Here is a 443,674-nt window from a genome sequence, read left to right as displayed (position 1 = left end):
ATATTACCCCAGGTTTTGTGACATTATGGAGAAGGAGTCTGACCAGATGTGCAAGGATTTCTCTGAGCCCTTGACTGACTAAGTTCCTGTATACCCTCCTGTGGGAGGGGACAGTGCTAAGGGCTGAGGGGACTGCAAATGGGGTGCTGGCAGGTGCAGGAACATGGTCCCATCCCCACCGGCTCGGCCATGGGTGATGAGCCTCAGACTTAGGGGCAGGCCTGGGTCCCATATAAGGCCCTTGCTCTCCTGTGTGGCTTCAAATAAGCCCCTTAATGGTTCTCAGACTTAGTTTCCTCATCTGGAAAACAACTGTGAGTCTCAGTTGTGGGGTTGGGATCAAATAAGCTTGAAAGCCCGGAGTAACTGTAAATTGCTCTATAACAATGTAAGAAGTGACAAGAATAAAAACGGGACATCAAGGCTCAAAGGAGGAATCAGTTCTCTGCTGTAAGTGGCAGAGCACTGGGGATTGCCTTTGTTCTGAGGGGCAAAGAGCTGAGTCTCTTCTGGGTTGCGTACTGGATGCGAAGGCCCTGCCTAATCTGGGTATCCTTTAGGGAAGAGAAAGAGGTGTCGATAACACCAAACTTCACCAGTCCCACCAGTCTCAAAATCCCTAACCGGTGATGGCACTCTCAAGGAGAGATTGTCCTTCCTTGAAATTTACGAAAAAAAGTTTACGTGTATGTGTGGGCAAGATGGTGGCAACTCTAATTGGGAGAGAATACCCATGAGAATGAAGGGAACGTCCTGGATATGCGACAGGAATTTGATGGACATCTTCCTTTCAGATCCTTTTAACACAGGAGAGATTCAATTCACTGCAAGTCTAGGATGGTGGAGCTGGAAAGGATTTAGACATCATCTAATCCACTGCCCCTCCCTGGCCCCTTTACAGAGGATGAGAGCAGCTCAGAGGACTTGAGTGACTTGATGAAGGTCACACAGCTGCTGGATGGCGGGGCCAGGTTCAGAACCCAGGTGCCTTGACACCTAAGCAAGAACTTCCAGGCCACTCCACCAGTGCCACGCCATCCCCATTGCTTACAGATTCAGCCCTTGCTAGCGTGGGAACCAATGATTGCTGCATTTCTAGGTCTCACCCACTTCTGTTACTGCCGGGGATCAACCTGAAGGGAAGATACAGTCCAGGCAAATGGCATGGATTGTGTGGAATAGGTTTGGTGGGGAGTTTAGTGTAGAGGGAAGGAAGAATGGATAGAAGTTTTATATAACTGCTCAATAATTCAAAGGTTGTCATCTCTCCATCCATCACCCTGCCTCCAACGTTGAGTAGCCTCTAAGATCTCTGTAGGAAACCAGATCCAGTGCATTACCTGTTTCTCTCCTGCCTGATCGCCTAACACTCTACCTGGGGATGAGGTGTTATTGGAGGCATCAGCCATGGAAAGACTCAGCAGAGGCTGCCTCTTCAGCATAAGGTGTCAATTTTCCAACTGCCTGACCTGCCATAGCCTGAATTTCTCCTCCTATTTACTGATATGACTATTCACTATCAGAAAAAAACTGAATCAGAAAAGCTGCATGTTTTGATTTAAAAAAAAAAATGGCAGGGAGCAGGGTGAAAAGGATGCAGAAAGAGAAACTGGTGGAGGCAGTGGGGGTGTGTCTCACAGCTCTCCCTGACTCCTCAGGTCTTTCCAGGGCAGCGTCTGCCTCTGGTCTCAAGAAATTTCTGTTTTGCTCAGATCAGGTAGGACAGAGTCCCTCAAAATAAGAGTTTTACGGGGAGTCTCAAGGAGGGAGAATAGAGAGACTAAGGGATAAGAAAGTGCCTGAGGGGGAGAAGAAAGAGAATGGATAAAGAAACTAAGGTGGAAAGTTTTCCGCTTGTTTTGGCGTTGAAAAGACGTGGAGAAGTTCTCTGGAAGTGAATGGGGAGGCGGCATTGCTTGGGCCGAATGGTGAAGTGTTTTGAGCCCAGACTCTGGAGCAGGATGCCTGCTTTGTAACCCTGGCATATCTCTTAGAGGCAAGTTGCTGGACCTTTTACACTGCAGTCTCCTCATCTGTAAGTTGGGCATACTACTAATAGCAGTAATTATTTCATAGACTGGTTGTTGGAATGAAGCAGTTACTGTGGGTTAAAGCCCTGAGAAGGGTGTCTGAGGAAGAGGAAGTCCTGTATAAACATTAGCCATGATTACTCCTAATGAGCAGAACAAAGCCTGGGATTGGGATGTAACATTTATGGGTTTCCTTCTGCTCTCTTCCTGACTCATTCTGTGTTGTCTGCTCCCCTTTACTGCCGCAGGTTACTCATCAATAAAGTGGGGAGCAGTCACCATCAACTGATCTTATCAGTGTAGGAGATAATGTTCTTCACACTGACAAGTCAGTGGTCATAGATAGCACACTCGACTTGAATTTCATTCTGGGGTCCCAGGTATTAAGGAACTTGTTTATAGCTCCAGGGCATCTTGGAATTGTAGCTGCCATCATCCAGAATGGCCCTTTGGAGGTCTTCTCTTCCCCAGTTGGGGCTTCCGCAGTTTCCCTCCTCAACCCTTACCCTAGGGACTCACGGGGAAGTTCATCTAGAACCTACCCCTCCACCTGCCTATTGCAGCTCTTCTTCCTGTCCTATCTGTCCTTGTGCACTTATTTCTCTGTTCTTGCTCCCTTTAGTCTAGAAAAAGGTGGGGACAGCTGGCTAGGGTCAAGTGAAAGCAGGTGTGCAGGGAGCCTCTCATCCCCAGCCCACCCTTACCCTCACCTTTTTCTAGACCCGGGACAGTTTCCCCCGTACAGGGCAGCAGGCAGGAAGCTTTGCGGGTGGGATTGGAAACTAATCAGCCAGACGGTTCGCTACATAATCCGGCTGAATGTTCACACCCGGCCCAGGTTAGGAGGCACCTCCCCCAGAGGAGGACAGCGGGCAGCACTTACTGTCTCGCCCCTCAGCTGCGTTAACTCGAGCGTGACCCCGACTCAACTCGACAGCGGAAACGCGCTCCTCTCTCCACGTGGCGCTGCCAGCGCCCCGCACCCAGGGCGCGGCGTGAGAACCCCCGGTCGGCCTCTGGCGGCGAGGGCCGGGTGCCTTGGGAGGGATGGGGGAGGAGGCGGTGGCAGCAGACAGGGGGCGGGCACGTCCAGACCCAGCTGAGCCGCGATGGAATTAGCCCCGCCGCGGAATAAGCCTGTCCAGTCGCGAGCGCAGCCGCGGGGCAGTCCGGGTTTTGCGTCCTGTGTGCCGGCAGCATGGCCAGCCCCGGGCTGCGCGGTGAGTCTCTCCTGCTGGGGACCCAGGTCCTGGACATCTGGCAAGTTGTAGGAGGGAGAGGGGCTGGAGATGAAGGAGACGGCATCCCAACTCCTACTCTTCGGGATTGGTGACCTCATGGGAACCTGGAGAGGGTGGTGCAGGGAGCTGATCCTTTTTCCCTCAAGGGTAGGGGAGCTGAGGGACGCATCTATACTTTCCGAGTTTTATCGAGGAGAGAGAAGGTAGGACAAGAGAAAGAGGATTGGTACAGCGGCTTTTTGGTGAAGGATTACCAATTCCTACCTCAGATTTTGCCTCTCCTTGTTTCAATTTGTAGGATGTTTCGTGTTTGAGGGCAGGCAAACAACTAGCAGGGTTTAATTCAGAAACAGTCTGCTGAGGACAGAGGTTCAGAGTCACCCCCAGCAAATTTGACTTTGGCATCCCTTCCTCTAGCCCTCTCCCAAACCTGCCCTCAGGAAGGGCATTTGCACCTGAGGGTGCAGGGACACCCGGGCACCTCGTTCCCAGGGGCTTTTCTTAGAAGCAGAGCAAATGGAGGTGGAGTTTGGAGGCGGAGGATATTACCTCCAGCACCTCCCAAATTATACTGAGCGGTCAGACGCCTTTGGGCAGCGCTGACATTGTCTGCGACAGGGATTTTGCTGGGCGTCTTGTTTCTGGTGGTTCTTGAGAGAGGCATGAGGTGGGGAGGTGCCCACTCCATTAGCATTAACAATAAGCCAAAGGGACTGGAAGGGAGGTGTCACTCATAGTCCCCAGACTTTGTGAGCATATATGGAAAGATATCCCTAGGGACCATGTTGGACTCTGGTCCAGGACAGAAGGTCCCATTAAGCAAGGTTAGTTCCAAGCCCAAAGGCAAGTGGCAGGTGGAAGAAGAATCTCAGACAAGGTCAAAGTTCTCCCAGAGATCTATGATACTCTGGCTTCTTCCACTTGCCTGGACTTTGTTCTTGGAACTGGTATCAGAGCCCTTGCCCGGCTGTCTGTCTGTCACCTTCCCCAGCTGCTGGGCATCCAGGGCCCATTTGTTCCTCTCACTGTGTCCTGCCATGCACCCCTCATTTTGGGAGCCAAGGACCTGATATGGTCCTTTCCAGCAGTCCCCAGTGCTCTCTGAATTGCCCCTGTGTGGGAACCCGGGACAATGCTGGCTGATTAAGGAGGCTATGTGAGGGGAAGGGCGGGTGCCAAACACCAACCTCAGGTTCTGGTTCAGTTTCTATGTGTACATTCTCTGCCATCTTCCACTGTGGGGTAAGGCTGGAGGGCCAGAGACGCCGGGCCTAAAGTGGGGCTTGGCCATCGTTTTCTCTAATGAGACCGACTGCATGACAGATACTATGCCCAGTGCTGGACTAACTTACAAAGACCAATAAAGGCACACACCTGCCTGTCCAGACCTGGCTTTCTAGATTCCTGGTACCCTGAGATGATCTTAATGCTTTAGCAGCCACATGCACTGTTGTTGCACATGGGAAGGAGGAGGCGGGGTCAAGCAAGCATAGGCTTGTTCAGAACACACCAATGAAATGGCCCCGTTTATACTTCCAGTATTTCAAGATGTCCTGGAGGTCTTTTTTTAGCTCCTGACAATGCTGCCCTTCCTCCAGAAACTTAAGGAAATAATTTATAAGTCTGTCTGGCCTACGACTCTCCGTCTAGGTTAACTTCTGCTGAAATTACTAAAGGATGCCAGTTCTCACTCTTAGCTGGGTCAGATCCTCCCTCTGTTTAGCGAACGTAAGAATAAAGCATACTGCCATTAAATCTTCTGACTTGTTCACTGACAAAGGGATAAATCCCACCCTCACTGATACTTGTTATTCATAAAAATAGCTTTAAAAAAGCTGTTTTTTAAAAAATTAAAATGTAATAATACATGTTCATTGTGAAAAATTTTTTAATACGAATACATAAAATAAGAATAAAAGTTACCTGTTTTTAATATTTTGGTAATTATTCTTTTCCCTACTTCCTTTTTTTAATCCATCTTGATTTTTGCCTATTTAAGATAAATGTTTCTATTTATTATTTATTAGTCATCAAACAATTTACAAGAAAAGAAAGCCTAGATACAATAAAACTTAAAACAAAGATAAATTAACAAATGTCAAAACATGAAGGATTAGGAGCATATTATTATATCACAAGACCTAGACTAAGAATAGGTACTGTAATTGAGCAAAAATTTATCTATGAGCTTCCTGACAGGCAGGTCAGAAAAGAGACAACTTACATGGATCTCATTGTCTAATAAAAGGAGACTAGTTCATCAGCATTAAATTTTAAGAATGTCACAGTGATATTTGTGACATTTATGTAGGACATTGCCCAACATAATGAGCTGTAATTTCATTAATAGGTTTTTAGAAAGTATACTATTTATCACATGGACATTTATTGTATTGTATCTCATTTTTAATAAAAGTGTGTTTCTATTTTCTTCTTTTCTGGTCCATTCTACCCTATTATATTTTTAAAAATGCTGTTTGCAAACCATTGGATAACCAGTTAATGTGTTAAACCTCTAATATGAGTCGTGGCTTGCAGCATATAGAAAACTCAGTGTCTAATAGTCCATTTGGGTTTCAGTTTTTTCCTCCCCTATGTAAGAAAGGGATACAAGACACTTCCATCAGGACCAGTCCTTATCCAAGTTTCCACCTGTTACCATTTCCTTTCAGCCTGAAGAACGCTCTTTAGCATTTCTTGAAGTGCAGTTCTGCTGATGACAAACTCTTGCAGCTTGTGCTTTTGTGGAAAATGTCATTATTTAATGCATTTTTGAATGATACTTTAATTGAATGGATATAGAATAATGCATTAACAGCTTTTTTTTTTTTTCCTTTCTGGCACTCTAGGTATTATTTTATTGGTCTCCATTCTTTTGATGAGAGGTCAGCCTTAATTCATATTTTTACTTTATTCATTTTTTTATTCAGGTATAATATCTTTTTAACCTGGTAGCTTTCAAAATATTTTTGGTTTTCAGCAGTTTGACTATGACATAACTAGGTGTGATTTTCTTTCTTTCTTTTTTTTTTTTTTTTGCTCTATTTTGCTAATCTCGGATCTGGAAGTTATTGTATTTTACCACATTTTGGGATGATTTCAGCCACTATTTCTTCAAGCCACTTATTTTTATGCCCTATTTTCATTCTCTTCTTTTTCTGCAATGACAATCACATGTATGTTAGACTGATGTTATCCCACTAGTTCCTGAGGCTCTGTTAGTTTTTCAATCTGTAGTCCTCTGTTCTCTAGATTGGATACCTTTTATTGATCTATCTTTAATTTCATTGATCCTTTCTCTGCCTTCTCCACCTTCTCCAGTTGCTATTAAGCTCATTCAATGAATTTTTCTGTTTAGTTATTATAATTTTCAGTTCTAGGAACTCCATTAAAAAAATAACAGCTTTACTGAGATATAATCACATACCATAAAACTCACCCTTTAAAAGTGTACGATTCAGTGATTTTTAGTATATTTACAGAGTTGTATAACCACTATCTAATTTTAGAACATTTTCATCATCCTAAAAAGGAACCTCATACTCATTGGCAGTTATTCACATTCCACCCTCACTCCCTCTAACTCCTGGCAACCACTAAGCTACTTTCTGTCTCCATGGATTTGCCTAGTCTGGACATTTTGCATAAGTGGTGTTTGTGTCTGGGTTCTTTCACTTCGCATGTTTTGAATGTTTACCCATATTATAACACGAGTAAGTACTTCATTTCTTTTTATGGCTGAATAATACTCCTTTGTGTGGATATACCACCTTTTGATTGTCCATTTATCAGTTGATGGACATTGGAATTTCTATTTTTTGTCTACTACAAATAATGTTGCTATGAACTTTCAAGTACAAGTTTTTATGTGTACATATGTTTTTTATTTCTCTTGGGTATATATATACCTAGGAGTGGAATGTCTGGGCTATATGGAAGCCATGTTTAACTTTTAGGGAATTGCTCGACTATTTTCCAGAGTAGCTGTGCCATTTTACATGTACACCAGCAATGTAAGAGTGTCCTACTTTCTCCCCATCTTCACTGACACTTGTCATTGCTTGCCTTTTTAATTATAGCCATTCTAGTTGGTATGTATAATGTGGTATCTCATTGTGGTTTCGATTTGCATTTCCCTAATGACCAATGATGCTGAACATTTTTTTCATGTGCTTGTTGGCCATATATATGTATATCTTCTTTGGAGAAATGTCTACTCAGATCCTTTGCTTATTTTTAAGTTAGGTTGTCTTTCGGGTTATTTGTTGAGTATAAAATTTCTTTATATATTCTGAATATAAGTCCTTTTTCTGGTATATAACTTACAAATATTTTCTCCTATTCTGTATGTTCAGTTTATTAATGTGTCTTTTGAATCATTTTTAATTTTGATGGAGGCCAATTTGTCTATTTTTTTGTTTGATTACTTGCGCTTTTGGTATATAATAGCTAAGAAACCATTGCCTAACCCACAGTTACGAAGATTTACTCCTATGTTGTCTTCTAATAGTTTTACCGTTTTAGCTATTGAATTTAGGTCTGTAATCCATTTTGGAAAAGTTAATTTTTATGTATGGTGTGAGGAAAGGGTACAGTCTTTTGTTGTGCAGATATACAGTTGTCCTAGTATTATTTCCCCATTTCTTGGTACCCTTGTTGAAATTCTAGGGCTTATTTCTGGAATCCCAATTATGTTGATTGGTCTGTACATCTATCCTTATGCCAATACCATAGTATTCTGTAGTAAAGTATTGAAAACAGGAAGTATGGGAATAATTATATTTGTTTTTATTTATGTTTAGTTTCTATTTTTCTGCACTGTGTTTTCGTCTTTCACTTATTAAGATCATACCTATCTTTATTTATTAGAATATGTTTGCGTTAACTGCTTTAAAGTTTTTGTTTGTTAAACCCTACATTTGGGCTATGTTGAGATCAGTTTGTATGTGTGTGTGTGTATGTGTGATCAAGTCCTATTCATTTTAGGACTAAACAGAGGAACCAGGAAGGAGTGATGAGAACAGGATGCCAGTCCCCTTGACAGGGCCAAATCCAGCACAGGCTCTGTCTTTGTTCATGAACAAGGCCACCCCAGAAGCCTTGAGCAGCCTTTTCCTGTGAGGACAACCTGGGTATGAATCTTCCATGGGGGTGGGGGTGGGTAGGGTACATTGGTTCCTGGTCCCTCTGGACCAGGAGGGACCTCTGGATGAAAAAGTCCAGATGGCTGAGATCAATTTTTATTACTTGATTTATCTCTTTCATGGGTCACTTATTCTTATTTATTTGTATGTCTAGTAAGATTTGATGATAAAGTGGACATTGTGCATGATACAGTCTCGTCTTCCCAGAAGGGTTAAAAAACTAAAAAATTCTAGCTGGCAGTTCAATTACTGGTTGAGTACTTTGAGCTTATTTAGGATTTTTTCCCCCACTTTATTAGGGTGTAATTGTGGAAAATCCAAGGTATTTCATAAATTTCTCTATTGTGGTAAGATTCAACCTCTCAATTCTGTCTCCCCTTCTGATATTTTCATGGCTGGCCTTAGGATTTTTTATGGACAATTTAAAATAAACTTTTCTCTAGTTGTTCTTACCCCTAAAATGAAGCCCCTGGTATCTCAGCTGGACGCCTGTAGTATTAGGACAAGTTAATGAGATCTGGCTGGGAGAACTTCAACATCTCCCAGTCTTGTTGGTCCTCCAGCTTCTCTGTTTTGATTACACTCTTGTAGCACCTTCTCTCTGTTAAGCCTCACATATCTTACCCTCTGCATGTGAAGCCTTGTTGTCAGCTAACAACTCGTGAAGGATCCCCAAAGAGACTTCTGGGGACCTTCCTTTGCACAGATTCCTCCTCTCTTGTACTCTGCCCCATAATTTCCAGCCGCTTTAGCTGCTCCAAACCTTGATATCTGTCTCTTTGGTTCAGTGGGCCCTCTTTGCTTTACTTGGATTCCAGCTCCCTGAACCCCAGTCAATAACTTTTCCTGATGAGGCTACATATGTGAGTTTTTCTTCCCTCAGGGGTTGCTAATGGATGGTCAGTGCCTGAAAATGGTTGACTTATATATTTTGTCCTGTTTTTTATTTGCTTTTGGAACAATGTCTACCCCAGTACCAGTTATTTTATCATTACTGGAAGCAGAAGTTCTTGTCAGCAAGCTTTTCATCAAAAAGTATTTTGTTAGCAAACAGTTTCAGATGTAGGTCATTGACAAGGGCCAGGAATGACAGGACTCTAATATTAATTCAAAAGTGATCCTCGGGGCCCAGCCTGGTGGCTCAGGCGGTTGGAGCTCCGTGTTCCTAACTCCGAAGGCTGCCGGTTCGATTCCCACATGGGCCAGTGGGCTCTCAACCACAAGGTTGCCGGTTCAATTCCTCGAGTCCCGCAAGGGATCATGGGCTCCGCCCCCTGCAACTAAGACTGAACATGGCACCTTGAGCTGAGCTGCAGCTGAGCTCCCAGATGGCTCAGTTGGTTGGAGCACGGGCTCTCAACCACAAGGTTGCCAGTTCGACTCCCACAAGGGATGGTGGGCTGCGCCCCCTGCAACTAGCAAGGGCAATTGGACCTGGAGCTGAGCTGCACCCTCCACAACTAAGATTGAAAGGACAACTTGACTTGGAAAAAGTCCTGGAAGTACACACTGTTCCCCAATAAAGTCCTGTTCCCCTTCCCCCAATAAAAAACAACAACAACTTAATAATAAAAACAAAAGAGTCTGGAGGCTTTGCTATAAATAAATACAAAAAAAAAAGTGATCCTCATGATTTAGAAAAGAGTAAAATTGTTTAATTTACTTATTTTTAATGAGAAGCTAAGCTCTTAATCTTAATTCTTGCCTTAAGGGAGAGTTGGACTATGGCACTGCCTGTAGGCAAAGCCAAAACTTGTCTTTAAAAACAACTTTGTAATTACTCAAAAATACTTGAACTCAACATAATCAAAGTTCTAGAATTCTATACCACAGAGCATAGAAGAGGCAACTTTGCCCAGAGATTCCGCTCTGTTTATCTTTCAGCATTTCAATTTTTTTAAAAAAACATTTTATTGGGGAATATTGGGGAACAGTGTGTTTCTCCAGGGCCCATCAGCTCCAAGTTGTTGTCCTTCAATCTAATTGTGGAGGGTGCAGCTCACTGGCCCATGTGGGAATCGAACCGGCAACCCTGTTCAAAGCTCATGCTCTTACCAACTGAGCCATCTGGCTGCCCCAGCATTTCAATTTTTTATTCACTCTTTCACTGAGTACCTACTAGGTACTAGGCTGCAGTAAAGGTCAAATATGATATCCAGGTTCTACCTTTGAGTATCTCTCCCCACCTGTAGAGTCCAAAAGTGTGAGGGGTTGTTAAATCTCAGGTTGGGAGACATTTGGGAAAGCCTCTGTTGAGCAAGGCTCTGATGTATGAGTATTTGACATGGATGGTATTTCCGTGGGCTGACTTACTGCACTTGTGAGTGGAGTTATTTATTATTTATCTACATTGATAGTCAAGGGTACTTTATTAATTACCACAATGCTCAGCTAGCTGCTCTAACAAATAGACGGAAAAATATTTATCGAGTAAAACACAACAGCAGTGCACTTCTTGCTGAAGTAATAGTTTTTGGTGGGTAAACAAGTTGGTGAAGTGGCTTTTCAGGGACCAGAGGTATTGGGGGTTCAGCCAACTTGAACCATGATTTCCAAGGTGACCCTGAGAATTTTCATTCCCGTTACTAAAAGGGGAAAAGAGTATGGAGAGCATGCAGGAGCATGCACAGGAGGTTCCTATGGGACAGGCCTAGTACATGTCACTCTGTTCACATTCCTCTGGCTGGAATTCAGTGTCATGGCCATGTCTAATTGCAAGGGAGGCCAGGAAATATGGTCTAGCTGTGTGTTCAGAAAGAAGAAGAGAACATGGATTTTGGTTGGCAGGTAGTAGTCTTTGTCATAGGGCCTATCAAAAATGATAAATTTGGCGTGGCATATTCATGCTATCTTACTGTATTAAAGTTACAGATTTACACATTGTTTCCCCAAGTAGGCTCTGAGATCTGCAAGTTTCAGCACCTGGGACAAGACAGGGAATGTGGTAAATACTTACTAAATGGTTTTGAATGAATGAATGAATGAATGAATGAATAGTGAGCTGGTGAGACAGTAGCTGGCCAACAGATTTAGTTGCTTCTTTCAAAAAAATTTTTTTTTAAATTAAAGTGATATTTGGCTAATATGAGTTAGAGAATGTGGTGTGAAGACAGTGTGAATATTCCTTTAAATGTGAGATACCCTCTTCATCTGTCCTTGAATCCCAAGCAATTTGATTTGTTTTTAGACACTATATATGAATTTGATGTCTCTTTGGGGAATTCAGTCCTTTTCAGAATTTAAGTATACATCCTTATGAAATTAATACATGGGGCTAAAAGAAAAAGAGATTATAAAAATAAATATATGAACTAGCGATACAGTTGCATATTAAAAAAAAATCTTTCAATAAAAATTTTATTATGAAGGATTTCACTCAGGTACTTATGGGACTTGGCTATGATCCCCTGAAGTTAGGTGAAATGATGGCATTCTACCTTGTTAAAAAGGACCACCTTGTTAAAAAGTTGCTTTTTAAACGAGTGCTGTATCATGCTGGTCTTACATACTTATCTTGAGGCTCCTCCTGGAATGTCACATGTCCGTGTTGTCAATTTAGAGGAAGACGCTTGCCTTCTTGTTTGTAACAGCAGGTAGATGTGCCTTCAGTTCACCTATAAACTGTATCATGTACTTTAGGCATAAGTTAACTATATTTAATGACAGCATTCAAATTTACTTGGAGTGTGTAGAACCCATTTCTATCTCCTCTGACTCTCAAGCTGGTATTATGATCACGGTTCTAAAGTATGTGTTAGAAGTCAGGGAGCCAAACTGAAGTTGTGCAAGTGGAGGGTCCTACCTCTGCTTGAAGCTCACACCATTTCTATAGCCAGAGGGCCAAAGCATGCTCATGGCTTGCCGAGCATGGTAACTTTTCTTTCTTCTCCATCGATAGGCCTCCCTTGCTTCTGGGTTCACGTAGCACCCATTTATTTTCTTTTAAAAATTTATTTATTTATTTACTTATTTATTTATTTTCAGTTATACTTGATATTCAGTATTATTTTATATTAGTTTCAGGTGAACAGCATAGTGGTTAGATATTTATATAATTTATGGAGTGATTCCCCCTGATTAATCTAGTACCCACCTGGCACTATATACAGTTGTAGCAACATTGCTGACTATATTCTCTGTGCTGTGCTCTACATCCCCATGACTATTTTGTAATCACCAATTTGTATTTCTTAATCCCTTTACCTTTTTCACCCAGCTCCCCAACTCCCCTCCCCTTTGTCAATGATCAGTTTGTTCTCTGGATCTATGAGACTATTTCTGTTTTGTTTGTTTATTTCGTTCTTTTGATCCCACATATAAGTGAGATCTTTTGGTATTTGTCTTTCTCAGTCTGACTTATTTCACTTAGCATAATACCCTCTAGGTCCATCCATGTTGTCGCAAATGGTAAGATTTCATTTTTTTTTGTGGTGGAGTAATGTTCTATTATAGATCTGTACCACATCTTCTTTATCCAGTCGTTTATTGATGAGCATTTAGGTTGCTTCCGTACCTTGGCTATTGTAAATAATGCTGCAGTGAACATAGGGGTGCACGCATCTTTTTTGAATTAATGTTTTGGATTTCTTCAGATAAATACCCAGATGTGGGATTGCTGAGTCATAAGATAGTTCTATTTTTCACTTTTTGAGGAACCCCCAAACCGTTTTCCATAGTGGCGGCACCAATTTACAATCCCACCAACAGAGCACAAAGATTCTCTTCTGTCCACATCCTCCAACACTCGTTGTTTGTTGATTTATTGACGATAGACATTCTGACAGGAGTGAGATGGCATCTCATTGTGATTTTAATTTGTATTTCCCTGTGATGTTGAGCATCTTTTCATATGTCTGTTGGTCATCTGTATGTCTTCTTTGGAGAAATGTCTATTCAGGTCCTTGGCCCATTCTTTAATTGGCATAAACATATAAGTGAGATCATATGGTATTTGTCTTTCTTTGTCTGACTTATTTCACTTGGCATAATATTCTCTAGGTCCATCCATGTTGTTGCAAATGGTAAGATTTCATTCTTCTTTATAGCTGAGTAATACTCCATTGTATAAATGTACCACAGTTTCTTAATCCAGTGTTAGTTTTTTTGGTATTGAGTTGTATGAGTTCTTTATAAATTTTGGATATTAACCCTTTATCAGATGTATCATTGACAAATATATTCTCCCATTCAGTAGTCTGTCTTTTCATTTTGTTGGTGGTTTCTTTTGCTGTGCAAAAACTTTTTAGTTTGATGTAGTCCCACTTGTTTATTTTTTCTTTTCTTTTCTTTTTCTCGCCTGAGTAGATAAATCAGAAAAAAAAAATTACTAGCAGCAATATCAGAGAGTTTACTCCCTATGTTTTTTTCTAGGAGTTTTACAGTTTTGGGTCATCTATTTAAATTGTTAATCCATTTTGAATTTATTCTTGTATATAGTGTAAGAAGGTGGTCCAGTTTCGTTTTTTTTTGCATGTATCTGTCCAATTTTCCCAATACCATTTATTGAACGGGCTGTCTTTACCCCATTGTATATTCTTGCCTTCTTGTCATAGATTAATTGACCATATAGGTGTGGGTTTATTTCTGGGCTCTTTATTCTGTTCCATTGATCTATATGTATATTTTTATGCCAGTATAATGCTGTTTTGATTACTATAGCCTTGAAGTATAGTATAGTTTGATATCAGGTAGCATGATAGCTCCAATTTTAATCTTCTTTTTCAAGATTGCTGTGACTATTCGGGGTCTTTTGTGGTTCCATACTATTTCTAAGATATTTGTTCTAGTTCTGTGAAAAATGCCATTAATATTTTGATAGGGATGCACTGAATCTATAGATTACTTGGGTAGTATGGATAGTATTGGGTAGTATTTTAATGATGTTAATTCTTCCTATCTATGAGCATGGTATATGCTTCCATTTATTTGTATTTTCTTCAATTTCTTTCTTCAGTGTCTTATAGTTCTCCAAGTACAGGCCTTTTACCTCCTTGGTTTAGTTTATTCCTAAGTATTTTATTTTATTTTTTGATGCAATTTTAAATGGGATTATTTTCTTAATTTTTCTTTCTGACAGTTCATTATCGGTGTATAAAAATGCAACTGACTTCTGAATATTAATTTTGTATCCTGCTACTTTTCTGAATTCATTTATCAGTTCTAATAGGTTTTTGGTGGAATCTTTAGGGTTCTCTGTATATAGCGTCATGTCATCTGTAAATAAAGATAGTTTTACTTCTTTCTTTCCAATTTGAATGCCTTTATTTTTCTTGTCTGATTGTTGTGGCTAGGACTTCCAATACTATGTTGAATAAAAGTGGTGAAAGTGGGCATGCTTGTCTTGTTCCTGATCTTAAGTAGCATACTTTTAGCTTTTCTCCGTTGAGTATGATGTTAGCTGTGGCGTATATGGCTTTTATTATGTTGAGATTTGTTCCTTCTATTCCTACTTTGCTGACAGTTTTTATAAATGAATGGTGGATTTTGTCAAGTGCTTCTTCTGCATCTATTGATATGATCATATGATTTTTATCTTTTATTTTGTTTATGTGGCTTATCACATTAATTGAGTTGCAGGTATTGAACTAACCTTGTGTCTCAGGATTAAATTCCACTTGATCAATGTGTATGATCTTTCTAATGAATTGCTGAATTCGGTTTGCTGATATTTTGTTGAGGATTTTTGCATCTATGTTTATCAGGGATATCAGCCTATAATTTTCTTTTTTTGTACTGTCTTTCTGTTTTTGGAATCAGAGTAATGGTGGCCTCTTAAAAATGAGCTTGGGAGCTTTCCCTCCTCTTAGATTTTTTGAAACAGTTTGAGAAGGATAGGTGTTAATTCTTCTTTGAATGTTTGGTAAAGTTCACCTGTGAAGTCGTCTGATCCAGGATTTTTGTTTGTTAGGAGTTTTTTTTATTTTGTCAGTAGCAATTGGTCAGTTCATATTTTCTATTTCTTCTTGATTCAGTCTTGGAAGATTGTATGTTTCTAGGAATTTATCTATTTCTTCCAGATTATCCAATTTGGTGGTATATAATTGTTCATAAGATATTCTTATGATCTTTTCTATTTGTGTGGTGTCAACTGTCACTTCTCTTTCAGTTCTGATTTTATTTATTTGAGTCCTCTCTCTTTTTTTCCTTGATGAGTCTGGTTAAAGGTTTATCAATTTTGTTTATCTTTTCAAAGAAACAGCTCTTTGTTTCATTGATAGTTTGTATTTTTTTTTTTCAGGCTCTATTTCATTTATTTCCACTCTGATCTTAATTATTTCCTTCCTTCTACTCACTTTGGGCTTTGTTTGTTGTTCTTTTTCTAGTTTCTTTAAGTGCAAGTTTGGCTTGTTTGAGATATTTCTTGTTTCTTGAGGTAGGCTTGTATTACTATGAATTTCCTTCTTAGGACTGCTTTTGGGTCGTTGAAGTTCATTTTCATTTGTCTCTGGGTATCTTTTTTTTTTTTTGCACTTGTCTTTTTTATTGTTTTCTAATTTTTTAATTACAGTTGGCATTCAGACATTCAGTATTATTTTATATTAGTTTCAGGTGTACAGCATAGTGGTTAGATACCCATCTGGCAGCATACATAGTTATTACAATATTATTGACTATATTCCCTTTGCTTTACTTTACATCCCCGTGAGTATTTTATAACTACCAGTTTGTACTTCTTTTTTGTTTGTTTGTTTGTATTTTTATTATTAGTTTCAGATGTACAAAACAATGTAATAGTTAGACATTTACATCCCTCACAAATTGATAACCCCTCTTCCACAATCTACTACTCCTCTGACATCGTATATAGCTGTTACAGTTCCACTGACTCTATTCCCTGTGCTGTACTCCACACCCTGTGGCTATATATATGTTAAATTATAGTTGGCATTCATTATTATTCTGCTTCAGCTTCAGGTGTACAGCACAGTGATCAGGCATCTACACCATCTCTGAAGTGGTCTCCCTAATAAGACAAGTGTCCAACAGATACCCTACAAAATCTTTACAACATTGTTAATTATATTCCCCAAACTGTCTTTCGTATCCCCATGACAATATTGTGGTTACCAATTTGTGCTTTCTAATCCCCTCACCTTCTCGCCCATCCCCACCCCCGCCCATCTAGCAACCCTCAGTTTTTTCTCTATATCTCTGAGACTGCTTCTGATTAGTTTGTTCATTTATTCAGTTCTTTAGATTCCACATATAAGTGAGATCATATGGTATTTGTCTTTCTCTGTCTGACTTATTTCACTTGGCATAATATTCTCTAGGTCCATCCATGTTGTTGCAAATGGTAAGATTTCATTATTCTTTATAGCTGAGTAATACTCTATTGTATAAATGTACCACAGTTTCTTAATCCAGTCTGGGTATCTTTTTTTTTTTTTTGCATACCGATGGGCATTTCAGTTGTTTTCGTGTTCAGGGTATCTTTTGATTTTTTTCCTTGATGCATCATCCATTTCTTAAAACACCCAAGTCAAGGCAAATCTCTGGTTCTAAATATTTATCTTCACTGTGCTAAGGGGCACTTTGTTTTACTTGTCCTCAGCTTACCTTGTTCAAGCTCCAGGTGGTTCTTCTTCCTTCTAATATTTTAAGACCTTGTGACTAGATCTGTGCTCACCGTTTTGATTTTGTTAGTGATTCTATAGACAAATGGTCTCAGCCTTGGTGGTACAATAGAATACCCCAGATAATTTAACTCCAAATCTTGAGGTGGAACCTGGGCTCAATATTTTAATCTTTTTAGGTGATTCCAGTGTGCATCCAAGGTTGAGAACCACTCTGTGTCTCCATTATCCTCACCTTTCCCAGGTACTGAATCCTAGTATTTTAAGTCGGGCTTCCCGTGACCATCTCCTCCTCCCCACAGAGCAGCTCTTGTGTGCTGCTGTTTCTCGTTCTCCAGAACTACTTCTCCTAGTTCTGTTCTTTGGAATGTGGTGATCATAACTTCACTGATTGTCAAATGAAGATGCATCTGGTTTTAGGTAAGAGCAATCTATATTTGGCGAGGCCAGCCTATTAGAGGTGGAGTTATGCGAAATTTAAAATATGTGCCTCTTAAGCTTTCCTCCCACTAATTATTATGGAATCTCCAGTCCCCTTAAAGCCTGGCCCCCTTGATGTTAGACTTAGAGGTATGTCAAGGGTGTGTATGAACACTTCTTCAAGCTTCTACATGGTGCGACCATCTCAGTTGATGCTTGCTGTTGGGACTTCCTTTTTCCCAAGTTGTGTGAAGGTAGTCGCGCTGCTCCCAAAGCTGATTATGTGCTGGTCCCTGTGCTTAGGGCTGAAGATACAGTGGTGAACAAGATAGCCACTATTCCTGTTCCCATGGAAAGCATAACCTAACAGGCGACGCTTACTGTCTATGTGACATGAACTTACTCATTTAATAATGCTGTAACATAGAGAAGAATTTTGAGCAGTTTCCTATAGACTATAAATGTACTTGGGACATTTTATAAAATTCTCAGCTTCACCCACATGTCTCACATCTGCTGAATCCCTCTCTAACCCTCAGATCTATTCAGATCCGAAGGCCTCAACAGTCTGAGCTGGGGAGCTATGATTGAAAGAGCTGTCTTAGGCTTTAACCTTAGACCCAGTCCATTTTGGGCATTAGAAATCTGTTCCATCTTCTTTGGAGAGACAGGAATAAGAAAGGGATTATCATCTTGGTTACACCCAGGAGGAGGGGAAAGGCCAGACGCAGAAGATGTTTGTGGGTGGCAGAGGAGGATGACGGACATTGAGGGAACCCACTAAGCACACCCAGGGGAGGAGTCAATCAACCTCATTAAAGTGTGTGTGTGTGTGTGTGTGTGTGTGTGTGTGTGTGTGGTGTAGAGAGGGGTTGGAGGAGGATAACATTTGCTCACCATTGTATCAGCATGCTTTTTCATGGCAATGTATAATTAACTAGCTACCAGAACAGTTTTGACCAATTATGTTGTAGATTGGCGACTTCATCATGACATAGAAGGAGGGGCATTTATACCTTCATCTCGTCAGCCCCACGGCAAACCACAGTGTAGCATGGACTGCCAATGCTATTTGTTAAAAGGCTTTTATAAAGGGGTGAGGGATGTTAAGAATGTACAATCAGGAAGGGAATTATCAAGTAGTCTCAGTTGTCCCTCTTCCTTTTGCACAGTCTCACCTAGTGGTTAAAAGTGTGGACTGTGAGTATGCCACATACTAGCTGGTGACTTTGGGGAACTTGTCTGACCTCTCTATGCCTCAGTTTCCTCATCTGTAAAATGGGACAACAATAGTACCTATCTCATAGGGTTGTCCTGAAGATTAAGTGAGTTGATACATGTGAAGTGCTTAGAACAATGCCCGGCACATGTAAGATATCAGCTGTTAGGGTTGTTGTAGCTGTTGTTATGATTAGGGCAGGTCTGTGTTCAGTCCAGAGGGGAAGCTACTCTGGTCAAAATTCACTCATAAGGAAGGATCCCCTAATTCCTTACATCATTACCTCCAAACGTTTACTAAGCCCTTACCGAATCCAGAGTCCTATGCTCGGAATAAAAAGCCAAAACAGGCAAATTTTGTAAACGTTTTGAGGACTTCCCTAGCTGGTTAGGGAAGGCTTGGTGTAGGAGTAAGGACTTTAGCTGGATGAGACTTAGACAAGTGGAGAGAACATTCCAAGCAAAGGTGACTGCATGAGGAGAGGCACAGAGTGAGAGTCGGTTTGGAGACAGGTTTGGCTAAAGAGGAATGTTCTTACCTGACGAACAGATTAGACAGCAGAAATATGTAACAGCCAGATATGGAGTCTTTGAATGCCAGCTTGTTTGTGAGCCTCAAGATGATGGAAGGCCCCGTGTACCATATGAGACAATTGGGTCTTCATACTCAGAAGAGTGGAAAGCCACTGCATGGGAGTAACTTGGTCAGACTGTTTCAAGTGTGAACACTAGCTGAAGTGTGAGTGGAGGATGGAGGATTGAGAAGGATGGGAGGGGAGCAAGACTAATGGCAGTGAGGCCAGTTAACTCTTACTTATCCAGGCGCAACGTGAGGATGCAAAATTGTGGCAGTGGCATCATCAGGAAAGAGATGTTTGAAGATGGGGGGAGAGAGGGCTGTTTTTAAACCAAGGCTATAAGATAAGCAGAGCTGAGGAGGCAGATTTGCAAAGGATCCTGGGGAACTGGAGTCCTTCTGTTACTTTGGCTGCATGCAGAGGCTGAGAAAGGTGCTGTTCCACAGGACCTACGGGGTAAGAGGTGGGGTGATCGGCAGGGCCATTGGTCCAAATTTTGAGCTTGGAGCCTCAAATTTAGACTGTTGTCATGGGTCAAATTCATGCGGGAAAGTAGGGTGAGACCTCAATGTAAGCGTTGATCCTAACTGAAATGAAATCCATCCATCCCAGGGTGCTTGGGGAGGGTACAGGGTGAGTGCCTTCAAAATCTGAAAGTGCCCAGGCCTCTCTCTAAGGCTCCTAAGAAGGCCTGCCTATCAGTAGGATCACACCCACCCGGAATCTTGTTCTGAGCTTGGAGAGTGTGGATGCTCTGTCTCCCCTCAGGGCAGCCCTGGCCAATCAGGGTTTCCCAGAAGCAATGGCCTTGAAAGGCTGGTAACAGAGGCTGCCCTATTTTTCAGGGCACTTCACACCTCACCTGCCAGTGGTTAATAATGGTACCGTAATGATGCCATGAGGGACGCTTCGAGGAAAAGCCGTGCTGCCTGGAAGTCCAGCTCCCCCAGGAAACCTCTCCTCCTGCTCTTCTCTCCTGGAGGCTCTGGGAACCTCTTTGGGCCCTGATGACTCACCTCACCCTCCTCCGTGCCTGGCGAACCCACTTCCTGCTCCTTTTCTGTCCAGCCTGGCCCTGCCTTCTCTTGATTGTGGCACCTGGTCCCTTTGCTCCAGGTTTGCCACTGTCACTTACTGCCTGAGCCTTCTTAGTCTAGCTAGTTCTCCATATCCTGCTTCTGCCCTTCTCCCTTCCTCAGAAGCCCCTCTGTGCTCTGAGCTGCTGCTGTGACCCTGAAGATTCCTGCCCAACTGTCCAAGCGGTGTGGCATGGCGTGAAGGGCTAGGAAGAACTGCCTTTCAGCATCTCTCCCTTCCCCTGGCATGGAGTACCAGTGCCCACCTCTAGAGAGTATTCCTGGAGCTAAGACCTTTGCCTCTGCGAACATGCAGGGCTAGTGACATCTGCAGGGCCCTTTAAAGTTTTCAAAATGCTTTCACTTTTATTTTATCAGGATGTCAGCATGGGCTGTTTGTCCTTTGGTGTAAGTTAGCTTCTTAGTTAAGACAGCTCACGGGTAAATGAAGGAATGGATATTGAAGAACCTGATGGTGGATGGGAAAGTGCAGGCATAGAACATGGGGGAACCAAAGCTGGGGAGGGGCCTTGGGCAAGGTCAGGGAAGGGTCAATGAGAAGGCACGTTCTGCGAGAACTCTAAAAACAAGCTACCTTTCCTGCCTTCGTTTCTATTCTTTTCTTTTCTCTGGAAGTCTTTGATCCTGCTCCTTCATCGGTTTCTGTAGTGCAACCTAAGGTACCTGCAGCCCAAATGGGTGGTGGAGGTTGGATCCAACTGGAAGGGACAGAATTCATCCCTACAAGAGCCAAAACTGGACCTAAAGGCCAAAAAATTGTGTGGTGGTCCCAGATGAGTAAGCAAATAAATTTACTTGTTGTAATGGGGGATAGATAGCTGGTGCTTTTCCTATGTAGTCTAGGAAAGCTTCAAGGAGGAAGTGAATAGTAAGTAGGCAGGTGGGGGGAGAGAAAGGGAATTCTGGGGACTTGGAGAGAGTGGCTGAAATGACGCAGAGAAGTCAGGCTGGGCAGAGACAGATGGAGGGGGCAGGCACTGGCTAATGGGATTTGATAACGGTCCTTCGCATTTTCATAGCTCATGTACTTCCCAGAAATTTGATTTTTTCTCTTACTGTGTCATCACACTCATCCTATGAGGAAAAGATACAGTAATGACACCCTCTCCACCAATCATGGAAAGAATAACTAAGCACAGAGAGAAAGTATTTTTTCCCGAACGAGGGCAATGCTAGGTCTAGGCACCAAGGCACAGTGAGTCTGAGCTCGCTCCTGGCTCTGTGTGGGGCCTGCCGTGCGGCACAGGGCTGACGCCCAGTGCTTGCCGTGGGGCACGGGGCTGACGCCCAGTGCCTGCCGTGCGGCACGGGACTGACGCCTAGTCCTGGGAGGGCTGTAGACTGTGAAAGAGAACAATGTGGTTAAATGCACTCCCATGTTTCTCAGCTGGCCTTCTGCAGAGCCTGCCCTGGTGCTAATGTGTTCTCAAATCACCATCTGGCGTTGATTTTCTTGTTCTCAGCCTGGTAAAGACTGTCCGCTGTGGCCATGGACCAGTCAGAAAGGTGGTAGGTGCCTCCAAACAGCACGCCAAGAACAGAACACAGCCCTCCTTCCCTTCATTTTCTCCTTACCCTCAAAATGTACAGTCCTCTTCCCCCCTTTTCAAATGCCCCTATGGTTCCACTGTGCTTCAAGGTCTCCACAAATCGAGGTGATAAAAATATTCAGAACACTCTAGTTTCCCGAGATGGGGAATAGGAAAGAAGGCTGGAAGAAGGTTGGAGAATATATGTAGCACCTTTCTATTCATGGTAAAGATTTTATACTCTGGCAACGGGGAACTATTGGAGGGCTTTGAGTGGGAGGGTGGAGTAGTTTGATGTATAATTTAAAAAGATCCCTCTGAGGGTGGAGTAGGAGAACGGATTGGGAGCAGATGTGGATGTTGGCAGGTGCTGCTGCCAAGGTGGGGCTGCCCTCTGTCCAGGCCCAGTGGGAGACTGCTCTTCATTTTCATCTGGTTACACTTCGACTAGGGGAGGAGGGCTCTCCCTTCCCCCAACCCTAATGCTCTAGGAGGCTTATGAGGGTCTGGACAACTGAAAGGAGCTAGTCACACATGGGGGGGTCAGTTGGGGTGGGCATTTGGGGGTCTGGGCAAGGGCTTGGGCATAGAAAGAGGTTCTTTGACTGGACAATCAATGGGCTGCCACCGGTGGGTTATGTTTACTGTGATACCAGAATAAATGCTGCTCTTTGAGGCCCACTCTCTCTGGCTCTGCTGATCAATGAAGTCCACTGGATGAAGCTCAGAGACTTTTCTCTGATGACTTCACATGTGTCTGTGTGGCCCCATGCCTGTACCACCTTGGCTTGTGGAACTTCAGTCGTGTCTGGGGTGGGAGCAAATTAGCTTTGCCAGTAGTATCTGAATATTCCTATCTTACACCTCGATGGGCAGCTCTTTGAAAGAGGAATGTGCTACTTTTGATTTTCTGGGCCTTTAATGACCAAAATAACGGGCTCACAGCTAGATGAAGAATGTTCCAGCCATAGGCAAGAATATACACAAGATCCTGGGCTGGGAGGGAGTGTGGCTCCTTAAAGAGACTGAAAGCAGAACAGCATGGCTGGAGCTCAGAGATCCAGCAGGACGTGGGGAGAGATGAGGGGAGATGGACGCAGGCCAGACTATGCAGGGTCTCAAAGCCTGAGAGCGGCGGGAAGCACCAGAAGTCTCCACACGTGAAGGTGTCCTGGCCAGATCGACATTTTGAAAGGACCCCACTGGCTACCTTGTGGGGAACAATGAAGGGGGATAAAGGCGGAAGCGTTGGGGGGCGGGGTGAGGGGTCGTCAGGAGGCGATTGGAGTAATCCAGGTGAGTGAGGATGGTAGTCACGGAGGTGGTGAAAAACAGATGAATTCGGGAGATATACCAGGGGTAAAATTCATGGGACTGGTGACAAACTGGACATGGGGTGAGGGAAGAAGGCGATCAAGGCTGCCTGTAGATTTCTGGTTTGTGTGTGGGCTGACAGTACGGTGGCAGCATTTGTAGTGATAGGGGATAGTGAAAAAGAACCATGTGGTGGAGAAGATCCTAAGTTTGGTTTTGGACATCCTGGTTTTGAGGGGGCTCTGAAGCATCCAGCTGGCAGTGCCTGTAGGCAGGGGACTGTGTGAGCTGGTGCCTGAGAAGAGTAGGGTTAAAGGAAAAATTTGCAGAGCCACGAGCACGTAGATAATAATGAAGGCCACAGCAGTGGATGAGAGTGTCCGGGGAAAGAATTAGAGGGTAGAGAAGAGGCCCAGGTCCAAGCTTGTGAACATCAATCTGATTGATCCCGAGATGGGTAAGCCATGTCCCCACCTGATGACACCCATAGCCTCGGAGGGCAGCTAAGTCATGAACACCTGGATCTGTTGTTCAAGGTAGTGTGTGTCAGAAGCCACGTGGATGGTCAATGAAGGCAAGACGATTCCATTTCTCCAAATGGGTGACATGTTCCATAGGCTGTGTATGGTGGCCTTTACTTCCGATCAACTTCAATTTACCTCGTCTCAGCCTCTGAAAGGATTCCCTTGGAGTATGCTTCTCTGTCCCACCCTTCCTGATGGCCAGGCTTCACTCACATACCCCCTCAGCTTTTTCTCATGGTGTAAGCCAGCTCTCTTGAGTCTCTCCATGTCGGCCTCATTCGTGCTTGGTATGTCTTTCTGAAGCTGAATGACTGAACCATAGGCTGGTTTGGGGGAGAAGGTGGGTATGAAAGCAGGGCTACAGGCAGCCGTGATCTATGTGTCAGAGAGCAAGCAGAGGGAGCAGCCAGGAGGCAAGTAGGGTCTTAGAGGCCAGCCTCAACCCCCAGGTGGCACCTTTAGTGGATGGTAGCTCCGGGATAGTGGTTTGACTACAGCCTAGGCTGACTGAATCTGAGCTACCCCGAGTCACAGCTGTGAATGTGAATGTAATAGTCAAGAAAGGGCAGGCCTTGATAAGCATCACCTTTATCGTCTGCCCAGTTACACATCAGGATGGTCTTGGGCTTTGGAGCCACGTATCTGGAGGTTTCCAGGCCTTTCCTGGGGTGTGGAGTCCTCAGTTCTGCCCTGGGCTAATTGGCGGGCAAGCATACAGAAAGGCATGAAGGAGAGGGATGGGGCAAGACCAGAGACCAAGGAAGGAGCCCCTGCCTTGATGTCCTGAGCTGGAGGCCCCCTGTTGTACCACCAGTGTGCATGCTCACTCCTGCCCTCTGTGTTATGTCTCCATGGAGTGCCTTCCAGAAGCCACCCACCCTTCAAGACCAGCCTTCAGGCTGAATTCCTCTGGAAGCCTACCTTGACCTAGCCTTTCTGGTCTCCCAGAATATGGATTGGAGCCTACATATAGAACTAAATGATGAAAGCTATACTCTGCTGGCCATAATTGTGTTTTCTGCATGTCGGCACTGTCTTCATAAAAAATCCTGTCTCTCAAGGGCAGGGGCCAGACATCTAGGCTTACTGAAACTGCCCAGGAGAGCTGGGCACAGCGGCTGCTCCACAACCTGGTAACTGCCCGGAAGCTCTGTTCAAGAGACCTGGAAGAGCTACTGTTCATTAATTAATCAATTAACTAATGAATTCAACAGGAGCTAAGGGCCAAGCTGGATGGATAAGGTGTGATTTCTGCTCACACAGAGCTTAAAATGAAAATAATAAGGATAGCTGTGATAACCACTTTTTATTGCATGTCCATAAGCTATCGATTACTTTGCATCACATCTCTAGTTCTTATTCTCACTGCAGTCCTGCAAGTTTGGGACTCTTCCTCATTTTACAATGGAAGAAACGGGCCCAGAGAGCTCTCAGAGCTAGCAAGAAGTGAGGGTTAAGCCCAGGAGACAGAGCTGAGGTTTAAGCTCAGGTGCACTGGCTATGCTGCTCTTCTTGAAAGTGTTTCTCAGAGGTGGGAAGAGGTTGAGTCTGATCAGCTGGAAGACCTTGGCAACTGGTGGCCTGTCTGGGGCTTTGCTGCAGAGCAGAGTTGGGGTCTTTCATCTTTCAGTCCCTTCAAATTCTAACATGCTGCAACTCCATCGCCACCTGGGTTCCTTTCCCTCCAGGGTGATGCCGGAAGCTTTTTGAGATAGCACTGCAGGCCTGCTTCCGGTTGTTAGAAAGGCTGCTCTGGGGAGGGCCGAGAAGGAGTCCTGGAGCTCTGAGGCCTTGGTGGAGGCAACAGGTGCGTGGAGACCCTGCAGGGCATTGGGGGCTGCCCTTTTGTCAGAGGACACTCCTGTCTCCAGTGGGCCCACCCTTGGTCTGTCCTCGCTCTTTCCTTGAGGGGCGATGCTGGCTGGTCTGGCTGCCCCAGGTGAGGCTGTAAAACCTAAGCCTTTGGTATTAATTCAAGGCGTCTCTCCATGCAGGCTCCACCCTTTCTGGCTCACCTGACACTACCCCTCTCCTCTTGTCTGGGAATTGTAAGAGATTATGACAGCCGTCATCCAAAGGAGCTCCTGCTGGTGGCTCCAGCACCACCCCCGTGTGTGTGTGTGTGTGTGTGTGTGTGTGTGTGTGTGTGTGTGTGTGTGTAGTGGGGCAAGACCTCACCCTGGTTCCTTCTCCATATTCCCTTCCCTGTGACCAGTGCGACCCTGGCTAACTAAGGCTGTGAGGAGACATAACCATTTTCTTAGGGCCACCCCGGTGCACCTCCCTCTGCCTCCTTTCTCTGCATCTCGAGTTTCCCATCACCTGACACAACTTTGCCTCCTTTGCCCCACAGATATCCCCCTGCTCCCTGGCTCCCCTCGCAGGCTGAGCCCTCGGGCAGGGTCCAAGGGCGGCCAGGACCCCAAACACGGACAGCAGTACCTCAAGGTGCTGGGTCCCCGAGCCCCAGATCTTCAGGGCAGTTCCAACCGAGATTCTGGCCAGTCCTGTGGTGGAGGGCGCGCCCACAACAGCTCTGTGAGTACTGAGATTGGGGTGCTGGCTGGCCCACCCTGTTGGGGGCCCCAAAGGAAACTCTTAACTGGGGACCATCCACCTGGGGGGCAGGTGTGTGTTTGTGTGTGTGTGTGAGAGAGAATGAGAGAGAGAGAGAGAGAGGAGAGAATGAGAGAGAGAGAGAGAGAGAGAGAGAGAGAGAAAGAGAGAGAGAGAGAGAGAGAGAAAGAGAGAGAGAGAGAGAGAGACCCCCAGGGTTTTTGTTAGGGCCTTTTCCTCTCCTCTTTCTCCAAGTCAATGACAGCACAATGTCCCAGCCATACGGGAGTCTTCTGGTCAGAGGAGGCCAGGGAAGTGGAGGTGTGAGGCCAGGTGACCTCACCGGCTGGTCTGCAGACTCCCTGGCCCCCCTCCCGCAGGCCTGGGGAAGCAGACCTCTGCTTGGCAGCTCTAAAGGCTCTCCCTTGTGCCTGGTGCTTCATCTGGTTGCCCAGGTGACCTCTCAGGTGGCTGCTGAGCCAGCTGGGTATCAAACCAGTAATAAACAGGGAAACACCCAAGGGAAGGCAGGTTCGTCCTCTGCTCTGTCTTGTTCTTTCTCCTCCTTTTCTCTCAGCCTCCCATCTCTGGGGGTGCACAAGGGCAGGAGTCAGTCCCCCTGCTGCCATTTCTGGCAGAGTCCTCACCAGTGGCTGGAGCGGAGGAGGAAGAGGAAGATGTGGGCCTGTGAGGAGCACAGTGTATAGTGATTCCCTGTGGGGTGGGAGGTGGGGGTGGGCCGGGGGCGAGACGTTGGTCTTTGTTCCAATGGAGCCAGAGAACCTGCCAGTGAGTACTGTGTGTGTGTCCACATGTGTGTGTTTGCAGGCAGGTCTGCCGACCTGCAAGGCGGTGGGCATGTGTGTGTGTCAGAGTGTACACGGGGGAGGCATGTGTGCACAGACGTGTGCAGGAGTGCTGGTGCAGAGCGGCTGAGTCTATGTGAGTGAGGGCGTGTGCAGGAGTGGGCCTGTGGCTCCGTGTGTGGAGGCAGGTGGTGTGGGCATGCAGGGGTCTGCTGCTGCACAGGCAGTGTGTGTATGTGAGGCTATGTGTGTGTGTGGATGCCAGAGCAGGTGTGATGGCACCGATGCCTGGGCTGTGGACAGGTGGGGGAGGGCTGTGAGGGTGGATTTAGGCCACTCTGTCCTTTCACTGGGGCAGTTGGGGCCTTTGGGCCTGAGGGATTTGCTTCCTACTACACCTTTCGGGGCCCAGAGCCAGGTCAGCCTCCTTTGTCTCTCGCTCCTTCCTCACCGGGCCTCACCATCCCTGTCCTGTTCTCTCTGGCCAGATCGTCAACAACTACATGGATGCCAACGAGCCGGTGTTCTCGGAGGCCTGTCTGAGCCTCATGCATTTCCGTGACAACCAGAGGAAAGTCGACTACGTGCTTGCCTACCACTACCGGAAACGTGGGGCGCATCCTGTCCACGGCTTCCCTGGCCACTCGCTGGCCATCGTCTCCAATGGGGAGACGGGCAAGGAGCGCCATGCTGGGGGCCCTGGTGACATTGAGCTAGGCCCGCTTGATGCCCTGGAGGAGGAGAGGAAGGAGCAGCGGGAGGAGTTTGAGCACAACCTGTTGGAGGCCGGGCTGGAGCTCGAGAAGGACTTGGAGGTGAGCTTGGGCAGGCGTCACAGGGTCATGGGACGGGATCGCCCTGTAGGGCTGGGCTCCCGGGCATCGGTGTCCCCTGCAGCGGCCTTGGCTTTGTTCTTGCAGGTGGCTTCTATCTTTCTGGTGGGTAAACCAGATTTTCTTTCCCAAGGACTAGAGGAAGAGTCTTGGTGTGGCTAGTGCTGCTGCCTCAGGCATCTCAGGCAGTGGGTGGTGTGCGTGCCACTCTGTTGTGTGGGCGTTGGCCTTGTTAGGGACTGAAGGCAAAGCATTTCTTCCTGGTGTGCTCAGGCCCCGCCCGGTGGCCTTCTCAGGGACGGTTTCCTTCGGATGAACACCCGGTTTGCCTACTGAACTTTGGATCAAAATTCCTCGACGTGGGACCTACTTCACTGAGGCGTGTGCTGGTCTGGGACTCCGCCTGGCGAAGTTGATTATTTGGGAACTGAATCAACTGAGTTGATTATTTGGGAACCAAACATTGGATACATTTTATGAACCTGTGAGCTACACACATTCTCACCTCTGGTCAGTAGCCAGCCAAAGGGAATTCATGGCAATCCATGTATCTACACGTCTATCTACCCATCCATCCATCCATCCATCCATCCATCCATCCATCCATCCATCCATCTATCCATCCATCCATTTATCCATTTATTTATTCACTTACCCATCCATTTCTATACACCACAGTGATCCTTTAAAAACGCCCTGCCATCAGGCCTTGGAAGATGCTCAGTCTCTGTTGTTACCCAGCTCACTAATGGCTTGTTTTCTTTTGACAGTCTTCTCTGACTGTGTTCCTCATAACTTTGAAGCCTCTTTTCATACCGTGGTTTTCAATGGCCCCTTACAGGTTTACAAATGGAAATCTGTTCCCCTCATCCCTGTAGGTCACCTGTGTTCTTGTTTTTCTTTGTAGCAGGGGAGGGGACAGTGAACAAAAACGGTTCTATCATTTGAGATCTTCTACACACATTCCTTAAGCTTTGGAACTTTCTCTAAACCTCAGCTCTATGATGGTGTGTGGAGGGAAAAGGAGGTTCCTTTTTTCCCCTTTAATTTCTTTCTGGAGTTTTGAGGAATGCACCTTAAAGAGCAGAGAAGTTGTAGAATTTGAAGACTTAATGAAAATTTGTTTGGTCCCACGCCCACTGGCAAGGATTATGGGTTATTTTGTTTGGATAGGTGTTGAGTCGCTCCAAGCATGCATGATTCGTTGTGTTACTGGATTATTTCCCTTGTAACATTATCAGATTATGTAATTGTCCCGGCCCGCTCAGTTTAACTAAGTGGAGAGACCCGATGGTGAGAGTTTCATATACTATACCATGTCAGAGGAAGAATGGTTTTCAGCAGACTGGCTTTTCAACACCTTCTCACCCATGTTACTACTAGTGATTCATTGCATTTCTCTCTATCCTGAACAAAGACATAAATACACCATGGTAATATTTAAAAAAAATGACCTGCCATCGCCATACTCTCCAAACTCATCGCCTGCCCCTCTCACCCTCCCGCTCCTGTTCCAGCCCACGGGCCTTATGTTGGTATGTGGTGGTCACACTCCTTTCAGGGCCTTGGAGGTGGTGGTCACCTCTGCCTCGGGCACCCTTCCCCAGATGTGTGTGTCCTCACTCCCTCACTTCAGACCCATACTCACATGCTGCCTCCTTCTACACATCTTCCCTGCCCATCCTGGCTAGAATGTCCCCACCCACCATTCTAATCGTTGATCCTGCTTTACTTTTCTTCATTGCACTTAGCCCTGCTACCTGCAATAACATGAGAAATTTATTTGTTTTTTTCTCTGTGCCCCACCTCCTCCTTGAAGGCAAGCGTCTTGTTTGGTGCACTGCTGTGTCCTCAGTACCTAGGACAGAGTCTAAACAATAAATTAGTAGGTGCTTAACAAGTGTTGAATCAATAAATGACCTTCCTGAGTCTCCGGTCCCTCATCTCCAAAACAATAGGTGCCCTGCTGGATTGTAGTTTCACGTGTCCTGTCATTTGACAGGGCAATGAAAACATTCAGCGCAATGTCTCGTACATAGAAGGTGCTCAATAAATGCTGCTTGTGATTCTTTCAAGAGGTGTCATGCTGATGGATGGGGTGCCATTCTTATCAGAAGCCTGTTTTGTAAGATTCAAGTTAATACTGTCCCCAAGCAGGAAGGGACCCCCAGAGGGCCCCAGGCAGGATGGCGTGTGGCCCGGCTCAGACCCTTGTTGTGCTGGCCTATGCTGCTTATCCGGACCCTTCAGCGAGGTGCTGCTTTTCTCATTATTTTCTCCCCATGGTGGGACAGTGTGCTCTTTTAGGGCTACTTGGGGCTCCAAGTAAAGACACTCAGAAGGGAAGTAAGTCATCAAGCAGACCTTGATTTCTGTGGGGGTGCTGGTTTTCACTTTCTGAAACCCAAAGCTCACTTGATGCCTCTGATAGGTGGCGGGGGGTGGGGGGGTGTTTGGTGGGCAGGTTTCTCGAGGTAGTGGTGTGTTTTGAGGGCCATACAAGGAGCTCCTGGCACGACCACTGTGGGAGCCTGCAGTCCTCAACCTGTCTTGGTGCCAGGGAGCAGAGGCCTGGGCCTTGTTCCCCTGCTTAGTCGGGAGGTGGCATCATACTCAAGATGTGGGCTCTGGAGTCCGAATACTGATGTTCATATCCCAGGCCTGGCATCTACTAGCCTCAGGACCTTGGGCAAGAGACGTGATCCTTTTGAGTCAAAGTTTCCACATCTGTAAAGAGGGAATAATAATACATTCTTCATTGGGTTGTTATGAAGATAAAACAAGACAACTAATAAAGTAGTATCTAGAATAGTGATGAGTAAGTGTTACTGCTATTTAGCAGATTAAAAAATCAAGATGCCTGGTCACATTTGAATTTCAGATCAATAACAAATAACTTTTTGACGTAAGTATGTTCTGTGTAATGTTGGGGATATACTTGTACTAAAAAAATTAGTCATTGTTGATCTGAAATTCAAATGTAACTGTCCTGTCGACTTCTATTATTACTATTACTGCTAGAATCACTGCCCATCTTTGCTTCCTCCAGCATGTTTCATTTTGGTTGCTGTTGCATTTTCCTGGCTTTGGCTGGCAATTAGGAGGGCCCAGAGATAGCTCTTGGGACTGACCAGCATTAGATGGGGCTGTGCAGGGGGTCCTGGATTGTTGTCACTGTTGTGCAACCACCAAAAACACCTCCCTCCCATCCCCACCCTTGGCTTCCAGGCCTGCTTAACTCCTTCAGGGGGCTCTTCCAGGTTACTCAGCTTCCCCCATGTTCCCCATGTCATCAGAGCCTCCCCCACTTGTGTAGCCATCATGGCCTGCTGTCTTGTTTCCTTTTTCTCTCCCTGTTTTCTAAAAATGTATCACTGTTATTGGCTTTGGGACCTCTAAGGCAAAGAGTTGGCTTAATCGCACTTCTCAGTCATGGTACATCGTTATCACTGGTCTGTGGAAGGACCCTCCCGTTACTCATTTAAATACCCCTCCTCACTCGTCGCTGCTTGCTCACTCCACAGGCAGTCATTCCTGGGCGTTGTGTCTCTGGGAAATGTACAGTGTCGTTCCTCCTTTATGTATTTTCTTCATTTTTAAAATGGGCTTTGTTGTTTAGAACAGTTTTATATTTACAGAAAAATGAGAGAGTTCCTGTTTACCCCATACCCAATTTCCCCTATTACTAACTCTACATCAATATGGTGCGCATGACACTATTAATGAATACCGACCCACTATCATTCACTAAAATCTGTATTTTAGATTTCCTTAGTCTTTAACTACTGTCCTTCTCTGTTCCAGGGTCCTACCCTGGATATTGCAGTACATGTAGTTGTCAGGTCTCCTTAGGCTTTTCTTGATTGTGACAGTTTCTCAGAACTCTGTGCATTTTTAGTTTATATAAGGCACTCTATAGCCCATTCGGTTTCTTGCTTTTTTCTTCCAGCATTGTATTTTTCAGACCATTCATGTCCTGCGTCTGCAGCTAATCCATTTTTTTTAAGTGGATGAGCAGTTTGCCATCACCACAATTTGCCTAGTCACTCCCCTAGTGATGATGGACATTCCGGTTGCCTCCAACTCTGCGTCACCCCAACAAAATGAGAATGAATTGTTACCTCCTCCAGGGCCAATGGTCCACCCTCTTCCTCAAATCCCCTCCCCCCACATGCCATGTAGGTGGTAAACACTGGTTAGAGATTCGTCAGCTGGAGCCGGTGAGGGTCTGAACAACCTTCTGGGGGCCTTTTGGGGTCTGAACAACTCTTCTCTGTGTCCCGATGCTCAGCCCCTGGCCCTGAACAGCAGCCTGGAAGTGGCCTCTCATTGGAGCAGGGTCGTAGCTTGATTGCACCTGGTGGCAGTTTGGAGAGCAGGTGTAGGGGCCCCACCTACTCAGCTGTCCCCACCGCTCTGGGCTGGGCTGTCTTTTAGCCTCTGGTTTCACTTGGATTTTAAGATAAATGGAGAGAAATGGGTTCTTACCAGGGACGCATTAAAAAATATTCACCTTGCCTTACAGATCAAAGGAACTTTGTATCCACTGAACTCTGACTGAATATTGCAGGATTCATTTCTGACCCTCGTTGGTATCTGGGTATGCTTTAGACAGGGTGATAATTGGTGCATATTTTCCATTCGATGTTCCACTTTATCATTTGTGTGCCTATCTCCATGTATTGACAGTGTCCCTATTTATATTTTAAAGACTATTCAGTATTTATTAGGCGACTAACCCACAGTTTGCCTATGTTTTCTTATGTTTGGCTATTTTATTAGAATTTCACTTAAAGACATCGCTGGAGATGTGTGTGGACGACAGAGACACCTGTGTCCTCACTGCACATGAGGGCCACCTGGGGCGCCACCGCTGCTGTCTTCTCTCTTGGCCGTATGGAGCTTGTATTCTCAAAACTCTCAAATCTTGCTCTGCTGGGAAAACTAGGACTTCGGAAATTTCCTGATTCTTAGGAAAACTGTGCTGTTTGGTTTTCTATGGTGACATTGTCCCGGGTGGTCTTCCTGTCCATTGCTCTGCCTCAGGCATTGAGGGCAGGTTGTTTGGTGCTGCAGTGAGGGGAGCAGTGTATGAGTATTTCTATGGGGTAAGGGTCCCCATGCCCCTGCTGACTCCATTATAAAATTAGTCTGTTTCCTTCTCAGGAAATAGTAGTCTCAGGAAGGGGGTAGGAGTCTGTGTTCTTAGGAAAGGCTACAGCAAGTGCAGGGAAACTGCGAGTGTGGGAGTGAATGATGCCCCAGTCTGTACTGTTTCCTGGTGATGGCCGCTACGCCTGCATGAGCGTGGGTAGCAGTCACACGGCTGTTGACTTGCGCTAATGACTGTGATTTCCCCCTGGCTTTGGATGTGTTCCTATCCCACTTGCCCCACCCTGAAGCAGCATGCTGGAGCCTTGGGCGTCACACTTGCCTCTCTTTCCTACCCCAAGGGATCTTCAGGGAGCACAACAAAGACAACCCCAGCAGCCCCTGCCCCTGGGACTGCACAATTGAGCAGAGCAGAGCCACAGCAGGGCTGGCTGGATCTGATCTCTGAGGGGAGGCAGCCCGGGGATGGGGATACAGACAGAGGCCAGGAGGGGAAGTCAAACCCCTAAACTCAGGTAAATATGCTGTACTTCCTTTTCAAAGAGTTTATAATAAAAAATTAGCATTCAATATTCTTATCTGTTATGCATGGCAGTCTCACTGAAGTGTTATGCAGCTATTGTCCCCATGTCATAGGAAACACAAAGTGCCTTGTCACACTGGTGAAGAGCAAGGCTGTGCCTGGAAACTAGATCTCCTAACTCCTGCTCCCCCAAGTCTCTTAATAAGGGGTGGCGTTTGGCCTACACAGTCACCCAGCCTTGGAAGTAAGCACTGCCCAGGTTCTGAAAAGACTGGGCAGTGGGTGGAATGTAAAGCAGGCAAAGGGGTTAACTAGAGAGGGAAGGGAGCTGGGTGTGGCTCTTTCTCAAGGCCTTCATGTCTGGTGTCCTTCATCTGTTGACAAGGGCTTCTAGTGGTCTCCAGGATCCTTCAAAAGGGGCTGGGAGGAGTTTTTGGACTTGGGTTATTTATGACTCTCATCCTACAGTAGCAGCGGGCAAGAATTAACGATTGACCTAAGTGCTTCTGGCCTGGGCACTACCTTGGCGGGCTCTGTGTTTTGCTGGGTTTCCGTTACCAGGTGCAGTCTGTGAAGTACAAAGATCATAGGATATTCGCACTGGAAGGGCTTGCAGTGTCTTTCAGTTTCGTCAGAGAGCAGGAACTGAAGTCGAAAGGATGTGACTTGTGCAAGCTCATGCTGCTATTTAATGCCTTAAACGAATGAAATATTGATTATAGGGAGTCTATGCAAACAAATAAGTCAGATGGGCTAACTTCCTTCTGCTGGGTCCATCTTCCTTGTAGCTCAGTTATTATCTTCCTGTGCAGCAGACGTCTGACCGTTGCTCCTGGTATAACTGTCAGGGGATCCATGGCTGGTGCCTGTTCTGACTTCACACTATGCTTGCTATGTTGGTGGTTAAATATTTTGAGTATCGCTCATGTTTCCTGCTATCCTTCACATCAGTCTCTGTATTTGGTGAGGATCGGGTCAGGGACCAGTTACTCTCCATCCTGTTAATCATTCCTCTTCATGGCCGTGCTAGATATGTCGGGCTCTGAGACCAACATGGAGAAAGAAGGCCCTTCTTTTATCATTTGATAAGTTCATGGTGCTTGTAGTCAGAGACTACTTGGGCAGTCACTTCGACTGTAAAGATACTCAGAAGGGAAGCATCTATCAGGGGAGACCTTCCAGGCTCCGCCTCTGGCCCCCTCTCTCCTGCCTCTCGTTTCGCAGACATTTACTGAGCATCTATCTACACGTGCCACATCCTGGGCCAGGGGCTGATAACACAGAGGAGAGTAAGACGTGGTCCCTGCCTTCAAGGACCTTGTAGTCTATTAGCAAAGCAGACCTGACCTCTAAGAGTCACCCAGTGAGGTCTAACGTGCAGTAACAGAGGTTGGAAAAGAATTCTGGGAGAGTGACTGATGGTCTGGGTGACTCGGAGAAGACTTGAGGCTCTTGTCTAAACCCCCTTCCATCTCCCTGCCCCCAAATACTCAGGATCCCAGCCGATGTGAGTGGGCACTGTGACCTGGGGGTGTTCTAATAGCTCCTGTGGGTCTCCAAGGCCCCCGCCTGCTTGGACACTCATGAACATTCATGATGCATTCTGCTAAGAAGGCTGACCTTTGTTCTGGATGAGCAAAGGGTGAGTGGAATGGTGAGTGGAGCGATGGCCTTTCTCCAGGTGTCATAATGCTTCTGTTTACATCCAGACAAAAGCAGTGGTGTTCCCCGCCTTCCCTGTTTTGTATACCATGAGTGTAAGGAGCAGTACGGTGGAAGCAAAAGGAAGAGGAGCTGGCAGGGTAGTTAGCCGTGTCACTGTCTTCTGAAGTGGACAGTGCTCCCTGGAGACCCCAACTTCCTGTCCCTTCTGACTTGCTCACGAGCTCAGCTATGGCCGTAGTGTTGTGAATCTCCCCAGAAAGATTCAGGAAAATTACCACTTACGGCCTAATGGCTCCTAGGGAACCCTGGGTCCATTGTGACGTATCCCTTGAGCGTTGCTGGTTGGGGAATCTCATCTGCTGCATCCCACGCCACCATGGTCAGCAGCTGGGCTGTGTGTCCAGTTCAGCGTTCCAAAGGGTTGGGTGTGGGTCTGGACTAGGTGACTGCTGATATTCTCATAGCTGTCTTGTTGAGTTTCCGCGTGGGGATCCTTTGTTGCCAGGTGTCGAGGGGTGGGGTAGGTCTGGCTGTGGATATTTTAGCCAAAACTATGTTTTTTCCTTGTCTCGGAGCTCTTCCAGCCCAGGGAACTTACACTCAGCTCCTCCACAGGCCTTTGGAGAATAGTCTTCCCACGCCTCAGAGAAGGCCTGTGGGGTTTTAGCACCTTTTCAGGAACAGGAAGTCAGAGGGAGTGGAGTTTGATGGGCGTGCTGTTCTGTTGTGTCTTCTTTGTGAAGTGCAGACGCAGGAGGCCCCTGAAGGCGTGGAGCTGGAGCGAGGGGCCCTCAGCGTCTCTGTGTATTTGCTGCTGGCTGCTGGCACACTCCCCACCCGTGCTCACAGCCTGTGTATTGCTGTGTACTGGCCTCACTGTGCTTGTGGAATCGGAGAGGATGCCTTCAGACCAACATGGGCCACGGCCGCGAGCGGGGCCCGGGGGTCTCGGCTCTGCTAGCAGACTGTCTAGAACACCAGTGACTGTCAGTGGGAGTCACTTCCTGCCTGTCACCTGGACTTCCCCAGCAGCAGGACACAGTGGGAGGGCAACACGTGGGATTCACAGATGTGCACCTTTGTGTGAGTCTCTTAGCCACGCTGGGTCTATTTTCCTATCTGTTATCTGTAGCCAACACCTTCTACGGGTGAAAATACTTTATAGATCGTACAATGTCATAAAATGAAGTGTCATTATTTCCACAGTTCTTTGCAGGAATGGTGTGGGGTTCCTTCATACCTTGGGTTTTCCCCTTTGCCAGTGGATCCAAGTTGGCTCTCCCACCTGTCTGCATTTTGCTTTAATTTTCCAATTTTTCCTCCTCCTTATGAGCTGAGTTGAATTTCCTTCCCATTTTCTGAATGAAAGAATGTGTCTACTTGTGGATTAGGCAACCCCAAAGGAAGAAGCACAATGGTTTACTGTCTAGTTGGGAAATGAGAGATACACTCAGGAAGCCACGTATGCTGATTTCTTCTTTTCTGGGTTCCCCTGGTAAAAGATTTCAGTTACTTGAGTACCGTGGTCACGATGTTGAATACCACTGCGTATCAGTGTCATGGTTTTAGGCGTAGGCATTTGCACTCACATTGTGAGTTGCTTAATATTTTGGCTACATTGGCTCACTTTTTAATCTTACATTTATTTTAAAAGGAGATATTATATTATCATAAATGGAGAACCAATATCACCGGCCAACAAATAGATAATAACTACAAAAATAAACCACACCCGCAACAAAATAACGTCATTAATTTCTGTCTGGATACAGTTGGCTGCAGAAGGTCCAAGGCTGAGGGGCCTGCTTGCTCTTTGTTGAGAAGCTTATTGTGTTGTACAACTGAAACTAGTATAATATTATATGTCAATGATACCTCAATTAAGCAATAAAATAAAAAAAAAACAAACCAACAAGAAAAAGGAAGCTCGGCTAGTATCAGAGAGGTTAAAAACATATTGGCATTAAACCGCATTTTATCTTTGCAGAATAATGGAAGAGACTAACTTCTTCATTATTTAAAAATGTTATTTGATGCTCTCTTCTACCTGTCCATAATCTAATGCTCCTCATTCCGTCGTTGGGCAACATTACCAAAACAGTTCGCCCTCTGGAGCTTCACTTGTCCTGGATTGACTGAAGACTTTGGGAACAGGGATTGTGTTTTGCTCTTTATTTTTTTTATACAGAGTCTAACACATAGTAAATACTTAACAGTGTTTGTTGAATTGATTCCAAGCATAATGTTTAGCAAAGACAATATACTGTACAGTTGTTCAGGGGAAGGAGAGATCCCCGAGAGTTGGGATTGACAGGAAAGGCTTTCCAAGGAAGATGGAACCCTGTCCCCTGCTTCTCGTCCCGAGCTCTCTTGCAGCAGCCTGGAAACCCTGCTCTGAAGTTCCTGTCGTGCCTCTCCCTTCTCTCCACTTGAACCCTGTCCCATTCCTACTTCTCAGTGGGCAGTAGCTTTGCCATTGCTTCTCCCATCTCCTTCCCCAGCCAGGGAAGAAAATACCACAGCAATCTGCAGCCCTCTCAGTCACCCACCGGAGGAAAGGGCTGAGCAGAGCAGACGCTAAGGGAGGGAGTGGGAGGGAGGGAGTTGGGGTATGTGTGTGTGTGTGTGTGTGTGTGTGTGTGTGTGTGAGAGAGAGAGAGAGAGAGAGGGAGAGAGAGAGAGAGAGAGGGAGAGAGAGGAGTGTGGTGAACCTTTATAGGAGCCTTTATAGGCTGCCCTCTGGTCTAATGTTGAGGGGATTTTGGTGACCTTCTGGGGGAAGAGATTGAGCATTGGGTGTTGTTAGCGGTGTTTTTTTCTTTCTTTCTATTTTTCCATCTTTTCTTTCTCTCTACTTCTCTCCCTCTCTTCTTCCCTTTAGCATCCTCTGGTTCTGTGCCGTTGGGAAAATTCCATAGCCCAGGATGATTAGTGCTGTGAACTTGGCGATGTTTGTGTTGATGCCAGGCTAGTCTCTATGATGTGATTATGAAATTCTTCAGAAAAAGATGCAGAAACTATTTCCTGTGGATGGTGTGTGAGGATCTGTCCCATGATCGTGGCTACATCCAGAAGGTCTGTTTGGTGCTGGGACCCTACTTTCATGCAGTCACTGGAAATCTCCTTTTCAGTGTTGCCAGGAATACCTGTTCTCTCCCTCGTGCCTCCGAGTGTAGGGGGTAGGGACTCAGGAATCTAGAACACCCCTTCCTGAGGCCCTTACTATTGCTTTTGAAGTTGTTAGTAATGACAACAAACACTTTTACTGTGCTAGGTACATAGAGTAACTCATTTAATCCTTATAACAACCCTATACAGTCTTTGTTACAGCCTCTATTTCGCAGATCAGAAAACTGAGGTTATGTAACTTGGTCGAGGTCAAACAACTGGTGACAGTAAGGAATTCAGAACCTGAGCTTGAGCTCCTAGTCACTAGTGTTCCACCTCTCCAGAGCTAAGACTTCTGCCTTCCGAGCTTGGTGTGGGGAAGGGAGCGTCCTTACTCTTACCACTGGGGTTGTCAGCAGCTCACGCAGGTTCAGGAGAGGAGAAGGGAACCTCTGAACTTGACAGTTTTCTCTGTGTACGTCTTTGTCCCTTCTTCTGCCCACCCGTCTTATCTGCCTAGGTGGGAGGCCAGGGGTTAGAAAACAGCTGGATCCCTGCAGGTACCTTTGAATTACTGAGGAGCTATGTTTGCGGCAGGAATCAATCTGCTCAGGACTACCCCTGAGACAGCTGGATGGATCTGGAGCCAGCAGGCAGAGGTGATAAGTGGCAGGGGATCCCAGGAGGATAAGGCTGGGGGATGACACTGCAAGAATTGGAGAGAGCATGGGGTGCAGGGTGGTATGCAGAGCCACCGTGGGGCCCTGGCAGGGAGGACAATGAGCCTGTGGAATGTCTCCTCCTTCTGGGAGGAGGGCTGGGACGATCCTGGCTGTGTGCATCAGGAGGGATGATGGTAGGCCCAGGAGGCGCTGGGCTTGGCGTGCTCAGCTGCTCTCTTCTGTAGCCTCTCTCTGCCTGCTTTTCCCATCATGCTACCTCCTTCATATCCACTCTGAGGTCTTTCACTCAGACCAGTACCGTTCTGCTTTGCAGCTGTTGCACTTTCAGTAGGGATCAAAGCTGTAAGCGAATGGGGGTATACGGAGCCTCAGCAGGTAGAACAGGGCTCTGGAAATCACACCACGTTGGCTCTTTCCTTTTCTCCATGGCCCCAGGCAGGTCTCCCTCCTTCCTTTACCCTCACTGTCATAAGCTGCTTACGTTGGAGCCTGATGTTGTGACAGCCAGACAACATTTGAGATGGAGTGTATAGAGGCTTATGCTGGTTTGGGATGAAGGAGGAGGACGGTGAAATGGTCAGCACATTTGGAGAGGTCAGCATTTAATGAGGGAAACAGAAGGCAGACAATTTCTCGGGGTCATGCAGGACGACCCCTATAAATATGCAGGTTTATTCCATGTATGGGCTACTTATGGACGGTGAGTGGTTAATCTGCGGACAGCCTCTTGCATTCTGGGTCATTCCCTCCTGCTGTTAGGATGCTCAGGAAATGGAACCTAATTCAGTCATTAATCTTAGCCTAAGCCAAGCTGAATCAGACAGACATTCTGGGATCTTCCTCCCGCAAACACAGCGTGTGATTCCCTTTAGGACAAAGGGCTGTGGTTGATCTGTGCTAACACTCACCTCCACTGCTTTGGGTAATTGTAAATTGCCTGTACAGACCTTGTCTGCATATATAGTCGATACACATCCTAACTGTCTTGCCATAATGCCTGGAGCCAAGAGGGGCAGGGATGGGAGGTTTCCTGAAGGAGAAAGTTCTGGTGTAAAGCAAAGTTAGAATGCCAGAGTGAATCTGAATGCCAGCCCAGCCACTACGCGCTGTTCACCTTGGGCAAAACATATGCTGTCTCCTATCACTGCAGTCTTCTCTGTTTGAGTTGTTTCAAAGAAGACTGGTACATCATGCGTACTTAACATTTGTTAAGGAAGCAAATGATTAAATGAGATAGCATTTGTTATTGAGAGCAGTGCCTGGCACATGTCAGAAGCTGTTTTCATTGCTATTTTAGTTCCTTAATCTCAGGTCCAAAGATCCCTAAAACAACATTTGTCTTTTTCTGGTCTCTAGGAGTACCTATAAATCAGAGGTACTTTCCCACCCTAATTATCTCCATTCCTCTGCTGGCCTGGCTTCATGGACCAGCAGGAGACTCCAACACCTGCCTGCTGTCCAGATGCTCTGGAGAGCCCCCCTTCAAAGAAAACTGCTTTTTTCTTTTCTTTTTCCTGGAGTGTCTGGAAAGCTCACCCAAGAGCTAAGACCCCATATCAAATACCTCACCAGAAGACCAAATGGTTCCTGGGAAGACTCGTTTGGAATCACTGGGCTGGTGAACATGTTTGAGCTAAGTCTAGCCTGCTACATTGAACATATGTTTTTAAAATTTTCATCAAATTTTAAGTGTATTAATGTAGCTTGTTACAGCAAGTACTCTTTTTTTTTTTTTTTTTTTTTTTTTTTTTAAGTTTCATTGGGAAATATTGGGGACAGTGTGTTTCTCCAGGGCCCATCAGCTCCAAGTTGTTGCCCTTCAATCCTGTTGTGGAGGGTGCAGCTCAGCTCCAAGTCCAGCCGCCATTTTCAGTGTAGTTGCAGGGGGCATAGCCCACCATCCCACATGGGAATTGAACCGGAAACCTTGTTGTTGAGAGGTCGCGCTCTAACCAACTGAGCCATCTGGCCGACCTTCCGGAAGCTCACTGGCAGCCGTTGTCTTCAATCTAGTTGTGGAGGGTGCAGCTCACTGGCCCATGTGGGAATCGAACTGGCCACGCTGTTGTTCAGAGCTCACGCTTTAACCAACTGAGCCATCCAGCTGCCCCAGTGAGTCCTTTTTTAAAGTAAATAATCAACCTAATTTATCTGCTTTCTAACCTGGACTTTCAAATCTCAAGTTTGTTTGAAGAGAAGCATACCTGTATGTGTCTGACTACGCTTTAGTCGCAGAGGGTATCTCCACCTCCACAGCGCTAAGCACCATCTGCCTGGTGAACCTCCTAGAGGAAGCGAGAATACAAACTGCCTCTGTTGCTTGTTCGTGCAGGATCCCAAAACTCAGGAGGGAAGTTCTTCTTGGGCTCTGACCTCAGTCCCTCCACAGCAACCATATGTTGGGGAAGGAACAGGTCTCATGGCATGCACTTGATTGGCCCCGCTGGGTCGAATGTCCATGGGAATTAGACGTGGGAGCCGCTCCAATGTCCTAGGCAATAGAGCCAATAGGAGGATTGGAAAAATATCTTCCTTGTGGGCTGAGGAGGGAGTCTGGTCGTCTGTTAATCGGAGCTCTTTTCCAGGCTTTGTTTCAGATTCGGGAGAGATCCTGTGACTTTTCCCAGATCTCACATTTCAGTGTTTTCGGCTGGTTGGGTTCTCCATCTCTTGTCTCGTGTGGCATCTAGAAGTCAGTGAGCTCGCTGTTCTCTGAAGGAGCTCTTTCCGGGGTGGGCTGCATGAGATGTCTGAGGGTCGTCTTTTCCACGCCCCTGCCTCTGGAGCGGGCTCCCTGTGTCCCAGTCCTTCAATCATCTCCCCAGAGACTTCTCCATTGTCTCAGATAATATCTCCCTTTGCTGCAGAGTGACGAGAGTCTGACTGGAACGTCTCTTGCTGCCATCTCAACCCCTTGCTCCACAGGGTCCTGGCCTCCAGGGAGGCAGAGAACAGCTGCTTGACCCCGCCCCTGTTCCTTCTTTGTTCTTATTGGGGTATCAGCTCTGTGCATCCAGCTTGTGAATCCCCCAGCAGTTTCTTTGTCACTAGATCGCGTTGCACGCTCCTCTCCAAATGCTCTCTGGCTGCTTCCTGTTCCAGGCGTCTCCCTCCCACCTGAGTATTTGTGTTTCTGATTATTTATCCCCAGATGCAACGACCGCATTCTTCCAGGTTGAATCTGCTCCTTGTTACTTCCTGCCTGGGTTTGCTAACATGTCCAGGTCCCCTCTGCAGCCCCTGCGACAGCCTTGCTCAGCATGGAAACGTGGATTTCTGGCCTTCAGAAAGCAAACCATGAAGAGAATGGGATGGGGAGAGCCAGTTCCCCTACTGAGAGGGGCCCCACCCAATCTGAAGTCCAGGCCCTCCCCGGGAGAACATCTGAACTGATGAACACTGAAAGCCATCAAGTGCTGCCAGCAGGGGGATGACCTAGAGTGAGACCTGTCCCAGCTGTCCGGCTTTTTCTTAGTCTCCTGAGCAGAGAACAAGGAGACGCCTGCCTGCCCTCCTGGCCTTGGCTCTTTCCAAGCAGCCGTCACCAGTTCTAATTAAATACTCAGCAGATGAACTGACCTAGGGCGCCAGATGAGAGGCTTGGGGGGCCATTTCCTGTCCAGGGAGGGGAGGCTGGGGCAGGAGGGCAGGGCCCACAAATTAAATGCAGAGGGAGAGTGAATGTGCCCCTAGTTTTTTTTTTTGAAAAGGAAAAATTTATTTTATTTCCGTTTTTCAAGTTTATTTTATTGTAAACCATGATGACTCAGAAATCCAGAGTTGGAAGGCACCTTTGAGAGTCTTTAATGCTCGTCTCATTTTGCAGATGGAGGGCCGTGAAGTTTGGTAACTTTCTCAAGTTCACAAATGCATTTGAAGTCATCCTCTGCCCTGTAGATGGGTCCTAAGTATTAGGCATAGGAAGTTGAGTCTCTGGTGACTAGGAGGGGCTCAGAAGCTGACGCCTGTCCAAAAAACCCTGTCGTCCGCTTGCCTGCACTTTTCCTCACTCTTCACCTTGAACCAGAGCTAAAGGGGAAGTTAGGCACAGAAATACCTCTTCAGCCTCCCAGGCTCTTGGTTCACCAAGGGTGTGAATGTGGGTGAGTTGGGTGCTGCTCCTGAGAGATGGTCAGAACTTGAGTGGCAGAGGGAACTGGTTAAAAATGGAACTCATGCATCCCACCCCCGTCCCAGTTCTCTTCCTTCCTACCCCCCCACCCCAGCTTCTGAGTCTTGAACATATTGCTAGTTAGAAGGCTTCCTCAGAAGATGCTGATGAATTTAGAGTGATTTTAAAATTCATCTGGGGAAATAAACAGCTGCAGCTTGAAACACAAACACGCACATTTGTGCTGCTGTGTCCACCCCCCACCCCCAAACATCTGATCCAGGAAAAGAGCACACGCCCAAACCTTGTAGAAACACAGAAACCCGTGTGGATTATGTGAATGATCTGAACAACCACTGAGCAAAGGAAGAGAGATTAGCCGTCCTGCAGACTGGCGGTACTGCTCCAGGAGACTGCATGGTCTTAAGAACACACGTCTGGAATCCTAGAGATTTTAGCGTCTCTGGTTTGTGGAGCTCTTTGTAAGACAGAGCTGTTTCTCAATTCTAAGAACCTTCTATTTCCCTAGGGAAGGGGGGAGGAGAAAGAGAACAAACATTTGTGATCACCTGCGTACATTCCAGACTGTTATATTCTCTTTAAAAAATTATTATGAAGTAGCAGTTACTGTGAAACTATTAGTTCCATTTTGTAGAAACGGAGTCTTTCAGAGATGGAGGTAGGACTCCATTTCAGAGCCAGGCCCTTTTCATGACAGTGCATTGCGTCTCATTCCCCTGGGTTCTACGGACTTACCTGACTGAGGGTTTCAGAATCCTTGGACTCTGCAGGGCCATGGGATATTTTTTTTTTTTTGGGGGGGGGTAGCTGCTAACTCACTAAGTGCATCTATCTGTTTCCTCACTTGAAGATGACAATCATGCAATTTGTCTGAGTTGTTAGAATTCTTAATAACATGAAGTCGGTAGTCCTCTGAGATGTGATCAGAGCTGACTGTTAAAGAGTTATTTGCTGGCCCTCTAAGCTGGAAGCACTGTCAAGAGGGATGGCTCTCATCGGTGAGTCTACGAAGCACCTACTAGGCATGGCCACGTGTTGGGAAGAACCGCAGTGTCCTGCTCAGGCAGACAGCAGGGGAGCCGCTTCCCCAGCAGTGAGAAACAGCCAATTTCTGGGGCTGCACCTTGGTTTCACATGCTCCTCTTTTTTTCTGCCTTTAGAAACCCCTCTTTTAATCTGTTCCCATTTACCACCTACTTACTCCTCCCCTTCATAGCCAGGCTTAAAAAAAAACAACAACAAACTTTTCACTGAAGTGTAACATGTTATAAAAGCACAGAAATTATAAGTGTACAGCTTGATGAATTGTCACTAAGTGGACACATTTGTGTAACCGCTGCCCAGATGAAGTACAACATTTCCAGTCCTCCAGAAGCACCTTGCGGGCTTCCGCTCCGTCAGGCGCCCCCACCCAAAGGTCATGACTATCCTGACTTCTAGCATCACAAATGGAATCAGATGGTATATTTTCTGTGTCTGGCTATTTTTGCTTAAACTTAAGTGTGTGAGATTCATTTAGACTGCTGTGTGTAGTTTCATTACTATCCTGGTATTTATTTCATTGTTTGAATGCACCACAATTTACTTACCATTCTACTGTTGATGGATGTTAGGGTTGTTTCCTGTTTTAGGCGATTATGAATAGTGTTGCTATGACTATTCTTTTATACGTCTTTTGGTGAATGCATTTCTGATGGGTATAACTTAGGAGTGGAATTGCTGGGCCATATGGTCTGTATATGTTTAGCTTTAGTAGACACAACTGAACTGTCTCTAAAGTGTTTGTACCAATTTATACTTCTCAGCCATGTGTGAGAGTTCTAGTTTCTCCACATATTTGTCAACACTTGGTATTGTTAGTCATTTTAATTTTAGCCATTCTGGTACATATGTGGTGGTTTTCATTTGCATGCTCTGATAGCTAATGAGATGAAAACCTTTTCATATTTTTTTTTGTATCCTCTTTTGTGAAGTTCTTTTTCAAGCCTTTTGACCATTTAAAAATATGGGTTGTCTGCCTTTTCCTCGCTGATTTGATGGAGTTCTTCACATATTTTTGGTACAAGTCCTGTTTTGGTACAAGTATCTGTTTTGCAAATATCTTCTTTCCACTTGGTGGTTTTTCCTTTTCACTCTCTAATTGTATCTTTTGGTGGATAGAGGTTCTTAATTTTATTTTACTGCAATTTATTTATTTTTTTCTTTATGATTAGTACTCTTTGTGTTCTATTTAAGAAATTGTCACCTATCGAAGTCATGAATGTCTTGTTTCATGTTATCTTCCAGAGCCTTTATTGATTTACCCTTCACATTCAGATCTACAATCCACATGAAATTGATTTTTGTGTTTGTGGTTTGAGGTGTGAGTAAAGATTAAATTTTTCCCCCACATGGCTACCAGTTGACCTAACATCATTTACTGAAAGAACCATCCTTCCCCCTGCTCTGCAATGTTACCTGTGTCATAAATCAAGTGTGTGTCTGCTTTCTGGACTCTAATTTATTCCATTCATCTGTTTGAATATCCTTATGCGAATACCTCATTATCTTTTTTTGAAGATCTAATTGGCTTTATTAAGAAATTCATGAGTCAGGCAGCATCCCATCTAGGAACTAGAACAGTGCTCCCAATACCTCATTATCTTACCTGCACTTTATAATAAGTGTCTCATAAGCTTTTAGAGTAGTTTTATATACTATTTCCATTTCTTTACCTCTTAGTCAAGCTACTTCAATCTGCCTTGTGTTCCCACTTCTCTTCCCCAAAGGCTCTTGTGTGGATGACCAGGTCCTCCAGTTGGTGCTAAGCTTCATAGAAATTGTTTAGTTCTCAGCTTCCGTAACCTTTTAGCCACACTCGGCACACTTGACCCTTCCTTCCTGTTTGAAGCACTATCTTCCCTGATGCCAGACTTTCCTGATTTCCTTCCTACTTCCCTGGCCACTTCCTCTAAGTATTCTTGGCTGGGTTATTTCATTCTCTCTGATTTTTAAATGTTGAGCTTCTTCAGATCTCATTCCAAGACTGTCTTCTTTTCTCATTTTACAATTATTCTCAAGATGACTTACCCCCAACATTTCCATTGCCATCTTTATGGTAAGAGAGCTTCCAAATTTATCTCTCCAGTTCGAATTTTCTTTAGAGCTTAAAATCATGGATTATTTCAATCACATTTTTTTTTCATCAGTGGATCTCTTCCTGAATTATTTTCTGAATCCAGAATTTTCTTCTCCTGTATCTCTTCTCTATGCACCCAGATCCCAGCCAGTTAAGGTTTCAGAAGAGGGATTTAATTTCTTTGAGATTTAGTTGCCAAAAATCATTAATTGGGGGAAATTATTTCTCTCATTCACAAGGAAGTTGAGAGAATTACCTGAATTATAACTGTAAATTTCTTTGTTCTCTTTAGAGATAGGTAATATCCCCACCACATATTAGTTGTCATCCCACTTAGGGTTCTATTAAGCACCCGTCATCTTTAGTGCTACTGTTTTCATCTTCATTCTGATCATCTAGAACGGTGGGGCTTATAAGGAGAGGAAAACGAAGGCACAGAAGTACCAAGTGATACCTCCTGCTACAATCGGTGTTTAGACCTAGACAGCAAACCCCTCAATTTTGTCCATCAAACTCCCCTCACAAAGGACATTGGTGATCCTCAGAAACATAGAGGTGCTGATGTCCACTCTCCAGCCTTGATCATTATTCCAGAGGAGGAAAGAGGAGGGCAAGAGCTGCCCTTTCCTTCTACCATGGGTCTGAGGAACATGTCTATTTTCTTGCTCATGGCTTCGGCCCTCTGATTCCCCCTGATCCTTATCATAACCACTTTGGATTCTTTCTAGGCCAAAAATCATCCACTGTAACTCTGAAAGCTGGAGTTTCAGTCTCTTAAGTGATTACTACTCAGGATTTCAATTAAATTTAAAGTTCTTTTCTGTAGTCTACGGTTCTCAAATTTGAACATTATCAGAATCACCTGGAGAGCTTATTTGTGAATAGCTCTCTTTGTATAGTTTTCTTAGTTATTGCTCTAGGGATTACAATAGATAGACTAATTTTTCCACAGTCTACTTAGAATCAACATTTTACCACCTGAAGGGGACTGTAGAAACCTTACCATCTTATAAGTCTCTTTACCCTTCTTTGTCTCATAGTTTTCTTATGTATCACAGTTACATAAATTGAAAGACACACCAGAAAATGTTACAATTTTTACTTTCAACTGTCAAACCTATTTTAAAGAATTCAAGAAGAGAAGAATGTTATATCTTATTTACTCAAATATTTACCATTTTTGTGTCTCTTTCTTCATTCCTGGTGTTCTCGAGCCAGGGCTAGAGGGCTTCTCTTGGGACTCCCTCTGTCCGTGCAGATGAAGCTCACTTCTTGGTTTTGGACTGCCTTGGGTCTAAGCAGGGGCTGGGGACAGCGAAAAAACACCAGTTTGCTGTTAGTTCAAATTCCATTCTTCCCCCCCAATCTGCCTTCTACTGTTGCTTTTCAAAATTCTCAAATAGCTGCTCCATACATTCTGTTTAGGTTTTATAGCTGTATTCAGAAGAAAAGACATGGGAGTGTGCTTTCTTTATCTTTCCTGAAACTAGAATTCCTGGAGGGCTTGTTTAAGATGTAGCGTTCTGGACCCTACCTGAGTTTCTAATTCAGTCTCAGGTAGGGCCTGAGAATTTGTACATCTAGCAAGTTCCCAGATGACGCTGATGCTGCTTGTCCCAGAACCACATTTTGAAAACCACTAATGTAGTCTGTCCTTATATAAAGATAGGAAAAAATCTTCCTCCAGAGTAGACTATAAGTCAAGGTCCTGCATTTTAATAACATTAAGTGCCTGATGGTTTACTATTTGATAAGGCACAGGTGAAAGGACAGTGGAAATCCTTTAGTTGAGCAGGTGAGATTAAAAGAAGTAAAAAATCATGGGGTATACTATAGATTCTTTGGCCAAAAGGAGCTATGGTTGATGCTTTATTGATATAGAACTCAAAACTTGTGAAAATGTGATGGGGATTTCCATTATGAAGATATCTGCTTTAGGTATAATTTTAAAAAGCAGAAATCATGGAACATTTAGTAATTCTTAAATTTGTTTGTTTGTAGACTTTGTTTTTGAATAAAGAAGAGACAATAAGAGGAACTAAATTTTGATCTCAATTCTGAACAACAAGGAAAGGCTGGTTGGCAAAAGAGGAACTGCAGTTGTTCATGCCATCTTGGCAATAATGGAAGCAGAGAACATGGGGCACGGTTAGGCCTATGTACCACACTTTTCATTGAGGTGTTTGTTTGTTTTTTTAATCAAAGAAAAGGTAGCTGTGATCTGAGTGTATATCACAGGAATCAGAATTTTAGAAAAAAGAAATTCAGATAATGGTAAGCAATGCTGAGGTAGCAAAGGAAGAGAAGGCATTTGAAAGGAAATGTGCTCACATAGCGTATCAGGCTCGTAAATAGACAAAAGATGGAAAGAGTAGACTGCGATGAGGTCTGAATGCAAATAAGAAGGCAACCCTTCCAATGAAGTGAGTTAGGGAGTCCACCTCCTGTGTAAGCTGCAGCTTGTAAAACATGGTAAAGGCAAACTGCTTTCTGTGTCACTGCCAGAGGAAGGATACAGCAGGCGATGCAGCCTGTGAGTGCGTAGCTGGACATTCCATTGTGCAGTAGAATGACAGTCACTGGAGGACAGGGACATGAGCTCAGGTTTGTGTGTAAGGCCATGCAAGATATTTATCCAGCATTAACTGTGAATCAATAATGTGCCAATTCAGACATTGCACCTTTGTGAATTCTCTTCCTTCTGCTTCCTCTGTGATGCCCCTGTTTTCCTCTACTTACCTTTATTTTGGGCCTCTTGAATTGCACATAATTAAAATGCGTGTTCATCTCTACCTCTAGGACGGTCACTCTGTTTTTTTTTTTCAGTTCCACTCCCTGGTCCCTACACAGGGCTTGGTAAGTGTTTGCTGGGTTGAATTCTTTCTATTGCAAACTTTGATATGTGCCTTTAGGAATATCCTAGAAGCTAGAGCTGCCATTACATAATTAACTTCAGATGAGGGTATTTATGAAGACTGCAGTCTGTTGATCTATTCTGAATTTGCACCTCTTCCTTGGGCTGTGAGTGGAAGGCCCTTTTCTGATGGGCCCCAAAGCACTTTAAGATAGGATCTCATCCCATTGCTTAAGGCTGTTCCAATGTGACCAACTGAAGCACATTCTGCTTTGGCCTAAGGACTGGCATTGAGGCTGCCAGCATCTCTCAGAGCAGCTGTCATACTAGAAGAATGAGCTCTGCAGTCGCAAGAAGTCGTGCCACCTTCCCCAGACCCCTGGGGGGAACTTTTCTGCTGCCAAGGACTTAATACTGGTGGGAATGACCATCTCTGGGCAGACTTGGTTTTCCCAAGATGCCGGTCCCAGCAGAAAAGAAAAGAAAAGAAAAAAAGAGTGGAATTTTAAGCCCCAGGGGCCACAAGTAAGAGAAGGCACAGACCTGATGAGTCCTACGAGTATTTTCCATCTGTGTCCCTGCTTTTGCTTGTCCACAGAACATTGCCTCTGACTGTCTTTCATTTCTTAACTCTTAGCCCCAAGGGCCTGCATTATTTATTTGCACAACTGCCATGAGTCCTCCAGGCCACCAGGAGGCAGTAAAGAGCCTTGGAGGGGGCACTTTGCTAAGTGAAACCCTACAAGCCATAAGGAAAGGGTTTACTTCTCAGTCAGACACTGACTTAAAAGGCTTCATTCTCTCTCTACTTGGGAATCCCATTTTGTCATTCCTGGGTTGATTGTCCATCTAGCAGCCAAGACACCGGATTCTAGCCCTCTCAGTATGGCATAGGGAACTATGTAGAGAAGAGGAGACATGGTCCTGGCTCCCAAGAAAGCTATACTCTGAGGAAGAAGATAAAGACACTTACAAGACTCTTATAGTTTAAGAGTCCCATCCTTATGGAGCTGTTCTGACTCCTGTCGAGGCTCTGGGACACTTGTACACTGGCCCGTATTTTAGCAAGTCTCTTCTTGCAGTGCAATGACTTATTTGTCCTACTGTTCCCAGCTGTGTGTAAACTGGGATCATGTGGAATTAATCTCTGCATCTCTAGGGGCAAGCAGTGTAGAAGAGCTGTTAAGTTGTGCTTTAGGGCCAGACAAACCAGGATTAAAATCCCTGTGTAACTGCCAAAAGTTTGCTTTATTTCTCTCATTAAGACTTTGCACTTTCATTGTAAAAAGTGAACAGAGTCCTGTCTTCCCCACAGAGCTTACGTGAAGGTTACAGAAGACAGTGATTTTAAGGAGCTTATTGCTGTGCTTGACATACTGTAAGCGCTCAAAAACAAATTCGTGCTTCCGCCCCCTTCTTTCTCCTCCTTCCTTACTTCTAGAGCTTCTTACTGTACTTGGCATAGAGAAGGTGCACATAAGACGTTAGTTGAATGACTAAGAAAATGACTGGGTAGAGAAAACCAATAGTGACTCAGCAACATGGTTAGTTGAACCTCCTGGGATAGTTGTCCCTCATTTCCCTGGACACTGGTGTCAATGTCCTGTAGAGCAATGGGCCTATCCCCAGGGATATTCTCCATCGTGGAAGCAGTGGATTTTCAGGGTCGATCTCAGGGCCCCTTCGTGAGTGATCTACCTTGAATCATACATTTTTACTGAGGGTGCTGCTATGTCAGGTAGGGTTACTTACTTACGTAATTTAATATTGGAAGATTTAACTTCCACTTTCCCATATTTCAGGGAATCTATCATTACATTTCAGTGGGGTTTGAGGCTTGTGAATGTAGCTCTTTTCCATCATGGATTTATTAATTTCTTATTTTTTTTCTGCTCTTTTTTCAAGATTCAAGGCTACTTCTTAATTGTTATTAGATTCAAGAGACATAACATGAATTATTTATTGCTAAATGTCTTACTTTTTCCTGCTCTTTTTTCAAGATTCAAGCCTATTTCTTAATTGTTATTAAGAGTCAAAAGACATAACATGAATTATTTATTGCCAAATATGCATATTTTGAATAACATATACACATGAGGTATGACAATTAAGTTTGCGAACTTGTTGTAATGATTTTGCTAATCTTTTTTGATATCAGAGAGATTATTCATTATGAATTTGTACCAACTGGACAAACGGTTAACCAAGTTTACTATTTGGAAGTGCTGAAAAGGCTGCATGAAAAGTTAGAGGACCTGAATTTTTCACCAACAATTCATGGCTCTTGCATCACGACAATGCACCAGCTCATAGGGCACTGTCTGTGAGGGACTTTTTAGCCAGGAAACAAATAACTGTATTGGAACACCCGCCCTACTCACCTGACCTGGCCCCCAATGACTTCTTTCTTTACCTGAAGATAAAGGAAATTTTGAAAGGAAGACATTTTGATAACATGAAGGATAATACAATGACAGCTCTGATGACCATTCAGAAAAAGAGTTCCAAAATTGCTTTGAAGGGTGGACTAGGCACTGATGTCGGTGCATAGTTTCCCAAGGGGAGTACTTCAAAGGTGACCATAGTGATATTCAGCAATGAGGTATGTAGCACTTTTTCTAGGATGAGTTTGCGAACTTCATTGTCCGACCTCGTACATACATTGTACATACAACTTTAAATAACATAAGATTTACCATTCTAACCATTTTTAAGTGTACAGTTCTGTGGCATAAATTACATTGTAATGCAACTGTCACCACCATCCATCTCCAGCGTTTTTCATCTTCCCCCGCTGAAACTCTGCCATTAATAAACACTAACGCCCCATTCCCTCCACCTCTCTACTTCCAGTTTCTGGCAGCTACCATTCTACTTTCTGTCTCTATGAATTTGACTTCTATAGGTACCTCATATAAGTAGAATCATGCAATGTTTGTCTTTTTGTGACTGTCATTTGTGTCCTTTTATTTCACTGAGCATAGTATCTTTAACACGCATCCATTTGGTAGCATTCCCTGTCTTTTAAAGGCTGAATAATATTCCATTGTATGTGTGCGCCACATTTTGTGTATTCATTCATCTGTCAATGGACGTTTAGGTTGCTTCCACTTTTTGACTAGTGTGAATAATGCTGCGATGAGCATGAGTATACAAATATCTGTGTGAGGCTCTGCTTCCTCTCTCTGCTTTTAAACTTGCTTGAGAGGGTCAGGGGCGCTTGGATTTGTAGGCTGGGAAGGGCCTGAGGGAAGTTGTCTGTCCAAGGCCTCTCCTCTTAAAAGGCAGGTCCCGAGTCCCAGGTCAGGACTTCACTTGCAGTCCTGTAGGCCCGCTCCAGGCACCTGGGCATCATAGTGACAGGATCTGGAGCTACTTCTGGTTGCTGTATTGAGGGACTAATGTCCCATTTAGTGAGTCTGTGTTGATTTGTGATCAGGGTCTGTAAGCCAGACGCGGGGAGGGCTGTACTAGCTCAGAGGTCTTAATTAGCCATGGATAGTCCTCAAAATCATCCCCATTGTCACTGATTAAGGATTGCATGGTTTTAAGGGACATTCCAAAGAGCTCAGGCCATGCTGGTAGTATGGCTCAATGGTGAAGGACTTGAACTCTGGATTTATTCTGCCTGGGTTCAAGTCTTGGCTCTGCCACTTGCTGATATCCTGGGCATGTTACCAAACCTTTCACAGGTTCACTTTTTTTTTCCTCTGTAAAGTGGGACAAAAGAGTAGTGCCTACTTGCTGAGTTTGTTGAGAGAATTAAATGAGACAATGCATTTAAAGCCCTTAGTACAATGCCTAACATATGGTGAGTTGCTCATTAAATATTAGTTATTATCTGCTTTTATTCTTCCAGTCACCTCTTTTTGCACAGCCTTGCTCATTAGTTAGTAAGCACGAACCTTAGACACAGCCTGTATCATTAGTACATTTTCCATTCAGTTGCTCTCTTTCTGCAAATCCCTGAGATCAGCTCACCCCACCGAAAAGCTTGGTGAAAGCTCTGACACCTTGTAAAGCCTCACTCCTTCCTAATAACTTTCTATATGAGTCAGGGGCCACCCTGAATGTTTACACTTCCGGACCCCAGGGGTGGGGAAGGGGTGGTGGCTGCCACTGACTTTGTAAGCGTCCAGGCAGCTGGGGCCAACTGCAGAGGTCAACCCCACCAAAGGAAATTTCGTCCGGCTTCCACGGAATAGGAATATTAATCTGACATGAGGCCAGAGCAGGCTGGACCAGAGGGAGATGAAATAGCAGAGCAAGAATGTAGTGCTTTCGGCTGGATTCAGGCAATGGATGCTGCAGCAAATCGGAAGCAGATTTTTGAACCTGGTTCTGATGGTGGTGGATGGGAAGGTGCTGTTTGCGCCTCGGGGTCCCCTGCTCTTCAATAGGAACCCTGCCCTGGGACTGTGTTCGTCCTTCACCGTGCTGGGAGGAAAGAGTGTGTCTGTGTGTCTGCCTGCTGGTTTCCCTTCATTTGTGTCTGATCCGGGCTCTCTCCAGATGACCTGGAGCAATCTGTGGGCCCAGTGTATTGTCCTAGGTCGTGGGCTGGAGAGAAGGACTTCAGTGATTGTTGTTTCCTTCCAACGCGCACTGCTAGGCAAGGTGGCGACACCTTCACGAAGCTGGCTGGACACCTTCACCTGGTCCCAATGAAGAGTTAGTTTCCTGGTGTAGGAGTTGCCCCTGCCCGCTAACTGGCTCTGGGATAGTGCAAAAAGTGGGGGCTCTCCTGGGCTGGAACAAAGAGGTCCTCTGGGCCCTAGTGATCTGAGCTTGCCTTCCAGCCATCTTGCCATCATGCTGTGATTGCTCGTCCTCGGGAGGTATTCGCAGTTCTCGCAGCAGGAAGGAGTGGTGGGGCATGCTGTGAAAGGAAGGACAGGCTGTCAGGTCTGTACCTGGCATTCGCGTCAGTCTGCACGTGAGGCTGGTCAGGAAGACGAGGGGAGGATGGCACCTGTGAAACTGAAGCTGCCCTTGTGCTCTGAGTAGATGCCAGTAATTTCATCCTCCTCTCTCATGAATTTTACAGCATCCTTGTGGTAGCAGCTGGAATCACTGCCCACAGTGGCTGTGACCTAGTATCGCCTGACACTTTGACTTGGTGACAGGCCCAGATTTGAAATGCCCTTCCTTTTATTTCCTGCCAAAGGGGCCATAGAATATCAGAATTCAATGGTCAGGGTCTGGACATAAATGGCCGGGGTTTCCTATCTCCATTTTTTTACTAGCTGTGTGACCTTCGGCCACATACTTCTTTTCTGGGCCTCAGTTTCTTTCTCTGTAAAGTGGGGATTATGACATGTACTTATCAGCGCTGAGGATTAAGTTAGATAATGCATAAAAAGTGTTCAGAGAAGTACCTGCCACACAGTGGTTAAAATTCAGAAAGAGCAATCCTGTAATTTCTCCTGGGGCTAGACAGTGCACTCATCTGTGTGAAATGTACAGCTTTAACTAATTCTCCGGATACAGCAGGCACAGTGTTCCAGAGCACAGACCTTTTCATTAGGTAAAAGGCCACGGTCAATCAACACTCGCTATTGTAGTTACTAATTAGAAATACCTGGCACTGTTTAAAGTACATTAAATAAACCCAGAAAATGTCAGAGCTAGAAATGACCGATGCCATCAGTCATCTCATTCAGTCTTCCTACTTCACAGAGACACCAAGGCCTAGACAGGCACGTCTTGCCAAGGCCCCAATTCCAGGCACTGGAAGAACAGGGACTTGAAGGGAAGACCCGAGGACCCAGTCCAGTGCTCACATGGCTTCCCCACAGGGCTTCTTCTCCAAGCTTGGAGAGAGTCCTGCAGAACAGCCCGAGACCCAGCAGCTGAGCAGACGTCCAACACACACGCATGTCCAAACCCACCCAAGTGTTTGTGCTATTTCCAATTTCATAAATGACTGAGCAAGAGAAATTACCCAGTTCACATATTAAATGAAAAGCTAAGTGACATTTCCATGCATGTTTGTGCAGAGTGGTTGTAAATTCACGAGTAAGCTCTGGGACGGACGGCATCTCCAGGTCTGGTTCAGTAATACAGCAGGTGGACCTGTCCCGGGGCGGGGAGGGGTGTGTGTGTCTTCTTCCTTGGGTGAACCTCAGTTTTATTGGAGTAAGCGTGTGAGCCTCACATATTTAATTGAGCTCAGTTTTCAGCACCCTAGCTGGGAACCGATAGGAAGCCAGGGAAAGGAAAGCAGGTGGTTTTAGGAGCTTCCAGCAGGGCATGTGGTGGGCACTTGACACTCCCTGGTGATAAGGGGGTTCATGCAGAACCCTGGCAGAAATTACAAGGAGACACCTCTGTCCACGTGCACCCTTCTTTGCTCTCCTGTCTCCCCATCCTGCTCTTAACCTCATCCTCTTTTTGAGAATTTCCCTTTTGTCTGTCTTCTGCCCTCCTGCCTATCATTGCTTAGTGGACAGCACTCCCCATAGAGGATGAGGCAATGCCCTCTGACCCTAGTTTGAGCAAGGTCTTGCTTTTTCTCCTGGGGCCTTTTGTCTGCTGCTGGGCTTTGAGTCAGGAAAACAAAGACAGCTCTGTCTGTGGCTCTGTTTGGGCGCTCTCCTTTCCTCCATTCCTTTCCTCCTCCCTAATTGCTCTCTCAGACCACCCGGCTAACGCCTCTCCTATCTTTGATGTCGGTTTCCTCTGAACCTTGGAAAAGAAGACCTGTCACCTGGCTCTGGTCCTTTGGCCACTAGTCCCTCTGATGTCTGACCAAGCTGGGAATGTCCTCTGTCTAGCCAGTGGGCCGGGACCTGAAGCTGGCAAAGTCCCTACTCCATGCCTGTGGGGAGGGGTGCAGATCCTAGCCTTCCTGTTTGAAGGTATCATGAAGGGCCGTGGCTCTCCAAATTTCCTTCCCCAAGAAGTGGAGGAGATAGAGCAGAATAGAGGGTTCAAAAGTCAAGTGGTCTCAGGAAATCACTCCCAACTTGGCTTTCCCATTTGTGAAATGCAGGTCACAAGCCTAATGTAAATCTACTTCCTTCTGGTATACCTGGGGCCCTGATGGAAGCTTGAGTTGGAGAGAGGCATCCTTTCTTTCAGACCACAGAAGAGGTGATGACTGCAGTAGATACAGGTCAGGGTCCACAAATACTGCTGTTGTAAAACGCCAGTGGGAAGCTAGAGATGCTTTTGCCTGTTCCTCTCCTTCCCATACTTACACACCCTTGGAAAAAAAAGACTCCGCATTTGTTCTCAGTGCTATTCAGCCCTCCTCTTTCAATAGTTGTTTGCATTTGGAAATCTCTTTCTCGGCCTCCCTACCCCACCACTCCCTCACTCCCCTCCACCCACAGCCTGAAAGAGTTAATTCAATTCTCAGCCCCAGCCAAGAAGTCTCTATTTGCCAGTTGAGTCAGCCCAGGATGAGCATTATTGAAATTGCTAATTTATTTCTATAGCTTCAGTCTCCAGCCCGGAATGGAACAATGAGACCAAAAGTGTTCCAGACACATTGTTTGTTTAATAAAGGAACATTCTTCCAGCTGAACTGTATGGCTGATGGGTTTTCTGGTTTGATTGGTTAACCCTTGTAAGTGGTTTGGGTTTCTCTTGTTAGAGTTGGAGGGACTCAGGGGGTCTAGGAGTCCATGAGCCCCTCTAATTGGTAGATCATTGCTCCCCCAACCCTGGCCTCTTACTTAGTCAAAAGGTTTGACTTCTGTAACATTGTCCTATATCCGGAGAATTGGTTAAAGCTATAAATCTCATGAAAATGAGTGTGCTGTAGGCCCCCGGAGAAATGACAGGATTGCCCCCTCTGAATTTCAACCCCTTTGGCTTTGAGAAGGCTGTTGATTTTATTATTGATCATTGAGTTTGATCTGATGCATTTCACAGAGACTTGGCTCTGCGGTTGCGCTGTTGGCTCCAGGGGCAGCAGCTATGTTGATGACGAGTTTTTCCATTTCCCCCGCCAGATGCAAGAGGTAGTAGGGTAGATGCAAACTTACTTCTCCCTTCTTTCTGGAAAGTCTGATTTAGATGCGTGTATATGTGGGGGCTTTTTTTGTGTTACTGATAGCATGTGTTAAAAATTGCTCTTGACATGCTGCCAGAGGCTGTGGGATAATAGATAGAATGACCTTCGAAAGACCCTTGTTGGTAAAATAGCTCTGAGATTTTTTCTTGTTATTCTGTGGACTGTATAGCTTTTTTTTTTCCTTCCTGTAGATATAGGTAGAATATTATTTAAGTTAGCCTGGAAGGGATACCGTAGGTAACCTTTATAGTCAACATCCATCCATCCATTCGTCATTTATCAAATATCCACTAACTTCTAGGGACTATGATAATATGCTCTCTATTATTATTATTTTTTTTTAATTTCTCTTTGGGGAGAATAGAAGATCACTTCAATACTCTTTTTCACTTGATTTTTCTTTTGCATTTGGCACCTTTGACCACTTCTTCCTACCGGATGTTTTCTCTCCCTAAGTCTGTGACAAAGTCATGCATTTCCTCTGCTTCTATGGGCATCCCGTCATTCTCTTTCATGTTTTCTTTCCTCCTTATTTACCATTGAAGTATCAGTGTTCTGAGTTTTGTTTTTAGCTTTTTTTCTCCCTTTAATTTTCCTTTACTCTTCTTTTTAAACATTCTTACTGGGCAATTTCACCCGTGTCACCATGTCTAAGTTATTCCCTACATTTACATATGATGACTCTCAAATACTCTTATCCAACCTGCACTTATGCCAGGTGCTCCAGATTTTTATATCTGTCCCCTGACCAGAAATGCCTGGATAGCCAGAAACATTTTAAACTCAACATGTTCATAAATGAACTCAGCATCTTCTATTCGATCCTGTACCTTTCTGATTCTCTGTCTTGGGGGTTGTCTTAGCCATTCTCCTTCTCAACCATGCCAGAATCTGAAAATCTCCCTAGATTTCTCCCTCCCCTCATGTCCAGTTGGATACCAGATCATGTCAGTCCCATTTTCCTTATTTGTTTCCACCTCACTTTCCCACTGCCACCATCCTAATTCTAGCACTTGTTATCTCCCCTTTCATTATTGCAGTATCTCTTAACTGGTCCCTAGATTTGCCCCCTCCAAACCATTTTTACGCTGTATCAGACTGGTCTTTCTAGGTGCAAATCTGATCAAGTCAATCCTTATTTAAAGTCTTTCAATGGTTTCTAAGCACCTAAGAAGAAGTTCACACTCCTTAAGCCTATGGTAGCAGGTCTTTTCCCCATGACTTCACTTTATCTCTAGTAATTCTCTCCACTCTCTGACTCGACCCCAGACACACGTCCTAGTCATACCTACCCTTGCCCTGCTGCTTCTTGCCTCCAGGCCTTTGTGGAAGCTCTTCCCTTCACCGGGAATGGTCTCATTGCCCTCAATGTGTTGGTCTTAGCTCAAGCATGCTTCCTTCTGTGAACTATTCCTTGACCCTAGGTTTCCTCCTCCCCACTTCTATTGCACCTTGCAAACGAAGTAATACTTTGTTTTCACGTCTGTTTTCCCACTAGACAGTGAGCTCCTGGAGGGTGGGGGTGGCATCTCTTATCCCTGTAACCCTAGTGCTTCATAGAGGCCTTGTACCTGGAGACAGCTCAGGTAAGTGTTTTTGGCTTTATAGCCCCTAAGATTATTTTTTCTCTTATCCAGATCTCAGCTATTTAGTCACTTGTCTGTTTAGATTTTTCTTCTCTTGTCACATCAGAAATCTACTAGAAAACATGAGGATTTTTGAAATTAGCTTTGTTTCTCATGCTTGGCTACAGTCAACTCTTCTTCATCTGCCTGCAGCTTCATCTGTTGTTTTGATTGTTAGAAAGAAAAATTATTACCATGGACTCAGCTTCACTTGGGTCCTTAGCCCTGACTCTGCTCCCTTCTCTTGGGCCCACCCTCCGACCTGAGAACAGAGAGTGCAAACAGCGTTAATATCAAGCCATGTTTTCAGTGGAGAAGGATGAAGGGTCACTGTTAGAGTCTTGCAGGTCCTCCATCCTTGTGGATGCACCAACCATCCCATTTTTGATGTTCCCAATGGCCAGTTCCACTTTCTTTCTTTCAACCAAATGTTGAGCCTGTGTGGAACGTGATTAACAATTGGCTTCAAGATAAAAATTTTAGAAGGTATGCTTTTGCCACCCCCCACCCCCCCTCCATCTCCCATGGAAAATTGAAATCTTAAGGAAGTTATTGGACAGTGTGTTCCTTCAGGGAGTGCCACTTTCCCTGGCTTCTCATTAACAAACCACACTGTTTCTAGCAAATTTGTGTGTCCACATAGCAGGCTATGGAAATCAGCCTGGGAGCGTGATGTTCCCATAAATCTGTTAGCTCATTTAGAGAACACTGTCTAGCTTTGTTTATGTTGAGTGCTTGTTCCTATGCTGTGTGGAATGAACTTACAAGAGAGTCAATAATGCTTATATCCAGGGCATTCATATTATAATGAGTCAATCAATTGATTAAATGTTTGCGATGTACTTACCATTGTCCAGGCCTGGTGCTAGGGCTGGTAATACAGTGGGGAACAGAATTGGTCCCTGCAGGAGAGGGCAGCATAATATTACAGAAGGGCATTTAAGTCAGACAGAACTGAGTGTAAGTCTTGATGACATCACTTCTCTCTGTGTGATCCTGAACAAGTTACTCAACCTTTCTGAGCCTCAATTGCTTCATCTATAGAATGAGGATTATTCTACTTCCCTTACAGAATTATTGCAAGAATTAGAGAGAAAAGACATCAAACATAATCTTGTTGGTACAGTGATTTACACTTAATAGACAGAGTCATAATTACTGTCCACTATTACATTAGTGATTGTAGTAAAACGCAAAACCCAAACTCTCTGGTTGGCTTTAGCTACTATTTTTTAGTGTATATTTCTTGATACACTCTCAGTTCTTAGTGCTTTACATGTATTAACACATTGAATCCTTACAACAATCGTATGAGGTACGTACTTTTATTATTTTGTAGAAGGGGAAACTGAGGCATAGGAAAGTTAAATGACTTGCCCAAGGTCTTACCATTGGTGAATGGTTGGCTGGGGATTTGAACCCAGGCAGTCGTGCTTCATATTACATGCTCTTAAGCATTGTTTTAGACTGCCTCTCCATGAAATGCTCAGACTAATAATGTTTCTAAGTTAATAACTGTATTTGTTTCCTAAGGCTGCCATAAAAAAATTACCTCAACCTTGTTGGCTCAAAGCAAGGCATTTATCCTCTCACAGTTCTGGAGGCCAGAAGGCCAAAATCAGGATGCCAGCAGGGGTGGTAACTTCTCGAGGCTCTGAAGGAGAATTGTCCCATGGCTCCCCCCATAGCTTCTTGTGATTGCCAGCAATCCATGGCTACATCACCCCAATCTCTGCCTCTGTCTTCACTTTACCACCTTCGCTGTGCATGCATTCTTTCCTCTTCTAATAAGATCACCAGTCACTGGATTTAGAGTACACCTAATCCAGTATGACTTTACCTTAAATAACTACATCTGCAGTGACCCTGTTTTCAAATAAGGTCACATTCTGAGGTTCCAGGTGGATGTGAAGTTTGGGGGAACACTATTCAACCCACTATAATAACCATTTGTTCTTTACTTTAAAATGGGAGCTGATGGAGGAATGTTTATTTAACGTCTTCTTTAAAAAAAGGCAGGTGAAGTAATTAAAGTAATGCTTCAAGAACCTAATCATATTTTAGAACATGGTTCTGACTGGTGTTCGGGCCATGGCCATATAGTGAACTGAGAGGGACTCTTATTTCTTCCTAAGCTGACCCTGGCCAAGCCAGATACCGTGATCCCTCACCTGTACCTCTTGCCCTGGAGTTTAATGAGTCAAACAGCTTTATGCATTTTTCATTGAATGTGGCCTAGAGTTCTGTTACTTTTCCCATTTCTCTCTTCTGAATGGGCTCTGATTTGTCTGCCCCCTTGAAATGCATCAGTGAGAACAGAGGGGAGTCTTCCTCTCTGTTGTTCTAGACGTGGCCTGGGTCACAGCAGCTTTTCATGGTGGCCATGTCATGCTGAAGCCCTAGGATTGATTTGCTGCTCAGTGCAGTGATTTTGAACAAGTCGTAGCCTCTCTGAGCTCAGTCTGCTCTTCTATAGAATGGGGATCACCACACTCAATCACAAGGGTATTGTGACTCAGGTGGCCCGATGTGTCTGGGTGCTCTCTTTCACCGGTGTGGCACAATGGATGTATTAGCGGCAGATCCTGGTTGATGGGTTCAGATGAAAAGGACTGGAAGCTCCACAGATGTCTGCCTTCCATGGATGATCCCACTCCCCAGAGGGCTATCAGTCGGGGATAGTTAGCGTGGGAGGTGGAGGAATGGATCCAGGAGGTGGAGTGTCTGGTCCAAACTTTTGATCAGGAGATACACCCTTTGATGTAGCAGAATGGAGTCCCCTCCAAGAGTGGTGCTGGGGCCAGCAGGCCGGTTTGCCTTCCCCTGCATTTTCTGGCAGGTACAGGACAAACTTACATGGCTGAGTCTCAGCGCTGCGCCATTCTGTCACTGGGGCTTGTCTGCCTCATGATAGCTCGTGGTGAATCCTAATGCTGATCTCCTTAGGGCACGAGATATAAAATATGTACCATCATGTGAGAGCATTAATAGGACGAGCACTTATTGGACACCTACAATATACAAGGAATACTGTTAGGCTGCGGTTCAAGAATTAAAAAGACGCAGAGCCAACTTTCAAGAAGCTCATGGTCCAGTATAGCAGACATGTAAACTATCATAAAAATGAGAGAAGGGCAGGTGGAGGTATGCTTGTTGGTAAAGCATGTCCTAGATTAAGGGTTGGCAACTCTGGCCTGCCGGCCACATCTGGCCCACCCCTTCTTTTGTTAATAAAATTATACTGGAATCCAGTTATACTCATTTATTTGTGTACTGTCTATGACTGCGTGTGCAGTTCAACAGCAGAGCTGAATAGTTGTGACAATGACCATGTGGCCTGCAAAGCCTAAAATACTTACCATCTACCCTTTTATAGAAAACGTTTGCTGATCCCTGTCCTAGATAATGGGTCAGCAAGTGATGGTTCTGGAGAATAGACGTGAACCTTATTCTTGGGAGCTTTCTGGATTTTTGTATGTGCAATTAATACACAGACTCTAGAGAAAGAAGAACTGGGGGAGCTGGCTAGGGGAGAGCTTTGGAACTGTGTGTGAGGATTTGACTGGGAAGCGAGATGTTGGAAAGCCTGGCAGGTGGGCATGAGGCATGAGGGGCTGGGAGGAAGCTGTGCACCCATAGGTGCTTTCACAGGTGCACAGCAGAGCGGAGAGAGAGGCCAAGTCCAGGGTCAAGCCAGGACAGGAGGCTGTGATAACAGGATTGTAGGGATTCAATGTAAAGCGTCAAAGAAGCAGACAAGTCTGGTGTTGGAAGGGTCCTCAAAAATCACCTCATCCCACTCTTCATTGTATAAGTGAAGAGAAGTGAGGGAAGGGAGGTACTTATCTTAGCTCATCCAGCTAGTGATTAGCAGATCAGGTGGCAGTCCCTGGGCCCTGGGACACTGACCCTGTGACCTGGTTATTTGGGGAAAGGACTAGAAGCTCAAGATCTTTCCCAAGAGCCTCCCTCTTTTAAATTTTCTGTAGCCATCAGACTGCATCTTATTTCCTACATTCTTGGAGGGTTCCCCAGTCTGTAAGCTTCTTGAGCGCAGGGTCTGTGTCTGGTTCCTCTCAGGGAGGCCCTCCTCGTTCATTTTGAGGACTCCATGGATGTGTGAGAGCACTGAGCAGGGAGGCCTCTATCCCCATCTTCCGGAGCACGTGGAGGGGGAGGTCTGGGCCCTTGGTTACAGTGGGGGTGGGGCAATGTACCGCTCCACAGCGATGGCTGGTGTCACTGTGGCTAAGAGGCCCCTTGAGAAGGTGGTGAGGATGTCACTGAGCCCTGACCGGCTCTGCAGCTCCCCATGTAGTTTGTCATACCTGCTTGGGTTACCTGCAGAACCTTTCCTCCCAAGTGCTTCAGCACCCCTGAGTAAGGCGCTTCCCTAAATGCTGAATGTCTCCCAAGCAGCCCCATCAGCTCAGGGAGGATTCAGCCAGGATGCCATGCATCTTCAGTGATTGACAGGAACACCTCATTTGTCCTGATGTGTTGACAGAAAGGCTTGAAGGGCAGCCAGAGACGACGCTCCAGCTCAGCCCCTCCCTAATCTGCAGGACATGCTCCTTCCGGCCTCCTTCAAGCTTTGAGCTGACTCTCCTTGGCTTTCCCTGGCATGCTGGACGAGCCCCAGCCCCAGCCCCTCCAGCGAGGCAGTGACGGGTCAGGAATGTGGACGGGAAGGCGAATGCAGCAGGCAAATGGTGCAAAGCTAGTTGGACAGTATTTGCCCATGGAGCCCCAGATTTGTTTGTCAGCTGTACAGCAACCCCCAAATTGTCCAGAGTCAGCAGCTTTGCTGGCTTTGTCATAGAGCCAGAGAACAACACAGGTCAAACTTCAAGAGCCTGGGGACTTCAAGTGTCAGGAGAGAGAGAGAGAGAGAGAGAGAGAGAGAGAGAGAGAGAGAGAGACAGCACTTTAGGTACCTTCAGGCAATAAACTACACAGTTCTCTCCCTGGCAGGGCCTATAAACTCCTCATCCTCACCCCCTCTCTTTCATCCCCTTTATTGGGTCTTACTTATTTATAGCAATTTATCGATAAGTCACTTACAGTAGCCTTGCTGTCCAGCCCAGGTTACCAAATATTGAGAAAAGAAAAGTCCCTCCAGTACAAACAGTACCATCACTGAAGGAAATAAGCAAGATGTGCTCCTGCCACGTGCACACCCATGGGCAGTGTTTCTCGTACAGATTGAATTGGGTCATACAGACGGAACTGTAAGACTGTCAGGTTCCAGAGCCTGTTCCTTTTCATTATACTGTGCCTCCTCCCAGGACCATGGCCCTGGGAAAGGGACTGGTTAGGAAGCTCGTCCAGAGCCCTGATAGGGCTGGCCTTTTTGGGGGCAGAAATGGAGGTCTAGGTAGTGTGATTTTTTAAAAAATTGAGCTATAGTTCAATACCATAAAACCCACCCTTCTGAAGTGTACTATCCAATTGTTTTTAGTATATTCATGAAGTGGTGCAACCATCACGGAGGAGGTGTGATGGAGCCTTTTCAGAAAGGTCCCTGGGCCTTCATCATCCTCTCCGCCCTCAGCCTCCTGGTGGGCCTGATGTCTGCTATAAGTCACTGGTGGGATAAAGCATTCAAAGCCCCTTTCACAGTTCAGCTGGGTGGGATCAGATCTTCATCAGCCTTTAATGCCCCCAAAAGGTTGTTTTGTCATATACTGACAAGCTAGTCACTTGGTAGTCTCTGAGTGAGAGAACTTGAGGCTAGACTATGAGCTTCTTGAGAGCATCCCACGGCCTTCCTTAGCAGGACAGGATGTGGGTTCAATGACAGGTAAGCCAGGATGAGGGAATGCCCGGGACACAGACCTTCAGAGCAAAACAGAGGCAGCTGGAGGGTCCAATGGAGGACTCTCAGAAACAACTGGGTACCAGGAGAGGGAGAACTGAAAACTTATTTTATTCCTAGCTCATTTACCTGGATCTGGTTAAAGCTGGCAGACATCTGAAGACTAGTTTCTGGACTGCTTCTCTTGGATGAAGGATAAATTAAAAGAGCTTAGAAGACTGTACATCTCCAGCTTTCTCTGGTCTCAGAAATATTCATGAAGCTTCCTGAGCATGTCCTGTGTGCAAGGTCTGTAAAGGATTCTAAGTGGGATATGCTGGGCTTTCCAGCCAGGACCACAGTGGGTCTCCTTGTGGGCCAGGACTTAGGAGACCTGGACTCTTCCACTACCCACTGGTAGGTTCTAGAATTCCTCCCTTGGTTCTATTTGTTTCAGTGAACCATTTTGAGTGCAAACTCTGCTCTTGGCACTGTGCTAGGGGCCTAGGTGCTTGATGAACAACACAGGGTCCAGTCTTCAAGAAATCAGTATCTTATTTGATCCTTTAAAAAATGTAAATATCCATGGGGTAAAGTTCTGCTTTGGCTGACTAGTCATTTACAACCCATGTAGATCAGGTTTTGCTTTTGGGCCATGGAAAGGACACTATGTCCTGCTATATTCTCTCTCTCTCTCTCTCTCTCTCTCTCTCTCTCTCTCTCTCTCTCTCTCTCTCTCTCTCTCTCTCTCGTTGTTTTCCTGTGGGTCAGTATCCAGGTTTACGATTGGGGCCCCAGCTAGAGCATATGGTATCTTGTGTCATATGGCACAGATTAGAAATAGGGCTCCATTCCTCAAGATGCTTTACTTCTGTTTTTGGAAAATCGTCTTAATATGATGATTTTGTTAGATCAAGACGCTTTACTGCCATCTGCCAGACCATCGTAGTAAACATACAACTCTGAGATGTTTTCTCTATGGTTGGTGCCCCCTTCCTGTGACGTCTTTGTCAGCGCATAACCTGCACAACTGCATGCACCCCCTCGGTTAGGATAAGTACAAGAATTCAGTATTTACCCTTCTTGGCTGGTACCTGCTGCGTTTCTCATCCAGCAGAGCAGTGCCCTTACCCTGACTAGGACCTTTGGTCTTTGCAAGTTTTAGAATATGAGAACAGAGATGGGAGCCTTGGGGAAAGAAGACATGAAGAAATACAGTTCTATCTAGATGGTGAAAGTCTCTGTGACGCTGTGCTCTAGCTCACTTCTGCATTTTCCGAGGAGGCTGGGAGCTTTGCAGCCTATCAAATTCCATTTGCCATAGAATGACTGAAAGGCCAGTTCTTCAGGCTGAAGTGCTAAGAGAACTCCCGCCCTTCATGAAATCAAAGGATCTTTCAGTGGGAGGGGACCTTCAGAGTTCAACTCTATCATTTTATAGGTAAGGAGGAGCCAGGGGCCCAGGGGGGCCCAGGGGTGACATTCTGAAGGTACCACAGTTGGAAAGTGCAGAGCTGGCTCCAGGACCTGGGTCTCTGTGCCTTATCAACTGTCCCTTGTCTCTTCCAAAGCCCTAGGGGGCTGAGCAATGCTAGAATAGTGTGGGCATAGATGAGCAGGAAAGACCGCGGGCTTTCTTTCTCCAGAGAACTCTCAAAACAGTGGAGGGTCCTGTTGGCTTGGGATATAAGGAAACTGCTCTGCATAGAAGACACTCTAAAAATACCTTCATCCACTGGCCCTGAGGGAGATTTTCCAGCCCGTTTGGCTTTTTACTTTCTCCTCCTATCATCCCTGATGCCAAAGTAGGCTGAGCCTCAAAGCAAGTTTCTGGTATTTGCTTCTTTCATCCCTTAGAACACACATGTTTAGTGAGAACTGTGGTATTCTTGGCTTGATGAGGGGCTCTCGCCTTTTTCGCAGGAACTTGACTTGACAATGGCCCCAGCAACAGTTAAATTTCTCTCCAGGGCCAGTGAGCCTTACCCAAATTCCCTGAGAATGAGTTTTCCCTTATTCTCCCAACTGTTACTGATTATGAAGTTTTCAGCTGAAAGGGGGCAGGTGCCTCAGGGAGACCACTGGTGGAGCAGCCACTCCCCGCATCAATCAAAAGAGTCATCCTCACATCAGGGGGCACACGCCTGCTTGTGTTCCCCACACTCATTATTCATCTTCTTTCCCCTGGACCCTGAGCGACCTGTGGTGTGTGTGCTGGTCTGAATAGGGCTTAAATAGACATCATGCATTTGATTCAGAGACACCTTATAGGAGGCCTGCACTTGCATCGAGGGCCTAGAGATAAAGCCACAGATAAATTCTTGACTCATGAGAGCTTTGAGGGAGAAATTCTTCTCTTGGTCCTGTTATTTGAGATGATATCAGTCCTTCCTTTTGTTGAAAACCCACCAGGGTTATCACTGTGGTGATGCTGGGAGGACCCAGTGAGTGGCAGTGCTGAGTCTTTGTCCCCCTGGAGATAAAGGAGTCAGACTTGAAACCATGCCCACAGTCCGTCAAAGGCAGTGCTGCATGTCACAGATGAGTGACAAGTGAGGAGACTGGTAACATGCTTTAAGAGTCTGGAAGGGCTTCTTGAGGAAGGTGTGACTTGAGCTAGAGCCTGACTGGAGGATCACCTTTGGAAGTGAGCCTTGTACAAGGCTACCTGCCCCTGCCTCAGGGGACCTGGGGCTCCAGCTCCCTGATGGCCAGCCCATTCTCCGCCTGGTCTCACCTCTAGCTTCTTGACTCCTACTTGTTGCTCATCTCTTGCTGCCTGTTGTATCACTTGCCACCTGTCATCCACTCTACCCCAAGCCCTCATCTCCTCGGCCTTTTTCCAGCTCCCTCTCCCCACCAGTTCTATATTTCTGATTATTCCCCCCAGTTAGAGTTACTTGCATTCTTCTGCATTGAATCTCATTTTGTTATTTCCTGTCCCATATTTTCTAAACTCCCCAGGTCCCTTCTCATTTATTTCCCCATCCTCTGTGGTGCTGTTCGCAGTACCGCCCAGTTTGTTATCATCTGCAGATTTAATTAGCATGGTTGATGAGCCCTTTTCTTCCAGACTAGAGGCTATGGGGAGGGACGGTGGTCTCAGGCAGGGCCCGCTTGACAGTGGTGTGTGTGACAGGGTCACGGCTGTGGAAAAGCCTGTTTTGGCTGCGTAGACGGGACATGTTCCAAACCGGGCTCTCGCCTCATATAGGGGAAAAAATGCCCCAGGAGCCAGGTTTTTCTGGGAAAAAAGGGAGGATGCTGGAAACTGGATTGCACAAATCCCCTCAATTCAAATTCCTCTGGCCAGAGACATCATCTGCAGAATCCAATTATTATTAGCATTGAGCACCTAGTATGTGCCAGGCGTTGTGCTGGATGTCTTATATTATTGCTGATCTTCACAAGGCAGTCTGTGAGGTCACTGTTGTTTCTGGATTATTATAATTTACCAAAAAGGAAACAGAGTCGCAGAGAGAGTACATAATGTATCCATGATCACACAGGGAGTGAATGGCAGAGCTGGGATTTTAAGCCAAGTCTCTCTGAGCTCTTGCTTTCATGTACCTTACTTCTCAGAGATGCCATTAACTTCATCCCTTGGCCCCCAAACCACTCTAGGCTAATGGATTGTTTTCATAGCACACTTGACAGATGGGCTAATTCTGGATGTTTTTGGAAGCCCACAAAATCATGGACTCCTCTATTCTTATCATTATAGTGACGAGTCTTTTCCTGAGTGCGTCTGATCAGCTTGTCAATATCAGATTTAGATCTAGATGTTAGCTAACCTAACAGCCTTTACTCATAAACCAGTTTCTTTAAGCTCTACCTTAGTATCTCTCAAGTCTGAGTCTGGTGGGGGAGTAGAGGACTGGTGTGGTCCTCGCTAACTCTAGCTTTTATGTCAGGTCTGATAGATCTGTGGGCAGCACAGCGGTTTGCACTTCAGCTCCCTGAGTCCTAAGGCAGTGATTCTGGATGGCGTACTATAAATTTCAGCAAGGATAATTTTTCCTTTTGTGGGACTTTCCAGTACATTCGTTGAGGCATGTTTGGTATTCCTCCCACTAAATGGTTGTGGTGCTCCCTTATCATTATGACAATCCAAAGCTCCCACCCATTTCCGAAGGGTGGTTTGCATAACCACCCTTTGTCTCAGAGACAAGGGGGGGCTGAGCAGGTGGTACGTTGGCCCTCCAGAGCTCAACTAGGGTAGTCCCCTGAAATACTGGGGGAGAAGAAAGGGTTCTTTAGCTCAAGTTCTTTGTAACTAATGTTGTAGAAGGTTTTACAACTTCTTTGTTCATGTTCAAAGTCAACCCTGCCTCCTGAAATAAGCTCTGTGTTACGAAGGATTAATGGCCCCTAGAAGGAAGGAAGCGCCTTTAAGAAACCTGCCTCCTCTAACCTGGAGAAGGTCACAGTGGCACATGGGGGACTTGCTCCTTTTTTCTGTTGACCACCGCCCAGACCAACCGCAGAGCAGAGGGATAGTCACTGTCTGTTTATTGCATTTCTGAATCTCGCTGGAGAACGGGAAGAAGTTCCCAAGTTGAGCTCCACTGTGAAAGGGGAAAGGCATTCCTCAGGGTTTCTGACAAAGGGGACTCTTGTCATTTTTCTATCTTGTTGAAGATACATAGAATCTGGGTGAACATACAGGGTTGACCCGTCGAGATCACTACGGTGAAGGTCCTGGACAACAGCAGCCTCATGGGCAGATTGGTCAGCACAGGCCACGTCTCAGCCCTCTGGCTCCCTCAGCTTCCACTCGGCTCCCAGCAGGCTCGTTTCCACATACTGCACTTACCCCTTCTTGTACCTTTGCTCATCCTAGTCCATATTTTCCATGCCACCCATACCCCTTTGGAAATCCCATCACACAATGTTCAAAGTTCAGCTCAAGTTCCCTCCCCATCGCATCATCTCTGGCTCCTCTAGCCGGCAGTCAGCTCTTCCACTAGTGTCTTGTATCAAGGAGAACTCTTGGTTGCATTACAGAAAACCCGACTCAAACTGGCTTAAACAACAAAGGGAATTTAGAAGCTCATGCAATCAGAAGCCCAAAAGTAGGTTTGGTGAGGCTTGATCCAGCAGCTCAAATGATGTCCCCCAGGACTCTATTTCTCCATCTTTCTGTTCAGTCTTTTTCAGGGTCCACTTAATCCTCTATTTTATTCAGTGGTCCCTTGGCTGACCCAGGCCTTCCCTTTATGGAGCAGATTGACTGCCACCATTCTCCCTAGAGTTCTGGCAGAAAGAGAAAGCTGCTTTCTCCAGAAACTCTGGCCAACACTTCCTCGTATCTTACTGGTTTTCACTGCATTACAAACATATTTCAGAACCAATTGTTTCGGCCAGGGGGATGGATATGCTGATTGGTTCCAGGTAATTGGGCCTACCCCGGAGTTAGTGGGGTCGATTCTACTGGAAACATGACTGAGAGCTAGGAGGAATATTTCTCTCAGAGCAAAATCTGGCAATTATTGAGGAGTGAAAGGAGGGACAACAAACAAATGAGCATTCATTAGTCGCCCATTTGATCATTAATCACCCCAGTCATGATGTTATTCATCTGTCTTGTGTGTTAGGCATCATTTATCTGGTTTCCAAAGAAGGTGAAAGCCATGTGATCTTATGATGGCTTATATGTCTTCTGTACACCCTTAACTCTTAGCACATTGCTGATACACAGTTGTTCCCCAGTAAATACTTGCTGAATTGAAAGATGTTGGGGTGAGTGAATCATAGGACATAGTAGGGAATATCCTTAGAGGAGAGGCAAGTCATTGCTAAGAGAAGGCCTGGGTTCATCTGTGGTGGTGGGGAGTTAATTATTCATCGCACGAAGGTTTTATAGAAGTTTCTTGAGGAGAGAAGAAAAAAAATCACATAAGTTTTGAGTTAGGAGAGACATTAGAGATATGGGCACTTTTAGAGGTAATATGATGAGTTTTTAAATGCCTGGAAATGCTTCTCTCTGAATGGGTCATTTATCATATAGGCCAAAGGAATGAAGGTCAGGAAGGAGATACTGGACATTCCTGCCCAAACATTTGATGGCTCTTGATTGTCAGTGGTGATTATTGCTGATCCACAGGAAACTGCGATTTATTGTCCAATCTGGGACAGTTTTGATAATACTAAAATGCTAAACTGGATAGGATGATGAGACAAAGAAATAAACTGGGACTGTCCCAGCCCAACCAGGACCAACTGATTATCCTTGGTCCAAGTATCTATCAACCACTCAATGAGGGACTGTTTGCCCACCACTCTGCATCTGCCTTCCATTCCTCTGGGCATTGACAGGCTCACAGTGTCCTCTTGGGGCACTGGGAAGCCCGCACATTGTGGAGAGTTAGCATTCTGCAGCATCTGATTCCACTTGCAGGATGTCCACTGTCCAAAATAGTTTTACTGTGACAGCTTGGAAAGGGCAGCGTTTTCCTCTGGTCTTTCCTCATGGTTTATCTGTGACCTTTTCCCCTCCGTTTTGGGCTGGGCCTGTGTGCCCGAAGCCTAGTCAGCTCCCTCGGCTCCCTTAGTTTTGGGAGCGGTCTTGTCCTTTCTGCCAACATCTTCAGGGTTCATGGATTTTTATACTCATTTTGGGTAGAAATTTGGTCTCTGGCTCCTAGATTCTGTTTAGCCTTTTACTTTCAGCATTTTAAATTCCAAATTGAAACATTCTCTATTATCTTTAACCTTACTTGGTGTTGTACATGCCAGGAGCTATGGCTCAGCTATGATTTTTCTCCAAGAAGCATGATAGGATCCTCATAGAGGTCAAGGGCATGTGTTTCGTGGTCCAAGGAACAGGGACATGCTCTGTACTTTCAGTGCCAAGGTCGAGATTTGGCTTGGCTGCCTATGAGCTTGCTCTTAATACAATCCTTTTATATATACTTAATAGTTTGCAAAATACTTTTATGTATATAATCTTGTTTGACTCTGAGGTATCATGGAATTATTATTAATTTTTGAAAACTTATTAGCTAATTAAAAACTAAAAATAAATAACTGTTAAATAAACAACATGTTTATTTAAGATAAATACAATTTTAATGAAAAATAATGATATTTTTCAAAATAAAAAAATTGAGAGAAGTGTGGCATTGTTTTACATTTTTGCAAATCTTTCCCCCCTAGCCTTATTGAGGTATAATTGGTGTGTAATAAACTACACATATTTAAAGTATCTAATCTGTTGAGTTTTGACATCTGTACACACCTGGGAAGCCATCATCATAATCAAGATAATGAACGTATCTTCCACCCCCAAAACATTTCACGTGTCCCTTTGTAAAGTCCATCCTTCTCTCCTACAGGTAGTATTATTATGAATCATTACAATCATTTTTACATGGCCCTGAGTTTCAAGAGCTTTGATGACTTGTCAAAAATAGTACAGCTGGTAAGTGGCAGAGCTGGGGCCCAAGACCAAGTCCTCAGGACCCAGTACCCAGGGCTTTCCCACCATCTATCTTACCTACATGGTGATGAGTATTCCCCATTTCCTCTGTTGGACTTTTAAAGTAGAATGAAGCCCGGAGGACACATAATCCAACTCTGTTGCTAAGTCCCCATATGGTGCTTTTTCCAGGGTACTGTGCTGCCCTTGGGGGCCACTGAAGCTCAGGGGTGAGGTGGGGAGCAGGTTCTCTCAGCCCTGGGTGTGTGGGAAGGTCTGGCTCCTCAGTGCTCCTCTCACTACATCATCTTCACCTGGGCTATGAGCAGAGGTTTTCTGGGTGGCTCCTATCTGGAGTGCAATGATATGCGATGCATAGAGTAGAGACAGTGGTAGCAGGTCCAGAGAAAATCTCTTTTGGGCACCTGCCTATTTGGGTAGCTGCCCTAAGGGATCCTCCCAGCCGGGAATGCCTTTCCCTTCCAGGAACTTTGGTGATGGCTCTTTGCTTTGGAAAAAAATATGCCAAGAGTGACTGAGTTTTCATTTACATAGGACCCTGGCAGGGTTCTCCCCAACTTTGGTTGGGGACTCGGTGAAGCCTTTTCTATGAGAGGGGTCATGCTGCTGGTGTTTTGGGGTCCCTGGGATAGGGTTCAGTGAGCATTTGTTCCTGCCCTCCACCATTGCTGATCACTGACCCATTCTCACCTTAGCCTGGGGAGGAGAGGGTTGGAGAGGATATTCCCTGGCTCTCATCCAGGGCCTCCCAGGAAAGCAAGTTTTCATCTTTCCTCCTCCAGTCAGGACGTTCCTCCCTGTGCTTAATTCCAAGTCACTGTGTGTCTGGGAGGTCCAGGCAGAGCCCGTTCCCTGTCACAGGTTGGAAGTTCCTGATCGCTGAAGGGAAGTTAAGACTTTGCTTTCACTGATGGCACAGGCAGACCATGGTGTTCCGCAAATGGAGAAGTTGTGAGGACCATCTCATTTCTTGCTCTCATTTCAAAAGTCTCCAAGGTATACCCCACTCTCCTCCTTAGTGTTGTGCATGGTCCCTGGCCACAACCTGAGCACCACGTGGTAGAACTCCTCCAGCTGAGAGCACGGTCTGAGAGCATGGGAGTCCCTGGGGGTTTCTCTCCTGCTCCCTGTGGGACAGCACGACATTGGTCCTTGCTGATCCAAGATGACCTGGCTTGCTGATGTCTGAGAGGAGTCTGTCCCTGCTCTGCCCCTCTCCATCGTATAAAGCTCACCCTTCCACCCTTCCTCGGGCAGCCCTATTCCTGGGCCACAATGTGCTGCAGCTGATGTTCTCGGCTCACAGCAGGGCCTGGACCGCAGTACACTCAGGCGTGTGGGGTCAGCGTGGGGTGGCTTGGCAGGACTGTGTGGGAAGCAGGCTGTGGAGTATCAGTTTCCAGTGTTTGGCTGGGGCTACCTCCCATTCATTCTTGTTTCTCTAGAGGGAGGTCGTGGTCTTGTGAAGCCATATGCAATCTTTGGATAACAACAGCAAGACATAAACAATACGGGTAATCTCACCAGGAGGAGCGTGTGTCCTCTGGTCCCTTCGGAGGGCCTGAAGTGGTGGCTGGGGGCGTGATTCGCCCCTCCCACTGCCATTCCTCCATCCCTCGTCTACCTAATCTCTTATGAAGGGAGGGGCTTCAGGTTGCCCTTGGATGGGTTGGGAGCCCTCAGGGCCGCGTGATGCTGTCCCTCACAGGCATTATGGGATGAACCCTAGTGTCAGGAGACGTGGATTCCATTCCTGGTTCTGCTACTCATTAGCTGTGTGGCCATGCCCAAGCGACTCAGCTTCTTGAGCTGCAGGTCTTCATTTGTTACTTGAGAAAGATATGTTGGGTATCTTTGGAGGTTTCTTCATCTCCAGAGGCCTTTGGCCATATCAGTTCACTCTTCTGAAGTCCACTGTGCCCAGCAGCTGGCTCTGCTTTGAGCTTTCAGCATGATGTTGAATAACATCACGGAAGTCTGATGCTTGGAAAGTAAAGATAGCAAAGACTTTTATATTTGAAATATCTTATTTTCCAGAGCATCCCTGATTCTTCTCCTTAATGCTGCACTACTCTTACAAACCTGTAAGGCAGAGAGGTTTCAGGTATACCCAGCTTTAGTTCTGGTAGTGTTTTGTGAACACCGGAATGAAGTTGTGCCCATGCATGACGCCTGTAGGAAAGGGAGCAGATCTGCAAATGCTTTGAGGACCCGGGAATATTCCTATAGAGAGGCCCATCTGCAAGGTCTTCATACAGTTCACGATCAAGTAGAAACTTGAATAACTTTAGTTGTCAGCATAAGTAAAGATTCAGAAATGACAGTTACGGATAATAGAATTATTGTCTTAAAATGGAACTAGATTTAAATTCGGTTGGCCAAAGCTCACCAACTACTTTCTGGGCTATGGGAGCCAATTTTTAGAACTCAGTCACAGGATCCAAACAGAATATACTAGGTATATGTGTGTCTTGAAGTTGCAATACATACTTACTGAGCATTTACTAAATTCCAGGTACTGTGGTGGCCGCTGAGGGCAAAGCAGTCAAGCCACGTTCTTTGTCTTCTCGGAGCTTAAGGTCTAGCCAGGAAGACAAGCATTCAACTCCTACTTACAATGGTTGCGATGGTGGTTGATGCGCTAAAGGAGAAGGAGAGGAGCCACGCAGGCCGGAAGGGGTACCAACGGGTTCAGGACAGGCCTCTCGGAGGAATTAAGGTTTCAGTGGAGACCCAGTTAGGAGTTGGCTGGATCCTGGGCGTGGGGAGGACTTTGGGGTGGAGGAAATAGAGTGGGAGGAGCTTCTGAAGTGGGAGGCTGGCTGGAGGAGGAGGCGCCAAGGTAGGACGCGGGGTGGAGCAGTGGGAAACCAATGAGAAGGGCTGTGGGCTGGAGTCCGGGGAGGAGGGGGAGAAGTGCGGGAGCCTTAGAGAACGTGCGTGTGATCAGGCCTGCTGCGGGGGCAACTTTAGAGAGGAAGGGAGGGAGCCAGAGACTGGCTGATTAGGCAGGGCACATATTCAAGATGCAGATCTGACGTGGCCTCTGCGAACCTTCTTGGTTTACTTAGTGGTGCCCAGGCCTAGGAAACCAACTGACAATACGACTTAGAGGAGACCGAGAATGACAAGGGTCTGATTATGGTTGAGGAGTATTCATTTTCTTTGACCAGAATGCTCACGCTCTCTTCTTGGGTAACTTCTTCCTGATACCCAGGAACTGGAGAAACAGAATTTGTAGCATTTTATGAAAATGGAATCACACTGAAAGAAGTTGCATAGTTTTTGTGGGGCATTTCAATGGAGCTGGAGAAATTTTCCTGCCCTGTCATTTATCTCACATTTCTTGCCACTGGAATCGTTGCAGCCTCCCCAGTGGATGTGCTTGGGTTTTCCTACAGAAATCTTTGCGTGCTTGTTATCATTTCTCTGATGACTAGAACCAAATTATATGTTACAGCTCCTTTTACATGAAATTAAATTTTGGTTGTCTGATGATATTTGTAAGCCCCTCCAATCACATCAGTTACTTATTTATAAAATCTCTTTTAGGGACGGGTTATAGCCTCTGATGGCTAATCTCTTATATTTTATGTTAAATTTTGTGTTTCAGAAAACAATGTGTTTTGATTTTGTCCTCAAATTCTGGAGATGCACTATATTTCAAACCTGTGAATTCCTTTAGGGTATGCGAGACATTTTGAAAATACTGTCAATAATTTTAAAACTTCAAGGCAGTAAACAAACCAGGATTACTTATTCACAATTTTAATCTAATGAGAACTGTTTTTCCCCAAGTCTTTTCTGTCAATCACAGGAATTCAGTGAGGACCTACTGTATGTACAGCCCTCTTCTAGGTGCTTGAGGAACATAAAAGAGGTATCGGATACTGTCCCTGCAAGAAGCAGTCATTCTCTTTGGTAGATCTAATCACCATGATAATGGCTGACACCTAGTGAATGGCCCATCTTCCAGGCCGTATAGTAAGGACTTAACATATTTTATCTCTAATTCTCACAATAGTCCAGCAATGTTTCTTATATTCCTTACTCAGATCAAGAAACTGAGGCTCATTTGGTTAAGTGACTTGCTCAATGTCTCACAGCTGTAAAACCAAGGATTAAAATCTTACTCTCTTTGAATCGGAAGCCCAAACTTGCCATTCCTCTGCTATACCGGAAAGGAGCCACATATAGGACAGAACGGAAGTCAGTTGGGCTTAGAGAACAAGGAACTTTTTTTTTATTATTATTAGCTTAACCTATAATAACCTTCAATTTTAGATTCCTGGGTTAGTAAAACGGGCTTCTGCATTTGGTGATGGTTCTGTGCGGGGGGTTTTGTTTTTTCCTTGGGAGACATAACCAGTCACACCAGCTAATATTTCACATCAGCTCTCATATTTTCCTTTTTATGAGAGAGGAACAACATTACATGGCCTAAAAGGAACATGATGGCTAGATGTTAGCACCACAAAATTGCATTCCAGCTTTTATTTTCATTTGAAACAAGTTCCATTTGAGGAAAATGGAGAAAAAGTGTGCTTTGCTGGAGACAATTAACGCCCCCACATTGAAAACGATTTTGCATTGGTTACTATAAGGTGAGGCTGCCACTGATAGTGCATCTAAAACTCCCAGTGGCTCAACAAGGTAGAATTTTATCTTTCACATAAAAATCCAGGAGATAGCCCAGGGCTGCTATGATAGTTTATAGAGTTAGGACTCTTAATACTTGACTGTTTCTGGCCTTGACTTTGACCTCCAGGTCTAAGATGCTTATTTATATCCATGTTCCAGGAAGTAGCTCAGGGGTAGGGAAGAAGATGAAGGGGCAAAAGACATCTACTTGCTGTCTCTGAAGAAGGTGGCCAGAAACTGCTTCACAACCCTTCCGCCTACGCCATATTGGCCAGAAGTTAGTTTCATGGTTACACCTAACTGCAAGGGAGATATCGTCTTCATTCTGGATGGCCATATGCTTAGTTGAAAAATGAAGAAAAAGAGAATGGCTATTAGGGGACAGCTAGTGGTCTGCCACCAAGGTCATGAGATTTGACCTTGGTCTGTCCAACCCTTTCTCAAACTTTGAAATGTCCACTTAGTGGACAATTATTACACACTTGAGCCACCAATTCTAGACAAAATTTAAAAAGAGGGTTCATCACAAATAAAAAGTAAAACCAAACAAAATATTTTAAAATCAGTAATAGTCACGATTTCATCTTCGTAAGACGGATGGTACTGTTTGCCATTTTCACCAAAAACATCGTTTCTGGGGGCGTGATGGAGAGCTGGGCTGCAGGTCAGCTTTGCAGATGGTTTCTTTTCTTACACTTTACTTTCACTAAATTAGAAAAGGTTAAATTATGGTTAGAAGTAGGAGCAAGTGATTGATGACTCTGTCTAGTAGTCCTGGATATTACAACCATAGATGGATATAGAAATTGGGATTTCTCGCTGAAGTCCACTTCCAGTGTTTTGTCATAACTATGTCCACTTGGCAAGTGGAAGGTGGAGTGTTTTATCTTAGGACAGTCTCATAGATTCCTTATCCATCCTTTGATTTAATGTTAGTCTAAAAAGCATGTCTTTATATCCTGTTGCAGCCCTTGGATGTGGTTTTTAACTATGCTAGGTAACATATGAGTATCATATCTGTCTCTGATGAGAGGAAATAATAATCAGGTAGAGCACAGACTGCCTGGATTCCAATACTTTTTCTTTTTTTTTTTTTAAATCACACTGTCTGTGTTACTTTGAATGAATTACTTAAAATTTTCCTGCCTTGGTTTCTTCAACTGTAAAATAGAGATGGTGATAGTACCTGCCCCCAGCATACCTGTGAAGATTCTGTGAGGTACAGCACATAACACCCCAGCTCTGTCCTAGCACACGTCAGTAAACAAGCATCATGTTTACTGTTCTTAGTTTCAGGTATTTGTATACCCTAGACTATCTAAGACTTTCATACCACAGTTCAATTTCTTGTGAAATCCTGGTTGTTGTTTTTTTTTTCACCCTTATAAATCATCAGCTTTCATTCCCGAAGTGGAGGTAGATTCTAGATATTTGAATTACCGAGTATATTGTAGAGCTGCCCTTCAGGATCATAGAAATCGTCTTCACTAGGATTATGAGCATTTTAAAATATCTTTTTATTTTATTCATCATTTCAAAAACGTATGTGAGTGCAGTCATACTCAGTGTACTTCAGTGGGGAGAACAGTCTCTCCTTGTCACCTCTTTCTCTGCCTGGCACCCTGGAAAAGCAGAAGGTCAGAGGCTGTGTGTAAATGGCTTCCGCTATTACCTTAACACTAAACCAAGAACAGAGGGCGTTGGTGGGTGTTGACCACCAACTGGTCTTTGTGGCTAAAACTGGGGAATGATTTTCAAAAGCGACAACTGTTTCTATGTGAGCAGTACCATCTTTGCTGCACACAGAGTTGGTGACTTCTCAGCACTGGTTTCCATGTATCCTGCTTCACCAAATGCATAGTAATTCAATAAAAACCTCCTTTCTTCTGTAGCGTGTGTCTTCAGGGGGTAAATGGGATAAGAAGCTGCAAGCATGTCTCTGTACAGTACACTCGCTATGTCTCTGGTCCCACTCTGCCCCTCAGAGGCCGTATCCTAACGTAAATGGCATGTTGGCCAGGACTCTAGCATCTTCCCATGAAGGCGCATGGGTTTTAGGTGATTTCCAACAGTTATTTGATGAAGGAATTTCGCTATCATTTTGTTCCACTTTCTCTGTGGACACAGTGCTTGTGATTAATTTTACAGGTAGTTTTAGAAGCTTCTCATAAATGATGAGGCTTTTACCTATTTTTCCTCCTTGTTCTGGTCTCTTTCATTCTTTAGTGATAACATTAATTGAATTAATGTCAGAGAGCATTTTTTTTCCCTGTATGTTCTTGTTCTGAAAAAATTTGAGGTTTTATTTGAAGATGAAGAGAAACTGGTGGCTTCGTGTCATAATCTGACCAATTTTTATAACAGACACTGTGACCAGGGCCAAAGGATTGTTAAGTCAATAAGACCGAATTTTGAAATACTCACTACTGCATTTCCTTTTCTTACTTTTTATTTTTGGGTGAAATCAATATACCACAGAATCACTTGTCCTGGGACATAGATTTATACTTTATATTCACAGTGGAGCCCTGTTCATGATTTATGTTTATGATATTATTTTGAGTTATACTATTTAAATTGTTATTTATACCATTTCTTTTAGGTTTAGATGAACCAATTTTGTGATTTCAGGTTATGACAAAGTATAGTAGTAGAACAAAAATGTAAACTTAACAATAAACAATGAAAAATATGTGCAAGAAGACAAATTGCACACTGTTTACTGAATGCTGGCAGAAATAAACTGAGTAACTGCTGTTAAGAGTGAATAGGATATCTGTGAAAATCATAATGGCTCACTTTTCAAACCTGTGAACACTATGGTTTTAACTCGTCGTTTCCTCCAAAGCCGCCAAACTCCAGGGACCACACTTTGGGAACACTGCCCTATGCGTTTTGATGAGAGCATTTCTGGAACAGAATTGGTGGATGTGGTGTGGGTCGGAGGGGATGGGCTCCTGGTGAAGCTTAAAGAGGACACAAAGCAGAAACTGAAGAAACAACAGGTTGGGAAAGCTGGGGAGCCAGACATTTAAGTTCTGTCCTTATAAGTGTTTCCATTTCTTTTTCCTTTGTATCTTACAGAGTAAAAACCAGGGATCTGTCTTTGTCCGGATACACGCTCCGTGGCAGGTGCTGGCCAGAGAGGCAGAATTCTTGAAGATCAAAGTTCCTACCAAGAAAGTATGAACATATTTCTCCTGGGTTTGGGGTCCTCCCGAGGGCTGGATGGAGGTGAATAGTTTGGGGACAGGGTCAGGTGCGTCATGGGCTTTGTGGAGTGGAGATCACAGTTGACTCACCAAAGGTCCTAAACACGGGGCAATATGTGGGTGGGACAGGAAGGAGAGCTGCGGTGGGGAGAGGGGCTGGGTTTGGGAGATGCTTTCCCCTCAGCTCCACCTGGATGTGTTCCAGGAGAAGCCAAACAGTTCTCTGATCCAGCTTCTTTATTTCTCCCTTATACCTCCTTTCTCTCTCCTCTTAGGGTCTCAACACTGCCAAGCATTTCTTTAGAGTCAATGTAGTAATGAGAACGGGTAGCAAGCCATGCTGATCATGTCAGTAGCATGCAATAGCAGACACCCCCAAAGAGAAAGGCAACATAGCCACAGAGTTAGCATTCTTTTTCTAACAGACATTTTAGTGGAAACAGGTGGGTATTGGCTTTGATCATTGAAGGTGTCTCTAGGAAGTGTCCTGGAGCAGATGATCTACTTTAAGTGATCTATAGGTGATCGCTCTCTGTCTCTGTCTGTCTCTGTCACACACACACATACACACACACACACACACACACACACACTCACACCCATAATATCATTTTACAGTGGTGGCCTAGCTTTGCAGAGATCATCTTCATCATTCTAACAATTTCCCACACTCCCCATCATTAACAGAACTCCACGTCTGTTGCCACCTGCAGCCCAAGTGTCACCAGCCTTCATCACCATGTCCACTGCCAGTCGTACCCCGACAGTCAGCAGCACCACTCTGATTGCCATCGCTGGCTATGCTTACACCATCTTCAGTATCAACAGACCCACTGGCCCCCCCAAAAGTCACTCATCAAATAGCACCATGTGTGATGTCCTCATGAATCCCCTACTCGAGGATAAAGGCTGAGCGGTCTGTCCTTATAGGTTTATTATAAGGACAGAACATCCTTAGGGTAACACCTCCATGGCAGGTGCACATATTACTATTAAACAATGAACAAACATAGACATGAAATTTCGCTCCACACATTCTGCCAAAAAAAGGTCATTGTTTCGGGGTCACATGCCTGAGTGTCTTGGTTTCGCACTGTGATCTTTTCCCCTTCAGTCGCACTGCTGTGTTCTTGGTCCCCTCGTTTTAGATCTCTCACCCCTGCTATCACTGTCCTCAAACACAGTGCCTCATCTTTGTTCTGGACCTTCGCTCCTCCTGCACTGATGTCTCCCCAGTCTGATGGCAACATGGTCCAAGTCAGAGCCTTGGACAGAGGCTTCTGCTTCCCACCGATGGTGTCCTAACTTGGCCAACCCTTCCTTTGTCTTCCTTCTAACTTGAATATATATATTTCTTCACCATTCTCTAGTTTATCTGACTATCCGATATTCTTTTAATCTCATTTTATTTGTATCTCGTTTCTTATGTTTTTATATCTGCTGGCTGATCCATGGAAAGAAGGTGAGCAAAACTCTTCATGCCCATGCTACTGCTTCTGTCCCTTAGAACGATCCTTTTAGCAGGAAACCTAGAGACCCAGAAGAAGTGTGCATTCTGCTACGCTCCCCTCTTTGTCTTGCTTTCTTCTTTGCTCTCTTTCCCGTCTTTCTTTCACTCTCATGCTCTTCCTTCCCTTCTTCCCTCTTCTTTCCACTTCTCTCTCCTAATGCCTTTTCCTAGCCTCCCTCTGTTCTTTGAACACCCGACCGCACCTCTGTTTCTCTACCACCTTCTTCTTCTCATTCTCAGACTCAGTCCCCAAGTAGTGCCTGCCTCTTGTCCCTCTGGTCTCTGCTTGTCCTTTCACAAGTCATACCTCTGAGAGCATATCTGCCTGCAGAGTTTATGTGCCCCCATACATTTAGCCTATCGGGACTGAACCATTATTGTTTAGATGGTACCTGCCCTTGAATTTCTAGATGAGATGATTAAGGCGAGAATCTATTATAACACCGCCACCTCTGAGTTTCCCTCTTTCTTTTTCTCTTTACATTCATTATTTTTTTATAATTAAAATACATTTGCCATATAATGTATAAATTTAAGGTGTACAACATGCTAATTGATACCCTTAAATATTGTAAATTTGATTGCCATTGTAGCAATAATTGGCACCTCTATCATGTTACATAATTATCTTTTCTTTTTAGTGGTTGGAATAATTAAGTTCTGGTCTCTTAGCCAGTTTGATGATTATACATGTATATAATACTTATGTTTATATTCACTATACTGTGCATCACGTCTCTAGAGCTTATTGACTCCTTATTGCAAGTTCGTACCCTTAGACAACATCTGTCCTATTTCCCCGTCCTCCGTTCCCTGGTAACCACCATTTTACCCTCTGTTTTTACAAGTTGAGACTTCAGGTTCCACATCTAAGTCGTATCATACGGTACTTGCCTCGCTCTGACTTACCTCACATAGCAGCATGTGCTGAAGGCCCATCCACGTTGTTGCAAATGGTAGGCTGTCCTTCTTTCTCATGGCGGAAGAATACTCCGTCGTGAATATGCACCACGTTGTCTTTATCCACTCCTGCATCGATGGCCACTCGGTTTTTTCTACCCCTCCTTCCTTTTCATTTTGGAGGCATGGAGTGGTAGACACTGCAGTAGAGGAGTCCCCAGGAGACCAGATTTCTAGCTTTTGTTCTTTACTTACTTGCTGTGTGATTTGGGGGTGTCGCTTGATCTTTCAGAGCCTTAGTTTCCTCATCTGTAATATGGACATAATAACACCTGTCCTATTTTTCTTAGAAGGGTGTTGTAAAAATCCAGTTCTTAGCCAGTGCTGTGGAAATACAGGAGTTTATCACTGTGTCTGTGCTCTCAAATATTTTTTATGTCCGTTCTCAATTCCTAGTCCCCCAACCCACTTCCCTCCTGACCCAATAGGCAGCCAGCACTGATGGAGCTGCCCTCGTAGGAGTCTTTGGAGAAGCGCTGCAGGACACAGAAACAATTTGTGCCCTCAGAGAGCGACAGTCAAGGGCACGACAGAAACACACATGCCCAGACGTCAAAACACTAATTAAATGCTGTGTCAAATAGCAACTCATTAGCATAGGACAGATTCTGCTTGTAAATATGTTGGACCAAGGAGAGCAAAGCCAGATGGTGGCTCCTACAAGGCTTTAGATACAACGGAAAGAATTTTCCCACAGGTTTCTGGGCCCCAGACTCAACACAGGTGGGCTGTTCTGGTGTCCATCTGTGGGTTCAGCCACATGACCCTGATATTCCTTGTATTCATAGAATGCAGTGGCTTGTCGTTGACCTCACAGTGGGTGTCATAACCAGGAGAGGCGGAGATAACTTGGTATGTTGGGTAGGATGCATATGTTTTTAAAAATTAATCTGAGAACCTGATCCCAGGCGTTGGGGTGGGGTTAAGCCCAGTTTCTGAGATGAGAAAGGAGCCTGTGGGGGAGGATGAAACACAGTCTGTGTACATTAGTGCTGGGCCCAGTGGCATTTTCCTCCCTTTTTAATGGGTTTGGGAAGTGACTACAATGAGAATAAACTACATTTGCAGAGAGCCACATCCTGGCGGCAGGGGGAATGTGGAGGAAGACTGAGGCATGGCGTGGGATCAGCTAAGCCGGTGGAGGTTTGTGTCATAACTCAGCAGGGTCCGGAGAGACCAGGAAGATGGGGAGGAAATCACAAAATCGAGATCTCAAACCTGGACAAATCCATAGTAATGTGTCCAGGGACTTGGAGTCCCAAGCACAGATATTAACTGGGAGGGGGAACCTTGGAAGGAAGCATTTGTTTTCCAAAAACAACAACAGAGGAGCCAGCATTTTGTGAGGGACACTCATCCATGCACAGAAAGGGGGTGGGAAGGCCTGGCCTTTGGCCCTGAGCAGCCTGGGAAGGTTTGAAATGGGCGCTTTCTCACCTCTGCTCATTACCAAGGTGGCCCTCCCAGATTGTGGTCAACTTCTATGTTTATTTCTCATTCACTTTCATTGTATATGTATGGACACCCGCCTTCCTCACCCCGTACATTTACTTATTCTCTGCCTGTAGCAGGGACAAGACTGGGAATGGATGAAGGGGGACATAACTGTATCCATGCTTGTCAATGAAATCATGTTAATCTAGCCAGAGCTGACTAAATGCTTGGGATGGGTGAAAATCACTTTTGTCCCATCTGTCCAAGCTTTTGTAGCTATTATTAATAGAGTGACTAATATTGCCGGGGTCACGTATGCTGCTCCCAGGAGCCTATAAGGACTTTAGCTTATGAGTCCTAACCATGCAAGTGGATGCTGTGAACTTCCAGGAAGTCATACCTTTTCAGGAAAGTAGGCTCAGAGCTCCCATCATGTGCAAACCAGGCGTAATAAATGTCGCGGAGGGCTGTTGTAAGGAGCAGTGACGATGCCTAGCATAGAGGCACATGCAACACAAGATGACTGTTGTTGTTGCTGTCGTTGGTGTGCTGGTTCCTACGTGGAGTGTGTTGGGCAGCACAGTTGGTACCGGATCGGGGCTGCTCCTTCCTGCGAGTTCCCTTCACAGCCAACATCTGCAGTGTTAGGGAGAGCACAGGCCCAGTCCCTGAAATCTGCCAAGCCAGCCAGAAGCCCAGACACGGAATCAGTGGAGAGGCGGGAACAGATGGCCTTTGGACTATGTGCTGGGGGATTTCTGTTTCCTACAGCATGGGTCCTTGGGGCGTCCGTAAACGTAATGGCTCCATGTGCAAAGTCTGTGACGCCGTCACTGGGAAAGCCAGCAGGAAGACTGCTCAGGCCCCCAGCACGGGAGGGACAGCTTGAAGGCGCCCATTTCCCAGGATAGACAGCAGGTGTGACAAGTGGTGACCAAGAGTTGTGCTCCTAGCTCGGCCCCCATGAACCTGGGGTTCTTTGATTGGTATCTTAGCCTATGTTCCAAAACAAGACTTGAGATGGGTTACAACCAGAAGCATAAGTACAAATGGGTCATTTTTTAAAAGGGCACATAAAAAAGAATCATGTGATGGAGGGGTAAGGAGGGAAGTACAGAGAAACAATGACAATTGAAATAAAAAATAAGAGTGATTAAGGCAAGTGAGACAAATTTCATTCTGAGTTTCCTGGTAGCCAAGGCAGAAAGGACCGTGGCTCACATAATCCATAGAAATGAGCATTTGATTTTTCAGAGGGGCCACGCTTGTTCCTGTTGTTAAAGCCTCATTGGTATATAAAATACATGAATAATGTAAGGGACATTTTTTTCAGTAAGGAGTTCATATAGGGTGCTGGAATTTTCTTTGTATGACCATTTCTTAATTGATTCTGGGTTAAAACTGAGGATGTAATGTTCAACTGTAGTTCAGGGAGGATTGTATTACAAAGTAATGTAGGTAAATTTCTGATAAGGTAACTTGATCCAAAGATAAAGGTTAGCCATTCTGACAGGTATGAGGTGGTATCTCATTGTGGGTTTCATTTGCAGTTCTCTGATGATTAGTGAGGTTGAGCATCTTTTCATATGTCTATTGGCCATTTGTATGTCCTCTTTGGAGAAATGTCTATTCAGGCCCTCTGCCCATTTTTAAATTGGATTGTTGTTGTTTTTTTCATTTGTTTGTTTTGTTTTGGTGTCAAGTTTTATGACTTCTTTATATATTTTGGATATTAACCCCTTATCAGATATATCATTGGTGACTATCTTCTCCCATTCAGTAGGCTGTCTTTTCATTTTATTTCCTTTGCTGTGTAAAAAATTTTTGGTTTGATGTTGTCCCATTTGTTTATTTTTTCTTTTGTTTCCCTTGAATGTCGATTATAATTGGAAAAAAAATGATGAAGGTTAGAGTAGAAGTATCATTCATACTTTAATTCTCTCCGTGGAATCCATGTTTTGAAATATTTTAATTTACTAAATTGCAATTATTAAAAAATAATTCATCTTCCCTTTTTAATTAACTGAAAACATACGTAACTGCCACTAAGAATTTTCCGGTCAGTGTGAGAAAATTGGTGTTACCTTGATAAACTAATATAATTAGTTATATTAGTTAAAAAGCAAAGAAGCTTGACATTTTAGTTAGCCTGAGTGGCCCCTTAGGAGGGAAATATTAATTCCATTGAGCTTTGTCGGTGATCGGAAGTCGTTCTCAGTTGCCTATTATTGCCTCTCTGGAGATTCTGATTTGGTAACCATGACTTTTGCAAAAATTCCTTAGGAAGACCCTCCCCCTGGCTCATGGTGCCCACCCATGAGCTTCAGGGACTTGGCCTGACCAGGATTGCAGTACCTCTTGTTTCTCAGTTATCCAGATTTGAGGCTTGTATCTTCAAGGTTCTCCAGAGAAACAGAACCAACAGGGTGTGTGTGTGTGTGTGTGTGTGTGTGTGTGTGTGTGTGTGTGTGTGTGTGTTATTTATTATAAGGAATTGGCCCAGGTCATTTCAGAGGTTGAGAAGTCCCAAGGTTTGCAATTGGCAGGATGGAGACCCTGGAGAGCTAATGGTGTAGTTCTAAGCCAAATGCCGGCGGGCTCAACAACCAGGTAGACGCCATGTTTCGGTGTGAGCCCAAAGGGAGGAAAAGACCAATGTCTCAGTTCAGCAGGAGGGCAGGAAGAGCTCTCTCTTATTTGTCGGAGATCAGACTTTTTGCTCTATTTAGACATGCAACTGATTGGATGAGGCCCACCCACCTTAGTGAGGGCGATCTGCTTGACTCAATCTACCCTCCAAACACACCCTCACAGGTACACCTAGAATAATGTTGGACCAAATATTTGGGTACCCCATATCCCAGTCAAGTCGATGCATAAAATTAACATCACAAGGCTTGTACTTTTAAGGTTCATGATCCTCTTTGTAGTGGGTTGAACAGTGGTGTCCAAAAAGATATGCCCAAGTCTTAACCCTAGAACTTGTGAACGTGATCTTATTTGGGAAGAGGGCCTTTGCAGATGTAATTAGCTAAGGATCTCAAGATGAGATCATCCTGGACTTAGGGTAGACCCAACAGGTGTCCTTGTGAGAACAAGGCGGAAAGAGATTTGGGCCACTCAGACACACAGGGGAGATGGCCATGTGAAGATGGAGGCAGAGGTTGGAGTGATATAGCCTCTCAGAAGAAGCCTGGGCCCTCAGAAGCTGAAGAGGCAAGGAAGCTTTTTCCCTTAGAGCCATTGGAGGGAGCACAGCCTTGCCCATGTCTGTGATTCAGACTTGTGGCTTTCACAACTGTGAGAGAGTAAGTTTAGTTGTTTCAGGCCACACAGTTTGTGGTAATTAGTTATGGCAATCCTAGGAAATGAATACACTTTCCCTCTGGGCAGGAAGCACAAAGCAGACAATTTAAGACCTGGATCTCTGGTAGGCTTGTTGCCTTTCTCTGCATCCCAAGAATCTATTTTGCATCTTCTACAATTGCTTGAAATACGCTTGTTTACTTCCTGGTGCCGGGTCTGTGGTTGTCTACAGAAGTCATTGTGCAAGTATCTTCCTGCATGGCCTTGGCATGTCTCCATCTAGTTCACATTCCTGCTTGGATGAGCTTGGAGAGTCTTGGGAGAAGCTCACCTTAGCATGCATGGTGGAAGGAGACCTGGTGTGGCCAAGAAAAGCTGCTTATTTGAATCAACAATTATTTCCCCATTTATGCTTCTATTTCCAAAGATAATCACTGGTTTGATTAACTGAAAGCTTCTGCCTTGGTAAGGGGTACCTGTAAAATAAGGATGTTAGCATGTTTTAAAGCTTGCCCACATTTCATATTTCTTACATTTGACATTAAGGAGAAAGGTTCATACAACCACTCTCAACAATATCAATCAAAACAAAATATCTTAAAAAAACAAACAAACAAAAAACTAGGGACAGCCAGTTAGCTCAGTTGGTTAAAGCACGATACTTGTGACACCAGGGTTGCAGGTTCGATCCCTGCATGGGCCAGTGTGAGCTGCACCCTCCCCAACTAGATTGAAACAAGTTGACTTGGAGCTGATGGGTCCTGGAAAAACACACTTAAAATAAATTTTAAAAAAGCCCAAAAAACAATATATTAACTATAGATAAAAGTTGATAAATAATTAAATTGAGTTTTAAATATAACTGATACTTCCTATGGGCTGTGCTGTTTGATAAGATCCTTACATGCATTATTTTGTTTTTATCCTCACAATGACTATATGAGGAAGCTACTAGCCTTAGCCCCATTTTATAGATGAGGAAACCGAGGTTCAGAGAGGTTAAACTTACCTAAGGTCACACAGCACAAAGGGGTTAGATCCAGGACTCAAACGCATTTCTGTCTGTCTCCAAAGCCATGCTTCTACCCTTACACTTTACTGAAGAATCCTTAACCAGGGTTTGAGGTAGTGTGATCTAGAACAGCCTTTCTTAAAGTGTATACTATAGAATGATAGTTACTTGTTTTACCAAAAAAAAAAAAAAAAGTCTCACAAACTCTAGAAACACTAATTATTGCAATTTATTTGACCAGTTAAAAGTTCTGAGAAGGATTGCAGTAAAGAAAATAGTTAATTTTGTTCAACTTGTTTCCTAGTGAACACTAGTAGGTTATTAATAGGTATATTAATAGAAACCCTGGATTAATAGATATCCTGAGAACCAATGCTCTGGAAGAGTCCATCCAAGATTAAATAATGCTGGACTGGGAGAAGTAACACACTTAAATTTTTCTTTTGTCACTGTCATGGACGAGCCCAGGGAGTTATTTAACAGTCCTGGATTATAGCTTTCTCATCTGTAAAGTAAGGAGGTTGGGCCCTATATTCTCTGTCATAGCTTTAAAATGCTGTGGTCCGCATGTAAACCAAATGACCATTTGTGAATTTGTTTATTCTTTCTCCATTGTTGACGATAGTGGAGGGACCTGAGGACAGATACCCTTTGGGGTCATTCACGCTCTGATTGTGTCCAAATATCTATTATCAGAGTAGAACTGTCCTACAACCTCCACCTCTGCAAGCTGTGTTTTAAATGAGGCGGTACACTTAGCCTGTGGGTGCCTGTTCCTCACCTGGGGCTGCCCTTTGCCGCTGAGCCTGGTCACATCACTGCGTTTTCTCTGAGTTCTCCTGCACATGCCGGGCTGCTCTCGTCCAAACTGTGCCTCTCTGTGGAGCCTACATTGAGCTCCCGGATTTAGACTCTTGTCAAAAGGAGAGTACTTGACTCTCTCTTCCAGGCCCTGGAGCCTTTTCAAATGCTTTAAATATTTGCCGCTGATCCTAGAATGATCTCCCCACGCTCCCTAGATAAACAATAAACAATAAACAAACTCAGCCTTTGCATCGCAGCCCAAATCTCACTGCCCTGTGGACCCTCCTTTATTTCTTCAGCTGAACTGATCTCATCTTTACCTATAGTCCGTAATTTTCATACCTGTTAGTTTTTCTTTAACTGCCTTGGGTGCCTTCTTGTGTTTCCACATGTACTGTAATCCCTGGGAGCAGAACTATAGTTTATTTCCTATGTATTCCCTGCAAACGAGATGATAGCTGCTCAATAAATACTAGAGGGATTGATTGATTGATGTCCAATAATTCTTGCTCCCCCAGCCCCAGGATCTTTTTGCGGCTGTGATTGTTGGTATAATAGCAGGGGTTTTAGCTCACAGCTGTGTATAGACCATGCAAAATTCAGGAACAGGCGAGACACTCTTTTCCCTCCTCACCTCGACCAACTCCTTCCTTTAGCAGGCGGTGCTTTAGGGCTATTTCGATAGTTTCGTGAATGCTTCCTGGTGACGAGAAAACAAGAAGCAGAGAAACACCATGAGTTTCATTAAGGATGGAGAACTTGTAGGTTCTGGGTCCTGGGCAGAGGGTCACTGTCCACTCAGCCATCACGAGGTCTTTCAGGACAGATTCCTTTTATTATCATTAGCACTAACTTTCAAATGAACCAGAACTGTTGCTGTTTGCAGAGGGTTGGCTGTAGGTGGGGCCTTCCTGCTTGTTGTCATTGTCTGTTCCTGAACATTTGTTTTTAATAGAGGCGCAGCTGAGAGGGGAGGGTTTATATTTGATATCTTTATGGGCTTTTTGGTGCATGCTCTTTGATTGCTATTGAAATCGGCTGGAAAGAGTGCCGAATACTTTGACTTTTTTTTCTTTTTTTTCCTGTAATGCTTCTCATCTTCAAAAATCAGAAAAAAAATAATTGGTGCCACCTAAGTGTTGCGGTTTGAGTGAGGAACCTGAGATGGCATTCAGGCCTGGTATGACCACAGCGAAGCTGAAAATATGGAAATATAATGACACTTTCATTAACAGTGAAGCTGAAAAAAGTGAAGCTGAAAATATGAAAATGTAAGGAGAAGTGGATTTTTTTTTTATTAAGTTGCTTTTAGACTCAGTTAAAAGATATTGAAATAGAAGTGGTGGTTTTCTTTCTTAAAGCCTCACTTGTGTCTATCTGAATTGGGGTAGCACATGCCAGGTTGGGGCTGGCTGGGACCCAGACACTGGACCCAGTGCTGGGGCGGCTGAGAGTGGGGTGTAGGGCATAGGCTGACCATTGAATGTATCATCCAAGGTTGGGCCGTTTGAGAGTGAAAGAGCTATTGATAACTATGCCAGCATGCAGCCGTAAGCTGGGACTTTCCCGAGTAACTGGGACATGCGGTCGCTCTCCATGGTTGCCCAGCGTGGCCATGGCTGCCTGCGTGGATGCATGGGAAAGGGCTAGCAGGCGGGGAGAGGCGGAGAAGCAGGCAGGGGCATTTGACGCTCCTGGGCAGGGCTCTTCTTACCAGTGAAAACCGGTGTCAGCGATGTGCTGGCTCATAACAGACCTCGAGATCTGACGATTACATTTTCAGGAGTTTTGAAAGCTGGTTGTTATACCAGGGATAGCTTGAAATTGGCCACGGTGGGTGTGCGATAGTCCCCCCTTATCCGTGATTCTGTTTTCTGTAGTTTTAGCTATCTATGGTCAACCGCAGTTTGAAAATACTAAATGGAAAGTTCCTGAAATAAGCAGTTCATAAGTTTTAAATTGCACACTGTTCTGGGTAGCGTGATGAAATCTCACACCATCCCACTCTGTCCCGCCCAGGACATGAATCATCCCTTTGTCCTACCTCTCCACGCTATATATGCTCCCTGCCCATCAATCACTTAGTTGTTCTCTCAGTTATCAGTACAGTAAGTGTGTGTGTGTGTGTGTGTGTGTGTGTGTGTGAGAGAGAGAGAGAGAGAGAGAGAGAGAGACATGTGCATTCACATAATTTTTATTACAGTATCTTGTTAAAATTGCTCTATTTTATTATTGTTGTTAATCTCTTATTGTGCTAATTTATAAGATAAACTTGAGCATAGGTACGTATGGATAAGAAGAAACATAGTATATACAGGGTTTGTTACTATTGGCAGTTTCAGATACCCACTGGGAGTCTGGGAACATAGCCCCTGTGGATAAGGGGCAGGGGCTACTACTTTTAGATCACAGAAATCAGCACCTGTTACAAATCAGCCACCCACACCCCTCACCCAGGGTGGTGGGTGAGTGTTTCCCAGTACATGGATAAGAGCACTGAACAGGGGAACGTTTGGGTGCCAAGGCAGGGTGGGACCATCGACCAGATCTGCCCCATGTGGGGGCAAGGGCAAACCTGAGGGTGTTATGTGATTCCTGACATGGACATTAAAGGTCTGTTGGTCAGAGAGGGGCCAGAAGTGGCAGCGTCTATGTCAGGGACTCGAAATGGATGCTGTGTCTGCCATTTCTGATACAGAAATTGATTTCCCACCACTCATCACTGGCTTACTCTGCTCAGCCACACTGGCCTCCTTGCTGTTCCCACAAAATGCCACACGTTTCCATCTCAGGGCCTTTTTGCTTGCCCTTCCCTCTACCCGGAGACCCTCTCCAGATACCTGTAGAACTTGCCTCTGCACTTCACTGGGGTCTCAGCTTCAAAGTCGCCTCCTCAGGCAGGCCTCCTGACCACCCTGTATGAGGCCAGCCCCCGCTCCCCCACCACTCTGCATTCCTTTCTCTCTTTTTTATCCCTAACACTCAGCACTTCCCCTATTGAGTCACGTGTTTGTATCTTTGTTTGTTGTCTGTATCCCCACTACACTGGCAGCTCCATGACGTAGGGATTTTGTCTGGCTGTATCAGCAACACCTAGAACAGGGCCTGGTATAGAGCAAGTGTTAAATCAATATTTGCTGATGAATGAAAGAATGGGTCACAGCCTCCTGACCTAATCCACTGGTGGTGGCTTGCTGGAGAGTGATGCTGAGATGGGCCCAGAGGCTCCATCCAAGGGCATTAGGAAGGCGTGCGGTGACCCCTTAGGGCTGCTGCAAGGTGAGGGGTGGCCGCACAGTGGTCGATGTATCTTATAGCCATCCCTGCTCTGGGTCTCCTTTAGTTACCAAAAAACATGTAGAAAGAGTCTAATTGTACCTGGAAGGGGGCTAGGTTGTGTATAAGGGTTCCTAACCCTTTGAAAGTTCACATTTTCCTTCCTTCCATCCATCTATCCACCCATCCCTCTATCCATCCAATGAATATTTAGTGAGTATCACTGTGTATGAGATACCCTGCTGGGGGCTGGTATTCTGTGGGGACTGTACTGGTCCTGGCCCATGTGGCTTCGGTGTGGTGGGGATGCAGATGTTAGATAGCTGGCTATGAGCTGGGAGGCACCCATAGCAGAAAAAGAGCTCGGTGGACAGAGAGCCAACCAGAGGAAACTAATTTAGATTGGGGGGCAGGGCGCGGGAAGGCGCCATTGGAGCTGAGACCTGAGGGCTGAATAGGAGTTTGCCAGGTAGGGAAGGCAGGTGAGAACCTTCCCAGAAGAGGGAAGTACCTGTCCTCCAGCCCCAAGGTAAGAAAACCCTGTCCTGTGTGTGGAACTGAGAGGAGGCCAGTGTGCGTGCAGCGTAGAGCCTGCGGGCAGAGGGGAGCTGAGACTGCGGTAGCTGCAGGAGGCACAGCTTGTAAGGGCCTAGTCAGCCATGTAAATAGTTTGGATTTTATCCCACATTTTTAAAGTCAGCGAAGATTCATTCATGGGTGGAAGACATAACTGAGACAGAATTAAAAACCTTAAGTGAATACAGAGTTCCACATCAGAGCATGTGCATTTTATAAATATATTACTGTCTGCGCTCAGCATTGCTATCGACAGGAAATCGACCTGTCGGCATAGGTAAGGATGACGAGACTGGTCAGCTGCTTGGTGTGCAATCAGAGCCTGCCTCTGGGCTCTAGGATGCAGCTGATCTCAGCGGCGCTTAGTGCTGAGTGCATTTTGATTGGTGAACGGCTTAGCAGTCATTCGCAAGGGGCAAGTCGCTTATGCGTGGAACTCCTCAGGTCCGGTTTCACGCGTGTGTGTGTGTGTGTGTGTGTGTGTGTGTGTGTATGTGTGTGTGCGCTCGTCCCGCCCTCTGCCCTCTCAGGCACCAACGGGGGATGAGAGCAGTGGACAAACACGCGCTGCGACATCTTTAGCTTCTGTTCCTCATAACTTCTTTCATCCATGGGCTTTCACCTGGCGGCGCAGCCATCCTCTCTGTGCACCTCTCTGTGGGTGAGCCTTTTGACGCTAAAGGTGTGTAGGTGGGTGTGATGATAAACTTCAGCTCAGCTCTGCCTCTCAAAATGAGCACGATACTGTAAAGAATAACCGTGGACCCTCAGCTGTCCAGTGACTGGAGGAGCAGAGGAAAGCACAAATGAATTAACAGAGACAGCTAATCTGAATTCATGTCTGGTGGGCTGTGGGGTGTAAGCGGCACACATGTCCACAGCTGGGTTCACGCTCCATCTTTATGCCTGGTCTGTGTTCTTCCGGGCGATTTTTCCTACCAGCTGCAGGGAGAGACCCTCTTGGTCACTGTAGAGAAGTGACTCATGGGTAATCAGGATGATATTGTTTATATCTCATAGGGTTGCACATCTCCCTTGATCTCTGGGGTCATTGGATTGCTAATTGTTTATCTGATATTGGGCGTGTTAGTAAGCTGTGCCTCAGTTTCTTTCTCTGTAAAAGGGGGATAGAAACAGGTATGTGTCCATGACAGACATCACTATAGCCTTGGCTCCCTGCATCCTGGAAAGGAACATGATTCCAATGTAGGAAGAAAACAAACCAGCCCTCAGACCACACTGCTGTGCCCCTCTGGAGGGGAGAGGCAGAGTGAGACAAGGGGAAAAAAGAAGTAAGAAGAGAAGGCATCTCAGTAAATCTCTTAGCTGTGACAATGAGGCCAAAGCGAGCCTTTATGAGAACCACATTTGAGCCCTGGAATACAAAATAAGAGCAACATACTTTAAAAATTATTTATGATTTTAAGCACATGAAAGGCGTATCATGTACCCAAGGAGGGCATAATGGGGAACAGCTGGCTAACATGTGTCTTACCATTTCTGAGGATGTTCCTAATTCTCTGATGTCCAAGAATAACAGTAATAATGATGCCGCTGCTGATTGTATTAATAATAATAAAGAGGATCGGGTGGCTTTCCTGGATCCTGCTGAATACAAGAGAGAGCCCAGGCTGCCGGGATTGGTGGGGGCTGGAAGGGAGCTTCAGCCTGCTTCCTTCTCGGGGGGTCATGGAGCCCTTCCAAGAATCAGAAGTTTAAGGAAAGAGCCTGGATGAGGGAATCAGGAAACCCGGGTTGCAGGCCTGGTTTCACCATGGACTCAGGCAACTCCCTGCCCTTCTGAGTCTCGGTTTTCTCATCTGTAAAATAGCAATGTTAACGCTACCTGACAGGCACACCTTGCAGAGTTTTTGTGGCCTCATGAAATAGTACCTGTGGAAGGAAGGGCGGGGTGCATTGCAGAGCATTCTCTATATGGAAGGTGCCCCAATCATCTTCGTACTTCTCCAGCACCAAGCTCAGCGCCTGGTATCCAGGAAGTGCCTAGAAATGTCCATGCTGTGAATGAATGTGTCTTCTTCATTACATGTTTAAAGCCGTCGAGTATTAGACTTGGACAATACTTTACAAGCCATTGAATCCACTCCCCTCTGTTATGGTTTGTTAGGTGGGTCAGGAGCAGTGCTAAATCTTGGACTGATTACCCCCACGACTGAGTTGACCTGCACACTCTGTCAAGCACTCTATCTATCTGGCAATGATGAAATTGTCCATTCTGGCTGGTGGCAATAGGTGCTGTTCCCAAACCTTTCAGTCTTGGGTAGTTTCCTCACGCCCAAGGGGGACTTTTTGCAGATCTCTGGTGTTCTTTGTGAGGTTTTCTCTTGGGTACTCTGTCCTGTGAACTCCAGTTGCCCTGGTCTCCCCATACGTAAAGTTCTGTCTCCACAGCTCAGGAAATTTGCTGGCTTTCGCCTATTTCCCCTTCCTGCATTGGGGCCTAGAGCCTCTCTCAAGGCGGGGAGCTGGAGCAATCATAGACTCACCTTGTTTGTTTCCTGTCTCTCAGGAACTCCTTGTCTGATGTCCAGTAGCTTGAAAACTGTTGTCCTATTGTGTTCGGGCTGCTATAACAAAACAGAACAGGTCTGGTGGCTTATAAACAATAGAAATTGTCTGAGACCAAGGTCCAGCACGGTCAGGTGAGGCCCGCTTCCTGGTTCCTAGCTGATGCCTTCTACTGTGTCCTCACATGGCGGAAGGGGCTGGGGGTTCTGTGGGGTCTCTTTTATAAGAACACTAATCCCATTCACGAGGGCTCCATCCTCATGACCTGATCACCTCCTAATAACATCACATTGGGGATTAGAATTTCAAGATATAAATTTGGGGAGGAGGATGCAAACATTCAGACCACAACAGCCTTCCTTCCTTCCTTCCTTCCTTCCTTCCTGCCTTCCTTCCTTCCTTCCTTCCTTCCTTCCTTCTTTTTTTTTTTTTGCCTAAATGCTTTGGTTGTTTCAGGTGGGGTAAATCTGGTCCCTGTTACTCCATCACAGTGGGAAATATGGGAAGTGGAAATTCCCCAGTTCTTTCTTCAAGAGATGAAGAACCTGAGGGGGGAGTGACTTGCTCAAAGTCACATAGCTAGTTTGTGTCAGCAAGGACCAGGACCCAGGTCATTCATCAACAGACATTATTGTGTTCCTACTGTGTGCCAGGCACATGGGATGTGGTCCCTGCTCTATAGAAATTTACAGTCTGTTGGGGAGACAGATAAATGAACCAAGAATAAGAGAAGAACATGACACAGGTATTTGTTCACTGTGTACTAAGGAAGCATGACAGGAAGTGAGTGGCCAAGGAAGGTTTCCTGGAAAAGTTGATACTTGAGCCTAGTGGTGAAGGAGAAGGAGGAGTAATCCAGGTGAAAACGGAGGGGAGAAGTTCCGGGAATAGATGCAACACATGCAAAGGCATGGAGATAGAAAGCAGGTCCTTTGTCCTCCAAGCCTACTGGCCATGGTATGGTGCCATGGGGCCACCCATTGTGTCTTATTGTGGGTATGTGTCTGGCTCCATCCTGCAAAAGTCCCCGAGTCTGGGAAATCTCTTTCCAGCATAGGTTGGCTGTGGTGTTTCAGCCTGGGCATTTTTTTTGTGCTGGGTCTTGGTCAGGGCTGTGGAGTGGATGTTACCTGGAGGTTTCTGGTGGGACGCTGGCCTTCTACACCTACATTTTTCCTGGAAGCAGACAATATTACTCTCAGGGATTTGTAGCACCCCTCCACCCCCCCATCAAGAAACAGTCACAATTTATGCCTGTTTCTCTAAATGAGCTCTGCCAGATCCACTTCCAAGATGAGAGTCTAGAACTGCTTGGAGGTTCTCAGCTAACCTTCTGCCAGAACAAGGTCTTCAGAGAATTGCTGGGTTATTAATCTGCACCAACTGAATACATTCCTAATCTCTGCCAGGGCTGGGCTCCTGAGCGCCTTTGCACTGGGGAAGGCTTTCAGCCAGCCAGAGGCTTTAGGCTTTTGGCCTTTTTTCCAGCCTGGTTTATTTCTACCAAGATCTGTTACCTAATGGCTGTTCTGTCCCCAACCTGGGCTCCCCCAGTGGTAGCTACTGCTGTCATCCATGCTGGTGTCCCAGACATTTATCATTCATTCATTCACTCATTTAAGAATAGGAATCTCTGTCCTTCATGGAGATTATGGTTTGGTGGAGCAGCTGGACATTACTTAAATAATCACTCAAATAAATGTAAAATTAGAACTGTGACAAGTGCTATGAAGGGGAGGAATTTGGACCCATGAAATACTGTGAAAAGGGGACTTGACTCTGTCAGGAAGTTGGGGAAAGATTTCCCCTACAAGTGACAACTGAGTGAGACCTCAGGTATGAACAGGAGTTGGTGAAGAGGGAAGGAGGAGAGGAAGAGTGTAGAGTTCTCAGCTACTAGAAAGACTGCAAGAGGGCCAGCTGCTGGGTGCAGTGAAGAAGGGGCTGTGGGGCCAGGACCACGGGGAGGCTTCCAGAGAGCCCCATGAGCTGTGTTAAAAATGTTGGTCTTTATCAGAAGAGCAATGGATAATTGTTGAAGGCTTTTTCCTAAGGAGGTGACACGATCAAATTTTTGCTTCAGAAACATCACTGAGGATCCAATATGGAGACTGATTAGAAGTGGACCAGAGTAGGGTTGCCAGATAAAATATAGGATGCCTAGTTACAGTCAAATTTCGGATAAACAGTGAATACTTTTTTAGTATAAATATATCCCAAATATTTCATGGGACATAGTAATCCTAAAAATTATTGTTGTTCTTGTATAATTTTTAAGTATGTCCAAATATTGCATGGGACATACTTATACTGAAAAAATATTTATTGTTTATCTGCAATTCAAATTTAACTGGACATCTTATATTTTTATTTGTTAGATCTGGCAACCATAAGCAAGAGAAGATGTAGGGTGTCCATTTATTGCTGTAGGTGAAGGGTCATTAGAATAGGAAACCAGAAGTGGAAATGGAGAGAAGTGGACAAATGGAGAAATACCCTTGGTTGGTCCAAATCTGTCATTCCAAGGCATCTGGAAGGCAGAGTCCATCAGCTTTCCTCCCGCTCTGAACCTTTAATTTCCATGCCATTTAAAGACACATGGTTATGGGTATGATTAGTACCCTGCAATCTCAGTGCAGGTCCAGGCCTGATCAGACCCTGCCCTAAATGACCTGTGAGATGTGTGCTGCGACAATGTCATCTGTCTGACCCGGTCCCTCCAAGCCCAAAGATGCCCGAGACGTGGACTCTTTGCATTGCAGTGACTAATGTGTGTGAAGGAGAGATTTAGCAGAGGCACTATTATAAATGGCACATTGTTTTTTACCCATGATAACTCATGTTGTAGCCAGTGAAGCTGGAGAATAAAGCAGTCAAGGACACAGGCTTTGCCAGGCGGTTCAGATGCTCCAGCATTTATTATCTGGTCTACACTACCTGTGTGATCTTGACTGAAATGCTTGGCTTTGCAGTGTGCCTTTCAGATTAGTGCTAACGTACATCAAGAGCCAGGCACATCGGTCATGCTTACTTAAATGGTATGTGCTCCTAGAAATAAACAACCCTCTTGTTTCAGAGAGCTGGCTCATTCTTCTTACACAGCCCCACTCGATTATCTTCTTGATTCATAGCTCTGGTTGTGTCATTGCTCAAACCCTTTGCCGACTTCCCATTACCTTGTGCAGCACGGTCTCCGTGCACTGATCTCATTTTGCCTTTCTGCCATGACTGTCACTGTGTCCCCATCAGAACCCCGTGCTCCAAACAAACCAGGCCATTTAACCCTTCTTAAACCCACCTCAAACTTCTCTACTTTTTCGTTTGCCTGGAATGTCTTTGCCTGTATCTGTTGAGATCTTATTCGTGAGAAGTATTTATAAGGTAATGTTAATAGAAGTATGATCAAATAGGATAAAGCATGTGTAGAAAATAAAATAAATGCCCATCACTAGTGAAATGACAAAACAAATTAGGATTCACGTCTACTGTGTAATATTTTGCATTCATTAGGTAGCTCTACAGATATCTAGATATAGATATAGATATAGATATAGATAGATAGATAGGTATAGGTAGGTAGATAGATAGATTGCTAAGTGAAAAAAAGCAAAGCAAATTGTGGAACCATATGTGAAATATAATCACAGTTCAGGAAGGGATTCAGTTATACATGTATTTTGGAAGAGTTGGGATAAAACATACTCAAATTGTTAATAGAAATTTCCTCTGGAGAGGAGGATGGAATTGGGTTGGAAGTGAAAAGAAACTGTTAACATTTAGTTAATACACTTCTGTGGTTTTGGTTTGTTTGTTTACTAGAACTGTCTCAATTTTGTAACTGAAATTAAATTAAAATGCATAGAAAAATTTATTAGAAGAAATAAACTGTGGTTATGTTTTGGTTGTTAGATTCGGGAGGTTCTTCTCCTCCCCTTAGCATCATTATTTTATTAAAGAATGAAATGATAACAAAAGAAGGTTTTCCTTCTGTTACAGTCCAATAGAAACACTACACCCTCTACGAAACATTTTTCTGATGCCTCACTGGATGTGCTGTCTCCTTTCTTTGAACCCTCAAAGCACTTTGTATGTCTTTTGGGGCTTTTATCTCTATCTTAGAAGTTTTTCATACATGTTTTACTGCCTGTCTACATTTAAGCAACTCGAGGATATCATGATAGCGAAGAAAACTGGCTTTTAAGTCAGAAAATCTGGATGATGGCTCTTGTTCTGATTATCTGGCACAGTGGGCTCTTGTTCTGATTATCTGGCACAGTGTAACAAATTAGCCCAAACTGAGTAACTTAAAACAGTCATTTTATTCTGTCTTAGGAGTTTTGGGTCAGGAACTTGAGCAGAGCTGCGTTGGGTGATTCTTCTGCTCCACGTGGTCACATACCTAATGATTGAGGTCACTTGGTGGGATTTAGCTTGGGGTTGAGCTGGACAGGCGGGTCCATGAAGGCTTCCCTCACATGCCTGATGCTAGGTAGCACAGCTGGAAGGCTGGTCTCAGTCTAGGCTTTTCCCTTTCTGCATCCTTTCAGCACCTCTCTGCAGACTTCCTATAGGTGGCTCAGGGCTGCAAGAGACCAAGGCGGGAGCTGCCTATCTTCTCTAAGGATGGAACTGGCATAATGTCACTTCCACTGTACTGGTCAAGCTGCCACAGAGCCCACCCAGATTTAAGAGGGTGGAAACAGAAATGCCACCTTTTGAAAGGAGAATTTGTATAAAAAAATTAGTGGTCATCATTAATCCGTCACAGCTTTGCTATGAGAAGTACAACCCCTGTGTCTCAGTGACTACATCTGTGAGTTAGAAAGACCAAAAACTGTAATGTATGTGAAAGTACTCTGTGCTTATACGCGTATAAAGTTTTATGTACTATAAATATCAATGATTATCTTGGTACTAGCTCTATGCCTTACTCAAGGCAGATACTCGTTAGATGTTTAATATTTTGAAAGCAGACTCATTTATAAGATAGTTCCTAAGAGGAACACACAAAGAAAGCGATGCTACGTGATGTAGTTGTGGAGTATAGACTTTGGATTAAGTTGCCATGAGTTACATCTAAGCTGTCACTCAGTAACTATCCATGTGACCTTTGCTGGCTCATGTCACCTTTCTAAGCCTTGATTTTCTCATCACAATATAGACTAATATTGTCTATCTAGCTGGGTTGCTGTGAGCATTGGAGCAAATATGTGTAAAGCGCTTATTATGGTGACTGTCACATAGTAGGTCTTCTGTTTCCCTTAAGATGATATAACAAAATCATCTAGAAAGTTTGGACTCCTCACTCATTTCTTTACACTGGTCACCTCCATTCACATAGAGGGGCCCAGAGCTCATGTCCTTGTGAAAGCAATGGGGAAAAGGAAGGACCCTATTTCTTGTTTCTCCCAGGCTCCTCCTCTCCCCAGAGTGGTCCCCTCCAGGGGACCTGGGCCTGGTGCAGCTTTGGTTGCGAAGTCACATTTGTCTGAGAGTTGGGTGTGGCTTCCTTGCACATCTCTGGTTTTGCCTTTTTTTCATAGATGTACGAGATCAGATCAGAAGGCTCCATTACGAAGAAGTTCAACGAGATTCTGCAGAAGCTGAGCTCGCCCCTGAAGCCCAGGGTCCCAGAGCACAGTAACGACAGGATGAAAAACCTCTCCTACCCGTTCTCCAGGGAGAAAATGTATCTGTGAGTCTGACAGTTGTGAGGGTATGGCCGTGAGGGAGGGTGGGAAGGAAAATCAAATACCGCTCAGCTCACAAAGTGAGTGTCCCATGCTTAGGGGTAGGGGAGGACACATGCACTCATGACGACCTATTTCCTGTGTCTTCTTCCCTAAGTGAGATTATCACAAATAGCTACTGACTGTCACCCAGTGATGTAGCTTATGAGGAAACCTGCCATTTCAGTCATTTTGCATGATGCGTGGAGGATCGGGGAGCAGACGAGCATAAACACTGGGACGCAGATACCTGTTTACCTTCTGTGGGGAAACCATTCTGCCCAGTTCCAGTCTAATAGGTGTTCAACCTACTGTGATAAACCAGAGAAGGTGGATAAAGCTTCTGGATTTCTGTATTTTCAACTGCCTACGTGCACTTGTTGACTTTGAGGAGACTCCTTCTCTACAGCCCATCCTGGAAGAGGGACAAAGAGCTCTTCACAGGGATGGCCATTTGGGAAACTGTTGGATAGGAGAGTCATGGGTGGGAAGTGGGAGATGCGGCAGCCAAGCATTTATTCTGTTTAAGAGCTAATGAGAAAGTAAAAGACTATCAGGAGTGATAAGAAAATCAAGCAAGAGAGGAAAAAGAAGGAGCATGGAAAGGTAGAAAAGATGTAAGGATCTTTCTCTTTTGAGGAGATGGCATTCATGGAGCTGTGTTTCTGCTGTTCAGTGGATATTATCTCCTACCCATTTCTGCCATGTTAGATAATTCTATACACATTTACATACTGTTGCTTTTGCATATGAGGTGTGATTAAACACTATGGTGAATGTTTAAATAAAAAGCTTTTTACAGTAAAAGACACATTGCCATTGGTCCCCCTCAAAATACTCCCCCTCACTTCAAACACTCTTATCCCATCATCCTTGCCACTTTCTGAAGCAGTTCTAGAAATCCTCTTTCATGAGTGTCTTTAGTTGCGCTGCCGTGGCTTTCTCGATATCCTGAAACATTTTGATTTTGGGGAAGAACCAGAAGTCGCGTGGTGCCAGATCCAGTGAATAAGTTGGATGAGGACACACCTTAATGTTTTTATGTGACAGAAATTGCTGTGTACCAGAAGCAATGTGTGTCATGGAGCATTTTCATGATGGAGGAGGATTTAATGGCACACTTTAAAACACACCTTCTCTCAACCTTCTCACACCCAACTGACGGCACTGAAACTTGTCACGCACTGTTACCAAGGTTCAATGTGCCGCTTCGTGTGTTGAAGATCCCTGCCTTTTCACTGGATGGAACTTGGCAGCAACATTCAGTGTATTTTGTGATCACAATGGAAAGGCTCACACATCACTTCTGGTATGGCAATTTCTGTCAAATAAACACAGTACAGTGAGTCCTCTTCCACCTTATTTACCGGATCTGGCACCGTGTGACTTCTGGCTCTTCCCCAAAGTCGAAATGACCATGAAAGGTAAATGTGAATCAATTCAGGACATCGAGACAGCCATGACAGCTTAATTAAAGACACGAAAGAGGACCTCCAGAACTTCTTCAGAAAGTGGCAAGAATGATGGGATAAGTGCATTCGAAGTGAGGGGGAGTATTTTGCAGGGGATTAATGGCAATGTGTCTTTTACTGTAATAATTTTTTAAATTTAAACATTCACCATATTTTTTGATCATACCTCGTATATTCCCTCATTGAGTGCTTACTCCCCTAATGATTCTGGTACCAATTTTAGTCACCAATTTCAATATGTGTCTGGGTTTTCCCACACCACCAAGAAATTCTCCCACACCAGCTAGGTGATCTATCATTCAACTAAATTCTGACACTACCTGGAAATAGCATCAAATTTCCCAGATTGAAGGATCAATTTCACAAGACTGCTCTCCACTTCAGATGCCAGTTGCAAGTCCAGGTTGTTACCTGTGCTGCTGACCTAGTAGCTATAAATCAGAGGGTTCCCATGACCTCTCCTTGGGTTCAATTAATTTGCTAGAGTGGCTCATACCGTGTTTCCCCGAAAATAAGACCTAGCCGGACAATCAGGTCTAATGCATCTTTTGGAGCAAAAATTAATATAAGACCCGGTATTATATTACATTACGTTACATTACATTACATTATGTTATATTATATTATGAGACCCGGTCTTATAGTAAAATAAGACCGGGTCTTATATTAATGTTTGCTCCAAAAGATGCGTTAGAGCTGATTGTCCGGCTAGGTCTTATTTTCGGGGAAACACGGTAGAACTCAGGAAGCCAGTTTATTCACTAGATTACTGGTTTATTACAAAGAATATTAAAGGATGCAAATCAACAGTCAGATGAAGAGATACAGAGGGCAAGGTCCCAAACAAAGCAACTTTTGTCCTTGTGGAGTTGGGGCCTGACATGTGACATGTAGGAGAATTCTGGTTCCCCGACGTGGAAGCTCTGAAACCCGTCCTTTTGTGTTTTTATGGAGGCTCCCTTATGTGGGCATGGTGGTTGACATCATGGATAATTGATCAGTTGGACCTCCAGCCCCTCTCCCTCCCGGGAATCAGGGGCTGGGACTGAAAGTTCCAACCCTCTATTCATGGTTGGTTCCCCTGTCAACCAGGCCCCCACCCCAATCTTTAGGGGATTTCCAAAAGTCATAACAAACCCAGTTGTTATGAATAACAAGACACCCATTTCACCTTTATGGCTCAGAAGTGATTTCAGGAACTGAGGACCAGAGACCAAATATTGCACCAAAAGATACTCTCATCGCTCTTATCACTCAGGAAATTCCAAAGGTTTTGGGAGCTGTGAGCCAGAACAGTAGACAAAGGCAAAAGTACATATTTATGATAAATCACAATATCAAACCCCCCTTGTGAAGTGGCTGTCCCGATGTAACTATCTCTTTATTATAGAGAAGAAACCAAGGTCCAGGCTCTGTCCAAGGTCACACAGACTTAAGTGGCTGACCTGGAACTGGCGTGTGGACCTCTTGGCCTGCTGTTCTTTTTGCACCGTGTGTTTCCCTTCCATGGGCTTTCCTTCATGCCGGTGCTAGCATGTGAATCGCCACTCCCACACACCGCCATTCATTCAGCCTCTGTGATCCGTCAAGTCCAGTTCCCAGACACCTTTTTCTTGAAGAATCCTCTGTTCTTTTCAACCAAAATATGCACTCTATTCTCTGAGTTCTTATAGCAATGGTCTACATACTATCACGTTCTACACTGTATTAGTTATTTGGAAACACACATACCCCAGTGAATGGGCTCCGGTGTGTATGGGGGTGACAGGAGGCTGGGAGCATATTTCCTGGCTCTGTGTGTCCTCTAGCACATTGCCCTAAGCACAGTTAGCTCTGCACAGGGTTGTTTTTATTTTGTTTTGTTTTGTGTTTTCTCAGTGAAAGGTCGATATTTGAAGTTTAGAACAGACATAGGCCTTGCATAATTAGGAGTTTGGTATCTAATTGGTATGACATAGTGCCAACATTAAATGAAATTTTGAAAAACAAAGAGTTATAATCCCAACACCCTGAAACTATATTCATTTGTTGTTGTTGTTGTGTTTTTATTGTTTTGGTCCTTGCACAGGAATCCTTTTTATATACTTTCAGTTTTAAAACTGATCATGGTATAATATTTTTCTATCATAGTCTAAACATTTTCTATTTATAAAGTTTTCATAGTTGTAATTTTCAATGGCTGCATGATAAACTATCATATAGATTTTGGAATTGCATCTGATCTCCATAACTTTATTATAAGTAACTTTGTGATAATATTTTTACTTATGGAACTTGTTTCCTCTGTTGAATACATTTCTATGATAGATTTTCAGAATTACTGGGTCAGACAGAGTATAAACATTGTGAACGTGTGTGAGTGTGTGTGTTGTATAACATCTTGCTATGCAGCTTTCTAAAAGTTTGCTCTGGGCCTGGGTGACAGTGATCTCAGAACAAGGGTACTGCAACGGGTTGATCTTCTGCTTTCTTGGTGTCTCCAGGTACAACATCCAGGATAAGGATACCTTCTTTGATAATGCCACCCGTAGCCGCATTGTAAGTAAACAAGTTAATCAGATGCGTAACCTGATGTGGCGGGCCCAGGAAGGGGTGGGGAAAGACCAAGTACCCAGTTTGGCAGGGCATCCTCTTGTCTGCCCTGCTACCTCCCATCCTCATTTCCTTGGAGTTGCCTAGCAACTGAGAGGCATGTCCAGGAGCTTTCTAATCCCAGTAGCAAAAGAAATAGCAAACAACTGCCCTCACTCAGTGTTCAGAGGAGTGTCTTCTCTCTAGAGTTGTCCATTTAGACTCTTCTTGGAATCACAGAGCTTGTGGGAACTTTTAGCTAGTCAAGTGACACCCTTGCTTTACAGTTGAGGAAACTGAGACTCTGAGAAGCAATGAATTGAAAAAAAAAATTCATGCAGATTGTTAGTGTCCAAATGAGGACTCATTGCTGGGCCGTCGTGCTTCTTTCTTCACCCTGAAAGGAGTCCTGTGCATTTCCATGGCAGGTAATTCTAGAGCTAGCCAGTTTGTCCAAAAATAAAATTACTGGACCATTCAATAGAAAGTCAGAATTCATGATCGTAGTTGTTCTTTTATAGTCTGTTTGACTATAGAAGTCAAGTTTTTGCATTTGTGGGATGATTGACTCCCATCAAAATCTGTATATGGCCTGTACGCCCGTGGCCCCAGTCTGAGCTGTAGGGTCTCCATTCACTGATCAGTTTATTTTCTACCCACCTAGACAGCATTTATGGACAAAGGAGGGAAAGAAGAGCCCAAGGAATGCTACTGTGGAAACATGGCAGTGTGTTTCCATTAATCCTTAGGAAAGAAGTGAAGTTTTAACAGGAGGGGCAATAGAGATAAGATACCTAGCAGGACTTTGGAGTCAGTAGGGCAATAAGAAGGATAAGAAGGAGCAGGTGATCAGAGGACGCTATGACCATGTCCAAGGCACACTGAAAATATGACCTTCACTCTGCAGGACGGTCGAGAAAACAGCTCAGGTCCCTTAACCTAGTGTTTTAGGATAGATTAAAATGGGCGTATGATTTCTTTCATCTTTTTATGGAAAGCAGCATAAACTTCTCATTTTTTGGGGTTGAAGTTATTATAGGCTATTTAAATCTCCCTGTGGCTTGGGTCTCAAGTCTGTGGGATAGTTATAGGGTGTTGTGGAGATTACCCGATAATTGCCAAGTGCTTGTAAAATAATACAATGCCACATCAATGCTGTTCTTAATTATTATTGCTGTTAAATGACTGTACTGTATTAAAAGTGAATTAGACATTCTGCTGGAAGTTATTTACTTACCATTTCCTCTTGGTCTGTGGCGCGAACATGGAAGCCTGAATGATGATGGAGTAACCCATCTCCCATTCATCTCTTCTGGAAGCTTCTTCCTTCCCCTACTGCCCTTTTGCCCGTTTCCCCCACACTGTGGAAAGGGGAGAAAGAGCCTTAAGTATTGTCTTGGGGTCTACTCTGCCCTGGGGACCTGGCGCACATGTGTAAACATCTTTCCTGTGCCCCCATCTTTGTGGGCATCTGAGCAGCCTAGCTGTTTGTCCCAGAGTAGATTTCCTTGCTGGGCATCTCTTTATAGTCAGGGACAAGCTAGGGACCCATTGTAAGGAACTGTTTGGCCAGGAGGTTTATGCTGGCCCACCTGTGTCTGTTTTCTCTGCAGGGAGTTCTCTCAGCACCCCTCCCTCCTATGTGAGAGACAGAGTGCCCTGCAAACCCCGTAGTCCAGGGGTTTGTTGGTCCATTTAGGCATGCAGTAGGCATTGAGCAGGCAGCCTGCTGTGTGCCAGGGTGTGCTCTGACACATGGAGTCTTGGGGAAGTGTCTGACATATTCTGATTGGGGAGGCAAGATGAGGACTCAGGAGAAAAAGAGAAATAATAATACCAATGGCTAACATGTACGTGGCCCTTTTCCAGTTTACAAAGTGCTTTCATGGTTCCTCAAAGTAGCTCTGTGACATAGCTCCGTTACAAAGGAGGCAACGGACCCTCAGGGAGCTGCTCAGGACCCCTCTGCTAGGAGCCAGGACGAGAACCAGATCCATCTGCTTCCCTGTCCTGTGCTTTCCCCAGCGTGCACTAATCAGGCCTGGTGGAGAGGACACCCTCCTGGCTTTCCCTGAAGTTCCCCCAGGGGGTGCAGACACCCGTCCCAGGGTTGACCCAGGCGCCTCCTCCCTAACCCTCCAGGGGGCGCTGTGGGTCTGGGCTCCCTGGTGGGTTTTTCTTACCACGCGTAACTGTAGTCAATTTATAGCTCTTTCCTTTCTTAATTTTTTCAGGGTGGAGTGGAGCGGGGGAGTGTGTGTGAGGGGGTTGATCCTTTGTTTCCTCAAAGCACTCAAGTTTGAGTGGGTTTGACATGCAATCCATGAGCCTGGCACATGCTTGTCTTCCCCCTCCCTGGAAATGGGTCCCGCGCCCGGTCCCCCGCCCGCCCCCCACATGTGGTGATGCATGCATGTGGTCAAGGCCCTCACAGTCCTGCTGTCATCCGTTTTAGGTGCACGAGATCCTGAAGCGCACAGCCTGTTCTCGAGCCAACAACACAATGGGTAAGGACACCTTCCCCCACCAGTGGGCCCAGTGTTGACGGGGTGCTGAGGGGGCCACAGCTGTCTTTTCAACAACTCACTTGGTGGGCAGCAAAGAACAAAACAAACCAACGCCCCACACAGAGGGGACGAGGCTGCTTTCATTTAGGCTGGGAAACCCTGCTTTGCCCTCCAGGAGCAGGGGGCGCCCCACTTCTTGGTGGGGCTGGGGCTGCTCCCCAGACTGCTATATAACTTCTCCCAGATCTTCATTCCAGAAGAAAGACATCTTAGAGGCCCTTTATTCAGCATCACCCCCCTCACTTTATGTGTGAAGAAACTGACCCCCAGAGAAGGTGAATGACTTGTCTAAGACCACACATTAGTCTGAAAGTGCCTCTTCTAAGTTTGATGTTCTTGTCACCGAATCTGGCTGAATCTGTTTGCCTTGTGGTTTGTTTTTCAAACTTGAGGATATTAGTTTCTAAAGCAGAAACCTCAGTGTTTGGGAACTTGCAGTATGAGGCAGGCAGTCCAGATATGCTGATGGATTATGTGGAAGACACACATGATGGCAGAGGTAAAGATGTGAGCTGACATCCATAAGTGCATGTCCTTTCCACAGGAATCACTATGCAGGCTGAACTCTCTTTGCAGAGGTGCTACCATCACTCAGAATTGTTTTTGAGAGAACTTCCTTCAGTATATACTCTGTTGTGGCAAATCTTTGTTTTTCGAGGCAGCTCTGAATTGAAAAAGAGCCCAAAGCCATTTAGAGACAAGTCTAGTGAATAAGGTAGGCAGTGAAGCTGCAGAATAATAATAGCGATGACAGCAATATTAGCTAATATTTGAGAGCTTGTTGCAAGGTTCATAAGCTGCCTCAGTACAAGGGAACGGTGTTGAAGAAGGAATCAGAATAGTGCAGAACCTCTCAAGGAGGCTGTTATGTACGACTCTGTTTGCTTTGATGTCCTTGTCTTGCTACAAAATTCCAAATAATACTAAGTTGTAAAAATCAAATCTTCTATGTGCTGTTATTTGGAGGATGGTGCTGATGAGGCAAGGACATGAGTCAGCGAGGTAGATCAGCCCAGTTCCATTTCATAGAAAGGACTGAAGCTCTCAGTTTGAGCAGCCATTTGTCCTTGATTACAATGGCAACAAGAGGAGTCAGGAAATCCTAGAAAGTATTTTGTATTGTCTTATGGCCTCTATCAAAGTTCTTAAATTTACCCTCACTTCTTGACTTGCCTTTTGTCCTCTCATACCCTCCCCAATTTGACCAAAACTGCACCCTCAGATGTCATAGGTGACTTCTTCCTTCCCACAGTTCATGGCCTTTTTCTTAGTGTTCATCTTCCTTAACTTCCTATATCCTTCTCAACTTTCTTTTACTGAACCTCCATCTTCTGAGTGTTGGTATCCAGGAAGGGACAACTGATCTAATGAGCTGCTATTGTTCTGTTGCTGCCTCTGGACTACGTTTTCTTTGGTTCCTCTCCCTTCGCCCATGTTTTAGATGTTTGTCTTCTGCATGTTCCTTTAGCCTCCTTACTCTCTATACACTTGCCACCATGTATTTCTACTTCCTGCTTCTCCCACCAGTTCCAGCCCGGCATTTCCAACTGCCAGATGGGTAACTCCACTGAGCTGTTCCCCAGAATCTTAAAATCAATATATCAACATGTCCATTTATATCCATTGCCTCTCTCTCCTTTTCCCTCTCTTTGTCACTCCTGCTTCTATTCCTGTTACGGTGACTACTGTCTTCTCTGTTTCGCTCATGCTGTTGGCCTTTGCCTGAATGTCCTTCCCCCAGTCTCACCCTTGCCCCTCCCCAGACAAAGAGCACCGTCCCACACATTCTCCTTTAATGACCTCTCGTCTGAACTCCTATCAAACTCAATCTCTTTCTTAAGATCATCTCCTGATTGTCTATGTCCATGGCTTAGACTCCCAAGACAGTCCTTGAGATGTGTCTGAACCATCTTTTATGCCCCAGTGCACCTAGCTGTCTGCCTTGTACATTCTACTTAGTCGTTTGGTTTAGTGAATTAGTTAAGCCGAGCCAGCTAGTCTCATGGCAGTAGCTGGTGAGTTCCTGACTCCCTGGGCAGATGACTTCTCTGCTACTCAGTTTCCTTTTATGTAAAGTGGGGATAATAATACCAAGTTTGAAGATTTTTTTTGTAAAAATTAAATAGGAAGCTGTTAATTTGTTTTGTAAACGGGAAAGTCCTTAAAAACTAAAGTTTATTTTGGGAGACAGTCTCCAGAGTGTTGTAAAGTCAGTAGAGACCCTCGCCTTTTAACACTGATTTTTCTTTTCTTTTGAGGATCTGAGCTTTTTGGTGATGTCTCAATGTCAAACATCTTAAGGATTTTGTTGTTGTTGAGTAATTTTCAAACATTTTTTTTCTTTTTTGACATTCAGAAAACATTTCTTGAGCACCTGTTATGTGTCACATGATGATATAGAAACTGAGAGATGCCAAGATGAATTTGACCTAATTTCTACCCTTAAGGGGCTCTTAGTTTAGCTATGTGGACAGACATGTAAACTGATAATTATGAGATAATCTGGTAGGTACAATAATAGAGACATGTAGAGAGTGCAAAGGGAACACAGAGGAGGGAGCAATTAACTTCCATGTACACGTCTAGGTATCAACGTAAGTTGTCTACTATCAGTTTCATAGCCCGAGAGAAAGTAGGCATGTCAGTAATTCTCTTTTCTAATTATAACTGGATGCAAAGAGGATAAGTGACTTGTCCAGGGTCAAATACTGAGTTACTGTCAGAATTGGGTCTAGAACTTGGATTTCCTTGTTCCACTTCTATTTCCACCATCTTTCGGATGCTATGAAATAGGAGCGGAGTTGGGTTGAGTCTTTGAAGTTTGTTACTACAGAAACAACAGTTACCTAGTCATTAATTTATAGACTCTAGAATTGGAAAGGATAGCCTACCTTCTTTTGACATGTGATGAATCTGAGGTCGTCAGACACTTGTGCTAGTACCTTGGCAGGGAAACGTGGAGAAGTGAGTTGAAGTTCTGTCTCCACTAAGTTGTTAGATTGTGGTAGGCTGTATTGTGTCCCTTAGCCTCAGTTTCCCTTCATTTACAAAATGATAAAACATGAAGGAACACTGAGGCTAACAGATATTGTAAAGTCTCTTCGTGCCATTTTAATATAATTTAAGGCTTAAATAAGCAATTCACTGTACAATACATTTTTAAACCCTATTGTTGATACCTGTATTTCAAGCATGGACATTATGAAAATCAAGTGATGAATTATGTTCTATCCAGATTCTCCATCTATATACTCAACATCTTCATGCAGATGCCCTGAAACCATAATGTGAACCAAAAAGAACATAGAGATTTCCCTTTGGGAGAGCAACACAGCTCCCGTCCACCTGCCCCAAATCTCAATAGACTCGCTCTCTCCATGTCTCTAGCCAGAAGCTATAACACAGTACTGTTGGGTTGACCTCTCAATCATCTCTAAAATTGGTAAAGGTTTCTCTTCACAGCCATTATCCTTGTCAACTGCATTGTTTTTTTTTTACCTGAATTACTATCCCAACCACTAAGCCATCTTTCTATCCCAAGTTTTGCCCATTTTTAACTCATTCTATAAAATGTAGCCTGTGTGAGTGAGCTTTTTAAAATGCAAGTCTGATTATTTACTGACCTGCTTGAAATGGTAAGATAGATCCATATTTCCCTTAGATAAAATGCAAACTTCTTAATAGGTACATATAGTTATGGACATGATTTTTATTTTCGCCCCAAATTCACACACTTGAGCCCTATCTCCGTCCCCACCCCCCAAAAAAAGTAAAATAAAGTCTGGCAGTTCCACAGTAGCTGCTGCTGATTTACCAGCTTTGTAACAAGGGACATATGACTGAACGTCTCTGCTTCCCAGCAGAGGAGAGAACCCTGAAGGCCAATTTTCAAGTTGTTTGACTTCTGCCTAGGAAAATCAAGTCCTTTCTAAGCTCTTTGGCCAATCGAAACCATCTTACCTAGAAGATGAGGAAGAATGAAAAATATGATAACACTGTGAATGTCATGATAACATGGACCTTTGAGCCATGGGGTAAATTTTGATTTTGTTGCCCTTCTCTCTGGTTGTATAGAGAAGCACAAAGGGCATAGACTTGACTTAGATTCCTCCAGACAATTGTTGCTTCATAAAAAGAAGGAAAAAGGGAGAATAGGACAGTGCTTGGAACTGTTTCCCAAGGTATTTTTACTGGTCCTTCACCCTTGAAATTAACTTTTACATGGTCATTACTTTTGTGAGTAACTTACAAAGCTATATTCCCCTTCCCATTGTACCCAATTACAGTGGAAATTAAAGGATGGGAAAGATAATAAAGATTAGAATTAGAAGATGGAAAATATACTAAAGATAATTCAGAAATACTCCATTTATTTAGTATTATCAATTTTTTCAGTGTAGAAAATACATTGTTTTGAATGCCTACTTTTGCAAAGCAATGAGCTATATACAAGTTGTATGTATTGAATTATTTATACTCCTGTCTTGTTCCATAAAATTTCTGAAGTGGCTTACAAGAAAAACAATAAAACGGCAGAATATAAATAATAAATTAAAAAATAAGAACCAGGAAAAGCACAAATTAAAATAGAATGTCAGAACTCAGAGAGAAAAATAGAAGACAACCATTCAAACCATAAGGCCCGCTCGTTTCCGCATTTGGGCTGCAGATTTGACCTTGAGCCAAAGTGAAAGGGGAATTTGGTTAGTAGCACTTGATGTCCTCAGCAACATCTTTCTGTATAGACATTTTTCTGAAATCTTTCATGCTATTCTCTGCTTTCTTATATAGATCAACACATATTCTGTATGTAAATGCACATACAACTTATCTGGATGATTCACGATCATCACTAAAAACATAAGTTTTTATTTATTTTTTAAAAATATTTCCTCAAGCATCATCAAAGTATTACGAAAGTTGTTTGCCCCACACTCTCTGATTTCTTGAATTTTTGACTCTGGGAACCTCCCTCCTTGAGGTTTTCTATATCAGTTTTATTTTGTTGTTTGGGAGACAGAAAAACAAGCTTGTAAGAATTTGGGGTAAAGAGAGAGTGAAACTGCATTGAGGGAAGGTCTGGAGGATTCTGCTGTGGTTTAAGGTACATAATATTAGGAATAGGTTTTATGAAATCGAGATGCTGTTTCTTCTGGGTTCTCTGTCATGAGGACTGAGAGAACCAGATAAGAGATCTCTGTACAAATAAGGTATTACTGTAACCAAATCATAAGGATCCCTTGCGAGTGTATTGTTGTAGGCTTTTCAAGGTACTTTCACACTTATTATCTCATTTGATCCTTTAAATTCCCATGCAGAGTTCAACAGACGTTAACTAATTTCACAACAGAGACATAATGGGGTGCCCAAGGTTAGCGATTCAGAGCCATAATTGAACTTTTTTTTTTTTTTTTGGTTTTTCTTCATTGTTCTTTAATCAGTTAATAAATGGATGAAGTTATTGGGGAAAGTTTCTCAGAGAGTTGGAAACTGAGGTCTTCCCAGTGTTTCATCTATTCATTCATTCAATAAATATTTATTGAGCACCTACTATGTGTCATTCATATTCTAGAACTAGGGAATAGAGTAGTGACTCCAACAGCCACAACAGATACCAATCCTTGCCTTTATGGGACTTACTTTTGAGGTAATATTTGAGAAGAGGAAATAAGCCACATGGCTGTCTAGCAAGAGAGAGACATGAAAAGAAAGCAAATAATAGAAAGGACATGCTGAGGGCCACTCCAGAGAATCAGTTAGGGTCCCAACAGGAACAAATGACACACTCAAATTAGGAAAATTCAGCATGGGACTATTAATAGAGAGACTATTTGTAAAGCCTTGGATGGGGAATTTCTCTCTTATTTACCCCTGGAAGTGAGGGCTTCCAGGACTAATGTACACATGATGTTCAGAGACTAAATGTATTAGTGACTTCGGGTTCTGCATAACGGTGGTAGCACGTGAGGGATCACACACTTGGCCCAGACCCACGATGCCTTCTTAATCATGACGTAGGGTCAGCAGTCAGGACCCTGGGAGTTGAGCCCGTCACGGAATGCCTTTCAAGTGCATGTACCATGGAAAGAAATGCAAACCTCCTTGATCATGTCAGAAGACGACAGACACCTCTCCTGTTCCTTCGTGTGGAAGTTATTGTTGCCTTTTCATGGACAGAAACATTGCAGATTGATGGAGCTACGTTTTCATAGACATTTTGGTGTCAGAGCATTTACAGAACTGTATGCTTTGGGTATCTCCTCTCCCCACTCAGGAGACGATGTCTTAATTATTTTGACCGAAGCCAGACCATGTTGTGTGTTGTAAACATCTGGTTTATCATTCATCCAGCTGAACTGGTTTATATTTTGTTAGAAGAAAAGGCTTGGGATTAAAGGCATTTAAGTCATTAAGCACATGTCAAGACAATTTGGTGATGGGTAAATATAGTCTCTGTTAAATGCACCGTCTGGGGGCTCTGGTTTAGATTTATGTCCGGCTGGAGTACAGGGATGAAAGCAGAATGCCGGGTGGACTGGGCCCTGTTCTGGGGGGATCAAAACCAAATGGGTTTTCAGGAGTTCAGCACCGTTCGTCTAAGTACCGGTCCTTAACAGAGCAAAGTTTCCTTTGAGTTTGGCCTGGAGGGAATAGAGCTGTAGTCCCTGTCACCCAGTGTCACTTGCAGATTTAATGAGACTCTCTCTGGGAGGCAGCCCATAAACTGTGCTTTGATTGAGCCCTTGTGTCCGGGAAACCAGAGATGTCTTGGAAGCTAAATGCTGGGGCTCAGGTTTGTGTTGTGAGTGTGTGTTTTCAGGTACCAGTGCTGGGCCTGAGCCCACCCTTTTCTGTGCCTTGGATGCAGAGGACCTATGGATGCAGAGGACTGATGTTGCTGGGCCTGGCTGGGTCAGGCTGTGCTGAACTGTGGTCAGTGCCAGGCAGAGAGGAAGCACAAGTCTTCCCTTGGGGATTACCGTTCGAACAGCGATAGGTATGAAGGACCCGGTGATTTGATGGGACTTAGGGATCAGTGAAGGTCCTCAGTGAGGTATGCTTTGTTTGGGTTGAGGCACTGCTTCTGTCTGTGGGCAGAGGAAAGAAAAATGTCCTCCATGCTTTCTCCTTCTTCCTGGCCCCCCCTTCTGGGAGTAATAGGACGAGAGGTTGGGCCTGTCTCTCCCTGGGTCTAGAGCAGAGAGGAAGGGATATAGACGTGATCCTAATGAAGAAAGCTTTGCTGTTATGGCCAGATGGATGGTGCGTGATGGAACCAATTAGCCCATTTTTGCTGAAAAGAAAGGAAAAAATTCAGAATTTCAATTTTCAAAGCAGGGACTCTTTTTAAAAAAACGTTTGATTATTTTCTTCTTCTTTCAAACTGATTTCCATGCTTGTTTGGGGGTAGAATCTTGGTTTCTGAAGTCTGTGGGTGAATTGAGAGGCCCAAACAATTCCCATTCTTGGATGAAGTCGTGGATGTATAGTTACTTTTCCACTGGCCTCCCCGCTCCCAGTTCCTCCCTCTTTTATGTCCTATTCCCTTGTTCTGACCTGTGGACGCTGATTTGGATTACCCATATGACACCATCTGAAAAAGAGGAGGACATGGGGACAAAGATGCATTCCCTGACAGGATGTAGGGGCTATGGCAATCTGGGTAAGGATGGTGTGCATCATTTTGGCACCAAGGCAAAGAACCATTTGTTGGGCTTCCTCTCTTAGGAAGTGGCCCGATGACCTGAAGTTTAAAATCTCTGCATCAGCTCAGGTTACCACAGAAAACTGGAGTAGTGAGGGGGGTGGGTGCCTGTGATAAATGGGAAGAGACACTGAGATAAGTTTAGCCATAGGGTGGTTACTCTTAACAACTATTATCGCTCTGTGTTGCAGCAGTGAATTAGGTGCCATAAGAGACACAGGTGAGAGGGGTGTGCTCCCTGACCTCAGGTACCGTGTAGGCCTTCGGGGCACAAAACCATCAGCAAAGTCCTAGAAGTGAAGTGAGCTACTCACTTGAGGCACGCAGCTCCCAGGAAGCTTTAGTTGCAATGGGGGTGTGGGGGGACGCAACGTGAGATCTCCAATGATCTTTTAGTGGATCCGGCAACAGGACCCAGGAGTTCAGGTTGTCAGCCTAATGCTCTCAGACTGGGCTACTGTGCTTAGCAAATCTGAGAATTAGCAGAAGAGTTCAGCACCTGTTTAACTTTTCCCGTGCAGTTTTGGGACTGACTTCAGGGTGTACACTGCTGCCGTGGCAACCAGGGGATGTGCATGCGGGAGTGTGGGGGGTGGGGTGGGGCAGTGTGCTGTGGAGAGCCAGACCCACCCGCCTGTGATGCTTCAGCCTCTATCCATGTTGACAGCCCTTTTGTAGCTTTGAACTCCCCCCACCCCCTCCTGATGTGGGACTGACTCCTCCCCTTGATTATTGTAGGGTGGCTTCACATGGCTGTGGTTATGGCTCTTGAACTGATTAATGATGCTCAGAGTGAAACTGTAGTCTTGTGAGGAGGACAAATCTGCAGCTCATTGAGCCTTGGGGCACCCCTCCCCCATGCCCGCAACTCACTTTACCTACCCTCTGATCCCCCTACTTTCCAGAGTTATTTCTGGTGTTTTATGTTTATGCCAAGGAAGAAGTTTAAAATCAGGAAAGAACTGGCCCTTTGGTAACCGTGCAGCACCAAACACTCAGCTCTCAATTCATTGGAAGACGGACACTTCCGCTGTGAGCCCCCTGCGGCTTCCCAAGGGATTTTGCTCCCACATGGGGCCCATGTCTGGTCTTTCTGGCATCGAGCCTCCTAGAACTGAGGCAAATAGGGGCAAGGTTTAAGAAAGTGGAGGTTGATGGAGGAGAGAGGATTGTTTCATAGCCTGTGTAGTCTCTGAGCTTGCGGGTGGGGCATTGGGTAGGAAGGGGGGGTGGGAAACCATGAATTTTTAATGAGTAGCTGTTGTCTAGATTTGTTATTCAAACTTGTTCACCCAGAGCCCTGAAAATGCAGATTACTTAGACTTTGGACATCACAGTGTTTTCCTCCAAAACCAATTTTCTCATCTCATCTCACTAATATCACAGTCTCTCTGGAAAGAGTGGCTCAGGCCAGAAAGCATGTTTGAGATTAGGGAAATCACCATGTACCAGAGATTTGCCCTCCTCCCCATCTCCGTGATTAAATGTGCCTCCTGGCATGGCAGGATCCTTGATACTGTGAGTTAGTGAGAAATAATCTCTCCCATGAGGGACCCAGTGACCCAGGACAGACTATCCTGAGTCAGATAGAACATCCAGACCACGTCATAGTCTCTGAATCCAACCATGAATAAAACAAGTAAATAACAATGCCTCGATGCTGAGCAGAAGATTCTCTGTTGTGAGTATATTGGAGTAACAAGGACAGAGCCATTCATTCATTTAACATATACAGGGTTGCTGTGTGCAAGTGGTGTGAAGTACTGTTGGGAATTAAAAAATGAACGCCTTGTGTGGTTTTCAAACTTTGTGGTCTCAGGACTCCTTTATATTTAAAAAAATTATTGAGAGCACCCAAAGTGCTTTTGTTTAGGAGGGTTATATCGATCAATATTTATTGTATTAGAAGTTAAGACTGAGAAACTTTTAAAGTACAAGACTACACAAGCCCACATTCCATTAGCTGTCAAGGGGCTGATGTTGTCACATGTCACAAAACTGCACTGTTACACTTGTGAGAGAATAGGAGTGACAAAGCAAATAATATCTTAGTACTATTATAAAGATAGTTTTGACCTTCTGAATCCCCTGAAAGGGCCATGGGGACTCCCAGGGTTCCCCAGATCGCACTTTGAGAGCTACTGCCCTGCTGCCCCCTATCTCAGGGAGCTCGTGATCCACAGACAAGTGATGGACAGTAATACGCACGGCTGTGAAGGAACAGAAAGGTGCTAGAAATGAGTTCCGATAAAGTGCTGTGGTGTGTTCTGGCATATACCTTTATTGATCATAATTACAGTAATTCACATGGTCATTCTTACGCTGTCACTGAGCACAGATATTCTCAGCTGATGTTGGTGGCTCTGGAGGTGGTGGTGGGGGAGGAGAGTTATTAGACTGGAGGGGTCTGAGTGTGTGAGGACTGGAGGAATATGAAGTTTGAGCCACGTGTCTGATATTAAAACGTAACCTTTGTATTTGGGAAATGAAAAAATACTGCTCTTACACTAAGAACGAAAGCTCGACGAAAATGTCTAGACTGGGTGAATATAGAGGAGACCGTGTGCGTGCTTCTCAGCTGAGAGGTGGGTGAGGGTTTACCATGCATCAAAAGACAGAGGTTAAGAGAGAAACCCCTGCCCTAGAGTTACTATTTTCATCTTCCTTTCTTCCATAGGTATTAACTCTCTGATAGCAAATAATATCTACGAGGCTGCCTACCCACTTCATGACGTGAGTACCATTTCCGTGGGCTTGCTCCCCCTAGTCTTCAAAAGGTTGAAAACCACAGGCAACGCAGCGGGTGGATCTATGCAAGGCGAGGCAGGAGTGAATCATGACATTAAAATCGCGGGCAGATCCTGGACTACTCATGGCTGATAATAAGCCCCAGTTTGATTTTTGCCAATTGTCTCAAACTATCTCTCCAGTTATTTCCCCAATGGCAAAATGAATTGGTTTTGTTTGAGCTTCCCCTGTACTCCCTGCCTGAGTTTAGGGGCGGGGGTTGGGGGGTGTGGGGTTGGGGGGGCGGGGGAGGGGAGAGAGGGGGGAGGAGGGAAGTGTGAGAAGACAGATATGATTTGCAAGTGGTCAAAGGGAGGAACTGGTGAAGGTGGTGGATGGCGGTGGGAGAGAAGCCTACAGCCTGGGTAGTACACAGCCTGGATTGTCAGACCCTTATATGATTGGAAGTGATGTTTTGTATGTGATAGTTCTATGTGGGTGTGAAATTCCTCATCCTTAATATGCAAATATGTGTCAGATTTTTTTTTTTTAACTTTAACATTTTTGAAGGAAATCACTCAAAATTCCTTATGCTATTGTTTGGTTAACTAAAGAAGGCAGAGATTATAATTAAAGCTTTTCTTGAGTGGGAGTAATGTTATAAACATGCCACAATACAATGCAAGGACCTTCTTCAAGACAATTCATGAACTTCACTGGCCCATGAACTAAATGCCCCCACCTCTGCACTGTTTATTTGATTGGTCACATCTTTAGCACGGGTCACAGAGTTGTGCCAAAGGAGGCCACCAAAGTGGGGATCCCTGAGTGCCTGAAGGAATTTCCCAGATGACAGCCTTCTCCTCGCTGACGTCTTTGCTGTGGGCATATGCGAAGTTAGGTTCTGCCACTTATGGAAAGGGGCGAGCATGACATGGCACAGGGTGGTTTCCTGTGCTATGCTTGCCCGTTTACAGACACAGCCTCTGCAGTTGCATCTGCTGTGAGGAAGCCCACGCCACTCTGTGGAGCATCTGAGGAGAGCATGTTTGTGAGAGGCTGTCCACAGGAAACATTGCAAGTGTTGATGACTTAGGAAGTGGAACTTGGTTCCTTACCATGTCATGTTTTTGACCTTCCTCAAATGGGAGTGAAAGAAAGGGATGACATCAGAAAATAAAAAGGAGAATCCTTTCTCTGTGTCTAATAATTCCATCAGCTTTATCCAGCATCCCTTTCTCTCCTACAGGGTGAATATGATAGTCCAGGGGATGACATGAATGACAGAAAGGTAAGCCGGCCTTCTGCTGCACTGTGTGCTTAGAGCACAGAGGACCATGGGTGGGTGAGGAACTGGACAGAAGTGTCCTATGTTCAATTTACCTGCTTATATATTTTTGAGCAGTTCTTCCCCAGCTCCCTGCCTTCCAGGCACTTGGGAATGTGAGGGTCGTTTCTGGTCATTGATATAACTGTGTACGTGGGGGAGCTGATGGTGTTTAGTGCCTGGTGGACCAGCGACGCCAACCATCCTGAAATATATCCAACAGTCCCACACAAAAGCATCATTCCCACCCCCTGATGACAAGAGGGACTTAACTGAGAAACAATAAAAGTCCAAAGTCCTTCATTTATAGATGGGGAAACGGAGACAAATAAAGAATTGAGCAGCTTGTCCGTGATAACACTGCCACAATGAACAGAGGTGGGACTTGGGACAACTCTGACTCTCAAGTCCAGCATCCCTGTAAACATGTATTATTATGCATTGTCTTTTTAAGGGGGACATCTTTAAGTTCTTTTTATCCTCTAGGCAGACAAGTGGGGTATTACAGATGAGAAATCTGAGGGAGAGGGAGGCTCATTCGTGCTGCGCATTCAGATGGCTGGGAGGAAGAGGTTATAGTTAGGGGACGGCACCGGTCCCTTTGGAAGGCTCTCTTCTGTGCCAGTCACAGCCCTGACTGGACAGCTCTCTCCCCAGCCCTCCACCTAGATCCCGTGTCTTCTGTTTGCTGATACCCTGGGACTGTGGGCGTGCGGCCCTTCCCAGCCATGGCATGGTGCTCTAAGGACCACCCAACCTCCTTAGTGGTGACTGCCCTTCTGGTTGTCAGCCCCTTCATGCCATCCTCCACCCAGCGTCTGCCAGCCTTCAGCAACTCTGATGAGCAGAGGTGGGAGGGGTGAGGAACTGAAGCCCAAGAAGTCTCCCTCCCCCCACCTCTGTTGTCTGGAAAATCATTCATCCCCCAAGTTGCCTTTTGAGCAGCCTTCTTTTTATCCTGCCTATTAGTCCCTGTTATGAAGTGTTAAGTATTAAAAACATAAAAGGTCTTTTCCAGAAATACTGCTGTGATTGCTTACACATGTCCCCTCTCTGCCTGCCCAGGGAATCTGCTGTAGTATTTCGATGTCTTAACCTCATCTGTTTTCTATCTGATGCTAATAGTCTCGGTGTTTAATTTCCTGAAAAGTCCTGGATCAGATTTAAAGGAAAGGAGGAAGCATTTCTCCCCACATCTCACCTCACTCACCCCAACCATTTTCTGCCCTCCCACTCTCTAATTTCACATTCCTCCCCTTTAAAAAGTGATCACCACCATTGCCCACCTACGAAACCTCCTGCTGGGCGGGTGGTGAACCAGCTTGTCAAGGTAGAGCACTTGACAGGAACATTCCAGAGACCAGGAACACACAGCAACTCATGGGAAAAATCAGCCGGCCCTCTGTTTATCTGCACAGAGGCAGAGAGAAGCAAACTGTAGATTATCCAAAATACATGTGTATTTGTCTTTGCAATGATGCTATATTATTATTATTATTAACAACAAAACCTTTAGCAAAACATTTTCCTCCAGGAATTGTTTTGCTTAGGCCAATAGAATTATTGCACCATAATTATTGCACCATAATTATTGCACCAGTATGCACCATAACTTGTCAGATGGGTAGAATCTGGGAGGCAGGGAGAGACCAGCTAGGACGGAAATGCATCTTGGTGTGTGATTCCCAAAGACGATGTCAAAAAGATGTTCCTCGGTGAAGGTGGACGAGTGCCTTTGAAAGACAAGAGGCCCCTTTCTTGTGGCTTTTCTTAGGTTTGCTAGTCAGTCCTGGTGTCCTTGTTTTCCTCTGCCAAGGTCATGGTTAGGGAAACACACTGTGCTATGATGAAGGATAAGAGAAATCACGAATGAGAGACAAAGCTTTTTACTGTCCATGGTGGGTTGGGAAATTGATACCCAGCAAGGTGGGGAGATTGGTTCCAATGTCCACTCATGTCTGTCAGGTCAGGACTGAAACCCTGGTCGGTGCTCTGTAGCATGGTTGACACAACTTCTTATGTATGGCGAGGGGAATTCTCAGGACAGTGCAGGGCTCCTTCCTGCAGTTTCAGGGGTGGATGGGTGGGGCCTAAAAGGTATCTTAGAGAGGAAAGAGCCAAACCCCCTGAATACAGGCAGCATATTTATTTGTTTGTATTACATTAGCATAGTCTACTCTTCTTTGGGAGGGCTGCAAGATTTTGGTTGGGTGCAAAGGAGAACCCTTGAATTTGTTGTTGGAGGATGTGGAGAAAGAAGGTTTGGGAGCTACAGTGTGGGGTTTCCTCTCTGGGGGACTTTAGGGATCATTGCAAGGGCCTCTCCAGCTGCCCATCCTGCCAGTACCTGGATGTTCTCCTTTACTCCTCCCTGCAATTTGTGGCTATTTCCATGATTTCCCTGAGGCCCAGGCTCCTGGTACACAGATCCCAGGCAAGCCCAGAGGCCCTGGAGAATGCAGTCTCCTTCTCTTCCAGCTTGCCTCGTGCAGTTGTCTCGATGCACTCAGCCCCAGCTAGGGGCGGGAGGTCTCTCTTTCTCTCTCCCTCCCTCTGGAGCACAGAGGTTTCCCACCTTGCTAGAAAGCAGGGCAGCAGGAAGAGGCAGCAGCATGGGTGTGTTTGGGTCCCTCCTTGCTGCCAGCAGCCACCCAGTTCCACAGTAGCCAGACCTGCCTATTTTTCTCGAGGATCCCAGGGGAGTGACTGTTAGCATCCTCTGAGAGCTATGTGACCCCCCTGGCTCCCAGTGGCTTCCCCACCCACTTATAGGGGAGCCCAAGGCACAACATTAGAATGTTTTTAAAACCTTGGTCCTGGATTTTCCAGCTTTTGCAAATGATGGTCTACTCTGTGGATGGTTATGAAGTGACCAGAAAAAGGTGTGCAAAGAATCAGTCCTGTCTTTGTGACAAAAAAGCCACTTTTCTTGGTGTCACTTGAGGGTTCCTTTTCCCATCCCGCACACCTTCCATTGTGCTAATGGGAACACCTGGATAGTTGAAGTGACTTGCCAAAAGTTCAAACAGGTCATTGCAGGATCTAGGAGTAGAATTCTATTCTCTCCCATTGAGGTCCATCCTGTCCCATCAATGCCTGAATGTTGACTACAGCTGGCATCTTTCTGTCTGTCACAGGTCCAGCTGCTTTCTGAGGAACCTGTAGCCTCAGAGAATGCCATGAGTCTCAAATATCTTGCTGTGCTCTGGCATTGCAAATGGTTTTAACAGTTGGGTTCCTTTATAGTCTCATGAAATACTTAAGCCACCGAGGTATCACTGTCAAATATGATCCCTCGGGAGCAGAGCTGGCCACTTGTATGCTGTGATCCATCAGGTGGGGCGGTCCCTGTGGGTTGTTGCTTCTTGCCATAAAGGTTTGCAGTCAGACTGACAACGCCTGATTACTGCCGGGGCCTCTGAAATCAGGCACTGTCCATTGAGAAAGAGCTGCAGACCCTTCATGCTCTACTTGCAGGCATGGCCAGTTGGTGCAGAGGACATGGTGTAGCTCTAAGGGAGGAAGCGGATTTGCTAAGAGCTTTGTTAGAAGGTTCTAGACCCTGCAAGTTTGAAGGGATTGTTACAAGTTACTGCAGATGCCCTTCCGCACTTGATCACACCACGCTAATCACCATGGGGCTGAGACTCCAGAACATGCCTCCTTTCACCCTGACTGCTTGTCTGTGCTGGTGTTTAGCACGATCCGCTTAGTCTCTTAACTGTGTGTAATTATACATTTGTAAAGATAGGGAAGGGTCTAGAGCACTCTGCACCCTCCTCCCTGCCTCCCCTGCAAGGATGTGTGAGCTGGCCTGAGCAGAGCCACATGGGCGTCCAGGCAAACCTGCTGCGTCACTTCCCAGACTTGCTCCGTAGCTCCATCTCTCCTGCAGGGCTGCCTAGTGATTTCCTCCTCTGTGTCCATCCAGACTGTCTGCCATCGAGCTCAAACAGCTCTCTTGGCTCATCCCCATCTATCTCCACAAACAATGGATATAGCTCTGTGCTTACTGGGTACCACACTAGAAAGGGACTTCCTGGAGGTTTCTTAGGGCAGATCCGGGATCCAACCGGGAGTAAGTCTTGTGAGCTTGGCTCTCAGTTTGAGCCTGAGCCAGCTGAGCCATACTGGCTTCTTGAAGCATTTTCAGTTTTCCCCTCCAGGGCAGTGGTAGGTGGGTGTTCTTAGGCTCAGGTTTTGGCTGGACAGGTGGCTTAGAGAGAAATTTTCTCTAGAGGACAGAGCCTATGAGGCGGGTTGTGACGTCCCACAGCCCTCAAGGGAGGAGGCCTTGCCCGTATCTCCTGACGCAAGCTGGCCTCCCTTGGGGCCACAAATGATGTCACTGTGACAACCAGATGCTGGTGAGTCCAGGGTTTGCACTGGGGAGAGAGAATAAAGACCCAGGGCAGTAGAAACACTCAACATGAGGGGGAGGAGGAGATGTAATAATAACAACAAGATTCGTAATAATAACAATAAGAGCCACCTGCCTGCAATGAGCAGCATCTAAACTCATAAATTCAGACCTTCCTCTGCCCATCACGCTCTGTGTTATCCCTTTTTGTGTCTGGGTTTCCTACTTTGCAAACAGTGATAACTTTGGGGCCAATTTGCTCTATCAGGCTATGTGTAGTTTCTGGTTCTATCTTTTGGTGGTTTGGAGAGATTATGACAGTAAAAGTCTATAGCCATTAAATAGGAATGCCGACTCTTGTCTCAGTTTTCATTTCATCTCTTTAAAGATTCTTAGACTAAAGGATAGCTTCTTGTAGGGCTGAGGTTCAACTGGCTGTCCAACATGCCTGATGGGAGTAGCTTTTCCCTGGCAGAATTCCATGAGAATTCTGTGTGATGTGTGAGGAGATGTGATGTATAAGGAGAATACAGAACATAACAAGGTAGCAACTGTATTATGAATCTGTCAATTCTAGACATATAATTTGATTCTGTGCTGACATCTATTCAGCATGGACATCTAGATGATGTCTAATGATGGTTTATTACCAAATTACTCCATTTACTTGTGGATAATCTGTGAAGCTCACTGGCCTGGTGTTTGAAACTGTGGTTTGCCCTTGGGACTGACACACAGGTTTTGTCCACATGCCAGTTCTGCTAAAGTTGCCATCACAAGGTAGTATGGCCTGATGTGTTTGGTGCATCGTTTCCTCCCTGAACCTCTAGAATGTGTTCCACTCAGGTTTTGCCCCCACACCCCGCCACTGAAACTACTCTTGTCAAGGTCATCAGTGGCCTTCAGGTCACTGAATCCAGTGGATGCTTCTCCATTCTCATCTGAACTGACCCATCAGCAGATTTGGCACAGCTGGTCGTTTTCTTCTGATTAAAATCCATCATCCCTTGGCTTCCTGGACACTACATACTTCTGGTTTTCCTCCACATCACCGCCTACTCCTCTGTCTCTTTTGCTCTTCTTTATCATCCCCTTGACCTCCAAGCCTTGGAACACCCAGGGCCCAGACATCAGGCCTCTTCGCTCCCTGTTCTCCCTTCCTTGGACAGTGCAGTCCTAGTTTAATGACTTTACAAATCATCTCTTCTCTGATAACTCCAAATTTGCATCTCCAGTCTGAACTCTCCTTTAAACTCCAGACTTTTATATCCAGCTGCTTACTCAGTATCCCCACATGGATGCCTAAAGGGCATCTGAAATGAGCACATCCCAAACTGGTTCCATCCTTTCTAATCTATTCCTCCCACAGTTTTTATCAATTCGGTAAATGGAATCACAATTTACTCAATTGCTCAGGCCAAGTTCTCATTTTTTTTTCTTTCTATCTCCAATCCAACAGTAAATCTTATTGACTCAACCTTTAAAATATAAGCAGAATCAATGACTTCTCACTACTTCTCCCACTACTTCCATGGTTCAAGCCATGATCAACTCTTCCCTGGACCACTGCAACAGCCCCTCTTCTCCTATGCCAGCTCTCAGTCTATTCTCCACCAGCAGCCAGAGCGAGCTATCTATAATCTGAATCATTTGTCCCCCATTGCCGCAAATCTCCTAATGGCTTCCTTAAAATTCCAAAGATTTTAGCATGGCCTAAAAGTCCCAGACTGTCTGCCAGTACTTAATGCCAGTACTTTCTGGCATTATCTCCCGTTATTCTCCCCATATTCTGCCCCAGCCACACACTCCCCTGTTCTTCCCAGGACGTACCACATGTACTTTTTTTCAGGGTCTTTACAAAAGAAGAATGTTCTGCCTGGAACACTCCCCCATTTCCTTCAGGTCTCAGCTCAAATGTCACCACTTCAGAGAGATCTTACCTTGTCATTCTGTCTAAAATAGCACCCAATCCTATTCACCTCCTTCATATTCTACTCACTTATCTTGATTTATTTTTCTTCATGGCATTTATAAGTCTTATATGTTTATAGTATATTTGTCCCCACACACTAGGGTGTAAGCTCCATGATAGCAGCAACTGTGTTTGGTTTACTGCTGTATCCAATGTCTGGACAGTGCCTGGCACATAGTAGATGTTCAATAAATGATTGTTAAATGAGTGAATAAATGAATGCCAGGCTCATTTTGCTGGACTAAGCAAGACAAGGGAATAAAGAAGGAGGGGTTATGATCGCTAGGTGTAGCATTGCTCCAGGGTGTGATAAAGGTCACCTTAATTATTTGGGGAAGAAGTCAGCTTCTAGCGCTTCCTGCCTTTGGACTTCTCCCTTGTGTGTCTCATGAGAATTTTCCTAGAAGCTGGGCTTTGGGGGTTCAATTTTGACTTTCTAGTCATCCCGATGGAGCCATTATGATCGCTTCGGGAGGTAAAATCTCGACTTGTTAGGATGGACAAAAATGGTGACCAGTTGCCCCACACCATCTCTGATCTGTTTTCCTATTTTTCTCGTTTAGCTGCTGTATCAAGAATGGGCGTGCTACGGAGTGTTTTACAAGTTCCAACCTATTGACCTCATCAGGTAAGATGTGGGCGGGGACTCTCGGGAGGACTGCAGAGATACAAATCCTGAAAGATGTCTGTCAACCTTCTTGGCCCCCGGCAGACTGTTGGCTAGGCCTCGAGAGCTGCTTTCCTAGGTTGTATTGTCCCCCTGCTCTGTGTCTTATGGATGGGGAAGCGCTCAGCGACAGGGAGGAGAAGGGAGGCTGCGTGGGGCAGCAGAAAATGGAGACTGATACACCATAACTTCCGTTTTAAGTTCTTCAGCACTGTGATCTCTCTCTCCCCGCGGGCTCTTTTTTCGTGTGTGGGGGAGGGGCGAATGGCGTTTCATCTCTTTTTGTCCTGTAGATTAGTCCTAGAGAGAAGGATCTGGGTGAAGCAGATCCGTGGGTTATGCCCAAGTGGCCACCCTGTCGGCCAAGGGAAGGAAAGACCTTGCAAATCACAGGAGGAATGAACTGGCTGGTCTGAGGGAAAGTGGGCTTTTTGTGGTTTCTCTAAATTAGAAGGGAGGAGATACTGGTTCCTGGAATCCCTTCCTTCAGTGCTCCCCCTAAAATGATGTCCTGTTACTCTGAGAATTTCTCCAGCTTCTATAGAACATTGGAGAAAAGTCTTTTCAAAGAACTTCCTAGAATGCGCTAGGTCTGACTAGCATAACGTGGGTTGAGGGCTCTAGGAGCCCAGTGAGCCTCGGAGTCCAGCTTTCCCATTGGAACGTGGGGAGGCCGCACTGTGATGTGGGAAAGCACAGGGCTGAGCGTCTGGAGACTTGATGCTCATCCAGGCCTGGCCACTAAGGGCTATTGTTTCTGTGGGGCAAGTTTCTTTGCCTGTCTAGGGGCAAAGTCCCTCTTTGGTCTTCAGGATTCTCATTGTCCTGACTTGGGAGGCTGACCTGAGGGATCTGTGAGGAACTTTGGTGTAGCGTGCTTATTTGGGAAAGATGGCTCTTGATCCCCTGACTGAAATAATGGACCCAATGCCACCCAGTCACGTGTGGCTCTTCTGATGAATGAATGAATCAGGAGGCAAACACAAAAGAGTGTCCCTGGCTGATTGCTCTGGGCTAGGACTGCGAGAGGGGCAGCAGCCAGAAGGATTGAGTCCAGAGGGAGGAATTCCAGCTTCTTCTTGGATGAAGAAAGCTGCCTGGGGGCCACAGTCTGGGCAGGTTCACCTCCCACAGAGATGTGAGGGCCCTCCCTGGGAGCTGGGAGCTTGGCTGGACGTCTCTCGACAACAGGTGTTCGTTCCAGCGGAAGACTGTTAACCAAAGCACTTGGGTGGGGGAGCAGGGCCATTGGGTGCCTGTGACCAAGGCTTCCTCACCCAGTACCTCCTAGTCCCTGGCTGCCTTTTATGAGGCATGGGCCACCTAGACTGTTCTCTGGGCCACACCAAGGCTGCTTCCTCCATGCTTGCTGGGCTTTGATCTTCCTCTCTGTATCTCAAGTGGCCACCCACTCTGTCGCCTGTTTTCTCCAACTACTCATTCCTTTTTTAAAAATATGATTGAAAAAATAAAAATTCTCCCTATCAGAGAGCCCTGTCTTTTCCCCAGAGACTTCAGGTGACTGGCTGCCAGCTTAAGTGGGAAATGGCTCCAATATGCATTCAGTTTTGGCCACCAAAGCAGCCTCACCTGCAAGGGAAGAATTGCCTTTGGAGCAGAGCCCTTCCCTGGGGCCTGGCGGTTCTTGAGCACAGAACTCAGATCTGTCTAGACGCGGGCACGGGGTGACGGAGCTGGAGGCTGTCCGCTGTCCTCACAGATCGGATGGCTAGGGAGCTCCCACAGCCCCTGGGCTAGGCCAGCGGCTTGGCCAGAGACAGAAAGGCTGCAGCCTCAGGCATCGCTCAGATACTGGCCGGAGGGCAGGGGACACTGGGTTGTATGTGTCCCCTGGGGTGAGCGGCTATTACCTGCCCACCCAGTGGTATTCGGAACTCTGACTTCACAGTGCTGCTGGATAGCAAGTGACAGTGGTGGGGAGAGAGGGGATGGGCAGGAGCCTTAGAGACATAGGTGGGTTAGCAGAGACAGGGAAGCCAAGATAAGGCGCTGGAGGGCTTGTAAAGAGAAAACGGTGGAGGGGTGGGGACCAGCTACCCACACTCAGCAGGCACCGTCCTAAACTCATTTCACATCCTTCCGCATGTCCCACCTCACTTTCTCGGATTCTGTCAAGGTCACCTCCTTCCTCCCCTTCCTCGCCTGCCCTCTCTCACTTCCTGCTCCCGGTCTGACACCGGGCCCCTGGGTGCTTCTTCAGCCGCATGTCTCTCTTCCCGCACGACTTCTCCATCTTTCCTGCCACCACCTACCTGTCAGGACTGCCCACGGCTGCCTTCCCTGAGCTGTCGCTGGCCCCACTCTGTGACAGGGCTATTCCATTACTACTTACTAACGTGAATTGTACCCTCTTTGTTCCTCACGTAGAAATTGTACCCATATGATCTGTGTTGAAAGATGGACAGAAGCAGGAGAATCTGATACAAGTTGAGTATCGTTCATGCGAAGGCCTGGCAGAGAGTATTGCCCACCTATTGCCTCGGGCGCGCGGCTCCCCGTTTTTAGCACTGAGCTTCTGTTCCTCCTATGGAGCCCTAGTGCTCTTCCCTATGCCAGTCCTTCGGAACATTCTGAAGCACTGAGAGCTCAGCAGGGTGTGAGATCTGTTTGCATTCTGAAAGCCCCAGGACGAGCTATCCTTCTCCTTCCGCAAGCCTTCAAGCCTGCACTTGAGATTTGGGCTTAGAGGTTCCTTTCCAGGTATTAGAAGTGGGCAGTAGGGAGGCAAGACGCCCTTCCCTGCACCCTTCACCCCGCCTCCTCCCGCTGCACCTTCAGTCATGCCCAGCAGGCTGCACTGTGAGACAGCTGATGCATCTCTCCCAGCCCAACAGGGCGCTCCATCTGTGCTGTAGAAACCTCCAGGCCTGCAGACCTGAGCTGAGTGAGAGAGAGAGAGAGAGAGAGAGAGAGAGAGGGGCCTGGAAAGTTCCTTCCACAAGTGGTACCCAGAGGGACTCACTCTTAGTAGATTCTTCTGGGAACTTCAGCCAGGAGCACTAGTGCCTTGGCAGAAAAAAGGTTTGTGACTAAGAATGGGGGACATAATGTCTTAGTGGGCAGGAAATGGCTCTGCTAGTCCCTTAGGAGCCATACAAGGGTCCTCACAGCCAGGGGAGGAGATTTCTGCCTGCACTCCTCTGGGTTAACACCCCAACGTCACAGGGGGAAATAGCCTTTGTTTCCTGAGGAATCTAGGGACCTGCGGTCTTTGGGATTTGCATACCTGTGATTCAATATTAGTGAGGACCATGACCTGTCTTTTCACTAAAATTAATATTTGCTCACAAGCTGATTTTCTCAGCTTGGACGTTTTGATAGGAATGAGACAAAATAGGCTTCAAATATCTGTTTGATTTAGCTCCTAACTATACTTTGCTGAAGTTGATGTACAAAAAGTTTGTTTTTAAGCACCTGCCACTGCTTGCCTAGGACAGCATGAGGGTCCAGAAATCTACTGGGTTCAGGCAGATTGCAGCCTGTTGACTTGGGGGATTCACCAAGGGGATCACGCGTGGGCAGTACTCACTATGCCAAACCAGGATTACAGTCTGGAAGGGGTAAATGGCTCTCACTCACTCCCACTTCTTTTAGGGTTGCCCATGTCACGAGCGAGGCTCCCTAAAAATCAGGCCCTGGGCATGAAACCCATCCATGTGTCAGCTTTGGAGTTCTCTTAGGAATGTGCTGGCTTGAACCCTGGAGACACGAACACCTCCATAATGAGCTGAGAGGGGTGTTGGTGGGGTTCTACCATCTCAAGAGCCTTTGGGCATCATCTGCGGGCAGGAGGAGTGGTCCTGTGCCCCCACCCTGGTGCACATGTCTCCCATCTTACCCTCCCAGGCCTTTCCAGCCCTGCCTGTGGCACGCCCCTCCAGAACCCCGGTATCACAGGAACTGGCTTTCCCTCTTCCTACTGCAAAACAGATGTCCCTGTCCTTGCCAGAGTTCTTCAGGATGGCCATGAGGAGGCTTTGTGATTTGATCCATCCCTCTCTCAGTTGGTCTCTGAGCCCCACTGAAATGTGACCTATCTAATTCCTCCAAGAGGAAGACAGAGGAAGTCACAGTCTTTCTTAGGACACTTCTTAGTAGGTCAGGCTCAGAAAGGAACAGCCACAGCTGGTCTGAGGGAGGGAATGGAGAGGAAAAAATCTCGATCAACCTGTGATTAATTATTTCCTGAGCCCTGCTGCCTCCTCCTTGATCCTTTACTGGGATTTATAAAGGCCATTCAGCTCACTGCAATAAACATTTACTGACACTTACAGTGAGCAAGTCTCTGTGCTCAGAAATATGGATGGTGCGGTAGCGAATAAGGTGAAGTGTGTGCCCTAAGGATCTAGCAGTTATGTAGGGAGACAGACATGTGCAAGGCAGGATGAAGGGAGGGCTTTTAAGGACTACAATATAAGTACAAATATGACAACATATAAGTACGGGACCACAGATGAAGAATAATTGCTACTAGCAGAATAAGGGAAGACTTTCTGGAAGTAGTGGCACTTAAAAATGTTGCCTTCTGAAGGACTGAGGTTAAAGGTCTTGAATGTGTCTTCATTGCCAGCCTGGGCTGCCCTATATATGGATTTATTGTTTAGCCTGATATTAATGGCCAGAAATACCTTGACCCAAAGCCTGATCCTTCCCAAGTGTTGATTGGGAGTGGTGAGATCAAAACCTTGACTCGCAAACCTCACTTACATGGATTCTGTGCCAACCTGGCCCCTGTCCCTTGCTCTGCCCTGTAAGTTAGCAGAGAATCCAGGGTTGGAAGGAGGCTAGCTAGGCTGGATCCAAGAGGAGAGGCTGTAAAGTGTGGGACTGGGACCTGGTTATTTGCATAGTTCTCAGCATTTGAAATATTGGATTTAGCTGGGAAACATTTTGCAGGCTGGAAAGAAATAGTGCTTCATGGCCCTGGAGAATATTTGTCTTTCATCTCCGAAGGTGTGGGAGCATTGTAGACAGAGCTAAAGAGCAGTCGGTAGCTGGTTGAGGCAAGGCAGACACGAGAAAAATAATGTTCTGTACTGTTACATATATTCTGGCCCATTTTACAGATCAAGAAATAAGTCAGGCTGTCTATTAACTCTAACTGTTTACGAAATCTATCCTACTCTCCCTTTCTCTGGCTTCCCCCACGGAGTGACACTCTTTCAGTTTGCACTCTTCCGGAAAGAAGGCAGTTGGCCTGTGGCTGGTCCGTGGACAGGGCATTGGAGTACGGTGAGCTCAGAGCCAGTCCCAGACTGCACCCAAAGGCCGTCTTGGTCTTCTGAGGGTGGCGTCCCAAGCCGTAGAGCAGCCTTCCATCAATGGTGGTTCCTGTTTTAGATCGAACTTTCAATCTTCCTGTAGTGTCAGCCTTATGGTATGAATGGCAGATCCCAAGGGACGAGGCGGCTGCACCCATTCCCCATGGCTGCCCAGAGATCCATGGGCAGAGTAAGAAAGGAAAGAGCTGTTTGGTTCACCAGCTCATTGCTTCCTATGTCACTCCCCTATGTCATGTCCTATTTCCCAAGGAGGATCAGAAGGTGATATTAGTCTGAAAATACATGACAAGCTTAATATTTCGTGTCCCCTTGGCTCTTGTGTGCAATAAATTCTGAGTGGTCCAGACCCCTGGGACCAAACCATATCATCACAGAGGTAGAACGAGCTGAGAGGTCAGCTGCCTCAGTCCCTGGCCTTGGAATGAAGGAAGGAAGAGTTCCTCTCACAGCATATTTATGTAGCAAATGCCCAGCCTCTGCTTGACTTGTCTTGTTGTGGGGAGCACCTTGCCTCAGAGGCAAGAGCATTTCCAGCCACTAGAAATGGTTACAGGGGCCAGAGCAAGAACTCTGCTGACTTCCCTCCTTTTATGCCAGTTCTGTTCCCTGAAGCTCCACGGAACAAGAGTACCTTGCTGTGTAAGTCAGTCCTTTAATTATTGAAAAATAACCATTTTGTGTGTATGAGAGTTCTCATCTACTTAAGCTTTCTTTCTTTGACTCCCAAAATAGCCATCTGTGATGATGGGCTCAGGGGTATCAGCTATGCCTTAGGCAAAAATTGTTGGGGGTGACAGTAACTCTTTCTAGAAACATCCATGTGATGTGTCGTAGCACCCACAGACCCCGGAAATTCTCAGCAAACATTTTAGGATTGGACCAATGAAGGGATTTACCAAATCATGGTAACACCTCAGGTGCCCAACTCAGGTCATCAAACCCCCCAAAAAACTCAGCCAAGCTGGAAATATTTCAGGGAAGGAAAAGTAGGTGATCAAGGATTTGGAGAGGCATCCAGATGAAGACAGACAAACGGATAAGGGCTCCCTACTCCAGGAAGGAAATGGAGAGGAGTGAGGCCGGCACTTATTAAATTGAAAGATGGAATGGAGTGACTGCGCGTGTTTATCACATCCGGGACACTTCCTGAGGCTGTGCCTTTAGATGCAGAGCAGTGGGTTAAGAATTAGAAGAACTCAGTTTTAACTCCAGCTTTGTTTCTAGTTGATGTAATGTCTGGACAAGCCATTCTCACTTGAGCCTCAGTTTCCTCAGCTATGAAATAGGGGTCGTAACGCCTGTCTTACCTGCCCCATGATATTATTGCGATATTGTGATGATAAAGCGTTGCACAAATATTGTGGTGATGGACATAGGCGTGGTTAAGTGATTACTTATCTGATCTCTGGGGGAAAATTAGAATATTCCCTAATATTCCCAGCAGGATTTTATATTGTCTTCAGCACAAGAGTTTTGACAAATATTCTGTAATCAAAAGACTGTTAATTTTTTTAAAAAAGTTTTTAATAAACTCTTAGAGGAGAGGTCTTATTTATTTATTTTTCTTTTCTTTCTTTCTTTCTTTTTTTTTAAGGAGGGCGCAGCCAACAGTGGGCCACGTGGGGATTGAACGGGCAACCGTGGTGTTATTAGCACCGCGCTCTAACCAACCGAGCTAACCGGCTATCCCAAGACTATTATTTTTTTATTGTAAATCAGACACACTTTGCATGTGTGAGTTCTGCACCTCCCAGCAACCCTGAAGAGTGGGTATTCTTATCTCCTTACCTTCAGTATTATGGGGATACTGAATTCAGTGAAATAAGGTGCTTCCCAAAGCTACGGAGCCAGACCATCTGGGATTAAACCCAGGCCTGTCTGACTCCAGAAACTATGTTTTCTCCCTTGTGTCATGTTGCCGAAGGTGAAACAGAGGTCCATTCCGCTGGATATCAGGGGAGCTGGGTTTCTAGCTACCCAGTGTTAATCCCTCTAATTAGGAATCTGTGAGGGGAAACTGGTGCGGTCTGCTGGTAAGCAGAGCTGACAGACCAGTCAACCCCTGCTTTACCACGGCGTCATCATTGTGGTCATTCTTCTGTGCTTAGTGGGAGTGATGTATCAGTCTCAGGGCCTGTTAGCTGGGTGCAGTTGTTTGTGCCCCTGTGAAGCAACCTCAGAATGCTATGTTTTTGATTTCTCGTTTCTGTTTTTTAGAGTCTCTTATTTTTCTGACTTCTTCCGTGCTGTCAGGCTGTCAGCTGTCACTTTTTGCTTTTGTCAGCTGAGTAGCTTCCTTCCCGACTCCAATTTGCTGCTCGGTCTCAGATGCAGGTTTAGCAGCCAGACACCGGAGCCGGTTATCAGTCTGCACCAGTTAAGAGTCTTCCACAGCCTGTCCCAGGGTCTGGCTCCTGTTGCGTGTGGGGTTTTGTGGAGGGTTGCCTTTGTCATGGAAATGTCTTCTTTTTGTTTCCCAGTGAGAGTGAGTTGTTGCTCAGGAGGCCTCAGAGATGGGACCAGAGTGAGTACGATACAGCAGGTGCCTTTTCTGTGAATAGCTGCAATTTGTTCTCCTTATGTGTTTTGCGAGCTCATGAGACATCTCTATTATCAAAGATTTTTCTTAAAATAGAGCTCAGAGTCTGTTAACAACACAGAGGCACTACCTACTTCAAGGGTCTACTGGATGAAGGGCTGCATCCTGGGTATGGTGTCAAAGCTAAAAGAGAGGGATTGAAGTGTAATCATGGGACACACAAGGGATTCACAAAAACCATTCTGATGGAAGTCACAGAGCTGTAAAGTAGCACCCAATAAGGGAATGAATGCATACAGTTGTATGTAGAAGGGCAAGGTCATGGTGAAACGTTTTGAAGGGGTTAGCGACTGCATTTAGTGTGGCTGATGAGACAAAAGTGAGACTATGGGACAGGTGAGTTTTGAGTAGAAAGCAGAGATGTGAGGAGAGAAGAAATATTGTTGGGATTTACAAGATTCAGATTAGTGCTGAGAAAGGCTGAGAAGAAAGCACTGGGGCAACGGAAGGTGGTTGGAGGAGATATTTGAGACAGTGTAGGGGTAGGAGGCCTACACAACGCCATCATGACAATGGGAAACAAAAGGAGATGCTGTCAGAGTGGTTTCTCTGGAATTAAGGCAGGTGGCAAAACAAAGCTTGTGAGGATTTCAGGATTTATATACTCCAGTTGCGAGGTGAGAGTGAACACGTCGGGATTCAGTTTTTCACTCACCTTCTCGCGAAACTTTGGGCAAGTCATTCAGCCCTGTTGGACTTGGTGCAGTTCCTTGCCCTGACAGAGAAAGTTAGAATTTTTGTGTCTCTTCCACAAAAACTCTAGGCTGGTGATGGCAGGTGCAATCCTGTCTGCGGGAGTCAAGGACCCGGGGTAGGTCGGAGGGACTGATCTTGCCCTAGAAGGAGGGAGGGGACTAGTATATGGACGAGGGGTTACCATGGACACAGCCCAACTGTTTGATCCCATGAGCCACTGTTTCACCACATGTCTCTGGAACCCCATGAGCTCCCCGTTTCTGCTAATGATGTTCCCTTGAGTGATGTTCTCCACCCACACCACATGGGTATGTAACTAACATAAACACAAAACATCTTAATACATTGAATAACATTGGCAGAACACACGTTAAAACAACAACCGCAAGATAGCTAAATTTAATTAGCCAGGCACGCCCAGGCTTTTCACACAGGCACATGCCTCTGTTTTAGAAACGGAAAACCACAGCATTTTGTGGGTCTGGAATTCACAGACATAAGCAAGGGGTAGGGGTGGGGGTGGGAGATTGTGGGGGGACCTGCAAGATCCCTGCCTGAGAGGTTGCTGTCCTCCAGTACTTTCTTGGGATTATCTCAAGGTATTCAAAGACTTGGGTAGTTGGGTAACCCCCAAGGATTGCTGTCTGTCCCTGGCAGAATGGTTGGCTCAGTCGTGGAGGGGTTGTGGCGCTCAGCCTGTGTCACCCAGCCCATCGAAGGGACTCAGGAAACTCTCCTCGAGGACTAGGGCCTCAGAGTTGTTGGTTCGACCTCATTGGTTTCTTTCATTGAATCTGTATTCAACTGAACACTGTCAAGAGAGGCAGAGAGGGGATTGGAGGACTAGGAGTTTGAACTTGTTATTTGGGCATTTTAGTCTGGAGGAGGGTAAGGGCAATGGCTTACTTTCCAGCTGTTATCAATTCGGGCAAAATGGCAATATTTCCTTAGGCTGATATTCTGCCTAATCCTCAGCCTTGGGGTTTGGAAGCCAAACTGCTCAGTGGAGACAAGTGAATCAGCCACAAACTAAGAGCGTCTCTTTGCCCCACTCAGGGGCATTCAACCTCTGGGAAGGCCCACCTGATGCCTCATGTAGATTCCGCTTGCTGGGATTCATTCTTTTTCACTTTTGCTCGTTCTCCATGCTTATCCCATGGTCACTTGCCCTTCCTACCACATCCTGTGAAATCTTGTCCCCCTTTGGATATACTAGCCCTTCTCTGAACATTTAACATCTGTTGATGGTAAGGGTAAGCCCTCTGATGACCCAGCAGCCAGCCAGAAGCATCTCTATGGGTACAATGTGAAAGAAATAGAAGGCAGAGCCCCAAACTCAGATCTCTTACCATCCAGTTGAGAAGAAGACTGTGTTTTGGGAAAGAGATTTAAGAGAACATGTAACTCAGCTCAGTTTAACCCAGCATACTTATTGAGCACCTTCTCTATTCCAGGCACTGTGTTAGGTGCTGGAGTTAAAGTGATGAAAAAGATAGATATGGACTGACCTTGGGTGATTAGATAATTTATCATCTAACCTGGGACACTTTTGAGAGTGAAAGTGAGACTATTAGTAATTATGCTGATTGCACTAGTCAGCTATTGTCATAATAATGGTGTGTAACAAACCTCTCCGAAGTCAGCAGCTTACAACAACAGTCATTAATTTTCCTTGCTCATGTATCTGTAGGTTGAGTGGGAAATCTCTGCTTCAAGCTGAGGGTTGGCTGGGCTTGGTTCCAGGCTTCAGATTGTATTCGCTTCTCCACAGGTTTGCTCATTCTCTTTAGATGAGAAGCTACCTGGAGCCTGTTCCTCTCATGGTGAATCACACAAGAGCAGAAGGAATGGAATGAAATACAATGCTTCTTAAGGCATCACTGACATCATATCTGCTAGTATTGTATTGGCCAAAGAAGTCATATGGCCAGGCATAAATCCATGTTGCTGGGAAGTACATTCTCTCTTAAGGGCAGAAGCGTTAATATTTGCTGAACACCAGTCTAACCCACTACATCGAGACAAGTATAAACCAGGACCATCTCAGGAACACCTGGACCTGTTGTCCACCCTAGTCTGATCCCATGGAGCTTATGACCTAGCAGGGAACATGGGTCACAATAGGGGACCTGGGGTATGATGGGAATACAGATAGAGGGGAATCCTAAGGAGAAGGCTTCCCTGAGGAAGTGACATTTGAACTAAGATTTGAGAAGCACGAGTGAAAGCCAAGGTGAGCAGAAGAGTGATAATAGCTGACATTACTTGGTACTTCCTGTGTGCCAGGCATTGTTGAAGCCCTTTGCATTTGCTAACTCACAACAACCCTTGAGATAGATACTGTTATCCTCATTTTACAGAAGAGGAATTGAGACACGAAGAGGTTGTTGGGTCACACTGCTAGTAAGTAAGAGGTAAGATTTGAGCACCTAAGTCCGGCTCCATAGTCCGTTCTCTTTGCCACTGTGTGTGCTGCCCCAATGCTGCCCTTCTGGAAGAGGGGCCAGGGTACTAGAGCATTAGGTCTGCAGTGGGGGGTGTGATGGGGACCAGGCCAGGGCGAAGCAGGGGCCAGGTACTGGAGAATTTTGGACTGTATCCTAAAGAAAAGTGTTTGTCTGAAGGGTTTGGCTGAGATGGGTGCACATGTGTCAGCAACACTAACTTGCTCTGGTTGGCTTTTACTTTTAAAGGACCTGAGGTTCTTTTGTGTGGGGCACTAGAAAGAACCCGAGACTGTGTGTTGTGTGCCAAACAGGATGGAGGGACGAGGTGGAGGGGAGGCTTGGGGAGAAGAACCGTTTCTCTTCCTAGATGTCCTCTGTCTTTCTGAAGGACGTGTGGGCACTCTGGGCAGTGTGCCTCTGAGCTGAGAGTCTCTTTTCTTGTCCTCACCCCTCCACATGCTAACTAACCTGCAGGGCTCACCAGATTGTCATCAGTGGAAGGGAACCGTCCCTCCCTGTTCACCTGTGGTGGATGTGAGCGGGCATGATGACGACTGTCGCTGGCATAGCACTTACCCCCATCACCATGTGCCAGTTTCTCCGTGCCCTTTGGGTGCACCATCTGGCTGAATCTTCACGGTAAACCTGGGAAGTCGGCAGAATCATTGTCCCCATTTTTCAAGATGAGGGTGCTGTAGCACAGAGTTGATAAGTTACTGGCACAAATCGCAGGGAGCATGACTCTAGAGCCATTATCTTAACCTGTTTGCTACACTTGGAGGGAGGGAAACTATGTTGGTGAGACACATGGGCTGCTTCCTGAAAGGGGCCCCAGGGAGATGGTGGGGCTCAGCGGACAGATGTGGGCAGACGTTGAGATAGGATGGTGAAGGGACTCCAGGATCTTTTAGAATGAAACGATCCGGTTCCTTAATGGAATGTTGTGATAGATAGTGGGGACTTAAGAATTTTAGATTTGGGGGTTCTTGAAAGCCATTCCCTCCACTTTATCAAAAAGGAACCCAAATCCTCTAACAGCATGAATAAGGCAGAGGGACAGAAGTATCATGTGTGAGGCCCCTTCTAAATAAGGAATCTTTACTTTGTACCCTATAATCTGCTAACATTTAATACAGAGATGTAAACCGGGAGGTAGAAGGATGTGTAGGATTAGAGGTAATGGATGCTTCAGGCAGGTTGCTTTACCTGCTACCTTCCTCACCCAACAATAAGGGGGTTGGGCCAGGTGAGCTATGACATCCCATCCAGGGCCAACTTCCTAGGCTCTACAGATTAGACCCTCAAGCCTGAAGCTGGTCTGGAGGCAAGACCCAAGGTCTCACAAGGAGGCAAGTGGAACTAAGGATTGGAACCCAGAAGGTTGGACCCCAGTTCTGGACTTTATCTGTTGGACTCACCCTCACCCGGGGCACTCCTGGCCCCCACATCCTGGCTTTCGCTCTTCCTCCTTCCCTTCCTGAACACCCCAATCTCTGTTTTCTTTTGCCTCTCTGGCTTTGATCACATCTGGAGCATTTTGTAGAGTTGATGAGTGTGTGTTTTCCTGTTGGGACACATGGTGTATATCAGAGGCACTTAAGAAGCTCTGGATGAGTGGAAAAGTCTGCATGGCATCTCAGGGGCCGCTGGCCTGGAGGGTGGACAGCAGCTGCACGGCAGGGGACCTGGTATGAGGGCCGCTGACTCTCAGGGAAGGCCCAGAGGCCCAGCCTAGGGACTTCTGCTCCAAAAGGCTTTGAATTGTCCAGGTGGGGTTGATGCCTGGGAAGAGTGTGTGTGTGTGTGTGTGTGTGTGTGTGTGTGTGTGTGTATGTGTGTGTAAGAGGACTGGAAGGGTCTCTCTGCCTTGTTGTCATAGGATACTGCCTTCAGGGCTTTGCTCTCCGTGGTAACGGGGGCTCTTATCTGCACACCTGCACATCTTGTAACATAAACCAATGGGGCTCCTCCTATAGGTAGATGGTGGGTGATGAATGTGACATGGGGCAGAGAGGCAGAGCAGTGCTGTCTGTGAGAGGTGACAATAATTCCCATTGAGCTGCCTGGCAGGACCAGTGAGCAGTGAGATGCGAAGTGGGCTTCCCATAGAGAATAAGGTGGGAACATGCCCAGGCCTGCGTCCCTTCATCAGAATTCTCTTTGCTGTTCACTGCCCACTTTCTTGGTGTTGGCCTTTAATCCTTAGAGTCCTAGGAGTAGGCAGGAAGGAGTTGGCATGATTCTATGTAGGTGAAGATGCTTTTTGCAGGAAGAATGGTGGTGGTTGAAGCAGACAGACTGTGTGAGAGTGATTTAGAAGGACTGAGGTCATACTTGCCCTACTTTTCTTTCTACCTTCTTATGGGTGCAGGGGTGGGGCGTGTGCCCAGCCAACTCTGTTCACCATTCATTTGGAGCCTGACTTCTGAACGAGGTGTTTTCCGAGCTCATCATGGACCCCCTGAGGCTGTCTCCTCAGCCCTTGCCACACCCTCCTAGGGCCTGAGGTTTTCATCACCAGGCTTCACAGCTGTGTGCACCTCCCTCCAAACCTCTCTGGTCCCCTTGAATTTTGTCCTTCTCCCTCCTCCAATAACCGTCAAGCTGTATTCTTTTTCCTCCCATCTTCTTTTCTTACCGATCCATCCCAGCTACTCTATATCTGTTCACTTCTAGTGACGTCTTCCAGATTTGGGGGCAAGTTATCCCCATCTGGACCTGCTGAAGGTGATCTTGGAAAGTGACGGAAGTATTTATAGACCCAGGGTAGGGGTGGTGCTGCGGAATGCCACACAGAGTTCAGCCTGGAAGGTTGTTTATGCTCTTGGAACTCTAACAGAGAACAGCCCTGTCTGTCCCTGGTTCAAATTACATTGCAGATGCTCCTGAAATCAGGGTTAGGAACGTAAACAACTAGTGGGTCATAGACTTCAAGCAGCGAGCAAACTCAGCAGGAGAGAGGCCTGGTGAGGGCTGGCTGGGGATGGATTTTCCAACGGATGTTTTTCCAGGAAGCATCCCCAACTTCATGGATTCCAGGCATCCGGGTACCTCTCTTGGCTAGCACACCTGGGAGTGTGGCTCCTCCCAGGGACAGGATTTAGAAAGAGCGTGGAGAGCTGAGTGAATGGCATGGAGAGTCACATCAGGATGCCTGACATTTCGCCTTCTGCTGTGAGTGAGCCTGAGTCTGAGCTCAGATTGCTGTGATGAGGGCTCGGCGTGCAGGCCTGGCCCTTCCCATGGTAGAGGCAGGTAGCTACCCACCTGCTGTGACTTGCTCACTCATTGATTCCCTCGACATTCAGAATGCTCAGTGATTCAACAAGCACCAGTACTGGGGTAGGAATTGTTCCCAGCAGTGGTGATAAAAAAATCCTGCCCCTCAAGGAGCTTATAGTCAACTTGGGAAAAGAGAATTCAGCAAATACCTACAGATGCGTGATGAACACTCGGACAGAATAGGTGCATGGGCCCCAGGAGGGACAAAAGAGAGGCTCTGAAATGAGTCAGAGGAGGCCCCCTGGAAGACGCAATGACTGAGCTGGGTTTTGAATAATGACTTGATGTCAGATGGGTGTAGGAGAGGAAGATGGGCATTCCAGGCAGGAGAGAACAGCATGAAGTGGTGGAAACAGCAGTCACTTGGGTTTGCAAAGAGCTGAGTGTGGCTGGAATGAAGAGTGCATGTGAGGGGGGTGGGGTGAAATGGAAGGCAGGCATCAGATCATGAAGTCAGCCTTCAATACTTAGCTTCAGTGATATGGAAGGATTTTAAGTAGGAAACTGGTAAGATCAGATTTGAAGAATGTTATTGGAAGGATAGAGAAAGTTCCCCTAACTACTTTTCCCAGAAATATGTCATAGCCAGGGCAAAGCAAGGCCTTGTGGAAATGGAGCATATGCAGGTTCTCTAGTGGGAGAGAGGGTGCCATGGTGGGAGGAGAAGCAAAGCTTGTAGAGAGAGCCTTCAGATGAGGAAACTGAAGCTCAGAGAAGACAATGTAGTAGCCCAAGGCCACTCAGCTAATTAGCTGCACAGCTGGGGCTTCTGAGTGAAAGCCAAGCAGGAATAATGGCCCTACAGCCTTGCTCTAGGGTGGCCCTATCCTCTCCCCTTTCAACATTACCTGTTACCTGTGGAAATGAGTGACAGGCATATGCATGGGAACATTTATACAAAACTCACATGCTGATTGCAAATTCACCATCATCCTGGCGTTTTGCCATGATACTTTTCTAAGAGCTGGGTTTATTTGTGCTTCATCTCCTTCTGTTCCCTGTTCTCCTGGGGATAGAGATTATGAAGAACAAAGGCAGCACTGATTAGCGAGCATCAGTCAAGGGGGGCCGTGTCATGGGGTCTAGCCACTAGTTCTGGCTCCTTGCGAAGGGGAGGCATGCTTAGCCGATTTCCCATTGATACACATCTGGATAAACTAGTTACCTTGAAAGATAACAGAATCGAGATTCAAAATGTTCTTGACAAGAAGGAACCCCGAGCCAAAAACAACAAGGTGAAATTTAATAGTGGTAAATGTTGTCAGTTAATACAGTGCAGGGCCAAGAGAATTTGATTTGGCAGGCACTTGTGTGTAAGAAATGGGGGTGGGTGGGGTGGCAGTGAGTTGACCACAGCTATACATGAGCACTCAGTTTATTGCCAAACACGAACTTGTCTTACACGGAAGTAATGAACTCATAGGGTATGGATTGTAGGTAATTGTGGAGTCACCACCCTTGAGCTGTCAGTCCACCATGGAAGATTGTGCTCAATTCTAGGCACTCCATTTTAAGAGGTACATTGACACTTGAGTAGATTCGTGGATGTACAATTTGGTGGGCCCAGGGAAGTTTTCAGCCAGCAGACATTTTTTAAAACTTGGTCCAAAAAATGTTTTAAGAACATTAAATGTAAATATTTTCAGTTGAAGCCTATGCTCTCTAGTTCCCCACAACTTCCAACATTCCTCATTGCCCTGTATCCAGCACTCGTATTTCATAATGGCCTTTGCCCATTTAACTTACGGTCTTTGAATTAAAGCAATGCTTCCCAATTCTAGCAGCACACCAGAATCACCTGAGAAACCTTTTAAACACAGATTACCACATCTGGCCATGGTGGAGTATCTGGCACAGGCGTAGCTTTTCTCCACAAACAACTAGACACTAGTTAAAATATATGTGATAACTGTTTCCAGACATTAGACAACAGACAGGGAATCCCTGAAAAAACAAAGCCAGCCCTATAGTTGTTCTGAACAAGTACGAAATGAAATAGCAAGATGGTAGTCTTCAACTCGGCCATATTGCCAATTACATGAAGTATAAATGGCCTAAACATCAAATTACGAGGTAGAAATTGTTAGATTGGATAAAAAAGCAATACCCAACTGTGTACTGCCTACGAAAAACATGCTTTAAATATAAAGACACAGGTAGGTTAGAAGTAAAAGGATTAAGAGAGATACACTGTGTAAAACCTAATTAAAAGAAAGCAGAAGTGGCTTTATTAACAGCAGACAAAGTAGACTTTAGCACAAGGAATATTATTAGAAATATGGGTAATATTTATATTGATAAAGGAGCCAACTCTGTAAGAGGACATACCAATCCAGCTTAGGACTGTGTGTACCTGATAACAGAGCTTCAAAATACATGGAACAAAGATTGACAAAACACAAAGGAGAAATAGACAAATCCACAATTATATTTGGTGATTTCAACTCTGAGTCATTGACAGGACAGATAGCCAATCAGGAAGGACATAGTAGACTTGAACAATATTATGAATGAACTTGTCCTAATTGGTATTTATAGAACACTGTAGCCAAACTGCAGCAAACAAATTATTTTCACATGGACCATTTATTGAGCTGGACCATATATTCTAGCCCATAAAACAAATTTCAATGATTCTTAAGAATTGAAGTCATATGGCAAATATCCTCCCACCACAGTCGAATTAAGCTAGAGGTCATTAACAAAAAGGCCTACCCACAGCTCATCTTTCCGCCTGGCCCTCTGTCTATGCAGGCTCACACCTCATTCATCTGTTGCAAGCTGACTTAAGCCAATTCAGTCATGCATAATTCTTTCTTCATAGAAATTGTTAGCCTCTGAAGAAGTTTTGAAATAAGTGACATTTTTTTAACAAGCATGAAAAAAGAAATAGTTCATACAACCTGTTCAGGATGTCCCAATTTACTGTTCTTTCATATTTTTCAACCATCTCTTTATATGAGAGATTCTCTCCAGGCAAAAATCTCAATTCTAGAGACAAAACTTTGTCACCCTTATAACCAGTGTCAGGGAAACAGAATCCAGAGGTTAAGCAAGACATGGGGCTTTTTAGGGGGTTAGCCTAAGGCATCATCTCTAGGACACGGGGTACAGGCCTTCATGGATATTTATAAACAAGAGTGGGAGTATATCTGAAATATGTCTAGCCATTCCACATAATTTGAATTCCTCTAATTTCACCAAATGAGAGCCCTTTTCTAACATTTGTTATGCTAATCAAAAGGCTATTATTTTTACCCATGAAAATCCATTTCTGACACTCTGTATGCTAATTAACCAAGCTGCGCTTGTTGATAGAGATAAGGAAGGCAGAAATGCCACCTGTGAGCATGGACTTTCTGAACAGAGCGCCAGCTGAGCACCTGGGCCATCTTGGCTGACACCTGCATCATAGCTTCAGTCAAGTAACACACATCCTCTTACACTTTGTATGATGAAGTATTTTAAAGTAAATTCTACACATTGTAACATTTTCCTAGATGGTTTCCCCTTCTTTTAAAGATGTCCAGGAAAGAATGCCTGTTAGCGTCCCTCTTGCAACCTGTTCCAATATCTCACAATGTCATCGAGGTTTCCTTTCTCCCTTCCAAAACGACTTCCAGGAACATCTTTATTGTTTTCAGAGCCTCCTTCAAAATATGCGCAGGCTCTACTGCCTGCCCTGCCTTTGATTTAAGACTCGCAGTTGCTGAAGGCAGAGAGTGGGTCTGGCCGTGTGGCACTGCCAGTGTGTTTACAAGGGAAGGATCGTCCTGCAGCCACATATATGGCCATTTACTTTCTGTGGTTGCCGCACTAACTGTTTTATGCACAGATAATTATTTCCCACTATCACGTTGCTCACTTACAGTCCCTGCTAAAATCAGAGGAAGGACTGAACATGTTGCAAGGTAGGACCTGCTCCCAGACATTCTCCGTTTTCTGCTATGAAGGCTTTTGGGGCTTTAGAAATCAGACATTGCTGCTTAGAGACCAGGGCCTGGGCTAACTGACTCCTGGAAAATGAGGAGAAATTGATTTTATTTGTGTTTCACTTTTTATTTTGAAATAATTGTGAAAATTACAGAAAAATTTCAAAAATCATACAAAGACCTTCCTATTGTCAGCACTCTGATTTATCAATTGTTCATATTTTGCCACATTTGCTCTCTCATTCCCTCTTTCTGTTTATATGACTGTATTATTATTAAGCCACTTAAGACAATGTGGCAGACATCATGCCTCTTTATCCCTAAAAACTATGTGTTTTCTGAAAATCAGGATTTTTTTTCTTATGGTGTAATTTTCAAAACCAGGAAATTTAATATTGTGTTATATTATTATCCGTTCTACATTCCATATTGAAATTTTCATTGTCCCAATAATGTCCCGTATTACAATTTACAGCTGGTATCTCTTTTTAATCTCCTTTAATTGGTAATTATTTATTTGTCTTTCATAACATTGACGTTTTTGAAGAGTAAAAGATCATTTTCTCGATGGTCTCTCAATTTGGTTTTGTCTGATTTAACCTCAGTGACGAGATGCAAATTATGCATTTTTAGTGGGAATCCTACCTAAGTGATGTGTTTCCTTTCCAATACCCCACACCAGGAGGCCCAGGTCTGTGTGTGTCCCTCTTATGGTGATGTTAGCTTTGATCACTGGGTTATGGTGATGTCTGCCAGATTCTTCATTGTAAGGTTACTGGTTTTCCTTTGTAATTATTAAGAAATTTGTGAGGCGAGCCTTTGGGACTGTATGAATAGTTTGTTCCTCATGAGATTTTTCAGCCATTGCTTTTTGCACGCAGGAATTGTTTTTGGATTCTTGTACCTATTGAGACAGCATTTTGAAGGAAGAAGAATCGGAGAAACTCCTTATTAAAGTCTCTGTGTGGTGTGTGATCATTCTCTGTCCCTGTCCTTTAAAACCAGGTAGTACTTCCTAAAGAGAGGAGGCTTTTTAGATTATTTAAATTGAGAATAGAGAAGGGAAATTAAATTTACTTTTAAATGTGTGTGTGTGTGTGTGTGCGCGTGCGCGCACACACACATTTGGGAAGGGGGGAAGTGAGCAAAACATGTGGAAATGGGAGAAGGAAGCTTGGCTAGAGAGAAGGGAGTAAAGAAAATCTTGTTGAATGAGCACTTGATTTGATACTGTCAATGCACAGTAAGTTTCCATGTTTAATCAAATGAGCAGCCAATCAGGTTTCTTATTTTAGATACAGAATCCCAGATCTAGGAGGGGTCTCCAGAGGCCATCTGATTCAACCCTCTGCATCTGGGCAGGAATCACTAGGAATGTCAGATGGGTTGGACTTTCCTTTCCTTTCTGATACTTCAGAGGGGATATACCACCATTCCTTCTTGCATAATGCAGAACTGGGAACTTGGGAAGCAAAAACAAAAGTCAGATGAAGTCCCTGCCTTTAAGAAACCTATGTACTCTTCCAAGAGAGATGCCTCAAATGACTGTTCCCCACCATCATCAAAATTCTATTGGCCTTTAAATCTGAAATTGATTCCACAAGTTTTTGGACTGCTCTGTCTGGAGTGTGACACTTACCTTATTTGGCACTTAATATTCACTGTCTGAAAAGGTTCCCAGACCCAATTCTGACATGTTTTTGGAGGCTTCCCCATGCCAACAAATAATTCTCAGATGCCAGCAGGGTGTCTGAGAATTCAACTCAATGCTGACACTAGGTACCTGGAGATAAATTCAGATTCCACAGGTAAGGTCTCAGTACCAAAGGACCACCCTCTACTTCAGACACTAGTTACAAACCCAGGTTGTTACTTCTGGCTACAAATCAGATGTTCCTATGAGCACCTCCTTTGGTTTGGTTAATTTGCTAGAGCAGCTCACAGAACTCAGAGAAACATTTTACTTACAAGATTACTGATTTATTACAAAGGATATTAAAGGATACAAATCAACAGCCAGATGAAGAGAGACGTAGAGCGAGGTCCTGAACAAAAGAGCTTCTGTCCTGGTGGAGCTTGATGCCCAGCACAGTGGCATGTAGAAATATTCTGGTTTTCTGACTTGGAAGTAAAGGACTAACAAACTGTCCTTTTGAGTTTTTAAGGAAACTTCATTATATAGTCATGATTGACTAAAGTCATTGGCCATTGGCAATTCATTCAACCTCAGGCACCTATCCCTTTCCTTGAAATCGGGGGGTGGAACTGAAAGTTCCAACCCTCTAACCTTGTGGTTAGCTACTACTGGCAACCAGCCCTCGCCCTTGGGTGGGTTCAAAAGTCCCCTCATTAAGAATAAGAGACACCATTGTTGTTCTCATCACTTAGAAAATTCTGTGAGCCAGAAACTGTGGATGAAGACCAAATAGTATACCTGAGAAATATATTTCAATCATCTGAATGACCAAATATATATATATATATATATATATATATATATATATATATTTTTTTTTTTTTACATATATATATATATTTATATATGTATATAAATTTGTTTATTTATTCTTATTAATCATAGTATCTCATTGTCCAGTATTGTTCATTACACTTGTGGAACTGGTTTGAGACTTTGATTTTTTTTTTTTTTTTTGATTCTAAGAGTCTGCTGATTGTAAGGTACACATTTACAGTATGGAATACTTTTAAAAGGTGAATGTTAAAGTTGATGAAATATGGTATAAGAACATTGGTGGTAGAACCTATCTTTTATGCTCATTCATTTATTCATTCACTCAACATTTATTCAACATAAAATGATGTGCAGTTTTGGTGGGGAGGTACAAAGCATCTCCTTCAGAAATTTTAAACAATAAAGAAAAAAATTGGAATTGGATGAACTTGAGTCTGCTCTTCTTTCTATCATTTCTTAGCTTTATGATCTTGGGAAAATCATTTAACTTCTCTGTGTGTTGGTCCTCATCTATAGAATGCGGTTAATAATCTTGTAGTGCTGTCGTAAGGATTGGTAATAATATTTGAAAATCATTCCGCATAGTGTCTGACACATAATGGAGTCCTTATTAGAGTAGGCGCTCAATAAATATTTGTAAATAGATTGATTTATAGGAACGCAATTAATATGCATTGTTATGAGTGAATTACAACCGGCATTCCTTTTGATGTTGAAATTGCATTCCCTCCACTCTAAGGGAAGCCTTTTTGTTCCATTTCCAGTGGAGATGGAGAACAGCTGGACACTAACCCTTTGATAAAGTCTAAGGACAGAAGTGGATTCACCCCTACACATTGGTCTGGAAACTGTAGGGAAATGCTGTGTCACCTTACCCATGGAGGTGTTAGATAGCTTTCTAGTTCTCTCTAGCAGACCACATGTCTGCGTCCACTAATGGTGGTTACATTCCTGGTTGTCAGTGTCAGTGACAGGGCTGGGTGCCATTGCCATTTGGATTTGTTGACCAGCAACAATTATTTTCCTAACATGTTCCAAGCTTGCTTAAAACCATACTCTGCTCTTTGGTCCTTGGCTGTTCTTTAGTCTTTTTCCTTTTCATTTTGAAATCTGTATGTGTTTTTCTGGCATGAGAGGAAGATGGGGGTGGGCAGATACAATCAAATCCGTATGTTTGTGATGGCATTTACCCTGAGACCATAAGAAAGCAGGGTTGGGAAAGAGCCTTTGGAGGACTTAGGAGCCACTGTTGTAAGTCCCACATTAGTTTCTTCATCTTCTCAGCCTGTGCTGCCACTTGACACGCTCTGAGAGGGTCAAGTTCACATGCGGACACTGCTGTCCTCTCTTAACCTCTAGCTGCCCTTCGTCCCTAAAACCTTGTCTCCTTCTCTGTATCCTCAACGTGAGGTGAAGGACAAATGATTGAATCTTCTCTCTGGAGGCCCCACAATCATAGCTGATTATTGCTACCATGACCTCCTATCTCATGTAGAGACTGTTTTTTTTTTTTTTTTTTTTTTTTTTTTAAATCATCTGCAATGTTGAGGATTCTTGGTTAATGCTGGTACCTTAAGCCAACAGCTAAGTGGCCCCTGTGAACTCCGGACCTCTGATGGCTTTTTTATTTCCTTCAAGCTTATGTCAATTTTCACATCTGATTATTTTAAGCTCATTTCCTTTCTTGCACCTCAATTCTTTTTGTATGTATTTTAAAGAGATGTTTATCCGTTATGTATGTGCTGTCACATGTCCAGGGCTCTGAAAGAACTTTGGGGGAGGTTTGGATAAAGGATTCATGACCTTTCTCTAAGATCTAGAAACTGAATTCTTTGGGGCTGCCATATTCCGGAGCATCTCTCCTCAAATTTTGGAGTGGTCCTCCGGATTATGGCATTATTCTGCACTCCGACGCCTCAGGATCCAAGCCAGTGCTCTGAAAGCATGTGATCTTGGACTTAAACCCCAAGTTCTGCTGGGATTCTACACGAGCACACCAATGAGAAGAAGGAACTGGGACCAAGATGGCATCTAAGCTCAAAGAAGCTCCTTATCTTCTAATTCTTAAGTTAAAAGATGCGGGGAGAGAGCTGATGAGGGGACAAAGGCTACCCACATGTAGATTCTTCCAGGGAATCAGGAGCCTGGTCACAGAGACTGGTACTGCCTCTGAATGGCTTTATTCCTAAATGGCGTCCGTGTGAGTCACCTGAAGCTTTCTTTCTTCTACTTGCCAGTTCACTTCACATGTTCATCAATCATGCATTCAGCAGGGATTTAACAAGGGCTAGGAAAGGGCAGAGCCTTGTACAATGCCCAGGTGGGGAGAATAAAATATATAAGCCCTTGAGGTGCTTGCAGGAAGGCTGGGGAGGTGAGACACAGACACTTAAATAAAAAGAGAGTAGAACTGAACGAGCTCGGGCAATGGAGGCAGAAGACACGGTATCAGTCCCAGCACCCCCGTCATAGATACTTAGCTTTGGGCCAGTTGTGTAAATTTGTGACCTTCACTTTCTTTTCCAAAGAGTGGTCTGGAGGATTGCATGTGTGAAGGTACTTTATACACTATAAAGTGCTGTGCACATTTTCAGGGTTATTGATCATCATAATAAAGTAGCAGTACAATGCAGAAGAACTACAGTGCAATTCTGGAATGTAACGGGTGCGGTATGAGGATGTATGTCCACCAACAGTGCTCACTGCTTGGGAGGGATCTGAGGAAAGAATGATTGGGCTCGAGAGATGGGATAGGCTTGGGGGAGGGTTCTTCGATAGTCTCCCATGTAGCCTTGGCAACCCTAAACTTCTTTACCCTCAATCTGGATATGTGAGGATAGGGTTTAGATGGTGTTGGCTTTGACTACTTTTCAAGTTGCTTTTATGTCAGTGTTGAGTCCATGCTCCTCAGTTCACCACTACCATTTCCTGCTCACCACACCAAGTCTGCAGTAGGTACTGGGCAGGGCATTGGATAGAAAGGATTTCTGAGCTAAGGGAGTGGACATTCTCAGAGGCAAAGGAGGTCCGCCCTGAAGAGAATAGAGGGGAAAAAACTCTTCTGATAAACTCCTAAAGAAAAGATTTATGGTGCTCAGGCTAATGCATCTTAATAGGTGAAAAAATGATTTGAAAGTTTTTCCTTTTTATTCTTCCGTAATTTTTAACATGACTCATATGGGCACATAGTGATCTTCTGGGTCCAGATGAAACAATGGAGATTATTCCTGTTTCGTGGGATTTATTTTTCTGTATATACAGTTATCCCTATTCTCTTATCCATTAGTCATATTCTAGTGGTAGAGGAGGGAAGCACAATTAGCAGTAGAACGAAAGGGTTTGGAATTGGCCAAACAGTGGGGCAGTAGAAGGGATCAAAGACTCTTGAGACAGATAAATTTGGGTGGAAATTCAGATGTGTAGCTAACTGTGGACCCTGAACATGGGATTTAACTTTTTTGAGGCTTGTTTCCTTATCTGCAAATTGGGAGAATAATTCTTAATTCACAGAGGATGGTTTAAGCCATCTATGTACAAGTGTAAAAAGCAGGGTAAGTGCTCATTAAAAGTTCCTTTTCTTCTCTTCCTTGAAGAATGAGAGGGGAGCAAATTTGGGAAAAGGGGGTCATCAAAAAAAGGTGCATACGCAGCAAAAGAACAAACAGGGTTCTTTTCTTTTTTTAATTAAGGTTTATTGGGGTGACAATTGTTAGTAAAGTTACATAGATTTCAGGTGTACAATTCTAAACAAGGTTATTTTTAAGGTGAACAATGCACTTTGAATTTGAAAGAAAAACAACCAGGGCGTGGGTGAGATTTCTCAAATGAATGAAAAACGAGGGAGGAACATGGGCGGTAGGAGCTCAGGAAGGGCTCGACCTATGTCTTAGTGAAGGGCAGACGCTTTTCAAGAGGTTCTACCATGGCCTCCGGTCTTCTCCAAAAACACTGACACCAACATTGCCCAAGAGCTTTCAGTAAATGCTGTGCTGCGTATCAAGACATTTCATCATCAGCCTTTCAACATAAAATATAACTGATTCCTTGGCATGACTTTTACATCTCATAGTGCTGGTCTTTCTGCCCCTTGAGAATATTGAAGAACACTGAAGAGCAGTTCTTTTGTTATAAGGGAAAGGTTTTTGTTTGTTTGTTTGTTTTCTGCCATCTGCAAACATTATGAAATAGCAAAGTTCAAACAGTTCTTCAGCCTCTTCTTACTCTATTCCCTGTCCCCTTTTCTTTTTGGAAGAATGTGCAGTAAGGGAGCCACTGTAACTTGTGCTGGAATCTTCTGCTTTAGCATTTTTAAAGCACATTTCTTTTGCTGTCTCAGTGGATATTTGTAACTCAGTGAGATGAAGGTCATTTTTATGTAACAGTGACACCTTTCTGAGGGTCCTTGAAGCAGGGCCAGTCTGTGACAACTGTGCAGATTATTTGCTGACCAGGGCAACTGGCCAAGGGGGCGTAAGGGGGCTGGAATTCACCCCATTCTCTCACCACGTTATGAACTTTGGCACCTCTTTCTCATCATACTTAAGGGGGCTTTGGTTTTTCTATCTACTAAACAGGATTAATTTTAGAATCTTTATGCTAGAAGGATTGCTTATTTTTAAGCCGATATCCCCTTTTTTTTCTCAACTGAATTGGGAATTACCACACAATGCTGATGATGACGCTAGCTAACATTTCTGAGTATTTGCTGTGTGTCAAGTGCTGTTTCAAGCAATTCATATACGAGCATATATATTGCCTCCAACTCTTGTAACAATCTTATAGTGTATGGTCTCTATTTTTCCCATGTTAAGCTCTGGTCTCTAACTGTAGCTCTGCCTACTTATTGGTAATGATTTTGGACAAGTCTGATAATGTCCTTCAGCCTCAGTTCCCTCATCTGTAAAATGAGAGAATTATAACAGATCAGTAACATCTAACTCCCTTCACCGATTTTTTTGACTTGTGAGCCTTGTGTTATTTAGGGACGAGGTGACACGCTCAAGGGGGTAATAGAGAATTAAGGTAGATCCACAAGGGGTGGGACCACATGGAGGAGCAACAGTGGGGAGTTATTAGCATCTCTAGGCCCAAAGGGGCTAGAGGAGGTTGTGGTTACAGAACCCAGAGTGAGTGGTGCTGAAACTACCATGTCGGGAGACCTCTGACAGGAGCTCTGGTACCACTGCCAACCCAGGGCTTTGTGGCCAGACAGTTGGGGAAAATCAATGCCCCACTGTCTTTATTCCCCCACTTTCCATTTTCTGCTGGTGCTTCCCATTGGCCAACCCAGAAGCCAGAGAACCTGAGGTTACCCTCTTGGGGCAAAGACCTGGTGGAGCCAGGTGGAGAGTGGATCTGTAGCTCTGCACAAGCCTCTTCACAGTAGCACATGTAGAATCCCCTGGACTCCCTTAGAAATTGTTTTCAAGGCAATATTATGTGGAAAATGATGAAGATATGATACTAAGTAAAAACTTTAAAGAAATATTAATGTATATTGTACTATAAAATTCATTACATACAATCTTTTATAATATTCAGTATACATAAAGACAAGTTTATCCTTTTCCTTTTAAACAAAGATGGCACACACTGTTTATATTACCACATTAAATTATGCAAGAAAAAAACATGTTCTAACAAATGGATTTTTAAGTAGCAGAGTATGTCATCTTTGGTTTGGGTAATGATGTATATTAAAACTTAGATTAAAATTTATCATCATATTACAGCTTTAAAGTAGACAAAAAACTGCTTCTATGACCTGAAATTTGGTATGGTTGCACTCTGAGTTAAAACTTAACTGGTTTATCATCTAATATTTATCCTTCATTCCTAAATGATGAGCTAAAAGGGGAAGTTTTAGGCTACTTTTGCAAGGACTTCTCTGCAGATTACACATGGTATTTGGGGACAATCTTTAACTCCCATAAATGACAAACCAATTGGATATAATTGGAAATAATAATAAATTCACTGATTTCCTTCTTGCTGTTTTTATGCTCTGCCTTAACATGAATGTCATCAGGTTTCCTTATGTTTCCATCTTTATTTAAAGATTGGTTGTGGATAACAAAACAAAACAAACCAATATTTAAGAATGAAAATGAAAACAATATAAAATGGCCGAAACCACTAGCTGGTAAATGATTGGGGGGCTAACCATGAGCATGTGTCTCTAATCACCATCTCATGTGTCCTTGGAAGCTCTCGTGCTGCTCATTAATAAACAGAAACTGTCTAAATAATCATTTTATATATGGCTTTTTATACAAATAGTAACTGGAACAGTTACCATCACTGCTTTTCTGATGTGAATGTGCTTCGGGGGATTGTAGGGTTTTGTAGCTCGCTCAGTGGAGAATTCCATTTTAGGTCATCCTTAGGGTTCCTTTCAGTTTTTTATTAAAGTGGAAAATAAAGCATAACACTTGGTCAACTGGGAGCCTCAAGTGTGCATTATTACCTACCCTGTTACCTAAGAGATACATGTCATGGGTAAAGTAGAGGCTTGAAATCAGGCAGTCCTGAGTTGGAGTCTGGATTTTTCTGCTGTTAGCTGTGCGACCTTGTACAAGTTACTCAATTTCTCCGAGCTGTGCTCACTTCCTGTATAGAAGAGGGATAGGCCGAGAAACCACCTCATGGAGTTATTGTGAGGGTTTAGTTATTCATTAAACAAATGCTCATTAAGCCACTGCTGTGTGCCAGGCATATTCTAGACACTAAGGAAACAATAGTGAACAGGACAGAATGTAAGCTGCCCTCATGAAGCTTACATTCTAGTGATGGAGATGGACAAAAACCCCAATAAATTTAGAAAAGAGTGTTAGGTAATGACAAGTGTTATGAAGAAAAATGAAGCAAGGTGAGCGGTTAGGTGACATTTGGGATGGGATCACAGGAGGCCTTTCTGAGCAGGCCATGTTGGAGCAGAGACGGAGGAAGTGAGTGTGCAACCTGAGGAAGGGGTGTTCAGGCAGAGGGCACAGCCAGCAGAGGCCCTGAGGTGGGAGCAGCTGTGGTGTGTTTGAAGAGCATTAAAGGGCCCATGAGCTGGAGCAAAGCCACAAAGAGGGCCAGCAGGAGAACATGAAACTGGATGTTGGACCAGTGCAGGGCTCCAAGATCTAAAACCCCAGGGAACAGCCTGTAGGTTAGAAGCTCTCTCTACTCTTCCCTCATAAGGACGCACACCCTTCCTCCTTACCTAGATACTACTGTTTAAAGGAGATGACCATGGGGAGACCCTTGAGCTGGGAGAGACCATTCTGACTGGGAACTTGAACCTTGAATTGACTGAATATTTAACTCATGTTGGCCCCATCTCATGGTTTCACCAAGGAGAGGTCTTTGCTGGCTTGCCTGGCTTTTTTTGTAGCTGGGAAATTCCAGGATGTCTTCCAGAGAACCAACCATTGTGAACTTTAATTAAAGGCTCAGAACTTTCTCTTTGGGCACAAGCCCCTAATACTAAGGGCACCCAATCTGTTTGCCTTTAATCTACCTCCTGAGGGGCCAGGAAAGCCTGATGGCTTTTTGTGAGACCAGGAAGGAAGGTGCTGCGCCTGCCATCCTGGCAGGCTGATGTGGGCTTGGCAGGAGTTGAGAGCAGACATTTCCTTCTCCAGCGGACAGTGCTGGCTCCCCTGGACACGCCCTGCTGGCATGTCTGCTCCATGTCTTGCTCAGCTTCTGATCTGATTGTTTGGGAATGATGCAGCCTCCTTGGCCTCCATCACTGCCTTGGGCTGACCTGCCAAATGCCAACCTTGCATTTCAGGGCTGGCCGCCTTGTTCTGGTAGCCTTGTCTTTTGTTAGCCTGACGTTTGTGCTTCATTTAGGTGAAAACTCCCCTTTAAGTCTGGTGACAGACTGGGCCTGAAAGATATGTGTGTCTGACGTGGATTAAATGCTGTCTGGCTTGAAGGCAAGAGAATGGATAAGGTGATCTCCAGGGAATCTGTTGGCTTGCAGATTATAGGACATGTGGTGTCTTTTTAAAACTATTTTAAAAAATCAAAGTATAATATACATATAGAAAAGTGTATATACAATAAATATTCAACTTGCTGAATTTTCCAAACTGAACACAGCTATGCAACCAGTACCCAGATCAAGGAAAGTCATTATTAGAACCTCCTGCATGTTGTCCATCTTTTGCATTAGATTCTTCCTTAATGTATTAATTATAATTGTTTTAAAATCTCTGATATTAATTCTGTCATCTAGATCACCTTTGGTTTTGTTGATTTCCTTATTTCTTGGCAATGGGCTTATTATTTGTTTTGTGTCCCAAGATTTTTTATTGAATTCTGGACATTGTTTATGAAAGTACAGCAAAACCTGAGATAAATGGTATTTACCCCTGGAAATGTGCTTATGGCTGTTGGTGAGGGGAGTGGAGTCAATCCAGTCAGAAGCTGAGCTCGGTTTGGATTTTGTCATTGCATTACAGAGTCACCTTCTCTGTACCATAGACTTCAAATTCCTCCAGCAGTGGGATGCTCTTCCACATGCTTTCTGTTTGGCTATGGAAGGCTGAGAATCTGTGCTCATCGTTCCCTTTCTGCCCTTAGTTCTCAACAGTCCTCTGCCACAGAGCAGTCTCCCTCCTGCCCCTCCCCCAGCAGTAGACTGCTGATCTTATTACCTGGTACTTAAGGCTTTCGATCTGAATGAGAGATGATCCTTAAAGATGGATGGGCTTTCATGCCTGTATGCAACTAAGGGGGCCCTCTCCATTTGTCTACCTTTCCCAATATCCCCCCCATAAGGAGGATAGGATCTGTGAATGAGTATAAACTCCTCTTGTGTCTGGAGCTCCCAGTTATTTTAATCTGTTATGCTAAGCTACACTCCCCCTTCCAGAGTTTAAAACATTTTAGCTATTTCTTCTTACTCACTTTCAGGGTGACTGCTTTTTCCTCTCATATGCTGCCAAAAAAGTGTCCCATCTTTTTTTTTTTTTTTTTTTTGAGGAGGAGGAGCTTGTCTCTTTATTTTTTCAAAAAAAATTAGTTCACCTGGTTACCTTGCAACCTTGACTTCCTGACATGTTCAAAAAAAGTTTTGATTCCACAGATTATCCAGATTTCTCTTATTGTGAGTGTGGAAGCTACATTTTCTTGCAGTTGTCTACGTCCTAAGTGGGAGCAGCACTTAGTATCTGGTAGTGGATAAAAAGACTCTATTCACTGTTCTTACTCTTTAGTGCTTCCATCCAAGAGTGGGCTGAGCTTTCATCTCCCTCCTGGATTTTATGTCAGAGGCTCTTGAGAAATAAAGTATACTGCTCCTCTGTGGATTGTATTTGTCTCATAACCAGCATTTATTTAAGAGAGAATCCCTTTTTAGAAGGTTAGTGTGATAATTTACTAACTTTATGAGCTGGGGATCAAACAGATATGGCTTGGTAAATTTTATTTTTAAAGTAATTTTTTAAATTATAAGAGTAATTCATTAACAAGTAGAGAGTTTAAAAATGCAGAAAGGTAAAAAAGAAATAAAAACCACCCATAATTTCATCAGCCAAAGAAATCACTACTAATATTTTATCAAATTTCTTCTAGTCATTTTTCCATGAGTACGTTTATATTAGTTTACGTACATAAGTATACATCGTTGAATATGTAATTTGTGTTATGTTTAAATAAACTAGTTCCAAAGGTGTGTTTTTCTGTGGGTTGAATACTATGGCAGTCATGAAATGATGATATATTATTTATGTTCGTCTGGTGAAGATGTCAAAATTGATGGCATGTTTTTAGTTTGCTGTTGGGATGGATTCCTCTCACAGCTATTTTATATGAGCAGCTAGGATAGGTGTGTATATGTGATTCCAATGGAATGTAATTCATTTCAGAAAAGACCAGTTGTTGATTCCTTGTGCTGAGGTCCCCCTTTCCTCATGTAATTTCCATCCCTTTTTATTTATGCTGACCCATTGTCAGGTTTAGAACCAACAGAAATGAGGAAAATATATAATGTTCTTAATATGTGTTATACTTTCTTTTCCAGAAAGTATTTTGGAGAAAAAATCGGACTGTATTTTGCCTGGCTGGGATTATATACGTCATTCCTCATCCCATCTTCTATTATTGGGGTGATTGTATTTCTTTACGGATGTGCAACAATCGAAGAAGATATTCCCAGGTAAGATGGTTTTAAAGAAAAAGGCTCAATTCCCATGTTTGGAGCTTCATTCCAGTTACAAGTACATTTCACACACCTCCTTCCAAAGTCCTCACTCTCTATACTTCTTCCCTTACCACACATGTAGCTTTTCTCCAGAAACAGACCTGGGAGCTACAGGTCCTGTGAATGGCTTCAGAGCCATACTGAGCGTGACCCACTTCCTTTCCTCATCAGTGGTCTGATGGGGACAGGCAGATACATAGTAGTTACTCCTTATCTGCAAGGCATACATTGCAAGACCCTCAGTGGATCTCGGAAACCGTGGATAGTACCCAACCGTATATTTACTGTGTTTTTTTCCTACACAATCATATCTATGGTAAAGTTCAATATGTAGATTAGGCACAGTAAGAGATTAACAATAATAACTAATAATAAAGTAGAACAATTATAACAATATACTATAGTAAAAGTTATATGAATGTAGCCTCTTTCTCTCTCTCTTAAAATATTGTACTGTGTTCATCATTCTTCTGGAGATGATGTGAAATGATACAATGCCTATGTCATGAAATGGACTGAGGTGAATGACATAAGCATCGTGACGTAGCGTTAGGCTGCTGTAAGGGTGACTTTAACACAAGCATGATAATACCGTGACAGTTGATCTGATAACCAAGATGCCTACTAGGTGACTAGCAGGTGGGTAGCAGACACAGTGCGGGTATGTTGGACAAAGGGATGATTCACATCCCAAGTGGGACAGAGCAGGACAGCACAAGATTTCATCATGCTACCCAGAATACCATGCAATTTAAAACTTATGAATTGTTTATTTCTGAAATTTCCCATTAAATATTTTTGGACTGCGGTTGACACAAAGTAACTGAATCTATAGAAAGCAAAACTGTGGATAAGAGGGGACTACTGTATAAGAGACAAAGGTTTCTCTATTTTTGTATATAAAACTCCAGTATCATCTGTCCAGTGTTCTTGACTAGGAATTCTGGGACCTGTTGTCGGGGAGCTATGTTGTCGGGGTTCTGCCTCCCCCAGGCCATCTACAATGAGGGCAGAACTAATATTTACCAGATACCTATCTTGTGCTAGGTGGTTTCATGTACTAGTTTCTTGGATCCAGTAGAGATCAACATTGTAAATTCTGTAACATAGGTAATATTTTCACCTAACAGAGATGGAGAAATTTGTACTAAGTGAGGTCACATAACTTGTCCAACTTCAACAAACCAATAATTGCCAAGATTGGGATTTGACCTCTGTTGCCTCCTGCCCCAAAGTCTTTGCTTTTTCCAATAAGCTGTGAAATCTTCCAGGTGCTCATATCCTCCTCAGCAGCCCAGTAGCTTCTACTGGCCTTGTCTGTGCATTCGCAGAAAATATGGCTCCTGCCTTTCTTTGCCCAGTTGTGATCCCTAGAGAGCTGGACCTCAAGTTGATCAGAACTGGACAACTTCATACCGCCCATAGAGAACCAGTGCCAGTGGCAGTGGGTGGGGGGTTATTGTGCTGGTTTACATCAGGACTTAGAACTTGTGCCCTGGGTCTTCCAACAGGAATGCATGTGACATTGACCTCTGCAGCTGCAAATGACCATGGTCTATACGTGCTGCAATGACACATACCTATGGATATGCACACACACTCATTTATGTGCAGGTATATATGCATGGAAAACATGGGCATCATCATTGCAGATGTTTCTGATTGCCTGTCAGAATGCGCAATGTTTCACAAAGTATGGGTATCAACCCATTAGTGGATTATGGAACCAATTTATTGGTTATCTATTAGATGAACTAGAACAAGATAGGATAGAGTAGAATGAATGTTACGTTAGTTATGTTGTAATGTCAGTTTTCATCACAAGAAGGAAGTATAAGTATTGCTGCTTGAGATTTTATTTAGTTAGAAGAGTGTTTATGGGGAAAGGGTATTTGCATACTGGAATCTGACGTAAAAGACTTTTTCAAGCTGTAGGTCACAGTCAAAAAAGTTTGAAATATACTGTTATAAAATTGAAATTTTGGTTTTCAGTTTTTCAGACTCAGGGAAGGATGTGGCAAATCAAGAAGGTGTAAATGATAGAAAAAAATTAAGTGTATTATGAAGTTTTTTTTTTAAAGAACTGCTGTTGAATCATAATTGTATATCCATCCAAAGTCCAAGCTCTGTGGGCCTGATAATAACTCACAAAATAGCACTCCTCATCAACAAAGGAATGGTGTCCAAATCTCAATACTAAATCTAAACAAATTCACACTCTTTCAGGATCTGTATCTATCAGCCATTCCCAAGCATCATGAAAAACTTGCACTATTCCTGGGATTATCTTAGGTTTCTAGTTTTGACATTAAGCTTGGTAGTTACTATCGATGTATCACTTTGAAAGCCTTTTTATTTTGTGCACATTAGAGATTCACAGGAAGGTGCAAAGATAAGTCTGAGGGTCACGATGTACCCTTTGCCAAGTTTCGCTCAATGGTTATGTCTTATATAGCTGCAGTACAATATCAAAACCAGAAAATTTATATTATGTGGAACTTTAAATGGGACCTTTTATTGCCAATAACTTTGATATGTGAGATACAAGTATCACTTGTAAGTAACAATTCCATATGTGCGTGATACATCTATAGAACTTTCCTCTGCTTACCAAAGGATTGGTTCCATTTGTTAGGCATTTGCTTACATGGGTAGGAAAGACTGGAGCATTAAAAAACACTGATTAATCTAAACCATATTGGAAAAAAAAATGGTTACTTTAGGTCTGAGACCTTAACAGCAGATGTTCTGTCTGAATTTCCTGATAATTGCCTCGTTGTACCTTCTCCCTTTGTGCTAGCACCTAACTTGCCAACAGTGAGTCCCTCAATAAGAACACCACTCACTTTGGGGTTTTATCAACCTTCTTAGGCTTTCTGGAGAAAATGATAGATGGACGAAATACACTAACTAGAAATCTGTGGATTATGCAATTAGTAAACATCCCAGACATGATTTCAATTCTAAATGAACTTCCCTTGTCTTTCAGCTTGTCTAGAGACAGCCTCTCTCAGAGAACACAAGTCATTTTAATGCCATCCTGAGGCAGAATTTCTCCAGAATTCTCTTCAAATTGCTTGCACCACCCCCCTCCCGAAAACACCAAAAACAAAAACAAAAACATCCACAATTCAATACATATCAAACATTCTGACTTCAAATCTAATTGATATGGGGAATATCCATGCTACAGTGGCTGCCATTTTGTAAAAATGATTGGTGGTTGACTGTACTGTAATTTTAAAACCAATAATTTACCCAGTGCTTAAGTTTCAAAGTGCTTTGCAGCAAGTTGATTGCTAATACTTTATTAATTCCTGACCTTTTAGCACTGACTATATTGGATTAGGATTAGGCTGGCTAGGATTATCCCTCCCCCAAGTCTATGTGTAAAAAATCCCCTGAAAAACAAAATGCCTAAACACATGTTTAGAGGGCAGCACTGAGAATTTATATGTTCTCAGACATGGCTTGAAAGCACAGCTCTTTAGTAGAATTTATAGAGACCAACAACTTTCCGTGTGAATTTGTTTTCCAAGAGGGTGCTTCCCTCTCTAAAAGTAGCAACTCTTCAACTATGCAGCGAACGCTTATCTGACCCAGAAGACTTAAAATAAACCTTACTCTCCAGTTTCCGATAAGAACATGCCCAGGTGAAACTAGCACGGCTGAACTTATTGGTAAGATACTGCTCTTCAGTACTGTCGATGTGAATGAGTCACTGCCATTGACACTTGCCAATGGAGAGCTTAGCAGCAAGTCAGGGGAGGAACTAGGATTTAGCCTCAGAGAACTAGAGTTTCCATTTCCTCACACAGAAGTCCCTTCTCTGCCATGGACTTAATAGCTTATTAAAAACAAGACTGAAAGCGGGGACTTGACAGACAGTAACAGCCCTCGGTAAAACACTTCAACTTTTTAATGAAGGGAAACGAGATCTAGGCATCCCTTCGACTTCTGGGGTAAATCTGCTTGCTTTTGCACACAGGGGACCAGCTTACTCACCTTGGCAGTGGTCTTCCCCTTGCCAGCCACGCTCGGTAGCACCCTCTGCTGCCTCTTCTCGGAGAAAACACAGTGACGGTTTTCAGCATAGGAGCTCTCCTGCCTCCCCACCACGGTGTCTTTAGCTGCTCTGTGACAACAGCCAATGCTTCATTTTCATGAAATCTTGAGTTCTCCCCCTTTTCCCCTCAACTGTGAGCTTATCCATGTCTCCATCCCCGTGGTGGGGGAGAGATACTACACACCGGAATGATAAGTTCGTTCATTTTGGTACCTATATATGGTGTGGAGAGATAGTGGGAAACCGGTTATGGCTGGTAGTTCTTTGATTCTTATTTGCAAGCACTCATGTGAGATTAAATTTGTTGCATCCAGCTCTCCACTTAATGAATGAGTGGAATTTCAAATATATCCATCGGCCCATTAAACAGAAATGTAGTGAGAATAGTTTAGAATATACTTTGTTTCCCCAAAAATAAGAGCTAGCTGGACAATCAGCTCTAATGTGTCTTTTGGAGCAAAAGTTAAAATTTAAGACCTGGTCTTATTTTACTATAAGACCAGGTCTATATAATATAATATAATATAATATAATATAATATAATATAATATAATTAATATAATATAATACCGGGTCTTAGATTAATTTTTGCTCCAAAAGATGCATTAGAGCTTATTGTCCAGCTAGGTTTTATTTTTGGGGAAACATGGTAGGTGATGGTTATTTATTTGACTCGTGCTTCGCTCTCTAAGTATCATGGAATCGAGACTTTGGAAGAATTTACCTTATTCTTTCGTTTTCCCTAACCCCATTTCATGGATATGATAATTTTTATGAGGCTGAGGTTATTAATCCCCATTCTGCAAATGGTCTTGCAGCTGCTGCACTTAGAAAAGTCTTCCAATCCAGGTCTGGCTTCATTCTTCTTCACATGGCTTTTCCTTCTAGAAGTAAGAGCTTGCGTTGGTCCAGTCACATACTCATGTTTGTTTCTCCTTGTGACCAGTCTCACATATTTGTGAGACAGAGAGTAGGTTTAAGAAGACAGCCTATACTTGAATGATGATGATAAGATCTAACTTTAGGCGATGATTTATTCACCACTGTTCATGTTCTTCACTAACCCCATATACTCCACAGATTTTGAAGGGGCTTTCTAAGGCATCATTCAGTGTACAGCATCTCTGACAGATTGTCACTAATTCTCTGTTGGGACACTTCTAGTGACGGGGGCTCCATACCTCAGAAGGTGGCCCATTTATTTTTTTTGGACAAAATACAAGAATAACACTCCCACAGTGAAGAATCCAATCCCACCTTTTAAAAACATGCCTCATGTATGAAGTTGATAAGCTCAGTCATGAATTCAGAAGTGGGAGATGGTTTGGGGGTGATTTATTTGGGGTGGGTCCTGCTTGAGCTCCACCTGACCCAGTAGCCTCTGTCCACTGCAGCAAAGAGATGTGTGACCAGCAGAATGCCTTCACCATGTGTCCCCTGTGTGACAAGTCCTGTGATTACTGGAACCTCAGCTCAGCCTGTGGGACAGCACGGGCCAGCCACCTGTTTGACAACCCGGCCACTGTCTTCTTCTCCATCTTCATGGCTCTGTGGGGTAAGTGGTTATCATGAGGCTTGCTTATATGGGTGGTGCTTTGAAACGGGTGCAGTGACCCTGCTAACAGCCAGATCCTTCGGTGTACTTCCTTCAGCATTTAGTCCTTGTATCTCAAGAAGGAATTTAGGATCAATAGATTTCTTTCCGTCACTCATATATGTGAAGAGAACTAGGGATATTCTTTGGCTTTCCATATTTTTACAAACGATGTAGTAATGTTAACCTTGTAATTAGTCTCATATGGTATTTATTCAGAATTTGAACCAGTGCATGTTTTGGAAACCCTCAGCACACCCATAAGGCACCTGCAGGAACATCTACTAAGACATATAAAGTCAGAGAGATCATCCAAAATAACACTCAGAGGGGTGGGATCGCAGCCATCATCACAGAGTTAGCTGGTAGTAAAGGTGGGCCTATCTCCTGACTCCAGATTCAGTGCAATTTCCAGAATACCGTAAGTGTAGACTGTAGAGATTTTATGTAATACCAGAGTGGTGTTTTCAGTCTTCCCACCAAAGGGATTTGTGGAGGAAAGAACAAATAGTTCCTTCATTGTCCTTCTCCGCCCCTCCACCCCTCAGAGCATCAGGGTGGTAAACTTTCTGTGGGCCACAGCGATCTGACCACACACACACACACACACACACACACACACACACACACACACACACACACTTCTATTCTCACAAACTGGAATAACAACCCTGTGGTAACTGAACATTTCCAGGAAGGCACACCCACATGTATTAAAAAAGGGACCAAGTCAACATGTTTTAGCCCATCTTGAGTAGCCACCTGCTTTTTACTCATCCTGGATGTGCAGGCCCTTAGCTTTCCTGCTGGATCGTGGGCCGGCAGGGCAATGGTCCTGCTGCAGAGGCTGCTTGATTTATCACTGACTCCACAGGGCCTGGAGGACCTGCCAGGATGGGGCCATGAGTCATTCATCCCTGAAAGTGTGAGGACACAGGGAGAGGTTTGTTCTCAGCAGTGCTGGGAGTACTGAGTATAACCGTCCTCCATTCCCTGTAGGAACCAGACTGGAAAGATTCCCATATCACTAGGCTGTCCAGGAAAATTTTCAGGGGACACTCTACTCTCAGGGAGAACAGCTGCTGCCCAGGGGCACACGGGCAATGATCAGCCCATGAAAATAGGGACAGGGAGTAAGAGGAAATGGCACTTGGCGCCATATCTCTCTACAATGTTCACAGCAAGGGTCAGTAGAACAAACTGAAGTTGAGGCTTGTGGCCTGGGACGTCACAGGCAGCTCTGTCTTCTCGTCAAGCACAGCCATCTTGTAATTGCTCCCAAATCCACTTGACCTGATTTGGAACTCGGAATATGCATTCCATGTTTTGATACCCTGCAACCCTAATCCTCATTAATTTGTCCTGCAGATATTACCGTGATTGAGTAGCTGAAGTTTAATAACACTGCTTAAGGAATGCTTAATTCCTTGTTGTAGAGAAACTTGGTTTTCAGTTGTCCTTTCCCTCTTTCAAGCCCCAACAACTGCTGCTTCTTTCTCAAGAGCTGTCACGAACAGATCTCTCCCTCCCCTCCTGAGGTCCTCCCCCCACCCCAGCTCCCTTCTGGGGTGCTCCCCCCACCCCAGCTCCCTTCTCTTCCTCTCGTACAGCAGTGCAGGGAGAGCAAAAAGGGTGAGATTGTGTCAGAGCTTCCTGGCATAGGGTAGAGTTTGGTTTTGTTTTTTTAACAGCCTTGCTGTGTTTTATGTGATTGTATATTTGGTTACAGCAGCCAGGAGCCTCTGGGCATGATTGCCTACAAATTACAATTAAAAATAATAGTAATGCCTTTCATTATCAAGATTATTATGATCAGTGCTGCTGTGCTGGGTGGGCCTGGGCCACGGACCAGGCCCGCCAGGAGGAAGGCTGGGAAGGAAAACTCGTTCTCCACAGAGAGACTCAGCAGGCTGCTGTGGGGTGGGAGTGGGGGTTGCCGAGACGGGGTACACGCAGGGTACTAGTCAGGAGGACTCGGGTCTGTCGGAGTCTTCAGGCCCAGCTCCTCTGCGGTTCTGGCTTCAAATCCCAGGGAGCTCTGGAGAGAGCGAAACCCTACTGAAAAGGGAAGTGAAGGAGAGGGTTTCTAAACTTCATTTTGAGTAGAGATTAAGGACGTTGACCTAGGGGTTGCCTGATGAGTGCCTCAATCCTGCACCTTCCATCTGGGGCTCCCACGGCAAGTCAGTTGTGACTCTAGCTCTGTGTCACTCAAGCCAGTACTCTTAACCAAGGTGCCATGCAACGTGGGGCACGGTACTTAATCTTCGAGCATCACGGTCCTCATCTGTTAAATGGCTGAAGGAATACCTGTCCCCTAGTTCTCTGACAAGTGAATGAGATATGTGTGCAGAGCACTTAGCACGGTGCCTGGTACATAATACGCACCAGGAGCTGTGAGCAGCTCTTCATCACTATGACAGCCCTCCCTTGTCCTTATGACCTCTCTCTCAGTGACTCTTTTGCCCCCTAATCTGTTCCCATAGTCTGACATCTGTCCTTTATGGACACTGCAGCCAGAAGCGCTCTGAGCCCTGCTGTGCGCAGAGCCCTTCATAGGCACTAAGAAGAGCAGAGGAAGAAGAGGGGTATCCTGCCTGGTTTCAGAGCATCCCCAGGCCGGTGCCAGTGTCGGGAGGTCAGTGTGCACTCATATGAAAGAGCCTCAAATCCAAGGAGAAAACATACAGATCAGTCCACTGTCATGTTGCACCAAGTAAAACAAATAAAGCGTTAAGTGACTGCACATTTAACCAGTTCATGGGTGTTTGTTATGCTCAGCTGTGCTGTGCCCAAGGTAAACAGAGGCAGCTGGGAGCTGAGGAAGAGTTTGTGGACCTGTTGTTACACTGCAGACCTGAATGGCAGCCAGCTGTACAGCGTGGCATGCAGCCAACGTCACCAGTCTCTTATTGCATGTGGTGTAGAGATGTAGACATAGCCTCAGGGAATGTCAGATCCCTTCCCTTTCTGGGAGGGTAGCAGACTATAAGGGCAGTAGGGATGTGGAGGAGAGGGCACCCTTGAGCTTGCTCTTATGGAAGAAGTGGGACTTGAGCTGGCCCGGAAATGATGAGGATAGACATTGGCAGGAACCAATGAACCAGGAACAGAAGAGGGGTCAATTTACACAAGTTGGGCATGAAAAGGACAGTGAGGATACAACGTCAACAGCATGCAGGTGTGAGGTGCGTGTTGACCAATGGTGGGAAGAGATTTAGACAGATGCATCTGGCCAGGTACACAGGGTCGCAATATCCAGAGAGAACTTAGGCCATCAGAAGCCACTGGAAGTTTCAGCAGGGAAGGTGTTGGCCTCCTTCCTTTCCCCACCCCTTCTTCACTTACTGAATGCCATCGTTCTTCAAGACGCAGCTCAGATGCAGCAAGCACTCCCTCTCCTGCATGCCCACCGCTTTTTATCTGCATCCTTCTTAAGGCCCCAATCACTTTGTGCCCTGTATTGTGGTTAAGTGTTTTGTATATTGCAGATACCTTAGCCGGCCTGGTCTTTTTTCTTTTTTTCAGGATTAAAAGTTTATTCAAATTTGCAAGAGATTTATTGTAAGAAGGCAAAAAGCAAGCTCATGAACGTAGGAAATGAAAAATAACTAGGCTGTTGGGGAACTGGAGCTGGAGGAGCTATCAGAAACCACAGACCTCTCTCCTTTCAGGGGCTGCTTGGTTTCTGCCATCCCTGCTTCTCTTTGTGTCTCTTGGTTTTAGTTTTCAAAAGAGAGAATCTGGTTCATTGGCAGTCTCTGGATCAGGCATTCAATCCTGGTATAACAAGCCATGGCTGTAGAGTAGAGGGTGTTGATTCTTTCTGGAGCACGTTGGGCTGGCCCTTCAAGGGGTGATGGTTGGAGCAGGCAAACTGACCAATGTGTAGGTATGGTCGGCATTAAAAAATATTTTCTAAGAAATGGACGGATGAATGAATACCACTTCAGGGAGATTAGTCTATCAGCTGCATGCAACATGGGTTGGAAGGCTGAGGCTCTGGAGTGAGAACTATTAGGAGACGGTTACATAACCTCAGAATGAGATAATTAGGGCCCTCAGAAGGGACTGGTGCTGGGGACAGAAAAAATGATGGGGGAAAATTGAGAACGCTGAGGAAGGTGCGGGAAGAAAGAACATATGCACAGACAAGATGAGGTTCATCAAAAAATACTACAAACCCTTCCATTCTTATTATATTTTTTCTTCCATCCTTTCTCATTTCTTGAGATCAATGTTTACCCACTTTTCATAACATATAAGTAGAAAAATGTATGTGTGTGTGTGTGTGTGTGTGTACCTGTTTACACATATCTACTATACTCTCAAGGATGTGGAAAGTATTTTCAGCTAGAAGTCAGAGGAAGGGAAAAAATACTTTAAAGAGAGCCCCTAAATTTGAAATCTGTAAGTTTATTCTCTACCACCATTGGCAAATCCAGAGTACTCAAAATCCACTCTGAAATTAATAGGATTTTTTCTTTCTTTTTAAGCTACTATGTTTCTTGAAAACTGGAAGAGATTACAGATGCGGCTGGGCTACTTCTGGGACCTGACTGGTGTAGAAGAGGAAGAAGTGAGTTCTCTTGCATGCTTCTCTGGGCCTTTGCTTTGCTTTCACTCTGGAAAGAGACCATTTGGTGCGAGATAACCACTTATGTGTACTGTCACATCAGCTGGTCACTGGCTGGGTCTTACTGTGGCAGCTTTTCTAGCTTGGCTCCGTGGGCTGAGCCATGGTTGATAATGCACCGAGACCAAGAAGTCAAGTTGCCTCTCTACTTTTGATCTGTAAGACATTGGGCCAGATGTCTCAGGTCCCCTCTCTGGGAAAAGAGACGGCACAAGAGGCCAGCCTTGTAGTAGCCTTGAGATTTAATTCAACATACTTCTGTCTCCCGTGTCATTGCTGCTAGTGAGCATAAAGCCAGAGAACAGGCCTCGCTCCTGGGTGACCCAGAGCATACTGAGGGTCAAGGGAGAGGCATGGGTGCGAGAGGCTGGTAAGCCTTTATGCCTATAGAAGAAGAAAGAATCGCTATACCATTATGGTATAAGCCAGCACACCATGTATGAAACTGGAGCCTGAGCTAAGGGTTAAGGGTAGGTTCTTCTAGAGCCTAGTTTTATGGAAAGATGATATTTAAAGGATGGAAACAGGTTAGCCTTCCTTGAAGGCTCTTTGAGGGATGGGCCCCAGGCTTGATGCCGGTGAATTGACGAGGAGCAGTGAACACACGGTTGTGCACAGTTATCTATTCCCACGTGCTGCCTGGACTGAGGAGCAAATGTCAGTATCAGATAGGCGCTCCAAAATTGTGGACATTGTGGACGAGGTGCTGGAGACAGCATCTAGAAGGACCAGGAAGCACTTCCAGGTGGCTGAGTACCCATTTGCAAAGGTTGGCCACAAGCATTACAGTGGCTGCATGGAGAACGGGCCTTTTCCACACTCTGCAGTAATTCATGTGCCTTGCCTTGGTCGTGGGACCTCTGGCTTTGTGGCTGTGATGTTGTATGGCCAACCAAGTGAAATCCCCAATTTAGTCTTGTCCTTGAGCCTGTGTGGCTCCGCATGATTTCTTCTCCTTAATGCTCTAATTAGTCAGCTTGCCTTTGAGCAGATGGGCATTCCATTACCCTGTATTGAATACATGTGCTCACTCTGTCCAGTCCTATGTGTGAAGCATATGCCCCAAGACTGACAGCCTCATGGATTCCATGATAAACGAGAAAATGTACATATGGGTTCTGCCTTCAGAGAGGATGGAGTGTTCAGATGAAACCACACTTTCTAAGAGGTCCCAGGAGCTCCTGGGGCCTGACTGACAGAAGCTAATAGGACAAGAGAAGTCCACTGAGCTGAATGAAGATTGGCCCACTTCTAAGAGAAAGACTCTTGAGGTCTGACAGGTCCCCCTTCAAGAAACACAAACAGGATCCAAAGGAGTCTTGCAACAAGTCCCTTGGCAGTGTCCTGCTGGTTCCACAGGGCGGCCCCGTAGGCAGGGGCTGCATTCACCCAGGGCTGTGGCTCTTGGGTTTGGTTGTTCCTTAGAGATTGGGTGACGATGTGATGATGGTGGGTCTTAAAAACACTTGAATAGTGTCACCTCCTGTTGTATTGGTTATGTTTGTTAGTCACGTGCAGTTTCTCCTCTCCGACATCATGGCACATCTTGGGTAAACCAAAGAGCAGTCTAGGAGTCTACCTTGCTGGCTTCTGGAAGCTCTGATATATGAAAAGTGGTAACGAAATATGTGTCCTCTGAGTCCACTATGAGCCAGCACCTGAATCCCTGCCTAGGCGTTATTGGTCAATGATGCAGGAACATGAAGTCCTTGCACTTGTAGATATTTGTCCTTGGACACTGTGGGAAGAACTGCCAATGAGGCCAGGTGTTCACTGTTAAATTCTGGAAGTAAGTCATGTGTCTTCCTGCTCCAGCATCTGCCTTGCTTTGACCATGGTCTTCTTGATTAGCTAGGTGTGCTTTCCCAGGCCTGGTGACTCACTATTTACGTTTGTATTGCCGAATGGCTCAGTGATGTCTCTTGAGCACTGGTGTACTTGCCAATGAGTTACTCACTTAGGCTGTACAGGAAACAGGTCCAGGCAAGTGAGTTTTAAGATTCCCTATGGCCACCTTTAACTTTGATTTTTATTAGTCGCCTTTAACTTGTAGAATAATGGAGCAGGGAGGAAATTGTTTTGTTGTTGCCCTAACTCCCAGCTGTAGGGCACGTCTGTTTCTCCAGCTGGGATCTGGCGTATTGGAACTTAAAGTTTGAGGTATGAGGATAGTTGGTGGGATGAACTGATGCGTCACTCTACCTTTGATGAAACTGCTATGCAAACATGTGGCTTCTCTGTGTATCAGCTGTCCATTTAACATTTTCTCTCTCCCTTCTCAACACCGGCACCATCCCCAGGAACGTGCCCAGGTTTGGTTCTCAGTGTGGTAACAAGTGTTATGTGTCCCCTCTCTTTCCCCCACATTGTGCTCCTGGTCTAGACTTGTGATTGTGTGCGCTGTGGCAGCTCATGTCCAATAGAATCTGATCCAAAGTCCTGACTTTACTGTACTTGTGGTGTCTGGTTATAACCTGCAGGCCAAGGTCACTCTTTTGCCTGTTTACTAACTACTCTTTGACTCTTGGGTTTTAGGAACACTCTCGACCTGAGTATGAAACCAAAGTTCGAGAGAAAATGCTAAAGGAGAGCGACAAGTCAGTTGTCCAGAAATTCGGGACCAATATGTCTGAGAGGGAGGATGAGGTAAGATGCTGGTGCTAGTTGCTCACTGTCTTCTTTATTTCTTAAGATCCTATTGTCATTTTATTTGGAACCTCTTTGTGGACAGAAACTGCGTTGTGAGAAAGTCTTGACGGGTGGGACAGGGTGGAATGAGAGGATGACATTTCTCATTGTCCTGCAGTCAGAGCTCAGGCAGCAGGCTTTTTGCCATGCCTTAATTTGTCTCTCTTTCCCGGGTGATAATGCCTGGACAATATGGGAGAGCAGGTTGAAGAAGAAAGAAACGGCTGTCAGGCATGGTTTCTCTGGACTCCGTCACCTAAATATCTCATAATGATAACCACAACCACCATCATACTGACCAGAAAGATGGCAGCTAACCCTTATTGAATGCTTGCTCTAGGTCAGGCAGTATTCTAAGTGCATTGTATTATTCTCTTCTCACAATAAATTTAGGCCGACACTATTGTTACGTAAATGAATACTAATGAAAAAAATTACGTCCACAGATTAAGTCATTTGCCAGAGGTCACTCAGCCAATAAATGGTGGGTGGATCTGGGATTCTGACAGTCTTTGCATCTACTCACTACGCATGCATACTGCCTTCCAAGTGCGATGGGAAGTCAAAGGGTAAAGCAAGAAATAGCTCTTAGGGCCAGCAGAGGCAAATCCATGCCTGTATTTGCTTGAGCTACTCACTCCTTACATTTCATCTTATCTGGGTTGGCCTCCAAAAGTAGGAATGTGATGGTGAACATGTCTTCTGAGTCATATTTCTGAGTTTGATGGTGGCATTCAGACACTGACACAGGGCTTCAGAATCTTCTGTGATCTGGGAGTGCTCAGAGTGTGCGTGAGGCGGGGCTGCGATACGGGGGCTCCTCCTTGGCAGCGCCTGTCCCCTCTGAGAGCCACCCTTCCTTGTGTGTGTGTGTGTTTATGCCTTTCCTAATCTGGTTCCCGAAAAAATCAACAAGATTGAAAATCTGTTGTTTTTGCATGTGTCTTTTCTCCATTTTGGATTTGAATTCAAATTTTGTTTAATTTTACATTCTTTAAGTTGAAACCATTCATGTTAACATGCAAATTTATTCAAGCAGCAAAAGAGAAGAATGTGTTGTTTTTGAGCCCAGAAATCTGGCTTTTTTTTTTTTTTTTAAATCAAATAAGACTTAGGCAGAAGAGAAAGGAAGGTGGCCCTCTGAGTTATCTTTTTCCTAGACAGTTAAGTCCAAGACCACCAATTATTCAGGGAAATAACAAATTCATTCTTAGGAAAGACTAATCATCTCTGCCACCCTCATCAGAAAACAAGCATTCTGTGTCCTGTCAGTTTTGGCAACTCCATGCAACCTTCTTTCTCCACCCCAGAGCAATATACGATAGATAATTTTATGGAAATCACATGTAACTTTTATTGACCACTGACTCATTTAATTTTAATTCATAGACAGGAATGCCAAAGAGCTGGAACTGTGTACATGGAGGATGTGGTTCTAGTATAAACATTGTTTGGATATATATGCATGATAGGTCAAGTAACTCTCAGGAACCATGAATAATTGAAAAACATCTGAATGCATTATGAATGATACATATGTTTATGTTTTAGCATTCAACATCTATTTTCAGTACACTGTTGAGAATGCAAAGCTCAAAGCATCTAATGCCTTATGGGCACCAGGGGGAAAATGACCTTCCCAAATGAGCAATGTAAGATAAAAATGGCCTGCAATTTGATTGTTAGCATCCTTCTGTGTTCCCTCAGTTCTTTTAATATTGGAAATACTTCTGTTCTAGCTGTAAATCTGCCAAAGGTGGGGGATGAAGGGAGGGGCATATGGTGCTGCCTGATGGGAAGGATACTGCTCTTGCCACAAAAGAGCTGTGGTCAATCCCTACTGTGTGAGAAGGCTCGGGGGGCTCCATCTCGTGTGGGATATTTAGGAAAGGCACCTTATTCTGGGAAATAGATAGGGACAAAGAATCAAAGTCTAGCTGGTGGTCTTGGCTGTGCTTCTTTCATCCCAAAGGATCACCATGGCTTTGTCTCCATTGTAAGTAACCCTGAGGCTGCATCTACTTCTCCTTCCTTTCCTTCCTTTTGAATGATGAAAAGCTACCATCTATTGAGGCCCAGAGTGGTATAGGAACTTGCGGAAGACCACATGGCTAGTTGCGAGGGAACTGGTAATCAAACTCAGCACTACCTGATCCCCAAGAACCATTGCTATGTAAAAAAATTTTTGAAGTTATAAAGTCGCTTTTTAAAAACATCGGTAGTGAGATTTACTTCTTAGACCATAAAATTCACCCATTTAAAGTATACAATTTATGGTTTTTAGTATATTCACAGATTTTTAAAAAACTTTTAAATTTATTCTAAGTGTGTTTTTCCAGAACTCATCAGCTCCAAGTCAAGTAGTTGTTCCACTCTAGTTGTGGAGAGCGCAGCTCACAGTGCCCCATGTGGGAATCGAACTGGCAACCTTGTGTTAAGAGCACCACTCTCTAACTAACTGAGCTAACTGACCGCCCCTATTCACAGGTGTTTGTAGTCATCCCACTGCCTAAGTTTAGAATATTTTTATCATCCCCAGAAGAGACCCCAGTAGAAACCCTATACCCAATAGTTACCAAGCCTTGTGAAACAACTAAGTTACTTTCTGTTTCTATAGATTTGCCTATTCTGGACTTTCACGTAAATGAAATTGTGAAAAATATGGTACTTAGCTTCTTTCACTTAGCAAAATGTTTTCATGATTCATCCATGTTGTAGCTATATCAGTACTTCACTGCTTTTTATTGCCAAATAATATTCCATATTTTGGACATACCTCATTTTATTTATATATTCATCATTGATGAACATTTGAATGCCTTCTATTTTTGGTTGTTATAAATAATACTGCTATGAATATTTGTGTACAAGTTTATGTGTGGGTGAATGTTTCATTGCTCTTGAATACAAAGGTAAGAATGGAAATACTGGCTTATATGGTAAACTGTACGTTTAACATTTTGAAGAAGTGCCATACTATTTTCTAAAGTGACTGCACCCATTTTACATTTCAACTAGCAATGCATTAGGGCTCCAATTTCAGCCATCCTAGTTATATGATGTGTTATTTTATTGTGGTTTTAATTAGCATTTCCCTAATGACCAGTGATGTTGACCATCTTTTCATGTGTTTGTTGGCCATTTGGGTGTTTTCTTTGGAAAAATATCTGTTCAAATCCTTTGCCTGTTTTTTAAGTTGGGTAATCGTCTTTTTATTTTTGTGTTGTAAGAGTTATTTACATAATCTGGACTCCAGTCCCTTATCAAATTATATGATTTACAAATATTTTCTGTCATTCTATGGGTTTTTAACATTTTTTTATTAACAATACAATTTGAAGCACAAAAGTTTTTGATGTAATTCAATTGATCTATTTTGCCTTTTGTCAATTCTGCTTTTGTGTCATATCTAAGAAACCATTGCCAAATCCAATATCATAGAGATATATTCCTAGGTCTTCTTCTAAGAGTTTTATAGTGCTAGCTCTTACATTTAGTTCTATGATCCATTTTGAGTTAGTTTTTGTGTATGATGTAAAGTGTCCATTTTTTTTTACTGTGGCTATTCAGTTGTCTCAGCACCATTTGTGGAAAAGACTATTTTCCCCCATTGTATTATCTTTACCCTCATCAAGAATCATTTTACCATAAATGTAAGAATTTATTTCTAGACTCCCAATTCTATTCTGTTAATCTATATATCTCTCCTTATGCCAGTACCATGTTGTCTTTTTTACTGCACATGTGTAGTATGTTTTGAAATTGGGAATGTGACGATGACTTTGTACTTCTTTTTCAAAATTAGTTTGATAATTCTGGGTGCCTTGCATTTCCATGTGAATTTCATGACCAGCATGTCAATTTCTGCAAAAAATTCAAGCTTGGAAATTTGATAAAAATTGATTTGAATCTGTGGATTAATTCAGGAAGTTTTACCATCTTAACAATATTAAATCTTTTATCTATGAACATGATATGGTATAACTTTCTATTTATTTAGGATCTTCTTTAATTTCTTTCAACAGTGTTTCATATTTTCAGTGTACAAGTCTTGCACATCTTTTGTTAAATTTGTTTACAATTATTTTATCCTTTTTTATTCTATTACAAATGTCATTGTTTTCTTAGTTTCAGTTTTGGATTGCTCATTGCTAGTATATGGAAATATAATTGAGGTTCATGTATTGATTTTTGTATGCTGCAACTTTTCTGAACTAATTTATTAATTCTAATAGTTTTTAGTGGATTCCTTAGGATTTTCTATTTAGAAGATCATGTCCTCTGTAAACAGAAATAGTTTTACTTCTTCCTTTTCCACTCCTTGTTATTATTATTATTATTAATTATTATTATTTGCCTAATTGCCCTTACTAGAATCTCTTGTACGATGTTCAACAGAAGTGATGCGCATGAACTTTGTCTTGTTCTTGATCTTAGGAGAAAAAAATTGTCTTTCACCAATAAGTATGATGTTAGCTGTGGCACACTGCCTTTTAAGTCTCTTTATGAAGCTTCTTTGATAATAATTCACATCACATTCAACATAATGCTGATCTGAAATGAGATGTTCTAATTGCAAAGAGGTGATAACTACATGTCCACATTGGGGAAGGACAACGTGGTAAGGCCCAAAGGTTGGCAACTCATAGCTGAGTCCTTCTCTGGGTCTCTTCTGCCTCAGTTATCACATGGAGAGATTGGATTATAGCCTCTGCAGTTCTAAGAGATGGTGATTTTCTTTGCTGATGTGAGAGATGATGTTGGTTATTAGCCCATAACTCTGAGGGACTAATTTATCTTAGATAGTGGTATTTTGGCTATTCCTATATTTACTCATGATTTTCAAGAGTGTGGACATAGTGGGGATGGTAATAATGATAAAATTACAAGTTTTATGGAGTGCTCACTGTGTGCAGGGCTTTCCAAGTTTTATTTCATTTAAGTCTCAAAACTTTATTATCTCCTATACATGAGAAAACTGAGGCTTAGAGAAATAAGTAACTTGCTCAGTGTTATTATGTAGCAGAGCCAGAGTGCTGTGTTTCCCCGAAACTAAGACCTAGCCGGACAATCAGCTCTAATACGTCTTTCGGAGCAAAACTTAATATAAGACCTGGGATTATATTATATTATACTATATTTATTATGTTAGACCTGCTCTTATATAATATAAGACCGGGTCTTATAATATAGTAAAATAAGACCGGGTCCTATATTATTTTTGTTCCAAAAGACGTGTTAGAGCTGATTGTTCGGCTAGGTTTTATTTTTGGGGAAACACGGTATGATCCAGGGAGTCTGACCTAAGAGCAGTGGGTCTTGACCACTACACTCCTCTGTCTTTCAAATGTTTCCCCTCAACAGATCCTCAAATGCATCTAAAAAAATTGTTCTTCGTTCTTTTTCCTTATACTAACGTCAGGAAGGACTGTGGTATTAAATGGAAAGATGAGTATGAGATAAACTTGTTACCCTACTTTTTCTTTAGTGGTTTTGTGTGCATTTTGGTGGGATGCTGCTGTATTTCCACTGAGAACAGCAGTGAGTAGAATGGAAAGTGAGTAGCTTTCCATAGCTCAGTTTATGGAAAGAGGTTCAACAGACAGTAGGGAGAATTCGGGAATATAAACACATACAGTGTTTCGAAGGAAGAATATAGAGTCTGGAACATTTAATAAAAGAATAGGTTGTTTTATTTTTTAATTTAATTTAATTTTTTTACCTGGACCAGTTTGAATCTTTTCTGGAACAGATTTTATGGAATAGAATCTGTTCTGGATAGATTTGGAGGTTTTCTCAAGTTTCCCTCGAGGGCAAGATTTTTCTCTGTTTGTTCAAGATGATAAAGGTCTAAGTTGAGTACAGATGCTGAAGCGCTGTGTGGATGGTGGGGTTGGGGAGCAGCCTAACCTTTGCCTTTTGTCCCTCTGATCTGTCACTCAGCCTCTTCTAATTCCTGCTCCTGCTTCCTTTTCTTTCAATAAACTTTGTATGAGTTAGGGAATAGTCAGAAAACAGAGCTCATGCCAGCTCATGCCAGCTCATGCCACATAGTTCAATAGAGGGAAAATAATATGAGGAACTAATTATAAAGGTTTTAGAGTTGGGGAAGTTGAGACAAACGGGGTGGTGAGACAACCCAGAGATTAGCAACAGCAGTGAGTTGCAACCACTCATCGGACTGAAAGGACAAGGAGGGCGGTACTATTACCAGAACCCAGGAGCGGGCCACCCACTCGGTGCTAGAACCCTTCAGGAAGTCACTTCAGGACAGGCCACTAGAAGCAGATAGAGTGGTATGGGAGAGAAATACCCTGAATTTCCACCTTCTGCTCTCTCGTCTCCTACCATGCCCCTCACTGGCCAAATCTAACTAAAACTCAGTTGATGGGAAATACCATTTTTCATGGGTCACTACTCTGACCTATGCAAAAGGTCTGGCTGCTCGCTGCACGAAAGCCAAAACCTGAAAATCGAGGTTGGTGGAAAGAAAAGCAGGTCTATTCCAAAATGCCACCATTAAGGGAAAGACTGCCTTTCCGCTCTTAATACCACCGAAAGGTTTTATAGGCTCCTAAGGAGAGGCAGAACAAAGGAACTGAGAAGTTGGTCAGGCAGTTCCTGAAAAAGGCGCTTCCAGGAGGCTGGTTTATTTCAGGGATAGGAGTGTATCTGCAGATGTAAAAACTTTCTTCAAGTCTTTGGGCCAGGTATGCAAATGGTCTGAAGTAAACAGAACCATTGAAACTGGTATGCATAGTAAATACATAGTAAACAGAATCACTAAGGTTTGGCAGCACGGGAAGGAAGCAAAGAAAAAAAAAGCTTTCAGAAAAGTCCCAGGCTAAACTACACTGTTAAATCCAATTACACTAGAGGTTTAAATGTCAAAATAGAAGACATAGTGTAACCATTACTTGAGCAGAAGAAGGGAAGGGCAGAGAGTCGACCTGAGAGGAAGTGGCAAAGGACTGGCACAAAAGCCCAGTCAGTAACTGAACATAACTGTAGGACCCCCTAGCTACTGATCACTCTAGCTGGGTTTTTCTTTGAGGAGTCATAAAACATTGGCAAAAAACACAGAATGCTGACCACTGCCATAATGAATGAACATATGAATGTTCAGTTGTTCAGACCATTCTTGAGTTGTTGCGAATGTTTGAGTGCAAGGGGGTAGGTGCTAGTGGTGTGAGCATGTGTGAGAGTGTGTGTTAGGTGTGAGTGGTGTGAGAGGTGTGTCTCTCACACCTATGTGTGTGAGAGACAGAGTGCATGTGTGATGGTGTCATTGGAGAGACACAGGCCAGATCAGATAACTGGAGGCTTCACAGTGGAGGGAAAAACGTATTTTTGTGCCAAGGAACAGAACATGTCACAAACTGGGGAAATGGCAAATGTGGCCCTAAAACAATCTTCTATAAATATATCACTAATAGGACTTTAATACAAACCCTATTTAAATAGTCCAGGGAGTTTACCTCATGGGGCCTGTTGTCAACCAAAAGTTTATCCAGTGTGGATGCACTCACCTGTCCCCGGTCACGGCCTGGAGCTGTCTGCGGTGCTGCATTTAATGAATGTTTTACGGGGAGCATTGAAGTTAGAACATGTGCCAAGAGGAGGCCGATGGATACATGGGTGTTAATTTACTGTTCAGTGCACCACCCGGGGGACAATTCTTTCGAAAGAAAACTCATCTAAACTTAAAGTATTGAAACATTTACAGCGAATGCCTCTGGCAAGCGCACAAACAAACATGTGGAATAAATTATGCATAATTGTAGGGCCTGTGACCAGGAGGCTGGGGCAATAGCAGTAGGAAGCTCAGGACTGTCTTGTCAGAAAGTCTGAGGGAGAAGGGAGACCCAGGGAGCAGGGAAGGAGGGGTCTGTCTGGGCTCTCACTCGGGCGAGGGGATGTGATCCAGACTTTCCAAAGAGGCCTTCAGTGATTTATCAGAATGTATCTTGGAACAGAGTAAAATGCCCTCACTCCCTCTTTTGAAGGCAGTCAATGACTAATCATTTACGAGTCCAAAAACACAGAAAAGAGTCTAAATAATTCTCACAGATTCTTCTTAGGGATTGGCAAAGGCAAACACTGAGACAGAAACGGACTGAATTTGCCAAAGATTCATTTAGTGAGAAGCTAAGGTGAGCCCTGAGCCTGTGTCCATTTCTGAAATCTTTTTATTTGCATCAGTGCCTAGAGTCTCTAATCCTCTTTATTATCTGGGGGTTTCACGGACTCTCACTATTAAGGGCTGAGTTCTGAAGTGCTGGAGCCATTTTGGGCCTTGCATCTCTCCCATCTCCTGTGTGAACTGAGGAATATCTGGCTAGAAGACGACTGGCTTCCACCCCACGCTGAAAGGCACTCCAGAGTCAGGCCGCTTGGTTCTCAGACCACTCCCTTAGACTGATAAGGACTAGCAGATGGAGGGCTGGGCAGCTGTGAGATCCTGGTGCTAAGGCATTTATCCCTGCTCCACTTGAATTTCTCCTATTTGGTAATAAGGACAATGAAACAGGTCACTTCGTGCAATGTAGCTCCCTGGGTGAGACACAACTTACGAAGTGAAATTGTTACTGAAGGCTGCCCCCTGACAATTTTATGTACTTTCATAATTATAATTTTAGTTTTTAATATTTTTATTTTATTTATTTATTTTATTCATTGTTTCAAGCTCTGGCTTCTCTCTCTTTCTCTCCCTCCACCCTCCCTCTCTGGCTTGCAAGGGGGTTGGGGAATCAGTCTTGTTTGACTATAGGATGGAGTGTCGTCTAAGGGTAGTTAAGAACTTTAATTTGGAATTTCAAGGTTCTGTATCCCTTTCCCTCATTGGTGGGGTCCCGTTACATGGCTCCACCTAGATGCAAGGCAGGCTGGGAAATATCATCCTTGCCAGCAGCCTCCAGGCAACAGCTCCAGTCTACCAAAGGGACAGTGGACTTCTTTGCCACAGCATCAAATGATGATTTGAGTAGAGTATGAGCAGTTAGACTCGGGAAGATGGTAAAAGGGGTTTAGTATGGAAAAGCCTATATGGAATTCTAACTCTCCCCCCCACCCCCGAAGATCACTGTTGTAGGAAGTAAGAAAGGAAGGAAGGTTCCTGAAGAAGGCAATGTTGCAAGGAGCAGTGAGTGAGAACACTCACCTATTGATGTATCCATGGAGCCCAGCTGAGTCCTTTTGTAAATAAGTCCCCTTCATTGGAGTTTGCTACTGATCTCTTTGCACAGAATTTAGCACTGTCTGAAGTGGTGTTGTAAAGTTTTTGTGTATAGGTACGTTCAAATTGTGGGGGATTTTGTTTATATAAATTACACATGGAAATACTCTTCTCAAGAAAAATTCCACATTACAGATAAAATGTCTCCCTAGACCTCACCTCCTCCCAATGTTATTTGTCTCCCTAGGGGTAGCCACAGTTACCAGTTTGGTTTATATCCTTCCAGACCTTTTCTTATGCACTTTTATTCATGTATGAACTTGTATGTATTTTGTTTATGAGTTTGTGCACACACATGCACACAGGAGAAAGTCATGGACAAATAGTTTCAGTATGTTGATAAAGTTTCTTAAGTGTGAAGACTGTGTTTCCCAAACTATGCCCCAAGGCACCCCAAAGTGCCACAGTGAACTCACAGAAGTATTGTGGCATTTTTAAACAGTCGTGAAGAAAGCCCAACAATAGTTGAAACCGGTGTCAAGTGTGAACTACTCCCTCAGTAGTGTCAATGGTAAATCGCACAACGTGCCTTTCAATGTCATCATCTCTTAGCAAGGCCGAGTTTTCAGTGGTTGTAGTGCAAGTTCTGCACAGAATCATTGCAGAACAAGAAGTGAGAGTGGTCATGTTTATCTGATTCCATGGTTGGAGAAGTTGGATAGTGTCCAACAGGTAAACACATTCTTTTCGTAAGTAATTTAACAATGACATAAAACATTATTTTTTGTTTCAATGTATGTGTATTTTCCCCCAAATGGCTACTAACTTGTTGGGACATAAATATTTATTAAGCTATTTTGACTTAACTACTCAATAAATGGAACTGTTAAGTATTTCTTTGAGTCTCAGGGCACTGTGTAAAAATTACTGAGGCATTAAGGATACTGTGAACTGAGACAGTTTGGGAACTGCTGCATAAAGACCGTTTTCAGTTCTCGATTGAAACGTAGACGGCCAAGAGCAAAAAAGTTTAAAAGGATGTATAGTGAGTTTCAAAGGTGCAGAAATTTACTTGGAGGGCTGGGTGGCAATAGTCTGTGGAAAAGTGTGTGCTAAGACAGTGCCAGGTGGGCTGGCTGTTTCTACACTTGCTCTTGGATCTGCACTGGGTCCTGTCTTGAGTCTTAAGAGTTGATCTGCCTCCAGCATATTCTCTCTGTCTCTGTCTCTGACCAGGACTCTGTCTCTCTTTGTCTCTCTGTCTCTATCTTTATCTCTATCTCTCTTTATCTTTATCTCTATCTCTCTCTGTGTGTGTTAGGAGGTCACTGAGGGTTTCTGATTATGGACAGATAGCCTTTTAAATCCTTGGGATTTAAAAACAAACTTGACAGCTTCATATCCAGAAGACTTTACTTTACTTACAGTCTCCAGGGTGGCTTGGGCTTCATGGAGAGGATGCCAGAGAAGCATAGAACGTGTCCATAAACATCTCCCTTTGCAGAGCATGTGAATTATTCATCCCAAGGAGAGACTGCTCGGGTGGCCCAGGCTGTCAGAGGGGATCTCTGGCCCTCTTCAACTGACAGCCCATTCTCAGCATCAGAAGTTCGGGCTAAAATAAGACCTTCCCCCTGCTCATTGTATACATTTCTCCTGGCCTGCATCTAAATTCAGAAGTTACAAATAAGGAGAGTCCTGAGTCCTGGGTTATGGAGGAGAAGCTAGAGAGAGACAGGGCAGCCTGTGAAATGAGAGTGCAGTGGGGAGGCAAAGCTGTGAATCTAGACTCAGAGCTAAGACCTGGCAAATTCAGGCTGGCATTTCAGAGCAGACCCTTATGGAAAACACAGGCCCAAATATGTGCAATGACTGGGAATGTTGGAAGAGCGGAGTCGCTCGTGGAGGCCAGCACATGCCATTGGGATGTGTGATGTTTGCCACTATTGACTTGCAGTTTGGATTTTTCTTCTTTCGGTCTAAATGATTTTTCCATATATGGTCTGAAGCATGTAAATTAAATTTCTCTTGTTCTATCTTGGCCAAGGTCATTATTTCACTTCCCTAGAATTCACTGGAAGCACACACAAGCCCTTCAGTTTCCTTTGCACTCTTCTCTCTGTGTGCCAGAAAATCAAAAGTATTGGTTTAAAAAATTCCTCCAGGGTCACCAGGTGTACTGGCTCCCTGGGATTCTGTTGACACGATGGTCAAAAGGAGCTTTCAAAGAACATGGGTGGGATTGCTCCTTTGTGAACAGAGAAAACAGAGGCCTCAAGACTGTGCCTTCTAGCAATCATTACTCAAGCCAGAGGAGGTTGAGGAACCTCCCTCGCCATCCTCCAACGTGCCTGCTCAACCATGCTCCAGCTGGTGAGCATGGCTTCTTACCCAAGGCGTCTGCTGCAGACTCGGTGTTTTTCCCACCCATTAGTTTCTTAACTTTCACAAAGAATAAGGAACTAGAAAGAAAAGAAAAAAAGGGTCCTTGTTCAACTTAGGTTCCCCCAAATGCAGACCCTGAGCCAGTGATTCAAGAGCAAAGTTTATTTAGGAGGTGGAAACCCTAGTAGTGGAGTGGGAAAGGGACAGAGAAGGGAAGGCAGTGAAACAGGGCTCATTGTCAAACAATTCACTGCCTCTGCAAAGGGACAGCTCGCTCCCTGAGTTGTTCTTCACCCACAGATTGTCCAAAGTCAGTTCCTCTTCGGGGGAGTTGCTGCTGTTGCTTTTCTTCAAAACTAGGCAAGCTTTCCAAGCACTCTGATGCCACATCCAGGATTTTCTGCCTCATGATTTTATTTTTGCTTGGTCTAGGTCCGGGTGGGGCGAGTCCTAATTTTCATGGCACCTTTTGACCATTTACATCCCTGTGGTGGAAATTATGCATAACCTTGGAAGAGTTAACACCCACCCTGGGCCAAGCAGTTCTGTTTATCAGTGGCCCGAAGTTTGTCCAATTCTGGGGTGTTGGACCCAACCTCATGATTCCGCAGGAAAGCCAGACGTAGTGGTGTCCAGTTGGCTGTTGACATTTGACATCCAATTCATTTTTATTATAATGGTGCACCGTCTACCAGCCAACTTACATAAATTTTATGCTGAATTTGGGCATCTGCATTGACTTTAGAGAATTTGTGGCAGGAAGTTTGCCCTGGAAAGGTACTTAGCGTGGAGTGACTCCCAACCAAGGTTCTCAGAGAGCTTGTCTATGAACATGAATGAATTAATCTTCCCAACACCAGTGCACGCTCTTTGCCAGCTGGATTATTTTAGGGGAAGTAACCAGCCTATAGTGAGTCAAGAAAGAGCTTGCTCACAATCAGAGTTTGGACTGCAGGATCCTGGGTGGACCCAGGGACTGCTCTGGACTCTTCCACCCCCATTGCTTGGAGCATCAGGATGGGGGTCAGCGATTAGCAGAATAACTTTGGGGGTGCCTGGCCACCTTCCAGCGCAGCACATCCTCTGGTAGTGTCTTCATCACCAGTCCCCTAAAACCATGGCTTTGTCAAATTAAGTAAATTTTATTTTATCGGCATATAAAAGTAGTACATGCTAAGTGTAGAAAACCTTAAAAGGTAAGTATAAAGAGGACAAACAAGTCGTCCATTATTTCATCTCCCAGGAAAACTATTGTAAACCCCTTTTCAATGTCTATTGTCACATGGTTGAAAAAAATTATGCTACATGTTTAATCTCGAAGCATGATTTTTTTTCACTTAGTCTTAGAAAAGAAGAAGTTCCCAATCTTATTAAATAGCATCCGTGAGCATCATTTCAATAATTGTATAATATACTATTTCATCATATAGATGTATTACAGTTTTCTTAGCCCTTACCCTGTAGTTAACATAGGATGAACATACAATTTTTTTCCTGAATTTTGGTTTATTTGGATGAATACATTATATGAATGTATTCTAGTTTTCCCAATTAGTCCTGGTAAGGACTAATGGTTGAACATATGATGAACATACTTATTATTTTTAGGAGGAGGAGGGTTTGGGTTATTTCAGGAGGGTTATATCAGTCGGAGAGATTGCTGGAAGCTCAAGATCTTCATTTAGTTACTGGGCTCCTAATTACACATGGTTTTGTGCTTGGTGCAAGAACCACACACATGTAGTCCTTGACAGGTGACTGAGATGCAGAGGCAGCTTTGGTGTAATCGCCTCTCCTGCTGATGTGTAATCATTCACTGTGAGAGGAACTGGGTCAGGTCGCTTCATTCATGTACGAGGACTGTCCCATTGACTTGGGTGCCCCTTCTGGGAGAGCAGGAGGCCTTTGTTCTTCTTGCCTGTGTGATGGGGAGAGCAGATGTTCTGGAGCATAGGTGCGTCATTGTTTTAGACTCTGGGGTCCAGGTCTGGCCAGGGAGCCATTTATCACATCCGGGGAATGGGTGGGTTACTTTGTATCAAATCCTGGAACTGTCCACATCTTCCGACCCCACCACTAATGTGGAAAAATGATTCTGGGGCAATGGATGGATCATGAGTGCTACTCTGATGAAGATACTTCATCAGTTGAACTAAAGCCAGCTTTTGGCAGGGGAATTAGTGAGACAAATTGTGAGCTATGGTTTTAGCTACAAGATTAAATGTGTCCCGGTTGGTGAATAATCAACCAAAAAAGTATGAAACTCCCTTTGATAACTTAAACTTCTGGAAACAATTTAGAGGGCAAGTAGGTCACTCTGACTTCTGAGAAAGGGAAAGGTTTACTTGTTGAGACACTGATTTTCTTTTTTCATTTTTACAAGATGTACACACAAACAGTGTTGACCTGTGGAAAACATTATTAATCCACGGAAGAGCACTTGAGAAATACTTTAATGTGATATTCTTTATTTTAGTACCATTTTTTATTTGACTGTGAACTCTCCATTGATAGTCACTTCATCTCCCTGTAATACCTAGGGTGCACCTTCACACCCTTTTGATGAATCATGAAAATGAAGTCTTAGCCCCAAAACTGATCTAATAGGGCTCTTTGAATTTGGAGTGCATTTTGTGCTTTTCCCTTTGTTTTTTCAGGGTAGTGGCTCCTAACTGGTTCATGCTGTGATTCGAAACTGGGCACCTTTGAAATGCTAACAATGTGAATTCTTTTTTTTTTTTTTTTGATGTCTCCCATAGGTTTTTATTTTATTATTCTATTTTTATTTTTTTTATTAGTTGCAGGTGTACCAAACAATGAAATAGTTAGACATTTATCGTTTATATCCCTCACACAGTGATAACCCCTTTCCCCCCATCTACTACCCCTCTGACATCGCACACAGCCATTACATTTTCACTGTCTCTATTCCTAATGCTGTACTCCACTTCTTGTAATTGTAAATTGTAGTTGACATTCATTATTGTTCAGCTTCAGCTTCAGGTGTACAGTGCAGTGATCAGGCATCTACATCATCCCTGAGGTGGTCTCCCTAACGAGACAAGTGTCCATCGGGTACCCTACAAAATCTTTACATTATTGATTACATTCCCCAAATTGACTTTCATAATCCCGTGGCAATCTTGTGGTTACTGACTGTTTTCTAATCCCCTCACCTTCCCCTTTATCCCCAACCCCCCCCATCTAGCATCCCTCAGTTTTTCCTCTATGTCTCTGAGACTGTTTCTGATTAGTTCGTTCATTTATTATTTTCTTTAGATTCCACATATAAGTGAGATCATATGGTATTTGTCTTTCTCTGTCTGACTTATTTCACTTAGCATAATGTTTTCTAGGTCCATCCATATAGTTGCAAATGGTAAGATTTCATTCTTCTTCATGGCTGCATAATACTCCATTGTATAAATGTACCATAGTTTCTTAATCCAGTCATCTACCGATGGGCATTTCGGTTGTTCCCATGCCTTGGCTATTGTGTATAGTGCTGCAGTAAGCATAGGGGTGCATAAATTTTTTTGAATTAGAGTTTTGGATTTCTCGGGATAGATACCTAGGAGTGGAATTGCTGGGTCATAAGGTAGTTCCATTTTCAGTTTTTTGAGATACCTCCATACTGTTTTCCATAGTTGCAGCACCAATCTGCAATCCCACCAACAGTGCACAAGTGTTCCCTTTTTTCATCCTCACTAGCACTTGTTGTTTGTTGATTCATTGATGATAGCCATTTTGACTGGGGTGCAGTGGTATCTCATTGTGGTTTCTATTTGCATTTCTCTAATAATTAGTGAGGTTGAGCATTTTTCCATGTGTCTGTTTGCCATCTGTATGTTCTCTTTAGAAAAATGTCTCTTCATGTCCTCTGCCCATTTTTTAATTGGGTTGTTTGTTGTTTTGGAATTGAGTTGAATGAGTTTTTATAAATTTTGGATATTAACCTCTTATCGGATATATCATTGGCAAATATTTTCTCCCATTCAGTAGGATCCCTTTTTGTTTTATGATGGTTTCCTTTGCTGTGAAAAAAATTTTTTAGTTTGATGTAATCCCACATGTTTATTTTTTCTCTTACTTCCCTTTCCCGAGGGGATAGATCAGTAAAAATCTTGCTCTGGGTAATGTCTGTAAACTTTCTTCCTGTATTTTCTTCTAGGAGTTTTATGGTTTCAGATCTTACATTTAAGTCTTTAATCCATTTTGAATTTATTCTTGTATGTGGTGTGAGGAGGTGGTCCAGCTTCATTGGTTTGCATGTGTCTGTTCAGGTTTCCCAGCACTATTTATGGAATAGACTGTCTTTACCCCACCGTAAATTCTTGCTTCCATTGTTGTAGATTAAATGATCATATAGGCATGGATTTATTTCTGGGCTCTCTATTCTGTTCCATTGATCTATGTGTCTGTTTTTTATGTCAGTACCATGCTGTTTTGATTACTGTAGCCTTGTAGTATAATATGATGTCAGGTATCGTTATACCTTCCACTTTGTTCTTATTTCTCAAGCTTGCCGAGGCTATCCGGGGTCTTTTACGGTTCCATATACATTTTAGGATTATATGTTCTATTTCTGTGAAAAATGTCCTTGGTAGTTTGATAGGAATTGTGTTGAATCTGTATATTGCCTTAGGCAGTATGGACATTTGAACGATATTAATTCTTAATCAGAGTTGAAATAAGTAGACCTGATTAAAAAGGAAGAAGAAGGAGCAGGGGTGGAAGAAGAAGACATAGGAGAAGAATAAAGAGAAAGAAGAGAAGGAGGAGCAAAAGGAATGACAATAGTCACTACTACTCATGAATGACAGAGAGCACCATATTCTAACCCATTCTCCATGTTTTTTTAGCCTTCATCCCATAAATGGAGTGTCCGGGCTATTTCTAGTTCTCTGGACTTCCAGGCAGGAAACAAAGCTGGCAGTAGCACCAAACTTGTCAGACCTGGGGGTTGGCTGACGTTTTTTGGGACTGGTGCACAACATGCCACGGCCTCAGCTCTTGCTCAAGGTCTTGCAGCCAGCCTCACTGCCTTCTCTGTCCTTGTTTAATGCATGTTTGGATGGCAGGAAATGGAGTGAATCCTTATGTGAAGTTCCTTTATCCCTGTCCTTTGGACTCAGAGACTTGGACATGTAAGTAGAGATTGGAGACTGATGTGAATTCTGCTAAAATAGTTCTGTGTCCTTAGATCCTTTGCCAAACAAAGGCCCCTTTCCAGAATGATCTGGTAGAGTGGCAGATAATCCACATGTGGGAAAGTGAAAAGAATGGGCCAGAAGTTTGGCAGGCCAAGGGAAGTAAGGAGGTTGCTCAAAGTCAGCAGACTCTGGGCCACGTCCTGATATGGGATCTTGTTTCTTCTGGTTTTAGCATCTTTTTCTCTGTCTCGTTTCTCTGGCAGAAGTGGACCTCTGGCAGACAGAAGGAGGGCCTGAGGTGAGTCCCCGAGAAAATGAGATTAGTGTCTTTGGGCTACCTGAGCCCTGAGAGGAAGGGTGGATGGAGCTGGGAAGAGCTCCCCACCCCAGGCTGCTTTAGCCTACGTGTGGATGGTGGGTGGTGAATGGTGGAAAGAGGATTCAGTCTGCATTTTCCTTGTTTTGGACCCAGCAGAAGAGCTTTGCAGCTTACAATCTGGAGGTTCTTTGAGCTGTCAGTGTGAGCCACAGGGCACTTGGTAACAGTGGTTCCATAAACAAGCCAGGAGTTCCCATTTCCCCAGAGCCCACCATGTGTCATCTTCCATCTTCCTGCCAGGAAGCTCCATAAACCTCTTTGCACTGACCCCTCTTGGTTATTTAATTCATGTGTTGTCCCAATGCTGATTATAATGTTGGCACACAGGGTTGAGGGGTTTTAGCATTCCCCTTCACCACCTGTCAAAGTTTCTCCAAGTGGGGAACCATGCTTTGGACATGTGCTTTCTGGAAGGAAACGTTTAAAGTACTTTGAAACCCAAAGACACCTTAAAACACTAAAGTTTATCTAATATCTATATCCTTGGGTTAAAAAAAAAAAGTAAAACAGCAAAACAAGAACAAATGCTTATGTTTGACTCTTGTGAAATGACACCAATTTTTAAAGACTCAATTGTCTAAGCGAGAAACTTTGGAGCCATCCTCAGCTACTCCCTTCCCCTCACCCCCACGTCTAATGAACCCCATGTCTGTCAGTGTCTAAGTACTTAATGTCTCTTGTATTTATCCCTTGCTCCTCACCCTCTCATCTCATCTTGCCCAGCCTATTTCAGTGACCCCCTCACTGGTTTCCTTGCCCCTTGTCAGTCTCCCTTCCAGTTGTGTCAAAGGGAGCCATCCAGAATGCAAATCTGATTATGACATGCCGTTGCTTAAAATCCTCTAATGTTCTCCAGAGTGTTTGGGATTATTTTCAAGCTTCTTGGCTTTACCCACAAGGCCCTACATGACCCATCTCTCCAACTTCACCTCCCACTCTCTCATTTAAACTGTTTGTCCCAGACATTTCCAAACCACTTGAAATTCTTTGAGTACATCTTGCTGAATCATGCCTCAGTAGCTTTGTACATGCACATCTCTTGGCTTGAAAATGGTATCCCCCTTTTTATCTAGCACACTCCTCCTTGCCCTGGAAAACTTAGGGCTAATGTCATCTCCACTGAGGCTGTCTCTCACTTCCCAGGGAGACTTAGCTGTTGGCCCTTGTATTCATTTCCCAGGACTGTTGTAACAAATTTCCACAAACTGGGTGGCATAAATCAATAGAAATTTATTCTGTCATGATTCTAGAGGCCAGAAGACCAAAATAAAGGTTTCAGCAGGGCCACACTCCCTCTGGAGACTCTAGGGAAGAAACCTTTTTTTTAAAATTAAAGTTTATTGGGGTGACAATTGCTAGTAAAGTTACAAAGATTTCAGGTGTACAATTCTGTAATACATAATCTGTATATCACATTGTGTGTTGTCCATTCAATCAGTCCTCTTTCCATCACCATATATTTGATCCCCTTTTTCCTCATCTACCTCCTCCCTCCCTGCCCCATACGCACTGGTAACCACTAAACTATTGTCTGTTTCTATGAGTTTTTGTTTCTTCATTTGTTTGTCTTGTTCTTTTGTTGTTTTCAATTTTTTGTACCACATATCAGTGAAATCATATGGTTCTATACTTTTTCTGTCTGACTTATTTCACTTGGCATAATAACCTCAAGATCCATCCATGTTGTTGCAAATGGTACTATTCTATATTTTCTTATGGCAGAATAGTAGGCCATTGTGTATACATACCACATCTTCTTTATCCAATCATCTATCAAAAGATACTTCAGTATGGTATTGGCAGAAAAACAGATCCACAGACCAATGAAATAGAATTGAAAACCCACATAAATATGGACAGATAATTTTCAACAAAGAAACCAAAAACATACAATGGAGAAAAGACAGCCTCTTCAATAAATGGTGCTGGGAGAATTGGAAAGCCATGTGCAAAAGAATGAAACTGGACTGCTATCTGTCACCATGTACCAAAATTAACTCAAATTGGAGAAACCTTTCTTGCCTCTCTCCTTCTTGCGGCTCCAGGCATTCCTTCCTTGTGGCAGTATAACTCCAGTCTCTGCCTCTGTCTTCACATGGCTTCCTCTCCTGTGTCTGTGTCTCCTCCTCTCCTGTCTCTTATAAAGATGCCAGTTATTGGAATTAGCCCCCATGCTAAATCCAAGCTGATCTCATCTCGAAATCCTTAGTTACATCTGCAAAGACCCTTTGTTCAAATAATGTCACATTCGCAGGTTTCGGGAGTTAGGACTAGGGCATAGCATTATGGGAGCCACAATTCAACCCACTACGTCCCTGTGGCACCTTATATATTCCTTTGAGGAGGAAGTTTTCCATAGACATTTTGAAGTATTAATACTTCTCTCTCTCAAGATGAAATCTCTTTGAGGGCAAGTCCTCTGTTTGACCTTGTACCTTTGGCTTCTGGCACAGGGTCTGGCTGCATCTCAGCACGACATTTGCATTAAATTTAAGAAATAACTGCCTGTGGGCTGTTAGTTGGGCATTATCTTTAGCTTGGGCTGATGTAGGCATGCTTGAGGCAGGAACTGGGACAGCATCACCTGTGGAAAGCCTGTCCAGCTCAAAAAAACCTGTTTCTGTAGTTTTGTTTGGGTTAGAAGTACATTTTTAGATGAATTGATTTCAGGGACTCTCCCAAGGAAGACCTTGGAATATTACAAATCATAGGGAGGAGGCCAACCTAGCTCATCAACATTCTAATGTGTATGGTCTGGTGTATGATGGTTTTGTGCACATTTTTAAAAAAGGTCACCAAATGGCCGAAAGGGAGCAGTTTAATGTTTTTGAGCATGGACAGGCAATGCCTGGATCCCCCACATGTCAGATGGGAACTTAGCTTTCCAGGGAGGAGCAGGTCTCAGAGAATTGGTCAGTAAATTAAAGTGCCCTATGTTTATGAGACCTGTAACTTTTATTCTCTGGACTTCACTTTATTTATTTTCTTTAAATAGAATTGATAAGAACATAACTCCCAACTTTCTGAATTTCTTTGTCTGCTTATGGTGAGAATTTGCTCTAGGAGTCCAAAATCCCATCTATCTATCAGTCAACAAATGATTAATGTGGCCCTACCAGGTGCCATCTACTTATCCAGTCGGGCTGGATAAGTAAAGCCATCCTGTGAATATCTTACAGTCCTTTGGAAACAGGAGGCTCACCTTATTCGGAGGGTTTTCATCTTTGGTTACAGAAGGTGAATGTGAAAAGAGACTTCTAGCTCCTGTGTAACTACTGCCTTCTCTCCCGGAGGCCTCCCATCTCAATCCACATTAACACGCCTGTTTATGTGAGAGAACCTATCAAATCAAACTGTTCTTTCGGAAAGAGGAAGATGCAACTAATTCTTAATGCTGGGTAAACTATTTACAGAAGGCGCAAGTGTCCTCCATCATTTCTGCCCTGTGTCACTGACAGAAGAGTCCTGAGTGCCAGGCCTCCTTCTCTTTGCAGAGCTGACTGCACCATTAGTATCTCCGATGATATCTTGTAGCAGACAGGACCTGTCTTCTCTCTCCATGGCAATCACTGTTACCTATGGGCCTGGCATTTTGGAATCAAAGCCTCTATAATCTTGGGCTTTTATGCAGGTCTTCCCGTCTGCAGGGAACACTTTGAATTACACTAATCTCTTTTTCAACTTCTTGCTCTTCATACCATCTTTTCTCATTCACTGCCTCACTATTTGCCTTCTGGCTCCTTAGTAGGTCAAGGAAAAGAAAGAATGTCTGCATCGTGGAATGTACTGTTGAGACGAGTGGCTCCAAATGAAGGTGAAGGTCAAGCAGGAGCCAGATCAAGCAAAGTTTTGTAGGCCTGGTTAAGGATTCGGCCTTTTCCTTAAGACCGATGGAGAGTTACTGAAGGATTTTAAAAGCAGGGGCACACATGGTCAGATTTGCATTTTAAAATGCTCCGGCTGCTGTGTGGAGTGTTGAGGATGTAACAACATGTGCATGGACATCCGTGATGACAGTATCTTCTAGGACAAGGAGGTAGCAGTAGATGCAGCTCAAGATATTTAGCAGGTAGAGTTCACTGGGTCTGCTTAGGGAAAGGGATAAGAACCACACGCAGTTGTCTTGTTTGAATAGCTGGGGAGGTGGTGATTCTATTTACTAAGATGGAAAAGACTGGAGGAGAGACAGTTGCGGGAAAGATCGTAAGTTCAATTTTGGACATATTGAATCAAGGTATTTATAAAACATTCACGTGAAGAAGTCGTTTAGGCAGTTGGATCCAGAGGTCAGGGGAGAAGTCTGGGCCAGTAAAATAAATTTTACATTTAGATGGTATTTGAAACATGAAAGTGGACAAAATTGGGACGGATGTTTTGTGTGTCAATAAGTATCTTATTACTTAGAATATATTATTTGGAACAAAATGAACATAAGACAGTTTACCAGACTCAAACAGAGTGGTGTAAATTCCATATATGTCACCCGTTCAGAGGAAGGAGAGACCAATGGAAAACTGGGAAGGCTGGAATTGTTGGACAATGTTTCAAAGATAAGCCCTTAAGATATATGGAATTTGGATAATCAGACTGATACGTTAGAAAGTTGACTGAGCCTCCTCTGGGGGTGGGGAGTGGGGGAGGGGAGCTGAGGGCACATTAGGCCACTGCAGAGGATACAGGAAAATCCTCAGTGATATTCTTTCATGTTATGGCTTGGTTTAAAGTAACATTTCCCAAAATGCAAATATCAGAACACACTATTAAGTAAAGGATTATAAAGAAAGTTGCTTTTAGTGGCCAGATACATTTGATAAACATAACATATGATGAAATAATAAGAAATGTATGTATTGGTCTCTGCTTCTGGTTCCTGACACAGAGCCCCCAAAACCCTTCTAAATAGGAGTGCTAAGAGGATCTGAAAACAAAACAAAACAACTAGGGAATGTCTTTGCAAAACAATCATGCCAGTTTTGACCGTTTTGACATATCATGTAAGTAATGATTCAGTGTTGACTAGAATTCTGTGAAGGGTCATTCATTCATTATTGGTGAAATAAAGATTGATATAGTCTTTCTGAGAAAAATGTGGTAGTATAAACCAAAACCACTATAAAAATTAATACTCTAAGGAGGTTTAAGACATTTAGAAAAAGATAATATAGAAATATTTATCAAAGGATTATCAAAGACACTGAAATTTTTAAAATAATCTGTTGACCAATATAAGAATGGTTCAATAAATTAGAGTATATTGATGTTATGCAATATTAAAGTCATTTAAAAAAAAGACTTCCCACACAATAGAGTATATAGATGTTGTATTATAAAGGTGTACACCTGAAATCTATATAATGCTCTTAACCAGTGTTATCCCAATAAATTTAATGAAAAAAATCCCCCCCCAAAGACTTCAGAGAAGATCTGAGGTCATGAGTACATGCTTATGTTATACTAGTATGTTTGTTTTTTTTAAAAATTTATTGGGGTGACAATTGTTAATAAAATTGCATAGATTTCAGGTGTACAATTCTGTATTACATCATCTATAAATCCCATTGTGTGTTCACCACCCAGAGTCAGTTCTTCCATCACCATATATTTGATCCCCCTTACCCTCATTTCCCACCCCCCACCCTAGTATGTTTTTTTTAAAGCAGAACAAGATTCAAAATTGTACAGGAAATATTATCTCACTTTTATTAAACAATGAAAAAGTATATTATTAAATAAAATTCAAGATTCAGAGTGGGTAAGTCATTTTCCCAAGATCACATGGCTGGTAAGTGCAGAAGTTGGGGGTAGAACCCTGGCCTACCAAGTTTCAGAGAAATGAATGAGCATCATTGTGGGTTACTAGCTTCGTGTCCTTGGTAGCGTCCTCTCTGACTCTCATTTCCCTCACATATAACTTAAAGGATAGCACCATTAACTCAAATATAAAATATTTCTTGAGTATTTACTCTGTGCTGGGTACAGTTGTAGACCATAGGATTACAGCAAAGCCGAGCACCCGTTCTCAAGGAGCTTCCATTCTGGTGGGAGGAGGACAGACGATGACAGAGAGAAACAAAGATACATAATGTATCAGAAGGTGATAAGTGCTACAAGGAAAGATGAAGCACAGTAAGGGGGACAGAGAGAAATGGGATGAGGAGGGAGGAAAGTTGCTGTTTTTCAATAGAATGGACAGGGAAGGTCTTGCTGGTAAGGTAATGTTTGAGCAGACATCATCATGAAGTAAGAAAGCAAACAGCGTAAGTTTCTGGGGAAAGATCATCAGGCAAAGAAAACAGTAAGTGCAAAGGCCCGGGAGCAGGGATCCTCTTGATGTGTCTGAGGAATGGTCAAGAAGGTCAATGTGACAGGAACAGAAGGAGCAAAAGGGAGAGTGGGGGAGGACGAGGTTTGAGAGGCAGTCGGAGACGGGATCATCTAGGGGGCTTTGCTGGCCACCGCAAGAGCTTTGGGCTTTATTCTGAATGAGAAGAGCAGCCACTGCAGAGACATAAGTGATAATATTTGTACTACTGGTAGAGTTCTTGTGAGAAGCAAATGATGTAATGCGTAAGAAATTGCTTTATGAACCGGGAAGTTAAGTTCAAGAATATTTCCAGGGTCGTGTAACTGGCCAGGCAGTTGCAGAGTCAGAATAGAACACAGCGTCCCTGACCCCAAGGCCACCTCTCTTTCCATGGCATCCTGACTCTCCCTCTGAGAGATGGGGCCCAGTGTCAATCGAAGACTAGTTTGAACCCTTGAGCAAGTTCAAACTCTTCCTTTTTCCTAAGCCAAAGGGCTTTGTGAACCTCATTGACCTGGCAACATTTGACTGTTGGAAGAAGCTACAGGAATTTGTGGTCTTAGATGGGTAGAAAGAAGGGAGCTGGAACCCTGTAAGGCAGTTTGGACCTGGGCAGTAGAGATTGTCTTAAATTAAACACAGACCTCTGCTCAGGGCTGGACTAGAGAAGCGAAAACAACAGGACTTAAGAGGAAAAGCCAACAGTTATGATAGGTTTTGGAGAATTCCTTTAATATCTATTTAGGAAGCCACAGAGTGGCCAAAAATAATAGAGTCAGAATTTGTAAGAATTTGTAGTTGTTTATATAGTATTAGGCATGGATTAAGCGGATGTAATAGAGCATGAATTTGGGTACCCAGAAGTGACCTTGTATGACACAGCCCTCCGGAGGATGAGCTCCTGTAGATCAGTACATCTGGTGAGGACTCTGCCTGCCTCTCTTGGTGTGGACAGACTATGTGAGCATGGAGGGTCAGGAGCGGAAGCCACACTGGTTTTTGGCTGGGAAGCCCGGGGTCAGAGGTCTGGCGCCCTTGCATCTTCACTGTTTGTTTAAGTTGGGTTGACTTTACTCTCTTCCTCTTTTTTCTCTGCCCTCCTCTACGTTCTCTTTCCCTTTTTTTCTCTTCTCTTTTTGCCACAAGCAGAGGACATTGACCAATGTTTGGTTTGCCCTCTATTAAAGTTATGATTGTTCATAAGGTAACTACCTACATAGCACAACCCCAAGTCCACCCCTTAAAGAAAATATCATCACAGAACCTCCATTTCCAATAAAATATAACCTATATACCTACTAAGTGGTCCTCATAAATCACTAGCTCTTAAGAAAATAAAGTGTCATATTTTTTTTCAATGAAACTTTGTTGGATTCCAACTGTATAAAAGCCATAATGATGAACAATCTGTTAGTGAAATTATGTTTCTTAACCAAAGGTATGATTTTCCCAGAAGTGACAGGCAATTGATATTCCAATTTCAATTACTGTAAGTAGGTAAGGTTTAAAAACATAACCACCTGAAGGTTTATGTATCTTTCAAATAATTCTTGTTGTAATCTAAGGTATCTTTGCCTGCAGTTTACTCATATCTGAATAATCTTGGAAGACTCAGAAATAGAAAGATTTTCTTAAAAGCACAGAAGGCATGGAGTACAATTGAAAATATATATAGGATGTGTAACACACACACACACACACACACACACACACACACACACACACACAATTCTTGCCAGAGAAGCTTACTCTAGGGGTTTCCAAGGGCAGAAACAGGTCCAAGTGGTGGAAGTTTCAGCGAAGACAGATTTCAGATTCCTTAGGGAAGAACTTTTTTAACCGTCAAATCTGCGCACCAACAGAATTGGCTGCATCACAAAGTTCAGTAAAAGGCTGTTTTTTATCTGAGGACTTTGTAAATACCGAAGCTTATAACAGGATTGTTATAAAAAGCACCTTATTTTGTGCCTGCCCATTTAAAACCATGTTATTATAAAAAGTAAAGAAGGAGCTGCTGTCATGGCACATGGTGAGTGTGACCTGCTGAGCCGGGAATAACTGGTTGGTGATGTCACATGGACAGGGGTAGGTACAGACTGTGATTGATGATGATGGCAATCCTATACTGCAGGAGTCACGAGGGGTCTCAGGCATTTATGTGGCAAGTAGCTAATGCTTTGAAATTGCAATCGTGCAAATGTATTTTATGTAATGAGTCCCTCTTTTATTCCCAAACTTTTTGCTCTTTTGGATCGAAGACTGAAAAATTCAAAAAATAGCACTCTTTTCATGTCAGGTCAGATCTGGTCATCCCGGATAGGTAATCTCTTGTGGTGAGCTCCCCACCTCTGGAAGTGGTCAAATAGAAGGTGAATGAATATTGTCGGAGACATTAAATGAGGAATTTACGCTTTGAGTGGTTAGAGGAAACTGATAATATGCTTTTAAGGTTGTGAAATATTTTGAGCACACTGAAAAGTCTAAAGACTAAACTAACGAATACCCATGCAACCAAGACACAGTTTTGTCATAAAGAACATTTTGTTATATGTGCTGCAGATCATTTTTTAAAAACTGTCATTACAAATGTATTTGAAGCATAATGTGTAGTCCTACCTTTCACGCCCCTGCTCCTTCCCTTCCTTGAGGTTGCCAATATTCTCAGCTTGGTGTTTACCATTTCCATAGATATTTTTGTGCTTCTACTGAACATATATGCACATAAATACTATATAATATTTTATAATGTTTATAAGCTTTGTGTAAATGGTATCTCACTATACATATTATTTTGTTGCTTGCTTTTTTGCTCAGCAATGTTTTTAATATTCATTTTGATATATTTTGCTATGGTACATTCATTTAAACTGAATTACCATTTCCTTTTATTAGTATACATTATCATCATTTACCTGCTTTCCTGTCTAAGGGCAATTGAGGTCGATTTCCTGTTTCCTACTACCAACAATATGTTTGGAAGCATTTCTGTAAGAATTTCTGTAGGAGAGGAATTAGGTACTCTTAGAGGATACACATCTCTACAGGATATCATCAAATTGTTCTCTAAAATGACTGAATTAATTTATACTCCCACTAATTTCTATAATCCCAGCTCTGGCTGGTTCACACAGAAGATTTTAATGTTTGCCTGTTGATGATTATTAAATGGTGTTTTATCATAGTTTTAAAATTAAATTTAGTCAAATGGTTTTATTTTGATTTGTGTCTCTGTGTTTTAAGAAATTCTTCTCTACTCTGCAAAATCATAAAGATAATCAATTTTTCCCTAAAATCTTTAAAAGATTGCTTTTCCACTTGAATCTTAGAACTACCTGGAATTTATTTTTGTGTATGAAGTACAGTAGGGACCAGTTTTCATTGTTTTCTATATGATGGTTTTATTTTACATGTTTAGTGTTACTAGTGAGAATAAGCATCTTTTCCTGTGCTTTTTGGCCATGTGAAGTTTGCTCTAGTTTGCTCATTTTTCTGTTGAATTGTTTGTCTATTGATTTATAGAAATTCTTTAAATATTATGGATTCTACCCTTGTGATTCGTATGCATTGCAAATATTTTCTCCCAGTCTGTGGTTTGCTTTTGCTATGGTTATAGCATCCTCGGATGAATATTGGCATTGTTTTGATTGTTTTATAGAATTTACTTGAAAAACCTGGATTTGGTATGTATTCTGTAGCAGTGGTGCAGTTTCTTTATCGATTTATTAGATCAACTTTGTTAAATGTGGTTTTAAATTTTCTGTGATCTGCTGGGTTTTTGTTTTCTTATATTCAGTTACTGAGTATGTTATGTTGAAATCTCCCCTGTGGTGGAACATTTTTGAAAATCGACCATATACCAAGCAGGAAGCAGGTCTAAACATGTTTTACGCAATTTGTATTATAAAAATTGCATTGTTTGACCACAATGCAATTAATTTAGAAATACATTTTTAAAGATTACCAAAATTATCCCCATGTGTTTGAAATTGAAAATATTTCTTCCAAAAAACTCATGGGTCGAAAAAGAAGTGAGAAAATAATTGGAATTTAATAATGACAGTCAAATATTAAATTTGTCAATTTCTCATGTCGTTCTAACAATTCTTGATTGTTCTTAGTTGCCTATTCATTTCGAACTGGTAAAAGGGTACATTCACTTAGAATTTCTTCTTTCCTTCTTGTACCATCAGTTCAGGCATACTTAAAGAAAATGTTGTTTAATATATTCTGCCAAGTGTTAGTAAGCTTTCTATACGTGCAAGGGGTATTCTCCACATCAAATTTACTACTGCCAGAAATGGAAATGCCTCTTAGATTCTCTTTGTGGACAATCACATTTTCTGCAAACAGTGACAATGGTTTTTCCTTTCCAATTCTTACATTTTATTTCTGTTGTCTTGTCCTACTGTATGGCCAGTATCTTTAGTACACTGTTGAATAAAAATGCAGGATGTAAATTTCCTTATTTTATTCCTGATTTTAAATGGAATAGTTTTAATATTTTATCCATAAATAGGATATTTGCTGTGGGTTTTTCTTTTTTGTGGATACCATTTATCGGATTAAAACAAGTTCCCTTCTATTCCAATTTTCCTAGGATAATGTAAATTAAATTATCAAATGCTTTTTCTATATAAATTCAAATAATCATGTGGCTTTTCTCCTTTAACCTTTGAATGTACTGAACTTCATTAATAGAGCTCCTAAGTTAAAGTATGACACATATTCCCAATAAAAAAACCAACTTAGTCATTATGTACTTACTTTAGTAAATTGCTGTATTTGATTTATTTGTATTTTATTTAGGATTTTTGCATCTATGTTTCTTGGTGAGGTTGGCTTAGAGTTTTCCTTTCTTGTGCTGTGTGTCTGGTTTTGGTGCCAAGGTTATAAAAGCTTCATTGCAAGTGTTTAGAGCATTCCTTCTTTTTGATTCTCTGCAATACATTATAGAAGGGCAGGATGATTTGTTTCCCTGAAGTCTGATAAAATTTATTTTTAAAATGTCTGGGTTGACTCCTGGGTTTTTGTGGGTAGATTTTAAATTTTGGATTTTGTTTTACTGGTTTTGTTCTAGTCCAGTTTTTATTTTCTTCTTGATTCCATATTTTAAAATTCTGTTTTCCTAGGAAATTGTCCATTTTGTGTGTATTTTCTAATTCATTGAAATTCTTCATAGAGTTGCCTTTTGAAATTACTAATCATTTTTGGATCTGCAATTAGATTGCCTTTGTGATTTCAAATATTGTTTGTATCATCTTTAAAAACTCTAATTCGTGTGTCAGATGTTTTATTTGTCTATTTTATTAGTCTTTTCCAAAAAATATTTTTAAAAAAATTTATCTTTTCTATTGTCTGTCTTCCATTTCTTTTATTCTTGCTATTATTACTTTCTTCCTCCTTCTTCCTTTGGGTTTATTCTGTTATGCTTTGTTGCTGTATGTTTAACTCACTAATTTCCAGCCTTACGTCTTCTAATAAAAGCATGTAAACTTCTTATCATTGAACTTGTTCCTGCATTTGCCCGTTCCGTAATTCAACAAGGATTTATACGCCAGGCACTGTTCTACGTCCTCTGGATTCATCAGTGGACAAAACAACCATAAAGCTCTGCCCTCGGATTTTTAAAATTCCGTTTTGAGTTCTTTAGTCCATGAGTTCTTTAGAAGTGTGTTTTACGTTTGCATTGATACAGAGGTGGGGTGTTCGGTATCTTAGTTATTTCTGATTTACTTGCATTTTATTTGGAGAATGTGGCACGTGTAACATTGATGGTGGGGGTACTTTTGAGATTTTCTTGGTGACCTGGATTGTGTTTTGTAGTTTTTGTAATGATGAGCAACGATCTTAAGATTGTTTTCAACTTGCATTTCAATGGTACCATGTCAATTTCAGTGACCCTGCCTGATCTGACATGTTATTGAGGTTGTAGTTCAAAGGGCCTAATTTATGTTGAGACTGAGTCAATAGTGAGTCAGCAGTGCTGCTTGAGTGCTCTCTGCTCTGAGGCAAGAGTTTAATGAGGACCGGCCCCCCTTTTCTTCTAGGGAGCAGTGGGGCAGAGAATCATGGAATCTCAAAACCAGAAAAATTCATCAGAGGTTGTCCACAGCCAGGAGCAACCTAGCTGCTTGAGTAATTATTCAACAGACACTTATGTAGCACTTAAGTCTGTACCAGGCACTGTTCTGCGTGCTTTACAAATACCAGCACCCTTGATCAACACACTTAATCATCATATCGCCATTCCGCTGATGAGGAAACTGCACCACAGAGAGGTTAAGTCCTAAACGTTCAAATACAGTCAGAGGCAGAGTCAGGATTGAATTCAGGCAGCGTCTGAACCCAGGGACCATATTCTCAGTGGTTCCATGAGGCTGCCTTCCACACAGATCTTATATTCAACACTTGTGAAAAATACATAATTCATCGTCCCCCCACAGACTTCCAGTATCAAAATCCCTCCAGGTGTAAAGTGTTGAAAGCCATATTCTTTACATGTCTCCAGGATGATTATGACATATAGCCAGGTTTTAGAACTTCTGTCAGGCCATTCCCTTCATTTTACAGATGGGGAAACTGAGCTTAGAAAGGAGAAGGGATTTGCTCACTAAGTAAGGGCATCTAAAGGAAAAAATCTGATGCCCTGAAATGTGCCCCTCTGTAAGTTCTGCGTGGGGACGTCAGGGACTTCAGAGATCTTAGCTTTGCCATGGGAAACCTGGCCCACCCCCTGCTTGTGGCTCTGAACAGCTCATCCTTTCTCAAGAAGAATCCATGGATACTGCTTCTGTCTGATTTTCCTTCTGTCTCTGCCTTTCTCCTTTTGTCCCATTTCTCTGTGACTATTTGTTTGACAGTTTCTCTGCCTTTTGAGTAAAGTCTTCCATGAAGGAATCGAAGCAGAGATCCTGGAAGCTGTAGGGGTTGGTGTGAGCTCTGGAGCACATTCCCTTGTAGTGCAGAGAGTTTTAGACTCAAGTGGAGTTGGTTCTAGTCCCAGATCTGCCACCCTCTGGCTTTGTCGTACTGGGCTGTGACTTATTTCCTCTCATTTTCTCATCAACAAAAAAGGTATAACAACATTAACCTTGTAGTATGTGGAGAGGACAAAATGAAAGCACATGAGTAAAGTGCCTGGTACATGGTAACAACAATAAAAACAGCAACACATGTTGATCAAGAGCTCTGGGGATGCAGCAATGAGAAAGGGAGACAAAGCCCCTCCCCTCAAAGGGTTTGCAGTCTAGAAGTGAGAAACAGACAATACATGAGTAAACAAATAAATATGTGATGTGTTCAGTAGCAGTACGTACTATGCAAATACCATGGCAGAGGAGGGCATAGACAGTGAAGGAGCGGATAGGCGGTTAGGAGTGGTCTCCCTGGCGGAGTGGCGACTGAGCAGAAATGATGCGGATGAACGAGCAGGCCACGTGGCAGTGAGCGGACAGTCTTCCAGGCAGACGGAGCGGCAAGTGCAAGGCCCACGCGCAGAGCAAGATTGTTGTGCTCCAGGAACAGCAAGGAGGCCAGTGTGGTAGGGCCCTAGAGTCCTTGAGAGAGGAAATAGCTGGAGGTGAAGGCAGGGAGGGAGGTGGGGTCGGATCATGGATGGCCTCTGTACCTTTTGAGGACCCCAGACTTCTTCTGACTGAGATGAGAAGTCACTGGGACGCTGAGCAAGGACTGACATGATCAGACCAACATTTTCACATGTTCGCCCTGGTTGCTTAGTGGAGACTAGACTGTGGGGAGGTGGGGGAGGCAAAGGCAGAGCAGGAAACCAGTAGGAGGTTATTGCAATGGTCCACAGGGACAAAACAGTGGCCTGAACTAACGGAGTAGCCATGGAGATGGTGATGTGTTCATATTCTGGCTATATTTCAAAATCAATTCCCTCAATGTTTGTTGATGGAGTGAGTGTGAGGTGTAGGAGAAAGGAAAAAGTCCAGGACGACTCCAAGATTTTGGCCTGAACAATTAGAAGACTATTGGTTGGGGAGGAAGTCGGGTGTTTAGTGGTGAACGTGTTACATTGTGACAGCTGTCACCCATCCATGCAGAGATGAAGAGAAGGCACTTGGATATGCTCTGGGGAATGTCTGGGCTGGAGAGTCACTGGCATTTAGGTGATTTTTTTTTAGCCATGAGGTTCTTCAGAGAAGAGAGATGCCCAAGAACAGGCCTAGGCCTGTCTAAAGTTTAGAGACTGAAGTAGTGAGGACCAACCGAAGTACCTGAGAAGAAGTGGCAGGTGAGATAGGAAAAGAACCAAGAAAAAGTGGATTCCCAGAGGGTCGGGTGAGGAAAATGCTTCAGGAAGGAAGAAGCCAACTGACTGCATCCTTTGTTGCTCTTAGATGTAGATTTTACAGAGTGATTGATGTTCCGCAATGTCAGTTTTTACTCTCCTTTCTCAGTCTGTCTTCTCCTTGCCCTGGCAGAGCTGTTTCCTCACACTGTCTGCCTCATGACCTTTTGGTTCAGGAATGGGGAATAGAGGAAGGTTTCTTGCCATCACTTGCAGACCACCAAGGCTCTTGACATCTTGCTAGAAAACCAGGCTAGCTCTGGATGCTGGGGTTTCATGGTAAGATGCACAGCAGGAACTGGCACCCAACACATAAGCACTGTGAACCTCTGCCCCGACCTGAATTTAGATTATGGCAATTATTTGAGGCTGGTCTCAGCCTAAACCCAGTCCTGTACCTAGAATCTTTGAGCCCATGTCATAGAGGAAGAGCTTAAGTGAACCCACAGTGGTAACATTAATTCAGGAGTCTATACATATCCCTGAATTTAGTATTCACTACCAACCTGACATCAACCAACTAACAAGTTAATGGCTTAAAAAATAAAATAATTCTTCTTCGTGTTACAAATGTCCAGCTTAAAAATGTATTCTCCTTGAATACCTTATATAAAGAAAATAAGGACAAAAACCTAGGAGTCATCTTTTATTCTTTTTGTTTTCTTATACCATGTAGTTAATACATCGGTAAGTACTTCCAGTTCTACTACTGAAATATATCCCGAATCTGATCACCTTTCACCCTCCCCACTCCTGCAAACATAGTCCAAACCCCCATCACTTCTTGCCTGAGTTATTATGAGAACGGTCTGACAGCTCTGTCCAGTGGCCTCATTCCCTTGCAGCCTAGTGTCCACACATTGTGCAGAGTGAGCTTTCTGAAGTATCGATCAGATCATGTCACTTAGCCACGTAAAACCCCCCAGAGGCTTCCCCCGTCACGGACTGTAAGCCCTAAGTTCTGGCCCTCGTCTCCCTCTCTCCCTCCACACTTCATCCTAGTCACCAGTCTCGAACTGTATTTGCCCTTTTTCCTTTCTCCCAAAACAGTAGTTCACATCTGTCTCAGGGTCTTTGACTTGCTGTTCTGTCTTCTGGAAGGTTCTTTCTCGATGTCCTCTTTTGCTGCCTGCTCTCCTCATTCTGCTGTCCGCTCATCACCTTCTCAGAGAGATCTTTCCCAGCTCTAGCAGTAGTGGTCTTCCTGTCTTAGCTGATGTGATATTTCCCATAGCACCTCTCAGGACCTGAAATGGTCTTATTTATTTATTTCTTACTTCTTTGCTGATTGCCTGTCCCCTCTGCCTGTAAGCTTCTTGAAGATGGGAACTCTGTCAGACTCGTCACTGCCATATACTCTGGGTCTGGAGCCATGCAGAGCATTCAGCAGGTGTTCAGTAAATGCCTGCTGACCGATGGACAATCTGAACTTACAAAATTAGTGTTGGGTCTAATTTCTGATTTTCATTAGGATTCCAGCTTTATTTTTATGCTCAGGATGGAGTCATTTTTTCCAACTCTGATAAAATTTGGCCTGACCCTTCAAGCCAGTGGAGGCCTCGAGTGGGGGACCCTCTTTCCCAAGGTAGAAGTCATGGCATGCGGCCACCTCCACTCCCAGCTTACTCATATGTGTCCTCACCAGCCAGTGCCACGAGAGTCCTGGGCTTTGACTCTAAAATGATCCCTTTGCTTTTGCATTTTAAATCTCTAAGTCCTCAGTGTTTCCTGTCCTCTCCTCAACACCAAGTCAAAGATTCTGCTCTCTTAGTCAAACTATTTCTCAAATAAGCAGCACTTAGGATGCTTGGTCTTCCTGGGACAGGAGGAAACCTCAGGCCACCTTTGGAACTCTCGTCCCCGGGTGACGTGGCTGCTGCCCCATCTTGAACTAGAAGAGGCCAGGCACAGAGCGCAGGAGAATTTCACCCTGTGGAGGACGCAGACTTTCAGGAATCCACAGAGCTGGCCAAGTTATGTCAACACGAAGCTGGCCAAGAGCTTTGGCTGCCTCGTTTTCCTCCTGGAGATCAAAAGTCAGTAGCAACTGTGGATTCCCTAATTTCAGAGTGCTCACTCTTTTTTTTTTTTTTTTTTCTGAGTATGGTGTTTCAGGGGACTCCTGAGTGAGAAAATAGTGAGGCTCCGAGGTGAGCGGTTCCAAAGCCATGGGTTTTGATCCTGGCTTTGGGACTAGAGTCACAGTAGTTGGAGACCCCTGTCACCTTCCCCTCAGTGTCCTCATCAGTCCCATAAGTGAGTTCTGTTGAGCGTGCCTGCATTAAGGAGCGACTTCATCATTAGGTCCACGCAGCCAGTTGACTCTCAGAGCAAAACTATGCTTGAGTGAATGTAGAATTGACTCTGTCCTGCTGTGTCTGGTTATGTAGGCCTGTGGAGAGCTGAACTTCGCAGGCGATCACAGCTAAACTCACACACAGCTTGTGCTGGAAGTCTGTCTTATCTCAGATCTCCCACAAGCGACATTTTAGCTGCCTGGTTTGGGAAAAATCATTTTCCATTGGAAGACTCAAGAAGGGAAGAAGAATGAAACCTAGGCTTCTGTTCAACGACTATTTCTTGTGTTTACTATGTGCCAGACACTGGACTGGTGACTCAACGGTCGTATCCTAAGCTAGGCCACAAGGGAGATACACGCCGCAGTGGGACAGGCATCTCTCCTTCACCCTGCGCTTTGCCAACCCTGCGGGAGTCTAAACTCTGCTGCTTGTGTTACACAGGGGTTAGGGAAGCAGGTCTCCGAGGAGGGAAGCAGCCAAACTCAGAAATCCCGGGTGAGTTTGGAGGAAAGGTAAGAGCTGGTCCCATGAGCAGGCCAGAGTCAGTGAGAGCTTAGGAGCGGGACCTCCGTCACCAACAGCCAGCCGGGAGCCCGGCCCTGGAGGAGCTGAGAGGCCAGACCCACATTTAGGACAGCAGATTCCACGTTCCACCAAGAAGGTACAGACATGAAGCCAGTGTCCCCCTCCTGCAAAAAGCCTGTCTCTGTGCTCATGGCCCCATCTCCCCTGTCTATTCCTGGGCTTTGACTGTAAAATGATCCCTTTGCTTATGCATTTTAAATCTCTAAGTCCTCAGTGTTTCCTGTCCTCTCCTCAACACCAAGTCAAAGATTCTGCTCTCTTAGTCAAACTATTTCTCAAATATGTTCCCCGCTCCAGCTGCCTTGCACTTGGTATCGATATCTCCCTTTTTCTCACTACTATTCTTCTTGAAGTTTCCACCTTGGCTTCCTTATATCCCATTTGCCCTTTAATAGCCTTGAATTTGTTTTCCTCCCTACGTCCTGTGAAACGGGTCTCTCTAAAGATGATTAGTTACTGTTCCAATCAATACACCCTGTGGCCTTCACGTTCTCTTTCCTTATTCCTCTGCATCTCTGTTTCACATCTCAGGAGAATAAATCACCAATTTGAGGCCTTGGCCCCATAAACCTTGCACTTCCTGTGCAGGGCAGCAGGATCAGGCCTTAGGAGACGGGTGTGCTGATCATTGGGAAATACGTTAGGTGGAGACATGGAGTCCTCTTGGCACTTGACAAGCTCTGACGAGGGAGGGTCACACCCATGGGTCAGGGTTTCCTCTTTAGGGAAGTGAGGGAACAAGAGTGGAAGAAGGCCAGACCTGAATGAACAAAGCGACACCCAGATCCTATTACGCTTTGACCTGTTTGCAGAATAATAAGCAAATCTAGATTAAACCGTGTACCACTGTCCCTTTGGTTTGGGCAAAGCAGCATGCCTAATTGAGATTTTCACTTTTTGGGTCTCAGCCCTTTATAGTCAGGTTCCCAAGGATTTGAGGAGGTGCAGATGGGATTAGCCTAGTCAGTACTTTAAGCCTCTCTCAACAGGGAGTGCAAGAGGCAAGCCTTTGTTTGGAGGCAGCTGGGGCTTTAAGGATTGACTGGAAGAAAATCCTTGCTGATGGAAGCAGCCAGGGCTTTGGGTTAATTAACAGAGGCCTCTGATTAAAGCAGCGAAGGGTGACTGGTCCTCCTGGTGAGGGGTTGTCCTTGCTCCAGGCCTCCTGTGGCACTGAGCTGGTCTTTGCCTCTTGGCCGGGCTTCCTTCCCTCTCTTCATTTCCCGAAGCATTGCATGTTCCGAAGCCATCCCCAATCCCCAAGGGAAAGAATGAGCTCAGCCCCACTGCTCAGGCCCTGATTTGGCGGGGTAGAGTTTTGGCATCTTCCCCACCACAGTTGTTCCTGTGTTACATTTTAGTCTTCATTTCTGTTCCTCCACAAGGTCCCAGTCATTGAGGTAGGAAGCTGGAAGAGGAGAGCTTGGGGCGGTGATTAGAACTACTTAGTGGTCGTGTTGATAATGCAATGGACCTCGTAATAGGTACATTGCTGAATGCTTGTGACTCTCAGCACAATGTCACGATAAAGGCAGGCGAGGGAACCAGTGTGGGGCATTGGGCCAGACCTCCTAGGTTCCTTTTCAGCAGTCCTGCTTTTACTGTGTAACCTTGGGGAAGTTTCTCTCCTTCTCTGTGCCTGTTCCCCCACGTGTTTCACAGAGGTAATCATGCTGGTCCCCTCCCTGCCTCAGAGGGAAAGAGGATGAATGAGCTCATGTCTAGAAGCGCATGGAGCTCCTTGGAGAAAGGTGCTGTGGAAATTCACAGATGTTGGGTATGTGTGCAGCGCTCCAAATTCTCGCAAAACATGGCTTCGTGCAGAGGACACCTTGCGTGCTGCTAGGGTTTGGCCTCGTGCCACGGCATCCATAACATGCAAGGGGGACTGGGTGTGCCCCAGGCTCCATGCTCGACTCCACCTGACCAGCCCCGACTGATGGATGCCAATCCCATCCACAGAGTGTCTTAAGCAAGGAAATTACACGTTTCTTTGGACGTCTATCCCCGGGTTTCAAAAATCGTCATGTTAGGGCAGCCTTCCCGGTGTGGAGCTACACTAACTCTCGCTCCCTTTTGTTCCATGTTCCGTGGGGTGAAGGAACTGCAGGTCATTGATTCATATTTACTTAGCAACTATTCTCAGCCAGGCACAGGATTAGGGGATGAATAGGACAGGTCCTTTGAACTGAAGGTTTAATGGAAAGGGCAAATAATTAAACCGGGTGTATCACAAATTGTGCATAATTCTAATAGGTGCAGACAGTGCCTGGTTGAGTCATTTCTAACCCAGCTTAACTCAGTTGGTTAAAATGTTTTTCAGCCTTGTTGAGGTGGCCTCCCTCTCTCATCTTCGCTTTCCCTCCGTCTGTCTTAGGGTGAGTGCATGCGCACACACACGTTCCTTGAGCGTCTTCTCCTTGAAGTTGGATCTTTCACCTTTGCTGTCAAGAGTATCTTTGCAAAACACCCAGATTTCCAGAAACACTAAGTGGGACTTGGTGACGCAAATGAGGCCGAGGTAGTAGAGAGGGATCATTGTGTTTCCATAGTCTGCGCAAGTCAGGGACTGAAGGCTATTTACTGAACTGGCATTACAAACCAGCAAGAAAACAGTGTTCCCACTGGTGACAGTGCCCCAGCCTACTGGAATTTCGAGCAGCTGAAGTCCTTGGGTGGGCTGCTTGCTGCCAGGTTTAGATGCCACACTCTAGCTTCCCACCTGACCCAAGGAAGGGATGGGTAGTGCTCAGTGTAAAGGTCCCCAGCCTTCCCTTGTAATGCTCCTAGACCGTCAACAGAATTAATCGCTCCCCCTTTGTGCTTCCATAGGACTTTAACATACTTCTATTTTGTTACCAGTAATAACTGACCACCTTTGTGGCACTGTTCAATGGTCTAAGTCTTTTTCCTCTTCTAGATTGTATACTCCTTGATGGGGGGAACCATGTCTAATTTGTCTTTGTGTCCTCCATTAATCCACTTACTACATATTTGGGAAGAAGGAATATAGGAATTTTGTATATTGAAGACTATAAGGGGAACTCTGGAAATTCTTGTTCATGGTAGCTATTTAGCACCACAAGATTAGTGTTTAAGAAAGATGATTTTTAATGCAGACAATGTAGGTAGTAGTTCTGTAGGGGTCAGCAGATATGGCTGATGGCTTGAGAGCACAAGTATGGTTTGCATTTCTTCGGGGTGCAATGGGCAGGCAGTGGAGGCAAGGGGAAGGGAAGTGGGGCTCTGCCACTCCAGAGACCTGCCCTGGAACCTGATCCTGCAGGAGTCTGGCCACCTGCTTGCTGTTAGACGTTGTCCCACCTTGTCTGGGAAGCTGGCCTGTCTCTCTGCCTCATACCAAAGCTGTCCCTTTTCTAGATGGGAAGAAGCCAGTCTCAGAATGATGTCTTCTGCCACTTGAGGGGAGTGCTGCTCCAGCTGAAGGATCTGGGAAATGTCCAGCTCCTCTGTGGGCAGAACAGCTATTTCCAGAAACCACACTAGAATGAGAAGGCTGCCATAAGCATTTGTCCTGTCCAGGCCTTGGCTCTCCCTTGAGCCCTCTCTTCTCTGTCCTGGACGCAGAATGGTGAAGGAGGAATTTGTGGCGCACGAAAGAACTTGACCTGACTGGAAGGGGTGAACTGCCACTGGACCTTGTTGCTCCCATCTTTTCCCATGTTCACAGAGACTCTTGCGGACATACCGAGAGTCTCACTGGTACACTGGAAGCCTCTAGCTTTCTCATTGTTCTTTCTCAGTCCTCTGCTAAATGGTCAAGTTCAGAGACAGCCCCCTGTGCCTGACTACTGTGAGGCCAGACCCTTTTCCAGGGTGGCTTAGCAGATACTTGGGGCCTTCTTTGCCTCTCGTACTGTTGGCCAACCCAGGAGTGGAGAGGGCTTCTTCCTCATAACCAGGCCAAGGTGGGCACAGGAAGTCTGCGGGTCACACCGAGTCTCTGCTGTGTGCAGACCTAGTACCAAAAGAACCCTGACTTCTTGACAACCTCTCAGAGCCTGATGCAGAATTCGACCTTTTCCCTACCTTATGCCATTTCCTCCTCCTTAGGTCATCTCTGGGGTACATTAATTATATACATCGTATAGAGAGGACAATGGGGACTCACCCAAATAGGCAATGTGCCTACATTTCCTCGGCTAATAAGTAGTGAAACCAGGTTTTGCACCGAGGACCCATGACTTCAAAACCTATGCTTCGAAACCTGGTTTCAGCACCAGCCTCTCTAGGACCTTCAAGGGAAGATGAAAATGATAAACAATATAGACCTTATTCGCAAGTGGGTAAGGTTGAAACGGGAGTCACTATAATCCTATGGGACAGGGGCACCCAGAGTATCTGCCAGTGGGAGTGGTATGCCATGTCCCACATCTTCAGAGGGACGTAGAGGTTTAGAGTGGAATATGGTGTAGAGATGGGTTTCCTAGAAGAAGTGATGTTTTTTAGCAAGGCTGAAGTTGAGCTCAGAGGCAACTAGAGTTGTTGGGAGGAAGTTGTGCTCTTGGGGGAGTGATATTCCCCGTGGGGAAGTCGGCTCACTTCCCACCCAAACCGCCAGCCTCCCGTGCCCCCGAGAGGGCCAGCTCCCTGCACAGCGCCCTGGCTCTTACACTAATTTCTTGCTACTCAGCTGTTTCTCCACTGATTGCAACTCCTCGATGGCAAAGACCTTCTCTGGTTCTTTATTTTACTGTCTGTGTCTAGCCCGTGGCAGGAATTCAAGGAGTATTTGTGAATTGGCGCTCTGATCCCTCAGAGGAACAGTGGTCCCACTGTTAGCAGTGACCCAGGTGCTGAAAAGCCCAGAGCAGCTGGCATTTCTGGTGGGGCCTCTTCTACCAGATCTTGGTGCCATAGTAAGCTTAGGAGCCTCAGGGCCTGATGGGAGTGTGGGAGGGACACCTGGCCTGGAGGGCCCAAGGGCAAATGCTGGGCCTGCCTAAGCTTTGAGTGTGACAACAGTCTCTCTCCACGCCCTCCTGTCCCTGTATACATCTGCCGCAGTGAATTATAGATGTCGGGACACTGTGCCATAACGGGCAGAGGGAGGACCCACGTGGAGCAGATGCAAGAGAGATGAAAGTAGGAGTAGAGGCAGGGCAGCTGGCAGGCCAAGCCCTGAAGAGCCGGACAGCTGGTGTGCTTACCTGGAGGATGAGGACCATCTGCCACGGCCGCGTCATGGCCTCCATGAAGCTCCTCTCCAACCTCCCCTGTCCGCGCTGAGCTCTCTCTCCTCCCTCCTCTGAAGTTCTCTTGCATGTATCATCTGTTTGACTCTGGCATACAACTATGGTGACTCTGTTTTCTAAACTGAGAATCAGATATGTGATTTAATGACGAGACTGCATGTTACAATTGAGGTTGTGCAGAAAAATCCACTGCATATGGCCCACCCAGAGATGACTCGCGGCCCCCCTCCAATGTCCGATCTGCCTATTTAAATCTGTCGTTATCTGTTTGTTTTGAAAGGCCTCACGATCTGAGCCTTGTCTCCTCAATAGATTAAAGTCCCTTGTGGAAAGGGTATACATTGCATTCCCTTGATATTTTTGAATCTCTTACATATCTCTGCCTGTTTGTCTATGGTTTTGAGAACGTGATAGAGACATCTGAATTTTTCCTCTGTTTCTTGAGTCTGTTTTTTTCTCAAAATAAGATAATTTAGGATTTTGCCTGAGCTGTGTTTTCCATCTTTAATTGTGGGGTTAAGAAGAGAGAAGGACATGAGAAGGCTCGCGATGACAGCAGGGCATAGAGCTGGAGATAGTATGTCTCACAAGCCAGGATGGCACTATGCTTTAGAATACACAGGGTGGAGATCAGTCCAAGAACTCAGCAGAGAGGAGACAGCCCTAGGGGCTACTGGTGATATGATCAAAGCGCCCGGTGTTCCCCGGGTCCTATAGGTCACCATTTTGCTTTCTCCTGGTAAGTAGAGACATCTCAGTGTGGAAAAGAAAAACTCAGCGTCTTCTTATCCCTCCATCTGCCTCCAAGTAAGACTAAACTTCAGCTCTACTCAGATGAGTATCTTGGGTACCCAAAGATGATATAAACCAGATGGTTAGTTCCTTGAAGGGGGAAAAATGGTTTGTCATTTTATCTCCTACCGTACTTGGCATGGCAGTAGACACACAGCAACAATTCAGTAAATCCTTAATGCACAAGGAAAGAGATGGCTAGTCCTTCTCTGTCGCCTGCTCCTGTGCCTAACTGCCTTTAAAACGCAGGGCTCTTCCAGTGCCTGCCACTCTTTCTTGGCCTGCAGGGCATGACCTGAGCTGGGAAACCTGAGAAAGTTCCGGACATTGGAACTGAATAGCCTGAGCTGCAGGAGCTGTTAGCCTGGCCTCCAGCCTGTGTACGTGAGTGCCACGCACACAGTTCTCTCCACCCAGACCCACCACGTCCCAGGGCTCCGGCCCTCATGGTCGTCACTGACTTTCCACATCCCTCCCCTCTGCCTAATGTGTGTGTGTGTGTGTGTGTGTGTGTGTGTGAGAGAGAGAGAGAGAGAGAGAGAGAGAGAGAGAGAGAATACATCTTATAACTCATAAGAGCCTAAATAATTCTCTAGTAGAAATACTCATTTATCTCTTAAATTGTCAAAAGATCAAAATTCCCAGCCTACTTTTTGGTTTTGCGTTGGGAAAATTTTAAGAATCCAAAACAGTGGGATAGGAAGCCTAGAAAGAGGGAGGCACGGATCTTAGAATAAAGAATTCAAAAACCATTGATCCAAACTTATCTCTATGCATCTGTTTCCTCTCTTCTTCCTTGGAAAAAAGGAAACTATGAAAGACAAGGAACTGATACCATTTTTAAAATAATCTACTAAGTAAAGCAATGGGCCTCTTCCATTTTTCTCCAATTATGCTTCTCACCGCTCTGTTTTCCAGCACAGATCATTCTTATCCTATGGACCCATGAAGGAAACTATCCAAGGCTGACCTCCTGCTTTCCTGGGGTTTAATCAAAGGAAGTATAGGTTTGTGAGTTGACCAGGGAAATGAGAGAAAAGAAGGGCTGTCAAGGACTCTTCTGTAAGAGCTTAATAAATAGCTCATTGACTCAAAAAATAGCCACAGGGGCTTATAAGTAGTAATAGACTCCAGGGAGTAAGAAGAAGAAGATATGAAGCTGAATAAGGAAGGAAAAGGTTAGAAGAGGAGAGTAAATTTCCTCCCGTATGGTAGTGACCCAAAGAGCAGCAGGGAATTTGTTCATTAACTTGTAGTGGGATTTGCACTTTTAACATTATTCCCAGGGATGTGAATGGGAAAACGAACGGGGTCAGGACTTTTCAGTCATTATGTCTCCTCTCTGTCTAACCTCAGCTCCGAAAGCTGTCCTCAAGGAGCTTTTCCCCAGGGACACCCTGCTCTGGCCTCCTGCTTGTGGGAAACTGATTACACCTCAGGCACTCAGCCTCACCCTGATTCTTCTTTCCTGTGATCTGATGTCACTGAAACGAAAGCCACAAAATCCATAACATTCATAGCAAATGTGAGTGGTAGAAGGGTCCAGCCGCACTCATCTCCAGCACCTCCCTCCCCCACCCCTTTCCAGAAGAGAACACAGAGGGTAGACAGGGGAAGGGACTTCTGAGGAGTCACATGGCTGCCAAGCTGACTCCATCCCAGGTCTATTGATGGGGATGCTGCCAATTGTTCTGGGTTTACCTGAGGCCTCGTTCCTGTTTAGGGATTGCCTTTGTACACGGAGCACAAGGTAGTGCCCCGGTGCAAAGCCCTTTGTGCAGCTGTGTGGCTGGTGCCAGGGGTAGCAGGGGCCTCGCACAAGTAATGCACGTCTCCTCTATTCTGGGTGTCTCAGCTTGAGCCTGCAGCAGAAAGCTTTCGCACTCTTCCCTGCAGAGCCTGTCTGTCATCCAGAGACTAGTGTTTATAAAAGATTACCCGTCCCCCTCCTTCACCTGGATACCACCTGTGAGTCACGTCCCATTAGTCCACATGACCAGAATTCCAGCAGGTGGTTCGTCGTCATTCCCCCCATCTGCTTCTCATCATTCTCTGGGATCTTTCCTTTTGTCATTGCATGGTCCTGAATTGATAGAGCCCCAGAGTCTGAATGGGCAACGGAAGGGTTCCAGTAAGGTTTCTGCCACATCTCTGACAAGTGCTCATTGAGCCTCTGCTTGAATTCTTCTCGAAATGGGGAATTGACTGTGTTGTAAGGCCGCCTGTTCCCCCTTTTGATCAGGAACCCCACGATTCCCACCGGTGGATCCTAGCACAGTTCTGAGTCCACACGACAGAGGCAGAGCTGTCTTCACAAAGCAGTTCTTCAGCTGTCTGAAGGCAGTTGTCCTGCCTCCCTTGACTGTCTTCCGTTCTGAGCACAGCACCTCCACTTACTTCAGCCATTTCTTACTAAACAACGTTTCCAGATCCCTGTCCATTCTGGTTACCCTCTCCTACTTGTGAATGTCCCTTTTAATAAGAGTGCCAGAGAAAAACTCTAAAAGTGGATGCAGTTAGGCTTATCTGATTTGTTCCAAATATTACACACCTGTCAATATAATCTAAGTTTTAGAGGCCACATTACACTTTCGGCTCATGCTGAGCTCAGATTCAATGAACCCTCCCCCCACCCCAATCTTGTTCACATGAGCTGTCATTGGCGTGGGCTGTACTCACCTACATTCGTTTCTGAGCCTAAATGTAGGTCCTCGCAATTGTCCAGTTCAAGCCCAACTTGTTAATGGCAGCCAGTCTTGCTAGGCCACTGAGATCTTCACAAATACTCCTACTGCCAACCAGTGTGTTATCTGCTTTTTCTAGCTTGGCGATATTTGCACATTTTAAGCTTGCTGTCTCTGTCTCTATCCAAAACATTCAAAAAAATTATTGACCAAAAAAAAAGGCAAAGGGCTGTGGTACAGTATCAAGGACCTTCCTTCATGATTTCACCCATCAATCAATACTCTTCGGGTGTTTTTACTCGGCCAATGACAAGCCCATTTGTCTCCATGTAGTGCTGAAGATCTTTCATAGAAGATGGTGTTCAGCCCACCTCAACAGTGTTTTCCAGTAAATCCCTTGGAAAGTTTTAACCTCAGTCCCCAGTGTTTGCCTGATGTGTTTTGTTTTTTTATCCTTTACACGGAGGCTGTGGTCACAGACATGTCAGTCTTTCTTCTGGCAGAGAGGGGACTGATGATTTGGCTTCCTAACCCAGAGCCCAGATATGCCCTCACCACCCAGTTGGTGCCCTGAGGATTTTGGCTCAAGCATGGGTGGGCTTGGAGCCAACTTCCAGGCACCAGTCCAGGGCTCTGGTTGGACAGCCCTTCAGAATTCCTAACATAAACGATCCTGTCACATCTGGTGGAAGGTGAAGTACAGGGATCAAGTTATGCATCTAGTGTTCCATTGAGAGTCTTTCTAAATTAGCATCAGAACATCTTCAAGGCTAGCCCTAGGAAATGCATGTCAGAATCTGCCAGCTTCAGTTATCCAGGGACCACTACCTCTAAACTGAGATTGGAAAGTGGAGCTTCTCAGCAAGTAGCCAAGTCCCATCAGGGCCCCTGGGGTTTGATGGCTTTGGGGAGGGAAGCCATGTATCCACAGTCTCACTCTTTCCCTGTGGTGAGTTTTCTTCCCTACCTCTTTCCGACCTTCCCTCCTGCTTATCTTATGCAAACTGTGCTGATTTGTTTTCAGGACCTTCCATTCATTCTGAAATGCCTTCCTAATTTCTATACAGCTCACACCCTCCTCCCATTCCAAGGGGTGGACTGTGGGAAAAGCAGAGGCCACCTAGGGAGATTGCTGCCATCCTGGAAAGGGACGCTCCAGCGAAGAGGACCATATTTTCTATCAAAGAAAAGATGGGACACACGTTCCTTCTCTCTTTCCCAGGAACGGAGTACCTTGGAAAGGAGTAAATCCTCATTGGTGGTCATTATTTTTAGTTAGGGTAGCTGAGCCTCCCCCTGCTTTCAATGCTAGGAGAGGACCATGGGTAGGCTCATATGGATGGCATGGTGGGTGGCATGGCAAGGGATGACGCTGGGTGGGCCTCTTATGACCTCTGCATTTCAGAGGTGGGACCAGTGTAGAGAAGTTCCCCAATGACCCACCTCGGGACCTTAACCCTGGGCCTCCACAGAACTGGAACGTCTATCATTCCCCTTTCTGCAAAGTTGTCTATTGCTAAAGGAGGAGAAGAAGAGGGGCGAAGAAGAATAATGGATGCTCTGAGCTTTCTTCTTTCTCAGAGAATGACACCAGGTCCACATGAGTACTAACAGAATCCTAAGTAATAAGTAATAAAAGGATAAGTAAATTAGAAAAGGATAATGTCTTCTTGAATCTCCAGACTTTACGGGGTACAATAACGTTTTCTTTGCTTATATTCTGAAGCAGTGCGTGGCTTGACCTTGAGGGCATGTTGGTTTGCGTTTCCTGGTTGTCTCCTGTAGGTCTGACTTCCAGATGCACAGGGGTTTGTCTTCCGTGTCTTATTCTCTTTTCTCGGAGGTGCCAGGGGCCTTTCTAGCATCACTTCACTTCCCCAGACATCTCCTGAAGCCTCCTCCTTTTCCTGAGAGACCCTGTCTTTTCTCTACTGCCTGAGCTCATATGTTTTCTTCTTTTCAACTTGCTGTCACTATGCAGTACATTTTTAAAAGGATTAACCTTTTATTGTTAGCATTTTTACTTTCAAAATCTTAGGACAAGAAGCATTTAAAAATAACTTACTATATTCTTTTCTCTTTATAAAACAATCCTTGTTCACGGCAGAAAAATTCAAAACTACAGATAATTTTTTTTAAAGCAAAGAACAATCATTCCTAATGTGATCATGGTTAACATTTTCGTATATTTTCTTCTATTCTTTGTGTGCATTTGTGTGTCTGTTGTGTAAATGAAATGGAATGTACCATACATTTTAGACCTTAATTTTTTTTTCACTCAATAATTATTGTGAACCAGGGAGCCATACTCCCACTTGCTTCCTTTTGGCAGGGTGCTTCTAAAATCAAACAGCATGGCATCCTTTTGTTGTTCATCCCATCTGTACAAGACAGTTCCCCAGCATGCTTACCACTTGGTCAAGCCCTGACTGAGTGTTCTTTTCATTTCTCTTTACGCATTCATGAGCTCTTTCTATGGCTGACACCTTCCCACCGTGTATTTCTTACTATGGTATCCAGGTGCTCATAGAGCTCCTTCTCCTTCAGGAGACATCATTGGTAAGTCTTGCTCAGGATACCACTTTCCTCTGGTCTCCTCTTGCCCCCATGCTGATCACTGATGAGAAACATGTCTGGTCCCTGGTGAAGAGTGAGGTCCTAATGAGGAAGGACAGAAGAATAGGGCACAGAAGTGGAAGAAATGATGTGGTCCAGGAGCCCTCTGTCAGAGAGAGTCTGGGGAGAAATCACAGTGCGAGCTATAGAAAAAGGAGAGATAGCACATGTAGACCTCCCAGCCTTAGAAGGGCTGGGCACCTTGCAAGTAGACATGTCCTACTCTCCATGATCCTGAGCATGGGGTGAGCACATGAATTGCACAGATGGCCAAGGCAGCAGAGAATGTAGAGATCATGGAGCCTTTATTTTACAGACAGGGAATCTGGGTCCCAGAATGGAGATACTCTTATAACAAGTAACAGCACAGTTGGGGCTTGGGACCACGTCTCCCGACTCCCAAGACAGAGTTATTGCTACAGCCCAGCCTGAGAGCAGGTCTAAGAGCGGACGTGACAGATGGTGAGACGTTTGGGCAGGCGGCCAAGGGCAAGTGTGGCTCCTCCTTGAAACAACGTCAAGAATAAGGCTTAGTTCACTACCTCTTTCTCATAAGAAAGGCTAGGGTTTGGAGATACGGGGGCTTAGAGGAGGGGATGACTGTCATCCCTCCCCCTGAAGAAAGCCAGGCAACCAGGAAGTGTTTCTTAAGTGCCTGATTTAAGCCAAGGCTGAGACTAAGAAGTTTAGTGACTAAGAAGTAGTTTCTGACCTGAGAGAGTTTAGTAAGTGCTACATGTATGGTGGAGACTTTGCATGTGATGGAAGCACATGAAAAAGATGGGTAACAATGAGCTGCAGGTGGCAGAAAATTTTGAAGGAGCTGGTCTTGCAAGGATAAATAGGATTTATATATACGTAGTAGCAGGAAGAGTGTCACGTCTGGCTGTGGAGTCATATTGAACTAGGCTCAGATTCTAGTTTCTGAATTCCATCCATCCATCCATCCATCCATCCATCCATCCATCCATCCATCCATCCACTCTCTCATCTACTTAGTCAACTAATATTTATTGAGAGCCAAGGACTATTCTAGGTTTGGGGAATACAAGAATCGATACAACAGGCAACCCCCCTGTTCTCATGGATCTTACATTCTAGTAAGGTTGCAGAGTGACTTTGGGCAACTCAACCTTCCATCCCTCAGCTTTAAAGCTGGAATACTGACCTGTCTCACAGGACTGTCAAGAGCAAGTAGGATAGGTTGATGAAGATGGAGTGAGAAGGCGTATAGTAGGTCCTCCACGGTGCTCAGCACGTGTGAATGTCGCCGCAGACTGTCGCTATTATTATGGTTGCTGTGATGGTGTGATTATTGCTATTACAGAACAAGAGCTGGTAGTCAGACACTCCCCCCGGATCTGGGAGCAGAAGATGGCTCATGGGGAATAGGAGGAAATAAGGGTGGGAATACAGTGTGGGAGAAAGCCTGGGCGAAAAGAATTTAAAAGCCAGTGAGCAGAATTCCAGCCTGATGCAGTAGGCAGAGGGGTTGGTAGTGGCAGGGAGTGAATTACAAATTTATGAACAGAGGTTATAGTTTCCTAAGAGCCATGTAGTGATGATAAAATAAGTAATATTTATCTAGGACCAACCACCTACCAGATACTTTGCTAAACATTTCACAAAGACAATTTCATTTATTCCTTATAACTCCCCAAGGAGGCAGAGGTTTACAGATAAGGAAAGTGAGGCTTCGAGAACTGAAATAATGCCCCAGAATCAAATGGGAGAGTCAGGATTCAAACCCAGCACTGGTATCCACTGCACTCCAGGTGGCCTGCTCCAGGTGTGGTAGAGGTGGCTGGCAGCTGGCAACAGAGGAGGCACCGTGTCTCAGCAGAGCTCTGCACTTTTCTCAGGGACCCCTTCTTCTAGGTGGCCACCACAGCCAACAGAAGGCTGTGACCCTGGAGGGAACATCCTGCAGCCATCTTCTGTATTCGAGACAGTGCTGCTTGCTGAAGCTGTGAAGTACCTTCAGTTCTGGCCAGTGGGGAGAGATGTCCCAGGGTTGTGTTGAGGGGAGGGGTTGTGCGTGATTATGTGGAGGTAATGACTGTGTTGGCTCTCTAAGGAAAGATGAGGAAAAGATGTACAGCTTGCATCTGCAGAGGTCTACCTTGCAGATTAATTCAGAAAGTTACCAGCCCACGGCCGTTTTGCTCTCCTCTCCTTTCCTTTCTTTGCCCATTAGCTACAACTGTCTGCGATGGTGAGTGATACTAAGCTGCACCTAAAACAACAGCCAGTTGCCAGGGAGCTCCCCTTCCCTTTTGGAATTGCTGTCATTTGGTTTTCTCCAGGAGGGTCACCGTCTTTTGCATGTGACTGAAGCGAGCACTAAAGAAACGTGACTTCCTGAGACCGATGTGATCACAGACCAGAGTTGCTCTGGTTGGGGAGGGCGCCTCGGGAGTGAAGGGCCGGGATGGTTGTTCCTGAAGCACCAGAGTGGCCAGTGCAGGTGGCCCTGGGAGAGGATTTCTCATTCTGTCCCCAAACCTTGCTCTGTCACTTCACTCCCACTTGATCCACCTGACCTTCCAGGTAACAGTTGTAATCTGTGTCATCCCCCAAATGAGTATTGAATACAAAGGAAACTGTTATTTCTGCTTCTCTGGTGGGAGAGTAGGAAGTGACCACTGGCTTATGAAACACTTGTGCTACCAAAGTAAACCATCACTGGGCTGGCTCTGAAAAGGCCAATTCTGTTTCTCTATGAGTCATCTCTTTAATCCAGGTTCTATTAAATCAGAATTTCTTGATCATTCAGACTCAACTAATATTTTATTTTATGAAGTGGCTACTATGGCCAGGTCTGGGCTGGGGCTTTCACATAGTTAGGTCATTTAGTCATTTAAACAGCAAAGGGCTCAAAGTTTATCTTTGCATGATCTATGAGAAAAAGGTTTACTAAGCAAATGAGTAGTGGGTGCAAGATTGCCAGGGGAGATTTTAAACTACTTAAGAGGACGAATTAATTCCGATAAGCCTGCCAGTACTTTAGAGGTATTCCCTTGCATAGGCAAATAGCTGATGCAGGGGACAGGCCAATGCCTGGAATCCTGGAAGGACCCAGGACGGAAAGTCAGCAGAACTCAATTCCGTTTCCAGTCTTGTGCCATGTACCCACTACCACATAGTGTGATCCAGGTCACATTTCTCTCCCTGCCCCAACAAAGATACCTGTCCACAAAGATAGCACAGCCCTCCTCCAAACCTTTCTGAAAGAACAGAAAAGGCTGTGTAGCATACCTCCTTTTGTGTAAAAAAAGAGAGAAAATGTGAATAAATGCGCACACACATTTGTACTTCTATATTCATAAAACATCCTATAAGCTTAGTCAATAAATTAAGAGTAGTGGTTTTCTCTGAGGAACGGAGAGGTCGGAGGGAGAACTGGGCAGGTGGGGACATGGTGGGAGGAAGACCCCTCACCGTGCATATGCCGGGGTTTTGAACCTTGGGAATATATTACCTATTTAACAATTAAATTCAAATAAAAGCGTTCCTGAAGTATATTATATAATATAATATTATGTAGACTTTCCGAACACTTGGGAAGTACCTCGGCATTACCTGTCTTAGGAAACTAATGTTGGCTCTGTCTGATCACGATTGGCTCCCACACTGTCTTTTAATTTGTTTATTTCCAGATTCTTGCCCAAGGTGGATGTTATTTTTCAGTACAGAAATTTTCGATGAATTGGGTCTCTGCTGCTTCACTTCTTTATCCCTTCACACACACACACACACACACACACACACACACACACACACACACACACACACAGAGCCACTCAAGGCTCATCCACACTCGCCCCACACTTAACCTGAAAGGAAATGAGCCTAAGGCAGCACTTATTCAAAGACCTTGATTCTCCGACCCAAGAACTCAGCTTTTCAAATCAAGAGTGTTCAGAAAGGCTTGGACAGGAGAGTGACACAAGGCTCCTGTGGTTAGTCACACTCCCCACCTGAGGCACGAACAGCCTCGCAGAGGATGCACTGATGACAGTCATGCCTCACAAATGGACCACAATCACAGAGCTCGGGTTTGAAGGTGTTTTCTGGTGACTTAAAGAGGATATATTTTTACAGCTCCTTGGATCGGAGGGTGTGTGTGTGTGGGGGTGGGCATGGGTTTGGCTTGTGCTCTGTCCATTGCTCCTTGGTTACGTGGAATACCTGGAGGTGCTGTGGAACCCAGACATGGCTCGAAGAGTTGGTTGACTTAGAGAGCGTGATAGGACGTAAGGTAGACTTGTGGAGGAAACCTTTAGGGGCTCGCCCTTCCAGCCTCCAGCCAGGATGAGACTTGCGGGGACTGCCACACACAGTGACGTGTGTGGAGGCAGCATGGCACGTGACAGGCACCTGTGGGAGTTTCTGAGGTTGGAGAGGTGACCAGGCAATGTTTTCCAACCTCCCTGGTATATTGGTTTGGCCAGCCAATGTGTTGCTGTAAGAACTTGAGAAAAAATTAAAACATGGGATAAGAAAATGCAACCCATTTGGTGACTTTCTTTTAATGGAATGGGAGAGATTTCTAGGTCATAGGCTTTGGCAAAATAGGATCATAGTAAAGAAAATGGTTCAATATGTCTCCATGCTTTTGAGTATTGTTGGTGTCACTTGCACTCTGTTATTTTTCCTTTCAAGGGGTTATTTGGGGAAAATTGTATACATCCCAGGGCTGAACATCCAAACAAATGCAAGCTGCAGCCAGCCCCAGCGCTGCAGATGGGCATGTGCCTAGGGCAGCTTTGAGAAGTGTGTTAGTCTTTACTCAGCTCCATGTGCCTCCTCTATGCGCGCACACACACACACACACACACACACACACACACTCCCTTCCTTTGCAGAAGAGATAAGCAGACTTCTTTCTCTTCATTTAGAGCAAATTCTTTTGAGGGTGAACACTATTGTGATGATGTTTTCCTCTTTGTACAGTTTGCTGATACCCTTTGAAATATCCTTGTGAGCAGACCAGAGGAAGTGACTGAGGGGCAGGACTGTGTGTTACGTATTCTTGGAGCCTCCAGCAAGGCCTACCCAGTGCCCTTGGGGACAGCAGATGTTTGTAGATGGTGATTGTGACTTGGAGGAGTCTCCATATTCCTTGAATTTCTCAAATGGAGTATGGAAGGGGTCCATGGCACAGGAAAGGAAGGTGGAAAGCTATTTTCCCTTTTCTCTTCACTTTTTTCCAGTGACCCACCTCCCCTGCAAGCAAACCTATATCTTCAAAGAGCACCTGTATGAGGGCCAGGGAGTTTCTGAGTGAGCAGGTACCAGCCACGCGGGACAGTTGCTTCCCCAGACATGGGCAGCTGGGGGTGCGGGAAACTGCATGGACATAGGAACCAGTTCCTAGACACAACTCTACTTTTAGCATCCTGTGGAACCCACATGGTTCCTTAGCTCCGTGCCTTGGTTCCCCATGGGTAAAGTGGGACTAGTAAGACCCACCACACAGTAAGCCAGGCTGATTGTTTAAAATACATGTTTTAGTAGAACATTTCAAACGTGCACAAAAATAGAGAAAATTGTAGAGTGAACCTCCATGTACCCTCCCCAAATTCAGTAATTATCAACTCATGCCAGTCTTGTGTCATCTGTACCCCCAGTCAGAACCCACTCCCCATTATTAGCCCCAGCACCAGAATATGAGGACTTAGTGAGATGAAACAATGGCAGGAAGTGCCTTGTAGACTATCTCACAGGTAGTAGATGCTTAGGAAATGTCTGTGGAACCTGACCTTGTAATAGTGTGAGCTTTACAATTATTGCTTCCTTGCTTGTCTGAAGGAGGCCAGAGGGCACAGTATTTCTTGCTCTCTTACAGATGAGTAGACCTCGTCTTAGGTCAAGTGACCTGTCTGTGGTCATGTAGCCACCAAGGAATATGAGGGTATCACTAGAACCTGGGCCTCCCAAATCCCACATGTGCGCTCTTGGCTCTGTGCTCTGCTGCCTCTGTGTTGGTTTTTCTCTTTTGAATATCTTCTTAGGGAGGAGCAGGAGACTTATAAAATTTTATGTGGGCTCACAGTTTAAAGAGAACTTGTTTATGGGACTGTAATAACCACATATCCATGGATTCAACTGCTTACAATCTTCAAAGGATCAGCAAATCCAGTTCCATTCATCAAACACTTAGTGCATTACTTTTTGCCTTGATCTCCAGAAAACAGAAGATGTATAAGATATGATTGCTGCTCTCAGGGAATTCATAGTCTCATATATACCAAAACACAAACAGAGCAGAAAGCGACGAGTGTATGTTGACAGCATGAACCAAGTTCCGAGGCTGCATGGAGGAAGGTTGTCTATTTCCTCGCTGCTGTCTTCATTAAGGATTATCAATACTTCCAAAAATTGTCACCCTGGCACTGTGGCAATCTGTGCTTGTATTTACACAATTCTGAAAGCTGACCACTAGCTTTAAGTATATCTGTATAATCTTTTCATGAACTGAGAGTCCTCGTTAGGTTAGTTTAACAGACTACTGGATGAGGAATGGCTCCCCCAACGGAAGTACCATTTACTAATCTATTAATCAATATTATCCACCCTGAAAGTTAAGGCCAGCTATAAAGAGTTAGCTAACTGTGAAGTTAGGAGGATGGGTCTTCACATGACCACCCTCTCTTCTGATACCAATTGCAAGTCCGGAGTCCCCAAGACCACTCATAGATTTGGTAACTTACTAGAAAGACTCAGAGAACTCACTGAGAGCTGTGGTACTCACTGTACAGTTTATTACAGAGAAAGGATACAGGTTGAAATCAGCCAAAGGAAGAGGTACATAGGGTGAAGTCTAAGAAAGTACCAAACACAGAACTTGTGTCCTCTCCCCATGGAGTCAGGACAGTGCCACTTTCTCAGCATCAATGTGTGACAATACTCACAAAGTATTGCCAATCAGGGAAACTCCCCTGAGCTTTGGTGTCTAGCGTTTCTATTGGGGCTTAATCCCGCATGGCTGACCTTTAGTCTCCAGTCCATCTGGGAGTAGAACTGCTACCATGTGGCTCGAAGACCCCATCATAAATCACATTGTTAGATTGTCTGGTGGCCAAATACCCCAGGCAAACAAAACCATCTCCCAGTAGCCAGACGTCTCTTTGGTTAAGGTTAATTCTTTTCTATACAATTCACCAGAGAGTCTCCATTTGAAAACATATCTGTGGCCAACTTTGTGGGGAGCTGGAAACTTTGAGGAAAGAAAAGAGATGGATGTAGAAATGAGCATAGTTCTGAAAATCATTTTACTTTTTTCAAGGTAAACTTTGGTAATGAGGAATTTAAACAAATTTTTTCCTTCTGGCTCATGAAAGGTCACATAGCAAATTAATTGCAAAGCTGGGGCTAGAACCTAATTTCAAGAGTTCAAGAGTTCTTTCCACAAACCAGTGGTGATGGTGAGTACTTGAGTCTAGGAGAGCCCTGGGGTAACTGCCTGATGTTTTCCTTTTTAGACTCAAGAGGAGTGAGAGAAGAGGACAGCAAGGATGCCCCCAGACAGGAAAATTTGAGGCTTTCTTTCCTTCCTCCTGTCTTCGTTACTTCACTCTCATCAGTATTTATTGGCTACATGGTGAATGAGGATGCAAAGAAGGGACTGAAAGAGAGGAAGGGAGGAAAGTCTCTTTCTTTCTATCAGGCATTTGTTGTCTTGGTAGCTTGCTTCCAGGTGGCCTCTCCTTTTCAGGGAGGTAGATTTCCCTTCCCCTTCTCGGCCTCAATCTTCACTATTCTATTTCTGTAACAGAAACGATCAAATGTAATGCATTACTCATGAATTTTGACCTGGCTTGTGTGGGATCCCCGAGAGCCCTGGTTACCCTTTGCCTAGGGCCTGGAGATGGATAAAGGGTGGTGAGACCAAGGAGAGGGCACATTCTACCGTTCAATTATGCATTTTGTTCACTAAGTCAAGGGATGCCCCATGCATGTTCTGGGAGCCAACTCAAGGCACTCCTGGGGGTTAAGCATTTGGGATGACTTAAGCTCATTGGAAAAAATAAATTCCCCTGCCAGCGACATAGGGAGGTGGCTGTACCCTGTGGTACAGAGCAAGGAGCCTGGTTGGAGCAGCTGAGGCTGCAGATTCCCTGGCAGTCACTTCCCAACAATGCAATGAGTCAGGGCCTGGAGTGCAAGGAGACGATGTGTGTTGACTCCCTGGGCAAGGGGCGGGGAGGACAGGGATTTAGAGCAGGCTGCATTGTGGAGCGGGTTCCCCCAGGCAGACACACCACCGTGTCTCCCTTGGCTCCTGGCTCCTTGCTCCAGGTGGGGAGAGGCAGGGCCAGTCTCTTTCTGGGACACTGAGTAAAATCCCTTCTGGGCACAGGGCAACTCATGTCTGGGTTGGTCCTATTAGTCTGTCTCTTTTTTTCAGGAAGAGAACTATGAGAGGGATGGAAAGAGAAAAGAGAGTACAGATAGATATTCTTCTTAATGCCAAAGCTGGGGATTCATAGACCAAGTGTAGAAAGCAAGGCCATTGTTCTGAAAGCCCCTCAGTAGAGTCTGAGGTGGGTGGTACAGGGCTAGAATAACCATGGCCGTGGGTTTAAGACTCAGAGCCGGGAGACAGGGTGAGAGGGTTCCAGTGGATGCTCAACACCAACTTGCAGACCAAACCCCTCACTTCTGTGAGGTCTAATGCCCTGTTCACCTTCTGTGTTTCATGGAAACATGCTGTAGCACAGGGAAAAAACAGAGGAGAAGGGCCTGTGGAAGGAGAACACCATTGAGATACAAGGGGAAGGATTATTGATTGGCTTAAGGTCAAATCATTGTTCGCTGGCTGAAGGAAAAAATGCCTTGCTGGGGGACAGAAGCTCTGGATTGCGATCCTAGATCAGGTGAGGCAGTCAAACAGCTTTTCTCAGACTGCCATGGAACGGGATAGTTTGCTACCACAGAGCTTCCATGATCAATTGCGTGTATGAGGGTTGGATTAAACAGAGACACTACAGCTCTCCTCGGAGCCTCTAATAGGTACCGGCATATTACATTTCCGGAAAGAAAGAGAGACTGTGCATGTAGAACATCTGTGAGTACCTGGAAAATCCAGTTTTCTAAAGAACACAGTGTAGGGAATACAGAAACGATTTTTTTTTTTCAGAAAAGATTTAAAAAAAAAATAAGGTTGGAATTATTCAGCCTGGATTAAAATCCCAGCTCAGCCACTTACTAGTGCACTAGTGTAACTCTGGTCAAGTAACTAACTTTCTTGAGTCTTAATTTCCTCACGTAAAATATGAGACTAATAATTCTTCTCTCATAAAGTTCTTGTGAGGAATAAATAAGATCAGTTTTGTAAAGAATCCTGAAAAGTGCCAGTAACATAGTAAGCACACAGTAAATGATGGATGGATGGATGAATGGATGGATGGGTAAGTGGGTGGGTGGATGGATGGGTGGATGGATAGAACCATCAGTCTTGGACCAATACTTTAGCTCGGGAGAGTCATTGTACTGGGGCACACCTACACCACCAAGCATGAGTTTGTGTGTATATGTGTGTTTGTGTAAATGTGCACACATAAACACCCAAACACGTGCATATGTGTATGCAAGCACTCATGCATGAATTTTCCTGAATCTCTTCCAAAGACGTAAAAGTTCGGAGCTCCTCCACCGTGCTTCCACAGCAACTACTCCACTGCACTGTAACTGGTACCATCTGTCTCTGTCACGATACAGAAGGTCCTGGAGCGCAAAGGCCATGGCATCGTCCCTGGAACGTAGTAGATGCCTATAAAATCATTGTCAGTGCCTTTTCTCAATCGTCTGGGCAGGTAGGGCTACCTCACCAGGGGCACCAGTTTATTAATGTATCTTAACCCCTCTTGAGTGTCAAAAATAAATCCTCTGAACTCAGCACTGACAGAGGAACTAGAAGGGCTGATGACAAGGTTTGTGTATGGAGAGTGGGATGAGGTGTGTTCTGGGAGCCACAGCAGTGCAATGGGTTCTGCCATTAGCATCGCAGGGTCTGAGTTTAGACTCTCCAGGTCCTTCCCTTCCTCGCCACATTGCATGGTGGGTAGCCACCCACAGCCGTTGCTGTGGGTCTGAGCTGGATTTGTGCTGTCGATTCAGTCCACGCTCCCATGCTGGGACCTGCACACGCTTAGTCCACTCAGTAGCCCTCTGTGTGCACAGCCTCGTCCCAGGCCCTATGGGGCGACAGTGACAAAGGAGAAAGCTGGGCAGAGACCACCTGCACTTTCAACCACAGAGCAACTACCCTCTCCCTTCCTCCTCCATTTCCTCCTCCTCGTGGATTTTTCTTCCTCTCTTTGGCTCCACTGGCGGCTCTGTGCTGGGGCCTGGTGAGTTGAGGCCCATGCCCAGGTGAACCTGAGCGTGCCGAGGACACTGACGTTTGCCACTATTCTGCGCATCTGTCCAGGATGTCCTCAGTGTAAAAGGACAGAGAGAGCTCCTGGTCACAGAGAGTACTGACCCCAAAGAAAAGGCATGCATGGCTGGGTAGGATCTCATCTCACCTCTAGTCCACATGTGTCACCGTGGACTGGGTGTGTCTACAGGAAGTACCAGGGCCAGCTTTGGAGATTGTTTTCTCCTGCAGCCTAAAGGGCGATGCCTCTCTTGACCGGTGACCCCAGATTTCAAGATCTAAGAAGCACTTCTAGATGTCTTACCCAGCTTTCCTTGTTGGGGTCCCTTCCCATTTGTTATGGCCTTTGTTTTTAATGACCAGGAAGAGCAGCTAACCACTATTCTCTATTAGTGAACAAAATCTGAAACCAAACCCACCAACAGACATTGCATGCTCAAGGAGCCAGTGTTCCAAAATACCATGATGAGAGTTAATTGCAGTGTCTTTTTGCCAGTTTACTGTTGTTGCAAATTGCTGAAAATTGTTTTTCCTAGTTAAAAACAAACACTGTGTTGGATGTATATTTTCTAACTGTGGTATAACAGTGCCGGCTCTGTCCTTGGGTGGAGGCCAGAAGTGATTGATGTTGTTAACAAAACAATGAACAGTGACCTTGCTCTTCCGACCAGAACACATGGATGTTGGCAAGATTCATTATTTATTCATGTGCACAGGAAATCTTTCAAGGGGCACCATGTTTAAATAAGTGTTACCAACATGTTTCCAAAGGTCATTTTTTTTCACGCTCCAAAGCCTGCCGCCTCTGTTTTTGATGGAGGGCAGTGACCGTCTCCTAATACAGTGCCTGCTGCGGGGCTCTGAGCACCGTGGGGGAATTTTAAAGCCCAATAAATTCAGAAAACTCAAGATAACTGCATAAATTAAGTAAGATAATCAGACACTGTCTGACACGTTAAACAAATCGTTTGAAAATCAAACTGTGCTTTGGCTGCTGGCCTCTCAAGCACGATCGGTGACAGGCCAATGACTCACTTTCAGCTCTTGCCCTTCGTACTCCACGAGCTACTCCAAGACAGTGTGGGGGACGTGCAATGTATCCCCGGACTCCGCTGATCAGTGCCTGCTCTAGTCCCGCAATCAGCTTGCGGGCGGGGAAGCTGAGGGCAAGGGGCGTGGAGGGGAGACCGTCGGTGGTGGGCTGGGCCAGCAGTGCAGCTTGTGGACGCTGTGCATGAGAACATCATCTCCAAGCTTGTTTCTGCCTATGAGTGTCTCTCCGAGAGCCTGTTCACGAAGGGACAACCACAGGAATATAAGCCCTGGAGCCAAAACAGCCAGGGAGGACTGAGTCTTGAAGAATGGTATTTCCCAAATCAGGCCTGGGAAGCATTTTTAAACCGATTCTTTCATCCCCAAGATTCTAATTTAGAAGATCTGGAGCAGGGCCAGAAAGCAGCGTATTCTGAAAAGTCATCTACGTGATTCCAGTGACTAGCTAATGTGGGAGTCATGCCATTGCCCCGGGTGTCCCATTCCAACCTCACCCTTGCACGGTGGCAACCTGTCTTCTCTGTGGCCTGAGCATCTACTGGGGGCTGAGCGAACGGCTCTTCTTTTCTGTCTCCAGGGCTGAGGACCTACCTCCCAGCACCCCCACCCCCAGCACAATAAGGTGTAGGTACACACCCCTTAGAGAGTCATCATGGGATATAGGGAATAAATCCTGGCAGGAATGCAGAGCCACTAGTTTTCTTCCATATTTGTTTAGTAGGAAAAAAATTAGAATTATGAGTATTGGCCTGAAGAAAGCAAGAGGGCGTTTTATGAAGAACTTCAGGTTTGTAAACTAATCAGTTCTACAGATCTACAGATCGGTTCTCCATCTATGGGCTAGAACCTAAGGAAAAGGCCCCAATTGAAGCTGGAGGCTTGTAGGTTAGTCTAAGAAGTGATGTGTGATCTAAAGGCATAAGACACACTAGCAGGAGCTAAGTGTGGTTGCAGGACCTCTGTCACAGTCTTGGTGACGAACCAAATCAGAGCTGGTATCACTCGGGCTAAAACTCTTCCCCGTATTATTTTCCATGCGAAAAGCTGTCCTTATGAGCACATGCCAATGGGACATGCACTTGACTATTTTTCATAAGGTGCTGAAAAGTTACCTTGAACCTTTGTCATTTCCCCCTTAGGTTTTGGCACTGGTGTGTAACCTGAGACGGTGGCACAAAATTGTTTTGTAGGGTCTTCCTGAGTGGAGCTAGATTTGACCCACCAGAGACCAAATACTCACTCCCAATCTCCTGAGCATTGATCTACCAAATGAGCGAGGCTGTTGTTTCCCGAGTCACACATGCAGATGAATTCCTCGGGCCAGGCTGATGGCAGCACTGGAGATCCAGTGGCTACCTGCCATCATGGAACTTATGTTTTCCTACAGGAGACAGAGAGGAGATAAACACGAGTAAATAAACAGATAACTTCAGATAGTGCTAAGTGTTGTGGTAGAGACTAATGATGGACTGGGACAGTGGGAAAGAGCACATTGGAGGTGATACTACAGCTGAGACCAGAGGGTGAGCAGAGGGCTTAGCGGGGTAAAGAGGTAGGAGAGGAATCTTACAAAGGTCTTGAGGCGGAAACCAGCTTGGTGTGTTCAGTGAACAGGAAAGAAGCCAGTGTTGCTAAAATGGAGTAAGCAAGGGATCCAATGGTTGGAAATGAAGTTTGAAAGAAGCCAGAGCACCAGTCATGTTAAGCCCTGGAGACCATGGCACAGGGTTTAGGATGTATTCTAAGTCCATGGCCGTTTGGCTTAAGGTCTTATGTGATGTTCTAGATAAGGTTAGATATTTAGGACTCGTATATGGTACTGGTGGAGGGTGCTGATGGCTTCAGCCCAGCCTCCTCCTTTTATAGGCAAGGAGGCTGGAGAGAGAATGACTCGCCTGTGCCAGGTTCTCAGACCTTGTTAGGAGCAGCCCATCTAAGACTCATTTCTGCATTACCACAATGTAGAAGAGTCTCCCCTTTAGAGAGTGAGTGGGGAGGGGCTGCCTGCGATCTGAATCCAGGCAGGGCACACAACACAACAGTTGGAGTTGGAGTAAGGGAAGGACAGAAGCTCAGCCTGGTACTGGAACACAGCAAGGCCAAGGCAGCCAGCTGGGAAATCAAGAAAGTGAAGCAGTGAGATGTCTGGGGAGCCAGAGGGAGCCGAGTAAGCAGGCTGGACCTCAGGATGGGAGGAAGAGAGCCAGAGTCTGTTTTTCTGTGTCTGCAAGGAAAACCAAGCAGTGGGAGGATTAAAGAATGTTTTCCATTTCAGCCACAAATTACACTGCATTCTGCCCTGGCTTCAGGCATGCCTATAGACTTAGGTGCTGTGGCATGTGACTGCCTCGTGCCCCTTTGCCAAATTCTCCTCCTAGATTGAGGTCTGTCCCTAAAAGTCTTTCTCTATCTCTAGATGGTTCTGGGAGTCGGTCATGGGCAAGTCCATGGGCTGAGGGTCAGGACCTGGAGGCTCAGCCTGAGAGGCTGTGTGTCCTTGGGCTTGGGGACCAAGACCCTTCTGAGGGCTGACATGATGGCGATAGGAGCTGTGGGGGACTCAAGCGCGGTGAAGGGAGGGATGTGCAGTCCAGTGCTTCTGGTTAGGCCGTGAAGGCTTCCTGGAGGAGGAGCTGTTTTAAGAGAGGGAATTGAAGAGAGAGAGAGAGAGAGAGAGAGAGAGAGAGAGAGAGAGAGAGAGAATGGTGAAGCTGGTAGGATCTCTGTTCCTTATGTAAGTATTGTTTGTGAGAGGTCCTGAAGGCTCATCCAGCAGAGAGAACATTGAGCAGCTGTGTCTGAGGGGAGAGTGGGACCAGAATGGCAGAACAAGGTTGCATTGGGTGATTGTGCGGCTTTGGAGCACGAAGAATGGCCCCTGGGTCTGTGCGGTTGGAAGCATTGCCCAAATTGAACTTGGGGTTTCCTTGTCACTTTGACAAGGGAACTTTACCTAAAGTGCCCCAGTTAGGGCTAGGGTCTCTGGTGGATGAAACAATTGTGATGAGGATAATGACATCAGGTACCAAGTATTCACTTCTAACTATGCACCGGGCACAGTTCCATACGTGTGCCCACGTGCTACCTTATTTTATCTTCACAACAGCAATCTTGTATAGTTGGCACTATTTTTAATCTCATTTTTATGGACGAGAAAATTGAGGTGTACAGAAGTTGGTAAGATGCTTGAAATTACACAGTCAATAAATACACCAGCTGGGAATCCACCCCAGGCAGCTGCCTTGAGACTAGACTACACTACAAGGTTCCTGGGGCACCACTGGCTCTCCCAACCAGGCTGATGAGACACCCAGCTCTAGCAAGGAAGATGAAAAACATGATGAGGTGAAGGAAAGAAAGATTAATGAGCGAAGAATGTTTTTTTTCTCAAATGCAACTTTTTGGCCCCATTTCAGATTGCTGGCCCCAGCCCTGAGACCGACTGTATTTTACTTCTTTGTTTTAGTCAGCATATATCGGGGGGAGGGGGGAAAGCTCCAGAAATTCACAGCATAACTCCTATCAGTTTGTGGCTTTAATTTATTTAGTGGAAGTGACCTGAATTTCATCTCTGCCCTCTAACACAGACCACTCTGTGAGTAGCTGAATTTATGACACTGGTCAATTATAATCTCCACCTGAAACTGTGTCAAAATGTCTGCCACACGCAGGGTAATTGGTGCACATAATGGGACGGCTTATGAAAATGCAGTAAGCTCATGAATCCTCAGACCTGTAGCCACAGAAGGCCAGACTGTCACCCCTTACCTTCTCCCAGAGCCCTGAGTCCCCTGGTTTTCCTGGATTGTCACCTCTGACAGTGTCCCAAGGACCTTCCAATGGAAAAGCATCTTGTGTTTCTTCTCATTGTCCCTCTCTTCATAGTGTTTTGCCCCTTCTCAACCCACTGTCCTCCAAGTCTTCCATTTATTTATGTCTCCTCCAGTCTGCTGTGTCAAATCATGACACATAGAGGCATCGAGCACAGGAGCTTTGGGAGTGGTGCTTCGTCAACGTTGAGAGCGTGTATTCTTGACAATGACACTAGAACAAACTACTACTGTATGAGCCTTACTCAAGCACAATTGTACCTGGATTACGAATTTTCTTTAGTCTTCTCCCTGACCCCCGTTTTAAGTCAGTCTCCCAGTCCTGCTCTTCCGTAGGGTCCCTGTCTGGGACCAGCTCCCATCTGTCATGCAGTTTTACCCCCCTGGTTTACGCAAGTCATTATGATTTCCCTGAGAAACCCCATCCAGGCAGTGTCAACTCTCCCCATCCCTGGTTCTCCATGCTGTTGCCCCTAACCGGAGGAGGAGTTGTTGGGTTCAGTCACCTCCAGGTTGATAGGAGGCCTTCATCTGCTGTCATGGTTGGACGCCTTGTCTCGGGAAATCAAGTCCAAGTGTCCTGCAGAAAGGGGTGAGGACCTGCCAATCTGATTCCCACCTACCACTGGCCTCATGTGTTCTAACAGAGTCTAGGCCATGCCCTGCTTGCCTCCTGGCACAGAGAGATCCAGGTGAGGCTGCTGAAGTCGTCGCCCAGATTGTTTTCAGGGTTGAGATACATGAACCTGGTAGGAGACACACGGTCACATAAACATTTATTGAGCTTATTCTGTGTAGCTGACACTGCGCTTAGACACCAGATACAAGGAGATGAATAAAACATGGTGTCTGCTCTCCTGGAGCTGACAGTCCATGAGGAGGAAAGTCAAGAAAATCGACAGTTACAGCAGGAGGTAAGGAGGCTGGAAATGTGCAGGACCTGACCTATGTCGTTGGTTTTGGCAGTAGAAAGTACAGGAGTGGCAAACTGGGAGAATGTGTAAGGAGTAGATGCTACAGGACTCGAGGCTGATTGAGGTACGTGTGCGGGAGGAAGTAACCCAAGTGAGTCTCTGTTTCAGGCTTTGCCTGCTCCAAGGGTTGTGGTTCAGTTCACTGAGTGGGGGCTTATAAAAGAAGAAGAAAACAGTTTAAGGAGCAGGATGATTCCTTCTTCTGGGACGTTTAGAGCCTGGGACGTTGCACTGGAGATGTCCGCTAAGCAGTGGGACCAAGGAGTGTGGAGCTCAGCTGAGAGGCCTGAGCTGCTGATAAAGATTTGAGAGTCCTTAACAGCTGGGTGGTCAATAGAGCTATGATTTTATCCAGGAAGAGGGCACTGCATGGGGAGTACTCATATTGAATTGCTTCAAGAAACTGCATCTTAAGAAAGCAAACTAACATGGATGGATCTTGAGAGTATGATGCTAAGCGAAATAAGTCAGACAGAAAAAGCAGAGAGCCATATGATTTCACTGATATGTGGTATATAAACCAAAAACAACAAAAGAACAAGGCAAACAAATGAGAAACAAGAACTCATAGACACAGACAATAGTTTAGTGGTTACCAGAGGGTAAGGGGGGTGGGGGGTGGGAGATGAGGGTAAGGGGGATCAAATATATGGTGATGGAAGGAGAACTGACTCTGGGTGGTGAACACACAATGTGATATATAGATGATACATTACAGAATTGTACACCTGAAATCTATGTAATTTCACTAACAATTGTCACCCCAATAAATTTTTAAAAAATAAATAAATAAATAAAAGAAAGCAAACTGCAGAAGCTCTTTCCTCTCACCTACCATCTGTTTTCTCATCATCTGCAGTGTTGGTTTTGCTCCCACCATTCCTTTGAAACTTTCTCACAGGTTGCATATAACTTTAATGGCAAATTCAAATGGATGCTTTGTTGCTATTAACTCATGTGAAGAAAACCTGTGTCCACATCTTGAAACTTCCCTCCCTGGGCTTTGGTGGCACCATGCTGTTCTATGCTGTGGTTACTCTTTGGTCCCCTTATTTTTCAGATGAGAGCCCTGGAGAGGCAGCACCATATGGGAGAATGTTAAGTGCAAGACTGGACTCAAACACATTGATTCCAGAGCTGCTACTTACTAGCTTGTGACCAAGTTTCTTAACCTTCAGGAGCTGACTTTCCCCAGCTGTAGAATTGGGATAATAATCATAACTTCAAGCATTATTGCAAGAATTGGATGGGAGATAGCTAAAGCACTTAGCCGATTGCCAGTAACGTCATGAGCAATTTAAAAGTAGTAGCTCTTATTGTTTAGTGTGTTTATAGGTAAATGACAATACCCAACAGAAAACAACTGGTTTAAGAGAATAGTTACCAAAATGTGGTCCCCTGGCCAGCAGCATTACTAACACCAGCACCAGCATTACCTGGCAACTTGTTTGGAATGCAAATTCTCGGGCTCACCCCAGACCTACTGAGAATGGGGTCCAGAAATTTGTTCTAACAAGTCCTGTAGGTGATTTTGAAGATGCATGCTAAAGTATGAAATCACTAGTTTAAGATAAGGAAGAACGAAGTCTTTGTGGGTGGGGGGAGCGTCCAAAGGATAGGTAGAGACTGGCAGTCATTAGAAGGGTAGGGGCATCTCTCCAAATGAGACAGGAAGGTCAGGTGATTTAACCTTCTTCTCTACCTAAACATTGCTGCTGTCTGCAAGCACCCCATGCTCTGGTTACTCTAAACCAGATAGTACTATAAACCAGATAGTTACACTTGATAGTACTATACGTTCTTATAGCTCAGTGCTTTTGAACATGACACAGGCTTTCATCCATCTTTTCATTCTAGGAAACTCTTATCATCCTTTAATCACAGAAAAATGTCCCCTCATCTTTGAAATCTTCTCTTCTTCCCCTAGGCAGGTAGTCACACCCTCTTCCCTGTTCCCATCACATGTGTCACGTCATAATTTATGTCCCTATTTCTCAGTTTCTCCTAGTAGTTAGGGCATTTATTAAGGGCAAAGAATGTGATCTCTTCTGCATATCCCCAGTGCCTCGTACAAGCACAATGCTGGGTACACATTTGATGTTCAATTAATGCTTCTTGTATAGAAACAGGAGTAGTTAAGAACTCACAGTTATACAGAACTTATAATTTTCCAAGTAATGTCACACATGTGGTGTACTCGTTGAGTGTTCAGTAGGGCAGGTTTACTAGTTACCCCATTAGAGATGAGGATATCAGGGCACAGAAAAATTAGATAGTATGCTCAAGCTTGCTCAGCTAATAAAGAAGTAGATAGGGAATGAAGCCCTAGTCTTGTATTTCCAAATCCATTGTGTTTTCCTCTCTCTGACACTTCCCCTAATATATTTGCAGGAAAATAGGCTCAATGTATGAACATTCTAACAGAAAACAGTCTGACCCTATCTGTTCTTGACCCCCTTGTTCTTAGCTGGAGGTGGTGAGGCAGAAGCTGATGACGAGCTACTGGTGATGATGGCAGTGCTCAGCTTCCTGGCCCCATTGGCTTCTCCAAAGAAAGAGGGCCACAGCCTACTTCTTGTGATCCCAAATCCATTTGTGCACCAGGCATGATATTTACTGACCACTAGGCATTTATCATCTTCATTCTTCTTTTTCACGTTTAGTACTCTGCATTGGTTTAACACTGGTATGACTGAGCACCTCTTCTCTATGGCCCCACGTTAGGTAAATTCAAAATATGAAAGTCTGAATTAAAACCTTAGGGGAAACTGTAGACACTGCCCCCTTAAATACGTGGAGTATAATTCCTCACTCAAGTGTGGGTTGTACACGGTAACTTCCTTCTAAAGAATGAAGTTTGGAAAGGGACAAAAAAGTAACTTTGTAGTAGGGAAACCTGATAAATACCCCCTCCGCTGAGTGGTCAAGGTCGATATCGTCAGTGATAGGCCGTAAGCCTGTACCCTTGCTATAATGGGATGGAAATGGCACTTTACCTCTGTGGTCTTTCTCCCCAAAGCCTAAAACTTCAGACAAGCCTATGTGGAGGAACATTCTCCTCAAAACTGTCAAGGTCATCAAAAACAAGGAAAGTCTGAGAAACTATCACAGTCTAGAGGAGCTTAAGGAGACATGATGACTAAATACAATGTTTTAGGTAGGATCGTGGAACAGAAAAAGGCCAATAGGTAAAAACTAAGAAAATCCAAATAAAGTATAAACTTTAGTTAATAATGTACAATATTGCAATATTGGTTCATTGTTTGTGAAAAATGTACCCATACCATGTAACAGGGCAAACTGGGTGTGAAGTGTGTGTGTGTGTGTGTGTGTGTGTGTGTGTGTACGTGGGAAAACTTCAAAGATAATATGGAGAATATAAATCTAGAACTATTCTAAAGTATAAAGTTAAAGAGAAGAAAGAAAGTAGAGGAAGGAATTCTCATTTGTTACTAGTGAAAATGCAAAATGGCACAACCATTTTGGAAAACAGTCTGGCAGTCGCTTATAAAATCAATCACACACTTACCCTATGACTCAGCAGTTCTACTATGTACTTGGTATTTACCAAGTGAAATGAAAACCTGTGATCACACCAAAACCAGTACACAACAACAGCTTTATTCAGAAGTGCCAAAAACTGGAAGCAATCTAAACATCTCTCAGTTAGGGAATGGGTAAATCGACTATGGCACATCCATACAATGAAGTACTACTCAGCAATCACAAGAAACAAACTCCTGAGACATGCAACATGGATGAATCTCAAATGCACTGTGCTAAGTAGAAGAAGTCAAACTGAAAAGGCTCCCTACTCTATGAATGCACTTATATGACATTTTGGAAAACGCAAAGCTAAAGGGACAGACAACAGATGCTACCAGGATCTGTGGATTGGGGGAGGAGACAGACCACTAAGGGACAGGGGGGATGTTGGGGTAATGGAATTATCTTATATCTTGATTATGGTTGTGGTTAAAAGACAGTATATGTTTATCAAAATTCATAGAACTGACACTAATAAAGGTGAATTTTACTATATGTAAATTATACCTTGATTTAAAACAAGTAGGAAAATATACAACTTGGGTGATTGGCCATTTTTCAAACTTGCTCTCCAAGGGATTTGTTTAACTAGTATTCTCACTTAATTGCATTGTCAGTGATTGTGTTTCCAACTGTTCAGTTTGCCAAAAGGGCACTTCTGTGGCTTTACGTGACCATCATGGGGCCACTTGCTGTTGGGGACTTGGAAGTGGGAGCCGTCATCCAGGGACAGAAACAGGACAGCAGAGACAAAGAAATAAACACAGGTGACAGCTAGGCTCCTGTCTTAACAATGGTGACATTATCTAAGTGCTTCCTAATCACTTGCTTTTGATATAATCATGAAGCTGATTACACCTTACTTTTGTATGAGGCCTTATGATTTACAAAGCACTCGCACAGGCGTTCTCTCACGTGACCCCCACAATACCTCTGATGTAGGTGGGACACGTTATGTCATCTCCATTTTTCAAAGGAGAGAGAGGAGCTGAGCGTTCTTACTTACCTTTGTGTACTGGTGTGGCCCTCTCCTGAGCTTGGCCAATTAATACAAAAACACTTGGTAATTTGGGATGGTAGATACTATTTTACATATTTTACAAATAAGGAATATCATAACTTTACAAAGAGGGAACTGAGGCCCTGGGAATTTCCCAAGGTCACTTGACTAGTAAGTATTAGAGCCAAGGCTTAAACTTGGATATTCTGGTTCCAAAGCTACTTCTCTTTCTGTTATCTCAAAGGCTGGTTTTGTGATTATTACGCATAGTGTAGTTAAATTAATGGCATTTTGCACTGAATCTTCACATTTTTTAACGTGCCAGTGAGTGGAGAGTTTTAATTAGCTTCTGTTATCAGAGCCAGTTTTTGTGTGTGTGTGTGTGTTTTAATTTATTGGGGTGATGTAATTTTACTAACAATCAGAGCCAGTTTTTATAAGTCAAGTTTACTTTACTCACTGTCGTCTTTACTAGTAACTTTGGGAGCTTGAAAGGCAGTCTGTAATCTTTGTGTTTCTCTCAGCTTCTTGCATTTGGATAGTGTCTCAGTGTGTGAGAACTGTGTATATGTCAGAAGCTGTGACTTCCAGAAAAAAGGGCTCATTAATGTGAACGTGAGAGGGAGTGATTTGTCAACAAACACTAGAATGTCTATATCAAAATGAGTATTTTTCTTTGAGATAGTCACTTTGAGAGGACATCCAAGTCAGTTGCACTTTTATGCAAGCTAGTAATGCCACCTTCCCTGCCAGGTGAGGTCTGAAATCCTTTCCTCTGTTTCTGTGGTGGTCTCTGAGCTCCTCTGGGCGAGGCTAAGCCTTCTCCTCGCTGTGTCCTCTGTACCGGCACAGAGCCTGGCCCTCTAAGGGGCTCACAGTGTGTTTGTTGAGTGGAACTGAACCAGAACTCATTCTCCAGGACAGAGATGTCACTGCAGGGAAGAGGCAGGTCCGAAGTCATCCCTCTTGGCCCCTGGCCTGAAGAAAGTGGATGACCGCTTGGCAGGAAACCTTAAATAAAACCATCGAGTTGCCTGACTCCTCTCACAGGTTTATTAGTCATCCTTTACAACTGTACTTATTTATTTGAGCCCATTTCATCTTGAGCCATATTTCCTGCTCCTCTGCTCACACTTCCCTTTCCCCCATTTCCTCCGGGACTGTCCAACTCCGCCCTGAGGGCCACTCTGAACCCTGTCTCACCCTTACCGACTGATGTTTCTCGCCCCGTCCCCCTTATCTCAGGGACCAAGCACAGGTTTTTCTACTGCTCCCTGCTCTGTTTCTCACTCTGGAAGCCCCCTTAGGGAGGAACTGGTAACATGGAACCCATGAACTGAGTTCTCTCTCTTTTCTACTCACCACTGGTATTTCAGAACATAGCTGGTGTGGTGGGTTTTAAGGCAGAACCTCTCACATCTAGGCCAGAGAGCAGAGAAAGAGCCAAAGGATCTTCAAAACCTTCATTGTAATAAGGGAGGCCTCAGGAAGAGCCCATGATGCACCCCTTCCTTTTTGTTTTCAGAATCCCTACTGAGTGTTGTTATCTACCAGCCCATCGTCCAGTTTTCCTTATCAAAATCTTAAAGGAAAATATCCCTAAGTGTGAGTGAAACTAAGAATTAATACTGAAGAAAAAAGAAAGAAGTGCTGCTCCCTTTAGATGTTGGCCCTAATGTAGAAGAATATGAATTGAGCATTGTTCCAGTCCTAACAGAACTAGATTTATATGCTCTCAGTCATTCAGAGTGGTCCCAGCCTGTGCCTTGTTCTTACTGTGTGATGGAAAGGCTGCTGGGCTAGCAGTCCAGAGACCTGATTCAATCATGAAGTCTGTGAAAAACTGGTATCGCTTGTTTATATCACCTGTAAATGAAAGTTCTAATTACTAAGTGACTTCAGCCTTAGCACTCATTCCCACTCCCATTTATTAAGCCGGCTCATTGCATGTGCTCAGCTCCAGACATGCAATAAGAGAGACACATCATTCCTTAATTCCCTACAGGCTCATGCCCAAGATACCCTTCACCCCCACGCTGGCAAGAGCTTCCTAAAGCTTTTTGGTGTGTGGTGTCACTTTTGTCTCCTTAGACTGTGAGCCCTCCAGGGACAGAGGTCATATCCACTTTCTTCTGTCTCCCCACCAAGGTCTGCACACAGTGGACATACAAAAATTTCTAGAAAGAAGTCTTCCAGGCCAAGAAGGTCCTTAGCCTACAGTACAAGCTTTCAAAGGCTAGATGGCACTGTTGCTAGAGCCAAATCAGGTGTATTCTGAAAGAGTGGTGAAGAGAGAGAATAACAGAGCAGGGAGCCCTGGAACCCTCACTGGCTGAGTTTGCTTCAGACACATTGTAGAAAAGCAGGACTCCTACTTTCCCAACTTAGAGCTCTTTACCATTTTTGTGGCATCTTTGGCTGCTGATGGTCTTCATAGCAACCTTGACACTGTATCAATTCTAATTTTATGGAAATGCAGCACAGAGAAATCAAGTGCCTGGACTAAAACTACATGGCAGCTAATCAGCAGAGAGTTTTACTTTCCATACCTTGTTGGCACCCCCAACCACAGGAGGGTCCCAGAGTGTGCTGAGGGAGGACTCTGGCCAGAGATATGGTTGTCCCAGGAGGGTGGCCTGGGTGAACTGGACCTAGTCTGAGGGAAAAAGTAGCGTTCTCAGCCAGACTGACTGCAGGGTATCAGCTTAACCTATACCTTGAAATGTCTGCATTTGTGACCAGTGGAAAACACAGTCATTTTGGAGTAATCAAATGGCAACACATACAGGTTCTTTGAAGAACAAAAAACTTGTGGGTAATTTGTATACTTATTAAGATCTAAGGTCAATGGTTGATGTTGTATTTAAAGAATGACCTATTTTAGAATGCTGCCCTGTGGTCGAGTTGTACCTGTCATTTGTCCATTGCTTTACCACGTTCACATGCTTCTCATTAAAACAAAACAAACAAAGAAAACCATCCTGTGCGGCAGGCAGGACAGGTGTCGCAACTGTGCCCATTTTTTAATGAAAAAATAGAGGGTCAGAAAAGCTAAGAGACATATTCAAGATCACAAGTGGTTGAACTAAAACTTCAGCCCAGTATGAAGCTGAAATCAAATCTGTCCTCTTTTCACCATAGTTTTTCCAGGCTTTCTAGATATCACAAAATTAGGAGGGCTGTTGTTGATGTGGAAGGTAAGGCATCAGAGACTAGAAAAATACCTATATAGAGTGATGAATGATTAATGATAGGAAAATTTATGCAAAACTGAGAAAGTGAATATCTTTAATTTGTGCCATCTGATTGTCCCTACTCTCCTGTTTCTCCCCAGGATGATGAAGATAAGCTCACCTGGAAAGATCGTTTCCCAGGTTACCTGATGAACTTCACCTCCATCTTGTTCATGGTAATTTCCTTGAGGGAACACCTGCCTCTGACTTATGCATGTTAGGTCCTGTTAAATGAATAATGTGGGTGTGTTATTCTACACGCTTTGGGGATAATGAGGGGTTAGTAAAGATGAAGCCACAATCCCTTTGTAGAGGGACAGGATCTTATCTGCTAGTGAGGCCATTGCTGGTATCAGTCACATGAAGAGGGGAAGGTGATTGCCTCAGACAGAAAACAGACCTGGGAGAGGTCAGTGAGCTTCAGTGGCTCTCGAAGGGGTTTCTATTTTCTCAGAAAGATGAGGGTAGAAGGAGATTCTATCTTCCCAGCCTTGACCACAGTTGAAACTTCCAGGGGGTGGGTTGTGAGATGATACCTTTCACCTGGGGAAAGACCAAGACCTTGGAAGAAGTAATCAGGTAAGATGGCTACCGAATTGTGGCAGCTTGTTCAGACGGTGGGCTAGCTCTCTCTGACGGTTTCTGGAATAGAACAGAGTCTGGAAGCCATAAGAGTCAGCCAGCCTGGGCTTTATAAGCTGATTCTTCAGTTTCCCTGGAGTTGCTTGTTTATTTCTCTGTGTTCTCCCTGAGAGTTTTGAGAGGGACTTTTTGAAGGACCCAGATGGTCTCAGCTGTGTCAGGGAAGGCAAAGGAGGTGTCTCCGATTCATATTTGAGTCAGATCAATAAAGTGCTACCAGGTCATTGTTGGGAGCTAGGATGGCTGAGCCAACGGTAACGTCAGATATTTGTAGCACCCCATCTTGCTGAAAATACCAAAAGGTGAAACTCAGAGGACTGCCCTCGGGTCACTGAGACATCTGCCCCCTCTTTATGGGTAGACTCCTTCTAGGAGTCAAGACTGGAACTTCTGTTTTACAAAGGAGAGTTGTGTTCTTACAGCATTTTTAAGCAGGACTACACATTTGTTGTGGGGTGGGGGAGAGATTGCTTATTCTAACAAAAATGGGACTGAAATTATATTAATTTTCTGGACCTACTGGCCACAGGTAACTCTGATCCTGGCCTGAGATTATTGCCATTATTATTGCCATCACGACCACTGAGGAAGGGAACCATGTCCTCATCTCAGAAATTTAAAAAGCGAAGGAAGCATCTAATTCAACAACTTGTTTCACAGTTGAAGTGCAGGGGTGATGGGTGCCTTGCCAGAACTTAGAAGTCTACATTTGCTTTTTTCTCATTGCTTAACCAGAGCAAGGCATCTAGAACTTACTCAAGCACATGTGGTGAATTGCAGTGTGTTAAGCTGGAATGATATAAAGTTTAATTTAGTACTTCAAAGCCTCACACAATACGCGTATTGTTGTTGGAGTTCACTCATTCATTGGAGAAGTGTTTAATGGATGCCAACTATGTACTTGACACTATTTTTAGGCATTGGAGATAGAACAGAAAATAAAACAAATACTCCCTCAAATGGTTTATAGATAAGCAAATGCATACATAAATAAGAAAATAGATAAGCAAAATAGATTTCTATCTCTGGTAGTGGTAGATTAGGATATTTGTAACGTCCCATATTGCCGAAAATAACAACAAAAATGGATAAATGTACTTTTTCCATCTTTTTAAAGCCTTGAGAAGCTGACAGGATAGTGAGGAATACTAGGCTAAACTCTAAGGGAAAATGGGAACTGCTTTTACCTTGAGGACATTTTCCCATCTAGGCCAAAGGCTTTGGTTTTGGTGGTTTTATGGGCCAAGGAGGATAGAAATCAGGGAATGGCTGGCTCAAAGTGGAGATTGTAACAGGAAGTCCTCACCAAATTAAATTGGAACTCTAAGGGCTACACTCTCAAATGAAATGGAACTAAACCCAACCCCTCCCTTCTTCTGGGATTGCAAATAAAATTAGGTTTTAAATAGAGCAGGGAGAAGAAGGGAAACAAAATGCTGTTTCTCAGAAGTGACCACGGGCAATCCCCACTGTCAATTCAAAGCCAGGTTCACCACATGAGAGGACCAGGGCAGGCCCTGGAACAGTGTGTGGACCATGAGATCAAGGAGTCAGGGTGGTGTTTATAAAAGAGTGTTTTTCTGTTAAGGAGTTTGGGGAAGCCAAAGTCACCTACTGCAACAAACTCCAGTATCAAATATTGTCCCTTCCTTCACCCCCTGTGACTAAACCTTGGCAGAAGATGCCAGGACCAAGGCCATGGGGATGGTTTTAGGGATGTCAGTCTTCCAAATCGGCTGGGGATATTTTTCACGGCATGACAAGAGCCAGGAAATACCACATGCTGTATCTATCTTCCCCACCGTGATAGAAGCCAGCCTGGACAAAGATATATTTTCTCTTTCTTCTCAAGCCCAGTGTATTGAGCAGAAGTTTTTTTTCCTTTTTGAATGAGTCTTCTTTTGGTGTTCTTTTTATCTGGGAGGGGATTATCAGAGGCAATGTCCTTCCTCTTGAGCTGGGAGCCTGAGCTTTCCTCCCATACCCCAGACAGTCATTTACTTACACTTGTGTATTGGGAACCAGCCATCAGAACGACTTCCTGTCCCTTCAGGCCTCTTAACTGAGCTCTTTAAAATGTAGATCCAATCCTGACACTCCTCTGCTCAAAACTCTCTATAAGTCTTCAGGACTTGTGAGATGTAGAAGCCCACATCCTTAAGCCACAGAGCTGACCCTCCTGTTTTCCACCACCCGTCTCCTGCTCCAACTCTCCCCTTGCTCAGGTAGGTCCTTGCTGAAATGTCACCTTCTCACCTAGGCCTTTCCTCACCACCCTGTTTTAAACTGCGACCTTTTTGAATGTCTCTATTCCTCTTTGTTTGTTTCCATAGTGTTTCCCACACCAGATGTTCTATGTATTTTACCTATTTATTAGTTTATTGTCTATCTTTTCCCCACTAGAAGATCAACGCCATGATGGCAGATTGTTTGTTTTGTTCACCAGTATATCCATCACCTAAAACAGTGCCTGGCACATAGTAGGTGCTCAAGACATATTTTATGAATGACTGAATGGGAAAATAATTAAGCAGATGCCAGAGACAACTTATTCCATCAGTGATAAAGTCATTGGTGTGTGTATTTTTAAAACTCGTGCTCCTCTCACATACCATGCCCTAGACTAGGCACTCTCCCACTAGTTGTTTCTCCTAGAGGTTGCTTCTGCCTGTGCATTTCTACTTGCTCCTCCTTATTCTTTCCTCCACGCCTTTCCCACAGGAAAGGGTCCCAAAGCTGCTTCCCCGGAGTTTCCTCTGACTAATCCCCCTGCTCTCTGCTCAGAGCATACCAGAAGCTTGTGAACTGGGGTCTGTGACTCCGTCTGGCTGTTATTGGGCTCATCCTTGTTGTATGCGTGCAATGGTTTTCTCCACTTCGCTTCAGAATGCAAATCCTGGAGGGTAGGGACCAGACCTGCTCTCCTTCCTGTCTCTCTCTTGTAGTGTCGAAAAGGACTCTGTTCTCTAGGCTTCCATTGCAACTTGGCTATACCCAGAAGTAAAGCCATAGAGTGCGAACACCAGAAGCAACAGGGATCATGGTAACGTGACCATGTGCTGGGGGGTAGATTGCCTCGAGCAGAGGGTCAGCGAATCGTAACCAAACAGGTTCCATGCCTGAGGTACCTCTGGGAAATGGCAGGAGGCGCAGCATGCGGTACAAGATGAACCTCCACTTTTGGCCTAGTCGGGGGAAGCTGGTCACAAACATGAAATATACCCAGCACAATGGTTTGCGTAAAGTGTTCAGAAAAAATTGGTTGAAATTAACAAATAAAACAAATAGTGCAGCTAAAGTGGTGGAAAAAAGTACTGGGTTTCGTGCCAGAAGAGATGAGTTCTGATGTCAGGATGTGATTGCGGAGTTTGCAGGCAGAGAGCAGGGTTCAAATCCTGGGTACCACTAAACGGCATCTACAAGTCATGTCTTATGTGATTGTTAGAAGGATTAGTGCTAGTGATGCTATTCGTTGAATAATGACATCAAGAGGCTGCAAATGGAGCTGTTACTGATGATGATATTATCACCACGCGTATCTCAGCTCTGCCTCATACGCTCCAGACCTCGGACCAATCACACTGCTGCTTCTTGGGCTTCAGTTCCTTATACAGAGGGTGTCAAAAAAAAATGTATACACAGTTTAAGAAAGGAAAAAACTATTAAACTTATAATACTCAATACATACCGATAACAAAAGATGAATATAAGGCATGTGTATACATTTTTTTTTGGCACCCCCGATATATTAGATTACAGGCTAGACGTGGTTGATCCCTAAAAGCTAAAATTCTTTTAATTCCTACTGTGATCCAGGAGACTGGGGTGGTAGCCCATGGCTTGTGACCTTGAGTACATCACTTCACTTTCCACTCCTGTTTCCTCATCTGCAAAATGGTTATGGGACTGGGTTGGTGCTCTCCAAGCTCTTCCAGTTTGCAAACTGTGAATCTTGAGGTATCTGTGGGAAACACCAAAGGAGAGGTTCAAAATCTGATTTCTCTCATGGGATAGAAAATTGACACCAGGGAAGTTAAGGTCGCAAAGAACAGCATCTGAGGGCTGGACAGGGGCATGGTAGAGGTAGGGTTGGGAAGGTCGGGTGGGTGGCAAGGAGGGCTTTTCTAGTGAGGAGAGCAATACCTCTGGAACTTGAATAGAAATCTTGTTTAAGTGCAGATTCTGAGTCAGTAGGTCTAGAGTTGTGCTGGAGATTCTGCATGTTTATGAAACTCCCAGCTGATGGAGCAGGTCCCACGGATCACACTTTGAGTACAAGGGAGAATGTTCTTCCTTCCCCAGTTTAACAGCTGGGCCTCTTGGAGAAGGAGGATAGAAGCTGATTTCCTCCCCACTCGTTTCTCCATGCACCACCCCCAAGACTCCAAAGCAAAGGATGTTTTTGCCATTGTTGTTTTTCCCCTAGTCATTCCCCCAAGTCCAACCCCAAACACACACACACACACACACACACACACACACACACGCTTTTTGATGCCCTGGCCGCCCCCGCCTCATCATTACTTCCATCACTGGCCTTCACTGCAAAAGTGATTTTGGGGGAAAAGAATCTCACACCACGTTTTCCAGGCCCTTACTGTCTGGTAGTGACAATCCCAGAGGAATGGGAAGTGAAAATGTCTACATTGTTGGAGAATGGTGATGTCATGTCCAGGTTTTCCTACTTACATGGTAGTCATTCCTCCCTAGTCTTGGAGACTGGGGTTTCTACTCTTCCCGCCCCCTGCATCAGAAGAGGCCACCCCGCAGAGTGATTTTCCCCTCTAACCTTTCCTCCACCCTGACATTCATGCATGTGAGTGCCCGCATACACACATACATACACTGTCCCTCTACCCAGAGAACGCTGCCATCCTCTCTTCCTTAGGGAGGGCTCTTTTTCACACCGTGGCCTGCAGAGCCAAGACTATTATTTGTAAAGCACATGGGGATAAACAGCTGAAGCTACCACCAGCACACCCCAGGCTTCAGTACCTCCAGGCACCCCCCAGAGGTCTGAAGACATCCATATCTGGGACACATCTGCAACCCATTCCCCATTCGCCGCCCACCCGAGTGTCATTCACACTGCTTGCAAAGTACTGCCCCAGCCAGAGCCCCCTCCCCACCCCTCCTTTCTAGGAAGGGGATGTGCAGTCCAGGATAGTTTGTTTTTTTCAGAGGGAACCTTTCTACCTGCCCGTTTCTCTACCCATGTTTTCCATTTAGCCTCCCACAGCCAGTTCCCACAGAGGAAATGTGATCTGAACAGCCTCCTTTGCAGGAAGAATTCTAAGAAAGAAAACTTCACTTGACTGAAATGAATTAGAATTTTTCTCTGAGCATGTTAAACACCAACAGCTCCCTTTCCTCCCTCTGGTGCCTCTAGGAGGCTTACTCAGGGCACGTCTCCTAACATCCTGTGCTTCAAGGAAATTGCCCTTTCTTGGCTGTGATAGCAGAGGCGAGGGAGACGGTCTGGGAGAGTGCCTTATTATTCTTAGGTTCTAGAAAGAGGAAATGGAGGGCTCTTCTAGGTCAAGTGCCTGCTAAACTTTCCTTCTAAACACAGCAGCCAGAGATTTCGGAACCAAATGAGAAATCTGAGTACACCATTTCGAATTGCCTGGGAGAGAAATTTAGAGTAATACAGTGGTACCTCGGTTTTCGAACATAATCCGTTCCGGAAGACTGTTGGAGTTCTGAAACGGTCAAAAACAGCCAACAGCTAGGCCTCAGGATTTTGCACTCAGTGGAAGCCGCGTGACATGTTCAACTTCCGAGGTGTGTTCGAAAACTAAAGCATTTACTTGCGGGTTTACAGTGTTTCTAAACCGAAATGTTCGTCCACGGAGACGTTCAAAAACCGAGGTACCCCTGTATGTTGCTCACCCTTAGGACTGAGAGTCTAAAAATCTCACTCTTGGTTTCTCTCCCTTTTTTCTCCTTTGGGCCACCTTTCTGCACCCACCTCATCAAGCTCTTTGTCAGCCCTTCTCAGCTCAAACACCTTCAATGGCTCACTGTTTCCTTTTATGGAATCCCAGTTTAAATCCTACTGCTCCATAAACTATCCCCTGAGCACCCAGATCAACTTGCTTCTCTGTGCTCAGTCCCTTTAACAACTGTACTCTTCATTTAACATTTAATACATTTTTCGGTATTATTTACTACGGTTAAATTGGAGTTCATCTTATCTCCATAGTAGGTTGAAAGCTCTCCAATGAAAAAATTCACATCTTGTGTGTTGTACACACCATAGTATCCAGCATTTTCATTCTTAGTTCTTTGTGTGTGTTAAGGGTCATTTGGAATCTGATTGAAATGAAGGCATTCTCTGGAAAATGCACCTATTCTTGGAATTTGCATGAGTTTAGAGCAGGGGTGTCCAAACTGTGGCCCGCAAACCATTTTTTATTGGCCCGCAGCAAATTCCAAAAATATATTTAGTTTACTTAAATAAACCAGGTGAGGCAATACGTACTTCACCTCGAGTGAGTGGCCCGGCTGTTTGTGTATTTTGCCAAATATGGCCCTTGGTGAAAAACGTTGAAAAAAGTTTGGACACGCCTGGTTTAGAGGGTTTGCAGACTCCCTTGGAGTCCACCGATGGACTCCAGATTAATAATACCTGACGTAGCAAATAATCCCGTTGACTGAGTGAATAATAGGTGCTCAGTAATTGTCAGTGGATGTGTGACTCTGCCTGTTTTCCCCCTCACAGATTGCCCTGACATTCTCGATTGTCTTTGCGGTCATTGTATATCGTATCACAACGGCAGCTGCTCTCTCTCTCAACAAGGCCACACGCTCCAATGTCCGCGTGACAGTGACAGCTACAGCAGTCATCATCAACCTCGTGGTCATCCTCATCCTCGATGAGATCTATGGCGCCGTGGCCAGCTGGCTCACCAAAATCGGTATTGTGCCACCACCTCTGTATTTGCCCTGTGCCCCCTTGAACAAGGTCAATCAGTGTGGTTTTGGTGGTAATGACCCAACATGAGAAAAAGAATGGGAACAAAATGCTTTGTACAGTGCCTTTTAATTGGAGAAATGAGGGAGTACAGTGGTTATGTGTAGGCAGAGCCTACCAAGGGCCTCCCCTCAGGTAGAAATCCTCCTAGTAACATCCTCTATCTGTTGTCCTCCAGCCCAAGACAATTGCCTCACTATCCCCTAAGAATAATCCATGGATCTATTCTTTTTAGCCTAACTCAGAAGCAAGACAGGTTCAATACTTCCTGTTAAAAATTGCAGTGTTTTAGCTCTCCTCATTTTCCCAGCAGCGATTATAATGTTGAGAAAGCCTCTTGATACTTGAGCCCAAGAGGGTCTTATCTATCCCCATATTGTCAGAGGCCCCAGAAAATCCACACATTCCCCATGCACTGAGCAGACTTCAAAGAGGCATATCAGACTTCCCAAGCTTCAAGCCAGTGAGAAAAATGCAGTGGCCTCAATATTCAGACGTGTCATTTGAGCTGCAACCTGCTGTTGCCTGAACACTACTTCTTGGCAATTGTGCTTATTAGGCGGGAAGGGGTGGGGGCTGCTGAGAGCCGAGACCCCTTCCTCTTCTGATTTATTTTGAGTGGCCTGGATGCACCCCTCTCCCTAGTGGAATCTAGGGATGCAAAGCCTCAGCCTCTTACGAAACCTCTGGGAAGTCAAATTAATATATGATGTCTTTAATTCACTGACCAGTTAGAAGCTAGACACTTGATAGGGTAACCCCCTCTTCAAGGGAGACTTCCCTGGAGGACCAGAGAATTCCGGAAAGGTTTCACTAATTCCAGTTACTCTTTCAGTGCCTTTCCCCATCTTGGCCTCTATTCACAGTGGGCATTTACCTTTGGTTTCTATGTGGATATAGGCAATTTAGCATCTAGAGTGGCAGTTCTGCGCTCTTTAGGCATGTACATAATTACAAGTGTTATCTATATTCCTTCCTACACTTCTTGAGACAAGCAGGCAGAGCATTTTACTTCGGTGTATTTAGTGGTAGGCAGGATTCTATGGAAGCACTTAGGAGGACCATCCAACACTCCTGGGGGTTCAGGGGAAGCTTCAGAGGTAGAGACATCTAGCTGGAGAGCTCAAAGATAAGTGGTGGTCAGACAGGCATGTGCAGAGGGAGGAGGGCGTGGGCCGGAGAAGAAGGTTCCTGGCAGAGGAAACAGAATGAGAAATCCGGCACTAAAAGGGGAGATCAGATCCCTCGGGTTAGGAAAGGTGCACAGAGAAGGGCACGTGGCTGGGTTTGTGCGATGGGTAGGTAGGTAGAATTTTGGTGGGCCTAAAAGCCAGGGGACTGAAGGAGCAGAGCTCAGCACAGGGAAGAAGGGAAACACGAAGCATTTCCAGGATGCCAGAGGAGCCCAGGGTGGTGGTTGCTCTAGGGTCGGTGGCATGTCCAGGACAGCATAGTGGGGACCTGGTCCCAGAGTGTTGATGACACCTGTTTTTATGAGGAAGACCTCGAATGCCAGGCTGAGGACTCTGCTTATTTTTATAGACAATTGAACAGTGTTTGCAGGAGTTCAAAGGGGCATCCAGTGAAAAGCCCCCATCATCCTGAACCAGCTGAGAAATTAAGTAAAGGCAGATATAGACAAAAGCCAGGATATCACCTTTAAAGCTGAAAAGGCCACTTTGGAGGAAGCAGCTTAGCAGGAGAGCCAAATAGGCTTCCTACTGGATTCCAGACCGATTTACCCTCCCAATGGTGGGCAACACAGGACAGGGCAGACCTGCCAGTTTTAGGACATGGCGGGCAGGGCACAAACACCTGCTCAGTGCAAGCCCTTTGCTCCCCAAAGGAAGAGCTGAAAAGGTGGGTAGAGGAGGAATGCCAGTGTCACGTTCCAGACCAACCAGTGAGATACGCTATGCCCCCTTCTGTCACCCAAGAGGAGAAATGCAGGGAGACAAGGCAGGGCTTTGCAACTAATCACATTCCTTCCACATGAAGGAACATCAGCAGTGGAAAGCAAGGTCGCCTCCACAGCTCCTGACTCAATAGCTCCCACCACCACTGAGGAGTTTCTGAAGAGTGTGATGTGATGGGAGCTGTACGTTTGCAGAATTACTCAGGCAGGGACATAGGATGCCACAGACTAGAGAGAGTCTGGACAATCTAATGTAAAGGAGATTACTGAGTGTGTGGGCAGGAAGTAGGGAAGAAAGGAACAGGGAATCAGTGATGATGTAGAAATGTCTTCCTGCTGTCCATTTGCGTTACTTTATTTCACTTTTCTTACACAGCTCCAGATAGTGGTAAAGACAGAAGACAAATGGAGTGGTTGACAATCAAAAACTCATTAGCAAGGGTTTAGTGAGCAGCTCCCACGTACAAGGCTGGGCAAATTCTCTTTGCTTTGGGCCATGAAACATTGTCCGTACCATGAAGCTACATGAAGCTGCCGTTTCTAATAGCACTCCCTCCCTCACTCCAAAAGTTCAGGCCCCTCCAGGCTGTTAAACCACTGTCCAGTTCTCCATAAAAAAGCCTGTGCCCTGGAAAGGAGATGCGATTCTAGCAAGTACATTTTGTCCTTTGTGATAGCGATACTCATAAAGTATTTTTAAACTAAAAAAATATTGTTATCCTATTTCATCTTCACAAAAACTATGCATATGTTCAGTCAGCAAGGGAAGTATTCTATCTTCATTAAACTAAGGTTCAAACTCCGATTCTGCCCCTAAAATACAAATGTCTTTTGTGCTATTTTGATGTACGTTTCTTACTGTCTGGACTGGAGGGGTGTCTTGGGTCTCCACTCAGGAACCCTGCGGGCAGCGTCGCAGGTTGTTGCTCCTGTCTGTCTTAGACTGGATGTTCCCAGAGGGCTCAGAGGTGTGGCTGGGTAGTGGAAGGACCACTGAGTTCTGGAGTCCAGGGGAAAGAACCTGTGTGTTCTAGACCGGGCTCCTTCTCCCTACCACCCGCAGCTGTGTGGCATTGGGCAAATAGGGAACTTTTCTGCACCAAGTTTTATCGATCGTTCGTTAATCATTTTCTTCCTTCCTGTCCACAGACTGTCACTCTTTTCTTGACTGTTGTCCCAGCCTAATGACTGTGCCCTTGACTTTGGCCTCTTTCTATGGACCTCTGTCTTGGAAATCCCCACCCAGTCAGCCTTTCTCAAACAGTGGGTTTGGTGGAGGTATCCCTGCCTTTCATCCCCCACAGAGAGCTTCCTTTTGCCCGTAGTTCAGGTATAAACTAGAATTTGAGGCTCTCAATCACCTTCTTCCCGCTTCTCCCACGTCAGCGAACCCACTCAACTCACAGTCACCCCAGACTGCCTTTGTGTTCCTACCCCTGCGCCTTGCTCAGGCTGCTGTAACTGCTATAATTGCTGTTTTGCTTTCTCGCCCTCCAGGAAATGTTCTTGTCTACTGTCCATCTTTCCGTTATACAGTGTAAATACAAGAAGAGCAGGGACCGTGTCTTTCTTGTTTACAGCTATGTTTCCAGAATCGGACCTGGCACAAAGTAGGCACTCAGTCAACGTCTGAGGGATGAACAAACGAATGAATGATTTGTAGCCCAGGAGGGCCCCCTGTGACCCTCCCGTTAAAGGACCTCTTGAGGCTGGCCTCCCCCAAGAATCCTTTTCTGGGACTCAGCCCTCAGTGGGTTTCCTCGCACCCACTTCTGAACTCCGGGGCCACAGATCATTCATTCGTTTGTTCATCCCTCAGACGTTGACTGAGTGCCTACATTGTGCCCGGCCCGATTCTGGAAACACAGCTGTAAACAACAAAGACACGGTTGGCCCCTGTCTTCTTGTGTTTACACTGTATAACGGAAAGATGGACAGCAGACAAGAACATTTCCTGGAGGGCGAGAAAGCAAAGCAGGGCAGTGTGATCACTGTGGGGGTTGTGTACTTTGGATCAGGTGGTCGGCAAAGGCCTGTCGGGGTGGTAGCGTTGTAGGTGAGACCTGAACAACAGGAGGACACCACCCGAACAGAGATCTGCAGGGATGACTCAGGAGGAGGCAACAGCAGAGGGGATACAATACCACAGACTGGGTGGCTTATCAGCCACCGCGTGGGAGTCAGCGTGGAATGTGTTATGTACTCCACTCATGGGATTTGTCACGTCCTGTCTGGTATCATTCCTTTAATTGTGTGAGTGCACATGTGCGTGTGTGTGTGCGTGTGTGTGCATGTGTGTGTGTGTTTCGCAGTATTAGAACAGACAAGGCTATGCTAGGGTAATAATCTTAAGATCGCAGTTGTGTAACGTGACGTGTGTAGTGTTCTTGCTCACACTACATGCCTAGTGTGAGAGGCCAAGGCTCTGTGCCTCACAGTTAGTTGCTCAGACACAGACTGATGGAGGCCACATGGACACCATATCAGGGGAAGAGAGAGCTGGGTGGTCACAGAGGCTATGAAACACTTTAGTCTGGGAGTGTCATCCTCACTGGTCACGCTGCACTGGCGAGAACCAGCTTAATTATGAAGACGCTAGAAAATGTGTGGACATGCGTGGACATTCTGTGAGCAGGAAAGGTCCCTGCCCCTTGCTCCAATCAGGCTACAAAGCCCTGGAGCACAGCTGCTCTGTCTTACCTTGCTTTTTATCTCCTATAGTACCTGCCTCATGGTAGATCTTAGCGTAAGTTTGTTGGTGCAGCTATTGGTGAAATCATCTCTCTTGTCATTCATGCATTCAAAACAATTCTTTCAAGGAATTCCCATAGGCTAGGCATCCTGTAAGCCTTAGTAGAGGCTACAGTGAGTGTTATGTATTCATTATTTCAACTCTGCCTGCTTACAAAAGGATTTGAGGAGGAGATACTGAGATGAATAAGGCAAATGCAAAGTTGTCACGATGGGACAGAGACTGGAAGGCACGACAAAGGCATCAGACTTGAGTTTTCACTCGTAGCAAAGAGCATGCTCGCTAACGGAGATGGTCGTGCACCGCAGAGGCTGACCGGCATACCTGCAGGCAAAGGTATGGCTTCAGAGTCCCCCAGGCCTCCATGGGGTCATAAAGCGGTGGACAATGGCACCTAATGGGATGAGGATTCTGCCAGGCTTAGGGGCTTCCTTTGCCATTCTCACGCTGGGTTTAATACCCATCTGGCTTCCTGCCCCAGATCTCCTGATTGATGAGGGGGCTGTGACCACGTGCTTTGCTCTCCAGGTGCAAACAGCTGGTGTAAACAACAAGTTCCCAAGTGTTTCCTACAAGGCCGGGTCCTGGAAGACCGCTTTCCTGGGAGCGTCCCCCAGTAGGCCCAGGTCTCAGGCCTATCTGAGGTCCGTTCTTGCCACAAATCCTTGTGACAAAAGACAGAGTTTGTTAAATGCCTCGAGAGTGGCTGACTCAGCAGTGGTAGATAAAGGCAGTGATTGTCTCCCTGGCTGCCGTGATGGCAGTAGTCACGGGCTTGAGTGCACGGCTGTAACGTGGAGGCTGTGCAGCCGTGGAGGAGAGCAGGGCCCGAGCTGAAGCCTGCGGTGCTCGAACGGGTTGCTAGGGAAATGGACGAAGCTTCGGGGCCTGGTCGGCCAAAGCTCACTGTACAAAGTGTACAGCCCAGGGCAGCAAGCATCAGTAATTGAAGTTGGTGCAGATCCCAATGAATGGGTCGGACAGGACTGTCTTTGTCCCCAGCGATCTGTCCATTCGGTTGTGGTTATAGAGAAAGGATCTGGTTTCTGGGATAGAGAGCAAGCGAGAGGACCCCGGACAACCAGGCCAACAGGACAGGGCTCGGGCACGGCAGGAGGCCAGGCAACAAGGGTCACCGAGCAGATCAGCTCAAGGCATGCTTCTGTCTAGTCTGGGCTGCGATAACAAAATACTGCAGACCATGTGGGTTACAAACAGTTTCGTTTCTCACAGCTCGGCAGGCTGGCAGTCTGCGAGCAGGGTGCCATCAGGTTGCTAAGGGCCCTCTTCCAGGTTGTAGACTTCCTGCAGCGTCCTCACAGGGGGGAAGCGCCTAGGGTCTTTCTGGAACCTCTTTTACAAGGACACTAATCCCATTCATGCTCCCCCCTCATGACTAAAGACCTCCCAGAGGCCCGCTTTGAGCATTAGGTTTGCAGCATCGATTTGGGGGGAACATAAACACTGAGAACAGAGAAGCTCCCTCCTTATACTGTGACTTTGAAACAATGAGCTTCTGAGCCCACACGTTAGGGAGCAGGATGTCCAGTGCTCCTGCCAACCATCCTGGGGGTTTGATCGTGAACAGCAGAGGCATGGGTCAGGCCTGGCAGGGAAGGGGGCCCATTCGTGCTCTAGCCGTGGGGCACTGTTCTCGCTAGAGGCAGAGCGGGGAGGCAGGGCTGACACCAGGTGTCTATAGCAGGCTGAATAATCCACATGCCGTCGGTTCCTTTTTATCCGCATCGTCCTCGCACTCCAGCTTCCCCTCCACCTCCTCCTCTTCCCCTCCCTGTCAAAACGACGTGCAAAGTTTTGGGTTGTGTGTGGAGCTGTGCAATTCATCCTTCACTCTCCATTGAACCTCTCCTAGTTACAGGGTCCGGCATATTATAGGTACTTGGAAAATAATTATTGTGTCAAATCAAAGTCTCCCATTCCTATGAAAATGGCTGTGTTTGTGAGGCATTGAAATGTTGCTGATGTCCTCGTCCTCAGTGTCACTGCCCGAGATGCTACAGAAAGGAGAGATGGGGAAAGGACTTGATTTTTATTAAGCACCCACAATGTACCAGACACTGGTAGTCATTGTACATTTATTGTCCCACATCATTTTTACAATAGCACAGGAAATTGGTCATCTTGCATTTTACTTATGAGTAGCCTAAAGAAGTTTAGAAACTTGACCAAGGCATGTGGTGAATAGTGTGTGAGTGAGTGTATGTTTGTGTGCACGTGCGTGTGTACACACACACACACACACACACACATACCCTGTGCCAAGCACGGTTCACTTTATATATATCAGTATATCTAATCTTCAAAACACCCCCAAGCACGTAGGTAGTTGCTCAGATCATGACACTCGACTGTCTGATATGTAGCTGTTCTTGTTCCTGAGGAAATTGTAAATGTGTTTGGAAAGCAAAAGGAAACACACCAAAGGCTCCGGAAGATTTAAAATGCAATGCACCCACTCACGTGAATGTCAGATGGTGGGGGTCTCCGGGGCCAAGCGGGGAGACTCCGTGGAAGCAAGCTCTGCATGCACTGTCGCCTGTCTCCTGCGCTTGCATGCATAGGGAAACCTCCTTAAGTTCATAGACTTGGGGGGCCATGCGCTTTATTAAATTCAAAACAAATTTAAAGAATTAAAATGTCACCAGAAAGTCCTGAGTCTAAAATTTTGCACCTAGTTCTAAGCTATCCTCAGCAAAAGGCCATGTATTACTATTAAAGAGAAAAGAGAAAAGAAAGGAAAAGGAAGGGGAAAACTCAGTACCAAAGGCTGCTGGGACATCAAAAATTCTTTAAAGAACATTTGGGGTATATATGGATGGATCTAATTTTCCATCAAATGTAGACAATGTGTGTTTCTAGAGTTCAGGATGAAGTAAGTGCTGGCTTTATTGGCGCAGAGCACTGGGACCAGGGGAGTCGGCTTCACTGTAGCCTGAGCCCGCACAGGAACAATTCCTGGGGCAGGGATACCTGTGGAGATGGGTGGGTAGGTGGGGGGTGGCCTGGGACCTATGCCTTCTTTGGGGGTTGGGGGAGACCACAGTGCAGGTAATCTGAAATCTGGCCTGAGAGTCAGGTCTGCTGGCTTGCATTCTGGCTCTGCCACCAGCCCTGACTCCCTGGGTGGCCTTGGGCAAGTGGGGAGGAAGAGCCCCCTTCCTTCCCATCTGTGAGGCCAGGGGAAGGGTGTGGTGAGAGTAGATCCTACCATTGCCTGAGGGCCCCCTCAGTGATGTTGGCTTAAAGTTTTATAAGTGTCGTCCGGGGGGAGAGGCGGGGGCTGCTACTACCAATAAAACCCACTGTGATCAGGGTTTTAGCCTAAGTTAGTGGAACAATTCATTCCAGTTCTACGAAACTATTGTTAGTAACACTGCTGCGTATATGTGTAACGAGTAACACTGCTACTTAATGTAACCAGCAAGAGTTCCTTCCCAAACTTGAGCCATAACTAGGGACACGGCTCTTTCAGTTTTCCAGTTAATCACCAAAGCACTCATCTCTCCAACCAGCAAGAAGTACAATATATTTTTCTCCTGCTTCTTTGAGTTTTCTAAGAACTCAGAGACTTAAACCATGAGAAGGGAGAGGAGTGGTGGTGGTGGTTCTCTGTTTGCCGGGCTTCCTCTCCAGATCCCTTGTCCACCTTTCTCTGCCATGTTCTGTGTTCCTAAGGCCCAGCAGATTGAGTCACCCCAGCTCCCCCACTTGACTCCTGGTGGGGTTCAGCCAATTGGAAGCAATGGAAGGAGCTTAGAGGGCAGAAGGAGAGTGTAAATTGGGGTTACCCCCTCCTTCTCCACATCTCTGGCAAAATTGCATTCCTTCATGATTATAGCTTCTGCAGGATGCGTCCTCCCTCCGGGTCCTCCTTGGGCCCCAGTGCCACCATCTCTTCTTGTACTTTCACTGCTATAAGTAGTGCCTTCATTAGAATCCCTTCCTTTGAATCATCTGAGATGAATTCTGTTACCTGTTGGGCTCCTGAAAAACAGAGGGGGTCAGCCCAGCATCCATGCTTACACAGGGAGATACCTGGATTGTGACCAGCCCTTTGCTCCTTTGGCTGTTGTTGCTACATATCATTGCTACTGGATGCTGTCCCTGTCCCATCTGACTGAAGAGGTTGGACCATTGCTGAGATGGTCCCTCCATATGGCAGGTCCCACACCAGCCACGGGGCTCTTTAAGGAAGGATGACCCTTCCTTCAGAGTAAGCTCAGCTGAGGGTCTGCAGTTATCAGGGTCCCCCGCTTTCAGGGCACATAAACAAATCCCTCCCCATCTCCGGGATGTCACCACATCACATAGACCCAGAACCAAGGACTCCCTTCTCTCCCTGGAAATCCACCCTAGGAGCTTATCTTCTTACACTTTCAAAACACAGATCTCATAATACCCCACTTCTCTCTCTCGGGCGCGTGGCCCTCAGTGATTCCAGAGGTCCTCACCACCCCAAGTGATGCCAAAATGCTCACCCCTGACCTTGCAAAAGGGTTCTGTAGACTTTTAGGTAACTTGCTGGCACCTCTGTCACTAAAGAAGAGGAAATAAGTGTACAAATTTAATGTCTAATAGAGTGCCTTGCCACACTATAATAATAAAAGCAAATGCGTGAGACCTCATACTATGCTTGATGCTTCCGGTACCGTCTTTCACTTGTCTTCACAAAAAATGTTTCAGGGAGGCGCCATTTTAGGAAGTCGGGCGGTGAGGCTTGGAAAAGTAAATCACTTATCTGGGGACACTGGGACAGAAAGGTCTTCTGACTCGTAGCCCAGGGTCTTCGTCTATTCTGTCCTAGCCTTGTTAATTGTACTATAGAATACAGAAGACCAGAAACAGGAAGGACTTAGGAAATTACGAGTCCAACCTCCACACCCTTGGGGAATGACTTAGGGAGGACAAAGCACAGAGATCCAAAGGACTCAATGGTCTAACTTTGAGCTCTTAGTTTTTTCTCCAAACCTGTTACTTTTCATCATTCTTCCTGTCTCAGGCAATGGCACCACCAGCCACTCAAATGTTCCTGTCAAAACTCAAGCATCATCCTGGATCCTGGATATGTGTCTCTCTCTCTCTCTCTCTCTCTCTCTCTCTCTCTCTCTCTCTCTCTCTCTCTCTCTCTCTCTCTCTCTCCTGTTTAAGTATTGACTGTTTCACCCTCAGACATAGCTGAGCACTCTTCACAAGTTCCATTCTAATATTGGTCATTTCTGGCCTGGACAACTATACACTCCTAGTTTGTCTCTCTGTTTTCACGTCTGTCCCCTCCCCATTCCCTACCACACATACACAATTCATTTTCTGTGATTCTTTTAAAATTAATGTCACAATACCTCTCCCCTGTGCAAAACCCTAAGGTGGCTTCCTGTTGTGCTTCCAGTGAATCGTAAGTCCTTCCGGTGGCCCACAGATCCCGTCAACCAGCCCCTGCCTTCCCTTCCAGTTCCACTGCCTAATACTTTCTCCTTGCTCAGAATGCCCTAGTTACTTAGACCTGTTTATTCCTTGCACATCCTGAGGTGTTCCTGTCCCCAGGCCTACACCCTCGCTGCTGCCTCCTGCTGGAATCCTCCCGAGCTCATCCAGGCTGGCCCCTCCTTATCCTCCGGGTCTCAGCTGAGCGGTCGCCTCCTCAGAGGCCTTTCACACCCACTCTGACTGAGACAGTCTTCCTGTCACCTTTTCCTTCTCCTTCTCACTCCCTGCACATTAATTTACTACTCATTGTCCTCGAAATGGTCTTATTTGTCGTCTTCCCTCTTCTAGACTCGAAGCTCCACCGGGCAGGAAGCTTATTGGTTGGCCCACCACTGCATTTCCAGTGTCCAATGCCTGGCACGTAATAGTCACTTGGTAAATATTTGTTAAACAAAAAGAAGATAATGACAGAAAAGGTAAAAACATTCCTCTGGATTGTCCTACCCTGGGAAGACATGAGGGAATGCACTGAGGATGGAATTACTCGCTTCCTATTCACCGGGGGCTTGGTTTCCAGACCAGTGTGTGCATTTGCAAGGTGCCCCATTGGTGTCATGGGAGGGTCTGTAGTCATGAACTGGGCACAAATACCTGTTTTCTCCCTGCTCCTATCATTGCCATGGGGAAAAAATTCTCATAAGGCAGTTGTAACAATAGAATGTGGAATCCATGTCAAGTGTCTATACAGTGCCTGGCACATAGTGGGCACTGGCTATGGAGTTCTCATGATGGGCCCATAACAGAACATTCATTCTTATTCTCTCTCTCTCTCTCTCTCTCTCTCCTCTCTCTCTCTCTCTCTCTCAATCCCCTCCTGCCCCCCAGTGCTCCCTTTCTATTTAGTCTCTTTTTTTCTTAAAATGAGATGTCCCTGGGGTGCTGTCACCTTGGGCTAAGCTGCTATATAGCACAGTAAGTCTCATATACCTTTGGGAGCAAGAGCCATCTTCTTGACTCTAAGGGAGAGATCCCTTGTACTGAGAAACTCTCTAGGGCTACAGGAATATCTCAGGAACACCCATCCTCAATCTTTAGTTCTGGAGCCTCTTAGCTCCCTTAGGCAATGAACTGGCTGCCTAATTACCCAGCTGGCTGGGTTCTCCTAGGGTGATTCCCTCCCCATGGAACAAACAAGGCAACAACATCACACAGGAGTCTGAGACATCCTCCCCCCTCCACGCACACACACCCACAAATGGAGGGAAAACCAGATGGTTGGGCTGTCAGAAAACATTGCTATTTGCAAAAGCTTGATCTGCCCTGGGCGAGAGGTAGGGAGAGGAGTCAGTGCCTTTGCTTTCTGACTCAGCCACACAGGTTCAGGCCCTCCATTTTTTGCCCAGAGCAGTGCCAGGGTTGGTATGACTTGAAATATACACTTGAACATCAACTCATTTTGTCTCGTTACCATCTTTACATATCTGCTGGCTGCATTGTTAGGGACACAAGTTAGGAGAAGCTGCTTTTCCAAAAATTCAGATTCTGCAGCTGGCATCCTCTTGCTGGCCATTCTGCTTCCATATGATTAGGATGGAGCTCTTGAGACTTTGAGTTCTTAGCTGGCCCCCAGGGACTAACTTGGGCTTTCATACTAATTATTTTCTAAAGCAGTCTACAGCTGGGTCATTGGTAGTCATATTTTTTCTTGACTCCATGCTCCAGAGGTTTAACACTTGAAAGAAAGGTGGTGGATAATGGCTCTGGACAGGAATTCTATCTGATTGTCCTTCCTGGTCCTAGGTAGAGTCTGCTTTCTGTTGGGAATTGTTTCTACAGGTGGGGAGCACACAAAACCCTCAGATGGCATCTAATCAACTTAGGGTGGCTTTCTGGGGGCTGTGGGATTTCAGGAGCATATGAGGGATGGAGAGAGGTTTCCTTCTACCTACTCACGCTCTCTCCAAGTTGACTCTCTTCCTTTACATTCCTGTAGCAATTCAAATCTAAAGGCATTCTATTGGGAATCTTATGAAACACAAGGCTGGGCCATTTTCTCATGGGGCTCAGATTCAGACTTCTTCAGAGATTTGTGTCTTGTGAGGTGATCCTGCTCAGTGGCCTGAGTGCAGTTTGTCCTACGTGTCCTGAAGACATCATCCCACCCCAAGTGGACTCTGCAAAAACTTGTTCATATAATCTCTGTCATAGGCAGGTGAGGCTCCTTGTGTTGGCTGCTAAAAGATCCAAAAATCCAACTGGAGCTCCAGGGCTTTGATACTCCTTCCCTACCCTGCCTCCATTCTCTCCCTCCCTGTGAGGTGTTCCCTGAGGACCTCCTTTCCCAGGAGGCTCAGCAAAGCACACAACATGTCCACAGGGCTCTGAGGTGGGGGGCACCCAGCTGATTCAGTGGCCTATCAAGTAGATTTGGATTGTTTATTGGGAATGCCCATTATTTATGGTGGCTCATGGCCCTAACAGCACAGGCAAAAGCTGTTTGTAAAACTAAAGCTAATAAATAATAAGTAGGCCCATGATTTATCAGTGTGGAGGAAAGGAGCCATTCATTTCCAGTTGGAGCAAAGAGCTCTGAAAGAGCCAGATTCTCTTTCCAGAGACCTTGGAGGAAATTCCTGTAGGGACTAGGAGATTTAAGTACAAAGAGTTCAAAGGAGATTATAAAAGAAAATCAAAGACATGTGCCTCTCCATACCTCATCCTTAATCCCCTTCTAGTCACATTTATAAGTTTCCCAAATTTTCAACTTCTCAGACCTGATTACTTATTTTGGGTGACATCGGTTTTAATTTTTTTATCCACAAAATATTTAAAAGTGAGAGACAAGATTGGAGATGCAGTTATTATTGAATTTGTCACCTTAGGCACATTGGACAGAGGCCCAAATTCCTATTGAAAAGTTTATCCACCCTCCCTGCCTCCCTCCTTCCCCCTCCCTGCCTCCGTCCTTCCTCCTGCCTCCCTCCCTCCTTCCCTCTCTCTTCTCTCCCTCCCTCCTTTTTTCTCTCCCTCCCTCCCTTCCTTCCTCCCTCCCTCCCTCCCTCCCTTCCTTCCTTCCTTCCTTCCTTCCTTCCTTCCTTCCGCCCCTCCTCCCCCACCTCCCTCTCTTTCCCTCCTCCTCCTGCCTATTCCCCTCTTTCTCCTCCTCCTCCTCCTTTCTCTCTGTTTCTATCCTCTTCCTCTCTCTTCCCAATCTCTTCTTTGTAACCCAGATACAACAGGTGCCTTGGGCAGTCTCTGTTCATGCCCCAGTGCCCACCTTGAAGTAGGACTCAGTCCCTGGGCACATTCCCTCCCCCAAGAACAAATCCAGAATTCCTCAAGTACTTGCAAGGAAAGCAGGTTTTAATGAATCTTCACTGAAGATTCTATGGGAAGGCAGACAAGGGGTCATACTATAAATCACACAGCAGAAGCTAATGAAAATTTCCCCTGGGCACCTCCACAACTGCACGCCGCCCCCAGCCTGTCACATTCCTCCTTTGGTGACAGCCCCCTCATCTCCCTCTCTGCTCTTCCCTCTCCCATCCTACTGGCTCTAGGGTTTTCTGGGTCCTGCCTCTAACTCCAACACTCCCATCTGGTATCTCATGCAGGGAAATGTAACTCTCTTTTGGCTGCCCTGCTCTTGTATCTTCACATGCATTATCCTGCTCAGCAGACGAAGGTCCCTCTGAAGGATTTTCCCTCCTTGGAATGTGACAGGGAATTTTTAATAAATGACAAAAATTTTCCACTGTTCCAAATAATGTTTTTTCTCCCCTGTCATTCATTCATTCAATAAATATGCATAGTAGATAAAGTACATCTGGCGACAGCTGTATTACACTGACCGTGCTCAGTGTAAAAAAAGCCATCTAAACTGCTCCTGGCAGCGGTGGGGAAGGACAGGCTGGGGAAAGTGACAGGGTTAACAGCCACATGGGGTTCAGTGTTATGAGATCTTAAAACTAAAAGTGACCTTAGAAATTGATGGCAGGCATTTCCACCTGGGCCTCAGCATTGTTTCCTTTAGTCAGGGAGAGTAAGAATCAGGTTGAAGATGTGGACGTGGGTCTTGAGTCCAGGGAGGACCTGACAAGTATCAGTTAACAGGGAGGTACAGACCTCTTTGTCGGGGAAGATTTGTAGCAAGAACAGCAAAGGCCTGAGAGGTTAAAGATCTGAGGGGCTTTGATAACACATAAACTAGAGAACGAGCAGCAGCGGCGGTGTTAACTGTCAATGGGGAGGACAAATCCTTATCCAAATGCTAAGTGGGCAAGGCAGTGGTGGGTGGGCCAGGACTTATAGCTCACAGGGCTGTATGTGTGTCCATCCAGGCTTGGCAGGAAGGAAAGAGCCAAAAAGCTCTCTACCAGCTGAGGGCTATCACGGTAGACTTGTCCAACTTCCTCTCCTATAGAATTATGACAATGTCTTCAGATTCCCTGGCAGGCAATGCTATTTCCAAACTTGCCAGGGGGACCTCAGGAAGCTGGGGAGGTGGTTCTGCAAGGGTGGGGACAGGCTGTGTTGATTCAGCTTTCCCAGCTGTGTGCCAGCAGGGTCATCTGCCAGCCACGCTCACCATTGACCGGTAGAAAGTGGTCAGAAGTCAACATGGAAATGACACCCAGAACCTCAAGGGGCTAGACGTGTACACTAACGTTTGGCCATGAATGGCCCAACTGGACTATTAAAAACAGGGCTGCTGGACCTGGGTGACGGTGATGATGATGACAGTAGAAGCTGTCGTTTATTGAGGTCCACTGCATGCCAAGTATTATGCTGAGTGCTTCATAAGCATTCTCAACATGGCTTCAGGGCAACCCTGTGAGGCAGGTGACATTTTCTCTTTTATATAATTCACTCCTCTAATTACATTCTGCATTTGAACTCAAATATGTCTGATGCTAAAATCTGCACCTACAGGCATCTCTGCAAGCAAAACAAAACAAGTAAATAATCTCTCCCCTCAACACACAGCTTAGCCACACACAGGGTGGCAGGGTGCTCTGTGGGCTCTAGGACTGTTCACCCACATAAGTGAACTGAAGTGGGCCTCAGAGTCAAAGGGAACTGGGGAGTGAACCAGTTTTCAGTGTCGCTGGGGTGGCAGGACTGACACCATGTTTCTCAGGGCTTACGGGGAATAGGACAAGTGAGTAACTCATTTCCACAGGCCCTTTGAGCCTTAGGAAGAAATCAAGGCAAATCACACTTGTGATGTAGCGCTGTTGGGTCTCTAAGCTTTTCTGTTCGTAAGTCCTCTCCGTGGCCGTGGGTCATCAGGGGCTCAGGTCTGCCTGTGGTCGTCCCCTTAGCAATACTCTGCTCATGCTGGAACCACTGCTGACACTGTTGCGTATCATCTCTTAATAAGCAAGACTCTAGGCTTGCCAATAAGTGAGGGGCTCACGGTGCTGTGTGGGGACACGTATTGTGGAAATGCAGCATTGTTCTCCCTAGGATTCCCCGCTTTCATGATTAGAGGGGCGCTGATACCTTTTTGTTTATAGAGTAAATCTGGAGGATACTTGGCAGTTTGCAAAAGGCTTTCATAGCGACTTTGCTAAATGCAGCTCCTTAAAAAAATGGTGAAGTCGTCATTCATCCTGGCAAGGTGCTGGTACACAGCTAGTGCCCAATAAATGTGAACTGAACAGTGACAAATATTTGTTAAGTGCGTGATGTTAGGCATTGGGGTGGAGGATGGAGAGGTGAAAGCGAGTATGTGATGCACACATGAATCAATCAAAGATCCTGATTTCAAAGTATGGTAGGCAGATGTGGGTTCAAATCTTAATTCTGTCACTTACTGGCTATGTGATCTTGAGCAAGGCTCTAACCTTTCTGGGCTTTAGTTCCCTTCATCCAAAAAAGTGGGATGTAATATCTCCCTCCCATAGTAGGTGAGGATGAAATGAAATAGCAAATGCATGCACCCACGTGCAATGCCCGTACTGTAGAGTAGCTTGGAGCAGGCATTCTTGCGCAGCACGCACATCCCCTTGGCTGCCCCAGAGGTCACTGCAGCTGTCTGCGGCATTCTGTTTGTGGGGCATGCTCAGCCCACGCACAGGGCAAGCTGAAGTGCCATAGAGTCAAACCCAGCAGTGACCTTCAACCAGTGACGGCCTCCTGCTTGCTCACCCCTCAGTGTAATGATTCTGAGGTATGCTTCACAGTGTCTTAGAAGGTCCCCACTGGGATTGAGTCCCAGTTGCCTGTGGCATTAACCTTTTCGTGAATCCATCCACATTGTGTTCCCTCCCTTTTCTGACTCACCACCCCTCTCCTTCACCAAGCTTCCTGGGAGCACCTCCCAAATAAACTACTTACTCCTAAATCCTTGACTTTTGAGGGTAACGCAAACTAAGAGACAGACAATCAATGAAATCTACTATCACTGTGACTTTCAAAGGCACGGACCCTCCTAGAGTTTGCCCTGTGTGCCTCTCCCATTTGCTGGTTTGGATTTGTATCCCTTTGCTAGAATAAAACTATAATTTTCAATACAGCGCATTCCTATAATCTTAAACACAGCATACTACAGAAATATAAAATACTATAGAAGAACACGGAGAAAGCTTACTACCAGCTGAAGGCATCTGGGAAGGCTTTGGGAAGGAGATTATGTGTAACATTTGATTTGGATGTTAAAGGATGTGAAGGATTTGTACCTGAGGGCATGGATCAGGGAAGGGCATTCTAGGGGCTAGAACAGGGTCTTGTGTCCACTTTTCTAATGATCCCTAACCAAAGCTACCTGTGAGTCAGGTGGGCAGACGTGCCAGGCATGTCCACACACTGGTCTCATCTGGACCCAGAACTCCCTGGCCAGCATGGCCTGGCACTTTGGCCCTGTGCTCAGCATACTTTCAGGCTGTACTTATGAGTGCACGTGATACAGGCTTAGTGCTTTGCTTTTGGCCCTGTAGTATGGCCCTATAACCTGTTTTCTTTGCCAAGCTATTTGTCACGGTCTGTGGTGACCCCATTAAGTACTCTGCTCAGCTGGAACGTCCCACTGGAGCGTCCCATGGATCTTGAGTCTTCTCAAGGCACCAATGAGATTTCTATTCACTGTTTCTCAGAGTTCTTTGGAGAACTGACTCCTCTGTTTGGACCTGATAGAACACACTGGGAGCCCCATGTTTGAGACATTAGGGCCCAGGCTGTGTTTGTTTCACTTATTTGATAATCCTTCATCATCTGAGTGAGTGAATGCAAGATGACTCAGCCTACCCAGAGAACATACAGGTGACAGCTTTCCTGCCAAAAATGGAGAGAGAAAGAGGAACCATGCCATGGTGCCCGAGATGAGTCTTTGCTGCCTCTGGATTCTAGTTCAGTGATTAACAAGTTTTTCATCAGGGACTTTTGTTCAGGTAAAATCTTATAGAAGTGGCAATTATACAGGGAGAAGCTGAATTCCCTCGATGAAGGTGGTGGGAGGAAGTTCTGTTTGCTCAGACCCCTCTTTGAGGAGCAGTGTGAAACCATTGCTTGAGTGGATAAGGGGGGGAAGTGTAAGGAGAAAGGTGATGATGTAATATACCCTGGACCTCATATTACCTGGCACACCATTTGGGACCTCCCAGATGAATTCAATTCTAAGTGCCAGAGAACTGGATCTCTTGGTTTCTACTCTGAAGGAGTAAGCTGAGAGACAACGGCTCATGTCACAGGGTCAGAGCTCTGGAGAGTTGAGAAATCTGTCTTTCAGTCTTACCAGCTTTGCTCTTCTTTTTCAGAGGTTCCCAAAACAGAACAGACTTTTGAAGAGCGCCTGATACTCAAAGCATTCCTGCTAAAGTTTGTCAATGCCTACTCACCCATCTTCTATGTGGCCTTTTTCAAGGGGAGGTGAGTGTATTGTTGTCATACATGGAAGGGAAATTGGTCATTAAGTATGAGTCCTCCAGAAGAGTTAGCCTGTCCCTACTGTCAGTTCACATCCTCAGCCCCACCCCCCATGTCCACCTCTACCTTTCTGTTCATGAAGCAGTGGCTTTAACACTAAATCATTTTGTTTTAGCATCTTCAGATTCTGATAAATAGGGAAAACGCTACATGGATTTGGCTCTGGGCCCTGAAGGGTGAGTCTTAAAAAGAATTTGAGTCTCCAAACTTTGAGGATGAGCCAGGAGGGAATATCATGTCTAGCCAGTGGCTCTTAGGTTTTGCAATGCAATTCTGATGATAACTACCCAGAGTTTGTGCAGACTTCCCAGATTAAGGGCACAGTCTTCCCCAATACTGCCCGCACTTCAGACACTAGCCACAAGCTGTGGGGTTCCCAGAACATTCATTGTTTAGACAACAATTCCTACAACCACTAACCCCTCAGGTTTAATAATTCACTAGAACCAATTATAGAACTCAGGAATGTGCTATGTTTAAAATTATAGTTTTATTATAGTAAAGGGATACACATCCAAACCAGCAAATGGGAGAGGCACATAGGGTGAGGTCTAGGAAGGTCCTAAACAGAAATTTCCGTGTCCTCAGGACATGTCAGCTTCCTGGCACATTGATGTGTACCACCAACCGGGAAGCTCATCCAAGCTTCAGTGTCCAGAGTTTTTATTGGAGTTCCATTAAGCCGGCATAGGTGATCAAATCGTTGGCCGTGTGATTGAACTCCATCTTCAGGACTGAGGTCAGGCTGCTATCATGTGTCTCAAAGCCCCAACCATCTAATCACATGGTTGGTCTTTCTGGCATGGTCTCATTCGTCCTGAGTGATCTCATTAGCATAAACTTAGGTATAGTCCCAAGGGCCCACCATGAATAACAAAGACACTCCTATAGGGAAATTTCAAGGATTTAGAGGTTTTTCCCAGAAACCAGCAACTAAGCCAAGTCAAATTCTCCATTATACTCTAGGTGTGAATGTGAAAATAACTTCTGAAAAATATTTTCTCTAGTCAGATTAATTGGCTACCTACAAGGAGATTTCCCAGTAGGCATCAAGTATGTCAGGAAAGCTTCCCTACAACTCAATGCTTATCAAGCAGACATTGGTAGTGAGAACTGTCACCATCCACATTTGATAATTTTTTTACAGATGTGTTTGTGGCCCAAACCACAACCCCTTCCCAGGACTTCTGCCCTTGACTCTCAGGAAATTGTAGTAGCAGAGAGACTATCCATATTAATGAGTAAATAACTTAATTGGTGTTTTCTGTCTAGATTTATTATCAATAACAAATGGCATCCATATGATATTCTGGGCAAAAAATAAATAGGGTCCTGGCTTTTAGATGAACTTGTGGTACATTGAAAGAGATAGTCTTGCAACAACACACTGTAATCTGCAATAAGTGCTGTAAGAAGAGGTGTAAAAAAAGTGTTTGGTGAACACTTGATGAACAGAGAGAAGAAGACCTCACAGGGAAGGAAACATTTAAGCTGAGCCTTAAATAGATGAGTAGGATTTTAACAGGTGGACACAGGAATGACATTTCAAATACGTAGGGTTCTTCTGATTACCTGTCTAGTTCCATGATTGGCTTTTATCTCTCTGCCTCCCCCACCTGCCCGGTCTTCTTATCCTCCAATAAAATCGACACTACTCAGAAGAGGAATGAGGCAGGCTTCTTCCATTCCTTTGAATATTTTCAGTAAGAAGTCTAGATTTTTTATTTTTTCCTGATCCCAGGAATCTCCACTTACAACTGAGTCCATCTCATCCTTAATTTCAGGGAAAATCAGAAGCGCTCACAGAGGAATTGCAATCAGAACTCCGTTCTGGACACTAGTGGAGGGAAGAAGATGCACAGACAGTGCACTTAGAGATAATCCAACTTCATTGTGTTTCGGCTCGGAAGTTATCCTCCCCGCACATACACACCCTGTGATCTTCCCAGCCCCACAACAGCCTTAGCCCCTATGCCCTGGCAGCCTAGGTGTTATAGGTGATTGTTAGTGGATACAGAGGTGTGAACTGCCCTGACCAGTACTTTCAAGGACATTGGGCAGTAGCTATTCCCCACAGCAAGCATGCCTTCAAGTGCCCCTGACTTTCTCTTTCTCCCTAACTCTTCCCGCGCTTCTCGATTTCAGGTTTGTGGGCAGACCTGGAAGCTATGTTTATGTGTTCGATGGTTACCGCATGGAAGAGGCAAGTAGAGCCACTGGTGTTTCCTGCCTGGCTAGTGCTTTGTAGGTCACCTGTCACCCCCAGCGCCATCATTATCCCGATTGCAGCAGGGCTGAATTCATGCCCTTGCTTCTCCGAGCTCCCTTGGCCTAACCGCTCCTTCCTGTGTCTTTCCCTCTCTGCAGTGTGCTCCCGGGGGCTGCCTCATGGAGCTCTGCATTCAGCTCAGTATCATCATGTTGGGGAAGCAGTTGATCCAGAACAACATCTTTGAGATTGGAGTCCCGTATGTAATGAACTCTTCTCATCTCTCTCCTTGCTGCCAGGGCCTAGCTCAGTAAGGCCAGACTTTTAGCAGGATTTGCATGGCATCTCCTCTTCTCAGATAACTCGGCTATTTACTCCTCTGTCCACTTCCCCCATAAGGCAGGGCTCCTCCCAGAAGCCTTGTTTGCCAGTCTGATTCGGGATGTTTGAGGCCCAGACAGATTAAGCCCTTTATTAAGTACACGTAACCAGCAAGTAGCAGAGCTAGGAATCAGGTATCTCTAACCTCAAGGTGCATAATATTTTTAATGCTATCTGTTTTCCCAGTGAATAAGTAAAAGAGACTTTCAATATGGTGGACAGATGAATATGAGAGTTTGAAACATAATTTAACCATTTAGAAAAATCTCTAAGAAACTGTGGAATATATGATCTTAGGAGAGAAAGGAAGCATAGCTGGTGAAACACAGAATCGATTTCTATGTGGATTCTCTCTCTCTTCCCAGTGGGTTTATACAAATTTCATAGAAGGATGACTTTCAGTGAGGTTTTGTGTTGAAATAGTGATGAACAAAACACTGACTCACAGCCACTAGACCTAAAGCAAAGAGGACGCAGCAAGTGAGAATCTACCTTCAGGTTAAAGAAAATGGAAACCATTCTGTTTCATTTCTATTGCTTTATGGTGTTAAAAAAGAATCTGTTTTAGGGAACAATTTCAGGCAGCCCAGCGTCAGAGAGCTGGGAATTGCAGCGATAACTGGGGTAGCACTTATAGGCTGGACCAATTCTGTTCGGGAGGACAGAATGGACAATTTGTACCAGACCTGGAATTCTTTGCAAAATTCTTGCAAGATTAACTGTTCTGGGATGCAATAGGCAGTCCCCAGAGGATTAGGTGAAGATACGGCCACACACTCCATCTCTCTCTTGGAGATTGACTATGTACATTATATTAATGGTTTCGAGAAGTCCTGCTATAAAGAAACTTGTTTAATCTGTTTCTTTCCAGCTGTATTTTTTCATATCATTGATCAGCGTTCTTAGTTGTGGATATTGGAATCCACTCTGGCTAGTTCAAGAAGCAAAGGAATTTACGAACAATTAGTGGCTAACAGAATATTCTTTAAGGGTCTGAGAGCCAGGCTCTGAACTACATAACCAGGAATAACACTGTCTACACTGCAGGAAGGCTTACAGGGAATCACTGCCTCTACTTCTTGGCTCACGTGACTCATATATTAAAAGATGAGCATTGTATACCAAAGAGCCACACCTACAAAAAGTGCAGTCTGAACTTAACTAGTTGTCTTCATCAGCTTGGGCTGCTACCGTGTTTCCCCGAAAATAAGGCCTAACTGGACCATCAGCTCTAATGCATCTTTTGGAGCAAAAATTAATATAAGATGCTGTCTTATTTTTCTATAAAATAAGACCGGGTCTTATATAATATAATACAATGTAAGACTGGGTCTTATATTAATTTTTGCTCCAAAAGATGCATTCGAATTGATTGTCCGGCGAGGTCTTATTTTCAGGGAAACACAGTCTAACAAGATAACAGACTGGGTGGCTTCAACAACACACATTCATTTCCCACAGTTTTGGAGGCTGGGAAGTCTAGCATCACGGTGCCAGCAGATTTGGTTCTTGATGCGGCTCTCTCCCTGGCTTGCCGATGGCAGCCACTTTGCTGTACGCTCAACACGATCTCTTCTTTGTGTACATGTGGAGAGACTGAGTTCTGATGTCTCTTCCTCTCCTTACAAGGGCACTAATCCCATCGGGGGCTCCATCCTCCTGACTTCATCTAAACCTAATTACCTCCCAAAGGCCCCACCTCCTGGTACCATCGCATTTGGAGTTAAAGGCTTCAACATAGGAATTTTGGAGAGAATACACACATTCAATCTACAACAAAAGCTTGTCTGTTTTCTTTTTTCTTTCAACCGATGCACAAGATTCGTAGGTAATTAATTAATTAATTAATTAATTAAATACCCCTCGTCTTCTCAGAGCTTAGAGTTTAAGTTTGGGAGACAAAATAGATAACATGTAACTGGGTGCCTATCTGCAGTGCAAACTTCATCAGAATTCCGAGTCAAGGTCAAGGATTTTGGAGCAGTCAAGGAAGGCATGCTAAACAGAGGGGTTTCTTCTAGGCAATGTCTGTCTCTTGAAAGAAGGTTGCTTCCGTCATGCGTAATAAGATGGTCTGCCACTATTTTGTTTAAAGAAACAGTTTCTCTTGGGTGTGGATATCTTTTCTAAACAAACAGCAGACTGACTCAGGCTTATCAAAAACACCTCCTGACCTAGATGGTACTACAGATGGTGAAAGTAAGGCTTGTAGAGATGGCAGCTCCCTGATCAAAGGCTTGGGGCATGTCAGTGCAAGGGCCAGAGCCCCGAATCTCTCTAAATCTACTGAAAGGTTGCTGAGTCCTAGGTTGCTTGGGCTGAATGGAACCATTGGAGGCTGTATGATTCAACTCCTTTCTCCATGGAAACTACACCAGAGTCACCTGCTTCCATGGGGAGCTGTAACTGTCTGAAAAATCTCCAGAGAAAGCTATTCTTAGTCTTCCTCAGGAACAGACTTAAAGAGCTAAAGATATAATGGAGAAAATGTAGTTTACCTGGAAAAGAAACCCTTTTTAATGAGAACTCTACTTCAGGGAATGAGAATCCTCAACATTTCCTCATAAAACTTTGCCATCCCCATGCAGAAAAGATCTCACTATTACCCACCACTAATTAGGCTGAATGCTTAGGATGGTTTTCTGCCTCCACACTGGGACAACCTCAGGTGGCCCTCGGGCACATGCTTGTCTTGCAGGAGGATTGGTGAGACTATTGGAGCCTGGGCATTTCGTTCCACCTCCCTGCTTAAGTCAGCCTCTAGCCATCAGCCAGGAATCATCAATCTCGAGAAACTGAACCCTCTGAAACGGTGCCCTGTTCCCAGCTTTCTGACTGAGAGTCACTTAGTGATAGTCATCAAACAATGCTGGTGAAACACATGGTTGCTATTCTCTAGGAGTTTACCATCTCAGAGAGACCGCAGTTGTTATAGACAAACACCCAGAAAATACACAGACCGAAAAAAAAAGATATTCCAAAGCCACATCTAGCTTCTTTGAAGCTGAAAATCCAACCCCTCCACCACTGCTACAAGGGAAAGTCTGCATTCCCCTTCAACATCTGGGGGAGATACCTGTCCTTCTAGTAAATAAATCATTGTTCTGCTTTGGATGGATTTGTATATAGCTTATGGGCATGAGATGCCCATTTTTTTTTTTTATTCTTGGACATCTGCTCCTCCACTTAACCCTTTCCCTCTGGATGCAGAAGCGTTTTATAGAATATAACAGAGGCAAGAACTCAGGCATATGTTTGGACAGTGTCTTGGCAGGTTTCCCACCCACCAACTCCATCACAGATACGAACACATGGTTGTTGGCCTTAAAGGCTAAATTTTCTTGTTTATGCTTGATGTGTGTTTAATATGCCACAGCTAATTGATGGCAATTACATAGCAACTCATAAAGCTGTGGACAAGTCACTTCTCTAAGTCTCACTGTCCTCGTCTCTTGATGAACATGATGGCATTATAACCATCTCTAAGGGGCCGTCATTTCAGCTCTGACATTCTATGAATTTCTCCTCCAGTCAATGAAATTAGTCACTGCTGATTACAAGTACACGTCGCTTCTGTTTCAAAATATTTTTCTTCGTTTCAGTTCCTAGTCTGCTAAACGACACATGCCACATAATTATATAATTAAATTCAGTAATGTAGAGCAAAAGCTCTTCCGTTAAACCCTTGGGTGCTTTATCGTCAAACTTTTTTATAATTCTATGGGTTGTATTTTGAGTTTGGTCACATGAAATCACTATGATTATGATGATTGGATCTTCCGCTCTCTACTCAGAACCCACTCTCCATAGATGAGTCCCATCCAATCCAGTGTTCAAGCACCTAGCAATATCCTCCTGTACAACAGCTGGAAAACATGAAATAAGCAGAGATATAAAAAGGAATCTTTCATAGTCCAAAGAGAAATGACAATTGAACCTACCAGTGAGGAAGGAGCAGTGTAAATTATACAAACTCGTGGTCTTTAGGTCTTTGGTCGGGGTAGCTCATCGCTGAAAGGCAGAGATTGGGCAGGGTCTGACAGAGGTGGGTTTAAATCCAGGCCTTACAATGTACTCACTTTGTGATCTTGGGAAAGTTATTCTAGAAAGATTTTCATTCAACATGGTTATGTGAAAATACAGCTTGGATATATGTTCAACTATCTAGAAAATAGAAAACGTGGACATCCAAAAAAGGAAAAACCATTCTGACATGAAAACAGATAAAACTAGGTTGCACGGTCTGGCCTCAGACTGTCCCCACTCATGCCACCCACGCTCCAGGGGGCTGACACAGTTGTGGCCATGCTTTCCAGAGAGGAGCTGGGTGGTTTTAAACATTGAGGGCATCAGAATAATACTCGTCAGTAGCCCCCTCTGAGATAACTTCAGGCATTGTAAACAACATGGCAGTATCTGATCTCGTGCTGTTCATTACCTGAGTCCACTAATGGGGAATTTACTCATCCCGCCCCCTCACACACACCCCACCTTTCTCTTTTCCATATGTGTTTGTGCAAGATAGACTTTGGGTCCTAACTGCGTAGTGTCTCTAAACATGCCACACCAAATCCCAACTGCTTGCTATAATTTTATCTCAAACTTAGTTCCAGTGGTGTGTGTGTGTGTGTGTGTGTGTGTGTGTGTGTGTGTGTGTAAGAAAGGATAAATGCTATTTTTTTTTTTTCAAGTTCCAGATTCTCTCTTGGGCAAAGTCTGAGGTAGACAAAACGGATAGATCCACTTCCACTGGCAAAATGTCCCCCATCCCTGTTCTTACTAAAAGTAAAAGATCACATCCCCAAATAGCTGTTAATATAACCCTGGACACAGCCAGTAAGATTTTATAAACTTTCTGCTTTTTTTTTGGTAAATGTGATAAATATTACATTTCAAGACATAAAACAGTCTCTCTTTACAGCCATCACAGGCAAAGGAGGTCTGTGTTCTCCTCAAATACAGTGGAATCTGGCCATGAATCCAAAGTTTAAGGAACAAATTTGACCCTTGTCAAGTGTCAAGAAAAGGAATACATAGCTCAGAGGTTGATGTGTTTCTCTTCTTTGGCCCTACAGGGCTTGGTTCTGCCTTCTTTAATGAGACTCAAGGTGGCTGTGGAGCCAGGGTCTGTGGAGGACTGCCTGGGGCCCAGATTCCTGCGTCTGGAGGCCCCAGGTGTGACAGACACTCCCCATGGCCTTGGGGTGAGCCTATGGGGCACAAGCAGAGGAAAGACTCTGAGCCTTCCAGACAGTTTCTCAGACTTGTCATTAAAAAGGGACAGAAACATAGCAGATGAAAAGGATAAGGGGGTAACATCAAAGGAGTTATTTTAACAAGCAAGTGCATCATACGGTCAGAATCATAATCTGAAGTTTTCCAAACGACCCATCTGTATGTTATACAACTTGCAGGATTCCTGTTAAATCCCACTCTTGAGGCACTTTCTTCATTAATTTTTTTTAATGGTCGCTAAGATTTCCTGGAGGGAAACTTCTGGGAAGGAGGGGTTCATAAGAATTAGTTGTTGGATTTTGCTGTTTTTCCCTCATCACTTTGACATGCCCTCAGTGTATTACACTGCTGACCACAAAGTCCTTCCTGAAAGCTCTTCGTTTGCCCTCAACTTCTTCACCACATGGTCTTCTGTTCCTATGACTGCTCCTTCCTTGCCCTTTGAAAGCTCCTTTCCCTCCATCCATCCCTTAACTGTTGATATGTTTTCCTCTCTGCTCCATCCACGTGTTGTGCTCATTGTAGGGCTAAAGTTGTTCTCTCCATGATGATTCTCAGACCTTGAGCTCCAACCCAAATCTGTTTTCTGAGCTCTAGACCCATGTACAAAATTGCTTACTAGATATCCCCACTTAGTTGTCTCATAGGACCCTCCATCTCTTCATCTCCTCAAACTACCTCTTCTCTAGTGTTCCCTATCTTAGCTGTACCACCATCCACACAGATGCCCAAAGACCCTTTGTTCCTCATTCTTCTTCCCTTCCCACATACAATTCACCACCAGCTTCTTAACTCTACCTCCTAAGCATGTCTCAATCTGTCTACTTCTCTTCGTGTGTATTGCAATCACCCTAGGCGCTGCTACCATAATCTCTCTCGAATCACTGTATAACATGACATACAAGGCCATCGATGCCATGAACTTGCACTATCTTTATAAATCTTTTGTCACTTTCTCTATGTTCTAAGCATTTTGAACTCCATTCAGTCCCTTTTATGAACCATTCTCACATTTGCCTTCGGCTGTTGCACAAATAATTCCCTCTGTCACACCACTCTCCCTCTTACCCTGCTTCTATCATCTTTCATCATTTAGTTGGCTTACACATCTCTTCCTCACAGAAAACTTCCTCTGCTTTAGACCAGGTTAGGTTTCTTTGTTTTATGTTCTCATAATTACCTAAACTTCTCCCTTCACAATACTTATCACACAATATTGGTAACACTTGTTTAAATGTCCACTTTCTTAGCCACTCTACCTCATTAAACACATCAGCTGTCTTATTGGTCACATTTGTTTTTTTCTTGCAGACCATCCTTTAAGAACCCTTCATTCTCCTGTTCAAGCCAGAACTCTTTGTACACTAAACCTTCTCTATAGCTATCAATCTGAGTTTGATCCAATGCTTCCTTTTTATGATGGAGTCCATGTTTGCTGAATTACATATTGTTTTCTTTCTTGCTTTATATCCTTGGTTGGTAAAATACATTCTGTGGGAACTTCATGAGAATGGATTCATAGAAGGATAACTTCTTTGAAACCTTGCATGTGTGAAAATGTCTTTATTCTGCCTTTGTACTTGATGTATACTTTGGCTGGGTATAGAATCCTATTCTATAGTCATTTGCCTCCTCAATGTTAATACATTTCCCTAGAGTTTTCTAGTGTCAAGAGCAGATGTTGAGAATTCTAATATCTTTTTGATTCCAAATTATTTTTAGGGAATCTATCTTTGTCTCTCTAGACCTGGAATCTTTTAGAATCTTTTTCATCATTCTTAGAGTTCTGAAATCTCATGGTGATGTGCTTTGGTGGAGGGATTTTTTTTTTCCATCATTATGCTGAGTAGCTCCTTCCAATCAGAAGATGCATGTCCTTCACCGCTGGGACATTTCCTTTTATTTGCCTCCTTTACCTAATTTAATTCTCTCTATATTATGTATCAATGGGAAGTATGAAAAGACTATACCCTTAGGTATATTTTACCATTTAATATTAAAATAATAAAATAATAATAGCCATCATCTATTGAATGCTTACTATGTCCTGATATTGTGCTAAGAATTGTGTAAACATTGTTTCACCTTATGCCCATAACAACCCTGAGATGCTGGGCCATTATTGTCTTGTTATCATTCTAGACCAAAAAAGTCCTGCATATGGTTGACTTCATCTACTCAGACTTCCATAGCAAAATACTTCAGACTGGGTAGCTTAAACCACAGAAATTTATGTTTTCAGAGTTCTAGAGGCTAGAAAGTTCGAGCACTGGCAGAGTTTGGTTTCCAGTGAGGGCCTTCTTCCTGGTTTGCAGATGACCACCTCCTCACTGTATCCTCACATGGTGAAGATAGAGAGAGAGAGAGAGATCGCTGTCTCTTCCTTTTCTTATAAGGCTACCAATCCTATTGGATTAGGACCCTATCTTTATGACTTCATTTAATCTTAATTACTTGCTGAAATATAGTCACATTGGGTGTTAGAGGTTCAATATATGAATTGTGGGGGTGCGGGAGGGGGTGATTTCAACCCATAGAAGAGGTAGACAATGTATAGCTTGGCTTTAATGGAAAGATGATGCTGTTTATGTTATTAAGACCTGAAAATATTTGAGTTTGAAGGAGAGCATCTTTCTTCTATTTTCTGGACACTCTCTCTTCTCCATGAAGGGGGTGGATAGATCACCTGTTAGACAATAGGACTGTCTCTTGTTGCCTATCAAAAAACAAGAAAAATTCAGTTTCTTTGGGTTTGCAGAAACCTGATCCTTGGCAGGGGAGCCTTTCATTACTGATGAAGGACCTCCTCAGGTTGTCTTTAAGTGAAAAGTAGTCTCTATAGTGTCCCCCATCTGTCCTTGGATCAGAGATGACTTCGTGTCAAAATTTAGTTTGTTTCTCCTTTTTGTCTGTAGAACTAACTCTAATCTCCAGAGGCTTTTGGTGACTGGTCCATTTCTTTTCCAGAAAACTAAAGAAACTATTTCGGAAGCTGAAAGATGAGACAGAACTTGGAGAAACTGACTCTGCCCATTCAAAGCATCCAGAGCAGTGGGACCTAGACTACAGCTTGGAACCATACACTGGTCTGACTCCAGAGTACATGGAAATGAGTAAGATCTCATGTTCTTTCCTTCTACTGAGGGCAGATGTAGACAAGGGGTTGGGGAAATGACTGGGGCAGCCTCTGCTCCTTCCTGGGCTTCATGGCTACACAATGTCACTTCCAGTGCCACATGAAAATTGAGAAAGGTGGGGCAGAAAGAGTCCTGGTATGAGAACCAGGAGCAACTCTTATCACCAAGTTGATATTAGGATGATGCAACTTCCTTGGAACTCCTCATCTATGAAATGAGAAGTTTGGTCTCTTAGGTCCCTTCCTAAGGCTTTTATCATTGATAAAGCTGAAAGGAAAATAGTGAAGTCTGACGTATAAGTATATAGTTTCCATTAAGAAAGAGTAAAGTAGTCCTATGACACTGGGGACAAAGGTGTGTACATCTTTGACATGGAGAACATAGGAGAGTCCCCCATTCTGATCAGGTAGGGCTGAGTAAAATGTCAGCTCTTCTCTTTTAAAAGTTGGGGATTATTTTGTATAGGGGGTGAGAAGTATATTTCTAGTTAAAGAGCCTCTGGTTGTTCTTGCATAACGCTTTAAAGCAGGAGTGCATGTAGTACAGGCTGATAGAACACAGTTGTTTTACATGTGGTTCAGAAGACATGAGTTTTCCATTATGAGAAGTATCCCAACTTAGACCAGCTGCCTTCAAACTCTTGGCTACTTGTGAATAATCCTGCATTTTTATTGAGGTGGATATTTGAGAAGCCTCTTTCCAAGACTTGGAACTAATGAATTAAAAACATAAGACCAAGAGGTCAGACATATCATCTAAACATTTACTCAATCTAGAGCGTTGGAGAAACATTAATCAGATCCAACAAAAGAATCACTCAATACTTAATATTATTTTATTTCCATAATGACTCCTTCCTCCTTTGTTTAATCACTTTTAATAGGGTACCACCAATGCTTCTTTGTGCACCAGGTACCTCACTTGCTATTCTAATTGATATTTATCCTCTTCTGTTTGTAAGAATGTGTGCATCTGTGTTAAGGGTAGAGAGACGGGCAAAGTCGAGATTAGATGGCCACAAAAGATCTGTTCTAGCCTTGAGGATCTAAAATTCCAGGAAAAGCTTGAGCTTTGTGTTCTAAATAAACTCACCAGAGAAGAAACAATCATTATATCTGCTTCAGGAATAATAGGCAAAGAAAATATCAAGACCTGATTTATGTAAACACATAGCTCCCTTAGGCTTTTCACCTTTAGCTAAGTGCTACCTCTAATCCCTCTCTTACCAGATATTTACACAGAGATGATTATTTGTATTTCAGATACCATTCTATGCCTGCCATCCTCTTAGAAAGAAATTGCTGCCAGAGATTGAGGCTTCTATTTGAGAAAGGGCTTACATTAGAAATCCTTGAGCTCTCTCTCTCTCAACCTCTACCCTCCAATTTTAGTCCCCTACACCCACTACCCAATTATCTGTGTAGGTTTTATATGCCTTTCTGTCTAAATAGCTGGCTATTTCAAAGCTACCTCTTTTGAGTGATTAAGAGCAGAGACCCTTGAGCATACTCCCTGAGTTCAAATTCTGACTCTTTAGCAGTAAAAAAGAAAAGAAAATGCTAATATCTACCTCATGGGGTTGTTGTATTTAATGAATTAATAGTGTCTAGCACATATAAAAGCTGTGTTAAGTGTCAAGTGTTGTTGTTTCTCTGAATGGCCTTGAGGCCCTAGGAAAGCGGATTGTAGGGGAATGTGCTCCATTTTATCAGCCATTGTATCATTGAATAGACAGCTAGTCTCTGTTCAAACTTGAGCACTTACAAATTAATGAGAAGAGGGAAAAAATGCGAAGTAGAAGACCTGGTGACTTCTGGAAGAAATTCACACCAAAATTATACAGAGTGAAATTCATTCTGTAGATTAAAAAACACACACACATACATACACACACGCACACACACCCCCTACTTACAGGTTATCAGGGAATGAAATAATCGTATAGCAGAACGTTTGAAAATAGAGAAAAGAAGGGAATATCTCCCAAAACTTTCCTTATTCAAGTCCAGCTTTTATTAGCATTTTGGTGCCATTTCATAGATCCTTTTTGTTATGTATATAACTTTAAAAATAAAGTTGTGAACATATGTGTGATCAAATAGTATGATGAATATTTAAATTTAAAAAAAAACTATTACAGAAAAGACAAATTGCCACTAACCCCTTCAAATACTCCCCCTCTCTTTGAACACCCTTACCCCATTGTTCTTGCCACTTTCTGAAGTAGTTCTGGAAGTCCTCTTTCGTGTCTTTAGTTGCATTGTCATGGCCTCCTCGATGTCCTGAACCGATTCAAAATGTTTACCTTATTCAGTGAATAAGGTGGATGAGAACACACCATGTTTTTATTTGGCAGAAATTGCCGTATACCAGAAGTGATGTGTGACACGGAGCGTTGTCATGATGGAGGATGAAGTAAAGACTCACGAAAGAGGACTTCCAGAACTGATTCGGAAAGTGGCAAGAATGATGGGATAAGTGTGTTCGAAGCGAGGGGGAGTATTTTGAGGGGGATTCATGGCAATGTGTCTTTTACTGTAATAAATTTTTAAAAATTTAAACATTCACCATATTTCTTGATCACACCATGTACACATTTTTTGTCTTTTTTCATTTAGCATTCTATGAATAAATATTTCCAAGTTGTCACATAATATTCCACATGTATACCTGTATAATAAATAATCCCCTTCATAAATGTACTATCGTTTGCCTGTATGTCAAGGAAGTACATTGGAGGCTCATTTTTAATTCTCCCCCCCCTTAATGATCTAATATATACTATCTTCATGTATATAATCTTTTGCACATTTAATATTATTTTCTCATGATAGATTCCCACAGATGTGATTACTAGATCTGATGTATAGCCATTGTGTGGTTCTTGATTTATTTTACCAAATTGCTTTCTGAAAGCATTAGTTCACCTACCCGTAGGCAATATATGAAATACCCTTCGAGTGAGCACCCTTTATTCAGCATCCTGAAGTTGTGTGATGTGGAAGAATTATCAGCGTGCAGGAAGCTTGAGATGCCCAGGCCCTCTGCCCACCTCATTCCACCTTGTTGGCCTGAATATTCCAGACTCATTTTTAAGTTTTTCACAGCACTTCCTTTGTGAAGTCTTCCCAGATAAAGCCCCATTCCTCCTGAGAGGAATCATTAATTATTTACTTTTCTGTCCCAGCATTGCATTTGATATACATACCGACGGAGTATCTTACAAAATCGTGGTCATACTGCTCACATGTCTGTTTGTCAGCAGACCCAGCCTATTTGATTCTGAAGACCAGTGAGCAGCGACTAAGGCTTATTCATCTTCATAGCCTCTGGAGCCTTGTACATTTCCTGGCACATAACAGGCACATGATACGTCTGATAAACAAAGATGAGTGAATGAAGGAATGAATTTATTAATTAGCAATAGAAGGTTTCTTAACGGAGATAAGTTTTTTACAACTTTAAGTGGCAAACGAAGGGCCATTTTCAAAGCAGGGCTTGATTGATGGTGGGTCAAGGATGTTCTGAAGAGTTTTCCAGCTCTGGGTAGGAGGTTGCACTTGATCCCTAAGTTTCCTTCTGGTTCTGAGGATTTACATATAAATAATAAGATTAAGGAAGAGCATTCCAAGGAAAAGGACTGGCAAGTGCAAATGTCGGTTTTTGGGTAGGGAGGGTTCAAGTAAAGACCTGGGATTAATGGACAGCCCTGAAGACCAGACAAGTTTGCATTTCATGTCAGGTGCTAGGGAGCAGTTATAATACCTTGGCCAAAGCTGTGACTGTGTAGGAACTCTGTTTCCCTTGAGAAAACAGGCAGTAAGTATAGGAGAGAGATAGTAAGACTAAGGAAGGAATGAGGAAATCATAGGTAGACTCATTCATTTACTCATTCATCAAACATGTATTAAGCTCTTAGAGGAACAATTATGGAGACCAGAACAGTCTCTTCAATAATTCAAGTTGATATTTTCTTTATTAGTTTCATGTGTACAAAACAATGTAATAGTTAGATGTTTATACCCCTCACACAGTGTGATAACCCCGCTCTCCCAATCCACTACCCCTCTGACATCATATATAGCTGTTACAGTTCCACTGACTCTATTCCTTATGCTGTACTCCACATCCTGTGACTATATTTATATTTATATATATAAAATTATAGTTAACATTCATTATTATTCAGCTACAGCTTCAGGTGTACACTGCAGTGGTCGGGCACCTACACTGTCCATGAATTGGTCTCCCTAATAAGACAAGTGTCCATCGGATACCCTACACAATCTCCACAACATTGTTGACCATATTCCCCAAATTGTCGTTCACATCCCCATGGCAACCTTGTGGCCACCGATTGTGCTTTCTAATCCCCTCACCCTCTCCCCCAGCCCCCCACCCTCATCTAACAAACCTCAGTTTTTTTCTCTATATCTCTGAGACTGTTTCTGATTAGTTTGTTCATTTATTCTGTTCTTTAGATTCCACATATAAGAGATCATATGGTATTTGTCTTTCTCCGTCTGCCTTATTTCACTTAGCATAAGGTTCGCTAGGTCCATCCATATCATTGCAAATGGTAAGATTTCTTTCTTCTTTATGGCCGCGTAGTGCTCCATTGTATAAATGTACCACAGTTTCTTAATCCAATCAACTCCCGATGGGCATTTCGGTTGTTTCCAATATTGATTCAGTCAGCAATCCAACTGGTATTGATTCAGTCTTTTCTGGAGGAGGAAGCCTGGATCACACATGGGTTTGTCAAGCTGAGTTTCACAGAAAGTGAATTCTGTAGGCCATTTCATTGACTGTCAATCATTTTAGAGATATGACTATTTTATTTCGTATTTTATATAAGTATGAGGACAGTGGTTCTGATAGATTCCTTTCATTTCTTTTAGTTCTGGATTATTCTCTTTACCCTTTAAAAACGGAGTGTTTGCCCCCATATACAATAAAAGACTGCAGAATAAACTTTCCAAATGATGACTTCATCCAGCAGTGTAGGCTAAGTGTGTTTAGAGGTGTGCTCTGGAGTCAAACCACCACAGGCTTTGAATAATAAGTCTGCTGCAGCAAGTTACATGACTCTGAGCTTGATGTTTAAAGTCAGCCAGACCCAATTTCCTTATCTCAAAAGTGAGTTTGATGATAATATCACCTACCTTATTAGGATGGTTCTAAGAAGTAAGTGATGAATATAAAGTAGTTTAAAAAACAGTGCTTGTGCACATAGGGTCTCATATCTTGTTCCCCCGAAAATAAGACCTAGCTGGACAATCAGCTCTAATGCGTCTTTGGGAGCAAAAATTAATATAAGATCCGGTCTTATTTTACTATAACATAAGACTGGGTCTTATATAATATAATATAATGTAATGTAATGTAATATAATACTGGGTCTTATATTAATTTTTGCTCCAAAAGACGCATGAGAGCTGATTGTCCAGCTCGATCTTATTTTCAGGGAAACACGGTAGAATATTAGCCACCATTGTAATTGTCAGGAGTCCAATTTCTTTCTCTTTAGTCTAGAAATTGACTAAACACAGTTTGAAGATCCTGGATGTAGTGAGCCCTGGAGGGTCTTCCCATCCCATTGTGAGAGGCAGTAATATTTAAAGACTGAGGATACCAGACTCCAAAGCAAATCTGACTCTCATTCAGAAGCCTGAGATACAAACATTCCAAGAAGTTTGTCCTTTCAGAGAACCCTAAGCCCTTAGGGCTATGCTTGAGAAATCTGGCATCTCACATGCGTTCTTTTATCATCTGTTTATCTAAAACTGACAAACTTTCGTTCCTCTAGTCATCCAAAAAATAATCACTATTGTCTACCTAACTCAGAAATTCAGTTATACTCCTTAGAGTTTTCCTCCAGCTTCTGAAATGCAGCCCAAACTCTGAGGCCCTTGGGCCATGACTGTGGGTGATGAGACGAATTTCTTCTATTATTCACAGTCGTTAGAGGAAATCTTGTTTTTCTTAGTCATGAGTTTATGTCCTGTCAAACTCTAATAGGAGGGAGGTACATTGGTGATTGTGTATTTACTTCTTCATTTATTCAGAGTGAAAGCCAGATAATTATTCTGAAGTGCCAGAGGCTGTCAGTCTCCTCGGCTCTCTGGGTGTGGACACCAAGACCTATAAGAATCAACTGATGGAAATGCATGGGGCAGGTCCACCTCAGACACCAGGACACCAACACCCTTGCAGCCGCGTCCCAGTTGTTAGCTTGAACTCCTAAGTTCAGAAGGAGCATCCATGATTTGACATAAACCCTGTCTTCTTCTCCATGACTCCTTTCTGACTTTGCATCAACTCTAGCTGAGGGGAGAGACCTGCTCCGTATGATCCTGAGCCTTTTTTACTTATGGCTCCTTACCTTATTCACTTCACCTCTACGAAGAAGTTCGGATTCCCACTGAAGCCCTCGCCACTCCTCCTTGGTTGACTGCAAATGCCTCCTAACTTGTCTCTCAGCTTCCTTTCTCACTCCTTCTTCCCTCTTTCCTTCTCACTTTTAAACATGGCTTTTCTAAACTGCAGTTGAGACCATATTATGTTTTCTATTTAAAATCCTTCAACGCTACTGACTTCCTTTAAGATAAAATGCAAATCCCCTAGCGTCGTAGCCTGACCGGGGCATCCAGGAGCTGGCTCCTGCTTTGCGGGCCCTTCCTGGTGTCGCATCCGTGCATCTGCTTATCTCACATTACCAGGTCTGAATTGGCCTGTGTTAGCCTATCTGCCTGCAACAAGTTCTTGCTGAGCTCTGCACACACAGACACATCTCTTAGAAGCATTTTTGGTTCTCCCATCCTCAGTTCCTCTCTTGTCTTACACGTGCTTTGGTCTAGCAGGAAATGTGAGTGCTTTAGGGGCAGAAGCTGAATCTTACTCCTCTGTAGTCACAACACTCAGCACAGTTCCTAAAACATAGTAAGAGCTAAATAAAATAGTCATTGAATGGCCCTTAAACTCCCCTTCCTTCAGTGGCAGGGAGATGGAGGCCTCACTTCTCTTTTCTATGATGTTTGGGCCGGCCTCCCTTTTCACCATGGACATATTTATATATTTTTTTACTACACAGCAATTTTCATCTCCCAAGACCAAAGTAAACCCTGTTTATTATCCGGGCTTCCCTCAAAGCAAAGTCACTTCTGGTTTTAATTTGCTCCTTTGCCTTCAGGGATCAAGTCATTAGCGGAAGTGGACAGAGTGGGATGCTCTCACTCAGACTTGGATTTAAGCTCAACTCCAGTTTCAAGTCTTTCCCTCTGTACCGCCCCCCTCCCAGCCATCCCTGAAGGCAGTGGTGTGTCAGGCACTGGGGATACAGAGGCACCAAACAGGGCCTGGGCCCTCCAGGCCCTCGGCGTCTAGCGGCACAGAGGGAAATGGGCAAACAGTTAAAAGAAAGGGCCTCATTGTCATAGAAAACAAAATGCAGCTAACTATGCTTGCTTCAGAGAGGTTAGGTCTTTGCTGCTTCCCTTTGACCGAGCAGACATGTGTCGTAGAGGATTATTCAGTCTCTTCTTCGTTTGGCCTGTAATTGCCTACCGAACATCCTTGGGGTTTAGAAACTGAGGCAGAACAAACTCAGGGCTGGAAATGGGAGACTCGTCTCCCAGCTGCCATCTCAGGCTTGTTTGGGGGACTTCAGACAAGGCCAAGGAAGAGAGTCCATCTCAGGGGAATCATTTCTCGGGCCTTCTGACTGGAGACTTTGTTCCCGCGACTACTTCCTGAGTTCTTCTCTACGATGTTTGTGACCCCACCGTCCTCTAGGCCCCTAGCTGAAGAACACCCCCATCACTGTTCCTTCATTCTTCTGTGTCCATGCAGCCCCGTCCAGTGGGTGGGTCTTTCCTCTGGAGTATTCTGGAAGCTGCTCCTGCATGCAGCCTCTTAGCCTCCTACACTTGCTGCGTTTTCTGCTATACCTTCAACGCAGCCACTGACAACCACCATCTCGCTACTGTCCTGTTTATTCTTTGTGAGGTGTAGTGTTGGTCTTATCAGTGTTGTTCAGAAACTTCCAGGGTCCCATATCTTTAACAAGGCCTTCATGGGACATCCTGTCCATTTATTTAATACTAGGACCTTTTGCATACGCTAGGTCTAGCCCGAATGAACCCCTCAGATCATTTCTCCCCCACAGGCTACATTTTACTCCTTTCCTGCCTGACCTTGTATATTATTCTCCTGGCCCTGGAATTCCCTGTGCCTTCCTAGTCACCTGACCAAATCCAGCCCTTGTGTCACCTCCTCCCCAAAATGCCTTCGCTTCTCTCTCTTCATCCCTCTCCCCTTCCTCCGTATTTTAGCCCTTCCCCCACAGGACGGCAGACAAGCTGCTTCCTAAGACAGTGATGCTTTTGGTAACTGATTTCCCCAGGGCAGCTTCCTCCGATCTCAGGGCCTTTCTTAGCACCCACCATAGCGTGGGCCCTGAAAACATACTGGGGAAAACCTGTAAGGGAGCGACTGAGTAAATGAGAAGATCATTTAGGTAGTGTCCCCTCTCTAGGCAGAAACAAGCTCATTTCTAGTAAGGCTGCCATCAACTCTCATTTAATGGGCTGATAATCCAGTAAGTGGATTATCAAGAATGGCGGTTACTTATTTCTCATTCTCTGCCTCCTTCTCCTTTTGTGTCTCCCCCTCTCCCTCCTCCCCGTCACTTCTGCCTGCTCTCCTCCCCCGCCCCAGGCCTATTATGTACTCTTTTCCAGGAAGTAAGTCAGAGAAATAAGAGAAGGCGTAATATGAACCCATCCCCGCTACTCGTAGGTAGCAGCTCTGGCAAACATCTTGGTGGGAGAGAAGACTAACGTCCACACATGTCAAACCCTTGTGAAGGCAAGTGTTTCTGCCAACCCGTGGAGAACTCAGACTTATTGAGAGTAATCCTATCACTAAGTAAAAGCCCCTTTTATATTCAGATGTTCACTGTCAGGCAGAGTGAGAGCAGTATCTCCCCTTCCCATCTTCCCAGGGTGTCAGGTGAGACTTGGGTGCTAACCCAGCTCTGCTTTTATCTAGCAGTATGACCCTGGGCATGTCGTCTCATCTCTCTGGGCCTCACTCTCCTCCTTGACATTACAGTTGACCCTTAAACAGTGCAGGGGTTAAAGGCACTGAGCACCACCCCCTAAAGTTGAAAATTACATGTAACTTTTGACTCCTCCAAAATGTAACTACTAACAGCCTACTGTTGACTGAAAGCCTCATCAATAACATATGAGGTGTGATCAAACAATACGGTGCATGTTTAAATAAAAAAAAATTATTGCAGTAAAAGACACATTGCCATTAATCCCCCTCAAAATACTCTCCCTCACTTCAAACACACTTTTCCCATCCTTCTTGCCACTTTCTGAAGCAGTTCTGGAAGTCCTCTTTTGTGAGCATCTTTAGTTGCACTGTCGTGGCTGCCTCAATGTCCTGAATCGATTCAAAACATTTATCTTTCATGGTCATTTTGACTTGGGGGAAGAGCCAGAAGTGTCACGGTGCCATATCTGGTGAATAAGGTGGATGAGGACACACCATAATGTTTTTATTTAACAGAAATTGCCATATATCAGAAGCGATGTGTGACACGGGGTGTTGTCATGATGGAGGATGATTTACGGCACACTTGAAAACACACTGTCTCTCAACCATAGCTCACACCTGACTGACTGTACCGAACAAGTTGAAACTTGTCACACTATTACTAAGGTTCAACGTTCTGCTTCCTGTATTGAAGACCCCTGCCTTTCTATTGAATGGCACTCGGCAGCAACATTCACTGTATTTTTTTATCATACCCAGTAAACAGTTGATTAACACATATTTTGTATGCCATATGTGTTATATGCTGTACCTTCACAATAAGATAGAGAAAATAAAATGTTATTAAGAAAACCATAAGGAAGAGAAAATACATTTATGGCACTTTACTGTATTTATTGAAACCATAAGTTTAAAAAAAAAATCCATGGGTAAGTGGACCTGTGCAGTTCAAATAGTTATTGAAGGGTTAGCTGTTTAGAGAGTTAGACCAGATGATGAGTTTTTCCTTGCTGAAATGCAGCCCGCTGGTCGATGGTCATAGTCAATTGTGTAATGTGTTAGAAGTAACATGCTGCTACTGATAATATGTTTTAAAAATACAAGGTTATATAGAGTTAATGTCACCCTCACTTTCTCACATTTCTAGATTATTTTTGAGTGAGAAAGCAAGGGAGGTTTCAGACTGCACAAAACCTGGCTACACCAAAGAAGTGAGTGGTGTGCTGTAGTCATTTTTCATTGAGTGTCTTCACAAGAATAGTTTCAAACCACTGAACCAGATGACCACCAGGGGCTCTTCCAGTGCTGGCATCCTAGTTCATACATACCAGCTAGACAATGCTCCTAGAATCCAAGAGGCCCAGGGAGTGATGCGAGTTGCCTAAGGTCACTCCTGAGACCCGTTAGTGGAACTGAGTCTAGAGCCACTTTCCAGATAATTCCATGAAAGAATTTTATCAGGACCTGTGGGAATTTGGGCTTCAGTGAAGGGATGGGGTAGAATGAGGTTTTCTGCTTCCTTCAGAACAAGCTAGACCTCCCCAATTCCAGAAAGGACCTTGTCTTGGGCCTTGAACGAAAATGAGAGCAGTGAAACCAAAGCTGCGTGCTCCCTCTGGTGTGCCTGACATGGTGATCCCTGGCCCTTCTCTCAGCTGTCAGCTTCCTTCCCCAGTGATCCCCAGGACCACCCATGCAGACAGGAAGTGCTCTGAGCCCACTCCGAGCCTGTCAGTTGTAATGGTGAGACAGGTCATCAGTTGAGGGAGGCAGCAGGGAGAGATGTATTATATTTACATTTTTCTAAATTGTGCTGGAACCAGGGCCCAGGGCCCAGCAGGCATGGGGGAGGGGCCATGAGGTGAAGGGGAAGCTGGGAGTGGGGGGAAGGCTGGGAGTCAGCCTGAGGAAGGGCATTGGGGGTAGGGAGCTACCTCTGGGCAGGATTCCTGGTGGGGATGGGCTGGCTCCAGACAAAGAGAAACCTGAGAGTGAGGGATTAAGCTGGAAAAACCTGTGAGAGGAGAAGCTAGCTTTCGAGGGAATCTCCAATATCAAACCCTTTTCCTGAAGAGCTTACTAAGAAGGACTTCAAGGGTAGTCCTTCATCCCCCATCTCTGAGGGGAGGAAAGAATGCTGGCCCAGGAGCAAGACTTGACATTAATCATCACTGTCCCCAACCCCAAAATGGGGCTTCAAAGCTGCTTTGCTGCAGGCCCCTCACAGCCCAGTTGTGGAGTTTTCCTTAGGGCCTGACGAGAGGAAATACTTGAGTTGCTTTAAGAGCTGCAAACTAAGTTGTCTGGACACTTGCAGCAGTTTGACTTTTACAGAGTGGAATTTGGCGTAAAAACATAAGCCTAAATTTAATCCTATAAGAAGAGTTTAGTGACAAGTTCCAAAAGAATCTCTTGATGAAGTTTTATCACCATCCTATCGGATCAGATAAATCAGTGATCTGACTGTCAGTTTTTCTCACCTGAACACCAATGGTCTAGGTTCATGTTATTCACTAAATTGTGACGGGAGCTTCCTGAGGCCAAGACTTACATCTTATTTATTCATAGCTCTGTATTCAGAGCCTGGCATACAGTAGGTGCTCAGTAAATGTTTGATAAAGAAGGAAGAAAATGAAAGCGTGTTTTGAACTGTGATTGTTTTCAGAGAATAGATTATAGAGAGGAAATGTAACAATTGGGAAAAAAAAATAAAGAAAGAATGAAAAACTTGATCCTATAGTGAGGACCTTAAAGACGAAGTGACAGTTGGATTCTATAGACATTACCATTCATCAGAACTCTCCAGATACCTTTGCTGTATTGATTTAACTGGGACAGTCTACCCCTGTTTCCTGCCTCCAGGGGCCAAGATTTCTTATCTTGAAGTGCTTGTAATTTGGGAATGCTATCCTCTTAAGTAAGGGTAGGTCTCCTGTAACACAAATTAATGGACTTATTATCTGATAGTTCAGGCAAAATACCCCATGTAATAGTCAACTACTGCTATGATAATGCTTTATAACAAATACCCCCAAGTCTCAGTGACTTACAACTGAGACAAAGAATAAAGAGCAATGGAAAGAGCTGGCTCCAGACATTACCGGATACCCCTCCCTGGAAATGGTCAGGTAAAAGTGACAGCTTATTAAAGAAAGAACAGAAAGGGCTGAGGCTTCAGAGAGAGCGATGACTTAGGTGGCACCCAAGGTTCCTTCCGACTCTGATATTCCTTGGTCTTGGGTGGTAGGGATCACACTGGGCAACTTCCAAGTTTCCAACAGAGGCAGAATATAAAACTAGTCCCAAGAGTGCCTTAGCTATAAGTGACAAAATATTCTAGAGTATCTGCCCAACCATCAGCACTGAAGCCTGCATATTCTGTCACAGAATTCCAAGTATGTGTGCGACAAGGCAGTGGCTCAAAGAACCAGGAAATTATTTTCCTGGCCTATCCTGTTTATATAAACTGAGTCATCCTGCTGGATAATCAGACACCTACCATCTTCTCCAAATGGCACCTAAATGAGTTCAGGCAGCATCCAGGGTCTCATTCCAGTATTTCTGGGAAGTGGAGTGTCACAGGTCATTTCTCTCTGCTTCTGAAGCATACATTGCTTGTCATTATCTGTGCTAGGAGTCCCTCTCTCCATAAAGACTTAAAAGAAAAGGCAAGAGTATATCTGGATGCCACACCCCTCAGTGTACTACAGAAGGTTCCTGACACACAGGAGATGCCCAATCAAGTGCTTGAGAAATGAATGAACGAACGAATGAATGAATGAATGGCAGTCTTTTAAGTTAAAACTTACTGAAAACTCTATCATTTTCCAGTTTCTTTTCTTGTTTTAACATCAGGAAGCTCAGAGTGAACGTTTTTGCTCAACCATAGCCCCATTATGGGTCCTTAGAATTTGCACATTTGTTTCTCCCTCCTTTCTCTGTTCTTTAATTATTTTTTTCTAAAATTCCATAAACCTAATTGTGTGTTCTTCTTGTTGACTTTTTTTTTTTTACAGCCTTTTGGGAAGGCATAAGGGCGAAGGAATAAAGCAATCAAAGTTCTCAGTAATGATTTGTTGTTTGGGAACTTCTTTCTAGTCATGGCTAATTTCACTGCCCTTCCATCTCACTGACTGCATGACCACAGCCCAAATAAGTAGATGGGAGGATGATGGATGGATAGATGGATGGAGGGGAGGAAGGATGAAGAAATAACTAGCCGTCACACTCCCATTTTGCAGGCAGACAAAGTAAACAAGAGTGAGTAAGCCAGGTCATTCATTTGTTCACTCAGTAAACATTTATTGGAAATTCACCAGGCTGTTCTCTGAAAATCAAAAATGTACCAGCAGATCTCACCAACTCGATTCTCTCTAGTTTTAAGAAGCTGAACTAGATCCACTAATGTAAGAATTTTGAAGTGGCACAACTACAGGCCAGACAGGAACAATGACACAGAAGACAGAAGGGATAGAAGACATGTGTATATGAATAAAGACACTTTGGAGAATGAATATATCTGTACGAGAAAATACAGAAATCAGATTGGAGAAGGCGCAATGAAAGAAACCTCAAATGTGTGAGAGTAACGAGGGAGGGGGAAGGAACACTCCTGCATTAGGATTGAATATTTACCTTTGTTTATGGTGAAAGGACATTGAATTTGGTTGGCATCCAAAGCTATCTTTGTTTCCCAGCTTCATCAGTTGCTAGATGTGTGGCTCTGGGAAAGTTATTTCACCTCTCTGAGACTCAGTCTTCTCACCTATAAAACAGAGATAATCGTACTTGACACTGAAGAACCAGAGAGCATGTGGCTTGCACGTGGAAGGTGCTTAGGAAATGTTGGTTGAAGCTCCATGACCTCTGAAGGTTTAGAGTTTTGCTTAGAGGGTATGGAAGGGGAGCCACAGGCAGATTTTTCCAAGGAGAACATAGTGTCCAGGCCTTTACGCCTCCTATGGCTGAGAATCACATTCTCCAGCTCTATTCTGTCACCATTAGCAGGGTTAACCTCTGGAGCCTCCCGTGACCCTAGCTAGCCTTGTTCCCAAGGGAGAGAACAAGGCTTCTTATGGACTGGTCTGTATCACACTATCAACCTGAGATCTGCTGTTATAACTAGACTTTGAATTCTTGAGTAGCAAGATTCAAGAAGTCATCGGTCCACTCTGCATCTGAAGGAGCTAATATTTTTCCATTTATGTGGGGGTGAGGAAAAAGTGGGGACTAAGTCTCCCTTAATCACAAAGGAATAAAGAAAATGTGCCTTGCTGATCTGTCCCCGTGTTGCATTGATTTATATGCAGTAATCTCTTAATACTTAAGCTGTTACTTCAAGGCATGTTCCTTCCTGTTAGGACTTCCAGGGTTTCTGAATTGAACTCAATCCATTGTATAAATCCCAGGTGACTCCATGCAGATTGAAAGGGAATTCCACTTATTGTCTTTATTTCCTAAGTAGTTTGTCTGTGAATTTGGATCAGTGGAGTTGCAGGAAAGATCTTTACTACCAACTATGTAGCAGACCTTCAGAGGCCTCTTCTACTTGTTCTTCAAGTCCAGCCCAATGGTCATGAACCTGTGAAGCCTGCATGTCACCACTGGTGAGAGTGAGGTACTCCTGCCCCAGGGCTCCACTGCACTCTGTCAGTGCTGCCATTAAAGTTCTAACTCCATGACCCTGGCAGGGGCTGTTGATCTGTTCATCTTCCCCACTGCATACTCTAAGCTCTTGGAAGCATGGCACAGGGATGTACTCATCTTTGTTTCCTAGCAATGAACATGGTGCCCAGTATATAGAATGTGCTCCATAAATGCGTGGTGGATGAATGAATCAATGGTGAATGATAGACATTGAAAACCCTCTTATATTTTTGTCAAGATTTCTGCCATTTTACTAAGCAGTAGAGGACCGTGCTGAGGAACCAGCTCATGCCCTCTTTCTCTCATTATCCCATCCTGTTTACTGTGGCAATCAACACTTGCGATTCTTTTTTACACCAGATGATCTCAGTGCTGAGTACAGATGGCTTCCCTTGCCCTTAGGACAAGGGGATCACTGGGAACCGCCTTGAAATATGGGCTGATGAAGTAAACAGTGATGACCTTCTCTGGCTGTGTTTTTACAGAAGTGTTTATATTAATGGGCTGCTTCTAGCTGAATCTTTTCAGTGTCTGCCTTCTGAGTGAGAAGACAGTCTCACCCCACTGTGTCCCTCAGTCATGCCTTTGCATTGCTCTTTAGTGGCTCATGAAAGGGAGGATTCTTAAGTCTCCAGTTTTCAGTCCCCTTAAACAGACTGTGTTGCTATTACTAAATTATAGAAAGTTAAACAAACAAACAAAAAAACAACTGTAATAATTTTTATTAGAATTGGACTCTCCTAAGTAACTTTTCTACTCCAACTTTCTTCAAAGCCTTTGGTGCAAATTACACCACTGAAAACTGCTGTGTGGAGGTTATTTCATGTCCTCATCTTGTCTGACCATCACTAAATACATTGCTTTTCATTTAATTGTCTGCCTCTTTTGGGGTTTGTTTTGTGTTTACAGCTGATGAAAATAAGTTTGTATTTATTAAACAGATAACCTCTGAGCATAGGGGCCACACAAAATGGTGAGGACTCAGAAAAGAATCAAATATGTTTCTGGTCTCAAAGGACTTAACATCTAGGGAGCAAGTCAAATAAACAAATAGAATGACATGTGCAAAGCATTATGGGAGTGGGGAGGAAAGATTCCCATGGCACTCATTCAGCTTGGAATAAAATGGTAGGGACTGGGATAGAGGAGAGTCTTCATAGAGAAGGTTAGGTTTGAGTTGAAAGATAAATAGTAATTCATCAAGAAGAGAAGCAAAATTACAGATAATAGTGGTATGTATAAAGGCTCAGAAAATGTGGATAACATGGTGAGTTTGGGAAACTGCAAATGGTTTTGAAATGGTTGCAAAGCACAGAGTTGACCTGTAAGCATGCCAACTAAGTACTAGCCCTGAGCACAGAGCATGGGTGGGGAGGAAATGTGTCTGGAAAAATAAGTTAGGGTCAGATCACAAAGGGTCTTGAATGCCAGACCAAGGATCTAGACTTTAGTGTGTGTGTGTGCACGTGAGATAGGAAGATAGATATTTTCACTGAAGAATTTTCAATAAATGAATCAAAAAATTAGAGTTGTGTTCCATCAAGAGCTTTTCCATCAATCCTGGCCAGTGTCCACTCTGTTCTACCTAATATGCTATTTTTCTTCTTTAAGCTGATTGTCCTGGAATTTCCTTGCTGGATACCATCTTGTTAGTTTTATTCACTCCCCCTTGTTATTTTAACCTAAGCCCAGGTAATCAAGGCCAAGATTTTAATTATCTCCAGCATCAGGCAGTATAGGGCTGGTGATTATTTTAAAAGGTTCCTTGCTGCTGGAGAGTGAGAAGAGAGAAAACCAGTGGGGTCTGTGCCCAAGACTATTTCCAGTCTTTGTGCTTCCAGCTCAGCATTTCTGGGGCACTTTACGGCAGGCTTTGTAAAGACTTAGTTGAAAATCAACTATGGATTCCTCCCTAATTGGCTTGGCCAGATTTACTCTGTTATTGGTCAAGCCAAGCTGGCTTCTATTATGCAGTGCACCGAGGACTTCCGGCATTGCTCTTATCCTAATGGAGGCTGGCTGTTTTTAGAAGCAATTCTTGGTGTTGGTGAAGGCTGGTATCATTATGTCCTCTGAAGTGAACCCAGAAGGACAACCATCCGATACAGCATTTAGACCTTTGACTACAAAGAGCAAGTCTTGGATTTGGCATTTATATGCTAGAAGAGTATGTTTTGTTTTTGTGTTTTCTACCGAAGATGAAACAAAACTTCCAATTTGTTTCTGCCTCTTTGGGTTGATTCATGAATATGCTCAGGGTAACCAGTCCAAGCAGGCAACACCTGCAGCAGTGGGACATCATCAAAGAGTGGCTTCTCTTGGCCCAGGATACCCAAGAGTGACATCAGAGGGGGGGCAGTAGTGCTCTGTCACTTCAGGCCCAGCACCACTGGACTTTTCTCTTTCCCCTGGCCTTGTAAGTCTGTTCAGGACTGGGCAACCTCAAGGGAAGTGGCTCAGCAGAGACATCGTGTTGTGAGGTTGGGAAAATTTATGGGCACTATTAACATTGAGCCACCACTGGAAGTTGTTTGTGTCGACAGAAGAGGGACAAAAGAGAGCCTGTGTCTGGAGAGTTTGTGAAGGTAGAAAAGCAAATCATCAGGGCAAGCCCAGAAGAGAGAGTTCAGGGCTGCCTCTGGAGTTCATGTGAAAGAAAGAATAGTGGAGAGGCCCATTTTTCCTATAATCCCGGAAGGACATTGTGTTTCCAAGTGCCATTTGCACGAGTGTGATGAGGGTATGTTATATATACGAGTACATTTACAGTCACTCAAAAGTAACTTGTCCCTTGCCTACCCTCATCAGTCACCTTCCCAGGCCCTTGCTGGGGCTTGTACAGTTTTGCCAGAGGAAGTCACCTATGGAAAGAACATTTGCGCTATAGAACTGAGCTCATTAGAATAAAGATCAACTTAGAACTCTATAAATAAAGATATGTTCATATGTAAAAGACATAGTCACACACACACACACACACACACACACACACACTCACACACATCTTAAATACAGACATGCATTTTACAGGTTTTAGAAAACCAATCTAACATCTGTTTTGCTTTCCTTGTTAATTCCATCCCCCTCCACCCCTCTGCCCTCACCCACCCCTCAATTCTAAAGTAAATTCTTCAGCAAAGCCTCATTTAAAAGATGCTATAGACCCTGCATTTTTAAATGATTCCCAGAGCTTGTTTTTGGAGAGTTTTCTTCCTGACCCCTCACCCCAATCCCCTTTGGCCAGCCAGCTAGCCAGGCAGTCGTTCCAAGGGCTCAACCTTGACAAATCCGTGCCTTCTGGTGTGTCTCGCTAACAACTGGCACCTGTCAGTCTCCTAGGGCCTGCCAAGCATCCTAGGGCACCAAGGACGATGGCAGTGACAGTGTTGTATCAGCAAGAGCAATAACCCACAACTGCGATCCAAGCAAACTGCCAGATCAAAAGCAGTTCTGCTAAAGTTGCACACATGTTCTCTTTCTTGATACGTCCACTGTGGTTAGGCTATCCCTCGGTGAACTTTTATTTATTTATTTATTTTTGATCCTGTTTTTTTCATTCTTTATTTGAATATTCTGGAATCTCGAAGCTTGCCCAAGAGAACAAGAATCACGGCATTATATAGCAAGTAGCCGTGAGGAGGTTGTCGCAATTGTCCAGGTGGAAATGATGAGCGCCTGGACTCTTCATAGCAATCTGATTGGCACAGGCTGCCTCCAGTTGGCTTTTCACACTGCTTCCATGGCTTAGGATGCTCTTTTTATTCCAGTCTTCCTGGAACTATAGGCCCATCTTTCAAGACTAAGTGTAGGTGTTCGATACGGAGACTTTCCTTAGTGCCCACCCTGAACAGGCTTGCACTCTCCCTCCTTTGGCGTTCCAATGTCTCGGGCACATTCTTTTTTCTCCCTCGGCACACATAAAATCTTGTTGCACATCTCTGTGTACATTTCTCTCTTCTTCTTACACCCAGCTCCTTGAAGGCAGAATCAGACCTTTGCCTCCTTAAATACTTGGCACAGCGCCTGACATTCAGTGAGCTCTCAATAAATGTGAGATGAATGAATAATCTTGCTAAATAAAGGCAGTGGCTATGGATATGGAAAGACAAGGCCTAATTTGGGAGATGACTTTTAAAGTTACACCTGAGGTTGGCAAAGCATGGCCCACAGGCCAAATCCAGCCCACTTTCTTCCTTTCTTTACTGCTTTTATAAATAAAGTTTTGTTGGAACACAACCAAGCCCATTTGTCTATAGCTGTTTTCATGCTATAATGGCAGAGTCAAGTTATCGTGACAAGACCAGATGGCCTGCAAATGCAAAAATATTTACTATTTGGACCATTGCTGAAAATGTTTGTGAACTTCTGAGTTCGGTGACCAGGATTAGTCACTAGATAAAGGGACATGGAAAGGAAAGAGTCAAGACTTTTCCTTTTCTGCTAGCTCCTCTGTGCCTCATATAGCACTTTGCTCCTGAGTGATAATATTGGCCAGTAGGCCTGTAGGGACTGAGAAGAAATACCCCTGGCTATGGGGCAGAAGGACAAGGCAGCCTAAGAGAGTGAGGTGGAAAAGAGACTCTGTAAGAGAAGACCAGGGCGGTAAATGGCAAGGAGGAAGAGACTTACATCGTGCTTCTTCCCGATGATGCTTCTCACGCTTCTGCTCTCTCTTAGTCATCCAGTTTGGCTTTGTCACTCTCTTTGTGGCTTCCTTCCCTCTGGCACCGGTGTTTGCCCTCCTCAACAATGTCATTGAAGTTCGGCTTGATGCAAAGAAGTTTGTCACGGAGTTGAGAAGGCCAGATGCTGTGAGAACCAAAGATATAGGTACGTCCCCTGCTCACAGGCTGTGCAGGCCCGTCCCCCACCACCACCCTCACACTGTGTCGGGTATCGAGAGGGCTGGGGAAACCCCTGACTCTTCATCCCTTTGAGCTCCTCATCCTCAGATCTTTAGCTGCTGGGAGGCCTTCAGAGGCCACATTATCTACCCCCACTTGTCCCCCTGGTTTCCAGACAGGGGGACACCTAAGCCTCTCCAGACAACCCCACTCCTAGAGGGCCGGGCAAACCTCCCTGGGTAATGTGCCTGCAGAGCGTCACCCTAAGCCACAGGGTTGTCATCACTGGGCAAAGGGCGGGAGTGACCCAGATGCCCTCCTCTCTGTCTTGCAGGGATTTGGTTTGACATTCTGTCTGGAATCGGCAAGTTCTCTGTTATCAGCAATGTAAGTGTTTACACTCATGGTACCCTTGCTGTGTGGGAAGGGCTTTCCAGAGGAGCTGAGGTCTTCCAAGCAGGAAACCAGCCTTTTCCACTTGGAGCTTTATTTAATACAACCCCCTGGTTAATAGAGTATACGAGCCTTCTAACTCATCACTAGAGCTGTACCACTTAACTGTTAATTTCACTAAGAGAAAGAAGGGTAATTGGCCCACCAGAATGCATACCTTCCACTTAAGAGTCAAAATCAGATCTTTCCTCAGAGCCAAGATTAATAAGGAAAGAATTCTATGTATCTAGCCATCTCCTTTCTTTTCTACTCCTGAGCTAAACAATACCTGGAGCATTGCCCAGGCTGCAATTCCTAATTACGGTTCCTCCAGGTTGTCAATGCAAAGTCTTAATTATCCCCACGGACTCTGGCACTGTGTAGGTGAAGATAGGACTGGAAGGAGAGAGGTTCTACCTGTTGTGATCTCCTTAACTGCCTTGCCAGACGTGTCCACATTTCAGAGGAAATCCTGCTGGGCCCAAGCCAACAGCTCCTTTTGCTTCTGCATTCTGTATGGATGGTGGCCAGGCAGGGCCTCCTCTTCCATTGCCCAAGAAAATATCAGCTAGCTCAGTGCACACCCAGAAAGCCATAGCCCGTTTTCCCTTGGGAGAGAAACATTGATTCTGGCTGTGACATGGTTCCCTACTAAGAACACAAAATGGCTGGAGAGGTGTGAGGGGAGGCAGAGAGGATCGGCTCGCTGCATTTTGAATGTTTGATGTAGAAAGCACACATTCTGAGGCTAAGACATAAAGTACAATTTGGAAAATAGATCAATAGCTACTTTGGAGTTGTATCTACTAGAAAGAGGCCTTGAGTTCCAAGCCCTTTCAGTCTATACAACAGGACAAGAAGTTGTACTTCCCTGGCCTCTCTAAGACTTCTTCACTCATCTGTAAAACTGGGAGAGAATAACAGCATCTACCAAATAGAATCATTCTGGAAATTAAATGAGATGATGAAAGGACAGGTAGCCAGTGCTCAGTAGTTGTAGCTATGATTATTATGTTACTCATTCTCAAATATGGTTATGGCCATCCACACTCATATATACATTTAGAAAACAATACCTAAACTACGTTTTTAAAAGGGCTTTAATTGTTGGTATGGAATACAGTATAAACTCTTGCCAAAAAGATTTAAGATATTCTTTGCAGAAAGTACCTCCACATTCAAACACGCGATCATTCATTTGTCATTTGGTTTCCTCTGTAGACATTTACAGAGTGCTTAGATATGCCAGATGCTCTGTTGGGTAAGTGTGGTTCCATCCAGCAGGACCCACTCATTTCCCCTCTATGTCTCACTTTTCCAAAGTAAAATGAATGAAAGAACCTCTTCCATGATGGTATGTGCCAAATGGTGCCAAGAGATACTGGTCAAATTGTGGGAATTGTGTAACCATATCCTTGGTACTCCTGGCTTTCTGGTGTCACTCAGGGGCAGAAGTACATGGTTATTCAGTGCGCTCGTGCATTGTTCCTCAGTGGCACTCTCATCTCTATTGGTAATTTTCTCAGAAACTCTTCCATTTTGCTTTGGCTTAGGCAACACCAGTGTCAATTCAGATATCTCAGAACTGATTTATTCCTCCCAACACCAAACGGTCCAAAATGGCTTAGTATCCTTTGCTACAGTGGTTGTAATTTACTCTCTTGACAGCCACTGTCTTGTGGATTTAATTACACATGTCAAAGAGGGAAAAACCAGATAAGTCAGCTACTTGATCTTAGAGATAAGGACGTTTGTATCAATCAGAGTAGTGCCTGTGGATGGGGAACCAAAGAGGGGACAGTCCCTCAGCCAGATGGACCTTGTGCCACCTGGACAACATCCATTCTGACCTCTCCTCAAGTGCTTGTGGTTCTGTTCCTCAGGCTTTTGTCATTGCTGTCACCTCCGACTTTATCCCCCGCCTTGTATACCAGTACGCCTATAGTCACAACGGGACTCTGCATGGCTTTGTCAACCATACCCTCTCCTTTTTCAACGTCAGCCAGCTGAAGGAGGGGACACAACCCGAAAACTCACAGTTTGACCCGGAGGTTCAGTTTTGCAGGTAAAGTAATCATGAGGGGGAGGGCAGCAGAGGACCTGGAGTGGTAGACCCAAGTAATTATCTGGGTGACCTAGACTTAGATTGTTTTCCTTTCCCTTTCCCTCCTACCCCAACCCAATTGCTATAAATCAGTTTCAATGACTCATTAAATATTTACTGAGTGCCTTTTGCTGGACACTGTGGAGCAGACAGTGAAATATACAAGGCCAGACAGTTAAGTTCACAAACTCATCCTAGAAAAACTGCCACATAGCTCATTGCTGAATATCACTATGGTCACCTGTGAAGTACTCCCCTTGGGAAGCTATGCACTGACGCCAGTGCCTAGTCCACCCTTCAAAGCAATTTTGGAACTCTTTTTCTGGAATGGCCATCAGAGCTGTCATCGAATTACCCTTGATCTCCTGAATGTCATCAAAATGTCTTCCTTTCAATATTTCCTTTATCTTTGGGTAAAGACAGAAGTCATTGGGGGTCAGATCAGGTGAATAGGAGGATGTTCCAATACAGTGATTTGTTTACTGGCTGAAAACTCCCTCACAGACAGTGCCGTGTGAGCTGGCGCATTGTCATGATGCAAGAGCCATGAACTGTTGGCAAAAAGTTCAGGTCATCTAACTTTTTCATGCAGCCTTTTCAGCACTTCCAAATAGTAAACTTGTGAACGCTTTGTCCAGTTGGTAAAAATTCATAATGAATCATCCCTCTGATATCAAAAAAGGTTAGCAACATCATTGCAACAAGTTCGCGAACTTAATTGTCAGACCTCGTACAACCTTGTCTGTACCACCAAGGAGTTTATGGTCTGGTTGGGAAGAAAACAAACAGAACAGATAGGAAATAGCAGGTTATTTGGTAATTATTTCTGATACGGACCGTAAACGTTGTAAGTATTCAGAGGAGAGGGAGATCAGTGTTGGCTAGAATAGAGAGGTAGGCTGCCCGAAGAGGCCACAGGGAGTTCTAGAACAGAAAGAGAGAGTATCCTAGATGGGGAGTCAGCATGGACAAAGTCATGTTGGTGGGGATGATTCTGGCGTGTTAGATAACACTTAGGGACTAGGTGATATTGTTAGCAAAGAGAATGCTTAGAAGATAATAATAGGGAATAATCCAAGAAATAAAATATATGTAGAAACTCCTAAGATAGTATAAGCCAAAAAAATTGTTGAATTTGAATAGGTAGGATAAAGTAGATAATGGGAAAATTTGAAATCTTACAAGAATTTTAAGGTGACGTAATAGGAAGATACTGACCTTTTTAGTGTCAAGGAATGATCGGATAAATGGTAGGCTCTGGAAAATTGATCTGGTCTCAGACAGGAAGATGAACTAAAATTGGGGGAGCTCAGGGAGGGCAGCTGAGCTGCTGCATCATTCAGACATGAACCATGGTGGGCACAGACCAAGGTGGCGGAAGATGACAGAAGATGAGTTATTTCATGTAACTCATTGCAAATTGGTGACAAGACACGTAAGAGAGAGTCTCAAAGTTTGAGAGGTAGCTTCAAAGTTTGGACTGAAGTCAGAGGACTAGGAAATTGTGGGTCCACTGACAGAGATGGGGAAGATGCTAAGAGACTCTAATTTTATGGTATATACGATGAATTTTATTTCAATCATGTTGCATTTAAAACAGTAGTAGGAAATCTAAGGGGAAATTTTCATCTAACTCCTAGACTCTCTAAGCTGGAATTCCAGAAAGGTCCAGGTTAGAGTCATGATGGAAAACCATCAGCACAGGGATCCTTGAAGCCAAGAAACAGAAAACTCTCCACTATTTACCTAAGAAGGGCAAATAAAGAGAAGAAGAGCAGAGGCCAATAAATTATTTAACAGTTTTGTACTGTGGCTAAATGATAGTCCCCATAAAGGACTTGATCAAGGATGACACCTCATCAATTAAAAAAGTAAAACAATAACTACAACAAAAACAAAAACCTAGGAAAAGGTATTGCTAGGAAGATGTAGGGCTTTCTTGGACCATCCCCAATAGTGTCTGATGTGAAAGCTGTTGAGGACTCTATTGAAGAAGCCAGGTTTCAGTTGCGTTTGCAGCACTGATGACCCTGGGCATGTCTGCCGTGCTTTCCCGCCTGGGACACCCTGGTGTTCAAGGGCAGCCATGTGGGAGATGGCTGCTTAAGTTCAGATTCACAGTCTGAGACCACAAAAGAGAGAAAACGAGTTGGTCTTCTCAATCCAGATGGCTGAGTTAAACAACCGTACCAATGTGTGGTTTAAATAGAAGGGTAGTTTTGTTTCAGGAGCAATAACTTTAGGGTTCAACTCTAAGCAACCAAGAAAAGATTCAAAATCAAAGCCCAGATCAAAGAATGGATGAGTCAATTTAGTCACAGATATCAATTTATATCAACCTAGATGTTTCAGAAACTTCCACGTCTGGGGCTATGAAAACTCTGACTATTAGACTGAAGTAGCATGCAGGCCGATTTTCTACTAGACTCTGCACGGCCCTGGGGCTGCTCCTCCACAGGCTGGTATGCCAGACTGTCTGTCCATGGTGCTGGATTTTGGTCTGCAGATCCAAAAGCTATAGTTCCACTGCACAGAGAGTCTGTACCAGCTCGAGACCTTTTCTGGTAGCTTCTAGATCTGCTCCAGCAGGGTCTATGGAATCAGTCAATAGGTTTACATTAAACAAGCAGGCATTGGAAAGTGAGAATTGTACAATCATTTTTATAAGTGGAAGATACCATAGAAATCATCTTGTTGAAACTCCTGATACTACATAAAGAGAAACAGGTTTAGAAAGTTGAAGAGTTCTCCAAGATTACAGAGGTTTCTGATGATAAATCCTGAAGTAAAACTCACATTTATCCAAGAACACAAGCTCCCACCTCATTGTGCAGTGGGGGAGCAGCACCAGTGTGACGTACCGTGTGGGGAGCCAAGGTTAACACTGTCTGTTTCTTTAGTTAGTCTAGAAGCACATGTCTGTCCAGAGCACTGAGGTTCTCTGACCCTGCCCCTGACATTCAGATCTTCCAGTAACACATATGAATATGCTTTCCAGATACATCAACGGCTTAAACAGGCTTAAACACAAAGGGAATTGAGTGACTCCATATCGAACGTTGAGGGTAGGCCTAATTTTAGGCAATGGTCGATTGAATCGAGTCTGCTCCAACCAAATGTTTCTCTGTCTCCCAACTCCATTCCAGTTGATGTGGTGTAGTTTCCAGCTCTATATGACTGCCAACAACTACACGCCAGTATCACACTGGGTCCAAGTCCAGTGAGAAAAAAGCCCATACCTCTTTCCCAGTGATCTCTGCGAAAATCTCTTTGCAGCTCATTGACTAGGATCCATATGCATGCCCTACCCAGAACCAATCACTGGAACCAGAGGAACGTAACACTCTCTCTATGGCTTTGGGACCATTAGGGTGAGGGTGGGGGTGAAATCATCTCCAACTGAAGCATGCGATCCCCAAGTAGGAGGTAGTTCCCTAGTGAAAAGTCAAAATGAATGGATTCCATTCAGCCAAAACAACTAATGCCCATGACACCAGGTATTATTAGTACACATGGATCAGATCAAGATTTCTTTTATCTGCCTTTGGAGTCACTGGATTTTCCACCCAATTGTAGAGCCCCAGAACTTCTCTCCATTGTTTCCATACGAGTAGAGGGCTTATCTGTGGCCCGTTTTTTGAGAATTCTGCCACTGAGTGCATGGGTGCATGTGTAGGAAATGAATTCTGTATTTCTGCCAAGACACTTTATTTACAGTTCCAGAATCAAACCAAAATGATTTTTGGAGCATCTGATCATTTTTTCCTTAATCAGTACCAGTGAAGATTATAGGTTTATTATGCTACTATTTTTTGAGAACTTACTATTTGCTTGGCATTGGTTGTATAACAGGGAGCAAGACAGAGTGCCTCCCTCAAGGAGTCTAGATAGAGGAGTTAAGTAAGTAAATAAGCAACCAAAATATAGCTTTACTAATTTAAAGTAGGGTCACTGCAGAGAGCTCTGAGAGCCCTGAGGACGGAGGCCATGTGCCTCATCAAGACTTGAGCGTTCAGGAGAAGCTTCCATGGAGGTGACACCTGAAGAATGAACAGTACCAGAGGGGCCAGAGAGATCGTCTTGTTGAAACTCCTTATTCATAGGACCAAGCCAGCTTGGATGGAGAGTGGGGTGGGAGGAGTGGTGGTGGATGGGAAGGGGAGTGTCCAGTGGAGAAGGAGTTCCAGGGAGAGCAGTGTATTCCAGGTGGAGGGGCCAGTTCATAGTGGTTGGGGCTCAGCTGTGAGAGAGGAGGCTGGAAGAAAGCACAAGTGCCAGACCAAGACAGGCATGGTGGGCCTTTGGAAGTGTGTGGCCTCCCTCTTAGGGCATCACACAGCCACTGAGAGCAGTGATGAGGAGCTCAAACTTTTCCTTGGTGTTGTCTCTGACCGCAGTGTGAAGAGTAATGGGTTACATTTAAAATGAAGACATACTCCACTTTAAAGTGTAAGCAGATGTCTAGAGAGCAGGATCAGCAGAGCATCTAGATAGAACCGATCAAATAGGTGTGCTTCACAGCTACCTTTCCTACTGGATGAGAAGTGTTGATGGGTATTTCTGCCTCAAATGGGTCCTATTCAGTGCATGCTGTGGGAACTTGTCTGGGTCATCATATTCTCTGGAGATTTAGGAAGTGGAGACATGACCTATTGATGTCTTTGCAAGCTAGGAATTGTCAGTGGTTACGAAACAGAACTGAGGGACCAAGGAAGTGAGAAAGAGAGAGAAAGGAAGTAGGAGAGCGAGGGAGGCAGGGAGGGATGGAGAGAGAGAGAGAGAGAGAGATTGGAAATGGGGAAGGGACTATGTATGAGAAAGAGATTGTGAGAAACAGAGACAATTCTATAGCTAGTCCCAAAGCCAGCATTTAAAACTGCATCTGTGGTGGGAAATGAAGTTTGCCCTGATTTTCTGGCAAATAGTGTTGGGAACTCGATGACCCTTCTTATTCTTAGTTTTCAGTGACCTCTGGAGATAAATATGGTCAAATAAAACTAAGGTCTCCGGCTGCAACCCCGCCTAACCAGGGAAGAGGTATCTTAAAAATAGCAGTAAAAGTTAGGACAAGTCTCCAGTTTCCTGTTTGAGATGGATTCTCAGCATTTTTGGAGCAACGTTGGCTTCAGCCATCTAAGTGCTCTGGCAGGGCTGCTCCATAAACAGTCCTGTGACGTCATTCTATAGGCATGATTAGTGGCCATTTGACAAGGTCTAAGGACCACTGCATCCTGGAAGATAGATGGTGGCTTGGGCTCCCAGCTCAGCTGCAAGGGAGCAGAAATATCAGTAGAGCAGGGCCTGGCCAGGGACCTGGGTTCCAGAGCTGGAGGAGCTGACCTGGGCATGGTCAACCCAAAGGGTCTTCTTGGTGGTGCTGGGCCTGCAGAAACAGCATCCTTGGGTGGCTCTTGCTGGGTTTTTCTACAGGACCTAAGTTCTTTCATATCCCAAGTCTTTGAAGAGGTGAGTTCCCTCTCATCTGCTTTTTGCTGAAACCAAAGGTAGAGCCAGCTTTTCTGGGTGTTGCTTTTCCTGATCTTTGTCAACCATTAGACTGACAGGGTTCTCATTAGTTCCTAATTGCCTGTACTGTTTCCCCTTGTTAAAAGCAAATTCAGAAAGCAGTTTTAAGTAGCTCAGATGGTATGAAATTACCGTATCTAATTTCCATTGGGACTAGTTAAAAAATTATTTTTACATGTCACTGATTGGAGTTAATAAATGCATTTGCTGACTAATTCTTAATGTAATTAAAACCTCATTTTAAAAAATTACTGATTGTTGATAACCAGCTCCTCGGTTTGTTATTTCAGCACCCATCCTGCCCAGTAATTTAGTATTGTGATGAATTGTGACAGATGTCACTGGTCACCCCTGCAAGGGAAGATGGAAGGGGGACATCTGAGCTGAGTCTCTTCTCTGCACCTCAATTTCCCTACTGTAAAAATGAGGACTTGGAATAAATAATCTCCAAAGATACTTTTCTGCTTAAAAGAAAAAAGTTTATTACACATGTAGAATATTCACCTGTTCCTATAACAATTCTAAACATTACAGGCAACCTCTGGAACTCTGTCCCACCCCCACGCTAACCCCTGCCAGGTTAACATATTTGTGTGAATCTTTCTAGACATTTATCCATGCATTAACTAAAATCAACTTGTAGAAACTTTAAGGTATGGTTTCATGGGTTTGTTTTATAATACTGTAATATATTTTGAGTTAATGGAAACTTTGTTTCTTTAGGGAATGTGTAAATTCAACTCAATCGATGTAATTTTTCATAGTGTTAGAGCAATCTAGGTAAAATATTAATGTAAACTTAAAGTTCAAAATCTTAAAGCTTAAAAATAAGTTGATTCTTATATTGTACACAAGGCTGTCTCAGTTAACGCTGTGATTTTGCTCTCGAATCTTAGTATAAAAATGTATTGGGTCAACTGAGTATTGATTGCTATTAATTACATTCTTCTTTTGAAATTATGAACTTTATTATAAACATAATTCTGTATGTGCGTATATGTGTGTGTGTATGTGTGTGTGTGTGTGTGTGTGTGTGTGTGTGTGTAAAGGCACTCTTCTCAGCCCCTAATCCTGGGTGTTTGTGTCTATATATAAAATTCTGTATGTATGTATATATTATATATACGTATATATAATATATAAATTATATAATTTAAATATAAACATTGTATATATGCAATTTATAATATATAATTAATGTTATTTATATTAAGTATTAATGTATAATTATTAATTATATTTTATATAGATATATTGAAAATATATATTTATATGTATGTAAGAGGAAAAGACTCTCTTCCCAGCCCCACCCCAGTCATTCTCTTCCAGAAGAAACCATTGTGTCCATTTCCTGTGGAAGTCTCCCGAAATCACCTTCACATGTGTCGTCTTATTGAACTCTCAATCTGTCTCCTTTAATATTTAGTGTACACGCACACATATGGATTCTGTTATTTGTGGTTGGGGTGAGAGCTGGAGTGTGCACCGTCTGTGTCCTCAGTACTGAGATACACATTTTGTTAGCTTCACTTTATGGATGAGAAGACTGAGATCTGGAGATGAGGAGTAACTTCCTCGGGGTCCTACAGTTAGTAAGTGACATAGCCACTCCAAATGCATACTTGCCTTTTAAGCACTCTGGTTGTTTCATTACTGAAAGACTCTCCTTATTAGAAGGCTAAAGGGAAATTTCAAAATTAACGTTAAGGCTCAAAAAAATTAAAGGACTGGATGGGTGAGGATGAGATCTGGGAACGGTTTCTGAAATGATATCCCTGAGCTTGAATCCCGGCCAGCAGATGCAGGAAGTGACCAGAGATGGAGGTCACCCAGTGCTTGGCTGCCCAATGGGGCCGTGGTCTACCAAGCTCCCTCCACCAGGGGAAATGTTCTGGTTTGGGAAAGCATTTGAGCGGATGGGAATGGAGCAGAAGTTACTTTCCACCAGCCTGAGCCTCGCCTTCATTTACCTGGACATAGATCCTGAGAGAAGCCCCTTTCAGTTGTGGAGTTGGCTTACTCTTTTCGATTCATATTAGCACCATGGGAAACTTAGAGTGTCTGTGCTCGAGTACTTAGAAATCCCCCTGGAAAGCCGGGGGAACTAGGAGTAAGAATATCTGTCCTCTTTTAATATAAAAGGTGTATTTCATAAGTTACCTTCAGTCAAAGGAGAAAGAATAGCTATTGTCTACTGGGTGCATAGCTGATAGATCACGTGGCGTGCTGAGTGCTGCTCTCTGACATTGCATCTTCATTACAAGTCTGTGAGATGGAGAAAGTTGAGGCCCATTTTATAGACGATGGCCTTAGCCATCAGAACTTTAGGCCAGATAGCACAGAGCTGAAGTGATGGAGGCGGCATCAGAACACCTGACTACAAAGTCTACGCCTTTGCCAGTGTTGTGCCAACATTGCCTTGGACTTAGAAGCAAAAGAGACAGCTGTCACCATGGGGGGCACAATTAAGGCCTGTCGCCACTTTGTCTTTTGTGGACATTTCTAGTCTCAAAGCTAATTATCTCTTTGTTTAATTAGTGTCTCCTAGTTACTCAGTGAAAACATTTGATAAGCTTGACTAAGAAGGATGAAATTTTTTTAAATTATGAAATCTGAATTTATATTGGAATGTAAACAACCAATCATTTACCTGGTGGCAGAGACTTATTGGAATCAATGTTTTTCAAACTATGATTCGTTAATGGGTTGTGAAATCACTTTAGTAGGTCATGATCAGCATTTTAAAGAATAGAATAGAATAGAAAAATACCAGTTCATTTGCATACAGCAAGGAGAAGTATGTTTTGTGTAGTTTTTATTTCGGTGACATATTTATACATTAATTTAAAATGTATTTCTTGCTACTGTAGGTCACCGTTTTTAAAAAGTTAGCTTTGGAAAGAAAAATGTGAACAGGTGCGTAATTTATTAAATAGTGTGTTCTTCTTTTCCGTGGATAGCTTGCCCTGTAGTTTCTAACGGAGCACTCTTCGCCCATCGGTACAGGGGTATTTTCAAATAGTTTTCTGGACATATCTCTGCATTAGGCTTTCCTCAGATGCTTGATGAGATGGGTGCACCTGTTAGGTTCAAAACAGTTGTGGACACTCGGGGGGGGGGAGGGGGGGCAAAGTGATATTTCCAAAAGCGGCGTGAGTTAGTAGTAGAGGTGGGACACTAGAATTCGATTATTTATGGATTCTTTTTCAGACTGGAAAAAAGCAGGGTGAGCAATGGCTCCCATACTGAGGTCAGTGAACATCTGTTCCTTCATAGACGGAGCTAGAGAACAAGAGAAACAGACTTTGATTACAGCAGGAGACATGGGGCTAGACCTAGGGAAGGATTTCCCTGTGGTAAGCAGTGGGTGTGTCCTTGGAGGTTTGGAGAAGAGTAGGAGCCATTCCCTTCTGCCATAGGGTGCTTTGCGGGGCAGCAGGAGGGTGGGGGAGCTGAGTTGTTTCCCACCCCAAGATGTCCTTATTCCTTTAGCCACGGTCGCCCCGTCTCCCGTTAGCAGGCATAATTGGAGCTGGCCGTGTTTCTGTCCTCAGCCACGGATGGATGTGATGAATGCCGTGGTGGTTTACTGGACTGCAGTTAGCGTTGCTTTTCATCCCAATGTCAAACCAGGCCTGCAACAGCTGTGATCAGCTGTTGGAAGAGGGAGAGTTGGGTGGAGAGGGAGCAGCTCCTGGCCTGTTGCCCAGACCTAGTCGAATGCTCAGTGTCCACCTCTCTGTTTGTCTCTTTCTGTTGCTCACTCTATTTCTAGGCCTTTTCTGCCTTTTCATGTGCATCTCTTTTCAGATTTTATTTTTCCTCTTCCCTCGTATCTCCTTGGGCAATTGGGAGCCACCACACTTTGCCATGAATCCTTCAGAGCAGCTGGTGCATTCAGGGCAAAGGAAGCTACAGAGAGCACCCACTGACTACCACCCCCCCTCCAAATTGCAGCTGGTAGTAAGGTGCTCTGTGATGGTAGGAGAAAAGCCTGAATTCAGCCAGACTTGGCTTCTCGCCTTGACCTCTTGCTGACCATGAGATCTTTGCCAAGTACTTGAACTTCTCTGAGCCTCAGTTTCCTCCTGTATCATACGGGGACATCAGTGCCTGCCTGAGGATACCATTGTGAAGATAAAATGAGAAAACTTACAGAAAAATTTCTTGATCAGAGACTGACACATACTGTCTGTTCAGTATATATTCATTTCCCTTCCTGGCCCCTCCTCGGACAGAGTCCCCACCCTGCCTTCCTTGGCAGCCGTGCACCCCACATGGTGGCCTGATGCCACCCCACTTCTTCTTCCAGCCCACGGCTTGCTTTGCTTTCACTGAGCATCAAAGCTTTGTTGAATTCCATGGAGGAAACTGTTTCATGAAGGGTCATAATTCTTCTGGTACCAGCTTTTGTAATTTTTCCAGGCTTAGTAAAAAGTGAGTCTGAGAAAATGAGCCATTTTTCACATGCGTCATCCCAAGACAGGGGTGAAAAGGCAACGGTGAGGAAAGTCCTGGACCTCTCCACGAATCTGAGGAGCTCACGTCGGGCACTGACATTTTGTTTCTTAAGCCACCTAGACAAAGTGTAAAGATGGTTAGTAAAAGAGGATGATACTGACCAACCGTGACTGTTACCCCCGGCCCTCCCCCACCCTAAATTCATTCAGCCGTCAACTTGGCTGCTGTCAGCTTTCCTTTGGGTATAAGAATGCAGCTATCAAGTGAGGCTGGCCCCTCTCAAAGCCACAGTCTCAAAGCAAACACCTGGGAATGAAGCCCAGGATTGTCTGCTGGCACCTGTATCTTCACTGAGCCGATGGGCTACAGAGAACTGTATGAGGGTCTGGGGACCTCCCCTCTCCTCTAGAGGCCAAAAGCCAAGAGCCAAGATTCACTGTTTTGGGGTCCTCTCACGATTCCTGGACTCCTCTGGAGGGAGAATCCAAACACCAACAAGAAGCTTTTGGGAATGTTGGAGAAAGAGTAGGAAAAGACATTTCTAAGCTGACATTGGCTTTTTGGGACTTTGGTCCTTTGATTCCATGGACACTTACCGGTTGGATTCCTACCCTCTGCCTCCTGTTTCCCAAGTTTGAGAGCCAAGGGCTGGCCTGCTACTTTGACCCCTGAGGTTTCCCTCAGAGAAGTCCCCCTCTCCCCTCCAACTCTTCCCAATCGTAACAGCGTATTTCTCTTCGGGCAGGTTTAAGGATTACCGAGAGCCACCATGGGCCCCGAACCCATACGAGTTTTCCAAACAGTACTGGTCTGTTCTGTCTGCCCGTCTGGCTTTTGTCATCATCTTCCAGGTGAGTTCTTTGGCTAAGGAGTAGACAATTAGAATTCAAGCTGCAAGAGTAAAGACAGCCATGTCTCCTTGCCTGCCCCTCGTCTCCAGGTTTTCATGGCACTGTGTGACACAAAGGGTCTTCGCATGTGGCAGGCAGAGTGAGTGCTCGCTTCCTTCCCTGGGTGAGGCAGGAAGCACTCTTGAGAGGGCTTCCATTAACTGATGGAGTTGCAGAAAGAGACTAAAACACAGAGTAAGGTTACAAGACAGATGTGGAATAAATTGCAGGGTGGACATAGAGTCCCATTTAAACGTCAGACAACAAAGGGAAGTGGGAAGAGCAGGAGAAACCAGAGTCTCAACTCGCATGCAGACAAGCGGCCCCACCTGAACCTTCCTTCTAGCCCTCTCGGCTGGCTCCCGCCTTTGTTAGTGTTGCTTTAGCCCCTGAGCCATCCGGTGAGGAGGGCCGCCAGCGCCATCGCCATCCCTGAATGAACAGCAAACTTGAGTCCACTGATTCCTATCTCTGACAATAGTGGCAGCTCCAATTGCACTGCCGAGATTCTCTGAGTGCGAGGCCCCAGTTCCCACTCGGGGTCCTGCCGCTCTTCCAGCAGGGCTGGAGCACAAGCCCAGATCCTTTTCTCATAGACCCCCTCAGGCTTTTGTATTCCCTGAAGGCAGCTCTCTGGAGGGCTCTAAAATATCCTGCCCCCGACCCCAGCCCAGGAAGTGTAGAAATCCACCGGCTAGTCTTTCACCTAAAGAAGACAGCCATTCTTCCTCTGGAGAGATGGGGAGATATATTTGAAAAATTGCTCAGACATCCCCCTGCTACCCCACCTGCAGAAGTCGCCTCACTTTACCATATGTCACCTGTCACATTCCCTCATACAGTAAGGAGCTGGTTTAAAAGAAGAGTGTATGACTTGAAGAGCTCTAGATTACCTCAGGCAGCCAGGAGCGTCTGGAAGCAGCCATTGCTCCCCAAAGTCTTCCCGTGGGCTCCTAAGGGACACACAGGGTTCAAGGTAGAGATGTGAATAGGTTTGGAGCTTGGAAGACAGCAGTGCTCTGTTATCTTGTTCTGGGCTCCATCACTGTCCTCTGTGTCTCAGAGGGGAAGACACATGACCACATAATTGTCAGGCAGAGAAGAATGCCACAATTGAAGGAGTTATTGGGAGGGTGTGGGTGAAGGTGGCTTGGGGAAATGGTGGGAACCAGATTATCGAAGTAGCAAACGTTTATTGGGCCATGCTGGTGCTGTTGTAACATATTCACCCACTTTAATGGAAAATGCTCCCAGGAAAATGCAGTCTTATCCTACCTGTATTTATAAGGGAGGGGATGTGGCTCAGAAGACAGAAGGGAGCCAATTACAAGTGCAAACGAACGGTTAGAACTGGTAAAGGGGAGCTGGAGGCAGGGGTCCCAGACAGGCCAGTGTGATTAGAGTAGCTGGAGTAGAATGGAGAACAGAATACAGTGAGTGTGAATAATGCGTGGGGTCAGCTAAGGCGAGAATTCAGTGCAGAGACTGAAGGCCCATCTCTGATATGGAGGGCAGAGGATCAGGTGCAAGGAAGAGAGAAGCAACTAGCCCCGGGAAAGCCCTGGGGAGGCCATTGGGCCTCACGGCCACTCCCCAGGAAGCTCTGGAGCAGGGTACCTGGAGGCTTCGAGGCCCAGAAGCCAGAGCAGGACACATGAGATGGGCTGGGGGAGGGGAAGAAGCAGCACTCAACACTTACCGAGCCCCACAGTGCACGAGGTATTAACCCATTTAACCCGCGCACAGCTCCAGGAGGTAGAAACTGCTACTATTGCACTCTCTACATAGGACATGGGGACACCAAAAGGCACTTATGCTTATTGGCTAAGATCACCTGCTGGTAAGTAGTGGAGCCAGAATAACACAGAGGCATCTGCTCCCGGGTGTGTGATCTTCACGGCTGCACCCTACTCCAGCCCCACTGCTGAGATGGTCACTCTGATGGGCAGGGGTGGACAGTGGCACACTAGCGTTCCTGGGCCAGGCCTCTCCTCTCAATCCTCCTCTCTTGCTTTTGGCAGAATCTTGTGATGTTCCTGAGTGTCCTCGTGGACTGGATGATCCCAGACATCCCCACAGACATCAGTGACCAGATCAAGAAAGAAAAGAGCTTGTTGGTGGACTTCTTCCTGAAAGAGGAGCATGAGAAGCTCAAGCTGATGGATGAGCCGGCCCCCAGGAGCCAGGGAGAGGGGCATCAGAGCAGGAGGAGCCTGGCGGCCAGCTCGGCACCCTCAGGCAGGAGCCAGCCAGGCAGCATCGCGTCTTCTGGTTCTCAGCACACCAACGTGTGAGCGAGTCAGCCCCACCACCAAGTGGGCTCTGTCACAGTGACAGACCACGCACAAACGTGTCTGTGCATCCGCACGGTGTGTCTGTCCTCTGCCCAGATCTGGCCTGAGGGGGTCTTGAAAAGGGTGTGTGTGTAAAGAGAGAGAGAAATTAGAGAAATCCAACGAGAGAATGAGTACAAGAAAGATTTGCTGCTTCTCAGAAACTTCATGCTTATGTTTGTTTTAGGTCGTCTTTTGAGCTGTATCCTTTTGGGGCATTGGTACCCTGTTTTGCGTATATCAAAACTCAGTAAAAGAATTGAGTCTCTGTATCCCAGAATCCCCAGGCACCACTGGCTTTCCCTGTGTTCCTTCAGGTACCCTCCTTTTCAGACGGCCATAGGCTGTGACAGAAGCGCAGTCAGGGCACTGTTCTGGCACCCGTCATCGTAAGTGAGTCCTGACCCCCTTCCCGCCATCACCCACCCCCAAAAATCCTCTGAGTCACTTGCCTCTGGGGCTGTCATTTGCATCAGTGGATGCAAATTAAGTTACAGGGCTGATTGCTGTGGCCACTGGACCTGATGGTGAGTAGCAAAAGTTCAAACTTAGGATTGTCTTCAGTTCATGTCACAGGGATGCTTTGAACTAAATGCAACCAACCATCATTTTATGCAGATTCAGATTTAAAATGATTAAATAAATTGAAACATTCTTTATAAAGACAATTCTCCTTGTCTTCGGTTCTCTCTCTGTCTCTGTCTCTCTTTTGCATACAATCCCCCCAACCAATATTTGTTGAGCACCTACTATGTGCCAGGCATTATTCTCAGACTAGAGATACATGACACAAAATCTCTGCCTCATAAAGCTTACGTTCTAGGGAGAGAGAGATAATAACCCCGTAAATGTATAGTGTTTTACATAGTAATAAATGCTGTGGAGAAACAAAAAATAGGATGAGAGAGACAGGCACTGTGAGGTCACAGGAAGTGAGGGATTGACCATTTTATATACAAATTCATTTTGAACCCAAGACGGTTAAGAGCTGGCACATTGCAATGCTAACGTCGTTGATTGGTAGCAGCCTCCCAGAGCTCTGTGGTGAGAACATTTTCAAGTGTAAGTAAAAGCAAGGGTCAAACATCGTTCATTATTTCGTTGCACACATCTCAACCCCACCTGCTGCCCAGAAACCAGTGGCACAGCCCTCTTCCTCTGGACCTGGCCCCAGTTCCTTGCAGGTCAGTCTGACTAGTCTTCACTCAGCGCCTGCATGGAAGCTGCAAGGAGGCCCATGCTCCAGAGACTTGCTGTTCTGATACTTCAACACATTCGGAGATGCGAGGACCTGTGGGTGCTTGGGCTGGTCATTGTTCCTCCCCATGGTTTCTTGTTTCCTCCTGGACACATGCAAGATTGTGCTGCCACCAACACTTGCTCTGGAAAGTGGTCCCTTCTTTTAAGGGGATCTCAGGGCATAGCTACAGCTCTTAGTAAGAGCAGGAGGCAGTCATGTCCCAGGCCACTCATACACAAGGAATCCTGTAATAACTTTCAGTTACATCACACCTTCATGTTCAAACTTGCCAGTTGAGCCTCGATTCAAACCACAGTAGTATAAAGACATGGCATCATCTTACAACAGGCTTCAGTTAATTTGGGGAGAGTGAAACGGCCAATAGGAGGCAAATTGTATTTCAGGGGTCACTAATGACAGGGAGACTCCAGGCCTGTAAAAAGGACGCCTACCAGTATGGGTTGATATTTCTAGGAACGAGTAATGGGCCACAGTCAGGGGGTGCCTCCACCACCAGGGCACCCACTCTGTACTGACTGAACCACACCCAAGCCCACTGGCTGCCATGGCTGGTTCAAGACCCCGCCTCTTTTCCTTTTTCTTTTTTACATTGAATATTTTTATATAATCACAGAAGTGACATTTGCACACCGAGAAAGTCAGACAATCTAAAAAACAATGAAGAAGACAGTAAAATTACCCACAACCCCCAAATCTATAATCAACATCAACAATTACTGTGTTTTTTCCTAGACTCTCATGCCCTCTCAAGCAAATCTATACTTGTAATTACAATTATGTGGTGAATGCTGTCTTACCTTTTCTTCACTTCATGTATCTCACCAATCCTTTGATCCCATAAATTTAAGTCCATCCACTCAAAAGTATATACCAAACACCTACTGTTTTGTAGGCTCCCGGGCCATGTGGGCCACGTCACTCACCACAACAAGGATGCTGGTCCCCAGGGAGCTTATGCTCTTGTTGGGGAGCCAGAAAGACAAATAATAAACAATGAAAGTAAATTAGATAGGAATGTTAGAAGGTGGTAAGTGCTATGGAAAAAAAAAAGAGTGACGTAAATGGCATTAGCAGAGGGGGAGGGGATCCGTTTTATTTCTATTGTATAGATGGGCCTTTTGCTTTGTTTTCACCCCATCCTGCTGACCAAGTGCGGATTGGGTGTGCAAGCCTGTGGTGACCATAGCTCAGGCTATAGGGACCAGGTCAGACAGAGCCCTGTGGGGAGGTCTAGATGGCATGAAGAAGGGAGATTTTATCGGACCATATGCAAGTTTCTACCCTGAAAAGACCCAACTTTCTCCCACTACCACTGCAAGTGAATTAGGAATTTTGTGATTTGCCCCCACCCCACGCCCAAATCATCTCAGTAGCATCCATGTTTCTAGCATGACCGCTAGATGTGCCTGCCTTACACAAACAGCAGCAGTGGGAATTTAGGCTGAGAAAGAACTTTCCAAAGGACTTGTTAAGCTGAGTGGAGAGATGGTAGGTGCAGTCCAAATTTAAAAACAGAGCAAACAGTAAAAACTCCTCTGAGCTCTTTAAGGAAACAATACATTTTAAATTATAATATACAGAAAAAATTGTGAGCAAATATCTGAAACACTGAAGAAAGTAAAAAAGTAAAAAACATCACTACTGATCCTATTCCTTTTCTTCAGAAAGAATAATAGAAAATATTTTTGGTTCATTTAAAGTTTATTTGTATTCTTATGGAATCTGTGCAGTCCCTTACGTTGATTTGTAATAGCATCTATTTTAATTATAAAAGTAATGCACACTTACTGGAGATGATTTAGTAAATGCAAAGCATAAATAAAGTTTAAATCACTCAAACTTTCATTTCTAAGAGGTGCTTTACAATCATTCTTTTTTTCTGTTCACTTATTTTCACGCACAGCTGAGATCACTCCACACGTACTAACTTTTAAACTTGTTAATAGAGAAACAGCCATGAGCCCTAGGTAGAGGTTATTATAAAGTAAGGCTTGATGACAAACAGTATTTACCACTGAGTTCATTAGTCTTTCCTTATTCAGACCAAAAAGAAATGAAATCAACTTAATGGTTGATTTCAATAAATCATCTTGATGGTTATTTTCCTTATGTGTTCTTTTTAAAAAGAAGAGCCTGCGATACTCTTGAGCGTTCCCTTCGCTCTCTCCCCTTTTACAACCCCTCCATATCAGCACTGTCCAGTATAACTCCACTTGTGGAATCACGGAATGACGCTATCCTCAGCAAAGATTTTAAAGCTGCCGAAAATCATCACTAAGTTCCTTCTCCAGAAAATGGCCATTGTTTTGTTATACCTAACTTTGTTTTTCTGTGAGCGAAATGAAAGTCTTTTGTTTGCTAATTGTATGTTCTAACCTTGTAAACAGATTAGCCTTTGTTAAGAAAAATGGGAGGGAAACAGAACAGTTGCTCATCTAAGCGGCTGTAAGTTGTCGTAGGAGACGCCATCAGGCTGTGGAAGGCATTGCTAGGAGCAAGGACAAGAACAAGATGGGGAAACCCAGGAACCAATCTTTTGTCCCATGGCTGTTTTGAAATATATAACCAAACAGGTTGGGGTTAAAAATGAGTTCAGAAAATTTCCCTCCTTTTTCATATTGTCATAGTCATCCCTTTGTTAGCCAGAATGCACCTTCAGGTAAAAATCTTTTTAACAAGTGGTGTTAAAGATACACCATGTTTCCTTCAGGACTTAGGTGGTTGCTGCCCAGCTGCAGTTGAGACCCTATCAGAATTGCCTTCAATGGAAGGGCTGTGTGGGCCAAGGCCACTCCTCTGGCCTGGGACAGCCCATCCAGCCACTCATCACTGCAGAACGGTGAGGCCCACCTTGCTTCAATTCCGGAAGACGCCAAAGGGCCACTGCAGCTCCAGAGCTCCCTGTGGGACTGGCGGAGGTCTCCATCGCCACTGATTGCAGCTCGGCTCCTCCCTCTGCCTAATTCTGCTTTTCTCACTTCTCTAGGTGTTGTTCTGGAGCACACTTTCCAGTACCCCGCCTGCATGCCAGGTTTGCCAGGTATACAGTCTTGAACTCAGAGGCAGCTTTCCAGAGAACCTGACCTACCACACGGAGCATTTGCTTTTATGTGGGAATGATGATTTGGCTGACTTAACCATTTCCAGGTCACCATTCTTTCTCTCAAAACAATCTGGCTATGGCAATCCATCCATGCTCTGCCAGGCTTTCAGAGGACAAACCTTTGGAATAAGCCTGATTGTTATTTCTTTGTAAGTTATTTTTTTTCCCTCCTGCCTTGGTGCTAAATTTTAAAATGTATTCTTGTATTTCAAAAATGTATCTTGATAGGAGTTTCTTTTATTTAATATACCTAAAATGGGATGATTGCATTCAGCCCGCATGTTCACTTCTTTATCAGCTCTGAAAAGTGTTCTTCTAGCACAGGAATGTATTCTAGTATATCCATTCCAACTGTTTTGGTTACTATAAGAAAATACTGAAGTTTTAGATTGATTTTCCAGTTTGTTTGTTTGTTTGTTTGTTTGTTTTATCTGCATGTCCACCTCTTCTTTTGCAACGTTTTTTTCTCCTTGTTTTCATCCTCCATACTTCAGGAACATGCTCTTTTCAAAATATTGTTACTCTTTTCTTGCCACTCCCTGCAGAATCCATCCACCCATAGCAGGTCTTCAAATAATGTCATTTCATTCAATGTCGTTTTGTTATAATGTTGATGTGGAAAAAAAAAAAAATGAATTCTCAGCCAGGGGCCACTGTCTGTGTGGAGTTTGCACATTTTCCCCATGTCTGCATGGGTTTCCTCTGGAGACTTCTGTTTCCTCCCACATCCCAAAGATGTGCGTGTAAGGTTAGTTGGCATGTCTAATTTGTCCCAGTTTGAGTGAGTGTGGGTGTGGGTGTGAGTGGCACTGCAATGGACGGGTGTCCTTTCCAGAGTGGGTGCCCGCCTTGAGCCCTGAGCTGCTAGGATAGGCTCCGGCCACCTGTGACCCTGAACTGGAATCAGCAGGTTGGAAAAGAATGATCTTACTTGTTTTCATTCATCATTCTTAAATGTATGTATAGCTTACATTTATTTCAATGTTTAATAGTAGAAGTATTTGGGTCTTTATTTAGACATTTGGTGATGTTTTTGTGACCAGAAATATGTCGTAGGCACTTAACTCCGATTTATATCAATTAGCCTCTGGTAAAATTGGTTTCCTTATACGAGTAGTCGTTTGCTTAAAATCACAATATCCAAGGACCTACTGAAGCAAAGACTTACTGTATCATCTCCACTATGTTATTCCAGCAGCTTCTAAGCTCTCACGTCTATGTATCTTCATGGATAATCGGGAAGAGAGGTGAAGATTTGCTCTAAGTGTTCATAACCCTAATTCTGAACTTCCTGTGCCACTGCTGGCCTCACCTTTATCTGAAGTATGTATTTACCAAGAGACATTCCTTCCTAGTAAATGAAGAGTTGCGACTCGTCAGGTGCTAACTTCCATCCCGGTCCCGACATGTACAATTCTCCAGGTTCACCACAGCATTGCAAAAACGAAGAGTGTGGAGGAGTGTTGATGGCTCAGGCTTATCTTTCCTGTTACCATTCTGCTCATCATTGCAACCCAGGCCCCGGCATCTGTGTCTCAGATAACCTAACCCAATTCAGTCCATGTAAGTTTCGTCCGAATTTCCACTCTGGCCCCCCCCCCACCCCCACAGTGGTATTTGATCTGCTCAGCCACAGCAGAAGGTACCAGAAAGCAGAACCCGCACTTCAAGGCTTAGCCGCACATTCTGGAAAACAAAGCAGAGGTTTCCTCAGAAGGCCTAGTTGCATATCAGGTTAGCCTCCTGCCCCAGCCCCTTCTTCCCTGTTCTCCTGCACAGCCCTGAATGGCAGTGCCACCAAAACCATATCCCTTCAGAACCAGGCTAGAAGATGTTCTCGCCAGGACTCACCCAGTCACAGTGGAAGCCACTTGTTCTTCTGACCTTCCCACGGCTCATGCATGCAGCTTTACCTGCAGAAAGGAGGTGCAAGGCAAAAGCCAGATGGGAATTCAAAAAGACAGCTCTCCAGACGAGTTCAGGAAATTTTGTGTTTTATTGCGTCACCGTTCACTCACTTCCTGTTGGCCTAACAGAGCAAGGAGTAGAGGACTGAGGTTTCCAAGCCCGGATGTCTGCCTCAATTAGGGGAATGAAGCCACAGGCCCTAAGGGAAAGAGGCCGGCTTTGACATGGATCCCACATCATAACCTACTCCTAGTTTTCTCCCAGCACAATGGACTCTGGTTGGCCGGCATCTAATTCTTCAGAAAGTGTGTTGTCAACTTCTATCAAGAACCACATCTGCTTGGTCTGAGGGAGGCTGCTGGTTGAGAAACAGATGAGGCCCCTAAAAGAGGCCTCTTCAAGCCTTTTCCACGGGCCTCAGCCCTACTACACTCACAAACTTTTCTCTGTGTCAGCTTTCTTAACTGCCCACCCCTGACTTTACTGTATTCCTTCCACCTGTCTCTTCTGATTCTTTTTTCCTTGCTTAGATTTATTGCTCAGTATTATCTCCCCATTGTGGCAGAGAGGCTGGGTCCACAAGAGTCCCCAAGGTGTCTCAGCCTCACCGCATATGTACCAAATTCAGCCCTTTCCAAGGCACTCCCAGATCTTTGTATTAAGGCAGGTTCACCAGCCGTCCCTCCCCTTACACACAGGGACATCCCCTGTGAGACCCAGGGGGTCTTTTCTGCCACACTGATCCACTCTGATAAATGCCTATTTTGGACTATTAGTTGGGGATCTCAGAGTGTTGAGAAGAATCAGTCCATTTTCTCCCCTCCAAACCAAGCTGAATCTAAGGGTTTGCCTGTCACACTGCAGAAGCCTCCATTCTCTCTGCTCTCTGGTAAATCCTTCATGATGTAAAGAAAACCTCTGTGTCAGTCTTCCCTGAATCCAGAGCCTTCTAATCAGATCTGGCAGAGATGGTGTGTGAGGTGATGGCCGGGGGTTGCTGACACTGTCTCCCACCCAGATGAAGAATTTGAGGTTCTGAGAAGCTCTGCCTCTGCTCCTGAGTCCACAGCGAGGACCTGGCTGAGCTGCAGTCAAACTGCAGTCGGCCTCAGCCCCAGAGCCTGTGCTCCTCACTGCTCATTGGAGGAAAAGGAGAGGTGCACTTCCCAGCTGTCTGTGGAGACTTGTGGAGACAGAGTCTTTCACATGGGGCCGAGGGAGTGTACTCTAATGGAAAATGCACTCTGTTTTGGAGCCAGACTTGGGTTCTAGTACCTACTGTCCCAGTGGAGCAAGCTCCATAGCTTCTCTGAGCTGCTTTCTCCATTTGGAGCATGGAAATGGTACCGCCCTGCCCTGCTTCCTCCTTAGGATTGTCCTTGGTAAGCCACAGAGCAGAAGATCAATATGAGGGAGTGGTGTCATAATTAACACATGCATTTCTAAGAAGACGAACATTATCATTAATGGCTAAAAGAAGCGTAGATCCAGTATGAGATCCATTGGCAGAGATTGTTGTGGCCAACGAGAAACCTAAAATCCAGGAGAGACCATTCCCAGAGGATGGCACAGATGCCAGGAAACGGAGGGTTCGTGTGCTGGAATAATCTCTGCAGAGTACCCGGCACTGCCTGGTTAGTATTCTTGACATCAGCACGTTTGCTAAATTCCATTTGGGGTGTGTTTCCAGATGAGTAAACTATTTGGTAGGACCTCAAATGCGCTATCACTGCCCAGGATTCACTAAAGAATTGTTGTCTTTTCTCCCCACTTCTGTTAACATGTCTTGGCTTCTAAAACAGATGCCTTGCTTTGACATTGAGTAAGTATGTCGTTGCGGTTTTTTAAAAACATTGCACCGTTTCCATTAAAAACATATCAAGTGATGCCCAAGTATAAGTTTCAGTCTCTAGACCATGATTTTCAGAAAATGCATTAATTTAAACTAATTTTTCATGGTTTTTGTGGTTTCCTTGAGTGGTTCTCTATAAATGTCTACCAAAGAAAAGAGAGTTTGTTGTGGGAGCAGAATAGACTTTTAGACTGAAATGCTTCATCATCAAGACTGAAATCCCCTTAGAAGAAAACTGGCTTTTCTACTGGTCTTTGGAGGATTACTTCATAGCATCACAGCACATCTAGAATCCAAGATGGTGACTCTGGTTATACTACTGCCTGTTCGGGCTGCCACATGGAGGCAATTATATTCCAGGATCACTCAGTCAGAAAATGCCAAAAGAACTTTGAGAGCTGGCAACCGAGAACAGGCTTTCTGAAAAGTGTCTTCTGTCTATTGGTGAAAGTCTGCTGTCTCAAATCTATTTCCAGTAAGGGCGGAAATAAAGAATCAGATGCACATTGAAAAGCACCGATTCCAATGAGAATTTATTTTGGAAAGACTCTATGCAGGCATTTTATCTGCCCTTTATCAGTAGGGCATGTGGGCAGTTGGATGTGGTTTGGAAAGCAAGGAGTCAGATAAAAGTATTCTCATTGGTAAAGAGATGTTTAAAAACCGAAGATATTTCTGTTTCTTTATCCATCATCTACTTTCAAAAGAGATTTGAAGTTGCTCTTGTAACATACAAGATAGTTAAACTACTAGAGAGGGAAACAGAGATTAGGAACTGCATGCAAAGTGTGTCAGTGTAATGAACAAAAGGACGACCAGTTTGTTAAATGATTAAGACAGAAGAGGTTGTGTAGCTTCACTGAATAGCGTACGGGGCCCCTTGAGTCACATGATCCCGACTGTTTGAGCAGCAGCACGGCTCCAGACTGGCTGTGGCTCCCAGCTGCCTCACCTTTCACACTGCCTGTGTGTGTTCCGTGTGGTGCCCAGCGCCGGCCTGACCCTTCTCCTCGCCTGCACCAGCCCAATCAGCTGAGATCTGCGTCCTCCCCTCATTCTCCTGCCCAGGGCTCTTCCTGCAAGCTTACGTCAGCCTGTTCCTGAGCAAGCCCTTCCGAGATGCTTCTCGGGGCAGGTGGGGAGGCTCCTGGCCCACTGTGAGCATGCGCTCTAGGCTCAGGCTTAGTTCCACCAACTCCCTCCAATTACTTCCGGGAACTACATGCAAAGTGTGGGTCTAGGACTGGAAGGGACGTAGGGAGAGTGAAGGGAGTGCACACGTGCAGATGTAACAACAGCTCATTGGGACCAGGCACTTCATAGTCATTATTTGTAATTCTTACAACCCATAACACCCGTAACAATAACCGCATTTTACGGATGGAAACCTAGTGCTCTGAGATATTGTATAACTCACTCAAGGACACCTAGCTAGTACAGTTCATGAGCCAGAAGGAGGACAGGAACTGAGGAAGAGAGGTAAGGCAATGTGGGTGGATACCCACGGAGGTGTTTAGGAGGTGGGTCGTTTCTTGGAAAGCCACAATGACCAGCCACCGCCCTCCCCCTTCTATACCTCACTGCCCAAGTCTCCTTAGCTATGTCATAAAGAATCAGAGCTATTTCATTGACACACCAGCAGGGCTATACTAAGTACTAAAATATTGAAATAATTTTATACTAGTTTATAAATAGCTATTACCCCCAAGTGTACTACCAGGCAACCCCAGCTGCTCTCTGGAGGTCCCCTGGTCCTCCCTATGACCTTGGAAGTAAAAGGAATGATGCTTGTCACAGCAGGGGACTTCAGGACCCTGTAATCAGTAGGTGTCCAGGCTGTATCAAGTACAAAGGTTTAAATATCTCTGCATTAAGGTACCAATTCTTGAAGGCCTAATCCTGGGAGTCTCAGCAATTCCCACTTGCTCTCCCTCCTACCTCCCACAGAAACTCCCCTGCAGTAGCTTTGAATCATTGGAATTTGCTCAGAACCTCGGAGTGGAAGTTACTCCCTCTTGTCTCCAGGCTCTTAAGTCACTGTAGGTGGCCAACATAAACAAACCCGTGAGGAATTTGCCCAGTGCATTCCAAAAGAAACAAGCAAGGTAGCTGCCTACTTTGCCTCATTCCAGAACATAAGTGAGATCCAAGATGGGAAAACCTTTGGCGTCTGTCAAGTTGGCTTCTCTGGAAAGCTTATCAAAAAATTTTGGACCGTCCAGATTTCCTGACGAGACTGTAGCAAAAGCAAAGGTTTGTGTGTCTCCAGTTCCTCATGTGCCCCCTTCTTCCCCTGCTCGACCTCCCCAAATCCCAGTCTCTTCCTAAAGGAAGAGGTAATTATCATTTCTAATCTGATCCCGAGGAAATATATTAATCACAGCTGGCCCTTCATCACATCTCCAGAGCCCTGGAGATCCTCTGTCTTTATTATGTTTTAGTGAATATATTCTGAGCCAATTGAGGTCCTTTCCAAGGGCAACAAAGTGACTAAGATGCATCTCCACTCACGGCAACTTATCTTTTCTCAGCACCTATGTATTGGATTGAAATACCAACAAGCCCATTTTAATGAACACCTGCTATCTTCTCCGTGCAATCAATCTTTCCCAGGAGAGAGAGGACAGCACTCACACTGTTTCCCTTGCCTACACTTAATTCATTTCCATCCCCTCTCTCCCTCCTGCCGAGAAAGAACTCCAAGATGCTGAAATGTGCCAAACTCTGGCCTGGTTGGTGGTGACATGACTCAGAAACACACTGATAATTCCTGTGGCTTGTGGATTCCTCTAGAGGTCACCTCATTCATCCGGCTGCCTCCAGGCCAGGAACCATGTCAAACTCATCCCAGACTGGTATGCCAAAGACCGAATGGGCAAATGAGCCCAGGACCTGGAATAAATTAATCCAAGATGAAAGGAAACCATGTTCCAAGAAAGAGAGAATGGCAACTGGAACAGATAATACAGACCAGCCTTTTGACATGACCAACCAAAGGTCCAGGCACAAGGCCAGTTATCATTGTAGCCTTGGTAAGGGCAAGCATGGTGAGGAGAACATTTGAGAGGGGGACAAAGACTAACTGTGTAGAACTTAAATTCTAATGTATTTGATTCAAATTGTATTTATTTTTAACCTTTAATTTTATTTTTTTCAACTTTTATTAAATTTATTGGGGTGACATTGGTTAGTCAATTATAGACAATAATAGACAATTATATAGGTTTCAAGTGTACATTTCTATCATACATCATCTATATAATGCGTTGTGTGTTCTCCACCCAGAGTTGGTTATTTTTAAGAAGTGGAATTCCAGCGGGAAGTTTGCCCCAATGGCATGGATGGCTTTGGTAAGGCTTGGGAGGAGCAGGTTCTGAGGTGAATGCTACAGTCAGTACCAGCCGGGGTGGGGTCGCGGGCAGGCCCCAGAGCTTCCTGAAACACAACCCATCTTTTCTCAGCTAAGTCCTTTGTGTTTGAGGTTCCTGTGGCTGAGATTCTCATATCGCTTGCTCCGTCACTTTATTCAGGTCTCTGCTCAACTATTGCTTCCTCAGGGAGGCCTTCCCTGACCATCCCTGGACCTAGCGCACGCTGGTAACATGGGCCACTCTTGGGAGGACAGAGCCAGGGAAGGAGGCACACAGCCCTGGGAATGGGCTGGGGGCCTTTAGGCAGAAATTCTGGGGTCCTGACGATCTGCAAAGTGGTCTAGAAGGAGGTACTCCTCACCGTGTGGGCAGGGGCCTGGGCAGAAGACATCAAGAGCAAACACACGACCTCCTGCAGGATCAAGAGGGTTTGTGCTGCTTCTCTCTTCAAGGCCACCTCCGAGTTGCAAGATAGCCTCTGCTGCAGCCATCATTTTGTTCTAGGGAAAAAGGAGTAAAAGGGAAAGGTAAAACCAAACTGCCAGTTAAGTTAGCTTGTTTTCCTTAGGAGCTTTCTGGAAGCCCCACCCTCTAACTTCTGTTTACACATTACTGTGTATGACTTAGTCACATGACCACCCCAACTGAAACGGAGCCTGGGGAGTGTAGTTTTCTTGGCTGGGCACACTGCCTCATCTCCCAGCAAAGTCAGCGTTCTATTGGTGAGGGAAAAGAGGAAAATGGATTTCGCATAGACAGTTAGTACTTCCTTCCACGTGCTTCTTCTGGACCTTTAAATGAGGAAAGAGAAGGTCTAGCTTGAAACTGAGAGTGAATGACACAGAAGCACTAGGGGAGGGGAGACTGCTCAGAGGAGAAGGGGTCAGATCGTAACCGGCCTTGAATGGCAGACTAAGAATAATGGAGAGACCAGGTGCGGCTCATAAGGCCTCCGGTGGTGATGGTTTCCTGTGTGTGAGCTCACTGTGTGCTGGGCACAAAGTCAAGTGCTTTCGTATGTACACGATTTCATTTGATCCTAAGAAAAATGCCATGACGTGGATTCTATGGCTTCCATTTTACAGATGAAGAGCTCGAGGCTGTAATGTCTTGTCAAAGGTTACAAGGAGTGAAGCCTGGCTTTCTTCCTATCTGTATCTGACACTAAAACTCATGCTCTTATCCACCAGGCGACAGCCTCTGGGCTCCACAACCCAGTTCCTGAGGTCCTTCAGTCCTCGCTCTGCTCGTTCACATACTCCAGCACCACCCCTCCTATTCCTTTCCTCAGCAGCCCTTTTCCTTTCCCGAGTTCCTTACAGCAGCCCTCCTGCTCCTTCTATCAGCAGCAGTCCATGGAGCCTAGACATCAGGTTTGGAGCTGTCTCCACCCTCCAACCCAGTCAGATGCCATAGTCCTGCCAGGAAGAGTGCTGGGGACCCCAAATGTTGAGGAGGAGGAGAGGACAGGGAGGCTCAGCTCCTTGCCTCCAGTGAAGTCTGGGCCCACTGGTCACGTGAGCACTTCCAAGGGCCCGATGTGGTGAGGTTATATTGCAAACTTCTAGCAACACGCTACCACCACCACCACCACTAACATGGTGGGTATTTCTACGACCCAGCAAGGAAAGAAATGTGTTAAAGTGACGTGGACTCAGTAAATGTGTATAGACACCAGGAGAATGATTTCTATGCAGTCACCAGGTCTTCGGCCATAGCCCTCCTCACCCTAACCCAAGGAAGGAGCCTACTTCTGTAAAACAGATAGGGAGAATAGAAGGGGAAAAGGGAGGAAGGGAGCAAAGGAAAGAGGAAGAGAGGAAGAGAAGGAGTAAGTTTGACTCCAGACTTCTGCAACCTACAGGTCACATGCAACTTTAATGCCTAGTTCAGGCTCCAACTCCATCTTACCGGGTTCTCTTTCTGAAGAATCTCTGTTAATCCCCGCAGGAATCCTGCCTTGTACCATCCCTCTGTCTCAGCTGCCACACGCTCCTTAGCTGCTCCGACCGTCATTCTACTCCTTGGCAGGTCACCTCTCACCTTCACTGGTCAAGTTTCCCTTGAGCTGCAGCTGTCACTGCATAGAAAGAGACCCATCCCTTAATTGTCTAACTAAGACCAGAACATCAAGTTTATCAGAGCTACACTAAGTATAAAATCTTATACAAGTATACTCAAAGTTGCAAGTGGCAGAAACCTTATTTGTGTAACTGGGAAGTTCAGGCATAAAGTCGACATCAAGAACCACGGACACTCAAACAGGTCTTTCTCCCCCTCTCTCTCCTTCTCTTTTTCCTCTCTTCTCTTCATTTTGATGGGGTGAGGTCAGGAGGGCATGGCTAAGGATAGCTCTATGTTTACATTATCCCAATTTTGTGACTACAGAAGGAAGTATCCCAGCATCTACAACTAAAAGAGCAAGGAAACACTCTGATGGGGTGACAAGCCTATTCCTGGGCCACTAGTCAGAGTCATGGACATGATTTACTGTGTTCGCCAGGTCTGGTCACAGAGGGGTTCATCCTGGCCCACAGGAAGCTGGTATGTGGTCCCCTAGCTTTGTCATTTCTCCCAGGTAGTCCGAGGATCATCACTGGTTCCTGGAGGTCTTTCCTGATAGCCCAGAGCTCCTAAGACAGAGATGCAGAATGGCTCTCTGGAACCTCAGCACATGAACTGAGGGCTCAGAAACGAAACATGTCTCATGTAGAAAATGGAAAGGTAATTCTAGAGTAACTTTTCAGGTCTCTTCGACATTCACAACATGTGGATCGAGGATGCTGAAGTTTTTGGGAGATTTGATTACAATATTTCCAGGTATTTGTTTGGAATATACTCAGTATAAAGCCCCTTGTTGGCAAGCCTGGTCACTGGAGCATGGAAGCTGGCCCTCCATGCCTCTCTGGATCTGATGGTAGCAGACAGATGAGGTGCAGAGACTTCCCTTGTTACAGTCAGTGGGGAGCTCACCTCCCAGACCACACATCTGGTTCTTTCTCTCTACAGTACACTGGCTCATGCGCTCAGCCAGGTGGCTGAGGCACCCAGCAAAGGGCTCTGGAGAGGGGAGAGGGGGCTTCAGGTTTGGTGTACTCTTTACCCTCTTCCCAACCTAAGAGACTACAGATCATGGGCCAGCTGACTTCTTCTGACACTTAGCAGAGTGAATGTAGAATGAGTGCTCTTTCATCAAGCCTCTCCCCTTTTTCACACACACACACACACACACACACACACACACACACACACACACACACACTTGAGCTCACGCCATGGGGATGATCTAATCCTTTCTTCCAAATATTCTCTCTGCTCAGATGTTCTTTTGTGAGTTTCACATGTGATGACAAGGGAGAGATAAGGGGAGTGGGGTGGAGATGAAACCGCTTTCTAATCTGTGCTGCCTGAATGTGTCAGAAAAGTTCAACTTTGATGAGTTACATGCTCAAGTGGGGTGGGGGGAGAAGATAGTTGGTCTAGCAGATATTTTTCTGTGAGTGTTAGAATCTCGTCTTGCCAAACCATTAGTTGACAAGTCTGCACTGGGCATTTTCTCTTTGCCTGGTTTGACACAAAATGTGAAGAGGAGTACAGAGGCATGAAAGTTAGACAGATGCACCTGAAAAGAGAACATTCTCAGGAAGCAACTCCAAGGGCCAAATTTTTTTTTTTTTTTTTTTTGGACAGGGGTGGGTTAGCTGTTGAGGATTCTTTTGAACTGAGCCAAGGAGTTTGATTAGGTTTTCTGCAGATGAAAAAAAAAGGGGGGAGGTTATAGTTGTCAGGCAGTAGATAGGCAGGCTAGATGGGGCGATGTCTGCAGGACTAGAGAAGGAGGTGTAGTGAGATAGTGAATTAAATATGAATTAAGGCTTGGTCCTTTGTAAAACTCTAGAAAAAAATTCTCTGAGAAAAAGCTATTGCTCGGAAATGTGTGAGACATCGTGTGGGCCCTGATACTAAAACATAAAATAATTGGGGCAGAAGGTATTTGGCGTAACGAAGTGAGTCTGCATAAATCAAACAGGAAGCTATAGGTCTTGTAGAGATAGCTGCGGTAGACCACACCTCCTGCTCCGCGTTGCAGGCAAGTATGGCTAGATAACCAACTCTCATTAGTGGATTAAGGTAAGTGACCACCAAGTCAAGACTTTTAAAAAGGAGAGTTGCCTTCTTTACTATTCTGTCCACCTGCCAGTTGGATGCAGAGCCACAAATCAAAGGAGGCTAAGTCCCTGAGTTGAAGTCTTGCTAACCAGGGGAATTCACACTGGGCTGTTATGAGTCAGAAATATGCTTCTGTTGAGTCAGGCTACCGAAACGTTAGGATTTATTTATTACAGCAGCTAGTACTTCCTGAGCTCCTTTTCATAAAGCCTTCCCTGTAAGGAGATCAGTCAGATAATCCCCTAGTAACATTTTCTGGGACTCCATTCCAGAGCTAGGGATACACAACTGGACTTCCATGAAAACTCCGTAGAGAGCTGGAGCTTAGCTTGAAATGACTGACTTTGTTGCTCAGGGTATTCTGACTCTTTCCTGCTTCCTTCCACATGCTCAAGAGGGAAACATCTATGGCTCCCATCCACTCTCCTTTCCCTCAGGATTCAAAACAACCTGGAGAGACCATGTATTCATCCTCCTGCTTTCCCACAGACCTACTCATAGGAGATCCTGGCCTATCACAGAAGGAGGTTCTATAATCTTTTATTTTCTGCCCGTTCACTGTTAGAAGATCCTTGATTGTGTATAAATTCAATAGTGCTTTATAATTTAAGGTACTAGTTACATCATGCAGCTCTCCAAAAACTATTTGAGCCTTCTTCTTCCTCCCCCCAAAAAGCGTAACACCGTTAATGAATCAGAAGTGGACCATAAGGAGAAGGGAAAAAATGCAAGTCAGTGAGTGAATGAATGCAGGGATGAGTGGGGCGGGGGTCAGTATCCTGTGACGTTGGAAAGCCTTCCTGACCTCGCAGAGGGTCTGCTTGACTCTATGCAGAGCCAGCCAGGGCAGAAGGGGCAGCTTCTTCCGGTGCCTTCTCACTTCTTCCTCCCCACCCGGTCCTCGCCTGGCTCCTAACATCATCCTCCAGCTGCCACCTGATGCTCATAACATCCTGTTCCCAGGTCCCAGGTAAGCACGCTAATGATGTTAACTGTCCCAGGCTTCAACCGTTTCTCTTCTCAAAAAGGATAAAGTAGTCTAAGAAGGGTCTTCTGAAGACTGAAAAACATTGAAGGCTCAAAAGGAGGAATTACTGTATAATTAACCAGTATACCATCATACATAGCTGTATAGCATTGCTGTAAGCATTTTAGAAAATTGTGTGATGTTTCTCTACAAGCTAATATTCTTTAGGAGCCACCAGAGTCCACTTCTAAGAATACACCTGACAGATGATGTACATATTTCAGCAAAAAGGACAGATTAAAAAAATGTTCATTCTAGCATTGTTTGTAATAACCTTCAATTGGAAAAAAACTTCATATCCATCAATAGTATGTGAAGGAATACATTGTGGTAAACTCACATAATGAAATATTATACAACAAAGAAAACTACAAACTCTGCTACATGCACCAATAGGAATGAATTTCTCAGGCATAATATTGAGCAAAACAAGCCAGACATAAAATATATTTACCGTATGATCCATTTACTTGAAGTTCAAAAACATGCAAAAATGTATTTTTATATCAAAGAAGAGTAATGCTTGTTTTGGGAGGGTTCTGACTGAAAGGGAGGAGGAAAGCTTCTGAAGGCATGTTAAGTCTCCTTGGTGCTTGAAATGTTTTATGCCCTTGACAGGAGGGGTGGTTTCATGAGCTTCAGATGTATGTACCTTACTGTATGCATGTCATGCTATAATTTTAAAATGATAAGATACAAAAGAAGCTTGAATAGTGGGATTGCAGACCCTGTGGCAACTGATGACTGACGTATTTTAGGTGTGGGGTCCTCATCAGCGCAGTAGCAAGCATTATTCTGCACATTGTGTCTGAGCCCTGTGGGGGCAGTAGCGGCACCACCCACCCTTATCTTCAAGGAGCTTTGGAGGTCACGCGGGAAGCTCTCTGCTATACCCTCCATTCCTTCTGTGTCAGACTGAATGGCATCTCCAAAGGAACCTGAAATGCGAATAGATGGACCATCCATCCTGTGGAGGGTGGCTGTGCTCTTTGCCCGACTGATTCTCCTAGCCACTTTGCTGAGTGACTATCTCATTATATCTCCTTTCTCCCCTCAAATCTTCAGCAGTTCATCCCTCATCCTCACTCTCTCTCCCTGAGAAAGCTGGAGCCATTAGAGCACATCCTCTACCCACTCCTGCCCCACCTCCTCCAGCCTGCGGCCCCTGAGCCTGCACACCTGCCCTCCATCACCGGGTACCCAGGTGCTCCTCTCTGGGCCACGCCCCTTCACTCCACTCTCTCTTCTTCTGAGGAAGGCAGCCTGCCCTTCCGGCACCACCACGGTGCCTCTCTCTTAAATGGCTCCCGTCAGCATACAAACAAGCTGTAATATCTCCCATCTTACAAATTAAAAGAACTTCTCTCTCCAATTATTGTCCCATTGATTTGCTCCCCTTTGGAACAAATTTCCTTCAACAAGTTTTACATTTTAATTGTGTCCACCAGGAAGAATTGTCTCCTATTTTCTCTTGAACCCTCACGATCTGGCTTTTGCCCCCACTACTTGTCCGGGTTACCAAAGACCTCCATGTTGCTCCATCCATGGTTGGCTCTCAGCTGTTAACTTAGTGTATAACCAGCAGCTTTGCCACAGTGGGTTTCAGGCCCTCCTCCTTGATATGCTTTCTTCATCTGTCCATAGTGCATCCCTGTCCTTGATTTTCCTCCTTCTTCACTGTTTCTTCTTGCTCTTGTGCCTTTCCTAGTTTTGGGGATTTGTTGTTGTTTGTTTTCTTCCACCTGCCCAGGGACTCATTCCTTGTATCTCTTTGTTTCTTTCCCTACCCTTACTCCATTCTTTTATCATCCAGTCACAAGGCTCTAAGTACAAACCCAGACTTTTACCTCTAACTGCCTATTGGACATTGTATGAATATCTAATTTGATCTCAAGTCCAATATCTCCCAAACCCAATCCCTCCTGCAGGGTCGATCACAGTATATAGCAACTCTGCTGTTCAGTTGCTTAGGTAAAAATCCTTTTATTGTCTCAACCCTCCAGCGCCTCACTCAGTCCAAAGAGCCTGTCGTTCATCCAAATGCCGGGCAAAGACTGAAAGGCCACCCACAGTCTTTCTCACCTCTGTTAATGGAAACTCCTTCTTTCCATTTGCTCAGATCAAAAACTTTGGCGTCATCTCTGGCCCCTCACTTTACTTCGTGACCCATATTTGTGCCATCAGCAAATACTGTCAGCACTGCTTTCAAAATATTTCCAGAATCTGACCATTTCTTACCAGCTCTACCCCTCCTAAACCAGTACCACCTCTGCAGGATTATGACAATAGTTCACTGGCCTCCCTGCTTCAGTCTTTGCTTCCTTAGAGTCAATTTTCAGCATTCTCTACCTCGCAGTCATATCGGCCATTTAAACCTGTAATCTGTCCTTGCCTTCCCTCTGCTCAGAACAAGCAAGGGGTTTCCTTTCTCATTCAAAATAAAAAAAACATAGTCCTTACCACCTGATCTGGAACCCCACTTCCTCTCTGACTTTGTCTGCTACACAAGGTGCATATTCAAAATGTTAAATGGCACAAAAAGGTACAGCGTGGGTACAGACCAATCTAAATTGGAGCCCACTAGGTGGCTGGAAGAAAGTCGTGAAGGAGTTCTGCTCTGCCAAGCACTACCCTTATATATAGTTGTTGGATATCAGGATTTCCAAAAGGGTGGCTGCTGTGGTCAGGGTAGTGGTGGGTGGCACTTGAGAGCTCGGAAGAGTGGCTATTTATCAACCAGGTAAATATGTTGTCAATATTTCCATGATCGGTGTGAGGACAGAGCCAGGAGTGCAGTTTCTAGGCTCTCAGCCTCACGTGGAAAGGTGCTGGCTCAGGTACTAAATGGCCATCAACTGTGATTGGATGGCCGTCAGCTGTAACCAGTGAGCCATTGGCCACTAATATAACTGCCATGGCTACGTTAGCAGAAAATGGGGGCTAGCAAGGAGATGGTGGCTGAGCTAGCAAGTGCAGATTGCAGCTAGCAAGTGAGGTTGGTTGGCAGAGAAGCGGATGGCAGGATGCAGATTGTGTGGCTCCTGCTCCCTGTGTCTCCAAGCCAGCCGCCGGTGAGAATACAGTGGTATGACTCCCCTCTCTATGGCTCCGTGGGTGTTCCGTTTTGGCCTCACCGTGTCCTGCGTTCTTATGTGGGGAGCGGGACCAGAGACCCCGCCTGACAATCGGTTCTCCACACAGGCTCATCTTGGCTGAACATCACCATGCTTCTCCCATTTTCTTCCTGTTTACTCTGCTCCTGCCACACTGGCCTCCGCTACTATGTGCCAAGTATCCTTGTTTCCTCTGTGTGGGTACTGTTCTCCCTGAGTCCTGCAGACCTCTGTTCAAATCTCACCTTCTCAGAGCAGCCCATCACCTGTTTCTCCCTGGTCGGCATCATTCTCCAGAGTTCTCTCAACGATCTGATCTGCCCTCCACTTACTTGTTTATTTTTTATTGCTGGTCTTGTCCACTGGAATGTGAATTTCAAGAGAGAAGGGGCTTTGTGTTTCTCTGCACCTACTAGTTGCTCAACGAAATTATTGAATGAATGAATAAATGAGCATTCTATCATTGACTAAAACTAATGATTAGTACTAAGCATCTTTCTTACTAGGCTAAAGCTCAGAGTAAGGAAGCACTTTTTAAGAGTCAGAGCTACCCACAGGTTGAATGAGCTGTTTCAAAGAGATGGCATGCTCTCAGTTTTGGGAATCTGTGCATTATGTTGGGAAATCTAGGTTCTGCAAATTTGGGCTTCAAAGGATGCAACTCAACTTCTCAGGGTGTCTGTATCCTCATCTGCAAGATGGGGTACTATCACCTACGTCACAGGGTTGTGGTGACAGTGTCTATAAAATGCTTGTCATAATGCTCCGCACATATTTAGTGCATAGAGTTGGTTCCCTTTCCCTCCCTTCTCATCCCTGAAGGAGTGTGGTGGTCCCACATGGACATATAACTTCAAGGATATAAGAGTAGGTGGGGACATAGATTTAGACAGGGACTAGAGATGGGGGTGGGGGCAGGGATTGATGCCATGGCTTCTGCTGGGATGGCTCCCAGGCCTGCTGAGTTGGAGGGCACAGAGCAGGCCCATCTGTGCCACCAGGCCTTCTGTGACACTCTGGGAGGAGTGACAAGCACTAACCCAGATCATGCATATTCCAAGCCCAGCCTGGCTCCCTGGCACAACGGGCCAGAACAACAGAGCAGGTAACAGCTTGCCTCCTTGAGTCAAACACTGACTAACTGGGACATTTAGGTCTGAACTGATAGGGCAGGATGGGATCCCAAGAAAATACTGCCTCTTTTTCTTTCAATTCAAGTGGCCTATCTCTAAATGAAGGGCTCTTTCTCAAGATTCCATGACTCCCAAGGTATGTTTGAAAAGAATTCATCTAAGAACTTGGATGGGAAAAACTACGACTTTATTTTATTAACCTCTAACTGAAGTATAGCATGTCCTTCTATTTTGAATATAGGCACCTAATCACATTACTATTAGTGGTACTTGTGACCTTGTGTGGGGACAGAGCCAGGAGTGCAGTTTCCGGGCTCTCGGCGTCACGTGGAAAGGTGCTCACTCGGATAGTAAATGGCCATCAACTGTGATTGGATGGCCATCAGCTGTGGCGAGTTGGCCGTCAGCTGTAACCAGTGAGCCATTGGCCACTAATGACACTGCCGTGGCTAGGCTAGCAGCAAATGCGGGCTAGCAAGGAGATGGTGGCTGAGCTAATAAGTGCAGATTGCAGTTAGCACGGCGGATTGCAGCAGCTAGCAAGTGGGGTTGGTTGGTTGGCAGAGAGAAGTGGACGGCAGGTTGCAGATAGTGTGGCTCCTGCTTCCTGTGTCTCCAACCCAGCCACCAGCGAGACTATAGTGGTATGACTCCCCTATCTATGGCTCCATGGGTGTTCTTTTTTGGCCTCACCATATCCTGTGTTCACCTGCCAGGAGCAGGAGCTGAGACCCCACATGACACCTTGTTACCAACAGAATTCACAGATAGTCTCATATCACATTCTTATTGTTGCAGATGTCACAGAATATCATTCATACTCATCACTATTTTGAAATAATGGTAGTTTTTATAATTGCTGCAATGTCTTGTTATTTAATACATAACTAAAGAAATTTTCAATCATTTGTCATCATATTTTGCTGACTGTGATTTTTTTTGTTTTTCTTAATTAAAGTTTATTGGGGTGACAATTGTTAGTAAAATTACATAGATTTCAGGTGTACAATTCTGTATTACATCATCTATAAATCCCGTTGTGTGTTCACCACCCAGAGTCAGTTCTCCTTCCATCACCATATATTTGATCCCCTTTACCCTCATTTACCACCCCCCCGATATCCCCTTATCCTCTGGTAACCACTAACCTATTGTCTGTGTGATGATTGTGTTTTAATATCATTGGTTTTTTTTGTAATCCTGTGTGTTTCTTTGTGTTACATGGATTTTCATAACGTCATTCTGAGAAGTATTGATGGGTTTCAACCGACTGCCAGAGTGATCTGTGGTTCACAATTCTTTAAACCATCTCACTCAAACCTCTCTCACTGGCCCATCCAGAAGGGAAAGATGGATGTTGTATCATATCTTGTGTGTGTACATGTGCATGGATGCACCGCACACACACATAGACGTATTCGTGTTCCTGACTCAAAAGTGAACCATAAACCAATTTCATGAACACTCTCCTCCAGGTCAAACATTGATCCTTTCTTTCTGTCACAAAACCAGGTTGCCTGGTGTCAGCAGCCCTGGATAGTAGCTACCTATCATGCACTAGTCTTCTCTACATCTCGGTGAAGTCATCTGGAGCCATCTCCTCTCACAGGTGACCAGCTGGGTCAATGGACTCCTTATCCCTGGGCCTATTTTCTGAGCCCTGTCATCATTCATCCACCCAGGACTACACTGGCCCTGATCACCCCCCTGAGCTTTCTCATTTCTGTCCATCTGTTATTTACAGAAGGTTTGAGCTTCTTTTTAGATCCAAAAACTTTACTCCACTTAGAAAAACAAAATATGGTACCCTCAGCTGAAAATTAGTAAATTGTCATGTCCCCATATAAAGAGGCGAGCTTTAGAAGGGCCCAAAACCTTTGCTCTAGGTCATTTCTCTTCACCCCCACTTCCCTGGCCACATTGGTAAAATTCCTTGGCCTGAAACCACCTGAGCAACCACCTTTGCTATTTCTTCATTTTAACGAGATGGGTTGGGTCGGTGGAGATAAGAAAGAAAGATGGCTGAGTAGAATGTTCAGAACTGAGCAAGAATAGCCTTAATTTGGAGCTACTGAAGGCCAGAAAGTTCCCTCCTCTTCCTCTGTTTTGAATGGCTTGACTGTAGAGGCAGGGACCCAGTAATCCAAACACAGACATGCAACGAGCAAATATCCTCGACCCTGAGGATTAAGTGGTGAATAAGGTGATGTCGCTCCTCATACTCTGGAGAGGAAGATGAAATATAAACAGATGAAAAGAGAACAACACAAGATAGCATATTAATGCTGACCTTTTTAATTGCAAATGACAGAAACCCAATTCACACTAACTCAAGGAAAAAATAACTTATTAGCTTACTAACCAATGTGTCATCAGCTTTTCCTAGATTTTGTTGCAGTAGCAACTACTCCCCAAATCTCAGGGTCTTACATCTACAAAGGTTTATTTTTGACCCATGTTATGTGGGTCCTTCATAGTTTAAGAAGGCTACAGCTCTGCTCTATATCAGTCTTCATTACTGGATCAGATTGAGAGAGCAGCCTCTTTCTTGGTCTTGTGAAACAGGTAAAAAGCAGCCATGAAGCAATACATTAGTTTTTTAAGCTTCTGCTCAGTAGCAGCGTGTATCACTTCAGCTTGCATTGGTCAAATGCTCACAATGGCTTCTGCTGGCCAAAATAGGCATATGGTCACATCTGGGGTGGGACATATACTCCTCCTACAGGAAGGAGCCTCATAGATGGACTTGTAGGAGAGGGCCCAGTACTGAAGACTAGCAAATATTTTAGATAATACTACCATCTACCACAATTAATATTTATTGAGCATCTATTTTGTGCCAGGCACTGTTCTAAGGACTGGAGATAACAGCAGTGAACAATACAAACAAGGTCCGTGTTTTCGTGGAGTTACCAAATTCTTGATGATGGTGGGCGGTGTAGGAGGATGTAAAAAGAGACCAATAAACAAATAAGCAAAAAGAATCAGATCATGGTAAGTATCATGAAGAAAATAAAGCAGTATGATGAGATAGAGTGCTTAGTGGTCAACTTTAGCTTGAGTTATCAGAGGTGACATTTAATATCTGATCTAAATGAAAGGAGACTTTTAGGTCTTTCCTAAAATCCTGGGGGACAGGAAAAGATTTTGATCCCGCCCCTTTTAGTACACATAACAATTCCTGAAAAAGATTCTGACTGACCAGACTTGGGTCACATGTTCATTCCAGAACAAATGGGTCAGAGTAAGAATGACATCTTATTGGTCAACATGGGTCACATGTTTATCCCTCCAGCAGTGTCCCTTGATTGACAGCCCCGTCAGAATCACATGGAGTAGGGTGAGGAGCAAATCCAATAAAGAAGGGACTTGGGGCAGGAAAAAAGTAATGGTTGTCCACTACTGGAGAACTGTAGCAAATGCTGGTTAGTCAGTCAGTCATGGACAAAATGACTATGCTTCAGGACCAGAAGACGTGGATTCCAGTTACTGCTCTGAATTAGCATGGACCCAAGCCTTGGTTTCCTTATGTGGAAAGTATGACAGACACTGGATACTCTCTTACCTTTCTTCCATTCTATGACTGTGATTTGGAAGTACTCTCTCCTACCTTTGATTGAGTTAGGATGTTTTGGCTACAAGTTACAGAAAGCCTTGACTCAAGAGTTTCCAGGGGTAAGGAAATCCATCTCTGAAGTGAGCAGTCACAAGCAGACAGCTCCGCATGTCGGGGCTCTGGCTCCTCATGCTGCAATTCTCCTGGCTCTGTCTTCTTCCAATGGCTGGCTTCCTTTTCAGGCTGACTCCCCTCATGGTCATAAATTGGCTGCAGCAGTTCCAGGTATCTCATCCATTTGTGACAATGTCCAACAGAAGAACAGAGGCCACTCTTTCTTCTATCTTTCATTAAGAATGGAAAAAAAAAACACTCAGTCTCTCTGAAGAACAGACCTTCGGGAGGTGGATACCTCAGAAATGTCAGGGTTCTTTTGGGAAGGACAAAGAAGTGACGGCTGAATTGTTAATAAACAAGGTTTGCTCACAATTTCCACTTAGGATTGGCTTACTGTAAAGAACCCCCTTCTCTCCCTGCCCTGATTCTTTCTGCTGCGTGCCTGGTAGAGGAGGAATATGATATTTCTCTATCACAGCTCTAAAGATACTGGTAGGATACAGCCAGCATGAGGATGACAAACCTCTTTCACATGTGACTCTACAGATAGAAAATAACATCAATCCTACATTGTATTAATCCATTTCTTCCTAGGTTACCCTTCAGAGTATCACAGAGTCATGGCCTGAGAGATAGATAACCTGTTCATTTTGTGTTTTTCAATGTAGATCACAGAGTGGGTGTAGGTAGGAGAGATGGACAGGAAGCCCTGGGCTGGGGCCTTGGAGCCTCAGTCCAAGCCTGGCTGCTGGGATTAGCTCCTCCAAATCCATAGGAGTAGGCCTATTCCTCTGAAGTAATCGCACACAGCAAACTGCTACCTCTTTCTTTACTAATCTCTAGCCCCAGAAAAAAGACATCAGAGTCACACATGCAAATGCTTTAGGTAATAGAGCTTCTGAAAAAAATATTTACTATGTGGGGGATACATGAATATGTGAAAAACAAAGAAAAGTAAAGAAATGATAGACAAAAATTCAGGTTACATTGGAGGTTAAGGAAGTATGATGAAATCTAGAAGAAGAATACAGGAAGCTAATGTTCTACTATTTGAGCTCAGTAGTGAGTCTATTTTATTGATTTTTACACTCGTTTTTGTTTTAGACATACCCTTTGTATATACTCAATATATAAAAATGAAGATATAGAAAATATATGTCAAACAAATATATACCAAAAACCTAGCCAGGGTGTCAATTTTTTCAGACAAAATGGATTTTGAGGTAAATTCCATCCAAAGGAACAAAGAGAGATACCGTCTACATCAGTAAAATGAGCAATGGACCAAGATAATAGAATGATCACTAACAAACGTGCACCTAATAATGAAGCCTTGAAATACATAAATTAAAAAACTGAGACATAACTATTGAAATAAATAAATGAATCATTTATTGTAGTTGGTGATTTTAACACATTCCTCCATGAAACTAATCAAACTGATCAAAAAAATGAAAGATCTGGTAAATTTGAATTATATAACTATGCACTAATAAGCCTTAACTAGTACATATATATTTTACACCTAATAAATACAGAATGCATATTCTTTTCAAGAACACCTGGAACATTCACAAAAGTCAGTATTAAACTTGGGTGACAAAGGAAGCCTCAATAAATTCCAAAGAAACAAATATTGCACAAACTACACTCTGACCATAAAATTAGGACTTGGTAACAAGAGGACAGTTTTTTAAAATCCCATATGCCTGGAAACTAAAAAAGTGTACTACTGAATAACCCTCTGGTTAAAGAGGAAATCACAGGGAAAAGTATGAAGTACTTAAAACTGAACAAAATGAAAACACCATATGTCAAAATATATGGTACGCAACTAAATCACTTCGAGAGAAATTTACAGCTTTAAATACATTTATCACAAAGCAAGAAAGAACAAAAACAAATGAGCTAAGCTTTCAACTCAAGAAGTTAGAAAAAGAGTGATTGAGTAAACTGAAAGAACTAAGAAGGAAATAGAAAATAAAAACGGTAGAAATCAACAAAATGATGAACTAAAAAAAAGTAGAAAAATTAACAAAACCAAAGTCTGGTTTTGTGAAAAAGTTCATACTTCTGATAAATCTCTGGCAAGACATCAAAATTTTAAGAAAGGAGAAAAGACAACTTAAAAATATAGAAAGAATAAAAAATACTGTAGACAGAACAGAGAATTTGAAACAACAAAAGAAGTACAACGTACTACCATGTTTCCCTCAAAATAAGACCTAGCCAGACCATCAGCTGTAATGTGTCTTTTTGAGCAAAAATTAATATAAGTCCTGATATTATATTTTATTTTATAAAAATCTGGTTTTATATTATATTAAATGAAGACCAGGTCTTATATTAATTTTTGCTCAAAAGATTACTTAGAGCTGATGGTCTGGCTAGGTCTTATTTTTGGGGAAACACAATATCTTAGAAAAATATTTGAAAATTTAGGTATAATGAATAAAATTCCAAAAAAGCAAAGGTAGCAGAAGAAAAAAATATCAGAAAAAATGAATAAATCAAGCTTTCTTTTAAAAATTTAAATATTAAATGCTCCTTCCAAATTCATATATGTGCCAACAAATCCGCAAACCCAAAAAGTTTTATGGGCGAGTGTAATTGAGCTTTCAAGCTATATATAATCTATCTTATGCAAATTTTTCCGGGGGGGGGGAGAGAGAGAGAGAGAGAGAGAGAGAGAAAGCTGCTCAACTTTTTATGAGGCTACTATAACTTTGATTCAAAAGTCAACAAATGACAATTAAAAATATTTATTTCATTTTGAGCATATATATGACTATTCAAACAACTAAAACTATTTGTTAACTGACTCCAACTGTGTCTTTAAAATAATACATTATATTCAAAATGAATATTTTCAGCAAGGAATAACAAAATTCTTTCAAAGTAATTCACTAAAATAATGGCCTAGGGAAAAATGTGATATGATTGTCTTGATAGATGCAGAAAAGACATTAAACCTTTTTAGAATAATAGTAATAATTCTCACAAAACCAGGAATAAAACTCTCTTTACTTGATTAAGAATATATACCAAAATCCCACAGTGAACATTATTCTCAAGAGAAAAATTTTAGACACGCTCTGTTTAATCTAGGGCTCCATGCAAGGAGTACTCATTATGACCACTACTCTTTAACATGGTACTAAAAGTACTGGCCAATAAAGCAAGAAAAATAAACATTAGCAATGATAAAAAGGAAACAGAAAAACTATATTATTTGCAGATGGTAAAATTCTCCACGTAGAGAAACAATAGAACCATCAGCCCATCTATCAGAACTAACATGAACTCATCTACATTGACGAACGTAAGATCAATTTATAAAAAATAGTATGACTTTATTCTTGCAAAACTTTGCTATACACATTTTTATATATTAGAAATATTAAAAATAAATTAACACCATATCAAAATAGCAACAAAAAATAGAATTAGCTTTAAAAAAAAGATGTGTGAGATCTTTATGAAAATAAGTTAAAAACTCAAAGTAAATAAAAAATTGAAATAAGTGAAGAAATATATCTTATTTATGAATGGTCAACCTAACAATGTAAATACATCAATTCTCTCCAAAGTAATCTATAAATCCCAATTTAAATCTCATAAGAATTTTTTTGAGGAACATAAACTCATTCCAAATGTGTATCAAAAAATATAGATCCATAAATAGGTAATTAAACTCAGTAAAATAAAAATAAGTCAGGATAATCATCCTATTCAATAAGAAAATATGGAAATACTACAAAACCATAGTAATGTAGTAATAAAAACAATGTGATTTTGGTGCAGAGATAGGCAAAGAGACCAATGCAATAGAATTCAGTGCTAAAAAAACCCTGATTATATTAATATTATATATTTGTCTCCTAAATACATATGTATAAATCACCATAAAATCACAAAGCAAAGAATTATATTGGAGAAAAATAAAATTGCATACATACCTCACTAAAAGTAAATGTGAACTTTTGAAAGATTAATGATCTGTATATGAAGAGTAAAATTATAACATCATGAAAGAAATAGAGAATATATTTACAATTTGGGGTGGGAAAAGATTTATTAAATAACACTTCAAAAGCACAAACAACAAATAAATAAAAAAACAGATTTGACTTTTTCAGAATCTTTGTTTAACAAAAGACGTTACTATCAAAGATAATAAATCAGTAACAGAGTGAGAGAAGATATTTGCAACAATAAAAAATAAACATGGGATTAGTATCTAGGATATTCAACAAACACAAATCAGCAAGAAAAACATGGGTACCCAATGGAACAATGAGAAAAAGATATGAATAAACAACCCGCAATACAGGAAAACTTATTGGCCCAAATGGCCAATAAGTATATGAAGAGAGGCTAACCCTCACTAGAAGTGGCAGTACTAGTAGCAGTAGCAGCAAATAGTACTAGTAGTATTTGTAATTATTGAACACGTAAATGTGTACCACACTTTTCATTAATTCATTGGATCCTCATAATGACCCCATGAGATAATTATATTCCTATCCCCATTTTATCGATGCAAAAACAAAGGCACAGAGACGTGGCTTACCCCAGGTCATATTACTAGTAAGTGATGGAGAGATTTGAATCCACACTCTTAACTACCACAAAACCCAAACTTCACTTTCATCAGATTAACAAGGGTGTTGAAAGGATGAGGAAAACAGAGAGCTTCATGGACCGCTGGCAGGAAGATAGTCTGGTGCAGAGGGTCTGAAGAGAAATCGAGGAACGGTGAGTACAACTAAGTATGCTTTTATGTGATCACTCCAGCCTTGGTCACAAGAGGACATGAACAGAGTTGGGTGCAGATGGGTATACACCTCCAGGGGCCTGGGTAAGTAAAAGGGGCGTGAGCACACCCTGGAACACCAGGCACTGGCTATCAAAACCAAAACGTAGAGGGACAGTTTCATGGGTAGATCTTAAAAACATAATTTTAGTTTAAAAAAAAGAAGAAACAGAAAGGCCATGGCACAATGCCACTTACATAGATTAAACACACACACACAATGTACTTAAAATGTATCTTCGAAAAGTACATTCCTATGTAAGGATTGATACCAAACACATCAGGGGTGGGGAAGAGAACTAGGGATCAAGGAGGAAGAGGAAAAATATTAATGAAACAGAAGCAATTCAAGTTTTTGCATGGCCGCAGCTTGCCATGGTCTGAGGAGAATGAACACTATGTCCCCACTGCCCGAGAAGTCCCAGTCTGCAGGTGTCACCTACCTGTAAGAGCCAGTCCTGTGATTTGTTTCCTGGTTACTACGGCCAGAACTCAGACTTGCTCTGTGAGACCAAGGCTTCTCTCTGCTGTGTAATTCCTAGAACATGGACTTGTGATCATGTCCAAGGCCGCCTGCCTGGGGCCGGGTCTCTGACGCTGTGCTGATGGTGGCACAGAGCTCTGTCACAGAGCAGGGCTCCTCCTTACTGGGGGCTACCTACTCCCCCACCAGTGCTAAGGTCAGCAGGGTTCTCCCACCAGAATTCCCGGCCCTATCACTGCTGGCCACTGCTGGGCTCAGAGACTCCAGTGTCCCTGACTCAGCCCTCCTTTTCCCTTGGCCACCCTGATAAGCCCATGGAAGAAGCCCTTCGTGCTCCTTGCCCTGAGGCAGAGGAGTGGCACTTCTCTCAGTCAGCCCTACCAGCACCTGGCCTTGGGTCTCGAGGTTCTCAGTGTCAGACTTCAGGAGAGTGCCAAGTGTACTTTGCCTTGGCCTCGCCTTGCCCCTGCGTTCCAGCTGTGTGGGCTTTCAGCATGGCCTTGTCTGTCTGGGCTGTGTCACTTGGCACTTGCAGATGTGTTGCTTTCTAATAAGGTCATTTCCCATGTATGCATTCCGTGTGTCTTGTTAGACTGATAGCTCTCAAGGGATAAGGCTCTCTCCCCCGCCCACCACCACCCCCGTCCACCCAATGCCTTGGAAATGTGTGGGCACGTGCCCTAAGATAATGTTTGTTCTGCTGTTTTTCAGTACTGGGATGGACGGGCCCTGAGTCAGGCATGCCTTGGCATCACAGCCCTCCCACCGTCCAATCCAACCTACTTGACTAGGGTGTAATAGAAGCTTATTAGGAAAAGCAACAAAGCTAATGAGGTAGGAGTAACAGCCCTGCGAGTCTGGCCCTCTACAGCTTACAAAAGCCCTTTCACGTTTCACTCTTACAAGTTCAGGAGGCCCAGCATCTCACCCAAAGTCACGTAGCTGCAGGTGGCCGGGGCAGGTTGGAGTCCCAACGTTCTGCGTCCACCATTCGGATGCTTTCAGAGAAGCCACGGCCGACTGACCACTGCCGTTTGCTCGTGAGTGGGATGCCCCCGCCTGCGCTCTGGGCCTGGGCTTCTAGCCTGTACTCAGCCAAAGCAGCACTCCTTCGGAGCCCCTTCAGACAGGAGGGAGGAGATGCTAAACAGCTCCAACAATTCTTTCCCCAAGTGGCTTTTCTCCTAATCAACCCCAGGAGCTCCGCCTTGGCCTGGAGGGAGATGCTGGCTGAGACACTCCAAATGCTCCATGTCACACAGTAGCAACTTCGACTGTAAATACCCCAAATTGTGTTTAGACAGCATTAAAGACTCATTAGCAGCAGGCTGCTGCTGGTCCAGGGTCCTGCCTCCATTCTGGTCTTTCTGGTCCTCTCCTTGCACACACACAAGAGACAGAATGAACATACATTTGCCCTTCATTTCTTATGGCACCTCCCTCACCGGCCCATCTCACTTCCCCCAAATAGGGAATTTGTCCTTATCCCATGGGCTGGTGTCATGCAGGGACTCTGGTCCCACTCCCTGCACAAGAACGCAGGATATGTGAGGCCAACAAGGGACATCCACAGAGCCATAGATGGGGGAGTCATACCACTATATTCTCACTGGCGGCTGGGGTGGAGACACAGGAAGCAGGAGCCACACTATCCGCAACCTGCCGTCCTCTTCTTTGCCTGCCTGCCTGCCTGCCTGCCTGCCTGCCTGCCTGCCTGCCTGCCTGCCTGCCTGCCAGCCAGCCAGCCAGCCAGCCAGCCAGCCAGCCAGCCAGCCAACCAACCAACCAACAACGTAGCCACGGCAGTTATATCAGTGGCTAATGGCTAACTGGTTACAGCTGATGGCCATCTGCTACCCGAGCCAGCACCTTTCCATGTGAGGCCGAGAGCCTGGAAACTGCTCTCTGGGGCTCTGTCCCCACAGCTGGTGGAAAGCGCATACAATGAGAATCAGGATCCCTGCCTTCTTGGCCCCCATCATCCCGCCCTCTTATCCCTCCAGCACATAGCAATGGGAAAAACATAGCTCCAGGGGTGGGACCTGGTCCTTATATCACCGTATTAGTTTCCTGCAACTGCTATAACAAATCACCACAACCTTGGTAGCTTCAATCAACAGAAATTTATTCTCTCAAAGTTCTGGGACAAGAGTCTGAATTCAGCTCCACTGGACATTGTCAGGGCTGCACCGCCTCCGCAGGCTCTAGGGAGAAGCTGTTATTGCCTGTTCCAGGGCCTGGTGATTTGTGGCTGCATCACTCGAATAAAGCTTAGCATCTTCAAATCTCTGCTTGAGCTTCAAGTCTCATCTTCACATCACCTTCTCCTCTGTATGTCATCAAGTCTCTCTCTGCCTCCCTCTTATAAGGACACATATGATTGCATTTAGGACCCATCCAGATAATCCAGAATAATCTCCCCATTTCAAAGTCCTTAATTTGATCACAGCTGCAAAGACTCTCCCTCTCCCCCCTTATAAGGCAACATTCACAGGTTCTATATTAGGACATAGATATCTTTTGGGGGGGCCACTGTCAGCCTTCTATAACCACTCACTTCTCACACTGTTTGAGAAGTTCCCCTCTCTGGCCTCAGTTTCCCCTTTCTTGAAGTGCAAGGACTGGGTTAGATGGCCTCTGAAGCCCATCCAATGCGCTGACTTCATTCTTGCCCCACGATTCAATCCGCTGGGGCAGACTTTCCCTGGTCTTCCTCCCTGGTCTCCTTTCTGGAGAGGCAGATGGACCTGTGTGGGGACAGAGCCAGGAGTGCAGTTTCCAGGCTCTCGGCCCCACGTGGAAAGGTGCTCACTCGGGTAGTAAATGGCCATCAACTGTGATCAAATGGCCATCAGCTGTGGCTAGCTGGCCGTCAGCTGTAACCAGTGAGCCATTGGCCACTAATATGACTGCCGTGGCTATAGTAGCAAAATGGGGGCTAGCAAGAAGATGGTGGCTGGCAAGCGCGGATGGCAGTTAGGACGGCGGGTTGCAGTGTGGCTCCCGTTTCCTGTGTCTCCAACCCAGCTGCCAGCGAGAGTAGAGTGGCATGACTCCCCTATCTATGGCTCTGTGGGTGCTCCTGTTTGGCCTCACCATGTCCTGCGTTCTTAGGTAGGGAGCGGGAGCAGAGACCCCGCAGGCTGCCCTGCATGACACCCTGCATCTCCCCTCAGCCCTGAAGGCCATGTCTGTAGGTCGCGGGCACATTCTCTTTCCCCAGAACCACTTCCTGGGGAGTTTCAATTGCCTGAGGTGTTGAGGCAGAGACTGAAAGGCAGCTTGCGCAGACTGCTCTCACGTGGTGCCTGTCAGACCTGCTAGCTCTGTCTGTGCCAACACTTGCTACCAAGCTCAGGAGCTTCATTTAGGAGGGGCCATCTTGCCCAGGACAGTGAGAAGGAAAAAAATGGTAGGGGTGGGGAGGGCAGAGATGCAGGACCCTTTCCCCTCACTCCTGCACCGAATACATCCTTTGCTTGAGGGCCTCCAAGCAGCCTGGGCCTCAACAAGAACGCCAGGAACAGGCTGAGCCCTGTCCTGCTGTCCCTCCCCACCAGCTGCACAGGTCCCTGTAGTAAATACATGACCTCACGTCTGGCTGCCTGGCATTCTGGAGAACGTCCAAGGAACCTAGGCAGGTGGGTAGCCCAAGCGCGTCAGAGCAGAGCAGCCACCACGCCAGGCAGTTCTGTTGGCTTGTACTCCGGCTTTGAAAGCCCACCTCTGTAAAGCTGGCTGCACGCCCTGTGCTCTGCACCCTCCGCTCGTGGGGGGCAGCCCCCCAGCGTCTGTTTGTGATGTCGTTTATGGTCTCCTGCCCTGTGCGGGGACCTTTCATCAACTCCTCGGCAGCATCCCTGCGTCTCTTCTCTCCTCCCGCCTTGGCTACCAGGAGCCTTTGCGCCACCAGCAATTACCAGAGCGTAGCTGTGTTCCTGGAGCCCGAGCACATGCTGATCTCTGTGCCAGATGCTTTACACATGTGCTCTGAGTGATTCCTCACAACACAACCCTACGAGGTTTGTGTTATTCCTCCCTCTTTCACAGGTAAAGAAAAGGAGGATAGGGTAAGTCATGGACTGGCCCGTGATTGCCCAGCTCAACGAGGGGCAGCTGGGATGTGAACGTGCTTTGGCCCGACTCCAGCACCCGCTTCTCAGTCACCTCCATCTCTGAGCCGCCCACACACCATTCTTGCCCCAATCCGAAATGTCTCCCCTCGGCGTCTTTGCCAAGCACGTCCTTCTCCACCTTCCAAGCCTTGCTCACCCCTCACCATCATCACGATTGCTCTTTTCCAGCAGCTTCATTCTTCCTTGTTTTATTTCAGACTGCAGTTGTCTTTGCTGTAAAATTCCTTGCAGACCCTGGTTTAATGTTGGCCGATGCCAGTTGGAGCCCTGGGCAGTTCCTGGACCTTAGATTTCTAACCTGCAGACAGGTGGGGTTGGACAAGCGTAGGGTCCTGCTGTCTTCATCGCTGCCCTTACTTCTTCAGCCCTTCCCAGGTGTACTCACCACCTGGGAAGAGAGTGGATACCATCCCCGCCTGATGGAGAGAGAACAGAGAGCCGACATCATCCCTGCCCCTCACCCCAACCTCGTGGCTTTCTGTGACCAGCGCCGCGCAGGGTCTGGAGGGCCGGGGATCCAATGAGTACGCATGGAGGCCTCACCTCCCACACCCACACCAGTCCTGGGGCACATTCCATCGACTGCTTTCTGCCCAGCCTTCCTCTCCTGGCGTTTCGTTTACCTTGTGGCAGAGAACACAGGTTTAGTAATCACAGACTCAGGTTTAAACACCAACCCTGCCACCCGATAGCCATGACCTTGAATCTCGCTAAGCCTCAGTTTCCTCCCCCATAGAATGGGTGATCCCATGACTTCAAAATGCCATAGTGAATGAAGGGGCACAGCACAGCAGCTGGCATAGGCAGGGCTGGGTAAGGGCAGCTGCTCTCCCGGCCTCCTCACCTCTTCCTGCCCCAGATCTGGCACCTTGGCACAGAGTCCTTGTGCCTGGGGCGGGACCGTGGGGGCCAGGCATTGCAGAGGCTCTGAGCAGAGCTCGCTGAGCAGAGTGACTGCTGACCCCCAGTCCTGAATGCTGCCTGGAGCCCTGCCCACCGCCCTACAGGATGGAGCCCAGTTATTATGTGCCTCTCGGGCCTCAAGTTAATTCATCTTAACGCCTCTTCAGGGCCAGCCTCTGCAGCATTCGGTCTCATCCTGGATTCGGCTCTGTGGTCTGACCTGCTCAGTGGGGCTGTGTCATACGCGCAAACAGCAGACGCAGTCCCTGCGCCTCAGCTTGCCCTGTTGTGCTTGTTACTTTGTCCCATTTTCTGTTGGCTCCCCGGACCTTCAGCTCCTAGAGACTCCCCTTGGCCAATTGATCCCTCCTTGTGTGAAGGCGCAGCCTCTGGGGACCCTGCTTATGTACAAAACAGCCGATCTGAGGAGGAACCTAGAGCTGGATGCAGGTGCCTCGCACATTGTTTTCAGGCCACAGAGGAGTTGTCAGCAGATCGAGAGGGTATTTTGGGTATTGATACAATATTTTGGGTGTTGATACTATTATAACCTTTTTAGATCAATTAACATTGGAATTAACTGGGGTTAGATGAGAAATTACAGCATCTGAGGCATAGGATCAGTCAAGACAGTGTAATAATTTCACATGGTGACAGCAGTAAAAACCAACCAGGTCTCGGAATAGGCTAAGAAAGAGTCCAGGTCTTTGTAGCTACCACAGCTGTCCCTATGTCATCCCTGTGCCAGAGAAGAAACTCTCTCCCTCGCTGCCCTTTCATGGACTTCTGCTCCAAACCTGCTGTCTCTAGAGCTTCTACCCACAGAGGAAGAGGATGCCAGAGCTAGGGCTGGAGGCCCCAAGAGACCACCTACACCTGTGGTTCCCAAGCATGGCCACTCCTGAGAGTTACCGTGGGTGCCTGAACAAAATACAGATTCCGGAGTTGTGCTCCAAGTCCAGACTCAGACTCTCTAGGGGCAAAAGCCCAGGAAAGCGAGTATTTTAAAACCCCCAGGCCATTCTCCTGCACACCCAGATTGGGGCATCGCTGGCCTAGCCCAATGGCCCCGTCGCCCAGGTGAGGAATAAAGGCCGAGGTGAGATGTGGCTGGCTCAGCGTCAAAGCCAAGCACAGCAGGACTGGAGAGATCCCCTGGCTAACACATGATCCCACCCCTGTCACCCAGCAGCAGGTCTGTCCTTGGCTGGTCAGGTATTACAGGTGTGCCTGTGGCCTCCAGTGCTGGGGCTCTGAGGTCACGTCAAGGCTGTAAGTCCCATCTTTCATCCATACACTGGGGGTGACCATGCAGTTCCTACTTTCCTGATTTTGCCCATGGGGCCTGCGGCTGAGCTCTGCCCAGGGAGCTAATTGTGGCAGTTTTCCAACTCATTTTGCCCACAGGAAAACAAGCCATTGAAAAGAATCCTCTGTGCCATTCCAATTTGGTGAACATTTGTGATGTGTCTACATTCTTCTACCTTTCTGAACTCTACCATAGAATACATATTCCTCTGGGGACAGGTCACTCGGGCTGACAAAACCTTGACTTGTCGAGGTGACTCTCTTCTCCAAAGCATAAAGCACTTCAGTGAGTATCACGGTCCATGCTTTGAATTGAGGGACGCTGAGAAGCAATGGGAGGACGTGAATTTAAAATAATATCTCGGCAAAACAGGAGAAAGTTGGTCTTATAATCTCTTTATTCTTTACTTCTGCACGGTAACATTCTGTCAAACAAGAACAAGTCACATGGCATCCTAAAGTAAGGAAAATATTTTCCACGTCTGATTTCATAGTAAAGAAGACAATATGTCCTCGCAGCTTTTATGTGGTTTTCTGTTTTGAGGATCAAACAAGCACCAGCCCTCCCACCCCAAGTGAAAATTAACATGTTTCATAGTTTACAAAATACTTTCACATGCATTATCTCTCTCAGCCCTCAAAATCCTGTGAGATACGCATTGTTCTGTCACCATCAGGCTCTTTGTGCAATCAAGGAAACCGAGGTTGGGGAGTTTAAGTTCCTTCCATCCCTCCTCTGCTTCTCAGAAGGCAGAGCTGGTGATCCTGGGGCCAGTCCTGCCTCAGCGGTCGCATATGGCCTCAGGACCCTGCCTGCTCCCTCCTTGACCAGTGAGTCCCTGGTTTTCCCTCTGCTGCCAGCAGTGGTTCCTTCCATTTTAACTGTAATATTGGCTCAAGTTTTGGAGATGCCTACTGTGTCTTGGGCAGTTTATATATAATGCCCTATTTACCTCCTACAAAAACCTTGCAGGGCACTTACCTTCCATGTTTGAGTATGTACACTGAGACTGAGACAGAGTCCTGCAGAGTTTCCATTTGCTCCCCTTTTCTCCACCCTTCTCCACTTGGCTCTGCGCTACAGGTGACTCACATGGACCACACCAACAGGCTCCCTTGCCCTTTGGCATGCAGTTGGGTCCAGCCCAGACAGAACACCAGCAGGAGATGTGAGAGGGACGTCAAGAGGCTCTCCTGGCTCCTCTCTGTAGAGTCTCAGCTGTCAATCAGCCCTCTCGGTCTGCAGGTTCCAGTAAGCACCTCCTGCCCTATCCCTCATGGCCATGTTGTACAGAATCATATTGGAGCCCGAGGCAAGAGGAAATCTAAGTGCCCCCTTTCTTTGTTTAACATGCTTTAATACAATATTTTTAATGGTTATATTTTCCCCAGATCATTAGTTGAAAAAATACTGAAAAATTGAAAAGTAGGTATATTAAAACTTATAACATAATATTTTAGGTTTAAATATTTTGCATATACTCCAAACTGAATGTGTTACAATTTTATTTCCTGTCTTTATGAAGCAAAAACATCATTAATACTTCCAAAATCTATTTCTTTGTTCACCTTATTTTCTACTGAAAGTGGTGTTACAACAAATAAGAGGAAATAACATTGAAAATGTTTGATAAATGTAAAACTTTATCATGAGATATGAATATACTTTCTGAATTTAGAAAGAAATGAAAGAAAGGGTAAGGAAACTGGAAATGTAGTACTCATTCAGAGTATCAGTTAGGATGAGACCAGTATATATTAAATGTAGGAATTACGATTTTAAATGTCCTAATTTCACATTTTAAACAGAGATAGGAAAATTAAACAAAGTATCTTTGGATTTTGAATTTTTAGCTATAAAAAGTTATTTTCCATGAATAGATCTGATTTATAAAAAGAAGTCATTGACTTAGCTCTTAAATATGCTGATTATTTAAGCACTATAGAAATGTCATCTGAAATCGTTGTAACTAACATGGAGTATCAAACATTTATAATGTAAAATCATATTGCATTTGGATCTTCTAAAACTGATTCACACATTTTGCTTAGTGCAATCTTCTCCAAATTTGGAAGTGGCCTTGAGGATATTTCTTTAAAGAATACGTCGTTCTCCGAAAGAAGTTTTAGTGAGCTGAAGCTAAAAGCTATTTAAGATAGTCACTTGGTCAAGAGATATTGTCAAACATGGCAATGCCCGCAACTGAAAATGACATAAATCAACAAGCAGATTGTGAAAACATCATCGATGAGTTGGCTTCCATTTTAAGCCAGGAAAGTAAAATTATAATACATTCTGGTTTTGATGTAAATAAAATACTTAAAATAATGTGAGTTCTATCCACTTGCTTTCAATTTTCAATATTTAAAAAATTCCTTGAATGGTTGGGGAAAAATTAACTATAAAAATGTACAGAAACATGTATAGAGGGAAGCCCATTTTTCCCTTTGGCCTCAGGCTCCAACACGGTTGGACATGGCTTTGCAGGAGCCTGTTTTTATTTAAGATTTTCTATTTTGTTCACCATACACTTTTTACACTAGTTTTAAAAATATTGCTTAAAGTATTTTTGATCTGGGTTGCTGAGCTTTCTAGCATTCTCTTCCTTGTTCATCCTCATCTTGGCCCTCCTTGGGTCACGGTGCCCTGCTGTTCCTAGGCCCAGGTGCCACGTGGCCTATTGTGCCCACACCTTGGTAGATAGTCTGTTAATACCCTTCTCAAATTACCCAATTTCACTGTGCTTCTGCTCCCTTCTGGAGTCCTCACTAATACAACAAGGTCAAGGAAATTGCCCAAGGTCGCACAGCTAGCAGGGATCAAAACCCAGGCTCCGATCCAATTCTGCAGGACGCCTAGTCCTTGCCCAATCTGTGCTATGTGGTCTCCCTCCCCCTCGAGAGAACAAGGACTTGAGGTAAGTAAAATACTTGGAAAAAGTGAGACTCTCCAGGAGGCCACTCACCTGTGGAGGCCTCTGTGCTCGCTCCTCTTGTTTGGAGGAGCAGCCTGAGCAGGACAAGATTCTGCAAGCTGCCCCCAGCTGAGCACACTGCGGGCTGTTCTCCCTGAAAGCAGAGGAGTGGCAGGGCCCAGCTGCACCTGGGAGTCCCCAGGCCTTGGGCAGTCAGGCTTCAGGAGAGGCTGCGATGCTGGATTTTATTGTTCTTTTCCAAGACATCCTCTAATTCAAAATGACCCCATGCAGCTGTCAGCCTGGAGGCCTCGGGTGTCTACACCCTGGCCTGTGCCAAGTGCAGAGATCCTTGTTGTGATGACATCAAGCACATACGCCCAGGAAGATATTAACAACTGTTTATTTGCGCCTGACAAGAAGGTGCTGGAGAGTGCAGCCTTGGGCTCCTGGAGGCTGGCAGTGCTCCTAGTAAGCAGAGACCCACATGCACAGCACCTGTTCATAGACAGAGGCAAGTCCCAGCTTTCCTACAAGGGGAGGGACAGGCTGGACAGAGGCGGGGCCTGGGAAGGGTCTCTTTGCTCCCTTGTTACAGGAGTGGAAGACATAAAGGGCAGGGGGGTAGCCTCAGAAGTGATCCACAGATCACTTTCTCTGGCCACAGTTCCTGGACAGAATTTGCATCCCAGAGGTCGACCCTCTTGGTGAGATAACAAAAGACTGAGTCTGACTTAATCTTTTTGGGACCTCAGTTTCCTCACTGGTAAAACAGAAATAACGATATTACCTCTTAGGTTGGGAGGGGAGAAGGCATGAGTTGAAGATGGAAAAACAAATGCTTCTTGTTGTTGTTGTTTTAATAGACAAGCCATGGGGTTCCATTCACTCCTGAATGCCAAAAGTCATGTTTAAGCTATACTATACTCTTGTCTATTCACTTAATGATTATTCTACAAAATGAAAAATTTAGAAGTATTAGGAGAATTAATGTGAACACTTAGCCATGTGTTCCACCAGCATTTATTATACAGTTGGGAAGAGCAAGGGACTGTTCAAAGTGCTAGATATATGGCAGCACACAAGACAGTGGAGACCTCTGCATGCAAGCAGCACACATTCAGCAACAAGTCAGGGAATACGCAAATGCGTAATATAATATAGGGTAGTGGTGAGCAGGAGAAAGGGACAGAGTGTGGAGGGCATTGTGGAGAGAGGAAGGGTGGCGGTGATTTCAGCTCTGGTGGTCAAGGACATTCTCGTTAAAGAGTTCAAATTTGAGTAGAGATTGCAATGCCATGAAAAATAATCCATGACAGGATCTGGATCAGGAAGGTCACAAGCAGAGGGAAGAGCAAGTGCAAAGGCCCTGTGGTAGGAATGTTTGGCAAATTTAAGGAAAACCATTATTGTTCATGTGACTCAAATACTAGGGTTGGTGAAGGGGAGGGTGCTGGGAGATGTGGTTAGAGAAGTGGTGAAGGCCACGTCCTCTGAGGCCTGGTAGGCTCTGATAAGAAATTTGGATTTTATTGTAAGTGTGATGGAAAGCCATTGGAGGGTTTTGAGCTGAGGGTTAACATAACTTGACTTGGATCTTTCTGTACACAGATTAGTAAAGAATGCAGGGGAGAAGGATGGAAGCAAGAAGATCAGTTATGAGATTTCTGCCAAAGTCCAGGTGAGAGGTGTCCGGGCTAGTGCTAGGATGGTGGTGGTAGTGGGGGTCTAAAGAATTGGTTGGATTCTGTGTATATTGTGAGGGCAGAGTTACAGGATTGCAAAGGATAAGATATAGTATAAAAGAAAGCAGAGTATACATATATATGTATAGTTTGTTTGTTTGTTTTGTTTTGTTTTTACATGCTGCCTGTTATTTTTGGCCTGAGCAATTAGATGAACAGAGGAATCACTTATAGAGGTGAGTAAAACTGGGAGATGAATTTGGGGAGAGGGCTGGAAATCAATATTAATAGTATTTGCAGAGAGAAATGCAATTTGAGTAAAATTTAAGAACTATAAGCTCATAAGTAATATAAACATCTTTCTAATTGACCTAATTGTTGATCATTGATTAATCTGCATTTATCTCCAGATTATAGAAGAAATAACTGAATCTGAACCTAATGATATACTGGCATACTCTCCTAGTGGTTTTCTGCACCTTCGAGATTATGAACTAGTAAGTTCCTTGAGGGCAGGAGCTCTGCCTTATTTATTTTTGTCACCTCCTGGGCTAAGCCCAGTGCCTGCCTGCTTTATATAGACTTCTGACAAATGTTACTGAACACATGAGGGAAATGGAATGCTTGCACAAGAAGGTAGGGTCAATCCTCAGCCAATCTATGGGTATGGACACGCCTTAGGGCTCCTGCTTCCTTGGCCTGCTAGGGTCCAGTGACCTCATGGAGCCCTCTATTGGAGCACCCCGCCAAATCTGCATCCTCGCAGGGGTCCCTTCCCAACCATAAAAGTGCTCATTGCTGCATCCAATTTCCACTTCACCCGATAGCTCATGCCACTGAGCTGGAGGTAGGATGTGTGCTCATCGACATAATGTGTGTAATCTGGACTGTGTTTCAAAAAATTGATTCTTTGAGTGACAGGGTCAGATACCACGACTGGCCCAAGTAACTGATGCTTTCTGCCAACCAATTTTTAAGAGACCCTGAAAAATAAAATTACATCCTATAGGCAGTTGTCCATATGCCTTTATGGGTACTTATAGGAGGGAAGTTGTATTTTTAAGAAATAAATTAGGCAGTGTGGAGGCAGAAAGCCAAACCATGTGCAAGGATGCTCCAGAGTGGAAAATAAGAGAGGACTGGGATGCCATTGGTGAAGATCCGGACAGGGTCATCAATCAGCTAATGCTGCATAACAAACAGCCCTAACACAACCACTTATCATTACACACAAGTCTATGGGCCAGCTGCACAGTTCTACTAATCTGAGCCAGCTTGACTCATGCTGGGTAGGCAGTTCTTCCTGTCTTGGTTGGGGCTCATGCATGTGTCTGGTGCTCAGTTGGCTGTTGGTTAATCTAAAATGGCCGTGGCTGGGCCAGTTGGCACTGTACCGTGTGTCTCATCCTCCAACAGGCTAGTCTAGACCTACCTTCATGGACGTTACAGGGGTCAAAGAAGGAGAAAGGAATTGTATAAGGCCTCTTGAAACCTGAGCTCCAAACTTACACTTTGACACTCTAGTACATTCTTTTAGCCAAAGCAGCCATAAAATCAATTCAAATTAAGGAGTATGGGAATAGTCTCCAGCTCTTGATGAGAGGGGGGTGAACTTACATTGAAAAGGACTTGGATACAGGGTCGGGTAGAGAACTGGGGCCATTTTTGCAGTCAATATACCCTGGGGAACTTTTCCTTTCTTGTCAAATAGCGTCCTCATGATGTGTTGTACTGGTGTATCACAAGGGAAGGACAGCCCCAAGGGACAAACAGGTGGTGGCCTGGGCACCAGGAAGCAGACTTCCACTTCCTATAATTCCCAGGGATACTGGCTCCCGAGGCTTCTCATAAGAGGAGTGGCCCCTTTGTGGATGTTCCTGGACTGCGGGCATCAGAAGCTCACAGCTTTCTGTTAGGTTGGTGCGAAAGTAATTGCGGTTTTTGCAATTATTTTTAACCTTTTAAACCGCAATTACTTTTGCACCAACCTAATACATGGACCCTGGACATCAGCGAGCAGCATCTCCTCCCTGTACAGAAAACGGAGGACCAGAGAAGGGAATTGACTTGATCAAGGTCACACAGCTACAAGAGAATCTAGAGACGTTTGGAGGGACCGAAAGTTTTCTTTTTGACTTTTAAAATGTAAAATGACAACCCCTTCCTAAGTAAGGCAGGAAGGCAAACTCACTAGGTTGTAGGAAAACATTTTAGAAATGAGAAAGGGATTTCAGGGCCGTGTGAGATAGGGATGGGATTCACAAAGGGAGAGGTCATGGAAACCGAGGTCGTGGCTGTTAGGAGTCCATCCCAGCGTCTCCAAGCTGCTTGGCAGGAACAATGATGGGAGCTGATCTCAAAGAGCTTGTTTGTGAAGGAAAACAAAAAAGGCATTACTTTTCTTTCCTGATTCAGGTGCTTCTCCTTAAACTCTCCTTTGTTTGACCGTGTTCTATTTTCTCCATCTCTTCATCAAAGAAAACACCCAACCCAGGTCTCAAACACCATGTCTTTCTTCAACATAATAAAATGTATTTATTGAATGCCTGCTAGGTGTGGGTAATGGCGCAGCAAAAGGAACAGACAGTCCTGCTCTCAAGATGCTTGCATTCTCATGATCACCAAGATATCAGGCTGAGAGAGCTGCCGGAGAGGGTTATAGCAGGACGGTGGCAGATGGAGTGATTGGGAGACTGCTTTACACTGGGTGGCCTGAGGGAAGACATCCTCAGGGAGGTGACGTTTGCAGCTGCAATCTGAAAGACAAGAAGGAGATGGCCAACTGGACAACCGAGGAAAGGGCATTCCAGGTGGATAGAGCGGCTAGCGCAAGAGCCTCCGTCAGCAAATCCAGGAGGGGAAGGTCCTGTCTGAAACATAGCCTAACCTGTCACCTCTAACACGAAGCAGATTTTGCTCTCCAAACAAAGAGTTTAACAACAACAAAAAGATCTCTTCCTATTTGAAAACAGATTCTGTCAGAATTGGCTCAGAAACCATTGCTCGGCTGACAGGGGATTAAACACACGGCCCTTGGGTCTTGACGGCCTGTAGTGGAGCCAGCGTCCTGGTGTGTGGGGCAAGAAAGATTTGAGCCCTGGAACCGCATCCGATTTCCCCCCACCCCCAGTAACAGGATCTCAGATCCTTGACAAGCGGGCCCTCTCCCCACTTCCCGCAACATCCCTGCCCCCTGGAATTCTTGGGCAGAACAGCTGCACTGGGGGCTCAGTTTTCAATGAAACAATAAAATACTCCTGCATTTCCCTAAGAGGATGGCATTTATGACTGGGGTGGGCCAGCTTCCCTACACAGACACCCCCTCCCCAATTCCCAGGCTCACGAGCCCAGACGCTCACATGTCCCACAGCTTGTCCTTAAGCCTCTGGGAACGGCAGCATGGGTGCCTTGCCTCAGAGGTTCTCATCCAGAGCACCCTGGGGGAAAAAAGACATGCACATCCAGCGAACAGAAGGACCTTTGCCAAGAAGTACAAAGTGCACTTGCGTGTCCCAGGCCATCCCTGGTACCGCACCCTCTCCCAGAACCCCCACCGCCCCGCCCTGCACACACAGCTGCCTCAGGGAGACTGTCTGCTCTCTGGTTCAAGGACAGGAAAGCCCTCACTGGCTTTGAGAAGAAAGCGGGTGTGGCCCACATTCCACCAGCACCGCACACCCCTCCCCTACTCCCTGCTTCTGCCCTGGGCTCTTCTTTAATAGAGCAAGAAGTCCTTGACTTGCATAAATTTCCCTTTGCTCAACATGCACGTTGGGACATTGCGCGCTGATCTGCCTGGACTTCTTTCCAAGTGCCAGACTGGAACTTCCATGCCTAGGGGCCAAAGCTTCCAAGCTTCCACGTGGGGGCGCAGCATGCCAGCTGACAGTTCAGTGTCAGCCCGGCACCCTTTGCCTCAGGCACAGAGTTCGTGTACAGTTATTTTACACATTTGATTGAATTTTGTCCTTATTGCTTTATAAAAAGAAAGCGGTAGACAGCATAGGTCTCATAAACACAGTACAAATGAGATAGGTGTCGTTCGGCGTGCCCAAGGGGAGCAAAGAAGCCACAACCAGATGCTCAAAAGAACTAAGCAGATTGTGCTACGATGGAAGCCAGACACGTTTCTACTGTAGGCCCTCTACCCAGAATGCTCTTTTTCTGGACTCACTCCCTCACCAACTTTCCAAGTCACTGCTCAAAGCTCCGCATATCAGGGGGCGCCACTGACCCTCCTGTTTCCAATTGCAACCCCCATTCCACTCTCCACCTGCATTCTGGGCCCTCTTTAGTCTGTTCTGCTTTCTCTCTCCCCTTCTCCCCAAAGCACTTATCACCATCTAACAAACTGACTTGTTTATTACATGTCCTTTTTTTTGTCTGTCTCCTTCCATTACTAGACAGTAAACTCCATGAAAGATATATCCTAAACACCTAGACTGGTATCTGGCACCTAGGACACCATTGTGGTTTTCAATATTGATGCTTCATTAATATCAATGAATGTTGAATTGCAAAACTATAATTTAACAAATACAGTGGTACTTCGGTTTTAGGACATAATCTATTCTGGAAGACCATTGGAGTTCTGAAACATTTGAAAACAGCCGACAGCTAGGCCTCAGGATCTTGCACTCAGCGGAAGCCGTGTGACATGTTGGACTTCTGAGGCATATTCGAAAACTGAAGCATTTACTTCTGGGTTTACAGCATTTGTATACCGAAATGTTTGTCAACGGAGATGTTTGAAAACCAAGGTACTACTGTATGTTCAAAATATGGGTCGTATACTGCAAAAAAATGTGCAAAAAAAAGGTGAGGTACAATTACGATATTGCAATTTCTTTTAGATCCCCAGAAAAATACACCACCATGTCATGTAAGCCTATGATTAAGCTTTTGAATATTTGATTTTAGTGCACAATTTTGGAAACACACTATACATAACAGTAGGGGCAAGCTCTTCAATAAGCTGAGCCCAGAGTTAGAGCAGGTACAGGTTATGGGCAGAGTTCAATGCAGGAGTGAAATCCGGAAAGGCTTCTGGAAGAAGCAGTGTGACCTGAACTTTTCATGGTTGATGTTTGGCACACACTGGGTCAAGTTTGGCAGCAGGTCTTTGTCAAAGAGTGATGGCCTGGGAACTGCAGCCTGGGCCTTCCTGGAATACTCACCAGGTGCTTACTGGATGGCCTTTGGGTGCATTCCGCATGCAAGGAGCTGAAGGCCTGAGTCTGTAAGAACACCACCCTCCTGCTCCACCCCAGTGTGATAGGAAATGGGAGACTAGACATGTGACTGTTCCCAGGCTAGAGGAGCAGAGGGTGCAGCTTTAAAGGAGGCCTTGAGGGAAGGGGATCAGAGGAGCCCCCAGAGCAGGGACGAGGCCTGTGCCTCCTACCAGCTTCCCTGAGTCTTTGACATAACCTCAATAAAAACGGTCTTGTAGTGAGCACTCAGTCCTGTACTAAGTGCTTTACTTGCACCATTAGCTCACTCCCTTCTCCCTAGAACATCTGTCCTGTGTTAGTAGGTACCTTTCTCTCCACTTTACACATGAGGAAAGGCAAGGCTGGAGGAGTTGGCTTGCCCAGGTTGCATGGCTAACATAGGATGGAGTCCATGTCAGAACCCAGCGGTTTGGCTCAAGAGGTCACACTCTTAACCACTGTGAGGGACACTCAGGCCCTGGGCCATCCTTGGGGACCCTGGGACTTCTGTCACCTACTTCTAACAACTCTCTCACCCCGAGGGAACTCAGAGGTTCTATATGGAATGGATAACAACAAAAAACAAATCTTGTAAGACTGCTGAAAAAAATCAAACAGAAAAACTTTACACAGGAAACCAGAGAAAATTTTATTTTGGTAGACCAGATGGATAGACAATGCCCCCTAAGGCAACTTCATTTTGGGTTCAGAAAATTGTTTCTCTTTCTGTACACACAAACACAGAAAATGTGCGTAATTTCATCCTAACCTCACAGAAATGTGCTGCAGCCTGGGACCGTGAAGATGGGTGTCGCTGGCTGAGGCAAGGGTGGGGCTGGAACTGTGTGTTGGTTCGGTTCTTTTGAGCCCAGCCTCCAACCTTGACTAGGGCTGATTCACCAGAAAGTTAATGAAGCTTCAGCTTCAAGTTCCCTCATTTGCTCCAGCTACTTCCCAAGGCTGGGAGGTGCCCTAGCGATGTATTAATATGTTATACGGTTTTTAAAACCTTGTGAAAGTAAGATTGAAATTATTCTCATATTAAGAAATAAATTGTGACCAAAATATCTCAGATTCACACTACAGTATTAATTCATTAAGAGGAAAAGATAAATTTCCATAGGAATGATACATTTTCCAAAGTAATGAGTAGGCTTTAGATTGTGAAATAATCGAATGAAAGGAAAGGGACAAATTATATGTTCACATTGGAAAAATTATGTTCCTTCTTTTGCTGATTCAACATAAACTGCTATTATGGACAAACATAACATAACCCTACAGTGTGAACAATGTTGACAGATTGGTTAATGAGTGTTGGCAACTCGAAGAGCATTTAAGATCAATCACTGCATTAAAACAAATGGAAATGTTCTGACATTTTCCAGCAGACATGTGGAAAACATTAATAGAGGTTTTCCTAAATTTGGTAACAATTCTGAATATGTCCATGACCTTACCAAGGTTAAGCTGTGAACCTGAAAGAAACTTTCTGAAATATCAATATTAAAAAACAAAATTTGATCAATCCTGTTACAAAAGAAGCTAAATTATCTTTCTTTTCTGTCTATAGAAAATAATAATATAAAACTTTTGTCAGGTATAAAGAGTTTGCAGACAAAAACACGGGAAACAAAGTATTATAGAAGTATGCTCAACAGTTAATAAAATATTAGTATTAGGTTTTCTATATTTTCTGACTTTTTATGGTACCTGTCAGCTTTTAACATTTATAATGTGTTGTGATTTATTTTTCTTCTTTAAGTACCTGTATGAGTTTGGTGGGGCTGCCATAACAAAGGACTACAGACTGGTCAGCTTAAACAACAGAAATGTATTGTCTCAGTTCTGGAGGCAGAAAGTCTAGAATGAAGGTGTTGGCTGGGTTGGTTTCTTCTAAGGGGCCATGAAAAAAGAATCTGTTCCAGTCCTCTCTCCTTGGCTTGAAGATGGCTGTCTTCTCCCTGTGCCTTTACACAGTCAGTCTTCCATCTTCTCTCCACGTGTGTCTGTGTCCTAACCTCCTCTTGTGACAAGGACACCAGTCAGGTTGGATTCGGGCCCACTGTAATAACCTCTTTTTTAACTTACTCACTTCTTGAAAGACCCTATCTACAAATACAGTCACATTCTGAGCTAGCAGGGTTAGGATTTCAACACTTGAATGGGGGCACAATTAAACCCATCATTGTACCCTCTCTTGCATTGTTTTTTCAAGAGGATTTCAGATATTTTTTTTAAGTTTCAACCACCAGAAAATCTGGACCTAGACATATAGGTATCTCTTCTGTTCTAAGAGTCACATATTCTGAAGTTTATAATCTTTTGCATACAAGCATCTTTCCAGCTCAATATACATGATTGAGGATCTACTCTGTGCCAGGCACTGCTCACACTAGGGCTTCAGCAAGGATGGCCACGGGCCTTGTTTCCCCGATGGCCAGGGGTGGAGAGTGCTTGGAGGAGAAGCACCATGTGCTCTGCAGCCCAGAGTAGGTGCAAGGCGGGCTTAACGGGTGTGTGACGTGGGCGGTCACACAAGGCCCTGCGCTTGGGGGTTAATGTTTTGCTGTGATGATTTTGAAATTCTTAATCGTTTATGTTTGTCTTTTGCATCAGCCCCCCAAATTCTGTAGCCAGTCCTGAGGAAGGGAATGGTTACTGCTTCTCATTAAGGCCAAGTTAGCTATAAAGTATGGCTAGAGGATTCCCCCCGGGAGAAGTGGAGGACGAGCACTCCAGGAAGAAGAAATGTGTCTCATGGATCAAGACATGTGGACAAGAGTCGGGGAGCCCTGAGTGTGTAATCTAGAACTCTCTGCCTCCTCACAAGTCAAAGGAAACAAGCTCTGTATGGAGAACACTGAGGCTTGAGTTCTGGAGCTGGAGCACGTGGGTGTGAGTGCCAGAGGTCTGTTGACCAACTGTGACTACGGGCAAGTTACTGACTGTCCCTGGGCTTCAGCATCCTCACCTGTCAAAGGGGGAAGAGTTATAAATTCAAGAGTCGAGACTTCATACATGGGCCACCTCTTCTTTTCTGGCATCATGTTTGAGTCAGAGAGGGAGAGAATGTTGGGTGTGATGAAGACCGTGGTCAGAGAAGGAAGGGGAGGGCTGGGAACCGCCTTCACCAAGGCTTGGCGGTGGGCGTGTGCAAGGGAGGCCTGAGAAATGGGGACTTGGTCAGTTGGGCCATTCGCAGTGTTAGTGAGAGAGAGAAATAGCCAGTAAAGCGGCTGGGCTACACTGTCAGTGACCTCAAATGCGTAGCCAGGGAGCTAGGTCTCTAGACAACGGGGATTCCTGAAAGCATTTGGGTGGGGCCTGGTGAAAGCGGCATGTGATGAAAATTCCTATCTGGGAATACTCTCATTCAGCTCCTTTAAAAGGCCAGATCAGGAGCGAGAAAAGCCAGCTCTGCTGTGGGGTGCCTGAAGGATGGGGGAGGAGGGACCTTGCCTCATTTGTTTAGCAATGAGAAAGACTCCATGGGGCAGCAAGGAGTCTGTATTCCTAAGGCCACCAGAACTGTGCTGCTGTCTTCCTACCCTCCTGAGGAATTGCAGCCTTGCTGCCCCAGGGCTGGAAAGGGAAATGTGGGTCACTGGCCTGGAACAGGGCCTGTGGGTTCCAGAGGCTGAACAAGGCTGTCAGACCCATCCTGAGGAGTGCACTGGGCTGACAGTCACACTGACAAGAAGCAGGGATCGTGTCAAAAGTTCAGGAGGAAGTTTGACAGGATAAGAGGGAGAGGAAGCAACGTGGACAGTGCAATCATCCCAGCGCTGAGGCCTAGCACCTGGACTTCCAGCTGCAGGAGACCAGAAAGGGCAGTGACTGGAGCTCGCCCTTCCACCAGCCCAAGGGGACCGAGGAATGCACAGGGTGGTGCTGCTTAATGGGTCCCAGTGAGGGGACGAGAGAACAAGCGGCCCCACCACAGCCTGAGTCTTGCATCTTTCCATCTGCCAGGCTGCCCCTCCAGGTCTTTCCCTTCAACGTGACTTTGAGCACGTCCACCCTCCAGAAAGCATGCAATGCGGCATCGTGGGCTCTCCACAGGGCACCACATGGTGGTCACATCCTGTCCTCCGCCTCCAGCAGGCCTGCGTCTGCACACTGCACAGACACAACAGAGCAGCCGGGGCAGGTGGTCTAGGGGCTGGAGCGATGAAGCTCAGAGCCCTTCTTGACAGATGAGACACTTAGGTCTAGCTATTGATGGCCATTCTCCCAGTTACCGCCCACAGGACGTAGCTCCCCACCCCCTCTTCTCTAGAGGATGAGCTCCTTAGCGTGGCATCATGGACCTCTGTGATCTGGTTCTTGCTGACCTCACTCTTCATGTTCCAACAACATAAACCTATGCGACGGCTTCAGGCAAACAGTCCCTTATCTGCGCCCTAATTACAAGCTGTCATGGAAACTCTTGAAACGTTGATCCCATTGCATCACAATTATCTATGTCCGTTTCTTCAGGAGACTGTGCTGCAGTCTGTGTCCCCAAGCAAGGATCTGACACCGAGCCAGTATTGAGGGAGGAGGGACTGGATGTTACCCATAGACCCTTGACTCCGCTGACGTCATGCAGTGGGACTAGGGTTCTAGGATTCACATCCGCAGCTCTCGTTGGCCACGCCAAGCTCTTGCTCATTTGTGCTGCATCACTCGTACCTCTTGCTAAAATGAAAGGACCAGGACGGGCAGCGCCCCACCAGGAGCAGAGGCAGGCCTGAGCTCCGGTGGAGCCACCCTCTGCTACAGTATGAAGAGGAGGAAGGGTAGATGATGCCAAAGAATCCTATAGAAACCAGAAATCCTTTGCTTCTCGACCTCCCTTCCCATCTACCTGGCACTGAGCTTGTGGAGCCTTGAGTAGGTTCACAAGGGCTTTAGAAAGCTTGCGGCTTTGGTCTGGACTTAAAAATCCAAAGCACTAGAAGAACTGACTTGGGCTATGGTGTGAGGTATTTGGGCAAGAAAAAGAGACCCTTCCCTGGAAATGAGGGTGGCGATGAGCAGCAGGATGATGGGTGTGTGTGTGTGTGTGTGTGTGTGTGTGTGTGTGCAGGGTGGGGTGTGCAGGCACAGGTCCTGGCTCTTGGGGAGAGAGCCAACGTCCCTGGGAGCTTCCTGGACGCCAAGCAAGCTGCCAGAGGCCTTTCGTGTTTGCCGTCCTTCCCGATGACACCCCTGTTAAGTAGGCAGAGTGGATGTCAGGCCGGAAGGTGTTGAGACAGCTGGGCCAGTTGTTAAAATACCAAACGACCGCAGTGCCAGTTAGTACGGCCTTTCCCTGGGGTCCACAGGAATTCCTTATTCTCCAACACTCAAAGAAGGCCCAAGGGGACCCAGGACCCTGCTCCACCCTACTGGGTCACTGTATCACACTGCCTGTTCCAGCTACAGACATTACACTGTCACCCGAGAGGTAGGTCTTAGCCTCAGATCCATTTTATAGAAAACTTGAGACTGAGTGAAATCAGGGAACTTGCCCAAGATCACATGATTATGAATGGCGGGATCCGGGGTTCAGCCTAGGCCACTGCACCTCCACACCAACCAGAGGGGCAGCCTCTGGAGGGCCTTGTAACTGCAAATTTAAGATCTGATGTGGAAAAATCCAGGTCTCTGAGAAGTCCCGGGAACAGCAAAGCACTTGCTGGCAGGGAAAATGCTGGAGTGACATCAGCGGCGCCATTACAAAAGCCCGCCTGCTGGCCCAGTGAAGTGTCTAAAGCACTCATGTCACCCACTCCTACAGTTTGGTTGAGAAGGTGCTGTTAGGGCAGTGGGATAATGGAGGGTGTTCTGGACTGGATGGCAGCAGATCTAGCTCTCATCCTGTCTCTGCCCTACGTGTTAGCTGTGTGACCTTGCTGGGTTGCTTAGCCTCTCTGGAGTCTAGCTGGCTTAGGAGGTTGGAGATGGAAGCCATTCTAATGGCCTTTCTGGGGCTTCTCAGAGACCATCCAGCTTATCTCTCCTGCACCCTCTCAAAGCTCTCACCCCTGCCACTCATTCTTAAGGTAGGCTGGGTTAGCTCTCAGGGTACTTTGTAATCAAATTTGAAATGTTTTTATACCCGCTTTTCAGGAAGGAAAACTGAAGATTGTGGAGCACAAATGACTTAACTGCAGTCCCAAGTCAAGTCACTGTGATGAGGCCCCAGGTGTCGTCTTAGAGTATAAGAAATATGCCTTAGATTAGAAGTAAATTCCCTTGGGTGTCAGAGCCAGAGATCTAGCTACCTAGCCTCCACCTCCTACCCTGGTTGGGGCACTACCAGCAGGAGCCAGAGGCACAGGAAGTCAGAGGGAGTGGCCCTGCCCACTGCCTGCCCCCCAGCCCAGGCCTTTCTACAGCTGGAGGGGGACCCCAGGGCCCACCCTGACATCAGCAGGGAGTGACTGAGTCTTGCTGCTTTGGAATGGAACAGGTCTGACAGGATGAAATGTCCCTTAGAGTGAGGGCAGCCTGAAGAAGAGCTTCTGGGGAAAAGCAGCCCTGTGCGTAACGCTGGCCTCCATCAAAGGGAGAATGGGGTGCCTACGGTCTCTGATAAAAAGCTTCACTCAGAGCTGAGGAATGATGAAGTGACTCATGAACTGGGTCCTGTTTACACTTCCATTGCCAAAGCCTGGCTTTGATTTTTGGTTAAAGATCTTATGCTTTAATTAGGGCTATTAAATGCTCAGAGTATATGAAAATGTGTTTGACTTCCCTTAGGCATACTGACATTTCATGTCTTCAGTTTCATAGCAACAAGCATGTTAATCATGGAAATATATGGTAAATAATACTACCCTCACCCTGCCCTGACAGCTCCCTGTTCATTCTCTCTCCTTTATAGTTCAGCTTCCCAACATCTGACTATTCCCTTAAAATCTAACTTGAATTGTTTCGGACGGTATCTTCACGCTGACCACTAAGGCACACCTCCATGGCGTGACGCTGGTCTGAAGGTGCCCTGGGCCTCACCATACACATTTCCATCTCCTCGGTCATCTCCAAGCACTTATCCAGCTTCCAAAGTGGTGAAGCAGTGGGTGGAATAGGCCGTCTGCCATGGAAACCTGACCACAGGCCCCTATAGGGGAGTCCAGATTCCACACCCTGATTTGCTGACAAGCTCCCACCCATTTTTGTTTCCACTGAACTTCAACTAGACTTATTTGTAAACAAAAAAGCTTATTTATGCTGAATTATTTGTAAATGAAGAGCTGTTCTTTCATAATTTCAAGCACGCATCTATCTTGATCAACCGTCTATTGGATATTTCTACCTTGATGTCCCATGGGCACCTCAAACGCATTATCTATTATTCCCACCTTCAAACCCACTCGTCTTGCTGTCCTCTCGATTACGATTTAGAATCATGATTCCTCGAGAATGTTGTGGTCCTCTTCCTTTGTGCTTCCCTCTCTCTCATTGCACATCCAATGTGCAAATCTCATTGAGTACATCTCCAAAGTGCTTCTCTCATCTGACGTTCTCCCTACTTTCATGGCTTTCTTGATGTTCAAGGTCCCTGAAGCACTCAGCATCTTCTCCATTACTGTCTTACTTACCTAAGTCCTTCCACACTGCACAGACTTCCTGGGCTCCTCTCTGGGCACTGCCCCTTACCAGCTGAACAACCTGGGCAAGTTACGGAACTTTTCTTAGCCAGATGTCCTCAACTGCACAACAGAATTAAAACTACCGGAGGTACATAGTGCCTTGTACAGAGGAAGCAGCCAGTAAATGATAACGATTACTACTTTTATTCATTCTTTGGTCTGACCTTATCTTCCACCCCCTAACCCCACACCAGCTTCTAGTGCTTTCCTACCAAATCAGAAAGTCCACAACTCCACCTCCTTCTGATTTGGCTGGTGGAGTCAGCCTGATGTCTTTTCTTTCAGCAAATCCTCAACCCTGACCAGCCTGTTCTCTAGCCCCAAGAATGTTCATTTTCCATATGCTCCCCAGCTGGCCACCAGCTCAGTCTCCTAAAGGTTAAACTTGTGTTCCGGAGCATTCTTTTCAAGCATTACCTTCCCTTCAAAAAATGCAACACATTAAGAGTTAGAATATCAAAGCAACCACACACAAACACACACACGCACATGCACACGCATGAACACACACATACACGCACATGTACAAACACATGCACGCCCACCCACCTCCATACATCTCCCTATGAAAAGCCATCTAACTCATTAGGCTGTGCTTCACAATTTCCCAGTAAACTTCTATGTTTTTTCGCCACAGAGCCTTCTGTAACTGAACAGTCTAAACCATTACTGAACTCCGCAACAGTTCAACTCAGCCAAACCCACCAGCGGTAGCCAGCTTCTAGGAAAGACTTTTGATATCTTTGGGCCATTGCCTTTTCCACTTCTTTACTCCTCTGTATCCCTGTTCCCCACCGCAGACACATCTGTGCTTTTTCATTGGCCTTCCATACACTGTAACCAAATACAGGCGAGGACTGAAGGCAACAAATCCACACTCAGTCAGATTGCTTCAACCTGCTCTGTCATTGTGCTCTTCCAAGCTGGGCCAACCTCCATCTGGAACCAACCAAAAACCCAGGGGTTCCAGTCAACCCAGAGGCACTTGCATTTCAGCTCATTGTGAAACACATGTGCCTTTTGAGAAGTCCACTCACCCACTGTAACTTGAGAAGGCGTGTGTAAGGAGTTTGGGTTCTCCTTAGATTTTGGGGTGGGGCCTTTGAGGAAGAGGGTCACACTGGAGAAGGTTGCAGTGAGAGAAGCAATCTTCAGTGGCTGCAGTAATTCCTGGGTTTGTGGAATTGACAGGGTCAAGGCCATTTGGCCAGGGTTGTGAGGGGTGTGTGTGTGTGTGGGGGGGTGTTGTAGACGAGTGACTGTTCTCCAGGATCCAGAGTACCCTCCCTGAGGCTGAGCAGAGTTGGAGGTCCGCGAGGTAGAGCCAGGCCTAGCTGACGACCTGGCACTGGCTTTGCCTGTCCTGGGCCATCAGAGCTTGAAGCCTGGGGGATGGGTCTTCCACGTGAAGCCAGACAAATCTCCAGGTAGCTATAAACTGAATACACAGATTTCATTCTCAAACACATGTTCAAAAGTGATAAAATAAATGCAGATGGTTTCTCCAAGCCTCGGTGGAGGGTTTTTACATTGACTAAATGAACTAAAAAGCACACAGAAACACAGATATGGGAAAGGGACCAACAAAGAAATCCTCAAAAACTCTAAACCCTAAAACACCAACCTGGAGAAAGCATTGTTGGACAGGAGTGAGAGAGCAGGAGAGAGAGAGGGAGGGAGAGAGGGAGGCTGAGGGGAGCAGGGAGAGAATGAGAACAAGAACCAAGCGGTCTCATAAATTTGCAAGAATAACACGCGCGCGCACGCGCGCACACACACACACACACACACACACACTTGAGAAATCACATAGGTTGCTGGTAGTTTTGCTGAGAAGGGTTAGAAATCTTTCCCTGGAATGTCACTGAGAAGGATTCAAGGCCTGTCAGTAAGACTGGGCCAGTGAAACTGTCCCTGGGAATAGTCCCTGGGGACTGCCTGCCGTGCAGTATGACTGATACATGGCCGCTGTGACGTTTAGAAATCCCTCCCAGAATTTCCGACGAGGCCTCCTGCAAGTCACCTAAAAGCTAGTTGTCATTGTCATCATCGTCATCATCATAATCATCACCGTCATGATGTTATAGGGGTTTCTTATGCACCAGGAACTAGATGTGTTCATTACACTGTAAAACAGTCTTATGAAGTAAGCACTATGCTCATTTTACCAACAAGGAAACAAAGGCTCAGAAAGGGTAAGCAACTTGCTCAAGTTCACACAGCCTATACATCGGGGAACCTTAGAGATGGATGAGAGGGTAGAGAGAAGCTCCTGCCAAGGGCCAGCAGAGCTTCTCAGTGGAGCATTCACAAAGGAAGTGAGGACTGTCCGGTCTGGATCAGTCCTCTGCAGTAGGATCTCATGATGCTGAAATTCCCCATTAGGACAGGAGTTATCCAAGGATATCCAAACAATAAGGGAAGGTGAAAGAGACTGGAGTTTTGCAGGAGCCAGACACCAGCCCTCCTTCTATCTCAGAGATGAGTTTAATTTTTAACCTGTCGCAGAAGCAGATGTGCACACTGCATAGAAATAGGCCTGCTATGAACCTCGAAAACGGCTCTGTCCAGGACCAATTAGCCTAACATGTTGACTTTGGCAGCCCGTGAATGCCCTCTTCTGCTAATAAAGTTACTGAAATGGAACTGGATAATGCTTCATTGCTCTGCCACCCAGCATGGGAGAGGCAGAGCGGTCACATGGCCCGAAGCCCAGAGTTCCTTTCAGGAATGTTTTCACTCATCCCCAGGTTCACTTTCCCCTCTGATCTACACTTACTCTCGAAGCATGCTGCTCCAGAATCACTCTTGACATGCAGGCAAACTCCTTCCTTTCAAGGCAGGGCCCAGGACTCAGCCCTGCTGTTTAGGGTCTTTGGTTTCCCAGGCTGGGGTGTGGGGCCTCTGTCACCCAAGCCCATCTCCCCAGGCAGCCAGACCCTCTAGACAAGCCCTCTACCCATTTAGAGTCGAAGTTCCAGAAGAGGAACCCAAGTTCCTGCCTGAGAACTAGGCTTGGGTCAATCCTAAGGCTTCCATTAGCTTATCCGTGGGTTCATTGTGTTTTGGATGCAGGCTCATGAAGCAAGAGGTACAAAAGGTTGCCACGATGAGAACTACACTTTTTATTTCTCTAGGATTTTAATAATGTTTATTCTGAAATGCAATGTGACATGCAGAAGGGGGAAAGGGAGGACTAGTAAGGAGAAAAGAAAACTGTGCCGTCATTCAAACAGAGGTTTCAATCTACACTCAGCCACTTACCTGCTCAGTGATGAGGGGCAAGTCAAATCCTCAAGCCTCAATGTCCCCACCTGTCAACTGGGGATGATCATAACTACCCCAAAGGATTTGTGACAACTAAAGGTGGCTGTGTTTGAAGGTGCCCCGCACATCATGGGCAAGGGGCAAATTCCTCATTTCTGGCCCTCATATTTTAGGCATCTAGAATTGAGTGCAGACTTAACCAAAGCCAGTGCTACTTGGTGAGCCTGTTTCAAGGGTTCATAATACATAAAGGACACATCTTCTATCAGGCGTGTGCTAGAGAAATCTCGGGGTACGGGCTGCTCTAGATAGAGAGAGCACATGCAGGCCTTGGAGGCAAGGTAATCCAGGGGAGGCATGGGACAAATTTCAGGCAGTAATGGCAGCCTCCATGGTAGGACAGTGAGCAGCTCGTGCAGCCCATGAGATGGGAGATAAGAGTCCTTAGGCTCCAACCCCAAGAGGACAAACTGCTTCCCAGCGGGAAAAAGGCTTGAGGGACGCCACTAGTGTCCTCCCCAGGCCTGCCATGGCAGGACAGTGGCGGCCATCCCCACAATTACCCCTCCACTGCTGTGACTCCTTCTGGGGCCCCGTAAGTACTGGGAAGGTTCCTTCCATTTGAGCTTTTACATTTCCAAGGGAGGACTCAACCAAACCAAAAATGATGTAGAGGAACACAATAGCTGAGAAAGGAGAAGAGGGGAAGGGGCCGGGGACTAGCACTCTCGAATGCCTACCCTATGCTACGAAGTCGACAGGGGTTATTGGGCCGAATCCGCAGGACAGCCCTGTAAGGTAGGCGGAATCCCTAGCTGACGTTCTGACCCTAGGAAACCTGGGCTCAGGAGTCTTCAAAACCTTGCCCCAAGTCACAGGGGAAGCGCTGGAATTTGAACCCAGGTCTGACTCCGAAGCTTGAGCATTTTCTAATTCCTCATGCAGTCTATGAGGGGCTGCCAGAAGGGGGGAGGCCAAGCGCCAAGGAATCTCCAATGAGTAAATTCTCTTCTGTGGGTAGATTATTCATGATCCATTTCAGTTTGCTTCTGGGTAACCATACAATTATTCTGTTACAAATAGTTAAAAAAAATTTTTTTTCCTGTGTGCCTAAAAGGATGAAAACCACTTACAAAAAGCAAAACCGAAACCAAAGCCAAAAAAAAAAAAATCCAACCCTTAAACAACCCCAAACAACAAATGTGCTGAAAAGAAACTTGCAAAACTAAAATTGCCAGGTTCATCATTATTGTGCCAGGACTATCCCACTGGAGCAGATAGTAATTCCAGTGGGCGAAACTGACAGCAGAGAAAGGAGAGCAAGTTCCCGACAGTGAGCTTGCTGGTCAGAATCAAGTGTGGGGCTCCAAGCTACTGGGTGTCATTTTCAATGGAGGTGATAACAGTTCTTTTAATTAATGAATCAAATATAAAGTATACCAGGAGGGGGTTATTACTGTCTATACACAACTCTGACATCATCTGATTTTAACAAGTTTACTAAAATGACAGTCATGGCCTTGACAATACTGAATGCAAAATACTGGTGTACACAGATTTTACAGAGCGGCTCCTGAGAGCCGGGTCACAAAATAAGGTTTAACAGATGGGAGAGGCCTGAGGGAAGGCAAGCACACTGATTTTATTGAGAAAAAAGCTTATATACTGTAGGGTTGCTGAAGTTTAATAAATAAAGGTCAACTTATAATATATAAAAACAATATAAACATTTATATGCTACATGCATATCATATAATTTAAAGTAATAATTTATATATGGGGAAAGATGTCAATTTATGTTCTTCCGATTTTTCTCGACAAGGCACACACACAGGAGGTGTCTATCCGTATCCATCGCCAGCCTACAAGTTTATTGTTTTCTGACGTCAGTGCTCGGACATAGGTTTGGGACGTTTTGCACTGTGAGTTCCAGTGTTTATCGTCAATCCCCCTACAACCATTTTTGACAGGCCTGGCTTCTTTACATCTCGTCTCATAAAAATATTGTTTGACAGGAGAGTTGCCGGTTTTGATCTCCCCCAGCACCGTGACCTGGTGTCCCCGAATGTCGATGGCCGACGACTTGTCGGTCACCCACAGGCTCTCGCTGTCACACACGGAGTACTCCCCTCGGTGACTCTTGTGCTCCGCATACCTCTTCCTCCGCGACGTTCTGTTCGCCACCACGGGGTTGCCCACGTAATCCTCCATGAGATACAAGGGCGGGGGCTCCAAGGGGGCGCTGTCACTCAGCAGGACCCGGGGCGAGTTGTAGCGTCTCTGTTGCCGCAGCAGTTCCGGGTCCATTGCAATCATCGGCTGAAATTCCGACTTGGCGGGCTCACCCTGCTCCCGCTCTTGGGGGGCCTCTGCCTTGGGCAGAGTGCTCTGGTAGTTTTCCTTAACGTCCACCATCTGCTTGGAAAGCTTGTTTTTCAATATATCTGCCTGGATCAGCTTAATAATCAGCGAATTGAGCGAGTCTTCTGGCAAACTCCTTTGATCCATGTTGTTACCTTGGATGCCACGGAGATAAGCGAGAAATATCACATAAAACAAGATGGACATCACCTTGTTCACCTGTAAGATCTGTAAAGGAAACACAGGTGTTAATGGCAGGCTGTGGTAGCCGAGTCCATGTCTTTCTGGGACCAGCTACCTGAGGCCGAGTGTCCCTGTGCGGGTAAGAGAGAGCAGGTGTCACCATCCTAGGTGAGCAAACAAAATTCCTCTCAGCTGTCCAGATGCAGAGCCCATCTATCTCTTTCCCCACCCCTGGGAATTGCTGCCCTCATCCAAGTCCTCCAATCTCTAAAATGCCTTGCTCTCCTAGACTCCAAGGGCCTTCACCTCAACAGTCTTTCTTCTAGCATTGTGATGGTGTGATGGAGAAAGAGATGCGTGTGTGTCTGTGTGTGGGTGTACGCACGCATGTGTTGTGTAAACAAGAGAGCGAGGGCCAAATAATTTTTTAAATAAAATAAACCAAAAACACTAGTGGAGAGAACTACAGGAGAAGCGAGGTAGGTCTCTTCCTAGGACCCCCGTCACAAAGGCAAAGACAGGGTGAAGACGGCATTGCGGGCCTCAGCCTCCGCCCTTTCCTACACAGACAGCACCCATTGCGTTGGCATTGGAGGTCTACTACATCTGCAGCTTTCTGCTGTGTGTGGACGATATCCTGCCACTTCTTTAAACATCACTGGAGCCTGAGAAGACCATATAGTCCACTCCACCTTGGCAAACTATGAAGAAACGGAACCTGAAAATGACAACGCGTATTTACAGTCTTGTACGAGCAGCAGCAGCCTGGCAAATATCTCAAGAAACGGAGCTCTACTGCCCCTTAATTGCAAACCCTGGGATCTCTCAAAGGAATACCCTGAGGCTGGGGGTTGGCTTGGCTGCTTCTGTATTGTGGCATCAGAGATGGACTCACCCCCGGTGGGGCCACGCCTGCTGGAATCATTCTTCTACCTTGAAAATGAACACCTGGGGCCACTACCCACTCTGCGACAAGGCTGGAGTTTCATGGTGCTCTACCAAACTCTCCAAAGAACATGCTTCCCCCGGACACCCAACTGCTCCCAGACCCCCTCTTTACAAGACAGCAGCAGAAAATGGAGAGGCAGTAACATCCAGCTCAAATTAATGAGCTGGACTTGCCCTGAATCGCAAGATTCCTTGCTGGTTGATTTTTCTCATTTGGCTTTTTAAAGATACCATTACGAAATGTTTCTTTTAATGGTTAGGTTTCTAACTCTGTTATCTCTCGTTTAAATGACATTTTAACCCACCAACGCTCTCATTCTGTTGCCATAGTAGAACCTCAACACGGGGTTTCCATTGAGTCTTTGTGGACTTAGTGGGCTGATCTCAAGATACCGTCCTTGCTGGTCTCTCTCAGCAGATCCACGCTCGGATTTTCTGAAGCTTGGAACTGGAAGGAGACTCTCCAGGTGGGGAGGGGTGGCTGCATGAGTGATCCAGGTCTGTGCTCTGTGATTCACATCACCTGCCTAGAGGTATCCATTCTTTAATTACCACTGCTACCACCTCCCTGGCCCCCAGGGGTACATTGTTTTCTCGTTATGGTTCTGTGCAAGTGTGGAAAATAAAAATCCTTGGAAGGATTTTTTTTTCCCCTTCAGGAAGACTTTACGAAATCCAGGGGGGAACCGGAACAAAGGTGGCACGAGAAATAGAAAAGCTGTCCTACTTACCATGTACCCATGTCTGAGCCTGCCCATGCTAACTAACTTGCTCCCAGGACTCACAGATGCAGCCACTTTCCCCATCTTGTCTAAAGAACTGCGCTCTTGTCCCCAAAGGCCAGCAATGTTGCAGGCACTTTGCTCCCATTTCCTCCTCCTGGCTCCTGGCCTGTCTCTCTGATAAGGAGACCATCTTTCTTCCATGGGAACAACTTTCTGGACAACTGACTCCTTCAAGGTCAAAGGTGAGTGAAGGATGCTAGCTTTGCTGCCCAACCCTAAAAACTGCCCTAGAATTCATATTATCCTAGGAAAACGGTTCCCACAGGATAACTAATCTCCTTCCAGCTCTGCATGTAAGTGACATTTCCTTTAATCTTGCAGGATCAACAAAATGAAACTTGAAAAACATAAAAAGTATGGCATACATGTCATTAGAATTACACCTCCTGCTCCCAACCCTTACGCCCATATAGAACATAAATGCAGTAAAATATTTTGGGACTGAGAATCTATCAAACTCAATTTATTAAATCCCTCAAAATCTCAGCCACTGCAATCTCAGAGTACACAAGATATCTGCTCATAGGGAAAGAGATCAGGCATGGTTCAAGGTTTGGGGGGGAGGTCCCAGGTAGAATAAGAGTTGACTATAGATTAGCAAGGTCCTTACAAGGGTGAGTTGATAGGAAGAATGATGGATGGTGCCGATGGATTGCGGAAGCGTCTTTATGGCTGGTGGCCTGCATACAGAACCAAAGGGTACAAGAAAGAGAGGAGCCTGTAATCCAACTCCTTCATTTTACAGATGAGGAAAACCTAAGTTGCAGTTTAAAGAAGGGAGACACACAGGAAAGAGAGAGGGGTCCTTTGCACTCAGGGCCCAGCCTCCCTTTCCATTATTACGACTGGTCTCACACACCCTGTGCTCCACTATTCAAAAGCTACTTGAATAAGCTTTATGACCCATGTGTGCGTGTTGTCCCCTTCACCTTGCACATTTTCATCACTTCTCCTGCTGAAATTTTACCCATTCTTCAGTGCCTGGTTTAGAAACTGACTTTTCTGTGTCGCTCCCCGGCGGCAGCAACGGCCACTTCTTCCGCATTCCTGCAGCTTGTGGTCTGAATGGTGATGGTGGCAGGTACGGCTTCGTACACGGTTTACTCACAAGACTCTCTTCTCCAAGGCCAGGAGCCCCTTCCTTCCTGCTTGTGTCTGTGCCTCTCCCCGGTGTCCACAGCACAGTGCATACAAGGTGGAGGTGGGGGTGTAGGTGCAGTGAGTCAGAGATGGAAGTGAGGGTGGCTGAAAGTAGAACCAGCTACATAATGTGCAGGGCCTCGTGCAAAAGTTATTTTGAGGCAGGGTGGCTGCAGGAGGTGTGGCAGCATTTGAGCCAACATGGCATGTCCCCAGGCGCATGCTCCATTGTCCCATTGCACTTCACATACAAAACACATATTCAGAGATAAAATTCTAAGAATTGCAAGATGGCAACCACAGAGCATTGAACCTTGAGTTCAATGGGGTCCCCTTGCTGAGTGCGGGGCCACAGCACTGGTAGCAGGTTTATGAAGCCAACCCAGGCTGCAGGAACTCAGATGTTCCATCGCGGAAATTGTTTGAAGGTAAGAGTAGAAATCCATTTTTGGTCAGGAGGGATGGCCACAGCCCACAGAGTGCTGCGTGGCAGGGTGTCATGTTCAGAGCTGTGGACAGGAGCTATGACTTCAGCTGCATCTGGCAGAGAGCCTGGGGTTGTGGAAAATGCAAAAGCCCTGGAGACTGCCTGCTTTCTTCCTCCAGGCAGCAGTGGCCAAGGATGGAGGGAATGAAACGGGGCAGTGGGAGAGATCAGGATCATCCAGGAGGAATATTTTTATCACTGACATTGCTATGAATTGCCAAAGTATGGTGAGCATAAAAAGCAGGCTGACTTTTAGTTGATTTAATGACTGTTTTTAAATTCTCTACAGACACTACTGCTGCTTGTGCCCTGGTGGACCTTCGTATACCATCCCAGCTCAGTGTGCACTGCCTCTGGGAATCCCAAGGCATGTGGTGGGTTAGAATGGAGGTCTCCTGACTCTTTTAGACACCCCTGCCCCCTTTTCGAGTCCCAACACACAAACGCAGCACAAAGAAATCAGGCAACCGCTGGTGGGGGTAGAGTGGGACAAATGAAAAAAACTTAATAATATAAAAAGCTCCCCAAAGTCCCTGAGGCTAGGTCCTGCCTTTTCTGGATCTGTACTGTTCCTTACCATCAAATCCCAAACCTTGCCGTGATTCTTTGTCATCATCTACAGCCTGGTAAGTGTTTCTAAACTATTTGCAAGGCTGCACTGAATCCAGCAGGCTTCTTGGGGACACCATTTGATAATCTGCTTTCAGCGTTTTCCACAGAGAGCAAGGTCACGAATGTTGGCAAATGTTGGTAGTAGAACTCCCCAAGCACAATGTGGGAAGCTGGAAATGACCCTAGATAACCTCCTTATTTTTACGAATAATGAAAGAAACTGAAGCCAGAAGTGATGGTGATTGAGTCACCCAAGCTCAGACTGCTAAGGAAGAGTAGAGAATGATAGATGATACTTGGTTCTTCAGCTCAACAAAAATCATGTGGCTTGTGCATACTCAAGGTTATCGTGAAGAGTAAATAATGGTATCTCTATGGAAGCACCGAGCACAGTGTTTGGAACAGAATGACACACTGGACATAAACCTGAGTTATCCGTGGCAGCAGAGATGCTGCGTGCCTGCCGTGCGTGCACATATACAAGTTACCAGAGGACCAGTTCCCTGGAGTGGGGCTATGAAAAAGGGAAGGATCACTAGAGTTCATAAACAATTAACCTATTGTGTCATCACTGTCGTATGTCGCCTCGTTGATGATGAGTCCACATTGTTTCCATCCACACACGCCTGATGCCCAGCACAGGGCAGGTCTATGGTAGAGCCTCAGTGTCTGTTACTGAATAAGCGCCTACTACGATTGAGACCTACCCAAGACCCTGCTACTGGCCTGCGAGCTGGATGGACCTCTGCCAAGTCTGGTTTGGAAGCCAATCAACTCTGCCTTCTTTTCCCAAAGCAAATACAGGCCCTGGCTCTGAAATAGGCTACAGTCCCTAGGCTCTTCTTGGCTATAATTGGAAAAAGACCTGTTAAAGACCTCAGTAAAACCCTCTTCCTACACTCTCCCCAGTGCCCATTTCCCCTGCTTGGAGTTTTCCAAGATCCTGACCAACTTGCATATGCTATTTTCCTCACTTAGAAATGCTTTCCCACATATGGTGTTTTCTCAGTCCCTGGGGCAACATTCCTACAAGGTTTCACCATCCCTCAAAATACTCAAAAGAGAGCAATTTCTGGTTCCTCCTTTTTGGCTCAGTTTACAATACACACAGAGGGTTGGGGGGTATTCACGAAGCAGCTGAAGTGGAAAAGGAAGCTGGGATGGTGAGTGGTACAGGATCTGAGCCCACAGCAAGCACGAGGATCTGTCCTGTCACACACACACACAGGGGGCTGTACCTGCTGAGTTCTGATTTATCTCTCCCAACACTAACTTCCCGACATGGGAGCACCTCTTCCTGAAAGGACCAAAGACCTTGCCCATTGCGTATGTGTGGAGTAAATATTTAGCCTGGTCAGAGTGGGAGCACCGAGAACAAAAATGCTATGTGCCAGGTACATTAAGTCTTTAATATTGATAACAATTCCTCTGAGGTAGGTACTTACATTTCCCCTTTCAGATGGGGAAACTGAGGGCGCAAGATGGTTCAGTAACTAGCTAATGAGCAGGTAATAAGTACAGCCATGGTCTGATCACAGTCTGGCCCTGGAGTTGATGCTCTTAATGATTATACTGTCTGTCCCTGCTCTCGAACATTCCCAAAAGTTTATTTCCAGAGGAAGCTCAAGTTCCACGCCTGGAGCCAGGACAGCTGCCACCAGTAGGCTGAGCATCTCCGCAAGAAGCCTCAGCCCTAAGCAGAGTTTCCAGGGATTGGAGGCCACCGTCTGGCCTCCTCGCCACATACTCCCCATGGAAACATTCCCCGTGAGATCAGTGAACAACATTCAGCTTCTTAGTCCTGTCCCTCCTGGGCCCGATGCTCTCCGAGGTCAGTCCCTCTGCACATCACCCATCCCTGCAGAGGCTGTGAGCTTGTGGACAGAGCACTGGCTGTACCTTCGGAAGCCCTGGGTTTGGCATCAGTTCTGCAAGTCAGGGTGACTTACAAAGAAGGCATAAAGACACTAGCTTTCCTCAGGGAGGAGACTTGAAATCAAATGCGGAAGCACTTTTAGATTTGCCAAGTTTTTAATACGCAAATTCAAGAGATCTCATGATTTCTGGTCTAGCCACATCCCCGGGAGGCAAATGCATCCTCTGGCTGGGGTTAACAGGGACACTGTCCAGCTGTATCCAGAAGGGCCTGATCTTTGGAGAATTTCTGCAGCTACGACATGGTCTCTGACTAATGCTAAGGGCTCCAAAGACCACATCCTGCCAGATAAGCCTAACATCTTGTTCAGGGTGTGGAAAGGGAGAGAGGTGGGAACGCGATAGATTTCAAGTAGAATGACAAAAAGGAAAGGAATGTGGTGGAAATATTACACTAAGGCCATATAAAAGACCAGCTGAGCTTGTCCCCCATATCTTAATTGCAAAATTAATTCAAATAGGCTTTGTTCTGAACACAGGTCCTGAGGCCTAAAAATCAGCAGTGGGGCCGCCTGAAGATGTTCTGACCCAATGACAAGGCTGGGAGCTGGGACAGAGATCCTGGTGGAGCCTCCGCTGGGGATTGGTCTGGTTTTGGTTAATCTCTTTATTAATGATCCGGAAGCAGGAGAGAGGGGAAAGTGGCAGATTAATTAAAATACACAGATGACGCTCAAAGGCAAGGTGCTACGAACACCGGTGAGGACAGACCAATTATTCCCCGGCACCCGTGGGAGTTGGCAACCTGGAAATAGTATGATGAGATTCAAACTGGAAACACGTAGGTTAATTCACTGGAGGCCAGATGAATCCAAAACCAACAAGGGAGAGAAAGGCTTGTAAAAGGATGAAGGGAAAGAGAGACTTGGAATTCGCTGCATATGGAGTAAATGAGAAACGAACTCACATGAAGAGGGCCGTGTGCGTTTCCCCCACAGCTCTACGTTCTTTTCCAAAACCCACCTCATTCACTCTCAGCACACCTGTGGAGTGGTGGCAATTCTCATATCCCCTGACTGTGGAAGCACAAATACATAAATTGAGCTTCTCAGAGGGCACAAAATTGGAGCCAAGATCAGAGAGCAGGTCAATGACGGCCACCGAAAGATGCTGACTGACGAGCATGCTCTGAATTCCCCGAACCAAAAGTGATCAGTGACCTAGCGGAGAAAGGGCCACCCTCTCTGTGCTGTATTTGGTGAGACCTTGATTGGGAGCGCCTGACCCCTAGGCAGGTCTGCTTCTATGCAGAGTCAACACAGGACAGGGGAGAGGCAAGGAGAGGGGTTCCTCTTCTGTTTGTAAAAACCCCTCATGCTGCATAGTTCCTCTGTTACAACTTGGTTTACTCGGGGTCTGAAACTGACTGACATAGACAACTCTCGGCTCAAGGTCTGTGGAAGAGGAGGACAAGGTCCTCCGTTTTCAGGAGATGCTGGCTTCCCAGTAGAAACACGGCACACAGTCTGCAGGGAAGGCATATTTCAGAATGAAACAAAACAAAACAGAGGACCTCAGAAGGTTGACTCGCCTCCCTCAGAAAGGAATTTCTAAAATGGTCCCGCGTAGAGGCCAGAAAACGCGACTGAAGACCTCTCTGAATGGACAAGGAGCCTACATGCAAAAAACAAGCTCAGTGTCCCGAGATGGATGTTGAAAGCTGTGAGTTTGCTTTGCACAGCTGTTGGGGAGGAATTTTACATTGTTCAAAGCATACCCTCCTCTGGCCCCGAGGCAGTGAAAGATGGAAGGTATGGCACATGTGAAAACAATGTGCGCCAGCAGCTCTGACAGGAAGGGAGTGCAGTCACTACCCGGGCCAAGGAACCCTCTGGCGTGCTCCCATCCTGGCAAAGAGATCTGAAAGGAGCTTGGTATGCCGACACAAGCCCCAGGAAACCCCGATTTACTCTATCCTTTCCATACTACAAACTCATTTCATCAGCAGAGGGCAGACAAGGAAGGATCTGCAGGGGCAATCTGTATCAATCCCGCTACTGGCCAGAAGGGCATTTAGCTAGTACACTTAGTCCCTGTTCTGGGCACTAATACTCATCCGCCACTGCACATAAAGGTGCGTACACATGGGCGTGTCTACACACACACACACACACACACACACACACACTTTAGCTCCCCAAGATGAGGACTGGTTACAGTCAGGTTATTTCCAAATTATCGTATAATTTAACATTCGGAGGCATTTGGGTTTCAGTTTCATTTTCTGCATCTGGTTGACTCCACTTTCCAAGTGTGTAAGCACACAAGGGAAGGCTGCTTCAGTTACATAGACAGTTGAGGGTGCACCTGGTGTTGAACTCTTCGTATCAGAGAATAACTGCTCCAAGTGAACCTTTTCATTTTAGATTTACGCCCCATGTTTGAGTTGGGTTTCTGTGTTAAGCATATGTACAACCTACAAAGTTCCCATGTAGCTGTAAGTTAATATTACTACAAGGGATGGGTTGCTGAGTAATTAATCTTTAATAATTAGAATGAATGATGATGAGGAGGAGGATGAAGTATCAGTCTTGTTTACCTAGCCAAGAAAGTCATAAAATGGCAGAATAAAGAAGTTGGCTTCCTCTTGAGAGCTGGAAGCTAAGGGAAATCCCAAAGCACGACTTCCATTCACACTGTGGGTGCCTCTTCCAAACCAAGACCACAGCTGGCTTGGCAACACCCAAACCTTTGTGCATCAACCAGAGCAGCAATAGCAAGGCCGGGATCGACCCAAACCATAACGGCTTGGCCCCACGAGGACTTGGCCGCAGTAAGAGTGGTCAGATGGCAGCTTTCCCCCTCCGGGCGTGGCAATCAGACCTGTATCAAATAGAGCCTAGGCTTCCGCCTCACAGCCAACTTCCTTTCATGAGGATAAGGAATCGGTAAATGGTCCGGGCTGACTTTGGTCTGGATTTCCTCTCTAGGAAAATGTCTGAAGACTCTGAGGGCAAGGCTTCCTTCTACACTGCTAGCGTCTCTCCCCTCTTCTCACTCTGGCCACCATCCTTCACATGAACACCTTGACAGACCAGGGAACTGAGGCAAGAGCGCTGGCTATGTGGTGACTTCTGAGCCTCTTGTCACCTACTTGTGAAGTGACGCTGGGAGGTGCACCCAGGAAGAAAATCAATCTCGCCCCCAACTGGAGTGTGTGGTAGGCACTTCATAAATGTGATGACTCCGATCCCACACAGTCTACTGACTCTTTCTGGACAGCTGGGCGAGACTAAAACCAACCCAGAGCTTGTCCTCTGAAAGCAAGTTTGGCACCAGCACCCTGAAGCCAAAGCCGTCTTTTAGCAGACACAGCCATAATAATCGCTAATAATAACAGTAGCATTTACTGAGCTGCGCCACATGCTAGGAACTTCGCAGGACACTTCACACGGATTAGCTCAAGTAATCCTCACAGATCTGATTATTATCCCCACTGTTCAGCCGAGGAAACTGAGGCTCAGAGGGATTAAGTCATTTTGTTCGAGATCACACATCAATTGGGAAGGCAGAGCCAGGATGCAAACCCGTCTGTGCAGCCCCACAGGACTTTGGACAGATACCATGTTTAACACTCTCCAATTCATTCCAGAAAGTCTAAAGCACCTGCCACAGGCTTGCAGTGAACTAGGCAGTGAGCACCACGTTGGTATATTAATGCTTCTTTCCTTTTTTAGAGAAAGGGACATCCAAGGCAGGACCTCTGAAACATACAGGACATTCCACCATCTGAGGCTGGCATCACCAGTGCATAGAGGCTGGAACACATCTCTGCAACATGGGGCTAATAGGCTCATTTATTGATGCTTCAGTTTCCCCAAAGGGAAAACATTCCTCTTTCCTTATTTGATGGTAAAGAAGACCGGTAACTCAGGGATTCTTTCTGAAAATTGCTGGATTTTTGAAGGTGAGACAGATTTCTGATTCTTTGGTTTTCATCGACCTTAATATATTTGCAGTTGAAAAGGAAAAATAAAATAACATGGATTCTTGGCACATCTCCTGCTCTGACTTATGAATGAAAACCAACTCTGCTATTAACCAGCTTTGTGGCTGCGGGAGAACCATGGCTGATCTTGGGGTCTCAGTTCCTAATGGAACTTCTCCACAGGGGTGCTGCTGGTATTTTGGGAAGGACAGTTCTTCAATGTTCAGTTTTGTCCCCCACACATGAAGCCCTGGCCCTCTACTAAATATCAATCACTTTTCCAAACAGCATCTGGGGAGGCCTTACCCCTCCTGGCTAAGAATCATATAACATAATGCTGGTGGCCTAAAGCAGTTGTTCCCTGCTGTTTTTGGATTGTTGACCTTTTTAGAATTGATAAAAGTTAAAACAAACACAAAACAGTTTCCCCTAAAAAACATACGTGTGCACATAAAGGAAAAATTTTGCAAAGTAATTTCAAGTGAGTTCACAGGCTCCCTAAAGCTTAACCCACAGACCCACAGATCCTAGGTGAAGAATCCTTGAACTACAGAGTTTTGAAGGTTCTCCCTGGCCGCAGTACTCTATGCGCCTCTTACCCTCTGCCAGCCCTGAGTCATTTCTTCACCAGACCACATGATACTCATTGCCAGTCTCATTTTCTGGTCCTCCCTGTTTTCTGTGTTCCTTTGAAGCTACAGAGCTAGGTAATGGCATCTTGAACTACTAGGGTTCTCAGATAATAGGAAATTTATGATGGGAGAGTAACGGGCCCAAAATGAAACAATAAATTAGTGGAAGAGCCAGAACTGAAACCCAGCTCTCCAGAAAACCAGCCCTGGGCTGCTCATCTGGAACCAACACAGAATGGCATATTTAAGAACACAAAGAGGAAAATCCACCCACAAGGCTCAACTGCGCGTCGGGCTTTCTCAGGAAGGCATAAGGGTCCCACGTGAGCCTGACCAACGCGGCATGTTTAACACTTACACTCACGTGAGAGGGCTGAGGCCCTGACAGCTCCCCTCCTCCAGCCTGAGAGGAAGCCCATGGAGGCAGCATCTTTCCCTCCTTCCTCTTACAAATATTTGTGTAGTGTTGGCACCGTATATCACCTAGGAACATCCGCATTCCTTGGGGGCTTGGGGATTCTGTGCATTTTCCTTTCCATCTCTCATCTACCAACAGCCTGGATGACTTCACCTTCAACCTGATGGCTTTTTCATCCCTTTGGTCTCCCTGTTCTGCAATGTCCTCAAGACCAGTGCTCTCCATTACCTTGGAAACTTTTCTGTTTCTGAAGAGCTGACTGCTATTATGATTGTAGGAGCACGTTCTCTCAGGAGGAGGAGCTGGAGGTGGGGAGACTGCAGGGCAGTCACAGGACACTGGCCTAGGGAGACACCCCTGGAAGCTCGAGAGAGGAAGCTTCAGCGTAAACAGAGGCTCCTTTGATATATCAGATAGCAAAAGTACGTAAATTCATCACGCTACAAGAGGATCTAGCCAGAAAATATGTTGGGGCCAGATACAGTGCATAAGCATGTTGCTAATTTAAAACACAGCTGCCAATTTTTGATGCTCCTCCCATCGAGAGGTGGTGTCCATGTGGCCTCCCCTTGTGTGTGGTGGCTTATGGCCGTTTTGACCGGTGTACTATAGTGGAAGTAACGCTATATGACGTCCCAAGGCTTGGCTGTAAGAGGCCATGCAGCTTCTTCCTGTTCTTGGAGCCCTGAACTGACATGTGAGTCATCTGACAGTCCTGAGGTCACCGTGCTAGCGAGGCTCCCCTCGACAGTGTTCTAGCCAGCCCGCCGAGGCTCTTGTCTTGCACGTGAAGCTGGCCTAGACGGTCTGGACCAGCCCATCAGCCAACAGAACACCACCAAGTGACAACCTCTGTCCATGCCACACGGCACAGAAGAATCGCCGAACCCAGTTCTCCCCAATAGAAATCATGAGGAATGATAAAATGGTTGTTGTTTTACACCACTAAGTTTTGGGATAGTTTGTTATACAGCAAAAGATAAGCAAACACTCGGAGCTGGGAAAACTACAGAGGATCAGAGGTGTTACCTTTTCGTGTCAATAGAGGCATGTCATTAGATTTGCTTAGAAGGATCTGAGTCAATTCCTGGAGGATGGCTGTGAGGGGGCTCGCTAGGATAATTACTTGTACTACTAGCTACTTGAGGCTGGAACCATGTAGAATAGGAATGTCCTTTGGAGCTGTCAATCACCTGAAGGTGTGCTCCAGCTAAGGTACTGCCATCCAGGGGATCTGATTGTAAATTGGCAAATCGGCAATGCAGAGGTATGAAGCCACTCTCTACTCTCTGAGACAGCTGTGTGTGTCGGCGGAGGCGGGCAGGCAGATAAGGCTTTTTTGAACAGGAGGTTTTGGCTGAGTCAAAGGCCTCTGGACACATGGCTTTTTTACCGGGCTAGGGAAAAATGGGGGTCATGAGAGAGAATGCCCCCTCCGAGGCCACTGCTACAGTAGCTCCAGAGGGGGTCTGCACTTAGGGTCCTGTTAGAAACTGTTCCACCCTGCCACTATTGCCCCGAGCTAGCTAAATCCTTGCACTGGCGTACATTTGCTTCCCTCCCACCAGGGAAACGAACAAGCTGGTGCTGCAGACATGGCAGGTAGCCACAGACCAGGTGCTATGAGAAAGCATGAAGACATGAGGACTCAGCTTCAAAAAGAGCTGCCTGGCAGTGATGCAGAGGCCCACGAAACAGGCCATGGTCATACAGGTCATTTGTTCCTTGTCCCAAGAGTGGCTGGGGCAATGCCCAGCAACGCTGCCATCGGAGGTGGTGGAGAGGGATTGCAACCAGTATACGTGCTGCTGGGAAACAGGCCAGGCAGTGTGTGTGTGAGTGTGTGTACGTCTGTGTGTGTCTAGCATATCTCAGGTGATGTGTCCTTGAGTGTGTGTGTGAGTGTATGTGTGTGTATGTCTGTCTGTGTTGTAAGTTGGGAGAGGGATGCTGAGAAGGGGAGAAAATCTAAGGGTTAAGAGGGATCCCTGGATGCTCCCCACAGCTTTCCCATTAAGTCACTTGAGACCTTGGACAAGCCCTTTTCTTCCCTCCTCCCAGGCATCAGTTTGCTCTTCTCCAAAGGGAGGGAGTCAGAATACATCACCCAAAGATCATTCCAGTGCTAGCTGTGTGTCTGCCCACAGGAGGTCTAAACCAGGCTCTGGGCTTGATGCTGTCCCTCTGGTGCCTTTGGATACAAGGAGGGAAAGATGGCTCTGGGGGCCCTACTTACCCCCCTACACACTGTCAGCTCTGCTCATTTACATAGTAAGGCCCATGGCTCCAATGGCCTTCTTGGGTCCCTGTCAATTGGAAACATGTAAGGACAGGCAGGAGAGAAACCCGGGAGATAGAAAGAGAAACTCTAGGTCAAGTTTGCATTTCTCATTATTTCTCCAACCCTTCTCAAATTCCTTTTGTTTGGAAACCTCCTTGAGTTTCTGAAAGCTGCCCCCTCCCCCATCCCACCCCTGAAACTCTCTAGGAGCTCCTCCAGCCTGTAACCCTTCTGGATAACACGTTCCATATGTCGGTCACTCTGCATGAAACGTTTGCACTCACTTTTCTGGTCACCTCCTCCGTGGTCTCCCCACACTGCCTCTCCTGAGAACAGCCTACCAAGCCCCTCTCGAGCACTCTCTATTTGAGAAGGATGAGTTTAGTTCAGGGTGGAGCACACTGTGCTTTTCCCCCAAGGTCGATTCCCATTAAGCATTCCTGCAGGTTTGCCTCCTGAGTGCCCAGAGTGCTTGCCTTTGCTCCAGCCCACCCGCCGACACGACAGCTGTGAGAGACCCTCCTTTAAGCACTGGGGCTAATTGTGCAGCGCTCTGAAGGAGCTGGCCACATGATTTGCTTAGAGCGTGCTTTTCTAGCAGGGCAACACAGCGTTCTATTGTCTTCCTTCCCCACCCCGGCTCCCCCTCCTCTCCCTCCTCCCCGGGCTACCCACCATGGTGAGTAAATAAAGGCTGAAGAGATTTTTCCAACCTAACTTCCAATGCTCCTTTTGGGGATGCGAACAGACTTTCCATCCCTCCTTGCCTGACCCCTACACCATGCACCTCCCCTATCCCCCACTGATACATCTTTTGGCCACTGAGCTTGACTCTTGAAAAATGCAACGCACAGCTTCACACTAGTTTTTGTGAGTTTCCACAGGTCTGGAGGGGTTGAGATGGGTGGGCTGAAGATGACCTCAAATTGGTCAAAGGAGCCTGAGAACTCCATGCAGCCCCTCTTCCTCAAAAGCATCATTGTATTCAAAGGCTTCAGGCCCCTGTGGGTTCTCTGGAGAGTGAGCAGAAGCTATCTTGAGGCAGGAAGTGAGGCAACCCTTTAACCTAACAAGTGCAGGCAGGAGCAAGCCGGGAAAACATGAGATCCCATGGGCCAGATCATGGGCTCAAGGCTTTCCAAAACAGACATGCACGTCTTAGGAAGAGAAACATCCGGGGGCGTGGCAGAACCTTCTTAAAGGAAGGAAGGATGATACATTGAGCACCGACTATATATGCCAAGGCCTGCGTTTTAAGACTAATCCCACTGTCTCTAGTATTTTGGGTGCAGATGGAGTTAAGAAAATTATACAGAGAGGGCATTGCTATTTTAAGCTGAGAAATTTAGGGCATAAAGTAGGTGAGTGATAGACTCAAAAGTTGTCACAGCTTGCGGTAAAGCTAAAAACCAGAACCCTGCTTCCCAACTCTTGAGCCTACACTCTTCCTAAAAAATAATCCTCTCTGTTATCAAAGTCCTGAAGAGTCCAGAGGACAGACCACCTGCCTGTGATCACCCAGGCAGTGGAGATCTGTCATCTATCTGTGAACACGGGGAGACACCCTGTAGTACAAAGTGCGGACTACACTTTTCTCTAGGATCACCATATCTTTGCTGCAACAGTTTATACAAAGCCAGTCATTTCCAAAGCTAGGCCACCTGTGGCTGCAAGAGCATCCTCCTGTCCAGGGAGATGGATGTGGCTTGTCATTGGCCCACGCTCTGCACCTATTTCTTTCTAAGCCTCCGCTACTCCCATCCTCCCCCCAGCCTTCTCTCTAGTTAGTCTGAAGATTTATTGTATTCTGGAGATCAAACAACAGGCTAAGCCAAAGTATGTGTTAAAAACAATCTTTCTCAACAATACCTGTATTAAGAAAATGACAATAATGAAGGAAAATATGTTTGATGATGTGTTTGGATGATGCATGGCAGCTAATGAGACAACTGAACTAATGTAATTGGGGGGATCTGACTTCAGAAGCTCCAATTATGCTTCATAGGCTTGGCAAGGAGCCCTGCAATTTGGTGCTAATGAATGGATTAATATGGAGGATAAGTGGGAGCCCAAGAATGTGTAGGAATGTGTCCTGACATTGTGCTGGGCATGCAGTGGAGAGGTGAACAAGGACCTGATGAACTGAAGTGGAAAAAGGGGGGTGGACGGGTGGCTCAGTTGGTCAGAGCGCGAGCTCTGGGCAACAGGGCTGCCGGTTCGATTCCCACATGGGCCAGCGAGCTGCGCCCTCTGCAACTAGAATGAAGTCAATGAGCTGCAGCTCAGCTCCTGGGTGGCAGATGGCTCAGTTGGTTGGAGCACGGACTCTCAACCACAAGGTTGCTGGTTCGACTCCTCGAGTCCCGCAAGGGATGGTGGGCTGCACCCCCTGCAACTAAGATTGAACAGGGCACCTTGAGCTGAGCTGCCACTGAGCTCCCCAATGGCTCAGTTGGTTGGAGCGCGTCCTCTCAACCACAAGGTTGCCGTTCTACTCCAGCAAGGGATGGTGGGCTGTGCCCCCCTGCAGCTAACAACGGCAACTGGACCTGAAGCTGGGCTGCACCCTGCACAACTAAGACTGAAAGGACAACAACTGGACTTGGAAAAGTCCTGGAAGTACACACTGTTCCCCAATAAAGTCCTGTTCCCCTTCCCCAATAAAATCTTTAAAAAAAAAAAAAAGGCAAAGGGAACTTAAGTGTGCATAATACATGCTAAAAAAAAAAAAAAGAAGTGGAAAAAGGTCGGAAACCTCATAACAGGCAGTCACGTTTGGCCAGCAGACTAGCTCTTCTGCCACTGGACCAACTCATAAAGCATTTACAGCCATCTATTTCAAGGAGTTCTATTTTGGTTTACTAGAAAGAATGCTGTACTTGAGATTCCAGGCAAGCAGTCTAGGTGCTCAGGTTAATCGGATGTCATAGCGGGGATTGCAAAAAAGTCCCTTCCAGACCTGAGGCTCTGTGATTCTGTGCTGATGTTGTGAAGGCAAAACCCTTCACCACGGAGAGATCCATGGAGCCACAGAGATCAGTGGGTGCTGAGAGAAGTGACATGGTTGAGGGGAGGGGAAAGCTGCTAACTGTGGTCTAAATGAAGGGTCTGGAAATATACTGGTATTGAGTCAGAACGTGGAACTTTTGATCCTATAACATGATACATTTTCAGTGCCTTGGTGATGTTAATAATGTAGTTGCCTAATGCCACTTTCACGGAATTTATGACGCACCGACTCATCCAAGAAAAGGAAGAAGTCATGATCTCAGTTTGTGCCCTGTGCATGCTTTGGAAAAGGCTGAATTATATTTTAAAATACTACGAGAGTTTGCAATAAACAATCTTAACTGTAAATTCCTATAGAAAGCAGGAAATAATCACTCTTCAATTTTAAAACATTATATATTTACTACTTTTAGGTTAAAGCAAAGTACATGTTTAAATGTAGACCAACTATGCTGCAAATACATTACAATTCCACAATAAACACAAATGCTTTGAGATTAAAGTCTTCATCAAGGAAATAAGATTTATTCTTTGATTAGCTCTTCAGCTAGCTGGATGCCCTGTTAACAGGCATTATTCTCTATGACTTATTCTTCAAGAAGCTAGAAATCTGGAAGAAAAAAAAGAAGCAGGAGATTTCCCTGCTGGAAGTTCCCGTTTTTCCACTCCTATGTCCTAAACAATGTCAACCTAAGTTCCCATAATAAATGACACTTCGGTCTTCTCAAAAATCCCAATAAAGAAAGGATTGGAAGGAAGAGAGGGCAAGAAGACGTCACGCGCTCTATACTTAGTGAAGGCTCAAGAATAATTATAATTTTAGTAATGATGATAGCTGACATGACTGAGCATCTATTCCATGCCAGGAAGTGTGCTTAGAACTGTACAATCATAATCTGATTTCACGCCATCATGACCCTATGAGGCAGGTCCTGCAGCGCACAACCCCTCATCGGAAACCCCGTATATTACTGCAGTGACCTACTATCCTCAATGGGTCTGGGGCAGCATCCCATGACTAAATAAGTTCATACTCTGCTGCAAAATTATATCCACTAAGTGAGATAAAGATCATGTCAATTCAGGTCATATTTTGCAGTCAAATGAATCTGCTGTCGTCTTAAGAAATAACTTTGGGTTTTCCGAGCTTTTTAGAATTGGGACTTGTAAGGAAGAGACTGGAGCCGTGTATTATTCTATTTCATAAATAAAGAAACCAAGCCCAGGAGAAAATTGCTTGCCTGAGATCACACCGTGGCCATACTGTAGCAAAGATTAGTGGCAGAGTTGAGATTCAAACCCAGGTGTGTATGACACCAGAACCATGGTGTCAAACACCAGGCCTCGATGGTCACGTTCCCCACCCTGAGGATTGAGAGCATAAAAACTCAGTATCATAGTTTTCTGAGGAGGCCGAATTAAATTGTGAATGCATATACCCCTTTTTAGGTTTAAAATTTTTTTTCCTTAAATATGTTTTTCTAGGGAGATTCTTTTTCCTTATTATAAAAGGAATAAGTGCATATTGAAGAACATTCTAAAAATACAAAAAATATGTAAAGAAATCTATCAGCTCCCCCAAGTATCACTGTGGGATATTGGTGTCCAGCTTTTTGAACACACATGCAAAGTTTTTCTATGCATCACATAGTTGAGATTGTTTAATATATATCATTCTGTGACTTTCTTACTTCATCTTATAACCTAAGCATTCTTCCATCATATTAAAATTCTTCATATGAGGTGTGATCCAAAAATACGGTGAATGTTTAAATTTTTAAAAAAATTATTACAGTAAAAGACACATTGCCATTAATCTCCAGCAAAATACTCCCCCTTGCTTTGAACACACTTATCCCATCGTTCTTGCCACTCTCTGAAGCAGTTCTGGAAGTCCTCTTTCGTGAGTGTCTTTACTTCATCCTCCATCATGACAATGTTCCGTGTCACACATCACTTCTGGTATGGCAATTTCTGTCAAATAAAAACATTATAGTGTGTCCTCATCCACCTTATTCACCGGATCTGGCACTGTGCAACTTCTGGCTCTTTCCCAAAGTCAAAATGACCATGAAAGGTACACGTTTTGAATTGATTCAGGACATCAAGGCAGCCATGACAGTGCAACTAAAGACACTCATGAAAGAGGACTTCCAGAACTGCTTCAGAAAGTGGCAAGAACAATGGGATTGTGTTCGAAGCAAGGGGGTGTATTTTGAGGGGATTAATGGCAATGTGTCTTTTACTGTAATACATTTTTCTTTATTTAACCATTCACCGTATTGTTTGATCTCACCTTGTGAACAAAATGTTGATAGCTACGTAATATTCCATCATAGAAATGTGCCGTAATTTGCTGGATTACATCCCCTTTGCAGGAAATGTAGTATTTCCAATTCTCCACTCTCATAAATAATGCTGCAACTAATGTCTTCATATTCAAAGCCAACTATTGGCATAAGTTATTCCCATGGTCCATTGTTTCAGCCACTCTCTACACTCTGGTCACATCTGCCCTGTACATTCCCGACCTCAGGTCAATTCAAACATTCATTTCTCCCAGCTGACACCCAGGCTGTTGAGAAGGGCAAACCATGCATATGCACTGTGTGGTGCCAAGTAAATTTATGTTCTCGAGTTCAGCTCAGTCCTTGCTGTAGCTCAACAATTTGTTGCTTTTATTCCCATGCCAGGTCTTTCTTCCATTCCTCACAACAGCTCTTTGAAAACTGCATTTGTCTCCTGAAGTCTCTGAGAACACAGAAAATCTTGCCTCCAACTTCACAGAAAAAAAGAAGAAAGAAAAGAAAAAAATCCCTCAGGTAGGAACTCTAACCTTACCCCCATCCACAATTCGACTTAAATGTATAAAGTGACCAGATACTTTATCACCCTAAATTAGCACACATTTGAAAGTGAAAGGGGGCGCTATTAATCGTTTGGTTGGGATAACAGCCGCACAGCAGGCCTACCCTGGGTCAACCAGGATGTGTGGCCACCCTGAGTAAGCTATAATTTCCTGAGTGGTGGAATGGTCCTTCTCACACAACCCTCTCTAACAGGACCTATACTGACAGGCTGGTCCCTCCCTCTATTTCCTCAGAAGCCTCATTTCTACACGGCTCCCTCCCAGCCATATCGTCAACCTGCCCCTCTCTACAGGTTCTCTAATCAGTGTATAATATTCCTGTGTTGTCAATCTTAAAAATAGAAAAGGAATTAGTTGTCCTCCTTTAAGGACAACTCCCTAATCCCAGTCCAGCTTCTTAGAAGAGCCCCTGTGTCCATTACCTCTATTTCCTCAACCCCCTTGCAACAGGCAGAATTCTCTTTCCATCATCACCACCCGCACCACCAGGTCCCTCATGACGCACACCTCCTAGAACACCGAGCTCCTCATTGTAAAATCAGACCGACGCATTGCAGTCCTTCCTTCCTTAACCTCTCACAGCTCCTTCTCTGGTGACAGTACTGTCTCCTGGCTTTTGTCCAAGTGCCACCAGTACTTACCTTTTCACTCTTTCAGTGTGGTCGCCCCAAATCCTGTCTTTCTCCTTTCATCTGTGCTGACTGTACGGTCTCATGTGCCCGGTGTATGCGTGGATGACTTCCACATCCCCGCCTCCAGCACAGACCTCAACCCTACACTCCAAGCCCGCAGGTCTAACTGCCCATTGGACATCTCCACTTGAATGTCTCACAGGCATCTCAAGGGCAATACATCCAATACTGAGGTCTCCATATTTCCCCAAACCCTGCTCCTTTTCCAGCCTCCTGTGCTTGTTCAGGAAAGGGCACCTATATTCACCAGATATCATGCTTGAGTCCTCTCTCTTCCCTGCCCCCCATATCTAATTGATCTTTCATTCTAGTTGATTCTGCCCGTATTTCTCAAAATCCACCCCCCTTTTTTCTATAGCCCATGTTCTCTCTCTTGCCTGAATTACTTCAGTGGATTCTTAGGTGGTTTCTGAGACCCCACTTTTGCCCTCTCCCAGCATCCCTGTCATTTCTTTTCCGCACAGCAATGGAAGATCTTTCTAAAATTAAGCCTAATTGAGTCCCTCTCCAGCTGGAGAAATTTCTGTTCTTTTCTAAAACTTTGAAGGTAAAGACACAGTTCCTTAGTCTGGCATGAGACCCTTCATGGTCTCGTTCTCGGGTGCCCCTCACGCCAGTTCTCCTCTCACACTGTGCATGCCAGCCACAGGGAGGGACTTCAGTTGCGCAGACACAGCATGTGCTCTCTCACCTAGGAGAGGACTCCCCTGACTACCTCCTTTGCCAGGAATGTTCCCCTTACCTGGCTAATTCCCATCTGTCTGGTCACGCTCGTACATCACCTCCCTGAAGAAGACTCCCCCTTAGCACTTACCACCTTCTTTTATATTTATGCTTTTACTTGCCTATCTGCCCACAGACTGTAAGCTCTCATTCTGTGTTTGATCCCCCTAGTGCTTACCATGGTGCCTGGCTCATAGTAGGTACTCAATAAAAGCTCCTAGAAACAATGACACTGGGTCAAAGGGATGAAGCTCTTAAGAAGCGTGACCAGTTATGATTTTGCCTGGTATAATTAGTATTAGTTCTCGCTTTCATGCTCTCTCTTCTCCAAAGGCCCCAGACATGGACTACCTACACCCTTTAAAGAGACTTATTCATTGCCTGTGTCTATGAGTTTTTGTTTGTTCTTTTGTTGTTTTCAGTTTTATATACCACATATCGGTGAAATCGTATGGTTCTTGACTTTTTCTGTCTGACTTATTTTGCTTAGCATAATAATAGACACAGACAATAGTTTAGTGGTTACCAGAGGATAAGGGGGGAGGTGGGTGGTAGATGAGGGTAAAAGGGATCAAACACATGGTGATGGAAAGAGAATTGACTCTGGGTGGTCAGAAGACACAATGTGATCAAGAGATGATGCACTACAGAATTGTACACCTGAAACCTATGTAACTTTACTAACCATTGTCACCCCAATACACTTGAATTAAAGAAAAAAGAGACTTCTTCAGAGTTAAGAGCAATAAAGTAGCCAGGGTGAGCCAGCTGAGGATGCGTGTGTGCGTGGTCTCCAGATGTGCTGAGCAATGATGGACGCCGTGGGTGATCTCTCAGACAAAACTGTGTGTCAGTAACTGCAAAGGAAGAATTCAGATGCCATTGAGGAAAATAAAAATTTCAATTCCAGCAGCCCCAGCCCCCTGCCCGGAAGCAGCATGGTAGCCTCTCTTGAGGAAAGAGGGACCAGGAGGGAGGCAGCTCTCTGGCACAGACAAGGGCACCTGCACTAACATGGGAAGGAAGTGGCCCCTCTGCACCTGCGTCTCGTCTCTGTACAGTCCATCACCTGGTAGGCCATGATGCCACTAACAAGACTTCCTGATCCTACAGCTCTGGTCTAAGGTCAGGATTCGATTGGGAATTCCTAGGGATAGAAGTGAATGCACAAGACCAGAGAACCTGCAAATAAAAGCAAGTGGGAACCACCACCCAACAGGACTTGTGAAGGAGAGACTAGGGCTGGGCCAAAATGCCCTTTAGCCAATGCTGCGAAAGCCAAGTCCTGGCTGCAACAAGGCTCTGGAAGACCCTTCTCTCAGCTCAGGGGGCTCCTGAAGCCCTAGGGAACTACTAGGTTTCATTTTTCCTGAGAGCAGGGCCCACAGAGCATTCTTTGCTGCAGTCCAGCGCCTAACATGGTACCTGGCACATGAGTTGTATAATTACGTGTCTCGATTGAAAAGCATTTACTACCAGGAGATGTACAAGATCTGGGAAGAGCTGGGTAGGCAAAAGGTAAAGAGAAAGAAAACTTAAGTTGCCCATGGTGACAAAAAGAAGGTTCAGGTTCATGCTTTTAGCTTTTAGGAGAGAAGAGGCTGTTTTTGAACTAAAATAAGACAGGAACTCTGCTGGAACCTCCCAAGAACATATATATACTGGGAAATGTATACTCATGACTTGTATTCATCTTTTGTTATCAGCGTATATTGAGTATTACAACTTTAATGCAGTTTTTTCCTTTCTTAAAATGTCTATACAGAAATCTATGTAATTTTACTAACAATTGTCACCCCAATAAATTAAAAAAAAAATGTCTATACATTTTTTGGCACCCTTTGTACATATACCTTGCGAGTGAGCCTCAGACAGGGCACTTTCCTGACCCAAAGAAATCGAAGGCTTGAGAATTTTATTTTTTGTACTTAATAAGTTCACTGAATAACAACTCTGGGAATAAATCAATACTGGCATCAGCTTAGAAATCCGAGGTCACTGATTATCTAGAACAGAAAGTAGAAGGCCAGCTAGCTTCTGACTCCTGGCAGTAGTGGTCCCTCATCCTGCCATGCCTTTATCCCTTAGCATCGCCCTGCCAGGGGCCCGGGGAAAACACACGTGCAAAAGGGAAAGCAACCAGTGAGAGCAGTCAAGCCCGCCTGGAGAAGCTGCCCTGTCCCCAGCGTCACCGGAGATCAGCAGCCCCCCTCCCTCACCCCAGACGGGTTCAAATTATAGGGACAAAAACACTGACCAGAAAGAGGAACAGGGTGTAAGTAACCCCTGAGGCGGAAAAGCAAGGTTAGTGGTAGTAGTGGGTCCCAAAGGTCATTAATTCTTAACATATCATCTCTCTGTCAGTTTTCGAATCGATCGTTACAACCATGAAAGACGTGAAGGCCAATGTTGTCTTCATTTTAAATTTAAGAAGACTGAATCTTGGGAAGGTTAAATGATTTGTCCAATGGCAAACATCCAGCTGGGGACAGATTCCCCATCCTCTGGCTCTCATTCTTTTTCCTAATTGCTCATGTGCACTGCAGGCCTGATCAGGCTTGCCTGTCCCACCACACCGTTCCTGAACCCTCTCTGCGTCAACATTGTCCTGGTATTCCTAGCAATTCCATGAAGGTCAAGTCTGTAGGTGGAAATTTCAAATTATTCCAATAAATAAATAAATAAATAAATAAATAAATAAATAAATAAATAAATCCGAACCCTCCTTTAGAGACTAATTATGTGTAGATCACAAACTTGCCATTAGCTAAATAACATTCCTCTCGCCAGGTGATGCTTTCTCGACAGGGTCTCAGACATCACACGGTCTCAGGACCCCAGGCTGCTTTTCTGCCTTGCACATCATGCATTCCTGCATCGGACTTGCTGGAGTTATGCAACGCACTGGGGGGTTTGTATCTCCATCTCTCCCAGTCTTCCTACCACCAACCAAGACAGAAAAACCTCCAGGATGCCTAAAGTCCACTTTCTACCTTCCGCTAGGAAGCAGAGGCTTCCCACCAAGAGATCTGTTCCTGAATTCCATACAGACCCAGAAATCTATCCCCAGCAAACAAGTTCAAATCTCAGTGCAGAGGTCCTCCCTCTCTCCACTCTCTGGGTGAGTTGCCTCCCACCCAGAACCGCTTCCTTGTCTCCAAGAAGAGCTCCCTGAGAGTATGGCCACAGAGGAGCCGTATATAATAAGCAGCCGATACTGCAGCTGACCCTCTGAAAAGCCTCTGGGAAGGGCCGTGGGTCCCCTCAGCCATCCATGTCCCTGTGCATTGCTGTTTCTCCCGCGATCTACCCCAGATCCTCTCACTGCAATATCACCCTTTCCTTTCGGGATGTTCCTGCTGGGAACAGAGTGTCAACATGATTGTGGGTCTGTATTTTAGCATTTTCTTTATAATTTATAACTTTATAAATTATAATTTATAAATTTAATTTTATAAATTATAATTTTAATTTTATAAATTATAATTTATAATTTATAAATTATAAAGTTATAAATTTATAATTTATAACTTTACAATTTAGAACTTTATAATTCTAATATATATTATTGTGTTAGAGGTTTCCAGACTCACATAGTGCTTCTGTGTGACAGATTAGGAAACTGAGGCCCAAAGACGAAAGTGACATATTCACGGACATTCCCTGGTTGATGACATGAGAAGTGTGAATCCAGGTGTTCTGACCCTTTCTGAATTACTGTTTCCAGAGGCAGTCTGCTCCAGGTTAATAGCCCACGAAACAGTCTATAAAAACCAGAAGAATTTTTAGTGCTAAAAAATACCTTAAAATCAGTGAGTCCATGTTTTGCAACAGAAACTATAGTGTGAATGAATAAACTATTTAAAATGTCTATTGCAAGATCTAGCAATAGGAGAGAAGAGAGGAGACCAATAACAGAGGAAAGGAATTGCAACTTCTGTCACCAGAAGGAAGGGTGGGGACGGAAGGAGCTCAAAGCAGTGCTGACAGCAGACCCAGCTTCCGTGAATACCAGCAGCTAACAGACACACATTTTGTGTTTCAAAATAATGGTCTTTATCAGAAGTCATCAGGGTTGCAAACTCATCTTACAATCAGTGTTTGATGGCAGAGAGGCCTCAAGCCTCAGTGGCACGGGCAGAGTATGCATTTGGACTTCGTAGGTGAGGGAAACACTAGGTCTTCTGGTCTCATAGCACTGCTGGGCCGGTGCGGATAGGCAGAGACAGGGAAGGCGGGACAGTGTCGAAAGCCATTTATGCCCCTCTACCCCGCCTTCCCAGGTCCCCCTTCTCCAGCTGTCGCACCTGGGACCCAGGAGAAGGCAGGGGCATGCTCATCCAGAACAGGAAGTAAAGAGGAAGGCAGACAGAGCCCCCTGCCCTACAGTTAAGGGAAGATGGGTGGCGGGGAGATTTATCAACAGGAACTGCACGCATGGTTCACTCAGGTTACAGCCGGCCTCCCAGTGGAAGGATGTCCCTGCTTCCCCTGTGGCATCCAGACCATGACACAGGATTCAGGAATTAAACTCAGGGTGAGGGGATGTTTTCTTGCTGAAAAACTTGGATGTACCAGATACTGCCTCCTGGAGCTTGTGGCAGTTAGTCCAGCTTTCTCTTCTCAGCGGAAATGAGAAAGGGAAAGGTAAGAATCCCCATCGTCTGGTTTCCCCATGAGAACCTCTATACCAGCAGTCTCTCTTCACATGAACTAAGGAACAAGTCACGGTGCACAAGGGAAATGGGGTTCATCTCATTCTGGTTTTGTTTTTTTAATACAGGGTATCTCACTAAATCAAAGAGATGGGTAATTTAGAAATTTAGACCCAATGGATACCATGGGTCTAAAATTACCTCAAAATTTAAAAAAATAAAAATGCATGGTTCAAAACTATTTTTATATTATTCTGGAATGTGAAAGAGAGATATTCTATACAATTTATGACTTTCAAGAAAGGTTTGGCCAGTGTTTGGACATTTGGCCTTACTGGTGAGGGTCAGTTCTAGATTAATTAGAAAATCCCATCTAATTCTAATTCCACAGCCTGTAGTTAAATGACGATGTGTGTTTCCCCATTATCTTGTGCACTACATGATGATTGATCTGCTGCTCCGTGGGAAACATCACTGACCCCACCATGGTGACACCTCCCAATACAGTTCCCTCCTTCTCTAGGATGCTACACACTCCAGCCACTTCCCGTCTCCCTCCATGGAGCCTGTCTAAGCTCTGTGGCTTCTCCTTTAAGCCCTCTCCTCCTAGCCTGTTGTTTGGGAAAGTGGCTCTGATGTCATTATGCTCTGACTCTAGACTGGCTCTGCTGTTGTAAAGTTAAATTTTCAGAATTCACAAAAAGCTTTTCTGTCTTAAGTGCTTGGCTCTGGACATTAAAGCCATGACTTGCCAAAATTGTCTGTTACAGGATTACAAAATCCATTCAGCAGTTCAACTGATTTCTCTATTCTAGGTGGTATCTACCCTCCCTGATGAGGTGATGAGTGTTATTCACCCAACAGGTGGTGGCTGGGGGGTGGGCAGCTGATGGGGGGAGCTTCACCATCACTCAGAATAGTGCTTGCTTCCCTGTATCCTAGCACAGCCAAGGCAGCATAATTATTGGGCTTGCAGCATTCAGTAGGGAGCGGGTAGACTGAGATTCTACCACTGAATTGCCATTTCCAAGTTCGTGTCTATAATGTCTTCTATAGCCTCCAGGTGTCAGGGCTTCCCCAGGGCCACCTCATATCTTTTCTTCCTGTTAAAAGAATGAACTTATAACAGGACGAGGATGAAGACTGAAGAGAGAACACTACATTGCATTGGTGAGACGTGGAGAAGCAAACTGCCCACCTCACCACTTCACTAGTCCGTTCTGTGGATGAGATTTATGACGGGTGATAAAAGAAGTCTGCACTCAGTTTATAACTAGTGCTTGACCCAGATTTAGATAGCTATTCTTAAAAAATTAAGAAAAGCCCGTAGGGTTCTCAAATTAATCCAGTTTAAGTTATGTACATTAAGATACTGATTTAGAGAAAGAAGAAAAGAAATTACAGGCATGATGAAATATGTATCTCTATTTCAATATATAATATACATACATTACATGTAATCTATACACACATGTATATGCATTTAAGTGTGTACATATGAAACAGCCCGAGAGGTAGAAGACACAGCATGAATTACAAGAACAAATCGAGAGAGTTGATATCACTGAACAGACTGTGATTATGTTGATTGAAACCAGATTTAAAGAACCAGGGGAATTTGTTTGGGAACAGAGAACAGGACCATAATATTCCCTCAGAGAGGAAATCTCATCAGAGGAAAACCATGGTGGGGAAGAAGCCATGGGGAGGTGGGGAGTAGAGTTGAAGTTGCTTTACAGGCTGAGTTTGGGAAAATGAAATGAGAAAGATTCACCTCTCCACTTGCAAGTGTGTATGAGGTATACAGTACGATAAATCCAGGGGAGAGGTTGGGACAAAGGGGAATCTAGGCTGGAAGGGAGAAGGAGGACAGGAAAGGCAGTCATAAGGACTGGCCTGTTTATCTGTCTGCTGCGGTGAACTGGGAAATAAATTCACTCCGATTTGATAACTGAACAGTGAAACATACCTCATCTTTAACTGTTGGAATTCAACGATGGACATACATCATGTGAAGTTTTCAAAAAAGCAAGATTAATGGACAGGTCTAGAGGATGCATCAAACGAATCTTTTTAGACACAACCATTTGAGGAAGGGTGAGAGGTGGGAGACGGAAGAATCTGGCAATTGGCCAATCCCTTGGAGAAAAAAATGCCAAATTCAGAATTCCACCCTTCTAGCAAGCAAAGCCACTTGCAGCTGCAGTGATCCCAGCCTGACTGAATGATAAAACCTCTCAAATCCAACACAAGGTCACGCTCACCTGGGGGAATCTCCCCAAATACATGCTTCGAAATGATGGTAGCATTTTAAAAGCAATAATCACAGAAGAGCAAGATTTTAGTACTCACAGGAACTTGAAGATCACCTACACCACGACCTTCATTTTACAACGGAAGGAACCAAGGCCCAAGGTGCTCAGGTGAGCTGCCCAAGGTCACACACCCAGGTAATGGCTGAGTGTGAACTGGGTTTTGTGTACCCAATTAGATATAAGTTTCTACCTGTTTTATTTTTATTTTTAAAAAATTTTGTGCTTTTATGACAACTTTGTAACCCTCTATAAATTAATTAAATCATAGAAGACACTCAAAGGAACTTAAATGTGGAGGAAGAACAAGCACCATGCTGAAGACGTCTTCCTCCCAGGTACTAGACATCCCCCTTTGGAAGAACAAAACTCTTCTCTTTGACCGCAATGATGTTATGCGAGGGAGAGAAGAAAAATTCTGATGAAGATCACAGAACCCAAATCACAGGATCAGCTCTTCCTAATTCCCTTCCCAAAGCTCCAGAAAAGGAGGCTGCAAAGTCCCCACTCCTCAAGGGCTTGAAGGAAAACTTCAAGGGGTGGTGCCTCCCTGCTGCTCTCTCCCTCCCTCTCTCTTCCCCCATCCTTTCCATGAACAAAACTAACAAGTACAGAGAGTTCAGATTCCCTGCCAGTCCTGGGAAATCCCAACCTGCAGCATTTCTTGCCTGTTCATTCTGAGTGGAGGAATTTTCATGTTCAAGTTTGAACAGGAGACTCTACCCAGGAAGGGAAAAAAAAAGCAAATAACATTTCGGTGAGTAGGCAGCAGTTTCTGAATATATTTCTCTACCACAGTGGAACAGATGTAGAGTTCCCATGTCTCTTCTTTCCCCTTTTCTGGATCCCCCTCAAACATGTATGTGTGCACACACGTCACTTCTGGAATGAATCAGTGCCTAGGAAAGTCTGGATCAAAAGGAGAACTTGTCAGAAGAATTACGAGGGAACAAGCAGTTGTCGTAAAAGACACCCCTGGGACTGGCAGCACATTCTTCTGGTATTATCTTTGCAGGCTGGTTTTTGACCTCAACTGCACAAAACGGGGCAGGCCCCAGTTCGGTTTAGACACTGGGGACAGCACTGAAGCAGAATACTGAGAGCTACTCTCACTAAGATGCTTTTCACCAGAGGCCACAGCAGAACCCAGCTGGGTCAGCCTTTCAGGAAGGACATGCAAAGTGTGACACTAAGAGACAATGGAGCTTGCCTCAGTGATGTGCAGAGCTCCACTACGGACGTGTCCTGGGATAGGCTAAAGGCAGCTCAGCCTGGAGGCCGGAGCATGGGCCCCATGGCACCCACAGGTCTCGTCCAGGCCCCGCTTTTGGTGGCCCTGAGCCTGCTGATACCTCAGAACGCTCAGCACTCTTCAGAGAGGCTGAGCCTCGTATGATGTAAGGATGGGAGTCAGGGGACCTGCCTTTTAGCCTTGGCTCTGCCACTTACAAGTTGGTCTTGAGCAACTCCCATCATCTCTCTGAGCCTTGATAGGGAGCTAAGAAATTTCTCATAGAAATATTCCTTGGGTAGCCACTCCTGGTGCATGGTTCTTATTAGATAAGCATGGAGGCTGCCGTGAGCAAAATGCCAAGCTTCTGCTGGAGCTGCTACTGCTGTGGTTCCCTTGACGGAGCAGTGTAGTAGCACCACTGGCCTGGGACTCAGGAGATCCAGTTCCATTAGGAAGGCTGGCAGTAGGGGGCACTGATGTGGGGGGCCGGGAAGTCAAACAGACCCCCAGTCACAGGCTTGCCCGCCAGCCTCCTGGTACTCTGCCTATGAGCAAATCACACAATTTCCGTAAGCCTCAGTTTCCCAATTGTAAAATCAGGCTAACGATGCCTACCTCACAGAGCTGTTCTGGGAATAAAATGAGCATGTCATGATTAATATCAGTATGCACAGCGCCTGGCACATAGTAGGCATCTGATAAATAGTAGTTCCATTCATGTAGGAAAATTCCTACCTTCCACCTTAATTTTCCCACTGATAAATGTCTGTGTACCAAATTCTGCCTTCTTTCTGCCTCATGTGAATCCTGTGCAGACAAAATGACATAAACACAGGTTGTCATGGCGTTGCTACCTTAGAACGCAGATATAAAAAGAGCTGTCATTCTCAGCAGCACGATTCCTTCCAGATCAAAGCTGTGTCAGCTGCCCTGCTCCTGGCAACAGGCTCCAGTCTGAGTTCTCTGCCACCTTGATTCCGGCTCTCCACACACTGTCCCCAACACCCCCAGCCCACACTGGCCTTTCCCAGTCCACAATCCACCACTCTTGGGGGAAGAGGACACTTCTCACTTAGCGTGGAGTAGGAAGTAGCACTGGATTGAGGGCAGGAGTTTTGCTATGAGGCCTGGTCTTGCTACTTCTGTGAGTTTGGACATATCGATTCATCTCTCTGAGCCTCAGTCTCCACATCTGTCAAAAAAAAAGATAATAACACCTGACCTGTCCACCTTAAGGGGTTCTTTCTAGGCTCAGCTGATAAAATGTGAGTCTTAAATAAATACAAAGAGAATGGCGATGATGATATCATTTCCCGTGTGAATGGCTTGCCTTCCTAATGAGGCTGTAACTGGGGAAGATGCTCAGAAATAGACATCTTACCATATTCTGACTTATACTCTCCACTGCCACCCCCCACCCGGGACATAGATGTCTATATCAAGTACATGGGACAAAAGAACAAATGTTCAATAAATTAAAATAAGTCCAAATAAGGTAGAACAGTCATTCGGAGTAGTGATGATTGATAATCTTCCTTAGATCAAAGCCCCCTAAATTTGGCCTAGCAGCACAGCCATCTGGGAGCAGTTAATATTGCATTTTACAGATTCTCAGGCCCTACCCCAGATTTACTAAATCAACAGCATCAAGGGATGGGGCCCAGGAATCTACATTTAAAAATATCCGCCAAAACGACTCTAAAAGTACCAAGTCAGGGAACCACTGCTCCCTCCATTGACGTATCAGCCTCGAGACGGGCAGAACTCTTTCCCCCACCCAAACCCAGCACAATGCCAACACAGGAACTGTCGAAAAGCATTCGCTGAAAGCAAAACAGAAACAGAATCGTAGATACAGCAAACCCAGTGATTACTGCCAGAGGGCAGAGGGGTGGGGGCATGGGTGAAAAAGGTGAAAGGGAATAAAAGGTACTAACTTCCAGTTATAAAATAAATCAGTCACGGGACATAATGTACAGCACAGGAAATACAGTCAATAATATCGTAATAACTTTGTACGGGGACATATGGTTGCTAGACTTATCATGTGATCACAGTGTAAGGTATATAAATGTCGAATCACTAGGTTGTACACCTGAAACTAATATAATATTGCATGTCAACTACACTTTAATAATAAAAAAAGCGTTTGCTGAACTCAGCTGAAATTCCAGGTTGGTGGCCCTGCAATGTAGAACCCGTTGGGCCTCCCAGATGGGAAGGAGCCAGCTGTCTACCTGTGCCTGTGCAGCAGACAGACAAAGCACAGCTCAGACCAAATTCAGGCCAAGCCCAGAACTGGACCCCTGAATTTACTTGCATGTGGAAACAGATACCACTTTGTTCCCACTTCCATCTTGAAAAGGCATGATAAGTATACAGATATCCCTATTACCTTTTCATCATCATCGTGGAATCATAGGGGTCAGACCTAGACTGGGCTAACTCAACCTCCTGATTTTACAGGTATGGACACAGAGGCCCAGAGAGGCGTAGCTGGACAAGTTCTCCCCGCAAGTTGGTACCCCAGTGAGTGGCATAATGGAACGAGGCCCGAGCCAGCTGTGCAGTTATCCAAGCATTTCACAGACCTGCCAAGATCCCACACTGGACTCATTCTCATACCCACACATACCAGACTCCTGCCTCTAAAACCCAACCTCAACAAGAGCAAGAATCCCATCTCTTGGCTTATGCCCCTTACATAAATTCATTCTCATAGTAACCTATACCCTTCTTTATCCCCCATCTCACCCCTTCTGTCTGTTGACCCTGCTCTACTCTCCCACCCTCAGCCATCCCTGTCTATCCATCTAAGCCCTGCTGTAAGACTCATCTCAAATGCTATCTCAAATGCTTCCTCCTCCATGAAGCCTTTTGGAATCTGCCTCCTTGTAACTCCCAGGCATGTTGATGGTCTCTTTTGTAGAGCTTCTATTTTGCCTTGTCCTTTGTGTATTTCTTTATTCCCTCATGACAGTTTTTAAGCTGTGTAAGGGCAGGGACTATATTTTACACCTTTCAATACCCGTTGCATTGTCTAGCACACATTTAGCTGATCAATATGTATTTGCCTAATGAAACTGAATTGGAACTTGGTGCAACTGTCTGGGTCCTGTCCCTTTCATTTCAGAAGAAAGGACATAATGCCCTTGATGGACCTTTAGTATGAAGTGTCCACACCTGAATGGAAGGAATGACAAGGCAAAGTCCAAAGAGAATTTGAAGCCACATGGAAGAGATCTATTCAGCTTGGCCTTTTCGGTGCAGATCAGTAGAATAGGAAGTAAAATAGTTAAATGCTCTATCTATCTATCTATCTATCTATCTATCTATCTATCTATCTCTCTTGAGAAAGGCATTTGAAGTCATTGATACTGCAGGATGTATGAATTTATGATATGAAGCGTTCAATTTGTTCAAAGAATACTCCCTGAGGTTGCTTCCCTGAAAATAATGCCTTCCCAGTCTGTCTGTTGGCAGATATCACCTTGGAGAAGGCATTCCTGGGGATGCCCCACACCTTCCTCTCCAGTCTTCTCTCTTTGGAATGAGGTGAACTATAGTGAAATCGCTTCCCTAAAGCCTGTCCTACCACCTCTGTGTCAACCCACTTCTCTGTCATCACACCAGTGGGAACACAATGAAAATACGTTGTACAAAGATCTCTCCTCAGATCTCTTTCTGGCTTTCTTCAATCACAGTGAAGATGCTCTGGAGAGCCACTTACTAAGGCAGGCCTGGTGTTGGCACATGGCTACACACGTAACATGTCAGGTCCTAACACATGGGTGTTAACTCTGTTCTCCCAGGGTAACAAGGGAGCACTTCATTAGTCTGTGAAAGAGAGATTTAATAAGAGTATTAAGAATGTGACATTAAAGTGAGGTAGATTTAGAGGGCCCAGCTGTTCTCCATCTGCCTTTGCTGAGGACATTTAAAGAAGCAGCAAGAATGAAAGAAGTGCCATCAATGGTTCTATATATTGTGGGGGGCTGTGCCACTTCAAATTCATATTTGGTTATCATTTGTGAGTGCTTGCAATGTGCCAATGTTCTAGGCACCACCACGTATGTTATCTTATATATGTTATCTTACTTAATCCTTACCTCAGACCTCTGTGATAAGCATTATTTTCTTAATATAGAAGAGAAAACTGAGGTTAGATCATCATTATTAATAATTAATTATTAATAAGTAGTAGGTCAGGGATTAGAATTCAGGTATTGTGACTAACCACAGTGTTCTTTCTATTAAACTGGAGGTGGCCAATGGGATTCAATCTAAGTTCCAAGTCCAACTGATTGATATATGGCTACTTGGAGACCTGTGTTGAGGATTAAAAGATGTTGTAAAGCTCAGTGGGAATTAGTAATGTCTGCTATGAGCAAAGGAGTGACAGGGAAAGGGTGCTGTGATTGATTAGTGATGTCTGCTATGGGCAAAAATTGAGACTTTTACCACATGTGCTGAATTTATTTGTCATCCTTGCATTAAAGCATACTTCAGTGAAAGAACAGGTTACCCCATTACAAAGTTTTACCACAAATCCAATTCTCTACCACGTCCTTTTAAAATTTCCCCATACACAGGTCCCTCAAACATTTTCAACATTCTTTCAACTTTCTTTTCTCAACTTTTCCAAGTTCACCAATTTTCTTTTTAAGTAGCTAGCCCCCAAAATAAGTCTTGGATCAGCATGCCATATGGAGGTAGGTTTTTCCTTTCTAAGGGCTTTTTTCCGTAGGCTGCCCCAGCTACCCCTCCTCATTACCCAGAAAGGCCCTTTGGGGATAGAAAATATTCTCAAAACACAGAGAGAGCATGTTTGACATGACCCTTGACAACTATTCCCTGGAATGACCATTACTGACCAAGGGCTGCAGCAGATGAAGCATGAAGAATAGAGTCAAGGAGAGTTGGGTGTGTGAGGACGTGGAAAGAGGATGGTAAGAAGGCAGGTCCAGGCTTGGGAATTGCAAGGCTGAGCATCGGTAGCTGAGAAGTCACGTTCAGAGTTTAGGCAAAAGAGCACTGCCTGTTTTGAGCAAGAAACTGAGGAGAGCAAAGAGCAAGTTTAATGGCCAATAGCCCTGCAGCCTAAAAGTGATTTACTGCCGTGTGCAGCCAACCATTAAAAAGAAATAAAAAAGGAAAGAGTGGGGGAAAATGTCTCTTCTTCATTTGAACTCCATTGTCTTAATCATCGAAGTCATTTGGATGTCACGCTGCAGGCAGGACTGACAGCCGCTGAGAACCTGGAGAAACCAGATCTTACCCTGGGCCCCCTTTAAAGCGATTAAACTCCTATCAGACCAGGCTGGACCCCCTGACAGCAAAGACGTCATGCTTGGAGCAGCAACCCCGGGAAATGCTCATTGGGCAAATCAGGACCTTAAAAAATAATTATAGTTCACACATCCTGAAGCAATAATGACTTCAAAACTCCCTTCACATGTGATTTATATATAAGCATATTTCCCCCTTGAACCTTCTCCCCCATTCCCATTCTGCTCACTCCACCCAAATCCAAGTGGTTAGAAAGTCAATATACTTAGGTCCTGTTAAAAAGTCCAGATGGAAAAACCCTGGTCTGTTTCAGGAGGAAAAGAACTGCTAACACCACCTGCCATTAAAATTCTTATACACCCAATTGTGCATGAATGTGAGTATATGTGTGTGTATTCCAAGAGATTCAAAGGAAAAAAGAGAAAAATTAATTAAGCCTACACCTCTCTGCCAAGGAATCAAATGCTCTCTGGGGCCTGGTTTTGAGGCAAAGAAATGTACTCCTACAGGGCTGCTGGTTCCGATCCAGTTTTATTACAGAAAGGAGAGAATGACGTTAAATCTGGTGTGGGTGCTGGTATTGACCTAGCCCTCTTTTGTTGTCCCTGGGAAGGTGTCCCAGGTCGTGGGAGGAAATGATCACTAAATGTACACCCATTATGTTGCAGGTACCGGTACAGAGGTAGAAAGGAAGATAGAATGATAAAGAAATCCCTCAGATGATTGGCATTGTGGTAACAGAAGAACAAAACAGAGACCAGCTCTGCTTCTGTGAGGTCTCATGGGGGAGCTGACAGGTGGGATCAGGAAAAAGGAAAAAGCAAGAGGATAAGATGGCCCCTTAGGACAAATTACAATTGGAATGAGCATCTGGAATGGCTAATCAAATATCGTTTCAATGTCAGACTTAAAGATGTGAACCAAGTGCACAGACTGAGCTGATGTGACTGAGAAGAAAGAATTAGAGGCCAGAGACCCCCAAAGAGAAGGCAGCTGAAGAAATGCAGCCCCTCGAAGGCCCTGATGATGAAATCTGCTCTTGGAACATAGCTCCTTCTGGGAAACAACAGTCTAAGTACCTTGATAACCTACGTCTGGAACATCAACTGAGCTCTGGTCTTTTTTCTCATATTACAATCACAGGTGTAAAGAAATGGAAATGAAATTTCACAGCCAGGCAAAAGTCCAGTATGAATGTTCCTTCCTGAAGATAATTAAAAATGAAAACAGCACCAAAGAGGATGGAATCACTTATAAGACCTCCAGGAAATAGCCCCCTTGCTGGGGTGAGAAGGGCAGGACAAGCGCTGTGTGTGACGCTAGCAGGGGAATAACAGCAACATCTTTGAGAGGGAAGCACAGACATGTCCTTAACTGAGGGACGTGGGGACAAACACTGGGCCTTGGGCTTCCCAAGGCCTCGTCTCCAAGGATCCTCTGCTGTTAAGAACTGGCTGCCTCCGGGTAGCCTCCAAGAAACTTTTTCGGGATCAAGGAGGAAAGGTGTGGTCAGTCTCCATCTTCTGACTTTATTCCATCTGAGAGTCCAGAAGAGGAAGAGAAGATGAACTCCAAGCACAGAAAAGAGAAAGCTGGTTTGGGGGTGACGAGGGACTAGTCAGGTGTTAAATTTGGGAGGAAGGAGAGTGCAGAAGCAATTATTACCAAATAAGCAATGGGGACATAAAGGAAATCAGCAAAGATCAAACTACAAACTTCACTATGACAGTCCAACCTGCTTCCCCAGACCTAAGACTAGTGGGATTTTCCATGGCATGCCAAGAGCCCAGACTGAAATATGAGTTAGCATCTTGTAAAAGAAAAGAAGGCTTTGGGCATGTCCATATGTGTGAGCACATCTGAGTGTGTGTGTGCACACATGGCGGCATGCACACACCCTTACTACATCACTGGCCACAGAGAAGGAAGGACCAGTTCATCTACCTGCCAAAATCATTTCAGAGCTTGTTTTCAGAGACTTTCAAAGAAGGAATAAGCTCCTTGTGGGAAGGGATTAAGCCTCATTCAACTTTTTACCTGGCTGTGTAGCATGGAAGAAATGTTTGCCAAAGTGAAGGAGGTTTAGTCACCTCTTCTGGGAATTCATAATGCCACGTGGAAGAAGTTCTTTCCTTAATTCCAGCTCTGATCTTTGATGCTATTCCAAGTGTCTGCTAGGCAAACACCTTTTGTTCACTCATCCATTCATTCAACAGCTATCTATTGACTCTTTCTTATAAGCCAGGCACGGTGTTAGGTACAGTTGGAAATGATGCTATGAACAAGCAGGAAGAGTTCCTGCCCTCTAGAAGTCTATGGTCTAGTGAGAAAGAAGTTGCACCAATAGTCAGAGTAAGAGAAGTTGGGTGTGAGGGCAAGTGCATGGTTCTACAGAAGCATGTGGCAAGGGGCCCTCGCATAAGACAGCAGGTTAGGGACGACCTCCCACAGGAGTGATGCTCGAGCTGACCTGAAAGATGGTGTCAGGCCACAGGAATGAGGAGTGGGGTGGGGCAGAGAGAGAGATGGCTCCAGGTAGCAGAACCTAAGTACTGTGGTTCAAAGGCAAGAAGATGCATTGCGCCTTCTGGGACAGAACAAAATCCAGTATGGCTGAAGGAAGGAGAAGGGAGGAGACAGGAAACCATTACACAATTTCAGGGAGACAAAGGACCCAATTAGCTTTGCCAAGTGTGGAGAACGGCAAGAGATAAGATGGCTTTCATTAGGGTCGTGCAATGGGGAGGAGGCGATCTGGACAAACTCAAGAGGTATTTAGAGGTTGGAATTATGAGGAATTGGAGGTTGCCTGATTGTGGGGAATAAATGGGTAGGACATGCGGAGGATGAGTCCCAGGTTTCTCACTTGACCAAATGCAGTAGCAGGTGGTTCCACTTCCTAAGCTGGGCAACAATGGAGAATATTCACTGTAGGTAGAACAGGTTTGGGGCACAGAGGGAGCCCCTATTCAGTTTGGGACACACTGAGTTTTAGGGACCCATAGACACTTGGGTGGCATATCTGTTGGGCAGCTAGATATATGGGTTGTGGCTAAAAGAATGTACCTGTATCTTTGGGAGTCAGTCTCATACAAGACCTAGGAGACCACTGGAAGGCTTAAAACTGGCTATGGAGAGTGTTTGGAGAGACGGGAGCCTGGGTCAGGAAGAGGAGAAAATGTCAGCTAAGAAAAGTGGAAAGACACTGCCACAAATGTAGGGCCAGGAGCAGGACAGTGTGGCAGGTCCAGGGAAAACAGAATTTGAAGAAAGAAGACGACATGGAAATGTGTGCTCACAGGGCCAGTAGGAAGAGGCTGGGTCTCTTCACTGGACCACGGGCCGGAGAAGACTCTGTGCTTTGTCGACGGTGGAAGCCAGAATGCAGTGGGTTTGAGTATCGGACAGAAATTGCAGAAATGGAGTTTCCACTAAAGACGTTTGGTCGTGAAGAGGAGGAGAGAATCAAGGAAAGAGCTGGAATGAAGGCAGGCATCCCAGAGTGGCAAGAGGGACAGTGCAGCCACTAGTTCACAAAGTCCTGGAACTTCCCGGCAATGACACTCGTGACTGGATTAGATTCATTTCTAACTTTTGACCCTGCATTCCTCAAATCCTAACATGCCATGAATTTTTAGTTCCTGTTCTCTCCGGAATTCAAAGTACTTCATAAATATTTCCCCTTTGCTCTCATTTCATACCTCTGTAGCAAAAGTAGCAAGATGATCATTTTCTCCATTTTGCAGGTGAGCAAAACCAGGCAGAAACTGCCCAGGCCCTGCGACCCATAGCTGGGTGGTAGAGACAGGAAGGCAGCTCCTCCCTCCCCCGTCTCTCCTGGAAGAGCAGCTGCGGGACGCTCCACACACTTGCCTACTAACAGAGCAGTCATTCAGAGACTCTGATGAACTTGGGCCCAAATCACTTGACCTAAGGGAGCTCGTGCGGTTTCCCTGTCTATTCCAGGAAGCCTGGTAAAAATCTTGGCAAATATCAGAGCTCACAAACTGAATCTGGTCCTCGTCATCCCATCTGCCCTGAGCTGCTAAGAGAGAATCTTACAGAAACCTCGCCTGCAACAGTGGGACACTCAGCAGACGAATGCCAGAGCTATGACCGAGTCACACTCCATGGAGGAGGGGTGCAGGTGGAGGTGGGCTCCCAGAGCTCACAGCCTGACAGAAACAGAATGAGGACCACCTTGGCCCACAGAACTTTCTGAAGAGCGAGCGTCAGCCCTGCCTGAGGTAGTTAGATGCAGGCGGGCCCGCAGCAGGGGGATGGATTAAATAACGTTGGCACAGCTCCACCTGGGGTTGACAAGGCCAAAGCCCCCAGTGTTCAGCCCATTTCTGGAGCAAGAAAAGAGAGCTGCAGTATATTGCAAAATCACAAAGGTAGTTTATCATTCATTGGTTTTTCACTCATTTAGTCAATATTAGGCTAAATGATTCTCAAAAAGGGCTGGTAGTGGGCCTACTAAAGGGCATTTGGAAATGTGAGGAGGTATTCCTGGTTGTCATGGTGACTGGAAGGGAGTTATTTAATGCTTGTAGTGCGTCCTGCACCAATGCAAACTGACTGTAGTATTCCTGTTAAGAAAAACTCAATGCCAATTGAAGACCTATAGCCCACCCACTGACTGGGGAAGTCCTAGGACACTTGAAGGAAGAAGTCATCCATAAGCAAACAGCTTGCTTGCCCTGCAGTGAAATCACACCCCTCCTTTTTCTCTGCCAGCTCACATAGCACTGAAGCTTATCCAGTCTGGGGAGAGTCAGAGTTGGTACTGTTTTCCAAGACTGAACGATTTGATTCTAACGACTGACCTTCATTCCTGACCCTTCTCCCTGGTTATTCTTCCTTGTCCCTGTCCGTCATAAAGGGGCTTCCGTAAAAGACGGGCAGAGCCAGATTCTGCATGCTGGCGTCTTTGAGTGCGTGTTCTCTGTTTAGCTGCTGAGTGCCCCTGGGCAAGACATTCACTTCTCTGAGCCACACTGCCCTTCCCCTCCCCCATTACCCCTATAAACAGGGTGCAGGAAGGCTAAATTGAATGGTCTGAGCAGGGCATAGGCTCCTTTGAATACAGGGTGTGTGTGTGTGTGTGTGTGTGTGTGTGTGTGTTACTGAGGAGAGGTGAACAGGCGATCAAGGCCCTGTGAACAGCAACAGAAACGGAGCCACGCCAGGGGAACTGCCTTATATATCATATACCTCAAATCTTGGAGTGTTAAAAACAAGGCAAAATCATCTTTGGCCTGGGCCTAAGGAACCTTGTGTCCCAAATAACTACTTGCAAAGGGAACAAGAAAGTAGTTATTATAACTACTGGACTGCAAGTTAAAAACATGATTTAGAACGAACATCACGGCGTTATATGACCTGCACCAGGAGAAATGCCTTCCTTCTGTTGATGTACTTGTTCCCCTTCCCCGTCTCATAAATACCCACTGCCTTTGTCTCGTAATCAGAACACTATTTGGGCTTCTGACTGAATCAGTGTGGCCCAAATAGCTACTCTCATTGATCTCAAACAAACGCTTGTTGCCTCTCACTTCGAAAGGCCTTTATATTTTTAGGTTAACAGCCCAAATATTTATTTAATCTGTTAGTGCAGCACTTGTGGAGTCAAAGCTGGAGGCTTTGGAAATGTGTGGAGGTGTTTCTGTCCCCCCCCCTGGCATGCAGGCACCCTTGCTCTCACCTCCCTGCTAACTTAGTGTACAGCCCAGGCAGTCATGGGCTGTGTTCAAGAAGCTTGGCATAGCCTTCCAGAGCTGCCAACAATCAAAGACACATGTGAAAGGATAACGGCCATCATGAATGGGAGTAGCAAGCTTACATGCGGAAAGAAACAAGAGTCAGGACTGGGAGAAGTGGGAGCAGTATAAAGCAGCACGGGCAGGGCAGCAGAGGCATGCTGGGTGGTAGGGTATCCGGGCAGGACTTCTCCACCCTCCCCACCCTCGTTCTCGTGGAAATTTTTCGCTTTCCCGTTCCCAAATCCCGAGAAAAGTTGGTTGGGAAATTGGGAACATCAGCTCCTTGAACCCAGGTGGTTGGTAGTATAGGTCGTCACTTTGTGGAAACGATTCATCATGAAGAACAGAAAATAGTTTATATCTAGGGATTCGGGAACGGGAAAGTGAAAAAAATTCCTGAGAACGGGCAGGAATTCCCACCCGGAAAGCCTAATGCTGGGGGACCCCTGGACAGAGCAGCCCTGCTGGGAAGATGCTTCCACAAGAAGGGGGCTGTGCTCTTCTCAGGGCCAGGGCCCACGGCTCCCACTGCTCTAAACTCGGCTTTAAGAACTCTGTTCTGCCAGGAAGAGGGTCTTAGGCAGCAACCTAAGATCCCATGCATGGAGCAATGGAGGTACAGAGACGTTAAACGCCTAGGACAAAGCCACACAGCCTAGTGGCAGGGTTGGGACACGGACACACGGCTGCCCAGCAGCCTTCTGCAGCCTCCCACCAACCTGGTGCGCCACTCAGATTGGTCTCCCCACCTCTTCCACACTTACCTCCACGCTCCACTTCCCAGACCTCCATCACCTCCCTCTGTCCCCTACCAGGTGGCCTCCCACCGTGTGGCTTTCTCTATTCAGCTCTCAGAAACTCCCACATTTATGAAAGAAAAAGGCAGGAGTCATATTGAAAATAAGAATGATTGGATTCAGACAAGGATGGCAAGATACCTTCCTCCTTGGCTAGCACTACTGCTGAGACTCAGCCCCCACTCAAAGGTCCTTCCCCTATTCTTTCCCCTATTCATCTTAATCCTGAAAAGAAGTGACTGCATATTTGTACAGAGCCCAACCCGCACATGGTGAGTATGTGGAGGAATTACAAATCCCCAGGGTCTTTCCATCCTGTTGTGGGTTGAATTGGGTGCCCCAAAAAGATATGCTGAAGTCCTAACCCTCAGAATGTGACCTTATTTGGAAATACGGTCTTTATAGAGGTAATCAGGTTAAAAGGAGGTCATTAGGGTGGGCTCTGATCCAATCTGACTGCTGTCCTTATGAAATGAGGAAATTTGGACACAGTCAGACCTGCACAGAAGAAAAACAATGTGAAAACACACAGGGGAAATACCGTATGAAGATGGAGCGTTGGAGGGATGCATGTACAAGCCAAGGAACACCTCCAACCACAAGAAGCTGGGAGAAAGGTATGGGACAATCCCTTTTCTAGCACCTTCATTTACAGCACGGCCCTGCCCACACCTCGATTTAGGACTTTTGGCCTCCTGAATGGTAAGTAATGAATCCTGTTTTTCTAAGTCACCCAGGCTGTGATTCTTTGTTACAGCAGCCCAAGGAAACTCATACACTTCCCCACTCCTGAAGTCTTCCTACGTTACCTGATGTCCCATAGAGCTTCACTCTATTGCCCACAACAGACAAGGCAAGGTTGAGGCTTTGTTAACATGCCACAGAGTACAAGCTGAATCATGCATCTCGTGCATCAAAAAAGCTCCTGAAACCTGTCTAAGAAGTTCACACTGTACCCTGCACGGTCCCCAACCTCATACTCCCTCCTCCCCCTAAGCAGTCACTCCAGAAAGTCTTGGTGGCCGTGCCACTCCTCGCGTTGGTGTTGCTGGGCAGAGGAGATCTTTAAGGAGATCAGATGTCCCTGGTCTGTAGTCAGCTGGAGAAAAGACCCTAAACAAGTGGGGAGCCTGCAGCAGCAGGAGGCTAGGCAAACGGTAGGAGAAAACCCTGCAACTACCCAACACATCTGTTGGGAGAACAAACACCGTGCAATATGGATCACAGAGATTTCTAAGTAACAGAGAGAATGCTTTACAATGCAGCACTAATAAAGCCAACTAAAAAAGCTGCCAGGCAGGCTCCAATTCTTCCTAAATGAAACAAATAAACTGATAAGGAGGGAGAGTCCAAGAGGAATGGGAAAGAGAAGTATGCACATGTGGGCAGATCGGGAAGCCAGAGAAAAGCCCACACTCTGCAAAATACTGAGTGTCTTAGGGAAGGAGAGAAAGAAGGATAGAAAAACACTAAAAGGGAGGAGAGAGCTGGTATCGAGGACTCCAGGAAAAGTCTTGTCAGCAAGTCACATACACACTGTAATGCTAACACACTTGCAAAAGACTTTAGAGGTCAAAATAATATAAATATAGATATTAATAATAATAATCTCTTATTTATTTGTCTATCTTAAAATTCATTTAATAAACTGCCATTTATTAAATGCTTCCTATGGGCCAGGTAGTGTTTTAAGCATTCTATATTAATTCAACCTTTTAATCCTTGCACAATCCAATGAGGTAGTTAGATTATTGTCCCCATTTTACTGATGAAGAAATTGAGGATGATAAATGTGTAAAGTAACTTAGTCAAGGTCACCACATTAGTAATGATGCAGCTGGGAGTCAAAGACAAGCTGGCCTGGCTCTGGGACCCAAGTTCTTTTCTTTCCACTGCACTATGAAATGTGCACAAGCTGATTGGCTGGAGGTGGGGTGGGGGAGAAGACAGGAGCAGAGCGATCCAAAAATTAGATCAAGGAATCACATAGGCCTGGAACACCAAGCTAATGGCACAAAGGGGAGGTGACAGTCTTTCTCATAATCCACAGTGTTCTTCACTGGGCCTGCATGCTGGAGGGTGTCGGGAATGTAGGGACACTGGAGCTGGCCCATGAGCCCTTCTGCTGTCCTGTGATAACTGTCAACTCAGATTCCCCACTCGTAGCTGATAAACCTCTCAAAAATCACTGCCTTTCTTCAACATGTTAACACCTTTAAGCCCAGACAAGTAATGTCTAGAAATCTGTTCTAAGAAAATAACCAGATATGTGTATAAAAATGCATATGAAAGGATGGTTATCTGCAGTAGAAAAACAGTGGCCACAGTGAAAATGTGCCACAGTAATGAAATAGTTAAAGTATGCAGATGGAATGAATACACTGTATCCTCTCACACAAAAACACTTAAAGACATGGGAAAATACATGCAATGCAATATTAAGAGGAAAACGCCAATTAAAAATTGTTTACAAAGTATAATGAGCTCCCTTATAAAAAAGGAAACACACAGCGACACAGAAACATGCATGTACATGAACACACACACGCAGAAAAAGAACTTCCAGGGCTATATACTAAAATGTTGATGGAATTCCTGGTAATTGTCTTCCTCTTTAGTGTTTCTAATATTTTCCTAATTCTCTAAAATGAACATGCATTAGAACAGTATTGATTTCATAATCAGAAAACAACGTTGTATGTTACAACTACTTGTAGAAGGACCCCCAAAGCATTAGCTGTCATCTTTAGCTGTCGGTCTCATCCACTTTCCATTGAACAGGTACAAGATCTTTAAGCACTTCCCGTCTGCTCTATGGTACTTCTTTGGCCCTAATGTTAATCGAGGAAAAGCCAAAATTCTTGAATTAAAGAGACAAATGTTTTGTGTTTCTGATGAGATCAAAGAACCATATATATGTGAACTATACCTGCTGATTTAATGGAGAATCAACAAAGGATCGTGTTCAGGAGGCAGGCGGGGACGAGGATACCATCTGGAGGGCTCCTGTCATTGCATTTAGTAAATGACAGCTGTGCTATTTATTCAATTACAGGAGAGGATGAAAGGCACTGGAAAGAAGGGTCGAGTGGCAGAAGGGAAATTATTTATAAATAAACAAGAAGGTGGTGTGAGGTAAGGGTCCAGAACACCAACTCTGAAATCAAAATGACCATGATTCCAAGCTTGGTGCCAGCAGCCCCTAGGCATTTGACCTTGGGCATGCTGTATGGTCATTCCACAAATATTTACTGAGCGACTACCATGTGCCTTGTACTAGTATTCCAGGTCCTGGAGGTACAAAAGTGCAGCAGGAATACAAAAAAGTCCTGGCCCCATGAAATTTACTAACACTAGAGAGAAAGAGACAATACGTTTTTAAAAACAAGTCAAACATATAGTTTCTCAGGTGATCTTAGGAGCAATGTAGAAAAGTCTGTCCAAGCCCCAAGCACTCCATGCCTTTTCCTGCCTCTGTGCCTCGGTCTGTGCTATGCCAACCTACTCAATAAAATTCTCTTGCCTCCCCCAAGGGTCTCCTCAATCACCCACCAGAAGTCTTTGGGACTTCACTGCTCTCTGTGTGTAACATTCCCATGGCCCTGTCATTTCTATCGCAAGTTTTATTTACTTGCGGATGTCTTATTGCCTTAGATCTACTCCAAGTTCTCAGAGGTGAGGAACCACGCATTTTGTACTCCCCACCAGCACAGGCACAATACCTTACCATATCAGGCACTCAGGAGCTAGTTGCTGAATGAACGGCTTTTTTAGAACCAGAATTTATGCCCATTAGGTCAGCGAGCAGAGTTCAGTTTTTCAGAGTAGCTAAATGAAGCATACTGAACATTCTCTTTCTTTCTTTCTTTTTGTGTTCCTGGTAATGACACACACACAGTGCTCAGGCATGGGGAGTAAGCTCTCTTGGGGGTGGGGCTCAGGGATCTCCCAAGAACAAAGGTGTCTCTTCCTTCTGGGCCTGTGATTGCTCCTTCATCATCACAGCTTTCTTTCTCTTACACTCTACCGCTCGTCCATCAGCAAGTCCTTTCAGCCTTACTTCCACAACAGATCCCCAACCTTCTGGCTCCTTCATGTGTCCCTTGTGACCACGTGAGTCCAGGTACCACTCTCTCTTGCCCACTGTACTGGCACCTGATTTGTCTCACTGCCTCCACAGCCTGTGCCCACCCCGCCTCCAAACAGGCAGAGCGATCTTTGAAAAAACGTCAAGCAGCTGACATTATTCCCTGCTCCAAACCCTCCAGTGGCTTTCCATCATACTTGAAGAGGAGGGAACTATGGCTTCCCAAGACATTTGGTGGGGAGCATGGGGCAACCCTGGCTTCCCATGATATGTAATGCAGTAATGGTAAACCAGGGATGTTTGGGGCTTCAGGGAAGGTTTCCTATATGAGCACCTGTAATAGTCAGCCAGGTAAACAAAGTCAGCAAAGAGGTCCTGAGCTTTGGGAATAACATGAATAAAAGTACAACTGCATGAAACCCCATGGAGTCAGGGGGACACTCTAGCATAAAATGTGAGGCAGGCAGAGTGTGTCACAGAGGGATAAGCAAGTCATGTTCGAGGAGCGTCACTGTACTTGGCGTGTGATGGAGTCTTCCACCACGCCTTGTTTCTCCAAATGTACAAACGTTAGGTGGCATTGGGTGTATTCTCTCTTTTCTTCCATAAGCAACAAAATTGTTCATCAACCAAAATCTAATGTAGTAAACAAAGAGGAGAATGAAAAGCAAGGGGATGGCTTGAAACTTTTTGAGGTTAACCTAAAAATTAATCTGACAATTCGATAAAAGGTTCCAAATAAGAAGAACTTCAGTAATGGCATTGTGTATTTCTTATAGAAAGGTGTGTGGCTTTATTTAAAGCAGGGATGAATGGAAGCTGGACCGAAGAGATGAGCATGACGGGCAGCAAATGGGAGATCTAGCTTGTGATCCAGGCCCTGCTGGGCAAGCTGCTTACCACCTCTGAGCCTCAGTTTCCACATTTGTCATGTAGGGGAAGTTAGTCTGTCTTGCTGAGTTGCTATGGGGACTGGGAATGTACACATAGAGGACCTAGCAGAGTGTGACACCCGGTGTCATGATCACACGTGCAAAGAAATAAGTGAACAAATCCTGAACAAATCATTTAAAAAAGTGTCCCATTAAAAGCCCTCGTCCTGGATCACAGACTGGTTATCTAACTGCCCAGGATTTAAGGATCTGAATCTCTGGCATTCTGGCTATGTCCAAGGCCTTCCTTGCTGACTGTTGTATTCAGCTTGATAAATGCAGGGAATTAAAAGGAAAAAGCCCACACAAATTGGGACCTGCGTATGTACACTGAGAATCAGCACTTTTGAACTGAAAAGGCAGAACTCAGGGAGAGCTTTGTAGAGAAAAGCCTAAGATTTGTACTTGGGAAAAGGAGCTGATAAATGGACTGACAGCCAGCCGGAAGGCGCGTTCAGCTCCAAGGGCCACCAGCACGCGTAAGGGAGGTAGGAGGGGCCGCCCTACAAACCTCGCCAAGCCTCCCTACACTACATGCAGAATCCATTCACGTCTGTCTACTCCCAGTAAAAGTCCTGATTGAATCGTTACCCAAAGATAAAGACCAGGCATGGTCCTAAACGTGAGAACAAGAGTCTTGCAGGGGGACACATCAACCAACCTGTCCTTTCCTAACTGGGGGTGCCACGTGGTCCACTTATTTGTCACCCATATTAGTCTGCATTTTGTTGATTGCTGCTCTCCTCCCTGGTGGGAGAGGCTCTGCCCCACAATTTAGCTCAGAAGAGACCGGCCCCCTTCACACTGCCCCTATCTACACTCACCTGGGGATGCTCATGTGTTCCCACAGCGTCTCACTTCAGACGTGACGTAGGGATGTGAGGGGTAACTGGGGGAGAGGTCCTCAGTCCACAGGCCTGCACTCTGAGAACAGCGCACCTTCGTGGAAAGTTTGGGCCTCTGAAGTTATTTGTGTCCCGCAGGACACGCCCCTGCTCTCTGGTCCACAGCTAATGAACTGGTGCCAACCTCTGACTCAAGCTGGGGCCAATCAGAATCTCTCTCTACAGAACTGGGAACTAGGGCCCGGGGATAGTCAGCTTACGGTAGGTCTAGAATGAGAGAGAGGGCGAGTGAGACACCAACGCACGGAGAGAAGAGCCAGTGGTCCTGCAGACAGAATGGCCTCCCGTCTCCTTGGTTAGTCTCTCATGAAGCCTGGTTGCAATTCCTGCCCTTGGATTCCCTACTATGGCACTGTATCTGGTTCCCTCCTCCCTTTGGGGTTAATTACATGCAAAATAGTAATATCGCGATAGCAGTGGCTAACGTTTATTGAATCTTGACATGTTCCAGACACAGAGAGATACATACTATACCTTATTTAGTCCTTCTAACACTATAATGGCATCCTTTTACACTTCAGGAAACTGTATCTTTGAGATATTGTGACAGTCTCGTAGCCAAGAGGAGGTGGAGATGGGATTTCAAACGAGGTCCATACTCTCTTGTTCATCACAATAATATTCAGATAACAAAAACAATTTTATCTACCAAAAACAAGCCCCTGCTAGGAGGCAGGCACAGTGCTTAGTAACCTAGCTTTTATCACCATTATCTCCACTGTAGCCATCTGCTTAAACGTCTCACTGGACCAAAGCATTCTTAAGAACTTTGAAGGGATTCCCATTTCAAGATGGCAGACCGAGTACCCCTGCAATCGTCCTCCTCCTGTATCAAATCCACATATGTAACAGAAATACATTAAACATAGATTTATAACTAGTGCCTAGGTTTGAACGCAAGATGGGAGACTTTCAGAGGCCAGAAACTGGAAGGAATCCTTAAAAGAAAGTAAACATTCAAGAAATCACAGACAATTTAAGAAGCTGACTCCAAGCACAGAAGCCACATGCCAGGAATCTAGGAGAATCTGCCACAGAAGATAACACGGCAATAAGAATAACCAACTACCCGTATGAGGAAAGCCAACACAATGAAAAGACACGTCAAACTCTACTACTACCAGAAAAACTCAAACACAAGGAAGCTGTTAAAACAGCAATCGGAAAAGGACTCTGAATATTTCATGATCTCAAAGATATATGGCAATGCTTTCACAAAATGTGAATCGGGATGTTTCAAAGGGAATTCCATAATGATAAGAAAACAAACCAAAAAGGCGGGGGCCACTGCAGTAGGGGAAGTCATCCATGAGATCTGCAACTAGACCCACGATGGTGATGGAAGGGAAAGTCCGTTTTGTAGATACAAATATATAACTGTGCAGAGCATATACCAAGACTAAGGAGATGGAGACAAACTCGGTGACCAGCCTTGCAGAAGGGATGGGTGACACATACTGAAATACACTCAACTTTCCTGGACAACATTTTGATTGCCCCAGGCACGTCCACTCTCAACCCTCTGTCCCACAAGCCACCCCTCACAAATGCCACTACCCTGAGCTTATACCCCAGATGACATCATCAGAAAGGAATACTTTAATTCTTCCAAGCCACAGCTGTAATATTTCTTATGGTGCCACCTGAAGGCGGCTATCTCCCAGCCTCTCAGTGTGGCCAGAGCAGCGGGCTGCTGCAGTGTCTTGTTAAAGGAACGTGTTCCCAGCCTGACTCGGAGGACAGCCACCTTCCAAACAGAACAATGTGCTAGCTATTAGTATTGTTTGAACCAAACTGTTTATACCAGTTTAAACCAGAACATGTATTTGTAAAATAATTTACAGCTTGTAAAACACTTCCCCATGCATGATCTCTTCTGAAACTCCCCCTGAATGATGGTGAGGAGGTAGGGTTTATTATCCCAGTTTACAAAAGAGGAACAAAGGCTCCCAGAGGTTGTGACTCTTAGTGATAGACAGCAATAGAAATACAACGTGGGTCCTCTTGCTTAACTGTTAGTTCCCAGTTTCGTTCACTCTAATGAGGTTTACATTCCTTCACCATTAGCTCTAAGGCAGAAATAGCCCGAGGAGCACTTTCTCCTTCAACTCCTGTGCATAATCCTGGAGGGGGGTTATTGGAGGACCGCTCTTAATTCCTCTTACCGTCAATGTATCTAATATTCTTCAATACTATAGGCGACTTTCTATATGGTCCTTTATGAACAGGTTCTCCATTAGACAAAACAAATTGCCTAGAGTCCAGATGTAAATTCTTTAGCTCATCTCTCTACACGCCTCCTTAAAACATTACTGTCTCTTGATTAAAAAAAAAAAGCCACGGCTGAAGGTGACTGTACTTGGTGTGGGGAAGGGGAAATCGGGAAGCGGGGGATGGTAGTGGCAGACACATCTGGCCAAGAACGACTTCAGTTCCATCCACGTGCTATACAGACAGAGCAGCGGGAGCCCTGGTGTTTTGCTCCCACTGCTCTTTGCAGGGCTTGTCTCTGTCTGTGATGTGCAATCCTCTCGAAGTTCCTGGTGCAGAATGAGGCCTGTCCCCATCTCAATGCCCACTGCTGCAGACCACGTCCTCACATCTGGTCAGCGTGGCTCACTCCACCCTTCTACACGTAGGCCACTCAGCAGTCTGGAGAATCCCAAATCCCAAATGCTTACAGAAGCACGCACTTAGCAATGGATGTGCGACATCCGGCCCCAGCCGGCCTGACAGCACACACAGTAATATCGTTTTGTAAATGAGAAACCCAGGGATTGCAATGATTCCACATGGTCCACTTTACAATCCAGGAATATGTGGTTGGAAACATAACGTTTTCAGACCTTATTCATGTTTTCAGACCTTGATGCTTAGCTTCCTTCTTTGACCTTCCATTCCCCAGCCCTCCTGCAAGCCCTGATTTCCAACAGGAAAATAAACAGGAGGAGAACAACTGCTTTCTCAACCTGGAGGTCCTTTGGTTAAAGCATGGCCTTAGGCTGGGCCTCTTGGAAGCACCATCCCAAGGCTGGTGCTTGGGTTGGATTCCACAGAACTGAGAGGGAAGGGAGGTGCTCACTCTCCCATTGAACCACTGGTGCCAAACAGCAGCAGCCCTGGTCCATAGCTAAACCTAGAGGAGCGGCTCTGACTGGAATGCATATTCCCAGGGAGAACCAGTGCAGGAAAATTGATCATTCAGAGACCACAAAGCATCTTACATTCTGAATGCCTTGTGGAAACCGTGCCCTCCAGCCTGGTATAATACCTGCCTCTGCGGGAACTACTGAGATGACATATATAAAAGTACCTGCACAACCTTAATGCCCTGGTAGTACTGTTCTATGTCCCTCTCCCTACCCTTCACCCTCAATACCCCTCTAGTAGATGAGGGTCAGCAATCAGAATCTGCTGAGCACCTGTGATCTGTCCTCCTAGAGGAGGCAAATCCTAGACGGGTAGGGAATAGGAGACCTCAGCTCAAATGAGCCAAACACCCTTAACTAAGTGGGGTGTCCTCACAAACACACCCAGGGTGAGAATGGGGCAGATGTCACAGCAAAGCTGCAGAGGGCAGGGGTGGGGCGCAGCAGTCATACTTGTAAGCTAGTGGTTGCACGTCGGAATCACATGATGAGCTTTAACATTTTTATGTTCTTGTGTCCCAGGCCTACACATTCAACTTTAATTGGCCAAAATATGTGAAAGTGCAAGGTGAGATTGGAACAGTCAGAACATGGGAGAGTCACGGCTGAGCAAGCACATTTGCAATGGCACCAGAGGTTCTCTTTGGCTCCCTTTGGCTTTACCAAGGGTAGTTCTTATGTTCCCACATCCCAAGTTGTCAGGTGTCTGTCTGGGTCACTGTCACACACACTGTCCTTGTGTATGCTGAGCAATGCAACCTTGCAAGTAACTGTCTACATAGATCCATTTCTGTCAAAAGAAATTCTGTGGAATTTGGCAATTTTTTGGAGATTTTCAAACTCAGACACACGCGCGCACACACACACGAGAATCATTTACAGGTGCCTCTGATGTCCAGGAATCTGGGTCCCCCTCAGGTGTCCCAGAAGCCTGAACATCCGTCCAGATCCCACTTTGAGCCTATGAAAAGGTCTGCAGTGCAAGCAGCCCCCTCTGATGCAGGTCACTGTCACAGTTTCAGGTTTCCTGGGGGGCAACTCCAGGAGTTCTCTTCTTTTTTGATCCTGAATTAAATCAAATTAGAATGGAAATGCATCGAAGGAAAAAGGTTGGGCGAGCCCCCCACTACCAACCACCCTAAACTCTCAGCACTAAGAGCTACTATTCTAGTCCCCGTTTCCTCATATCTACAGCTAATAATTCATGTGTCGACCTCCCTCCACCCTCCCAGGCTGGTTTAATCGCCTTGGGAGCCAGCACTGGTCAGAGTAACCAGAGGTAAAATCAGGCTTGATACTCCCCTTCTACATTTTATTCTTTTGTTCACTCAGTTATTCATTTTCCCATCAATCCAACCACCAGTCATGCTTTCAATGACAAACTATTAAGAGGCACCTTCCGCACTGCAGCCAGGGCGATCATTTTTAAAACATAAGCCTGATTGTGCCCTCCCCCATGCCAATTCTAAGTCTCCAATGGTGCCCCGTCACTCAGGGGGTAAACAATAAGCCCCCGTTGGCTCCTGCCTACTACCCCCCCTCACCCCACGATGGCCCCTGTGCACCACCCACCTGGACTTCTTTCAGGTCTGTTAGCACCTGTTTTTCTCACCTCATGTCCTCTTTCCACCTGTTTCCCCACCTGGAGCATTCTTCTCCCCGTCTCTTCCTATTTTCACAGATCACCTGACAGGCCCTCAGCAAACCTCCCAAGTCTTTCCTAAGGGTGTGTGGCTCCGCGGACTTTGCTCAGAACTGGTGCTCTCCCTCCACGCTGCTTTTCTTCGAAGAACTTCCCTTTCTGTCTCTCTCCCAGCCCTTGCTCACTGTATCTCTTTGGACAAGAGTCACAGATATCATTGTGCCACAGGAAAGCACATTAAAGAAAACCACTGGAATCCTTCTCCAACCCCCTGACATTTTCTTTTCTCTCTTTGTCTAAAATTGGACCTCCCCTAATGGCTCTCTCCTTGACTGTGCCTCTGTCAAGTGGTCCCTTAAAGAATTCAGGAGACTTGTGGCAGACAGACAGTAATTTTATACAGCAACCCTAAAAGGAGATGTAAACAGTGAATGCAGGACTGGAAAGATATAGTGCTGATGCATAAAGAGCCAAAAGTACAAGGGAATTAGAGTGACAAGCTGAGGTCTCTCCGCCAGTAACCCAAACCAAGTTCAACTTGATTTCCTAGACTTGCTAATAGACCACAATCTAAAGTATCTTTCTCTCTTGTTCTCCCAACCTCTCTCTCTCCCTCCCTCCCCCTCCTCCCCTCCCCCTACACACACACACACACACACACACACACACACACACACACAGAAGAACATCAAATATACACACCGAAGATTTCCTTGGTGATAATTTAAATACTAAGAAAGAGAGAGAGAGAGAGATAAAAGTATGAGAATGAGTGATTAAAACTTTTTCCCATTTTCGTCCACAACCATCAAAAAGTCTCACAGTTATAAAAAAACAAACAAACAAAAAAAACTCCATAAAGGAATGGTAAAATGTATTCTAACATGAAAGAATCTTACACTTGAGCTATGACCAGCTAAAATACCACTGCAATTTCTTTTTGGGGTGCCATCTTTGACTGAAGTACTATGCAGACAGTTTTTGGAGAGAAGGGCCAGGTGATGTATAGAGAGAAGCAGCATGGCCGACACCTCCCGAAGCCATTCACCCCCTGGTATTTGTATAGCACCTGAGATTCCTCTGGGGAAAGCCTCTCTCTCCCACTGTGTGTGGAGTTGTCAGGACAGGACCACACCTTGAGGTGCCCCTCCCTGCAATGGGACCCTAGTGGGACTCTGGCACTATTGCTCTTTGACAAGCTGGAACCAGGAGCCACCTCCTATGGCGTGTAAGTGTGGCACCCAATGCAGCATCAGGGATGGAGGACCCTCAGACAGCAAGACCCACAGCCTTGGGTCACAGGGACGGGGGTGGGGGTGGGGGGAGGAAGGGGTTGGTAGACCTCAGGCCGCCTAGGTCTCGGAACTCCCAGTGGAGCCCCTTCGCGATGTCATCCAGCTCTCTCCGGAGGCTCTCGCGGAACCCTGGGGTTGCTAAGAGCAGACCTGGGTCAAGCTGCCCACACTTGTCTTTCCCAACCACCCAACCTGCCAGGACTCCCCCTTCCTCCAAACTGCCAGAGCCTCTGTGGTCCCTGCCACTCATGTGCCACTTACCGGACACATCCTGCCCCACCCTATTGTCTATTTCTCCACAAGTCTGTCCTGAACTCCCAACTAGAGTGCAAGGCTCATGGGAGTAGGTCCATGCCTTTCACCTCGTGGTATTCCACGTGGTGCTTAGCACGGCGGTTCAGGAGGATCAGGAAAGACATGAGGCCCCCTTAAAATGACACTTTTGTTAAGCAGATAAGGAAAACATCTAACAGATGTGTTGTTTTTGAAAGGCTCCCTCCTAAATTCCAAAGAAATTACTAAATAAGGACCTGATGTCTATTCTATTTTTCCTGGTATCTGAACCAATTAAAAACAGGATGTGAAAAAAAAAAATGCCATGGAGCTCACTAAGCAGGAGGGACTCAGAGGACAGAAGTGGACAGTAGATGGCAGTCTGTCTCTGTGTCAGAAATGGTCACAGAGACAATACACTGTGCACTGAGGCAGCAGTGAGAGCTTAGTGCCACAGACAGACGTGCCTGTCTCCGCAGACCGCAGCCATGAGCAGGAGACTTCTGACAAGCATACCTGTGAGCACACACACCTACACATCCAAGCCCCAGCACCTTCCCCAAGCTCTCCCCACGAAGAATCAAGGGCACACCTCACAATGGATTCTGAGATGCTCAGAGACTTGGTCTGCCATTGGGAATGCAGGGACCAGAAAACCACTGTCCTGCTGAAATGAAGACTGGACACAGACCCTTCAGCTTGCTGTTGACCAGAGGATCCTCCATCGTCATTCACACTAAAAAACAATACTCACTTCAGTTGGGACCCCTGCATTTGCCCTTCCATGCTCACACTGGCCCTCCAGAAGCACAATGATGGAACCCAGCCGGTCTCCCTCACCAGCTCCTAGACCTTCCAAATCAGCGCTGCAGCATTCACCTCACCTCTTCTCCAACATCTAGCAGAGGGCCTGAGACTTAGCAGGTTTCAACAGGATGCTTACTGAATAATCCTCAAACATGTGCTTTCCGAATGCCTGCACATAAATTGCCCTATTTCACGTGCAATGACACCCAATTCCCCTGTGACCAAAACCCCAAATTTGCAGAAGAGCTAAGCAGAGTAAGACATGGGGGTGAGGGGTCTCTAAAGAGACAAAGAGCAGCCTTTCCTGGAGAGCAGGCCGTGAGCTTCATGACCTCAGGCCTGGGACAGAGAGCATGGCTCTGGACCCTTGGCAAGTGCATCACCTCTCTGAGCCCGGACTCTTACCCCTGCACAGTCTGGACTCACTATGGCCTGTCTGTCATGCATTCATTCACCCAACACATTTCTGTGGCAGACACTGATCAAGGTGCTGAGGGACAGGAAGAGACGAGATCCCCTTTCTCCGCAGAGCTCATGTTCCATTGAGAAGATAGAAATGCAAATAAAACTGTCCCTGCTAAGTGGTATCACACAGGGAAGCTGGGGAAGGAGCCCCAGGCTCTCTGGGGAAGGCAGGGGGGCTTCCCAGAGAAGGTAATGGTGAAGCAAAGATGTGAAGCATGAGGCCCATACCCTTGGTGGAGATGGAGGGGAAAGCATTCTAAACACAAAGTGCACACAGAACACATCCTCCAAGGTGTCTCAAATTCAAGAACAGACGTATATTCCTGTCACTCATATCGTTCTGCAAGGGACATTTCCCTCTACATTGAAGTCATATCCTCTTATGGAGCCATCCATCCAGGTTTTTCTACTAATCCCAAATTCGCACCGTAAAAATGATGAGGCAGGAAAGACTTTAGGGATCACCAAAGCCAGTAGCCCATCACTCTCTCCCTTAATACACAAGGGAAGTGAAACCTGGTGTAGTTCAGGGACTCCCCTAAATGCACAGTCTCTGGTAGAGTTAGCAGTAGAGTCTGGACTCCATGCTCTTAGTTTGGGATCTTTCTGATTTAGCTTACTGAATTCAGCTACCCACAGACAATTTTATCTCACACAAATCTCTCCCTATGCTCCTAACTTCCAATCCAAGATATGCCACAAATCTGGCAAGCTTGCTTCTTCAGCACGTTGTAAACACGCACTCATCCATATGCTCAATAAGTTAGCTGGCACCACATAACTTAATTTCTTCCTCCTCCTCCCTTCCACATTTGTGCCTATAAGTCCTCCAGTCCAGCAGGGATACCTGGAAGGCCCAGGCCTGGGCCACAGTAAGGCTTAAGGACCAGCAGGATCACAGAATGTGAGCTGTCACAACTGGCAAGATCCATTTGACCTTCTAGTGAATCTAAGCCCTTCCTTTTCCAGAAGAAGAAACAGAGGCCCGTGAAGGAAGAGTGATTTGCTGCAGGCCACACAGCTAGTTTGAGCCCTTTGCAAAGAGAAGCGTGGCAGGCTGTTTGAGGTAGCAAGCTGGGTGTCAGGGGAGCCGGGCTCCTTCCCAATCATGGACCACACTTATTGGGAATCAGGTGATTTCCAGAGCTGCATTTTCCTCTTGAACTCAGTGGAAGCAGGGGACGTGCCCTGTGAACCATCAAGAGTAGATCTGCTAGACACAGGATAGAAATAATCCCAGACTGAGAAAGTGAAACATATTCCCTAAGGGATCATTTGGAACCAGAGGGGCAGATATTTTTAAATGCCGTGGGCTTAAACCTAGAAACAGGGTGGGGGTAGGGAAGTAAATTGCAAGGAGCTGGCTATCGTCAAAAAATAGTAATAGAAGGGCTATGTTATCTTATAAAGAAGCAAAGCAACACATTACACATGAAAAGTTGTTCTACACAAAGTATAAACACATATTTTTGGAGCACCTACAACCTCGTGAGCATTAGGTTAGTGTTGCACATTTATTTGCACACTGCAATACCTTTGGCAACAAAACATCTTTCTCATGAATTGCCTTGAAGATGAGTGCGCATAATGGTGGTGGGGAAATCGGTGGAGGGAGAAAGAAGAAGAACCTTCAGTCACAGCCTTCCCAGAGAGCAACATGCACCCCCAAGCACCCTTCTGGCTTCCTTACCTCTGATACTGCCAAGAGCGAAGGGCATGCAGCAGGCATGTGCCAGGGCTGGAGGGCACTACAGCTGCTCTGCTCTGCATCAAACAGAGCCTGGGGGCCCCAGTTCTTCGCAGCAACCCCTGCCTCCAGCCTCTCAGCACAAATATCTATGTTCACATTGGCCCTGGTATAAATGGAGGGAATTCCTTAGCCTATCAAGGAAAGCCACTTTCCAAATTCTGAAAAGCCCTCATGGTCTCCATTCAGATTCTCTTTAACTTGGTTCTGTGCAACCCTTATCACAGGGCTCAACAATGCTGGGACCTACCACCTCCCGTAGGTGTGTGGTTCAAAACCAGATGTCCAGCTCCAATCTTTTTAAGGTTTACAAGGAGGCCATTGTGGCTTAAATCAACATCCCCATTCTGAAGGCCAGATGCCCTTGTCAACAGAATGGGAAGTAAAGTGGGGGATGCAAATGGGAGCTAAGACAGATCTGACACACGCTTGCCAGCAGGTGGCTAGAAAGCCTCAATGTTTGTCTTTCAAGCAAAAATGAATCTTCCAGTGGAGCAGGTTACCCTGAGGGGTGACAGACTTTGCAGAGGACTATCGAAAAATCTTCCATCTGGATGACACCAGACAATGCAGAAAACAGAATCTGACTGGCAGGTGATGGACTTAGGATGGCCACCGGCTTCAGGATAGAAAGTCAGCACACCATCTAGTTGTATAAGTATAAGCATATTCCTTGACCTCATGTAACCTCAGTGTCCTCATCTGTAAATGAGATTGTTTGGGGCATTGAGATAATGCCATGCAACATTTGTAATCATACCCAGTAAGTACGCAAATATTAACCATCACCATTATCATCATCATCATCAATCATCTTAAAGGTGGGTACTTATCTTAGTCAGAAACACTGACACTAAGAGGCATTCATGTGGAAGCTGGATGACTAATTAGCATCAGGCCGACCAGAAAGCCAAACCCAACCCCTTTCAACTCTGTATACACTGTGCAGGCTAAGCCAACTTTGCGAACATGCTTGGCCAAAACAAAACACTATGGCGAATTCTTTGCATGCCTTTTTGCCTTTGACTCAGCCATTCCCCAAAGATACAAAAACGGGAGCTCATTTAGGGTGTGCCAAGATGCACTTCAAGCAAGGCATACTAGCACTGATTGAGTGGGATGGTGGGGCTACTGTAGGATCCTAGGATGGTAGGCTTGGAATGGGACTTGGAGATATTCTAGTTTAAGCCCTTCGTTTACAGATGGGTAAATCAAGGCCTGGAGAGAACATCCAGGGTCTCACAACAGCTGATTAGTGACAGAGCTCAGTCTCAAGTTAGGTCCCCCCCCCCCAATTGGCAGGCTTTCCGCTGCCCCGTGCTGCTGAAGACTTTCTGCTGCCCCATGCTGCTGAAGACCACCTTGGCCTGGAATCTTTTGAGATCAGTAAGCTACCATTTACTCGTACAGCTCTGGCCTTGAGTGAGCAAGAACCTTTCCAATTCTTTCTGACTGACCAAATCTATAAAAGATCTGGGGCTCAACAAATGTCCCCTCTGAGATGCTGCTAAAAGGTGAGCGACCACAACAGCCCCCACCCAATCTCACTTCAAAATCTGTCCTTCTCCAGCTAAACCACGGTTATAGTCAGAGGTTTGTCCTGTGGGGATGCCAGAGGCACAGGCAGCCTCTGGTGGTTCCTAGTGAAGATTGCTTGAGAAGAACCACAGCACAGATGAGGACAGGACACAGCCGATGCATTCTGACCACCCGGGGGTGCATGCACTCTCCAGCCCCTTGGTATTTTTAGGTAGACTGAAAGGCTGAGCTATGGAAAATGATCAACTACAGAAACAATACTTTAAAGATCTTGGGCCATCTGCAGGTGCTTTCACAGGTTTTAAAGTGAGTCCTCTGAAAGGTTTCCTTTGCCCAGCCTTGGTATTAATAGAAATATGCCCAGGCAGAAGTGGAGGCCCTATCCACAATGGCCTCATACTTAAAAGCTCACGCATCCTCCACCTCCACATAAAAATGATCTGAAAGAAGCTGCTCCCAACTTTTCCACAAACTGGCCCTTTCGCAAGAGGCACTATGATGACAGCCCGATCTGAGCCAGATCCCCATTTACCTGTCACACAAAGCATGAGCTCTACAAATGCGTCCTGCCCACCCAGAGCCACTCTGTGCTCACGCATCATCCCCCCCACACACACACATCCCGCGCTCTCCTCTCACTCTGCACACGCCTGTCCATGCACAAAGTACATCCACAGACCTTATCAGCAGCACCACATGGGGCTTAGGCTTGTCTCCAGTGGAAGATTTGGTCCTTCTCCAACAAACTCAATTTTAAATAAAACTAAATCTAAAACCCTAGCAACGGTCATTAGTTCAACCCACCGCCAGAAACTGCCTGCCTCATTAAAGAGTGAAAGAGCAGCTGGTGAGGTCTTGAAGCAGGGTGGTGGGTTTTAAAGACCTTCTGTGCCGGCCTGACTCCCCTCTCTCACTTCAGCCAACACGTGGATTTACATTCCCTCCTGTCGGGGTGGGACTAACTGCTCAGGAAAAGGTTTGGAGAAGCCTGGAGCAGAAGCCGCCTGCTCAATTAATCGTCCCGAAGAGAGGGGAAGAGGAGCGGCCTGAATATGTGATCCATCTGGGAGTGGAATTGCAGAGATGGGAAATGTTATGTAATTAAACTCTGCTGGCCTGTCCTGCCTGGGGAATGTGAGACCCATCAGCAGTGACCTCTTCCAATCAACTTAATTGGCCCAATCTCGCCAAGAAAAGCAACAGAATTGGTTTAGTGCCTCATGGAAATAGCTTAGCTCCTGACTATTTATGGCCACTGAACTCCAGGATGGGAGTCTGACTGTGAGCCAGGAGTTGACAGCATGTGTTGACTTCTGGGAGGACTCGGAGGCTTCAGTGGGTTTCCTCACCCTTCTGTGCCTCCATGTCTGTCTCGGGAAAGTGGCTGTACCCACTTGCGGCACTGCATGCAGCCTTTTCACATATCTAAAGGCTGTTGCCTGCCAGGGACCCATAGTGTAGAGAAAACCAGATCTTCATAGTAATCCAGGATGGCTGGGCTTTGCTCCTCTTTTATTCAAATATGCCAAGGATAATTACTATTTTCTGTGTTCTCAAACTCACATTCATTCTGGAGTCGTGGTCTGCACGGCTGTTACAGAATAGGACGATAGCTGTCTCTGACAATTAATAACATTGAGTTTGGGCCACCTTTCTTATGAATAGTTCAAAGACCTTTTATGAACACAGATTTCCATCAAGCATAATCTAGGTTTGGCTATCTCCATTTTATGGATGAGTAAACTGAGGCAGTTATATAAAGTTCTACTTGCACAGTGGGTAAGCAGTAGACATGCAGAGGGCATTAAGACTATTTCACCAACTTGCATCATCATGGGGAAGAGGTATAGATCCCATTTTTACAATTGTTCACATACATGCTAGCGCCTGCATTCGATTAGACTCCATCTCAGTGGAAAGCTTTGTACTCCGACGTCAGCTCACCAAGCTTTGGTTGGGGGGAAGCAGAGTGAACTTTGCTCCTCACTGAGGCATCACAGACATTGCCATTTTATTATACAAAAGGTGAAGCGAAACAGAGGATCAGAAAAAAAAAAAGAAAAAGAAACAGAGGATCAGAGAGATGAGAAAACTTTCCCAAAGTCACACTGCTCCCCAGGGGAAGCGTGGGACTAGAATAAGGCATTCTCACTGGGCAGTCTCCCCCCTCCACCACACACCCTCAGAAATATCTCCCACCAGATCTTCTGACGAATGGTCAAACCCTGTGTCAGTTCTCTCTTACATAAATGAATTTCCCCTAAAAATAAGGCTGAACGTCAAAATGGTACAGCTATAATTTCATGAATTCAAGAATGGCACGAGTCAAAAAAAGTCCCCCCAAGTATGTGCCCTCATATGATTAGAGCCTAATAAATGCGGTTCCCTGCCGCCTGGTTCAGACAAGCAAGTACGTGCAGCCAAAGCACACCCTTCTCCCTGCTCTGATCTCCTTACCTCACTAGCTCTGTCAGAGCATGAACCCAACCAACATCGTGCTCCTCTCACTTCCCGAAGGCTCCCGAAGCCTACAGACCTTCTTTTATCTGTATCTTTTTTACTTAAGATGCATACCCGAGCATCCAAGACAATTTTCATCCTTCCTCAGACACACAGAATTCCTGCAAAAACATACATCCAACTCCTCACAGGAGCCAGAATATATACCCTTTCTATTATCCTAGCTAGGTTTCTCCTAGTCACTTAACTCCAGCCCCATTGTTGTGTGTGTGTGTGTGATACACACACACACACACACACGCACACACACGCACACGCACACACACTCCAGGTTAGTTTTATACTCATGGCCCAGAAAACATCAAAGACTAACAAACACTCCCAACCCTCATCTTCCCTGATCACTGCTTCACCCTTCTCCAGGTCCAGATAGCAAGTCTTATTTCCGCTAATAAGTAGGCACTACACACTCTCAAACTCACTCTTCATTCTGACCTAGACTGTGGCACCCCACCCATCCCTGTTCCCAGCCCACACCCCCCACAAGAAACAGTGATTCGCTTTAGCTCACTCCCCAACATACAGAACTATACGCCATCCCTATCTATACACCCTCTTTTTACAAAACCACAGATATCTTTCAAGACAGCTTCCCTTTGGCCCCCAAGATCCATAAACATCTCGAGAAACTGAATTATAGTTTTTGAAGAAACCTCAACTAGTATCAAGCTGGCTTCATTCCTCCTGACAAAATCGCAGCAGTGAGCTGTGCCCCAAGAAAGAACTTTTTCCAGGGCACGGCTCCATGGCTCAGTACCCAGCCATGGGCTGAGCATCCGGCAGTCATTCCACAAATTTTAATTGATAATCGATATTAATTGACAGTGAATTCCTCTATTAAATAAGAAACCCATTATACAGCATAATATAGGATGCATTTCTGCCACTAGGTATGCAAAGCATTTCCTTCAGCACGCCACTCCCATGCACACATCTTCCCTGATCCCACTGGGTGCTAACACACAGGACTTCTCCCCTTAAATGTACATCCCTCATTCTAAGCCTTTTCCAATTCCCTGCTCTCTGGGGAGCTGGGGAGAGAGACAAGGCAAAAACTAACCCAGCATCCTTCCCGACCAGTCTTTCCACAATGAGAATCCGAGCCCACACTTTTCTATCCCCCGTGTACTCCAATGTCATCCCAGCCAAACTTCCCAGCGTATCCTCATCCAGTTCGCACCCTGCTCTCCTCAGATAATCTTTCCCCGCCTCCACACATATCCCTTTGGTAATCCTGAGCCGCCCAGCCTTCCATACTCGTCCACCTTTCACTCCCACACACAGCCCAGCAGCCCTCCCACACCACACCCACTGCATGTGTCTGTGCAGGCACGCACAAGCCATCTGTCTGCAACACACTGTACCTCTCGTCCTGCTCTAACACCCTTCGCAGGCACAGATTTCTCATTAGCTACACCTATGTTCCCACATGCTCTCACCTCCTGCTAGTCACACATATGCCCATCACACACACTCCTCAGAAACACCTCCACTGCACACAGGGCACAGGGGAGCTCCTGCTCTCTGGCCACACACACCCCCCTCCCCCGCCCCCATGCACACCCTCAGGCAGAGACTTTCTGAGGGAACGGGGCATCCAAGGGTCCGGAGCTAACCTCCATAGCAACACAGACCCCGTTCTCACAGAACCAGTCTTTCACTTCTAGCTACAATGCTGTCCTCACCTACACATGTCCTACTGCACCCCTCTCTCCCCGTCTTCCTACTTTCCTCCAACACTGTTCACAGAGCCTTTCTTTTCATCTGTCCCCACTTCCAAAGTCGTACCCAGGTCTCAGTGTTTGAGCCCAAGGCAGAGGCTGCTGGATTTTATCCCCTGAATTCTACCGCTCAACTTTCTTTGTGCAACATGTCAGGGAGGAATTGGGGGGCGTGGGGGGGAGGGCAGCCTGAGTCTGACGGAGGATTTCTGAGCGCGGTGAAAACAGAACCCTCGGAAAAGTTCCCTCTATGTTACCACTGTCTCCCATCCTGACGTTTAGGGCAGAGGGCTTAGATGTTTTTCTTGCTCTGTGTTCTGTAGCTTGGGAGAGGGTATTTCTTTATTTAAAAGCAGGTAGCCCAGCACCTTCTCTAATCGGCTGAGTTGCAAACGTCAGACTCCAGGGGTGACACCCACCCCCTTTTAGTTCCGCCCCCCTCCCCCGTCCCCCGGCTCCCGCCCCCTGCTCTTCACACACATAAACAAGTCCACGGGGCGCAGTCTCCGAGCTCTCCAGCTGAGCCCAGCGCTCAGGCGCCGCTAGGCAGCTGGCTCAGCTCAGACTGAACCTGCCGCCCGCCGCCAGAGGTCGAGACCAGGCGATCCGGTTCCGTGTTTTTCTCCACCTGGAATCTCCCCGAGCCACGGATCCAATGAGAGGGATCCTCACTAGTCGGCGGAGGGGTCTCAGTTCCGTGCGTTTGACGCGCAAATGAGGCACGCAGCAAACTCCCCCAAAGCAGCAGCTCCTCCTCGCCGCGCACCCACTTGCGCCCGAAAGTAACAAGCAGAGTCCCCTTCCCCCGCCCCAGGCCCTCTTTTCCCGAACTTTAAACTCCCAAGCGCCCCAAATTTCATTAGGAGTATGGGTAGAGCTCTGGGACAATGGAGCAAGTTGAACCTTTGTGGGCCCTTTTAACTCCGACCTAGCTCCGCGGGTTCCCGGGTCTCCCAGCCTTCCCACACCTCCGCCTCGAATTCCTAGAGCTGGCTCGGAGAAACCTCAAGGAATTCCCCAGAGATGGCCCAGCCCCGGTGCCCGAAGCTCCTCGGCGGGGTCGCAGATGCTCCGGCCGCGCACGGAGCTCCATCTGCGCAGAGACGAAGGGTAGGGGTAGCTGTGGGGTGGGCGCTGGCCAAGACCTGCCCGGGGTGTGGGGCAGTTTCCGGGAAAAGCTTTCCGCGGAGGCAGGGGGCTCCAAAGCAGGTACTCCGCTCCGGGCAAGGAGGCTCAACTCCCCAAACTGGGAAGCGAACCTCTAGGTCCTGAGCTCCGAGTCCCCTCCCCCAGCCCACGCCCCGGCCGGGGCAAGGGGAAGCACGCGGAGAACTCCTAGCGGCTGGGAGCCCTGTGCGGGGCGCGTGCCGGGCAGTGGCGGCGGCACCTCGCCCCTTCCTTGCCCCGGATCTGTCTGCCACCCCCTTTTGTTACAGGATGCGCGGGGAGCCTTCTCTGCAGGAGCACACGCGTGTGTTGGGGAGCTGGAGCGGGAGGGGTTGGCGGTTCTGCTGAATCCTTTCCCTGCCCGTCCATCGTCCCCATTTCCCCTCGCCTCCGCCCCCCGTTTCCAATCCAGGTCCCTTAAACCTGATCACTTTCCCAGATATTGGGTGGTTTCTCGGGCAGCCGAGGGATGAGAGGAGGTGGGGAGGAGTGTGAGTGTGAGTGTGTGTGTGTGTATTTGTGTGTGTGGGGGGGAGGTGTGGTTGCGCTCGGCCGGGGCTGATCCCCAGCACAAACTTCGGGGAAGGCACAAGCCCGGGAAAGTAGTGCAGCGCGATGGGGGTGGGGCGAGGTGCGCTCTTGGAGCCCCTGTGTTACTCCACTAAAATACAAGTCCACTAGGCCCCCCGGCCCCGAACCTGCCTACCCACCGCGCCCGCCTCCCCTTACCGTGGCAGAAGTAACCATGGCATCCGTGTGACTGTTTCCAGGGACGTCGACATGAAGAGAAAGGTAGACGAAAGCTCGGTCATTCAAAGTCTCCCCCACCCCGCCGCCGCCACTACCCAGCAGGGGGAAAAACAGAAGGAGAAAGAAAAAAAAGGGAGAAAACTAGTTGCGCCGGGCTCTCTCGCGGGGCCGCGCGCGGAGCTGTTCGGTAGGGAGAGGAGCCTTCAACTCTGAGTCCCGTGAACATAATCTGCGCGGTTATAACCAGCCAACCCAGCCAGATGGCTCCCTGCTCAGCGCCTTAACCCCTTACGCGCCACGCCGCCCGCCCCCGCGCCCGGCCCGCGGTGACTCGCCGGCCTGCTCCCCAGCGCCCCTCAGACTGGGTTCTGGGGGCCAGCGAGGGGACGGGGTCATTTCTCCTAGCCCTTCTTAAAGAAAAACACAAAAAACATCCAAACGAGTAGTCTGCTTCAGTCTCCCCCTTGATTTCCCTTTTAGAGACCCAGGAAAAAACGAAATAGTCCACTTTTCACTATATTTTACATGTTAACATCTTCAGCTTGTCTTATTTGTTGTTTTTCTTTAAATTTTCTTTTTCTTTTTAATAAAGATTTTCTTCACTAGGCAGAAAGGCCTTTCTTGCCCCCTTTCTCCGGGCAGCTTGGGTCTATCTAATGTGTAAACTCCTTCTCCAAACCTTAGACCCTTTCAGTTCCAGATCTCTCCCCACCCCCTATCAAGCCCACCCGTCACTCCTTCCCCCACCCCCCAACACGAACACGCCCAAGGACACTCGCTCCCCAGCGAACTCGCTGCTGCTCGTGGGGACCAGCACCCTGGGCGCTGTGCAGACGGTCGAGGGAGATCAAGTCAGAGAGGTATTGGGGGAGGGAGGGTCTGGGGTCGGGGGACCCAGGGAGGGTGTGCGTGTGCGTGTGTGTGTGTTTGCGTGAGCTTGAGCGTGAAGGGAGAGGAGGATGGATCGGAGCCTCCCACTTCACCCAGCTTCCAACTTCTAAGCCCCTTCGTTCCAAACTAGGATCCGGCCCTGCAACTGTGCACCCGCCCAGCACCCACCAGTCTGCATGCGGGGACAGCGCAGGAAGCAGAAAAGGCAGGAAACAGACAGACCTCTTCGTAGACCCCGGAAAGGGGTGACGCTCACTTCCCCACCCGTAGATTGTTTTCGAAGAACTGAGTCGTGAGGTGGGGGTGGGGGCAAAATCTCTTATTTTGAGACAATTTTAACTTCCCATTAGCCTTCACTTGTTCTGAGATCGTTCTCTCTAAATTTACCGAGTTAAGTCATCTTGCTTTCGTCCATTTGCCATGGAGAGAAGTGTGTGTGTGTGGGGGGGGGGGGGGGGAAGTCACTGAAGGGACAACGAGAAATCCAGAGAGCCTCAGAGCAGAATTTTGCGCTCCAGCTCCCCTCCTACTGGGCTCCCGGGTTGTGGCGTGGCAGACCTCATCTCCAAGCCCCCACCGCTTCCTCCCTGCCATCTCAGCCACTCCTCACCCCATCTCTCGCCAGGACCTTTTGACTCAAATGGGGTTGGAGGGAAGTGGGGACATATCTTGTCTCCTCCCTGCCCTATCATTCCAGGTGTCTAATAAGCAGCCCACTCTATGTTTCAGCTAGGGTCCAGGTTTAAAAAAAAAATCCAAATTCCTTTGATTTGTTTGAAAATTTGGTTAAACACCGAGAAGCACCGGCACTGTGCCTATTAGATCAGGTCGAACCCCACGTAGAGAGAGGCGGCGGGGGTCCGAGGGAAGGTAGGAAGGGATGGGGCATCTTGGGGCTGCATACTAAATAGATTGTACCTGCCTCATCATTATCCTGGCTGACGGAGGCTGCCACATCGAAAACTGCCAGAAGCGCCCACCGTGGTCCACGGGCGGCACCGCCCGCGCTCCCTGGGAAGAATAGGATTGTCCTTCAGTGCCTCCCTCACCGAGGTCCTCTTCCCGGCCACATTAGGCTGCTGAGTTCCCTCCACCCGGTACACAGCACCAGGAAGGTTGGATTGGGCGTGCTCTGTTAGGTTCTGGTTTTCTCCCTCGGCTCTGGCCCGCCTCTTTGCCCTCCCTCACTTCCCGATCTTGCCTCCTCTCAACCTCCCCCCCCCCGCCCCCGCCCCCTTTCAAAAGGGGAGATCCAGGCCCTAGTTTCATCTCCATGGGCCAAGCTCTAGGGTCTCTTTTCTCGAGCTGCAGGTCCTGTGGTAACCCAAAGATGGCAGGGAAAGAGGTGGTTGGCTTCTGTTGCAGTGAGGAACGGGTTAAAAACATGTGCGGGCTCCTCGGCCTGCAGCTCGCCGGTCACTGGCAGTCGGGAGGGAGGAGGGGCAGGGAAGGGGCAAACCTAATTTTGAAAAATCCGAAGTATAAAAAGAAGAGAAGGCAGCAGTGAGTTTAAGACCGGAATTTGTTCTGCAGATGGCGGTCACTGACTGGCCACCTCACTTTGCCAGGACCTTGGCGATCACAGGAAGCTTTTGTATTGTTTCCCAACTGCAGGGGTTTTGTCCTGAGCTGGTGGGTCTGTCTTTGCGTGCAATCAACACGCCTTGTAATATGAGAGGTGACACCTTAATCTTGCCAAATATGTGTGGTGCCTTGGGGGGGGGGGTGGTAGTGGGGGAGAAAGAGGGCGGGGCTGAGGGAAGGAGAGAGCAAGAGTGAGAGAACCAGGCAGAAGCAGAGTGAAAGATCCACTTTTCTCACTTTTTCCCAAATGGACAGCCACCGGCCCTTTCCTGCCTGTGAGAAATTCTTCAGGCGAGCTCCCTGGAACAGCCGCAATGCCCTTTCCCTTACTGTTTGCCCTTCTACTTCAGTGGTAAAGGTTCTCTTCTTCCCTCTAAGGAAGACTAGGGACAGCTGCCCAGGTCTTCCTTTTGGCTTCCAAGAGGGTGGCAAGGTGAGAGAAAGGGGCGGCCAGAAAAAGGAGGAGAAAGGTGTATTTTTTTAAAAAAAGATAGAATAAAAGAGTATTGTATGTAGTAGAGAGTCATTTTGGAATTGCTGAACGTTGTGACTTCCTAAACAGAGAAAAACATTAGTGGCATAGACAGCTAAAGCAAAGAACAGAACTGGGCAGTCAGCTGGTGAGTTCATGCCCTACAGACAGTGCTGTGCGTGGACGATGGACGTCTGTCATCCAGAACTGGTTCTTTTATTGTTTTAGCTAGGCAATCGCCTCTCTCCAAGTTGCTTCTGTGGTTAAGGCCTTGGCTGTCCCTCGGTTGACTGTATTTTTAGGTTGCTGAACTTTCTTTTTCTCCCTGCTGCTTCTGAGTGTAAGGCCGTGACTCCTGAAAGTGGTTCGTGACCGTAGAAACCAGATCCAGTGGTTGAAAGCCCCTTTAAAACTCTCTCCTACAGCAAATTTCTAGAGGTCGCCTTCTGCCCACCCTTATCTTTTGCAATAGCACCACTCTGTGGTTGAAACACTGAATCGAAACAACACGGAAATGCTGGAAAGAATTATGTCCTTACCTTCTGAGAAGCAGCATTTATCTACTTGATGTTTCAGTTAAGTGGACTGTGTGTCGGGCAGCAGCAGCATATGGTTAATTCACTGTGACATGTTGACCCAGGAAATGAGAGAGTTGGGCCAAATGGCCTCCAGCAACCCTTTCCTCTGTGACCAAATCGGCACAAACAAGCCTGGTTATCTCCTCCGTGATCATATAGCTAGCCTGGAAAGTTTGTCCTCTCTCATTGTTTTCTTTTGCCTGTCTTTGAGGTTGCTAAACTATACTCCACACCTTAGCTGAGCCCAAAATCTTTGCAAGTTGCCTCTTCTGCTGCTGGAGGGCACTGTGGAGAAGTCTGCCAGAAGGGTTGCAGCTCCTTTTCTTGCCCTACCTCATCCACCCCTGCCCCCAATCACCCAGTCAGCGGGCTTGAGCTGAAGGAGCCCGAGAGTCTGTTTCTGAAACAATTAAGTGGAATGTGAAAGGTGTTTGCACGGGGACTGGGAATTTAAGAGTCAGGAAAGGCTGCATGCTACCGTGGCTCCTGGCACTCAAAAGATTCCTGGCTGCCCACCCATTACCACAGCCACGCATACTAACTGCATACACGCATGAACAATCACGCCAGCTATGGTGCCAATTAGCAACTCCGCACAAATGCCCTTAAGAGTCCAGTGTGAGGCATTATTCTTTTTTTTCAAAGTGGGTGCAGTGTCCACAGATTAGTCTATGTTAATTCAGCAAGCCCCGTCGTCCGTAAAATTTGTATCATCTCGAGCAAGCACAGCTCTGCTGTTATCAGCACTGATCTCTAAACAGAGCAGGGAGACTAGAGATCAAATTCTACCAGCCTCTGTGTCCCCACCCTGCATGTAATAGCTCAGTGTAGAACACTGAGACTCCCGCCTCTCAGTGACTTTCCCCAGGGAAAGAGAAAAATAAAAAGTAGTAACAGATCACTGGAAAAGTGGATTTTGGAGTCATACAAACCTGGGTTCCATGCTGCCTTCTTCACCTAGTAGCTGTGTGTCTTTGGACAGGTTCCTGAACTTCTCAGAAGCCATCTGTAATTGTCAGAAACAAAGCCAACCTCATAGGATTATGACGACTGAATGAACTAATTTATTTCAAACACTCAGCACACTGCCTGACACAATGTAAGCATTAACTCCCAACCTAATGGTCCTTAAACTGGAAACACTGCCTCCCCACTGGTGGGGGATCTCATCCCTTAGAAAGAAGCTGCACTCTGGAATGTCCTGTTTGTTATTTGTAAGCCACTAAACATTGCATTTCCTTAATGTAAATTCATGGGTATGTGTTTTCCCCTTTGGACACAGACAGAAAGAAATTAGCAGAACGCAGTACTGGACATATTTAGAATTTATATAGATTCTGAATGTAGACCTCAAAGAGCATGAAAAACACAATTGAAGGATTTCAAAATTTCATCTTCTTCATTCTCTGCCTCTAAGGCAGAACCACCTCATCACTTAAAAGGAGATTGCACCGTGTCCTTCAACTCTTAACAGATCGCCTAGTATATTACTGGTTTGTTGTTATTGCTAATTATGTGCTAGGGCTTACCTTGAACAATAAAACGAATTACATTGAACAACAGTGGATCAACTCATTTTGTGAAATAGCATACATATTCATAATTATGGTCCAAGAAATTACCCATAATGACAGAAGGAAGGTATGTATTCTTACCACACAGGTAGATATAGAAATCATAATAAAGGCTCCTATTTCACTAGTCATGACATGAATTCCTAACCACCCTATAAATTAACTTTATGCTGCACCAAACTCCACTCATAAAAAAAAAAAATGACATTAAGGTTTCCTAGGTAACTAATGCATTTCCAAAGGGAATAGGCCTCAGGAGACAAAGAGGGCAGGGAAAAGGGTGGAGGTGGGGAAGTGAAGAAAAAGAAAAAAACATCAGATTAGACCCATGTGACATAAACAAAATATTTCATGGAGAAGAACGCATAAAGTTTTATTATCTGGGTTCGACATAGATATGGCACTACCATTAATTCCATCTTCAGACAATAAAATACTCAATAGGCTATCCCCCTTCGTCATGTATACCAGCATTTCGTATTTCAGGTTCAGACTTACAAATGTTGAGAGTAATCTCCCTTCCATGCATCGGATGAACTGTGTCCACTCACCAGCCAGCTGTTTCCTGAGCCCTCCACAGTTGCATTTAGACATAACCAAATGCTGAAAAACAAGGTCGATTTGCATATTTCAAAATATGTAGATGCGTTTGATCTTAGAGACTCTGAGAACCTTGGGGCAGGTCTGTTAGTCTCAGAACAAGGCTGGGGCCCAAGGGCTGAACTAACAGGTTCCAGGTCCAGTTTCCAAACCCCCAGCGTTGTAGTCTTTTCACTGTGGCTTCCTTCATCTGGGGAAGGGTCTGGATGCTAACCATTGAATGCTGAGGAGGAAATGGGTGGTGGTAGGTGGAGCTTAGTCTCCAATTTATGCTGTAAGAACACTGAGTCATCGTGAAAGGCAATGGTATCCGAAGAATCATTAGGGAGCTGGAGACTGGGAGACCCGAATGGAGAGCTGGCTGGGTCACTGCTTTGGGAGCCAGGGAAATCGCTCAACTTTTGAGTTCCTTGTTTTTAGTGTGTATTCAAAAGGGGCTTGCCCTCATTTTCTTGTATAACTGGGAATATAATTAAGAAAACAAAGAAACACACTAATTTGAATACAGTTGGGAGTTTTATATTATCTGCTCTCCTCCACCTTCAGGAGCCTGAGTGACATCTCTGAGTGAGAGCTACAGCTGATTATAAGCTACAGCCAGATGACTTCCCTATGCAAAGCATGATGGCAACTCTCTGAGTCCCTGCTGATTCCACAGCAACAGTGTTCCCACCCATTACTGCTGGGGTAATCAGTGAGAGTAAATTCTGTCTTTTGGACTTGCTGTCGCCTGCTGGGAAAAAGGACACAAGATGCAAGTTCGTGGCTAAAAAAGCCAACTGGAAAACTAGTGCTGTTTCAGTCACACACTTCCTCCCATTGGGTATTGCAGTCTATGAGGATTTACCTCCGATTGGGGACTTGAAGTGGGATAAGGATTAGAAAAATCTTCCAGCCATACCCTCCATTTACAACCCGTACTGTGTAGTAAGGGGTGGGGAAAGTCTGGGAAGTAAATGTGTAGCAATAGAAACGTGCAGTTTCCCAAGGATTGAAGGCTAAGTAGAGGTCTCCTTACCCCTAATCAGGGGTAGCCACGTGAATGACACGTGAATGACAGTGACAGATAATAACATATCCTATGAGTACTCATCTCCTACACATCTCTCCTCAGAATTTGAGTCTGGGGGCACATAGCAAGGGTCACTTCATCCATCCTCCTGCCCCCAAGACCAACCCTCACTTACCACGGACAAGACAGGTGTGAAGCGTGAGGGGTGGGGTGGAAGACAAAGAAGGCTCATCCTAGTAGCCACGTCTTCTTGAAAACACACCCCTGCAGCCACTTCTTGAAACAGTCTTCTCTCCACTCCGGTGGTCTAGGAAAACGAAGGAAAGAATGATTCATCAATCACTGAGTCTTTTACTTCAAAGCCCTTGTGCCTAGAGTTCCCACAAAACACTGAACAGAGCTTTTAACAGTTCTTGGGGGCCAAGGAAAGTTGAATTCAAGTTAAAATAAGCTTACATACCTCTGCTGTCCCCAACACATACCAACACAACACACACACACACACAGACACACCCCTGCAGCCACTTCCTCTGATGGTTTGCTATACTTACCAGGCACAGTTCACTGATGGTTCTGTCCCTGCTCCCACCCTGAGAGCAGGCTGTCCTCAGGCCCCCACTCAGAATGCAAATAATGCTCAAACAACAAAGAGTACCCAAGCCGGGGTCTCCTAGAACCATAAGCTTCCAGCACAGGAAGGAATGTTAGCAGGTGGGAACTTTCTTTAAACATCATCATCGTCATTGCCATCATCACAGGTAACATTTATCAAGTCTTACTGAGTGCCAGGTACTGTTAATATGATTAGCATTATATGCATTAGATGTGTTAAGCACTGTGTGTTTGTATACATGTATACATGCGTGTGCATGTGTGTACATATATCATCACACATGTGTGTGTATATAGACAGATATCTCTATGTGTGTGTATATTAAATATATGTGCATATATCTGTAATGTACATACACACACACACACACACACACACACACACACTGGCCTTAGTGCTAGACTAGGAGACAGAATTCATGTCTGAGCTCCTGTGTGATCTTAGGCCAGTTACCTTCTTAGACCTCAATTTTTCAAATCTGTAAAGCGGAGATAATAATAGTGCAGCTTTTACAAACTGAGGCATAAAGCGTTTACATGACCTGCCCAAGGATACGTGGGTGTGAATGAGTGGCAAAACAGAGGTCTGAACCTCAACTGCCAATCCCTGCTCCACCATCCAACCGTGAGACGGTGGTGTTTTTCCAGATGAGGAAACCGAGGCCTAGGAGGGGATAGGCAGCTTGCCTAAGATCACTCAGAGGAGCTCAGACATGAGCCAGGTTTCCTGTCTCTAGTCCAGGGCTAAGACCCGCAGTAGCAATGCTGCAATATCCGCAGAGTCAATTCTTCTGAGCTCAAGGTTGTCCTAGGTAGTGAGAGATAGAGGGAAAAGGAGGATGGAGTAGAGTAGAGCTGGGTCCGTCTCTGGGCCCTTTGTGTGCCATTCTAGGAGAATGTAACTCACACCAGAATGGCGACTTGGTACATGGAAGAAGGACTGCGTTCAGCACCTACCCATCCCCTCAGCCGGTTGCTTGGTCAGAACTCACCTATATGACTACATGACAGCTCTGGGTAAGAGATTTCCCACAAGCAGCAGGGCAAAGCCACACAGTGCCAAGTTACTAAGAGATTCTTCCAACGGGGCAGGCCATTGGCTTCATTCCAAAGATTAAAAGGCCTCTTATCAAATCTACTAGTGTTTGCAGCAGCAAGATATACAGGGGAAAAGTTAAGCCTTGAGTCTAGTAAGTCTGGAAATGCCCACTCAGAAACTATAGAACCCCGAATTAGAACATTATGGGCAATTGATGTTTTGTTACAT

General features: G+C 45.1%; 2 protein-coding genes and 1 long non-coding RNA gene across 6 annotated transcripts; 1 reads left to right on the top strand and 2 right to left on the bottom strand.

Annotated features, from left to right (window-relative positions):
- Positions 1–3,125: 3,125 nt before the first annotated feature.
- Positions 3,126–312,680, top strand: ANO2 (anoctamin 2). 2 transcript variants are annotated; one of them, XM_033117469.1, is made up of 25 exons: positions 3,126–3,250; positions 26,025–26,209; positions 27,522–27,848; positions 79,673–79,771; positions 100,751–100,902; positions 104,892–104,946; positions 107,435–107,486; positions 117,929–117,984; positions 119,228–119,269; positions 126,201–126,265; positions 157,058–157,192; positions 162,698–162,858; positions 167,394–167,476; positions 170,069–170,179; positions 240,249–240,323; positions 247,514–247,709; positions 265,635–265,746; positions 267,949–268,006; positions 268,171–268,271; positions 276,596–276,741; positions 296,239–296,307; positions 296,656–296,708; positions 298,637–298,818; positions 309,590–309,695; positions 311,756–312,680. In XM_033117469.1, the coding sequence occupies exons 1-25, from the start codon at positions 3,229–3,231 to the stop codon at positions 312,026–312,028; spliced, it is 2,916 nt and encodes a 971-aa protein (XP_032973360.1). In that variant the 5' UTR covers positions 3,126–3,228; the 3' UTR covers positions 312,029–312,680. The 2 variants fall into 2 exon arrangements, with proteins under 2 accessions (XP_032973360.1, XP_032973359.1); XM_033117468.1 differs by having other exon boundaries at positions 296,155–296,307.
- Positions 312,681–323,372: 10,692 nt separating this feature from the next.
- LOC117028109 (uncharacterized) lies at positions 323,373–342,239 on the bottom strand. The gene is made up of 3 exons (XR_004424073.1): positions 341,938–342,239; positions 336,616–336,905; positions 323,373–324,062 (listed from the first exon to the last, which is right to left on the bottom strand). It is a non-coding gene; the product is annotated as an uncharacterized LOC117028109 (long non-coding RNA).
- Positions 342,240–370,513: 28,274 nt separating this feature from the next.
- On the bottom strand, positions 370,514–440,770 carry NTF3 (neurotrophin 3). Of its 3 annotated transcripts, XM_033117529.1 has the most exons (3): positions 440,735–440,770; positions 439,542–439,615; positions 370,514–371,619 (listed from the first exon to the last, which is right to left on the bottom strand). In XM_033117529.1, exon 3 carries the CDS (start codon positions 371,596–371,598, stop codon positions 370,825–370,827), a length of 774 nt encoding a protein of 257 aa, XP_032973420.1. In that variant the 5' UTR covers positions 371,599–371,619; positions 439,542–439,615; positions 440,735–440,770; the 3' UTR covers positions 370,514–370,824. The 3 variants fall into 3 exon arrangements, with proteins under 3 accessions (XP_032973420.1, XP_032973419.1, XP_032973421.1); XM_033117528.1 differs by lacking the exons at positions 439,542–439,615; positions 440,735–440,770 and adding an exon at positions 435,064–435,299; XM_033117530.1 differs by lacking the exons at positions 439,542–439,615; positions 440,735–440,770 and adding an exon at positions 409,225–409,246.
- Between the last annotated feature and the right edge of the window lie 2,904 nt (positions 440,771–443,674).

The sequence above is a fragment of the Rhinolophus ferrumequinum genome, chromosome 10 (assembly GCF_004115265.2).
Source record: "Rhinolophus ferrumequinum isolate MPI-CBG mRhiFer1 chromosome 10, mRhiFer1_v1.p, whole genome shotgun sequence".
NCBI lineage: Eukaryota > Metazoa > Chordata > Mammalia > Chiroptera > Rhinolophidae > Rhinolophus > Rhinolophus ferrumequinum.
Note: the sequence above shows the minus strand (reverse complement) of the source record. Positions and strands in the feature narration are given on the sequence as shown.

What these genes read in the sequence shown, in the direction of transcription:
- ANO2 (XM_033117468.1), top strand. Translation starts at nt 3,229, where the DNA reads ATGGCCAGCCCCGGGCTGCGCG. An exon ending in ATGACATGAATGACAGAAAG is followed by an intron (nt 119,270 to 126,200) that starts GTAAGCCGGCCT and finishes TTTCTCGTTTAG; the next exon opens with CTGCTGTATCAAGAATGGGC. An exon ending in CAGCTGGCTCACCAAAATCG is followed by an intron (nt 247,710 to 265,634) that starts GTATTGTGCCAC and finishes CTTCTTTTTCAG; the next exon opens with AGGTTCCCAAAACAGAACAG.